This window comes from Zootoca vivipara, chromosome 5, assembly GCF_965207765.1.
Source record: "Zootoca vivipara chromosome 5, rZooViv2.hap1.1, whole genome shotgun sequence".
NCBI classification, from domain to species: Eukaryota; Metazoa; Chordata; class Lepidosauria; order Squamata; family Lacertidae; genus Zootoca; species Zootoca vivipara.
Window position 1 is genome coordinate 60781413 of NC_142588.1, and position 566219 is coordinate 61347631.

General features: G+C 43.6%; 2 protein-coding genes across 5 annotated transcripts; one reads left to right on the forward strand and one right to left on the reverse strand.

Moving 5' to 3' along the window:
• Positions 1-114645: 114645 nt before the first annotated feature.
• On the reverse strand, positions 114646-462986 carry EPHB1 (EPH receptor B1). Of its 3 annotated transcripts, none has more exons than XM_060274588.2 (17): positions 461290-462986; positions 359236-359300; positions 331762-332443; positions 209375-209530; positions 197144-197479; positions 178875-178999; positions 173629-173791; positions 170472-170580; positions 169345-169409; positions 157088-157210; positions 153842-154089; positions 152786-153001; positions 146156-146305; positions 142256-142449; positions 140525-140680; positions 138256-139501; positions 114646-115068 (listed from the first exon to the last, which is right to left on the reverse strand). In XM_060274588.2, exons 1-16 carry the CDS (start codon positions 461360-461362, stop codon positions 139393-139395), a joined length of 2970 nt encoding a protein of 989 aa, XP_060130571.1. In that variant the 5' UTR covers positions 461363-462986; the 3' UTR covers positions 114646-115068; positions 138256-139392. The 3 variants fall into 3 exon arrangements, with proteins under 3 accessions (XP_060130571.1, XP_060130570.1, XP_088526876.1); XM_060274587.2 differs by having other exon boundaries at positions 178818-178999; XM_088670750.1 differs by lacking the exon at positions 138256-139501 and having other exon boundaries at positions 178818-178999.
• A 70864-nt stretch (positions 462987-533850) lies between these two features.
• On the forward strand, positions 533851-564721 carry KY (kyphoscoliosis peptidase). Of its 2 annotated transcripts, XM_088670760.1 has the most exons (11): positions 533851-534068; positions 539528-539578; positions 541556-541603; positions 543929-544003; positions 545220-545276; positions 549454-549536; positions 551421-551529; positions 553197-553314; positions 560132-560320; positions 562507-562697; positions 563529-564721. In XM_088670760.1, the coding sequence occupies exons 1-11, from the start codon at positions 533927-533929 to the stop codon at positions 564431-564433; spliced, it is 1968 nt and encodes a 655-aa protein (XP_088526886.1). In that variant the 5' UTR covers positions 533851-533926; the 3' UTR covers positions 564434-564721. The 2 variants fall into 2 exon arrangements, with proteins under 2 accessions (XP_088526886.1, XP_034988659.1); XM_035132768.3 differs by lacking the exon at positions 539528-539578.
• The last annotated feature ends 1498 nt before the right edge of the window (positions 564722-566219 follow it).

Sequence of the window (566219 nt, forward strand, 5' to 3'; positions counted from 1 at the left end):
AAGATATAGATTGGGATTAGATATACATCTATCCGGGGACATGGGAGGGGGGGTAGTCTGGAAGCTTTGCCTTTCAACATTTCTTTTTTTTAAACCATGGTCCCTTGGGAATATTTCAGCACACTGCATTCTCAACAAAGTTGTGATTCCACATTTGCTGAGTCTCCATTACTGTTTGCTCCTTTGCGTCCTTGGGCAGCTTATTATATTGGTGTTACGATGTTTTCCAGAATGCCAATTCTAACACAACCCTCAGTGGGACTCAGCAGAAAAATCCAAGCAACTTGCACGAAGTGGCACAAAATTGTAGTTTTCCATGCTTGTTAATTTTGGTCCAGCTAGTTCTGTATTGTCTACAATAACTGGAAGGGGGTCTGCAGAGTTTCGGGAAGGCAACCATTCCTGGCTCTACCTAGAGATGCTGGGGATTGATTCTGGGACCTTTGCATGCATAGCAGATCCGATCTATTACCCTTCCTCAATTTAAGTTTTAAAAGTCAGCAACTGTTATCTTTCAGCCCTTAATTCTTCCACCTTAAGCATTGCCACTCCCAGTATAAAGACCATGTCTATTGAGATGGCTCATTCTTCCAAACGTATCATTATTGTACAGTCTGCTACATTCCCAACAATGAGGACAGCTGAAAACGAGAGTAGAAGCAACTGTTCATGACAAAATGTTTTGCAATTTCACTGTTAAATATTTCACAGATGAGAAACTTTGCATTGTGTAATATTTTTGGTTCAGCTTGGCCGATTTGTGTCAAAACACACTGAGATCCAAATTCAATTTTCATTTCTCAATAACATTTTGGAAACTGAAAGTTGGAAGGTGGGGTGGGGGAAGCATGAGGTTTGCAATTGAAAGCAAACTATACACTGTGGCTTTCCTCCCCCCTGGTCCAAAAATGAAAATGGGATTGTTGTCACCCCAAAAATGTGAGAAATTTCACACAAAAAGCTTTCTAAGTGTTGTTAAAAATATTCACAAGTCGTCAGAGGAGGTAGCAATTCATGTGTCATTCTAGAAAGATGCCAATCTAGCCTAGCACTATTTCTCTTGTAGTCTGGAGAACATTTATAACTCCTGTGGGTTTGCCTAGGACTCTTCCAGTCTTCGTGACTCGGAGAGATCAAAAGATAAACCCACATGCATTCCCAATGAGATTCCTAGCACAATGTTATGTAGGTTTACTGAAAAGGATATTGCACTGTTTTCAGTGCAGCTTAGTCCCTAGTATGTGTGTTTACCTGGGAGTAGTTCTTGTTGAACTCAATGTGGCTTGCTTCTGAGCAGACATGTACAGGAGTGCCCAATTAGTCAGCAGGAAACAAGAAAATTGTCCATGCTGAGGATAAGGATCTCCAGTGTAGCCCAGCCTCAAGACAACATTTAAAATGCCCCTTCCATTCGCTGATGCTCCAGACAGTTCACATGTGTGGTCTGAACCCTGGCTGAAAGCAAGGAATCAAAAGAAAGTCAGCGACTGCGGCCAATCCCTCTGCAGAACAATGCAAGCAGGGAAAAGGAAAAGGATGAAGGAGCTGCTAACTCTAGCAAACATCAATCAAAGCCAGATAAAGGAAGAAGTAACAAGCTCACTTAAAGTGTCACCTCACTGAGAGCAATTTGATGTATTCTTCACAAAGGCAATTATTTATTCATAAATAAAACAAAAAAGGGTGATTTTTCAAAGGCTGCATTGTGTGGAGAGGCAAAAGTAACAAGGAGCCCACCCAAGGAGAGCTGTCTGACATTTTCTCCCATTGTTGGTATGTGTTCCCCCACCCCCACCCCACATCGTAAGGAGGACTGGTTTAATTATTTTAAATGAGAAGAAAGCAGGGCACAGCTACAGCAGGAGCACAGTTTTCACCGCCTGATCTAAGAGACTGTTCCTCACACAGATACAGTTCTGAGCAATACATACTGAGCCCTTGAAAAATGCACCTTCTTGGATGCTGCCTCAAAAGTTACAAAATTCAAACATGGAAATGTTGAAAATTGTGTGCACTCCACACGTTGTTTTCCACACATTACATTCTCTATGTAGGGTGCTTGGTATTTCCTACATTGAAAGTTCACTTCATGCAAGAACACTGTCATTTTCATGCCTTCATATCAGGATCATTGTGTGCTTGTTTGAAATACTTCTATTTCCACTATTTAAAAAAAGAGAAAAGAATACCAGGAAAACTCACAAACTGCTGCAAAATCAGTAACAACTTAAAACAAAGACCCAACAAAATTCAAGTCAGCAGATGACCAGCTTAAAACTACTGGAGTGCTAAACTACTTAGAAGTACTTAAACAAATCCCAGTTTGATGTGGTTTTATTAGCTATTGCAAATGGCCCTGAACATTTTGAATTGAAAAGCGTTTAGAAATGTCTTAAATAAATAATTATTTTGGGGGGGAGTCACATGTTTAAAAAACAAAACAGTCTTCTATAAGATTTGGTGGAAGGCATGGCAAACAGGAAGGAGAAGGGTTCTACCAATTCCAAGAAGATCCTGTCTCTGGTAGCTTCACCCCTTGACCTAAGAAGGTTGAAGTATTCAAAGTTCAGTATCTACAGATGATCACAGAAGCCAAGCAGTTTCAAAAGTCGTGCATCAAACACACTAGGTGTCAGGGACTGGGCAGAGGAGGAATGGTGAAGACTGCCTCCCCAGCCTGACCCTTCCAGAGAAGAAGAAGACAGTTCAGAATTACATTCCAGATCCCCCTTCCCAAAACCCAACGAGCCTTGAAAGTAGTAGAGCAAAGGTCTCAGAAGCAAAGGGCCCTCAGCACCACCCATAGAGGAGCAGGTGACGAAGGAGGAAGTAGGAGAAAAGGAGGTGGGGAGAGTCATTCGGGACAATGCCATTATTCCAAGAAGGAAGGAAGGAAGGAAGGAAGGGGGATAAATGCAGCTCCTTGCTTCTTTCCACCCTGCCACTGCACACCCAGTAGGGCACCCAGAAGTTTTGGATCATCTGCCTTCATTTCCCAAGACCCACTGGTCAAATGGCTCTGCCACAGTCATCCTGCCCAGTATTTTAAAGTTAGACTATACCTGCCAATGCAGAATGGTGGGTGGACAGGCAGGAAAACTACCAGTATGAGTGGACCCAGCATGATACCATGAGATACAGTTGAGTTACCCTAAGACTTGCTATGCAGACTTTTAAGTAGTTGCCACAGGCTGTGTCATCACATCACAAAACTGGCCAGTACATCTTAAAGGCAGAGTCTACATTATACGTGGGCATATGCTTCATGCTGGCAGTAGAAGTGGTGGGCAGCAGCGCTTTTGCAGCCAGACCTAAGTGTACTTCTGCACTCTGCTGGTGGTCCACTCTGAGTGAAGGGGAGGACATCAGGCATTGCTCTTGCCTTGATGGTGCTGAATCAAAGTCAACAGCGTTCAATCAAAGTGGCAGAAAGATGCACTCAAAGCTCTCTGAGAATAAGCCTCCAGTTCTTAAGCCATTTGACTTTCACTTCACCAAGACGGGGGAAAGATAGTCTCTGACCTGAGCTGTTTCTTACTTTCTTGTTGCTCTTTTTCTGATACTATAAGCAGGATATGTTATTCTTCGCTGAAAACCATGCACTTCTTTTCTTGCCAAAATGGACTGTTCGCATTCAGTTTCTGCAGCAAGAAAAAGTTTCCACATTTTCCTTTTCACATGTAACAAATTAGTGGTGAGCATAACATGCCAATAACAGCCATGTTGAACCTCGAGTGCTTAGCAATCCTTCCCCCCCCCCATCTATCTGGCCCCCCGGGGGGGGGATTCTGGTAACTGGAATCCCCTGACATTTCATTAATTCAGGAAAGGTGTGCTGACACAAAACAGGGAACACATGCCCACAGGTATATGCAAAAACACAATGCCAACAATGAAAGGTTCCAGCTCATTGCCCCTCTCCCCTGTTCCAAATCTCTCACCATCCTTGACACAGACTCTGGGACTCTAGTTTTTCAAAGCCTGTTGTTACAAACTGTTTGATTTGATGGTTTACCATGCTTAATTATTAAACGCTTAATAAATAATAAATAAGATGAGGAATATTGTTTATTGCTAAATGAAGACATCGTTTACCAGGAAAAGGAGGGTTTAGAGGGGCTGCTGCTCTGAGCTGCCAAGGACAGCTATGCATTAATCAAAGAGTTGCTTGGCTTCTCTCTCTTCGCCAAGATCTCTTGGGTGTACAGGTGCAGCTTCCATCAGTGGAAAGCCCAAGCAGACAGGTACCAACTGGGAATTAGATCCCGGGGGAGAACCTGCTGCTCAAGTATGAAAGACAGGACCACCTGTTCATCCACCCTGTTTTAGAGAGCCCTGGGGACACATATAGCCATTGGGTGTGCAGGCAGATTGGACTACGCAGAAGTGAAGGAAGTGAGAAGTCTGTCAATATCAGCTTCTCGTTTTTACAGAGTTCATCACATTTCTGCATTTTTTTAAGTCCTCATAAAATTCATAAACATTCTTGTGTGCATTTTCTTCAATATATATACACTTTTTTCCAAGCAATTCCCCCCAATTTAATGTATTTTCCATTATTATCACCAACATATTCAATTTTTTATGCCCACTTTCCCCTAATATAAACGTTTTTGGGGCACACTTTTTTCGATGTTGTTGTTGTTCAAGAACTGCATCACCAAATTCTGAGAAGCACAAATTTTGAAGGGTGGGTATGTTTCTGATCACACATTCTTTTGGAAAGTGTAAATTAGGTGTGTTGGTATTAAAATGTGAGCTGAACCAAACTTCTTCCCCTTTCCTAGCTGCAATATGTTGGGAGCTATTTTGTATTATTGTGCTTTGATTTGAATAAGCAAATGTGAGAATGAGGATGGTTAAGCATGGGAAACGGTATAACACTGCAAGGATACAGATGGTTTGATATCAAAAGATTCAACTATTGTAAGATTGCAGAAATGGCACAAATACAGAATGCCCATTGATTAGCATGGCAGGTGTTCAAATGACCGTTGGAATATTGAATTCAGAAGTGAGAGTATCACAATATAAGACCAAAAATATAGTTTTGGGGTTGCAAGTTCACTTTTGCTTATGTAATTTCGATGGCACATTACTGTCTTAAATGCTGAGCGAAAAGTTACATCAGACAATCCCTTTGGGAGATAAGATACAGCATCTTCTAAAGCTCTCCCCTCACCACTTACATCAGAACAGATATTATGCTGATTACAGTTAAGACACCTGCAGAAACACATCCACTCTAATCACTGGAGCACATCTGTGGCCAATATTTGCAACAGGCAGGCAGGCACACACACGTACTCAACAACCCCCTGTTAAGGGACAGTAGAAATATTGCCCCCCCAGCCTCACATAAATGTGTAGAGAGTCCCTAAAAGCCTATAACTGCTACAGCAGTGTAAGTATTTAATTCTAAAGATCACTCTTTATATTTTCATTTTCTGCAAGTGAGATTTGATTCATTGTCTCCCCCACAAATTTTGCTTACTACAAAAAATGTCTGCTCCCCTCCTCTATGGAAAACAAGGATGTGGGCACAGATCTATGCGCAGGCAACCTGAACCAAAACCTCTCTTAATGAGCCTCTCAAAGAGTGGGAAGTGCACTCACGCCAACTCTTGTTTTGCTAACATTTCACCTGAACCGACTGCTGCTGCAATGCACACCGATATAGATGCACGGCAGTTCTTTTAATCCACAGAGGGCATTGGCTGCCCTTTCAGTCTGATCTCTCTCATAGAACAAAAAGCTTTCTTGGTCTGCAGTATCACCACACCTCTTCTCCTCACCCTGCCGGCCCGTTGGGTATATTTCCAGGTCACTGATCAGCATGTTAGATCCTGGGCCTAATTGCGTTTCGTGGAGGAAAAGGGATGCTATAGGGAGACGCCACTCCAATCTGTAAGGGGTCAGAGAAACATGGCCTAAGGTACATTCTGCACTCCTTTGGGCACTCAAGAGAAGCACTCAGTGTTCTCATGAACAAGCTGCTAAAAGCCCTGCTTGGTGGAGGGGGGTGTTTTTGTTTTTAATACTACAAAAGGACAAAATTTTTGATTTCAGGGGCACTCTAAAGCACAGCAGCAACATTCAGACGGCAGCCAGTCTAAGGAGCAAACGGCACATAGCACTGGAGCCATGTGTTATTAGGAAGCCCCAGCCCCCCCCTTTCTGCGATGCAAAGTGCCATCAGGAGGGTGCCATTTTCATCAATAATCTTCATTCATTTCAGAGGGCACTGTTCCGTCTTGCTGCCACTTTCCATCCTTGGTAACATGGTTGTTGTAGTAGAGTCCTTTAAGTCCCTGGGCTCTATAATTTCTCAAAAACTTAAATTGGTCAGACAACATCAATAGGGTTGTTGTTGTTGTTGTTTAGTCGTTTAGTCGTGTCCGACTCTTCGTGACCCCATGGACCATAGCACGCCAGGCACTCCTGTCTTGCACTGCCTCCCGTAGTTTGGTCAAACTCATGTTCGTAGCTTCGAGAACACTGTCCAACCATCTTGTCCTCTGTCGTCCCCTTCTCCTAGTGCCCTCAATCTTTCCCAACATCAGGGTCTTTTCCAAGGATTCTTCTCTTCTCATGAGGTGGCCAAAGTATTGGAGCCTCAGCTTCACGATCTGTCCTTCCAGGGAGCACTCAGGGCTGATTTCCTTAAGAATTGATAGGTTTGATCTTCTAGCAGTCCATGGGACTCTCAAGAGTCTCCTCCAGCACCATAATTCAAAAGCATCAATTCTTCGGCGATCAGCCTTCTTCATGGTCCAGCTCTCACTTCCATACATCACTACTGGGAAAACCATAGCTTTAACTATACGGACCTTTGTCGGCAAGGTGATGTCTCTGCTTTTTAAGATGCTGTCTAGGTTTGTCATGGCTTTTCTCCCAAGAAGCAGGAGTCTTTTAATTTCGTGACTGCTGTCACCATCTGCAGTGATCAAGGAGCCCAAGAAAGTAAAATCTCTCACTGCCTCCATTTCTTCCCCTTATATTTGCCAGGAGGTGATGGGACCAGTGGCCATGATCTTGGTTTTTTTGATGTTGAGCTTCAGACCATATTTTGCGCTCTCCTCTTTCACCCTCATTAAAAGGTTCTTTAATTCCTCCTCACTTTCTGCCATCAAGGTTGTGTCATCTGCATATCTGAGGTTGTTGATATTTCTTCCGGCAATCTTAATTCCTGCTTGGGATTCATCTAGTCCAGCCTTTCGCATGATGAATTCTGCATATAAGTTAAATAAGCAGGGAGACAATATACAACCTTGTCGTACTCCTTTCCCAATTTTGAACCAATCAGTTGTTCCATATCCAGTTCTAACTGTAGCTTCTTGTCCCACATAGAGATTTCTCAGGAGACAGATGAGGTGATCAGGCACTCCCATTTCTTTAAGAACTTGCCATAGTTTGCTGTGGTCGACACAGTCAAAGGCTTTTGCATAGTCAATGAAGCAGAAGTAGACGTTTTTCTGGAACTCTCTAGCTTTCTCCATAATCCAGCGCATGTTTGCTATTTGGTCTCTGGTTCCTCTGCCCTTTCGAAATCCAGCTTGCACTTCTGGGAGTTCTCGGTCCACATACTGCCTAATCCTGCCTTGTAGAATTTTAAGCATAACCTTGCTAGCGTGTGAAATGAGCGCAATTGTGCGGTAGTTGGAGCATTCTTTGGCACAGCCCTTCTTTGGAATTGGGATGTAGACTGATCTTCTCCAATCCTCTGGCCATTGCTGAGTTTTCCAAACTTGCTGGCATATTGGGTGTAGCACCTTAACAGCATCATCTTTTAAAATTTTAAATAGTTCAGCTGGAATATCATCACTTCCACTGGCTTTGTTATTAGCAGTGCTTTCTAAGGCCCATTTGACTTCACTCTCCAAGATGTCTGGCTCAAGGTCAGCAACCACACTACCTGGGGTGTACGAGACCTCCATATCTTTCTGGTATAATTCCTCTGTGTATTCTTGCCACCTCTTCTTGATGTCTTCTGCTTCTGTTAGGTCCTTACCACTTTTGTCCTTGATTATGGTAATCTTTGTACGAAATGTTCCTTTCATATCTCCAATTTTCTTGAACAGATCTCTGGTTTTCCCCATTCTATTGTTTTCCTCTATTTCTTTGCATTGCTCATTTAAGAAGACCCTCTTATCTCTCCTTGCTGTTTTTTGGAAATCTGCATTCAGTTTCCTGTATCTTTCCCTATCTCCCTTGCATTTTGCTTGCCTCCTCTCCTCCGCTATTCGTAAGGCCTCGTTGGACAGCCATTTTGCCTTCTTGCATTTCCTTTTCCTTGGGATGGTTTTCGTTGCTGCCTCCTGTATAATGTTACGAGCCTCCATCCATAGTTCTTCAGGCACTCTGTCCACCAAATCTAAATCCTTAAACCTGTTCCTCACTTCCACTGTGTATTCATAAGGGATTTGATTCACATTGTATCTTACTGGCCCAGTGGTTTTTCCTACTTTCTTCAGTTTAAGCTGGAATTTTGCTATAAGAAGCTGATGATCTGAGTTACAGTCAGCTCCAGGTCTTGTTTTTGCTGACTGTATAGAGCTTCTCCATCTTTGGCTGCAGAGAATATAATCAATCGATTTCGATGCTGCCCATTTGGTGATATCCATGTGTAGAGTCGTCTCTTGTGTTGTTGGAAAAGAGTGTTTGTGATGACCAGCTTGTTCTCTTGACAGAACTCTATTAGCCTTTGCCCTGCTTCGTTTTGAACTCCAAGGCCAAACTTGCCAGTTGTTCCTTTTATCTCTTGATTCCCTACTTTAGCATTCCAATCCCCTGTAATGAGAAGAACATCCTTCTTTGGTGTCATTTCTAGAAGGTGTTGTAGGTCTTCATAGAATTGGTCAATTTCACTTTCTTCAGCACCGGTAGTTGGTGCATAAACTTGGATTACTGTGATGTTAAAAGGTCTGCCTTGGATTCGTATCGAGATCATTCTGTCATTTTTGAGATTGCATCCCATTACAGCTTTTGCCACTCTTTTGTTGACTATGAGGGCCACTCCATTTCTTCTACAGGATTCTTGCCCACAGTAGTAGATATGATAGTCACCCGAACTGAATTCACCCATTCCCTTCCATTTTAGTTCACTGATGCCCAGGATGTCGATATTTATTCTTGTCATCTCATTTTTGACCACATCCAGCTTACCTCTATTCATGGTTCTTACATTCCAGGTTCCTATGCAATATTTTTCTTTACAGCATCGGACTTTCCTTTCGCTTCCAGGCATATCCGCAACTGAGCGTCCTTTCGGCTTTGGCCCAGCCGCTTCATCAGCTCTGAATCTACTTGTACTTGTCCTCTGCTCTTCCTCAGTAGCATGTTGGACGCCTTCCGACCTGAGGGGCTCATCTTCCAGCGTCATAACTTTTATATGCCTGTTGTCTTTGTCCATGGAGTTTTCTTGGCAGGGATACTGGAGTGGCTTGCCAGTTCCTTCTCCAGGTGGATCACGTTTAGTCAAAACTCTCCACTATGACCTGTCCATCTTGGGTGGCCCTGCATGGCATAGCTCATAGCTTCTCTGAGTTATTCAAGCCCCTTCGCCACGACAAGGCATTGATCCATGAAGGGATCAATAGGGTAGTATTATTAAAAAGGCCCACCAGAGGTTGTATGTTGGTACTTGGCCAATAAATTATTATTCTATTCTATTTTATTCTAGTTTTCAGACCTCTGGCCCACCTTTAACCCAAACATGTGTTTGGGTATGCATTTCTTAAATTTTAACCATCTATTTGTTTGGTGGTGATGCTGCTTTTGCAACCCATCTGTAGATCAGGCCATGAACCCATAGTGGGTCCCAACCCATTGGTTGAATGAGGGAAGAGGAACGGTCTAAGTTATCCCAGTGCTAATGGTTAGGTTGCCAAGATTGTACCCACCCCCACACAAGAGGTCACTGTCTGGTTGCTCAGGAGGAAACAAGTTTTGCAGATGTGCAAAAACCTTTAGGGTGGGAACCTAATGAGGTAACCCTTCACCCGCCTCCCAAAAGCAGCCCAATGCTCAGTGGCCATAAGCTGTTGATTGACATCTGGTGGTGGTAGGGCCATAGCTGCCAAGTTTTCCCTTTTCTCTTGAGGAAGCCTACTCAGCATAAGGGAAAATCCCTTTTAAAAAAGGGATAACTTGGCAGCTATGGGTAGGGCGATGGAAAAGCGGGGAGAATGGGACTCAAATGGTTTATCTGTCATCCTTATCTCAGCAGTGGAACCCTTTGTTGCAGCTCCTATTATTGTTGTTGTTCTTGTTGCTGTTGTTGTTGTTGTTACTGCAGTTCCCACTTTTAAACCCAAAACTCTTTCAGTTCCTGCACTGTCATTTGTACCCAAAATGCTTATATAAACACATGAGAGGTGTGACTAACTAGCCCTAGAACACAAACGCATTCAGGAGTCGTTCAATTGTTAAGATTGAAGCACCTTAAAGAAATGTATTGAGGCTCATAGCTCACTGATGGAACACATGCATAACATTAAAGGGCTTTAAGTCCCAGGATGAAGCCCTGGCTTCTCCAGCCAAAGAATGTTGGGTAACAGGGCTGGCAAGGACCTTGGCTTGAGATGAAACCAAACGTATTAATCAAGTTTAAGACAGATCCATATGTTGAGTTCAGAAGAGGCTGGAGGAATGGACTAGCAGCCGTTTCTTTCAAAGGTATCTGGGTGTCAATATAACTCAACCTTAAAAGAATCAAGAATTTACATAATCAGGAGAGCCATCTATGGATACGATCATCCTCCCTTCTAAATTCTAGAAAATCAAGCTACTGAACTAAGCATCTATTTCTGCAGTAAATGTTTGCATATTTAAACTCTCTCCTGAAAGCCCACCTGTACTATACTGCCTATAAAGCATCTGATCGTAATTAAGCAGCTGGTATATTGCGATGACTGTTTATTGCACCATTCCTAACAGTCTTGCTTTTAACGGTGGTTGTATTTCCTTCTTGTGAGATCCATTCAGTGTGCGTTTCTCAACATAAATTTTGAGCCCTCTGGAACGAGGTCTTGGCCTGCCATGTGGAACAATCGACCCTCTCTTCCCCTACATGTTGTTCTGGGGGTTCTCCTGACCCATCCAGAGCCAATTTCAGAGGGTCTGGTGGGAGTGGGGAAAGCCCTGTTGCATTAGCAGATATGCTTGCATGGGCTTCTGCTAGCAGGACTTGTTAGCTGAATCCCACTTTTTAAGGTTAAAACCTTTAAACTGGTCCCAGAGGGGAAATAGTGGGAACCAATGTGCAGGCATTGGACGGTCAAACCCCTCAGTCTCACTTAGTAATTTTGGGTCCCTTCTGACTAGATGCAGGTTCCATATTGCACTGGCCTAAATATGATGTTACCAGAGCATGAACAATTGTGGTCAAGCTTTCTCTATCCAGGTATGGCAACAGACAGCTAGCATGACAGCCAAAGCTGATAAAATATTCAAAAGGCAAACTTCCTTAAATATAGTGCATAATGAAGAGCAATCACTCAAACTTAAAAGGCAACAATAGATGCATTAGATATCACAGTGTGTTTTCCAAATCCAAGAACGTCTTTACGGACCATGTAACCTTTTAACAATAAAGGAGATGTCACCCTGACATAAGGATTATTATTTTTAACAATGTAGCAACAGGATGGTTTTTCTTTTCTGTATTCTCATCATCATGTGACAATATTAATTAAATGCATCTCTAACCCTGCTGGGCTTCTTTAAATATTTGCAGTTCTCCACAGCGCTGTTTGGTTAATGAAATGAAATTAATGAGCTCATTAGATTCTGCCTTAATCTTTCAAATATAAACGTGACAGTCAGGCTCACTCTTCCTATTCTCTGTCTCCTTGCAGTGAAATGTGATTCTGAGGAGTAAAGGCTGAATGCTGGAATTATCTATTATATGAGCAAACCAGGCAAGGCTGCAGATCTGAAAAAGGTGAGGATTACATTATTGAATCCTAGAGATTTAAAGTTGAGCCTCCACAGTCCTATTTAAGTGCCCATGTCCCTATTTGTGCCAACCTTTAAATGTTTCTCAGATAGGGGAGACCATGGACCTGGTAATTCTTAGACTTCCACCAGATGCCTTAGTCACGCTGATATAAATGGTGCTTTCATCTAAAGAAACGAATTTATGTAGGCTTGTTGCAGCTTTCATGTCAGTGGTGGTATTTAATTTTAGGTACCAGACAAAATCACGGAGAATAGATTTTTTTCCATGACTATTATTCATGAAGGCAATATTGAACCATCGTATTCATGGGCACTGTGCCACCAAATACCAGCTGCTGGAGAGGAGCAGCAGGAGAAGGTGCCTTTCATGCCCTGCTTGTGAATATCTCAAAGGCATCTGGTTGGCCACTATAGGAATGGTGAATAAATCTCTAAATAAATAAATATAGAACTAAACATAGGAACAGGCAGTAGTTCTACCATTTGCAGAAGCTTGATTGATCTAAGTGCTCCAGGGAAAAAACAGATCCCATCAGCATCCTATTTTATAAATTTCAAAGCAGGAGAAAGATAGCAGCAAAGAAGGTAAAAAGGAAGGAATAAGTAACCAACTAATTAAGGAGCAGACTAGAATCCTCCCGGGAAGGATATGCTTAACATATTGGAAGTCTCAAAAGTGAGCATTGTGCTTGCGGTTTTCTATAAAGAAACAAGCCTGTTAAACTAGTGTTTGTGAAATAAGTGAAAGCCCCCAAATGCTAAAATATCCTCATTCAACTGGGGAAGCATGTCCCTCTGGAGTGCTATGGCAGTGTGGTTTAGTTACAGAGCATCTCTGCTTTTTGCTCATACAGTGGTACCTCGACTTATGAATGACTCGACTTGTGAATGTTTCAAGTTACGAACAGAGTTCCATCTGCCATTTTGGATGCGGTTTAGATAGGATTTTTTTCGACTTACGAATTTTTAGATAGGATTTTTTCGATTTACGAATTTTTAAAAAACATTTTCCCATTGGCTTCGACTTACGATTCTTTTGACTTACGAAGGTCCATTCGGAACGGATTAAATTTGTAAGTCGATGTACCACTGTATACATTGTCCATAGGCTAGTGACATGGTTCTTACAGCATGAAGAAGTCCCCAATCAGGAGAAGTGATAGATGGCCACACATTGCTGTTGTACATTTTGCTACCCCTTGCATTGTGAGCAGCTGAGTGCCTCCACATTTATTATGTTTATATACCACATTTTCCTCCAAGGAGCTCAAGGGGGTGTACACGGTTCTCTTCCTCTCCATCTTATCCCCACAACAACCCTGTGAGGTAGGTTAGGCTGAGAGATGTTGGCCCAAGGTCACGCAGTAAGCTTCATGGCTTAGTGGGGATTCAAACCCTGGTCTCCAGGTCATAGTCCAACACTCTAACCCACCACACCACACTGGCTGTCATTTAACATGCCAGTTATTGTTTTTGGTTTCTCTTGAGTCCCTCTTTTATGGCACTCGTCCTATGGATCTTAGACTATGTCTTTTGGGAGATGGCCAAAATGTGTTTCCAGCACTATTCTGGCAGTTCCCCTGCACAATATTTATGGACAAAGAGCACCAGAATGACACTAACATGTAGTGGCACATAAATATTAAATATTCACTGGCTGTTCCTTGTGGTCCTTATACTATTTCTGCTGTTGCTGTTGTATTCTGTCCATGCCAACTACCATGGCCTGGAAGACGGCCCAAGCATCTGGCTGATTGTCTGTTGACACCAGATATGAACCTATGCCAAATTTCTGAAGAAAGAAGAATCTAGTTGCCTTTGCAATGTTACTAAAAGTGAGACTAGTTGCAGGATCTAAGCAGTTGCACAGAAAATAGTGCACTCATAAGTATATTAAAGCATATTCTTCTGAAATGCTCTTTTGTATACAGATATATTATGGTCTGTCACTTGCTTTTAAATGCTAGCATCTCCATGAACCACTGATATCATATGTGCCATGGATAGGATACATGTATATGTTATTGGTCATAAGTTGGTGGCAGAACACACATTTTCCATGAAGGGGGTTCTGGGTTCAATCCCTGGCAAATATCTCCAGCGGTAGGGCTGGGCAAGACTGTTGATTGAGATCTTGGAAAGCAGTTGCTAGTCACCATAGGCACTACAGGTCTAGATGTACCAGTTGTCTTTGATTTAGTGTAAGACAGTGTGGTGTAGTGGTTAAAGTGCTGACTAGGACTTGGGAGAAACCTGGATTCAAATTCCTATTTAGCCATGATGCTCTCTGGGTGACCAACGTACAGAGTTGTTATGGGGTTACAACTCTGGGGGGAAGGAATGTGTGCCAGATGAAACTTATTGGATGAAAAGTGGACTATAGACACACTGAATAAATACATTTAGCTGAGTCTAGCCATAAGAAGTAATTATAATAGCAAGGTTGAATGAATTTGTTATAAGAGCACAAGCGCATTCCTAGCTTATCATTTGAGGCAACTACAAAGGCTTTTATTAGATACTGTATGTGCTGGTTTGTGAGCGTGTGTGTGTGTGTGTGTGTGTGTGTGTGTGTGTGTAGCAAAAAAAAGTATTTTTCTTCATGGGAAGGAAACTAGTAGCAGGATGCTGACTGTGGCAGTTCAGAATATGTTCTTATAACTGTTTCTGCATTTCTGAAGTGCATTTTTCTCTTATCTATGCTGTTTACCCATATGTTCAATAAATCATTATTCTTTATCTGATATGATGCCTGTGCTGCATTTTAAGCGAGGCTTATAGTTACAGGAAATGCAGCATGGGGAGAATATAAATGACCAGGTATAGCAAATGGCTCATCCATGCACTCTTAACATATCAAGCAGCTCAACTGGCACCCTGACTGTGAAAGGAAAGCTCGGTTTTCTGGAGAAGGAGAAAAAAAAGACTTACAAATTTAACAAAGGAAAGCCTTCTGAAGTCAGGCTGCACCACCGTCAAACAGCTTGTACACCATCAGGAAGTTCTTCCTGGCACTTAATCTAAACCCTCTTTCATGTAACTTGAACCCGTAGGGTTCAAACACAAGTTCTACTTGCAGCCTGAAGTGGTATCATCCTCCCTAGCACCTCAATATGCTAAAACAAGCAAAGGTACAAGCCAAAAGCACTTTCTCCAGCATAAACAGCCTTTAAGATGTTCGCCCCTGTTTGCCTATGTTTGACTCCCACAAGAGAAGATGCAACTCAGATGCACAAGGGGAGGATGCAATGAGATCCTTGGTCGTTGCTTACACTAGAAAATATGAGTGCAATGTAGTACCATGCCAAACATTTCTCTTGCTTTCTCTGCCCCCACTCGGCCAGACCATTCTCCATCAACTACAGTACTGAGAAAGAAAACTGCATACAAAAATTACCAAAGTGGAGAGAATAATGTGGTGGAATTCTAATGGATTGTGGGAGGGGGCCTACAGAGTCCTGTTTGTTTAGTGCCCTTTCTTTCATTCTATGAATAATTTCACCACTGATCTGAACTCCACAGCCTTCTTAAGTGCCTGTGCTTTAAAGCTCTGGGGAAAACAGGTAACTCCTCCCATGGGAACTCAGGGAGACTTCAGTGTGCTGTAGAAATACTTGCACGGCAGAAAGACACATACCCCATCCTTGGCAACCTCTCAGTAATGGGGTAAGCACAAATCCCTGTATTGACTGGAATTATCTCTCATTTTAAAGAATTTATTTATTGATACTTATTCAAAGATATACAAAAATACATACCCATTACAAAGTATCTTTTTATACTGAGATAAAAAAGCCACTATAAGAGAGCAAAATAAAAAGGGGAAAAAGACAAGAAAAGGGGGAAACATAGAGAAAGCAAGAAAAAATGAAATAAAGAAAAAACTTAAGATAAAGAAGAAGAAAAATAAAAGGATTTCCGGTTCTCCATCCTGAAGCTATATATGATATTCATTCCTTAACATCCAACCATTCTATCTTCTATAAACCAGTATTTTTTCAATCTTCAAATCCAGATATGACAAGATCATTTTCTCTGTCACACAAAAAAGTCCACAATAAATTTCCAGTCCTTAACAAATGTTTGTATTGATTTTTCTGCAATTAAACTAATTTGACTGGAAAATATCAATGAATTCTAAGTACCCTGAGAATGAGGTGGAAAAATTGAAACCTATTTTGCAGAAGAGAACTTTCAGAACATGACAGAAGTTGGCACAGAATGTGTCCAAAGTGCTCCTCCACCAAATTTAGGGAGTTGCTTTATACTGAGTCAGACTATCAGTCCATCTGGCTCAGTATTGTCTACGCTCACTGGCCAAGTAGCAGAGGTTCTTCAGAGCTTTTGGACAGGGTCCTTTTCCCAGTCTGACCTGGAGATGCCTTCAGCATGCAAAGCAGATGCTCTAGCACTGAGATATGGCCCTTCCCCAAAACCTTCTTTTGGCTTTGTGTTACTGAGCTGCAGCAAGAATATTAAGAGTGAGAGGTGCCTCCTCCAATTTCAGAATCCACATTTTTTTTGAGGAAAGTGTTTCCTCGCCCTACTCCACACATCAATGGCTGCTACTGCTAGCAGGGGCTTGGATAAACATATAATAGTTCTTTAAAGGGTGTGGCATGAATGTGGAAAGGTCCCCCCTCAGGGATAAACATTAGCTCTGCCCCTTTCTGCTTCTCGAGTCAGCTTCCAACATGTAGTCCAGGCAGTCTTCAGAAGTAACAGCCTTTTATACTCAGGAAGGCTCCCCCTGAATTTTGGAACTCTGGAAAAATCAGGATACTGCAATGCACAGAAAACCTTCTCATTTCTCACTTCATCCATTTCTTTGTACAGTATGCCACTTTCCCACAAAATTGCACCAAAAGTGACTCATACAACATATCACATGAACAATAAATCTCTCAATTAAAAAAAAGGTGTTAGAAACTATTAGGGGGGAAATCAAAATGTCAATAAATAACCCATACAACACTCATAAAACAATATAAATTAACTAACCTAACAGTTTAAAAATAAATAGGAGAGAGAAAACAAAATAGCAGTACAGTGGGGCCTCAACTTATGAATTTAATCTGTTCCAAAGGCACCTTCGTAAATCGAAAAATTCGTAAGTCAAAAAACGCCATTGGAAACGCGATTTTCCATAGGAATGCATTGAAAACGGGAAAATCCGTAAGTCAAAGCAACCCTATCTAAAAATTCGTAAGTCGTAAAATCCCTATCTAAAACTGCCGCGGTTTTTTTCCGGGTGTCGAGACCCCTATTCGTAAGTCGAAAAATTCGGTTGTCGAGTTGTTCGTAAGTCGAGGTACCACTGTATACAAAACAGGTGATGTATCCAAGAGTTTTTGAAACATCCCATTTCATTTCAGAAACTGCAGCTGCCAGTTCCAGAAGGTGGCTTTGCCTTTCCTGACGTGGAAATGTATCACAAGGCTTATAAGCTGGCAGGTAGTCACTACTGGTGCCAACCCCCACCTCTGTGGGCTGCCCTTGAATCCTATTATCTTGCTCCGTTGATCAGATGGATGGTGTTGGGGTCTAAACACAAAAAGTTACTATAAAATTGTTAACTGCCACAGTAGCTCCTTGTGAGACATGGAACAGGTTGGCACAAAACTTGGGGTTTGATCCACATGCACAAGATAAACAAAGCTGGTCTAGAATTAGTGGGAAATCTTTCATTTGAAGGAAATTGGTTGATGGAGGTGCGTTTACCGATTGGGGGAAATGATTAATTTCTACCCTTTTCTAATCTGAGGGAAGCACACACTCTCCTGTCAGCTGCAAGCTGGCAGTATTTGCAATTGAAACATCTGTTAACTACTTTCTTTGGACCTGAGGCACCGAGTGCCTCAGAAACCTCTGCATTGTTGGAGGACTTACAGGCCCTAAGCCAGTGACACATCTTTACCAAACCCTAAGCGACAAGTCTAAACCAGATCTAGAGGGTCAGAGTGAAGTGGGCAAATGTGAGCATCCAGGGAATAAATGTTCTCTGTCAGGTTGATTGCCACAGATATTAGATTGTGTGTGAGGCAACAAATATATATAGATAGCTGGAGTTTATGGGACTCCACAGTGTCTTCTTAGGAAAAAGTTCTCTAGCATTGATAGGTGCTGGTGTTGTAGTGCCCTGATTGCGATGCTGCCAGATGTTCTGGTTTTGTCCTGTAATAAAATAATAATAATAATAATAATAATAATAATAATAATAATAATATTTATTTATACCCCACCCATCTGCCTGGGTTTCCTCAGCCACTCTGGGTGGCTCCCAACAGAATGTTAAAGCATCAAACATTTAAAACTTCCCTAAACAGGGTTGCCTTCAGATGGCTTCTAAAAGTCAGATAGTTTATTTCCTTGACATCTGATGAGAGGGTGCTCCATAGGGTGGGAGCCACTACCAAGAAGCCCCTCTGCCTGGTTCCTGTTCCCTTCTCCCACTGTAAGATTTAGCAATGCTCTGACATGATGCAGCTTTAAAGTTCAGCCCCCTTTAGACATGGGCATATCCACACTTCCTCTTGTCCTGCCGCTTTCTCCTGGAAAAAGCAGTTCCTTAGTGCTCAGTCAGAGTAAATGGTGATTCGGGTTTTCCATGGATTGCTGTTTGTTCCAATTTATCAGCAAAGAGTGGGTTTTCCTTGGGAGAGGAGGGGGGGCAAGAGGAAAACTGCTGAGGTCCATGCTTTCTAGGCATGAAGCAAGTGAAAGTGCACAGAAGCCCAGTGTTAGCCAATGATAGTGGGGGCTGGGTGGGAAAACATACCATATGATAACAGCATGTCATATGATGAGTATTTCCAAACTTTACAAAGGGGGGGGGACTCATCTCAGAGGTGTTATTGTCAGTAGTAGCCTGGGAGGTGAAGAATAATAATGTCTATTCCTGCTTTCGTTTCCAGACCATGGAGGGTCCCCCCCCTCCAAATATCTACAGATTAAAGAACTACAGGTCTTGATCTTGACTTTGCTATAATGCAGCTTAGAGGTGATCCCCCTTCCCCACCCCACACATGCTCTTTTTAGGAAGTTTATGGCATGCCTGTTAAGCTCAGGACTTGGGGACAAGAAGGATCAAAGAGTAATTTACAGGGAGGTCAGGACCGTGTCTTCCTTCCGATTACACGTAAATTGGCACCCCCGACCTCTACTTTGCAACCCTAAGGCTGAACTCTTAACTCTCATTTGCAATGCTGAGAGAGGAGGAGGAATCAAGCTTTATGAAAATCCGTTATATAGCACATCTCTAAAACAGGCAACAAGGAAGTGTGACATCCAATTTCTGGAGAAGGGGAAGCATAACAGTAATTAAATTTTCTGATCTTGTTAGCCAATTTCTCCAATCACTGCCCCAGAACTGGAGATGGGGAAGGGAGAAGGGACATGATTGCGTCAGCAACGCTGGTGAGGGAAATTAGGTTTTCACGGATTATTGGGTTAGTTCCACTTCTCCCGCTTTTTAATTTATTTGTCTGCATGTTCCACAGAGCTGAAAGGCCGAGAATTTTTCTCCCATTTTTTTTTTAATTAAATAGAGGGGTGTGTGAATGATGAAAACTTGAGAAATGTGGGAGGGGAATGTTTGAGAATGAGAGTACAAGAGACAAAAATCTGGTTTTTTTAAAAGTCTCATTTCATCACAATCTTCATTGTTGTTCCACCTTCAAAAACAGGAGATTTCTAGACAGAATTCTGTTTAGAAAGCTGACAAAATAGCCTCTGGATATATATATATATTTGCAAGGATATATCCACCTGTTGGAGGTATGTGTTTTTTTAAAAAAAGAATGAAAACATACTAACATATTGCCAGCTTTCCATTTCTTTGTTTTCCCTTTACATAACAAAGAAATCAAACCAAAAAAATCAATGTTTGGACCTCCAGGGTGTTTCTCAAAGGGCTCAAATGTTGACACTCTTTCCGATTGCTTTTGAAATAAGAAGGAATTTCCCAAATGCATGTAACAGAAATGTACAGGTAAATTATGTGTGATTATTTAAGACTAACTAGGGAGTGGTTTCCTAGAAACAATTTGCAGAAGCTGCTGTGTTCCCAAAATCTCTGATTTAAGCTTTCTTTTAAGCAAAAACTAAAAACAATTACCTTAGGAGCATTTGGCATACAAGCTATGGAAAGCAGATTTTGAACAATTCTCATTTTTACAAATAACAACAGTGACAATAACAACAAGCCACTGTGGTGCAGCTGATATATTGCCAGATTTTAGGCACAAGGAAGTCAACTTCAAATGCTAGATTAGCCATGACACTCAGTCAGAAGGATAGAAAAGGGGGGCAAGTGTGTGTAGAAATCTGCTTACCTTCTATGGTCAGGTGGCATTATAGTGGTACCTCGGGTTAAGAACTTAATTCGTTCTGGAGGTCCGTTCTTAACCTGAAACTGTTCTTAACCTGAGGTACCTGGCGGCAGTGGGAGGCCCCGTTAGCTAAAGTGGTACGTCAGGTTAAGAACAGTTCCGAACAGCAAAATTCTTAACCCGAGGTACTATTTCTGGGTTAGTGGAGTCTGTAACCTGAAGCATCTGTATATACCACTGTATATTCTAGCTGCAGCCATGTCTGCAACCTGGGAACGTCACCTGGGTGGATTCAAGCCTACCTGTAAATTGGCCAATGATGGGAAGGCATGGGCTGAAGGTCCCCAGGAGGGCGGACCCAACTGACCAATAAGCATCACTTGAGTCTGCTTCCAGGGGGGATAAATTGAGGCCTGCCCAGGCTGCCTTAAACCCAATCTATTTATCTGCTGTCTTGTCTGGTTATTTCATAGGGAGCAACAGGGTCAAGGGGCCCTGGCATGCAAGCTATCCTGCTCAACAAAGATAAAATCCCCATTCATTGCTCTGCCCACTTTTGCAACTGGCCCCAGCTGCCACTAGCAGGTTGCCCAGACATCAATGTGCCCCCCCCCGGCTGCATAAGGTTCCCCACAGTCTCAATGGATATTATGGGACTTTGGCTGGCCCTACCATTATGCAGAGTGAGGCAGCCATGTCAGGCAGCTGATTTGGGGTGTGGTGAAAGCAAACCATCACATATTTGAGGTGCCTGGGAGATTTTCTGACTTGGGTGACAATATAAATCAGGCATCCCCAAACTTCGGCCCTCCAGATGTTTTGGACTACAATCCGCATCATCCCTGACCACTGGTCCTGTTAGCTAGGGATCATGGGAGTTGTAGGCCAAAACATCTGGAGGGCCGCAGTTTGGGGATGCCTGATATAAATTAATGGCCTTGGTACTGTGCATTTTGACTTGTGGGAGGGAAGATACAGTGGTACCTCTGGTTACGAACTTAATTCATTCTGGAGGTCTGTTGTTAACCTGAAACTGTTCTTAACCTGAGGTACCACTTTAGCTAATGGGGCCTCCTGCTGCCACCGCACTGCCGCCACACAATTTCTGTCGTCATCCTGAGGTAAAGTTCTTAACCTGAGGTACTACTTCCAGGTTAGCAGAGTCTGTAACCCGAGCTGTTTGTAAACCGAGGTACCACTGTATATGCTGCTGCTGCTGCTGCTGCAGCTCAGGCAGTAGAATGTCTTAGGCCAGGCCTACTATGAGTGATAGGTAAGAAAGAATAAAAAGGTCTGGCGCTAGGCTTCAATAAGTAAGCACAAAGCATCCATTATTTGCTAGCTTTGTAATCACTTACACTCACTATCTCTTTCCATCGCTCTGGAAAATCCCAAATGGCCCCAGTCCTACCATTAGGCAGAGCGAGGCTGCTGATATTGGGGTGTCATTAATTGGCAGCTATTTAGTAGTTAATTTGCTGTTATATTCTGACTCCCTGCTTGTGGGATTTTCTACCTCAGGTGCCAAATAACTTGGCCAGCCTTCTTCGGCCATATGCCCCTTGATGAGGCAGGAGGATGTGTTTGTTTGCTGTTGTACCTCAAGGCAGCAAAAATGTCTTGAGCCACCCCTCTCTCTGAACCCTCTCACTCCCTGCCATGAAGCTTGGTAAAAATCCATTTCAGAACAAATAGTTGTGCTATTTGGGGTTTGGGTGTCCCCCCCACTCAAAATTAACAGTTATTTCCCCAGTACTCATTCCATGTTGTTGGGAGAAGATGGGCAAACTGTGCTGCCTTATTCTGCCTCCTTCAACTCTGAGATTTGTCTGGTTCAGTGTCTACCCAGTCCTAATATCTTAAGGCAGTAGGAGGCAGTGAGGTATCCATATCCAATCTGACCTACCATAGGAGAACTGCAAGCTTCTCTTGGTGTTAAAAAGCAAAAACCAATTGTGATGGAGAGATATAAACAGTCAATGAAATTGCCACAATCTTTCTCACACAACAAGGCAAAAAGAACCATGTTACCTCAGGTAGATCACACATTGCTCACAAGTATGATCTGATGCTCTCTGTCACTCTCTTTCCTAGTCACATTTCCCTGGAAACTCTTGAGACTGGCACCTCCCGAACAATGCCTGGAGACAAATTTTGTGCAACAAACCTGAAATTAAAATTTCACCCTTTGGTTTTGTTTAGCAAATAGGAAACCTGATCCTGGCAAGCTGCAAAGTGGAAGTGTGCAGCTCTGAATAGAGGCCCCGGCTTGCCATTGGGAATGAGCCCCCCTGTGCCTACAGCTGCAGCAGGAGCCAGGAGGGTCCTAATCTATGGCTGAGCATAAGAAGGAAGGCAAGGAAAACAGAAGAGGGGAGGGGGGAGAGAAAAGAAAATGCAGCCCTCCTTTTTTCGGTTCAGAGAAGAATGTGCTTGTTCTGCTTTCAGCAATGTTACAGCCAAGAGAACGGGCCCTTGGGGAGTGCTAGGATCACAGAGCCCAGGTGTCTGCTCTAAGGAAGGAGAAAGTCTCCAGGTTTCCAAGCAGCATTTGCCAGAAGTTTAGTAATTGAAGTTCATCTTGACCCCTGAGTGCTTGTTCTGCTCTTTGGGAGGAAGCAGAGAGGCTGGGCATAATCGGAACAAGCTCGTAATTAAAAGCTTTTTAGCCTTTATGAGTTCCCAGCTCACATAGCTGCGGCGGGAGGAGTTGTTTTCATTTTACCTCATTATGTCTGGAGCAGCGAAGCCACAATGAATGTAAGTGGGCTTTGCCAACTCTTGTCGCTTGCTGAATAAAGAAGGCATCAGGGATGTGAACAACGGCAACAGAGTTCATATAAATGTTTGGGTTTGCTGGCAGAGATTAACCACCACCAGGAAGCAATTTGTTGGGGAGTGTGGCAGGGCGGTGGAAAGCAGTGAAATAAAAATTTAGCTCTCCCAGGGCTATAGATTGGCAGTCCTGAGTACTCGGAGCAAGTCGGTAACAAGCACTAGTCACATTACCATCATAGTTCATTTATTTGTGCACTGCATTTTCCACAAATGCACATGTGCCTGCAGAAAATAAACTGTCTACCATAATTGGGCACAATCATAACATATCAGGATTTCATTTAAATACATCAAAAGGTAAGCACATATATTAGCAACCCATCCATGAACAATAGGCAATACTTTCACATCCCAAAAACAGCCTCAAGGCTCTTGGGGCTAGTGCCTAACAATTCCCCCTTTTACACCTAGACCCAACAGGCCAGAAAAGCCCCACAACAATTCTTCTGGAAGCAAATTCCTTTATGAAGGCCTCCTAGGGCCAGAAGGTGGGAAAAGGCAGTAGAAAGTCTCTCTCCTCTCCCACAAAACACTGTGCTACACACCCTCTGGTTAGATTCTCTGGAAATCTCCACTCAACACTGGGTGCAGTTGAAAGTTTATCCCTGGATTCTAGAGATGGTCTTTCTCTCACACATATACAGTGGTACCTCAGGTTACGAACAGTCCAGCTTACGAACTCCACAAACTCGGAAGTAGGTGTCCCAGGTTGCGAACTTTGCCCCAGGATATGAACACAATCCGTTTCCGGGGCCGTGGGAAGCCTATGTAGTTAAGAATGCTTCGGGTAAAGAATGGACTTCCGGAACTAATTAAGTGTGTAACCCGAGGTACCACTGTACACACTTCAGTGGAACATATAGACAAAGAAAAGATCAGTGATCAGTCCGTCAGCCCCTTCCCTTCATCCCCCCTCTGTTGACTCCTTAAATCTTCTTTGTCGTAGTCTCCACTTACTAATTTATTAAATTTCTGTGCCCACCATCCTCCCAAAGGAGCCCAAGACAGCCCTTATGTCATCCAGTCACTTGTCCCTTTGCATAGGAGTCAACGGGGTTGTGTTCCAGTGGAGCTGTCCGTAGTGCAGAAGTAGATTATGGAACGATTCTGTTCTTTCAAAAGGGACTCACAGTATTTTATTTTTATTTTTATCTGTACAGTATTTTATATGAACTGGTCCTCGACTGTAATAATAAATAAATAAATAAATAAATAAATAAATAAAGATTACTGTGTTCACACTGCCCTCTGCCTTTGTCTTGTCGGCTACAGGAAGTTCTCTATTAACTTTCAGTTTTTGGTGAGTAGTGATGATCTGAGTTGCTGTCAGCTCAGATGCTACGTATCCTTCCTGACCTTTTCTCCTTGGCGACAGAAGGTGTGTATGATATATTTAAAAAGGCAAGTTATAATAACAGATTCCCTGACTTTCCGTGTTGCTTGTGGTCTTAAAACCTGAGCCAGGAGTCACCAGCATCACTGCTGCTTACCTAGATGGGGCATGGGCAGGAGAGTGGTGAGGGCAGGGGTGCTCAAGAACACTAGAGAAGCCCATCTGGCATGCAGCCAGAACTGCACAGCTTCCCTGTACCATCCAGGCAAGCAGCATCAACGCCAGTGCCAGGAGGGCAACACCAACCTTGAAGGGGCATTTGGCCTAGTAGGCTTACCTGGTGGTGGCACTCCCAAAATCAGCACCAGGCAGTGGCCATTTTTAATTTCCCACAATGCCTTGGAGCACCTAACGTAGCATCACAAGAAATTAAAATGTAGAGGGATGGATTTCCATTTCCCACAGTGCCCAAAGAGTGACCCTGAGCCTGGCTCTGTGGGGCACCAGCGGAAACCCATCGGTAATAGTGGGCCCTACATGCATAGATTTGACCACAAAACCATTTTAGCCCACAGCTCCTCACCCTTTGACAGTTTGCCTCTATGCATATCATCCTGCCGAATTCAAATTGGGTTTTTACTCCCAGGGAAGTGGGCACCGGCCTGCAACTCAAGCCATGAACTGCATCCAAATGACATACCCCAGCCAGTATCTGGATGAGATGTGATCCCTTTTCTTTCAGGATGCCCTTGGGTAGAAGAAGGCAAGGTGCCTCAGTGTGATGGCATGCTGAATGCACAAGGAATGGAGAAGGAAGAGCATGGGGTGGGGGGTTGAGGTGAAAGAAAGCTGAAAGGAACACCTGCTCTCAGATTCTGGGATGACAAAAACACTCTGGCAATGATTTGCATTGGCCACAGGAACTCCTGCTGTACTAAATCAAGGCAAAGAATTTACAGCAAATTAATGAAACTAATTTTCTGACTGGAATCATCTTCTGTGAATTATCATGTCCTTACTCATTAAATAAATTATCTGTGTCTTCCAAGACATTAAGAACGCATCGTAAATTACACTCCTTCATAAATAATTTGTTTCTGCATGGGCTTAAATATATAACAGAAAAAGGGGGTGGGCGGGGAGTGTAGCAGTGCAGGGGAGACCAACAAGTGAACATGAAGAATAGAGAAAGGAGGGCAAGGGAGTATAATTGGGGTGTGTGTGTTGGGGGGGTCTATGAAGTGGAAAGTACAAGGCAAGGAGAACAAATAATAGAATCATAGGATTAGGGTTGCCAGACTCAATAGAGGACAGGACTTCTGTGCCTTTAATTGCCCCGCTCTCTTTTGAGTCTGGAAACCTTAAAGAGAAACCAGCAGACCCTTTGCTTGGAAATTAAACAAAGGGTCTGCTGGTTTCTCTTTAAGGTTTCCAGACTCAAAAGAGAGCAGGGCAATTAAAGGCACAGAAGTCCTGTCCGCTATTGAGTCTGGCAACCCTACATAGGATTGTAGAGTTGTAAGGGATCCTGAGGATCATCTGCCAACCCCCTGCAATGCAGGAATGTGCAGCTGTCTCATATGGGGATCAGACTTGCAACATTGGCATTAATCAGCGCCACACTCTAACCAACTGAGCTGTCCAAGCTGAGAGAGACAAAGCCATAGAGGGAAGAGGGGGGCAATAAATGGTTAAAACAAGGAGAGAAATTTCATGGAATCACCATGATGAATAAAGAGTGGTGAGAGGGGAGTGCAGGGGATCTGGCAGGTTGGGATGTTCAGGAACAAAGGGGTTGTTCTGTGTTAGGAATGGGTAACTAGTGTTCCTCTCAGGAAGCCAGGAGATGGGGACCAGAAATACTGCTCAACTGAGGAACACGTTTGGCCTGTTAATCAAGACACACCTGGTGGATACATCAGTTTGCCATAGCACTGAGCCTGCTGGGTATAATCTGACTAGAGATGAATGGGTTCCAGTAATAGCAGACAACGAGGAACCATCAGTGAGGGTTCACAACTACTTAAAAGCTGTAAGAAGTAATGGAAGGAGAGGTGAAATAGCCTTGGAGAAAAAGGATAGTTGGGTGTTCAGCTCTTCCATTTAAGATAAGCACCGCCATTGTAATACAAATAGGGGTGGACAAAGTTACGGTTGTCCTTTCATGCATTTAGCACGGTTGGACAAATATGGGACTACTATGCCTACCATATTCAGTCCAGCTGAAAATCTACTGTGATTCACTGGAGTGAATTGTGTTTTCTCTACACAGAAACCATCAATCCAAAGGTTCATTTGGGAGGAATCAAGGAAAACAAACTGCAACAAGGGCAGCAGAGGGCAGCATACCTGCTGAATTTATGGATATAAAGCTGCCTCCAGATCTGAAACTAATATACAATCTTGTTTGGTTGCCATCAATGTAAGAGTCATGTTGATAACAGGTGTGTACAAATGAAACAGTAGAAAGCTGTATGCTTTTTGCTCAGATAGGCAGTGGCTAGTGCCCAAGTTTTTGCACTTGATGTACTTGGGGATGTCAAGGGGACGGCACATATTGTCATGGATGGGTTATCCAGATTGACTTTGCCTAGAATCCATTTATGCAAACCTAGCTCCCAGAGACAGATTCAAGGCAGCACAACTGGTTCCACCTAGGGGACACCACAAGGTATCACAACTATGATGTAGTGAATTGAGCAGAACATTGAGGGGTGGGGTGGGGGACAAATTTTGGTATCACACAGGACATCACTGAAATTTGAAAGCCCCAAGTGCTCCTCTGTTAAAGCAGATGACTATTCATATTTAGTGTGTTATTCCCACACACTTCCTCTGCTGCATAGGATGTTATAATATGCAACGCAGCTTAAAGTCCAGAAAAGGATGATGTGAACTGAAGAAAAGGCAGATGCATTTTTCACTCATTCTATTGCACTATAACAGTGAAGGCTAAGAAGTGCAGTCAGCAAACCTAACCAATAAATGCAGATAAATATCATATTTGAGCATGATAGCCATGTTCAAATATGTTAAAGGATGCCATATAGAGGAGGGAGAAAGGTTTTTTTCTACTGCTCCAGAGGAGCGGACACGGAGCAATGAATTCAAACTACAAGAAAGAAGATTCCACCTAAACATTAGGAAGAACTTCCTGACAGTGAGAGCTGTTCGACAGTGGAATTTGCTGCCAAGGAGTGTGGTGGAGTCTCCTTCTTTGAAGGTCTTTAAGCAGAGGCTTGACAGCCATCTGTCAGGAATGCTTTGATGGTGTTTCCTGCTTGGCAGGGAGTTGGACTGGATGGCCCTTGTGGTCTCTCCCAACTCTATGATTCTATTCTATGATTCTACAACTCCCATCATCCTTGGCCATTCAGATTGAGATTGATGGGACTTTGAGTCAGACAACATTTGGAAAACAACAGGTTCCCAATTCCTGCTCAATTGCCTTCATGTTTTAGCTCTCGATGCTACATGCATTTCATGTTTCCACCAAGAAGCAGACAGGTTTCATACTTGTCCAGAAATTGGAATTCCTATCAATTTCTGAAATAGAAAAGAAACCTATCCGGGTGTGAAGCAGATTTCTTTTTCACAGCTTTATCGTTTTCTGCTGTGTGTCAAGATGGTGACAGAGGCCAGCCCAGTGGGAGATGCTGAAAATGCCGCTGTAGCGCCAGTTGTTTTGCATGTGTTTTTCTTGCATAATTATCCCCTTGGAGCTGGTGATTGGAGGATCCCAGGGGTGCCTGAACTCAATATGGTGTCTCTCAGCAGGCTTGCAAGCTCTGCGCCGAAGGGCTGAGAGGGTTTGGGAAAGGGGCCTTGCGCTCAACATTTTTATGTTCTCGAAGTCTCAGAGCAGGAAAAGTTAGCTGCTTGTGAAATCCCTCCATCTGTGATCTTATTTATCCATGCTGCCAGGGCTATTTGTTTTGTTTCAGCCTGGAAACTATGCTTGGATCATGGCTTAATTGCATTGTTTGCTGAATTAATTGTTCTGTTTGATCTGCCTTTCTCACAGGACGCCTGTGGGAACAGGATGATTTGCCTAGCTAGGAGGAGGAGGAGGGCGGGGTGGGCTATTTCTCTTTTTAACAAAGAAATGAAATACAGGGCCTTGCAACTAGCAGAGGAAAAAGAAAATCATTATGAACCTCCTTAGCAAAAGAATGTGTACTGTAAAGATCAGCATCATGGGAAAGACATACAAATCAAGGCACACAATAGGGTAAAGAGAAGCTGTGTGTTCAGAGTAACATTCAGGATGTGAATTGATTTTTTTTTAACAGCTGGAGGTAATGGGTCTGTGCCATAATTACTACCCTTATCAATAACCTTGATGCTGAAATTTAATCCCCATACACACACCGCCCAGACATGGAGCTTATCAGTTCTACACTCGTGGCACAGAAGGCATTTTAAACAGAACAGGAGGAAGCACCTGAAACAGTTGTCAATATCTTGTGAAAGGGATAGCAGCAAGCAGGCATTTTGAGTCCAGGGCCCTACGAAGCTGAGTGAGAAGGAGAGCCCCCAGATGCAGGCTTCTCCCATTTTTAAATGAAGAAAGTTATGCCCTATCTGCACTATGCATTTAAATCAGTATCGTATAATTTCAAACCGTCATGGCATCCCCCAAAGAATCCTGGAACCTGCAGTATGTTAAGCATGCTGAGTGTTGTTAGGAGGTACCTATTCCCCTTGCAGGGCTATAATTCTCACAATGGCTTAAGAATCAATCCCTCTTCCCAAGAACTCTGAGAACTGTAGCTCCATAAGGAAAATATGGGTCTTCTAACAACTCTCAGCACCCCAGAAGAACTAGAGTCCCCAGGATTTTGGGGGGGGGGGACCATGACTGTTTAAAACTGTATAATGCTGCCTAATATACATTCTCATCTAATGATGGGGGTGGGTGTCAATATAATTAATTCCAGACTCTAAAACTGCATAATTGCATAACTGTTTCTACTGACACGTAGGTAGTCGTGGTTGGTCTGCCGTAGTTGAAACGAAATTTTAAAAACTCCTTCCAGTAGCACCTTAGAGACCAACTAAGTTTGTTATTAGTATGAGCTTTTTTATTTTGTTTCTAGTCAGACGCTTGGTCCATCTAGCACAGGCATCCCCAAACTTCGGCCCTCCAGATGTTTTGGACTACAATTCCCATCATCCCTGACCACTGGTCCTGTTAGCTAGGGATCATGGGAGTTGTAGGCCAAAACATCTGGAGGGCCGCAGTTTGGAGATGCCTGATCTAGCACGCTGTGAGCCATTCCAGGGGTCACAAACATGCCTAGCCTACACCAGCTTACCCTGATGCTCACAGGGTCCCCTTCCCTGCTGATATCAAACTTGGAAGGTGCATTATGCTGCAACCACTGGAATAGGTTGCAGTGTGTGGGGTTGTGCCCATGACAGTTTCTCAGGAAACTTGATGGGGTTCATCTGTCTGTGATTGGGAATGATTTGTGGCTGACCGCCGTGTCAGCGGAGTTAAGGGATTGGTTACAGGTGTGAGTGGTTGGCGGCGAGCGCAGGTGCTCGTGTGGCGGATAGGCACTGGTTCAGGTGATAGTGATGGGAGAACGCTCTTGCCATCCCTATGTGAAGGGTATTGCATTAAAGGAATCCAGGGACTCAAATGGTTCGGTCAACCCCTGTGAGGAGGTTGTGCTTGTGCCTGAGTCCAGGGGGACATCTGGGTGGCGAACATAGCCTGTTCCCGGCTTTCCGCCTATCCAGGTGTTCACCCTTGGCTGACCTATGCTGGTGCCCTGGGTCAGCGCTACCTGCAAGGGTGCGGGGAGCTAGTCGAACCAGAGCCTAATCTACCATACACTTTCTTTAATCAATAATAATAATAATAATAATAATAATAATAATAATTTATTATTTATAAATTATTGTTATTTATAAATTATTGTTTCCCCAGCCACTCTGGGCAGCTTCCAACAGAAAAATAAAATACAGTAATCTATTAAAAATTAAAAGCCTCCCTAAACAGGGCTGCCTTCAGATGTCTTCTAAAAGTCAGATAGTTGTTTTTCTCTTTGACATCAGATGGGAAGGTGTTCCACAGGGCGGGCGCCACTACCGAGAAGGCCTTCTGCCTAGTTCCCTGCAACTTGGCTTTTCGCAACGAGGGAACCGCCAGAAGGCCCTCTGTGCTGGACCTCAGTGTCCGGGCAGAACGATGGGGGTGGAGACGCTCCTTCAGGTATACCGGACCGAGGCCATTTAGGGCTTTAAAGGTCAGCACCAACATTTTGAATTGTGCTCGGAAATGAATCAATAAAGTTGTGGCCTAAATTCTGCCAAAAAACAAAACCAAAATTTGAGTCAAGGATGAATTTATTTAGGGGGGAGGTCTCTGGGTCTGAACACGCAATCTCATTCCTCAAGTCTTTATAAAAAGTGCAAGCCAGAAGAGTGCAATCTCCACAGGGGCATAAGTGTTTTTCATGTGGAATCTGTTGGAATCGTCTCTCAAGTACAGCCGAGGGCAATACATTCCATCTTGCAAGAGTAAAAGCGAGTCTATATTTTAGAATTGCTAGGTTATGCAGATAAGATGCCAGAGAGTCGAAATGGGAAGGTGGAAAATAGTCACACCATGGGCAAAATGTCCTTATTGTGGCTCGTTGAAACCTGAAGCTTTTTGCATGCAAAGCATGTTCTGTATCTCTGAACTACTGCTTTTCTTCCATTGTAACCAGCTCCAATAACCACCAAGCCTCAGGTCCATATTCATGTCCACAAGCAGTACAATTTGGATTCCCTGCAGTCGCTAATCTTGTGCTGAAAGCAGAGAATCTATGAATACAAGAACAAAAGCCTAGTTTAGAGCATGAGGAGATGTAACGCCTGTACATCAAGACCTTTTGGTCATTAAACTGGCAGATGGTTCTGATGGCAAGCAGTCCCTGTTTCCCCCCTGAATGGAAAGGATTTGACTTTCCAGAAGATCAAGAAGTTTACCCTTCCCTGGACCCTGCTCATTCTGAGAGCCACGTCATTTTCTGCTCCGTTAATCAGAGAGGGAGGAGTTGTTCTGGCCAGCCATGGCAAGCTCAAACAGAAGGGAAGGAGGAATTCTTAAGACACATCCAGATGGCAGCTTTTGTGGCTCTATGGCTCATTCTGGCTCCTGTGTGGAGCAGCAACATGGGACAAATCAACCTTCACAGCTATACTGCAGGTGCACAGCTGCCCGGGTGTGTCTGTTGCCTTCCTGCTCTCCACACACAGATATTTCAGGACTGACCACAGCCTAGCTCTGCATAACTTCCCATCCTGAAGGGCAGTGAAGGCATGCTAAGAGAACAATTACAGGGATGAACAATGCAACCATCCCTCTACTGTCCCTGCTATGAGTCTCAGTGTTCGTCCTGACCTAAAATGAAATAGAAGGCATCTTTTGGAACAGATATTTCTAGAGAACCTTTCTGGACCAAGGTAGGAATTAATGTAGATGGAACAACATGAGGAACCCACAAAGAGCCCACTGTTCTTCCATTCTTTGCAGGGGATATATAAAATTTCCCCATTAGCACTTCTCCTTGCTGTGAGAATGACACAATAAGAGCCACCGCACTTGCAAAAGAGAGCGAGCGCACAGCTGGAGCATGGCAACAGATGCCATGGTTAGATGCATATATGTCTTGTGATTTGCTTGTCATGTTGCTAGTGGGGGCCACTATTGCTGGGGACTGGGCAGAGCCCGCAGTTACTGGAAGGGTGAAAGGCTGATGTGTCCACATTTGGGTGGATGAGTGTGCATATACATTATTCCTTAACAATGCAAGTACAGCTTTTGTGCAATGCAACTTCACATTTTGTTGTTTTAAATGAAAGCTATACAGTGGTACCGGTACCTCGGTTTACAAACACAATTGGTTCCGGAAGTCTGTAGTTAACCTGAAGCGTACTTAACCTGAAGCGAACTTTCCCATTGAAAGTAATGGAAAGTGGATTAATCCATTCCAGACAGGTCCACGGAGTATTTAAACTGAAAATACTCAAATACTTAAACCGAGGTATGACTGTAGTCAGAATGACAGGGGAATCAAAGAACCTAGTGGGGGCAGGAGAACAGATATGGGGCTCATTTGAACTTCTGTGTTACTTATTACCAGTCTTCATACTCAGCAGTCATTTTACTAAAATAAGCAAAGATATGCGATTCTGCTTTATTTGTACCATTTGAACAACTTTTCTTACTACTTCTTTATAGCAATGAAATATTCAGATATTTGAAAAGTGGACAACATCTTACCTACTCATGTATGGACTGTAAAGTGGGAGTAAGCATATATTTGGTGGGTCAAGAAAGCTGCATGGCTGCAGTTGACCCATAGGGAATGATCAAGTACAGTCTAGAATTTTATTTCATTTTATTATTTGCAAATTTCTGGTAGCCATGGTTGTGGAGTGCCACCTGAAAAACAGGCAGGCAGCTTTTGTGTTAGAGTGCTTAATGAAAGTTTTCTATGCTCCCTCTTTGGGACTGAACACCACTCTGAAATCTGGAGAGAGAGTTAAAGGTAAAGGTTAAGTCCAGTCACAAACGACAGTTAAGTCCAGTCACAAACGACTCTGGAGTTGCGGCACTCATCTCGTTTTACTGGCCGAGGGAGCCAATGTTTGTCTGCAGACAGTTTTTCCGAGTCATGTGGCCAGCATGACTAAGCCGCTTCTGGCGAGCCAGAGCAGTGCACAGAAACGCCATTTACCTTCCCACCAGAGCGGTACCTATTTATCTACTTTCACTTTGATGTGCTTTCGAACTGCTAGGTGGGCAGGAGCTGGGACTGAGCAATGGGAGCTCACCCCGTTGCGGGGATTCGAACCACCAATCTTCTGATCGGCAAGCCCTAGGCTCAGTGGTTTAGACCACAGTGCCACCCGTGTCCCCGGGAAGATAGTTACCCCTCTACATACTGGAGTAATGTGGCTCTATGGCTTTTCACCTTCTGCATTGTGTCTGCTATACTAACTCAAGTTTACAGTACACAAAATAGACATGGGGTAAGATATATATTAGGGACGACCCAGTCAGGTGGAAAGTGAAAAAATGAAGTGTTTCAGACCAGATATATACGTGTGTGTGTATCTGCAAGAAATATACATGACTTAGCAGCCACTAGGATAAACAGTGACACCTTTTCAGCATCATCTGCAATCATCTTACTTTGATCTAAAGGCCAACTTCCTTTTGGACACTGCATGCCAGATAGGAAGGCAGAAATGCGAGATGGTTATTGATCATGTCTTTTCCACACCATTTAATTATATTCACAAGAGAATGATGGTGTAACCTGACCTTTCCCCCTCTGAATGACAAGATTCCCAACACTTCGCTTAGCTCTCACTTGTTGGAATTAACACTACCAGCAGAATAAGAATAGATGGTTCAGCTGAAAGGTAAGTTGGGATGCTTGAGGAATTTGATGTATGGGAATTCCAGTAAGAACTGACCCAGTCTTGCTCAGTACTTACCAGAGAATGTTTGAATCAGAATTTACCGTAGTTATCTTTTAGATTCTCTGAATTTCCTGGTGCAGTCCTCTGCCGAGGGGGGGGGGAAGCAATGTGTTTGAAAAGTGTATTTTGAAAGAAAATGCATTTAGGAATGCATATTTTGTGAGGAAGATGTACAAAAATACATATTTAAATACTTATTTAATATGTTAATTTTTAAGGGTTTTTATGTTTTTTTATTAAAAAATATGACAGTTAATGTTACTCCTACTACTAATAATAATATTTATTAGCCACTTTCCTCACAAACGTGACCTAAAGCAACTTACAGAAATGGCATAAATGTTAAAACATTAAAAATTATAGCAATCAAAATGAAGAAAAGCCAAAAAAACCCATCTATACAGATAAAAAGAAGCCACAAATAACCCAAATCCATCAAATTAAGGTCCAAAAATCTGGGTAAAAATGAAAGTTTTTGCTTGGTGCCTAAAATATAGAAGAATGGGTGATAGGTATGCCTCCCTGGGGAAAAATTCCACAAGTGGGGGACCATCACTGGAAAAGGCCCATTCACATGTTGCCTCCTGCAAGATCTCCAATGGAAGGGATCACACAGAGAAGGGTCTCAGATGATGATCTCAGGGTTGGGGTCAGTTCATGTGAGGAAAGGCAGTCCATGAGGTATTGGGGTCCTGAACCTCATAAAGTTTTACAGGTAAAAACCAGCACTTTGAATTGAGCCCAGAAAGTAATTGCTAGCAAGTGTGGTCATGCCAGAATTGGTGTTAGATGTTTGGACCATCCTTTTCTGGTGAACACATTGCAGTAATTGTGCATGATTCTTAAGATTTCACCAGTGGTGATTCAGTTCAAGAATCCACTTGTTTATTTATAGGTTTTAGAGAGTGTGCATTCTATTTCATATTGAGTTCTTTCATGCTGATTCTTTGCCAGCAGGATAATTTGGTCTGCAATTTTGTTGACCTGTATTTTGTTCATTTTACTGTACAAAGTGGCATGGCCATGTACATTAATTACAAGAAGGAAAGGAAGAATGTGTACAGGTTGCCTTTGCATATTACAGAGAAGCGGAAACAGAATAAGGGTGGGAAACTTGTGCATCCCACTTGCCCTTCTTGTATAACATGAAAAGGGTGAACTAGTGTATCTCATCCAAAGTGGAACGTGAGACTTCTAATGCATACAGATGTCATGCGTCAGATGATGTAGGAAATGTTCAAGTTCCTCATTTGCATGTTCCATAGGAAGTGCAAAGAGATGGTTTGTGTGACTAACTTACGTTTCCACTGTCGCCCAATTTCTGTGCAATGTTCAAAACCAAGCAAGGGCCATCAGATTCAGAAGATCAAGGACAAATTATACTTTCATGTCTATCTGAAAATGTAAGGCAGACAATGAAATGCCTTTTAGTGCATGGGAAAAGAGAATGCACATCCCCACTCCTGCACAAAAGCTAGAGCTTTTGTAGCTGGAAGCATAAAAGGTGTGCGAATTTTGTAAACTAATTCAAAATACAGAAGCAAAAATGAATACTGGATCTCCTGATGGCAAAAAACTTTGCCAAAGTTGACACCAGCCTGAGAATATATGCCAAAAAGGTAACAAAATTCAAAACCCTTTTCAGACATTAATATCCAGTGTTATCTAAACATACAGGGTGGGCAGTGGGGTTGCAGGGATAGATGTGCTAGTTACATTATTACCCCATCATCTTTTTTTTAATTAAAAAAATACATTATTTCATTTTACAATTAGCATTTATATTCAAATAAAAATGAAAAACCTACAGTTATAGGGTTCTCTGAATCCTTGGACTTCTCTGCTCCCCTCCATGGGTTCCATTGTAGATCTTTTCTCCCCAACTGCATTGTATACTGTTTTCCATTTATCTTCAAATCTCAATTTTTACCATAGTTCTTGTTACATTACAAGTGTTATTAAAATCCTGCCAGTGTTTTTAATTGTTTTCAGTGTTCTCAAAGGTAACTCAAAAATTTTTCCAATCCTTTATTAAATTTGTTCTCTTCTTGGCTTCGGATCTTCCTGGTCATTTTGTCGTAGTCCATCATCTTTATCAGCCATTCTTCTCTGGTACGGACTTTATCTTCCTTCCATCTCCGAGCCAAAAGTAATCACGCAGCTGTCATCACATACATGAACAGTCTATTCTGCTCTTTTGGTATTTCTACATCACTACCCCATCATCATTCCCCTTGCCCTCCATGTGCTGCTGTGCAACTGCATTATACACATAGCAGCTCCCTGTGTGTTTTAGAACTCTGGTTTTCCAGAGTTCTATTATGTGCATGGAACCTCCATGAATCCTGAATGTTCCCTGTTTCATACATTTGACCACCAACTCATGGACGGGGATGAGAACGGCTGTGGGCAGAGTCACCCCCACTTGTTTAGTGGTATCTCCAACTGAAGAGGGGCCAATTCCATAATAATAATAATAATAATAATAATAATAATAATAATAATAATAATAATAATAATAATTTATTTATACCCCGCCCATCTGGCCGGGTTCCCCCAGCCACTCTGGGTGGCTTCCAACAAAATATTAAAATACAGAAATCCATCAAACATTAAAAGCTTCCCTAAACAGGGCTGCCTTGAGATGCCTTCTAAAGGTCTGGTAGTTGTTGTTCTCTTTGACCTCTGGTGGGAGGGCATTCCACAGGGTGGGTGCCACTACCGAGAAGGCCCTCTGCCTAGTTCCCTGTAACTTGGCTTCTCGTAGCGAGGGAGCCGCCAGAAGGCCCTCGGCGCTGGACCTCAGTGTCCGGGCAGAATGATGGAGGAGGAGATGCTCCTTCAGGTATACTGGACCGAGGCTGTTTAGGGCTCCTTCCTTAGAGTGCAATCAATCTTACAAATGTGTACTTTGATTTAGCGGCATTCTGTTCAGTAGGTCCTTACCCTCCTGTAAGTGAGTTAAGGATTAGACATTGCTATGTTTAGATTAAATGGCTATTCAAGAATTCCAAAGATTCACCTTTTCAGTATAGCTATTCCCCCTAGCTAGGTAATATAATAATCACCTTGCTAATACAAACAGGTTCCTTTCAGTGATAAAATAATCATATAACCTGCTTCAGAGGTTACTTTCATTGAGGAATCACTGGTGCTGTAACGTATTTCAGAAATCAAGTCTGAGGGCCCAGAACCTACATTTCCAAAATGGCATATTGGTGGGGATCATTGTTTGTGCACGTTCTGACTAACCTGAATGTGCCTCTGAGCATGTGATGACCAAGACAACAGCCAGCAAGTTCCCTCTTCTTCAAATGCCTCTTCAATTTTAGGGGTGGCTTGCTGTGTCAAAAAATGTGGTGTGTTTTGCTTTTTTTTCAGTAGGTTTGAGCCCCAGCACCTCTTCATTGGCTTGAATAGACTTAAGCCCCAGGAGAGAATGTAGCTCAGAAGAAGAGGGCAAAGGGTGCCATGCTCTGCTTCCACTCCCCTAGTGATGTGCTCAATAAAATGTCATAACAGCAGAGAAATTTAATGATAAACACAAATAGATCAATAGCATTAAAGCAGCTTTTAATAGCTGCCTCAGGCTTTCTGTGCACTCCATTCAAAATTGTCCAGTAGCCAGTAATTAATGATTCAGCCAAGTAATTACGTTCTTGATTTTTCTCAAAACTAAAATTTAAGGGAAAGGAGTCTGAGTGCTACTTGGGCTATATAGCAAATCAATTTGTTAGATGATACTATTGCATGTTTAGAATGCATTTAAAATAACCCGTGGGGAAGGGAGATGAAAAGGTTTGCTTGGCCTTGCTCTCTCTTGATGTAATCTCACATCAGATTCTCCCACTTTGTAGCACCAGGGGGGGGGGCTGGGTGATTTTTGTAAACTGTTATTATTATAGTCCAAATAGCACACCTCCAACATTCCAGCTATTCAGATTGCACCTAATTTTGCTCCCCACCCCAAAAATATAATAACCCTGGTCCTTACTTTATCAAAGACCAATCTAGAGGAGAAGGTGGGGGATTGTAATAACATAAAGGCCAATCTTCTGGCTAGTTGGTATTTCCATAGCATGAATGGTGGTCCTTAACCTACCTTACTGAGGTTGTTCGGGAAACACTGTGTTAGGCTTCCTGCAACTCATTTGTTTAGTCCAATGGAACTTTCCAATGCTATACTTTTAGAAGTACATATAGAGTTATACAGTTATTTCTCTATTTCAATGGATGTTCAATGATGTTCATCATCTGTCCTCTGATATATATTTTCCTGTAGACTATGTAGGGCCTGATAGTTTATAACAGGCATGTCCAACAGGTAGATCGTGATCTACGGGTAGATCACTGGATGTCTGTGGTAGATCACTGGTAGATCACTGGCTCCCCCCAACAATGCTCAACAATTTTGGCTCCCCTAAAAAAAGCTCAACAACTTTGCCCTGCACCCCTAAAAATGGGGCTTCGCTTCCTAAAAAAAGCTCATCAACTTTGACCTGAACCCCCAAAAAGGGGGTAGATCACTGCCAGTTTTTAACTGTGAGTAGATTGCAGTCTCTTGGCAGTTGGCCACCCCTGGTTTATAACAAGGGTGAGCAGAGGCAAAGATAAATGCTTCCTCTATTGCACAGCAAGGGAGAGTGCCCAGGGATGCCACCCACTAAGAAGTTATCCTGTATACAGCCAATTAAAATGAATGGAAACAGGGCCAGAATGCTCTTCAGCAAAGATGTAGAACAGGAACGAAGAGGGAAGGAATAAGGGCTATATCTACAGCACAGGCCTAAACTGGTTTAACACTAATTCTCTCCTCCCAGGAAATGACAGTTCAATGGGAAGGGCTCAGAAGTGCAGAGAACCCTTCAAAATTATTTGGAGAAGCCGTGACACTCAAACTGGTATAAGAAAGGTGTATACAGGTAGCTTTGTAGAACTGCCCCTGTATTTTAGACTGCAAACTCCTTGGGGACAGGGACCTGTCTATCTTTGCATTTGAAGCTCTGGACGTCAATGTGTAGTATGCACACAGAAGGCAGGGATGTCTGAGGAACCTGATCTTTGTGAATTGTGATAGGAACTGTCCAGATTCATACCTCCTGGACCCATGCGCAGTTTGGAAGGTAGTTATCACACATTTCACACTTCCCCAGACTTCATGATGCAGTTCTCAGCATATAACCCTGTATCAAAACAAGATAAAAATCTAGTTAGAAATAAGTCTTTCCTAGGAAACAAAATTCAAATGTGCACATTGGGTGTGAATTTTCAAATGGATTTTTTAATGTTAAAGTGCCTAATGTTAAAGACCCATTAATGCAGAAATGGAATGCACTTATAAATTAACCCATTTGAAAGGGACATGGACTAGGAAAAAACTGATCCATCCCTAACTGAAGGCGCCCAAATCAATGTGAACATATTTATATTACAGACTTAATATTAGTTTTATGCCGGTTTAGTTGTAATGACTCACATAAACACAGCTCCAATCTTCAGATTTGTGGCTTGTATCTCTCATTCCATTCGTGCAAGAATTTATCCTTGTGCAACAGAACTTCCCCTCCTCGCCCTGCAGCCCCCCAAAATCTCTCCTGGGGGGGTTCCCCATGGGGAGGGCATAGGGTACATAGGAGAGGGAGGAAAGGGAAATTTTATTGCACAAATCCTTGCACTAACTGGCAAACATCTATAGTCTTTTCCTCAGATCCCTGATTTCCTTGGGAAGAGGGACTAACCAGCTAATCTGTTAAAACCAGATCGATCCATTATATAGATATGCTCTTTGTTACTTTTCACTGTTTGCTTCTGCATTTGACCCCGTGTCTATTGGGAACTAGTTTCCACCTAGAAATAAATTGTTGTACAGTGGTACCTCGGTTTACAAACACAATTGGTTCCAGAAGTCTGTACTTAACCTGAAGCATACTTTTATATATATATATATATATATATATATATATATATATATATATATAATAGACTTTATTTCGATTATACAAACACAAAATACAATATAAAATTCATTTAACCAAAAACAAAAGCATAACATAGCAAATTAACAGAAAAATCATATTCAAACAGCAACAAAAAGTAACAAAAGAAGAGAAAAAAAGAGAAGGGAAAAAAGAAAGGGGGATGGGGAAAATTATATATATGTAGCCATATATGTACACACATATATATAGTATAATAGGAAGCTTATAGACACTAATTTGAAATGCTATTCCATTTCCATAAACTTAAAGCTTGGTATACCAGATAGTATAACTGATAATACAAAATGATATAACATAATATAACTAATAATACAAATGATATAACAAAATCAACACCCATAATAATATACCAGATAAAATGTCATATAAGCTTAGGATTTGAGTTACAAATCCTGAGATAAAAAGATAGACAAGGGGAAAAAAAGGGAAAATTATGGATTGACAATTGACAATTACCATAAGAAAAAGAAAAAGAAAAAACTTCCCACTGTTCATACATCGCTTTATTTACAATTTTATCAAATTCTTGCTTCTTTTGGATTATCCTTGAATTCCTACTGCTAATTTTATACTTATTATTAATTTTTCCCTGTTTCTTAACTTCAATATAAGCATATCACCAAATCTATATTAAAATTCTCTTTTCTTAAATAGTCCTCTACCTGTTTCCATTCCTTAATACATTTCTGTTTGGGGATGTTCCTAATTGCTGTGGTCATTTTATCTAGATTCATGAATTCGACCAATTTCTCCTGCCACTCATATATTGTCGGCGTTTTTTCACCCTTCCAGTTTTTACCTACCAATAGTCTGGCCGCTGCACTGGCATATGATAATATATTTCTTTTTCCTTCAGGGATATTTTCTGGAATCATACTCAATAAAAATATTTCTGGATTTTTGGGGAACGTCATTTTCAACATTTTTTTCAATTTTTCATATACTCCGTTCCAAAATTCTTGGATCTTGCCACATTGCCATCAGCAGTGGTAATAATTACCAATTTTCTCTTTACATTTCCAACATTTGTTGGAGTCATTCTTATATATTTTGGCAATTTTGGCCGGCGTAAGATGCCATCTATAAACCATTTTAAGAATATTCTCCTTAATTCCTGAGCACGCCGTAAATTTCATTCCTTATTTCCAGAGTCTTTCCCATTTGTTACTAAATATAGGTCTCCCTAAATCTTGGGCCCAACGTATCATCGTGGTTTTTACCAATTCATCCTTTAATTCCCACTCGAGAAGGTAAGCATAGAATTTTGACATTGGCTTCTCCCCATTTTCCAATAATATCTCCTGCAATTTGGATTTATTTTCGGAAAAACCAATTTTCAGATGTTTATTAAAGAGGCTTTGGATCTGGCCATAATGAAGCCAGCTCATGCATTCATGTTTTAACTCTTGATATGATTTTAATCTTAATTGTTCTCCCTCTCTTTCTAGGATGTCCGAATACGTCAGCCATTTGCTCTGCCTGAATTTACTGAATAATGCAGTTGCTTCCATAGGAGAGGCCCACCAAGGCGTTTTCGGCTCTAAAATATTTTTGTATTCGTACCAAATTTTTAATAAAGATCTTTTGAACACATGATTCGTAAATTCTTTATATCCGCCTTTTTTCCCCTCTAACAGATATTTGTGCCATCCCTGAGTGTTATTGAACCCTTCTATATCTAGTATCTCTTTGTTATCCAATTCTACCCATTCTTTTAACCACACCAAGCTTGCTGACGCATGGTATAGTCTTAGGTCTGGGACCCCCCATCCTCCCCTCTCCCTTGTGTCAGTCAACAGTCTGTATTGTATTCTTGGCCTTTTTTTCCCCCATATAAATTTGCTCAACCCTTTCCTCCATTTTTCGAATATTTCCTTTTTTTCCACAATTGGGAGCATTTGAAATAAGAATGATAATTTTGGTAATATTACCATTTTAATCGCCGCTATCCTTGCAGATAACGTCATCTGTAGATTACTCCACCTTTCTAGCTCTCTCTCTATTTCCTTCCATTTTTTCCCGTAATTGTTTTCGAATAGGTTTATATTTTTGGCTGTAATTTCAATTCCCAAATACTTCACTTTATTTACAATTTCCCATCCTGATTTTCCCCTCAATTCTTTTATCCCTTTTTCTCTTATATTTTTTGTAATAATTTTCGTTTTGTTCATATTTATTTTGAAACCCGATACCTTTCCGTAATCATTTAAAACTCTTTTCAAATGCCCTATTGTCTCCAGAGGATCCTCTAAAATTATGATGACGTCATCTGCAAAAGCTCGCGTTTTATACATACTTCTACCCACTTTGATTCCTTTAATCTTCTCACTTTCTTTTATTTCCTTCAATAGGCTTTCAATTGTTAGGATAAAAAGGAGGGGGGAGAGTGGGCATCCCTGCCGGGTGCCCCTTGATATTTCAATTTCTTGGGAAAGCTCTCCATTTATTATTAAAATTCCTTTTTGTTTTTCATAAATTGTATTTATACTTCTGAAAAAATTCCCTTCTATTCCTATTTCTTTTATTACTCCTTTCATATACTCCCAGTTGACATTGTCAAATGCCTTCTCCGCGTCCAGGAATATCAAAGCAGCTTCCCGACCGGGGTTCCAATCAAGGTATTCGATCAAATTAACCAGAATTCTAACGTTATTGTTCATCCTTCTTTTGGGGAGAAATCCTTGTTGTTCTTTTCCTATAATTCTATTTAGCACCTCCTTTAATCTTTTTGCCATGATTGCTGCGAATATCTTGTAGTCAACATTTAATAGGGAGATAGGCCTATAATTCTCTACTGAATCCGTTTTGTCTCCCTTCGGTATAAGAGTTATAAAAGCCTCTTTCCAGGACTGGGGCATTTTCCCTTCTTCCCTTATTTTATTAGCTACTTTCACAAAAATCTCTCCTATTTCTTCCTTGAGGATTTTGTAGTGTCTACTCGAGAGTCCGTCCGTACCAGGGGACTTCCCTACTTTTAGATTCCCAATTATTTCATGTACCTCTTGCAAGGAAACAGGTTTATTTAACCTCTCTTTCTCGTCCTCACTTATCTTTTCTAACTTGTGGTTTCTAATATATTCTCTTATCATTGTCCCATTAATTTGGTCTCCTTTATACAAATTCCCATAGTATTTCGTGAAACATTTATGAATATTTTCTCTCTTAACCCAATTTTTCCCGTCCATTTTGATATTTGTGATTATTCTTTCATTCTGTTTCTTTTTTAATTGCCAAGCCAATAGTTTCCCCACTTTCCCCCCCATTTCAAATTTTTTTTGTTTGGCCCACTTAATTTTTTTCTCCATTTCTTGTCCCGTTAATATTGATAGCTCTGTTTGCAGGATCTTAATTTCAGATGCCACTTTGGCATCTTTGGGTTTTTTTACTAATTCTTTTTCTTTTTCCTCAAGTTCTTTTTGGATCTTATTTAAATTCTTTTCCCTTTGTCTTCTTATTTTACTCTTTTGTTGTATATATATCCCTCTAATAAAGGCTTTACTGGCATCCCAGATTGTTTCCACCCCTTGTTCACCTATTACATTAATTTGAAAAAATTCTTTAACCAAATTCTTTATTTTACCTACAAACTCCTCATCATTTAAGATGGTTTCGTCTAACCTCCATCTCCTTTTATTCTTATACTCTTCCTTTAAATTCAGCATCACTGGGTTATGGTCCGACAATGATTTCGTCATAATTTCACATTTATCTAACTTAATCATTAACCTATTTGTGATCCAAATATTATCAATCCTTGCTGATGACTTTTGTACATTTGAATAAAATGTGTACTTTCTTTCCTCCGGGTTTTCCAGCCTCCAGCAATCTTGTAAATTATAGCTCTCTATTAATCTAAAGAAAATTTCCGGTAGTTTGCCTTTATATTTCTTTCCTCCACTTGACCTATCTAATTCCGGTTTTATTACTCCATTGAAATCTCCTGCTAATATTATTTCTTCATCCTCAATACAATTTCCCATTTGTTTCCATAAATTTTTAAAGAATTCAGTCTTTCCTCCATTTGGTACATACACATTTAGCACCACAATTTCCCCTTCTGGTACATATAACTTAACCGCGATTACTCTCCCCTCTTCGTCTTGAAAGAGTTTTTCTGCTCTGATCTTAGAGTCTACATATATAACTACCCCTCTCTTCTTTTTATTATTCAGGGAGACAAATTCATTTCCCAATCGTTTGTTTGTCAACATTCTTTCATGTTTTTTTGAAATATGTGTCTCCTGGAGACAAATTACCTTCCATTTACCTTTTTTCAAGATATGTTCAATTTTATTTCTTTTTACTTTATTATTTAGGCCATTAATGTTCCAGGAGACTACCTTAAGGCTCATTTCTTTATTGGTATACTTTCAATTAACCACAGCAAAAATTTCGACTTTTATTCAAAACTTAAATTCCCCGTTGAGGCCCAAAAAATCCTTTAGTATAAACAGGTATGAGTAACTATATGGTTATGTAAACAAAAAGGATACTAAATCTAAGATAAAAAGGAAAGAAAGATATCTGCTAAATCACTATATTCTTACCCCTCTCCTTCCACCACCTGTCCCTCCTCTACACTGTTCTCCTCTCTTTCTTCTACTAATTCTTTCCAATTGTTCTTACTGAATCTTTCCGCTTCCTCTGGCGCTCTTATTGTTTTCTTTTTCCCTTTGAAGCTGAAGGTAAGTCCCTCTGGGTACTCCCAAACATACCAAATATTTTTCTTCCTCAGAATGTCGGTCAAGACTTTATATCTTTGTCTCTTCAGTCGTATTCTTTTGGGCAGTTCTTTATAGATATCCACAATCTTTCCATCTATTATTAGTTCATTTTGCTTCTTCGTTTGAAGGATCTTGTCTTTAAGGAGTGTTGAATTTAGGTACATCATGCAGTCTCCCACCGCTTTGCCATTCTTTTTCTTGTCGACTCTAATTCTATAAATTTTGTCAATATCCAGCCACAAGGCGTCTTCTTCCACTTCCAGCCATCGGGCTATTTCTCTGACGATTTTCTCATCCACCCTTTTGTTGACGATCTCCGGAACTACCCTCAGGCGGAGGGTCAAGGCATTTTGTTTAAGTTCCAGCATTGCCATCTGGTCCGCTATTTCTTCTTGTAGTTTCCTTAACTCAGCTCTCTCTTCCTCCTCCTTTTTTTGCATTCTTTGTATTTCTCTATTTTCGGTTGTTATTCTCTTTATAGATTCTTCTTGCTTATTCAGTTTCACCGTCGATTCTTTTACTGTCTTATCCAATTCCTTATGTTTACTGCTCAGTTCTTTTATTTGGCCAGACATGGAGTCCAGTTTTTCACTCAACGATCTGTTCATTTCGGTAATAAGATCTTTGATTTCTGCTAATGGGTCGTTTTCTGATGTTATTGATAGTCTCTTTGAATTGCCTGCTGGGTTTGCTGCCATTGTTGATGTTATTTTCCTTGTTGTCATATGTCCAGGCATATCTTACTCCTTCTAGTATCGTTTTTCTCAGTGTGTTATTGTTTATTCAGTCTTTTCCTGAGGTTTCTATTTTATTTTGGGAGTTCCCTTTTCAGGCTGATTATAGGTTCATCTGTTGGCTTCCCTTTATATTATTTCAGATTGTAATATCCCCGCAGTCCTCTAGGTGGCAGCCTTCCTCACCCCCAGTATCTATGACTCTTCTCCTTCTGCTTCTTGTTGGTCACTCAGCTTCCGTAATGAAGGAGGAAGAGCTGCAACGATGACTTTGCAAGTCTTAATCCTCCATTTTCTTCCTCTCATCCACTCCAAGTATTGAGGTAGGGAACATATATCAAACAGTCCTTAAAAGTTTTTTCACGAATATAGTTAACGTATTTAGCGCTTCAAAAGTTGGTTCGCAGCTGCTCCCCTTCGCCTCCACTTAATGTGCCGGCTTGGGGGGGTTTCTCACAGCTTCTCACAGCGCAAATATAGCTCTTTAGAGGCGTTACGCTTCCCTTTATAATTAGCACAGTCTTTAAACTTGTAAATTAAAATATAATAATGAAAGGAACTGTAAAAACAGGGCTTACTCCGCAAGTGTTTTCCGCGATGTGTGCAGCAGCCCCGTGACCTCCTTCCCGGTTTGCGTCGCGTTTTCTCCCTTTGTTTTCCTTTTATCGGCAAACCGTTGTCTTTAACTAAATTCTTTCAGGTCCGGGGATCTTGGGTGCTCTCTGGGCGGGTTTCGGGGCGCTCTGCCGTTCAGCTGCTTGGTGTTAGCGCCAGCTTCTCTCCTCCGCTTTCACCCCCCTGATGTGGGGGGGGGGGTGCTAGCCCGGAGTTCTGCTTTTTCGACGCCGCTTTTTCTTCTTTATCCAGCCAAACCCCGCGTTTGACTGTTTTGGGGGGGTAGTTTTAGTGCCACTGACCCCCACGTACTCGCTTTCACGGCCTGTAGGAGTTCTTTTTCACGGAGCTCCTCTTTTCCGACCCGTTCTCCAGGGCACCCTGACCGGAAGTCAACCTGAAGCATACTTAACCTGAAGCGAAATTTCCCATTGAAAGTAATGGAAAGTGGATTAATCTGTTCCAGACGGGTTCGCGGAGTACTCAACCTGAAGCGTACTTAACCCGAGGTAGGAGTGTAATTGGTTCCGGAAGTCCGTACTTAACCTGAAGTGATCTTTCCAATTGAAAGTAATGGAAAGTGGATTAATCTGTTCCAGATGGGTCCACAGAGTACTTAAACTGAAAATACTCAAACCGAGGCGTACTTTAACCAAGGTATGACTGTATGTGGTTGAAGGAGAGAGAGAGAGAGAGAGAGAGAGAGAGAGAGAGAGAGAGAGAGAGAGAGAGAGAGAGAGAGAGAAAAAACCAGGCAGGCAGGCAGGCCAGTATGGGGGTAGGAAATCAATAAGTAAATTTTAAAAAGTAATTTTTACATCCTCATCAGTAATGAATTATTGTCTCTGTGCTCTGAAGAATGTAACTGCACTTCAGGAGCTTAGCATTAAGTCTCTCACGGACCGCCCCTGTGCACTTTAATCCTTCCAGCAGCATGAAGGACTGAGTGACAATGAACTCCTCGCGTGCAGGAAGCACCATGTTCCTTTCCCTCTTCCCGCTATTATATCTTTTAATTGGCTGAAAGTGTCTTTTTCTATGTCAAGTCAAAGTCTGTTAACTCCTTCTCACAAGGTGGCAACGAGAAGAAAGAGAAAGGAACAGAGAAAACCCACTTCCAGAGGAAAGGTTCATTGGAACTGAGCCGTCTACAGAAGGTTCTCGGTGTTACAGGAGTTACACTCAGCTTCAAAGGCTGCTTTTTTCTCCTCCTGTCCCCACAGCAAACGTTTAATCAGGAGCAAATTGCCATGAAGTGATGTGAAACTGCCCATTTGCCAGTTGGTGCAGAAAGGGGGAATAAAAGCTATACAGAAAGTGAGGCCCAGCAGGGTCTCAGCCGAGCATAGCTGTGGCCAGAAATAAGGGCTGGAGCTCAGTGGTAGGGAGCATGCTTGGCACACACAAGGTGTGAGGTCCAACCTCTGGAATCTCTAGGGCAGGCATCCCCAAACTTCAGCCCTCCAGATGTTTTGGACTACAATTCCCATCATCCCTGACCACTGGTCCTGTTAGCTAGGGATCATGGGAGTTGTAGGCCAAAACATCTGGAGGGCCGCAGTTTGGGGATGCCTGCTCTAGGCTTCCACACAATTGGGACACAAGCACAGTTGGGTGTCCTGATTGCATAGGCTTTATGTTTGCAGATAACCATGATAACACATGGCCATCTAGAGGCAGGGCGAGGCATCAGGCCTGATGCCTGGGGCAGGAGCCTGGTTCCACAACCCAAAACTCACGTGACTACCTCTTCACACAGCAATGGACAGAGTTAGCTTTGGCTCCACATCTCATCTCTGCCATAGGACTTGAACAACCTCCTCTTACTCAGTCACTGTATGCAACGTAGCAGTGGTAATGATGTACCTCATCTGGCTTGTTGTATCAGCAACCACGATAAAGATTGGGCAGCTCCAGAGAGTGATGGAAATTTAAGTGTCCCCAGAAAGGGAGGCAGTTTGAAAAATCCGACACTGAGCCCCCAAAAGAAGATCACATCAAAGATTTGGTGCTGCCCACTGGGTCAGGGCCAGCCCTACCATTGGGCAAAGTAGGGCAGACTTTGCCTCAAGCAACTGATTTGGGGTATCATAGAAGGACAGCACAGAAGTACCTCAGGAAGCAGAATGTATTAAGCCAGGACTGCTGTGAGCTTAGACTTAGTCAAATTAATTAATTTCTTTTTTTATAACAATTTATTAAATTTTTCCAATTAAACACATTTAAAAACATTGAACAAAACAAACATTCAATACAACACAATACATACATCACTCTTTTTAAACTTCTCACAATCTCCTATTAAGAATACTCCGCCGAGTTTGACTTCCCTCCCTCCCCTCAATAGGTTTTCTAATCAATTCTTATCTCACAGTTCCTTTATATCTAGTCCTTAAAGTCAATTCGTAGGATTTATTTCAAGCCTGCAAGTGTCTTTAGACTAGACTTAGTCAAATTAATTAATTTCAATGAATCTACTCTGTGTAAAATTCAGCTGCATGCCGCCCATAGAGTTCTGCATCACTGCCTGCATATCACAGGGTAGAGTATAATAGCAGAGCTGCAAAGAAGGCCTGCAAAGCTTTCTAGGAAAGCTCACTGATGTTAAAAGCCAAGATTTTGCAATTTGCCTCCTCTTATTTTACCACTTCCTCCCTATGGTTAGCTACTTTATCCCCTGTCAGTTTCTGTAGTATTCATTTTTATGGAGAGCTTAAGGGGAGTCACGTCTGCTTTTAAAATGCCAGTAAAGCAAGGCACTGCTTCAAAGTACAATGTGAGAAGTATACATAGGCAAGACTTCGGGTGACTCAAGGTTCACTCAGGCTTAGTTATGGAACCTCTTTTCAATGCAATGAGACGAAATAACAATGAAGAGGCACACCTGAAAAGGTTCACACAGGGCCTTTTCTTCCCCAGTGAATGAATACAGCACAGTCACACCTTTGGGCAAGGTTTCCAGATCAGAAGGCGTAGCTTGCAGGAATGCACACCAAGGCAAGCTTGTATGGGTGCAGCCTGAATGAGGCAGGTGGGTTTGGAGTTCTGTGGCACACAGGCAGGAATAACTCCCAAATCACAGGAAAATATCTGCATGAGGAGAGGTGGGGCAGTGTAGTGAGCTGGGAAATCCCCAGTCAAATTGCATGGTGTCCAGCCACAATGACATTAGGTGGCCTCTAGCAATCCTCATAGCTCCCTATTGGCAATAAGAAGATACAGTGCAATCAGGAGGAAGCAATAAAATAAAAGGAAAGAAACTGTAAAATGTAGGCTTTTGATTTCATTTGGCTTTCCCGGAAATTGCTGCATTGTCTTATGCCTTCCGACCCTATGCCATGGGGCGCCAAGCTGCCAGAAGCAAATGGATTTTCTGCCACTGGGGATCTGCAAATACATGTGCTCACCACCACCTGGTCTTGCACATAAGTTGCTGGGAACCTCATGAGGAAAGAAGGCTCTTGTGCTTAGGTTGTGTTTGCAGGTTTTATACAGGCATCTGGATGGCCACTGTGAGAACAGGGTGCTGGGCTAGATGGACCACTGGCCTGATCCTGCAGGCTCTTCTTCTATTCTTTGCCAGGTGCACCTTCTTCTTCTGGCCTGGGCTAAGCTGGTGAACCTATGTGTGACATGTCCTCTAGCATCTTGTGTTGTTAAAGATGTCATATCATTTGGATGAAAACATGGAAAAGTGGAAATTGCTGCAGTTTGCATGTTTGTCTGTGGTCGAGAATGGATAACAGTCAAGTTAATATCAGTATTTGTTCACATCATTGGTGCTGCTGCTGTTTTAAAGGCCACAAACAATATGTACCTAATGAACTTTCTAAAACATCGTCCTGCCATTTCCTTTACATCAAAATGAATTAAGTTACAGTATGTAAATAGTTACATAAGTAACATAACATTAAATAGTGGACAGCAAGGTGAAGAACGTAGAATTTGGCAGAAACTGAAATGCAGAGGAACAAACATAGCACTGATGGTAGCTAATGCAGGTCAGAATGGAAATCACTGCTACCGGTATTTTACATCCTTATGCTCTGTTATGGTTAGCCCTTCAAACAATCCATAACTGACCCAGGGCTATTGTAAAGATGAGGGCAATTAGAGGGGTGAAGCACTTTGAACCTTGTAATCTCTGGCGGAGGAAGAGGAGTGGGGGGCGAGCGCACTGCCCGGCAGTGCGATCTCGGCAGGGTACCATCGTGGCTGCCCTCCACCCGCGCAGGACACCCCACCCCTGCAGGCGACGTGCCCTGCCCCCAGGATGTGTGCCAGCCCCCCCCGCCTGTTCTCTGCCCCCCAGTGCCAGAGCATGAAGCTCCGCCACTGCTTGTAATGAGCTATGTACCGTAAATGTTCTCTTTTATTAATGTTAGGCATTTTGAATGAAACCTGCCTGAATGAAGAAATTATCACAGTCATATTTTGCTTTTACTGTACTCTGCTGCAATGGATACTGTAGGAAAAGAGCAGAGAACCCTATACATTTCTATTACTTTTTATTTATCATTGCATTTATATTCACCTCGCCTTTACTCTAAGGAGCTCAAGGAGCCATACATGGTTTCTCCCTTCTCCACTTTTATTTTTCCAGCAAGCATTTAAGGTAGGATAGGCTGAGAGACAATAACCGGCCCCAGGTCAACCAGCAAGCTTCATGGATGAATAGGGATTTGTACCCTGGTCTCCTAATTCCTAGTATAACAAATTAACCACCACACCACACTGCCTCTTGATATTTTTCATCAAAGGGAGCAATGCCTTCTAAAAATTGTACCATGCTTACCTGCCAGAGGGAAATAGGTGCTTCAGCTTAGCAAAGTGCCTGCTTGCGGCCTGAAGTTGGGTGAGGAATAATTTAAAGCCATTTTATAAGCAAAGAGCCTCTGGAGGCTTGTGTGCTTGAAGAGCGTTTTCAGCAAATCCCAGAAACTAGCTACTCTGGTCCTATGTATAGAGTTTATTTCCAGCTCTCATAACATTGCTCAAGGCCTCCAAACTTCCCCAACTTATGTGAGGTTCTCATGTGGTTGCAATTGGCTTTTACTAGAAGTGAAACTATTAAATTCCTGTACAGCCCTTTTGAGAGCTTAGGAAGGAAGTGTTATAAACCAATGGGTGGATGTTATAGCAAACAGGAGATATGTGGTATGTCTGGCCAAAGTTGCCTCACTAAGCAAGCCTTTCTAGAGTGGTTTAATCCTAAATTTTATAGGTGGTGGGAGAAAGGAGATGCTGAACTCCATAAGGAGAACTCACAGGAGGAAGCACATGTTCTCCTGTACGTATCTTTCGCAAATGCTATACATTTTCAGAACCTGACCATAAGAAAACTGCCACCCACCGAGTGCTATGCTACTTTCCAAAAACATGGAATGCTTCCATTGTTATCAAAAAATAGTGTTTTCTTCTCTTTCCCACCCCACCTCTTAAAACTCATGAAATTGAAGGAGTGTTAAAAGGTAAAAAGCAGCACAGCAATTAAAGTTTGTTTTATGAATAATATTTCTATGTGTTACATTTGCGGCATCTCCCATCTATTTATTTCCAAGAGAATTTTTTCATGCTGCCTTCCTGTTTGTAAAAGCAGGCAGTTTACTTTAAGTTCAGTGTTAGATTTTGCATTAAAGCTTGAGTTCAGGTATAGCATTTTGTCACCACCTTGACAAAAAAACACAAAAGTCACTCCAGCCAATCAGATTAAACAGGAGAAATAGCCAATGAGGCTGAGAGCAGAGAAGTAGCAGTAATGACAGGCCCAAAATAATGCATATTTATGTTCGCAGCAAGTGTCAAACAGACAAACAAAAAAACCAAGAAGTGCACTTTGATGCTCACAAACCTGGAACAAGATGAACAGTTTCTCCTCAGCCCTCATTCGGAGACTCAGATAAAGGTCATTCTCAGCACTGCTACAAAGGTTCTATTGACAGCTGGGATAGCTCAGTCGGTAGAGTGTGAGACTCTTGATCTCAGGGTCATGGGTTCGAGCCCCACAATGGGCAAAAGATTTCTGCATTGCAGAGGGTTGGACTAGATGATCCTTATTATCCCTTCCATCTCTATAGTTCTAGGATTCTATTATTTAAAAGGGCATTCTGTAGACAAAGAGTTGTCTCCAATACTGCCATTCCACTTGCACAACAGACTTCCACTTTCACAACAACACCTCTCCCTTCTCTGCCCTACAGCTCCCCACCCACCACCCTCAAAATGTGCTCCAGAGGGTTTAGGAACCGCACATGCATTGTTAGATACAAGCCAGTTATTTGTGGACCTTGAGCCAGCTAAGGATCAGCTCTGCCACTGAGCGACAGCTCCCCTTGACTGCTTGTAGATGTTTATCTTTGCCAGAAGATGATATTCAGGGTTTCTTTTTTACTTCGTTTGGTCTGCCTCTTCAGTCAGGAAATTTGAGAAGTAAATTCTGGAAGTGAAAGCTTAAGTGAGAGACTCTAAGACTCTCCTCAGACAGCGTCAATGGCAACCTTTTGTATCAGTGGCCTTCAAGGCTGGCTCTACTGTTAGCCAGAGGGAAATAGGTGCCTCAGGCTACTGATCTGGAGAGTCAGCAAAGGGCAGCAAATAATTGTTCAGGTAATTATTATTGAATTTTTACTTCCAGAGATGGGGAAAAGCATTGTTGGGGATTTTCCACCTCAGGTGTGCCAAACCTTGGATATAATGCACTTTAACTGGGGTAGTTGTGGTGCCATTTTCTGCTCTGTATCAGGAAGGAAAATGCCATGTGCCAGCCCGGGTGGGCTTATTCCCCCTCACACACACACACAGGTAGGGATGAGGGAGAGAAATTTGATTCAGTTTGCATTTAAAGGTGAACTCACCTAACTCACACTTTTCAAAATGATCTGCAAGCCAAAACACTTTGAAATCCAGACATTTCCGGATTTTGCAATGCCATTCTCCAGCCAAGTAATGTGTAAAAAAAAAAGAAAGAAAGCACATGCTAGATTAAATTGTGCATTAACTTGCATGTATTAGTGAAAATAGCATACACAAATACATGATGTTAAGGGAAATTGGTTCAAAAGAATATATGAAGCAGAATTGCATGGCAGAACGTGTATATTCAAGCATTATTTTTTCAAAAAAAATCACAAACTGTTGTGGAAATGTGGAGGCATGGATGTAAAACTGGAAAAATAAGAAACTGAGAGAAACAAAAACTGACATATTTGCCCATTCTAATGCAGAACATGGACATTGAGGTGACAAGTTTCTCTTTGCCTCTTATTTGGAAGCTTAAGGTATGTGAGAAATCAAGCCCAGCTCCCAAGTGAGATAGATAGATCAATGCAACAGTTCTGATTTACACTTGCATAGGCCCTGGCCCCAATAATTTTCACTCAGGGACAAAGGAATGAACCAGGAAACACCTCTGACCCAAAAAGTCCCGAAGAGAGGCAGAGAGGGAAGAGGCAGGCAGGCAAGCTGACAAGGACAGCTTTACGATTCAAGCGAAATTGCTGCAGTCCCAGCACCTCCTTACAAATCTCTGGGTTTCACATAAGTGGCAGGAGAGAAGGAGGAAAGCCAGAAATTAACTCTCCTTATGAATTAATTGCCCCTTTTATTTTGAGGCTAGGATGCTCGAGAATTCACGACTGTTTTGCTTGGAGCTTGGAGCTGGCACTTCTTCCAAATGCCCCCTCTTCGCCTCGCCTGCAAGCTGAGATAATTGTTACATTATGAGATGGAAGAGTCCTGGGCATGCAGTAAAAAAAGTGTGTGTGTGTGTGTGTGTGTGTGTGTGTGTGTGTGTGTGTGTGTCCCTTTGCTTCTTTCCCGCCCTTAAACGGCATATGAAATGCTGAGGGTAATACTACTACTACTAATAAAATGGTTCTTGGCTGGAAGAAGGGGTATTGTTCTCTTGGGCTGGAAATGAATTCCATCCATGGGGCCTGGATACATCACTCACCAACTCCTCTATAGCAAGGTGGCCTCCAGAGAGCCAGCTTCACAATATCCCCTTGGCTAGTCAGCACTGGCAAGGAAAGAACAGTGTGTGTGTGTGTGTGTGTGTTCAGCAGCGCAGTCAGGTAATTTAAGACATTGGACTAAATGGTCTTACTGGAAGTGGGGAGCTCTTTAGAAGGGAACGCGCATTACCTGCATTTGTAGGAGGCTGAGCTCTGCGACTCTACTTCGAAAGGTGCATGTATAGGTCCTCCTGTTCATTCTGCTTTAAGACCTCCGCCTTAAAGTCCTGCCCTGATGGCACCACTATGTGTGTGTGTGTGTACTACATCAAGGGCATCTTTGAACTCACCGACAGAGCACACATTCTGCCTCTGCACTAGCCCTGTGTTGAGGTCAAAAGTTAGACAGCTATGAGCTATTTTTCCCAGAGCAGGCTGGTACTGTAACAATGTGGACTTCAATCAGCATTTGCAATACAGCAAGACGACTAAAGCAAACCAGATTCCCCCCTCCCTTTTTAAAAAGCCTTCTCTTATTTGTACCTTTAACAAATTCCCAAAAGATATATTCTTGCTTGTTAATAACCATTAAAACACCTTCGTTTTTCCCTTTTACAGCCTTTGTACACAGCAGTTCCTGTAGCTAGCCAAAAAGCAGAGGGAGTCTACATACCATTCATTTCATTAATCAGCTATATAGCCTAATATAAGTTTATTCACGCCCTTCATTTCTGCAGGCTTTGGATACGCATAGAAATATATTTCTTCCTGATTAAATAGTATATTTTAAAAAACAAACCTGCCATATGTGCCAAGCTCCATCTGTAGGGGAAGCCGAATTCAATTAAAAAACACACCTTAAACCTGGCATTTTCAAACTGTTATTTGTTAAATAAAAGCACCTGCAAAGTGTTGTGTACCCGAGATAAAGCTGTAGAAGTCTGCAAATTTTGCGTTAAACAGAGATCAAAGGTAAATAAGGTAAAAGCTTTCCTGTGCAATCTAAATGAAAGGTTCTGACATTTGGGAAAATGTAAATAGCAGGGCTCGCTTCTGTACTGAGATGGAAAATAGAGATTGAACAGAGACTGAAGATGGAGACAACAGCACAGGATGATCATATTATAACATACATCAGAACTTTTATCTCAGAAGTCAACAATTTCACACCTCAATATTCTATTAAAAACCTAATTCTTCCCCTCATTGCTTTTCTTTCTCCACCTCTCCATTCCCTCCTGTGGTCACTCGCTATGCTCATGGATTCCATTCCATACTCTATGGAGCTCAATGATTGGATTCAGGCATATTCTGGGGAGGCTATTTATTAATATGGATTTCACTTTTGGTCCTGGTGTAATTTTCCTGCAAATTCATAAACTCCAGGCTTTCAAACAACATAGGGACCAAGTGTGGTAAGTGGGTTGTTGACTAGTCCCTCTGAACTTTTGAGACTGCACTCCTAAGCACACTTAAGAGATAGTAAATCCCATTGAACTCAGAGGGACTTACGACTTCTGAGTGAACAAGCTTGGGGCTATTTCACAGTGAGATTTGCACCTCTAATGTTGTCTCATAGATGCAACTTTCACAACACCTGCTGTCACCTCCAAAAATGGTCATGTGTGTGCATCTGCTGAAACACAATGCTCAAGCTAATTTATGTTTTTAATTAGGGGTATGGAACTCACAGGCCTAATTGGTCTTGGCTCAGATCCCAGATTGGCCCACAAGGCCATTTTCCCCAAACCACAGCCACCTGCCCCACACCTGATGTCACATGGAGCACGGAGAGCCATGGCTGCACTCAGTAGCACAGCTGATTTCTGTCCAAAAGCAGGCAAGGTGAAGCCCAGCAGATTTGAAGTCACTGCCTGTAAGCTAAAACAAAAAATAAATTAAAAAATCATTCCAGTAGCACTTTAGAGACCAACTAAGTTTGTCATAGGTATGAGCTTTTGTGTGCATGCACACTTCTTGTAAGCTGTAAGCTGATAGGCAGTAACTCCAAGCCTGCTGGACTGGCTGCATGACCAAATTCCCCAAGGGAAAGTATAGGTTGACTCCTGTAGCAGAACACTGCATTTGAGGTGGGGAGGGGATTCTGTCTGTGATGTCAGATATAGGTGGCCCATTTGCACAGGCAGGACATGGCAAAACTTTACAACAACACTGTAATGAATGTGCATGTGTAAACCAGTCCCTGGTGGCTGGAAGATGAAAGCTTGTCGTTTGAAAGCAAGAGGATGGTAAGGGGATATGGCATGAAACACCTTGTGCTTGCAAATTTTCTTTGCTGAGGGTTGCATGCCTTGAGAGTAATCTATCAGAAGTCACATGCTTGTGGTGGGTGGAGCCAGAAGTGAATGGGGCCAATCCCTTTTCTCTTTTTCTGCCACCCACTTCTTTTCCTTTGTCTCTTTAAAACACCCCTTTATTCATCTCTTTGCCTGTGAGCTGCTAGGATGAGGCTTGATTACTCTCGCTAGAGCAGGCATCCCCAAGCTGCGGCCCTCCAGATGTTTTGGCCTACAATTCCCATGATCCCTAGCTAACAGGACCAGTGGTTGGGGAAGATGGGAATTGTAGTCCAAAACATCTGGAGGGCCGAAGTTTGGGGATGCCTGCACTAGAGCAGCGTTTCCCAACCGCTGTTCCGCGGCACAGTACTGTGCCGCGGGACGCTGGTTGGTGTGCCAGGAGACGCTGGCGAAGAGAAGGGCGATTTGCTGCCCTGTCACGTGACTGGCGGCCGCCATTAGGGGCGCTGACCCGCCGGAAAGGAAACCGGCCGGGTCACGACGGCGGCGGGGTGAGCGCAGCTCTCAACAGCCACCACCGCGGCTGTTTGTCTCGCTCTCGCTCCTCTTGCTGGCGGCGCCCGGGAGTTTTTTGGTCGGCGCGGGAGTGAGCAGCCTCTTCGGCAAGGAGTCCTGCAGAAGGTGAGGTGCTCTTCTTGCTAGCCCAGGGGTCGGCAACCCGCGGCTCCGGAGCCGCATGTGGGAGCCTCAAAAGGGAGCCTCACCAAGAAGCCCCAGCCCACACAGACAGGGACCGATTGGAGGTCGGTCCGTCGTTTGTTCCCTTCCGCTGCAGAAACTCCGCCGCCGGGGCTGCGCGCACGGGGAGAAGGCGGCGAGTGGCTCCGCCAAGGACATAATGCAGAACAGACCCGCAAAGGAACCCCTCAACAGTCTTTTGCCATTAAACTCCAACTTTTACACCATGCACTTTTTGCACCTGTGTGTGTAATGATTACGTCTCCCCTCCAAACTAAACTAAATATAGGGCGGCACAGAGTTGGTGTGCCGCGGGATTTTTTTTCATAGAACAAGTGTGCCGTGGCCCAAAAAAGGTTGAGAAACACTGCACTAGAGGTTTGAGCTGATGGCTTACAGAGGGCTTTCCCCCTGTACTCTTCCCGCCTCTCCATCTACATTTTTGTGTGTGTGCATGTGCGCCTGCACACACACAATTGGGTTGTTTATATATGTAACTGGTGTTTGGGTGTGTGAGTGTGGGTGTGTTACATTGTAAATCACTTTGAGACGCCTCACAGGAACAAATTAATAAATGGAACAGCAACAAGTTGGTTGAGTTGCCAATCCATACTAGGGAAGTGATACTGTAAAGCTGTGTGCTGCAATACATAAATAGGCAGCCTATGTGATCCAGGCATAAAACCAATTTCCCCCTCCCTGCTCTCAGCTCCTCTTCTGCTCCGTCCCAAGTTTCCCCAAGGAAGGTGACCTCCTTCCTCCCTGGTACGTCCCATTACATTTATTTTCCTTCTTTCATCCCCCGCCATTGCTGCTGCTTCTGCTGCTAGGAACAGAAGGCTGTGGCGAGTGAACAGCTTCAGAGATACCAGGCACAATATGTAGCAAGCGATTAAAAAAAAAAAAAGGATGTGTTGGGTAAATTAATGTTGCCTCCAGAGCCATGATTTGCCGGGTCCCAGAAGAGCTATAATGAGATGTGACTCGGGAAAGAGAAAATACACAGTGAAGCAGGGAGAGGGGCTTGGGTTAATATATGCAAATTGACTGGCATGTAAATCACCACAAAGTTAATAATAATCCATTGCATAAGGAGGAAACCCATTTTTTAAAAAGCTGTACATTCATTAGGCTTCCTCATTAGACCCCTTGAGGTCCACCCCTTTTTTTCTTCTTTTAAGACTTGGCTTTTCAGAAACTTTGCAAACTTTCTCTTTCTTTCCCATGCATTGTCTCTGCTGATATGGAAATTGTCTGGCAAGGCAGTCTCTTGCACTCTAGCCTGCCTTTCCTTTTTAAAACTTATCTTTCCTTTCCTTTCTTTCTCACGCAGGTGGAGATTACCTGCCTTTCCTCTACTGCCAGTCTTAAATTAGAATTCCTGCAAGATGGGAGAAGCCTCTTCAGAATCATGAAAAAAATCAAAGCTGAAATTCATTAGTTTTTTTAAAAAAATACCATCCACGTTTACCTGCCATTACTCTTCTGTTTTCCACCACATGAAGGAAAAGAGCCTTAGTGAATGGCTAAAAAGGCCCGCATCTGACGTCTCTGCCACACTACTTGCATGCCAAGATATACCTATATATCTTTTGAGTATCTCCTGCTACTCAAAAATCATGACATTGATTTTAAAATATGATGAGAATAAGTGCTCGGCATCCATTAGGCAAAGTAAAAAGAAGTCCATTTTTGTGTTTTTTTAAGTGTCATCGCTTAACTTAAAACCAATCTTCAGGGTAACGAGACCCAGAAGTTCTATATTATCTGTCCTAGCAGTGAACCGGGAGATGTTCAGCTACCCATTGAGTTCTCCACATTCCTCATACTTCTTTCTGAACTCTTGCACATAGGGGAGGCAAAGTGAGTTCAACTCTGTTTTCTATTTTATTCCGCTGCAAGGAGAACTTTGTGGTCTATTTTACTCTCAAGAATCGTTTCTCAACGGATGGGTGCATCAGCTTATTTCCCGACTGTCAGTTTTACATGTTTTCATTCGTAAGTCAGTTCTGACTTATTTGTACCTCAATCTGCAATTTTAAAAAACCACATGTTATTAATAATATTATTAAAAATAATAATAATTAAAAATCACATTTTGCATGCATTTAACCCTATAAAACACATCTGTGTACACAACTTATCTGTAAAGTACACATTTTGGTACATTTGACCCGAGAACCGCATTGCAATTAAGTTGCAAACCATATTACAAATTCAGAAAAATGCTAAACCTGAAGGATAGCTGTGTTATAATATAATAGTCTGGGATGCGTGAATTAGGTTGGTTGCGCTAAAGGTACAGCCTGAGCATCTCAAAGGCAGCAAAATGTCCAGGGCAGGGCCGGCTCTAGGGGTAGGCTGGGTGGTGCGGGGCACCAGAGCGATCTCCGCACCACGGCGCCCGGGCGCCCGACATGCTTGAGACGGCCCTGGTCCTGGGCTAGCCTTGTGGCTACCATTCCCTTCTGCTTGATGAAACTCTGAATAATTCAAAGGATGCACTTCCTACATCAAAACAAACTGACCCCGACAAAGGTGCTTCCTCACCTATTTTGCACCTGACATTTTACAGGACAGGATCCCCAGCCGTAATTTCAGAGTGGTGTTATTTGAAAACATACCACCGTTTACCAGCCAGATGGTGACAGAGATGCTATGTTAGCACATTCCTGCCTCACCTGCTAATAAGCGAGGGATTTTATTGCTATACCAGTTAATTCCATCTCTCTTGGGAAAGCCTTTCTTCTGTCCTGTGTGTGATAAGAGCTGTAAAATTCATATGGAGACTAAAGAAGTCTAATTACAGCAATTAGCATTACTAATTTTATTTCAACTATAACCCTAAATCAGTGCACAAATAGAAATTTATTCTTGCAAACTTAATGGAGGAAAGAGGTGAAATTTAGGATTCAGCTTGAGCCATTTAAATTGGACTCACACACACAGGCAGACAAAGACTGATTTAAACAGAATAAGAGTGTTAAATCTCGTCTCCCCTTCCATTTACCTAGGCCTACCTATCCTGCAACGTGCGAGATGAAAATAGGCAGACTTGTTTCACATTAACTTGCACCAGCACACGCAATTACGGAATTATGGAAATGTTAACTCAAAAAAGGCATTTCCCCTGCCATCTACAAAAGACACAATTTTACATTCAGATTCTTCTTTCTATTGTGAGCATACTTCTGCATCATCTAACAAAATAATTCTGCAAGATTCCAGAACATGGTATAGTCCAATATACAGGTTGGTCTGACCTGATACAGATACAGGTGTTGGTCTGACGTAGTCGAAACAAAAAAATTCCTTCCAGCAGCACCTTAAACTTAGTTGGTCTTTAAGGTGCTGCTGGAAGGATTTTTTTTTATTATGGTATAGTCCAACTCCCCTGAAAAGTAGGATATAAAACCCAGCCTTTACAGCAGGGATAAGGAACCTGTGGCCCCAAAGCTGCATGCAGCCCCTACCTGATTTCATGAAGAAAACTAGAGCAGCAGGAGGCAAGAGCCAACAGGGGAAGCAATGGAATGATTGGGAGAAGACCTTGGGAAGCAATCAGTTCAGACATCTAGAAAGAAGGGAGGAAATGATGGAGTGCCAAGCTGGAATGGGCAATGGAAGGATGGGGGAAATCCTTCTGCAAATGATTAGTTCAGATGACTGGCAAGGGTGATTGGACCCTTCACTGTAGGGAGGGATGAGGGCAGTGAAAGAGGGAGAAGGTGGTGGGAAAAGGAGAAAAGGGAGTGGCCACCTAGTCCCCCCACCCTTCAACTTTTTATTGATTTTTTTTTTGTTACATACAAAAATATAGACACTGAAAAAACAGGCACATAACAAAGGAAGGAAGGCAGTACAGTGGTACCTCGGGTTACATATGCTTCAGGTTACATACGCTTCAGGTTACAGACTCCACTAACCCAGAAATAGTACCTCAGGTTAAGTACTTTGCATCAGGATGAGAACAGAAATTGTGCTGTGGTGGCACGGCGGCAGCAGGAAGCCCCATTAGCTAGAGTGGTGTCTCAGGTTAAGAACAGCTTTAGGTTAAGAACAGACCTCCGGAATGAATTAAGGTCTTAAACCGAGGTACCACTGTAATACCTGTATAGCTGCAGAATGAAATAACAACATCAAACCAGGATACCAAACTGCAACCATACTATACTGTATCAGGGGGCATTGAAATGCCTCAACCATAACAAGGAATGAGATGCAAGAGGGTTGTGGGAAGATCGCTCCCTGTTAATAAATCCAAAGACGGGAAAACCAACCTGCATTGAAATGGTCAGATTGAGCTTCTCACCTTATCAGCCATCCAACAAAGCGATGTACCACTTTTGGTTCTTGCCCCAGCTTCCACCAGCAAGCAGCCACCAACAGATTATCCATGTGGGCTTGCAACCTTCAATGGGGAAAACAATTTCACTACCCCTTCTTTACCAAATCAATTTCCAAAGGAGAAGAAAGACTTATTTCTTTCTTTCTTTTTCTCATGTACAGGTTGAGCAGGTATTATCCTACTGCAGATGCAAGCATGTCAGAAAGCAGTGTCCATCACAAAACAATAGCCTTTTCTCCAACTGCTGCTCTTGAGCCAAATCTCTGACTGCTGCTCTTGAGTTCTTGTTGAGGGTGAACAAGATGCTCCTGTCCCTTTAATAATCACACATCAGGAGGCGTTTGGCAGGTGCAGCTGTTCACCCACTGCATAACATAGCTTTTAGAAGAACAGGAATCCTGTCACCCCATCTTGCCCCAGGACCCCAGACCAAGCAAAGACCTCTTTCAGCCATATATTGCCTCACTTTCGTGACAGCATTCACGAAATTAAAAGACGCCTGCTTCTTGGGAGAAAAGCAATGACAAACCTAGACAGCATTTTAAAAAGCAGAGACATCACCTTGCCTACAAAGGTCCGTATAGTTAAAGCTATGGTTTTCCCAGTAGTGATGTATGGAAGTGAGAGCTGGACCATCAAGAAGGCTGATCGCCGAAGAATCGATGCTTTTGAATTATGGTGCTGGAGGAGACTCTTGAGAGTCCCATGGACTGCAAGAACTGCAAGCTGTTCGGCAGTGGAATTTGCTACCAAGGAGTGTGGTGGAGTCTCCTTCTTTGGAGGTCTTTAAGCAGAGGCTTGACAGCCATATGTCAAGAATGCTTTGATGGTGTTTCCTGCTTGGCAGGGGGTTGACTGGATGGCCCTCGTAGTCTCTTCCATCTCTATGATTCTAAGAAGATCAAACCTATCCATTCTGAAGGAAATCAGCCCTGAGTGCTCACTGGAAGGACAGATCCTGAAGCTGAGGCTCCAATACTTTGGCCACCTCATGAGAAGAGAAGACTCCCTGAAAAAGACCCTGATGTTGGGAAAGATGGAGGGCACAAGGAGAAGGGGATGACAGAGGACGAGATGGTTGGACAGTGTTCTCGAAGCTACGAACATGAGTTTGACGAAACTGCGGGAGGCAGTGGAAGACAGGAGTGCCTGGCATGCTATGGTCCATGGGGTCACGAAGAGTCGGACATGACTAAATGACTAAACAACAACAACATTGCCTCACTTTCTAGATATTTGGGGATGATAATTGCCCGTATGTCTTGGTACCTTCTATGGCCAGGCTATACCAAAATCTATGGAGTGAGCCTCCTGACTCACAATGCAATAAGGTGTTTGATCCATTGTCCTTCTACACAATGTAATAAAATACAAAGGTTTTTGATCCGTGCTTGGAACCAGGCCTGCTTGTCAATATTAACTGATCAATAGCAATTACTCCAGCAACAGGCTCAGCTGCCATCAGTGTTATAGCACCGATAGTAATTCACTCCTATCTGATCACTGTAGTTTTCACCAATGATACGAAGAATGAACTACTATGTAAGCAAGTGTAAAGCAGTTTTCAAGATGTCTGTATTGTTTTATCACTTGTTGTTGGCTGCCCTGAGCTCCTTTGGGAGGAAGGGCAAGATGTAAGTGTAGAAAAGAAGGAAAGAGAAGCATGTCAGGGCGAATCATCGTAGTTTCGCATATAGACTACTGAGGTCTGAACTGGCAGTGACTGACCAGGAATAAAAGCTAGCATGCAGCAGCTGTGGAAAAAGGTGAATGCCATGCTAAGGATCCTTAGGAAGTGATTGTTGGGAAAATGGAAATAAAAATTGACAATATTTTTACCCTTACGCAAATTTATGGTGAGACTCACTTGGAATACCCTGTACTGTATAATTCTGGCCACTTCACCTTACAAAGGATATTGCAGAGCTGGGGAAAGGTTCAAAATGGAACCACCCAAATGATCAAAGGGTTGGAGCAACTCCTGTATTAGGAATGGTTGCAACCTTTGGGGCTTGTTAGCAGTGGGGGACTGTGGGCCTCTTGTGCCCCGTTTTGTAGCATTGTTGTGGCTCCCTTCCGCGTGGCACCCAGTGAGCTGCATCAGCCGCACCACCTTAGAACCCCCTCTGTTGTTAGTGTAGACAGTGGGAAGCAGGTAAGGGGGCCATGATAGAGATGTACAAGATGATGTATGCTGTAGAGAAGGTAGAATCATCAAATTGTAGAATAATAATAATAAAAATTCTTCCAGTAGCACCCTAGAGCTACTGGACACGAAAGCTCATACCTATGACAAACTTAGTTGGTCTCTAAGGTGCTACTGGAAGGAATTTTTTTTATTTTTTTGTTTCGACTACGTCAGACCAACACCGGCTACCTACCTGTAACAAATTGTAGAATGGCAGGGACCATGAGAGTCATCTAGTCCACCCCTCTGCAGTGCAGGAATATTTTTTCCTCCCTCTCTCATAACAATAGAACTTAGAACCATCCAATGAAGCTGAATGTTGGAATACTAAAGACAGACAAAAGAAACTACATCACACAAAATATAAACTAAATAATGATGGCTACCCTGTTAGACAGGCATCCCCAAACTTCGGCCCTCCAGATGTTTTGGACTACAATTCCCATCATCCCTGTTAGCTAGGGATCATGGGAGTTGTAGGCCAAAACATCTGGAGGGCCGCAGTTTGGGGATGCCTGATGTTAGATTACTTTAAAAGAGAGAGAGGTATGGAGATTAAGGCTATCAATGGCTACAAGCTATGGTAGCTATATTCTCCTTCCACTGTTGTAGGCAAGTATACCTCTGATGAATACCATTTGCCGGGAGTGACAAGTGGGGAGGGTGATGCTGTGCACAGGTCCTGCCTGCATACAGGTTCCCAAAGACATTGGATTGGTCACTGTGAAAACAGGATCCTTCCTGGGCTAGATGGGCCTTCAGCCTGATCCAACAAACCCAAACATGCCCCTCAGAAACAAATCAGCACATGGTACATGACTGCAGATACAGAGCTTTCAGAATGTGTTGCCTTTGGCTGTAAGAAGGGGTTATGGGACTGGAGGTTTTATTAACTGCACAATTGATAACATTGTGCTCCCCCTGTTCCCATTCCCCAACCCACTGAAAATCCACTTGTCACTCGAACTGTTTGCAGCTATTCCAAAACAAACAGAGGGAAAATTGGACCATCTCAATGGCATTGTCCTTCAGAATCGGGTCCTCCCTCAAAGAGGGCACGTGTTGCGGTGAGACCTGGCAACCAAACCCTGTGTTGTGGGTGGGTATGATTGACAGCCACAACAACCAGTTGGTAGGTCCCTTGATCCAGGGTGCAATCAGGCCAATGGGATGCTGCCTAAACGGATCAAGGGACCTATAAACACCTATGCACGTGACCCAGAGCTTCCTCTTTTGGCAAGTGCATCGGAACACCCGCCCACCTCTCCCTACTTTAGGGCTTGTGCACTTGACCTTGCTATGCTGCCGTCTGTCGTCTGTCGTTGGGACAGGGGCATGGCAGGAATTTCCCCCACTTGGCTGATTGGCTGGTGCCATTTGGGTTTTGCCTGCCACGTAGCAAATCATCACAACTTGTAAGGTTGCGGATAGGCTCTGGTTCAGATGATAGGGATGGGAGAGCGCTCTCGCCTATGTGAAGGGTATTCTATTAAAGGAATCCAGGGACTCTCTGGTTTGGCCAACCATGTGAGGGGGTTGTGCCCATGCCTGAGTCCAGGGGGACATCTGGGTGGTAGACATAGCACGTCCCCAGCTTTCTGCCGATCCAGGTGTTCACCCTAGGCTGGCCTATGCTGGTGCCCTGGGTCAGTGCTACCTGCAACGGTGCAGGGAGCTAGTCGAACCAGAGCCTATGCCAGGCATCCCCAAACTTCGGCCCTCCAGATGTTTTGGACTACAATTCCCATCTTCCCCAACCACTGGTCCTGTTAGCTAGGGATCATGGGAGTTGTAGGCCAAAACATCTGGAGGGCCGCAGTTTGGGGATGCCTGGCCTATGCTGTAATCAATAAAGTTGTGGCCTAAATTCTGCCAAAAACCAAACCAAAATTTGAGTATTGTCTGAATTTATTTAAGGTCTGAAGACGCAAAGCTGCCTCCCTTTCATGAATCCAGCTCTCCAGTTCTTACTAGCATATGAGATGCCGAGTGGGACATTGCAAGAGTTTGGCAGCTTAGCCAAGATGAGATGGGATGCTAAGTGAAATATAGACTTCAACACTCAGCATTAGGCTTAGTAATCTAGGGCACGGCAGGTGGCTATTTTCATAAACTGGAGCACACCCCCAGGACCACATAGCAGGCTCTGGAATCAGGAGCCTTCACAGCTCAGAGCACAAAGCTGTGCCATGTGAAATTCTCATTTTACAAGGCTGCAGCAGCAGGAAAGGCTGTGAGGCAGCTGCTGGAGACAGCTCCAGTCACCTCTCTGCCTGCTGTTAACTCAATGGCTGGCTTCGTTATTAACTCTGGCATGCTTTCTTCCTCTTCGTTGTGCACAAGGGGCTATTAATTCATGCTAATTCAAGGATTCCAAGGATACATGGAATCAATGCAACAGAGCCCCACTTGCCCAATTCAAGAGGCTCGAGTCTTATCACCAGGAAAAAGGTGTCTCTCGAGAGCATACAGCGTATCACCAAAAGTTTATATTTGTATCCATGCTGCAACTGTAAAAACAAAAACAAAAACGAGTCAAGGCAACCAGCTGCTGAGCAGGCCCAAGATGACGCAGGAACCAACATTTCAATGCCAATTTGATTCTAAAGCTCCCCTAGTTGTTTCCTTTGGCTATTGGGGTGACTGCCATCTTAGATGACAACTCAGAATTTGAATTGGAGATCACTATCACGGAGGCAAACAAGCACCCATCTCATTCCCATTGGTTTTGCTGTCCCAAATATTCATTACAACATGCTGTTGCTGATTTGTGTTTAACACAGCTTTGTGGCTGTTGTGTTGATTGGTTTATTTAGAATATTTCTAGAATGTTCAACATGAAAAGATGTCTAAGAGGTGTACAGCATGATAAAAGCATGGAACAAGGTATAAAGTCATTAAGCAAACAATATAAACAAAAACAGTAAAATACGGTGGCAGGGCAGAGCTATTTATTAATTAAATTTGTATACTGCCCTCCATCCAAAGGTCAGAGGGTGGCTCACAACAGAAAAGTACAAAAGGAGAACACAAAATGGGAACATGCTAGAAGGATACAAGTTTTAAAGGTCTAATCTCAGAGGTCAGGAAAAATCTGGGCACAAAAATGTTTATTTTCAGAAGGCCTCCCTAAACATATAACTGATACGAATTGGTGTATATATTCATATTAAGTTCTATATTGCATATTTTATGTTGTGACCATATGACACTGGTGTACATTTGATGCATGTGGATGCTGTAGCAGAGTGGCAGGCCAGGCCTACCATTAGGCAGAGTGAGAGAGTTGCCTCAGGCAGCAGATGGTGGGAGATGAGGAGCGGCAGTGAGCTGTTGGAGGGCAGAGGTGATCAGTTGGTAGATCAAGAGACTCTTAATCTCAGGATACCCACCTTGGGTAAAAAAAAAGATTCCTGCACGGAAGGGGGCTGGACTAGATGAACCTTGTGGTCCCTTCCAACTCTTTGATTCTATCATTCTATGCCATGTACACTAGTCTGTTGCCTTCAGGCTTCTTAACATGACATGGAGCTGGAGACAACCTCTTATTCTTCACTTCAGGCAGCAAAATATATTGGGACTACCCTATGTAGAGGGATCATAATTGCTGGTGTTTCCCTGCAGCATGTACGCTTATGGGAGAAAAAACATATCTATTTCCCTGCCTCAGAACATGTGAAGTGGCCCTCAGAAGCTGAGTGGAGAGACCTAGAACCTCTGGCAAAAACAGGGGCTCTTGACTCACACTTTTTGTGATCCAAGCTACAGCAAAAACGGGGCCAGACATTTTGTTTTATGCTCCCTTCCGTATGCATACACAATGGAAACACAAAAGGAAACTCTCTGAAAATAAGCAGCAGTCCACCTTAGACAAATTAAACAGAAATAATGGATTTCCGTGGCATTGTATCACCCCTGGCTGGAATGCATTGCCCCAGGAATCCAACGAGACCTGAATTGGCCCAATAGGATTTTAAAGGCTTGGGTAAACTTTATGAGCATTAATAACATTTGCAGCTATGCCTACTTATAAAACGTTACAGGGCTAATCAAACTTCATGCTACAGTGTGTAAGTTGATCACCTAGGGAGGGATTTCCTCTTTGCACACCTGGCCAGAAACACTGTGGGGTTTTATTGTTGTAAAGGTTACTACAATTCATTTCTTTTCCTTCCTCTGAATCACCGGAGGGTGTGACTGGGCACTTTTAGTGCCCATGGGACTCCAGCCATTTCCCTCTTTAGGAGAAAGGGTCATGTCCACAGACAGGAAGCAGGTATAGGTGGAGAATGGTGTATATGGGTGCATTCTGAATGCCATGAAGATTTTCTCTTGGAAGCCAAGCAAGCAGAATGTATTACAATGGGTTTAACCACCGGTGAAACTAACGGTCTACTTGTTCCCAGACTGAATTTAAAGTACGTACTGTTTTTCACATTTCAAGCCACAAATGATTTGAAACTTGGCTATCTGTAGGACTGCCTGCAGGGGTGCTGTGCACTGTTTCATTGCTTGAAGTGAAACAGGAAGTGCTGTTTTGCTCTACTGCTGCCACTGCTCTTGCCACCACCTACCTGCTCCTGCCACCAATGCCTGCTCTGCCATTGCCACACACCCTGTCCCATCCGCTACTGGTGGAGAAGTGGCACTGCCATTGGCATTGATTTTGGGCAAGATCTTGCACAAAATGGCTGAGATCTTGCCCGATATCAGCGTCTATGGCGGCAGTGCTTCTCTGGTGCTGATGGAGGTGGTGGTGCAGGCAGGTCACACACAGGTGTGCCACCTAGGGGGCTTCTGATGCTTGAAGCAGTGGCCTCACCTGCCTCATCTCTGAATGACTGCACTTGTTCATGCATTAAGATCATTAAGATTATACCTGTCTTTCTGACCCATCACTAAAAAATGTCAGACTGACAGGTCTTGGTAGTTCTGGATTTATGAAATGCACTCCATAAGGAAATCTATGTGGCCCTGTCCTTTTTCAAAAACAACAGCAACAATGAAAACATTGCAGTTTCAACCTGCATTTTATTTATTGCTCTTCAGCTGTCAGAGGGAGGAACTGTCCTGGCCTCAGTATTACTATGAGCTCTGCTCCTGGATCTGTTCTGAGAGAAGAGTGTTTTGGGGGGATGAACTGCTCTTTATCAAGACAGGCAGAACTGCTACTGACACCAGCTGTGACTTTAGGAACTGCCAATTTAAGTGGTACCCTTGTGTAACATTCACATACATGGCAAACTAGACATGGAATTAAATGTGTGCTTGCATCTTGCATTCATGAAGTCTTTTGGAGCACAGGCATACATAATGGCAGAGGAAGTAAGAAGACAGAGCCATGAATGTAGCTCTAAAAGGTGGCACTCCTCAGTTGCTTATTTGTTTAGGATGGTTGCCCCACACTGCTTCCACAATAGCTTTGTGAAGTAGGTTTCCTCATTCCTAGTATTGAGATTTGATTCTGAGAGTAGTGACTTGTTCAAGAGCACCAGTGAGCTTAGTATGACCTTGCAGATAAAGGTATCCACATAATTTTTGCCCACCTGTCTCCCTGCAGGTCAGGGATGAGGGACCTTTGGCCCTCCAGATGTTGTTGGATTCCTACTAACACCAGCCCCTGCCATGGAGAAGGGTTGTAGCTCAGGTCAAAGGACCATAGATTAATGGTAGCCTCTCTGCTTTGCATACAGAAGACTTCAGATTCAATCTCAAAGCAGGGCTTGGAACGACCACTGCCTGGAACCCTAGAGAGTGATTGTCAGTCAGCATATTGCAGTACTGAGCTAGATAGAGCACTGGTATGATTCTGTATCGAAGCTACGAACATGAGTTTGACCAAACTGCGGGAGGCAGTGGAAGACAGGAGTGCGTGGCGTGCTATGGTCCATGGGGTCATGAAGAGCTGGGCACGACTAAACGACTAAACAACAACAATGATTCTGTATCAGGAAGTATCCTATGTTTTAGGCAAACAACCTGTGGAGGGTCACAGGTAAGCCCCATCCTTGCTCCAGGACATGAGGGAGGTTTATCAATCACTCTGGCAAACAATATTCCCAGAAAGTGTTGGCATCTCAGGCAAGTAACTGAACAGCAAAATGCAAGGCTGACCCAGTAAGGATTTGACCCCAAATCTTGAGGTACTGTGAATCTAACACCTGATCTATTGGACCACATTGGTTCAGACCACTCTCCCAAGATACTGCACAAACGTCCATACAAGAAGGATCCCTTTTTCAACAGCTCAGGAAATTCAGGAAAACTTTGCAAAGTGTGCTATACTAAATGAAACAGATTTGGAAGGAAATAAGTGGGGTTGGGGACAGCACTAGACTGACCCGATTTTCCTCCAAAAGAATTACACGCTAGAAAATAGAACCATTCCTTCTTGGAAAATATTCCATAATTATGCATCATAAAAATAATTAGGTTATGGTGAATTAGTACAAATGTTTACAACAAAATTGCCATGCAAAACATTATGGGTAATAATATGCTAATTGCTGCAGAAGCAAAAGCTGATTATGTTAACAGCAATATCAAAAATTGCCAACTCGGCGCTTCTAACCAAGGCTCAGTACTTTCTACAGCATCTGGGAGGCAAACAAAGCAGGCAGCCAACAGACTGACCCAGGTGGCACCCTGGCAAAGCATCTCAGTGCCTTGAAAATGCATGCAGACTACCAAACAAAAAGTTAGCACCACCAGGAGGCTTCCGACATCTGCCCAAATACTTTAAAAGATACAGAAAACACTGTAGGATGCAGTGCCTTCACACACTTCCAGCCGCGTAGAACACTATATTTCTGGGTGGTAGAAATTGTATTTTTAAAGCTTTGCCCCTTGTGGAGGAGGGAGTATTGTGGCTATGGCTGTGGCTGCACACGTTACAATCCCTTGCCTAAAAAATGCCAAGTAGCTGAAAGGCTAAGGTAGGGGTGAAACACCTTTGGTCCCGCTAGCCTGCAGCAGCATCTCTGACTTTGGCTATGCTGGCTGGGACTAATGGACGTTGGAGCCCAATATCATAGTGAAGGTTCTCCACCACTGGCCTAGGAAAAGCTACCTGCAATGAAAGGTGAGACATTTCTCTTTCTCTGGAAGAAGCAAATGAGCTAAACTATACCATCTCCATCTTTTGAGGCTTCACCAGCTGGGACTGGGCCCCAAGTGAGGCAAAATGTTGCCATCACTATCTATTTTATCAGCTGGGCTGGGACCCTCGCTCTCATATTAAAGAACAAGACTTGCGTTTTTGAAAAGCGTAGGAAAGGGGGGAGTTCTTACATTGCTGGTGTTTTTCATAAGGGCATGTAAAAATTATTCTGTTTATATACATTTAGTCGAGTATTTGCAGCCTCAGAATTGAGAGAGGGAACTGAACGGGCATATAACAATGTATTGTGACTGAGAGCCTTATTTTCGGATAAGGGGAAGAATAGCAACATGAAATGTTAGAGAGTGGGCAGAATTTATTATATATAAAGCTTGTCCTCGCTGGTTTCCTCAAACCATCCCAATTTGAATGCTTGGACTTTACGTCTTTTAGAGATAAAGCTGGACACTGATGAAATTGTTATATGGTAGCTGGAGCCCATGGGTTAAAGAGGAGTATAATATAGTCATTGTATTACCCACTTTGAATACGGTCTCATAAAAATACAGAAGAAAAATGTATTGTGTGCATAAAGAAATAAGCATTCCCATTTATCTACGAGTGCTGCTCCACCCCAGTCCTGCCCAGGTAAGCAGTAGCAACACCAGTTTTGGGAGGGGGCTTCATCAATCCATCCCACCATACATCTTCATGCTTGTGAAACTTGCATGAGCTCTAGCCAGAAATGGGGAGAGGGAGGGAAAGAGAGATGTGGAGCAGCAACAGCTTTCTGTATCTCACAACATCTAATTCTACTATTAAAACGCCCATAATTTAAGTCATTTAATGAAAAAGCTTAAAATATTAGTCCCACCATTAATAGTCTTTGCTGTGGCATACATATAAAGATTTAGCAAAGCAAAAGGAAAATATAATTCAGATTTTAGAATTTTCCCCAGGAGACAAGAGAGTAAATCAATTATGATCTCATTATGTGCCCTTTTCTGTTTGAGGGGAAGTATTGCTAGAATAGAGATGGCACAAGAAAATAACCAGGTATGAACTGATTATGCAAGCTGAAATTATTACATTCAGCGGCTGGAATGGATGACTTTCCTTCACACATACCTTTATCATATCACACACAGATCAGGGCTAAGTCCCTTTGCCTTCTCCTCCCACATCCCCCATTCTTTTAGGTGATTTATCAGAGCTCCTGTGTTGTGTAGTGCATAATAAAAGACAATCGCTGTGGCTGCATTTGCAAGTCATGCTGATGCAAATCATGTCTACATGTAATAAAAATATAAGAATGTCATCACACTGCAGTATGTTTGGCCACATACAGGTGGACTACACCATGCTAGGGGGTGGTGCATGAGTAGCCCAGGCAAGCATCGGAGGCTCCTCTACTTGCCAGCCCTGGGAACCCAGTACAGGAAGGAAGAAGGCAGCCAGCAGCCAGAATATATTGACAGCTAGCTTGGTAATCTGTTGCCACTGCCACCATTTGGGATGAAAAGTACATAGGCCTGGATAAAGCGGTGGCAGTCCCAGGTTAGCTGGACACCACTTCTGGCCTACTTCTTGTGGTGCTCCTCCTGCTAGGTAAACTCTTTGGCTGCAGCACTGGTATGAGGTGGAAAGGGGAAGGTCTAATGAATTAGCTGAGAGAGTGTAGTAGGTGTGATCTAAGGGGTGAGGCGGTTGGCGAGGTGCTGGGGCTTGGTGAGGGCAAGACGTGGCTTGGTGTGTTTTCTTGATCATTCTGCCCGGACACTGAGGTCCAGCACCGAGGGCCTTCTGGCGGTTCCCTCATTGCGAGAAGCCAAGTTGCAGGGAACTAGGCAGAGGGCCTTCTCGGTGGTGGCGCCTGCCCTGTGGAACGCCCTCCCAACAGATGTTAAAGAGGAAAACAACTACCAGACTTTTAGAAGACATCTGAAGGCAGCCCTGTTCGGGGAGGCTTTTAATGTTTAATAGATTATTTTGTTTTATTTTTCTGTTGGAAGCGGCCCAGAGTGGCTGGGGAAACCCAGCCAGATGGGCAGGGTATAAATAAAAATAAAAATTATTATTATTATTATTATTATTATTATTATTATTATTATTATTATTATTTCTGAACCCAGGATCATGACTGGTTAAAATTTATGGTTACATGGTTTACTTTTTTGAAGCCCGTCAGCAATTTGGCTGGGAATGGTTAGGTGGAATCTCTTGCCCTGTTACCAATTCTTCACAGTGTAAGATTAGATGTGGATAAGCATGAAAGTATCTGTGTATGGGAACAATGATTTCAGAAACCGGAAACGCCTGCACCCAACGCATAGAAACTAGTTCAGCACAGATGTGGAGGTAGGATTTAGAAATACACATTCTTATTAAACAATCCAAAGACAATGCCCTGGAGGGATGTTTGTTGTGTTCCCTCATGTGTTTTGAATGCCTCCAGCATTCACCATCATCAGCATTTCAGATGCTCCAGGTTGAGATCCATAAATTAGGCCCCAGGCTTTCCTCACCCATAATGCAATTAAAACACACAAGAAATTGGTAAGGAGCAGCATTTTAATAAGAAAACGTCATAGACAGTTTCTGCACACCACTTTTGAATTCCCTGAACTGATCAATGCCATGATTTTTAACTAATAGTTTCCAGACAAGCAAATGTCTCTCCTCCCTCTGCCTCCCACTTGACACCAAGGATTTCTGCTTACAGAGGCAGCAAACAGCTTGCCCTTGTTCAATGCTCTCGTTCTTGCTGCCCAGGGTGGGTTGGCCACATCACCAAAAATAGGAAATGTATAATCAAAAAAAGAGGACAAAAGAGGTCACAGATTAAGTAAAATCTGCATATTCTAGTTCGTATGCATACATGCAAACTGATAAATAATGACTACAGTTTTAATAGAACTGCAATACATCTCACCATTGTGGAGAAGATTGTGAGCTGTGTGCCTGCTCAGTCTACTGCCCAGGTGCCAATGGCCTGTGGGCAACTTACTCTTCCTTCTAATAGTTATTTAATGTTAAACCAGACATGGACTGGACCGCCCTTCAAATCAAGGACTCCTTCAAATAGCAGTCTCTCCTCTGACAAGCTCTTCAAGTAGGACACATGGCCACTCCCCTCATAGGTTCTGCTGCAGTCCTGGCTGCCCTTCTTTTTAATGAGGGCATAGGCTGAAGTGTTTGGTGCATTTTCAATCAGCCAAATGAGTACTAGGGGGAAGGATCCCATAGGGTTTTTATAAAATGACACATGGCATGTAAAAAGTGAATATAACGTTTCCTTCCCCTCTTCTCTTTTTCATAACATAAACTAGGGGTCAACCAATGAAATCAACGGGCAATAAGTTTAGGACAGACAAAAAACGTACTTATTCATACATGTAATTAATGTATGGAATTAATTCACCGCTTTGAGCCTGGTGATGGTTACCAGCTTTAAAAGGGAATTAGAGAAATCCACAAAGGATCTATCTATCAAAGGTTATTAGCCATGATCACTAAGAAGAAGCTGCCACTGCAGAGATAAAGTACCACTGGGTACTAGTTGCAAGGGAAGGCTGTTGCATTCATTTCCTTTTTGTAGGGATACTTAAAGCATTTGATTGGTCACAATAGTAAACAGGATGTCAGCCTGGATCAGTGGTAGGGAACCTCTGGCCCTCCAGATGCTTTTGACGACAACTCACATGATCAAGGAAGGGCTGTGGCCCAGTAGCATGACTGGTATGCTAAAATTCTCAGGTTCAGTCCCCAGCATCTTCAGCTGGGGCTTGGAGAGACCCTTCCCTGAAACTCTGGAGAGCTGCTGCCAGTCAGTGTGTAGACAGTGTGTAAACTAGATGGACCATGTCATTAGAAAGCAGCTTCCTGGGTTCACATATTCCTTGCCTATTGGCCATGCTGACTGAAGCTGAGCAGGGTTGGGTCTAACGACATCTTGAGGGCTGCAGGTTCCTCAACCCTGATCTTGATGAACCTTTGGTTTGGTTTAGGAGGCACCTTCTAAAGTACTTATGACTTTTTGTAAAATAAAAAAGAGGTTCTGTATACAGTATATTGAAAACAGATCGAAAGATGTTTCAAGATTTGCAGCCACAGAAATGTTAGTGGAGCAAGAAGTGCCTGACATCCCCCTATGGTAGCAAAATGTCTAAGGCTACTCCTTGCTAGCTCATCAGGGGGGGGGGCTTTTGGGGGGTCAGAATGCTAAAAGTCTGCAGCTCTGAATTCTCCTGAGGATGTAAAGAAGGAAAGCACAAATTAGGCTATGCCTGCAGCTGTGCCAGCATTTTCTGATATCATTCCCTACAAAGCTTATAGCTACTATTGGCCTGGCTAACAAATGAAAAACTGACAAATTACCACGTCTGGATAACATCCATTTGAGAGCGCTTAAAGACTTCAAATGGGAAATGGCTGGTCTTCTAACAAAAATATGCAGCAAGCCTAAGTGCAGCCTCTGTACCTGAGGACTGTAAAGTGGCCTTATGTAATATCAAGTTTTTAAAAAATGGATCAGGGAGATCCTCTAAATTACAGTCCCTTTAGCTTAAGAACTACCAGAAGAGCTGTTGAAAAACATTGTTAAAGAAACAAGTACGGTACAAAGTATATGGAAGAACAAGTCTTGCTGAAGCAAAGCCAGCATGGCTTCTGCAAGGGTAAGTTCTGCCTCACTCTCACTAATCTTTTGGAGTTAGATAATCCAGTTGATGAATGAATCTGGAAACTACCCAAGCCTATTTGCTAAGCATTCCTTTAGAAATGCTTACGTCTATATGATGTAGTGATGTAGTGATATGTTCTGTGTATGGCTCTTGCAGGCTGTTGATATCTTACAGCACAAGGAATCTTTCCTGCCCACAAATCTAGAATCGGGTTGATCCATGATAATTAGGAATTATGCTCTCCAGGATAATTTTCACAACCAGACTGGCTGAGAGGAGTTGTAGTCCAAAACATATGGAGGACACCAAGTTGGCAAAGGCTGGTCTCGGGTTCCTTCCAGATGTCAGTTTTTCCCAGCACAATGGATCCAGAGTGTTGACCAACCACAAACCACCCATTAAAGCAGAGGATGAAAAGAAATGCCTGTTTCTATAATTGCTAGCCCAGATGGCCTAGCAGAATTGCCACAATGAATGGTTAGAAGAGGACTCACTGGTCTCACACTTTAAACAGCAAAAGCAGCTTGAAACAACCAACAACAGAAAGTACCTAATTAATGTGACACTTTTCGGTTTCAAGGACTGTCTTCCTTCTATTGTTGATCCTAGCAACAACTTTGAGAAGTACCCTAGAAATCTGAATATTGACAACCTACAAAGAAGGAAAACTGTAGCTGTGGGATTCTTGCCTGCCTGCCAGAGCACAGCAAGGATCAGTGAGAGGATTGAGCTGGCTTACCGGAAAAGAGAGGCTCGATTTGCACTGGGTAAATGAGACAGCAGCCAACTCCGGGAGGGAGAACTGGAAGTAGCAGCTGGCTTCAGTGCCTCCAGCCACAGGGAAGGAAGCTCATGGTAAGGAAGATAAGAAAGATGTTGGCAAGGAGGAGAAAGCTTCTCCTGGGTGCTTCTGATCCTGTTTTGATCAAACATGCACGCAAATTACCCCTAACCCTTAACCTCACTGCAAGGGTGGTACTACTTTTCTTTTTAACTGAAGGATGGGATAAAAAAATTCCTTCAGTAGCACCTTAAAGACCAACTAAGTTTTTATTTTGGTATGAGCTTTCGTGTGCATGCACACTTCTTCAGATACACTTGAAACAGAAGAGTCAGACCCTTATGTATATACAGGGGTGGGGGTGGGTGGGAATGGGAGTGGTAAACCTGTAGATGGCTGTTAACGACTGCTGATGACTGCAATTGGTCCTGCGGGGGAAAGCAAGGGCTGAGGCGCTAAAGAAAGCTTGATCGTGCATAATGAGATAAGAATCCAATGTCTTTGTTCATCTCAGGTGGCTCCATGGTTTTAAGCTTGGTAATGAGTTCCAATTCAGCAACTTCTTTTTCCAGTGTTGTTGAAATTTTTCTGTAATAAAACAGCTGCTTTGAGATCTTGTATAGAATGTCCTGGGAGATTGAAGTGTTCTCCTACTGGTTTCTCTGTCTTGTGGTTCCTGATGTCAGATTTATGTCAGATTTATGTCAGACCAACACGGCTACCTACCTGTAACTTGCAGGATGGAATGTTTTTTTAAAACAACAACAACAACAACGTCATCCCTTGGGGTCAAGACTGCTCTTAAATGGGGAGAATATGTAGCAGTTGTTTAAAGGCCACCAGTCATACTTCCCTAATGCTCTTGGAAATGTTTCTTCAGTAACTCGAAATACATTATTAAGCAATCATGCCTGTCCTGCCTCTACAGTGCCCTCAGAACCACTCAGGACCCCTCACATTCCTCTTATGCCATTTCTTCCTCTTACTCCACTATCCTGCACACCAGGTGTAGCTCACTCCTGTCCTCCTGATACGCCCTCCCTGCCAAGCCATTTTTCATGTCATGTCACTGGCCTTACTCCACCCCCCTGAATGGTTTTGCCTGGCTGGAATGTGTCCAGTTTAGCTCTAATAATACCCCTTGCTTACCTGGATGGAGAACAGAGGGGTTGGTGGGTTGGTGTAGCAATTCTCCTATGGTGAAAAGGTAGAATTCACATTCATTGCTCTTTTGCATCTGTCTCTGCCCACTACTGCCATGTGATTCCCAAAGGTTGCAGGGACAGAAACGTAGCCCTCAGGCTGATCCCTGATCTGCAACCACTCCTACCCTTTCTCACCTCTCCCTCTGGCTCCTCCATTCCCCCGCTTCTTTTATCTTCACCCTGAAGTAACTGAGTCCTCAGCGGGCAGGATTCACAACCCTATTCACAAGCTTTTAATCTTCCAGTGAAATCATGGTTTACATTTTGGGAAACGCTGAGCCTTGACTTCTGAAAAGTGTGATGTACTTCCAGTGAGATCATGTTAAAAATCACTCTCTCTATGCTCTTACTGGTGCCCCCCACATCTATAGGAGGCCCACTTATTGAGCCGGTAAAAGCACACACAACCCACTGCACTAGGGCCTGGCATCTCACAGTTGCTAAGGAAACTCCATATGTTTCTCATCCTCACCTTCCACTCCTCATGGGGCTCATACGTACATAAATATGTATGAGTTTGCAGCATAATGGAAGCTGCCATAGCAGTCTTAGAGAGGGAAGATAATTAGAGACAAAGGAAACGGGGGGGGGGAGAGAGGCCTGCACATGTTCAAACCTCCATAATCAAGAGTATTCCTCCCTAAACACTCATGATATTGCTTCCACTGCATCTTCTGTCCAATGTAAGAACACATTTTCTAGCCAGAAAACTACTGCAGGCTCTGCTACGAACCCACGTGATTCAAGCATTAGGGATTATCAAAGGAAGATGCTGAAAGTTATACATCCTGGGTCAGAACATTTGTGGATGCAAAGCTATCTGCTCCAGAGCAACCTTTCCGAGCACCAATCCTGTAAAGGCAGACATCTGCAAGGGGAAGGCCTAAAGGACATGAAATATCTTGGTGTCCTTTAATATATATAAAAAGCAAGAAGGCTGCCTCTATGACTGAAGTATGAATTTAAAACAGTTTCCCTGCACATGTGATTTAAAAACAAAATAGAGAGGAAAAAGAGAGAGAATAAGATTTCCCATGGCGCGAAGTTCTGCAAGCTGCAACTGCATCCCCCCACCCCCTTTCTATCTTTGAACTGTTTCTCTGTAGGAATTCAGATTGTTATTTAAGAATCCATCCTCCCTAGAGACTGTCCTCAAGGGAATGGGCAGCCCAACACATCCCTCCGAGAAGCAAGAGCAGAGTCCTCGTTGGCGATGCAAGTCAGCAGTGAGAGAAGCAGCCTGAGGGTGAAAATGGAATATTTGGTTAGCATTCTGACAAGTCATGAATCAAAAGTGAGTGAAATTGCTCTAGGGCCTCTTGGCCTGTCAGTTGACAGCACCCATTTGGCAAACCTGCAGTGCTGTAATTCGGTGCACCGCTGGCTCCGGGTACACAAGCACAAAGTGTGATGTGCAAATTGATGGATATTTAATCGACAGCGTGTACTGACTGCTAGCCACAGATTAAGGCCGGGCTGTTTTCTTTCCTATCCATAGCAGACAGCAGGTTTACTCAGGCATTCTTGATGGGTTTTTCCCAGTTGTTATGCTAGCTGAGTCCCTCTCCCTTCCAGAAGGCACCAGCCGCCTTTCCTTCCTCAGCCTCTAATTGATTCCCCCCCCCCAATAGGCTGGTTCTTATTAAAGGAGCAGCAGCAGTGGGGGAAAAAATTCCATGACACAGAGAATCTAGAATCAGTTTCCTCCCCACACAAAATTCTACTCTGATGTTGATACTTGGAGGGAAGCCGGATACCACCGTGCAGGGGAAGGATGTTCACTTGCTCAAGTTAACCCCCAAAAGAGAAAGGGGAAATCATTGTAGATCATAATATCCAGGAAGTGGCTTTGTGCGCCTGGATAACTTTCAAAATGTCACTTTTTAAAAAAGGATACTGCAATGGGACACTTATTCTCCCTTGGTACCACCCCCTTACCCCCACTCTCTCCATAGCTGCCAAGTTCCGGCCTGAGAAATAAGGGAAATAAGGGACTGGACCGGAAGTAGCAGAGCGGAAGTAGCGCTGTGGCCATTTTGGAACTGGGCAAAGCAGCATCAAAAGCCGCTTCTGAACATGCTCTGCCCAGTTCCAAAATGGCCGCCACGCCAGAATAAACCGGGGGGGAAACAAAAAAAAATCCGTTTTTTTTCGGCTGGGGACAGCTGGAAAAACGGGGGTTTCCCGGGGAATACGGGAGACTTGGCAGCTATGCACTCTCTCAGATGATTGGTCTACAGCTGATAACTCACTTGTCCTCCTATTCCAAGTTGTCACCAACGCCACCAGCAGCATCAGCTGACAAGGAGGAGGCGAGGCGGGGCGGGGCGGAGCTTCTTGGTACCATACTTCGGAGAAGCCCAGAATGAACATTTCGAGTCAAAATGGAAGCTGGCCAGCATGTGCAAGTCTACACTTTTTTAAGATCCCCCCATCTAGTTCCTAGCTGCTCCTAGTCATGATTGGTCAAGTCACGGAGTGGAGCCAATATTTTTTTTCCTTTTCTTCAATCCATCTCCCGTGTAGTGGTAGTGGGCTTTAAGCTTTCCATCCAGGCCTCTACCGTTAGCGAGGTCCCTTCTGAGCTGCCCTAGTCCCTAGTCATAGGGATGGGGATATTCTGTTGCTGGTGCAGGACTGAGGTTGGGAATAATAATACAGCTCACAAAGAATAACGCCTGGAATTTTTATCATCCGAAAAGCCCATTAAAGGCTATGGAGGACTGGCGTATTGCTGGCAGGAATGGAAGATGCTTATCTTTTAAAATGCAAATCTCCAGTGTTAGGGTAGCACATTCTATTTGCCCCATGGTTAGTGTGGCTGCTTTATAATAACTTGAATTTGTGTGAAACTGCCGCCACTGATCCATGGATCACTGACTTTCCCCTAACAATGGCAAGATGGAAGATGATGGAAGGTGAGCAAAAAATCTATTACCCTGTTTCTCCAAAAATAAGATGTAGCCATAAAATAAGGGTATTTGAGCATAAGATGAGCCCTGCTGGAACAAACCAAAAGCTTATGTAGACCAGTACCTTGTTTTCACAGCAGCCAACCAGATGCCTTTGGGAAGCCCATATGCAAGAGCGCAATATCACTCTCTGCACTTGTGTTCTCCTGTACTTGGTATTCAGGGCCACACCTCCTTCAATACTGGAGATATTAGTAGTCATTGGCAGCCTCTTACACTCCATGCAGAATTAACGGGGGGTAGAAGTTGCTCTTCCTTCCTTGAATGTCTTTGTAAGATCCAAATGGGATTCTTCACATTTTCTCCTGCACAGAAACAGTAGGGTGCAAGGCGCAAACACACACACACACAGTCATACCTCTAGTTACGTTTGCTGTGGGTTGCATACATCACGGGTTACGAACTCGCCAAACCCGGACGTGCCAGAATGGGGTTCGGCGATTCGCACATGTGCAGACGCACCAAATGACATCACACGCATGCGCAGAAGCGCCAAATTGCGCAGCGAGCATGCACAGATTTGCTGCTTCAGGTTCCATATTGCTCTGGACGCGGATCCCATTCGCATCCAGAGGTACCACTGTGCATATATATATATATATATATATATATATATATATATATATCCCATATATTATCCCTGCTTTTCCACCATGTCCAGAAACAGTTATTATTAAGTCATGCTGCTCCTGAAAAAAAGGAGAGAATCATCCACCAGAAACACAAACTGGAATTTGGCAAAACATAATAGGCTGACCTGTGCTGAGGAGGGGTGGGGGTACGTTGGGGTGGTGGGTGGGGGTTTTCTTTGTAATTGTGTTTATACACTGAAAATCAATAGAACTTCTTATGTTTTTTTTTAAAAAAGGAGATAATCTCTCTCTGAGTTAATAGACTTAAAAGCACTTTTACTGTATTCCTTACTGCAGCTAGTACAGCTCCAGTTGTGACCAGAGAAACAGAAGTAATCTGATCTGGGTTACTGTTTCCATGCCTCCAATAAAGTGGTTGTCTGTGATGTTTCTTAGAAAAACCCATGATTTCCAGAGACATTATCTCATAAGTTTCCGTTCTTGAAACAAGAATCTTCCAGTTTTCCTTGGGTTGTGACAAATGGCTACTTTCCAATAATGATTGATAATGCTGTTTAGTGTGGATGCCTGCTAAGAGCCCACTGTATAGATCAATATCCTTGATTTTAGATCCAACCCGCTTTCCAAATCTGTTATCTTTTTTCTTTTCACAACACTCTTTTCTTTTCACAACACTCATCTGAACTAGCTTGCTCCTTGGCCATGAAAGTCCCAACCTTGTTAAGCAGTGGAACCATCTTCTAAGTAAATTATTGACTGCATTGCTTTGCCATTTACCTCAGCGATGGAGCTTATCTTGCCATTGACTCAAACGACACAGGCAGGGCAGATCCACGCTATACATTTAAAGCACATTCTACCCACATTTAAAGAGCATGGCTCCCCACCCCCAGCAACCCTGGGAACTGTGGTTTCCCACTCACAGAGCTACCATTTCTAGCACCCTTAACAAATGACAGTTCCCATGAATATTTCTGCCGAGTTTGAATGTGCTATAAGTTTACTGTGTGGCTATGCTGTCTGCCTCCAAAAGAAGGCCAATTTCAGCTTTTCTCAAATTCCAGTAAATATTGGGGCATCAACCCAGTCCCATCTCTCTTTTGGAAGAATGCAAATCAGATGACCAAAGATATTCTGAAAGGGACTAATATTTTCTGCAAAGTATCCCACACATGCTCCGAAACCCAAAACTTTACTCAACCACATAAAATGCAACTTGTTTAGGTTGACTGACTTTTTGTTTTTTATCTGAAAATCTCTGTGCTATTTTGCCTTTTCCCTTACCTTTTCCCCCAAATAAATTTTCTTATAAACATTGACAGTTGGCTATTATCGGTTTAAAGAAGCATTTCTCCGGAATTTCTCACTGAACTCTCCCTCATGTGTATGGTTGAGAAGCTTGTGATCTAAGCATCTTTTTACAAGGTTCTGTTACCTTTTGTGTTCTTTGGGCTTTTGGAAAGGGCATCTAAAGCTCCTTTTCATTATGTCTAGAACTAGGCTAGAAGGGGGGGTCAGCAGGGCTTAGAATCACAGAGTGACAGAGAGAGTTTGGTGGCAACCTATCATAATGCTTTTTTGAGGAGAATCAATTCCCCCACAAAAAAGGAATCCACTCCATACTCTCTCGCAGGAGCACAGCAAGGCTCACAGAGACCATGCTTTCCCCCACAGCTTTTTCCACATGAAAAAAAGATTAAGGGGATGGATAAGGGTGGCCATATTGGAAGCATTGTCACCTATAAGATGGATATCCTGGGCTCTGATGACATTAATGCATTAGGCTGCAGCCTTTTGGAGTTGTGTCTGTACAATGTGTATGATTGGTCCCCAGTGCCCATTAATCTTGTGCACCATAATTTCTCAGTGCTCAGATTGATTAAAGGGTTTTCAGCAGATGGGACACAGGAATGCTGGGACTGTTTGCTGTAAGTGTTTACTGTGACACCACCGGAACAGGTCTGGGTTGCATGTCACACAAGCAGGGTTGTGGGTTATTTTATGTGATATTGCGGGGGGGGGAAACCCCACCACCCCTTTTACTTTTGGAAAACATGAGGGAAACGGTACATGAAGATTCAACAGCTGTTCAGTTTAGAAGTAAATCTGCTCCCAGCTTGCGTGATTCCAGCAGGTAAATTCAAAAGTACTGGGATAGTGACAAATAAGCAGGTGGTGCGTTTTGATTTTGTTTTCTTAGAGAAAATGATGTGAATTTAAATGCTTTAGGCAGCTTGCTTAGATGTTTGAAGTTTCTTTGATATTGGAGCTTTCCGTATTTCTCTAGTCCAGGGGTAGGCAACAGGGTGCCCTCCCCACTGAGGTTGCTGCCCTACAACTTTATCTCTGACCATTGGCCATACCGGCTGGGACTGATGGGACCTGGAGTCCTAAAACACTTGCAAGACCCACCTCCACATTCGAACCAATATTGGATCAGAATGAGACCTACCCCATCCCCCCAAAAAGAGGGCACATTTATCACATGATCGCTTCTCTCATGACCCCTCTCCCTCAAGAACTAGCAAGCATTGGGATTGTCCTTCTGCTTCTTGAATTCACAGTTCCTCATCCCATGTACTATTTGCCCTTCAAACATGCTGTTGCAGCAAATCTGGGGACAAGGAGCAGCTGGGGCTCTTCTTTAAAGCCCTAAACGGCCTCGGTCCAGTATACCTGAAGGAGCATCTCCTCCTCCATCATTCTGCATGGACACTGAGGTCCAGTGCTGAGGGCCTTCTGGCATGTTCCCTCGCTGCGAGAAGCCAAGTTACAGGGAACCAGGCAGAGGGCCTTCTCGGTAGTGGCACCCGCCCTGTGGAATGCCCTCCCACCAGATGTCAAAGAGAAAAACAACTACCAGACTTTTAGAGGACATCTGAAGGCAGCCCTGTTTAGGGAAGCTTTTAATGTTTAATAAATTATTGCATTTTAATACTTCTGTTGGAAGCCGCCCAGAGTGGCTGGGGAAACCCAGCCAGATGGGCAGGGTATAAATAATAATTTATTATTATTATTATTATTATTATTATTATTATTATTATTATTCAGTGGGGAACCAATGAAGGACTAAAAGTCAATACCTCTCACCCCATGTGCTGCAATATTCCCAATCTGGTTCCCACTCTCCCACCACCACCACATTCCACGGCTGCTATCCTATATACAAAGGGTAGCCACCCTGGCATCCTCCAGATGTTTTGGACACCAAATCCCATCACCCCTCCAGCCAACATGGTTAAGGGTCGGGGATGATGGGACTTGTAGTCCAACAACAGTGTCGGCTGAACCTGCTATATACAAATAGCGAACAAATATTCTCCAAGTGTGAAACCTTATGCAGTCAAAACGGTATTACCTAAACATGAGAGGGAGGCATCAGCAGATCTGGGGGAAGCCTGCGCTTTTCAGATGTACAAAAATTATTAAGAAAGAAGCCTCTAGCAGTGAAAGCAGCCTAGTGAAGGGTGAGCATGGAGGCGTGAAGGCAATAGCCATGGAATACTGGTAGACTGAAGCAGGAGGGAGGTGAGGAAGAAAAAGAAACAGAAGAGGGAAGCGGCATGTCTGGCTGGCTGGAATCCTAAACAGGATCACTCTCTCCTTCCTGCGTTATGGTGTGGGTACCATGACTTGGACAGTGTTCTGGAAGCTACGAACATGAATCTGACCAAACTGCGGGAGGCAGTGGAAGACAGGAGTGCCTGGCGTGCTATGGTCCATGGGGTCACGAAGAGTCAGACACAACTAAATGACTAAACAACAATAACGACCATGACTTGATGCTTTTTTAAAAAAAGAAAAAAGCCCAAGGGAGAAAATTACATACTGTGCATATCATCTATTCAGGGACTTTGACTGTCTTAGCGGGAGAAAGAACTACCTAAATCTATTCCTTTAACCTCATACTGTATTACTCAAACCCAGCTCAGCCCAGTAGGCTTTGAGAGTTGCCCAGTGGTTCTAAGGTAAGGCAGGTCTCTCCTCCTGGAAGCTTCTCTCCTCCTCCATCTCCCTCTCCTTCCTAGGCCTCCCACGGGCTTAGAAGTTTGCTGAATGAGGAGGGGAATTATATAGAGAGATAGATTTTAACAAAGCCACATCCCGAGACATTACCTCCAGGGCTATGAGCTGTGTGGCTAATGAATACCTTTGCAGTGTTGAGGCTCAACAAACAGCTCAAAGCCTGGCCTCTTTGCATTGCAGCGCGGAAAGTTTTGTTTCCTGGCAGAGGCGTGCTGGTGTGTTGCCATCTGCTCTGCCCTGTTCATTATGCACCAAGTCGCCATGGTCAGCTCCCAGCAGAAAGTTAAGACGGAGGTAAACTAGTATTTGAAAACAAAGGGGGGGACTCTCTCCATCCTAATTAGCGGCAGGTTGAGAAGTGCAGCAGTGGGGGGTCAAAGGTCACTTCCCAGAAGGCTTTGCTCAGGATTCCAAAACACCCACTTAATTCAAGCAGCTTAGCACACAGAGTCAGACTAGAGCAATTATGCTGCTTGAATTTCCCTAAGGATGGTTTTAACAATGCAACTCTTAGAAAAAGATTACTGCAGGAGCTCTTTTATTCTGCCACCTTAGAGCAGGAGGAGGTGGAATATGGGTTACTCCTTGCTCCAGAAGTGTTCCATTTCTGTGCCTCTGCATTAGGAGGCAGTATCAGAATTGTAAGGAAATTAATTAGGATACGTTTTAACCTTTTCTCCTTAAAACGAATACCAGTAAGAGCATCTGAATGTTCCAGGTTTATCCTTTTCTCTTTTTTTTCATACTTAGTGTCATCATCCTGATGCATTTTCTAGAGAGCTGGATTTTACCCAGGGATATGGGATCACCGCTCTCAGACCAAATATTCAATGTGTTCTTTAGTCCAACATTCACAATGCCTTCCCCAAATTGAGGTCTAATTCTTTTAATCTGAGTTAACATTTCCTTCTTACTCATCCAAGGGGAGTGAGGTCACCATTTCAAATCACAGCATTACATCACTGCTAAAACTTTGAGCCCAACTATATTCACTTTGTTCCAGGAGAACTCAACACCATTATAAGTAATTGGCTATCAACTTGGATTTGCAAATTCCCAGGCTGAAGTCTTGGCCAAATAGCAACCCTCAAGCATCTGGCCTAGAGACTAGTGATTGCCTATATGGAATCTATATCGGAAGTTGCCTAGCAAATGGAGTTTTTAGGAATAAAATAAGTACAAATGCTATTCTAGTTCCTGGTTATATTCTTGTTCTAGCCCTTGTTCTGCTTGTCCATTGTTTGGGGACAGCTTTTCTGATGAAGAGTGTTCTAGACGATTTGCATGGTTTTTAAGTTCTGTGATCATTATTAAAAAATAAGCTCCAGCAATTCTTCCTTGGTTGTCACATGACGTAGCAAACGCACATGGAAGTGTAGGGATAATGCATACTGCATGTGCCCCAATCTATGCATGTGAGCTTGTTGGTCTGAAGAGAGCCTATGTGCACCCCACATGTATAAATGTAGGTCTCTCTTCATGCAATTGAGATGCTTGCTTTGTCAGTGTTTGAAATGCACAGAAAGATATACACATAAAGTTGTGCAAGTGTGTAGGTTCTTGTGATGCAGATCCACCCTGCTGGGGACAAGTCTCTTTAAAACACATAACTTCTCTCTTTCCTTCTAAGTGGGGCGATCACATCTACCCCACCACTTGTGAAACCACAAACTGATGCTGTCTAGCAGAAAAGCTGAGCAATTTCTGTGTATGTTCTTATTGTTCTGTGATTATTATTACTACTGTTAATGTGAGCTGACAACATTTTGCTTTTCTTCTGCCACATTTGCAATAAAGATGTGGGAAAAATTGTGCTAATCAGCACCTCAAATCATCCATCTTTCCAGAATGTGTTAAAAGTGCTTTCCTATATAAGTACAAATTGACCCGTTGGCTATGCCAGGCAAGTTGTTACTCACAAGCACTTGGGTGGAAAAGACCTCAAGTGTGTGGCCTTTATTCTTTAGTTTCTCACCGGCACCTGTTAACAGATTTAAGCTGCTGTTTCTCCACTTGAAATGTTAGAGTATGTGTCCATTGTTTAGCTAGATCCGTAACATTTGTATCTTTTCTTAAAGTATTATTTTGCCTTTGGTTTATTAGACTTAATAATCACATTTCTTAAATTTGGCTTTTCAGTTGCAGTGCATTCTGGGACAGGCTTGTGGAACCTCCTCCATACCTTGGCTAAATGATTCACTTTCCACACGTTTTTGTGAGGCAATTTCCCCCAATATAGTTATTAGTATGCTATGTTTACTAGTATTTACTATGTTTGCTAATATCTTTATGCACACTCTGCTTTAGTATATGCATATGTGTGTACATTAGTTAGCGGGGAAATTGCATCGCAAAATTCAGGGAAGCGCAGATTTTGAAAGATGACTGCGCTACTGTTCGTGTATTATTTCAGTAAATGAATCACCTTTAATTCCAAAACTGAATCAAATTTCTCACCCATCCCTAGACAGATATGGCAAGGGTGGAAGTGCTTGCCATGCTTCACATCTCTCGTCAGACCTTGCAGCAAACAAGGAGGTCAGAGCAAGGCCTGCCATGAACCCACTTCCTCTCCTCCCGATGTGTCCAAAGAAACACACGGAACAATTGTAAAGTCCATGGCAGATCCTGACATCATTTCTGAAGGCCTGATGTTATGGTATTGCATTATTTATTGAGGGCATCTGGTGGGCAAGTCCAATTTATAAATAATGGTGTGGTAAGACACTTACAGTGCAATCCCATTATATTCAAAGTAAATTCTGTTGAGTTCAATGGGTCGCATTCCTAGGTGAGTGTATGTACTAACTATACTGTATAGGACTGCAGCTTGTGCCCCTAGGTTTCATTAAATTGTGCCTAATGTCTTCAGAGTTAAGCTGCAAACACACCGTACACTTAAAGCACATGACTTTCCCCAAAGAATCCTGGGAATTGTGGGTTATGCCTCATAGAACACCAGTTGTCAGCACCCTTCACAAGCTACAGTTCCCAGGATTTTTTTAAGGGAAGTCACTTGTTTTAAATGTGCTTTAGAAGTATGGTGCGTACACAGACTAAGACTCTCCTTTGCTTGGCTCCTTTGCCACCGGGGTTCTTTGTGCAATTGTTTTGTACCACAGAGTCCATTCCCAATAACCTCTGATGTGTAGTGCCACAAAAAGCTAACCCCCGGGCAATAAATCCATTCCTCTCACACTCGAGCAAATAAATCCGCTCTTTTCCCAGTCCGGTGTGCCTTGATTATAACAGGTATTTGAGGAGATATATCTAATGTACACACACACACTGTGAGAAGGAGGCATTCCTTGTGATTATTAATGTGTAAAGATGCACTCCCACCCTAGCCTCTACCCTACTTATGTGCCCCTTTGGGGAACACCCTTTCACCTTCCACAACAATTAAACTTTCATCAGTTCAGCTGGGTAAGATAAATCCTGTTTATCGTGATTGCTGCTCTGTATGCTGGACATGAAACAAAAGGAGAATCAATACGTCGGCCTTTCCTGATGGCTGTGCTTTTGACTGTTCCTTTTGTTGCCAGCTGAGACTATTGGTACTATTGCTGTATGTTAATGAATCTGTGTTGTCCCATTAACCCACAGTCCATGGGCTTGCTGGATTTTGCTGGGCCTTTTCTTTCCTTTCCCTTTCCCTTTCTCTCCCCCACCCCAAACCTCTCCCTCGATCAATATTTGATGAGGGTAATTTCAAAGACTTGTTTAGTATGATCTCCACATAAGGAGTCCTTCAGAGTATTTATCACGTTGGAGGGATAATTACATTCAAATCCTGAGACACTGTTGCTAGGTTACTGCCGCTTGCCATTCCTCTAGCTTTTGTGTATTCAGAGTTCGGTCTCCCCCACCCCGCCCCATTCGCTCCTCCTCCTTTGCTTGAGACCCTTTCAATATCAGGATTAACAGGGGGAGGAGGCATGAGGCTTAAGCCAAATGACCCTTTTAATGAAGCATAACAGGCCCATTATTGCCTCTGGTGAGCTCCGTAGGCCATATTGGACAACGGCCGCCCGCTGGGGCCAGAATCCGGTGTGGAGATGAAGGGCTGTTGAATGATGCCGCTGAGAAAGATTAGGGATGTGGGAGGGTGATAAAGAGGGCATATTGCTTCGGCAGAAGGCTCTGGGGATGGTACGACTCCATGGCAGGAATAATAACAGCGCCTTTCCTCTCCCCCTTCAGAATCCTGAATGGGAACAGAGTAGATGAGGACTTTCAAGTCTCCCTTAGACAATGGTCAGAACTGGGTTTTCTCTCCAGAAACAGCCTAGATCTGTGTGGCACCTAGGATGGAACTGAACCATTTGCTGGTGAGCACCGAGCACACCATTGTCGTTGTTGTTGTTGTTGTTGTTGTTGTTGTTGTTGTTGTTGTTACAGCATCATACCCTCCAACATTTTTCTGATGAAAAGAGGGAGGTCCCATTCCATAAGGATAATTTTTCTATTTATACTCCCACATCTGACTGGGTTGCCCCAGCCACTCTAGGCAGCTTCCAACATATATAAAAACAGAATAAAACATTTTAAAAACTTCCCTATACAGGGTTGCCTTCGGACCGCTCGGGGGTCAGATAACTCCAAACCCTCCAACATTTCTCCAACGAAAATAGGGACATCCTAAGGAAATGTGGGACATTCTGGGATCAAATCAGAAACTGAGACGGCTTCTCTAGATCAGAGACTTCCCTGGAAAATAGGAACACTTGGAGGATCTGCAGTGTTAGACCACACTTTGGGTAGACTAATACTGTAAAGTGTAGTCTAACACTGTAAGAAAAGCCCTGGCCTGGTACATATTGGCCTTATTTGCACATCAGGCACCAAACCTGGTAGGGTGTGAGCGTGGAGGAACAACAGAGGGTAAAAGGGATTTGAGGTCAGGAGAATGAAGGCCATTCTACTACAGGTTGTCTTTTTCATGAATGGAATTTGTGACCTCATAATGTCAGTGCCTAGAGGTTGCAGTTCAAATGTCAATCCTACTCTTGCCCCATCTTGGTTATGAATATAGAGTAGGCACCAGCTGTTTAACATCCAGTTTTCTGGCTTTGTCTGTGTCTAGGCATCCCCCTCAAAGCTGAAGCATTGGGGCCCTGATCTTTACCACACTGTCATTTGGTTAAAAGGGACAGACATGGCGTGAAGAATGTGATATCAAATTGTCCAGCTGAGATATTAGAGGGTTTGGCTATATAATGGGCTGGGCAGAGATGGGGTGAAGACTTAGCTTCACCCGTATTTACAGAAGCTAAGAGATAGTGGGATGAGGTTTCAGTATGAGAAGCAAGGGAGCGGTGAGGAGGGATAGACAAATGTATCTCTCTCCAGTCTATAACACATTTACATCTAAAAATCTATCTCTTTCCAGACTATGCAACATTTACATGTTTCTTCCCATAATTCTGTTCTCCTCAATTTCTGCCTTAATCTACATTTTTAAAAAATGCCTCAAAACATGTATTTAATATGTATTCGAATGCATATTTGGATGTCTATTTTCTCCAAACATATATGTATACATTTAAATGCGCATTTCCAAATATATATTTAAATGCTTATCTTGATACATTAACTCTCACCCAGACCTCTGAGGATAAAATTATGCCACCGGTGCGCTTTTTCACTGCAGGATTTACACAGAGGTAAACTTACAATGTAATCCTTCCAGAGCATAGTCACCTGCACAGCAGGAAACAACATCCCCACATTTCATGTATTTACAGCTACTCTCTATTTTCAGTACAAAAGGTGCCTGTGATGAAAAGGAAACAAGGAAAATTAATTTTACAAGCAGAATGTTTTGTTGTTTGCTCTCACAAATGTAAGTAGGCGAGGGGTGGAGGGAATCCTAACAAAAACTGATTCAGTGATGTAGATTTTAAGTGCCCAGTCAGGGGGTAGACTTCAGCTATGCACTCTCCCAATTGCTCCATTTGTGAAAGCATTTCTGCTTTCCAGATGAAATGATTCCCTTTCTGCTCCGCCATGTACTGTCCTGAGAGTTCTCCTAACCCCTCAAAAAGCCAATTTCGGTGGTGCAGGGTCATGCTGGGGGGAGGAGAGGGGGAAGCCCCATGGTACTAGTGGAAGTCCTTGCTCATGGCTTCCGCTGACAGGCCTGGTTGGGTGAATCCCACCCAGGGTGTTCTTCTTGGAAACAAAAAAAGCCTGGGACAAAAATGATTCCAGTTTTTTTCAGTTTTTGCCACTGGGGTATTGTGTTAGCCCCAGCCGATTTTAATTTATTAGGATTTTTTTAAAACAAAACAAAACACCAAGGCTTTTAAAACAATAATTGATATAGGTAGCAGAAGAAATGAATGCTGAGCTAAAATGGATTGTTTTTCACAAAGGTTCCCCAAACTGCAGCAACAACAACAACAACAACAACAACAACAACAACAACAACAACAAAGCAATCCCCATTTCAACAATTTGAAACGGTTGAAAGTGTTCAGCAATTCAGAGTGAGTGTTCCCTGCCTTCATTCTGAATTGCCTTTGCCACAAAACAACATACAGTGATGCCTCGCAAGACGAATTTAATTCGTTCTGTGAGTCAATTCGTTTTGCGAAAAATTCATCTTGTGAATCATGGTTTCCCATAGGAATGCATTGATATTTTTTTTTAAAAAAATTGCCGATAGGAACACATTAATTAAATTTCAATGCATTCCTATGGGAAACCGCGATTCACAAGACGAATTTTTCGCAAAACGAATTCGTCTTGCGAGTCACCATCAGATTACAAGACGCATTCGTCTTGCGAAAAATTAGTCTTGCAGGGCATTCGTCTTGCGAGGTACCACTGTACCTCATCTTGATGGGCTGCATCAAATGTAAGGAAACGCCAGATGTTGTTGAATGACAACTCCTGTCATCCCTAGCCATTGGCCATGTCTTCTGGGTCTGACGGGAATTGCGGTTCAAGTTACATGATGGCATTGTGCTATTATCGTGTTGGCTATGACATCCCCTGTTGCTGCAATCCTGTAAGCAGGAAGAAGGAAGCACTTTGGGGGGGGCGGGGGGGAGCAGAAAAGCAGTTGCTGATTGGACAGTAGACAGAAACTGAACCACTGTGAAAAAGATGAACAAGGGGTAGGTGGAGAAAATCATCCCTTTAATACCCAAAATGTTTACTTGTGTGCAGCCGCTGCACTCAGCTCCACCCCCGGCTCCTCCGATGTCCTGACACCCCCCCCCATTCTTCTTCAGAAGGTGGTGCCTCTGGGTACCAGTGGGATTTTTTCCTTGGGTGCCAGAATGACTTGGTCATTCTTGGTACTCTGCCTTGATGTGACAAGACACCACTAGCTGTTTTTCCCCAGGCAATGGGCTGGTCCTACTCCTGCCGCCATCTGCCAGTGCATGTTGTTAACAAATGAAATATGAACTAGACATGGTTAAATATGGATTTACCCTACCAACCTTGCATTTCTGGGATCTAGCTGAATGCATATTTGGTCAAGTGAGAGGTTTGACTTACCTCTTCTCTTTCTACCATGTCTAACTGAAGATGTGCAAGTCTGATTTCCAAAAGCTTTTTCCATGAAAACGTTTGTGACAGTACCATTAAACTGCTTAGAGACCATTGTACTCAACAAAATATGCATTATTTAGATAAAAATTCATTTCACGTAGGGCTGCCTCTAAAGACGGTTTGGAAAGTTCAGCTGATGCAGAATTTGGGAGTCAGGTTGCTCACTGGGGCAAGGCGGTGTGAGCATATTACACAGATCCTGGCCTACTACTCCACTGGCTGCCAATTAGCTTCCAAGCCCAATTCAAAGTCCTGGTTTTGGCCTATAAAGCCTTAAATGGCCCAGAAACACAATACTTCAAGGACAGACTCTCCCCTTATGAACCGACCTGGACCCTGTAACAATAATCTGAGGCCCTTCTTTGTGTGCCTCCATGAGAGATCTGGAGGGTGGCAACACAAGGACGGGCCTCCCTGTTTGTGAAGTGCTCTCTCCAGGGGAGCTGGCTTGGTGCCTTTATTATACATCTTTACACGCCAGGCAAAAGCGTTCCTCTTCAACTAGGTGGATTAATATTCTACGACCTTTTAATTGTGTTTGTGGGAGGAGGAGTTATTGTTTTGTTTTTTTGTTTTAACTATTCACTTTGGCTTTAATCCTGTATTTTTATCTTGTAAACAGCTCTGAGATCTTTGGATGGAGGGTGGTAAACAAACAAACAAACAAACAAACACATTAAATAAGCATGCATACAATTTACCAAAACTTGATACATATAGGGCAAAACGATCCTTTAAAGCTAAGGGATGTTCCCTTTGACATAATTGTGAAATACTGTAGCATGAAAAATGCGATTGATTTGCTGCTGTTCCTTGGCTAAATAATCCTCACGTAATATAAATAGAATGCTGCTGGGGTTACATTCTAGCAGACAACATTCCTCCCACACCAAATTGTTCTGCCATATAGTCTAGAAGTCTAAAAGTCTAGATATAGGGATGTAAATAGAAGGATATCTCGCTACCCCCACCTTAATGTCACAGGAGTCTCTAAGGGGCAGACACTTAATAAAGCATAAATTATCATGATTCATCATCTTTAACATTGGCTTTGCCCTTTATTGGCCGAACAGAACAAATAGTAGATAGACAGGATTTGGGGGTGGGGGTGTTTCCACACTGATTCTTGGGAAATATTATTCTATCCACAAGGTTCAGAAGAAGAACCAAACTGCCTTTGTTCTCTTTCGGATTTTAAATAATAAGACACACTGTACAATAGAGAGTGTTATCACTAATCCCCACAGCAGAGCTCGAAATGAGCTTACAAACTGTGCAGCAGGCACTGTGGGAAGAGCAATTATGCTAACAGCGACAACAAAAAAAAGCCCAGGTCTGAACTCCCCAGGTTATATGGAGGGCGAACATGACTGCTGTCAGTTTGCAACAGCAACAAAAACCTCAGCTGCAAATAATATACACAAATAAAAAGCTGCCTGCTACACTGCCTATGCTGGGTGAGGGGGGGGATTCGAATGGAATCTATTAGATTAGTTCCCAAATTCAGTCCTTCTGCTCCCAAACATTTCATAACTTCACATTCGATTGGAACAGAACAGTCATTGACATTCATCATAAACGTGCATAATGTGAGCATTTTGTGTCAAGAGTTCAGGAGATATCAAAATTAAAGTGTAGTGTATTGACCACAAAGGGGGGGATGTTTGTTTTTTCATTGCCTCGTTTTGACATATCCGGGCCTTCATGGTTTGGCTTCGGAACAAAGACAACCCATGTGAAGGGAAACAGGTTGTTTTCTTACAGTAGCTGGCTTCTTTACCTTGTATAAAACAGCCTTGAAACAGACATTTCACAATCTGCCTTTGCATCCAGGTAAACGGCTCTTGCAGAAATGACAGTGTCATAGCTGCCAAGTCCGGGTCGTAAAGATCCGGGATCGACAGCGCGTGCATGACCGGAAGTTGCGTGACACAACTTCCGGTGGCGCTTTGCCCTTCTATGGGCATCAGAAAATGGCGGCGCCTTCACCGGAAGTCGCTTTTACGTGTTTCCGGTCATGCGCGGAAGCGACTTCCGGCGCTGGCACCCCCATTTTCTGGTGCCCATAGAAGGGCAAAGCGCCACCGGAAGTCGCGTCACGCAACTTCCGGTCATGCGCGGAAGCGACTTCCAGTGCCGCCGCCGCCATTTTCTGGTGCCCATAGAAGGGCAAAGCGGCACCAGAAAAATGGCCGCTGGGCCGAAGCCGATTTAAGGGACAATACCGGGATTTTAACCTAAACGGGAGACCGCCGGGAAACGGTAAGAAAAAAGGAGTTTTCCCGGCGGATACGGGATACTTGGCAGCTATGCAGTGTATGTAACAAATGACCAGACAGAGTGTGCATGCCTTGGCAGCAGGGATTTGGATGCTGTTGAACTCTAGCTGCCACCAACCCCAGCCTGCATAACCAGTGGTCAAGGATGGCAAGAATATGCATTTAGCAACCTATTGAGGGCCACAGATTCCCCAACTTGCTTAACAGCATCAGAGTCTGAGAGATAGGTGGATCAGGACTGGATGAAATTCCATCCAAAAGCCTGCATGAAGAAAAACAACAGACACTCAGATTATAAATTCAAAGAGAAAAGATGTAAGGTTTCAGTGGAATGGAGAATGAATGAAATGATTCTCAAAACATGGCTCAGTTGTTGAGAGTGATTTGGCAAACGACAACCACAAAACCACCACACCACCACCAAATTTAAAGCCAGTATTCTGTTCTCGGAAAACCAAGTCCATATGACTAAGATGAGGTGTGAGGACCTTGCTGGTGACAAGTCCTTTATGTGTGGAATAGTGAAAGTATAAACCAGCCTTCTCCAGCCTGGTGATCTCCAGAGGTTTTGTACTACAACTACCCATCAGCCTCAGTCGGCATTGGGGACTTGTAATCCAAAACATTTGGAGGGCACCAGGTTGGCAAATGTTGGTATAAGCCATTTGGGGGCCTAAGGCGTTGATCCCAGTGCAATGAAACAAGAAGGCATCAGGCATGAAGGAGTTGAAGTAATGCAGAAAAGCAGACAGATGCATTTTTTTTCTCGCTGGCTACGCAATGTAAAGGAGTTCCTGGTTTGGCTTCCAGACATGATGATATGATGGATGCTGTTTATCATTTGAGAGAATGAGAACAGTACAAGACAAGAGCATGGCCGATAATTCAATTTACAGCAGAGACTTGTCAGGACTTGATCTGACATTTTACTCTTCTGTTTGCACAGCACTTGGCTTTCATTATTGTCAGAGATTTGCAGATATAGGACCCCCCCACCCCACTTCCTAATGTGGAAAGCATTTGCAACCCTGCCTGAGTTCTGCAGCTTGTTTCACTTGCTCATAAAGCAAGAATCATAGACTCAAAGAATCGTAGATTTGGAAGGGACACCAAGGGTCAGCTAGTCCAAACCCCTGCAATGCACAAATCCTGTCCACAGCTGTCTCTGGGTAGACTCACCAACCTTCTGATTAACAGCCAGACACACCGACCCATTGCACTACAAGAAGGGCAGAAGATTTGTTTTCCTGATGCAACCAGAGGCCATTTTTATTTACTTTTTTCAGCTGCTTAATTTTATTCTGGCATCCTTGGGCTTGGCTTCTTACAAATCCATTTAGATTGCCCCGGGCTTGTTCAGATCAGGAGGTCCCAACATGAATCATAGTTAGATGAGCAAGGCTTTTTCTACTGAAGCCCCATGGGTGTGGTATGAAAGCCTTGACTATGTGTAGCCTAGGGTAGCCATGCACCCTACTTTGCAGAGGACAGTCCTCTGTTTTGAAGGGCTGTCAAAGGGATGTCTTCTATCTGCCCTAAACAGGCACACAAGTCACCTGGTGTCTTCCCTGCTATGGCGAAATATAACTGGTTTCTATTTAAATTGTTGTAATTATTTCTAAATTTGTACCTATAAATATAAATTACCATATGCAACTTTTAGCAAATTGCTATTATATTTTGTTCTCTTTTTTTGTAATGCAAATCCTCATTTTGCATCACTGGTCACACAACTTTGACCATTTAGGGCAGGCACGGCCAAACCCGGCCCTCCAGCTGTTTTGGGACTACAACTCCCATCATCCTTAGCTAACAGGACCAGTGGTAAGGGATGATGGGAACTGTAGTCCCAAAACAGCTGGAGGGCCAAGTCTGGCCACCACTGATTTAGGGGAAAGTGAAGGATCCAGCTCTTAAAATTGTTCATTTGTGAGTACAACTGCTTTTAAGGTTGTCAGTGATCTTAGCTCCTTCTATTAAGTCACTTGCTTTAATTTATTTTTACTTTGAAGCTTAACTATTGATAAAAAGTGTGTGGGGGGGGGGGAGAGACTATTTCCAGATGATCTTGAGCAGTTCCCACTATGCACTACACAATTGTGTACAGGGATGCATGAGCATAGAATCATATGGAAAAGGTTAGTGGGGAAAACACACAGTAAACCAGCAGCATTTCTAGGATTACAGCTGCATCTTCGCAGCAGCTGAGAAAATGAAGATGGCCACATGTACCACTGCCTTTTTATTAGCCCTTTCTTCATATTCACATACACAACCACACAGAGAGAAATTCAGAGATGTGAATTCGCTCTCCCTATTCATCTCTCATTGAGGAACATATTGCGTTGGTTGAAAGGGGAAAAAATAGATATGGTAAAATAAAGAGGAGATTTCCCTGGATACCAAGATCCAGGTTTGGGGCAAGTACTCTTTGGTGACAGAACCCCAGCAGCGATTTAAAATCACAAAATATGCACCGATGTAAAGTATGGAAATATAGATTGATAGACCTTTAAATATCACCTTCTAAGTTGTTTACAAAGTTCCCCACTTTTGTTAGCATAGAAAGTGACCACACAATTGGGAAGTTAAAAAATGTTTACTTACAAACTCTTCAAACATCAGATTCATGTGCGGCAAGAAAAGACAGGCAGTATAACTTAGGTTCTTAAATGGGAAATGTTTCTAACATATATTTGTATAGAAACACAAAGATGGCTTGCTTAAGCCACTCTGTCTGAGCTTAGAGCAGCCAGCTTAGACCTCCTTACTGGTAGGGTTCATGTGATGAAAATAGGAGAACAAAGAGTTTTGTAAGCCTTCCTCCCAAGGGGATGGGGAGTGACTCAGCTAAGCCTGGCAGGACAGCTTATTCTATGGTCTTAACCCCTTCATGCATTAATTAGAGCATGCATTAATTTAGCATGTTGGTTATATGAAGCTGAACGCCCCCCATATTTGTAGATGTCACACTATAACATGAAGTGTGGCTTTAACATGGGTGTGGCTTTTGCAAGTGCCAGAATTTCTTTGGAATGTAACACTAGGAACAATTTCTAGTAGCCGTTAACCCACAGTTTGGACTCATAAGGGAGTATCAGGAATACCCCCAAGTTATCTACTCACTCCTTCAGAGGGAGTTTTTCCCGAACTATCCCTGTAATTAGTTATCTCTGTTGGCTGTTCTAGTCTCCAAAAATGTCCATTTCTCTACCATGTGCATAGCCCTGCTTAAGTAAATACATTATCCTTCCAATGGGCTGATAATGACAGCCAACCTCCTCTTCTATTATGTGCTTCCAGAAACAACATGCCGAAGCACCGAGCCATTGTTTTGACAGCATCATATATTTTATAACTCCATTTGGCTGAATAATGAGATTGCAGAGTAGCAGAAAGAAGGTAAGATGGAAAAATATTGAGGAAGGAGCTGTGAGGGGAAAACTTTATCCTGCCATGAGAGGGGGAATCTCAAGAGTATGTGTAAGGCCAACTTCAGCTAAGTGCATTGTGTCACCATACACAACACACACACACACACACACACACACACACACACACACACACACCCTATGCACTTACACAAAGGCAGGACTTTTTATCACCCACAGCCCCTTGACTGCTAGATTCCTTGGGCCTGAAGTAGCTCCAAGTCCTCATCTTGCAAATTGCTTTACTCGAGTATATGACTAGCTAATCACATTATTAGTGTTATTATTAATACAGTGTCTGGTAACGTATCCCCCTTTATGGATGATTTGTATCCTGTTTACTTTTTGTGCTTTGAAACGACACAGACCCTTCTTTCCAGCACTTCTTCCTTCTCCCGCTTCTCATCCCAGATGCATTCTGTAGTGTGTTGGCTTTTGTAGAAGTTCTCACACAGTCCAGAGTAGCCAGTAGCTTATTTTATTTGTGCAGTTTAGCAACCCAGCACATAGCCTACAGGCCCATGATGATGCTACATCGCTGAACCTAAGCAAGGCTAGGTCTGTTAAGTGCCTGGATGGGAAGTTGCCTAGGACCAGAAAGTAAGTTTTGTTGGGGTCCATCATGGGATAAAGCAGTAAATACATTAAGGTGTGCTCAGTTATATTCTATCCTCTATACTACTATCAATAAATATTACTAAATTGAGCTAAAAGAAAGGCACAAATACAGGATGGGTGACACCTGGCTTGAGAGCAGTACATGTGAAAAGGATCTAGGAGTCTTGGCAGACCACAAACTTGACATGAGTCAACAGTGTGATGCAGCAGCTAAAAAAGCCAATGCAATTCTGGGCTGCATCAATAGGAGTATAGCATCTAGATCAGGCATCCCCAAACTGCGGCCCTCCATATGTTTTGGCCTACAACTCCCATGATCCCTAGCTAACAGGACCAGTGGTCAGGGATGATGGGAATTGTAGTCCAAAACATCTGGAGGGCCGAAGTTTGGGGATGCCTGATCTAGATCAAGGGAAGTAATAGTACCACTGTATTCCGCTCTGGTCAGACCTCACCTAGAATACTGTGTCCAGTTCTGGGCACCACAGTTCAAGAAGGATACTGACAAGCTGGAACGTGTCCAGAGGAGGGCAAAGGCCTGGAAACAATGCCTTATGAGGAACGGCTTAGGGAGCTGGGTATGTTTAGCCTGGAGAAGAGAAGGTTAAAGGGTGATATGATAGCCATGTTCAAATATATAAAAGGATGTCATATAGAAGAGGGTGAAAGGTTGTTTTCTGCTGCTCCAGAGAAGCGGACACGGAGCAATGGATTCAAGCTACAAGAAATAAGATTCCACCTAAACATTAGGAAGACTTCCTGACAGTAAGAGCTGTTCGACAGTGGAGTGGAGTCTCCTTCCTTTGAGGTCTTTAAGCGGAGGCTTGGCAGCCATCTGTCAGGAATACTTTGATGGTGTTTCCTGCTTGGCAGGGGGTTGGACTGGATGGCCCTTGTGGTCTCTTCCAACTCTATGATTCTATGAGCTGCCACTCAAATTCATGAGCTTATAGTATTGGCACTAGTTTGCTTTCATATGGATTCCAAAAACACAATATCTACTTTATTAAATAAACCCTCCTCATATGGAAACTCTAGCCCATTCTTTACCAACTTAGTACGCAGCTGGAGCAGATGGGAGTTGTCATCCAAAACATCTGGAGGACACCAGGTTGGTGAAAGCTGCTCTAGGCATGTTTCCCAACTGGAATTCCATCATAAAAAATGTTTCAAGCACACTATGGTTCAGTTACTATTACTGCTCTTTCTCCTATGCCACAGAGTAGGCATGTCACTGGCTGGGCTACCTATGTTGTCCCAACAAGTGTCATTTGGGGACCGTAGCAGAAACAACTCTCCCTCTATGGTCAAATGTTAGGGCTTGTGTCATACAACTTAGATATAATCTGATAATGGGCACACAAAACTGTTTTGCTAGTTACAGTCCTTTGCCTTTTTAATGGAATGTCCAGGAAAATCATTATGTCACACAACACCATTGCAGAACGAGACACAGAATGTGATCCCCACCCCACAAACGAAGCAGCAAAGTGCAAAACAAACTGTAATGCAACAGCATTGTGTTTTGGTGGGAGGGTAAGGGTGAGTGAATACCCTAAATTCTGCTTAGGGACTATGGCTGGCTATAGTGCTAGCCTATGTAGGGACTAAGGGGATTCCTCCACCAAGCAGACTGGGAGAACTGAGACAGGGAATTCCAGGGCCAGGGATTATTTTTCAGAAAATGAAACAACAACAACATCCAAGAATCTACAACAATGCCATTAAGGGAAATTAAACTCATTCCAAACAAAGAGAAGATCTGAAGGGAGACAGTCGGAAACCTAAATGATGATCACGGGTTGACTTGACTTGCGCATTTTCCTTTATGAACTGAGAAAAAGTCTCACGTGTCATGTCCCCAAAGCACTGCAAAACATTCTCAAACAGAGCGCAGCGGGAAAAGTCATAAGCCAAGCAGATATTACTAATATCCTATTAGTATAACTGGCAAGAAGTGGGTGGTAGCTGAAAGCATCCAATGCAGGGAGGAGTGAGGTAGGATAAGTTGAGATAATGTCTCCTTATTAATTATAATGTACATGGAGCTTTTTAAAGTGCAAAGACTGATTCACAGCCTTGTTGTTACAACCATTTCTGAAGTAGGTCACTGTTGTTTTCGTTCCCAAGGAAGGGGAAATGTGCCTAGGCAATGGAGATTTGCCTGTGGGTGCTTCAGAAGGTGTTCTTCCTGGTCTCCTAAGCCTAGCAGCTGTCTCTCCACTGCGACCATCTGGGACAATGTAGCTGTGGGGGTTGAGAAGTAAGCAATGGTGTGTGTTTGCTGGCACATTCATATCCGCATCCTGGGGGCATGGGGGCATGGTGTTAAGGCTCTGTGGGTGAAACAGTGCTGGCCCTGTTCCATCTCCTGGAAACTGCAAATATGCAGATCCTTACTCAGCTCCACATTGCCATGGCCATGCCAGATGTAACAGATCATGTTGCAGCTAGGCAAAACCCCTGTACTGTCACTTACAAACATATATACATACATCATCTGTTGCTGCTTCTACTGTGCAGGGAACTCACAGCCAGTCACCCAAAGAGTGAGCATGAGCCCATTTACGTATCAGGTTTTGATCATGCTGGGGGAAGAGGGGAAGCTGCAAGACTCCTGCCGTCATATGGCAGCCAAGGAGAGAGAGGAATCTCATTGATTGTCCCAGAGTGATGGAGAGGCCGGTCTACTGTGGTCCTTTCAACCAGCATGGCCACACTGATTGTTGAGACCACTCCAAGCTGATCTATTTATTCCCCCTCCACCCCTGTCTCTTTTTGTTTAAATGTGCACCAATGCCTTATGTCACATATTCTCTGCTCCCCACTCACCTGCCCACTGCTTCCTTGATGGCTAGGAAAGATCTCCCAATATTGGCCTCTAATCCCATAACCACATTGTCTATCCCTTTCTGACCCTTGTGTTATCTGTCTTTCTGTTGTATCTCAGGGATGTGACACCCTCCCCACTTTTTATCTTTTAATTCCTCTTTTCCTTCCCAGGTTTTCATTGTTTTGGTCTCTCCTTTCTTTGTATTGGTATCCTTCTCTAATGCCAAGGAGCATGGATGCAGGTGATATACCAATGAGTCCCTGCTTGTTTTGGTTGCTCCATTAGTCCCTATGGCAGCAGTAGATACCAAGTGCACAACTGAAGGCCCTTAAAGTGAAGAGATTTCAGGTGACCTAGACCAGGCCAGGAGCAGGTGCATTTTAAGGAGGAGGGAGCTGAAATGATTCCCCCAAAGTCATGGTGTTATCCCTAGTCAGGTTTTGCAACACACAGCTGCAATGCGACTGCATCCTGCTATCACTCCATTACATAGAATCACATCCTTAACTATCCGTACTGTTATTAAAAGATTAGATTGAATATATCCTCCCTCAAATTATAGTTCACCTGAGTAGATAATTAAAAAACTATTAAGGAAGATATGTTTTCATGTGTTTTCACACCTACTTCTCTTGTGATAGCAGGACTGTAAAAAAAAATGTTTGCAAAACAGCTCCCATTTTTTATTTTGGCAGTGCAGTAATTGCTGCTTGTTATGGCTACCCAGAGGGACTTCACTTTTTTTTTTTAATGATCATGACATTTCTCAGGAAAGGTGAGCCGGAAGACCAGAAAGCACTATTTGGGTGACTCAAGGATCTGCCAGATTGCCTATTTATCGAGCACATATCTAGATTTGCTTGTGCAAAGCTTATGCAGAGGTCAGACCATGTCCAGGCTTTAGTGAGCACTCGTTCTGCTTTATTTGTAGGGAGGAAATACAAGGAGCATCCCTCCTGAATCATCCTGATTTGCTTTTGGGATGTTTGATTGTCTCCCTGTTATTCATTCATCTGTACTTTCATATCTCCACCATTTTTCTAGCAACACACACAGAGAGACACACAAAGACCCGGGGTGGGGGGGGAGAGCACCATGTAAAGTACTCTTTTATATAGAAGCTATAAAGGTAGTTTGTGCCCCCAAAGAGCTGAGAATCTTACACGATGACTAGACACAAGAGGAGGGAGGAACAGACAAAAGAGTGGGCTGGCCCTGTGGGAGGAAAACTCCTTGCAAAGGTTCTCATTATCGGATGAAGATGGCTCCCATGCTTGCCGCTAATAATAAAAGCTGCTTCTAAAAATATGGTTGTGTAAGTGCAGTAGGCCTGTGTGGCCTTCTCCTACTCCCTTCACATCAGAAGGCTGTCAGTCTCCAGGAAAGGTCTCATGTGGGTTTCCGTATTTCTCATTCGCTTGGAGGGCTCTTGGGGAAGAGGGAGCAGCACAGATGCTTGCAGGCTGCTCTTCGCTGCTCAGTGCGGAATGGCAACAAATAATCAGCTTCCTGGCAATAATGAGCCAAAGTCACGACTAGCCAATTGCCATTACCAGTAGCATCCATGCAGGGGCACCGACTTGCCCCCACACATTGAGGGGGCCTGCCTGGCGTCACGTGATGTCATATGCACGATGTCATGTTCCAAGTGAGGTGCCAGGGGGGCCTAGAGATGCCAGGGATTGAACCCGGAACATTCTGCCTGCAAACTAGATACTTTTCTGTTGAGCTACAACCTTCCCTGTGTATCCCATCTGGATAAAGGTGGACTAGAAATGTGATAAATAAATAACCATCTCCAGCAAACAGCAAACATAATCTGTATCACCGAGTGGAGCGACTTATTGCAGATGCATCCTGATGTAAACATCTGCATGGTGTTAACTTAAGACCAGTGCTGTTGCTGCTGGATTGTCGGCGATTCGAATCCCCGCGACGGGATGAGCTCCCGTTGCTCAGTCCCAGCTCCTGCCAACCTAGCAGTTCGAAAGCATGTCAAAGTGAAAGTACATAAATAGGTACCGCTCCGGCGGGAAGGTAAATGGCGTTTCCGTGCATTGCTCTGGTTCACCAGAAGCAGCTTAGTCATGCTGGCCACATGACCCGGAAGCTGTCTGCAGACAAACGCCCGCTCTCTCGGCCTATAGAGTGAGATGAGTGCTGCAACCCCAGAGTCGTCTGCGACTGGACCTAACGGTTAGGGGTACCTTTACCTTTACCTATAAGCCTTTGTAAGACTGTGAAAAGCAATAATGGGCAACGGATACTGAGCCCATGTGATTGTATGATGTTGCTAATTTCCCTGAAAGATCAGCATGAAGAATTCCTGCTTCACTTCATTCAGTAATTCCAGAACAGATGAGGAAAGTTTCCCATGCCATGGGCCTGTGATATGGTCCTCCTGTGCTGGATCCAACTGTGAAAATATTTACAGTCACCTTCATTGTCCAATAGCAGTTAATAGTGGGAGGACCAACTGTACCATTAGGCAGGGTGAGGTGAGCTCCTTAGGTGCCAGATACTGGCAGGAGGGGCGACAGCACCCCCGGCTCTTTTTCCTGCATTCACTCCAGAACCACCACTATCCCATTCTATTGCCTCAAAGCCTGCTCCCCTGCCCCAAAATCAGACTTGCTACTTCAGATGCTCTGGAGGACTTAATCCTGTATCTCATGTTGAAGTAGCTGCCAATACAGTCAGCTTTCCTATGTGGAACAAGGAGAGAGCACCATCTTGTCCTTTGCTTCAGGCGGCAAAATGCCTTGGGCCTGAAGGCTGGCCAAGGGTCCTAGTAGATGCCCTGTTAAGCACATTTCAAGACTAGGTTGGGTAGCTTCTCCAACCCCCCACCCCCACCAACATCTAAGAACACGGGAGGATGGCTTCAAGAATTAAAGAAGGATACAGTTGACATAGTGTCATTTAAGCAGAATTGCTGTCTTGTTGGCATCCATCTGTCTCGGGAGGCAATGGAAGAGTGTGCCTTAGGGGGTAAAGTCAAACCATTGCAGAGTTACAGGCAGTGCTATTTTTCTGGGGAAAGAGGTGGTGGCACTCACCAAGAACACCTGCCTCATTCTCTTAGAATGGCAATGGTGCCTACCTGAGAGGTGCTGGAACTGAGTTCTGGCGAGTTCTGGTTGAATAAATGCCCTTGTTACAGCACCTGCTGTGGCTGTAGAGACTGATACAGGAGAGGAATGTTTTATTGCAGATGGGCTAGATGAAGGCATCCAGTTTTGCTATCACATGCACAGAAAAATGCCCAGGGTCATTTTGCTCTTAACTATTGAGTTGACCTCATTTTTGGCGGTTTCTATTTCTGCCACCAAGATCAGGAAAAGATGACCACTGCTCGAATCCAGCACAAGAAGCTCCACAGAGGAGGTAGTGAAGACATTAAACCCACCACAGAAACATCTTCAGATGTCCTTGTCTGCCGTGCACTACATTTATTGAGCCAGTAGAGTTCCTGTAATGAAGCTAATGGAAAAGACAGCAAGATTACGACGATTTCTCATTTTTGGAACGAAAGCAGGAATATTCTTCCTGTCGTCTTGCTTCCCTTATTAAGGTAACATTATTGTGCATTACGGTACCATCTTCCCTAAAGTGCCTGAAGACATCCTGTCAGGAGGAGATGCTTTACATGTCGAAGCTGTTGGCGGGCTTTGTTTTGTTGTGTTTTTTGCTTATCCTGTTCAGTGCCAAGAGGCACATATAATACAGAGGATTCGTTCGGAGCCCAGATAAAATATCAGCCGTTGTGGTGCCAGGCTTCAGCTCTGTGATGAGAGGGTAAGTAATTGGATCAAGGTGTTCCACCTGAGGCAAGCAAATAAGCCCCCTGGGTCCGCAGACTCTGAAAACAGCTGTTGACTAGGGGGGCAGTCAAACAGCAGCGGGTCACCTGGGCATCATTTCATTAAGATGGTAATTGAAAACCAGTTCACAACAATGGAGTCAGTGTAACTGCCTGCCCACGCCACAATTCCACAGAGGAATATGCAGATTCCAGGGATGGTGCTGCAGTCACATTCCAAAGCTTTTGTCTCAAAAGCATCTGGAGACTGTCCAGAATGGTGTGTGTGTGTGTGTGTGTGTGTGTGTGTGTGTGTGTGTGTGAAAAACACCCAAAAAACTCAGAATAGAAGAAAGTGTGCTTCATCCATCAGATCAATCATATCCAGAAGCTCTGCTCCCAGGCGTGATTCTAGTCTGGCAGACTCCAAATGGCAAGTAATTGGTTAGACACCAAACAAGTACACAAGCTGAAGACAGACAATAGCTTTTAAGGTGGTTACAGCACACAAGCCCTGCCATTTCCAGCTGGCAGTATTTAATGCCTTAGGGATGAACCCAGCCCAAGCTTTAGAGAGCAGCTGCCAGTCAGAGCAGGCAGAAGATCAGTCAAGATAATGTTGGGGTACAAGGAGGAGGAGGAGGAGGAGGAGGAGGAGGAGGAGGAGGAGGAGGAGGAGGAGGAGAGACACCATTAGGCAAATGGATGAGTGGCTATGGGTAAAGTGGTATTTTGTGGATTCCTTTGAGTCGTTGCTTTGTTGTGTTTTAAGGACTGTGGTGTTTTACGGATGATGTGCATTTGTTTTACCTTACCAGACTTTGTTATTAAGAGCAGCCTTATTAAATAAGCATGAAGCAATTCATTTTCTCCTGCCGTCATTTCTGTCAAAGAGTTTTGTCACTTTTTTGAAGCTCCAGAAATCTCTCAAAATTTGTTTGATGAAATGGCTCAACTGCTAATGTGCTTTCTCTATAACTCCAGTGTTTCCTCCAAGCGTCACAGCTCAGTTGTAGAGCGTTTGCTTTGCATGAAGAAGGTCCCAGGTTCAATCCCAGCAACTGCCCTGCCTGAAATCCTGGGGAGTTGCTGCTGGTCAATGCAGACAGCACTGAGCTAGAAGGAACAATCATTGGGCTCAGTATAAGGCACCCTATGGTGTTCCTCAGGACGTGGGTGATGCTGTGGTCTAAACCACTGAGCCTAGGGCCTGCTGATTGGAAGGTCGGCGGTTCGAATCCCTGCGACGGGGTGAGCTCCCGTTGCTCGGTCCCAGCTCCTGCCAACCTAGCAGTTCGAAAGCACATCAAAGTGCAAGTAGATAAATAAGTACCGCTCCGGCGGGAAGGTAAACGTTTCTGTGCGCTGCTCTGGTTTCGCTGGCCGCATGACCTGCAAAAACCTGTCTGTGGACAAACGTCAGCTCCCTCGGCCAGTAAAGCGAGATGAGCGCCGCAACCCCAGAGTTGTTCACGACTGGACTTAACTGTCAGGGGTCCTTTACCTTTATGGTGTTCCTGTTGTTAGCACAATTTTCTCCCCTCAGTTCTGCTTCTTTTTCCATCCTGGTTTAGATACTTCTCAGGGGTCATACGGTGAGCCAGATGATGTCACGAGAGTCTGTAGGCAATTAGATTTGAAATGTGATGATGTCACAGAGGGCAATTGAGAGCAATTCAACCCTTATGGCAAAGAGTGATGGGAAATCTTAAGTTGTTTCAACTCAGCTCTGGTACACACACACACACACACACACACACACACATACGACACCTTCTTTGAGGAAGAAACAAAGAAACTCCTCCTAGTCAAACACCTTAAATAATCCAGGCAGATGCTTCCCTTTTATGCAGATTGGCACATAGCTTTACCATTGTGCCATAGTGTTCTAATTACAGTCTAGCCAATGAGCCTACTGGGCATCTCTCTCTCTCTCTCTCTCTCTCTCTCTCTGTGTGTGTGTGTGTGTGTGTGTGTGTTACTGCATATATTTTATCTCACCCAGAATCTTCTTGCTTCTTTTTGTCATCTTTTTTTCCTTTAGATCTGCCTGCTTGCTTGGCAAATGGACTGGAGCCAAACATCTGAGTACAGGGTGGATTATGGGCAATTCTAGCTAAGCTTCCTCAAAGCTTACAGATGGTTTTCAAACCCTCTAATTCTCCAAACGAACTGGACTCTGTTCGTTGCCGAAAGTGTCGTCCTGACATTAATGGGGTTTTCCCCCCCTAAAGTGATAATATCCCCCACCCCTCATCAAAGAAAGAATCAAAGCAAGGTGATTAAGGTCTTTTGGAGGTATACAGTTTTTGCACTTCTGGAGTTTCTCTTCACTGAAGGAAAGGATTCAAATTATGTTGGTTAAACACGCAAGCTGATCATCTTCTCCGTTAACCTACTGCTAAGCAGAAACTTGGTTGGAAATGCCCTGCAGGTTTCAAACTGGCAGACTAAGCCAACTTACACAGCTGTCGTTATCTAGCTATAAGCAGGACTGGGTGCCTTCTGTAATCACAATTCTGCACTAAGGTAAATTACTGTATATGATAAAAGCTATATTCTGAAACCTGTATAAATTATGCAATTTTGCAAGGCTTCCATCATTTGAATGGTTCCTTCTCCCTTTTTCTGTTTTACTTTTACTATTTCACGCAGTCTGTTTCTGTTTCTGCTGCTCATTAGGAGGGGCAAGTTGCATGTGGGGCGCATAAGAAAGATGCAGATTTAGGGGAGCGGAACCGGTTGCACTTGGGTGATGGAGCCTCAGAGCCAATGCCGGGAGCACCACAGCTATGATTTAGAATGAAGCCCAAAAGCCATCACACAGGGTGTCGCTGTCATTTGAGATCCCAAGATCTGCCCCTGCAGAAGCCCCGCTCTGTGACTAATGGAAATTGTATTTAGTAACTTGTATGGGCTTTTGAGTAGAGATGTCACTATTTCATACGTCCTTGGCGCAGAATATTTAGCTAGCTGAATATAGTAACTTCTGAATAATAGTAACTACTGGCTGCTTGCTTTGAAAGCAGTCACTGCAATATTTATGCTACCATCACTACTGTACTGATGCACAGGGTATTGTTGTAGTGGTTACAAGAGCTAGCAGGTAACGTTACGATTCCCTATCTGTTTTTGACTTAGTGCAGGAATATCCTAGCCAGCTTTTATGTTGTTAGACAGAAATCAAATAGAATGTTCCTTCCAGCATTTCAGCAATGTATTTCAGCAATATAGCTGCTTTCATTCAAACAGAAGACACCCCAAGGTTTCCAATTGCCCCCCTGTAAAAATGTGGTTGCGTGGTGTTTAAGGTAGCGGAACTGCACCAGGCTCTTTACAATTGCTCATATATTGATCAATCAAGCTACCCAGAAAACATACAGTCTTAAAGCATTGCCAAAGGGCCAGAACAGACTTGTAATTTAAAATAACTACCAGGTTGTATGGTTATAAAGCCTTAAATGGCTCAGGACCACAATACCTCAAGGACTGCCTCTCCCCATATGAACTGACCCTATAATCATCATCTAAGGCCTTTCCTAATGTGCCTCCTCCACAAGAGGTCTGGAGGGTGGCAACACAAGAATGGGACATTTTTGTGATGGCTCCCCATTTTCCAAATGCTCTCCCCAGGGAGGCTCTTATGACACCTTCATTATATATCTTTAGGTGCCAAGTGAAAACTTTTCTATTTAACCAGACCTTTGGCTGATTAACATTCTATGTCCTTTAAAATGTCTTTGTGCGAGAGGGGTTATTGGTTTTTGTTTTTATTATGTATTTTGTGTTCTCATTTTGTATTTTTATGCCCTGTAATCTTCAGAAGAAATTTAATTAACAACAACTATGTATCTGTGTACTAGGGACTGCATCCCTGCTCACTTTACTTCGCTCACTGGCTGTCCCCCTCACCGCTACCACACCTCAATTACTATTACTATACTTAGATATTAGCATTATTTTTCACATAGTGTTCCTGCACTAGATTGGAACCTCAGCAGGCATTCTCCCATGAACCCTCATTTCAACAATCTGGTGCCAGAGTTGCAGGACCTATTAAAGGTAAAGGGACCCCTGATCATTAGGTCCAGTTGTGACCGACTCTGGGGTTGCGGCGCTCATCTCGTGTTATTGGCCGAGGGAGCCGGAGTACAGCTTCCAGGTCATGTGGCCAGCATGACAAAGCTGCTTCTGGTGAACCAGAGCAGCACACGGAAACGTATGACTTAAGCCACTTCTGGGGAAACCAGAGCAGCGCATGGAAACGTTGTTTACCTTCCCGCCGGAGCGGTACTTATTTATCTACTTGCACTTTGACGTGCTTTCGAACTGCTAGGTTGGCAGGAGCTGGGACCAAGCAATGGGAGCTCACCCCGTCGCAGGGATTCGAACCGCCAACCTTCTGATCAGCAAACCCTAGGCTCTTTGGTTTACCCCACAGTTTGGAATCATAAGGGAGTATCAGGAGTACCCCAAGTTATCTACTCACTCCTTCAGAGGGAGTTTTTCCTGAACCCCTTGCCTACCTGGCAGTAAGTCAGTATGTCAAGTCCCCAGTCCAGGGTCAATCCACATGTCCAAAGTCCAGTCCAAAGCAGGGTCCCACTGAGATCCTGGTGCACCCAAGCTGAGGTCCATCAAACATGGGCAGGTGAGCAGACATAGCACGGTGCTTCCCTTTTGTACTTTGCATGCTGATTGCAGCATCTGGGCTTGAAAAGGCACGTGACCCTCACCTGCTCCAAGCCTGCCCCAGCTGAGAAATCACACACCTCCTCCCAGAGCCAATGAGCCATACCTGGCCGGCTAGGGAGCTGGGCTGTGGGCCCTTGCCTACCTGAGTCTCATAGAGCGCCTCTCCCACTACTCCCTTTGCCTCAGAGCCCATCGTGTTCAGGGGGACGGGGGCCACTCTGGTGATGGGTTCTGCTGCTCTGGTTCCTGTGCACTGACCCCCATCCCCTCGTCACCCTCTGTCACCCCGTACTTCCTACACCAACCTCTCCTTCCCCATCCGCAGCTTGCCCCAGTGTGTCCCAGTCCTGGTCACACCTTTTGCCGGGATCCTCTTCCGTCTCCCTGTAGTCCTGCCAGTTCATAACAGAGTGTATCTCCATCAAAAGCAGGCAACCTCCCAGGCATCCGGTCTTGGGAACCACCCACCAAGAGTGTCTCAGTCTTATCTGGATTTAGCTTTAGTTTGTGGACTCTCATCCACACCTGAGAAAACGCTGCAAGTCAGAATGCACAAAGAAAATGAACAATACAAAATGGCATGCTCTGTTTTGTAAAGAGTAACCTCCAATCTGGCGTAGCAATTGAGGGATGTTATTTCAAAGTAATACCGAGAAAGCAAAGCCAGGGGATTTGATGTGCAAATGTTTCATGCGCTCCTAAAGCCACAGCTCCTCCCAAGCGGCCTTTGCCAATAAATACATTACAAGAGGTATGTTAAGTACAAATTGTAAAGTATTTTGTATTGGCTTTGCCATTTCTGATGTGACAAGCACTGAGAGTAAAAAATGAATGCCAGGAAATCCTTCACCCTGCTCACAGTTAGTTGGCTCAGGCCTAGCTCTTGCTGAGAGGCCAAACTTCTATCAGAGTCATGCCATTTTAGACTCCTGGTTGGGGCTCATGTAATTGGGGACTCCAATTACAGAACAGGCACTAAAGATTCCTATACATAGAAAACTACTGTGCCAGGTAGAAGGCTACAGGTATGATCTTTCTCCTACATATCTAGTTGCTGGGAGCCTAAGAATGAAAACCTTTGGCCTGATGGATCAGGCCAAAGACCCATCTAGTCCTGCAATCTGTTTCACACACTGGCTACCCAGCAGCTAGTATACAGGGAGTTTGATTGAGGTGGGGTTTGTTTCTCTTTTTTTGCACAAAGTAATGCACTATTTATATAGGTTAACAACATTCATATATTACTCAAATTAAAGGCTGCTAAGTGCTTTACAAAAGACAATCTAAAATATTCATTAAAAGTAGCAATGCAAGCTAACATCGAAACAAGTTACATAAAATGTAAATATAACTTTTAAAATACAAATATTTAAAAATATAAAATAAAAACAGCAATTTAAAAACTATTATACTTACTAAAATTGCGTGTTAAAATTGTATGCTAGAATTACATATCTTCTAAAATGATATGTGAGCTCCAACCTTTATACCTCAGACAGCGGTTTTCCTGCTCTGATTTTATTTTATTTTGCTTAACTTCACATAGGAGGAAGATATTCTTTTTCTCTTGCAGGTGTCAAGGAAGTACTTTCTGCTAGGATGAACCCCTTCTGCTTCACTCCAGTGAAACAAAAAGTGAGAATTTATTATGGTGGCTATGTAAATAGGTGCAGGTTCAATTCTTAACGGTTGGGGTTACCCAGTGGCAAGAAACAGCTCTAGCCTCACCACAATCCCAGTGGTTCCCTTGAGTCCAGTTCTTTATCTTGTTCCCTACACATGAAAATGAATGCCACTCATGCCCCCAAATATGAAGTTGGTGCAAATTACAAGGAAAAGGGTCAAAACTAAACTTTGGAAAGAAAGTTATGATAGCATGAACTAGTTCATCATGAAACAGACTGCCTCGGAAGTCTGTAGACTTCCTTCAGTAGATGTTTTTAAGCAGAGGGTGGGTGACCACATTGTTTGGATGCTGTAGTACTGGGTTTCTTGAATCAGGAGTGATTGGACTAGATTACCTGTGAAATACTTTCCAACTATGTGAGTCTTCAAATTTTGCCTCGGCTTGCTTCATATTTTCTAGAACCTTTGCTATGGTTTTCTTCTGTTCCAGTTGTTATTAGAAATTCTGTGGTGTCTTTCTGGAAACCCAAGCAAACCCTGCCATTCTGAGGCAACAGAAACTGGGAGCCTCTCCTTTTTTGCAAGTAGCTTCTAAGTTGACTTTATCGCATGACCCTAAGGCTGTGTACACACTACACCTTTAAATTACATTTGAAACACATTCTTTCCCTCAATGAATTCTGGGCACTGCAGTTCACTTCTCAGAGTTATAATTTCCAGCAGCCCTTAACAAACTACAGTGCCCAGAATTCTTTGAGGAAAAGAAAGTGTTTCAAATTTGCTTTAAAGATACAGTGTGTTCACAGCCTGAAAATGTAGCATCTCGGAGGTCCATCCTGTCACCCGGACAAATGAGAACAGGGGATAATCATGAGTAGTAAGCAAGGGTAGTAGCGAAAAAGACACAAATCACTTTTAAAACCAGCCTTTAGGAGTCATTGCAAAACTGTCCATATCCTCTGTAAATTAAGGGAGTTCCACTACGAGAGCACTCATTTTATTCCTCTGTCAGAGTTGAGCCGCCCAGTCCTAGTTACTCCACATTGATGAAACATTAGCCCAGGACACAAATCTGTCTAAACTGCCAATCGGGTTTCATAAATGGCTTTGGAAACCACAGCATTATAAAAATGTCAGTCCCTGAACGAAATTGATTCCCTGACGGGTGCCCTTGCAATCTCCAGTTGCCAATCTAGGGGTGAAAGGGAAGCATGGAGGGATGACTACTTGTGGGCTCTTGTGTATAAGAATGGGGAAGACCTCTCAAGCTCTTGGTGAAAGCTGCCTTCTAGGAAAGCTACTTTACTCCGAGATCCCAGTAGAGGGCCTTGAACAAGGTTTTAAAAGATGTGATGTTTATGTTCTGGAGTAGGGGAAGCAATAAGGGTTGACCAACTACTTCCTATTTGTTTCATACTTCAAAGATAGCCATGTTGGTCAATAGGTAAAAAAACTCAAATTTCACAGTGTGGTGACATCTTTATTAGGACCAACCAAAATGTCATAAAAGTGAGCAAGGTTTGAGTTCTCCAGAACTTTCCCCCAGGCAAAACAGAGTGGAGAGAAAAAGATGGTATGATGTTAAAGCCACAATATATGCCCTTTGAAACTACCTTAAGAAGGAATACAGGACTTGTGAAGACTTAATTAGATTTTAGCAATTGCTAGGTGTTAAACAGTTTTTCAAGATACACTGAGGTGTACTGGGCCAATGAAACAAAAATGGCTAATTCCTCATTTAAAACAAACAAATAAACATCCAGTAGCAGACCTACTTGTTCAATTTCTACAGTCCTACTTTTTTTTTTTGCAAAACATATTTATTTCAAATATCCCCTTTATCAGCCTTAGCAGATATGAGTGACTCAGCATTTATTTACTGCAAGTTCATATTTCAGTTGTAATTAAGTAAACAAAGACAGTCCTATGCACACTTGCCCCCAGAGTATGTTCCCACTGAAAATCAGTGAGTTTTATTATTTCTGGGTTAATGTGCATAGGATCGGATTGTAAGCAACCCACATTCCCCCTTTCTACTCTGTTGCACCTAAATCACAGCAATCAAAACTACTCTCTCTTTTCTTCCAGTTCCAGTTATGTTACAACCTCATCCCTACTCCTTTCTTTCTCACCTTAAAAAAAGCAAGTTTGGAGCAGAAAGCTATTTGGCATCAACTATCTCTTGAGTATCCCTGTGAGTCATTGGAAGGTGTGTGGTCCAAATGGATATTATGCCCATTATCTCAAAACCCAATAAACTTTTGGCTGATATGTGATTCAAGTACAAAATCACATATGTACCAAGCCAATTACAAAGTCTGCATGAATTTCAAATCTTAAAGTAAATGGAAGCAAAGGCCATGTGACTTTTTCACATATTGAAATTAATTTCTTGAAACACGCAGGCTCCCTTCATAAGGCAATGTTGTTTGTACTTTGGTATCTTTACCCAAATATAACAATATTGCGCGAGAAAGAACCCTTAGAATGAAAGGATGGCATTCAACAAAGTTTTACTCAGAGTAGGATTGGGTTTGCCATATTCCCAAAAGTGAAAATCTGGGCAAAGTTGCTAATTATTATTATTTTAGTCTAAGTTGTTGATTTTTTCTTATATAATTGTCCTAGCTGTCATACGCCCAGGTTTTCACAGACATTTTACCAATTTGGACACCATTTTGACAGTCTGGGAAAACCTGGATGTATGGCAGACCTAGAGTAGATACATTGAAATTTATGAACCTAATGTAGTCGTGTTTGTTACATTTCAATGCATAGAACTTAGTTGAATGTGTTGATGTTCCTACTCATGCAGATTGTATTCTGCTGCTAATACACAACATGCCATACTCATAAACCACCCCCCTTCCCTTCAGATAGCATTCTTCAGTCTCTCAGCTACTAAAGTTTTTTCTTTCTTTCCAAAATCAAGGTTATTTCGTAATTTTTATTGAGTGCAATTTTCAGTTTTTAGTACAATATTTTTTGAAAGTTACTGTTACAAACTCTGACAATTTTGACACAATCAACAAGTTGAAAGGGAAAGAGGGAAATGTACAAGAGGGCTCAATCCTTTACAGACATCTCATTGGCTATGTACACGACGGGGCCTCTGTTGGCTGGGACAGTGCATGCTACTGCGGGAGGACTCTTGCTTCCTCTGCTCATCAGGATGGAGCATGTTCTTGACACGAGAGCTTGGCATCACTCTCAGGAGGTCACAGCTCATCTGCAGGGCATGGCTACCTTGCCAGCGGAAAACAAGGACAGGTCTGCGGTGGTAAGCTTCGCTGTCAGGGCTGGCCTCTTTCCGTGTCCTTCCGGCATCGAACAGTGGCATAAAAGTGTTCCTAAACAACAGTGGGCAGAAACGAGAACAAGAAGAACAACAGAGGGTTAGCTTTTTAGTTTTTAAATCATACATACTCTTATAGCATTGTGAAGGCAGACATATTGATGGTGGAGGAGGAAAGAGGAGTCCTATCTGTTCATTTCCACCTATTAATTTTCATCTATAAATAACCAAAATTTTGTATTGACTAAAACGATGGCAATTTTTAGAATGAAGTTATTTGTTTAATGTAAGTGCTTCTAAAAATACAGATAAGCACCATCTCATAAGAGACGATAAGCACCCTTCTATCTCACTCTGAAATGAATGATGCCCCTACTTAGATGAAGTCTACCATAATAAATGTGTCACCTAAAAACAATTCCCCCCCATAATAATTGTTTCAGTTCTGTGCAGATTCATGCAGATGAAAGGATATAGGTTCAATCAGCTAGACTTTATTTATTCAGGTGACAGCCCTAGTTTTAGCAATGGGTAGTGGCACCATAATATGTTCTTTCCATAGGATTATAGTTGCAGAGGCTTCTTGCTACTGCTTAGGAACTAACTACTACATAAAGTACTACTACCCAGTGCAGCTCCCCACTATGCAGAGGTGTTTGAGGGTTCTGGTTCAACTCTATCAGAATATATGCCATCATTATTTCTTCCAGCACATGAGATTCCCTTCATAAGCCCTGCCACAACTAACTAGCTTCCCAGGAGATTTGTGGTTTCATTGGTTCTGGAAATGCTGCAATACTGCCAAAAGGTAGCTCAGAACAGTTTTCAATGTCTTTACAGCACCTCTAGGTTCTCCTGTCCCTGAATTCCCTTTTTTAAATCATTCATTATGTTTTAATAAATTTCAAAAATTTCACATATAGATTCCAACAAATAAAAACTTGTTATTGGGTTTATTTCAACTTCCCCTCCCGTTTTCCATGGTGTTTTTAATTTCTCACCCTTGCTACACCCTATCGCTTGTCCCTGAATTCCTGATTGGCTGGCAAGATCTGCCCTCTCAACTCACCACCATTATATTGCATGCATATACTGCAACAATATGAATGCAACGCACATATACACAGAGTCTGTATATTGCCATCTATGCCTTCTGTCTGCTCTACTCCAGTCTACCTTTGCATTTTGAATGGACAACATTCCTACTAACTTTTGCCAGAAATCAGCAAGGAGTCAAAGTAAGTCCTGATCCAAATGCCTTTAAAACTGGCATCTTGAACCCAGCTTTGGCATTTCTAACCCATGTGTCTTCTTGACACCTTTCCCATCAGCCCGAAAATAAACTACAATGTTTTCTAGTGCACTGAGAGTTGGGGCTAAGCCAATGCTCTGTGCTCATGTAGGAGAATCAAGCTTCCAATGACAGCATCTCTTCACACTGATCCAGCCCCTCTCCCCATTCTTTACTTTTTTTATCCATTATACTTGGGGCAGGAGGAGGGCAAAATCAACAAAGCTCCCTATATCATCCTCAGCCTCCCTGCATGACTTTTCTGTGATTGTGCTATTAAAGCAATCTGTAAAGGGTGAATAATATTACAGCAATAACATACTTGGCCCTCAGCTACATTGATTTTTCCCCCATGTTTTATTCGTAGGAAATCAGGTGGGGGGGCAATATTACCCCCTCTTTTTCCCTTTTCTCTTTGGAAACACTGTGGTTTTCCTTGACCGCCCCGCCTCTGGTTTGACGCTAGGCAGAGGAAATTATCCCTTGCCTCCACTCTTTGCTACAGATTAGCTCCAGCTCTTGGATATGTTTGCTGAAATCTATGCCTTTAGGCAGTAGAGTTAATAACAGGAGAATTGACACCTCTATTGCCCTAATGCCAGCATGAGCCATAACTTTAATAAAACAGGGTTTGCTTAATGTTGCAGCAGTAATAACCCCTGTCCAAGGTTGCCTCCTTCCCCCTTTGTAATTCTTTCAGAAATGGCGCAAAAATGGCCTGCATTTTACCAAAAGCTCTGCATTGCTTTGGTGCCCACCTACTCCTCAATTTCAAGTTTGTGATGGGGCTTGAGAGTAAATAATTTGTAAAATGGTTTAGGAAGTGCAAACACCAATTTGCATGGATTTTGAGAACCTCGATTCAAAAGATATCTGCATTAAAGGGGTACAGAATAATCCTTATGCCAAGAAAACCAGACAGATAATACAGATATATGCACCAGAGAGCTGAATTATCTGTTAGCCTTGCCCTGACCCACTTGTGCCAGGCCATCTGCCTTTTTCATTCTTTTAAGCCCTGCATATAAGGTGAAGAGCTGTAGCTCAGTGGTAGAACTCAAACCTTGCATGCAAAAGGTCCCAGGATTGACCCCTGGTGCCTCTCTCCAATCTCATACCCTGGAGAGTTACTGCCAATCAATGTAGATAACACTAAGCTAGGTGAGACTCAATATAAGGCAGCTTTCTGGGAGAAAAAATTAGACCAATGTGCTGGACAAATGCGGAATGGGTGGCTCTCCTAAGGAATTTCCGGCACAGATGATTAAGGTTGTCTCTTAAAGAAAGAAATGGCTCATCATCCACTTGTGTAGTTAGTCCTGAAAAGAGCAGCAAAGGGTTGCCTGTTACCCATACTGTAACAGAGAAGTGTAGCCCAGCAGCAAAATCCCATTATTTAGCCACGTCAGGGGGGCAAAGATACTTTTAATATACAATTGCACATTGGAAACATAAAACCGCCACATTAAATAGCAAAGCAATTGACCGCTGTGTCCCCTTGCCTAGCTCCTGATAACTAGGGGCTGCCAACACAATTATACTGGGGCTTGTGTTCCACCATCCTAACTTACTGAAGCTTAAAAAATGTCCCTGCTGTGCCTGACATTTTGCTTCTCTTAAAATTCATCATCTTTTGGAATCAAATCATTTTTGCAAACCTAGGTAGTAATGAAACTTCTATTTATTAATCTGGGATTCACAAGGGGGAGAAAGGGAGAAATGGGGAGAGCAGAAACCAGTTGGAGAGAAATGCAGAACAGGGAAGCTTGTGGAAATTATCCGACAGGGAAATAGACAAGTGCGTATGATAGGGTTAAACAGGCAAAGCTTAACATGAATAAAATCTCAACTGAAATCAGTGTGGTTTACTTCCAGAGTTTAGAAGCAGGGTGAAAGGAAGACAGGAGTGTGACCAGAGGATAGGTGTAGAGTCTGCAGATGGAGCCAAGCATATGTCAGAAACTGAGTTTTACAACCCAATCTAAACTGGAAAGTACATCCTATTGCTTTCAATGAGAGATACTCCTAAATACATGTGCACAGGAAAAGATACTCATCAAGTAACAATGAAATGCCTATCTCTAGTACCTGTATAGTACAGGAACCCCTGAAACTATTCTATATCTTGGGGTACTCTGAAATGAGCCAACTGTGCCTCACTGCACTCCTGTTTCTAAGGCTGCCCCCCACCAACATCAAAGGCAGGATACAGATTTTGCCTTTCTTGAAACGGTGTCCAAGTGCAGCACTCTCCTCCATAGAAAGGAATGTAATCCATTCACTTATACGGAGAAATCAAAAGTATGTGTTCAGGAGCTCTACCCCGCCCTTTGCCTCTGGTAATACCAGTGAAGATTTCCTCCAACTGCATTTCAAATTACAGCCGGTCTACTGTATCTCCTATGGCAAAATGGGAATCAATGATGATGATTGTGCATTATTTATGTACTGCTATGAATCTCTATGGTGCATCACAAAGCATAAGAAGATAAATCCCTGCCCACCCCAGACACCTTAAAAATTTAAAATTGACACAGGGGAGAAGGGGGCACTGCACATGCAAATAGGGAAGGATATGGGTTTATTTCAGTTACCCATACTTAGGAGTAGTTACAGTGCATTGGGAGGACCAGGCGAATGTGGTTTAATTGAAAAGATGGGTTTTGAGGAGAGATCTGAAGGAAGGAAGAGAGACAGCATCCTCCAGATGTTCTGGGAGACAGTCCCGAGCTTAAAAGGCATCAAGAGCAAGCAAATTCATTTGAGGTGGCAGAAGATCTTCAGATGGCTAAAGAGTGAAGGTCACAGGCAGGGCTGCCACAGGATATGAGGCGACTAGGGAGATAAGAAAGGGCAGTGAGAGTGTAGAGGGGTTTGAAGACAAGAGCAAGGAGTTTGTGCTTGATCTGGGAGAAGGCCAGAAGCCAGTGTAGGAATTTAAGGAGGGCAGAACCATAAAGGAGATGAATGATTTTGGCAGCAAAGTTCTAGACAGAAGGGGGGTGGGGGACTGAAGCAAGACAACGAATGGACCAGACTGGAGACAGTAGCAGTTGTCTAGGCGAGAGTTGACCTAGAGTAGTCAATGAAGGATAAAAAGGGAGGAGATTGTAAAGGGAAAAGCAACATGACTTGGCAACAGTATGATGGCAGGCACAGAAGAGAGAGGAGTGAAAGATAAAGCCGAAGTTTCATTCCTGGACAAGAGGAGGGTAGGTGGTGATATTTTTAATAGATTCAGAAAATGATCTGAGGAGACGTGGAGTGCTTAGATAGCAATATGAGACATTTACCCTCGGACATGCTAAGTTTAGAAATCAATGAAATGTCAAAGTAGAAAAATGAAGCAGTTGGAAATGCAGAACAGGAGGGAGACAGGTCTGGACCAGAGAGGTGCATCTAGCTGTCATCAGCATGTAGGCAGTACTGAAAGCTATGGGATTTTATGAGGGGTGGTGTGTCAAAGGAAAACAGCAGAGAGCCAAGAACAAATCTCTGATATAGCCATGAAGAGGATGTTAGAGGGCAGTTTCAGGAGGGTGCAGAAACCAGATTGTAGGGGTCAGGAGAGGAGCTGGAGGAAAGGAAGTTGAGACAGTGGAAGTAAGCAACAGGCTCCAGCTGTTTGGAGACAAAGAGAAATAGGGAAATTAGTTGGTAGATTGGCAGAAAGGAAGGGCCAATGTATTATTATAATCTTTTAAGGACAGAGGAACCTGTGGGATACTTGAATGCAGCAGGAAATAAGTCATAAAGCAGAAAGAGGTCGATGATTTATATGGTGGAAAGGCAGGAGAATGGAGGGTCAGATGGCAAGAAAGGACAGGATGAAGGAGGAAAAGGAAGAGGTGGATTAGGGGTGTGGTGAAAACCGAGCCAGCTCCTATCTGCCTTTGCATGCCTCTGTAAAAGAGGTGGTTTTAATACATATAATGTGAACAGATTCTCAGGTTTCTAAGACTATTCCTTGCTGATAGCAGTAGCAGACATATTAATCTATCTTTGAGCCCAGACCTGCAGCCTGGACAAGACTGTTCCACAAGAGACTATGATATAGCTAACAGTGATAAAACTACACTGCTGAGATTTATTTGAGATTAAATGGTCCAATAAAAGCACAAAATGTTAACACATCATATAATCTCTAGGCCAAACAGCACTCCCTGCTTCAAATCTTCATGTGGCGGAAGCAGTGCTGCAGAATGGTGCCCAGATGTTGTTACCCGGCTCCAGTGTAGAGTCAATGTGGCTTCTGTGGCACAGTAAATTACGAGGAAAGGAGGGAAATGCTGGCTGTACAGATTGAAAACATGCCTGCAAATATGGAGTAATCCTGGAATAGGGTAGGCAAGATAAAAAGGGTGGGGAGAGGAAGAAGCCAGAGCAGCCACTGTTGCCTCTAATTGTTCATACAAGCACTCCCTGGTTAGTTGCCCTAACAATGTCATCTCCCTAGGGAATCCCAATTGTCAGCTGAGTGCAGTTTCACACTTCACAGGGAGGATAATTTGACAGCCACAATTAACTCAAATGGGGCTTTGATTCTATGAAGGGAGGCCATCATGTAGTTAAAAGTTATATATAAAAAAACAACTGTTAACACTGCTCCCCACCAGGTGTGTATGAGACAAAGCTCATTAATTTCAGAAGTACTTGAGAGGAAGAATACAGAGCGAAGGCACAAAGGAAACTGCAGTATGGAACATAGCTCTCCATGCGGGGACAGACTCCCCTCGGCTTTTGCCATGATGGATGCAGAGTACAATTCAAAGTTCTGGGAAAGGCTGAGCATCCCCTTGGCAGACAGTTGACTCATTGCTCATAGAAGAATGTGTGCCAAGAGGAACATGTTCAAGAGGGCCAAGAGTAAAAGAATCAGCACAGCAAATATAGAGATGAGGTTATTCTGGGTGGCCTCATCCTTTTGTGACTCTTTCCCATGAAAAGGCAGGCTGCACATTTAGACTACACGGAATGATCTGAGGAGGAGGGAACAGGATTGTAGCAGTAGGCCCTGCTTCCACACCCAATCCAAATATTATGCCTCATGCACCAAGCCTAAACAGACACAGGCTCTCTGTGCAAACTGAGGACCTGTGAAACTTCACATATTCAGGCTGTATGTGCACAGGCTCTGTGAACTCAAAGCCAATGCAAGGGAAGAGTTTGGCGCTGACCTCTGCAATCCCACTCACCCTACTGCATGTGTAGCGCACATAGCCAAATTAAGCCCTCCCTCAGGTTCAACTACAAAATTCATTACAATAGACCTTGCAAGATGACAAAAATCTCATGCACCAACCTCTGAAAAGAAAAGAGAACTTTGACAAATTGGATTTTTAAATGCTTATTGCATTTGCCCTCACATTTTGAGCATGTGGCCTTTTTTTTTTTACTGTGGCATAACTGAGGCTGATAGAAAATGAATCTATGGCAGGGAATCTCAAGCCCTTTCCCACCTGCCAGTTCTCTCCTACAACCTCCCCTCTCACCAATGGGAATGCCCTGTGCAGATGGAAATGTAGGTCAAGAACATTGCTGGGAGAAAGTGGTGAGCAGAGGTCATTTCCCCCACTTTCTGCAGCAAATCACTTTCTTCTTGCAAATGAGAAGCATAGGCCGGGTTTGGGAGACATATTAAAATCTGCTCTCAGCGGCGTAGCTAGCCGCCTGGCTGCCTGGGGCGGCAAATGTGAAGGCACCCCGCCGGGGTGTGTGTGTGTCCATTGCGAGCATGCGTCACACATCACGATGCATGCATCATGACGCATGGCGCATGACACACGCATCATGATGCGCAACGCACACGTTGCGGCGTGCAGCGCATGCGCGCACAGGAGGCATGTGACGCGGTGCCATGGCAAACCCCACGAGCAAGCCGCGGAGTGAGAAAGTCTTGCTTGCATCGGGGCTTCTCCTCCAGGGCGGCGGACGCGTTGAGTGGTGGCGGTGGCGGCGGCCATCAGAGGTGGTCAGCCCCATCCAGGTTGCTGCCCCCCCCAGCCTGCTGCCCACCCCCCCGGGCCCCTATTACTATGCCACTGTCTGCTTTCTTAACCCTTTGGCATTTCATGGAATTGAATCTAAACTTTACTTTACAATCTACACATTTGCATCTCACTACTATTTAAGAACTGCCAGGAATGTTTACTTTGGGTTTTATTTTCTCCTCTAAACAAGTCATAAAACTCTTAAGAAACATTCTGTATGAACTAAACCAGGCAGCCCTGCAGTTCCTCCCTTTTTATTTGTAGAATAAGATATGCTCTGATATGACTCAGAGTTACTAAGGAAGGGAGAAACAAATGAAGAATCTTAAGACTGGATACAGTAACCAGATTTGTTCTCCACTTCTCTGCAATTTTCAGTAAGTCAACCGCCACTCTAAATTTGATGAGTTCCTAGTACTTTAGATTCCATAATATCTGGAGAGTCTGGGAGATTTAACAGTAATCAACCATAGATCATAGATATGTTGAAAGGACTTTGCAAATAATTCTTGTTACTCTCTCTCTCTATATATATATATATCTCTTTCCCAGTGTGTGTATTTTAATTTAATACAGATTCAATGCATGCTTCCTAATTACTGGACTCACTTTTGACCTAAAAGTGGCATTATGTGCTTGCTTTGATAAAAACTGGGAAATGTAAGGAAAGTAACTAGCACTATCAGAAATGCAACCATTACACAAATAAGATATTTGTGTTTTGAAAGTACAGCATCTACATGGAGCATCTACAAGCCGTATAGCCCTCGTTAAACAGTATCTGTATACTACAGTGCAACTCCAGGATTAGGGTACAAAACACACAAAGATTACTCAACAGTCTACAATAATGACAGCAACTGTGGTCTAGTTATGTTTGGAGGAGCATACTCCTCAGCACGGTATATTGAAAACAGGATAATAGAATCTAAATCGTAAGAGTTGGAAGGGACCACAAGGGTAATATAGACAACCCCCTGCAATGCAGGAATCTCAACTAAAGCATTCATGACAAATGACCATCCAACCTCTGCTTTAAAACCTGCAATGAAAGGGAGTCAGCCAACTCCCGAGGGAGACTCTTCCACTGTCGAACAGCTCTTACTGTCAAAAAGTATTTCCTGAGGTTTAGTCGGAATCCCCTTTATTGTAACTGGAAACCATTAGTTTGAGTCCTACCCTCTAGAGCGGCAGAGAACAAGCTTACTCCATCTTCCATGTGACAGCCCTTTAGATATTTGAAGATGGCTATGATATCTCCTCTCAGTCTCCATTTTATCAAGCTAAACATGGCCATGTCTGTTTATGTGTCTCCCTCAAATAGATCAATGGAAGAAGTAGAGATTCTTGTTATATTTTTCATAATATATTCCTATAATCTGTCTCATCACTACCACAGCTCTTTCCCATTACCTGGAATTTCAGCAGAAGCACCACATATTTTGGCCTGTGAGTCACCCCATGACAGGGACAGAGAATAGGCACAAATCTAGAAAATGGGATGGAGATGATAAACATGGCAGAGCAGAGCACCAGAAGTGGTATTGTGACATGGCAAGAACACTAAAGAAAGGCCTTGGTAGAACAAGCTAGTCAGTTCTTCTGCACATACAGTGGAACCTCGGTTTATGAACACCTCGGTTTATGAATTTTCAGTTTATGAACGCCATGGACCCATCTGGAACGGATTAATTCACTTTCCATTACTTTTAATGGGAAAGTTCGCTTCAGTTTATGAACGCTTCAGTTTATGAACAGACTTCCGAAACCAATTACACCCATGTTTCAGTTTATGAACGCTTCAGTTTAAGTACTTCGCGGACCCGTCTGGAACGGATTAATCCACTTTCCATTACTTTCAATGGAAAAGTTCGCTTCAATTTATGAACGGTTACTCCGCGGACCGTCTGGAACGGATTAATCCACTTTCCATTACTTTCAATGGGAAAGTTCGCTTCAGTTTATGAACGCTTCAGTTTATGAACAGACTTCCGGAACCAATTGTGTTCATAAACCGAGGTACCACTGTATAGGCCTGGTTCATACAGTGGCGAACGGTGCCGCTTGGCTGCCCGGGGCGGCACCCCTTGAGGGCGGGGCACGACGTGCCAGGACAAGCCAAGACAGACTGCGCATGTCCACACATGCACAGTCTGTCCGGGTTGGCGCTGCTGTTCTGCTCGGCCGGCGTGCTCTGAAGCAGAGTGTGCTACGGAGCGGGTTGCCGGGCGGTGGCGCCAGGCAACCTGCTTCGTAGTGCTCACTGCTTCTTCCTGCTTGGGCGGAGGAGGCGAGGGGCGGTCTAGAGGCACTGCCCCCGCCAGGGTGGAGCTAGGGGTGTCCCGCCCCCTTTGCCCCTCCCTTGCTACGTGCCTGGGTTCATATAACATGGTAAGCCAAACTATTGTTTACTTGAACCACACAAGACATATGGGCTCCTGGAAATGAGCTTGCAGGCCCATCTTACTGAATCCTGAGCACAGCCAAAATTTGGACTACCATACCATCTGAACTAGGATTCATAGTTAAACTGTCTCCTGACTAACCATGAGTTGTAGTCAAAGTTTATTATTTGCTGTGGTTTGTTCTTAGCTACAGCACCACGTGTGGAGTTTAACCACGAGTCCTGTTTGGACCACACATGCTAAACCATACCTTGACTTAGTTCGGTGCAGTATGGGAGCAAACAGGCCCAATGACAAACAAAGTGGACATAAGTGCCTCTCCAAGAGCCCACATGTACACACTGTTCTGGGAAACAACAGTTTTGCTCATGCAGGTACGAAACTCAGAGCATATGGGAGAAAAGGGAGATGTTTACTAAAGCACACTATCATACAAAACACTGGGCTCCACTTGTTCCACTGTGTTTGGAGTATGCTCGAAAGGAAGTCATGGCGACAATCTGGCCGTTCCTTTAATCTTGAACATCAGGGTATTTTGCTCTCTTCAAAGTAAACCAGTGCATCTATTCAATGGAAGAGTGGGGAAACCAGAAAAAAAAAATCTGTGCAAATCCCAAATTCAGTTCTGTATGCACCTTCCTAAAAAGTTATCACAAAAGTTTGTTGTTGTTGTTTTTTAAAAAAAATTCTAAGAATATTATTATTTATTTAAAGATGGGCTAGTGGTGTCTTGTACCAATTTCTCATCTTCCTGATAGTCTTTGGAAATCACAATTTGCATTTTAGATAAGAAACGCTCCAGGCATCCTCCTCCTGCAACACAGCTCTTGGCATGGGCTGTATTTCATGCTGTCAGTCCCACTCATTGCTAATTAGCATGGAGAATTGCAGTGATGTTAACCATAATTTTCATCCCTTCTCCCCACCTTCAAAACAAGGGTTTGGTTACCTAATGAGACCCCTGAGGATAATCAGAAAGAAACAGGGACAAATTCAATCATGGTGCAGCCCTGGTAACTTCAGTGCTATTACTAGCAGAGGGAAATACAGTAGTTCTAAAGGGAAAAAAGAGACACAATACACTAGTGGGAGAGCGAAATAAAAAGTAAAGAAAGGGGGAAAATATTATTTTTAAGTTATAGAAGGAGTAATTTGGCATGATATGCAAGAACACAAGATGAAGACCGGACATTTGGTGTAGCTCTGCCATTAAATTTGGCCCCTGGGTCTCTACTTGTCACACTGAAATTTCAACTTAAAATGGAAAAAAATGCTGATGGATTTCCCCAGTATTTTACAAATATCACACCTGACTTTAAAAAGGTATGAACTAAGAACTATTTGGGCGATAATGACGATAAGGAGATGCTATATAATTTCCAAATGCACTTTTAACTTCCTCATATGTGAAACTGGGATTGGAAGTAGCCAGGGTGTGACTATTGAGTATGTGAGGCAGGGTTCCCCAGCCTTTTTGGCCAGAGAGCACATTTCGAATTTTGCGGGATTGCTGGCAGCACCAGTCACACAATAGATACTGGCAGAGGGGCATAACACTAAATTAGAGAGGCAGCCTTAAGCTTACCATGGGAAGTCAGCTATGTCTTTGCTGGTCCTGAATCACACAGTATTCATTTTGCATACACACTGGTGCTGTTGCTGTCTAATAGCAGCAAGGAGCACTTTTCAGCACCAAAATGAACACACACATGCCTTACTTTTATTTCACAGAAATCATTTAGAAGGTTCCTGCACATCTTGGCCCATAACATTCTTTCCAAAGTGTTAGAAAAAAAGGAAAGTCAGAGTCTGGCCCCCATGCCCAAGGGCACCCTCTAAAGCAGGGGTTTGAAACCTAAGGCCCATGGGCCGGATGTGGCCCAATCGCCTTCTCAATCCGGCCCATGGATGGTCCGAGAATCAGCATGTTTTGACATGAGTAGAATGTGTCCTTTTATTTAAAATGCATCTCTGGGTTATTTGTGGGGCATAGGAAGTCGTTCATCCCCCCCCAAAAAAAAGTCCGGCCCACCACATGGTCTGAGGGATGGTGAACTGGCCCATGGCTGGAAAAGGTTGCTGACCCCTGCTCTAAAGCCTTCATGGGCACATGGCACCCACTGGCACTGGGCTGGCAGCCACTGATCTAAGGGCACCCTCTGGACACTCAGCAGTCAAGGACACCTTGGAATGACATCTTTCTTGGTGTCATGCTCAGAGACCAGGAAACACTGCTGACTCACAGGCTTTGTCTTTTCACTCTCTCATTCTCTGCTAGCTGAATAGTGATAAGGAAAAAAATTATCACCAACAGTGCCTCACTTCCACATAACTTGATGTCAAGCAAACACTTCCAGTTTACTCACGTCCTTGTGGTCTAGAAGGCACCTTTAGACTTCTCCGCTGCCATAACTTGTCTGCCTCTCATGTGCTGAGTGTAAAATGCAGCCAATTGCACAGTGACAAATGATTGTTCCTTCAAAAACTGTCTTGCGGTCGGTCTTATGTACTGTATTTTTTCGTCTATAAGATGCCCCCATGTATAAGACGCCTCCTATTTTGGGGGCCCTGATTTAAGAAAATGGGGGGAGATGTATCTGTGTATAAGAGCCCCCCAATTTCTGACATTATTCTTTAGGGGGAAAAAACTAGTCTTATACACGGAAAAATACGGTACTTCCTTCAGACCTACATTCGATGGTTTGTTCAGTGTCCCATGTGTTAATCATCCCTATCTTCATCTTCACAATTCTCCCTTCACATTCCCCCCTCTCAGTAAATTAATACAAACATCCATGACTTAAGCCTTACAATGAAAGCTTTCTTATGGAAATGATTTATAACTTTTTGTCATCTTCTTGTCAGATGACCCATTTTCAAGCCTCTGTTTCTTGAATGTATTCTGTTTGATTTCACTTATTATGTTGTTTGGTCCTAATTGAGATTTTGTACACCACATAGACATATTTTTATATGAGTTTGTGGTATAGAAATGAAATAACAAGAGCACAATAAATTTGTTGAGGGGGGGTTTCTCCTATTTTCTGCAAAAGGGCAAATATCCCCACCTATACAGGCAATTGCCAGAGCTTCAGCTTTTTTAGTTATTTTATTTCATAAAAAATTTACTCTGCTTGATTGTTAAAAAAAGAACCCCACACCTCAAAGTGGTTTATAAAATAAGCACTTGCAGGTTCTAAATATGCCCACTTGAAGCTAATATTGAGCATTTCTGAACAAGGGTTAGGTTTAACAGCTAAAAGTATATTGGATGGTATTCAACTATGTTTTACTCAGAGTAGGTCTACTAAAAATTGAAGAACCAAAGTTAGTCATGTTCATTGATTGTAGTAGATCTCCTATCCTATGAGAAATCCATAGCTGAATACCACCCACTGGCAGGGTGGGAGGAGAGAAAGAGAAGGACCTAAAAGAGAGAAGTGGTGATAGGAAAAGCTTGAATATATATAATTGAGGTGATTCCTTATTCATGCACCATTGATTGGGAGAATCTCCTTTCCACCTCTTTCTTTTGATCCCCCAACTCCCAGCAAAGAGTCTTGTTGTTTACAACAAGCAATTAAATATGGAGTAGAGGAGTACAGGGACTAGTTTTCTTACTATTTTTATGACTTTTTTGACAACAAATTTTCTGCTTCAAGGTCTAGGGAGTCTTCTGTAAATTTTCATCCACTGTTCAAAATAATTTGGAAGGCTGCCAGGCTGTTACTGGAAAGTTTCCATCTTGGCAAGTTCTTGTGAAAGAGAGCCCCCAAATCAGATTATGACATGCAAATGAAGAACATCTATGTAGATCGTCTTCTTTTGCTCGCTCAGAGCTTTAGAGGGGAACCAGATGCAAAATGCCTAGTTGCACAGCACGAGTTGTGATTTAACCTATGATCAGAAAAGTAAAGCCTTTTACATTTTACAAATTGATTTGCCTGCTACCGAAACACAAAAATAGGCCCAGAGCAGGGAGCTGGTTCACATTAAGATTCATTCGCTACAGTTAGAAAGATGAATTTTTAAAAGGAAGCCCTCAGATTTGACAGCTTTCCAAGCGAACACATTGTAGTTAAAACTTATTAGGAGCATTTACAGATCAAAGGGAGAATCTACCTTGCTTTCTCAAATTGCAAATGTGTAGCTTGCAGTTGCAAATCAGCAGCAGTAATCATAGTAATTCACCCAAAACCATAATGCATAAATGATGCTCTGTGTTCCCTGTCCCTGCCAGCTGGAAAACTCCTACAGCATCAGAATCAGCTACACCCTCCAGTTTCTCTGCCAACACATTGTATTGCAAACATTATTCCTCCAAATAGTGGGAAGTCTGCCCGATTATACTGTGTGAAGACAGGAAACAGTCGGGTTGTGCATCTGTCTGTTGCAGAACAAGTTCTCATGATCCTGGAAGAAAACTATTTGCAATTATAAAAATAAATAAAAGCAATACTTCTGACGGGATTTAAAAAAACTAACTCTCTAACCGTTTGCCCAACTCTGCTCAGAAAAATAAAAAAATTCCTTCAGTAGCACCTTAAAGACCAACTAAGTTTTTATTTTGGTATGAGCTTTTGTGTGCATGCACACTTCATCTGAAGAAGTGTGCATGCACACAAAAGCTCATACCAAAATAAAAACTTAGTTGGTCTTTAAGGTGCTACTGAAGGATTTATTTATTTATTTTGCTTCGACTCAGACCAACATGGCTACCTACCTGTAACTAGAACTCTGCTCAGAAAGAAACTACTGAAATATATAACCAATGCATTGTTCACACACAGTGAGAAAATAGGTGCAACACTACCAAGGTTAGCAGGTTTAAAAAGGGAAGGAGGATACGGTACTCAAGACATCATTGTACAGATTTTGGGTACATATTTTAATGGATGCAAAGGAATGGATAGGAAACATCGATCATTGCAGTTAGGGCTGTGTAGTCCAGAATCATAGCTGTCAATTTATGGATTGGAAAATAAAGGATCAGCAGCCTCACCCAGCTGGACATGTCTGGACATGCGCAGAAGCGACTTCCGGTGCCGGCCCTGCCCATATCCGGGGCACCGGAAATCGCATCTGTGCATGTCCAGACATGTGCAGAAGTGACTTCCGGTGCCGGGCTGCCCGTGTCCGCATGTCTGGGCACTGGAAATCATTTCTGTGCATGCCCGGGCATGCGCAGACGCGATTTCCGGCAGCACTCAGCAAGTGAGCGAGCAGCCAGCCGCCAAGCAAGGCCTTTTACCAGGCAGCGGTTGGCTGCTCGCTCGCGGTGGGGGGCACAGAGTGGAGCCTCCCTGGCCAGCAGGGAGGGAGAGGAGCTGCTTTGAAATCTGGGAAATTTACGGGGTATCTACAATCCGGGATGGCAGCAGGAAACCTATTGAAATAAGGGGGTTTCCTGCAAAAAACGGGAGGGTTGACAGCTATGTCCAGAATATACTTCTGCATGTGCTTGTCTTTGATCTGCAACCATCTCTAAGAGTGCTGAATCTCAGATATATATGCCTATATAAATCTACACCTGCAGCTCTTGGAGCCGCAAAAGAAGGCTATTTCCCTCAAACTGTTCCTGGTAGAACTTACTTAGTGATAACATTGTACAGTATTCAAATTGCCTCCGGTGAGGCCTTCTGCTCTGCTGAACCCTTAGCAAGTATAGCTAGGCTGCTCTCGTTTCACTTGATGGTCTAGTGAAGTAGGAACAGAAGAAACAGGAACTGGGAAGGCAAAAGGTCAAGGGTGGTGAGGTTTTTTTTAAAAAAATAATAAAGGAGTGGGAGAGACACAGCGCACTGGCGGAAACACACAGAAATACAACAGTCTAAAAAAGGTAGGAAATGAGGATATGACCAGAAGGGCAGATTTGTGAAAGGAATAAAATTCAAGAGACAGTCCAAACAGAGGGGAAAGGTGGATGTGAGCTGGTAAAGTAAGATCTGAAGATCACATTGATTAAAAACCAACCTTTGGCTTCTGGTTTATTTTTCAACATAAATAGGAAACTGTTCATACCAGCCTTTCTCAAATCCCACTACTTTATTTCAGCTCAAATGTTTGATGGAAACAATGGTATGAGTAAAAAAGTTCTGATCATTTACAGATTATGAAAATATCTGTACTAGGAGAGAAGTTCCATAAAAAATAAAAAATAGCCATTTCTCACTCCATTCATTCTCTACCCATGAATGAAAATTGTCCTGTCATAAGGGGGGGGGGAGGGAAGCTGTGCATAATATAGAAATCAACACTCTCCACAATTACATTAATGGGTTACTCTACCCAATGGGTCAAATCGTTATATCCCCCACCCCCATGGGTCAAACTGATAGGTGAGGGGGACCACCCACCAGATAATCACCTGGCATCACAATGACATCAGGTGACTTTTTATAGCTTGCATGGTTTGAAAGTATGCCACAAGACCAATTGTGGAGAGTTTTAGAATGTAGAACTGATCAGCAGTGCCTGGAAACCCCTTAAGGCTGATCCAGGTCTTTATATGCCCCACACCTGGTGTCATATATGACATCAGATGTCAGGCAGGTGAGCTTGGCCAAAATGATCTCCCAGGCCAATTGGGGGGGGGGGTTAGTGGGCCGAATTAGGTCCATGGGCTACAGGTTCCCAACCCCTGATCAAAACTCTGGAGCTTCCTGATTCTACTTGCAAGAAGAAATGTTCTATGACAAGGACATCCAATGTGTTCCCTCTACAACAGTTCCCATCAGCTCCAGCCAACACAACATGGCCAATGGTTCAGGATAATGGGAACTGTAGTCCACAATATCTGGACCACCACTTTGGCTACCCCAGCTTGATGGGTATGGTAAGAAATGCCTATACATGTTTCTGTTCAAAGGCAGGAAGCAAAAGCATCAGGCAATGGATCCCTCCCTCCTGTCTACAGCAAGGGCATAAATAACCCAAGTATCCACAGCACAAAGCACCTGATGACTTGTAGGTCATGGATGTCGTGCACCAGGCTAGTTGCACAACATGCTGCAGGAAATAATCCCACAATGACACATCGGTAATCATAAACTAGCACACACTATCCAGGTCACTGGGGAGCCTAATCCTTTGTATACCTAAGAGTGACCCACCAGTGGAAGCTGTTACTCAAGAGATGCGATACAAAGCAGAAAAGGAAAGGGGGGAACAATTAAATACAGTCCTAAGCTGCTGCTGTAGCCTGCAAAGAAGGATCCTGGAGAGCTTTAAAGCACAAAGGAGGAAAGAAAAGGTTTTCTCTCTTAAAAATTGGTGCATTAAATCCAGGGAAAGCTGACAGCCTGAGAAATAATGGCCCGAGTTTACTCTTATTTAAAAACTGGCTGCCTGCTGCTTTCGCTGCGATCCCCACTCAGGCTTTCAGCACCATTTCAAATTAAATATACATAAGTGCTTTCAAAGAGCTGTTAATTTGAAGGTCATTAAAGAGCATAAAATATATTTCCTTTATTTATAAAGAGGCGCATAATAATGCTATGCATATGGACTCCTCTCTCCCTCCCTGCAGTATTTATTATCTCCGATATGAAAGCGATTGACTTCCCTTGGCTACCAGCTATGCACTCTGTCATCCCCATTTGAATTACTGTTATCACAAAGCAGCCCCCCTCCTTTGTAACCCTCCCATCACTTGGCCTTCTCTGGATCATAGAACACAAAGTGGGGGGGGATACAGGGAAGCAGAAAACGCACTGGAGCAGCCCAGGCATTTGCCGGGAGGGAGGGCGGGCGCTCAGGATGAGGGAGAAACCCTGCAACTCAGGTGCATGCTTGTGGCTAAATGGCAAAGGTACCAGGTGCTGCAGCCTCGAGTGCCACTTAATGCATCCCAGGTCAGTTCCCCAGTGTGCCCCAGCTCTGCCAGGTCTGTTGCCCCTACCCCAGAGCTATGGTTATAGCTCTGCAGCACTTAGTAGAATTGCAAACAGCCATTTAGCAAACATAGCACCATCTGCCCATATCTGTAAGGGGCATTTTAGCACCTTTCCCTGCTCATTCTCCCTTGTTTGCAAATAGCAGCCCTTGCAAACCTTCGCTCCGTGACCTCCCTTCCGCCCCCATCTTGGCAGGGCAACCCTCTCATGGCTGCCTCCCTCCCAACCTCTCTGCCCTGCTCTCCCTTCTTCCTTTTGCCACAGCTGTCTGCTTTAGGAGATAAATTACCTGGTGTTCAACAGCTTGTCAGCATTCTCACAGCTTATCCACTACATGGGAGGAGGGCCGGGCCGGGCTGGGATGGGTGGGGAGAGAGAGAGAGGAGTAGGACGGGAATTTGCCGTTGCCATAGAAATGTAGGGATGAAGCTGACAATTGAAAACCATTTCATAGATTTAAAGACATGGCTGAGAACAAGGGAGAACAAGACACACTCAGTCACAGGAAATAAAGAGAAAGGTGAGATCGACAAATAGATAAATTGATAAACAGGGAGTGGAGAAAGCTACAGACTGAGAAAAGAAAGCTTTAGGCGTGGAAACCAGGGAGAGGAAAGTAATGCTAGGGTTCCCCAAACAAGAAAGAAGAAGAAGAAAGAATAGGAAGCTAGGGAAAGTGACCATGTCTTCCTAAGTCCAAGGACATGAAATGGAGAGCAAATTTCCATAGTTTTCAGAAAGGTAGATGGCAATGATTGATGATTAGGTGTTACTTCAGAAGATGATCAAAGGGTGGTATACAAAAATATGACCTGGGTGGTGGGTGAGGTGACCATAGGTAAGTGACAAATATAAATAATACTAGGGAGAAAAAAACTACCATACTTTATCTGTGAATTAGACTAATGGCTGATTTTTAGGCAGGGGGAGCCAATGTGATGTACTTCATTTGTTGTTGTTATACTAGAAATTCCATCTTCCCTAACCTTTGGCCATGTTAGCCTAGGATGATGGGAGTTGTTCAACAACATCTCGAGAACAACAGTCCTGATGCCCCTGTTTTTACAGTGCAGGAAGGGAGCACTCAGAAATCAATTCCAATGGTCTTTCTCCAGAGCAGCAAACAAATGCAGGATGCCATGACTAAGGATGGACAGATCAGCCTAAGTCCATCCCATTTCATTTCCACTGGCACTCAATCATACATCCATTCTATACCGTTTTGTATATGAATCTTTCAAAAGATTGAATGAAAAGTGCACATAATAATAATAATTTATTATTTATACCCCGCCCATCTGGCTGGGCTTCCCCAGCCACTCTGGGCCACTTCCAACAAAACATTAAAATACAGTAATCCATCAAACATTAAAAGCTTCCCTAAACAGGGCTGCCTTCAGATGTCTTCTAAAAGTCTGGTGGTTGTTTTTCTCTTTGACCTCTGGTGGGAGGGCATTCCACAGGGTGGGTGCCACTACCGAGAAGGCACTCTGCCTGGTTCCCTGTAACTTGGTTTCTCGTTGTGAGGGAACCACCAGAAGGCCCTTCGGCGCTGGACCTCAGTGTCCGAGTAGAATGATGGGGGTGGAGACGCTCCTTCAGATATACTGGGCCAAGGCCATTTAGGGCTTTAAAGGTCACTTTGAATTGTGCTCAGAAATGTACCAATACCAGTGTTATGTGGTCTCAGCGGCCGCTCCCAGTCATCAGTCTAGCTGCCGCATTCTGGATTAGCTGTAGTTTCCAGGTCACCTTCAAAGGTAGCCCCACATAGAGCGCATTGCAGTAGTCCAAGTGAGAGATAACCAGAGCATGCACCACTCTGGTGATACAGTGCGCGGGCAGGTAGGGTCTCAGCCTGCGTACCAGATGGAGCTGGTAGACAGCTGCCCTGGACACAGAATTGACCTGCGCGTCCATGGACAGCTGTGAGTCCAAAATGACTCCCAGGCTGCACACCTGGTCCTTCAGGGGCACAGTTACCCTATTCAGGACAAGGGAGTCCTCCACACATGTGTTTCCCCAATATATACTTTTCAATGCACTTTTTTGGGGGGTAAAATACAAGTGCATTTTAACCGTCTCCATCTTCAAAACTGGACACTTCCATAGACAGACTTGATTCCATTGTCACATCCATGTCACCATGGATATGAGCAATTTGATCCTTAAAGTGCTTTGCAAACATGTTACAGCTGGCCTCCAAATTCTGAACAGTGTCATATAAGCCAAACGGCAGACGTCCCTGAACCACCTGGAAAAGCTTCACTGGATGGTACTATGACAAATCAATAGGAATAGAAAAGAACTTTCTTTGCTGACATCACAGCCACTGAGTAGGCTCAATAATGAGCTGTGAGTAGTGTTCAAAGAAATTGTCTGCAAAACTTCTGCTGGTTGCTCTCTCACCATTTCTCTCTCACCTAGCCCTCAGCTCTGCAGAATACTGTTCAATGGAATGGGGCATTTTGGAGTGACTGGGCAGTATTCAACTAAGTTCAAGAGTTTCCAGTTGCAGAATGGGATTCTCCAACCCCCTCCCACACACACAATGCACCCTTTGGAAATCTTCTCCAGAGGGTCAAGGGAACCCCTAGAACCCATTTAGGAGTGCACAGGGGCAGGAGCTGGAGATAACCTTTCATTGCACAAGCAGAAATCCTTGCACTGATGGAGCATTCACACCCACTTTGTCAGCCTCCCGGTCATCTCTGCATTCCAAAGTGTGACCAGGGCATAGACAAGGGTGTACACCACCAGCTCATCATGAGCTGAGAGCCAAAACGAACAGGCATTTTCCTGTGGCCACCAGATGCTACTAAAAATAACCACTCAGGTAGCTGGTTGTTCAGTTCTGTCTGTGCAAGGCTAACAAACTTCACAAGTGATGCCAAGCAAGCTTTCAGAGGTGTGGAAGAATATGACAAACTCACATTAAATTAGGAGCAATATTGCCAGATAGGTAGAACGGCGTATTTATAGCTTGAGTCATCATTGCCGTGCTTTTCACACCTTTGGATTTATCCTAATAAAAGCGAAAGTCATAAGAAATGAGCACAAAAGCTCCTTCAACCCACCTTGCATGAATATCAATGGACTGGTTTAGAGGATTAATATTCAGAATACACCTTTTCTATGCATGTTGTATTTGGTTTGACAACATACTTGAATACAGATTTTTGAGCTGAATACTCCAGAAGGGATTCACGACTGGCTATCAGACAGGGCTAAGAACACTCCCTTGTGTTGTTAAACAAGGGGCTTTTTTCCACTGCCTGTCTGGGGAGGCCCTGCAAGATAAAAAATCGTTCTTTTGCATCTTGTTAGCATCTCCTTCTAACCTGGGCTGCAGGGAACTTTCCTTGTAATCAGATGGCAGTGATATAAAGAAGCCTTCAGGTCTCTCTTTTTTTTGTGGTAATTTGCCAGAGACTGGCTGGTGCTCCATCACCCTTTCCACATACATGACCTTCCTTCTCTTTTTGCTACACATTTCCAGAGTGTCACAACACTGAAAAGTGTCAGAAAAGCCACCTAACCCATCTCTCTTTCAAATGTTAAAGCCATCCGCTCACTGAACTTACACTGGACCTGACTAGAAGGTAAGGAGTAAGATGGACCAAAGGGTCACACTCGTTGTAAGGCATTTGAATATGTTCAAATTAGAAAATCAAAGCGAGTGGGGGGAAATCCTCCCCAACCCCAAATATGGAGCTCCATCAACTCCAGAATATCCCTAAAGCAAACATTACTGAACAAAAGATCTATTCCACTCAACATCTTGCTTTGATTTGTGGCAGTCCCTGACGACCCAGGGGAAGGCAACACAAACCCACCAGGCGTGAGCTGGGGCTGCCAAGTGGACTGTTGCCGAAACATGAGCTTGAGGAGGGGGGGATTAGGGTAACCTTCATAATATTACTCAACTCTGCTTTAGAATAAATAAGTTTTATAGCTCCCACGGTGAGGCCAGAGTAGCTGTAAACACAGTGGCTGATTTATGTGACATCTGTGATGCTGAAAAAGAAGCTGCGGAATGCCGTGATATAAGAAGAGATGCAAGATATTATACGGAAAGATTAGCCTGGAGGTGATGATGACAGATAATTCTACTACACCTACATCTGCTGCATATGCACTTGCCCTCCTGCCCAAATCTACAGATGTGAGAGGTGTAATGAGCATGGGTGCAAATGACCTGCTTCCATATCTGGCCCAGGAAAATCAATATCCTTTCAGCTTTAATTCTGTGATGGCGAGAAGCTCTTTTCAGACATTCTGGGCTATCAAAATAACATTGCCTACCTGCACAAAAATAATTCCCATTTAAATAGGTGGTGCTTTTTACACATATTTCTCCTGTATGCATTGGTGATTAATATACAGAAATAGGCACATGCATGTACAGACACTTGCAGAGCTGTCTAGAATTAGGGTCATGACAGGAAAACTTGGTGTAAGAGCTGCAATGCTCCTTTAAGAGAAACGAAAACAGGTATGGATACTACTACCAATGGTATATGTGCATCTTAGGGTACATTCAGATGTGGTTTATTGCATTAGTTTAGCTGGTTATAATGCTAGCACTTCTTTTAAAACTGGATCACCTGTTGCACTATGGAATATACATAATGGAACATACCACCATATTGTGCTAATTTTTATTCACACCAGCGGGCGGCATCAGATATGTTGCCACCCTTTATGCACATGAGGGCTTCTGTTCCCCCATTAAAATGGTGAGAAGGAACTGTATGCCAGAATACCGCCCCCAATTTCATCATGTGAGCTGTGTTGGCATGATCCATGAAAAGTGCAGGGAAATTGCAACACTCCCCCCCCCCTAGAAGTAATTAACATGGAAATGAACACTAATTTTTCACTATATTTTCAGAAGCGGCCTTTACATTATGTGAAAGATGACATAAAACAAGTGTTGTCTGAATGAAGCCTTATTATACTATGGGATCACAATTTATAACACTGGGACACCATAAATATGTATGACTCAATGCACTGATGATGTGGATAATGTACCCACCTGCTAGTTGTCTAGTGAAGCAGTGGAATTATTTTCCTTTGAACTTAAAACATTTCTCCCCCCCCCCCCCAGACAGGCATCAGTGGAAGATGCTTATATTTATAAGATGCTGTTTTAGGGCAAGGGTTGGCCTAGATAATCCGTTAGGTCTCTTCCGATTCTGAAAGCCAGCTGCATTTCCAGATTTGCTTTAGAAAAAAATAGCTGATTGCACCCATTTTTTTAAATGAAGTGCAAGCTGACAGTTGGCTGCATCCCTTAAAAAGTGACAGTGTACAATTATAACAGTCTAGTTAAAAGCCTCATTAAGGGACAATTCATTTGCATAAACTCTTGTAGTGCCCGGCTAGCTCAGTCGGTAGAGCATGGGACTCTTAATCCCAGGGTCATTTGCATAAACTCTTCTGATTAAAAAAGGGGACTACTGTTCCTTCTATATACTGTGAGGTATAGCTAATTTGTTGCCTACTTTAAAAGAGCAATAGCACTGGTAGCTAAGTTATCAGAACAATAATATATAGAGGGCATAGGGCCAAATGAAAGACTGCTAAAGAAATAATAAGAGACAAGCAGTAATGGAAAGGGATGGACAGACAGATGGATGCAGCACATGAACCTACCTCTGATGGCATGAAACCAAAGTGAATATGTATCAAAATTCTTAGGTCCACACAAGGAAACTAAATATCCCCGAGTCTTCCTCTGCTGGTCCCTGGGATGCTAGATTCTACTGTTCGGTTGCCTCTACAGTTGTTCATCCTGTAACAGTTTTACACGAAACCCTTGTTGCATATTCCACTCTTCTGCGTTCTTCCTCCGATGAAATCCTTTGCTTTCCCTTTTCTCCCCCCATTTCCTATTACACGTTCCATGCGCAGTTGATCTAGACAGAAAGCAAAACATACCACTTCTGTTCCCCCATTGAATCTCCAATTTCCCCGGAGGTGGTGAATTTTATCATCCATCAGTCCCACTTGGTTGTTTTCTTGCTATGGACACGCAGTGAGTGACTCCTCAGTTAAGATGACAACATACACACACACACACACTCGCGGGAACACCTTTTCTCTCTTTTTCCATGAGGATTTTTCCCCCTTTTTGCAAAAAAATGCAAGCAAAAGAAAAAACAAGGTTTCCTATTGAAGGTACACCTCTTCTTCAATATGAAGACATTAACTGGATTGTTCTGGATCCCCCATGCAGTGGTCAGTGAAGTCCTTTGGTAACGGGTGGAACAATGCCTTGATATTCTAGTAGGTAGCTGTAGAGACTGTTGAAGAAAATTCCCCAGGGTTTATGAGCAAAATAGGGAAATGGGTGGGTGAGAAGGACTCCATCAGGAGAACATAAGAAGAGAAGAAAAGGAACATGATTGCTGAAGATGGTTGCATCTCTCTTCTCCCCACCAGCCCCTTGACTACTGCTCACTGGTGGTGGGATTAGAGTCTCTTTTCCTCCCAACACACATTGGTTTGTCTTCACTGCTTTTTTTTAAATATATGGTTTGTACATATTTATACTTATTTATATGCTGCTTCCCATGGCATCAGTAAGTGTGCTTCTGTTGGAGAGAAACGGAAGTTGCCATGTTGAAACAAGTCCTGTGTCCTCTTCGCCTGCAGCTCTTAAAAGTTCTCAGACGATAATCCAACCTCTGCAAACATCTCACTGTCTTGTCGGCTTACCCTCCCCTCCCACATCCAACCCTCCTCTGTCCTCCCCTCTTTTCCCCCATTGTTGTCAGAAGACACGAAGCATCATGCCATCGAAGTTGGTGACTGGCTCATCTGTACTCTCATAGACTGGACACTGTTCAGGATCTTCTTCTGGTGTCCAGCTAAGGTCACCCCTATTCTTAGAAGATCTCTGCAAAAGACAAGAGACAGGATCATACTCGTGCAGTAGAGACCTTTGTCCCAAGTCTCTCCTTTGGCTATGTGGACATGATACATGGCCTGGCAAATTCAAACTGCAGTATAGGAAACTGTAGGCTGGTAACCAGAGATCAGCAATCGGTGCTGATGGAAAGACATGTGATGAATGTGCATATGTGTATGAGCCAAAAGTATTACTTTTCTCAAAGCCACAACAAATGGACACTTGAGCACCAAAGGATTAGGGAATCTATTTTCACTTTCTGCAAAGATGCTAACTGCCTATCCACATGCTCTTTACTAGGCTTCTGCATTCAAGATTATGGAGCTGCTGCAACCCCTGTATTGGGGGAGGGGGCACCACATCAGAGACACCCAACACTATGGATTCATTGTGTCTTGACCTCTAGGTGGAGGGATACTGGGAAGATGGCAGTGAGTGGGTGAATACTTGAGAGTATTTGATGATGAATGAAGCTAATGGTCAGCATGGGAGCAAGGAACATGTGGAAGTTTTGGAGCGCAAATGAATTCTGGGAGCAAATTAATCTGGCCAAGAGAAATGGAGGCAAAGTGGTAAAGAGCTTGTGGGAGGAGACATTTTGTCTTACAAGTTATGACCTGCTTCCCTTCCTTATATATTTACTTACTTAAAATGTGTATGTATGTACACACACACACATTCATTTCAAAAGCAGTTCAGAAACTAAAATAATACCCAACAACAATAAAATATCCATGAAATAACAGAATTTAAATATGCCAAACAACAACAGGAAAATCAAAAGAAACAGCACAGCAATAGACTCCATTTGAAGTTAGAAAGGAAGTGGTTCATTTTCAAAGGCCAAGCAAAAAAAGTTAGCACATTCCTAGTGCTTAAGTTCTACTCTGATCCAGAATCTGCCCAGTGAATTGTTGAACCCTGGTTCCGTCTTCTCCCATCACTGAGGTAAGAACACTCGTTCTATCTGTGTGCTAAAAACTGAAGTGAGAATGAGAAGGCACCACTTACTCTGATGTCATTTGGGCAACTAATTGAAGGGACGTGAATCCAGCAGTCAGAAAACTGTCTCTGTACTGGTTCATTTTGATGGCGCTGAGCCAATCTTCTACTGAGGTAAAGGCAGTGAAATCAGGGATGGAGCGGTCCAACAGTGGCTGAGAAGGCCTAGATCATGAGACAAACAATAGGTCAGGGCGGAATAATCATTAACTATGAACTATGATAAGAAAAACAAAGGCAATATGAGAAAAAATTGGGCAATTGAGGTTCTGCTCATTCTCGTCTCACTAACCCACCTGGTCCTGTGACTGGACAAATTCCAGCCTTCAATCAACCTTCTCTTCCATCCTATTCACTCATTGATGCCAGATAAACCCTGGTGTTGTTCCTTCCTTCCCACATTTCCATGAGGCAAAACACAGGAACACCAGGCTCACCAGATGCTGCGACCAGATGACACCACTTCAGACTGAAGGATGAGGATCAAATGTCTGAATGTTCCCTCTTGTACTTTTTTAAAAACAACAACAACAGCAACAAAGCCCTCTCTGTGCAAATTCAAAACTAGCATGCCAGGGAGCTTATGTCAGAACTGCATCCTCAATAGGCCAGTTTTGGATGTGCAAGAAGTGTTTCAGTGCTGGCTATGGCCTGTTTGATGCAAATGGGGACACCTCTGCTTCCCCACCCATAACTTTCCAATGGAAAGGTGGCAGTCCATTGGCCACACAGAGTTTCTGGATGCTCTGGACAGTGTAAAGTTGCTGTACTTCCTGGGCTTGGAGAATCTGTGGCATCTGCATTGGCTGCAGCCAGAGCGACATTCCCTGCCCCACTGAGGATTCATCTGGAGGGAGTGGGGATGATAAGGAGGAATGTGTTTGGTATGGAGTCCTTGGATGCTCCTACATGGTGGTCTGGTTTGCCTACCACACTGAGCCAACCATGGCTTAGCATGACCATGGAAGCATGCAGGTTCTTGGAGAAGGGATACTTCTCTTGTCATTTTGTTGCGGTGCCATGACTTGGCTGAGCATGTCACCCAAACCTGGGTTCATAGTTTAGCTCTCCCCAGACTATGAGCTGTCACCAGGGGTGGTCCCATGGTTTACAGCTCATGGTTTGGCCAGGCTTAGCTCAATGCAGCAAAAGAACTAGGGAGGAATGAAGTGGCTATAATTTCCTCTTCCACAGCCTGCACACTCACATGACTTGGGCCATTCCTGCCACCTTCTTTTCTTCTGGGAAGTTGGGGGCAGGAGAATCAGAAATAGTAGTTTAGGAGTCAGTAAACACAATGCAGGCCTCTCTGCTTCTCTTTGGCTTTGAATCACAACCTTTAACCAATAGTTTATATTCTAAAGCTTGAGTTGATTCAATGCTTTAATTGACAGGAACTTTTATTGGAAGGACTCACTTAAGAGCACACTTGATTCTATTTTGACAATTTACTGTTATGTAACTGTACTATAGAATGAACAAGAACATTAAGCAGTAGTTTCTGTTAATTAAAATGGCAAATTGTCTCACTCTCCTTTAAAAGACCCATATATTAAGTGTTTCGTAATATGCAAATGTATTTAAATAAAACTGATTAATTAATCATTTTAAAATTTAAGAGAGATTATTAATCAACTAAGGTTTTTTTATTTAAAAAAAGCTGCTTGGTAGTTCTACTTGCAATGCCAAATATGGCTTTCAGGCCTCAGCCACTACGCAGCAAGGCAGCTGGAAACTTACACAGCGGTGATGGTAGCCACAGTTTTGAGGCTTGCCGGATTACGGATCATTTTGTCTAGCGTGTTAACTATTTCAGCAAAGCGTGGCCGGGTGTTGCGGTCTTTCTGCCAGCAATCTAACATAAGCTGGTGGAGGGCAGCTGGGCAGTCCATGGGAGGAGGGAGCCGGTAGTCTTGTTCAATTGCATTAATTACCTACAAAATTAAAAGTGCATCGGTAAGTTAAAGACGGAAATACAAATGTTAAGAAAAACAACTTGGAGTGTCACCAGTTTTTTTTTTTTTTGTAAAACAACAACAACAGCAACAAAGAATTGGGGAGGGGGATAACATATGAATTTGAAGAAAAAACTTCCTAGACCCTTGCTGGGTGTGCCCAAACCCTTTCATTAGGACCAACAATAATAGGTTTCATATTTATTTTAGAAGGCACCTGCAAATTCAGGTAGGTAGCCATGTTGGTCTGAAGCAGTCCAGTAGCACCTTAGAGACCAACTAAGTTTGTTCTTGGTATAAGCTTTCGTGTGCATGCAAAATTCTTCAGATACACTGAAACAGAAGTCACCAGACCCTTATACCGTGTTTCTCCAAAAATAAGACACCATCTTATATTTATTTTTCCTCAAAAAAAACCACACTATGGCTTATTTTCAGGGGGTGTCTTATTTTTTTCCCTCCTCCTGCCGCGGCCGGCATTGCTGCTGCGCCTATCACTATGTCTTATTTTCGGGGTATGGCTTATATTCCTTGAATGCTTAAAAATCCTGCTATGGCTTATTTTATGGCTATGTCTTATTTTCGGAGAAACAGGGTATATATGAAATTATTTTGAAACAATAACATCCCATACAATATATGATGTGTGTGTGTATGTGTGTGTGTGTACAAAGAACAAAAAACACGTCATCCCATAACAGTGACAGAAAAATCTGGCAGCACACTAACAATAAAACAAAAGGATATTCCCACCCACTAACCAGCGGAGTGAACTAAAAACTCAAATATATAACAGGAGTAGCAGTTTACCTGCCCTTGCTGCTTAGAAGAACCTCATTTGGCTCATCTTACTAATTTACTCTCAACAGGTCCTCCCATAGTTCTCTACTAGTGAAGCTCAACCACAGCATGAATGGCAACAAGGCTTAGAAAAGAATCTTTGTTGTTATATGGATTAAACTGTTGGGTGGTTGGAATGTGGTGAATTTAGCACTGGATTCAACCAGCTGAAACGTTGTCTCTCTTCCAGAGCCACCCTGCTCTAACCCTCCTGGGCAAGGTATGTTCCCCACCCTCCTTTTCCTTTAGAAATTGAGCTCTTTTTTCCAGCCAGTGTTCAGAACACTAATATGGAGTAAAGGAAGAGGTGTGTGCCCTCTGCACAATAAGCAACGGAAACGTTCCTCTCTCCGTAGGAAGCAGGGCATTGAGAGGTTAATTTGAGTTCTGATGCTTCAAGACAAAGGTAGTCCCTTCCCTGTTAGCAGCCGCCACTCTCATTATCTCTGCCTATCATGCTGGAGTGCAGGACTTCATCAAGTCTCTGTGCCTGGCTCATAAACCCTCTGAACATTTTCAAAGGCCTGCCAGGTTCCTAGTGTCCAATTACTACCACACTAGCTCCTCTTCCTCTGCTCCTCTCCCCTTCTCAGCTTCTTTCATCTCCAAAACTCTTTCTTTGCAGCACAGGTTCAAGGGAAAATAAGAAGAAGGAATGGCAAGCTGGAGTTTGCACCTCACAGTTAGCATTTCCCAGCCTTTCTCGAGGGCCCAGCATGCATCAACACTGGAACTGACTCCCAACATTTCTGCCTGAAAATCACCAGTAGATAAAACAGGCAGCCCCAGTGCTCAGATACAAAAGGTGTCACTGCATGGCTCAGTGTGGCTGTGTGATTAAGGAGAGGCTTGTTTTCCATACTGCACTTCTACAATGTTGTAATGTACAGTTGTGGACACCGCTAACAAACATCCTTCTTCATTCCAAACTCTGGTGCTCACAGCACACTCTGGAAGGGGAAATGGATGTGCCAGTTGTTCACTGCACAGCCAACAAGGCAAGGCAGGATTGTTTGATCCTAAAAAGAAAGTGCTTGCAGAATAGCCTTAGGGCTAGGAAATGCCCTTTTTGGGAGGTAAGATCAATTAACACAACATACAGTGGTACCTCGACTTACGAACGACTCGACAACCGGATTTTTTGATTTATGAATGGGGCTAATGGCCGCGTGCTTACGAATGTCTCGACATCCGAAAGGAAACCGTGGCAGTTTTAGATAGGGTTTTTTCGACTTACGAATTTTCCAATGCATTCCTATGGGAAATCGCGTTTCCAATGGTGCTTTTCGACTTACAGATTTTTCGACCTACGAAGGTGCCTTCAGAACGGATTAAATTCGTAAGTCGAGGCACCACTGTACATTTATCATGAATAGTATGAAGAGAATTATTATTATTATTATTATTATTATTATTATTATTATTATTATTAACATTTATATACCACCCTTTATCCAAAGATCACAGGGTGGTTTACAGTATAAGAATGCAGTAATATGTGGTTTCTTCCTTTATCTCATAATATGAGAACCAGGGAGGGGGTTAATACTGATTGACAAGAGATTTAGAATGAACAAGGTATTCAGAATATATATAAGGAAGCACTATCTTACCCAAGCATAATTAACATCTAGAATTCACTGTCACAACATGTGGCAGCTGCCACTGCTTAAGTGGCTTTGCGAGAGAGAAAACTGTGGGAGATGGTTCTCTCAAGAGCTATTAGTCACACTAGCGAAATGGACCCTCAATGTTCAGAAGCAACAAGTCACTGAGTAACAGCTGCTGGAAGCATAAAATGAGGTAGGGCTCTTCTGATGGCATCATGGACATTTGAACGGGATGCTAGATTAGATGGACCTTTTCCAAAGAGTGTTGGAAGGGAGCTCGGAGTTCCTCTAGTCCAGGCATCCCCAAACTGTGGCCCTCCAGATGTTTTGGCCTACAACTCCTATGATCCCTAGCTAACAGGACCAGTGGTTGGGGAAGATGGGAATTGTAGTCCAAAACATCTGGAGGGCCGAAGTTTGGGGATGCCTCCTCTAGTCCAACCCCTGTTCAATGCAGGCGGCAAGTACAGCATCCCTCTGCTAAAACTGCAGCAACCAGACTCTGCTTGAATTCCTCCAGCAGAGAACTCACCACCTTCCATGGCAGTCTGCTGCGCTGCTGTACATTTCTTACCTTCAGGAACTTTCTCCTAATGTTTAGCTGAAATTGGTTTCCCCAAAATCTCCACCCATTGCTTCTATTCCTGCTCTCTAGAGCAACAGAGAACAAGCTTATGCTGCCTTCTGCATGTATGTGTTTCAGATCATGCCTCCCCTTAATCTTCTCTAGACTAAACATACCTGGCTCTTTCAAATGTCCCTCATAGGACAATCTCCAGACCTCTCTTCATCCTGGCTGATCTCCTCTGGGCATCCTCAAGTTTATCAATGTCCCTATTCAAATGTCTTTCTTCATTTCAATATTGATTTATGTGAGGGCTACACTAACCTACATTTTGGGGGGAGGGAGATAGAGCCCAGGTAGACAGGAATGATATCAGGCAGAAAATTAATGTTGCTGTGTATGGGAAAGAAAGAGTATTGTACAAGTATATTCCATTGTCCCGACGACCAAGCCACTCCCTATGCAGAAAGAGAGCACTTCCCCTTAAAGGAAAAGCTACAGTAAGACATATTCCATATAGAAGGTTTTGCTGAAAGAACGACAGTTGACATGGCACTGGAAAACGATTGAGCAATTCTTGCTGGAAGCGTGGTTGTGAAAAATTCTTTCCACTCTCAAGAAAAACAAAATATGGCTTCTGTGGTCTAAGGGAGGGGTTCACAAAACTCACATCTTGGTTGGACATGTCCCAATAGGGTCTTTCCCCAAATGACATCACTTCCCACATGAGAATCCCATAACTCCACACATCGCTGGCAGAGGTAAATTTGCGGTAGGCGATGGCTTCTGGGGCTGTCCACCTCACTGGGATCTTCCCACCCTGAAGGAGAAGAAAAGACCAATGTTAACTATAGATGGCTTTAAAGGCCATTATACAAATTCATGGAGGACATGAGTATTGATGGCTACTAGTCTTGTTTTATTCTGCTTACAGTTTTACATGTTGTTACTACGACTCTTTAGACATAATTCCTTAATATGTATTAGCGTGTTTCAGATTCCCCCCCCCCCGTTTCTGCCGCCCATGTTACAGTTGTTATCTGATTTTTATATTTTGTGCCACCTTGGGAAACCTAAACCTAATAGCGATGACACTAACAAACAATAACTATAAAATTATTTTAAAAATTCATTCCAGTGGCACCTTAGAGACCAACTAAGTTTGTTACCAGCTCCTGCCCACCTAGCAGTTCGAAAGCACGTCAAAGTACAAGTAGATAAATAGGTACCGCTCTGGAGGGAAGGTAAACGGTGTTTCTGTGCGCTACTCTGGTTCGCCAGAAGCGGCTTAGTCATGCTGGCCACATGACCCAGAAAAACTGTCTGCAGACAAACATCGGCTCCCTCAGCCAGTAAAGTGAGATGAGCGCCGCAACCCCAGAGTCGTCCGCGACTGGACCTAATGGTCAGGGGTCCCTTTACCTTTAAGGTGCTACTGGAATGATTTTTTTTTGTTTCAACTACAGAATACCAACACAGCTACCTACCTGTAACTAGAACTATAAAATTATAGCTTACTTCCCAGGAGCCTTGCACCTGGCATTGCTTGGGAATTCTAAGAAACAAAAAACAGAAACAAAGAAACCCCCGCAGTGCTCTTTTGCAATCAGAGGTTAAAGTCAGTGCTATTTTGAAAGGTTTAGCCCACCATCTTGATTTAAAATGGCTTCAAGTTCTATCCATTCATAGATGAAAACCTGCTCTCACGACTCATTATGCAAAATTTGGTTACAAACATATAGGTATCCAAACATATAGCAAACATATATGTCCAAACATATAATAAACAGAGAAACAACTTCCCAAAATATATAGCAGACTAGCTGGATATACCTGCCATTGCGCAGGAATTCTAGGAAAACACCAAGATTTGTAAATTGATTTTATTTTTTAAGGTTAATGCAGTTTATTAGTTTCTATGATGGTGTACAGCCCCAAGGCACCAGATTAGCTCAACATGGGTCAATTCAGAAAACACCTGGATCTGGTTCCAAATCAATTGCAGGGGGCAATAAATCGTCATTAGGGTTCAATCTGAGCTGGGTGCTGGTTCACCATTCCCTTTAAATTCAGGCCAGCATCAAGTTGTATGCTACCTTCCTAGTATCTGGGGATCAGAGTGGTGCTTGATAATAACATAAAGCTGGCTACCCCTGCTCTTAATTGTCCACATTAAAAAAAAACAACCCCAGACCAATTGAAAGTTTTTAAAAGAAAGCCCAGCGTGAATGCCAGTGTCTTTGGTTCACTGCAAATCCTGACAGATCAGTGGAAAATCACAAAATACAAAATTTCAGAGTGCAACACTATTTCAGCCAAACAAGTGCTGATGTATGAGGAGGAGGAGAATGATTTAGGTTTCCTTAGGAAATCTCAGTAGATATTACAAAAGACATTGTTATTATTCTCCCTGGTAAAGTGACAGGTTCAGAGAGCAAGAGCAATACACCAAAGAGCAGCTAGACAGACCATGACTAGATTACAGTTGGCTTTTGAACTAGCTTGCCATAATTTACATCTTGGACCCTAGAAATTGTAGTTTTTCCAGAACCGTAATTCCCACGATTCCATGAACAGCAACAAAACTGGTTTAGGTCTGTGCATCCAAGAATAAGTCTAGGTTCATGACTTTAGCTTAGGGATGGGAAACCTGTGGTCCTTCAGATGTCACTAGACTACAACTCCCAGCATCCCTGCCTATTGGTTTTTCTCGCAGGGATGATGAGAGTTGGAGTCCAAACATATTTGAAGAGCCACAAGTGGTTCCCATCCCTGCCCTAGCTTATATGCTTACCTTGTTCCTGAACATGCACCTTGAAGGAGGAGACACAGGTATTTGCTGCACAGGTGTTTGCGGTGAAAAAATTAACTTTATGACATTTATTCCAGCTGTGATGTCTAAATGTAAACACTAACTAAAGTAACAAAATCTCATTCCCATGAATGCCAAGGAACATTCAAGTGTTTTGGAAAGGACAGCATGTTTCCTATAGGGAATATGTAGGTGCCCTCACACTTACTAGTCCCAAAAGCAGACGTCAAAGGCTGACAGCAACAGCTGTTTCTCTGCACCTCTTTGCATATCAAGTAGAAACTATGGCCTTCAGGGTTTTATCCTGAGTGACACTTCCTTACCCTTGGCAGTTTTCTATTGTGACACAGGCAAACTTCCTTTGCTTCGGGCCTCTTCCCCTAAGAAAGATGGCAAGCGAAGGGCAAGGAAGTGGAGTTGCCCTTGGCGCAAAGATGACAGCTCATCACAAGTACACCAGATGAGGAGCAACACATACTTTGGTAGCTCGGTTTGAAATTATATTTGTCCAATTCTAGGAGGCAACTAGTGTGGGTTCCCTTTCATTATATTCCAGGGCATGTCGGCAAACATGCCTCTCTGAGTGAGCACATCTCAGCATAGCTATAAAAGATACCTACTGCCAGATTGTTAGTAAGGGGCCTATTTAAAATCAGAAGATGGAGAACATGCTTTTGATGTCTTAATGGTTCTTACAGTAACAAGTTGGGGGATTCTGTGCACAGCAGGGGACTTTTTTGATCCATGCTTTCCTGGTTTAAATGCAGATTCCCATCAGCGCTTTGCATTTCATACACCTCAATCAACTTCAGTTTCCCTGATCTAAGCTATTCTAGTGCAGAAGTTGCCAAAGTGAGTTCAAGGTGATGGTGCTGTTCATGCTCATTTGAATATTGTTGAGTGTGTATTCCAAATATCTAGATCATCAAAGAAATGAAGAAGGTAAAACTGCGGTCTTGGGGAAGAAAGTGCAGGAGTAACTGAGCACCAGGGGAGAATAAGAGATGCCCAGCAATAGTAGGAGGGGTGAGTAGCAGTAGTCAGCATATTAAAGTGTTAAAGCCAACATGTTAAAAGTTGCTATTGATATTGGGAATATTGGTAAGAACAAGGGATGGAACCCATTAGCTGAGTTGACTCATTGTCTTGGACTGATTCTTTAATTATCTTATCTTCCCCCCACCCCCGCAAAAAATCAAGGGAAAGTGTTAGTTTTCTGAGCTAATCCAAGGCACATGTAAAAATTATATACAGGCACCCATCCTACAACTACTATCAGCACATCAGTATGTTGGAATATATATACCCCACTCTTGGCTGCGACACCAATGGAGTGGGGGCAGGACTTATTGGAAGGAGGGGAGAAAAAGCTGTGAGGAAACTCTTTTCCACACTTCATCTGTAGTAGGCTTCTTGAGCCCCCAAAGCTGGTTTCTGAGCCTAGCTCTGGCAAATTTCACTAGCATATCAAATGGAAGATTTGGTTGCCTTACACTTACCCTAAGACTGGTGACTGGGATAATATCTCACCTGTACAAAGGGAGGATGAGACAGCTCGTCTAATCCTAATAAATTTATCAAATTGGAGAGAGCTTCCCAGTCAAAACATCTCTTCATTGGGCGTGAAGATTAAAAACCTTGCATTCATTCCATGTGTGGCAGTGTGCCTCTCATCTGAGCCAGTTACTCTCCAACAGGAGGCAGACACCATTGTGACCCTGTTTGATGGGTAAGGACTGCCATGTCACAATGGAAGAGTGAGGAGTGCAATAAGCAGCAGCCGGAGCATGTGAAGTGTTAGAAAACAATTATCTTGTTTCCATGTAAATGATTCATGCCATAATTAAAACTAATGGGAGGAGGAAGAGAAGCACAGACAAAGTAAGACACTGACTCTGGGAGGAGTTGTTTGCTCTAGTTTTCAGCTGCTTTTCAAAGATGGGTGGCAAAACAGATTTGGTTGTTGTAATAAAAGCTCTATTTAAATAACCAAAAGAGGAGAGATTTGCTTGAAGGTTGTTTTTGCCTACCTTTTCCCCAGAGCAGAGCTATGAACCTGCCGTGGGAGGCTGTGATGTAATTGCAGGCAGTGCATCATTTCCCAGCTGCTGGGAAGGCCATTTATGGCATAAATTAACTATAAAAATACAGATGAGAAAATCTGCTTTTTCTCCAGAGGTGGGAGAGGCCACTTCATGCTCAATCCAGGCAGGCAGAGTCGGGCAGTTTAAACTCACATTGATTTACTTAAATGGGCCGCAGTGTGCAGCCTGGAGAGGAAACTGAACTCCCAGTTAAGCCATGGATGGCTGATTCAAGGATTCTCAGCTGGTGTAAAATGGCCTGGCTGCAATGACTACAAGGGCACCTATGCCACTGATTTGCAACCACTGGAAAGTGGCTTTTCGGATCCAGTGAAATTCATATCAACTAACACCAGCTGGCTTCTTGTTTCTGGCTCAGTCGCTGGTATTTGCTCTGCATGTGATCCTGTTCTAGTCTCTCCAGTGTCAGCTATAAATGTAAAAAAAAAAAAATCCTTCCAGTAGCACCTTAGAGACCAGTTTGTCATAGGTATGAGCTTTTGTGCGCATGCACACTTCTTCAGATACACCTATAAATGCCACAGTAAAGTCCCCAAAACATCTTGAAGAAAGGACATTTCCCATTTCACTGGACCTTTCAAAAGTTGTGCCTTGCTCCTCGTTTGGCAGGATGTTAGGAAAAGATCTGATGTGCTGAGAAGGGAATTCTGGAACAGACAGTACCCATTTAGCTTCACTCTCTAAATTAATGGAACACATATTAAAGGTTTTTCTGCAGCATCTATTAAGGGGGCCCTTATCTTTTATGTGCTGTAGTGGTTAGACCAAGATTGAGGATACCTGTGTTCAAATCCCAAATCAGCCACAAAGCCCACTGGGGGATTGTGGAGCAGGCCAGCGGTGGCTGAATCTGTCGGTGTTGGTTTCTCTCAGTTTTTCAATATTAAAATCAGTTTCCTACATTTCCTCAGCAATTTGCATCATCATCATTAAAAAACCTCATGAAAATGTCATGTCCAGTTCTGTTCAATAAAGCGGAAGTTTTAAAACTGGGCTACTATGAAAGATATACCTAGCCTTAAAAAGTATAAGGCATAGGAAGAAAGATTTTAAGTTGAATGATTTTGGGAAAATACTATTCAGTGTTGGAAACAAACCTTTCAGAGAATTATGGCATTTTGAGCAGTTCAAAGCAACAAAAATGTTTTGACAGCCATCAATCACCAGTGCTTTAGGATATCCTGACTTAAAGCCAATTAGATAACCCACTGACCTTGGACCAGTTGCAGTCTCTCAGCCTAACATACCTCACAGGGTTGTTGTGAGGAGAAAAATGGGAGGGGAAAAAATGAAGTGTGCCACTTTGAGCTTCTTGGAGAAAAGGAGGGATAAAAATGTAAGACACTTTCCAGCTTTGTTTTCTGGAATTCTGTCATGATAAATAGAGCACACTAAGGGCTGCTGCCAAGGATCAGTAGATGCTGGTCATCAATATTGATGTTGCTTGAAAACACTCACTTTTCCATTCAAGTCTCAGCAAGACACCAGAAGAAGCCATTTGAGTCAACTGTGAATGTGGAGTCTGAAAGGTCTGCTAAGACTGCAAACGATGTTGAGGCCAGCCAAGACAATGTGACCTAATATGGCCTCTTGCCAAGAAAAACCACCAAACTTTTCTTAGGAGAATTAACTCTAAGACATATCTTAAATCAAGAACTGCAAAATCCCACAGTGCTGTTATAACTGTGATCAAGTGTTTTGAATTTCTCGTGAATTCTGCATTTCCTCCCTTCATTAAAAAGCAAGAGTTCACTGTCTGAACCACACAGTAAAATACCTGCATCCACTTAATAGGTGACATCATGGCTGTACAATATATACACTGAGAGTCAATATACACTTCAGTATTAGAACCTGGACTTAATGAGCTGTTGGCAATCTGAGAAGTGATAGAGGAAGCAGTGTGTTGTTTCGGCAACAATACATGCTTCTGAAAAAGCACATATCCAGTGTCTTCAAAAATTTCATTAAGCTGAATGGCTACGGAGTGGCTGCTGTGCTGAGCCTATCACAAGTGTCAGTGATAAGTACTATTTTGCTGTTCCCTTGAACTTGCCATCTGCTATGATCACCTGTTTGCTCATGTTCCCAGTCCGATACTTTTTCTCTCCTCCCTTCCTCTCTATTTCCCATTCAAAATATAGTTCCTTTGGGACCATATGTCTCCTATATGACATTGGTCCTCATAATCACCATACAATAAATTATGGCTGCAATAAATATTGGAATGGATATTCAACTAAAACCATTTTGTATGAAAATCATTAGAAGAGGGCCAATGCATAGTTGCAGCTGTTATCACTGACTAAAAGTGAATTGATGGAAACTGCACATCTCCCTCCACATGAGTTCTTACATACATGATATGTGAACAGGTACTTACCAAAGAGCTGGTATAAGTTGGGTCTGAGGTGTCATCTTGTAAGTAACGTGACAGGCCAAAGTCAGATACTTTGCAAACCAGGTTGCTGTTGACCAGGATATTTCTGGCTGCGAGGTCCCGGTGGACGTAATTCATTTCTGCAAGGTACTTCATACCAGCTGCGATCCCTCGCAGCATCCCCACCAACTGGATGACTGTAAACTGCCCATCATTTTGCTGTATCAGTGAAAGTTAAATGCAAGAATTAGCGTTCCTCTGTATTCAAAGAATCCAGGCTTGGAATAATATCCTACAATACAGGCTCTAAGGAAGAGAGATCTATTTGGCCAGATAGGGAGGCTAATTTTGGGGAAATGTGAAGGAAGAGGTCCCAAGAGATAGGAAATCTCAGAAGCAGTAGCCGAAGGAAGGAGAAAGAACAGGCAATAGACTGGAAACTCATTCTAATGAAAGCGTAAGTGGAAGAGATGGAGTGCCAATGAAAATAAGACCAGTAAATGAAAATAATTGGGAAAAGGAAGGACCAGTGAAGGAATCTACACCTACACCAACATGGTATACTCTGGTATACTCTATATCTTATTGGACTACAACTCCCACTATCCCTGACCATTGACATGTTTTCTAGGGCTGATGGAAGTTGGAGTCCAAAACTTCCTGAGAGCACCAGAATAGGCAAGGCTGGTCCAAGGGCAGGAGAAGCTCTCTATTGGTGTCAGTTGGAGTTGGAGACCATTTAACAGTCCTAGGATGATGGTGATTTATACCCTGCCCTTTTCCCTGACAGAACTCAAGATAAAAACAAGAACTGCTAAAAACATAGACAAATCAATAAAATCTGTTTAAAATACTTATCAGCTGGGTTGCTACAAGATTTAGCAATAATTACATTAAGGCCAGGATGTCATTGTTGTTTTGGATGGTTTAATTTGGAGGGAAAGGCATGCTCCTGCATTTGCAGGGCCGAATTGCACAGTGAAAAACTCCACAAGAGCTGGCCTCATTAAATCGATCCAATTCCATTATCACTTCAAAAAGAAAGGAAGTCATACTTACTCGTAAAAAGGAATCCAGGGCACCATTTTCCATAAACTCTGTAATAATCATCACTGGGCGGCTTTTGGTGACCACTCCCTCTAGCCGAATAATGTTTGGATGATCAAACTGACCCATGATGCTGGCCTCACTCAGGAAATCCCTCCGCTGCTTCTCAGAGTAGCCAGCCTTTAATGTCTTAATAGCCACATAGATTTCTCTCTTGCCAGGCAGTTTGAGGCGCCCTTTGTAGACTTCGCCAAACTCCCCTGTAATGGAACAGGTACCATTTACAATCAACTTTGCTCGTTCTGCCATTTTAAAGGGGGGGAAGAAATGAGAGCTACCCAAGCTGAGGACAAGGTGCTTGCCCAAGACATTTTAAACATTTCTTCAAAAAGTGAATGGCAGGAAAACGCATGTCTAAATACCAGCCCTGAGAAGCAACACACAGCACAATTCCTGTACCTTTAACTATTGTAAAAGAGGGAGGTTTGGGCCAGGGAGCTTTTTTCTCTTAGCACTATGACATGACATGCCACTATGACGTCACAATGCTGAAAAGTCCAGAAGCCTCTGTTCCGGCTTCCTGCAGGCTGGGTCTCTCCAGATGTTGCTGGACTACAGCTCCTATCAGCTCTAGCCAGCATGGCCAACAGTCATGAATGATAGGAACTGTAGTCCCAGTATCATTTTGATGGCTCCAGGTTGTCTGAAACCCTGGAGAACAGCTGCCAGTCAATGTAAACAATACTGAGCTAGATGGAGCAATAGTTTGACTTGGTAAAAGGCAGCTTCCTGTAGTGCTTCCAACTACTCGGCCATCAGTTAATTCAGTAGAAATATGTTTTATGTTGTAATCTGTTTCATTTAGGAGAAACTTCCTAGCAGTAAGAACTGTTTGAAAGGGAAACAGGAGTTGGTGGGCTCTGCTTCACTGGAGGTATTTAAGCACAACTGTCTGCAATGCCGAAATTGAATCTTGCCAGGGAAGCTGCAGATCCTGCACGAAGCAGAGATCTAGATGACACCCAAGATCCCACCCAGCATTACTCTGTGATCCTAGGTCTATGTGCTAAGTCTTACTGAATTCATTGGACTTATTTTTTAAAAAGTATACTTAAGGTCAAGTCACAAGACAGACAAGACAAATGTAACTCTGCCACAATTAGTAAAAGAAGAAAAGCAACAAATAGGCAAAAGAGACCAAAAACTGTTTTTATTCCAATTTTACACCAAAGCAGACAGAAAACTATTTACGGTGGCCTTCAGAGGAAGCAGACAGGTGAAATTTTTAGAATGGACTTCAGTGGAAGCAGAGTAAAGGGGGTAGGCTTGCTGCTTGAGCTGCTCCCCAAGGCTCTTGTGAATTACCAGTGTCTTCCATCTTGTCTCATAAAATGGGGAGGGAAAGGCTTTTGTGGAATGAGTGGGAGGGTCGGTATAGGGACAGAAAGTGTGGTTGGGGGTGGGTGGGGAGATAAAGTAAAAGAGAAAATTAAGGATGCTTCCAGACAATAGCTCATAAAATAGGCACAGTACCAACTCCAGAAGAGGTACTTCCTACCCCAAACATTTGGTGCCATGATGGTACTGCCTTTGTTGTGCCACCCAGACTGCCTCTAGTCCATTTGGACAGACAGTAATCGAAGTGAAAACCCACTTGCTGTACATCTGATGCTCAGAAACAACTTCATCTGGAAGCACCTTTAGTGGAAAAAGAGGCAACGCTGAAGCACTGAACGCAAATAGCAAGCAATGAATGCAAACAATAGGTTGGCACAGGTTATAAGCAGCTGATTATAAGGATGCTGGAAAGAAAGAAAGAAAGAAAGAAAGAAAGAAAGAAAGAAAGAAAGAAAGAAAGAAAGAAAGAGCAACGAGATATAGCAGCAGATGGGCTCTGACACATGGGAGGTTGGGAAATTACATGTTAGCAAATAAAGAAACTGAGACAGACTCTAGATGTCCAGAGCAAAGGAATGGGCAAAAAGTATACTCTGGTCCATTGGTGGACTACAGGCCACTTTCTGATGGTTCATGTAGTGCAGGGATGCTTGTGAAGCTGGGATGAGGAGCCTGTGGCTCTCCAGGTGATGTTGAACTCCAATTGCCATCAGTCCAGCTAGCCTGGCCAATAATAAAGGGTGATGAGACTTGTAGTCCAACCATGTCTGGAGGCTCACAGGTTCTCCTATTCCTGTTATAAAGAATGCTGGACTAGCTTGTTCCTAGTGCGCTCCACCCAAAGGCTTATATTCTCAGGAAAGACTGCACACTCAGGATTTCCACCATTTCACAATGGTGGAAAGATTCTGAGTATGCACACTTACTCTGTAAATTTGGGGTGAGGGGACTTTGGAAATCCTTGGGGATGATAGTAGACCAGACCTCTCACGGTGTAGTCAAAATGCAATACTTTGCTGTCTTCAGGTTGCGATACTTTCCCCTTTTGATGGACTTGATGGGCTTTGGGATGCCTACCTATGGTCCACTGCAACCACAAATATATATATTTTTCCTTACATGGCTACTGTTAACTAAAGTTCTGAACATGCTGCTCACTCCAGCGGGGGAACTAACCTCTTCCTAGGTGAACTGTACTTCCTGGATCATTTGAAGTTGTACAGTGATGAAGCAACATTCACACAATGTTAGCATTGTCTTTGGGAATGGGTCTTTGGTATGATGAGTTTGAGAAGTGCTCAGGGGCTATAGCTAAATTGTACCAGCCCTGGGTAAGCTTACCACTCAAAAGATTTTAAGGGAACAAGCCAAACGATTTGCACAAAATAACAACTGATCTCCTAAATGCTGTGATTTCACACTGTTGTTTAACACAAACGACTGGTTTTTAATAACTAGAGGGTAGGTTGTTTTTGTTGTGTGTTTTTAATGGCGAGTATGCAAGCTTTTCCTTATGAAATTAGCTAATGGCCCCCAAAAAGGTAAGATTCCTGCTGTAGCAGATAAGAGAGAGATGCTATAAACTAGGGAGCTATTGCCCTACCTATTTATTGTTAATTAAACCAGGGAGCACAACAATGTATTAAAGTGAGTCAATTAATTAAGCACAGTCTCTTAAATCACAGAAGAAGATTCCGTTAGGCTTCCAGGAGAAAAGTGCCAGTCCACTGTTAATTGAGCTGAACGAGCCAGAGCATCCACAACAGAGGAGGGAAGGGAAGAAAGCAGGAAGGTAAATGAAGGGAAGGGAAAGGGGGGAGGGATGGCACTGAAACCTGCCCAATGGGAAATGAATCACACCTGCTCCAATGACTTCTTCAATCTTCACGAAAGACACATCAATTTCCTTGGCAAACTCACGGACAGCTTCATTGGGGTCCTCATACGTAAAAGGGTCAATGTAGATCTTCATTCCTGGGGATCCTTCTCATTTTAGAGAAGAGCGGAAGAGAGAGAGAAAAATCATATTCATCTCTGGGACAAGGGATCAACAGCACGTCTCCCCCTAAACCTTCCTTCCTTGCCTATTTGTACAATCAGCTCCCCTATTCACTTGGTCTCTTGTTTCATTCTTCCTCTTTTTCTCCTCTCCGCTTCCCCTGCATTATCTTTTCTCCTTGAAATGTATAGCGTATTAGTTATAACTGGCAGATTGGGAGCAGGCCATGGGTTGCACCCAGAAAGTGGGTGCACACTGTTATTTATTGAAGCAGTACCAAATCCATTAGCAGGAGAGTCAAGGAAAGAACTGCAGGTAGAGATCAATATTTATCAATCTGACACCTTTCCTGCGTCGGTCAGATTGGAAGGGTTATACCAGGTGGCTGTGCTACAGCAGTGAATGCAGGGCAAAAAGAAAGATAAAAATCAAAGAGAATAGCAGCAAGCTGAGAGAATAAATGAATGAAGAGGAGGAGGGAGGAATGGAAGAAAGAAGGAAATCGCTTTGGGAAAAGTTGTCTCAGAAATGAAAAAGAAGAAAGGAAAGGAAAATCAAGAGGATTCAATCACAGTGAAAATCATCACGGTGTCCCTTCTGAAAGAGGAGGCGTATACACACGAAGGACTTAAGAGAGTGCAGAAAGTCATTTGTTCGCCTTTTTGACATTCTGGGAGCTTTCCAGTTGATTCAGATTGCCCACCTCTGTAGCCTGGTGTTCAATGCCTCTCTTGTTCAGGCTGAACATTCAACCCGCTAGAGGGAAGTTACAAACCAACACTAGTTTGCTGTTTTTATGGGAAAGATGGCAGCAGGTTTACGATGCTTCTGTTCATGCATAATTTAAGCCATTTTTATTTACCCAACATACCTTTGATAGTTTTGTGGCTGCTACTAAAATGACAGAATGCAGCAATTACAAGCGAGTGAGCATCCTAATGATAAAAAACAGCCTCCATAATAAATATTCTTGGGGGTTTGCTTTAGCTTTCAAAAAGCGTCACATGGCCCCTTGCAGCAGGCTGCCAAATCTCTACCAGACATGACTGGGAACTTGTAGGCTTCTGCAGGGAGTTTGGGAGGTTGCCGGCAGGAGTTAACTTGGGTATAAACCTCATTATTTCACTCATTAAATTTTAAGAGAGATCTCACACTCAGGAACACACATCACATTGGTGGAGGCGTTTCCTCCCATCTGGTGCACATTAAATAGTGGAACCCGTGAATCTAACAAAGGCTGGTCAAGTTGCTGTTTTGAGATTCCACTGCAAACTTGAACGCTGGAAAAAAAATGTTCGGCTTCACCCATTACAAAGGCAACTGATGTATTTCTTGTTTGTGGCCAGGTGCTAGTAAAGAGAAGTAAGAGCTCTACCACCTCCCAAACTGTGGCTTAGTCCTCTCGGGCCTTTTATGTCATTCACCTTTCAAATTACCTGGCCTGCAGTACCCAAAAATGTGTTGCTGCAGCTATGAGGCCCAGCAGGCTGAAGCTGAAAGTCCTGGTCTTCTGAACATGAAAATGGGCTTCCCAAGTAGTGAAAGCCACCTGAGCCAAACATGGCATGCATTACATCACACCACCCTTTGCCAGCCTGGTGCTCTCCAGAAAATTGTCCTTCCATTTCTTCTTCAACTCTCTCTTTGTATTGTACACTATTTTCAGAGAAGCGGCTAACCTAAGATTTGTCATATGCTTTTGACCCAAATGAATCACTATATTTAACACCTGAAAAGATTGCCAGAGATACTCTGGGTGATCGCAACAGGCAATCCTTGGAATGCACTGCACAGTTATCTTGTTTCCACTGGGCAATGGCACTAAAGTCAGCCTCACTGCCAGGGCCGTCTCTAGGCCTGGGCTGGATAGTGCAATGTGCCAGGGCGCCTGGCCACCAGGGGCGCTGCTCTGCCCCCCACCTCCCTGCCCATGCCTCGAGTGCGCCCTGCGGGGCCAATGGGAAAAGCGTCTCCCCCCTCCCCCTGCAGTCGCCGCGGCCTCTGTCTCCCTCCTCCCACAGCCAGGCACCTCACACTCGGGAGAGCCGAGCGTGCTGTCTGAGGGAAAGTGAAAGAGCAGCTCAAGAGAGCACGCATGAGGAGGAGCCGTCTGCACAACTTCGTTCGCCCGCCCGCCCACCCTTCCTTCAATCCCTCGCCTCGGGAGTGGCAGCGCCTGAAGTCACCATTCGCCTGGCACTTTACAGGAGGTGGGATGGAGACCCCCTCTGCCGCTGCTGCCCCCGACACCCACTGCAGCCGCCTTCGCGGCTTCTCCTGCTGCTCAGCCTGCTGCTCTCTGCCCTTTGCCTATGGCCAGCTGAGTGCCGGGCTCTGGTGAGGTGCAGGTGGGGGGTATTTAATAGGGGCTGGGGTGCCTGGTAGCTGTGCGTGGAGGGGAGCTGCTCTGGAACTTTCCGAAGGAGAGGCGGGGGTGGGCAGGGCCGAGGCCTGCGGAGGAGGCTGCAGGTGGTGGGTCTGACTGGCCCCAGGTCGCGCGCTCCCTCGGACTCACCGCTTCCTCCTGCTGTCTGGGAGAGAGAGGCTCCTTCCCTCACGATCCCCTTCCCTCCCTTGTGATCTCGTGGCACTCACATATTTTGTATTTTAATAAAGTTGTGGCCAAATTTATGCCAAAAACCTTAAAAATTTCTGTGTGGAGTGTGTTTTACTTTGAGAGGTGGTTTGGGGACCTCGACACACAATAAATGGGCAACAAAAACCAGTTTGTTTATGTTTCCTGTTTTCTTTTCCCAAGCACAGATAATATGCAAGTGTGGTGTCAGCTCCCTAAAAAAGGTCAACAACTCTGGGAAGGGGGGGGGTGCCAGAGGGATCTCCACACCACGGCGCCGGATATGCTTAAGACGGCCCTGCTCACTGCTGTGACTCTCCTATTCCCTTTCTTAAACTCTCACCTGCCCCTTTCTCTTTCCATCCTATTATTAACTTTTGTTCTAGCATCTCATCTCTCCCAGGATTTGCTCCCCACCTTTTTTATGTTTGGCAATCAGTCAGAGAGCAAACTCTTTCCACCTCTTCTCGGCTTAGAACTGCAGTTTTAATGTCTGTATAATTAATCCAACCTCATTCAAGCATTGTTCGTTTACCACATATTTAACGTAAGTAGCAACCGTAAGCCCTATGAAACATGAAGATCCAGGTCTAGAATATCCCAGGACTGCAGTTGAGTCACAAACTTTGAATTCTGTTGTGGCATTTCCAGACTCCAGAGTTTCTATGAGTCTTGAGAATGGCAATTCAGAGTGCCTGACACTCACAAGTTACATAGGAACAGGGCAAAACATCCATTCCCCACCAACTGCTGGTTGCTACTCATCCGGATGGTGCACCATGTCTAGTAGAAGCAGCACAGGTGGCATAGGGGACAACACCTAGTGAAATGCCAAACCCTTACAATAGTTCATCTCTCTACCTTGCAGCACAATTCTTTCACTTGCAGCTTAGTAGTAAAGCACTAAATCCAAAGGGAAAGCTGCAGCTTACAGGAAGGCAGCCTTAGGCACACACTGGGCCAAAACTATATCCTTCCATTACCGATGGCGAAACCTGCGATGAAGTCATCCATGCTTTGCCCAGTTCATAAATCTTTTTACAGCTTCATCACATACATTTTTACTGTTCCATAAATCCTTTTACAAGTGCAGCTGATGCTCTAGCAGGATTACAAAGGAATTTACAAGATCATAACCAAGGCTGGCTTACAGATTAGAAAAGCAAAACAAACACATAATGCAGAAGGATCAAGTTGGGGACGCAATGACCTTGGACTAAGTGCTACCCACTTGGCCAGCGTAAAATGGCTTCTAAATGTCCAGGAGAAAGATATCCATGCTGTTGACAAACAGCTCTGTGCTCATAACAAGTCTGAGGAAATCTGCCAGAGTTTGGAACCAGACTACGGATGAAGGCAGTCTGACATTTTTGGAACAACATGTTTGGAAGTGTACAGTTCAGTACAAAGACCGAATCCAACCATAGAGCTATCAATAAAAGCTTTATGATTCGTCTACTCAAAGATGGTGAGTAGAACGGTGTAGATTCCTAGTTGACAGGAGCTGTTTGGTTTTCTTGCTGAGAATTAGCAACCTCTCTGTTCTGCCTTAAGAAGAGGACTTTTCTGCGCAAGCGCGTACACACACACACCGCTTGCAAGCAATAGACTAAAGTGACCGCATACACACACAGCGCCGCGAAATAATTAAATAGTTCAATTCAAACCCAGAAATGGCGGGAGAGAGCTGGAGAGTCCTCGTGGCTCACAAAGAGACACTCTTCAGATCCCGAAGAGGATGTCAGTGAGGGTGAAGGAAGGAATCCCCACGGAGACCAGAGGTGCAGCAGGGCTCTGTTTAGGCCAGGCATCCCCAAACTTGGCCCTCCAGATGTTTTGGCCTACAACTCCCATGATTCCTAGCTAGCAGAACCAGTGGTCAGGGAAGATGGGAATTGTAGTCCAAAACATCTGGAGGGCTGAAGTTTGGGGGTGCCTGGTTTAGGCTGTTCTGCCTCCCCATCTAACAGCTGATGTGTGGGGTCACGCAGTAGCAGCTGCAGCTGCTTTTTCATGCATCCTCCAGCTTTCTGCTGGCACCAGAGTTTCAATTCTAGTTGTGGATATTTTTGGATCCAGTATTTTTTGTATGGATTGAAGTGAGAGGGCACAGTGGGAGTTTAAAAGGTGTTTAGAGGGTGCTCCCCACTTTATGCAGTTTTACGGAAGCATGCGGCTCGGCGGAACACCTGTATCTCGAAGTTGTGCATTGTTTTCTGCACCACCAGCAGATGGCAATCCGGTGAAAGATACACCTCTCTAATTTTGTGTTTCAGGGTTTTCAAGGACACACACTCTGCATCTTGCATGGATACTTACCAAAACAATAACAGAGAACATAAATCCAGTGGAATCACCTGGCTATGAGGCTATATGCACAGTATTAGCATGGGCACACAGCTCTTGCCAGCACACAAAATGAATCATTAAAATTTGGAAATTACCTTTAAGATGTATGGTAGCTTTATTAATGGCTTAAGCCATAATAGCTAAATGGAACCTCCACATATAGAGGTAGTGTACCTATGTAAATAAAAACCAGATGCTGCTGCTGATAACAACAAGGGAGGTCTTCATTTCTAGCTTGTGACCATGTGGAAGCATTTGGTCAGTCTCTGTTAAAAACAGAATGCAAAACTAGATGGACTTTGCTTTGCTCCAGCAAGTAATTATTGTCTTCTTAACTTCTTACTTGCAGAACAAGATACTGATACTCTGCAAGTAGGCATATGGAAGAGACTGACTTGCCAATTGAGGCTGCCTCGTTTGTGTTTGGCTGCTTATTGCATCTAAGTAATTTAAATGCCAGCACTCAACACTCAGAAAATGGTTTGAAGAGTTAATTAGACAGACTAACCTAGATGTTTCATTTAGAGAAAAAAAGATATACACTGTAAGGATTTCTGTTTTACTATTGCAGCGATAGACTATAGCATGCTGAAACAGAATTGAAAGCGTTGCTTGTTACCTTGCACCCTTTTTTTAACTACATCAGCCAAGTAGAGGGGGCTGCAGGGAGTGCTATTACTAGTGTTTTGTGGGGGTAATGAGGGACTTTTCCATGCGCTCTGGTTTCCATCATGGCGTTCCATTGTGCCAGAAGCAGTTTAGTCATGCTGGCCACATGATCCGGAAAGCTGCCTGTGGACAAACGCCGGCTCCCTCAGCCTGAAAGCGAGATGAGCGTCGTAACCCCATAGTCATCTTTGCCTGGACTTAACTGTCCAGGAGTCCTTTACCTTTACCTTTGCTGAGGGACACTTTCTCCCCACCACAAACATAAAGAAATGGTCCTGACCTGTGGATTCTTAAAATCTCTGGCCTGGGATTTTAAAAGAAAATGTTTTATTTGCCCTCTTTCTCCATTATCTAGCCTGCTATAGTTAGCAAAATGCCTTCTTTGGGGAAACCTTAAAAGACCTCTTATGTACATATTTTCATATTCATGTGAAAATGATCTCTGGCCACCCCAAGCCATTCTCTAGACCTTGGATTCTCTGGGCTCTCTTGGCCATTACTTCCTCATTTAACCTTCCCACTGAGCAGTGTGGAATTAGGAGAGTATCCTGTTCACATACCTTTCATTAGTAGTCACCGCAGCTTTGACAACATGCTTTCCCCATCCATCTATCCATCCATCCCTATACTCAGAATTTATGGATGGAATTCCAAGCAGCGCTAAGGAGATCACTCCATCAGGACAAACATTTTTGCTTACCTGATGGAAAGATCTCCCATCTCCTCCCGCTGCATGCTATTTTGGGTGTTCTCTCACCCCTCTCCAGGCTGGCAGGAGGGCATGAGAGCAACCAGGGGAAGGAGAAGGGGGAAGCCCCATTGTGCTAGTAGCACTTGTTGCACTGGCTCCAGCTAGCACAACTAGGTAAAGGTAAAAAGGTAAAGGACCCCTGGATGCAGGGCCAGCTCTAGGTAGAGTCATAGCTTCCAAGTTTTCCCTTTTCTCACGAGGAAGCCTATTCAGCATAATGGAATTTCCCTTAAAAAAAGGGAGAACTTGGCAGCTATGGGTAGAGTCCCGATGGTGCGGGGCACCAGGCCACCAGGCAAAGCCACACGGAAGCCATGCTGCGCCCTGCAAGGGCGAGGGCGCCGGAGCGATCTCCGCCCCTCAGCGCCAGGGTGCGCGACCTGCTCGAGACTGCCTGCCTGGATGGCAGTCCAGTCAAAGGCAACTATGAGGTTGTGGTGCTCATCTCGCTTTCAGACCGAGGGAGCCGGGGTTTGTCCACAGGCAGCTTTCTGGGTCATATGGCCAACATGACTAAACTGCTACTGGCGCAACGGAACACCATGACGGAAACCAGAGTGCACAGAAATGCCTTTTACTTTCCCACTGCAGCAGTACCTATTTATCTACCTGCACTGGCATGCTTTCAAACTGCTCGGTTGGCAGGAGCTGGGACAGGGCAATGGGAGCTCACCCCATTGCGAGCAGTGGTGGAGGAAGAGGAGTGTGGGGGAAGCGCACCGCCCCCAGCAGCGCGATCTCAGTGGGGTGCCATCGCAGCTGCCCCCCGCCTGCGCTGGGTGTCACGCCCCTGCAGGTGGCACACCACGCCCCCAGGACGCCCGTCACACCCCTGTGGGTGGCGCGCCATGCCCCAGGTACATGCGCCAGCCTCACCCCCACCTGCTCTCCACCCCCCAGTGCCGGAGCATGAAGCTCCACCACTGATTGTGAGGATTTGAAACACTGACCTTCTGATCAGCAAACCCAAGAGGCTCAGTGGTTTAGACCACAGCGCTACCCGCATTCAAATTCCAGGAACAGATACTTTTATTTTGTGGAATGCAGGCCTTGCCCAGAGGTTGCCAAAAGTGCATAATCTGAACTGTGTGCAGCCTTCAAGGCACTATCAGCGGTCACCTGGGATATGCACTGTTACCAATGAGCTGCTACTCAAATTTGGCATCCAGGTGAGAGCTTTTTCAAAAAGAGGCGGGCGAGCTTTGAAAACAAAGAAGGCAATGCATTGGCAGGATTGATTCAAGGTATGGCATCCCACAGATCAATGCAGGAAAACATACCTGCAGAAACCTTTGTTTAGTCTCAGAAGGAACGAGCTGATCTGGTGCCTATTAATAACTTTTAAAATTTCTGCACAGAGGAGGCCAGAATTGATGTGCTGCCTTACCTACATATTTTTTGCCTTGCTTTATGCCAGCTGTCTCAAATTTGTCCTGATGGGCTGCCCTTACAATGTTCCTGCCACTGGGCTGTGTGCTTGCTTTTGCCTTATACGAAATAATTCTTTCCATTAAAAAAAAATGCTGTCAGACAGAGAGACAAAGTGCTGTTTGGGGGAAAATGTCAGCAGTGGGAACACATCAGAGGACCAAGGGCATAGGGAGAAGAACTGTAACGGCTCAGGGAACAAGGCTTTAGCTAATGGGCATTAAAAAGTGCAGCAATGCCGCAGAAGAGCATCATGGCAGTAGGGAAGAAGCGTACCATGTATACAAACAGTCCAGAGGTGTTTGAGGAGTGGTAAATATGTTTGCTCAAAAGATTTGCTGGCTACAGGGTTACGAAGGTCATACTGAAGAAGCTCCTGCAGAGCCCAGAAAGTAAAAATCCATCCAAATGTCATGACACAGAAAACTAACTTGCTGAACAAAGACACAGCAAACAGCAACCATGGGGATGTGTGCATTTTTATATCAAAAAGGGAAGTTTCTTCCCGTATTGCAAAAACAACACTAAGACAGAAAGGGCAATCTGCTCAAGTGCTGGGTCGACTTTTCCTATTCATCTACATCTCAGGGCCATCATCAATCTCAGTAAAGCAGATTCTCCCCTTAGTGGAGAACATGGGTTGCAGAAGGGTTAACAAGACATCCCAGGGGTGGTGAGGCGGGTCAGTTTGGATGGCCACATGTGTGATTGGTGGGTGTGCTGTTGCTGGGGAAATTTGCATGTAGCAAATGATTTATTGGCAGCCTTAGCCCCATATATGCTCAGTGAGCAGCTTTCAGTATCCACTTTGCTGCTCGCAACGAATCTCCCGCCCGCCCTCCTCTAATTTTAGGCGTTCTGTGCATTGACCTTGCTGCGCCTATCATGTGGTCGCCTGTTTTGGATCAGGGGCCTGGTAGGAATTTGCCCACTTGGCTGATTGGCTGGTGCCAGGTGGTTTTGCCTACTGTGTAGCAATAAGTCACAACTTGTAAGGTTACGGTTAGGCATTGGTTCAAATTGAATGGTGGAGGGGTACGGATTTTGGTTGGGCCTGCCCCTCATGGTTGCTGCTGCCTTTAGGGGTATTCCATTAAAGGAATCCTGGGGCTCCATATGTTTGTCCGTTTATCCCCGCTAGGGGCCAGGGCCGCACATGAGCCTCGGGGAGCATCTGAGGGATGAGGTCAAGGGCTTGGGCCCCTGCCCCGATCTCTCCCAGAGGGTGCTCACCTACTGGCTCCCGTCCTAGGCTAGCGGGAGTCAGGTCTGTCCCAATGCCAAAGAAACCACTCACATCAGTTGTATTTAAATAAAGTTGTGGCCAAATTAATGCCAAAAACCTTAGACTTAAAATATTGTGTGATGTGTGAGTTATTGGGGGGATGTCTTGGTACCTCGACACGCAAACCTGGTCCAAACTTAGGCCCGCTTCTCCAACATTACACATTCCTACTCACAGTCAAAAATGCACATAGAACACAGAAATCCATGTCTTTCTAGCATCATATATATGTGTACTTTGAATAAATTTCTAGAAGCTTGGAGAAGTACTGGCCTCGCATTTATTTATTTGGAATGATATGTGTGTTCCATACTTCCTCCAAAGAGCCCCAAACAGGGTAAGTAGGGTTTACTGTAGAAAGGAGGTGAAATTTCTTAGACTTAGGTTTTATCAGAAAATTTCTGAGATTTTTCTTTGTCTCACCTATCTAGAAAAAGAATACCACTTTGCAGAAATTTCTCCACCTTTTTGGTGGTGGGCCGTATCCATCCCCCCTCCCACAATGCCCTAGAATGACTTTTGGAAAATTTCTCATCCCCTGGAGAAATTAAGTGAATTTCTCTCCCCATAATTTCTCTGCCCACAAATATGGTGGAGCATTTTGAGAGGCAATTTGCACAGAGCTGTAATTTTTAGATTATCTTGCAAATGAGACCCTCAAAGATGTCAGACTCCCAGAGCTAAGTTCCAAACACTCTCATGTTTCCATTTATAGGTATATTGATTTATTAGTAGTCTACAGGTATTTATATAACATATATTGTCCCTTACTTCTTAGTAAAAAATAAAATAAAATCAGTTGTGGCCGATAAATGATATTTGTGCTCAGTATTTTCAGATATACCAGCATGTTACTTAGAAAGTTGATATAATAGTGTAACTTTATACTTATGGTTTTTGAGTTATGCTTTTTTAGCAGTTTTCACAATCTTCTGTAATAGTCTAGTATACTGACATATATTTTATACTGAAGTAAACATTTTAGCAAAATAAAAGTGTGCATGCACACGAAAGCTCATACCAAAATATAAACTTAGTTGGTCTTTAAGGTGCTACTGAAGGAATTTTTTTATTTTGCTTCGACTCAGACCAACACGGCTACCTACCTGTAACTAAACATTTTAGGTAATCCAATCACATGTTTCTTTAAGGGGTATTACACATTAGCGGAAAAATATGGACAGTTAATGTATCCTGATTCACTGTTGCCGAGCTTAGAAACTTTCTGTGCAAAGGATCCCATCACCCATATTCACATTGGTCTCATTAAATAGCTTTAAAATTATTTAAACCTATTAGGCTCCAGCACTGAGCTCTCTTGGCCTCTGTTTTCAGCTTAATTATCTTCCCTTAAGAATAAGAAGTGAACCAGGGACATTTTGTCCAAAAGTTAAAATTAAGAAAATCTCAGGGATTTCTTCAGAGAGCATCTGAAGGTCAGGAAGTACAAGAGCAGCTACAAATTTAGCGGGAAACCTTAATTCCACCTTTTGCAGTACGCTCTTGGTTAATCTTTAATTCCATGGCTGCATGTTCATGATCCGTCCATTTGAATTATAATGAGTACATTCTCCCCGAGAATTTAGGCTCACATTTTCCTTTTAAAGAAAGAGAAAGTCTGGGAGGCTTCTCTCCTAAAGTGCAAATTGGATTTTAGCTGCTCCCAATTTGGTTTTCTTCCCCCTATCTCATTTCCTGCTTTGGCTGTGGTTTACTTAGGTATTGCTGCTGGCTGTAATCTGAAGAGCCCTAAAGAGCTGTGTGCATTTGTGCTGGAGATTTCCCCTGAAACACCTGGGAACTGTCGAATATAATTGTTTGCAGCTGGTTCTGCATGCACAGCAAGCACGTAAAGTATGTGTAGGTGCGGGCGGAGAAGAAGTGTCGATGGACAGTGATTACTCACTGGCCAAGATTGCCGCCTTGCTATTTTATTATCCTATTAACTTTCCTAATACAGGTTATAAAGGCTCATTTGCTGCCTTTCATGAGAGCTCCGTTTGCATTCTGGGAAGGATCTGGATATGATCTGTTTACTAAACAGCTGATGAAAAGCCATATGCCTATATTTCACTGTGACGAACCAATCCATGCATTTCAAAAGGAGGAAGTTGGAAAAACCAGCCACTTTATAGAATGGGGGGGGGAGTGTTTGTTTATCGATTCCCTCCAAGACCTTGCCTTTGCTCATCAGTCTAACTATAGCAAGCAAAAAGGCAGTTGCTCTTTACAGTAAGCTGTGACAAACTCCCATTTCTGCTGAGCCGAGGTCTGTGTGTAGGCTTGTCTCCTAGGACTCATGTGTAAAAGGGCTGGTGACAGGTGCATACTACAAGTAACTGGCTGACAAGCAAGTGCTGCATACATCTCAGCTTCTCATTTTCCCTAAAACGTGCATTTGTAAAAAATAATTGCACAACCTGTTTCAACATCTGACTAAACAAAAGCCAGGAGGCACAAAGGCTGAGGATTTCCTCCAGTGCTTTTTGATGCCTTACGTTCTCCCTGTTGCCTTGCTGCCTTTTTAAACATTTGCTCTGCAGAGTATCTCCTAAGAAAAATCCCCACTTTCATCTTCCAGGACAATGCTTGTTCTAGCTTTAAGTTTTCTGCCAATATATTCATAAGCATCCTTCTCTACATTTCACTTGCTCAGGCCAGAACTCATCCAGAGTCTCTGATATCACAGTGATTCTCTATAGATCTAGCTTGAAATGATCCCTGCTCCCCTCCTTAGTTATCTCAGTACTGGACCCCATCTCTCTTGCCATTCTTTCCACATGTCTTTCACTCCGAGTTCAGTCTGCTCAGCTTCTTCTTGCTTCCAAGTTAGACCACAATGCTTAACGATGCCTTTAAAGTGTAGGTATTTTTTAATAAATTATTTTGTTGTTGAATTTTGATATATAAGGTAGTAAACTGCCTTGGGATGAATATTATCAAAAGGTGGTGAATAAATTTAGTAAACAAATAAAATCTAATTGACATTTCTCAACCCTGCCCCAACAAAAAACAGTTACATGAACTTGTCCGAACTTTCCTGGCTTCTCCCACCACTCACCTCGACCAGTGCTGTAGTGTTGTAACTTATCACTGTATACTGCCTCTTTGCTGTAAGCTCGCTTCCTAGGAAAATGAAAAGGAAGATGCCATTCAATCAGTGCCCAAGGCTGTAACATAGCTGCCAAGTCTCCTGTTTTCCCCAGGAAATCCCTGTTTTTCCAGCTGTTCCTAGCTGAAAAAACAGAATTTTTTGTTTTTCCCCGGTTTATTCTGGTGCGGCGGCCATTTTGGAACTGGGCGGAGCATGCTCAGAAGCGACTTTTGATGCTGCTCCGCCCAGTTCCAAAATGGCGGCAGCGCTACTGCTATTTCCGGCCGGTCCCTTATTTCTCTGACAGCAACTTGGCAGGTATGGGCTGTCCTTATTCACTGCACCTTTGTGGCCAAATATGGAATTAACATCAGGACTGGCTCAAGGACTGGAGCTGCCTGAGGCGAGGGACAAAATCGTACCCCATCCTTTCCATGTGTGTGACCAGACAGACAGTTGAATCTTACTTCAACATTGGAGACACTGTAACATTCCCCACAGCACCTGAGAGCAAGGAGGACAGCTTAGGGGACACAGCTCTGTCCTCCAACACCTCATCACCAGTCCCTGTCACCCGGCATCTGTCACCAGAGGCAACCTCCCTAATAGTCAGAGCTGGCCCTGCAAACCGCAAATTGAGTTTTCTACCAGAAACTCCTCAGGAGAGTGTATTTTGGTAGGCCTGCGTGCATCAAGCTCAGGACCAGTAATGGAAAGCAGCAGGCACTTGGAAAGGAGCATTCTCGGGGAAAGTGTCATTAAATGCAGAGACTGACATAGCGCGTGGTGTTGTTGTTTAAATCTGGCACCCTTCGTAAGAGAAAACATGCAAGATTCTGCCCCGTGTGCAAGCATGCCTTAGCAATACAACATTCACCCCTTTAAAAAAGGTGTGCTTAAACTACGCAAACCAAATATCCATTAGCACCTACATACACCGCACTTCTTATGTAACCATTTACAGATCAATTGTTAGCTCCTTGATTCAATTCATCCAGCGCTGCCCTGCAGTAAATGTGTGTGTTTCCACAATCTCCTTCAGGAAGATTCAGCCTTTGGAATGAAAGCGAAATTTATAATGTGGCAAGTGGTACCTGCTGCAAACAATGGAAATAGCCACTAAGGAGACAATAAAGACGACCCCTGCTGCCGCAGACCCGGCAATCAATGGCAGTTGTTCTCTCAGTTCTGACTTGTAGTCATCTGGAAAAGAAAAGGCATTTGTAACATTCTTGCCTGCTCATACAAGCCTTTGCTGCTAATAGCAAATCTCTCTTATTTATTTACCGCTTTTGTATGCCACCATTTCTACCAGGAGTTCAGGATGGCATACATAGGTGATCCAAAGGAGCACAGATCCTGGCTGAAGGCCAAGACCCCTGGAATCCCGTGCATGGCAGGGATTGTAACAATGCTAACTGGCAAGAGCCAGCTTTTGCCATTTCTATATTAGGAGGGCTCTCAGATCCTGAACTCTGTAGTTTGGCAAGTTGAGTCTTGAGGGGTAGGGAAGAGAAGCGCTTAATAATGGCTCAGTTCACATGGAACACCAAAACATTTTTCGTACCACAAGAAAAAGCCTGGAAGCAGCCTTAGACATTTATATTTTTTCTTCCATCTCCATACTTCCCTTGCAGACTCAGAAGAACCTAATTACTTTTTGGTTGTTGTTGTTGTTTTGCAAATCTTAGTTTGCCATTACATCAGAACATGCAAACTCCGGCTTATGTTTGCCCTGCAACCCAGGACCAAATCCAGGGAAATTATATCCTTTGCAGTGCCTTCTGGCTTTCTTAATAAGTTGATCAGATAGGGAGAACTCTGTATTTGTTCAGTCCTTACCACAATGGACCTGCACATCAATTAACATTTTTATTTTTATTAAAATTATTGTTTATCTTCTGATAATTCTGTCTCTAAGCCCTATCACCTTAGAATGAATTCACACAAATGGAAATATTTCACACTTCCTTTTAATTTTCTTCCTCTCGTTTTGCAGCTAATTACTGGTAACTTATTTTATCTCCTGCTTGATGCTTAAATCCTGTGCAAAATCTCATTTAACAATCAATTATTATTTAATAACATACAATATCCATTCTTGCTGGATTTCAATTAGCTGCTTCTATTTCAGACACAGCATTCTCCTTGTCTGCCTAATTGTAAGTATTGGGGGAAATCATTTTTTAAAATGTTCATCAGTTTTGTGCTATGTGTATGTGCTCCCCATACCCTTCCTCGATTAAAACTTCTGGACACTAGACAAGGAGGCATTTGTAGCAAAGGTGACTTTGCTAGACTTTGAAAGAACCTCTTAAAAGTGCTCCATGGAGGGAGCCACCTGAATGGGGAAAAATTGCTTGCTGATCATTAACTATGCTGAGAATATATTACTGAAAAGAATATATTTTGTAACAAGCAAAATAAGATTTGTCTAACCAGGCATCATCAAAAAGTCTCATATATGTGTGTCTCCCCTGAAGTTTGAGCTAGAACTTAAACAATTCTTCAAAATATAATTAACCAAACATGTTGGTTTTTCAGTCTTTAGGATCTGAGAAAATTAATTATGCACATTTAATATGATACAGTCAAGACTTTTGTGCTTGACGCACTATGGGTATCACATGTGTGTTTAAGCTGTGTATATACAACAGTGAATTGCTGGTTCAGTGACACATGTCAACACTCTTCATGTCAGTGTGTATATCTTTAAATCCAATTTGTCTCCCTAACAGATTACAGTTTTAGTATGTACTTCAGATGTACACTTCAAAATGCAACAGGCAACCCATTCTTAGTGACTAACTATGTGAGATGCTTTAATCCTGATGAACTGAGAGTGGCTGTCAATTGTAGACAAATCTTGAACACTAATATTTAGTATGGCAATAATAGAAAACAGGACCATAGAACTTTATCACAGTTCCTAATCATGTGGAGGGTTCTATTTGCATTCAAAGGACTGCAAGGTAGATAATTCTCTTCAGCACATAATAATTCCCTGCTCAGCACAGAAACAGAGTGGTAGGGCTGGCACACATGGGGACATTGGGGTTGGGTCCTGCCCCATGCCTCCTGGTTGGGTTAATTTCCTATTTATGTGCCATACCTGCACAAGGCTGTGGTCATGAGCTTATAAGTTTACAGTTCATTCTAGAGAAAGCAAGACTAATTTTTCAAATCCCTGCATGCTAATTCTTGCAGGCTATTGGGGCCAAAGTAGTGGCCATTTTTGACACAACATATACAGAAAACCCTCAGTGGTAAAGAAAGATGATGCCTCTGGTCTGATTCCACAGTGGTGGCGAATGCCAAGGAAAATACTTTGCCTACACTTGGAAAGCTAATCTTTGTCTCAGAGTTCTTCCAATTATGCACAATTCCTCTGGACTTCTTCTAGGCCTGCTTTTTGGAGGAAGGTCCCATACATTCTCTAGTGCAGAGAGAGAAAGGACTGGCCACCAGCGTAAATTCAGGAGTGCATATGTATATCTCTTTTATACACTTTGAATTGGCTGCTTGTTGGTAGAGTGTTGGGTTATCATGCTTAAGTAAACAGATCTACCAACCTTAAACTAATGTACACGGGCCTGTCTCTGTTTCTTCTGAAATCCAAAAATGAACTTGTGACTGTTGCAGTTAGACCTTGGAAGGTGGTGCAGTGTCATACAATCAAAGGATATTGGCAAATACACTCAGGCTCTGAATGTTTACATTCAGTTTATTTCTCAACTTCTTATAACTTCAAACAAAATCTAATTTTATTATACCACCACAGGTGCTTATTTCCTAGAACTGCAGATTTACATGTTGGGTGTGAACAATGAGGGATAGCACACCACACCACACTCATGTCTAAATCCTATATTATGCAGAATACTACCCACTGCTGGATACAGAATACTGGGCCACTACTCTGACCAACAGAGGCCAATCTGATCCCTCCCTAGCTTGCATGCAAACACTGAAAACCCATTCATATGCAGTTGGGCGGGGAATCACTTACATGGTCAGGGCAAAAACAGAGATAAGAGATTTCAGTCAGATTAATCCTCCAGCTGGCAATTAATCAAACATCTCTCTAAATCACCAGTCTCTCTCCACACTGCTCCACTGGGAGGCAAGGGTTTGGAGAGACAAGTTGATTTAATCCAATTATAGCTTAGAGGCTCGACAGAGTGCAACCTCCTTCCCTCCGCTCCTTTCTCTGTTCCCTCCCTGCTCCCCCTCCTTTTTTGTCACACTTACCATCCGTTAAGGTTTGGAAGCACATTTTCCCACTGTATTTCCCATAGCCAGCCACCGTCCGAGCACGAACCTGTACCACATACACCATCCCTGGTCGCAGCCCATCAATCCGTGCCGTGTTGGTCTGGCTCTTGGCCATGGAGGAATTGTACTCATTGTGGTCCTTCAGGGAACAGCAAATAGAAAAGAGAAACATATTAGTTATATTTTAGGGATCTCATTTCCAAGGCGTACTTTTGTGCCAATGGCTTCTTAAAGTTAAGATGGCAACAAAAGGCAACATCAAACATCTTCCTTTTATTTCTCCCTCAACAGGGCCAAGGAACAACATGCAACCACTGACATTTGGCAAGCTTCCTGTTAGGCCTGGTGCATGGGAAGCAGTGGGTGGGTTGATGATGTTGATGACTGTTTTGTAATCACAGCTACATACTGACTCCCACTGACCCCCTTTCAGTAACAATGGTATGACGCACCATTTGCATGTAATCAAAAAGGCAGATCTTCCCAATGTTGTTCACTCCATTAAAAAATGATGAAATGAACATACAGTGGTACCTTGGGTTACAAATGCTTCGGGTTACAAACTCCGCTAACCTGGAAGTAGTACCTTGGATTGTGAACTTTGCCCCAGGATGAGAATGGAAATCGCAGGCCCGTGGTGTGGTGGCGATGCAGGCCCCATTAGCAAAAGCGCGCCTCAGGTTAAGAATGGTTTCGGGTTAAGAACGGACCTCCAGGAACGAATTAAGTTTGTAACCCGAGGTACCACTGTACCTGTATGTGTAGGGGGTTCACATACTTTTAAAACAAGCAAGCAAGCAAACAAAAAGACCTCACCAAATAGTGAAGGCTTCTAGGGGAGCGAGTTACAGCACAGATCACTTATTCTATCACAAAAGGTAGCAAAGAGGTACCTGCAACAGTTGGGCAATCCAGTAGTGGACAGTGTGGTGAAGCAGCACCACTCACCTGACCTCTGGTCAGTGGCATCACTGCTACTTCTTGGGAGGGGGAGGAGGGAGGTGGACACAATGCAAGCATTGGCAGGAGCCCCAGATTGACTCCGCTGGTGCGTTTGTACTGTGCCAACTTCAGTACCACCTTCACTCCCCTTCGCTACCTCCCAGGAAACAGCAGTTATGTGACAAACAGTGGTCAGGCAAATGGCAGCGCCGCACCACACTGTTTGCTACTGGTGTAACCAAATGTCCCACTTGTTAGGAAAGGAACTATATACTGCACAGTGAATGCATTTTCAGAAAATGTGGTAAACTTGCAAAAGGAAAGCAACTTGGAGTGAAGGTGATTTGCTGGGTAAAAAAAAAAAAGGGTAACATTTATTGTGCAAAAAGTTGGACAGGCTTTCCATTCTTAGTACCCACTCTACTTGATCTAGCTAGCCTACCATCTCTCCCAAATGGGCAGCGATTGTAGCTGAATTTACACATGCATGTTCCTCACTTGCAGGAATATAAATATGAAGTGGTAACTTGTATATGCAAAACAACCATCAACAATCAAACACAAAACATCCCTCCTCAAACTCAACACAGATTATGCAGTGTACACACTGCATCAAGCATTGTATTTCTGAGGGCATGTACATGCAAATGAAAGTATGTGACTCCTGCTTGCACTCTCAAATATATTGATATATGATAACTAAAATTGGAGATTTGGAATAAAAATTGAATATCAGAATCCAAACACAACTGTTGTATCCTAAATATCTTCCTATTAAATCTCTGGACTCCATGTTTTTCCTCTCTCAAAAGTGGTGGCATGACCTATAATATAATATATGATACTATAATATATGTTTTGGCTGTTAGGCTTTTATCAAGCCTTGCTGAAAACCTGTGACTCAAAAACACAGTGTTAGCATTTCATCAAATTCTCCTTCCAGTTCCTGCTTTCTTTGGCCCCAGCTCTGCTGTGGTGTGTGTGGGATGAGGTAAATGAGATCCCAGTTAAACAGCCCACTCCAACGTACTCACACAGTGGGTCAGTCTGTGAAGTGCACATCAGGCACAGAGAGCCGCCACTATCCATTGTCTCTGTGACAATGGGGCCTGAAGAAATAATGCGACTCCATCCAATTTTGTGGCCTGGAGATTGTCATATGCTATTTCTTACACTTCAGTTCCCAGGTATTCATTTGACAGATAGAAAACTGAAGGTGAAAATCAGTAAGTTGCCCAAGGCTACCATAGTGCCCAGTGCTTGAATTTGGGACTCCCTGGTGTCCAATTCCAATTTGCTTAGGGTGGTGAGATGGAAAAAGAGGACCAGTTTCTGGCACTTCAATAGTTGTGTAGAAGAGGGAATTTCAGCAGGTGGAGTTGATGTGACAAGTGCAGCTGCATGCCCTCTTTTTCATCTGACCACCCTGTGTTCAGCTTGACACTCAATTATCAAGACCCTATGTAGCTATAGCATATCCTCAGTTTTGAATCCAAAGCATAAAACTCATTTGCCCTGTCTCCCTTTTTCTTCTGGACTACTTCCCTTCCCTCTGAGCAGTCAGATACTTGGACAGGAGGCTCTAATACAAACATGGAAACTCGTTGAGGTCCAAAGCTGCCGCCACCTCCCGTTTCAGGTAGACCTGCACTCATAAACAATACCATGCATGGTCTCTACAGTAGCACTGCAATTGACAAGTGCTTCCTGACAATTTGGCATTTGATATCATTCACTGTACCTCAGGGACTCATGGACAGAGCAGGTTCTTAGTCCAATCTACAGCAATCTGTCCTGGGTTACATCTACCCAACTTTTACAAGGTAATAAAACAAGAGTCATCTCTGTCATATGAGGAGCTTGAGAGGAAGAGAACTTCAGGGGGATAATACAGGCACAGGAGAGTGGCACAGAGTTGGCAAAGCACTCACTATACATCACCAAGTCTAGCTCAGTGTGCAGATTGTCACTCCTAGCAAGCTATTAGTCACTTGAAACAATGATATTTCAATAACATGAGGAAATGAAACAAGTGTACACAGCAAGCAAGTAGAAATCAACGGGGAGTCCCTGCTTTCAGTTAACTATTATTTTCAAGATTTTCTGCAGCAGTGGGGCTGAACGGTTTAGTGACACTTGGGACAGGAATTCCTTCTCTGCTGCTGCTTTATGGTTCAGGCAAGCAACAGGCAACAGAAGCTGAACTAAGCGGGGTACATTCGATTTAATGTGGGTAGGACTGGAGCCATAGTGAGAATGTAAAGATTGGACATGGAGAAGTTCCTAGTAAGCTGTGAAATAATGTACTAAAGCAGCTGTGTCCCGTGAACTCTTTGTAGCCAAGTGGTCCAAACCTGGAAGGAGATAGTCCACAGGTGGGAGTGTTGTATGTATGGAGAGAGTTTGTATTGACAATATGATTAGAACCAATTCCGGCTAAGTGAATCTGTCCATTTTAGTTTCTCATACATTTTTTCCCCGGTCTTAAATTCTGTTCTCCACGTTTCTGCCTGAATTTGTGATTTGTCCTTTTTTACTTTTAAATATGCATTTTAATATACAATTACAGTGGTACCTCGGTTTAGGGAACACCTCGGTTTACGAACTTTCGGTTTACGAACTATCCTAACCCGGAAGTTAGTAAACCGAGGTGCCGGAGGTCTACTGAGCGTCCGATGCCTTCGGGGAGGCCGGGCCTTCGCTCCGATGCCTCCTGGAGGCCCGCAGCGAAGGCCCGGCCTCCCCGAAGGCATCGGAGCGAAGGCCAAACCTCCCCAAAGGCATCGGAGCGTCGGATACCTTCGGGGAGGCTGGGCTTCGCTCCGATGCCTTTGCGGAGGCCGGGGAGCGTTTCCGCGACTGGGCTGCAGCCGCGAAAGCGGTCCCCGGCCTCCGCAAAGGCATCAGAGCAAAGCCCCAGCCTCCGGAAGGCATCGGAGCCGGGACTTCGCTCCCATGCCTTTGCGGAGGCCGGGGACCGCTTTCGCGGCTCCCCAGCCTCCGCAAAGGCATGGGAGCGAAGTCCCGGCTCCGATGCCTTCCGGAGGCTGGGGAGCGTTTCCGCGACTGGGCTGTGCAGCCGCGAAAGCAGTCCCCGGCTACCGGAAGCCGGGGACCGCTTTCGCGGCTGCACAGCCCAGTCGTGGAAACGCTCCCCGGCCTCCGGAAGGCATCGGAGCGGCTTCGCTCCGATGCCTTTGCGGAGGCCGGGGAGCACTTTCACGACGCTCCCCAGCCTCCGGAAGGCATCGGAGCCGGGACTTCGCTCCGATGCCTTCCAGAGGCCGGGGAGCGTTTCCGCGACTGGGCTGTGCAGCCGCGAAAGTGGTCCCCGGCTTCCGGTAGCCGGGGACTGCTTTCGCGGCTGCACAGCCCAGTCGCGGAAACGCTCCCCGGCCTCCGGAAGGCATCGGAGCCGGGACTTCGCTCCGATGCCTTTGCGGAGGCCGGGGACCGCTTTCGTGGCTCCCCGGCCTCCGCAAAGGCATCGGAGCGAAGTCCCGGCTCCGATGCCTTCCGGAGGCTGGGGCTTTGCTCCGATATCTTTGCGGAGGCCGGGGACCGCTTTCGCGGCTGCAGCCCAGTCGGGGAAACGCTCCCCAGCCTCCGCGAAGGCATCGGAGCAAAGCGGTTAATCCGTTCTAGGGGGTGTTTTTCCTCGTCTAGAACGGATTAATCAACTTCCCATTACTTTCAATGGGAAAGTTCACTTCGGTTTACGAACACTTCGGTTTATGAACAGACTTCTGGAACCAATTGTGTTCGTAAACCGAGGTTCCACTGTACCCCCAATATACACATTTTGGCACACATTTCTTGGTCGGAGATCTGCATCACAAAATTTGGAGAAATGTGCATGCCAATGGATTGCTGAATTTTGCTTTGTGTGCTGTTTTAGAAAGCGCAAATTAAGTAGTTTTGCATTAAAATGCTGGAATGTAGAGAAGTAATACAAATTCATTCTGGTGAAGGTCAATATGAAGGACAGCTAACCCCATCTTGCCCACCTCAAATGTTGAAGGTTTGGGCTACAAATCTGATATAGGTTTTCCAGAAATATTAATACTGAGGAAAGAGCCTACTTCAAAAATCTCACGGCTGTCACAGAGTGTCTCCCCATTGACTTCAACTAGGCTTCGAATCAAGCCAATACTGCACGTTCCATAACATGAAAAAAAACAACACCATCCCAACTCCCTTTCCTCAAACACATTCAGGCTTACGGTGGATGGTCTTGCGCCCATAGTGCTGCTAATCTCGGGGATGCAGATCCGGCTCACCTTCTCATAGTAACGGATCTCATAGTCCAGGATGATGCCATTGGGCTGTTCCGGCTGAGGCCATGACAGTGTGATGCTCCTCATGCTGGCACTTACCTGGTGCATGATGGGAACTGTAGAGGGAGCTACGGAGAAAGGAGGGAACAGGAAGTGCAAGAAAAGTGAAAATTAACCTAGGGGAAGAAGGATGAGAGCATTCTGAAGAGGTGGTAGAAATAAAAAATCAGGGTGGGATCAGGGTGAAGTTGGAGGGGCAGTGAGGGTGAAGGAGGAGAATGAATATTGCATGAAATAATAATGCAGTCCAATGCAATTACATGCAGTATTTCGACACACAAGAAAAAATACATTTCTGCACTAGAACAATTAGTGTGTAGAATTCTATGTTGACTACGCAGACCTGTTATGTTTCTTCTTGTTGTTCAGCTGCTCTGTCCACCATCTTGTGGGAAAGCAGCATACAAATAAACCACTGAATGAATTAATGAATGAATGACCATTAGTTTTTACCTTCAAGAGGCCAAAAATGCTCCCTATGAGTTGAATGGAAGCTGTACAAGAATAATATTTCAGAGGTGTTTCATCAGGAGCCAGGTAGGTTCCACCCTTAGAATGCTATTTCCATAGCTATTTTAAAGTAATATGTGAAATTCCTGCCCACAATACACAACACCACTTGCTCACTAGGATGTATCCACAACCTGCAAAGAGGGGAGGCCTCCTATTCTCACAAGAACTGCACCTGTTTTCAGAAGCTTGTGCTTCTGGATTTCTCATTGTCCCATTCCTCCATCTCACCTATGATCCTTCAGCTTCTGTTCCGCTGCTTTTCTTCCCGCAGCTCCCATTTACCTTTGCTTCCTGATGTCTCTCTGACCCTTTAATCAAGACTTGGACCTCTGCCTACTCCAAGTCTCCATTCCCAAGTTTACCTTCCTAAGATATGGTCATAGGTCGTATTTCCCCATCCTTTCTCTTGCCCCTTACTGCCTTCCCCAACTTTTTTCTCAGCCCCCAACTTTCCTCGTGGCCTTTATGCACATGACTCTTTCATTCAGTGCCTCCTAGAATTTACCCTCCTCCTCTCAGATTTCTGCTTGTGGGTATCAGTGAATCTGCCAGTTTCACTTTTTCTCAACTTCTCATTTTTACAATCTTAAATTTATTTCTCCACATTTCCACCTCAGTCTGCTGTTTTTTAAAAAGCCCTCATGGAACTGTATGAACATTTTAATGCAAATTTATCCTAATATAAACATTTTTTGTATGTGACGTTCCTAATATACACATTTCTTCAAAGCATTTCCCTCTAATAGAATGCATTTTTGTGTTTTATTTTCACAAATGTGTGCATTTTTGTATAGAATTTTTACTGGTGAATGGCAGTGCAAAATTTGGAAAAGTGCCAATTTCAAAGGATGGTTGTCATTCAGTTTGTGTTTCAGAAAGCGCAAATTAAGTAGATTTCTCCTTCATCCCTACTTCCACTTCTACTCCACTTACTCCAGCCACTCTGACTAGAGATGGAGGAGGAATCCATTTCAAACAGATTTACACAGAGAATTTGGTGATTCTAACCCCATGAAGCTTTGCTCACATTGGACCAGACTAATTAAACACAAAGAATAATATATTTACAATACACGTGACAGAGTCAAGCCTCATGCTCAAAACAATAGTTTAAAAGAGTTGAGCATGAGACTCTTAATCTCAGGTGATTCCTGCATTACAAGGGATTGGACTAGATGATCCTTGTGACCCCTTTACAATTCTTATTTTCTCTCTTTATTCCCGCTTCTCGCAAACTCATTAGGCAGGAGGAGAGGCTGGCTGAAAAGAAGCTGGGGAAATCTAGGAATGCAACTTCAGAAGTGATGTTAGTGTTGACAAAGCAGGGATGGGTATAGACTTATTCTTTTTGTATTGTTTTCCTATAACTACTTCCCAGCCCTTTTCTCCCCCATAATAGGAAGCCAAATTACAGATGGATGGAAGCAGACTTTTCCTGTAGCCCAGTGGGGTTAAAGAGGAACTAATAGACCTTTCTTTCCAATTTAGCTCAAGCTGTGCAGATTATTCTCTATGAAACAATTGGCCTTTCCTAATTTAGAACAGTCATTTCCAACTGGGTGCCCTCCTGATGTTTTGGAATGTAAATCCCATGACTTCTAGCAAGTACAGAGTGGATGGGAGTGGATGTCCAAAACATATGGAGGGCACCCGGTTGGGGAAGACTTAGAATACGTGCTCTTGGAGAATGCATGCATCAAGAGCCTCATCACCCCCTCCATTTAGCAAGTGTGCTTACAATGGAGCTTGCTTTCAAAGCAATACTGCCTTCCCTTTGCCATGGTGATAAAGTTTCCTCATATTTAATTGCTGTTTGAAGAACATTATTGCAGCGAGAGGAATGAAATGGGAACAGTCGGTAAATAATAAAGTTTTAATATTTAAAACGGCTAGTTATTTTTAATTAGAACTTAAAATTCCTCGGGACTCTTTATCAAAGGCAAGCGACACAGGCCCATCTGCAAATGAACAAGCAAATTCGGAAAAATATTTTTCACTCACTATGAAGCCAGCACAACTTGCTCTCCGTAGCCTCCCCATCACATGAACAATGGCAAAGGCACTTCTAAGGCTGCAATGAATTTTTGGAATGGTTCTTCTTCACAGTGAAATGGGGGCAGACATGGGGGAGGTCATATTTTTTTTTCCTAAAAAGAGACAGCAGTGGGGGATTTCTGCTGGGCATTGCTTGGCAGATTGCATCCTTAAAAGTAGCCAAGAGGCCAGTCAGTTAAAGGAGACATTCTGTACACACAATCCACCCCTAGCAAGATGGCACGGCAGTCTTGAGGTGCATATTGTCATCTATAAAATGGCTGTTGCAGCTAATATGCAGCACTATGAATACTGTGGCTGGACCCTTTGCTCTTGGCAAAGCAATTATCTGCAGTGTGACCCGCCCTTGACAAGCAGGAGCAATGACAGCCCATTTGTGGGGGGCAAAAATTGAGAACACAGTTTTGGCTCCATCTCCACTACCTCATTACATAGCTTACCAAATAATACTTGTGGTTCAGCTTTATTTCACTTGTTCTTTGTCTCCCAACTCAATACCAATTCAGAAAACCAAAAATAGTGTGTTGAGCAAGGTTTGAATGGGTCTATGCACACCGTCTGGCATTTGGTGAGACAGTTGTATGACCAATTTACCATGGGACATTATATCTCAGCCTGTTTCAAGTCTGGAAGTTGCAGCTCGTACAAAATGCAATGGGTTGATCAACCTAGCAGCACCACTTAACACCTGAAAGAGTGGCGTTGGCTGTCAGTACAGTATGTGGCCGAACCAAACTCAAGATTTACTCAAGGTGTTTGTGATGAATTGTAAGGCCCCATACAATCTGGGACTGAAATACTTGAAGAGTCAGCTCCCATCCCACCCTCCCAATATCAACCAATATCTCCCAAATAAGATCTGCTGTACAGCTACCCGGGAAAGGAACTTCACAATTTTGGCAGCCCCATTATGGAACACCCTGTCCTTTGATGGATGGCTGCTGCTGACTCTCATGAGTTTTATTCACCAACAGAAAACCCATCTATTCACATAGGCATTTTCTGGGCAAGAATACAGTGTTATTTTCCAATTGTGTTACTATTGCTGTTTTATAGCTGTTATGGTTGCTGTTGGTTTTTTTTTAAATCAGACTTTCCTTTATGATATTTTGGTGACACTCTTTTACTTTTTAAATAGTTTTATTATACACCCACCTTGGGATGGCTTGTCAAGGAGGGACAGGTTAAAAATATTCCTAAACGATTACTACCACCACTAGTACTCCTACACTATAATAAAAATAATTGTTGCTCTGTGGTGCAGTAACATTCTTAGAGCGTAGTAAAAAATAAGTTGAGTTGTGAGTTGGGACAGATGGTAAAGCAATCATATGACCGCGACATTATGTGGCAAATTCCGCATTGCACACCAATTGATTATGAGAGCCAGTTTGCAATACTCTCCTGCAGAAGGTTATATACAACTTGCAGGCAGGAAGTGAGTGGGGAATACGGCAGCCATTTAAATCAGTAATACCTAACATGTGTCGATTGGGCTAGGAACTAGCCTTGCCTCTTGGTATCTCTTACAGCTCACTGAAAGCATCAACATTGTGAAACAGCAGAAAGACAAATTATATGTAAAGAAATCACTAAGAAATTGATTGAAAATAAAAATAACAAATCTTGCAATGTATAATGCAACTTCTTCAAGAACACTGTTATGCTATCTGATCTCCAAAAATATATATCCTCTAGAACTAGAAAAGGTGCAGAAATTGGCAAGCAAAATGATCAGGGGGTTGAAGAACCCTGTGAGAAAAGGCCAAAGCAATCTGGGGAATTTTTAAGTTTAGAAAAATGATAACTAAGGGGCTCATGATAGAGGTTGTGTGTGGTGTGCAGAAAGTGAATAGACTGAACTTTTTATCCCAATACCCTTTAGATCCCAGTTGCCCACTGATATCAGATTGTCAATAGAACCAGAGCAAACAAAACAAAGTACTTCTTCACACAACTCATAATTAGCTTAAGGAATTTGCTACAACAGGATACAAGAACATAGCACAAGAAGAGTCTTGTAGGTTTAGTCTGTTCAGTAGGCAGCCAGATACCCTTGGGAACATCCACATCCACACCATACAGTTAAAGCACATTTACCACTTTTAACAGTCATGGCTTCTCCAAAGAGTCCTGGGGGAAATCGAAGGGAAGGGAAGGACATGCCATGCCTGCAATTTCTTTGTAGGGTACAATTGTTTTTAGCACAATTTGTTAAGAAAAACAGATACTGGGGGTCGATTTCAATGGAGAGTGAGCTAAAAAAAACCACCAACCCTCCACATTTTAAATGACGGATTTAAACAAAAGAAATACTTCTATCTGATTCAAGCTGACAACCAGCTGAATGGTGGCGAAGTAGGAATCTCTTCTTGAAACGTATGTGCCAGATGGGAGTGTGGCTTGCTCTGAGTCAGAATCCGGGAGAATCACTGACGTCATCCGTGAATCTGCCTCCTGCATTTATTTTTGAATCCCTGCTGGGGATGGGAGTCCACACAGAACCAAGGCAATATAACTTGCGCTTCATTAAACAAGTTAATTTCCTGTCTGGTCCTCCTGAGACATCAAAGTGTCTCATTTTAAAGCCCACTGATGCATGTGGTGAGGGCTCTGCAGAGACTAATCCTCAGAGTCTTCTAAATGCTCTTCCCTATACATGCCTCTGGAACTCACTGCCCCTTAAGTCCCTGGTGAGCAGTGGTGCCAGCCTCTTAATTTAATGGTGCACAGAACAATGCTGCTTACCGACAGTCAATCACCTCTCCACCAGAACGTAGAGCGATGTTTTATATAAGTAACAAGGATGCTGATAACTCTAATGTACTATAGAATGAGGTGCTCAAAATGGAATCTAAATACAAAATTCGCAGGAGGATCAAAAGGAGTCTCTATAGATGCTGGTGAATCCTAATTGCATGAAAACAATGCTAAACACCCTGTTTTAATACCCCACTTCTGGAGAGGTGTCTTACAGAGCAAGCCGAACCCCCTCGTTCTGGGATTGAGGGATGTGTGCTAGGTTGTGTGGAAGCATCCCTTTGCCCAGCTCTCCCAGTTAAGTCAGTCTCCCACTGACACCCTGATGTGCTTGTCACCCAGTCAATGTAGCACTCCCCCTGCCAAACACACAGGTGAGGGTGAGGGTGGCTGATTTAAATTCCAATTGGAAAGGTGACTTAATTCCCACAAAGCTTGACTGGCAGGTGAAGATGATAGAATACCTGGAACTTGCGGAAATGACTGGGAGAATAAGAGGAAACTCAAATCAGAAAGTGAGCCAAGAATGGATAATATTTCAAGAATATTTAAAACAATATTGTGAAAATGCAAATCTCCTAACAGGTATATATTGAATCTTGAATATTAAAGAAAATTATAAACGTAAAAAATATCTTGATATGTAATAGATGTAACAGGAAGTGCATATAACTTAAGAATACTTAGAAAGCACAATGAGGTGAATCAGAAGTAAAAAATGTGTGTGATGTTAGATGATGTGTAGTCAATTAATGTTTAGTTGTCATTGTGGCATTGTTTTTGTCTGTTTGTGTTGTATGTTTTGCAGGTTGCATCCACAGCAAAGGTGGCATTTTTCCATCTCCGCCGCATCAAGCAGTTGGTCCCTTACCTCTCTCGCCCCGATCTGGCCACAGTGATCCATGCGACGATCACCTCCAGGCTTGACTATTGTAACTCGCTCTACGCAGGGTTGCCCTTAAAGCTGACCCAGAAACTCCAGCAGGTGCAGAATGCCGCGGCGAGGCTCCTTACAGGGTCCCGGCCGCGGGATCACATTCATCCAGTGCTTTACCAGCTGCACTGGCTCCCGGTGGAGTACAGGATCAGGTTTAAGGTGCTGGTTTTGACCTTTAAAGCCCTATGCGACTTGGGACCCTCGTACCTACGGGACCGCCTCTCCTGGTATGCCCCGCGGAGGACCTTAAGGTCCACAAATAATAATATTCTGGAGATCCCGAGTCATAAGATGGCTAGATTGGCCTCTACTAGAGCCAGGGCCTTTTCAGTACTGGCCCCAACGTGGTGGAACGCTCTTTCCCAGGAGACCAGGGCCCTGCGGGATTTGTCATCTTTCCGCAGGGCCTGCAAGACAGAGCTGTTCTGCCTGGCCTTTGGGTTAGACTCAGCCTGACCCCTGTGTTTTTCTCCCTCATGGCTTGGATTTATGGCCTACTTGAAATGAGGCTGCACTTTAAATTTTAATACTGTATTTTAATCTGTATTTTAATTAATTGTTTTTATGTTTTATTGTGGTTCTGTTGGTGTCAGCCGCCCTGAGCCCGGTTTTTGACTGGGGAGGGCGGGGTATAAATAAAAATTTATTATTATTATTATTAATAATAAAGATAATAGGAGGGAGAGGGGGAGGGAGGGAGGGAGAGAGAGAGGGAGAGAGAGAGAGAGAGAGGTTGGCTGGTGAGGGGCTGAGATGGCCTGGGATCTGTTGAATCCCAAGCTGATTTTACAGCTGTTGTATGGTAGCATTGGACCAAAGGCTACAGATGCAGAAGTGGGCCCACCACTCCATAAATCTTTACAAGCTTGGATTACAACTCATACAAATGAATGCAGATTCTGCAAATATGCAGGGCAAACACTCAGAGCAGTATGGGATTGGAGCATATACAACTAATCAAGGATGGAGAACCTGTGGCCCTTCTGATGTTATTAGACTACAATTCTCATCATCCTTGACCATTGGCCATGCTGGCTTGGACTGGAGGAAATCAGGAATACAGATAGTTGTAAAATGGTAGGTCCTATCAGGTAGTGAGTGGGCAGAGCAGCAGCGAGCAAGAAGGGACATTGTTGTTTTTCTCCCTGCAACCTTCTGTAACTGAGTTCCTCTGGAGTCAGAAAATAAGCTTGAAGAAGCAGCTGGGGGAAAGGCTTCAAAGGTGGCTTCAGAAATTCCTTTCACTGATTTTCATCTTGGAATTAACAATGTTGTTGAACTATGAAATGATGTGACTTGGTGGCTGCCATTAATCTACAGTAACTTGCATTTGGCACAAAGCCTTTTGGGAGGAAAGCTTTGGGACTAGACTCAAATTGAAAAGGTCAAGGAAATATAGGCTAAGGTGAGAACACAGTAACATCTTTACATAATGTAATATGTGACCTGGGACAGAAATCCCAGGCTTGAATCTTGAACACAGGTCCTTTTTTTCTATGCCCTTTGGAACTTACCCTGGCCTGCCGGCAGCTCTCCTCAGTCTTAAAGTACCCCTCCCTTTCTGGTCATAGCTTGAACTGAGCTGTGATTAAGAGTACAGAGCTCAGACAAAAGTATGTATCTTAAGGCAACACAATACACGGCATATAATACTATGCCCTTATTCTGAATCAAGCTGAGGGGAATCTGTCCTGTCACCACTTGCAATCTCCTTAAGACTGGCATGGTCAATTTTGGTTACAGGTAGGTAGCCGTGTTGGTCTGGGTCGAAGTAAAATAAAAAAATTCCTTCAGTAGCACCTTAAAGACCAACTAAGTTTTTGTTTTGGTATGAGCTTTCGTGTGCATGCACACGAATGCTCATACCAAAACAAAAACTTAGTTGGTCTTTAAGGTGCTACTGAAGGAATTTTTTTATGGTCAATTTTGTTTTCCTACTACTACTCTGTTAAAGCTAGAAACAATAGCAGCACAAATGTTCCTATCTTAGGACCAGTTTCTCTTTGTCGTTTATCTTTATGTGAAATCTTCACTCCTGAAAGGTACGTGTTACACTTTGCCCCATATTTGAGGTAGCTGCTGCTGGTATTTATAGAGGCATCATAATTGCTGGGGGGTGCTAATGGTCTAGATTTCTCTGTTGCCAAAATGTGTTAGGCTTTGTAAAACTATTTTTTTTAAAAAAAATATTATTGAAACCAGCCTTGAGCATATGGAGAGGTGGAGCATAGATGTTTTTATCTCTGTTCACAGCTTTTGGAAGAAGTTGCAAAATCTTTTTAATCAGAGATAACAGAGGGACGAAAGAGAAGAGAGCCAGCTGCATAGGCAAATGAGCTCAGTCAAGCCACTGTCTTTTCAAACTATCATTATATGCAGGGAGCTTCATGATCAACTTAACCCAGATCTCCTTGGTCCAAGGATGGGGCATGAGAGAACTGTGATTGGGATCTCTGGTGATTTACAAACAATCAAACTAGCTCTGGTGGGGTGGATGGAAATCAGATCAAGACCATGGTACTGTATTGGGGAAAGAGCAGGGTGGGGTGAGTGTAGGAGTCATCCCTTCCTCCCTGGGTTATTTCCCCAGTTGGAATCCCATTCAACCTGCTATTTCTCCATCTGGTGGCATCTGTACCTTTTCCCCAAGCTTGGAGTGGGAGAACAGTTGCCATGAGAATGGCCAATCTCTCTGAATGAGCAAGGATGTGAATGCCTCAGCCATTCATTTACACAGCAATCTGATGTTGCACATTGCATTAATATGACGTCATACATTGCAATATTTCACCGCAAATAGCATTTGTATATTTTAATTTGTTTTGTCTTTTATTGCTTAGAAGCCACTTTGGGGAGCCAGTGGCAGTAAACAACACTTGCTTTTATTATTATTAATCATCCTCCTACAGCTGGTATTTAAGGCTTTCTTAAAAACAGCAGGAGCTCCTAATCACGGATCTCCCATGTCACATCAAGGTACATCTAACTTCAGAGTGAGACCAACCTGCCCCATGTTGGTGCCTTCCAGTTGTGTTGGACTACATCTCCCATTAGCTGGGGATGATGTTGTAGTCCAAAATATCTGAAGGGCACCAGCTTGTGGAAGGCTAGTCTGGACACAACACATCACATTGGAATTGCCAGTATGTGACACATACAAATCTATTACAATCTATTACAAACCACAGAAAACATTCTTCAGATTAGTTTATGGTTGTAATGAAACACCTGAAGGCAGATTCCCCCCCAAATAATAATAATAATAATAATTGTTTTGGTGTGATTTAACTGGCACTCAAATGAGGAAATGGATTTCAGAGGGCTAGGGGAGAATAATGCTTCCAAAATATTTCAGAGGAGGTGAAACAGTTTTAACATTCTCCCGTTTTCTGCCACTACCTAAATTGATCCCTGTCTTCACTGTCTTGTATGTGGGGGTGCAAATGCTGCACCCCTGAAAGTGGGTGTTTCATATATATATATATATATATATATATATATATATATATATATATATATATATATTTCTAATAAGCACGGCTTGCCACATTTCTGCATCTCTTTGTGATTTTTTTATTTAAAATCCTCACAAATATTTATCAGAATTTTAGTGCGAATTTTCCCCAACATAAACATTTTTTTATGCAATTTCCCCGAACATGATGCATTTTTGTGTTTTCTTTTTCACTAATATAAGCACTCTAATGCACACTTTCCCCTAACATGCCCATTTTTGTTGTTTGAGAACTGCGTTCCAAAATTCGGAAAAGTGCAGATGTCGGAAGGGTAGCTGCGTTTCACTTCATTAAAGTGCAAAGTTAGCAAATTTCTTCCTCGTCCCTATTCGATGCTGGTGATATAATCCAACTCCTACCAAAGACCCCTTGGGGCTGCTTTGGTGGTACCATCTCTCTTTTTCTCACACCTTTCTCTAGTTCATCAACATGCTTAGTCTTCCTTGCTATATTTGGCTTGACTTTGCCTGCCATCCGCAGGCAGAGACTCCAAATTATTTTGACTGACATCCGCTCCGCCGCCCCCAAAAAACACCCCCGACACCCCTCCTCAAAAGAGAAGAAAGGACTGAAAAATGACGAATCATTTCAGAACAGGGTTTGAGTGGATGTGTGTGCTCAGCTCTTATTTTTATGCTTCCTGCTTCGGGTGAGTGTTCAGGAATTCGCTTAGTAAGGTGCTGCTTATTCTTTCCAGTGGGTGATGTTGACAGTCCAGCATTGCCTTTGTTTACACAGCACATTTAATCCTGGGTTTTTTTTAAAAAAAATTATCTCTCCACATCCGCTCAGAGAAGATGATAATTTTCTGAAATTAAACACTTAGCTTGATTGCTGTTTTGTTAATTGCCACATTCACAAACCCCCCTGGTGCTCCTGCCTGTTATCATGGATAATGCTGCAAAGATGATCGGCATCAAATTGGTGTGCAGGTGGGCGGGCGGTAGTACTGAGGCCTCCTCATCGTAGCTCGTTCAGATGGATTGCCCAGCCTCATTGCACAAAGGGAAAGAATTAATCTGAAGCGGAAATGTCTTCAAAAGAGGAATCCTGAGAAAGAGATTTCTCACCCTGTTAGCACTGGGGTGTATATGAAGAATCTTGCAAATGGGAAGCTGATCATATGTTCTTGGAAGCTCTGATAAGTTACCCTATATTTCTACAAAGAACTCGGTTTGCATAAACACAAGGGCATCTTATGCAGAATGAATCATGCTTGGATTAGTTTTCACCCGAATAAATATCAATTTCATCGATGACAGAAACGCCAATTATGCTTTTATTATTTACTTTAAAAGGTTATATCCCACTTTCCCCTCACCAGATGAACTCAAAGTGACTCACAATGCAAACCTCTTAAAAACACAATAATTGTTTAGTGGCTTCTCAGCTTTAACAGTCTGATTCTACACCTAAGATTTGGTGCATTCAAAGCACAGAGTTCAGACTGCCTTGTAGTCGTCACTGAGAATCACCCTTGGCCTCAGAACAGCAAATGCCTTCAGCACAGCTCTACCAATGTGTTTATCGACTTTGCTCCCAGAACAAGGTTGAGATCATAAAAATTTAAGAAGTCTACTAGATCACACCAAATACCTATCTAGTCTAGCATCCTGTTCTCACAGGGCCAGCCAGATCCCATGGAAAGCCTGAAATTGTGTGTGTGCCAAGCTGAACTTTTTCTATGATTTATTTCTGTAGTTCAGCAAAGTTGGCATAATGGATATAGCAAACTTTATCAACCCTCATGCAAGTCTTTATCTTGAACATCTCCTGGAAGGCTTCCTGACCTTCTTAATACTTTATGTAAAGATCAGCATAGGTATCTGGTGTTACCAGCAAAATATGATTAATATCTCCTGTAAAAAAGAATGAGCTCCACATATTTAATAGTAAGATAAACTTAGAACTCAGGAAACAAACAAAGATTACCAGTTTAGATATTTCCCACTAGGGTTATATTCTTTTGACTACCAAATGAGCAAAGTAAACAAAATGGGATAGAGATAGGAATGTAATAGGAAATTTAAAAAATGAAGCAAATGACTATAGGGCCTTTTGAAAGATCACTCATCTGCTTAGCCCCCTCCTAATTCCACTGGGAATGACTAGCTCAGAATAGTGCTCAAACCCCAGATGACTAGTGTGTTTTGACACCATTTTACTTTTACAAAGGTTACTGGGCCACTTTGAGGAATGAGAATCTTTCTGAATTTTCTTTTTTAAATAAAAAAAAAACTTCCTAACAGCAGATAGTACTGGTTCCTGGGTTTGCAGCTGCAGGACAAGGAGTCTCCGGAGACTGGTGAGGGGACCCCTACTGCAGCATGGGACCCACTTGGTATCCAATGTTGCTGACACCTTCCCTGACAAATGAGGTATTTTTATCACAGGGGTTTGGGCTAATATCCTGATATTTAACACGCACACCGGCACCTTGTGCTATTTATGGGGAAAGTGCCTTCCTTTCTCTTGTTACAAACCTGTTTTGAAAGTTTCCCTATGTGAACTTAAAGCTTCTCGCATCCAGCAGGTGAAGTGATATCTTGTGACTATATACTGGTTGACTGGTCTTCAGGGGAATAGACAGGTGTGTCTTGCTAAGGCACGATTCTTTTGTCAATTCCATCTCTACATTTTGTGTTTCAGAACAGCAATATGTGACAATGGTCAAAGCAGAGTTAGGAGTCTTTTTCACAAGTGAGCAGCCAACTTGGCAATCAATATATGGAGGGATAGCATTTTAAATTCTAGCTTCTGAAGTGGTCAATTTGGCCAATAAATTAATGCCATCAAGCTATAAGGACAGATTTTCTTAGCAATGAAAGGCAAAGTATTATAAATTGCATCCACACATTTTGTGTGTGTGTGTGTGTCATGGAAATGCCAGGACCATCTTATTATACTCCACACTTCATATAGTAACTATTCCTTGTAGATGTTTGGTGATTGTGCCCTTTCCAGAGCCTGAAATAGTACTATGGTGTGCAGCACCAAAAGTTACAGGAAAACCTTCTAAGTGCCATTGTATACTGTAGTGGGGATGCATATAGAATGAGCAGAACTATTTAATTTTGTATTCATGTACAGTATGTGAGTTTGAGTACATATAACTCTGGGAAGTGATGTGTTAGCAGTTATGTGTGTGACCTCCGTGACTATGACGCATGTGAGACTGTGTGGTTCAACAGAAAAATACTAAAGGTTAAAGTTTACATTTCCTTAACCTGCCACCCAGGTTTCTCTCCTGCTCAAAAGGAAATTGAACAATCCAGTTTGACACTTTCATCCCTTGCCATCAGCTTATGCATGCTGCAAACCAGCCAACTCACCAAGGACCTCATAACGTAGGTATGACAAGTCAGTGGCACTGGGGAAGGGGGGGTTCAGCAAGTGCCAGTAAATGCATACATGAAACTTAAAAACTGAAACAATCCTGCCCTCTTTTTGCTACAGGGACAATGGGCTATGAAGTATATTTTTGTTCTTTAAAAGTGGCTCTATAAGAAATACAAATAACTGCCACCAGGGTGGAATTGGGTAAGCACTAAGAATTGGGGGGGAATTCTACCCCATGAGTTGAAAGGGTTAGAAATGTGGTAGTTGTGGGGGAATATTTCAGCAGAATAACAAAACTGGGCTTATCTGAAATAGGAAGATGTAGCAAATGTTTACTGGCCTAAGTCAATATTGCAAAATTTTGGAAGAAGTGGGAAATGACCTTCTTTCTTAACTTGGATGTCTGATGGATATGAGAGAAAGCAGTCTTCAAAGCAAGCAGGCCGATAGCAAGAGCCAGCCAACCTAAAGCACACACCATGAGTCTATACCTGCAGTTGCAACTTGCTCTCACACGAAATTCAGTGTGCTGTACGTATTTATATTTTGCAACCTGAAATGCTCTGGGAATAGGGTCGGTTAGCCACATTTCCCACAGCAATAATCTTTCAGGCAGGCAAGTGGGCAAAACTGCGAGCCTTACAAAAGTTCTCAGGACCACGTAAAGAGGCACCCAGGCTCTGCACATTAACAAAAGGGAGCCCTAAAGATACAAGGAATTAAAAAGGAACTCATTGGGGTGGAGGGTTATTTGGATGGCTAGATGGACAGATGGGGAGATAGCTGTTACAGAGAGATGAAAAGAAAAGTAGCGTGGAGATGGATGTATGGGTGAATGGGCAGACAGATGGTTAAGAAAAGGGTACTGATCGGTTCTTATGAACCCGAGAAAGGCATCCAAGTTTGTTTCTGTTATGAAATGCTTAATTAGACTAATTAAAGAGAAGAGAATTGACATAAATACTATTCTTTGTGAACTTGGAGTATGCAATTTTCTCCATCATTTGTCAATACTTGGAGTCTGCTCCCCCCCCACTCTTTCATGCATGATTTTAATAAAGCCCCATGTAGATTCTGAATGCACACTCCCATTCAAAGTTGGTGTATGGAGATACAGCTGCCTATAATAACACACTTTCCCCGTTATTGTCTGCTTAGGCAGTAACTCTTGCAGTTAGAAATATATTGCATTTTTAGGTCAGCGGCAGCACAAAAAAGAGAGGCCAGCAAAACTAAATTGTTAAGCATCAATGACTGAGTCAGTGCCAAATCTGCACAATCTATTCTGCCTGCACATTCCCATTAACCTCCCTTTAAATGCCTCCAGTGCTTGGCACCCCATTTCAACCTGCTTAAACAAGTGCTGAATGCTAACACCTTGCATCTAACTGCCAAATATTTATTTTATGTTTGTGGTCTTTCAAATATTGTTCGCATCCATAAGGCACTGAAAGCAAATGCGCTTCAGTTGGATAATTACAGAGCATGTCTGAATACAATGCAAATATATCAACTCTTAATAATCATGGCTTTCTGGCAGAAATAGGAAAAGAGAGATGAGTGGATACACAGATGGGGAATAGAGTGACTGACAGGCAGGACAAAAAAGGAGCATAGGAAACACCACCTAACAGAATAATAAAGCAAGAGAAATTTACAGGAGGAGGAGGAGGAGGATGGGCTGAGTAGAGTTGAATGGAGCTCTGGGGAATCAAAGCTGAGACAATAGACCAAAGGAGTGTTTGACCTGCTCTTGCCGAGGCCACCTTGAGGCCCCTCGCTGTCCAAGGAGAGGCAGCCGCAGATGGGCAGATGGGCAGGTGGGCACATGTCAAAATGGAGGGAGAGAGGAGCAGCAAGCAGACAAAACAGACAAAAGAGTATAGATACAAGTAGTCGGTTGGATTGGACTTGATTAGAGCACAAACCTAACATGACAACCTGACAGAGTTCTTATTCCCTGGAGATGTGACGCTAAAATATTTACGCCAGGTTTCTGTTGTCAACTCCCCCAGCGGGGTGGAGTTAACAAAGACTTTCCATTTTACGTGTTTCATACAAAGCAGAAATTACCATTCCCTTTCTGTAACGGAACCAAACAGATTGTCATCTATTGTTGCCTTCTACTGTCAATTCTTCTCTTCATTAAGCTTTAGGCCAGGGTCGCCACCTGGTTGCTGTCCCTTGCCCACCCTTCTTCATAACCTCACATAGAGAACAGAGGCACATGTGCTCACACCCTTCACAGATCCACCACCATCTGGCTACCTACTCCACTTCCCCTGTTTATGCCCCCTTTTCCTTCCTTTTTTTTTTTAAAAAAATATTTTTATTAATTTTCCAATTAAAACCAATTATATCACATTCAATATTTCAAATTATACACATATATATATCAATCAAACCGAATGTTATGCCAAATCATCTAAAGAATTTTTTATTTGGGTTCCCATGCTTCAAGAAATTGGGAATTCCTCGCAACTGTCCACTGCCGTCTTTTTTCTAAAGTTCAAATCGTCCTCCAAGTTCATAATAATCCAGATCTTCCCCTTACAGTCACATAGATGTTTTCCACTTTCATCCGATTGTTTCCCAGCCGCTGAGATAAATATCAAACCAAGTTTCACAGATGTTCTTTCTCCTGTGTGAGTTAATCAGTCCAGCCTCCCCATAAATCTTCTTAATGGAGCTCCTTGTTGCGTCGAAGCAGCCCGAAGTAGCGCCATCTCAAAAAGCTCAAATCACTTTCGCTTTCTCTCATAGCCATGAAGATTCACGATCATTATAGAATTTACAGCTTTTTCAGGCAGGAGACCCAAACATCAAACCATAAACTCTTGGTAAATTAATGGATCTCCTTGCCCTATAGCTGAACTTAGCTTCAGGTCGCTGCTCCAATTTAAAGTGCGTCACAACTCATAAATCCTCCGAGCGCGTCCAGAACCCCTTCCGCCCGACTAGGGGGAGGCTTTTCTCATCGGCAACTCCACATCTTTAAAAAAAATATGTTCAGTAACAACAGTTATAAAGTTCAACTCACACAGTCTTTTGCTTCTCTTTCACTCCAAACAAGCCAGGACATCGCGTCCGGGAAGGTACGATGTAGCAATATGAAGGAAAAAAAAATAAAAACTCACTTCCCTTATCGCTCCGTCCCCATCAATCCTTCTTCCAGATGCAGTGCAATCTTTGACTCCTCTCCTTTCAGCAGCATAAATTTCTCAGCAGTAAACAGCGCTTCTTCCCCTCCTTCTGAAGTATGTCCATAGATTTAAGCCTAATTATCTTCTTTAACCATGGAAATCCCCGCCATGCAGATTAGCGTCCGGGAGTCCCGGCCCTCGTAAGTGCTCAGCCCAAGCTCCCCCCACTCCAAAAACAGTCGGAGTGGGTCAGGGGGCATCGCGGGCCAGCGGCCCCTCTCCGTAACCCCCGGAGAGGGTAGGGGGTTGCCATTTACTCCCCTAGCAACCGCCAAATTCCTTACGAAGGTCAGAGAGATGGAAAACAGGTCCGCCATTCCTGCAGGCGGAAACCGGAACCCATGCCCCCTTTTCCTTCCAATGCAGGTCACATTCAGTAATATTTTTCTCTAGGATTTGCTCCTGGTAACTAAACATGACTCTGCAAAGGGGAAAAAATAATAATGTCTAAAGAGATAAACTCCAAAGACAATTAAGGGCCTTTCTATATATCATTGCTGTTGTTGTTTAGTGCAGTGTTTCCCAAATTTTCCAACTGTGGTCTCCTTCTGACCTTGTTTCCTTCCTGTGCCCCCCCAAAGGCATAGCCAAGGGAGGCAGGTGCCCCCAAATAAGTAAAAATCAATACAAATCAATACATATTCGAGGCTCTATCCCCTCAACAAAAGCCTGCCCCCCTAACAAAAATCCTGGCTACGCCTATGTCCCCCGTCCCCCCGTCCTACCAGTAGAAAGGTAGTTATTTTAATGTTTTCTTTTCTTTGTAAATAGAACATGTTTTATTTATCATTTTTATAATTTATACAGAATACAATTCATAAAATGATAGGAACATAATGAAATATTGTTGAAGCAGAAAAACATAGAATCATGGAGCTGGAAGGGACCCCAAGGGCATCCCCAAACTCGGCCCTCCAGATGTTTTGGGACTACAACTCCCATGATCCCTAGCTAACAGGACCAGTGGTCAGGGATGATGGGAACTGTAGTCTCAAAACATCTGGAGGGCCGGGTTTGGGCTTGCCTGGTCTAGTGCAACCTCCTGCAGTGTAGGAAACGCAGCTAAAGCATCCATGATAGATTGCCATCAGGTCCGGCTCTAGGTGCAGTCCCAGTGGCGCGGGGCGCGGGGCCGGCAGGGGAGGTACTGCGCAGCAAAGCCGTGCGGAAGCCATGCTGCATGCTGCAAGGGCGGGGGCACCGGAGCGATCTCAGCGCCAGGGCGTCCAACCTGCTCAAGACGGCCCTGATTGCCATCCAACCTCTGCTTACAAACCTCCAAGGAAGGAGAGTCCAGAACCTCCCAAGGTAAAAAAGTGGACCCAGATTACAACTTCCCTCAAGGTAGTGATCCCACTGTCAGAATCATGACACCACCACTCAAATTGCAGTATCATGCCATTTGGGAAGAAGGGATTGGGATTCTTCCAACAATTGGTACTTCCTTTGTGGTTCTGAACACAGAGAGTAATGTGACTGTGAGAGTGACCTAGACAGCAGGGGAGGCCCTGATGGCGGCGCCACCAGTGCATCTGCCACCTCCCGCCATGCACCAACCATCGTTAGTAAGCACACCAGATGGTAGCAATGGTGTTGGGGAGTACTGAATGGGACTATGCTCTCAAATAGAAACAGCTATGCCATTGTTTTACCCACTTACAAGAAACCCTGGCTGAAGGTATGACTCAGAAGCATTTAAAAAGGGTGGAGGTCAGAAGGACAAGTGGCAAAAGCAACATATATTTATGGAACCTGGCTGCAAATCTTTAACAATGTCAAATCAACGCTGACAGAGGCAAGTGCAGTATCTGAAAGCAATCTAGATTTTCTTCTCTGTGCATATCAAGAAACCCAGACAGGAGGTCTCTGAACTGCTGATGTGGCACTTACCAGCTTGGTTGGTGGTGATGTTCACGGAGACATGTTGCGGTGGGAATGGGCTTTTGTTGGAAACTCCATTGACAGCCTGGATCTCAAAGGTATATGGCGTATGGGCCCACAGGTTGCTGATAAAGACCCGGGTTTCCGTGAGGCCCAGCTGCCTTGGCACAAACTCCACATTGTCATCACAGCGGGTGCAGCTACGGCGGTCCGACCGACACTTCTTGCAGACAATGTTGTAGGTCACATCATCACGACCTCCCGTCTCCCGGGGTGGGTGCCATTCGAGTATAATTGACGTTTCATTGACAATAGAGATCACGTTGCGAGGCCCTGAAGGAACACCTGTTAAAAAGCAATTTGCAGATAAAGGCTATGCAACTAAATGCCTGATCATGGTACAATGTATACTTTTGCTGAGATGTAGAGATTAGCGATTTCGGACTCACCAGAGCTGGATAAATGCATGCCTCATGATTTTCCATTGTGGGGCTTTCGTTGAGGATCCTTAGAGAGAGAAGGCTCTTCACCCCACTCCTAATGATCTGGATCATCTCCCCCACAACATGGCAAGAACTTGTTAATCACTTTTTGTTGTGGGAAATGATCCAGGAATTCAATAAACCTTACCTAATCTCTCCCCACCCACCCCCTACCCCCCCAATCCTCCGATTGGCATGTTGGGCTCACACAGAACCTCCCTGATTACTTTAAATGTAGAACAATATCCCTTCAGTCAGATTACTTAGTAATGATCCCTCTTTCGTAGTGTCGCTTGGCTCAGATACCAGACTAACACATTTGGAAGTTTCTCCATGCTTGGTTAGGCTAATGTGTGGAGTAGACAGAGTAGTGGGGAAGTTGTGTCCCTTCTTGGTTAATTCTTGTTTGCTCTTCAGACACCTTCATCTTCATCTTCTCTGCTTATGTTATGCTTTAGTCTCTATTATTTAGATTGCTGCTGGGGTTAATCTAGATGCCCTTTTGTCCCTTCCACAGTATTTCTACCAAATTATAGGACTCAGCTGTCCTGTTCTGTAAAAGGAACCTTACATGTGGCTCTATTTTTAAAGCTGTCACACTTTCCCTCCTTAGTATTATGAGTCCCACCAGTTCACCTAAGATTTATGGGCTGTTGGACTTGGCCATAGTTGCCAGAGGCTATCAAGTCACACAGCATAGCCCTCTCAGCTCTATGAGGTCCTTGATTTGTTTTAATGGTACATCTGACAACCAGCTTCCAGCTCAGATCTCTTGAGTCCCCAAGTACTGCTGACTTCACCCATATAAATCCTGCTTTATATATACACACAGGGCTGGCCGGGAATGAGGCTCATGAGCCACATATGTTACTCTGGCAGCAAATATTCAAGAAACTGCATAGAAAATAGTCACAATACCCTTTCTAAAGAGAGAAAGGAGAGTGTGTACTTAGAGTTCAAGAGTTGTCTCCTTCCCCAACTCTGCTCCCAGTCACATACTGGAGCTGAGGCTACACCAAAAGACAAACAGTGGCATGCTCCAAAATGTGAGAAGGCTAATAGCAGCAAGATCTGTCATCAGATCAATTGGTAAGAGCAGGACAAAAGGATAAAGAAAGATGGAGCTGTGGAATGGCTGCTGATCGGTGAGTGGGTGAGTCTCCTTCTATAGTCTTTATAAATGCCTAGTGCTCTACTCAGACAACACAAACCAGAAACACATATTGTATCCCTGCAAATAAGGTGTCTCTGGTTGTTTGTTCCTTATTTGCCGTGCACTGCTCCTCATTTCAATGTGGGAAAGGGTGCTATAAGACTATGAAGAGCAAATCAGAGACAGGTAATGAAAGATTTGGTGCAGGCAATTCACAACGGGGCCTCGGCTGGTATAATGGCCATTCTTTGCCCACGCCAACCATCTAGCAGAGTAATACAAGGCAGCCTTTAATTTCTGACACTTCCAAGCACTGTTTCCCTCCACCCCCATTTCCAAATCTTGGTCCTGACATTTTGTGAACCGAAGAAATCTGGTCTACTTCCATTGCAACATCATCCCATCCTCAATGAAGCTGAGTTGATGGTACCACTAAGTTGCAATGAGAATTCAAGCTACAAGTTTATACATCTGGAAATCTACACACAACCACATGCTATTGAGCACTCACATGGGGGGGGAACAGAGGTGACAGTATTTTATTTTATTTTAAGAATTCCTTGAAACATATAGTTAGGGCTCTGAAAAGCACACATGATATAAAAACAGACAGACTAGCAGAAAATGTCAGAAGCAAAGAGCAGTTATTAATGGTTCAATATGTCAAGCTGAAAGGATGGGTATTTAGTGGGGTCCTACAAGGGTCTCCTTCTGTGTCTGCTCTTTATGCAGTTATTATTTATTAGCAACTTGGACGCCACAGTTCAGAGTACGTATATCAAAACTGCAGGCAGCACCATTCTGAGGAGAAGGGTTGCTTTGCAGGGGCGGGGGAATTAAGTGCAACTCTGTTTTTATACATTCAAGAAATGGGGCTGGAATCAATTAATGGAGATTCAATAAGAACAAATACAGTGTGGAAAGAGTAATCAAAGACACACATATATAACAGGGGAATGCTGATCAGGCAGTTGTGCCACAGAGAAAACTCTCTGGGCTGTAAGGAATGACAAATAAAATGAGTCAACACTGTGGCCATGCTGCAGGCAAAGCAAACAGCATAATGGGCCAAGCTCTATTAAACAAACACTATAATTATTCAGTCTGATCAGTGCTACTATTTTCTAAACCAGAGAACTGAATTCAGACTTGGGCAGACTTGCCACCAAAATTCCCATAACAAAAACTGGAACTTAATATTAGAGTTCTAACAATTCATGCTTTGGGCAAGCCCTGGACAAGGAAATTTCATGGTTGTCATGATTACATCTATGAGCATCACACATTATTGCAACATCCATATTTATTTTCAAACTCAAAGCTCAACACCACCAATATTCCTATAATATTTTAATTCATCTCTCAGAAATTGCACAAAATCCTGTGATACCACTTTTTCCTGGCAATGTGGCATTTGCTTCTGTGCAAATGCTATTGATCCATCCACTAATGCAGCTGGACTTTACCTTTTCCTCTCTTTGTGTGCCCCAAAAATCTGTTCTGGGGGGTCCCCTACTTTCTGGAGCAGTTTGGGAGGGTCCATGGGTAGCTGCAGAGGAGAGGAGAGGGAAAGCTGTTTTGTGAGTAGAAGTTTGTGGTGTGAGGAGAATGGTAGCTTTGGATACACCCTTCTCAGTTCACTTGTACTGTATATTATGACTCTGAGTGAAAGATGTTCACATGGATGACTTTTGTTTGCACAAATGAGAAACTGCAGACCTCACGATTCACTGCACAACAAGTGCAATGCATGCGCAAAATAAAAAGGGGGCTTTGCTTTAGTCTGTGCAATCAAAAACCAATGTATGGAATAGTAGTGGCTTGAATGATTTCCTAAAGAAATCACTTTGGCAGGGTGGAAATGGTTAGGGAGGATGGAGCTGATAATAAAAATTATCTTGTAAGATTGACACAGTAGGATTGAGGCCCTACTTAACAATAACAAAAGGGGAGGGGACTTCAGAGATGCACAGAAAACAATTTATTGTCCAATGCATTTTGAGTGTTGCACTTTTCCTCAAGAGCAAATCTGATTCAGTTTTTTTTCAGAAAGCAATCAGGATTTTTTTCTCTACACCTCTGAAGACTCTGTTTTGCTCCTGCATCTGGTGTCCTCCCATGCCTGTGGAATTGCAGACACTGTGAGAGATGTGTAAGCAGATAATGCAGCAGAAGTGCAAGTTGGGATTCCAACTTACAAGTGCCACACTTGGTGAAAATGAAGCTGACCCACTATCAAGTGAGAAAAATATTTTTTTGTAGGAGGTTATGAGAAATACACATCTGAATTGAAAATGGCAAGTGCAAACTTACAGAGTCCAAGCTAATCAGAATATGGTACATCTGCACACATCTTTTAGCCTTCTTAGTCAACACTCCAAGAGCTGCCCACATCAATCACTATACCCAAACAATGCTTGAGGATCTCTATAGCCTCCTTAGCATCAGTTGAAAAAGAAAGATAAGAGTTGGGTGTCATCAACATATTGATCACAGCTGAACACAAAATCCCAGGTAAATAACAAGAGGGTCAAGACTGAACACCTTCTTGGAAAATCCAACCATACAGAGCCACTGCAACATGTCTCCCAAACCCATACCAGCCAGATGTCCTCAAAAGTCACTATGGTCAATCCTATTGAAGGTTGCCAACAGGTGCAAAAGAACTAATATGGATATAGTTAGAAAGTAGTTAGCTTCAATCCTCTAAGCATCTTTTACTAATCCTCAGGTTGAACAAGCTGAAATTTTTCTATCCAAATAGTCCAAACAGATATCTCAGCCACAGCCATAGATCCTGCAAGTGACTATACTCGCAAAGTGGTTTGCAAACTGGCCCCAGCCACCTACCAAGCGTTCCTCTACATTACTTTTGGGACTAGCACTTGGAAGTGCATGGAACTGCTGTGCTGTGCTGACAAGGTGGTGGTGGTGAAGTACACTGATCAGGGGTTACCATTAAGAGGCTGCCATTTCAGCACCCCACTTAGCAGAAAATGAGACCAGGGAAGTTCTGCTGAATCTGTCACAACCTACCTCTGCTCAAGCCCTTGAGTTTTTAGCTGCTGTCCCCATTCCAAACTCTCTCTCTCTCTCTCTCTCTCTCTCCCCCTCTCCTCCTTTTCTTCATAATTACATTCAGAGAGGCACTTTGAGAGAGAGCTTCTCTGATCTGTTACTATGGTTACTGCAGATGAAAGCATTTTGTTAAAATTGCTAGAAAAATGCTATCCTTTAACGAAAATTCCATTTCATTTAATTTTTTCCCGTCAGCACAGTTAAAGTATTTGTCATGAGCCATCTAGCAGCAGAGACTTTGCTGTGTACACAGTGGAAATGTGATGTGCTGAATGTGATATACTGAAGTGATGCTGCACTTCAAACTGTTCCCATGTCATCAATATATAGGGATACTCACAAAATGCAAAGCCATTCTAGTTTCATTCTAATTGTTTTATCCCAGGTCAAGGAGTTCACATTTCATCAATACATAGACAAACATGAAGGCTCTGACAAAATATAGCCAAGCTCTCTATTTCTTCCATCATTTTTCTTGCCATCTCCAATTCTTCCCTCTCAACCTTAATGCAATTCTACTGCTTCTTTCCTAAAATTGCTGCTTCAGTAAGCCACACTTTGTAGTAACGTCTATGATACATGATAGAAAAGGGTGCCACAATTCTCACTGGCACATCTTGTCTTGCCATTTCTAAAAGACCTACACTGGTTAGCTGTCCAATTCTGAGTCCAATTCAGGGTGCTGCTAAAACCCTTAACAGCCTGGAACCCAAGTAATTGAAGAAGCACACCTTATCCAGTATTTGAGATCACCTGCCAAAACACTCCTCTATACGCTGCCTTGTCCATCTCAGGTGAGATTGACATAAATGATGATGATGAAGGCTGACTAGGACGAAGGCCCAGGGAAGTGTTAAGGCCAGTACCATCTCCCACTGGCCCCAAAATCTGCCAGGCTCCCTTCGCCCCACAAACCTGCCCCGATTCTGTAGGCAATGGATAGAAATAAACTTGAAACCCTCTGCCACCTCCTCTCAAAATTGAACTCCCCACCCTGTGTGTGTGTGTGTGTGTGTGTGTGTGTGTGTGTGTGTGTGTGTAGATAGACTTTGCCTTCCCACAGATTAATAATGACTTGCTCTTAAGCCCCTTTTACCCCAACCACCCAACTCATTAAAACCATTTAGGGTGCATACATTGGCCTTGTACTAATAAATATTGTAAGTAAATAAAATTATATTCTGCTTCAATTGCTTTTAAGCTCCCCCACCCCCAATATCCACTCTCCTTGTCTCCAGGACTTTGTGACATCATAGCCAGGTTAGTTAATGGCTGGGGGGGGGGGCGAATCTGGCTGGGCCATATCACTTTCTGCTGCAACATTACAGGTTGCATCTTGAAAGCTTGATGGTACATAACACTCGCCTCTGTTGCCTGGTTTCAGAGATTCGATCTGAGACGGAGTTATTAAAAGTGATGCAATCAATCACAGAGCAGAACCTTTTATCAGCTTGTTTGAGGGGTTGGTGGCAGACGTTTTGAGCAATAGACGTTATAGCTCCATTGCCTTCCTTAACTTAACCTGGGGTATAAAATCCGAGGGTGGATATATTGTACCTCTGATAATGGTCAGTAAGCTGAGATTTCTCACCTAAAACAGCAGTCAAACCATGTATCTTTCACAGGGAATCTGCTCATGCTGTTATAAGGTACAGCCAGGCTCCAGCTGGGAAGCCTGTGGAGCTGGAACTGGCCACCTGCACTCTGTGCCAATGAGACTGCTGGTGAAAGGAGGGCCTGATCAGGGACTGAACTTGTGGGTCAGACAAGCCTGCGTAAAAAGATATGTCTATACCAGAGATAGAGAACCTTTTAGCGCACCACTCTATGGGTCAACTTTGACAAGGGGCGGGGCAACCCACTTGTCAATCACAGGACATCACTCTCACATGACGCAATGGACAGGTGGGTTTTCCCAGACAACTGCCTGGGGGAATGGGAAGGTGTGGGAAAAGGCTTTTCAATCCTCCCTGCATTTCTCCTTCGCACCATGACCTCAGAGATACGAAAGAGAAGAGCAGGGAAGATCACAAATGGCTTTCCAAGTCTACTATGTTGGAGCTGGAAAGGGGCTCTGTGGGACAGCGGCCTCCTTGAGCAAGGGGTGTTCCTACTACCTGCCAGCTGATTGGAGGTTTGGGGCATGCCTTGCTCCAGGAAAGGAAGAATCAGGAGCTCAGCTTTAGATTGTTTCTTGCAGCTTTGCTCTTACCGGCTGTACACAGCTGACATTATATATATATATATATATATATATATATATATATATATATATATGACATCAGGTGCAGAGTGGGCGGGCATGGCATTCCCTGGTGACTTCAATGGGGTGGCCTGGCGAGCTAAGTTTCACCTTCAGGTCAGAGGCTTTCCATCCTGAGCTATAAAATATGGATGAATATGGTGGCTGCTGCTTCACATATGACAAAGGGAAAGGCATTGCATAGAAACTAGCAATAGCAGACAATGCCTGTTTGGGGCTCATCACTGGTAGCAGTGGAATTTGCTACCAAGGAGTGTGGTGGAGTCTCCTTCTTTGGAGGTCTTTAAGCAGAGGCTTGACAGGCATATGTCAAGAATGCTTTGATGGTGTTTCCTGCTCGGCAGGGGGTTGGACTGGATGGCCCTTGTGGTCTCGTCCAACTCTATGATTCTATGATTATATGAACCTAAGATGAGGTGAGGTACCATGAATAGAATTTCTCCAGATGATCTAAGTCAGGCATCCCCAAACTGCGGCCCTCCAGATGTTTTGGCCTACAATTCCCATGATCCCTAGCTAACAGTCCCAGTGGTCAGGGATGATGGGGATTGTAGTCCAAAACATCTGGAGGGCTGAAGTTTGGGGATGCCTGATCTAAGTATAGATCATCTGGTAAAAATCACACACACACACCCTTTACATTGAGATGTATTGTGCATCTATTTAAATTAATGCCAGTTTTTTTTAATTGCACCTATACATATACCGTAAATAAGCAGATGCAATTGTAGTGCAAATCTGTGTCTCCTTTTGCTCTCTTTTTGGGAATACATTTCCCCTTTTTCATTGCTCTGTAAATGGCCACACGAGCCTCAGATAAAAGTCTTCCCCATCATCTGCTTCTGAATCACTTTACTTGCCTTCAACCTTCACTTTGGCCCTAAGTCATCAGTCTGTAAGACTGTCTCCCCCACCCCCACCCCGCCTGAGATATTTGCCCATTCCTTGGGGTTGGCGGTTAAAAATGAGACAGATGGGGAAATGTCCACAGGATTGGACTCATGCCTGGCAAATGGAGGAAAGGCAGAGGGGGCTTAATCACTATGCTTTATAAATCCATCTCCCTTAAACCCTTTAAACTATCTACCAAAAAGGAACAATTACATATCAATACAACCCAAAGCAAATTTCACTACTGGAATTATAAAGCCCTGGGCAGGGAAGGTGATTTATAGTGGAGTTCTTGCCACTATCTATCTTGTCTGCAGCAGTCATGCCTGGAACCACAGAAAAAGTAACAAATACATCTGATTTTACCAGAGGGATCTTGCAGCAGACTGTCATCATCCCATCCCCACCCCCAATCTCCTGTTCTTTGTCAACTCTTGATTTACTGGTGGGATGCTGTCCAGCATATGTCAGCACTTCAGTTAAAGCACAGCCAGGGAGGAAGAGGGCAGCCATCTCGCAGTACTGCTGGAACCCTTCGGAGAAGCTTTTTACCATATTTAACCCAGGTGGAATCATGGCCTTGAAGCATGTTAAGACTCAGCCCCAGGATCTGTTTTCAATCCCATGTCTCAGCTCTGAAACATTTGAAGTTGCATTTAAAATGCATCTGAGCACAGGCATAAAGCGCGCGCGCGCACACACACACACACACACACACACACACACACACACACTTGGGATAAGCAGAATTGGTTCCCAGATCAGAAACTGAAGCTTTCAGGCACATTTAAACCCTGCAACTTTTAAGATATCAATGCATCCCTTGCATTACTCTGGCGGATCAAATGGATGAGACCACAAGTGGATCCATGAGTCAAGAAGGCGGTTTCTGTGTGCGCTGCAGAGGGAAATAAGGGGCAGGTGGGGCTCATTAACCTAGGAGAATGAAAACTCTGATCCTAAACCTCCACTGCTTTGTGGCTATACTCATTTTTGTGAAGGGCTTCAGTAGTAAACGCTGAATAATAATCTCTGTCCACTGCCTTGCAGGACATCTTCAGGAGAGGCCAAGGAGTAAACCCGGCATGAATCTGGAGCGGAGTTGGTTGGCGCCTTGGATGCCTCCTTCCAACAACTCCTTCAGCTGGTACCAAATGTACTTTTGCTTTCCTTTGGAGGGTCTTGTCATCTGGGCAGCCCAGGATTCTCCAAGCTTGCACCCTGAAGAGGTCACTTTGGTGCTGCCATTACAGCAAAAACAACATAGGAGGCAGCAGTTACAAGTTATAAGCTCAACCTGACTAGCAAAAGATACAAGCGCTACAGAATTCCTTCTTTAGTGGGAGAGATGGATGTTTCCCACTGGTCGGCTACTATCCTGTGTCAAGAAAATGCTGTCCACCTGCTTCAATGGGTGCTTGGAGCTCAGAGTATCACTCGACAAGCATACTGAACCACTGTTCCAGGCAACAAAGAAAAGAAACAAACCCTATTGTGCCTAGCAATCTGGACCATGTGTCCTGGCTTGCCCACTGGCCTGTTTCAGGTCAATAACTCATGGAAGACAGCCATCATTGACCATGAGCTGAAAATGCTCAACACTGACATTGCCACTTACAGGAGGGCACACTCAGTTTGAATGCAGCCTCCGAGAGAAGAACTACACCACTGATTGACAAGAAGGGCATCCAGAAGAACCACATATTCATGCCGTAGGTTTCACAGTGAGGCACTCCTGTCTGCAACAGAACTGCCAACCAAGGGCTCAGAATGCTTGCTTTCTCTCTGTCTCTCAACCACCTTCAGTCAGGTTAGCATCTTGAGCGCTTACGCTCCCTCTATGTGCTGGAATATACAGATCAAGGACCAGTTCTATGAGGAACTAGACCCGGCTGTCAGGAGGGTCCCAGCCTATGAACACCTATTCCTGCTGGGAGATTTCAATGCCAGAGTTAGGGGTGATCATCACACATAAGACAACTGCATAGGCCACTTTGGTATTGGCAGCATGAACAAAGACGGATAAAGGCTGCTTGAGCTATGTTCAGACCATAGCCTGAACATATTCTTCTCTGCCAAGGCAAAATGGTAAGTGTCCTGAAGACATCAAAGGTCATTGGAAGCAGAGGGACCTGTTTGTCACCAGGCGATTGGCACTCAACTGTCTTGTTGCACAGGTAGCGACTACAGTGCCAACTGTGGTATGGATCCTTGACTGGTGGTGAGCAAGATCTCCTTCTCCAGCCAAAGAGGACCTATAGCGAAACAGAACAGTCTTACCTGAACTTTGTGAATGCTTCTCTGATTCTGTCAAAGAAGCACTACTGAACTGCTCTATAGACAGCATCTAAGTCAGGTGGAACCCATCGAAGAGGCAACCTACAACAAAGCTTTGTTCTCTTTTGGCAAAAGAGAGCAGCAGATCCCTGTCTGGTTTGAGGTCAGCATTAACACCGTGTGTAAAATAACTTCTACCGAAACACTGCTTCTTAGTAACTGCCTTGTGAAAAGTGCAACAGTTAAAATGGCAATTGTTCACATTGTGCCACCAATCATAAATACTGTATGCATTAAAGCTCAACTTAGCAGGAAATGTGCGGGAAAGGCATGTTTCTGTTACACCAGGGAACAGGAGCACCCACAGATACACAGTACGGAATTTATTTACTCCTATGACATGTAACAACTTGAAAATAGAACAGCTGGCACCTCAAATTAGAACATTTTAAAATTAAGTCTTAATGAGCAGAAATAAAAATCAACAAATTGACTTTTTTATACAGTACTCCTCTGGTGCGACATACTGTAAATCAGCTATATAACAAGAGGCAATAAAAACAGATTTATTTACTACTACACTCGCTGCTACCAGGAATCAGGCACAATATGAAAATTAATCTCTTATTCCAGACACACATTAGACATCTCACAAGCATGCATGCAAAGTTACCTACAGAAGAATAACTGCAGAAAGCAGTATGCTAACACAGGCCTCCTAGACAGGCAAGTTGCACTGGAAGTTAGAAGGATAAAAGCCAACATTTTTCCTTGGAGCCACACAGGGTAACCTTATTTCTCTCAAACCAATCTGTTTTTGTACACAAACCACAAATTACTTATTTACCTTCCCTTCTCCCCACAGAATTATACGGCTGAAAGGGGCTGAAGATCACAGAGTCCAACCTTTCTCCCAATAAAGAAGAAAAAGAAGAAGAGTTTGGATTTGATATCCCGCTTTATCACTACCCGAAGGAGTCTCAAAGCGGCTAACAATCTCCTTTCCCCTCCTCCCCCACAACAAACACTCTGTGAGGTGAGTGGGGCTGAGAGACTTCAGAGAAGTGTGACTGGCCCAAGGTCACCCAGCAGCTGCATGTGGAGGAGCGGGGAATCGAACCCGGTTCCCCAGATTACGAGTCTACTGCTCTTAACCACTACACCACACCAATGATCTTCCACAGATCACATCCTTCCCCCACATTGAACCCACATAAGAATGGGTTCAATAACAACACAGAATAATGCATTTCCTGTATCCTATTACTTCACCCCATATTTCTGGCAAGGACCCTGGCATGTGGATACTGAAGGTATACTGTCACAACCTCATTCTTCTTAACTTGGAATTCAAGCAGAGCTGGGTTTTGTACTATTGTAGCTACTATATTGTATCGATATCCCAGCTGCTGATGCATTCATGTGAAAATACAACCACATATGGAAATAAATCTGTCCTGGGGTCCGTTTTGTGTCACACATTAGTGGTGGTCAGACAGAGGACTCGAAGTCTCCAACTCCTCCCCTGTCATACAAATGTATCTCTGGCTGTCATCAGCATTAAGAGTTAATGTCTTCCATCTGTGCCCTAAATTATGAGTAGGATAATTTGTTTTAAGGATTGTGTTTTCACATCCTTTTCTTTGGGTTAATGATACTTACAGTAAATGGCTTAGCTGGTGGGTTTTTGTTTTGGTTTCTTTTTGTTCTGTTTTGCCTTAGTACGTTCACTTTGCTGATTTTTTCTTTTTTTCTTTTTGAAGTATGCTGTAAAATGATTGTTCTGAATGAGGCTTGCCTTTGCATGTGCTACAAAGAGTACCTAGGGGCTCATGTCCTGATCTGAAGACTGAGGATTAACAGTGCTGAGGGATTTCCATGCCATAAGGGATAGTGTTGTATCATTTCAAGACAATTCCAGAACATATTCCACCAGGCCCACAGAGCAAGAGAGGCAATGGATCCATTGAGGTATCATGACACACTGATGCAACTCTGAATACTCACTCTAAATCATATGATCTACCTTCATAGAACACATTATCAATGTGAATTTTGAGGCCTAGGTGTTTTCAGTAGAAATTGTTGCTACTTACTGGTACAAGGAACCTCTGATGGGTCAAAGTCAGCACGGTAGTAGCCATTGCGACAAGTGCAGATGTGGGCAGCCTCTGACGTGGAGCGGCTGTTGGAGGGGCACTGTGTGCAGATCCCGGCACCCTGGTTTGCTTTGAACATCCCTGCTGTGCAAGCTGGAATAAACAAGGGCAGAGAAAGAAACAAGAAGATGTCATACTCTCATCAAAATGCATGTATCAGACAGGAACTGAATTAATCAAATTTTGTTGCAGTTCCCAAGACATTTTCCAAAATATGACATGAACATTATCAATAGAAACAATGAATTTAACATCCTTGTACAGAAGGGTCCTGGTTTTACGGACAAACGCCCTGAGAACTTTTGCTATCGGGTAGGGTGTAAATATATATATTAAACAAACTACCCCTGCCTGCTTGGGATTTAGGGCGCTGAAGGCAGCTCCCCTACACAGAAGGGAGATGGATAGAAAGCCACATATAAGTCTGCTGTCTACTGTGGAGTGACTCTGATTCTCTTTAATGTTAAAGGACCTCTTTTTGTAATACAATGGTACCTTGGCTGTCAAACTTAATCCATTCCAATTGGCAGCTTCCAATTGGCTGCAGAAAGCTCCTGCACTCAAGCGGAAGCCACAGAAGCCGCGTTGGACATTCAGCTTCCAAAAAACATTCACAAACCGAAACACTCACTTCCAGGTTTGTGGCATTCGGGAACCGATTTGTTGAGGAGCCAAGCCGTTTGACCACCTAAGTACCACTGTAATGTGCCATTGAAAATAATTTGGGCAGGGATGGCCTTCTTAGTATTCTTCCCAACTTATAATATTGAAATGAGTTATCTGATCAGCTTATTTGTACAAAGTGTAATTCTTTTAAGTATTGCTCCAGCACAACTCCCATTCATTTTTATTACTGAAGTATTCTGCAAACTCCATACAGTATCTTGTTTTAAAAAAGACCCAATTAATAAGGGTTTGAAGAATTGTTCTTCAAAGGGAAAAAATCCAAAGCATGATTCATTATTCCTGTTCTGATGTCTTACATGAGCCATCATTCATGATGCCCTCTGACAAATCGTGGGAGGGGGGGGATACAAAAATTTAAAAAATTAAAAACGATCTATGTCTCTTAGTTTCACCTTTCTTTAAATTTTAGGCTGCAAAACTATACACATTTGCCTGGGAATAAGCCACAGGGAATAAGCCACAGGGCTTATTTCTGAGTAGGCATGCATAGGATCACACTATTAAATGTCTTGAATTCAGGCTGCCATACCTATGCAAGATTGCTGCTACCCGCCCTAAACCATCAGGACAAGGGGATATGTAATACATGGAAATATATATTTAAAATATATATTTAAATAGCACATTGCATCAGAGTTTCATCCTATGGCATTTGGTCAGTTCTGCAAAGTATTATCAGCCATCACAATTCCAGTAGCCTGGCATATCAAGTGATATTCTCAGACCAGTTCTTGACCACACTATGAACACCATTGCTCTTTTCAGTCTAATTGGCAGCTTTGGCACAGAAGATTTTTGCAGGCAAAAATTTAACAAAGCCACTGGGATTTAATGTTCAGAAAAGTTTGTTTCTAACGCTAAGATGCTAATGTACAATGATACAGAGTGAGCAGAGGCCGCCAGGATATTTGTCTTAATGAGACGGTTGAGCTGAAATGGGCTGTTGACATGAGTCCAGTGTGAAATCTTTGCATAATAGCTAGTTGTTGATGCAGCAGGATAAGGGTGGGAAGTTTAGAAGCTGAAATAAATTTATAAAGCAAAAACAAAGTTAAGAAGCATTAGCTTGACATGGAATTGTCTCATCTAATCATAATGATGGATGATGCACCATTAAGGACAGAAAATCATACCGCTTACTCTCACTTACACAATTCTCTCCACTCCGATTGGCTGTGGGTGTCTGATTTGCATAATCACTGAATGGTAATATGCCTTTTCAGGCAAAATATCCAAGCCGTGTGACAGCAACTAAGATTACGAGATTTCCCATCCCCTTGTCATGACAGGTAGGTACAGACTCAGGAATGGGGCGGTGGGGAGGGGAGAGAAAGGAAGCAAGAGTCTGCCTGGAGGAATGCTGCTCAAATTCAGCCTTCAGCTTTTCAAAGAACTCACTTGAGATTGCTTTTTAATACTTGTTCATACTTCATTTGCAATGCCTGCACACTCACAACAACAACAATCTGAAGGGTCTTTTGATTATCTCCCTCAAACTATACCCAGCGCTAATGTGTTTCTAGGCCATCACCTCAGAGCTTATTCAACCAGAAGCTAGCAATTAATTCATAAATAGGAAGCCCTCTCCAACTAGAGCAATAATAATGTTTTTATCCTTGCTGGTGTGATGATTCATTAATCAACTGGCTCTCCGTGACTTGTGATCCTGTATGCAAAACATCAGTGGACTGACAGCCTGTTCATTGCTCCAACATATACAGAAGATGTACAGCCCAAAGGTGAGTTAGTTCTAGTCTTCCATGAATCAGTTACTATGTGAATGAAAAATGGATTAAGGATGCTCCAGGATAGATGCCAGGGTTATATTTTTAACTACATGTGTAGCTCAGTAGGAGAGAAAATAAGGGGGATCACGCTGAGCTAGTAAGAAGAACAGAGAAAGAAACACACTAAAGCATTATGCAAACTGAAGGGGGAGTTTCTGTTTGCTTTACCAATGAACTTGGTGCTTTTAACAGAATGCAACTGAGAAAGAGGGAAAGGAAAGCCAATGATTATCAATAGGTTGTTCTTCATATCCTTGCCAGAGGAACTCCCAAGATGGTTCAAGAGTGGCAACAAAAAGCCATACTAACTAAGACAGCCCTTAGGTCACAGAGGAAGAAATTATGCCTTGTGGCTTCAGCTGTTTCTTAACACACTTTTGACCTCATAGAAATGGTTGCAAATCCAGCAGATGGTTGCAAATCCAGCAGCAGCACCACGCTGAAACCATGGTCAATCAGAAATATGCAACTGGTTGCTCTCATGGACTGGTTGGACACAGATTAATGGTGGGAGAAACCAAGGCGGGAAATGCTCAGAGCCTGGTGAGTGGAGGTGGAACAACAATGACTGGTCACAGGGAGAAGAGGGAGACGTCTGGGAAGAGGAGATGTTGGAAGGTGAGCTGGGAGAGTATGTAGCAAAGAGAAGTCAAGAATCAAAGAGTCAGAAGGGGCCAAGAAGCAGAGATTAGTCAGGCTGGTGAAGAGTCACAGGTGTCTTCCCCTCTTGCTGCAACAAGCTCCCCTCCCTGCTTGTCTCCCAGAACCAGAAGAGGCATGAAAGAGTGAAGGAGCGATTGGTGATGCACAGAATCAGCCTCTGCTTGGGGAAACACCCGGTGAAGAGGGAACTTTGGGCAGCTGTAGGAAGTCAGGGACCTTCAGTCTTAGCAACTGCTTCATGGGGGCAAGACCTATTGGAGATGAATTGCTGTGTTCATTACACCTGACACTTCTGTGCATAACATGCTCATCTCCAACTTGCATAGTGTGATTTACTGAGCTCCTGACAGTTGCTTAGAGTACTTCACAGAACAGTATCTCACCAATTAAGTATTTTTCATACCTTTTTTTCCTCCCACATCTACCCCTGTCTGTAACATCTAAACTTACTTTGCATCCTGGGTACCCCCAAACCCAATGCTACCCATCTTCCACTTCATGGGTGGGCACATGGAATCCCATATGGGCAACTGTGTGCATATAGCCCAATACTATGCAGAAGGATCTATAGAATGGGTGGGGATGATTCATCATTGGAAGTGCTCCCCCTCTTCCCCTCAGCTCCATTCAGTTGCCCAGCTCCAGTTTTACCCATGGAGCCAAGTATAGGGGGGGGGCACAAGACTGAGTAGGGGCTGCCTCCATTCCAGGGCAGGGGTTAGCAATGCATGATAACACTGGGTGGTCGTGCGCAAGTCATTATGTCTCAGACTCATCACAAACACTCACACATGTGAACATTATCAGCTGGGGAGAATAATATTTGCCTATACTAATGGAGGGTCTGGTTCAGAGGAAGGTGAAGGAGCTGCTCTAAGTAGGCAAGGAGTCTGGGGCTGGAAAGGTAGGGAAGACAGGAAAACAAGCTAGAAACAGTATGTAGCATAGTCTAGGCTTTTCTATGAAAAAAATGAAAAGCAACTATGTCTCACCACAAGAAATGGGCAGCAGAGAGGCTACAGCAGAGATCCTCAAAGTGATTAGGCCTTGCTAGACTGGAGATCATGGTTAAATTCAAAAACATATGGGTTTAGTTTCTGGAGTAAGATATGGTGCCCTTCAGGTCATTAGAGTAATATTTCTCATGTGACTATATGCAGGGGTAAGGTGGTCATGATATAGATTATTTAGTAATCCACAATTTAATAGATTCATCCATCCGTTCTTTTTAAAAAATCCTTTTTGTCCTTTCCTTTCCCCTTTGTAGTATCTAATACTGCCTGATTGTTGGGGAGAGGGGGTAGGTCAGCTAACAAAGGCATCATGTTTCCTGCATCTGATTTTATCATTATATTGATTAAAGTCATGGTAAAATCAGATGCAAAGCACATGCACTATGTATGTGTTATATTGTTTTCTGTTTACTATTTAAGATTGGACTTAATGACAACTAAAATTGTGGGTAAGCAGCAATGAAGGAGAGAAGGGGTCCCCATGGAATGGTCTATTTGAATGAAATGAAAGGCCCATTGATAAAATGTTAACAAATAACAACAAACATGAAAAGCAGGCTTTGGAGAATTTTGAGCAGAGGAATGGCTGGAGGGAAGGGGAGGCATTTTACCCGCTTCCCACTGGCTGTCTTCCTATTTAAAATCCTCTTTTTTTCCCAGGGGCTTTGTTTGTTTCATGTATTGCAAACAAGGCACAGACCCAAACTAAGCCACTTCATCTCCAAGTTGCCACTGAGTTCTCCCTCTTTCCCACTCTTCAACTGCTACTGGAGGGTATGGTCTATAGCAGGGGTTAGCAACCTTTTTCAGCCATGGGCCAGTCCACTGTCCCTCAGTCCATATATATATATATATATATATATATATATATATATATATATACACACACACACACACACACATATATATACTGTGTATATATATATATATATATATATATATATATATATATATATATGGGGTGAACAAATTCCTATGCCCCACAAATAACCCAGAAATGCATTTTAAATAAAAGGACACATTCTGCTCATGTAAAAACATGCTGATTCCCGGACCATCTGTGGGCCGGGTTGAGAAGGTGATTGGGCCGCATCCAGCCCACAGGTCTTAGGTTGCCTATAAGCAGGAAGAGTCTTAGGATGTCTATAAGCAGGAAGTGTGAGGCAGGAAGCTTACAGGAGGTAATGAATATGCTGGGTCAGGGAAGCCAACATGGTGGCCTCCAGATGTTGATTGACTACAATTCCATCTTCCTTAGCCATTGACCATGCTGGATAGGGCTGATGGGCATTGGAGTCCAACAACACTCAGGGGTGACACAACATTGACTACTCTTGGGCTGTGTGCTGATAGCTAGGTATGGAGGATTGGTCCTAGAGGCCAGGGATTCACCTCTCCCTGCCCCCCAAAAATATGGTGGACCATGCAAAATTTGAGAACCTGGGCAGGAGTCCTTTATTCAACTGTAAAATAGGATTATCCTCACCCTATAATGTGCCTGGGAGAGGGAGCTGGGTGATGAGTCACTGATACAATTGCTTGCCTAAGACCACCCTGTGTGTCCACACTAGAGACCTGAACCAGAGGTTTCCCAGTGCATACCGTAGTTATGTTTTAAGTCATTGTGTTTTGCCAGCTTGCTTCTTTTTCTTCATTTTTCTTTTGTCCTGAACAGCCCAAGAGTGGAGAAAGAGCATATGCAGTGAGCCAGAAAATTATGACAGGCTGACATTAAAGGAGTAGAACAGGGGTCAGCAACCTAAGGCCCATGGGCCAGAGTCAGCCCATGGAGGTCTTATGACCGGCCCATGAGCCACCCCTGAACAGAGTTACCAGCGCAGCGCAGCGCGGGGACTTGCTTCTGCGGCACTGGAAATCGCATCTGCGCACAGATGCCAAAAATCATGGGTGCACAAGCTCATGCATGCATGCAATCCAGCCCACAGAGGGATCTCCGTGGGACCAATCCAGCCCAGGCAAGATAAACCTTGCTGACCCCTGGAGTAGAACCTTGGAATGGTCACACATTAACACTGAATTCCCTGGGGAATTCATTGCTAGCCCTGCACAAATCAATCCCTCCTTAGAAAAGCGGGTGTTTTGTTGTATGGATTTACTGGGCCTAAAAAGGAAGCATAGGGATAGGGACCTTGATCTGCTCATGAGAACCCTAGCTGTCCACTGAAGAAGTATAGCCACAAACAGTTTTCCTCTTTGGTCAGCACATGTGAAGATGGAGGATTCTGAGGATGAACCACAGCAACTACGGACCATGAATAGGTGCAAAGGGAATGAGGACTGTCAGCAATGGAGGAGGGATTATGTCACATGGAATAAGAGCCATAGTTTATATATGATGGGCTATTAATTGATAACCTGAAGATTTTGACGATTAAAATTTGTAAATTTATAAGGTCAGAGTAATCCTATAGTTGTGGTATTGAGCAATATTCCATGGTGGAGCTACTACTTATTCCCATACCTTGCTAGATCCACAGCTCGCATAGTTGAGGCCTCTTTTGTATGTGGTAGTGGTGGTGGTGGTGGTAATTTCAGGGTAAGAGGTGCATTGAATCCTGTCAATCTTTGGCCACCCCAAACAAACTCTTAAGCACTTCATTTCCCCACCACCACCACCACCAGCAGCAGCTACTATAAAAAGAGATGAAATTAAGGGGGTGGTTACTTTTAAGATACATTTGGGCAGTGAGAATTTATTAGCAGGATTAAGTTATAGAAATACAATCACCCCACAGTACAAATATGTAACTTAAAAAGATGTGAACAAAAATAATTCTAAATACATAAGAAAAATATGTAATCAATGCAAATAAAATGTTTGCATTTTATTGTTTAAAATCAAAAGAATAAGAACACAAAAGGATGCTATCTAAGAGAAAAAGTAAGAGCGGAACACACAAAAAAAATGCAATTTGTTTTCTACAGCCCTCCCCTTGTGACTGTAAAAGCCATCAGAACTGCTTTTTTCTAGCACCCCCCATTTCTTCACCCACATGGAATCCATCACCCCACAGTCACATTACTTCGTAAAGAAACATATTAAGTGTCTCATAAACAGCGCAGTGATTGAGATAATGGAAAGTGCCTCTTATCCCCTGACTGTTGCATCAGGATATGAGACATCTCCTCACAGCCAAGGGGAGGAAATTAACAGGAGCAAGCTGGAGCAACCACTTTGATGCAATTTCCTTGGGAGATAGTGGTCCATCTAATCTTTATTGAAGTCCTTTAACCTCTAATTCAAAACACACACAGGTCTCTTGCTCTCCCAGTTCCTTCAGATAGTAAAAGGACACAGAATACCTGTCATGAGATGTGTACAAAAAAGAACCCCCAATGATGGGTGGATCCAGTCGGTGCCCTTGAGCTCACAGAAGGGTGTTTCATTTAGTAGATAGGAGACAAAAACTATTTTATTTTATTTATTTATTTATTTATGCTGGTTCATCCACCCCCTTGCAGCTCCCACTGGAGGGGGACCCTATAAAATAGGGTGAAAGGGAGCATGGGGAAAGATATCAGGCAGAACGGGAAATTTGCAACCATGATGTTTGCTCTTCTTTTACTAGAGTTAAGGCTAAGCCACTGTATCAATAGCCAAAAGATCTTTGCAACAATGTTGTTTAAAACAAAGCATTGATGGCAGTGGTGGGGCTCTAAAGTGGTTTAGGATACCTCATTTTAATGCATTATTGCATTCTTAAATTTTTCATAGCAGGATATTTAAGAACCAGCTACATCTTGCTAATAAGTGTGGGGAGGGGAGAATTCCAGTGGGGTTGTTACTCCACAAGAACGTTTGGGGTTGTATCTTTCTCTGTTATTCTCTCTAGGCATTTTAAATTGGAAGAACCTCATGATGGTGGGGAAGAGGGTCTCTCTAGTTGTGGCACCCCAACTTGCATGGAGCTGTGCCTGATGCCTTTTCAGTATCAGGTGAAGACATTTTAATTAGCTGGGGCTTTTTTCATCTCTGTGATTATTCTTAATCTCTCTTGTCATTTTGTAAATGCTGCTGCTTGTATTACTTTAAATCCTTATTCATTGTTTTACTTCCCTGCATTTTAAGGCTCCCTTGTCAACCACTCTCAGAGTCCCTTTTGGGATTGCAGATCCCAAATATCCCAAATAAAATATAAATAAATAGATTTTGTCTAAGACCTGCTTTCCCTCTCTTCTGTGTAGCCTTGCCATGAGATAACTGAAACAGACGGCAGAAAGCAGCTCAGATGGAACTTGTGGGTGTCAGAAAACATGTCCCAGATTGCTCTAACCAGGGGAAAATTGGCTAGATTTAGCAGCATGTAGCCTCAGTATTTATATAGTGAGATAACAATCTTGGCTATTGGGTAAAAGCATTTCTTCCAGGTTTCTGAAAACAGACCCAGTGATTAGCCTCTCTTCACCTGAATACTATTTTGGCCACATGTGCCCTCAATATGCAGGTCATAAAATGTGATCTAGATGCCCTTATGTTTGATTAGCCCAGAACCACTTTCATGATGAGAGACTGTTCAGGCACCTCCTTATCCAGAGATAAACAGTTTTCACAGCTGAGCTGAAGGTTAAGGGGGGAAAGCCATATAGAATGAAGAGTTACGATGGCTGCTTGCATTCTGGTGTAGATCATATTCTTTTAAGGGGTGGGTGGGTTGGTCACACACCAAATCTATCTCTCGGCTATAGCTGTTTGCACTAAACAATGGGGGCATTACATATCAAGTGATCCAACTTTTTTTACCTCGTGTCATCCAATTTCCTTAAACTAAGTTAAAATATAAAATTTTAATTATTTATCTCATCTCGTTTGTGAATTACGAGGGTTTGAAATTTCAAAACGTTGACCATTTTGGCCTTGCCAGACTACACAAAAACATTAAAAGCTCAGTTCAGAATTGAGATACATCAAAACTAAAAACATGTTCCAAAGGCGAGTGATAGCTTCCTATTGCATGACAGATTTAAACTTAGCTTTGATCACTCAGCAAGTGTACAAAATATTAAGAAAACTGAATGACATGGGGTAAAAAAGTTGGATCACTTGATATGGAACGACTCAATGGCTGGATGATGACGATGATGCACCACCGGTGTACATAGTGCAACATAAGCAAAAAGACAGGTTGCCATCATGTATCCACTGAGACAGGATGTGACTAGTCTCCTTCTCCCCACATTCCCTCTACATCCAAATACAGCCAACAAAATCTAACAATGACTGTTTTATAGAGGCTCCAGGTTGCTAGACGTTGCTAACCACAGCTATTTTCTGGCAAAGCACTGAAAGGACCTGCAAGAGGTTTAACAAAGCACCTAGTTTGCATAAAACTGCCATTAGTTCCCTACATTGTGTCTTTTGTTAGTAATCAAGAGTCAAATACCAGCCAAAACCATTTATTCTCTTTTCCTTTCACACCCTGGATTCTTTCTTTTATGACTATTACATTTTATTTATTTTGGCTGCTACTCTAATGGCAGGAAAGGAACAGTGCAATGTAACTAATGCTACACCAACGGGCTAGGATTATAGCAGTCAATGAGAATATTCAGAGCAATCAATTTGTCACTGGTCAGACCACTCCAACCTTCACTTTTCAAACCCTAAACACTTGTAGCTTCAGTTTCAGAAAGTGTGATAACTCATGAACTGCAGGTGCCGGTGACTTATTTGTCCCTTCTATGCAATCTTAACAATTATATTATCACAGACAACCAATCACTTTTGTATATTTTCTACTAAATACAAAATGGTGGGGACTTTTTCTCTGATGAATATGCTAAGCAATGCATATTAAGAAAAACAGTGTTTCTTCTTATCGTCTATGGTAATGACTTTTGGAATACATCCTTTACTCCCTTTGCAGGCCCCTGCAGAGGCACTCTGAAAAGTTGAAAAGCCCTCCTAAGCAGCACAATGTGAGGTACAGAGCCCAGCAGGAGATGGACCGTCCTAAATTGGGCAGAATCACTTTATGTGAGCTGCTTTCTGCTTGCTCAAGCTGCCTACCCAGTTTGGGGCAATTCCTTCTTCAGGGGTGTTTTCTGACACATCAAATAAACTGTCCAGGGGTTGAAGAGGGGAGCAGATGATGAGGGAAAAATCCTGTGATTTGTTCCTCATGTTTCTCAAAAATCAAAGTCCATATACATCAGGCACCCCCAAACTGCGGCCCTCCAGATGTTTTGGCCTACAACTCCCATGATCCTTAGCTAACAGGACCAGTGGTTGGGGAAGATGGGAATTGTAGTCCAAAACATCTGGAGGGCTGAAGTTTGGGGGCGTCTGATATACATGCTGCAGCTTGTGTGCTAGTTTGTTAAGAAGCAAAAACAACAACACAGCTATGCTTCTCTTTTCTTTGCGCAGTACTCAAAATAGTCAAGACACATATGAAGTTAAGTTGGCTAAGGAGAGAGAGGAAGAGGGAAGAGGGAGAGAGGTTCCTGGAGTCTAGATTTGGATGACAAACACTGAAGGAAGAGACAAGATGGGGAAGGACAGCATGGGTACAGTGGGCCACCCGTCTCTGCCATATGGACCACTTGGTAGCTCAGCTAATGGGTCACACTTGTTTGTTTTAATGACAATTAATCTGAATGATTCTTGTCAAAATAAAGGAACAAAGTGCATTTTTTACTACACTGTGCATGGTTTTCTGTTACTACTTAACTTGCTAATTTGCAAATTTCAGTAATCTGCAATGTGTCTCTTAGTTATTATTACAAATTAGTATCTCTCTTTGATAATTACAGTCTGTCTGCCTATACCCCCCCAACAGTTTCAGCTGAGTACATCAGCTTTCACTTCCTGTCCTAAATTGTTTGATGCTGTTGCTGAAGGCTGTCAAAGACCTTAGATTCAGCTCCTATTATGCCAAAGGTAATATTTCTGTTCTATCGGAAGGCATAAGGTGGTAAACTCCCTAGGTGTTGTTCGTTCCTTTTCATGAAGAAAAGTGCCCTTCTGCCAGTTACCAGGCCATGTGAGAGTGCCGTGAAACCTGTCAGAAAGGTGCTCCTAAGAGAGGGGAAGAAAATTGGGCAAAGCTACAAGAATTATATTATTCCACCCTAAACCTCTTGCCAATTGCTGCACAAAATATTATACAGAACATTGAATGTAAGTGTTCTGCCCCTCTCTAGAAATTATATAAACCAAAGTACATGGAAAAGCAAGAGATGGAAGAGGGGACAGGCATAGACTTGATAACATTGGGGATCTGGTAGGGAACAATGATGGCAAAGAGAATCTGTAAGAAAATGGGCATTATTATTTATATAGCACATGACGTTTCACAGGATACAATCCCCAAGGGGCTTACAATCTAAAATTTGACACAAGGCAAACAACAGGGAGAGAAAATATGCAGGTTTTCCCTGCACAGATGCCTCTAGGTACTAATGTCTGTGGATTTTAGCATCTGCTGCTGTCTAGAGGCTACAGCCACCAAAACAAAAAAGTGGCAGTTCAATATTAGCTACAAAGCTTACTTGTTGTAATAATAAATGGGGACCATGTAAACCACTAAGAACAACTCTGAATGAAGAGCAAGGTAGTAAAAGGCAATAAATAAATACCTGTCTCAAACAGCACCTGAAGCAGAATTTAGTAACAATTCCAGCCATTCCCTTCGGGGACTGAATTAAAGTTATCCGGCTGGTTCCTTGAAGTCCCATACGATATGACTCTTGTCTGATGCATCCTCCTCTTTCCACCCCCCATTCACAAGGGTAAAAACACAGTTTTTGGAATGTGTCCTCAAATGCAAGAATGTAACCCAAGCCTGACAGTATAGAATTCAGTTGTGGCTGAACATTATCCCACCCTTATGTCAATGAGTAGTTATTTTGCTGAGGACACACACCACTCTTTCCACTTGTGTCAAAGGGGCTTGTGCAGAAGGCCGTTCTGAGTGGATTGTGGCCTAACACTCCACTCACAATGCAAGGCTGTTTTGAGCAAAATGCAACCTCATTTCCAGAATTCCAGGAAATGACTTAGGCATTCTGTTTGTGCCGTTCCTTCAGAACTGGGAATGTGATAAATGGCTTTCTTTATAAGTAGCCTTTCAAATAATAATCTCAGTGAAGAGAATTATGCAGGAAACACAGCAAAATCACAAACCTGACTAATGACAAACAGCTCTCTAGAAGAGAGGAAAAGTTCCTACTTCATAGTGAGTTCCAGTTCCTGCCAACAGGTAGACATAATACATGGATCCTGGTCTTCACTTAGCCCAATCTCTCTCCCCCACACCACCACCTTGTTCAAATTCAGTGTCTCTTACAGTGATGTAGTGGTGACTTTTGAAGTGAAGGAGCTCAATTCATGGCAGCCCCCATACAGCCACAAGACTGTTTCTAACTTAGAAAATTTAATAAAAAGTTTTTTTGTTTTTTTTTAAAAAGACTGTTTCTAACTAGCCCGATGGCCAAACAACACTTTTCCTATTGTTTGTGGCATGACTGCAGTCTTTTGCATCATTCCATAGGAATAAACATAACTGAACTGTTATGAAAAATGTACCCCAAAATGCGTTGCCTTTTAAGAAGGACAGACGCGGGTCGGAAGCTCCAAAATTTGCACTAAGTTCAGCTCCGCCGGGAAAATGACAGAGACCACACGATGCTGTCAGGAAAAACAAACTGATCCCTTTATTGCAGAATGCAAAGCTACAGCTGTAGGGTCCCTGCCTCTGGAAAGAAGGAAGGAACCCCGGGAAATGGTGAAGTCCCCCTATATACCCTCCTGTTCATGCATGGAAATCTCTGGACTGGGAGGGAGGGGGAGACAAGGGCGACAGGTGGGGGATCGGATTAGCTGGGTGCGGAGATGGCTTTTCCTTTCAGATGGGGAGATGTCAATTGCTCTTCTCCTGTCGCTGATGGTGCTCCCTGTTGTTTGGCAGGAAGGGCAATCAGTCGAGATGGGTGCAGAGGTGGGGTGGAAGTCTGCCCGGCAGGTGTTTTCCTCCAGGCCATGGAAGGGTGGGCTACGTTGAGGATGGCAATTTATTTGAATAAAGTTGTTCCAGCTAATCCCTCCATTGTCCGTGTGTCCCTGAATGGGCACAGGGTGGTAGCAGGGCAAGGCTCAGGTGGGTTGGGATCATACAGGGTTCATACAGAAAATATACCTGGAAAACATACCTAATACAGGGATTTCTAATTAAAAGGTAGCAGTCCTGACATATACAGTTCTAAGATATAAAACAGCAATTCTAATACAGAGGCAGCGGATAGAGATTTCATGGTAAGAGAACATATAATAGGCTGTATTATTAACTTGAGTAGAAAAGTTTAACTTTGGATTTGGGCGGTTTCCCCCCCCCCTTCTTCTGGAAACATTGTTTTGTTCTGGGCGGAGGGGAGGTGGAGAGGGGAAATGTGTGAGTTTATGCTAACTGTTGTGCATATGCAGATCCTTAAGCCTTCCTTCAGGCAGGGTCGAGTCCTAGCTAGAGGGGTGGGGAGACAGGGAAGATGGCATTGAACAGGATTCTGGGTATTGCAGCTGTCAAATTCTGTCACCCCTCTCTGTTCATTAATAATGGTGTCCTGCAAACCCCCCCCCCCAATATGATTTTATAACAGCCCCCTCTCTGAGGCAATATTGTTGTGTAACAACCAATCATTGCCTCACATAATCGACAGTGACGTATTCTCCATTTCCTAGGTGGTACATTGGCACAACCTAGGGGTATGTGGTGGCGGCTCAAAGGGGGGCTTGGGAGAAGCATTTTATAAGAAATGGTATATGCCTTACATTTACCGGGAAGGTCCACCAGTGACTGAAAAATGCAGTTTCCTTGGAGTTTGCCTTTTGTGTGTTCTCAGGTGTAAAAGTTAGCTTTCTGGTCCCACACCTCCATCATGGCACAGCAGCAACAATCCCTGGTGAATCCCCTTAGGGCTTTCATATTGACCATGTCACCTGGCACTCACCATAGCTGCCACAGGTTTGGACATGTCATGAGAGAGATGCCTTTGCCTTGGGCTTTCTATGGGATTTTTTATTATAGGCTCTGGTCTTGCACTGTAGTAGGGAGTTGCTCAGTTACTCTTAAAGGGAGAAAGCTACTTGCACCTTGGATACACTTGCCCAATTAGAACTGACCCAATTATAATTTATACAGCCCCATAAAAACCATTCTGAAAAGGGCACATGTCCAAATTGGTCAATTTAATTCTATAAGGAATCATTCCAGGTAAATCAAGGCATATACACCTTCTTGTATCTGCTGGTTTCATGAATCCTGAAACTGCTTCTTGGTAAAAAGAAGGCTGGCACACTACAAAGTGCCAGGTGAGATAAGGAAATGTGGTCATAAATTGATCTAAATCTCAATAATGGACTATGCAATAGCCTGATCTTTTAGAAAACATGAGTCCTCCATTGGGCGTATAAGGAATAATACCACCATACAATAACTTACTATACATTAAACATGAAAACAATTACACACAAAAATGCCCCCCCCCTTTGTGGAAATAACATATACTTGTCAGGCATAGGTCAACGTTTCTGCATAATATCACGTAACATAAAACATAATTATATATCAGTTGCATATCTTGAGGCCAACTCTTAACAGGGCACAGAGTCCTGAAGTCAAAAGAGAGCATATGTCCTTGCAATTCACTTTCCCCCCTTTGTCAGCCCATATCCTTTTGGAATGAGATAGTTGTGGCCAGTTTGAAAACTCTGGTGTCTGTTGTTGCAGGTAAAAGTCTTGTGGTCCGGAGGATTTGGGTTCAAGGTTTTTTCCATCATTGCGTCTGTAGTAACATCTGTAGAAGGAGTATGCTGTAAGGGGCAGGGTTTGGGGTACTTAAGGGCACAGTTAGAAGAAGGAAAGGGCAAAAGCCAAAGGGAAGAAGAGGGAAAAAGGGGGTGGCAATATCTCCTGGAGTTTTTTTGGGAAGCTGCAAACAATAAAATCTTGATGCATTAAGTATTTTATTCATCACATTTCTATATAATTACTACTGTTATTAGCTGCTAAGTCTGTTTTCCTTTACCTAGGGGTTTATTATTATTATTATTATTATTATTATTATTATTATTATTATTATTATTATTATTGTTAGAATGACTTAGATGTTACATTCACATGTACAGAAATAAAAAGTAGAAATGCAAAATAATGCAAAAATAAGAACAAAATAATATTTAGATTACCACTCAAACAACATTTTTTTCAGATGGACTTGACACAAAAATCTCAGATTAAAAAAAAGAATTATTATCAAATAATATGAAGACATTATAAAGACCATACAGGTTAATATTGGACTGTAACCTAAAGATTTGAAGGTGAATGGTAAAATAATGGGAAAAAAACCTTAAAAGTCATCATGTGCTATCTGAGAAAAGAGAACTCTATGGGGAAAAACACAGATGGTACCTGAATAAACATCAGTCTAATAATGAGCATCTCAAATGAAAATAAAGAGTAGCAATCTAAAGTTGTACAAGTATGGTTAGATTAATTTCATAGACATAATGGAAAAACTGATTTAATAAATGAAAGCAGATTATTTGCAACCTAAAGAGAAGCATCAAAGTAAAGGAAATATATAAAACTATAGCGGGAAGTAAACTAATACAGCAGGGATTTAAGCTCGTTTTGCAGACTGTAAGGAAAGAAATTACTGTTTGTATCTCTTCACTACCCCCCCCCCTTTTTTTTTTGTGGGAGAAAGGAAAAAATAAACACTTGTTACTGGGGTTTAGTCTTCTTAAAGGTTCACATATCCTTTAGAAATGTTCTTCCTGGGAAAGCTGTGAGAATAATTTTTGCATGTTAGGTTGGAACTTTGCAAGGGGGGAGGTTATGCAGGAGTTAATGCTTGGGGTGAAATGCAAATGCGAGATAAGTATCTGAAGGTGCTTCCTGAATACCCATTGGAAAGGGGGAGCAGACCCTTGGTTTGCATAGTCTGGAGTTTTTTCTAAGCCCTTGACTAAAATCACAATCAGTATCCTGTTGAAAGGGGAAACAAACAACAACAAAAAGTACTCAAGCGATGAAAGTACTCAAGCGATGAACTCAAAGTGGGAGTGCTGAGATATTTACCTCTGGAAAGAATTTTGCATATTAGATTTGGAATGATGGTCCAACACTTGACCCTTTTGTTTTCTCAAGTGACCCCCTGGAGTCAAAGACACATAAGGAAATTTAAACAAATTTTCCCCTGCATGGCACAGGCCCTTCAGCATTTGGTTGCTGTTTTTGTTTTGTTTTGTTTTTAACCTCCTTTTTCTCTCTATTTTTTCTCTTCAAGCTGGCATAGCCTCTGTGCATGTACAAAGTTCATGATTCAGAAATCCATTGTACCATTTGAAAGTGTTGCTGGTGTTGGCTAAATTACCATTTGAATAGAGGAAGGGAAGGGTGAATAGGTTAGATTTTACACAGAAACCCAACAATTTACACTTCCACCAAACCAGCAACAAAAAGTGGTCAAATTAAATTATTTTTGGTCAGTTTAAATCCATTTCTATAGCTTTTGTGTCCTGAGATATTTCTGACACCTCTTACTTCCTGTTCCTTGCTGCTTAGGAAGCAGGCTTATAAATCTTAAACTTTAAATATATAAAACTTCAACATCCAGACAACCCAATATTTTCACAGACAACCCAACCCAATATTTTCACAAGAAAGCTGCAAGAAAAGTTTGGTCAAATTAAACTCCTTAATGAAGTCATGGCACTAATTAGCCATGTTTACTGTACTATATAAACATCTCATACCCCAGGCAAAAGAAATCTAGATTTGCCCCCTTTATCTACAGGGTTTTTGGGGTGCAGACTTTTATTCAAAATATTTCACAAATGTGGATTATTATTATTAGTGTGCTTTCCCTCTAGTCATTAGCGGAACAATGACCCGCCCCCTTATGTACGGGTAAATGACCAGTCAGAATTCATAAATTGCAAATGTTTGGGTTTTTTTTAAATAACTTCAGCCATGGGCAGACTAAAATTCCCTGCCCCCTCATATATGGGAAAATGGCTACAGGGTCACAATTCATAAGATATTTTCTGCCATTTATTTACAAGGGAAAATGGTCAAGACTTTCATATGTGCTTAAACTTTAAACCTTAATAGACAAAATGGTAAAAACTTATATAATCACTCCTTAAAAACCAACGACACTCTTGTTCTAACTCTGAAAACCAATAATCTTTCCTTGCCAGAAAGCAGAGCTGGGCTGAATTTCAACCCATCACCACATCAGACACATTGCCTTTCACATAGCTCTAAAATGGAAGTTAGAAGGGACCCTGAGGTCATTTAGTCTAACCCTCTAAGATGCAGGATTCAGAAGATTTGACTGAGAATACCAACCCTATACAGAACCCTTTAGCAGATGAGTTTTTTCCTTAAGAGACTGATATCAGGAGCCCAACAAGAACCCTTCTGTCCAACACAATCAAAGTTAAAACTAGACTCAGATAGACAATTCCTGGCTATGGAAGCTCTACTTTTGACAAACAAATCGCCTTTATAGGAATAGCTGTTCAATTTTCCTTTAGTCAATATTCCTCTAGTCACTTGGAGAAAGACTCCCCTTTGTAGCCTCTCTCAATAACAACATTTGCACACCTCATTCTCATATTTATCATGTTTAAGATTGATTGGTTCAACATTGTTTCTTTATACTAGAAATTTAAAACAAGTTGGCAGTTTTAACTATGCACACTTAAGAAGGCAGTCTATGGATGTTGTGGCCAATTTATACACAACCCCATAACATTTCTAAACATTGAGTACATCTCTTATCCACTTATAGCTGGAGTTTATGAAGTGAACATTTTCAAGTTTCGAAATATTTTCAAAGCATTGAGCAAGCATTTTCAAAGTTACAACTCTTTATTTTCCTTCATCCTGCCCCTCTTTTCTGTTGAAAAATGGGTAGGTACACACACACACACACCTCTTTATACTTTTGGAGAGAGAAAAAATGGCCTTCTACAGCCTCTTTAAAACAAACCTTTACACACTACTTCCACTCTTTTTAATATTTGCCATGTTTTTGGGTTGATCAAGCCCTTACATAAAAATTATTTAAGCAAGCTTGCATTTTGTTTTGGTTTTTTCTTTTGTTTTTGTTTTTTAGACCCTGAAACATTTCTTAAATACAATTGGAGGCGTCTATCAGAGTTCAGACGGGAAGTAAGCTCTCCTTGGGCTTATTTCTCCCCTGAAGCCTGCAGAGTTGTCTCTTTGGACAGGGGTGCACCCATTTTTGCCCTGGTCAGTCTCCGAAGGGGCACTTGCGCAAGTTCTAGCCCTGGGCAGTCTCCGACGGGGCTGTGGGGTCTCTCGGGGTTCTGGGGACTCCTTGGGAACCTGGGGCACGTCTAAGGAAAGTGGACAGACTCCGATAGGAAAGTGGACCGACTCCGATAGGAAAGTGGGCTTGGGAAGGTTTGCTAAAGGGCTCTCTAAGGGAAAAATGGGGTTTGGAAAGTCTCCTTAGGAAAACGTTCTAGGAAAGTGGGCACACTCCGAGGAGGACTCTTATTCCCACCCACAATTTAATAGTGCCACAGCAATCTCCCTGCCTCTTGCTCTCTAGACTCAGGTCCTACTGAACGCTTGCCTACGCAATGCCAGATCGGACCTGAGGAATGAAAAGTAGGAAAAGGGAACGGGCGCACTTGCAATCTCTGGTCATGGGTCATACCTAACAAAAGGTCGCCATGGCAGAGGGGCGTCTTCACCCGGGATAGCTAAGCGAGAGAAGGGAGAGTTGCCAAGGCTCGCTATCTGGGCAAAACTCCGACGGACAACAAGCCTTGGGGAGGAAAAGGGCAGCCGCAAAACCTTCCAGCCTGGGCAGACTCCGACGGGCTTTGGGTTTTTTTGGCTATGAAAAATAGGAAAGAGTTTGATTGCTGTGACAATTCCCACCCCGAAAGGCCAATTTCCCTATTGATACTCACGTCGCAGCGCGCTGCCTTCTTTTCCTGAAGCTTGGTCACCTCGCAACAATCAGGAGAAGAAAAATCTTGTAAAATCAACCCCCACGGCCGTCTGGATCCTGTTTGTTTTCCCTGTGTGGTCCCGCTAAGGATCCCAGTTAGGCCAGAACTCCAGGGACAGTCGGGGAAGGGGATCCCCCCTGCAAATGGCTGGGTGCGCTTGGGCTCCCCAACCACGGCGCCCCAAGAGTACGGCTAAACGGAGACTCCTGCCTGGCTCGCCATATTGTTATGAAAAATGTACCCCAAAATGCGTTGCCTTTTAAGAAGGACAGACGCGGGTCGGAAGCTCCAAAATTTGCACTAAGTTCAGCTCCGCCGGGAAAATGACAGAGACCACACGATGCTGTCAGGAAAAACAAACTGATCCCTTTATTGCAGAATGCAAAGCTACAGCTGTAGGGTCCCTGCCTCTGGAAAGAAGGAAGGAACCCCGGGAAATGGTGAAGTCCCCCTATATACCCTCCTGTTCATGCATGGAAATCTCTGGACTGGGAGGGAGGGGGAGACAAGGGCGACAGGTGGGGGATCGGATTAGCTGGGTGCGGAGATGGCTTTTCCTTTCAGATGGGGAGATGTCAATTGCTCTTCTCCTGTCGCTGATGGTGCTCCCTGTTGTTTGGCAGGAAGGGCAATCAGTCGAGATGGGTGCAGAGGTGGGGTGGAAGTCTGCCCGGCAGGTGTTTTCCTCCAGGCCATGGAAGGGTGGGCTACGTTGAGGATGGCAATTTATTTGAATAAAGTTGTTCCAGCTAATCCCTCCATTGTCCGTGTGTCCCTGAATGGGCACAGGGTGGTAGCAGGGCAAGGCTCAGGTGGGTTGGGATCATACAGGGTTCATACAGAAAATATACCTGGAAAACATACCTAATACAGGGATTTCTAATTAAAAGGTAGCAGTCCTGACATATACAGTTCTAAGATATAAAACAGCAATTCTAATACAGAGGCAGCGGATAGAGATTTCATGGTAAGAGAACATATAATAGGCTGTATTATTAACTTGAGTAGAAAAGTTTAACTTTGGATTTGGGCGGTTTCCCCCCCCCCTTCTTCTGGAAACATTGTTTTGTTCTGGGCGGAGGGGAGGTGGAGAGGGGAAATGTGTGAGTTTATGCTAACTGTTGTGCATATGCAGATCCTTAAGCCTTCCTTCAGGCAGGGTCGAGTCCTAGCTAGAGGGGTGGGGAGACAGGGAAGATGGCATTGAACAGGATTCTGGGTATTGCAGCTGTCAAATTCTGTCACCCCTCTCTGTTCATTAATAATGGTGTCCTGCAAACCCCCCCCCCCCAATATGATTTTATAACAGAACTCAGTAATGCTTATTTCTGACTGCATGGGCTCAACTTAGAAGATAAAAATAAGCTTTAACAAAACATCTTCGACCAACCGAACTGGAACCTTTAGCTTTTAATTGGAATTGTAAACTTTGCAAAGGAATGTCACCAATTAAACTACTAGCATGAAGAAAGAACGTCACCAAGACAAATATTTGTTGTTTGCCTCATTTGACTATTTTCACCATTCTCTGACTTCCTCTATGCTAATTTGTCATAAACAAACTTGGATGGCATATACTGTGTTTTTGGGTGTGTGTGTGTGTGTGTGTGTGTGTGTGTGTTTATATATATCTTATTCACATACCGGTACTAGAGCAAAGTGGGTCTGTCACTTACACTGGTTGTCCATCAAATGACATCACTGCTCCTGTCCTGAAAAAATGTCCCAGAGCTGTGTCTCTCTCCCCATACCTTCACCATGCACCTCCTCTGCTACACAATAGCTCCTTCCTTAGTCTGCTCTGGAATCTGATGCTGCAATCCTGTTATCTTTGGGGAGCCAGTCCCCTCTACTCAAACAACTTCCACACTTGGTGGAACTCAAACTACCCATCCTGGGTGATTCCCTTTCTACACTTCTGCTGCTTCCATCTTTGCTGATGAATCTATTCCCACAGCTTCCAACCACTCTTCTCCCTCATCCATAGTGTTGGGATCATGATAACATGAAGGAGTGCTGAATGTCAGCCACACCCCAAATCTAAGGGCAATTTTCCTCTCTAAGAAAAGTAAGAACCCCAGAAGAATGAGAAATCTCTCCTTTATTATATGTGAATGCCCAGGTCTTCCAGATAATACATTTTACTTCTTCCCATACCATTCTCTCCTCCCATATAAGTGTACTTACAATTCTTCTCCGTGCTCTTTTCTGACACTCCCTATGTCTAGAACAGCCTGCTCATTATCTTATATGCCAAGTTATTTCCCTGTCCTTCAAAACTAAGCCTTTACAGCACCATCATTGGGAGCACCTGTTTTATTCTGTATCAAGGGGTGGCAAACCCTTTTTCAGACAAGAAGGCCGCCTTCCAGGGGGCCACATACCAGTGGACCTGAGGCTCCCTACTCCTGTTCTATATGCACTCAGCCATCACCTTTTCTATTCTTGCTACTCCTTCCTCAAGCTCTGCCCTTCACTTTCCCCGTTTCCTCCCCATATACCCATATACCGTAGACTGTCCCCAGGACAGGTGAGGCTGCGGCTGATCCCTTATTTTCAAATCCGAAAGTTGACAGCTATGGGTATGTCCCATAATCACTTATGCTATGGAAACTCTGCAGTGTTACCAATAGAACATGCACAATGGTCAGAAATATCACACAACCGCTGAGAGAAAACATGAGATAAGATCTTCTCTGGGTACAATTACCACATATTCTTTGTCCAAGAGAATGCTCCTTTTGTGAGACGAAACATATAATGCAAATGAATCTCTGGTGCTTAACTTGTAGAAAATATTCTCACCACAAACAAAGGGCACAGATTTTCTATTATCACTTGAGAGGGGCGGGGATCCTTTAATCCCTAAACAAACTGAGCTGTAACCAGAAAACCAAATCAGCCTTCCTCGCATCTAACAATCCACTTGCAATTTAAGGGGAACATTGTGACAGACCACTTTACTGCAATGAGACTTTTAGATATGTGCAACTGGTTTCTATAAATAGTGTTTGAGGAGTGGAGGGAGCAGGATGTAAATAAATTTGCTTGCTTAAATTAGCAAATTAGTTTCTATAGTGCAAAAGAGCATCTGGGCCAGACTGCGGGCCTGTAGAGATACCATAAGGTCTGGCTCAGACATAATGCGAAGCCATGACTAATGCTAAACCACTCCTCCTCCATGCATAAGAAAAGAATGAAAGCACAGGCATTTAGTTTTTAATGGACTGCACTTTCCTGTCATACCCAAACTCGAGAAGCTTTGGTTAGTTCAAACAAACCAGGACACAGCGGTGGTTTCATATCTTAGTTTGTTAACTAATCACAATTTCCTAAATTCAGACCTAGTCGGGAACTTAGTCCCCCTTCCTTTGAGTGTGAAGGAGGAGGAGAGGAGTGTGTCTGAGTCCATGGCTTGTCACGGCTAGTTCTCACAAGGTTAAACCATATTTCAGTGTTGTGTCTGAATGAGGCCTAAGAGTGACAGCTGTCCCAGCCATTTGCATAACTTCATCTGGATGCCTTTGTCCACTTTTCAGGATAATCAGTATACTCAGTAAAGCCAATTATCAATCAATTTCGTGGATTGACATCCATGTCATGAGTTCAGCTTACACCGTCTTAGCCGGCGGCGTTTGAAAGTTTTCATGGAAATGCTATCGTTGAAGACATAAATCTCTGTATTGGTTTGTTGTACTGATGTGCATCCAAGCTATGGCATTTCCAACCCTTGAAAGCTCTTGCCAACTGAGGATCAAATGGGAGATGATAGCAGCAACTGTATTTGGTTATTTATCTTCTCCATTAAACAGGGGGTTATTGGATTGTTATTTTTAACATCAAACAGGGCACATGGGTGAGAATAACTGAGCCCTACCATGCAGTACACCACTTCCTCATTCTCCATTTTTCATTTCCGGTTCTCACAGCTCAACTCCCTTGCAGTATCAAGCTGTGTTGGGGAGAAAGTTCCCAGGGAGTCGTGACTGTCAGGAGCTGAGGCAGAGGAGAGCATGCAGCTGGGGAGATGTGCCTGGAATGAATCCCAAAAATCAGACAAATGGGCCTCAAGGGCATCATTTGGCTTCTTGGACTGCATTTTGCCCACACCTGGCATCAGGCCTGCCAGCTTGGCCCTGGGACAGTGGGTGCCCGGGGGCTGTGTCCATGTGTGCATCTGACATCAGCACGCCCACAGTGCACATGTCTGATGTCAGCATGCCCACCACAGCCAGGATACATTTTTGAGAGGGGGCGCGACTAGCCTGGCTCCAGCGCACAGCCGGAGCTCCGCTGCCAATGTACACCCAGCCTCCGCTCCGCTCCTGGGTCAAGTCTGACCTGGGAGGTGGAGACAGGAAGGAAAATCTCAGCAGCATCACCACTCCTTTCCTCATCTGGGCAGTGTGCCCAGCTGGGCTGGGCGTGGCAGGCTTCCTTGGGGGTGCGCTTGGCAGGAGCGTACGCTCTACTGCTGGGTGTGCTGATGTCAGGCGCACACATCCCCATGGTGTCTATGGCCCCACGCAAACAATATATGGGTGTCATGCCCCTTCATGGGGAATGTTGTGGGGGCTGGAGCAGTGCCTATGCCTGACATACCCTGCTATACCAAACTGAGAGAGGTATGACTGTATACAAAAGCTCCAACTATTGCACTAAGAATGCACTATTCATTTTGACAGATCTCTCCCCCCAGCTTTGGGTGTTTCCTTCCACTTCTGAAACACAGCCCATGCTTGACTCAAGAGGGTTTATGCAAATTCTCTACTGTGCTGTGTGCTCTTCCCCCTTCTCTTCCATCAGCCTCAATGATAGAAAATAGTGTCTTGTTTTCAACTAATGGCAATTTCTTAAACATCTTACCATTTCTGCCCTTGAAAACTACCTCTTGCATGAATTAGTGTCAGAATCTATCTGTGTTTCAAATCCTGTGGGGTAATGTGATTTTGTTTGCAAGTCAGAAGAACACAAAGATGCATTAGACACCCTGACAACATTTCAGAACGGAGTTATCAGAGAGTCTTTTAATTCTCTCAATGTATTCAAATTTTTCCGAATGCATTCCACTTGTCAGTAAGACTTAACAATAAGCACTGGGAAACAGTGGAATTTCCCCTCCTAGCAGGAACTACTATGGAAATAAATCAGTTTAAATGGGGTGAGCAGCCCTTTGACTTGCAATCCTGACAGCTCCTAGTTGCCCCAAGCCACAGAAAGAGGGAAGGGGCTAGAAAGCAATCACCATATGTGTCCTCCTTGCTGTGAAGAGAAGCTCAGGCAAACCCTTCTGCCTCCCTGGTCTCTCCCATCTTTGGACGTTTTTGGGCAGCTCACTTTGCCTGCCCCATTCTCACTCCACCTGTATATTTCCAAGTAAAGCCACCTGCAAATAGGTCCTTGCTTATGGGTAGACCTTTCCTCGTGGAGCAGGCTATAATTTGAGTGTTAATGCTCAAATCTGCACAGTGCATAAGCATAGCAAGGATCCAAGGCACAACAGGTGATATGCATGGCTAAGTGAGCTACAACACTGATCCGTTATAAAAGAATTGAGTGGGCACAGCTTGAGCACAGTTAGAGCGGTGTTCCTTTGGACTGGGCAAGCAGAGTGGGTTAGACCCGAGCTGTTTGTGCTGGTGCTGGTGTCTCAATGACTTAGGTGACAGAGAAGTCAGTGTTGACTCATAATCATACTGAATGGTGGACATCTTCTGCAAGGCTGAACTAGGGGTGGACTCTGGTGGCACTGGAGGTGGAGCTGGGGCCGGAAATGAGGCTGGTAGAGGAGCTGGTGGTGAAGTGGGCACATAGCATCTGGGTGACATGAGAGGGAACAGCGCAGAGTGCCAGGGTGACTACTGGGACCCTCGCTGCAATCCAAATCCTCACCTGTAACTTCCCCTAGGTGGCTCCTATGTCTCTTGTGGCCCAAGCATTGCCTGTCCAAATTCCCAGGGTCATCAATGGGCAACTCTCCAACTTCTCCGAACAACTTTTGAAAAGCCATAGGTTCCTCACCCTTACCATAAATGATTCATTTTGTCAGGTTTACTGAGGGGAGGAAGTAGTACTAGACCAGAAACACACTTTCTAGGAGCTCAGTTCTCCGCTGCAAATTTCCATGGAGCCCCATCTTGCAGAGCCCCTTCATGAGAGCTGCAAAGGGAGAAAGGGGAAGTTGCAAAAATATTTCTTTGTCTGGAATGACCAAAGACACTACAGGTGCAAGTCTTCATCTTCATTTGAATGCGCGAGGGCAAAGTTTTCAATAACCTGCAAGTGGGTGGGTGGCTGGGGGGAACCAATGAGAAAAGCCATTTAGGTTCTCTAGGAACTTCCTTACCAGTGCTAAGATTTATAATGGAAGCCAGCTGCAGCTGCATCTAATAAGCAGTGATATGTCCTCTTTAAGTTGCCACCAGCCTTAACTAATCAAGCTCCACTGAAATATTTGTCAGGGTGATTCAGCGTTGTGAGGCCTATATAAATCTTAAGATACAAGAGGTTGTTAAAATGTGCAAGGAGGTCTTTGCATAGCAATTACTATCCTGCCATAGGGGAAATCTTTGCAAAGTAAAATGTACTCTTGGGGTAACTCACCTTTTAACAACAATTTCATATATCCAGACATGGAAACAAACGTAAGATAAAGTGTCTACCACTGCCTCCTCTCTCTCTTTCCAGTTAGCTTTAAAAGAGCAAAGCCAAGTGGATAATTCCTCCCAGCTACATTAGCACAAGTGACTATCAGTCAATAAATCCCTGGTCAACGCATTGTTTTAACCATGAATTCATTAGGTGGCCTTAGCCAAGCCATTATCTCACAGCCTCAACAGTATCACCGCAATACGGATACTGTACAATAATACTGACCTGCCTTACATGATTGTTTTAATGCTTACTTTTCTAATGCATCTGAAGCACTTTGAATGCTTGAAAGCCTAAGGGTAGCCCCTCCAGAGACCATTGGACCCCAAGTCCCATGAGCCCCTGACCCCATGGGATGATGGGAGCTATAATCCAACAATGTACAGAAGGCACCACGCTGGCTACAGGTATCTCTCAGCTGTATCTCCTCTGCCTCAGGAAAATTAAAACATGAACAAAGAAAAGGTTCCAGCTTCTCAACATAGCCTGAGGAAAGATACCATACCTGCATTAAAACTCTGGAGAGCCGGTCAATGAGACAATGCTGAGCTAAACAATGTGTTGACCAGGGATTTCTTGACTGAATGGTGAGCTAAACAGACTACTGGTCTGATTTTTTCTATGGCAGCTTCCTTTGTTCCAAGGAGCTCTTATGGATGTCAACCTCTTATGGAGCAGCCCAGTCAAAGGGGCGGCATATAAATTTATTATTATTATTAACTTTGCAAACATGATGAAATTTATTTTATACCTGGGACTCTCAAACAGTGGTGCCCAAGCTTCATTCAGGGGGTATGCGACATGTCCACATTAAGTATTCATATGGATTTTTAATTTTAATTTTATTTCTTTTAATGCTCATGCTGTATTTCACTGTACTGCAGTTGGAATTCCAAAGAATGAGAACCGTAATACAAGAAAATAGAATAAACTATTAAATTGCATCCAGCACAGCACATTAGAATTGCTGCAGCAGGCAGAAAAATCATTAGGTGGTCTGCCAAAACCACCAGCAATATTAAAGTATTCCGTGAGGAGGGGAAATGCTTTACAATTAAAAAGGTAGGTTATGATTTGATATGATTTGTTAGAATTTTGCTTTTCGTATGTATTAGTTTGTTTGTTATAATTTGGGGGGAAATTATTATGATGTGATTTAATATGATTTGATACGATTTGTTATAATTTCCTTTTGGTTTGTGTTTGTCTGTTGGTTATTATTTGTTGATATTTTAAATAAGAAATAAAGTTAATTTTTAAACCTGAAAAAAGAAAAGAAAAAAAGGTAGGTTACATCGCTCAGACGACCCTAGCCCAGAGTGGTAGTCTCATACTTTGGACTTGAGGTGAGGCCTGCTTGTGAACAACTTATGCACCACAAGAAGATTCCACAGCATTTAAGAATGCTGTATTTTAACCTCTTTGTACACCACCAGAAAAAGTCGAGGGGTAAATGACCTATCCGTGCCTAAGATTTAAAGCAGCTTTCCCTTGAACTAGACTATAAGGAGAATATCAAATCTACACTGACTAGGGTGCCAACTGGATTTTTCTTCCACATGTGGTTACCTTTTAACAACTTTCACATGCAGCTAGGAGAAGGCTCAAATTTGCTTCACATGTCACGCACAAGAGTTTAACCACGTTTTGGGGATTTTCTCAGAAACTATGAGCCCCATAAACATTTGTGGGTTACTCCAAACAACTCTAATAAAATATGAGACCCCCGAGATCTGAAGCAATTCATTTGACCAAGAAAAGGCAAGTCCCGGACACCTGAGCAACCAGCTGACTGGGCAGGGTTCCAGACTGAAAGGTGATACCCAATAACGAAGTGTGATTCCAGGGCAGTTCTCACAGAGCGAGTTGGGTCTGTGATTCCAGGGAAGTCAACAGAGATTAGATCTCTCCCGACAACATCTGACTTTCATATTTTTCAAAGGATATCTTACTTTGTAGCTTCCACTGTTAGCCTCACAGGGAAGCTTCACAAAGAAGACACTTCTCTTCTCAATCTGATTCCCCCACCCAGGGGGAAATGAAGTGGCACCTTTTCCTCTCCATTTTTAAAATAGAAATGTATTTGGGGAGTGGGGGGGGACTTCACTTGTTTTAGAAATCCTTCACACTCCATCTCCCAGGCCTCCTCCCCTGGTTCCTTGCTGTGTATGGAGCCAATAAAGCCTGTCTAGCACTTTTGTAATTTTCAGAAGTTTAATATCCCCACAGGGCCAGTTGTGACCACATTTGCATTGTCTTTCTGAATCCTGACAAGACAGAAGTACTGTTCTTGGAGGACGGGGTGGTGTGGAGGACGGGGTGGTGTGGAGGACTCCATGGTCCTGAATGCGGTAACTGTGCCCCTGAAGGACCAGGTGTACAGCCTGGGAGTCATTTTGGACTCACAGCTGTCCATGGAGGTGCAGGTCAATTCTGTGTCCAGGGCAGCTGGACCACAGCACAGCGAAATACAGTAATAATTACCTTTCTGGTGGTTCTTCATAAACGTTGCTGAAATGTTCACTTTGCAACTGTAATGATACTTTGTCTACTTTATTGTAAACTTCTTCTCGGCATCAATATATTGTTATAGTCGTGTGCTTTTCAGCACTTGTTATGGTTGTTATATACAACTGTGCTCTTGTATTTGGTTTTCCTTCTTCTCTGCAGCTGCCATCTTTGATCTCTGCTCTTCCAGTTTCTCTTACTGTTCTGTTTAGGCTTATTGGATAGGGCAAAGGCTAGCAGTCAGCAGCAGGAACAAAGATTTAGAAGCTCAGAATGAGCAGGCTACATGAAGAGTATAATAAGAAAAGCAGGGACCTAGTTCTTACTGAGGGACGCAGGTGGTGCTGTGGTCTAAACCACTGAGTCTAGGGCTTGCTGATCGGAAGGTTGGTGGTTTGAATCCCTGTGATGGGGTGAACTCCTGTTGCTCGGTCCCAGCTCCTGCCAACCTAGCAGTTCGAAAGCACCTCAAAGTGCAAGTAGATAAATAGGTACCGCTCTGGCAGGAAGGTAAACGGCGTTTCCATGCACTGCTCCAGTTTCGCCAGAAGCGGCTTAGTCGTGCTGGCCACATGACCCGGAAAAAACTGTCTGCAGACAAATGTCGGCTCCCTCGGCCAGTAAAGCGAGATGAGCGCCGCAATCCCAGAGTCGTTCGCAACTGGACTTAACTGTCAGGGATTCTTTACCTTTACCTTTGTAGTTCTTACTGGGGTAGAAACTCTGTTTCTGGACTGCATTATTTCAGATTGCAAATGGGTGGCGGCTCACAAACCTGAATATTCTTCAATACTATAATCCCTCAAACAGAAAACTAGATATCAAAGAGCCATATAGTTTTCTATTTGAAGAGATTTTATTTTTATTTGTTTCTATGGAGGGTAAATCAATTAAGTAATCCCCCATGTGAAGTGGCACTGCCCAAACATATCACCATCATGATCCAGTTTATATTCCACAATAAACCATGCTCAAAGCTGTTCACAACATTGGGATAATAATTCACACTAAGGTCTGATGAGAGAAATGCAGAAAGAATCTAAATATTTATCTGAAAGCTAAATGTTGCCCCAAGCAACACCCCTTCAATCAGCCAGAGCCCCACCCAGTTAGGCATGCCTAATTACCAGCAACAGGCATTGATGACAATTTGTTGCCAGCGACCAAAGATTGGGCAGCCTCAGAGTCAAAGGGAAGGAACTGACAGATGGCTCTCGAAGAAATAACATTTTGTGAAAGAGCACTTAGAAATGTTATTCATCAGTCTTCTAGTATATCTAACATGCAATGCATTTTAATCGCCCTCTCAGCAACTACTGCAGGTTGTGCAGACACTTTAGGAATAAAATTCCCATTTCACAGATGAAAAAATGCTTCAGGATAGTGGTTTGACCAATACTAACCAGTGAGACCATATTGCAGAGGAATAAGCCATAGTCTCTCCTAGTCAGATATGCAAATGTTTAGACCTTGGACAGCTCCAAGAGGTAGACAATATCTTGCTTCAATGTGCTGGAACATGAATGAAGCCACACAGCAGGGATTGTTCCAAACCCTCTTTCTTTTTTTCTTTTCTTTTTTATTTATTTTCATGGTACAGAAGACAAATTTTGAGAAAACAATTGTTACAACAGTAAACAACAAGTAACTTGTCCTAATAAAATTACAGACGTTTATCATGCCATGTGTTAGAGTTTAATTTGATTACTCTAAGTCAGGGGTGTCAAACTCAAATTCATCGGGGGCCGCATCAGCAGTTTGGTCACCCTCAAAGGGCCGGTTGTATCTGTAGGACTATGTGTCCACTCTTTATTATCATAAATTATTGTCACTGCATTCAATTATTACTGTTTTTTTGTAATAATGTAAGTAATAACTAGCTCTGAAAGCAGAAACATAGTCAGAATAATGGCAAGTAGATATTCAAATGTACAATTATTGTACAATTTATTGAAAAATGATTTTTGGTAACTGCACTGGGTGGTGGAGGCTTGCTAGGGTTTCATGCAGGACCTTTGCAGAGCTACTAGTACCTGGAGATGCTGGGGTCCTTCTGCATGCAGGACAGATGTTCTGCCAGTGAGCCACCACCCTTCACCAAAGGGACTGGCTGAGGTTGACTCACTGAAGCTGCTCTCCTGGTTCCAGGGTTTAAGGGCTAGAAGTATAAAGCAGCATCCTATGTTTCTGAGGAGAGGGAGAGGGAGAGGGAGAGGGAGAGGGAGAGGGAGAGGGAGAGGGAGAGGGAGAGGGAGAGGGAGAGGGAGGGGAGGAAGGAAGGAAGGAAGGAAGGGAGGGAGGGAGGGAGGAAGGAAGGAAGGAAGAAAAGAGGGAGTGGGAGGGAGAGAGGAAGGAAAGAGGGGAGAGAAAGAAGAGTAGGAAATAAGGAAGAGAATAAAGAAGGAAAGAAAAAGAAAGAGGGAGAGAAGACAGAAAGGGAGAAAGAAGGAAGGAAGTAGAGGGAAAGAAAGAATAAGAATGAGGGAGAGGAAGAAAGTTGGGAAGGAAGGAAGGAAGAAAGAAAGAAAAGAGGGAGCAGGAGGGAGAGAGGAAGGAAAGAGGTGAGAGAAAGAAGAGTAGGAAAGAAGGAATAAAGAAGGAAAGAAAAAGAAAGAGGGAGAGAAGACAGAGATAAGGAAGGAAGGAAGGAGAGGGAAAGAAAGAATAAGAACGAGAGAGAGGAAGAAAGAAAGGGAAGGGGGGGGGTCGCCGCCTTGATTCAGCGCCAGAAAAGAGCGCAAAGGGACCCAGGGGCAAAAAGCATTTCCCCGGCCCCAGCTGTTTGTCGGCACTTTGTTGGCGCGGTGCTTCAGCAGCAAGGTCCCACTGCTGGGTCCCGCTGGCTGGGGCGCTCGGCGGGCCACATGACGAGGTCTGGCGGGCCGGATTTGGCCCCCGGGCCTTGTGTTTGACACCCGTGCTCTAAGTCATCACGCCACATTTCCCCATGAGTGCTCACCGGTGGGTGGACAAGGGATTAGACCATGGTTAAGTTTTTAACTTTGCACTTCTGTAATGCTAGTCCTCAGTCCCAGACCAACCACTATGCCACGCTGGCTCTCAAGTGAATGAGAGGGAAGAGTTTTGAGACGGCAGAATGTGTCAATTTAGGCTGCAGTTGGTGTGGAAGATCACATTTCTCAGTAGTCCTCCATGTAAAAAACAAAAACTAAACACCCTTTGTAAGTAAAAACCTAGCATAGCACAAAGAGAGCTTGCTCCTTAATGTGCTAATTTTCTATGTTCTGGGAATATTCACATAGAAGAGTGTTGAAAGTTGAACTTCCTAACTGCAGTCTGGCATAGTACATTCTCCCATTTCGGATTTCTACAACCTCATCCTTTTTTTCTCTCCCTGCCTCATCCTGCAGGATGTATAAACCAGTCCTGAATTGTGACTCCAGGCTAGGGACACGACACTTCCATTCTCCTCCATTTAGCCACCTCCCTTTGCCGACACATCCACTTTATTTATTTCCCAGGTCCAGATCTGCCATTTCACTTACCTACATTATGTTGCAGGCAACCTATTTGGTTTCTCCTTGTTCTCTGATTAAATGCAATGAGTCATTTTGCGAAAACTGGTGGTGTTCAGGAATGAAAATTGTGCTCTATGAGAACACGAAAAGATATTGCTCTAAGGCACAATATTCTTTTTTATTTCCTGCCCCCCTCACTGCGTACTGCTGCATAGGAAAGAAAATTGTGCCCCCTGCCCTCCTGGTTCCATCCCTCATGCCCGCCTCCCATGCCTGACAAATGTTATTGTGGCTCAAAGGCTGGAGGGCTGAGGTAATGCTCTCAGTCACTTACTGCAGCACTGTAAGCAGGTAAATCACAGTGGTGGGGCATGAGTGATGGCCTTCTGAACACAAAATACTAGAGGGAAGCCAGATTGCTATGGTAAAACCATCTGTCTTGCAGAAAAACCATAGCCCTGATTAGAGCAACAGCCTCCCTTGTGATCTTTCCTAGGTAGCCAGCTCTGTAAATATTTGATTCCCCATCAGAATAAAAGCATGCTGTTGTGGGCTGTTTTTCTTTTTTTCTTTTTCAGGATTTGAATTCAATCCTAACCCTTGCCAGCCTGAGATGGGCCACTTTGCACTTCTATCTTCATATAAAAGTCCACAAACCTCAGTGCTTTTCTTCACCTTGAAAAGCTATCCCCATCCCCCCTTTTAATCTGTTTATCAAAACAAATGTCTCCTTATTTTCAGCTGCAGTTCCCTAAGCTTAGGAATGCTAGCGAAGCTCCTCACATGTTGCACTGAAAAATTAGAATCTATTCAAAGGAATGACTAGGGCTTTCACATATATTTAGTGGAATCCAAATATTATGAAGGGGGAGGGGTGAGCTGTAAGACGTGAAGCTTAAAATTTTAAAATTTCCACCAGAAAAAGGTTGTTAATCATTATTCACCTTATGAGTTTCCAGCTGTTCTAAATGGATTTTTCCCTATGGAGAGCATCTGCAAAGACTAGCCTGTTCTGCAAATGGCGTGCACCTTATAGCCCCATCCTATGAGCTGCTACTCTAGGGAAGGCATCCCCAAACTTCAGCCCTCCAGATGTTTTGGACTACAATTCCCATCACCCCTGACCCTGTTCTCTTAGCTAGGGATCATGGGAGTTGTAGGCCAAAACATCTGGAGGGCCGCAGTTTGGGGATGCCTGCTATAGGGTGTGCACTGCAACTCTAAGAACAGGCATACTTTTTGTCGCAGCACAGAGACATTTCACAGGATTGGGCTGTACAAAGAGAAGTAAGCACACCCAACAGGCATGAATAGGAATTTTCCTATGGGGATATTATGTTACCCAGAATCCTCTGGACATTCCTCTTGCAAAATCTGGAAGCCAAAAGCAAGAGAAATAGCAGTGGCCACAAACTGGGACATCAGAAAAATACAAATACAGATGTACAACATGTACCCCACACTTCTATGAAGCACTTGGCAAGTAATTCAATGTATTAACTGTAATTAAACTGGATTTGAGGGATAATTGATACAATTTAGAGTTGATGAAGAATGTATATTAATTTATATATACCCAGAAATATTAGAGAATCTATTTGTGTCAATAAGAGAGCTGTTGACTGATATTTTCTTCAGTGTTTTATTAACTGAGTCCATTTAAATCTCATAATTATTCAGAAGAATGCACTACTAATCCATTTCTGTATGCTTGCATATGTCACTTAGTTCACAAAGCATTTACAAAACTCTTATTCAGTTGCATGCATCCTCTAATATCTAGTAATCTGTTAGAAAACGCTCCGGGGGGGGGCAGACCCTCCGAGCGTCTCCTAGTAGGCACGTCTCTGGAATGGCATGCCCCTTCACCCCAGAGTGCCTTTCTGCGACTCTTCTCTTATGAAAAGTGCACACAAGTCTTCTAGCATCACACAGCAAGAAGAAGGAAACGTCCGTAGGTCTAAAGTACATTTTATTTACAGTCTATACAGAGAATCCATTATCACGTATGTGTTCTCCAAACTCTGGCAGAACAAGCCATTGCATACTGCAAAAATGAAAGTAAAAATACAATAACACGCTCAGACGGAAAAGATAAGACAGTCTTCTGTTCCCACACTCTTCTCAGACATCTCATGTGATTTATACTAATCACACTAGCTTCACAGTAGCCAGCATCAGCTACACAAAATGCTAGTATCTAATATCTAGTAATCAAGCAAATGTGAGATTTTGCACTAAGCAGTAAGTAGCAAGTTCATAAATTAAGAAGTCACGAGGACCTAAAATGCAAGACCATTAATTACGGGTGATTGACAATCATTTTGGGAAAGTTGTGTGGAAACTGTCCAAGCCTGAAAGTGGCTGTGAAATCAAATTCACTTTAATTGATACAGATTTATCTTATGGAAAAACGTATGTTGAACAGTGTAAATTGTTGTGACTGCACTGTTAGTTCCTAAACTGAACGGTAGTCTTCACTTCAATTATTTTTCACTAGGCAATCTCCTCCCCCACCTCTGACCTTCCCTAGTCTTGCTACAAGGGATCTCAGTTGAATTTGCTAGACTTCAGAAGTTAAATCCTAAATCAATATTAAAGTTCCAACACAGATATATCCTCAGGGGTTACTAAGAAATCACCCTTTGATCCTGAAAATGGACATTTTCACACAAAATAATTTTAAATGACTTATTGCTTTCCCAGCACCTGTATTTAAATATAGCTTCAATTGACTAAAATAAAATGATTCTCTTCTACTCTCTGTCCCCAACATATTGACATCATTCAAACGTGCACACACAGAGTGAGAGAGAGACCTTATAAAGATAGTTTACAGAATCTCGCATCTGGTTTCCCTCATACTTTCCCCCCCTCTTTTCTTTTATGCTCTTGCAATGCAATCCTGTGCTTGTCTACTCAGAAGTAAGTTCATCAGGACTTCCAGGTAAGTGCAAACCATATTGCAATCTCTACCTGGAGTAACAAAAGCAAAAATCGGAGCTATTCAAGATAACATCATCATTAGGGATGAACAGCCAGCACACAAGCAAATCCTGCTAACTTATTCATCACTACACACACACACAAACAGGTTTTTTCTTTCTGAAAAATGTAACTTTGCAAGTCAAGATGCACTAGACTTCATTTTCTGAGGCTGCCTTTATTCTGAGGAGTCCTTGAAGCATGCTAACTAGACCCTCCCACAAAGTTCATTCTGTGTTAAAGAGCCAGAAACAGCTGTCACATAAGTAGAACCTCTCCCAGGCAATGTTTGCCATTTTCCCCATCTTCAAAGCACAGCAAAGACTTCACTTGTCCGGGTCGCTTTCATCTCTCTCATTATTTTTGCAACAGAATAGAAGAAGTAAGTTGTGGGTGCTGATTGGCTAGGATTTAATTGGAACTCTAGGAAGGCACTGCTCTGATTCCTCACAATTACATTTCTTTTAAAACAACCTTTTAATGATTTGATTCCCTTTCATTTCAAGCCAACCACTGCCTGCTTACTCCAAGTCCATCAGGACTGGAGCCACAGCACCACACACCGCTAGCAGAGATAACAGGATGGAGACTGAAAGATTTGTCAGGCTTCAGTTGCAATGGGCAGCTGTGCCAAAACCCCAAGAAAGCAACTCTGACTCTGTTCTGAGCAATCTTTCCAGGCTAACAGCAAGAGATGTAATATTTGGCATTTAAACTTGATCAGGGAGGGAAATCAAGGCAAACACCATGGAGCTTCATTTTAAGCAAATCCTATTAGGATTAGAGAACCAGTATTATTGCACTGGAATTTGGCCCTCTGGAATCTCTTCTAAAGCTGGCATGGAAATGTACTATAACATGAAAATTCCTCTGACAAGTCAATGGTTATTTTTGTTAATTCACTATCAACTTTAAAAGAAAGTTTTTCCTTCTAAGGAAAGGATTGAACCCTAAACTTTTTGGAAATGATTGCTAATTTTTTTTAAGATTTCAAAACTGTTCTAACAGCAAGCATCACCCAGATTCCGAGATCTAAGGCCTAACCATATCTCCAAGTTGTACTGAGCTAGACTAGACACTGTTAAGGGGGAAATAATGATTACTAAAACCACATCAAATTTTCTCTGGATTGCACCCATCACCTGCATCAAAGAGTACATGGTATCATAATTAATGATTTTAGCATAGAGATAATTGGCAAAGTGACGCAAGACTTCATCAAATTCAGGGGAGAAGATAACAGCCCCCACCCTCAAATGGGGCAATGTCAGAGGTAAAGGTAAAGGGACCCCTGACCATTAGGTCCAGTCGTGACTGACTCTGGGGTTGCAGCGCTCATCTCTCGTTATTGGCAGAGGGAGCCGGCGTACAGCTTCCAGGTCATGTGGCCAGCATGACAAAAGCCACTTCTGGTGAACCAGAGAAGTGCGCGGAAATGCTGTTTACCTTTCCGCTGGAACGGTACCTATTTATCTACTTGCACTTTGACGTGCTTTCAAACTGCTAGGTTGGCAGGAGCTGGGACCAAGCAACGGGAGCTCACCCCGTTGCGGGGATTCGAACTGCCGACCTTCTGATCAGCAAGCCCTAGGCTCTGTGGTTTAACCCACAGCGCCACCTGTGTCCCAACGTACCATGTCAGAGGTATGTTGATATATATCTTTTTGTGCAAATATAAAAACATATAGTTATAAAGGACAGGCCTTCCTTCCTTCCTTCCTTCCTTCCTTCCTTCCTTCCTTCCTTCCTTCCTTCCTTCCCATTTATCTTGTGCAGTGGTTAAAGACTTTTTCATCTTATTTGTTTGAAGATTTTTCTCTCACCCTTCTAGTGCCTATGCACTTTGCACAAGGATATATGTTATAGGTCTCTGCCACTGTTAGATTTCCTCTGCACAAGACCAAATCAAGGTGCTGCTGCTGCTGCTGTAGACAGACAGAAATACTATGAATGACCTACAAGAATGTGTGCAATGCCAGCGTACATGTTCATGAGTTAGAGAAAGAGAGGGGAAACTGCGGTCTTGACAATAATCCACCAGCCAATTTAAATTTTAGTAATTTACCCACCATACAAATCCACTTCTGGCATAAATTTGGTATACAAACAGTGAGAGGGCAAAAAAGAAAAAGAAAAAAGGGAGAGGCCTAGTATTACATTTGGGTAACCGACATTCAGTGATCTCTTGCCATGTGTGGTCCTCCTGGACAGCTGCCACCAGAGACCTACAGCAGTTTAGAAACACAGTATATGTGATGTTCTATTTTTATGTCATGGAAAACTTGCCATATGAAACACATAACTTAGTGCTACATCTATGCAAGATGTGATTCATGGTATTTTAGGTTAAGCTTTATTACCAGAAGCTATTTGTAAATTTGGAACCAAACACAATTCCTGCATATAATTGCAAACAGTACTCATTCATAGCATCCCCCCCCATATTTTGAAAATATATACAGAGAAACTCATAAGATAAACATGAGCTTTAGAGCATCTGCTTTTCTCCTTCTACAGGCCATGGTACATATTTATCAAAGATGTAAAAAGGAAGAAGGGGTCCTGCCCTAGGTGACATACTGGGTTAATTAAATCAGTCTGTCCCCTTTAGAAAAAAAAATAGGCTTAAACCTGCCTCGAGTTACAAGGGAATTAAATTGGCTTCTCAGCTTGGTATGCCATAAATGCTTGCTCATGTATAAAACCTTACCATCCTACTAGAATTTTCTACATTTCCTCTGTTTCAAAGCATGTGCAGTTTAAGACATTGTTGGGGGGGGGGCATTTAGAGAAGAACAAGGCAGCCGTGTTGGGTGATAAAAGCCTACTTAAAGTCTGGGATCTCAGAGCCCACTTTTCAAACCTTCCACCCTGCCCCACCTTAGATTCAATAGATATACCCCCACCTTGAGAGCCAGTGTGGTGTAATGGTTAAGTCTCGTGATCTGGTGAACTGGGTTTGCGTCTCCACTCCTCCACATGCAGCTGCTGGGTGACCTTGGGCTAGTCACACTTCTCTCAGCCTCACTCACCTTACAGAGTGTTTGTTGTGGGAGAGGAAGGGAAAGGAGAGTGTTAGCTGCTTTGAGACTCCTTAGGGCAGTGATAAGCGGGATATCAAATCCAAACTCTTCTTCTTCTTCTTGAGACCTAACAGGGTGTACGCAGAGTTTCCCAAACTTGGGTCTCTCACTGTTTTGTGGACTACAATTCCCATCATCCCTGGCCACTGGCCCTTCTAGATAGGGGTGGTGGGAGTTGTAGTCCAAAACCAGCTGGCAGCCCTAGTTTGGGAAACCCTGGTATACACCATCGAAGTACTTCCACTGCAAATACCAGCAGCACCTCGAGGGCCATTGCATGTGCCAGTTACCAATTCTGAAAAGCCCAGCTATTAGTTATTATTGGAGCTGTAGTTGCTCAGGTTCTCATTTGCAAGTGTAATGGAATAAAGAAGTAGGATCCCAGCATCCCCATGGCCATGCTATATTATGGTTTCCCCTTCTAATAATTGGGAGCAGTTCACAACACAGATAATATGGGAAAGGACAGGGAGCTTAAAGATGCACAATGATTATTATAATATCAAGGGCTTTCATCACCCATTACATTAGTATCACAGCAAGCTTAGCCAATTGCATGTCGTTGTTTTTGAGCCCCTTCATCGAGATGCTGCGTTAAACACTTATTTGTTCAATTTTGTGAGGAGCAGAAGGGAAAGTTTAATCATGGGTGTGAGGAAGGCAAAATAGACAATGGAATTAATACCCTAGTGCAGTTTACAAGCTCCCTACAGTCCCTCAGTCTGCATTTTTCTAAGGCACTCTATCTGGGGAAAGTACATTGTTCATTTATTTTGACAAAAGCAATTTCAATTATTAATGATAACGCTTCTATAGCACACGTGTAAGCGGGCTGTAGTATAATTTGTAAGACTATAAAAGGCTTTAAATCAAGAGTTATGTGCTGACTCAGCCACAGTACTGAGCACCTACCATTCTTGTTGACTTTGGTGGCAATAAAAGCATTCAGCATTTGCAGAACGTAGGACTTCATTTGCATGTATATATATATTTATATGTACAGCATTTCAGTAAATGTAAGAAACTCTGTGGTGCTTCATTCATTTACTGATACACATGCAGTTGCCAGCCTAGATTTGATATGGAGATACCTTGCTCAATAAACCTATGGCTGCTTTGATACTAGTCATTTGTTTTGGAACTGTCACCCTTTGTCCAATCACCTTTTACAGAAAATCCAGCCAACAGAAATAATTCAGCATCAAGCTATGACAAATGTTCTATCTGAGCAAGGACTTCTCCTTGCGTCACAGTGCTCCCCCCCAAAAAAAAACAACAACTGTTGTATAGGGTCTCCTGACACACACACACCTTGGACCAATTCCAGGGGGCACAAGAGGAAGGGGGCAACATTACTGCAGAAATGGAAATCCTTGCACAAGACTTCCACTGATGAGACTCAATGGCTGAATCCTGCCCCATGCCATTGTCATCTACCTGCATTCCACTGTTTTCTCTGTGTTCATCAGTATGCGGATGTTACCCAGCTCTACCTCTCTTTCAAACCAGAGCCAGTGAAGGCGGTGAAGGTCCTGTGCGAGTGGAGGTGGTTGGAGGTTGGATGGCGGCTAACAGATTGAGGTTGAATCCTGACAAGACGGAAGTACTACAACTAATCCAGAATGCGGCAGCTAGACTGATGACTGGGAGCGGCCGCCGAGACCACATAACACCAGTCTTGAAAGATCTACATTGGCTCCCAGTACGTTTCCGAGCACAATTCAAAGTGTTGGTGCTGACCTTTAAAGCCCTAAATGGCCTCGGTCCAGTATACCTGAAGGAGCGTCTCCACCCCCATCGTTCTGCCCGGACACTGAGGTCCAGTACCAAGGGCCTTCTGGCGGTTCCCTCGTTGCAAGAAGCCAAGTTGCAGGGAACTAGACAGAGGGCCTTCTCGGTAGTGGCGCCCGCCCTGTGGAACGCCCTCCCATCAGATGTCAAAGAGAAAAACAGCTACCAGATTTTTAGAAGACATCTGAAGGCAGCCCTGTTTAGGGAGGCTTTTAATGTTTAATAGATTATTGTATTGTATTTTTCTGTTGGAAGCCGCCCAGAGTGGCTGAGGAAACCCAGCCAGATGGGTGAGAATATAAATAATAATTTATTATATTATTCCCTCCCACCCTTTTCCACACTGGATTTGCAGTGTTGCTGTTGTTTGTCCTAACATGCAACTGTGTCTCATGTGGCCTGGCAAACTGGATTGAAGTTTTTAAGAATTCACTCCTTTATCTTTAATGAAACACTCCAAGTTTTAGCTTCATCTTGGCCCTCTTTGGGCATTCACGTTTCCCCACAGGAAGGGGCACGTAGGAATGCACGGGGGCAAGCCTGGCCTCTTAAATAATACTGTGCATGCCAGGCACACTCTGTGGACAATGGACAAATATTTCTTACAGTTGAACAATCTCTGATAAAATAAAAATAAAAAATCCTTCCGGTAGCACCTTAGAGACCAACTAAGTTTGTCATAGGTATGAGATTTTTTATTTTTATTTTGACTGCGTCAGACCAACATGGCTACCTACCTGTAACCAATCTCTGATAAACTTTATTAAATGAAATCTGCCACCACTGCAGCAAAACAGCAATGGTGGAGCTGACACCATCTTTCCCACAATGCATCTCTCCAAGGAAGGACCCTTTAGGATGAGATAGCCCCAGAAACTGGGAGTGGATGTGCTGTGTCAGCAGGTCAGGTGGGAAGATTAGAAAGCGGCAGCAGGTCCACCTCAGGGAGCACAATGCCTTGACCCCTGAATAAAAACAGCAGCCAGTAAATAACTGAAGTAAAGAGAAAGGCATTAAACCAACCAATACCAGACTGCCTTAACTTGAGCCCAATAGTAGTACACGAGGAAAGTAACTTTCCTTCCATTCAGACTCAAAAGTTCTACGTCTGGAATAAGACCATGATGGGAGGCTTGCAATGTTTTGTCAGTCGATGCGCATACTGTAGATTTTAAAGAAATATTTCTGTTGTATGTCCTTTCCATCTGATTTGAAAATCTAAGCTAAAGTGTGTACATTTCAGACAGCCATTGTGTATGCACAGGCGAAAGTAGGCTTATCATTGCTATGTGGCATTAGGCGGAGCCACTATCTCAGTCTCCTATCTGCGATATGTCTCACTTAGAGAGCTATTGAAAGAGTAGCAGTGCTAATGCATATGAAGTAATTTGAACATTGAAAGCACTATATAAATGCTGATTATTAATCAAAGCTATCGGAACCATAATCAAAAGAACAATCTCAAGGAGCAAGTGTGTGTGTGTGTGTGTTCAATGAGCCAGTTTGGGCTGTTCTTCAATGGATGTATCCAAAAAAACCACCAGTCTCCATCAGAGAGGCAATCTAGTAGCTGAAAAGCCTGCAGCTTGTCAATAACGGATGGAGTAGATGTTTGCAGCCATTTTCAAACATCATAGAGGATTTTTCGCACATGGAGCATCGTTCAGTTTTAGATTGCTCTGTAACATTAATGTAGCCTACTTTGGCTACAATGCACAATTGATTTCTTTTCCTCATTCTAGCCTGCATTAAAAACGTTCACATAACAAGAGGCTGGAACAAAGCCAATGCTATCTATGCAATTTCAGTTTTGTTATCATTAAAAGCATCTCTGTTTTCCATGTCTTTTTAACAAGTCCCTTGAAATCTCTCTCTCTCCCCCCCCCCTTTATTTTAATTTTTGGTCTTCTTCAAAGGCACCAAGGAGCTGTGCAATCACACACCGGCTGGGTGAGAGTTTACAGAGAGACTATAAAGCAAGGCTGGGGAATCTGTGGTCTTCCAGATATTACTGGACTACAACTCCAGTTGCCCTTGACCACTGACCATGCTGGCTGGGATGATGGGGTTTGGACAGCATCTTGATTTAAAGGGAGGTGGCCGAGCTTTTGCCCAACTGGGATTGAGAAGGGAGTCTCTCTGAACTTGGTCCTTCTTAACATTGCTATACAAATTAGCATTATGCAGAACAAAGCAAAACTGGTAGGCTAAAAGACTTTTGACATGAATAGCAAAATTCCCCAGGGAAATTATGCATATTCCCATCCACATTTAAACTGAAAATAATTTGTAATTATTGTGGCTGGAGGAAGAGAAAAGGAAGCACTATTGATTTATTTCCAGTATGGTTCAAACTTTATTATTCTAATTATTGACAGAAAGACAGCTCAAAACAATTGCTGTATTCTTGCCTCACAAACACCCCCACCTTTCAAAAGCACATGGGCCTTTGGAGAAAGCATGTTGGCTACATTGTTTTAAGTCCTGCCAGACTCTCTTCCTCACCCTCTGCCCTTCCAACGAGGATGCAGAGTGGAGCTAGTCCAGCAATTAAAAAAATAAATAAATCCAGGGTGGGGCAGAGTTTAATTTCAGCAGTTAAGCCCTCCCTCCGCTGTGTCATTTGTGCCTTTGAAAGCTAGCTACTGAATAAGTAAAATTCCCCTATAACTACTCTTGCCTGCTTAATCTCTGCAAGATATACTGGATCTAGGATGGACTTAATGTGTTTCTGCTGGTACCTTATCACTTGCAAATACTAACTGAAGCTCAAAGTAAGCATAGATGGATCTGGGCATAGGGGAATTGGGATCAAGGGACAGCCAGACCAAAAGAGCTCAGTGAAGGCATGGCCAAACTTGCCCCCCCATATGTTTTGGGACTACAACTCCCATCATCTCTAGCTAACAGGACCAGTGGTCAGGGATGATGGGAATTGTAGTCCCAAAACATCTGGAGGGCCAAGTTTGGCCATGCCTGGTAGGGGAATGCCTGCAGAGCAAGAGGGAATATCCTCTGCCCTGTTTCTAGAACCCCTGAGAATGTACGGAATGCACTGCCTTCAATGAACACCAATCACAAAAAGTTCCAAGAAATCTGAAATGAGGGGCAAGGATTAACCAGCCACATGCCTGAAAGCAAAACATGAATCTTCAGCAAGTTGGGGTTGTTGTTGTTGTTTTAAATGACTCTAGTAATTGAAATGTGATAGAATAATGAGGCACTCAGTTACATCGACTGAAGATGGAAAAGGAACAGGCAGGTTTAGCACATCTCTAGTCCTTATGTGCCTGGCGTGCTATGGTCCATGGGGTCACGAAGAGTCGGACACGACTAAACGACTAAACAACAACAAAGTCCTTATGAACTAGGGTCAGGAACTGCACACATTCCCAAAGTCTTTTCCAACCCTTTAGGCCGTGAGCAATGATTTGCATCCAGAGGGTGGGCAGAATATAGTGAAGCAATTTCAATTGTCACATAATTTAGGTCTATCCAAACCTCAAAACAAACCTTTCCTGCTCTACGTGTGCATTTTGATTAAAAGTACGGTGATACATTTTCCTCTCAGCCCTACACAGGACACAAATAGCTCAAGATAGGCTCAAAAGCACATTGTAAGCTTCTCATGTGAGCATAACCTATAGACAAGGCCTCAGAACCTTAGCAGACTAACAGCCAAAATCCGCAGAGGATTCACTGGGCTTCTCTAACTTCCGTACTTTCTCTGGAATATTATTCTCATTCAGTTCAAGAACACTGCTGTAGGATAAGGGACCCTCCAGAGTGGTGTTTTATTGTAAGTGTATTTTGTAGCATATTCTTAACACAATAGTAGTGCATTAATGGTAGATTGATTCCACCTTATTAGTGTTCTGTTATGGTTCCCCAATGCTACCACATTATTGCTGGACAAAAAAGGAAACGAGAACATTTGTGATATAAAAAGTTATGGGATTTCAGCAGGATAAGGGATTTACAGAATATGAAGCTGTGTAACCATCCCAAAATGGTTGCAGGTGCAAACAGTATTGAAAGTGGGATTGTGCCATGATAGCACAATGAGCACAAATTATCCTAAATGCAGAAAAAATGGACAAGTTATTTGTAGGACTGCAGCTTTACTGAGCCTGCTAAAACAGGGTTGGTTAAGTAAGCAGTTTTAACCTAGTTCAGTCAGAAATAACTACGATGCTGAAGTCTGGAGTTCTGTCATCATTACATTGCACATTTAGCTATGTTCCATAAAGGAGCAGGTACCAGAATATATACACAGTATTTTAAGAAACAGGGAGGCGTTCAGCTCTTTATGGCATCCAGCTTCATTGATTAAATGCTATATAATTTAGAGCAATTCTGCAGCCTGTCTACTAGCTTAATAAATGGCTGCTGCTTAGCAACAGCAATGATTACCATCTGCTTTTGCTAACTGTTCTAATACTGACCAAGTTTATTAATCTGAATCAACAAAGGACAAGTGATGAAGTTCTCTGAGAAAATTTCAGCGCACTTAACCTTCTCATTCTTGAATATATATACTTAATCAGTCCAGTTCAGCATCACAGTGTGTCCCAATTATACCAGATCATCAGCACACCATTCTGTGAATGGGCACACCCTATCCTTCATAAAAGGAAGCAACAGCACACAATGAACATTAATTCTTTACATTTTTTCTTGTCCATTGGTTCTAAGGGTGCAAGTTCAACTCAGCATGCCTGAGGAAGAGTCGTAGCTTATTGTATGCATAGCTGTCCAGTTTTCCCTTTTCTCACAAGGAAGCCTATTCAGCTTGAGGGAATTTCCCTTTAAAAAAGGGAGAACTAGACAGCTTTGATGGTATGTACTTTGCAAAAGGTTCCAGATTTAATTGCTGTAATCTCCAGATTAAAAAGAAGTAGCAGGTGATAGGAAATCTCTGCATGGGACTCTGGAGAATTTCTGACAGCAAATGCAGATCAGGAATAGCCACCATGTTGTACACCTCTGGTTGAGCTATAACTCCCATCAGCATATCCAATGGCCAGTGAGAGGAGCAGCACTCACTGCAGACATTAAGACCACAAAACCCATGATGCATGTTCGCAAACCCACCAAGCTGCATCTCGAAAACTTTTTTTTAAAAGACTGTGCAAATGGTGCAGCAGAAGGGGGAAAGGGTTTAATCTGCATCCTGCAAACACATTGAATCCTATTCACGTAGGAAGTCTTATTGATCCAATTGCTGTGGAAGTACCCTCCTTCTCAAGCAAGCAAGAAGCATTTAAAAAATATCCTTCTCTTTGCCTGCTTCTGGAGACTCAGTGCACAGCTCTTTGCTGGCAACAACCATTGCAATGGGAATAAGCATCATGCAATGGGAATAAGCACCACCTTTGATTCAATGCACATATGCAGGGAAAGGCATTCACTAGACATCTGCCATACTGAACAAAGAGGAACCAGTAGTTGAAATGCTCTCCTTCATCTCTACAGAGGGGCTGTCCTGTTGAAATATACTCGGAGTCGAGAGTGAATTTCATGCTCTTTATTCAGCTCATATTCATCAAGGAGAAGAAGAGAAGATGAATCGCTCTTTTACCAAAACCATCTGCTTATATACAGTATTTACACAATGGGCCTTGCGTGATTGGCTACTTCAGGGCTACACCTGTGGGCCAATTATATTGTGGATTGACTTCTGCCTGCAGCCTGATTGGCTGCTCCTACAGGCCAATCAGGTAGCAGATTCACTTCTGCCAGCCGCCTGATTGGCTGCTCCAGCAGGCCAATCAGGTTGCGGATTCACTTCCACCTGGAGTTGGATTGGGTAGCTCCCGCTGATTCTGAATCCTATTGTTCTAGGATTCAGCTCAGTACATAACACCCCTCCCCTCTAAGTTCCAGTCCTGCCCGGGAAGTTGCATTCGTAGTCCCCAAGGTCTGCTGGCCGCCTCCGTGTGCGTTGTGGCCTGGGGTGTTCCTTGGTCAGGGGTTCTGGTTCTGGCTCGTGTTCCAAGGCTGCTGGCTGTGCCGGGGCTGTCTGGTCTGGCGCCACTGAACCACTAGGTTGTGACTCTGGTTCCGGTGTCCTTCCAGCCTCGGGGCGCCCCTCTGTGCCTACTGCTTCTGCTTCCCCTGCCCACCCCTCTCGCTCTACAGGCCTCACTGCCCTGCTGTCCCCTTGGGACCCCTCTGTCCCGCTCTCCTCCCGGGTTCCTCCTGGGAATCGTCGCCGTAGCTGGTCGCAGTGGCGGCGCCAACATTGCCCCCCTTCCGTTAGTACCTCGTACGACACGGGGCCGGTCACCTTGGTGACTGTGGCGGGTACCCATGCTGGGCCTGCCCCAAAATTCTTTGCATACACTGGGTCCTGGGCCACAAATGTCCGGGGGTTCCTGCCTTTCCCCACCACTACCTCATCCTGAGCTCTGTCGGGGTGAAGTCGGTCCAGTCTAGTTGCAAGGCGCCGGCCCATGAGTAGTTCAGCTGGGCTCCGGCCCGTCGTTGTGCTTGGGGTGCTGTGCTGTGCTAGAAGAAATGCGGCAAGGCGGTATTCCCAGTCCCCTTGTGTTATGCGGCGGAGGCTGTCCTTGGTGGTCCGCACCATGCGCTCCGCTTGGCCATTGGTGGCAGGGTGGAATGGTGCTGAGCGGATGTGGCGGATGGCGTTCTGCGCCGTGAAGGTCTGGAACTCCTCTGACGTGAATGCGGTTCCATTGTCCGAGACGAGGGTGTCAGGGAGCCCGTGGGTTGCAAACAGCTTACGTAGTACCCGGATGGCTGCCGCCGTAGAAGTGGACGGTACCAGTGCGACCTCCAGCCATTTGGTGTAGGAATCCACCACTATGAAGAATGTTTTTCCCTGGAAGGGGCCAGCGAAGTCCACGTGCAAGCGTGACCATGGATGTCGGGCGGACTCCCAGGGCTGGACTGGGGCCCTTGGGGGATCCGGGCGGGATTCTTGGCAGGTCTGGCAGTGTTGGACCCAGGCCTCTATCTCTCTGTCAATCCCCGGCCACCACACATAACTCCTGGCAAGGGCCTTCATCCTCACTACCCCTGGGTGTGTCTCGTGTAGGGCTGTGAGGACCCTTTTGCGGAGGGGCTGGGGAACAACAACCCTGCTTCCCCATAACAGGCACCCCTTGTGGGCCGACAGTTCATGTTTGCGGTTTGTGTAGCCAGCAAATTCTGGCCCGGGGCTGCTGCTGGGCCATCCTCGCCACACCCAGTCCAGGACCCGGGAGATGACCCTATCTTTTGTGGAATGGTGCGCAACTTCTTGTGCCTGAATGGGTCGGTCGGGAAGCAGCTCCAGGGTCATAACCTCTTGCGCAGGCGCTGGGTCGGGGCCTGTTTCTGGTAGTGGTAGCCTGCTGAGTGCGTCTGCGTGGCCCATCGCCTTCCCAGGGCGGTGGATTAGTGCATACTGGTAGCCGGCAAGGAAAATTGACCACCTGAGGACACGTGGAGACAACACTTGGGGGGTCTGCTTCTCGGGGGCAAACAGGCCAAGCAACGGCTTGTGGTCAGTCACTATGGTAAAGGGCCGCCCGTACAAGAAATCATGGAATTTTTTTACGCCCTTCACGATTGCCAGACCCTCCTTGTCAATCTGTGAGTAGTTTCGTTCGGCTGCAGCAAGCGTCTGGGAGAAGTATGCCACCGGCACCTCTCTTCCATCCGGGAGTTGGTGTCCCAGGACAGCGCCGATGCCATAGGGAGAGGCGTCGCATGCCAGCACCACTGGCAGCCTCTCGTCGAAGTGTGCCAAGACCGAGTTTGAGACGAGCAAGTCCTTGACTGCCTGGAATGCGGCCCTTTGTCGCTGGCCCCACACCCAAGGGGCCCTTTTATCTAGGAGTCTGTGTAGGGGCTCCGCTACCGCTGCCTTATGGGGAAGGAAGGCATGGTAAAAGTTCAATAGTCCCAAGAATGACTGAAGTTCGGGCTTGCTCTTGGGCGCTGGGGCCTCACAAATGGCCCGTACCTTGTCACCGGTTGGATGGACCCCTTCTGCGTCCACCTTAAATCCCAGAAAGTCCACCTGCGGCACTCCCAGTAAACACTTTTCCCGCTTCACCTTGAGGCCCGCCGTCTGGAAACGGTGCAGGACGGAGCGGAGGCGGTCCTCAAATTCCTCTGGTGTGGGCCCGGCGATCAGTACATCATCGAAGAAGGGGGTGACGCCAGGAATCCCTTTAAGGAGAGAGTCCATTAGATTCTGGAATATGCCTGGTGCCACGCTAACGCCAAATTGCAGCCGCTTTACTCTGAATGCCCCTCTGTGCGTCACAATCGTCTGAGCCTCTGCTGTGGCTTCGTCCACAGGCAACTGTTGATACGCTTGGGCCAAGTCCAGTTTGCCAAAGATTTTTGACCCAGCCAGGGTGGCGAGGACATGGCTGACCACTGGCACTGGGTATGCATGGGCCGTGAGAGCCTTGTTTATGGTGCATTTGTAGTCTGCACAGATGCGGACCGAACCGTTAGGCTTGACGGGTGTGACAATTGGAGTTTCCCAGGGGGCGTTGGGCACCGGCTCCAGCACTCCTTGCTCCACGAGCCGGTCCAATTCCTCGTCTATGCGGGGTTTCAGGGCGAACGGGACCCGGCGGGCCTTGTGCCTGATGGGTCGTACAGCGGGGTCTAGCTGTAGGGCAATGGGGGGTCCTGTATATCGTCCCAATGCCCCATCGAAAACCCCTGGAAACTCTTTGCATATGGCGTCCACGTCCACTTGTAAGCTAGTGCGGTTCACCCCGGTAACGGCTAGCCCCAGAGGTCCAAACCATGCCAGTCCCAGTAAGCTAACGTAGGGGCCCTTAACTACCAGCAAGTCCAATTGTTGCTTTCGCCCTCGATATTGCACCCTGAAGGTCCCCACCCCCATTGTAGGGACCTTACGTTTCTGGAAGTCCCGGAGGGTGAATGGGGCCGGCCTTAGTTTGGGACCCCCATTAGGGCACAGTTCCCTTAATGTTCGGGCCGAGATTATGGATAGAGTTGAACCCGTGTCCAGCTCCATGCGGCATGGGGCTCCCTCTATCTGTACCTCTATATAAATTTTCTCTGTGCTGGGATGGGGCAACTGGAATACCTGGTAGTCCGTGATCTCCGTCGAGTTGCCTTGGTGCATGGTGCCGTGTGACCTGGGGCTCCTGGGTCGGTCATCTGATGCTTGTCGACGGGTGAGTCGAGCCCGACACACCCGGGCGATGTGTCCCAATTTTCTGCACTGCCTGCACTCTGCGTTGCGGAAACGACAGGTCCTCCTCTCGTGGTTCTCCCCGCAGCTTGCACAGTTCCCTCCTTCTCGTCGAGGCTGCTGTGGTGTGTGTGCTGCTTGAGTGCGCCGCTGTACTCGGTGTACTTCCTCCCTGTCAGATTCGGATTCGTCGGTGAGGTCTTCGTGGTAGACCCTCGGTTGGGATGGCGGGGCCGGTCGTGCCTCTTGCGTTGACCTCTCGGCGGCTTCGGTTGCCAGGGCTTCCTCCAGAGCAATCTGGAACGTGAGGTCTTTTTTGGCGTAGAGGCGTCGTTGCAACATCTCGTCCCTCAGGCCACCGACGAGGCGGTCACGAAGCATGTTCTCCAACTCTGAGAAGTTGCATAACCGGGCGGCTTGGCGGAGGGAGGTCACAAACCCAGTTATGGTTTCCCCCGGGGCTTGCCGCTTTGCGTAGAAGGCATTTCGGCAAGCTACCACCGAGGGCTGTGGTGAAAAGTGCTCCTTCAGCCGTTCCATTATTGTTTTGTAAGAGACGGTAGCGACATCTCTAGGTGCAAGGAGAGCCCGGGCGATTTCAAACGTCTCCTCTCCACAGACGCTGAAGAATGTCGCCCTCTTCATGGCATCGTTGGTGACTTCTTTCGCTTGCAGGAGGAAGTTGAAACGGGCGGCGTACCCTTCCCAGTCTCCTGATGCTGGTTTGAATGGCAAGAAGCTGCTGTCGGTTGCCATTCTGGGTTCCTTGGGTCCTGGAGCTGAAGCCTGGATGCACGGTGCGATGCAGCGGTGCAGCAGGTGGCGGTGCTGCGGTGCAGTGCGTGGTGGCGGTCAGCTCAGCAGGATCCCACCTTCGTCGCCAGTGAAATATACTCGGAGTCGAGAGTGAATTTCATGCTCTTTATTCAGCTCATATTCATCAAGGAGAAGAAGAGAAGATGAATCGCTCTTTTACCAAAACCATCTGCTTATATACAGTATTTACACAATGGGCCTTGCGTGATTGGCTACTTCAGGGCTACACCTGTGGGCCAATTATATTGTGGATTGACTTCTGCCTGCAGCCTGATTGGCTGCTCCTACAGGCCAATCAGGTAGCAGATTCACTTCTGCCAGCCGCCTGATTGGCTGCTCCAGCAGGCCAATCAGGTTGCGGATTCACTTCCACCTGGAGTTGGATTGGGTAGCTCCCGCTGATTCTGAATCCTATTGTTCTAGGATTCAGCTCAGTACATAACACCTGTAATAACTATGGTCAATCAGCAGGGCCTGGAAGGTCAAGGAAAGCAAGTGCAACAGTCGTTTTGATGTCTAGCAAGGCTTCACATTTTGGAGCTGCTGTACTTGTGCACGCCTATCTGCTCAGGATGATGTTGCCACTGAAGTAGATCATGTTTGAAGTGCCAGGTACAATATGTTTGTGTATAATCAGCAGTGTCTAAAAGACAGTCAAATGAAACTGAGATCATACCTGGGCTGTAATGCACACCCGGCTCAATCAGAGACACGTCAATCATGGGATCTGTATTTTCATGTTCAGCCAGACAAGCCCCAAACGGAGAAAAACATTAAAAATAAAAATAAAGGATCCAAGATGCAAAAGGCACAGCAGCAGCAGCAGGCTATATTTCCACTTTTTCAGTGGTAAGTCGTGCAGTGAGTGTACCTGATCTATTCTCCCTAATAATAGCTTTGTTATGCATAGATGGGATCCCTGAGCAGCTTTATGATGTTTCCCCTCTTTATGCTGCTGGCATTTATATTTTAATTTTTGCAGTGTGTGGGGTTTATTTCAGATGTCACTGATTTGCAAAAATCCACCCCTACTCCCTCCACTTTCACAACAAAGTACACGGTGTGCTCTGCATACCTACAAAACACCCTCTGTACCTCTACATGATAGAACATAACTGTTTTATGATCCAACCCCTTTTTGGAATTGAGAGCCCATATGATCCATATTACCGAGCTTTTAGTAAAGGGGCTCTAATAGGATTCCTTTACAAAGCTTCCTCCCCATTATTTGGCTTGAAGGAAATGAAGAACAGGCCACAGCCATAGCCCCTAAAACTCTTCCTTTCCCCAGCACTAGCCTACAACTGGCTCATTTCAGGTTTTTTTGTTTTTTGTTTTCTTTCGTGCACCTTGTGGTCCCCCTGCTGTCAGCAAAGACTCAGAAACAGAAGGAAAGACTCCAAGGAAGCGGTTGGTGAATCTCTTGGGCAGAAAGAAGCATGAGGTCTTCATTCAACTCATCCATGTTTCTGGCTGCTGCTTACAATCTCTTGCAACCGATTACAGGAAGGGTTACGTATCATACATAAGTGAGTGTATGGGAAGCAGCACCACAGAGGGAATTGTTGCGACACTATTTACAGTGGAAGGAAGAGAGATACTGATCTGGATAAAGTTATCCTCATGTATCTACACAGCACCATACCCTGGAAAGGATAACTAAATAAATGTCGGGAAACGCAGAAGGATGAAGAAAAAAGAGGAGGATGCAGTGATAGATGCGGATGCAAAACAACAATAACCATTACTTAAGAAGAAGGCAAAGAGGTGAGATGTTGCCAGAAATAATGGGGCAAGATGGAAGGGGATAGAGTTGGTGGCGCTATTACCACCGCAGTAAAAAAATCATCACTCAGAGAAACCCGGCTGGCATGATTTCATCTTCGCTCGTGCACAATGACTGCTGGGTAAATATTGACTGAGGGAGTGGAGCAATAGCTCACTGTGGCTGTGAAGGGCCAGTATGATGAAAGTGATCAGCATTCAGGGAAGGGAAGGAGAATGAGGTATGAGCATTTGATGAAGGATGAGGGTCACCTAATCTCCCTTTATGAACTCAATGCAAGGTAAATGAGCAAAGAGAAACATCAGGACAGGCAGAGGCAGGTGGAATGTATTATTCCATGAAGAGACACCACAGCCTTGCTCCTTAATCACACGCACAGCCCTTCCTGTCCATGTTACATCCCATTTGCCTTTCATTTTTTCTTTCTTGACATTCAGCTATTCTGCTTTACCTTTCTGCATAAGGCGGCACACAGCCTAGCACAGAAAGGAGCCAGCAGTGGCCTTGGACATGTTTACACCTGAAATGAAATCTCTGAATGGCATCCCCTGCTCTAGCCTAGACCTTCTCTTCCTCCTTCTTCTTTCACTGACACACACAGGTTAGTTGGCAGCAGAAAAGTGGACCCCCCATAGAATCTGCCTCCCTGAGTGAACTGCTTCATTCTACTTTCATTCATGGTGGGAGCTTAAAAAATGAGTTCAGGTTGGGTGATGAGAGCTGAACACATCAGGTTGGTGAAGGCAGATGTGGGACATGTCCTGTGTCCTTTTCACGTTCAAAAGATGCACCTGAAAACACTGGTGCATATTTCTTATGCTTCCAGCCACGTCTGAGATCTATGCTGGCTATTAGTCTATGGCCCCCACATGTCAAGACTTAGGAAGGGGTCATAATTGAATGGTATAGATATAATTTGTAGGTAGAAGGTCCCAGGTTCAGTCCCTTGCTGTCTCCAGTTTAAAAAACCAGGTAGCAGGTGATGTGAAAGACCTATACCCAAGACTCCAGAGAGCTGCTGCCAATTAGAGCAGACAACTCTGGCTAGATGTGCCATTAGTCTGGTCCAGCAGAAGGCAGCTAGCTTCATACACTCATCATCTTTCATTCAGATAAAGCTCCACTGGCATTAATGGCTACTGGCATATGTATATTTGGATGCAGGACTGATGTTCTGATGTTTACCCCTTGCTGTCTTTTCCCTTTGAGACTGCTCACTCATACACATAGGCGTACCCATCCCACACACATAATACAAATGTGTCAAGAGAAACCAAACAATGGCAGCATGTATAGGGCTAGGACTGCAGCTGCTGGGTCTCATTTTCACCTTTTTATGCAGATGCAGTAAGAGCAAAAGCCTGGGAGGTCAGGCATCTGCCGGAACTCATCCCTTCTGTTCCAGAGCTTACGCCAGATGTGCACAAGTTCCCCACCCAATGCTTCCAGTCACAGAGCTGTGCTGCTGTTGGCTCTGCCCTACCCTTCTATTCCATGACCCTTTGAATAGGGTGTGTGTACAATATAGTGTGGAGGAAACGCTCAGCCTACAGTGCGTCAGCATTAACAGATCTGGTGAATGTCCTGCACACTGAGGCAATGGAGAGGCCCATGCGATACAGAACCGGATACCCAGCTCATTTGAGTCACTCCTTTTTTACTGGCAGCAACTTTGTATAGGGAAAAATGGCAGAATGGCTCTATGGCACATTGAAGACTAGCACAGCCTCCATCAGGCTCCCATCCCGAAACACAACAGCTACTACTCTTACTTGTAAATATGGAAGAGGTCTTTATTCAGGCTAATAATAGTTCAGCATCAACAGCAAATACAAGCTCCAGAAGTCAAGGTTCCAAGATATAGGAGCAGGACAAGAGCTTCATAATGAAACGAAGCTAAGGAGATGTCCTGATGGTGGACACACTCATCCAAACAAGCTTTTAAATATGGTGTGGGGCATGCTCATTCACAGGACTCTCTTGATCTATGACTCTGCTGCATACACATGCACACACAGACACTCATTTCACCTAGGCAGATGAGTTTGGTCTCACCTATGAAGGCCCTGCCCTGCCTCTCTGACTTCAGCTCTGGCTCCTTCTGTTCAGACCTCCCTGTGGTGGGTTATAGTCCTCCTCTCTCCCGATGAGGCTGTGTGCTCCACCAGAGGGACAAAGGAGAGAGTTGGCAACTGTGCTTCTCCTCCTCTGACATCTAGAGTCACAAGGGGAGGGCCTTCCTCCTCCACCCCTGGTTGTCAGGCTTCCAGCTCCTCCTCCTCCTCCTCCATCTGGTGCTGCCAAGCTATGCCAGATCCTGATGCAGTCAAGGGGCTCACAACACCCCAGATCATTTGATGCACAAAGTGGCCTGGAAATATGGTAGGCTAGTACACAGGGGAAGGGAGGAGAAGGATTTTACACAGTGAAGCAGCCAAAGGATGCCAGTATATGTGTGTAATAAGGGCTGGGACTGCAATGCCACATTTTTAAACAGGAGAAGGAGAAGGAAGCATTGGGATCATCACAGCATGATGGGATCATGATCCCTTTGCTGAAGCATGATCCCATCTAGTGGTGAGTCATAATGTCATAGGTGTGGTACAACTAGGGTGGAAATATGCTAAAATAATTTTCTGATGTAGAAAATTCGGAAAATAAGACTTTCTGTATTTTATGTCTCAATATGCTTCAACGGTCTTTACTTGAGAGAAGTCCACAGTTTCAATGTGTTGAACACATTCAAACAAAGAAAATGAGCAAATCCAAAACTTCCATTGACAACAGTGGGAGGAAGACCTGGCACTGAGAGAGACTGGATTTTTTTGCCTGCAACAAAGATCATTACTTTTAATATCAGTGTCTCCTGCTCCCTTTAGTACATCATCTTGTAGCCTCCGATTTACATCTCTCTCTTGAATTTCCTGCAATTTATTTAGTAAGTGTTTCATCGCTCCTGGAAGTATTGTTAACCTATTTGTCTAATCTCTTCTCATAGCTCTGGATCTCCCAAATAGCTATTTCCATGTCAAATTGTCCACTGCAGCTGTAGAGATGCTAAAAATGCTGTGATTTTTACTGACGCGCTCACCAACCTTCCCACCATCTCTGAGCCGCAACTAGAAAAGCGGGAAGGTGGTGGTGGGGGACTGGATTCAGTTTGCATTTAAAAGTGAACCTTTGGAATTCACACTTCTCCAAAATTTGCATTGCAGTTCTCCAGCCAAGTAGTATGTACAAAAATGCATACAATGAAGTGTGCATAAAAGGCCTTTATTGGTGGAAATAACACACCCAAAATGCTTTACATTGCATTGCAAAAATATGTTTATTGGGCAAAATTGCATGAAAAAAAATGTGTATATTGTGATAAATTTGCACTAAAATACTAATTAATTCTCATGAGCACATTAAAAAAATAAATCGCAGGCTGTGGAGAACTGAACTTAACTATGGAAAACTGAGAAAGTGAGAGAAACCAAAACTGACAGAGATGCCAATCTCTAGCCACAGCTCACCTGCACCTATTAAAGAAAATCTATCCAGATGGTTCACCCTGATGGCGTTTACATATGCTGACTGTACTGGCAGCTCAATCCTATTTTATCATTGGTGACGGGACAACATCCTCTACCTCACCTGAGGGCAGTAGGGCAGCTCAGGACAGGCAGGTCTGGTTCACACATCATGTTAAGCCACAAAGTTAAAAATATAATGCTGTTAATGGGAGATGCAGCCCTCAGGAACCAGTAAAAAGTTAAACGTGTCCCTCACCATGGTTATCCCTGATGTAGAATAATAGCACATGGGCACAGCTAAGGGAAAAGTGACAAATAAACAAAAAAGGAGCCACCTCGCCTGACTTTTTCTCTGATCTGTAAGTGGATACAAGTCTCCCTTCATTTCTGTAGCAAATACCTGAATGGAATGTCTGCTTATATTCATACCCCCATTCTGAATTGTTATTTTAGTCTTTCCTTATCCTATCTCTTCAACTCATCCTTAGCAAATGGGGCTGGTCTGGGCATATGAAGAACCCTGCTGGATTAAATCAAGGGCCCATCTAATGCCCGGGGTCAGCAAAATTTTTCAGCAGGGGGCCGGTCCACTGTCCCTCAGACCTTGTGGGGGGCCGGACTGTATTTTTTTGGGGGGGGGGGGAAATGAACGAATTCCTATGCCCCACAAATAACCCAGAGATGCATTTTAAGCAAAAGGACACATTCTACTCATGTAAAAACATGCTGATTCCTGGCCCGTCCGTGGGCTGGATTGAGAAGGCGATTGGGCCACATCTGGCCCCCGGGCCTTAGTTTGGGGACCCTTAATTCTAATCCAATATCCTGATTCCCAAAGTTGAACCAAATGTCCACAAGCGGGACATGAGTACAATAGCACTCTCCCACCACTGGCATGTGCAGATATGCTGCTGCTTCAACAGAAATACGGTGTGTCAGGTGGAGCCTCACACCTTTGTTCTCCTGAGTTCTCCTTAGTTATGCTAAAAGCAAGCAAATCTTTTTCCCCCTTCAGACAAGGGGGGGGGAGAGAAACATTCCCTCACCATTATTATTCTTTTGTGGTCCTGGAAAATTTACTAGCTAGCATCTGGCATTTCCCTTGGTAGTCTCAAATGGAAAAGCTCACTCACACCTTTTACACAGACGGAGCCATATCTTAAATGTCCCATGCAGTGGACCCTGAAGGCAAGGAACATTTGTGAATTGATGGGGTTGTGAGGTTGTTAAGGAAACCATGGGCAGGAGGCTGCAATGAATGTTAAGTCATCACCCAGGCCTCTGTAAACCTGCTGGGTCAGCATTTTCAAAATGACTACCACAATCCCATGTACACCCTCACCTGTTATCCCCACACATGGTGCATCCACCAAAGGTGAGAAATGTAGGCCTGTTCTGGCTTCAGGTTCTCTACACCAACTTTCAGGGCCTCGTGATTTTTACTTTTTGAAATATGGCAACCTTGCTACTGAGGTCTTGCTGCTAACATAATTGGGACTAAGCTTCCTGAAAGGCCACATTCCCCTATGGAGACCCACAGGATCACTCAGGATCACATTTCATTTACAGATCATGGTCACACGTGGATTCTGTCAAACGGTTCGACAGACATATGGTCTCTATATTTCTTTTAAACTACGAGTGATTGGGAAGCAAGGGAAACAGTGATGCTAACTCTTCATATTATTGTTCGTTTGGCAACTCTGTATGTGAATTCTTTAGTTCCAGGAAATTCCAATTTACATGGAAAATATTGCAATTGTTTTGTCCTCTGCTGGGTTTTATGCTACATGTGATTTCTGTGTCTTGCCATTATTTTCCTCTACATGTCATGCTCTTTCTTTCTTGTCATAATTAAAAAACTTTAATGAAAACATTTGTGAGGAGGAAATAACGTTAACTGTACATAAATTAGCCCTTTGTCAACTTGGCACAATACTCCAACATGGGGGAATAGTACATTCTCTGCTTTCCATTTTGCCATGCCTTGCTTCATATCCTAGGCCAGTTCACAAGCCTATTTTTTTGCTACAGACTTACATCAGCTTGCAAAGGAGCTTCCTGGCAAGAGGCTCACTTACACTCTCTCTTCCCTTTCTCACTCCTTTTTCTACCCCCCCCTCTCTCTCCCCCAAGCCTGACTGAAGAGCAGCTACATGGGGCTGGCCTTTCCTTTGTCTAGCATGGTGGCTTGGGCAGACTCTAGAGAGGACTGAAGAGCTCTGTGACTCTATCTCTGTCAAACTGCCGTGATTCATCTATCTACTTAAAAGCTATCCATAAATCTGTCTCCGCTCACTGGTCTATTATGCTGCTTCCCAATCAATCTACATCTCCTCCTGCCATCCATCAGTCCATCTGTATGTCTTCACCTCAGAGCTGGGACTGGCCAAGCCTATGCATCCGTGTACGGAATTTCTGTGTGTACTCTGCCTATTAATCACTAACTGGGTAGGTGCCTGGCTGTAGCTGCAGTCCTTGCACTCTATTCATATCAATCTGTCAAAGTTATCTCTTTTGTGTAGTGGAGAAGATCAAAGGGAACAAAGGGTTAACAGCAGAGGAAGCAGGTAATTTTGCTCCAGCTGTTTTAAGGCACAAGGATCTGGGACTTGTGCAGGTGAAGAGTTGAAGGCTGATGGGTAGAAATGACACCTCTGCAATCTGACATACAAATGTAAGGTTGCTTAGCTGTCTCCTTATCCTTGAAATGTTTTCCCCAAAGCTATGGAAGCTATAGGAGAATATCAAAGGAGAACCATCTGGAGTAGTAAGGAGTCTGGGGAAATGACTTCTGAATGTTCTGATCAAAACCTGAAGTGCAGGTGTCTCTACAGGCAACACTCTAGGCATTCTCTAAAGTAGCTCATTCTAAAATCCCTGGAGACAGGAACAGAGGAAGTTGCCTTATTTAGACCGGAAGTCGGACTTTTGGCCCATCTAGTTCAGTATTGTCTACACTGACTGGCAGCAGCACTCCAAGAATACAGACAGGGTTCTCTACCCAGGCTCTACCCAGAGATGGCAGGGATTGAACCTCAGACCTTCTTCATGAAAGGCAGATGCTGTAACACTGAGCCACAGCCCCTTTGCTTTAGCAAAAGATCTCGGCAGCATCCGTTATTCCCAACAGGAGCAAATCCTTGCCCAAGTTTGTACATGTTGGTCAAAGTAGTATTAGGTTACAGTCCCTCCCCCTATGATGCATGAAGCAGTAACAACCACTGGATCAGCATTCGTACGGAAGAGTCTCAATACTCCTTGCAATTAAAGGAATGGTAAACGCATGCACCAGATGAGAGGAACAATTTTCAGCTCCAAGCCAAAGCTATGTTAAAAATTGTCTTCCCTATAAACAACTTCTTAAACTAAATCAACAGTATTGAATGTATGCAAGCACTTGAACAATGGAATCATGTGCAAGGGTATCAAAAGTTGTTGCACATGCTGAAGCCCCCAGTAAGATATGTTACCTCGGCAACTCACATAAAACCTTGAAGATTTGCCAGCGATTTCTGCATTTTTAAGCAAAATACAATAAGAACATAAGAAGAGCCTGCTGGATCAGGCCAATGGCTCATCTAGTCCAGCACCCGGTTGTCACGATGGCCAACCGGATGCCTGTGGGAAACCCACAAGCAAGCCCCAAGCACAAAAGCACTCTCCCCTCCTGTGGCTTTCAGCCACTGGTATTCAGAAGCATTGCTGCCTCCAACCATCAAAGAAGAGCATAGGCATCACTGGGGACTATGCACAGCACAACAACATATAGCGATGCACAGAAATGTGCACCTACCTGGTTTGGTATACTACTTTCCAGCTTGTAATGCTTGGCTTTCTCACAAATCAAAATACCATTTCCTCAAAAAGTTCTTCTCCAGCTTGGTAAAGAAAAGAGAGAGAGAGATTATGCACACCCAGTCCAAAGTCGCCTGCTGTGTAGTGCACACACTGTAGTCAGCCCCTTTACTCTTGATGAAACACTCCCTGCTTGTTATGAACTATGTGACTAGTCACTAGCCCACCCAACCAAGCAGCCTTTTGTTGATGAGTATATCTACTCCAGGCACCCCCAAACTTCGGCCTTCCAGATGTTTTGAACTACAATCCCCATCATCCCTGACCACTGGTCCTGTTAGCTAGGGATCATGGGAGTTGTAGGCCAAAACATCTGGAGGGCCGCTGTTTGGGGATGCCTGATCTACTCCCTGTACAGACTGATTCTCTTGACCACTTATGGCAAATACTTTTGGTTGCGGTTCTCCATCCCTGTATAAAACCCTCTCTTATTCTTAGGTGAGCTTGTGGTGTTTCTGAATTCCCCAGTAGCTCCCCATCATGGCTGACATTGTAAGGCAGGTGCTATGCAGATGATACCAAATGACTATTCCCAGGGGGTATAGCGCAATGATCTGCAGATGTATACAGCCAGCAGTGTGCTCATAGTGATTTAACAAGCACGGAGAGAATTCTCAGAGGAGTAGGGGGAAGACTAGCTTTTCCGAATCTTGACCGAGAGAGCTCATAAAGAGTGGGCCTATTCCAAACAGAGCGGAGAAAAGTTCGCCCAGCATTGTAGAACTCAAGGCAGCTGCATTACAAAATACACGTTGTTACTTGACGCGTTACCACAGCACAGAGTTTAAATGACGACTCAAGAGTGCCGGAGTTAATGTACTGAGAGAGAAAAACGTTGGAGTCATGGAATCCCATCACGGCACTCTTTTACTAAATCTTTACTGAGAAGTGGAGGGAGACCACCAGGTGTCTCTTTTATAATTATCAGGTTTAGAGATTAGTAATGTTCTACTTGAGAAGCATAATTATCTGGGCAGCATGTCAGGCTCTAAGCACAGAATTACAATCAACTGCTTGTGGAGCTGGAGTCCTTCCTTATTTTTATTTCAGTCTTAACCAATTATGAACTAACTCATTCCACTATTATGACAATAGCAGGTGTCAAGATCAAGCCCTGCACCCCTCCTAGTCTCCCTTCCCTGAATTTTTTCAAATTGCGTTGATTCTAATATTTCATCATAGGACAATTCTCCTGGAAATATTATGCTCATTTGTTCAGTTGTTGTGCTCTTATTTTGTGAATCGTTGCATTGTTGTTGTTTGTTTATTTATTTAAAAAAATATTTGTAAAGGTTTAGCTCTTGCTTATCATACAATTGCACACAAATCTTTATTTTCATTCTAAAAAGAAAGGTTGTACTAACCTCCATGGTTACCAGATGGACAGATGCTTAATAGACAATCCCATTGGGCAGAAAACTAGAAAATAATTTACAGAAGTCTGACGCCCAAACATATACTTGGGGGGGGGGATCTTATTTTTTTATTATTATTATATTCACAAGATTCTGATGTCTCTCTTTTTTCTTTAGCCACAGCATCTAAAGCTGGAAAGAACATGCACAAAGTTAAATTCCATGGTTGGAAAAGTCTCGTGTCCCCAAAGTTTAGTAAGATGTATATGACAGACCATCTAAGCCCCTTTACCCAGCTGCAAGAACTGGAAATTCATTATCTCTGGGCTCCTCCCCTTATTGACAAGCTGCACATGTACCTGTATCTCCTGTTAGGCTGGCAGATCTGGAATACCTGCACCAAACTGTTCTCTCCCCTTTTGCTAATTCATTTCACTACATGTCAATTAAATTCATATGCTAATTCATTGCAATGTGTGTCAACTTAATGCATAATTTTCAATTTCCTTGTTCCCTTGCTATACCTGTTCTTTTAACTTTGCTCTGCTAAGCTTTCCTCTTCCCTCCACATTCCCTCCCCTTTTGTCTTGAGTTTTAAAGTTGGGTTGTAAGCCTGTGGGCAAGGTCTTCTTTATACGTTTTAGCTAGTAATACCCTAGTATGTAAGTATTAAATGAGGAGGTGGGGATGAAGCTCTTTATAGAGCAGGATTTGACTAGGAAGAGGGAACCCTAGTCATACGGATTTAAAAACAGCTTAGTGGAAACCACAATTACATTGTATGGATTCTGCCTGGGAAATAATGGCCTTCACAGCTAAAAGAGTCGTACTCGTCACCTTGACTCCCTCTATGGATTTGTCCAGATCTGCTGACTATGGTGAAAAATGTGTGGTTTGACTCCCTTTTCCTCCTGTCAGCACTGCAGACCCTGCTGAGCTCTAGGGCAAGGGAGCCTGGATTTTCTTCGTGCTTTGCACATCAACTAAACTGCTAACCACTAGACTTTGCATATGCAGAGCTAGCCATATAGTCCCCATGCAGCATAGCTGTAACACCATCAACTGCAGGCAGGAGACGCAGCAGTTTATCATGAAAGGGAAGATGACTTACCGAGGGATAACAAAAAAATGGCCCTGAAAATGCACAACTCAAAGAGAGACGGCAGCCCTTCCTACAGTGATATTGCTCACAATCATTTTCAGAATGCATCTGTATGAGAGCTGTTGACTAGCCCTAAGTCACAATTCCCTGAGGTGGTCACTTGCTCATCACCAAAGAGATAGGAAATGCACCATCAAAAAAAGAGGAGAAAAGAAGGCTCATATTTGCATAAAGTTTACATATACTAATTCATATGCATGCATGCATATTTAGAAATAATTACTAGAATTTAAGCAGAAATACAATACATCACACCCTTGAATGGAAGACCTGCATGCCTGCTCAATCTGCTTTCTGGGAACTCACTGCTGAAGGGCAACTTCAAGGCTCCTGCTTTCACATCTGAGGGTTCTTTATCTTCAAACTGGACCGTCCTTCAAATAGAGGACTCCTTCAAATAAATGACTGCCCTCTAGAAAGTACGACATGTGACCACCATACAAACCACACACCGGGACTCAAAATACCTTGTTGCATGTGGAGCATCGCTAAGCAAAGTCTATGTCAGGTGGCCTTCTTGTGTTGACAATGACTTATGAGGTGGCCTTTAGATGCTATGGCATCCAAAATTACAGATAATGAATTTGTTCTATGCTGACTTAGCATTAAGAGCTGTGTATTATGTTAGGTGGTGTTTAGATGCTCTAGAATAAAGGAGAGAAGCCTCGGGGGGGGGGGGATTCATGTAAGAGACATCTGTTAACCCTAGGTTCACAACTGTACTGAGCAAAAAGTACACCTGGCACTGCATTGTTGTCAGACTCCAGCTAGTACTAGCTGCCCTGGCAGGTGGAAGGGAGCATCTTTTCACTTGTAAATTTGCCACCAAAATTGCACAGATTGAAGGGAGTGGAAAACATATTGCTTTCTCTGTATATATCAATTCTCTTCCCAAGCAGAAATCTGTTTTAATGAAATCTGCTGGCAACAGTAAAATAACAGAAGATTGCAACTTGGAAAACTATGCATTGATATCAGGCCTTTCTTAAAAGGAAAAAAAAACCCCAAACACATTGAAGCCATAAAGGATAGAGCAGCATAGTAATGCAATGCTGCAGTAAACAATGAGGGTCAACTAGGAGAGTAATGTAAGAAAGTAAAGCTCATTAACAGAGGAGCTGGGTCACGTAATTCCATTCCCTAAGGAAACCTTCCTCAGTCTGAAGGTCAATATGAGGCAAATGTTCTGGAAAGGAAACCTTAGCTTGAAACTCTGATTGCACCCTTTGTTGGCAGTTTAAGCCCAGTAGGCCTGTCCGTATGAGCTGTTTTTCCCCCAGTCAAGACTCTTTCACTTAAAACAAAATTCATTTTTATGAGAGATTCATCCCTAAGGTTTGATTTTACACCTTTGCCTAACTACTTTTTTTTTTTTTACATTCACTTGGAAAGCACATTCAATGCAGCCTAACAATTTACTGGGAGTAACACACACCTCCACTTCCTAAATATTTGCAGTTTTGATCTGTTTGACCCCATTTGACTCCTCTAGAGACTGTTGTTGGTTCTCTGTACCATTTCCCATCTCCTCTGCCTTTAATCTCATTGACCATATTTGCCCACCCTGCTCTTTAATCTGATAAACTGCGGCAACCCATGTTATTTAATTTATGCCCATCTATGATTCCATGTCTGAAGTACTATCATGACCTCATCCACAAAACAAATGATTTGCCATAGACGATTATATTTAAACACCAGTGTGTGCCTACAAAGCTGAGGCAAGGCATAGTGCAGAAGAAAGCCAGTGCCCAAGCAAACCATAATTGAAGTTGAATGTCTTCACAAGTGCTGAAAATGAGAGGCGCCTTTTCACACGAAAAATTAAGTAGCTTCAAGCTCAACCCTGCCTCTTTATACAAATCCCCTGGAAACTATGGCAGATATGCTGCAGCCATATTTATTGTAGGGGAATAATGATCCAAAGCTGGGGCGCAGGTGGCGCTATGGGTTAAACCACAGAGCCTAGGGCTTGCTGATCAGAAGGTCGGCAGTTCAAATCCCCACAATGGGGTGAGCTCCCGTTGCTCGGTCCCAGCTCCTGCCAACCTAGCAGTTCAAAAGCACGTCAAAGTACAAGTAGATAAATAGGTACCGCTACAGCGACAAGATAAATGGTGTTTCCGTGTGCTGCTCTGTTTTGCCAGAAGTGGCTTTGTCATGCTGGCCACATGACCTGGAAGCTGTACGCCGGCTCCCTTGGCCAATAACACAAGATGAGCGCCGCAACCCCAGATTCGGTCACAACTGGACCTAATGGTCAGGGGTCCCTTTACCTTTAATGATGCAAAGAAGGGCTGGTTTCAGAGGGTCCCCTGCTCCCACCCTTTACATCAGTGGGCCCTCCAGACATGGGTGTACCTGATGGTGGCAGTAGCCATTCCTGAGCCACTACAAGCATCCACCCACTTACGCAGGATTTATGTTCCGGCCTCCTGCACACATAAGTGAAAACACGTAAAGTGGGAAGCATCCTCTAAAAAACCTCCAAATGCCTGTTTTCTCCTGCTCTCTAGCAATCTCTCCCTCTCTCCAACACTCTCTTCAACTAGATTTGAAGCTCTTGGGCTGGCTGGAGGATGCACGGAAAAGCAACTGCTACCCCGCACATCTGCTGTTAGGCATGGAGACTGAGCAGCCTAAACAAAGCATTACTGCACCTCAGGTCTCTTCAGGGCTTCCTCCACCCTCACTGACATCCTCTTCAGACTCTGGGGAGGGTCTCCTCATGAGTCACAAAGGACTCTCCAGCTCTGTCCCACCATTTCCTAATACGCTTCTATTTAATCTTTCCGCCAAGAGTCTGATGTCTACGCCTATGGAGGATCCTTCTCCAACAACGACAGAGAGCTTTTGGCAACAGTGGTAGGAGTAGTATGTTGTGAGTGGAGGTGTGGACACAAGTTTTGTCCACATAACAACACACCATAGTTGGGTTTTATTTCTGAAGCAGCTCAGCAAATCACTGAATAAGCTGCAACAGAATAATGCATTTGCCACAGCAGAAATAAAGGGACGGAAGAAGGATTAAGGACACCAACATTAAAGTCAAGTTCCTACTTAGTATAGATGTATGTTTTCCTCTGAAATCCACTGAGCTATGCTTAGCTGATTGGTTGCAAACCCTGTAAGCAGCCCATTACAATCAGTCAGCATATACTTAGGCAAGTGTTCTCCATGGCCTTCTCATGGATAGCAGCTCGAGCTATGGCTGTTTCAGTCTCAAAAAGGGGCACCTGCCATGATTATTTCCAAATGATGGACCCTCTCAGCCTTGCTCCTGCTTTCATCAACTAGAAAGCCTATTCCTGGTCTCGCCAGAATTTGCCTCGCCTTGTTCTGCCTTTGGGAGTTTGACAGTGGCAATAGACATCTGTTATTGCCACCTCAACAGTGCAATGGCACTGGCCACAGCATGAACTTGGTTGGGCAGCAAAGGTTTCATAGCCTACAGCAGGCTTCCTCAACCTCAGCCCTCTAGATGTTTTGAGACTGCAGTTCCCAGCATCCCTGACCACTGGTCCTGCTAGCTAGGGATCATGGGAGTTGTAGGCCAAAAACATCTGGAGGGCCGAGGTTGAGGAAGCATGGCCTACAGCAATGTTAGAAATGGTGCTGCCTCTTTCTCCATTTTAGATCACCAACAACCGGGCTGCAATATCCAGCTTTATTGCCAGCACATCGCTGGAGATTTTAAAGAGAGGATTAATTCACCGGGGCTGGAACTAATCATCTGGGATATAATCACTCTCCCACATTTTTCAGCCTCCCCACAAGGCCCCGTATATGTAATTAATTTAAAAATAATTAAGAAACGTTCCCCCATGAATATTAATAATGGAAAAACCCATAATTGTTATTACATGGAACAACTTTGTGAGGTTTTTTTAAGGAGGGGGCGGAAGGGGGGATGTAGAGCTAATCGAGTGATCAGAGCAGCAGAATGACTATTATTGCGCTGTAATTTATTCACTTGCATGCACACCCCATTTATCACAGGCTGCCACTGCTGCTGGAAGTTCTAACTCGGCTTGGCACAGACATTTTTTCACCATCAAATCATGCAAACGTGTGCAGGGTCAGATGACACAACATTGAAAACGCCTGTGCGGAACTGGACGCCGGCTGAAAAAGTCAAGAAACATCACAGTGCCAGAAAGGCTGCTGTTTCTCATTATTGCCATGGCAAGCCTGCGCCTTATGCACAGCCAGAGGCTACAAAGGGAAAGGGAAAGCAAAGGAGGGAGCTGTTGAGCTGTGGTTTTGGATTGAGTTCATGTACAGAAAAGACATCCTGTGGCTTTCAATGCAGTGGAGATTCCTTCCTTTGGGGGTTAAGAATGATGCGCTCACTGCGCCTTTATTTGCTTTTTTTCAAATCTCCAAGAAAACAAAACACATTAATAAAAAGCCCTATTTGGCTTGAAATAAACAGAAGCATTGTGGTAATCTCCATCACCTGCCTGTCAGAGATTGCTGAAGGAGGCATGACATGATTATTTCATTGTTTCTAAAGAAGAATTCAGGGGCATCAGAATTCAGACAGAATTATTCACCTATATAAGCAGCTTTCTCAGAAAGTCAAACCAAGCTTAGGGTGTGCTCATTTCCCCCCATGAACATTAAGGGGCCAAGTAAGCAAACAAAAAAAAATGCATTTTCAAAAGAGGTGAAGATGTTTCCTCAAAATGTTCTACCTTCCATTTCCCCATTCCAGACCCCCCACAGCAGCCGTTATTCCCTCAGTCAGGTGTTGCTTCTACACCATAGTTTTGCTCTACTTCACAGCACAATCCCAGCAATAAAGGATCATGTTATGATGGGGTCAGGGGTGGAACAGAGCCAAAAGCAAATCTTTGCTCCCACTTTGAATTGCCCAAATGTGGGCTGCTTTGCGGGTGGTGCAAAACGCTCACAAAAACCACTCCCAATTTCTACTAATGGTAACTCTTCAACTCTTGTCAAAAGTGTTTCTTCTTTAGATCTCACTGTGCTTTACTATCACTTGTTTAGTTCCTGAATCCTTGTAACATGCTACAGAAAGGGACTGCAAGAAGCTCCTAAAGTGTCTCTCCAAACTGAGTGGATGAGCAGTAAAATGGGAAGTGTACAGCAACACACTTTGGAGAAGGGTTGCCAGACTCAATAGAGGACAGGACTTCTGTGCCTTTAATTGCCCTGCTCTCTTTTGAGTCTGGAACCCTTAAAGAGAAACCAGCAGACCCTTTGCTTGGAAATTAAACAAAGGGTCTGCTTGTTTCTCTTTAAGGGTTTCAGACTCAAAAGAGAGCAGGGCAATTAAAGGCACAGAAGTCCTGTCCTCTATTGAGTCTGGCAACCCTACTTTGGAGGGAAAATAATTTTGGTCTGCCTGGGGAACAAAATGCCAATTTCAGAAAATACACTAATGGCGTATGGACTGGAAGTGGCAGATCAGCAAATAGATTCTGGGTCATAGTGAAGATGTTGATTCAGTGAGTGGCAGGAGTGAAATTCCTGGGATAAAAATTTGAAGTCCATGTTATTGAAAACACATGGCTTCCTCCACAGAATCCTGGAGAACTGTAGTTTGCTCACACAAAGCTTCAGTTTCCAACACCCAGGATACTTTGGGGGGAAATCATGTACTTTATATGTATGGTGTGGATGTGACCACTGTGATGACCACCAACCTGGATGATTTTAAAAGAGGATTTGTTGTTGTTGTTGTTTGTTTGTTTAGTCGTTTAGTCGTTTAGTCGTGTCCGACTCTTCGTGACCCCATGAACCTTAGCACGCCAGGCACTCCTGTCTTCCACTGCCTCCCGCAGTTTGGTCAGACTCATGTTCGTAGCTTCGAGAACACTGTCCAACCATCTCATCCTCTGTCGTCCCCTTCTCCTAGTGCCCTCAATCTTTCCCAACATCAGGGTCTTTTCCAGGGAGTCTTCTCTTCTCATGAGGTGGCCAAAGTATAGACAAATTCATGGAGGATAAGTCTGCTATGTTCCACCTCCCCTTTCCCCTTAACATACTGTACATCTCTTCAGCTTGTATTTTACGATTTTTAAACATTAAACATCCTCTCTGTGTATACATAATATAGCAGACAGGCACCTTTTTATTGTCCTTTCAACACCTGTTGAAGACATCTGTCTTTCAACAAGCCTTCCAAATAGTGATTTCTCCAAGCTGCTACCTGTATTGAATTTGAAATATTTTATATACAGTATGTGTTGTTGCTAATGTTTTAAACTGTTTTTATATATGCAAATGTTTTAGCTTTTTAAAAACACATCGTTGTTCTATGTATGCCTTTAATGTATTGCAAATAATTTTGGGGAAGCAAATCATAAAGGAAATTAATCATAACATAACATAAAAGGAAAAAAAAATATTTTGTTGTTTTAGAGATACACACCGAACTCTTAAAATCTTCTGTATGAGCAGATATTTAATTTTCAACAATCCTAGAATAAAATAATGCCTTATTTCAAACAATTGGCTGCAGTTTATTCTCTCTCTCTGTTATTTCTACATATGAGCATCATTTATATAGATTTTGTGTTATTAGTTCCTTTTTTAATAACACTTTCCTATTCTTCCTCTAAGCAGTTAAATGGATCTTGTCAGACATCCACTTCCATTGATTTCAGTTATTCCCATGGAGAAGCTATTATCAGCCTTAATCTCAGGAACCACTAGGTGCCAATAAAGCCTGGAAATACAGAGAAGCAATTTCTGAAACTTCCACCTTCTTTTCTTTTCTTTATGTGTATCTCGTGCATCACCTCTTTCAGCTTTAAAAATAAAATGTGTGTGTAAACTTGCTCCAGTAACAGGGCGACATTTTTCCTTAACCCATGACAAAATAGTTACAATTGTAAGTATGACTGCCTACTAAGCATGAATGTTTCTTTAAATAAAAAAGTCTTCCAATATCTGCAGTGCTGTTGTGCAGAAGACACTATGGTTTAAATGTGAATTCTGTGGTTTGTTCATTTTTTTAAAAAATCCTAATCACATATTGGTGTGGACTTGCAACAGGATGGAGTTATGAAGGAACATGTGCAAAACTGGCATGTACCAGAAATTGACTGGCCCACCCATTTCTTCATCAGCCGTTATTTAGTGAAAAGCATTCTGTGCAATCTTAGAGGCTACTCCTTCTTCACAACTGCTTTATGTCAAGTGCTACAGCTAAGCCCATCAACCCACCATCATGCTGTGGAGCAAGGGGCTGCTATCTTCAGAATTGTCTGAATAGCACTCAACTCTACGACTTACTTAGCAGAAATGGTTGGCAGAGCATGGTAAACGGACCAGATATGTATGTTGGTTTCCCAGCAAACCAATCACAGAATCTGCTTCCCATTCCTTCCTGTTCTGAATGATCTTAGAGCTCTCCATTTCTTCCCCGTTATCAGGGCCTATAAGTGAAAAGTGTTTCGAGTCTGCCTCTACAGAGGTTGGGATTTGTCACACTTCATTCTCCTCTATCAAGGTTAATAACATTCTTTCAGGGATTCTTGGCTCAGAGCCCTCTCTGGCCAGCATGCGAAAAAGCACTTTGCTCTCCTTTAGGACTCTTGCCATAACTAAGTTTTTAGCTCAGCTTTATGATGACCTGACCAGTCACTTTCCTATATAAGTGCTCCAAAGCAAGAGGTAATAAGCTAAAAGCAGAGGGCCAGACAGCTGGCCAACTTCAGTTATGTTGTGTGAAGGCAGTCTTGTGAGGAGGAGGAGGAGGAGGAGGAGGAGGAGGAGGAGGAGGAGGAGGAGGAGGAGGAGGAGGAGGAGGAGGAGTTTGGATTTGATATCCCGCTTTATCACTACCCAAAGGAGCTAACATTCTCCTTTCCCTTCCTCCCCCACAACAAACACTCTGTGAGGTGAGTGGGGCTGAGAGACTTCAAAGAAGTGTGACTAGCCCAAGGTCACCCAGCAGCTGCATGTGGAGGAGCGGAGATGTGAACCCGGTTCCCCAGATTACAAGTCTACCACTTTTAACCACTACACCACACTGGCTCCTTGGATACAGCTCCTTGGGTTTAGAAATGGAAAGAGATGTGAGGTGCAATTGCCCAGGTTTAGAAGGTGGGGGCCTGGAAGGCTTCTGCAACCACCCTCTCTCCAACTCATAGTCACCACAAACTAATTCTCTTTGGAGTAATCTTACTGAGCATCAGCAGCTTTCTTTGCTTGAAAGCTGCTGGCCAAGAGTGATGGGAACACCCACCTATGATTATAGGGCACTTTCTTGTCTAAACAATGTCCCTGCTTAGGAGCATCTATGGAAGAAACACTCCTTTCTTCAGGGTTGGAATATTTACACCATGAGAAAAGTCTTCCATGGCAAGGAGATGTTTGGAGCTGGTATCAGAACTCTGATTCTCCTGTGATCAACAGATAGCAAAGCCGTTGTCACTAGGGAAGTTGTTAAAAACCAGGCTGCACAGGTCGGAAACTTCACTTCAGTGTCCATTTCAAACCAAAATTGGGAGGCAAAGTACAGAAGATGGAGCATCTAAACAGGAAAGCAATGTGTTGTGGGGGAGGACAAGGACATTGGCAGAGTTATTTAACAGTCTTAAATTAGTCTTAAATTAGGGCATACCACACTCTGCCGAACTTCCCCTTTCAGAGATTGCCATTGAGTCACCTTGAGGGTGCATTAAGCAGGGTTTCTTGCCAGATGAAAGACATTTCGGTGCCAAGCAAGTTCACTCCCAGGGACCTTTTCCCATTAAGCTGTTGGCCATGTCTCCACCTTACTAACTTATATATATATATATAATTATCATAATGTGAAGGCAGGAAATTTCTCCTTTAGCATTTATGTCACTGAAAAGCTTCATCTGAAACTCCCTCTAGAGAGAGAAAAGGAGCCAAGCCAGAAGGTTGCACTGTAAGGGGCACATCCACCAAAGACAGGCAGAGTGCCTGAGCTGAGCTCAAGCGGCCCTTCAATCCATCTGCCCAACAGAGTTAACATAGCAGCAGGTGTAGCTGTTCTGGACACCCTCTCAAATGTGCAAAGATGGCAGAGGGGTGTTTCTGTGCAGACTTAAGACTGCGGAACAATTCTCAAACTTCCAGTTTGTTACTAAATCAATGAACCACAATCAAAATAAATATCCAAGTAGGCAGTCCCAAGTAGATTACTGGGGAAAGCTTCCATTGATGACACAAAGAGCTGAACAGCATCTTGGACAATAATTTTTTAAAGAATTGACCCTGGGTGTCACGCAGGTGATGCTAAGATGCAAGGAAGAAATGGAGGTGCCAGTCTCTTGAACTTACTTTTGGATGTCAAGACACCAGTTTTAGATGCCTTTGTGTATTTTTATGTCATTGCAGAGCCGGCATAGGCAAACTCGGCCCTCCAGATGTTTTGGGACTACAGTTCCCATCATCCCTGACCACTGGTCCTGTTAGCTAGGGATGATGGGAGTTGTAGTCCCAAAACATCTGGAGGGCCAAGTTTGTCTATGCCTGTTCCAGAGATACCTAGTTCAGCGGCTGCTAGTTCCAGGCTGGGAAATAGGCAGGTACCACTCAACCCATGTGACATGTCAATGTAGCACTAAGGTGAATATTCCTGCAATGCAAGGATATTACATTGCACAATGGAATGTTCTCTCCCTCTCCTCCCCCTTGTGCATCCCTAAAATTGTTCTGGGGATTTCTCCAACCCCCTGGAGCAGATTTGGGCATGCACAGGGAACAAACGACGTAAATCCCATTGCACCAGTGCTAATCATAAGAGAGCAGCTGCCAGTCAAATTAGGTAATACTAGGCTAGATGGATGAATAGTCTGACATGGTACAAAGCAGGTTCCTATGTTCATGAGGAGGCCCAATCTTAGAGGTGTGGGGGCTTCCAGCCTGTGGGCCTAATGGGCTTCCTCATTTGGCTCATGAGGCCATTTTGGCCAAGCCACACGAACCTGACATCAGGTATACAGCAGGTAACAGTGAGGCTCAGCCAAAAGGGGGTTGGAAGGCACCGCGGACCAGTGGTTTGTCAGTGCCTGTAAAGGCTGAGATGACGCAAAATAGCACCTTGAAAAGGGCTTCTGAAGATCCGACAATCAGCTGATATTTCAAAGCACTGTGCAAAACAGCACTTTGAGAAAGATTTCTGAAGACCCCTGGGGGGGGGAGGTCACCTGACATCTCTGTGATATCAGGTCAACAGTTCCATCTGGCTTTGAAACTTAGCCAACAAGGAGTGGAGGAGCTAACCATCTAGCCCAGCAGGTGATTAAGGCTACCCACCATGGTCCTATCTAATGCAACCAGGAAAGAGAGTTTCATAGCAAAAGGAAATCAGGTAATTAGAAAGTAGTTTGGACTGAGATTGCAGGAGGTTGTACTAGATGACCCTACGGGGTCCCTTCCAACTCTACAATCCTATGGTTCTAATGCCAAAAGGGGAAATAGTAGGTTGGTGATTCGGTTTTTGGTGAAAGAAGGAAAGAATGCATTTAACAGCCACTACCATTTCTCAACTTTATTTTCAGGGCAGGAGAGATTTTATTCAATTGTATTGAGCTTGGAAGATGCTATGCTCATTTTATCTTCGGGCTTTGAAATCAGCAGATAGATCTTCAAAGATGCTGAGCATGTATCCAACTCTATCGACAGGATCCTTGAATAGGGTCATTTTCCCCATTCAGGGAGACCCTTAAGTTACCACATCTAATTGAGTTTATTCATGCTGCTCTTCCTATATTTCATTATATTTTTATTGCATTTCCTTGGCAGGCAGCCTCTGCCTCTAAGTGTAGAAGATGGCTCTTTGAACATTATTGCAGTGCAACTCATCGTGGGCACTGCAGTCAAAAGACGAAGAGTTCCTTAGTTGCTTTCTGACCTTTAATTATTATGGGGTTTCTTTTTTAAGAAGAGAGAGACTTCCTCCCCTTATTTTACTCCTTCAGGACAGTAGATGGCATGAAAGTCACTCAGCACCAATGAGTGTCCGTCTCCCTTTCACATTTGAGCTGTTTATTCACACTCTGTGTGGCCACCCCTTAAGCATCCCAGCTCAACACACAGAAAACTGTACTACTTGTCTTTGCAAGAGCAGGCATATGATTTAGCAGCTCTGGTCTTGGGGGAGAATCCAAAGTATGCCTCTTAATGCCAGTCACTGGGAATTGTGCGCAAGAGAGGGTGAATGGGCTCATGTCCTGCTTGCGGGCTTCTCAAAGGTATCTGGCCAGCCACTTTGAGAGCAGAATGCTGGACCAGTTGAACCATTGCTATTGCCTCGAAATGAGAAGTGATAAAACCTAAGGATGCAGAGAATGATAACGTTCTCCCCTCAATAGCATTCAGGCACATAGAAAAAAGGAGGATTCTCTCATCCATTGCCCCTGGTGGGGGAAATAATTTAGGCTCAGAGGAAGCAGATGAGAGGGCACGATGTGTCTCAGTCCAATGTCTCCCCCAGACTCAAAGTTGCTTCAGAGGGGCAGGATGAGCCCAACGTCCCCTCATCACCTAGCAACTGGCAAAGCGTGTGATTTGCTGCCAAGTCCTGACTGATTTGGCTTCAATAATACCAAGGTCAGTAATATCAAGACCCCAAATTTATTTCCCCCTTTTACTACAAAATGGCAGAGCATGGCTTATGCAACACAATCCTATTATGCATACTTATTTTGCAGCAAATCTCACTGTTTTCCCTGCATGTTTAGGAGTCATGGGAGCCAACTCCTAGGGCTGAGGTCCTTTGCCCCCAATAAAATATTTGAGGGGGCTGCCCAAGTTGATGAGCATTGCCATTCAAATGGCGTGTGTGTGCTGCATCATGTGATTGATCATGTGGGGTGGGGCTTACCTGCTCCCCCCGCCAAAAAACCCCCATTTTATTCAAGTTGGTACCTTCAGACAACACCAAGCAGAGGACAGTCATGAGTTTGACCCAGTCTCATTCAGTGCAAGTCTCAGTGAAACGAATTGAGAATTGTGCAAGAACACAGCACAAACAGTGCCCCAAGACTCTAAAATTGTGCACAGGACCCGCACTCCTAAGTTATTCTGCCAGCAAATAATTGTGTTCCTAGAGAGATCTAAATTCAAAATTATACCTTGCATTCCAAGTAAGGGCTAAATGTCTGCCAAATATGTTGAGAGAACGCTTACTAATTGCTAATATTTTTACCAGATATTCTGCAAAAAAAAATTGAGAGAGAGAGAAAGGAGTAGGCGTGTTTACCCTGCAACTGTTAAAACAGAAAAAAGCATACGGGCAAAAGAGTAAGAGGCAAAGCATTTCAGAAGGCCTGATGAGACAAGCAATTAATTCATATTCAACATGATTTCAGGGAAGGATGGGGGAAACTGCAGGTTAGTGCTATATGGTATCCAGCTTTAATTGTAGGAAACCTTTTAGAGATGGATTGTTTGCTTAGCTTGTGTTGTCTATCAAGATATTTATAGCCTATCAGCAATCTATACATCAGCTTGATCTGTTTATACTGTGTAGCAGAGCAGGGAGAGAGGTGGATGGGCTCACCAACAGGATACTTTTGTTGGAATTTGGCCCTGCTTCCCCTCCTCCTTCCTCAAAGTGACCTGTTGGTAAAGTAGCTACTAAACAGGAATCTCATCACACTCTTCTAAGCCCAGATTTCCTTCAGGTGTCCTAAACCTCCTGAGATCATGGCTTTCAGGAGACAGACAGATCAGTCCAGTTTCACGCAACCAACTATTCTTCACAGCATCTTTAGATCAACTAAGGTGTACAATTTGCCAAAGGTGCTAAACTCACCCATTTGCACTTAAGCTACACTTTCCTTCCATCTATACCAGGCATCCCCAAACTGCGGCCCTCCAGATGTTTCGGCCTACAACTTCCATGATCCCTAGCTAACAGGACCAGTGGTCGGGGAAGATGGGAATTGTAGTCCAAAAGATCTGGAGGGCCGAAGTTTGGGGATGCCTGATCTATATTCTGATCTTCCTCATCCAGTTGGTGGAGCAATTGGGTAATAGCAGAAGTTTCTTTAAAAACAAAAACAAAACTCCTCTGAAAAAGATATCCCAGATACAGGTGTCTTCCCTAGCTGGAGGTATTAAATATGAAACCAGGTCAAATAAAACATAAAAGAAGAAATCTTCTTGCCTCTGATAATGTTTAAAGATAGCATAGACAGACAATAGCACACCAAGGTTTCATGAACAGTTTTATAGGGGGTATTCTAAACTAGATGGAGTCACAGAAGTGTTTTTTATCAGCAAGTTTACAGAAGGATTACAATCCTGTTCTCCCTGCTTAACATATTATGAATGGCTCTTTCTGCATTAATGTGATTCCCTGCCTATTCATATACAATGTTTCTATTGTCATATCTTAGGATGGTATTCAGGGAACAGCATAAAGATTGGATGGTCTTTCTCATATTTAACAGGGACACCAAAATGCAATAGGCCTGTCCAGTGTACAAATGCCAGCCTGAATACATCCAGCCATTTCTCATCTGAAAAGGACTAGAAAGCAAACTGACTCTGCTTAGCAGTAAAATAATAAAAAATAACTCCTCTCTTGTTGATCATCTGCTGTTCATAGGATAAAGCCACACTGCTGAAGGGATTTTTGAAATATTAAGTAAGATAGAAATGTCTTTAAATAAAATTAAATATGAGATTGTGAGAATTTAATGTACAGTGGCCACTCTGGAACCAGCAATTTGCTGTGAAATATAATTTACTTATGGGACTCACCCTCTAAGAACTGATTAAATTTTCCTATATACAGTCATACCTCGGTTTAAGTCAGCATGGTTTGAGTACTCTCGGTTTGAGTACTCCGCGGACCCTGAAGTGTTTACTTCTGGGTTCCACAATGCGCAGATGCGCAGAAGCGATCTGCGCGGCGCGCGCATGTACAGAAGCGCTCTATCGGCACTTCACACACACACAGAAGAGGCGCTCTGTTTAAGTACTGCTCGGGGAGCAAACGGCTCCCTGGAACGAATTGTGTCCTTAAACCAAGGTACCACTGTACATACAAAGAGGTATGGCTGTCATCATGCTGCAGTTCACATAGCTGCCAATAGGCAACTCCAGTGTGGGGACTGGGCAGCAAGCAGTATAAGTAGTAGGCAGACCAGGTGAGGCCTGTGAAGTGCCCCCCCATCTCTTAAACACTTCTGCAACAAGATTTAATGGGGGGCTAGAGCTGCATCAGATTGCGACTTAGCAAGCTGCTCTGTGAATGGCCTCCCCCCCCTTTACCTGTGGGGGGATAGCCAATGGGTAAAAGGGTAAAGGTACCCCTGACCATCAGGTCAAGTCGTGGATGACTCTGCGGTTGCGGCGCTCATCTCGCTCTATAGGCCGAGGGAGCTGGCGTTTGTCCACAGACAGCTTCCGGGTCATGTGGCCAGCATGACTAAGCCACTTCTGGTGAACCACACGGAAACGCTGTTTACCTTCCCGCCGGAGCGGTACCTATTTATCTACTTGCACTTTGATGTGCTTTCAAACTGCTAGGTGGGCAGGAGCTGGGACCGAGCAACGGGAGCTCACCCCGTCGCAGGGATTCAAACTGCCGACCTTCTGATCAGCAAGCCCTAGGCTCTGTGGTTTAGACCACAGCGCCACCCGCATCCCCCAGCCAAGGGGTAGGCGAGATATAAAGTGACAGGGTTTGGTAAGGTAGAGGGAAGGGCAGTTGGCACAGGGACAAGTGAGGTTGGTAAGCGCGGCAAGCAGGGGTGGCAACCCCTAGTAGATAAAAAATAATATGATTGGGAGTCTTTACAGCTTCACCCCACAAAGCCATTAAGTCACTACAGTTGAAGTTAAGATAGTTTAGTCTTATGGAAGTCAACACGGTTATATTGGTTTAACTGCGGGTTTTTCAGTTTCACTGTTGTTGTAGTTTACTTATTGGAACTTCTTGAAAGGGCTTAGGCCAATTACACACAACATAAAACCAACAGGCCCTGTCTGCCCTACAAAGGCATACAGCTGTCTCTTGTCCATACAGGTGTGTTGTGCTGGTGCATAGCTGCCAAGTTATCCCTTTTTTTAAGGGAAATTCCCTTATGCTGAATAGGTTTCCTCGCGAGAAAAGGGAAAACTTGGCAGCTATGCGCTGGCGTCTGTGGTCATTCACCTGCAGGCTGGTTCTTTTGGGGAATGAAGGAGAGTAAACAGCTGGTGGAAACACCTTGTGGGGGGGGGATATGGCTTGTATACCTTATGTTGCCTACTTCGGTTGTATAAGCCAACAAGGAAGAGTGGCCAGGTTGATGCGGTTATTTCCCGACTATCTCTGGCACTACCCTGATGGATACGAGACATAAGGGAGAATAAATCAAGAAAGCCATGTGTCACTCAACCTTCTTTCTCTCTCTCCCCCTCCCCCTCCCATTATCTATGCAAAAATATAATATACAATCAATTCCATATTTTTTTCCTAGGCATTTTTGTCACAGCAGTTGGTTGCGCTGCATTTGGCTGCTCTTTCTAACCAGAAATGATAACAAAGGGGAAATTAAAAAAACAAAAGCAAAAACCACGCACATGCAAAGCAAACATTTTTCAAAGCCATTTCAGAATCAGATTTCTCCTTTAGTAATTGAAGTGGGGAGAGGGGGAGAAAGATCAAAGCACTGCATATCAAGTGATTTCCAACAAATCACAATTACATTTACATGCAAGTAAAGTGCAGGCTCCCCACAAGCAGCATTATTATATACTGTGTGTACAATTACATGTTTGAATAGTGCAAGTTCCCCACCGAGTTGAGGATGTGGGACCTAGCAGTGGGCTGTGCCCATTTGATACAGGCACAGCATGAGTACAACAATCATGGAGAGAAGTTGCAAAGGGCCCCTGGGAATCTCTTGCTTATAGACCACCTTGCCAAGTGGTTCAGACACAGCAGGCTGATCCACTACATCTTTTCTAAAGAAACTCCCAGTAAAGGAAATGTAAATGTCGGCCCTGAGGTTGGAGAGTTGTACAGTCATGCTGTAGCTTCAACTTTCACTGCTGGTGCTACAGGCAAGAAGGATGGAGCAATTAAAGGACCCAGTAAATAAGGGGGCTCAGAGCCAGTAGATAACTGAATTTGGGCAGTATCCCAGGAAGGGGAATGGAAGAAAAGCAAGCAGGCAGACAGGCACCCTTTCAAGAGAATGGGCAAGGCAGCAGAGAGGGCCAGAAGAATATGCCAAATACCAAAACAACCTTCCACAGCCACCATTGTGTCATTAATTTATGTTTGAAGAGGTCAAAGGCAGCGGACTTCCCTTTTGCCACCGTCCTGAACCTCTCTATCCAAAAGCAACAAAAAATGCTAGAAAATCATTGCTGGTGAAAATATACTTGTGTTGGGCATGAAGGGTTGTTTGGCGGTGGGGGATTTTGCAATAAGGCTCCCAAAACTGAGGTCTGTATGTAATTTCTCCCAGGTCCCAAGCTGAGCTCCTGGAATTCTGATTCAACTTACCATTTGGGAACTTGTCACTATTGGCCCAGGTTCTTTGTGCCTGCTGTATAACAGGAAGAATACAGACTGGTGCGGTTTGATCCTCTGCAGTGGCCCTCCAATTGCCAAAGCTGAATCTGCTGATATTCTCCCTTCCAATGACATTAAAGGCACAGCAGCCGTGCCCCCCACAGAGCATTGCCCAGCTTTCTTCGCAAATCACCCCTCCAAAACCAGCAGCACACGTGTTAGTGCTATTCTCATCCTTGTCTGCTGTCTGCTTGATGTTTCATTGCCCTATCCCACTACGCTGAACTATTGCATCTTCCTAGTCAGGGCTTATAGAACCATCCAGTCCCCCTATAGCGACAGAAAAACCTGGCCATTATGACACAACTTTGCACACCCTCAGGATTCTGTGGCACAATGTTTGTCACCCCACCCCTAGCACTTTATTTCATAATCATTTTAACTGACTGCGCTAGATTTAAGCCATGCCACAAGCTGTTCCGTCAGGTTACTTTATGATGACAAATATCCCTGCAGCAAAGCCCATCAGATTGCATTCTGGCAAGCCTCTTAGATAAAATGGCAGCATGACATCTCCTTGCAGCCGGCCACATCAGATCACATTGAACTCCCCTGCTGCAGCAAGACCTGGCAGGTTGCATTTTTAAGCAGAGACATTCTGTTGCACCCTGTCACCACTGTGGGAAGCACTCTGCCGCGTTATCTTGATTTGCTGTACTTGGGCACATTAAATTGCCATCTCCCTTTCCCACAGACTGTTGGAAATGTACTCTATAAGAAAAACAAAGCAAAACCCACCTATACAGCAGCATTAAGTGAACACTTATTGAGCAATTGATTTTTAAAAAATGTGTCCTTCAAATTGTAGAGGGAGGGACAGGGGATATTAACAGATGAACAGAGAAATTGTGGCTCATTGGGCAACATCAGCAACGCATGAAATCAATCAACAATGACTTGTTACTGAAGCCACCCTGTGTCATTGTCCCCGTGGTCACAATATCCTTAAATGAAAGAAGCTGGCAGCTTTAAAACCTGCCTTTGTCATGTCTAAAATATGCATTTCTCCAGAAGCATTATAACCAACCCTGTCTTCGAATAGATATTTACACATTGCAAACACTGTTCTCATGCTCCAAGTGGAATGATAAGTCCTCTGCTCCACAATGCAGCTCTGTTATTTACTTTGTGTTACACCCTAGTCAACATGGCTTTGTTTAATTATCATCTCTTTGAATATACTCTCAAGAGGGCTGTGGACATACCTACCAGATAACCAGGCTCCTTGTTTTAGTGCCTTCAGGTTTTGAGCCAAAGATAAACATTTTGCCTTTTGGAGAAGACCTTAACTATTTCTGGCATGTTATAGCAGAATTCCTTAAGCTAATGTCTTGGGGTGTTGTTGTCCCCCCCCCCTTCATAGTTCTTCATATCCTATTTAAAATACACAAGAGATGCTTTGAAGTGATTGGTGGTGTCTATTTGGCAATCTACAATTCATGTTAGAAAGACAGCTTTGGGGTGAGAAGGTACTGCAATCCCTTTGACCTTTAAAACTGTAAAACAGTTAGGACCACATGGGCATACCCAGCGAGGGGCAGGGGGGCAGCTGCCCCCCAGAAGCAAAAAAAAATTAAATGGTTATAAAGTGATGAAACGAGGAGGCTAATATTTTTTTCCCCTGCAACAAGGCACACACTCCTCCTCGCTTCTTTCCCCCCACCCTCTCATTCACTCCTTATCTTTAAATCCGATCTTAATCCTTTCAGGCTTTAACTGCTAGCCTGTCCTGAGCAGTCAAAGTCCCCCCCCCCCGCTTTGATTTCTAGCCTCTCTTAGCCTTTCCCTCTTTTGCTCTATCATCCTTTTTTCCCCTTCCGGTCCAATTTTCCCCCACCCATTCCCTTTCCCATTCCTTCCCTTCTGACCCGACCCTCCATCTTTTCCCCGACCCTTATCTTTCTCCCATCGCTCTTGGCTAGATTGCAGGCTCCTTTTCCTTTGCTTTTGTCTAAGAGCACCCAGCCCCAGCCCCTCTCCCCTCCCTGCATTTTATCCTGTTCCGTGGAATGAAGAATGGTGCTTTTGCAGTGATATTTTGGTGAGCAAGTAATCCCCTTGCCCCTGAAAGTTAGGCGGCCCCCCAAACTGAAGTTTTAACCCTGCACCCCAATAAAATGGGTGATGAAACAGGCCATTTCCCCTCTCTCAAAAAAGCCCACTGAACCCCACTAAAACGGGGTAGATCACCTCCAGTATATAACTCTGCGAGTAGATCGCTGTCTCCTGGAAGTTGGCCACCCCTGCGAGTCTAAATCATAGCCCGAGTTTCTCCTTGCTACCGGTATTTGCTGTACAACGTTTGTTCATTGCCATTTGATTTGCTGGTTTGGGGGCTTGGTGTAAGGAAAAGGGGTGTTTGGTTGGGGGGGAGAGTGCCTGAAGTTCCTTAGCTCCCTGGCGGGAGCCGTTACTACATCTAATAATTGTGTTCTGTTCCTGGGGCAGCAGTTGGCACAGTTCACTGTGATCTGTGGCTATTTCTCTAGAGGGAGGCGTTATTATTGTTTGTGGTAGCCTAAATTGTTTGCTTTAAGGGTACATTGTAGTGCGTGGTCAGGCGTTTTTTGCTCTGCTCATTTTAGGCGGGAATCGCCATAAGGCACTCCCCGAAAATAAGCCATAGGCTTATTTTCTTGAGGAAAATAAATATAAGACGGTGTCTTATATTCGGAGAAACAGGGTATATATAATTTTCTTAAAATTTTGGTTTCATTCACCTTTTACATGCTGAAATGTCACAACCTGAATGACCATGGCTCTCCCCTCCCCCCTAGTTTTGACCCTGGGTACGCCCCTGTAGGACCAGGTTCTCTAAAGCAAACTTGGATCCCCAGATGCTGTTGAACAACAACTCGCATCATCTGCAGCCAGCTTAGCCAATTGCCAAGCTTGATGGGTGCTGCAGTCCAACAATATTAGTATTAGTATCAGTGTTAGCATTAGCATGTATTTCTTTATACCCTGCCATTTCCTTAAAAGGACTGGAAGCAGCTTACAGATAAAATAAGACCCGCTAAAAGCATAGGGGAACAACTATCATTAAATAAAATAAACATTAATAAAATTAAAACTATTTACACATATATAATCTGTATAAACATACAAATAATTACACTGCATAAGTATAAAAGTAATTACAATAAAAACAGCATGACACCAGCCATTTCATTTAAAGCACCCCAAAGCCTGCTGAAACAAGGTTTTCTGCCAGTGGAAGGACAAGGAAGGAGCCAGTATAGCTTCCCCAGGCAAGGAGTTCCAGAGCAGCCACCGAGAAAGTCCTCTCCCGAGGGAAGGGACTCCCCTGAAGATCTCCAAACCCACGCATCTTTCAGATAGTTTGTACCTAAGCTGTGTAGAGCTTTATAGGTCATAACCAGTGCTTTGAATTGTGTCTGAAAACAAGCCTGTAGACAGTACAGCTGTTCCAACAAGGGAGTCGTATGTTCCCTATAATCAGCCCAATCTGGTCACCTAAGGTTGAAGAATTATGCTCTAAAGCAGGCATCCCCAAACTGCGGCCCTCCAGATGTTTTGGCCTACAACTCCCATGATCCCTAGCTAACAGGACCAGTGGTCGGGGAAGATGGAAATTGTAGTCCAAAACATCTGGAGGGCCGAAGTTTGGGGGTGCCTGCTCTAAAGGATGGTCTGCATCCATATGAGCCCCGAAAGCATTTGAGGCTTGACATTAAAAACTATTAGATGGGTGGATACCAGAGACAGGGCTGGTTCAGTGGTGGCTTCACATCTCTGGAACTCCCTCTCTGGGAAGGCACCTATGGCCTCATCTTCACTGTTTTCATTGCAGTTGGCACTTTATTCATGTCCTGTGCTTGAAAGATTTAACAGCGTTGGTTTTAATTAACAGCTTTTTAATTTAAATTGGTTGTCTTTATTCTCTTTCTAGTATCTTATGTGTTTTCAACTTGCATTTGTAAACTGCCCTGTGTGGCAAATATGCCTTGGAAGGCAAGTTAGTGAGTCAATCGATCAATCTTAACCCTATACAGTATACCAAATTGTGTGCATTGGCTGCACCCATATTTATAATTCCTCCAGATCACAAAGTACCATGCAAGCACATTTCTCTCTCCACCCTAGATAGGGGTCCAGGTAATGGTTTATGGCAGTGGTTTTCAACCAGTGTGCCGTGGCATCCTGGGGTGCCTTAAATGATGGTCAGGGGTGCTGCAGGCAACACTGGCCTCTGTCCCTCTTTCCTTCCCATCTTCCTCTGATGTCCTCTTGCATCTCTGTCTCCCAAAGGCTTGCACAGCTGTTTGTTGCAGCAGACCTGGCTACAAGCTCCCCAGGCCAATGGTGCCTCTGGGGCTGGCCAGGGGGTGCTTCTCAGGCCCCATCCAATAAAATATCCAATAAAATTTCCTATAACAGTCATAGTCCACAAAATGTCCTACAAACAGGACAAAACACAGCTAAAGCTGGCCAGTGTGCAACAAAAAATAATAATTAAAAAGGTAAGAGGTTTAAAGATCATTACTTCCTCCAACTCACATACTGGTCAAGGGAGGCTGGGTGCTACCACTGAAAAGGCCTCCTTCTGCATTGTCACCAAATGACAATCTACTTGTCATGGAAAGACCAGCAGGATGTCCTCAGCAAGCCTCCTCAGCAGAGGCTTGACAGCCATCTGTCAGGAATGCTTTGATGGTGTTTCCTGCTTGGCAGGGGGTTGGACTGGATGGCCCTTGTGGTCTCTTCCAACTCTATGATTCTATGATTCTATGATCTTAAAAGCTCAGGGGACTAGGGAAGGCAGTCTCCTACATAACCTAGTCCCAATTTTTTTTTGGCTTTAAATGCCAGCAACAGAACCTTGAACTGGACAGAGTAGATCATACTGCTCATCTCTCAACAATGTCTAACAGCTACATTTTATATTAATGGCAGCTTCCAAACCAGGTGCAAGTGTGACCCTACATGCAGTGCAATCACAAGGTTACCATAGAATGGCCCACTGTGGCAAGTTTATACTTCTCTAGATCACTGGTCATGCACCAACCAAAGTTGATAATGGATGCTTTGGGCCAGAGGTCACCCATGCTTCTAATGATAGCACTGGATCTAGGAGCAGCCCCAAATTATGTACCTGCTCCTTCAGAGAGTGCAACCCAAACCAGGGCAGGTACAGAGCCCAATTCTCAACCTAGAAGCCATCCATCCATGGTGTCTGTATTCAACTGCATTTCATTAGTCCTCATCCAGATGAACAGTGAATCCTAGTACAGTACCAATATTAAACACAAGGCTTCTCCTAGCACAGATACTATGGAGCTGGGTATCATCAGCATAAAGGTGACTTTTTGCTCCAAGTGTCCTAATGACTGCCCCTAGAAGCTTCAATTTAGATAGTAAATAGCATTGGGGACAAAATTGTCCCCCATGGCAACCTGTGGATACACTGAACTGATGAACTGATCCCCTAAGCAGGAGTGAAGCCACCATAAAAGGATGCCTCAACCCCCAACTCAGTATCAAAAGCCATTTAAAAACAATAGACCAAAATGAGTATAAATAGCATATTGAAACAGAATTTAAAGTCGTGTTATTCCCTGTAGCCCAAATGCCTGTTGAAACAGAATGGTTTTCACACCCCTCTTAAATGGCAGGATCTCGCCTATTTCTATCAGGAGACAATGCCGCAATCAAGGGCCCACCACTGGAAAAACTCTATTATTAGGCAACCAATCTTATCTCAGACAGTGGTGACAGCCTTAGAAGGGGCTGTTGAATATATATCATAAGAGGGTAAAGAAGAGGATGGAAGAGGGTGTCGTGGAAATTTGATTGTACACCTTAATATAGCCTCCTGCAACCGAGTGTCCTCCGGATATTGTTTGAGTCCAACTTTCATCTGCCCATCCAGCATGCTCAATGGTCAGAGATTATGGGAGTTGTAGTCCAACAGAATTTGCAGAGTACAATACAGTGGTACCTCGGTTTAAGAACAGTCCAGTTTAAGAACGATTTGGTCTACAAACTCCGCAAAACCAGAATTGGTGTCCCAGTTTGAGAACTTTACCTGAGTCTAAGAATGGAATCTGAACGGTGGAAGGGCACTGGCAGCAGGAAGCCTCATTAGGGAAAGTGTGCCTCGGTTTAAGAACTGTTTTGGTTTAACAACGGTCTTCCGGAATGGATTAAGTTCGTAAACCGAGGTACCACTGTATTGGAGAAGGTGCTGACTTAATGCAGTTTAGCACTGACAGAATAATTGCTGGTTTTGAACTCAGAAAGTAATGAATGACCTGCAAATGTTTTTCCACACTCCTCTACAGGAAACCAAACCTGCATCAAAGAAAGTTATCTTTGAAGTGTCACAGTGATATTAGGACCACAACCAACACAAGTACTACAAGATAACACAGAGGATGCTCTGTATCTATAAGATATAGGTTAGCTTCTAGTGGGTCTTTCTTTGAGATGGGGAAATACCATTGGAAGACCATAAAATCTGAATGCCTTCAGGCTGCCGCCAAAATACATCAATTGAATGCTCAAAAATCATTTGTAAAACCAAAATGAAGCCCTAAACATGCTTTAGAACGGGAACTGCAGATTGCCCCTTAACATGCACCATGTGGAATCATTCCTCATTCAGAAAGATACTAGACAGCTGCTTTGAAATATACAAAAGCTCCACACACACACACTCCCGATTAGAGATGACATAATGGGAATAATGCTAATAGATCACGAGTTTCTGGTCCAATTATGGACTGTGACTGCATCAAAATATAAGCATCTCTGTGCTTCTGCTCGGCATTTTTATCAGCTGTGGCAGAGCCCATTATAAGGCATCAACTCGCATCCATTCACATCGCTGCTGAAACGCAGCTGGAAATGTTGGTGCTTTGTACCCCAATGATAACAGAGGTTTTATGACTGAAGGAGGAATCATCTTGAATTTCCTTAATTAATAAAAAAAAATTGCTGAGATCCTTGTTCTACCAAATGATCAATAACTAGGAGTCTATGGTGACGTTTTCTAAGGGGTCCTTCACAGTATTCAAATTTGTTGTGTTGTTTTGTTTTGTTGTGTTTTATTTATTGTGGATGAGTACTCCTGTTATGTTTGTAATTGTGTAAATCTTTTTATGTTGTAAGCCACCTTGAGCAAACTTTTAACTATGGAAAGGTGGCATACAAATAGATTAAGATATCTTTATTGTCATTGTCCCCTTGCGGGAACAACGAAATTACCTGCTCCTCCAAAGACGCGCGCCTCCACCTACAAACTCCAGGTAGAAAGCCAGCTCAGCGCGGCAGGTGTGCCACACTGAGCTGGCTTTCTACCTGGAGTTTGTAGCTGGAGGTGTGCGGCTTTGCAGGTGTGGGGGCGGCGATACCCCACCACGTAACGACGCATGCATCGTTACGTAGCGAAACCGCCGCCCCCCCCCAGGTGCATGGCAATTTGCCACCCCGGGTGTCGCGGCACCTCCCTATGCCCCTGCAGGGATGAATCTTAACTAAAGTAATGGAATAGATCCTTCAGAAACACCATTGGCCAATGCTTCTCAAGCTGTTTGCTGTGATGGAGCACCAATTCTCTCCCTCTCACAGCTTGCTAGGGACTGGTACTATATTTGGTCCAATCTGGGCTGCAGCGGATTTGCTGGGGAACAACAGCTGATGGCTTGCAGACCAACACCTGTCTATGGACCAGCACTTTGAGCAGCCTTGCTGTAGAATGTCTGGTGCTCACAACTCAAAGACTGTAAGCAGCCACCTAACCAACAACCTTTTAGCTACACTGCACCTTCCTTTGGTGGTTAAAAAAAAGTTACAAATATAAGTAGTCCACTAAACCTTTGTGTCAGCGGGCACAAGACCAGGACCCAAACTGTGGTGTTGTGTTTATTTGTTGGGGTATTCTGTATCTTGCCCTTCAGCCCCCAAGAGACTCCCAAAGTGGCTTACAAATGAGTTTTTACAACACATCAAACAAACAGTACAAGCAAGTAGACCAATAAACAAGAAATGAAAACAACCATGCAGCAGCATATTTAACCTTAAAAAGGAGATTAAAAATAGCAAGGCCAGACAAGCCAGATATAAATACTGGAACATGGCCTTTAAGCCTCAACAGAATAGGAGCAGTTGCCTGTTGTTACTGAGTCCTGTGTTTGAGGTTCCAGCTCCTTACTCGGTGACCCATCTTGCTCCTACCTCCTCAAGAAGGCTCAAACAAACCAAGGTTCAAGCTATGAGGATAATATATATATATATATATATATATATAGAGAGAGAGAGAGAGAGAGAGAGAGAGAGAGAGAGAGAGAGAGAGAGAGAGAGAGAGAGAGAGATTCGTGTCCCTGAGCAATAAGGCTGCTCCAAGTGGCTTCAACAGGCATCATCCAAGAGATTCTGGTGCCCATTGCAGCTGCACAGCAAATAGGAAGGTGCCTTATACCAAATCAGATCACTGGTCCATCTAGCTCAGAGCTTTCCGCATTGAGTGACTCTCCATGGTCACTCAATGAGGACATTTTCATCCCTAGCTGGAGGCACCCAGGATTGATTCTGGGGCTGTCTACATGCAAAGCAAATAACTCTACCACCGAACGAGGGTCCCTTTCCTTACAATTCAGGGGTGCACCACAACATCCTCGGTGACAGTTCAGGGTGGGGTGGGGTGTGCAGTTATCAAAACTCAAATACTTCCCCCACCCCAAGTTCTGTATGTTGCCTCTTTACATGCTGCACCATAATACAGCAGCTCCACATGTACAAACCTGTGACTGCAGCTGACAGCAATTGTCAAATGGTGATGATGTTTAATAGGGTTGTGCATCACCTCCATGGTGGATTGAATAAAGGTGTGTGGATTTTGCAAAAAGTGATGCTGTCCAAAACATCACCTGTGAAATGTAAAGAACACTGGACTTTTTTCTTCTTCGTTGAAGCAGATCAGCAGAGAGGTTTTCTTTCTTTCTTTCTTTCTTTCTTTCTTTCTTTCTTTCTTTCTTTCTTTCTTTTTCTTCTTTTTTTGAAAAGTGAAAAGCTTCATGTAAGTTAAAAACAAACAAAACCCTGTGTTGCTCTGCTTTAACAAAAACAAACAGAGCTCTTCATAGCTCCAAAGGCAACATTCTCGAAAGCACAAGGACTGGAAAAGGAAAAAAGGACTGGAAAGGAAAGGTCATAGAATAGCTGATTGTGTGTGTGTGTGTGTGTGTGTGTGTGTGTGTGTGTGTGTGTGTATCTACAGGCAAGAATACTCATTACTTGGCCACCTTTTAATCAATTTGAAGAAGCACTGGAGACAAACCCTTGCTTACCTCAGTACCCCACTTCATAAAGGATTGTGGACGAAAATCTTTTTTTCCGCCCTTTACAAAAAGCCCCAGGCCTTGTATTTTGCAAGTTGGCAAGGGCTCCCGTGCCTGTAAATTTCATCCATTTTGACTTAAATGAATATAGGCACAGTTTAATTTATACAGAGCAGCTTGGAACATGAATTTCAAATTGAAGTGAAGAAAGCACAGAGCAACTAAGAAACACTGGAATTATTAAAAAGGCAGAGATACAGATATGAGTAGGTCTAACAGTATGCCCTTCTGCAGAAGGTCAGGACACGCAGCACTATGTTTATTAGAACCAGCAATAGATAAAATATATTCCCTTTGCATAATTCTATGTTAACCCTTTGGTTTGCTAAACCAGGTGAGGGTTCCCAATGGGTCTCAAACCTTCAGTGAGTTAGGGACTTCACCTGCATTCAAAGACAGGGTCTGGCAGATTGAGTAGATGAGACCAATTGTGGATCCCATGGTCAAGAAGGCAGTTGCAGCACATGCAGTAGAGGGAAGTGAGGGGCAGATGGGACTCGTCAACCTGGAAAGCTCTGATTCACCCCCAAAACACACTCCATTGTCTCTCAAGACAGCTCCTAACAACAAACACCTTCCCTACAGTTTACAATGCCAAGGGCCAAGAGCAATAATCACCTTTACAAGCCCAGTTGCCTTTTATTTTGTCAAGTCCTTTGACTGCAGGTCTATGCCCACATGGGTTAAGTCTCATTTAACTCAATGGAATTGGCACCTGAGAAGATATGCAAAGGGTCAGTCTGAATGGCTACAACCCTATGCACACTTACCAAGGAGCAATCTTGGCTGAACTAAGTGGGGCTTACTTCTGAGTCAGCATGCATAGTTCGCCCATACTCCACAAAGTGATATTAAATTCATCATTTTGTTCTCCTCTGCCCCACCCTTTCAGTCTCCCTCCAACATGTTTTCACCTTTTCGGGCTTGTCACAAAATCAATTGCTATCCTTGCCAGGAATGAAATATAAAGTCTGAAAATATCTAAGGGCTCTTTACGGATCACTTTCTCAGTTCTCATGTCCTAGTTTCAAACAAGCCACATCTTAATAATCACAATTAACACTCCCACCTTTTTGATCTGTATTTTTAAGGTTCATAAAAGAATAGCTATCATGACCAATGGCGAAGAATGGTAGGAGTTGTAGGATAGTGCTGTTTAGCATGAAAATGGAGACTAACAGCTCAGGAGATAAATTTATTTACATTTTAATAGATCTCAAAGAGCCAACAATGACTTACAGAGTTCTTTTCCAACTGCTAGATACCTCCATCAACAACTAGCTTATGTCAGCGCACAAATCCCTAGCACCATGGACAAGAGACCTGAATCCCAGTTCAAACAGCATTTTAAAAGAGGCACAAAAGTTTCTCCAACCATTTAAACTACCACACAAAAAAGTTCCCATCTACTGACTCAATAGAACAAAGTCAACAATTTTGAAGCAGCTTTATCCCACCATTTTTAAATAAGCTTGTGAAAAGTTCCCTCACAAAAAAAAATATCAATACATGCTTTTTTTAAGGCTAGAAATCAATATGACATTCAAACGTTCTCATTAAAACAACAGAAAAAAGCCCCCACAATGTACCCTGCTCTGTTGAGAAGAGCACCAGTGGGGAGGGGAAGCAGCAAAGCCACCTTTCAGGTCATTCACTTGACTTGCAGGGACATATATTTTATTTTTTTTGCAAAAGCAACATAAAAAAAGAGACTATTTTGCTCGGCAAAGTCTTGCCATTGATTTTACTTCATCAGAGCAGACAGACACATTTATGATCAAAGGTGCCAACGATACAGCATTGCCTGTGCTCAAACACACTCTTTCACGACTGGGCACCTTGTGGAATTCCCCTTTCAGCTTGGTAACATGAAAGAGATGAGTTGAGATTGTTTGTTTCTGTTTTTAGCTTAAAATTGAGGGCAACTAAGAGCATCCCTTCTCCCATAAAACACACACCACACGGATGCCTTGATCTTACAGGAGTTACAGGAACAAGTAGATTAGGCACACATCCCAATTGTTCTGGACGTTTGAGGACAAAACAGCATGCTGTGTGAACAATACTGTGTCAGTTCACCATGAAATGCACACAAGGTTATCATAGCACAGGTGCTATTGCCAATAGCATATTGAATGCACAGGCAGCGACCGTTTTAGGCACGTCTGATATGTGTACCTCCAACATTTCTCCAAGGAAAATAGGGACGTCCCATTCCATAATGATAATTTTACTAACCTTCCCTATACAGGAATGCCTTCAGATGGCTCGGGGGTCAGATAACTCAACATTTCTCCAATGAAAATAGGGCCATCCTAAGGAAAAGTGGGACATTCCAGGATCAAATCAGAAACTGGGACAGCTTCTCTGAAACAGGGACGTCCCTGGGAAAATAGGGACACCTGGAGGGTCTGCAACTGCACATTGCACCAAACCTGGAAGTGACATAAAAATGACACCAAAATGGGCAGAATGGGACGGGCCAGGGGTGGAATGGGGTCTTTGTTGGATCTTTGTTTCAAATATAGGCAATTTCATGTGTGGTGCCTTAGAACAGAACCCCCATGTAATTGGGGAATTGCCTCTATCTTAAGGGGCCCATAACGTTTCCCCTTCCAGTTTGATACTTACCTAGCGTGTGATACCTACTTAGGGGCAGGTATCACAGGAACCAGCATTATAGGTGGGCAGTGACGGAGACCTCATCTCTCTAGTGTGAAAAAGAAGGGAAACACCAGATCTGAAGACTGAAATCAATACAGACTTTATGGCTTTAACGCAAAGCTAGCTTTTTTTTTCTCTTCCCACCTTCTGTTCTCAGGTCTCAAGAGGTAAGAGATAGTCAGAGCACAACTTCCTTATATTACCACACTAATAAAGATAGCAGTATGTAGCCCTATGAACTAAATCAGTCGAGGTGCGTCCCACGCTTTCTAGGAGCAGGGTGGGAAAAGGCCTCAAATCACCGGTGTAGCATTTCTGCTATAATGTCCAATTAAGACCCCCATTAAAACTCCTTGTACTCATTAGTGAAGATGGTAACTGGGTATTCTTGGCCGTTTGTCTTGTGAAATTGTTTTAAGTGTTAATGGATGTATTCATTAAGGCCAACATTTAAGAAAAATTACATCTGTGTTTTTTTGTCTTTTTTAAAAAACTACAGTATGGGGCATCAAAGTCATCTTCTACCTAAATCTCATTGATGCGTGAGAGATCACCAGGAAAAGTGGGTTGCCTGTTCCACCCTGTGGTGAAAACGGGCAAATATTGCATGAAAAAAGCAACACCTTGAAGACATCAAAGAATGCCACCAGGAGATTTTAGCTTTGTTAGTAACTGTCACAGTGGCCGGAGTGGACTACTTCAGAGTAACGACGCTACGCAGCTCTGCATTTTATTCTTTTATTGGTGCTGCGTATTTACAGTGCTCAAGTCATTGCTATTTACACGGAGCGATGTTGTCAGTCGGTTTCAGAACCTCCTAATGGCTTTTGGCGCGTCTTTCTCCAACACAAAAGCTTTGGCAGACCCATCCTCTTGCCCCTCCTCTTCCTGCGTAATTCTGGAGTTGGGGGGATGGGTCTTCCCCCCTTACTTGCCCCTTCCTGTCCCACCTGGGACCCTGGCTCCTCTACCTTGCCTGAGCCTCGGACACGACTTCCTGCTTCCCCACTGGAATCGGAACTCTCCCTGCTTTCCCCTTTGCTCGGGGACGGGCTTGAACTCAGGAGGGGAGGGACTTCGCGATATCCCCTGTCCCTCACATCCACCCCCCTCCCAAGCTCTCCTTCACCCCTCCCCAGGCCCCCCCCATGTGTCGGTGACGACTGGAAGCCTAAAAACTCGGTGCTCTCCGAGCCCGTTGGTGTGAACACCTCCCCCCAGTCCTGCGAGCCCCCCCCTTCCGCCTGGGAGGACGGGAATCCCAAAAAGTCCGTGGCGTCAGAGCTGGTGGGGGTAAAAATGTTTTGCCAATCTGCTCCTTCCTCTGACTGGGTGGATCTTGGCGACACCCATACCTCATCCTCTGGTTCCTCAAACTCCGCTTCCCAGCGCCATGGTGAGCTGTTCTCCCGTGCCTCCTCCTCCTCCCCCTCCCTTTCCATGTGCCAGGGCTTGGGTCTGTGGGGAAAGAGGGCGTGAAATTCTTCCACCAAGAATTCCTCCTGTATCTGAGTGGCGGGAACCCATTCATTCTGGGACGGTGGAGCATCCTCCCATGCCATGAGGTACTCCAGGCCCCCCACCCCCCACCTTGAATCCAGGATGGCCGTGGCCTCATTGAGTTGCTCCCTGCTTTCCCTCTCCCCCCCTCCCTCGGGGGTTTGTTCGCTGTCTCTGAGCCTGCTGCTTTCCCTGTACGGCGACAGCAGCGATCTATGAAACACTGGATGCACCCTCATGTCCTCTGGCAGTGCCAGCCTGTATGCCACCGGGTTGACCTGTTGCGTGACCGTGAAGGGGCCCAGCCATTTGGGTGCCAGCTTTTTGCACCTCCCTCTGGTGGGAAGGCCCTCCGAGGACAACCACACCTTGTCCCCCACCCTGATGACCTCCCCTTGTCGCCTGTGGCGATCTGCCCCCTTTTTGTACGCTTCCTTGGCCCTCTCCAAGTGTTCTCTGAGCTGCTGGTGCACCGTCTCCAGTTCCTCTGCCCAATCCTCAGCCTGTGGGCCCTCCTCCTCCTCCTCCCTCTCCCTCTCTGGGAAAGATCTGAGGTCGCGCCCGTAATTGGCCTTAAAGGGCGACACCCCTGTGGAGACGTGCACTGCATTGTTGTAGGCAAATTCTGCTAGTGGCAAGCGATCCACCCAGTCCGTTTGCCGCTGGCTGACGTAGCATCTCAGGTACTGCTGCAGAATGGCGTTGACCCTCTCCGCTTGTCCGTTGGTCTGCGGGTGTCTAGCCGTCGACAAGCTGACCTCCACCTGCAGGAGGTTCATGAGCCGCCGCCAGAACCTGGAAACAAATTGGCGGCCACGATCCGAAATAACCCTTAAAGGTAATCCATGCAGTCTGAAAATGTGATCAACAAACAGTTTGGCTGTCTCTTCTGCCGAGACTGCCCTGGCACACGGTATAAAGTGACACATTTTGGACATGAGGTCCACCACCACCAACACTGCAGTCTTACCCCTGGACGAAGGCAGATCTGTGATGAAGTCCATGGACACCACTTCCCACGGCCTGTGTGGTGTGGCTAAGGGCTCCAGCAACCCTGGTGGCGCTGCTCTGACCACCTTCGCCCGCTGGCAGGTGGTACAGCCCCTTACATAGTCTCGAACATCTTCCCTCACCCCTGGCCACCAGAAGTGTCTCATGACTAGGTGAGTGGTCTTGTCCCTTCCAAAATGCCCCGCTGTAGGGTTGTCGTGCATCTGCTTGAGGACCGTACGTCGAAGCTGGGTGGTGGGTAGGTACAGCGCACCCTTGTAGAAAAGCAGCCCTCTGCGTTCTGCAAAGTCTTTTGCCTGCTCCCTCCCCCCTCTCAGTTCTCTGAAGATGCGGTTGGCAAATTCATCCGCTGCCGTCAGTGCTGTGAGTTCTGCCTCGCTCACCACTGCTGCTCCGCAGGACCATGCCGACGGGGGGAAAATGTGCCTTGGGGCTGGTGGCGCCTCCTCCTCCATGTACTCTGGCTTGCGGGAGAGGGCATCCGCCCTGACATTCTGCTCTCCTGGGATGTAGTGTATGGAGAAGTTGAAGTTCGAGAAGAACTCCGCCCACCGTATCTGCCGCTGGTTGAGCACCCTGGCAGTTCTCCAGAACTCCAGGTTCTTGTGGTCTGTGCACACCTGGATGGGGTGCTTGGCGCCCACCAGGAAGTGTCTCCAGTGCTGGAACGCCGCGTGGATCGCAAGAAGTTCCCGATCAAAAACTGTGTAGTTTCGCTCGGGCTGGGTCAACTTCCTGGAGAAGAAGGCACAGGGTCTCCACTCTCTGTTGGCGTCCAGTTGCAACAAAATGGCGCCCACAGCCTTATCAGAAGCATCTGTTTCAATGCGTAGGGGCGCGTCCTGAACCACGTGGAACAGGTTCTGGTCTGAGGCGAACACCCTCTTGAGGCTTTCGAACGCTGCTTGCGCCTCTGGTGTCCACCTGAACTTCTGCTTGCCTCTCAGGCAGTCAGTGATGGGAGCCGTAACTCGAGAGAAGTTCTTGATGAACTTCCTGTAAAAGTTGGCAAAGCCTAGTAGGCGTTGGGCATCTTTGCGCGTCCTGGGGCTGTGCCAGTCCAGGATGGTCTGCACCTTGTCCTTGTCCATTGCCAGCCCCTTGTCTGACAGCTTGTAGCCCAGGAAGTCCACCTCCTTGGTGTGAAACTTGCACTTCTCCAGCTTCACATACAGGTGGTTCTCCTTCAGGCGCTGTAACACCTCCCTGACGTCCTTCACGTGCTGCACTGGGTCGTTGGAGTAAATAAGGATGTCATCCAGAAAGACCAAGCATTTCCTGAAGAGTAGGGACCCCAGGACGTGGTGCATGAAGGCCTGGAAGCATGCTGAGCCCCCTTGCAACCCGAAGGGCATCACCAGATATTCAAAAGAGCCCAGAGGCGTGAACATCGTGGTTTTCCACTCATCGCCTTCCCGGATCCTGATCAAGTTGTACGCCCCCCTCAGGTCTAGCTTGGTGAAAATCTTGCCTCTGCGTGCCGCTGTCAGGAGATCATCCACTCTGGGCATGGGGAAAGCCACTGGCTCTGTCACCGAATTCAGCCGTCTAAAATCCACCACAAGACGGCGCTGTTGCGTGTCTTTCTTGTCCACCCAGAAGACCGGGCTGCCCCCTGCTGCCTTGCTTTCTCTGATGAACCCCCGCTTGAGGTTCTTGTTGATAAAAGCGCGCAGATCCTCCAGTTCCTGGTCTGACATGGCGTACAGCTTGGCTGGGGGTATAGTTGCCCCAGGCACCAGGTTGATCTGGCAGTCAAAAGGCCTGTGTGGGGGCAGGTGGTCGGACTCCGCTTCACTGAAGACCTCCTGCAGGTCCCAGTATGGTTTGGGTATCGCCTCACCCCCTTTGACGTGCATGGTGGCCACCGTGGCTATCGGAGGCCCCTCCCCTGGTTGGTGCTGCATGCAATGTTCCAGGCAAAAGTCCGATCCAAAAGTGATGCATCTCTGATGCCAACTTATGGAGGGGTCGTGGCGCGCCAGCCAGCTCATGCCCAAAACGATTGGGGGGTCTGAGATGGTGGTGACGTTGAATGCCAGTGTCTCTGAGTGCCTTCCAACCGTCATTCTCATGGGGGGGGTTTGATGAGTGATGGCCCCTCCCAGCAGCTCTCTGCCGTCAATGGTTGCCACGTGCAGAGGAAAATCCAGCTGCAGAAGCTGGATCTGGTGCTCTTCTGCAAAGTTTCTCGAGAAGAAGTTGGCTGAGGCACCACTGTCAATTAGGGCGAGGACCGTCAATGGATAGCCATTTGGGAGCGTGAGCGTCACTTCTAGAACCACTCCTGCTCTGGGAGGGGTGGGCTGGCTCTGCTCCTCTCTGTGCGGGTGGGTGGGCTGGGGCTGTTGTCTGCTGACTGTGCCTGGCTGCCGCCCCTTGTCTCCTGCAGCCAGGCTTTCCCGTTTCCCTGCTGTGGTGCTGCGTCAGTGGGGGAGGGCACAACCGTTCCCGCCTTTCCTTGCCACTCCCTGCGATGTGGGCAGTCTCTGACGAGATGCTGGGGGGAGTTGCAGAGAAAGCAATTCCCACCCCTTCCCTCCTTGCGTCTTGGCGCCGCTGGGGTTTGAAAAGCCCGCGCGCGCGCGCTATCAATCTGCATGGGTTCCTGGTCCTGACTGGCCCCAGGCGTGGCTTGAAAGGGTTGTTGAGGGAGTGGCTTCTCCTGCGACCGTGGGAACCAAGCCCGCTTTGCGCGCGTTGCTTGCTTGTCGCTCCATCTGGATTCCTGCCTCACCCCCACCGCCAGAGCCGCTTTGCTCAGTTGATCCATATTACTGGGCTTTGGACCTCTCGAGAGCTCATCCTTCACCTCCTCATGCAACCCCAAGTAAAACGCCGCTTGCATTGGGGCAGACTCCAGATCCCACCCCAATCTGTGCACCAGCATGGTGAATTTCGCCCAATACGCGCGAACTGTCATCTTTCCTTGGCGTAAATTATGAAGTTCCTCCTTAGTCTGGTCCATATGACTATCGGACGAATACATCGTTTTCAAACCTTCTAGAAATAGTTTGACATTCTTCATGCAAGGATTCCTTGTTGCAATTAACGGTCTTAGCCACTCCCTGGCCGCCCCTGTAAGGTGCTCCACAATAAACGCTACTCTGTGCTCATCATCAGGGAACTCATCGTGGTGCAGCTCAAGAGCATACACAATCTCAGTCTCAAAGCCCTGAAACTCCTTCGGGTCTCCATTGAACTTGCTTACTAGGGTCCCGGCTCTCCTTCCTGGCAGCACTTGGACTTGGGGTGCCCCTCCCGCCTTGTTTTTCTCTGCATCCAGCTTGTTTTGGAGGTCTACCGCCACCGCCCTTAAATGCTGCTCTTTTTCCTGGAGCTCTCTCACCTGTTCCGCAAGTTGTAGCCGGTCGTCCTGGACCTTCTTAGTCTCCTCTTTAGCTGCCTTCAATTCTCCCTGCGCCTGCAGCGACAGCTGTTGCAGTTCTAGCTGGGCTTGCTCAGCGATCTGCCGCCACTTCTCCGCCTCTGACACGCTCATCCCGGCAACTCCAAAGTAGCCCAAAAATGATTAGGAGGTTGCTGTCACAGTGGCCGGAGTGGACTACTTCAGAGTAACGACGCTACGCAGCTCTGCATTTTATTCTTTTATTGGTGCTGCGTATTTACAGTGCTCAAGTCATTGCTATTTACACGGAGCGATGTTGTCAGTCGGTTTCAGAACCTCCTAATGGCTTTTGGCGCGTCTTTCTCCAACACAAAAGCTTTGGCAGACCCATCCTCTTGCCCCTCCTCTTCCTGCGTAATTCTGGAGTTGGGGGGATGGGTCTTCCCCCCTTACTTGCCCCTTCCTGTCCCACCTGGGACCCTGGCTCCTCTACCTTGCCTGAGCCTCGGACACGACTTCCTGCTTCCCCACTGGAATCGGAACTCTCCCTGCTTTCCCCTTTGCTCGGGGACGGGCTTGAACTCAGGAGGGGAGGGACTTCGCGATATCCCCTGTCCCTCACATCAACGTTCTTGATTTTTAACAATACGGTAATAATAAATACTGTAGCACTGGCCACGTGAAGCAATAGTGTGACAATTAGGTATCATCACCATCTCATTTTAGCTATCTCTTGTGGACTTTCATTCCTTGGAGGTTTTTAAGCAGAGGCTGGTTGGCCATCTGTCATGGATGTTTTGACAGAGATTCCTGCATTGCAGGGGGTTGGACTAGATGACCCTTGGGTCCCTTCCAACTCTACAATTCTGTGATTCTATGATTCAACATGGACCTTACTAGTGCAGATGGCAAGGGCAGAGAATTAGATGTCATGTAAGCAGTTCCTTTGTTACAGTAAGAGTTTTCCATAAGAAATGCCATGCTAATACCTCCCGTTACAGTGTACTATCCAGTAATGTCTGAATTATGTACGTTTTTAAAAATCCACAGTGGCTACTCATATCAGAGAATCATAGTGTTGGAAGGGTCCCCGAGGGTCATCTAGTCCAACCCTCTGCAATAGAGGAATCTCAACTAAAACAACCCTGACAGATGGCGCTCAGCAGACACTGAAAAATGTGAAGAAACTGCTCAAATCCACTAAGTGGCTTTTTATTCATCAAGTGACTGTGTGCATCATAAATCATGCAAGGTGATGATGCTGAACTATCCCAATAGCATATTTATTAAACAGACTGTGATTTGGCAATGGGGGTGGCAAGTAAAATTGTGCCATCAAGATGGCAAACAAGCCAGTAGGTACTTGTGTGTCAGCCGCTGAGACCGCTTCTCCATGTGCCATTCACAATTGCTATCAGCCTTCTGGTTAAACAATGATCTGAATTCAACTTCTATATGCTGCCCAAATATGAATGCATGAAATAGGTGTGTTCCTAGCCAACCTATTAGGTGAAAGAAGGTGTTCTTAGAATGATACAAGGGTGAAGAGGCAATCTTTATGGTGTGCAGGGCCCAAACACTGGTGAGTTAAATCCAATATCATATTGAGCCTGAGAAAAAATGAGGAGCAATTGCTAGAGCACTGGTATAATGTCCTCTTGATGACTGAGCCCTATTATAATGTAGACTAGGGCCTTACTGCTGATACCGTGCTATTATTTGAGTTATCCCCTGCTGTTTTCCTATTAGTTTAGTTGCTATAACTGATTGTTTTTTAATTATTATTGCTGTATTGCACTTCATCATATTGTACAGTGCTCTGTGAAGATGGGTGGTACATACAATAATAATAATAATGAGGTCAATAGGCTGCTTGGAAAGTGAAAGTGCTAAATACCATAGATATAATGCATTTCAGTTTTCTACCCATCACATCAGAGGTCTGTTTCTGAAGTGGAGATGTTAAGAGTAGGCAAAGCACACACCTGCAATGTAGAGATCCACATGCAATGATAGATATAGGGCAGTGGTTCCCAACAGGTGGTCCGCGGACCCCCAGGGGTCCGTGAGCTATGCCAGAGGGGTCCACAAGATGCTATTAGAATAAAAAATATATTAAATATATTTTGTATGATAACAGATTTTTTGTTTTGGCCGCTTCCTGCATGAGCAGAGTCTAGCGCAAAACTAGAATTAGATAGAGGCAGTAGTTCTGCTGTATGCCGTTAGGTGGCGCTTTACAAACACTACTGTTTTGCATTCTACTAACGCTCACCTCCCCAAGATGCTTTGCGCGCGTCGGCTTCATTTGTGCGCTACTGCGCAGGTACCCTGTCTTCTCCATTCCCCTCCCTCCTCCCTGGCGCGCGCTGTCTCTTTGCAAAACAGTAGTGTTTGTAAACAAACCTAATATTTCAGAAATAATGGACTCAAAGGACAGATTTAACTCATCTCATTAAGAACTGAAAATTAAAACTAACTGTATACTGATGGAGTACTCTGTTGTAACTGTAAAAAACGTATAAATATAAAATATAAAAAGACTCTTAATTTGGCTCTCACTTTTTAATTTTAGGATTAGGAATTAATGGGGGTCCTTGTCACAATAGCGGCTCGATGAGGGGTCCTCGAGAAAATTTTGTTGGGAACCCCTGATCTCGGGCGACTCCAAGATTGCATGATGATGCTAAATACCATTCAAGACTGCAAGACAGCACCATGAGGCTGAACCCTATTACGTAATAGCAAAGCATGCATTGAAGAATTTAAAAAAAGGTTTTTTGGTGCCGTTCCAAACAAAAGATACTAGCCAGCCCTTCTATCTGCTCCAGAAATGACAATGGCAATGGAAGGAGGTGTTGCAGACATTGGTGGCTCAGCACCAGACGCATAGGGTGCTACAGTGAAGATGAAAATGGGGAGCAGAAACCAACAGGAAATATTTCTTGAGAAACTACTCAGCAAATTTCCTCTGTTGGGATTTCAGGCTGCTCTTCGTATCTTAGTGGATCTGACACATGGAAGCTCTACCATATACTACAAATAATGTTAGGGAAAGCTTCCAATATTCAAGTTTGCAACCAGATTTATTTATTTTTTAGGGGGAGGGGTGCGAAGCATGCACACACACACATAACATGTACGCACAAAGCATTCATGAAAATGATACACTTTACAGTCCTTTTAATAGAGACAATTGCAGAATGGACCTATTGAGAGAATTTAACAGAGGGTGTTTGTAAGAAACACTTTTTCACTCCTTATTTTATCCCTTTCTCTCATTTTATGGTGAAAAGGGGTTTTTTAAAGCCATCTTTTCACATCAGAAAGACCTTTGTCACTTGTTTTGTCAAAATAACCCACTCCCACTCCTATTGAAGAAAAGCCTGCTCCCTGTTCTTCTCCCCTCTGCCTTTAAAGGCTGATTGATTTGCATGGAGGCAGAATTGCTCCCAGGTCCCCTCTTTTTCTTCTCCACACCCTCTTTCTCTCGCTCTAATTAGCAATTGCTTTTCTGTATGGATGTTCACACAGAGAGAGACACAAAAACAAAACGAGAGAGAGGAGAGAATGTGTGTGAAAGACACAGGCAGATGGTGTCTTCTTAAGCTCCTCTTTGCACCCGAGCCATCCTGTTGGCAAATAATGTACAATGTCTATCTAAAGATCACAGCGCTGAGATGGCAGATTGACCATGGTGGGCTGTGCACTATTCAGAGATCAAAATACAAAAAGAAGGGTGGGAGATGAAAAGCTATGATGGGAAGGCATGGAAAGGGAGGAATGAAATGGGGTTGTTTCCTAGATGAAGAAGTGGGTCGCCACTCTTTTTAAAAAACAACAATAATAACAACAACATATAGCTCTCTGCCAGTTATTGCATGTCCTCTATATCAGACCGACAACAGCTTTGGATTGGAAACATAAATACAAATTTCAGAACTAGGTTTCATGACGCGTACTAAATAGCAAGGGGTTGGCTCCATTGCTACTCATTTGGTCATGGATTCAATCAACAATTAGTATGGTAGACCTCCTTAGTACGGTATCAATAGACCTCCTTAGTACGGTATCAATATGGCAGCAGGTGAGCAACCAATGAATTTCCACCATGCTTCTTGCATGATGTCACCATACCCCCCCCCACACACAAACTTTGAATTATCATCTCAGGGAGAAAACAGGGGTGTGAATAAGTGCATTTGGGGCATTAGCAGAATGGGTCTTTCACCTGGCCTCATTTCCCAAAGTGACCTTATGGAGAAGCTAGACAGCAAGGAAGCAAAAACAGCACACCCAAATTTCAATGATAGGATGGAAAATTATATCCAGGGTCATTGGTCTGAGGCTATTAAAACAATTTTTTGAGGAAATGGACCCACTGACAAATTCCAGATAACATATTCTGCTAAAAGGATGGAAAACCTTCCTTAACTTGTCGAATTAACATTCAGAAAATCAGCTCAAGTAGGGATTTGGGCAAGGACTTGACACCTCTACTCTCAAAGTGAAGAAGCCACTTCATTTCATAGAATCATAGAGTTGGAAGAGACCACAAGGGCCATCCAGTCCAACCCCCTGCCAAGCAGGAAACACCATCAAAGCATTCCTGACATATGCCTGTCAAGCCTCTGCTTAAAGACCTCCAAAGAAGGAGACGCCACCACACTCCTTGGTAGCAAATTCCACTGCCAAACAGCTCTTACTGTCAGGAAGTTCTTCCTAATGTTTAGGTGGAATCTTCTTTCTTGTAGTTTGAATCCATTGCTCCGTGTCCACTTCTCTGGAGCAGCAGAAAACAACCTTTCTCCCTCCTCTATATGACATCCTTTTATATATTTGAACATGGCTATCATATCACCCCTTAACCATCTCTTCTCCAGGCTAAACATACCCAGCTCCCTAAGCTGTTCCTCATAAGGCATCGCTTCCAGGCCTTTGACCATTTTCGTTGCCCTCTTCTGGACACGTTCCAGCTCGTCAGTATCCTTCTTGAACTGTGGTGCCCAGAACTGGACACAGTACTCCAGGTGAGGTCTGACCAGAGCAGAATACAGTGGTACTATTACTTCCCTTGATCTAGATGCTATACTCCTATTGATTCAGCCCAGAATTGCATTTAGCTGTTAACAAATAATCAAACCCTATTTCAAAGCGCATAACATCAATACATGGCACCATGTTGTAGCCATCTCTTAGACGTCAAACTATTCTAAGCTCAAGTAAGGTATTTCATTTATTTACCACTATTGGTGGTGACCTGACTTTGCCTTTAAAAACACCAAAAAAAATCCTTCACTCTTTGAGCAGCTCATTAGCCAGGCTTCCAAAGCAGTTTACAATTTTTGAAAAATGAACCTACCAGCAGGTTTTCACACCTTCACATGTAATAATGCTTGAAATTACTTGAAGACTGCATTTAAGGTGACCAGCCCATCATTCCCATATATATGAAAAAGGTATATTTAGGCATGGGTGATCGCTGTGCAAATCCTGTGCAATTTAAATAAATAATAATAATAATGAGGAAGGATCTACAACCTATCTCCAGGTAAAGTAGAGCATGCATACCAATGTTTTGATTGTGGGTGGTTAAAGCTCCCCACCTACAAACTGTTAAGGGAAGGGAAATTTAATATGTACTTTCAGACACAGCACAATATGCCAGGATCCTGGAGGAACAAGAAACATACAAATATATGAGGACAATATTGAACAATATGCTAAAACATAAAGCACTGTGAACTGTAACAGAAGTGTGCTGGCATGGTCACAACTCCATGCTGCAAATAAGGTGATGGGAATTTTATCCAATTCTGGCTAGATTGATTCCTCCAGAATGCTTCAGATATGTTCTAGAATTTTGAACCATTTGCCACCCTTCACAAAAGGCCTGGGGCTTTCAAACTGGACACAGAACCACAGATGCACCCATAGCAAAAACCTAAATCAAACAGGATGGAAAATGCAAGCACAAAGAAGGAAACTTGGGAAAGAAGCCTTGAGTTTCAGACGGGGCAGTCTGAAGCAAAGATATAATTCTCCGCTTTCAACCGATAACAAATTACTCCCTTGACAATTACAGAATGTCCATCTTTACTAAAACAAACTCAAACAGTCACTCTTTAACTATTAGCCGTCCTATTGTTCCATCTGCCCGTGAGCTATAAATGCAGGAAATCAATCATTACCAGCACCTTTCCCAAGAAAAGGGGGGGGCGGGAGAGAGAGAGATTGGCAAGGAATGCGGCCACCCTGTCATTAACATTCTACCAACGGAAAATGTTGTCCCGTTATCCCTTTCATGAATCTGGCCTTGGGAGTGAACCAGAGACAGGCTAGAGAGAAAGACAAATGAGAAGGGGAAACAAAGACAGCAAAGCCATGGAGGGAAGACTGAGATGGGGAGGGGGCAAGGCGTGGAACAGAAGAGTCACATTGCAAAAACACAGAAAGAGAGGCAGCTGGAACAGGAAACCTAGAAGGACATAAAGTAGACCACAGCCAGTACTGTAAAGAAGGGGTGGGAAACCGCCAGGAAAATGAAAACTCAACTTGAAGTTAAGAGCTCAAATATGACTTTGTTGATGGTTGTTGAAAATATAAGGTTAAACATGCTGCTCCCTATATTGTGTCCGCTGAAAGTTAAGAAAATGCCTTTGTTGAGTCAGAAGGAAAAGCTTATTTGTACATAGGAAGGAAAGGAGATTGATTTGGGGTGTGTGTGTGGCAAAGTTAAGAATAATGGATGGAGCTTGTGATTATTGCCTTGTGTCTGCATAGAGACCACAGCAACCCATTATCAAGAGCAAACTTCCAAGAGTTTCCTGATATCTTCAGGAAGTGTTCCCCAGTTTTCAGCAAAAGAAGGACAACATTTCTGAATCTTCTTCACTGCTCAAGATCTTGGTAACAATGCTTGAGGAATTTGATTGTTTAGATTTCCAGTATCAGCTGAGCTGATCCACACCTCTCAGACTAATGTACAGGTCAGAACTTTTATCTGCCTACTTAGGGGAATGGGCCACACCCCATGTAAAGCACATGGTTAGCATGCAAAAGTTCCTAGGTTCAATCTCTAGCTGGGACCAGAAAAGGCTTTTTCTGAGGGCTCATCCACATTGCTTGTCCTCCACCTAGAAAGCACAGGTCTCAGAGGTGCTGCTTGCCCCACATGCTTTCTTAGCACACAGATTCAACTGGTTTTCCATTTGCCTCACTGCTTTCCCCAGGAAAACCTACTCTTTACTGCTGAATCAGAGCAAACAACAATCTGAGGAAAAGTCCATTGACAATTGTTTCAATTCGGTGGACAATTCAGATGGCCCCAAAACACTTTGGTGTTGTTGTTACACAACGTTCAACCCAGGAAGCTTTAAATGTGTCCAAACCTGCTAGAAAAGCAAGAGCCCTTGTAATTTTGGGGGATTCATGGCTACCTGTAGGGGATAGTATGCCATTATAAAGCAGGCCCCCAACTGCTTTTCAGTGTGGTGTGTGGCATCACCATATGCATTGCCGCAAAGACCCGGGAACTGCTCCTTTAGATGTGCATCCATGTGTGTGATGCTATGGATTCCAACATGCTAAAGAATTAGCCCCTCAACAGAAGCTGAGCACTGCGGCAGCATGCAATATATCCCTAGCTGCATACAGAGCTTCCAGCAGCATACCATCCCAGCCTTTATCTAAATACCACCAGCCTGGCTTCTCATGACACATACAAAGATAATCACTCATGCCTTAAACAGTACTGCAGCCTGTGATGTGCAGAAAGTAGGGGGTAAGCTTTAGAAATGCCACTTTGGTTCCAGGCTATTGCTACCCCTACACTGCTGAAAACAGCTAATTATTCCACCACCTGATGTTCCCGTTTTGAATCTGTAGTGAAGAAATAAAAGCCCTTGTTGGGGGAGGAAGAGCGGGTCTTGCACATAAATCATGAGGTTAAGGTTCCTACAAAATAAAGACCAAATATAAGGGGAGAAAAATGTGTTATTTATAGGTAGCCAGTCATACGCATTGAACTGCAACCAAAATGTCTTTGGCTTGCTTCTAGAAATAAAGATAGTGTTCCTCCTATTCTCACATTAAAGGCAAAGCCACTTGAACATGTCTGCTTTAGGATATGCCTACAGGCAGCAGAGAAAACAGCAGAGTCACCTGCTTTCTCCAAGTGGAATCAGACCAGATCAGCATCACACCTTTTTTTTATTTCAATTTATTGGCCCCACTGATTTAAACATCCAGCTGTTCTGGGCAGCAAAGTCCTTACCAGTGTCACTTCTGAAAGTCCTTACCAGTGTCACAAACAAGAACTGATGGGAAGCAGGGGAAGGCCCCACCAACTCATCCCCTCACTCTCTTGTCTTTTCGTTTTGTACTTGAAACCGCAAGCAAGAAAGCAATTGTGCCTGCTGCAACTGTGGTCAGGAAGCCAAAGGTGAAAGGAAGGCAGACACCCCTGAACATTCAACATGCAGCGGAAAACTACAACCAATCACACACACCATGACGTTAACCGTATATGTATCCAAATGCTCAGATACACACATCTCCGTTGTTTACTTTATGGCAGTAAGAGCTGTTAAACAGTGGAACGGGCTACAATGAGAGGTGGCGAAGTCTCCTTCCTTGGAAGTTTTTAAGCAGAGGTTGGATGGCCACCTGCCATGTGTGCTTCAGTTGAGATTCCTGCCTTGCAGGGGCTTGGAGCAGAAGATCCCTGGGGTTCCTTCCAACTCTACAATTCTATGAATCTATGTTTATCTGTAGCAAACCAATTGCTGTACAAGTAAGAACACAGTGCAAACGAGGTCTTTTCCAAATTAAACTGGAATTTATTAACTGAAGTCAGAGCTGGATGGGATGTCAGGGACTGGCAGAACTCAGACATTTGAGTTGCAGGGACACTGGATACTGACTTGGGAAAGGGATTTATGGGGGGCCAGTGTTCCCTGGGAGACAGGAACCAAGGCCAGGGGAAGGGTCAGAGCTATCAAGGGATGGAGGGCAGAACACTAAACTTGTTGGAGGTGGAGGGACAGGCTGATCGGGCAACTGGAGGACTGAGTTATCCCCACCATCTCCTGCCCCACTGACTCCTAGAACCAGAAAAAGATTGAAGGAGGAAAAGCAGCAGTGGTTGCCATACAACCATTGTCTCAGGCTGTGTGTATGCAGCCCATTGAGGGAGAGTACATAAGCCAATGAAGGGGGTGTGACTTCCTGTTGATGCAACTGCTTTATAAGTCACAGACCGGGAATGGCTGGCTGGACACTAGAACTTCTGTGAAAGTGTACTCAGAAGCTACTGTGATTGCTTTTGACAATAAAGAATTAACTACAGTACCTGCCGGGTGCACGCCTTTGGCTGGGGAGTGTCCAGGACATGGGATAGGGCCCCATTTCACCATACCGTGAAATATGCCTTTCAAGTTTGTTTTTTCCTGGGGCTGTGGACAAGCTCCTTGGTATGGTGAGGCTTACGGTACCACCTGGCTTTCTTCCAGCTTGTCACCTGGCTTTCTAGTGAGACTGGGGTTGGGTGGTTGGATTTGACTGACTTGACTGACTCATCAGGACAACTTCAAAAACAATGGAGGTTATTTTTCAAACAAGCCAGGAAGTCAGTGAAGATATTGTGCTCTACGCCTACTTTCCCAGGAAGTGAGTGCTTGAGATGTGGGCCAGTGGTGCGCTAGCAAAGTGGCAGTTTTACACTTAGCCAGCTCTCTCACACATCTCAGGTACAGAAGACTGTTTTAGCTGCGCACCTCTTGCCACGTCAACATGGCTGAAGCGGTTTGAAAGGACTGGACTGTTACAGCAGTTCTGACACTGTACATTGCTCAGATTACATGAAATGAGTTCCCCCAGATGTGGCACAAGAGTGCACTGCAAATGTTGTGAAGAAAAGGCAAACTAAGTTTCAGCCAGGGCAAACTTATCAATGGATTTCAAAAGGCAAATTAACTCCAAAGCCCAAATATGACAGCAGGTTCCAGAGCAAAACGAAATGCATTTTATTTCACAATAAGCAGTATGTGATAGGCTGCCTGGACTGCATTACTCATTTTCAGTTTGTCAGTAACTGAGCCTCAGTTTTCAGTTTAATTCAATATCTTCATCTAATGAAAATTTATCCAGTGTTGCCCTGAACTATCTTTTGATACTCACACATTACAATTCACAGGACAATAGATTTGGCAAAGTTTATACTCTCCACACACTTGCATTAGATTAAGCCCCACTGAAGACAGTGACAGCAACTGCTGAGCTGCCTTATACCATGCCAGCCCATCAGTCTGTATAGCTCAACTCTTCCTGGATTTGCTGAAGATTGAACCTAGCACCTTCTGCATGGAAAGCAGATCGTCTCCCACAGAGCTAAAGCCTATCCTGTGCATAGGAGGACTGCGCTGTAAAAAATGATGGACATAGTACCAATTAGTTTCTGTGACTGTAGAACCATGTGATACATATTGCATGGAATAACTAAAATAAAAGATACTGGGAAGTTGGCATTCCCTGATTCCCTACTGTTGCAAGGGAATCTCAACATCTGCATTTTCTCCACTTCGAGGGAAAACAGCAGCAAAGATGCTTTTTTATTTTATTTTTTTGCTGGAAAAAGTGTAGAAGAGGAAAGGAATTAATACCAACAAAATTCCCACATCTAAAAAAATCCCAACAACCCTCACACGTTTGGCAGATTTAAACCACAGACCTTTGCATAACTTGTCATTTTGTCCTTAGTTACCAAGAATGCACACATCACTCCAACCTGTGCAGTTGGGGGCAGGGACCTGAGGCCCTCCAGATCTTGTTGGACTACACCTCCCATCATCCCTCCTTGACCATTTGTCATGCGCTGATGGGAGTGGGACTCTAACCACAACAACTGTATCCATCTAAGCATTCGCACATGTTCAGAAGCAAATGGAAATACAGTGGTACCTCAGTTTATGAACACAATTGTTTCCGTAAGTCTGTTCATAAACGGAAGCGTTCATAAACTGAAGCGAACTTTCCCATTGAAAGCAATGGAAAGTGGATTAATCCGTTCCAGACGGGTCCGCGGAGTACTCAACCTGAAGCGTACTTAACCCGAAGCATGGGTGTAATTGGTTCCGGAAGTCTGTTCATAAACTGAAGCGTTCATAAACTGAAGTGAACTTTCCCATTGAAAGTAATGGAAAGTGAATTAATCCGTTCCAGATGGGTCCGCGGCATTCGTAAACCGAAAATTCGTAAACCGAGGTGTTCATAAACCGAGGTTCCACTGTAAATGCCTCTTGTTTGAGCTGTACTTAGAAGATCAAACAGAGAATGCCAATGGGCCCTTAGCACCGTTGACTTGTTTGAACATTCAACTTGATTCACCTCTAAGGGGAAATCTTTACAATTTACTTCCCATTTGGCATTTTGGAACACAGCAGACTATTATTTGCTTCCAAAGCAGACTATTATTTGCTTCCTTTAAGAGTTTTCAGATCCCTGCCTGGCAGCACCCACAATCTATGAACTTCAGAGCAAGCAAAAAAAAGAATAGAAATTGGGTGGGTGGGTATGGCATTCGTACAGAGCCCCCGGTCGTTTCACGGACTATTGACCTGTACACCACTGCTTAATTCTTCCGCTGCCACCAACCAGGTTTCTTCTGGTGAAATACTGAGTCTCAGTTAGGTTGTAAAGTCAACAAAGAAGATTAAAGTTTATGGAAGAACAAACAAGTTTTAAATATATTCAGAACGGTTTCTCAAATGCGTGCCCTTAACTAGATGTGGCACTATCTCACACTGTCACACTCTTCTCTCTCAGTTCTATCCCTGTCTCTCACTCTAGCTGTCACAACCACTATGTTTGTCTTACTGGCTCTGTCTGAGTCTAACTCCTCTATCTCCCAATGGTAAAACCCCTGGGCTGAGCCTCAAAACCAGGTAGCTTTCTGAGCTTTCTCATTGGTCAATCTACATTAACCATTTCACCCCCCCCCCCGTACAAACAAAATCACAAGGAATGGGCAAACGCCACAGTGGGTTTCACCAGAATTGCTTGCACAATACAAGCTAAAAACAGCCACCATAGCAAAGGGGGATAAACACAAAATATTAAAGAGTAAGAGACATTATAACAATATTCAAGTTTTCTTTCCAGTGCCACCATGGTAATGGCCTTGGTCATTCTGACCCCAAATCATACAGCTAATCTCCCTGGGGACCTGAAGACACGTTTCATGAAGATCGTGAGCCTCTGCCTCTGCTTTTCACTTTGGGGCTCTGAGTGAGCAGCTAAGTGCCGATAAAAGCTGGTATTAATGGCTCCCTAAGTGCCCCCTGAGTTTGGCTGTCAGCATGAAGCGCTTGGGTCTAATAGCCCCATGATATCTGCTGCTTTTGTTCTAGGGTGGGGGGAGGTACAGGGGGAGAGGGAGCTAAACAACACAGAGACCTATTTTTCCCCCAGCAGTGGAATTAGGCCTATTTTCTCAGCCTTCCTTTACCGGGAATTTTTAGTGACAGTTCCCCAAGGCTTATTAAGTGGCTCATCTCAGCTGCTCAGGTTGACGATGGCTTTGAACAGATGTCAGGCGGTGTGTATCTCTTGGGAGCTTGCATAAGGGAGGCAGCGAGCGTGCCTACTTACAACACAAGGCGGATTCTGCCCTCGCTGGGAAACAGGAGCAGCTCCAAAAGCATTCCACACAGTTCTGGTGACAAATCAATTCTGCAATCTCTGTTCCATTTGCCCCGTATCAAAGCGAGCCAAAATCAGCATAATTTGTAACCGTGCCCTGTACTCTCACTGAAACTCACATGAGCTGTTTCAAATGGACATGCAGTTTACAGAATGCCATGTTCTACTGATTAAATGAAGAAATAATTTGTGCACCACTTTCTGTCTGAAAACGGTGGATCCAGGAACACACATATGATATACAAAGAAAATATAATACTCATTTGATCCTTTCTGGTATAATTTTAATACACTGTCTGCCTGTCTGTCTGTTTTGCACCCTGACCAGTTTAAAGAAACACAACAGTCGCCCGCAGTAATGCTTACAGGTGAGCAAAGTGCTAGCACAAGAGAGACATGAGCCTCTGATTCTTGCACAGAGATCTCGATGATAGGATTTCGTGGTGCTAGGATGCAATGTGTCTTTCCAAGTCACCCAAATTCATAGAGCTACTAGAGCTCATTAATTCATTCATAGAGCTACTACAATCTAGAAAAGCTCTCAGAGTCCCCCATGCCCACACTTCATGCTTTTCTCTGCTTCATTTAAGGAACAGTGCATGGACTGAACATGCATCTTCACATTAAGTAGCTAACGTTTTGTTTTCTAATCTCCACAGCAATGGAGATGGCTTTCCTATCACTCCCCTGAATGACTACCGGTACATGCAATCTTTTGCAAAGCTCGAACATGCACCCAGCAACAAAAGAGGCATAAAATGAAACCCACAGCACCATCACACATGTGCTGCAAGTCATGTGCCACTACAAGCGAATCACAGTTCTCTGGGTTCAATGTGTTGACGAGAATGAATGTGCCTTAATGCATGTCATGGCATTCCACTCCACTCTTTTTCAGAGTGAACGATTAGCCTTCTCATTCAATTCTATTTCTTGTGCCTCCTCCCCACATCATGTTGTGCGTTTCAGGCAATACGTTACAAAAATGGGGTTTGCTATTTTAGGTCCTAGCCCTCTGCTGTCTGTGTGTGTGTGTGTGTGTGTGATTCATCGCTTTTTATATTCACAAAGCTCTGTGCAACTGCAATTCATTTCAGCAAGTTTGAGCGAGCATAAATGCCCCTTCTATTGCCCCCCTCCCAGGAAGACACTGTTCTGTTTAGGTAGCAAATCCACAGCTGCCAATTCATTGCAGTTTAATGCTTAACAAAATTAAATGCTTCATTCTGTTTCCATCAGCAACTGCAAAGTACAGGCTTGAGATCAATCACAAGATGTCAAGAAGTTTCCTATATTTAAGAAATGCCCCACATACAACACCATGAAATATGGACGTACAAATTCATTTCATGAACTATAGCAGAGGTGGTAGACTCAGGTAGGTAGCCGTGTTCGTCTGACGCAGTCGAAATATATAAATAATAATAATAATAATAATAGGTCCAGTAGCACCTAAGAACAAACTGGACAATATATATATATATATATATATATATATATATATATATATATATATATATCAGAGGTGGGCAATTTGTGACTCTCCAGGTGTTGTTGGACTTCAATTCCCAACAGCCCATCCAGAATGGCCAAGGGGCAGGGTTGATGAGAGATGTCATCCAACAAATATGGAAGGGCACAGGTTTTCAACCTCAGCACTACAGCAACCGAAGCTACAACTACAAATTCCAAAGAACAAAAGCAATAAAGCACATGTTAATCCAATGTGGAAAACCAGGAAACCTACCCTAAAGGTATTGTGCTTTTTCTAGTCACCTGGAGAACAAGCTCAGTGAGCATAAAAATCAAATAGACTGTTTCATCTAGTACTTTAATAAAGATATTATAAATGTTGTATACTGTCCCTGCAGGGCAGCCAACAAGTCAAAACGTCCAACTATATTAAGACATCTTAAAATAATGTACTTAAAATACTATACATGGATTGTTTCCTCACTGGTCTCCTGCTTTCAGAGGCTTTGGCTTTTACCCTTTAGACCAGCTTTTCTAAACCTTGGGTGGGTCCCCAGAAGTTGTAGGACTACAACTCTCATCATTCCTGACCACTGGTCCTGTTAGCTAGCAATGATGGGAGTTGTAATCCAACAGCATTTGGGGACACAAGGTTGAGATTCTTGAGAAAGACTGCTATAGACATTTATATCATTATTGCTTAACCAAAACAATCTAGAAAAATTGGGGTTTGCTCATTTTAAACAGAATCAGGAGAGGTCACTATGAAATTGTGGGCACTGCCAATTAATAATAATAATAATAATAATAATAACAATAATAATAATTTATTTATTTATTATTAATTATTTATTATTTATACCCCACCCATCTGGCTCGGTTTCCCCAGAATTAATTCAAAAGAAAGACAAAAACCCATTACAATACTTCAAATACACCAGCTGGAATGGAAAAGCTAATGCTGAGGGCGGAATCTGTTTTAGCACAGACCAGTGTTGCAATTTCATATTCTCAGGCTGCCCTGGAGACACACATGGGAGCCAACTAAGCAGAATTTGCTCAGAGGGGAAAGTAGTTTGCTTCTGATCAGTAAAGTATCATATGAAATGATCACTTCAGTTACTTTTTGCAATGCAACTTTGTGCAATATTGCAAGAAATCAATTATTCTTCTCTTTGCTAAACATTGTTTTAGTGCACATGAATCCAAAACCAAGGTGAAAAGAAAAAACAAAAGAAAGCAAAATCTGCTCACTAAATAACATCATTACAGTGGAGCTTTTTGCAAAGGCAGGAAGATATTACACAAATGGCTTATTCCCCCCCCCCTCTCCTTTTCAGACTTTGCTCTCAAAGGGTTGGTGTGCTCTTGCTTCTGCAGTAAAAGGGACAAGCAAAGGCTTCTTTTAGGCACAGCTCGTGCAATCCATTCATCTGTAAAAGCTCTTGGCTGGAAAATTATCCAAGGTGTGAACCCATCTGCTGCCGCCGCTGAATCCCGCCGTGGTCCCTACCATCAGGATAAGGATTCATAGCCCATACTGTGAGTCTTTTGGATTCACTTCCAGATCCTGGCAAAATTAAACAACAAGCACAACTCGTGGGAGTAAGCCTGGTATGCCAATATCAGCAGATGCTTAAAGGGCACTTCTGAGGGCAAACTTTAAACACACCCTTGAACTCTGTTCTCTAATAAGCCCTTTCTGCCATTTTGAAGCATTTTCATTCTTGTGCTCTGTTTCCAATGGTCACCATACTGTTGTGTATTGAGTCAATGTATTTTATATCTGTATTACAATTGTCTGTATTTGCATTAGGGTAAAGTAACTGCCTTTTGGTTCCAGAAGGTACAGCTACTATTGGTTCATTTAAGCTGCTGCATTTGGATCCTCTGTCTTATTGGTTTCCTCCAAAAGGCAGCACTGTGATTGCCTGATATTGTTCCCTCCAAAATGTATCCCTTTCTAACTAGTCCCCCGTCCCTATGAATGTAGCTTTCCTCTCCTCAGAGCTTAGTCTTGTTTGCTTTAATAAAGAAGTGTTACTAGAGAACTGTCTCCAGCATATTATGTCAAGAGAGCTGAAATCACAAACCCCACGTCACAACACATACCATCATTGATCTGTACCCTTTTCACACATGCCACTTTTAGTGTCTATGGTTTATGCTGGAATCTGACAGTAACTAAGAAGGGATTGCAAGAGCTCTGGCCAGGTAGTAGATTAATTTTTAGAAAGTTTTAAGTTGAGAATAATAAGACAAATTCCAGTAGCAATCCAGTTTTTAGGAATCCAGGACAAGGCCCTGTTTCAGTTTATTCTTCATCAGCTCTAGTTTCAAGTTTCAAGGTCAAAGCGTACCATTCATGTTTTTCTAAAAAACATGAATCAAGTTTAATGTTCTACTACCTGGCCAGAGCTCTTGGAATCTTTTCATTTGATTTTCTCAACTCTCCAAGGACTCCAGTTTATTTAGTAACTAAGAAGGGGTCTGGACCAGGGGTATAGCATGTGGGAGGGGACGGGGGGCAGGGGCACAGCACAGCCACACTTGGCCAGTGGCCAGGGCCGAGCTTGTGCACATGCTCTCTGAACCCTCTGCGCCTTGCATGCACATGTCCAGTGGCGGTGGTGCAGGCTGGCTGGCACGGTGGGTTCTGTTGACCCAGCATGCCCCAGGCACCAAAAAAGGACAGAACACTGCTAGCCTGGGCACAGGGGCACAGCTTCCATTGCTCTCAAACAAGGAGGCATACCTGTGAGATGCCACCCCTTTCAATATTGCTCAAAACCCACCTCTTCCATGAAGCCTTGGGCACAAGAACCCAGTGCAGGGGTGACTTCCTAGATGCTGAGCTTCAGCTCAGACCCAGCCAATGTTGCAAATAGAGACGATGTGCGTTGTAATCCTGCAACATCTGGAGAGAAACAGTTTAATCAGCCTTCCTCTAATGTAACCCAGTTTATAGCTGAGTCTCAGAAAGTGCAATTGAAAAAACCACACAGTGCATCCCTTCTACCCCCAACCTCCATTTGCATCCACTCTGTCGGTTGTTTCCGCTTGTCAAATTTTAAACTGAAAGTCCCTCGGGGCACAGACCTGTCCTCTAATACTCTTGTAAGGTGCCACACACACTGGGAGCACTACAGAAATAAATGAATATTACTATCAGCTTCAAATGGATTCATACCAAGCAATAATATCTGTTGCTTCTTCCTTCTCAGCAAATTTTTTTTTTAAAGCCTGAAAAGAATACTCAGTTATCACACAGAGTTCTGAATACAGGATCATGGCCTTGCCAGCAGTAAGCGCAACCTCTAATGGCACTTCGTATTTTCTGTATTCTTGCAAAGGCACCAGAAAAGGTATGGGTATTTATAATTTGCCATCACTGTCAAAAGATTTCGGACGATAAAGGAAACATTGCTTCAATGAGTAAAATATGTGATTGCAGGCTCTTCTGTCCCCATTTGTGTCAGCTGTGGCAGGAAGCAAATAGGTTTGGACGAACCTATAGACTGTATGCCATGCTAAGGATGCCATATTCCGGGGATCAAAAACCTGGACACCACCACCATCCAGACACCCCACCCCCCACCCCATATCTCCCTCACTCGCCCTCTCCCTGCTGCTAACCCTCCCCTTCCTCACCTGCCTGCTCCCCGCTTTTTGCCTCCCCTCTCTCACCTTTGCTGTCTTCGGCCCCCTGCTCACAATGAGAGAGGCTGAGCAGCCCCGAGAAGGCCACGCAAGGCCAGGTGACTGCAGGGACCAGCGCAGCCCCAGGAAGACAGCACAAGGCCTGGCAGCAGCCAAAAACAACACCAGACTTAGTGCAACCTCCAGCAGGCAGCTCCAGACCACCTGGTGCCTGTTTCCTGTTCCAGGGCACAGCTCCTTCTGAGCATGCCCCACAAAAAAAGCCAAAACATAATTAAATAAACAACAACCCTGACATTTAAACCAAAATGCAAAAATCTGCCCAGATGGGGGTGCTGGTCCCCCAAAACCAGACGTGTCCAAGAAATCCCAGGTGTATGGCAACACACTAGGCCATGTGTTTGCCCTATAGAGAGAGTGAGCTTCAGGTCTACCTCCTTGAAAACAACAAACATTTGCGGGGGGGGGGAACGGGACGACAACACACTTTGTTTTATTTATTTTCAAAGAGTTTTAAAACACACACACACACAATCTCTGCTCCGAGAAATTACTTCATACATGTTTTATATTAAAAGAGGTGGTTTTGGCCAGAGTGAACAATTTAACCCTTTTCACTATGGCCTGCTAGGGGAACCACCTTTTGCCCTGGATAAAACTGGTGAAAATGTCATTAGTTTTGCGCAAAGATGCAGTAATGGGTAATTGCACCGCTGTGAGTAGCATGCTGAGGCTGTGCAGCAGCTGACATGGGATAAGTGCAGGCAGATGGAAAGAAAGGCAGAGGATGACCTGGAGCAGGGCCCTTTTGTCAGCTTTACACCCTTTGCAAAACACAAATAAATCTTTTAAGAAGATTACACTTTTCACACCTTCCCCTGTTCCCTGGGGATTGAAAGATCTTGGAAATGCATGTACATATATGCAAAGAATCATACTTCTTTGGCATAATAGTGGTATAATCGAATGTATAGTACTGGAAAACATCTTCCATCTTTTACTAAATGGAAATGAAGATTGCTACTATTGTGTTAGAGTAAAAAAAAAAAAATGGAGATTCTGGCCAGGTCTTGAACTGCTCATTGTACAAGGTATGGGTCTTTGTCATCAGTTTTACCTGTGAACCAAAAAAAAAAAAAAAGCCTTTCCACACACCTTGAGCTGTTTCTCGCTTCTTTGTCTATAAAGGACACACCCTCTATTTAACTCCACAGAGCACATAGAGCCATCTAGTGACGGAACATTATATTGCAATCAAACACACGGTTTTTTAAAAAAGAAGCATCTCTTGTGAGCAAAGCAAATAAACCTTCAAAATTTTAATCTTCAAAATTTGATATAGTTTGTCGAGTTTAAGCCAAGGAGGTCTGCTATTAACTGGAAAGGAGAAAGCCATATGAGAAAGACAGAAAGAAAATCAGGTAGTTAAAACATCAAAGAATTATTAAATTAAGATTTAGGGCACATTGCAGCCACTTCCTCCAATTTACTGAAAGTCCCAGAATTAGATTTCAAACCTGAAACTGATCATTCTCATGTCAGTGGCATGAATCCATTCATGACATTGGCCTATAGGGCAGCCTAGAAATCTTTCAAATAAATAACAGTGACTCTATGTATTATAGTCTTGCAAAGTACAGTATAAAAAGACTTAGCAGGGCGAAAAATTATAAGAACCAAATGTTTAAAAAACATTACTTCTCTTGGAAGACTTGAGAATTATATTATGAAGCAATTTCTGTAATGGTGAGATCCAGAAACATTTTTTTAAGAAAAGAAAAAGATGATTTCCCCTGTAACTACAACTTTTTGAGATTAGTCTTTGCATAGAATTCAGTTATCCTCAGACCCATGATGGCTTGCTTGCTTCTTTCTTTCTTTCTTTCTTTCTTTCTTTCTTTCTTTCTTTCTTTCTTTCTTTCTTTCTTTCTTCCTTCCTTCCTTCCTTCCTTCCTTCCTTCCTTCCTTCCTTCCTTCCTTCCTTCCTTCTTTACTATTAGCATTTTGAAAGCTGCCTTCAGTAGTGGCACCATGTCCAACACTCCCAACGTTTTCATTGCCTTGCCTTCCAGCAACTTTGGACTGAACCTTTCAAACTGGAGTGTTATTTCAAAGAACAGAAAGTTTCAGTAAAGCCACTAGGCATAAAGGAGGGGGGGGAATGAGCATGTTAATAAAAACTCAGAAAGCAGTGACATAAAAGGAGAAATTACATAATTTCCATATTTATAAATCCAAACCCTCTGAGGATTCCAGCAGGCGGTATCAAATTGACAGCACGCATGGCAAAGCCCAAAACAAGAGAGAGAAAAGTTCCAATTAAGAGAAAGAATCAGAGTGTCGTTCCCGGAGTTCCATTTAAATCAGAACCAATCAAGGCTTGTTCTGATTCCTGCCGTTTCACTCAGGAAATAATGAGAAAGATGAAAGAGGCCCAGCCAGCCAACGCAGCCCCACACAGCCCTTTGAAGCCAAGAAATCACAAACATCACTTCGGAGAGTTCTGCCTTCGCGTGGCAGCTGTTGCGTGGCCTTCTTCAAGAAAGCAATCTGCAGTTTGATTTTGCTTTACAACAGCCCCTGCACCTTGGTGCTGACAAACAATCAAGGCCAGCCTGAGGGGGCAATGAGTTTCCAAGCAAGAAGGGGAAATCTTTTGAAGGAGGGGTGTCAAAACATGAATCGGTTTTGCTACGAAGGACATTTAAGGTCATGTTCATTCCTGTCGTCATGATCGCAAACGTCCTAGAGTTTAGAAGCTGTATTACTCATCTTACTACTTTGCTATTACATCATCTCTTACCTCACAATGTGCCTTGTTCCACTATATTGTGAGACAGCATTGGTTGCTGGGCATCCTCCATGCCCGCTCACCTCAGCAAGTCCACCTCCTCACTACAATAAGGACAGTGGGCTCTTGTCAATAGGTCCTCTCCTGTGGTGCGGATCCTCAGCTGACGCACACCCACACCAACCATGGACTCCGATCCCATTGTGATGGTCGTATACATTCTACAAATTCTATAGATTCATGAGGCACAGAAAATCAAGGAAATGCCAAGTAAGTGAAGTGAAAGAAGGGCAGGAAGAAGGTAAACTGACAATCTTGCAACTGTCTTCACAAATACCTACCGCAAGGTATGTAGCCTATCTGAACGGTGAATTAATTCATATTATCAGCCTTTATGTCTCCTACTCAAAATTGGACTTTCCATCTTGATATGACCTGGAAACCGTTAAAATGTGTGCTGGAATCTAATCTAAGCCACCATGAGCAGAATAAAAAAAAGCTATTCCATGAAAGGAGAAACTAGCTGTTCTCCATCATAAGTTTCAGCTAAATTAGGAGCTTTGATGCAATAGAATGGGGAGGGGGAGAGTGTGACAAGAGTGTTGAATGGGGATCCGAGGAGCGCAATGGCAAGGATCCCTAAGGCAGCAGACTGTGTTACGTCAGCTGACACCCCCATTCCAGTGATTGGTCTACCACTTCCAGTTCCCGGCTCAGCCAGAAGCCTGATCACCATCTGCCACTGGTAGACACCCCATCCGAGGCCTCCAATTTAGGGTGCCAGTTCTCCTCTTCTGAACAGTGCAATAAAAGAGACGCATTTCCCATTCTCTCTTACTGCTTGTCAGCGTTAGCAAGGCTATTTTTATAAGGTGCATCTGACCACCACCATCTATGCACTTATCACCTGACCTGTCAACATGGCAGGCAAGGATTACTGTATGACCAGTGCATGCTTTGAAGCTGTGCAGCCCAAGAGTGCCCCAAGGGAAGAAATATAATCCCCTTCCAGGAATGCTGCAAATGCTTCTAAATGTGCATCATTAATACCAAAAGAGAAGCAATGACAGCTGCCATTTAGTCACTATACAAAGGTGCACTTAGGGATGATCCAGTCTCTCCATTGTAGGCCTATGGATGCCAATCAATGCTGTTTTTAGAAATCCTGGCTTCAAGGTTATGTCTTGTAAAGCCGCAGTGGGATACCTGTGGCCCTCCAGACCTTGTTGAACTGCATTTCCCATCATTCCTGGCCTGTGGCCATGCTGGTTGGGATTAATGGGAGTTGGAGGCCAACAACACCAGGAGGGCTGCAGGTATCTCATCATTGTTGCCACAGCGCAAAATCTTTCAACTCCTTCCCTGCTCCATAAGCTTTACGCTGCTCCATTATTCATATTTAAACTTTGTAATGTTATAATTTGCTTTCAATTTATTTCAGTACCTGCTCATGATGCCACTAGATGGTGAATATGATACAGTCATCAATTATCTCCTAGGGTTTTTTTTATGTTTGTATTGCATTGTATAGGATATATGGAGAACTATAATTAATTTTTTTACTGCTTTCTTTCACTGCACCCTATCTCGCTAGGGATCTTACACTTCCATTATTAAACCAAATAAACACTACTGGTGTTTCCATAGTATAAATAGCTTCTATTTTCTTCTTAAACCAGGCAGGCTTACTGAAATTAATTTTAACCCCTTCAGTTGGGAGAAGTATCCCAACTTTAGGGACCTGCAGATCCATATAAATAGGATCTGTTGGGCGCTCTAATTACCAGATGTTGGAGACAATAAATGACCATATATGCGCCTGCACACATACATACACACTTCTTCTTTTTTGACGATCACTCGTAGCCAAATAAGATTGTCTTCCATAAACACGGTTTTAACAATGGGTCATAAGTGACTGTGGAGGCCAATTCTGGATCCACACATCCTTCCACAGTGGGGACATTGGTTTCCAGGCAGGAGCTGATCACGGTGCGGATTTGCCAAGCGTGCCTTCCTCTTAGCACGTTTCTCCCTTGCGTCCTGAGATCGAGCTTCTTCAAAGCCCATGATACCTTTGGTAAAGGCTGTTCTCCAACTGGAGTACTCGCAGGCCAGTGTTTCCCAGTTGTCAGTGTTTATACTACTTTTTTTTTAGATTTCCCTTGAGACAGTCTCTAAACCTCTTTTGTTGACCACGCTTTCCATTTTTAAGTTCAGAATAGAGTAGTTGCTTTGGAAGACGATCATCAAGCATCTGCACAACATGACCAGTCCAACGAAGTTGATGTTGAAGAACACACACACACAGAGGCAGTAGGAATTTTCACTTCTTCCCATTATTTTATGGGCCTCAGGTCTTTAGCTATGCATAGAGCTCAGGTGGTACTGGGTACTCATCTGAAAGGTATTTCTGGGAGTGGGGGCACTAGGGCACCACCAGTTGAGAAGTTGTCTTGTGCCAGATCACTTGAAGGCATGGGGGGAACTTTATCATTTTCCAAATGTCAGCTCCTCCCCTTCTGTGGAGGGGGACAATTCTCCTTCTGGCTCAGCTAGCTTGAATCTTAGATTAGTCATTCATGCAAAATTCAAGGCCAAATGTGTGAGTTGTTTAGTAGTTCACTCATCTTATTAGTAGAGCTGTGGCCCTATTGTTTGTAAGAGCCTAGTGTGCTTACTAAGCCAGCCTCAGGTAGCCCTAGCCCCCTCCCCCCCCCGGCATTAAACCACCTTTTTGAGCACAGTTGGTATGAGTGAAGGGTGGCAGCTTTGCAGAAAAAGAGGATTTTTGGATACACTTGTGGTGGTATGCTGGCTTTTATGTGGTTTTTTCTGTTTGGCTTCCAAGCAGCCAGATCTGGATGCCTGAGAAAGCAATGTGGGAGCAGATCTGGGATCACAAACGACATCCAAGATGGTGATTTATATCTTGCTCTTCCTCCCAAGGACCCAGGTGGCGCTGTGGTTAAACCACAGAGCCTAGGGCTTGCTGATCAGAAGGTCAGCGGTTCAAATCCCTGTGACGGGGTGAGCTCCCGTTGCTTGGTCCCAGCTCCTGCCAACCTAGCAGTTCGAAAGCACGTCAAAGTGCAAGTAGATAAATAGGAACCGCTACAGTGGGAAGGTAAACGGCGTTTCCATGTGCTGCTCTGGTTTGCCAGAAGTGGCTTTGTCATGCTGGCCACATGACCTGGAAGCTATACGCCGGCTCCCTCGGCCAATAATGCGAGATGAGCGCGCAACCCCAGAGTCGGTCACGACTGGACCTAATGGTCAGGGGTCCCTTTACCTTTACCTTCCTCCCAAAGGCACCCATGCCATGCCTTTCTCCCATGTCATTTCTCAATTGAAATTGCTTTTCCACCCCACCCCAAAGCTGCCATCAGCCCTGCTGGGGGAAAATACAGATAGCTCTACCATGTTTGGGGTTTTTCTCAGTTTGGTGTAATAGCAAAATTGTGGGGGGAGGATTTAAATGGAGAAAACAGCAGAGGAAAATGTTTCAACCTACACTCCCCCAGTATCACTGCTCCTACAAAAACTGGCTGCTTTAAAGTTGAACAATAAAAAGTTGGGAAATGCAATCATGAATTGACTGCATCACATCTGTTTTGGCCCTTAGATTCAATTTCCATTTTCCTTAGATACTAATTTCACCTTATAAAAACTCCACAAGCAGCTATCTTTTAGAAAGCATACTGAAAGCAAAGCAATATATTTGCTAATATTAGACTCTGCTGGCAATATGTTGTTTTAGAGAGCATTTTAAAGTGTGAATGAGGAATAAGGTCAAGTAACTTTTTGCACAGTATGTTCTCTATAAAAAGTATGCACCTTTTTTCTGTTTGAAGTATTTACTAAACATTTACATGCAGTTCCCTCAGGGTTTCACTACAAACACTGTAAACATTCTGTGTGAGACACAGCATTCAGAATGTGCCGCCTCAGGCACATGGCCAACTATGTACTGCCATTTGCATAATCTCAGCCACTTATAGCCTTGACATTGTGACATATACTTGTTTCCACACAAAGCACTCACTTCACAATAATAGATCCCCGTATATGGCCTTGCACTTACAGGAGCCAGATCACATCATGGTCCCTAGATTTTAGCATTTCCCTAGTGTGTGCTCCATACCCCCCAGCTGTATAGAGTACCTTTACCTCCCGTGTCACCATTGTGGAAAACAGAGAGGGAAATAATTCCCATCATATTCTAGATGTCTAACTTACCCACCTCAGATTTCTCAGCCTGGAGAAGCTAACTCCCAAGTCTCAATTCATACACAGAGGCATGGCCCATGCCATTTAGAACAATAACACACTGCCATTCATCTGAATTCATCCAAAGAGTGTCAATTCATCCAAAGATTCCACCTAAACATTAGGAAGAACTTCCTGACAGTAAGAGCTGTTCGGCAGTGGAATTTGCTGCCAAGGAGTGTGGTGGAGTCTCCTTATTTGGAGGTCTTTAAGCAGATGCTTGACAGCCATATGTCAGGAATGCTTTGATGGTGTTTCCTGCTTGGCAGGGGTTTGGACTGGATGGCCCTTGTGGTCTCTTCCAACCCTATGATTCTATGATTCTAACTCTAGGTTTTTGAGGTTCCTTGCACTAGATACTCTCCATTTCTCCATCAGAAAGTCTCAACACCATTTTCACTAGTTGCTTCTGCTGCTCTTCTTCTTCACCACCCCCACCCCCATCATCATAGCTACCACCTGCCTGCTCACCAGGCAGAGCGCCAAGCAGGCAGTGACATTTGCTGCTGTTCTTCCTGGTAGAGCTATCCTGACAGAACAGACATGTTCACCTGTCACAGCAGTATCAGTAGGTCAGCCTAACATAGGTCACCCTGGATCCAACTTTGTGGGATGTATTATCCAGTAAATATGTGGCAAAATGTTGACTGAGAGATTTCAGCTAAGTAAAGGTTCCTGTTGGGAAAGATGAAGGGCACAAGGAGAAGGGGACGACAGAGGACGAGATGGTTGGACAGTGTTCTCGAAGCTACCAACATGAGTCTGACCAAACTGCGGGAGGCAGTGCAAGACAGGAGTGCCTGGCGTGTTCTGGTCCATGGGGTCACAAAGAGTTGGACACGACTAAACAACAACAACAAAGGTTCCTCTTGGGTGAGCTCAGTGAAGGCCACATTTGATCCTTGTGAAACCACAAACAGATATTTGTAGACATGACTCCCACTTCAGTCCCATTTGCTCCACCAAAAGCTCATTGTTCAATGCTGATGCCAATAAAATTGCTCCCCCCAAAAAAAACATTTACCAAAGAGATACAGAAAGGGTGTGAGTACTACTAAACTTCGGCAGAAGTATTATCAACTTGCAAATTCCACTGCAAATTTACACCTAGGATACTAGACATTCACAAAGGAGTTTCCTATATGCCATGACTCAACCATGAGCAAAGAAGTTGCTCATTTGATGGTCATTTCAGGAGCTTCAGCACTGGGATAAAATGTAAGTGGGATTTTCTACTCTGAACAACTGTGTGGCATAAAGCTCATAACCTAAGGCAAAACACAATTGGACAGAGGAATCACATGTAAATCACTGTCACTGCTCAACATACATCATCTCAGTCCTTATTTCATTTATTAAGATGTCACATTTTCTGCCTGACTTGGTTTAAGGCAGGTACCACTTAGGACAGTTCTTAGCAACCCTTGCTACAGATACTGAAAAGACTCAACTCAACTACAGCTGTCAAAGGTGGACAAAGCAATGCAAAACTTTAATTCCCAGGTAATCCCAAACACACTGGCATTAATACAAGTTGGCTGTTCCAATTTGCTAGGGGCAAATGATGCTATCAAACCAGCCCCTTAAGAGCCACCTGGGCACTGTCCCATGTCAAGGATTTCTGGCTGGCCATCATCACACAACATCTCAATGAATCATCACCTTACCTTTGCAGGCCACATTGTTCTCGGGCTCATATCCAGCCTTGCAGGTACAGCGGCCAATGGGAACCATCCACTCCCCATCACCATTGCAGTACAACTTAATGGGCACATCCACCTCCTCGGCATTCGGGATGCACGTGCCCCGTGCAATCACTAGGGAAGTGCTCTCTGCTCCTGTCATCGTCTCTGGGAAGATGGCAAAATTCTGCACCACGCTGGGGCATTTCTTAAAAAAGACCCTCACCGACAGCAGTGACATGCACGCCCCATAATCCTGAAAGGCCAGGTAAAAGCCGTTGCGATTGAGGGGACCAAAGCTCCTCACCTCTGTGTTCACCTTCATCAACCTGCCACCAAAGTCCACCTGAGAGAAGCTCTCGTCTGCAGCGATAGTGTCCACCTTGAGGTAGGGGGCCTCTGTCCAGAAGGCTGACCTCTTGGTGGCGATGACAGAGTCTGTCTCATAGTAATACAGGTTGAAGGTTTCCTTGCAGGAACCAGGGACATTCGGGAGGCTGCTGCAGTCCCTCACCGTGAACCGCATCTCTGTGTAGATGCGGTGCGCGCCCCGTCGGTTGATGAACGTAGTGAGGAGCCAGTTGTTCTGGTTGGGCTCAAAGACATTGCACACCTGGTAAGTCCGGATAGTGTTGAGGTTCTCATCGTAGCCGCTGACTTCTTCCCACTGTGTGGAACAAATAAGAAGGGAGGGGGGGAATCAGGCAATTAAAATGAATGGAGAGAACGAAACACAGAGATGGCACTTTAAACCAGGGGGATCATTAATCACTGCAAGCTAGCTGGGATACACAAGACTTGGAGGATTTGTGCGTTCTACTTTCAGCTCTGAAAAACGTGAGAGACATCCCTAATTTTAGGGTCTGTTCCATGAGCATGGAATCAGCCAACAGAAACAAAGCCAATAAGCTAAGAGTTCTTGGCCCAGTTACACACACACACACACACACACACACACACACACACACACTGCTCGAGGCCAGCAAAGTGACACACACATTTAGATTTTTACTCATATGCTAACCCGCCTCTTGAAGCTGATGCAACTCTGAATCATCTGATGCCCTTAAGGTTCTGTGACAAAGATCATAAAAATCAACCACTTTCTGCTCTTCTGATAGTTTGACCTCTTTTAACCCCTAATTGGCAGGGCCTCTGTAAGCTTGGCAGTTTCCTGAGCAATGCTCATCTTGGATAGAGCTGGCAACTATCAGGGTGTTTAGTGTAAAGGGGGGGGATTGTACACCATAATTAAATTAAATTAACAAGCTGGTCTAACTGAAATGACTGAAAATAGATTGGTGACTCAATAATGCTTTTCAAGTTATACAATAAAAGGAAAGAGACCCTACCTAAACCTGTAGGTGGACTATCAAAACCAATAAATGCTGCTTTGGAATCAGGGACATTTCATTAATTTGATTTGAAACAAGTTATACCTTCCCAAGGCAGCTCACAATAATAACAGTAATAACAATCAATGAATCTGAATACAATTAAATCATAATATTAGCAGCATAGATCAGAAAAATAATAGCATAAAAACCACATAAGAGAGGTGATAGTCATCGCTCCACATTGGAAGGACAGGTGAGGGGCGTGTATGGGTTAATCCCACCCCTTACTGCCAACATGCATGGCTGCCATGGCCCTCTGCTATCCACACACTTGGCCTCCGGGAGAATATCTCTATGTGTACCAATGTATGCAAACAGAGCTCCTCCATGGGAAGCAGGGAGCTTTCACTGGGCAGCCAGATGCAAGGAAGGCAGGCTGCTCCACTAAGTGGCAAGTGTAGCTGCCAGAGTGCTGGCAGGGAGTCACTTTTGCCAAGATTATTACTACAATGCTACTAAATTGCACTAGCTTCCAGTTCAATGTGCTGGTTATTACCTATACAGTGGTACCTCAGTTTACGAACTTTATCCGTTCCTGAAGTCCGTTCTTAAACCAAAGCCGTTCTTAAACCGAGGTGCGCTTTCCCTAATGAGGCCTCCCACCGCCGGTGCCCTTCCACTGTTTGGCTTCTGTTCGTAGACCGAGGTAAAGTTCGCAAACCAGAACACTACTTCTGGTTTTGTGTAGTTCGTAAACCGAATAGTTCATAAACAGGACTGTTCATAAACTGAGGTGCCACTGTAGTTCCTTAAATGGTTTGGGACCAGGATATTTGAAGGGCTATTTTCCCTCCCATGAGCCTGCCCATCATGTTCATTGCTGTATGTCCGACTCCATGTCCCTTTGCCTTCAACTACTCAGCTGGTCAGGACATGTTACAGTGTCTTCTTAGTAGCGAGACCAAGGTTGGGAAACTCCCTCCTACAGGAAGCCTGACTGGATCCTTCCTCCTGGCCTTCAGACAAATAAGTCTTTCATCTGCCTCTGATTTATCAGGTTTTTTTTCTCTTGCTGTTATAGGTTGTTTTACTGTTCCTTCTCTTTTTATCTGTCAATAATTGAATTTTTTTGTGCTTTTTGTGTGTGAAGTGGCTTTCTTCAAGATTATTGTGATGCACCTTGGAGGACTTGCAGCTGTGATGTGCCTTGGTGACCTTGTTGTCAAAAGATGGGACAGGGACATATTTAGACAAAGTGTAGTGACCAGATTTGATAGAATATCATATGCAGATAAAAACTCTAATGGTTTATAGGCCATTTTTCAGCAAGATGATGGCATATAAATAAGGAGAGAGGCAAAGAAGACACTGGGGCAAGGTTGGCTGTCTCTGCAGGCCATCTACCACCAGCTGCCCGGTGAGAAGAATCCTGATGACTTTGGATATCACTCATGAGGCAACCTGGAAGGGATCTGCATCCTGGAAAGTGAGTTATAAAGAACTGCAATAATAAATATGTAAAGTCTCCACATCCAAGATAGCCAGGATTCTATTCCCTGGGAGAATAACAGACTGCATTTGGTTATTTATAAGTCACCCTTTTGAGGCAAATCTACTAAAGGTAGCAAAGAGCAATAATACAACCACAAAAATGCAATAACATAGTCTAACACTGTATACATTCCAGCATAATATAATATAACACTGGTTTACCCAGACTTTGCACATTATGGCTTACTGCATGGGTAGGCAAACTAAGGCCCGAGGGTCGGATCAGGCCCAATTGCTTTCTGGATTCGGCCCGCAGACGGTCTGGGAATCGCCATGTGGATCACCAATGCATTCTTTCCTTCTCCCTCCCTCCCTCTCTCTCACACGGCGGCAGCAGCAGCGCCTCATCCCTCCCTCCTCCTGGCTTCTCCCCGTCCTGCCTAGAGGAGGAAGGGGGCCGGGCTCTGTTGCTGCCAGCATGAGCAGCAGCTGTGTTCAAGTGGCTGCCATTTTAGGCAGCCCTTCTCTGGAGCCCTTTCACACGCCACTAATCATCCCGCCGCCGCTAGCCCCTGCCGTTCACAAGACACAGGTAAGCAACCACTGGGGCTTGTGGTGCTCTTGCACCCCCCCCACCCAAATATAGCCTGCCCCACCCAAGGTCTGAGGGACGGTGGACTGGCGCCCTGCTGACCCCTGGGCTTACTGGAACATGAGTATACTCCTAGAAAGAAGCTTGCAGGGTCTTTGCATCTGTACAAGCAGCACTGAGCTATGCCTAAGTTTCATTTAGTGTTCCAGCCCAACCCAGGCTGCTGGTTAAGCTCTCTCCTTGTTAATCACAAACAGTAGTGAAGGTTTGGGTCTGAATCATGAACCTAGGTTTGGAAAACATACTAAACCAAACCTCAACTTGGTTCAGTATGGAACAAGAATTTAAAAAAAAAAAAAAAAGACAGAGGAGGAGCAAGGTGACTACAAGCTGATCTCCAAGAGTCCACACATTTGCGTGGTTCCAGTAAGTCATGGATTGGCTTACCATGTCATACAAACCACATCAAACTGCAAAATGGAAAAGAAATAGCAATACAATTCAGACAGCATAAAACCATTTCCAAAGCAAGCACAGCAAAACAATAAAACACTAGCATAGCATCAGCTAAAACACATCAGCTTAGAGTTATCTGAAACTGGTGGGTTTTTAAGCTTTATTAAATACTACAACTGAAAGTGGCAACCATAAATTTCTTGGGAGGCAGTTCCTTTAGGGGACTGTGTACCCATCCAGCACCTCCCTACCTAGATTACCTAGTTTCTCTGCCCACAACAACTCTGTCTTGTCTGGTTTAAGCTTCAGTTTGCTCACCTTCATCCATCCCAAAACTACCTTTAGACACCTGCTTAGAAATTCCACAGCCTCTCTGGGATTTGCAGGAATGTTGCTGACACTGCAGCCCAAACCACTGGATGTGTTCCCCCAGTGGCTTCATGTATATCAACTACCTTCAACCTTTTCAGACCCAGCACCCGCTTTTAAGACAAACATGCATTTGGGAACCATTTTCTTTAAGCATATATTTGCATAGTAGTAGTAGTGCTCCTGTCACGATGCGCCTTGGATCAGGATGTGACCCACTTGGATCCTAACCCACCAGTTGAAGATCATTGGATGTAGATGATAAAAAGTGAGAGGGTGAGAGAGAGAGCTTTGGAAATTTCCTCTGAAAGTCAATGTTGTCCCCCAAATACTGTAACATCTGAGAACTGATTGCAGATAGCCAGACATTTCCCACTTCCCCTCCACAATGGTACCCCCCCTCCTTGTTTAACATTTCAGTCCTCCTCCACAAGACATTTCAGTCTCCTAGACACCTTGCTACTGGTCTCAAACCTGTTTTTGTGGGGGTTTATTTTCTCATTGAGAGTTGCCTGTATAGCATTGGAGTGTTGCCTGCTCTTTCAGTTTGTCTAAAGTCTGTTTTAGGGGAGTGTCGGTAGTTTGCCTGTTTGGTATGGGTTCTGAGCATCATCCATTTTTCTTCTGTGAAATTAATACGTTGTGGTGTCCACAACAGTTTCTTAAATTTCTTAGGCTTAAAAAAAAGGAGACCCCTGTTTTAAGGTGTTGCAAGACAGCTCTTTGCTATTTTTGCTGCAAGAGACTAATGTGTCTGCCATTTGGTAGTGGTGAATAAAGTGATCCAAACCAGCGCAGCTCAACAAGGAAAAAAGGTGGAAAATCACTTCACTTAGGTTATGGCTATTTGGAGGGGGGGAAGGGGACGTACCTTAAGGGCTTTAAACTACAACAAGCTCATTGCAAACAGAATAGTGAAAATCAAACCTGTTAAACACCATGCCCGAAATTCAAGCGTTCTAACCTACTTGTCTCCATCTGCTAACATGCTAAAGCACAACTGTATTATTACAACACTTCTCAAGTAATGACCATATTGAGTGGGTGTTATATGATCATAAATAAGGGAAGGGAGAGGTCATCTGTGCAGCCACATGTGGAAAGTGGGGAAGCGGATGAACCTGTGGCCCACATGTGGTTTGGGGAATGGGAAATGAATACGAGAAAACTTGCTCCAGGCAGGGCTCTCCGCTTCTCAGTTTTCGGAGCCGCAACATCCATCAAAATTGACACAGGGACTGTGCCTATTTTCAGGTGGAATAATGAAAGGGCATTACCGTAATGTTGGCTACTGTGGCAATTAAAGGGCAGGAATAAAGTGTGCCCGGGCCTGTGATGGAATTAGAATATTGCAGCCCAATTTATAAGCCATCCAAATTGCTCCATGTTTACCGGCTGATTGTTTGCAGCCTTTAAGTGCTGCTCGGGATGTGATGCATAATTCCAAGGTGCTCCAGTGCCACTGAAGCATGAATTAATGGCTGTGTCGCAGAACGTTATCAGAAGGATTTTAATGTTTTTTTATGGAGATGAGAGTATTACATATGTAAGCAAAACTGTATGGTGTAAAATGTTAGGCTGTCATGTAGATCAACGGAAGTTAATGTGGTGGCAAGGGGAAAGGAGATTATTTATATGCTGAGGAATGCGCATGCCTGCAACCTCAGGTTGCTTTCGGAGTTTTCAAGTTCTTATTACTCCACTTAAAAAGTCCACACAGTATTCCCCCCACTAAATTCCAGCTCCAGAATAAAGTGCTGAGCAGCAGCAAAGGCTCACAAAACTGTAATGCAGCCACCAATCAACCGTTTACTTCCTTCCTAGGTGGCGATAACAATCCCATTAAAAGGTACTATCTCTGCCTCTATGTGCAACAATATAAAATTGTTTCAAAGCATGTACATTTTATACACAAGCTGTTATGCTGGATTCTCTGCAAAGTGCATCTGTTTGATAAGGGCATTCTTCCTACCTGCTGCAATAACTTATTTATAGACAGTTTGCCATTCACTCAAAAGAAAGCACCCAGAAGACCTTGCAGAACTGCATTCTTAGGAAGCACAAGCACACCACTAAAATGGAACCAGCCTTTGTGCAGCAATTTTGTAGCAGCATATGTGTTTATTTACCTGCTGAAGTATCAAGATGAGTGGATGAGCTCATTAATTTCATTGCAAGTCCCTGGGTTCTAGTATTATGGGAGAAGGAGAAAAAGTTTTCGCTATTCATGTTCTTTCCAGTATTTATGTTATAGACCTCCACCATGCCTTCTCTTAGTCACTTTTTAAAATTTAAAATCTGAATGCTTTAGTAACTCTAGAGTTAATAATGCTTCTTATCTATTTAAGGGACACAGGTGGCGCTGTGGTCTAAACCACTGAGCCTAGGGCTTGCCGATCTGAAGGTCGGTGGTTTGAATCCCCACGATGGGGTGAGCTCCTGTTGTTTGATCCCAGCTCCTGCCAACCTAGCAGTTCGAAAGCATGTCAAAGTGCAAGTAGATAAATAGGTACCACTCCGGTGGGAAGGTAAACGGCATTTCCATGCGCTGCTCTGGTTCGCCAGAAGCGGCTTAAGTCATGCTGGCCACATGACCCAGAAGCTGTCTGCGGACAAATGCCGGCTCCCTCAGCCTAAAGAGCGAGATGAGCGCCGCAACCCCAGAGTCGTCCATGACTGGACTTAACAGTCAGGCGTCCCTTTACCCTTTACCTATTTAACTGGGACAGAAATTAAGATAATGGGTTTGTAATGTCCAGGTGCTTCCATGGATTAGTGTTTTTGACTATTGACTATTTTCCAGTATTATGTAAAGCGGTTGTGTTCTCCATATTTATACAAGGAAATGAACATATCTTGGGTATATATGTTCCTCAAACTCAGTAACGACTTGATTTTTCAACTTCATATTTTCTGTCTAAACACAGAACTTTCCTAAAGGCCTACCTAAATAAAATTTGTTATTCTGTTTCAAATTTGACAACTTATCACATCCAGAATCTATTGCAAGTATTATTATTTTTTAATCCTAGGGACCATAATTCAAATAATGTGTGAATATCATACGACCAGCCTTGGGGAAAGGATAAAGATTTGGCACCGTACTATTTCCTTAACTTCCTTGGTATGATTCACTGGGGTGGGGATGCAGGGCGGTATAAATATATGGGTAGTTGCCCCAGCACAGATCTTGATGAGGCTGCAGCCTGCCCAGCACCATTCCTCATTTGTCTTGGCTCATCACTGACCTCTCATAAGGCATGCTCTTTAAATATCAAAATCTGGTCTTCAAAACATTACACATCTGCCAGAGCCTCCCTTACAGCTATGATGTGCTTGTAAAGGGACTTGCAGTTTTCCAAGTGGCAGATCAGATATAATGAACACAATTACAATAAAGGGGCATTAAAATAAAATAAGGATGGAGATTATAATGATAGAAATAACACTTCCATGAGGATTTTGCATTGTCCTCCCAACCACACAGAAAGAAGGGTAGGCAGTTGTTCTGCAGGGCTGGACCAATTAAGTTTTTCTGCCTGAGGCAGAGCAGAAAATGGTGCCCCCGCCCCTCCCAATCAAAGTGAACATGCAGAGAGTTGGTTTTGAATAAATGTTTTATTTCAGACTAGTACCTAAGGCAAACATAATGCACACTACAACCAGCCTCCTACACGGTCCCCCCAAAACCAAAGATCTGATGTTTGCCCAGAGATCAATATTTGCCTTTACCTGTAGTGTTTTTAGAGGGTTATTGATAGAAGCAATAAATTGAGAGTGTACATTTTACATCAGAGAAAAAAGGTTCCACAACTGTTATCAAATCTCATCTAGACATTGAGCGAACATTCAGCCAGTAGCCTTGCGTAAATAGCTAGTAATTTGTCTGAAGAAATATTTAATGTCAGTAGAACGTATCTGTGAGACTGACAATTACGCTGACCGTTGTACATGTAGAGTGGATGGGGATTAATACAGACACTGACATTGATCATCTATCTAATAAATATTGAGAATCCATCCCTAATAAATAATTTATCTTATGAATCTAGATAACTTGGCACTTCTTCTCAAATTTGGTATAAGATGTTTATTAAGTGTGTCCCAACTAATTCACACTTAAAAAAATATCTAGTAAAACAGTAAAAACATCAATATTTGTACTTATATTCATTTATTTTTGTTCTGTTTTATTTTAAACCTTTATAACCTGTTCTTAAAATAAAAATAAAAATATAGCCTTTCCCAGGGTGGGTTACAAAAACAAAAGCAATAACAGATTCAAACATTAAAAGCAGCAGATAAAAATAGCAGCATTTATTAAAAAAGAAACCATCTTCAGGAAATAAAATTTCACATTTTTAAAGGTCTGGGAAAATAAAAAAGAACTTTGCCTGGTGCTGAAATGACATCAGAGCAGGCGCCAGGTGAGCAATAAAAATAACTTAATCAGCAGCACCAAAGGAGAAGCAGTCTAAAGATCAAATAAAATCAGAAAAACAAAACAATAAAAGAACAGCAGCCGCAGATCACCCATTAAATTCTTGGAGAATAAAAAGGGCTTAACCAGTTGTCTAAAGTGATAAAAATGCTAGCGCCACCTGAGTTCTTCCCCAGGGAGACAGTCCATAACCTACCCTTTGCCAACCTGGTGCCCTCCAGATATTACAAAACATGTGTTGTAGTGCAAAACATCTGGAGAGCACCAAGTTGGTGGTGGTTGGCCTAACCTGTGTATCCCCCTAATATCATCTCCAGGTTTGAGGGACCCGTGGTATTCCCCCATATGTTATTGGGGGATTCCCCCATTGAAGCAGGTGGCAGGTAGCCCTGTCCACTCTCTTAGCTCCCTCTCCAGTTTACTTCCACCAGCTGCAGGGGTGAGAATGAGAAGGATGGCGGTTGCAAATGGCTGCCACTGAAACTGCCCACATGCTCCAAGCCATACTATATAGCATTACTTAGGGCATTTCTAATGCTCACATGACACTTAGTGTGGTGTAGTGGTTAAGAGCGGTAGACTCGTAATCTGGGGAACTGGGTTCGCATCTCTGCTCCTCCACATGCAGCTGCTGGGTGACCTTGGGCTAGTCACACTTCTCTGAAGTCTCTCAGCCTCACTCACATCACAGAGTGTTTGTTGTGGGGGAGGAAGGGAAAGGAGATTGTTAGCCGCTTTGAGACTCCTTCGGGTAGTGATAAAGCAGGATATCAAATCCAAATCCAAACTCAGCAGTCAGCAGACCCTCAGGGATGTCAGCAGTAGTGGTCTCTTGACAGCTGCCCAAAAATGTTGTGGCAGTGGCCCAAAGGGCCACAATAAATGTGATAATGTGTACCCCTGTAGATCCTTGAGCGTGCTTCTAATAGAGAAGTTATGGTAGCCTGTTACTTTATGAAACTGATGGTTTTGCAAGTTGCCGCCCCGCATTGGGGCAGAAATACAGCTAATATGTGAATCACAAAGATACAGCTCAAAGCTAGAACGTAAGCTGCTACATGGTGCAAATGGCTACACGTAACACAGGTTCCCAACGTGTACACTAACACAATGTAACAGAACACGGTGGGAATCAGAACTTAATCAGCAGAAATTGCCAGTGCTTATTGTGCATGTGTATTAAACATGAAATGAGCTAATGATGTATATGATTGGTGGAAATTGAAACGCTTTGTTTGAAATTTTATAAATACCACTGCCTGGACCACCGGGTGGGGTTGCAGTTTTGTGGAACGATGTGACTGTAACCTATTGCTTTGCAATACACCACGCTGGACTCCCAACTCCTCACATTTCTGAATTTTATTGGCGTAAACTCAGGAGATAAGCTGTTTTCTGGCTTACAACCTTTTTGGTGCCATGACTAGGATTCGAACTGAGGTTGCTGCAGCCACAACGCAGAGTACTACTAACCACTATCTGATCATGGCTTACAACAATGTCACCTTGGGCACCACCACAGAAAAGGCCCTCACCGCAGCCGCTACCCATTTAGTGTCAGAAGGCAATGACTGTTGTGGGGGGTTGACGTGATTTAAAAAAAAATCAATCCTGCCAGACTAAGAATATCCCCTCACTCACCCAGTTTAAGATATTCCACCATTCTTCAGCAGAGTTTCTTTTCTTTCAGCAAAGCAAGCTGCTCACATATATGCCAAACAAAGCTTTAATAATAAAGAAAACTGTAACACAGTAACATACTGTCTAAGAGGAACTAAAACAACATGGTGAGGCAAGGATGACAGTTGGTCTCTCTAACTGAACTTAACTGAACACATGAAGGGAGGGGCCGATTCCGGAGCACAACACAAAGCCCCGCCCAACAGAAGCCCCCTGAAGCAGTTCTTAGACTTCAGGCAGATTTATATGGACGAAAGCTGTCCCTTTGTCACTCAGGTCCTTGAAAGCCCAGAAAAGCCCTTGAAGCCAACAGAGATTTTTTTACCTGGGTAAAATTAACAATTAACAATTAACAACAGCAGCAACAAAAAAAGCCTTTTGGTTCAACATGTCTATCCATGTTCGCTCAAGCTCCAGAATGCCTGGAAATTGCAGCTGTTGAGGCCTATGAACAGAACCTTCCAGAAGTCTAGACATGTGATAAGATGCTTTTCCTACACCAAAGTTTATGGTTATAAAAGGAGGATGTGATATATATATCAAGCAAGGCTCCCCCTTTAACATTATAAAGTTTGACAATTTGCTTATTTGTTATGGAGCTCAAGTTGGCCTCCTCATAACGAATCTGTGAGGTAGAAAAACCTAGTATGAGCTATAGACCCAACTGTCCTCCCAATTTCTCCTTAAAATGGCAGACTATGATCTAGTCCAGGGGTTCCCAACAAAATTTTCTCGAGGACCCCTCATCGAGCTGCTATTGTGACAAGGACCCCCATTAATTCCTAATCCTAAAATTAAAAAGTGAGAGCCAAATTAAGAGTCTTTTTATATTTTATATTTATATGGTTTTTTTTTACAGTTCTTCCTCTTCATCTGTAGGCCTTTGTCGTTTTAACGAACCACTTTTTAACCAACGGTCCATTTTTAACTACGCGAACTGTAGCTTCCGCGAAAAACAACACTTTGTTTACAAACACTACTGTTTTGCAAAGAGGCACCGCGCGCCAGGGAGGAGGGAGGGGAATGGAGAAGACAGTAGCGCACAAATGAAGCCGACGTGCGCAAAGCATCTTGGGGAGGTGAGCGTTAGTAGAATGCGCGCGCTGCCTCTTTGCAAAACAGTAGTGTTTGTAAAGCGCCACCTAACGGCATACAGCAGAACTACTGCCTCTATCTAATTCTAGTTTTGCGCTAGACTCTGCTCATGCAGGAAGCAGCCAAAACAAAAAATCTGTTATCATACGAAATATATTTAATATATTTTTTATTCTAATAGCATCTTGCGGACCCCTCTGGCATAGCTCGCGGACCCCTGGGGGTCCCCGGACCACCTGTTGGGAACCACTGATCTAGACAATGTACCCTTAAGATAGGTCTATGACTGTGACCCTATAATCAGTCTTGTGTATCCTGGTTACTAATCTATCTGCCATGTTCCGTACCAGCTTGTGTTTCTGAATAGTCTACCCAGGATGGGCTTGCCATACATCAGGAAAATTCCTGACATGTCCTGGTTTTCAGGTGTACAAATGTGAAATGTTGGGGGGGAACCCGGATGTATGGCAATGCGATGGAAAGCGGAAGCATCTCCAAAAGTTTAAAATCACTATTTTGTGGGGAGGATTTGGGTTTGTTCCCAGAGAAAGCGTTTGGGGTCTTCTTAAAAAAAAAAAGCTCAACAACTCTGTGGGTGTCAGATATATCTATGATGGAGATAACTGTAACAAGGCAATCTCCAATCAATTATCATGAGGGCAAGTGGACAGGAAACAGCAGCAACCTACCAACTGAATCTAGGCTCTCAAACAGAAGACTCATCCAAAGAATAATTATGCAAATGTTAACATTAAACATTATTTCAGTCTCTCTAGCCTCAGTGGAGCTGCTTGAGTGGTAACAGTTAAATGCAAAAATGGCAAAAGAATGAAGACACTGCCATACTAAAAGACTAATTCATTTCCTTGGGAATACTAATACTAAAGCACAGAAACTATGTGCCTTGGTATCTCATTCTAAAAACGGTCTTGGTTTATACTTTGGGTACTTTTGTGCTATGCAAATGTCTGCGCAATTAGCATTTCAAGGAAAGTTATAAAACGCTTCCAAAGGACAACCATTTGGGAATGCCACCACTGAAGAATAGCTTGTGACAGAGCTGATCGTTTTTTGTTCAAATCATAATGAAATGCTAGCAAATACGAATGTTTTATAGTCTGAATTTAGGACTTTGATCATAACTTGGGTTTTAGTTATACTGGCTGCCGTGGCTTTAAAAGTGAGTTTAGGAGGGGTTTCATATGCTTATTGCTCAGGCACTAAGATTATTTGGCAGGCAATGTCTTCTGGCTTAATCTACCTCTGTAAATTGCTTAGTGATCAAATTAAACAAGGAGAAATGGAAAACCAGGAAAAACTTTTGGTTCCTTCTTGGTCCTTCATGTTTGTTTTTAATTACTTTTTGTTGTTTGTTTTGTATTTCTTTATGCTTTGTCTTGCTTTTAACTTTTTATGATTTTATTTTCTGCTTTTAATGTTTTGACATTGTTGTAAACCACTGTGATATATTTTTATGATACAGCAGTTTGTAAATACTTAAATAAATTTTGCCTCTCTCGTCCACTCTAAAGAACTTGTTACTGCAAAGAAAATGTAAATGTGCTCCAAATGTATATCCTCATCCTCATCTGGATGCACACAGAAAGATTGCATTTGAACTCAGAAGGTCATTTGTCGATTTGGCACAGGGACAGATAGTGATATTTTACTTCCTGAAGTGAAGAAGTAAAGGGTTCCCCTCTCACAGAAGTCAAGGTACATAATTACCTAGGCTGCCCAAGTTTCTTTGGCACAGGAGGCAGAAAATTTTAAAAGCCCTTCTTCCTGGGAGTAAAAGACTATAATAATAAATTCAATAACTTACTAATTTGTTGATCATTCATGACACCTCACATTGGCTGCCTAAGGATATTGCCTCACTCTGCTTCATTGTAAGGTCAGCCTTGGATAGAGTTTTCCAGGCCACCCTTTAAATTGCAGCATGTTGTTGTTGTTGTTGTTGTTGTTGTTGTTGTTGTTGTTGTTGTTATTTGGGGGGGGCTGGGTTCAGAGAATGCATCCATGAGTATTTCCCCCTCACAGGTTAAAGAGTCTTTTGGGTAGGCAAACCTGTGCTAAAATAATTTATATCTGGTGATATATATCCCCAAACGCAATTCCCCTCACGTTAGACCCCAGGATGATGAGAAGTAAATGGCAAACCACATCTCTTTATCCTAAATCCCAACTCCTGCACATTTGATGCTAACATGCCCCGAACTTGATGTGGCAGGCTTATAAGGACAGAGTTTCTTTGTTTTTGTTTTTGCATAGTACAAAATGGCAAGGTCTGCTCTTGCTGGAGAATTGCTGTACCTATCAGTCTGAAATTTGAAAGGATCCATCCCCTTAGAATGGGTGACCGTGCCTACAACTGGTATCCAGTGCTGTCAGAATGTAATAAACCCAAATAGACACAGGGCTTTAATTTTCCAGCCAAAACGCACTGGAACTCGGTTCCAGCACCCCTCAGGTAGGCACTGTTGCCATGATAAGAGAACAAGGAAGGTGTTCATGGTGAATTCCAGCACCTCTTTTTCTAGAAAAAAAACCTCAATGTTGATGAACCCTCAAAGGGTTCCCTCTAAAAGACTGATCTGCCTGAACCTGGGCATGTTCAAACCACGGGTGGGGGGGTGGGGGTAAGGGAGAACAAGTTATAGCCTCTCTTTTTTTAGATTCCATTATACTAGATGTGGGTAAAATGGAGGTTTGAATTTAAGGTATCAGATTTAGACTCAAATAAAAAAATTAAATCAGAATGGACATAGAGCAGACCCAAAAAACAGATCAGGTCCCTGTGAACGAAATACCCTACCCCTGGCATTCTAAGTGGAAGACTGATGGCATCAGGAATAAATACCACAAGGAAACATCAGTTTAGCATTTCAAGCAGCAGGCTAGTACACCTACCCATGTCAACCTGCCATTTGTCCCCTGTTGTGTCTTTTGCCCCTTCGTTATTTTGGTAATATTCCACTGGAAGTGATTTTCTGAAATAAATTCATTTATTTCAAGTACTTCAGAGCCACTTTAAAAAAAATCACGTTTTTTTTAAAAAAGCATGTTTAATGCTACCACTTTTGTTTAGAAGGAAAAGCAGCTATAGAACCATGATATGGAGTCGGACAAAGGCTGTGTGCCTGTGCTCCACCAACAAACACCCCCCCATGCTACTTGTCCCAGAAAGTGTTTTTACTATAAACATCAACTTCAGGAGCAAACTCCCATCAAGGTAGATCTTCAGCAGGAAACAGGTACACTCCTGATTAAGAGGCTCAGGGCCCTATAGCTGCTTTTTATTTGAAACAAAAATGACAATGGATAATAATAATTTAATAATACTTATTCATACCCACCCATCTGGCTGGGTTTTCCTGCCAGTATGCAGAGTGTGATTAAAGGTAATGTGAAGTTTAGCCCCAAGGGAACTCATGGTAAGTTCAAGAAAATATATTTATTTCAGCACAGTTCTGGACTATTTCCATCCTGCTGTCGAAATTGTTATTGAGATGTTCCACTGAATATCAGAAAGGGCATAGGATCAAACTCTGAAACATTCATTTGAAAAAGTCCTGATGAAGACTGGAAAAGTCAGATTGGACAAAAGTGTTAACGTCGGAAGTGTGGTCATATCAAATGAGGCCACAATAAAGCCCCTCAGGCTGAGAAACTGGGAGGTGGTCAATAATTTTTGCACAGTTGCCTGAGCAAAGTGGAGAGGACAGAATCCAAATTGAAAAGAATCAAGAAAAGAGAGGTTACAAAAAAAATGAGACTTCAAATGCAGGCAGTTCACTTCAAGAACTCAGTGGTGCAATGAAAGGGGGGGGGAGAATGATATGTGATAATAGCTGGAGTGGGAGGAGAAGTCATGTTTGAGGATTGAATAGAACCTGAATTTTGCAATGATGAAATTTGATAACTAAATGCAAATACAGAGGTGAATTACATTGCACCCAAGATGTGCAGCACTGGGTGTCCACCCTAGATGCATAACTAGTCTGCCTATCTATTCGTTCTTCCCTTGACTAAGGTCGCATTCACCCCATATATTTAAAGCACCACATCAACAGTAATGGCTTCCCCCCAAAGAATCCTGGAAACTGTAGTTCATTAAGCATGCTTAGAGTTGTTGGGACACCCTCAGAACTCTCCTTCCTAACACCCTTCACAAACTACATTTCCCAGGATTCGCTGGGGGAAGCCATGACGGTTCCAAGTGGTAGAAGAGTGCTTTAAATATATGGTGTGGGTGGAACTTTAAACACAGCCACCAAGTGCAGGGACAGCCAGAGGTCTCCAGAAGAGAATGGTAGGCCAAACTGTACAAAATTACCATGTTACTGGTACAAAGATCCCCCCTCCCTTGCAAAAAATAAAAGGATCCGTCTCTAGAGTTCTGTGGACCTCAGCAATCCCATGTTTGCATTTTGCCAGGCCTGCAAATGCCCCACCCCAAACTCCTACCTGTGGCAAAACCCCAGAGCCATTCGGACAGCTGCCTCTGCTGTTGACACTGTAACAGTGACAAATGCATTGTTCCGACAAGATCACTTTAAATAATTCACAGGGAGCTGGGGATTAAGACAGTGTTTTTCCCTGTCTCTGCTGAGATTTAAAACACTTCCAGCTGGGAGATTTAAAAGACTATAATGGACTGTTTCTTCTCCTGGCTCCCCTCCCCTTCACTATCCCAAAAGCGAACTCAACAATAACACACACACACAGAAAATGTCAGAAGGGTAGAAGGAGGAGAGAGGGGGGGAGAAAGCTTGGCTGGTAACCATGGCAATATCAGGCACACTATTCAGCTGTCATTATTCCAAAGGTTCATACATGTCATTATCTAGGACGTCAAATAAAAGCTGCCTATCACTCCTGTCCTTCAAAGATTGAATAAAAACAAGCTACGGGACAGACTAGACTAGAGGGTGTCTCCCTAACGGTGGGTATCCAAACAACATCTTGGCACCCAAATAAAAGAAAGGGAGAGAGAAATGCCTCTTAGGGTGTATACTTGTTCATTCTGGTCTGGATTCCTTATTTGGTCATATATGGTGTTTATGACAGATTATCAACATTAACTCTTACAAAAGGCAGCTAGGATCCAAAACCATTTAGGTGACAAATGTATTGGGAATTTTGCAGGACAGAACTTGTCTGCCTAAGCAAGAGATGTGTGTAACTCAAAGCCTTGATTCTCCATCATGTATCTATCTGAGGTAAGATACAATCTTGACTCATTTCAGACCCCAAAGGTAAATGTAACCATGAGGTTAGGTGTGAAAACTCTGCAAGAGTCTGATTTGCTCCTCATGCCTGCACTGGGAAATGACTGTGTGTTAGAGCTTTAAATCATGTGTACATCCTGCACAAAGCGACGCGGGTGGCGCTGTGGGTTAAACCACAGAGCCTAGGGCTTGCCGATCAGAAGGTCGGCGGTTTGAATCACCGCGACGGGGTGAGCTCCCGTTGCTTGGTCCCAGCTCCTGCCAACCTAGCAGTTTGAAAGCATCTCAAAGCGCAAGTAGATAAATAGGTACCGCTACAGCGGGAAGGTAAACGGTGTTTCCGTGTGCTGCTCTGGTTCACCAGAAGCGGCTTTGTCATGCTGGCCACATGACCTGGAAGCTGTACGCTGGCTCCCTCGGCCAATAACGCAAGATGAGCGCCTCAACCCCAGAGTCGGTCACGACTGGACCTAATGGTCAGGGGTTCCTTTACCTTTACCTTACATCCTGCAGAACAGGTAACCATTTGTTTTCCCTACATGTACACAGTCTATGTAGGAAAAAATACCACACATCAGTCTTGATTACCCAAATACAATCCTTACACATTGTGATCTGGGTCAACTCTCCCTTGGTGTATATCTATACTGAGCTGAGCCTGAGCCTGTCACTAAAAATACCCATCAAACTCTCACCATAAACAGCAGACCCCTAAAGGTCTCTGGTGATTTGCAATTGACCCCGCACGAGACATGCATTAGATTTCATTCTCCTCCCTTTCAGCTCTTATTCAGCCATGTGGGCTAGTTGGACATGGGAGTTGTGGATTCATACAACTTGCTCAGCAATGGGCTCCTTGGGGAAGGGATTCGGCTAGCTGCTTGCCATCTTCTCAGTATCAGTTCCCCATCTTGGGAACGGGTGGTTGCTAAAGCAAGCAAGATGCAGATTCACTGTGCACATTAAAATGCTATCAAAAGAACCAATATTAACCTGCATTTGCTTCACAGGGTTAGCACGAAGAGCATGGCCAAAGAGCTACAGATGGCAGGTGAAAAATACAGGCATATGAAACAGCAAGTGGGGATTATAAACATGTGCACCACTGAACAAGTCAAGAACACCACAGACCAGTTATGTAGAATACTCCTATGCCAATCACCTCTCTCAAATGCAAGGATATAATCCTCCATTAGCACACCAAGCCCTTCCTGCTGCCGCTAATTTACACCAGATGAGAATCTGGCCCCTTGGAGCTGGTTTCCCCTTTAGCAGATGGCTACACTGATCTGACTGGCTTTCTATTATTCTTTTAAGAGAATAATTATTTCCCAAGGCTAGGTGATGCTGCTGTGTTTCACTTAAAGACACAGATGTTAATTTCTATTATAGTCTCTGCAGGCTGCATTAGGTTTGCTTGAATCAGAATGGCCATCAGAACGGTCCCTACAATCCTTCAGTACAGCAAAACCAGTAATATATTGCAACATAAAGCAGGCACACATCAGCCACAGCTGCAAATTCATCTTCATGTCCTGCCTGGGAATTAAGCACTGCAGACTGTCCAGCTTACACAGGCACCAATGTTACAAGAAGCAGTTTTGAATGGGCTCTTAACGTGCCCCTCTGGCCACTTTAGGTAAAGAGTAAAGCACACAAAGCGGGCGGAGTTTTAATGTACATTCATGTGTCACAAATTCACCTCTGGGTTAATTCCCCTTCTCTACCTTGGAGCCTTGTGTGTTGAGCATGAATTCCATGTTCTTTGAGATCAGATGGTGATTGGGTAAAAGGGAATAGGTACAATGTGTTCACTGGATTCTCATGCTGTTGAATTGACCAGCTGATGTCACCACTTTAAGCCACTGCAGATTTGAAATACTGACGTTTAGCAAATGTGATTTTTGGAACAACAGCGGCCATGATCACTCTGGTTGGGAAGGGACCATAGGGAAGTGGCAGAGGAATTGTTTTCTGTGCTGAAGACCCCAGATTCAATCCTTGATGGGAAGGACCTTCACTTCAGACCCTGAAGAGCAGGATAAGGCTGAGCTACATCAGGGCTGACCAAGACATTTTGCTGCCTAACACAGAAGAGCAAGTGGTGCCTATCCTCAACACAAGGTGCATAGGTTCCAAGGCTGGCCAAGTTATTTTGGCATCTGAAGTAGAAAGCCCCACAACCGCCTCTCCTTGGGAATAAACAATACAATATTAATAAATTAACCCTTTGCTTCCATGTCACAGCACACAAAAATAGCAACCACTTCATTCAGCCTAATGATAGGGCTGGTCCTAGGATAGATGGACAAATATTCTGACTTTGAATAAGGCAGAGTCTGGAGTTCTGTAATAGGTTATGAGCTACATAGGAAAACATAAATGGGTTCTTTGGCCTTGTTGATTCTACAGTAATATACAGTTGCTGACTCGCACTTGTGTGTATGAAAGGGTTAACCTGAGCCCTGAACTCAAGTTACCAGGGTGAGTGTGGCTTGGCAGGCCCACAGCAGCCTCTGTTCCCCAACTACCTCTCTTTTTTCCACTTCATGATTCCAGGAACAAGCAATGAAGGAGCCATGTAGCTAATGGCTCCCAGCTGAAAGAAAAGGCAAGTGAACTGAATCTCTCTAAAAGGGAGATTTTAAAGCCTGCATCTTTGCCAACTGAAGATTGCACAATCCTTTTTGTAAGAAAACCAACTTCTTTTTCTTTTAAAGTCATTTGGAACCTTTTTCACCTTCATTTACTGCCATGAATGGAGACCTGTTTGCTGTAACATCTGGAAACTGAGTATAATATCCACTTATTTACAAAGCTAAGTGCCTGTGATTTATTCTAGCCTCAGAATTTTCCTGGGGAACATTTGTTTAAAGGTGGATGTGAGCAGAAGTAAATCTAACCAAAATTTAATGTGCTTAGAACAATTGTGCTTAACTCTGTTATGAGTGAGTAAGGATCTTTTCCCCAAAAACCTTTCTCTCCCACAGATTATCCATGTCCTCTCAGTGGTTTTCAGTGCCATTAATCAAGGTAACCTTATGGGGTGTGAATAGGAGTCACCACGCTCTAGTGCAGGCATCTCCAAACTGCAGCCCTCCAGATGTTTTGGCCTACAACTCCCATGATCCCTAGCTAACAGGACCAGTTGTCGGGGAAGATGGGAATTGTAGTCCAAAACATCTGGAGGGCCTAAGTTTGGGGATGCCTGCTCTAGTGAGTCCCCTCTTACTTGACAGGAAAGTTCCAGAAGGGATGCTGTAAGGAAGAAAAGAGTTTAGTTCTGCATCATGCCTTTTATGTTATGGGGCTGGTGGGGTGGTACCCCATTTCGTCTCCCGTGCCATTTAATTTCTACATCAAACTGCTGTCAGAGGTCATGGTGAGCTTCGTAGCAAAGGGCTATCAATATGCTGATAACATGAAGCTCTATTTCTCCGATTTGTTTGCTCTAGGAGAGGCAGTGGAAATGGCTATCTAGAGTCAGTAATTGGCTGGATAAGGCCTCATAAACTGAAGATTAATTCAGACAAGATGGAGGTACTATTTGTAGACATTCCCATTGGCTAAGCAGATGGTGAACAACCTGTTCTGGGTGGATATGCAGCTTGGAGGTGCTATTAGACCTGGATCTAACTCTGAATGTCCAGCTGGCATCGGAGGCATGAAGTGCCTTTAATCAGCTTAGGTTGGTATGCCAACAGAAGCCACATGAAAACAGAGGCAGCCTCGCCACAGTGTCCCATGCCCTAACAACACTTAGGTTTGGTTTATGCAATGCAATATATGCAGGGCTGCCTTTGAAAACTTTTCAGAAACTTCATGTTTCGGAACACAGCAGCCAGCTGGTTAACTGGGACTCGGGTCTGAACATAGCTTGCCTAAGTCAAAAGATCTTCACTGATTTCCATGCTGGGCCATATTCAGTGAACCTGTTGCACTAGCAGATGCTAGTGCAAAGATTCCCTCTAGCACAATGGGAATCTCCACCTCTCCTCCCCCTGGGCACATAGTGTTCATCCCCAATCTGCTCTGGGGTACTGATTTTCATATTGCTTTTAATAACTACTACCCTTCTTAGAGGCAAAAAAAGATGGCATATAAATATATTTCATAACCATGGTGTGGAAAAATAGTGTGAAAACACCAATTGTATCTGAAAGAAACAACAATAAATCCAGAGGCAAGAAGGTGGAAAGAATGGGAACTTTTGAAACAGCAGAAAAACCTTGAGAAGTTGAAGGAATGGTTAGAAAAGAGTAGTAACTCCCAGTCAGTGACAGCATTCTGCGGTTGTGCTATATTGTGTTCAGTTTTAGAAGAAAGAGCCGCAGAGCCCCAGATTTGTGCACTCTCTCCATCTCCTCCTGCAACCTCCACTTCCATTTTAGTTTAACCACAGTTGCGCCCATCATCTGAAACCTAAACTGTGGTCAGTCCTAATCAGGGTTTCTTGAAACAAGTACTTGATGCAGCAGACTCTTGTTCATGAACGCTTATAACAAAACTCTTATATCTTAAAGTGTTACGGAACTCTCAACAGCATTTTTGTATACTCCTTCCAGCGATAAAATAATTAACTTTCCTGATTTTTGAAGCAATGTGGCTTTCCCAGAGCATTCCTCTGCTTCTGCACACACATCCAGCTTGCTAGATATTAAATTATTAATGGATATTATTCATTTTCCTGCTTTTATTAGTTTCATGTTCAGACACTCAATTTAAATGCATTTGCTTTTTCTCTGCTCTTACCTTACTTTTTTGCCACCTTTTGCCACCTTTTTCCTCCCCCCCCCCGGTGGGATTTAATTACTATATATTGGGGGGCGGGGCATTTACTGTTTTCTATTCATTTGGGCACTTCTTAAGATATACTGACCAATTTTTGTATGATGTTTCCTATGATCAATGACTTTTCACCTCTGTTTGAATGCCATGTTGAATCAAGATGGCTGACTAAACCTTTGAAAATTGCACTGGGTTTGTGGGGGTTTTTTTAGAATTCTCAAGTGATGCTGGCTTCAAGGCAGCTAAGAATGCCGCATTTTATTTTTAAAACTTAATTTGTTTTTGTTTTTCCCTTGGTGAAAGGAACATGCCCAAATCAGGCATATGATTCAGATATAACAGGAAACTACACATAACTGAAGACCTCCTCGCTTGGTGCTCATATCTCAACATATTAAGCTGCTTTTCTTCATTCCACAATCAATCTGGTAGACTAGCCACAAAACCCAATATTTTCCCCTTCTTTCAATAGGAACCCTCCCCACCCCTCTCCATGAACCCAGCTAACAATAGTTTAAGAGATGATTTATTATTCTTTTCTGTTTCCCTTTTGATGGCTGTACATAATCTGGTTACAATCCTTACCTAGGGAGATATATCCTTGCTATTATTGACCAATTAGATTCCACCTGAAGTCCAGACCCTTTTATGATCATTAACGTCATGCAAGGAATAGCTGGACTTCTTTCCCTGGATAATTAAGGGCCGTTTCAAATGCAATTACCCCCTCAGGATGCTTGGCCCCACCTTAACTATTTCTGTCCGCAGCAACATGACCAAATAATGGAAGAATCTGTCCTATTAACAACAGTAAACAATATTTACAACAACTGATCCCTAGGGATAGCTTTTTAAGCCCATGAACATAACACCCCCTCCTATCTGCACAATAATTTAGGTGAAGTACTTGGATTAAAGCCAGTTTAAAGTGAGATCTTAGGGTCATTTCTGATGGGATGCTGAAGCCCACTTCAGGCATTCAGTCTATACACACAAGAGCAAAAGTGTGTAGCGGCATAGGAGCAACATGAGCCAGCTCTAACCCCCCTACGTTGGTTTAGGGGCATCATAAGATGGGCACCCTACAGTTAGCAATAGCTGTGGCTGGGAAAGGTGGGAAAGGAAGAGGCAGTGGAAGCAGCTATAGCAGTGGAGGAAGAAGCTGTGATAATATGCCTCTTGCCAGGACGTGAAGCTCTCCCAACTTCCAACAACGGCAGGTGCTGATTCTAGGCCTGCTAATATCCATGCATCCAACTGAAATACCTGAGAAAGGGAAGTATATAAATACTCAGTTTCCCCCTATTCCATTTTCCCTTCTTTGAATTAGCTTTCTTTGTTGTTGCTTTCCCTCTTCTCTACCTGCCTCCCCCCATGCCCCCTTTCCCCCTCATATCACCCATCTGCCTTCCTATCTGTTCTGCCTTCTAGCTCTGCCTTTCTTCTCTTCCTCTGCAGCCTCTGACTGTGTACAGAATTGGTCTGCCTATCCATATGTTTGTTGCTAGATACCATATTTATCTATCCACCTGCTCTGTCTTTTGTCTGCATTCATTGCCATCCCGTTGACTACGCATTTTCCTGGCAATTTCTCGCTCTCTTTGAGATAGCAGCAACAAGTTCTGTTTCATGTCGCAAATATATTTTCCCCCCTCCCCAAGGCAGTAGGCAAGGAAGTGACGTTCCCTCTCCATAATCATGGTGCATACAAGGAGACAGAACGCTCACTTAAAGCAAATCCAGGTTTCTGCCAAACATGTAAAGAGGGAGTTTGGGAATCACAGGAGAGATGCACCAAGCCGGATCGACTCTCTTCCCCTGCCATCACACAGCTTTCTCTGGCTTATTCTTTCTAATACAGATTCTCAGACATGTTTCTGGGGCAATTAGGAGAGAAATGGCTTCAAGGGAGATGTGGGAGGCAGAGAAAGGGAAAAGCAACCCAGGCCCACCGTTTCTTCCTTCAAGTCCCGCACCACCACTTTGTGTGCAAGGAAACATACACACTGCTTTTTAGATGTTTGATGGAGACCGGTTCTCAGCCTCTGCTAGATGTATAATACGGCTCACCAAACAGCAGAATTAGACACTTCCCCATGCAATGCATAACTATGCAGAAGTGGTTCACCCCAAGGGCTGGAGCTACAGCATATGCCTGCAGCAAGGGCATCACTGCTGCTTACCAGGAAGGAGAGGGAAGGAGGGAGTTGACAGTGAGATTGGAGATTCACAGGCACACTGGAAGGAGTGCTGGATTGGCATTATCTATGCCCGCATGGTGTAGCAGTTAAGAGCGGTGGACTTGTAATCTGGGGAAGCGGGTTCGCGTCCCCACTCCTCCACACGCAGCTCCTGGGTGACCTTGGGCTAGTCACACTTCTCTGAAGTCTCTCAGCCTCACTCACCTCACAGAGGTGGGGGAAGAAGGGAAAGAAGATTGTTAGCCACTTTGAGACTCCTTAAGGGGAGTGAAAGGGGGGTTATCAAGTCCAAACTCCTCCTCCTCCTTCTCCTTCTCCTTCTCCTTCTCCCAAGAATGATTCCAAAGGCCCCTTTTAAAGGAACTGCACCCAAAGTGGCCCAAAGGGATGAAGTATTGCAGCAAAGTAAGAGATTGCTGCAGCAACTATCAGCCACATCCTTTGAGGTGCAATAAAATTATGTACAGAAAGAAAACGTCTGCAAAGGTCAATTAATAGGAACGATTCATTTCCCTCTTGTTAAGAGTCCTTTTTAGAGTTTGTTGCTTTGGCACGACTCTCTGTCTCTCAATCTTTCCATTGCTGACAAAACAATCGTCTCCAGCACAGCCTTCTCTCTCTCTCTCCCAGCAGCTAGCCCTCTATCACCTGTTTAAACCTACCTATTAAGGCAGCGACCATCTTTCTCACTGATCTTTTTCTCATGCACCTGTCCCTGTCTTTGTTGATCACTTTCACTGTCAGGGGAATGCGAGTCGGGTTATTTTATGCTCCCATTCTTCAAATGCACCTATTGTATAAAGAAGATGTTTTAAGTGCCTGAAGGTGGTTTGTTCCTCATTACTTCATAGAAGTGACATTAATAGCCAGAGAAGAGCACTGCTGAGTGCAATTATGAATGGTGTTCAGGTACGAAAGCTGCTTTGAGCCTGCTAATGTTTCCTAATTATAATCCTTTAGGTAGAGAGTGCAAGAGAGACAAGGAGGGAAGAGAGAGGGCTAAACACTGACATATACATGCTCCGTTCACCTAGAGGGTGGCAGCAGCCGGGGAGGAAGGGGCAGGTCTTGGTCAATTCCTTCTGAAAGGCAGCAGGCCCCGGCGAAGCTGAAACTGACATATTGAGCCGATTGACACTGTGCCGCTAATACTGATGTATCGCGCCAAAGGCACATGGCAAACCACAGAAGAGCATGAATCCTCTCCACATGGACAGCTACCATGATAAAGCAAGCAATCAGTCAAGGCAAACTGCCCAGAACCAAAGGCCTAGGAAAAACAAGAACATTTGGTTTACAGACTGTCTGTCGTGTTGACAATACCAGAGGGTCTAAGGAGTGGATGCAGACGGGGGATTAATATCGCAAATGAGCCATTGGCAATAGGGTTATGTTTGTGTTTTTAAACATTTGTCAGCTTTTCCATGGAAAGGGAAAATCCAGATTAAATTGGGGTGAGAGAGAGACAATGAGGGCTGGCATTTTTGATGTTCTGACGTCACATGGACACTGTGAAAGGGTTGCATGCCTGAGCAGCAGCATCAACCCCAAAATAAGCACCCATCTGAAAGCCCACTTAGAGGAATCCTGGAGATGTATGAACATACCATCTAGACTTACCAGACCAACCACAGGGCTCATACTGTGGGATAATTCCTCCATACACAACCTGCTACAGCATCTCACCCCACACCACTGCAACATGCTTTTGATATATACAGTTGCATGCAACACCAAATATACACCTTCAAAACAGTTCTACATTTGCGCACAAACTGTCCAACAGACACGCAGCACAAGTCTATGGCTGGCTCACTGTGTCCAATGGTACTTACTCCCAAGTTTGCATAGGACTGCAGCCAGGACTAGGAAGCTGCTGTTCCCCAAACTCACCTCCCACTCCAGTCTTCCTCCCCTTTCCATCTTCTTTGTCAGCACACGATATTCAGTCCCACTGTCAGACCTTCTTGGTATCCTGCATTTTCCATCAAAAGCATGGGCTCCCTGTTCCATGCTATTCTAGTCAGCTGCCTCCCAAATACAGTGGTACCTCTACTTACGAATAACTCTACTTACGAATGTTTCTACTTACAAACGGAGCTCCGTCCGCCATCTTGGATGCGGTTTAGATAGGATTTTTTCTACTTACGAATTTTTAGATAGGGTTGCTTTGACTTACGAATTTTTTCTCCCAATGCATTCCTATGGGATTCGACTTACAATTTTTTTCGACTTACGAATGTACGTTCAGAATTCATTAAATTCGTAAGTAGAGGTACCACTGTACTCGGCTCAGAAACCCTCCCTGCCACCTACCAAGGCCCCTACCCCTCTCAATTTATTTTTCAATTTATTTCATTTCATTTTACTTGTTGTTTGACAGGGCTGCCTGTTTGGAGTTTTAGTAGCATGGTTATTTTCTTGCCTGGGTTTTTTTTTGGGGGGGGGGAGTATAAGTAGTTTGCCTGTTCTTTTTGGAATGGCCAGATTTTTGGCGGCGAAATGAATATCTTGTGGTGCCCATGACAATTTCTTAGACATCCAAATGGTCCCCCAAGAGGTGGGGACCCTGCCCTAGTACACACTCTGCTCCTCTCTCCAGTCTGAAATCGGCATCTCCCTCCCCCTGCACACAGCAATACGTGTGAAGGAATTCCCCCCAGCACCCAAGCTGCATTACAAGCTACAAAGGAGTATGCAGAGTGTTCCCTGCTGAGCTGTTATTTCCCTGCGTGGTTATATACACAGGCAGGGGGTGACTCACTGCTGTATAAAAGGATCTGGACCATAAATGCAAAAGGTGGAATTGGCAAAAAGTTCAAACAAGCTCCCAGGCAGCTGTTTGCACAGCCCCACCTCTTCCCAAATGCCCACAGTGTGTCATCACCAGAAACTGGGATCCATGGGGGCTGCTGATATCCGAGTGTGAGTAGGGAAAACAGCCCCATTGTGCGGTGTGGCTGGGGGTGGGGGGTGGGAAGAGAATGGAAAGCTTAACATAGCTGACTTCCCACATCAGTGAAATATCATTGTGTTGGATCATTGTGTTGGATCGACTGGAAGCACAACACAGGCAGTGCCCAATCTGCCTCCACTGTGCAGAGAGGTGGGCTTGAAAAAAGGGGGGCAGCACACCTGCCACACACAGCCATTCTCAAGGAAATGGGGCCATATGACAGTCAAGTCTGGCAAGGCAGTGAGAGTCTCACATATTGCCACATCATGCAGCCCTATGCAGCCAGAGGACCTGCCAAGAGAGTTGTTGATTATTATCTAGGAATCCAAAGAGCAAGTGGGATTTCTTTTCATTCCAAATTCTTTTTTCAACAAAGAAAAAAATAGCATCCTGATGACTGAGGCATGAGTCAAGTTCCCATCATATATGTCACTTTGAATGTTTAAATATTACTGACAGCCCAGAGCTTCTTCTTAATTTTTTTATTTAAAAAAATGAGTTGTGAACCAACCCCAAATCATAAGCTTATATATATATATATATATATATATATATAGTGTGTGTGTGTGTTTACAGGAAGAAGAAACATTCTACCCATTATAGCAGTCCAACTGTCGAGAAAAAAAGATACCTAATATCGTTGCCATTGTTTGGGTCAACATAAAAAAGAGAAATTAAGTCTTTTAAAGCAAGGGTTTAATTCAAGCTGACATACACATGAAATTATTACCTACATGAATAATAAAAGAGAACAACCCCCCCCCACCAGACCTCCAAACAACCAGTGGACACACAGGAACATGTCAAATATCCACTTACCCCTGAAGGTGGGTTTGCTGTCCATCCAAGTTCAGCTGTGGCTGTCCGAGTATCCATTAGGGTTTCTGAAGTGCACCAAAAAGAAAAAAAGAGAGAAGAATTACTAAGCAAATCAGAAATTGGAATAAAATTGCAAACACACTGCAAAGATTTATCTGGAGATATATGTTCATTCTAAACCAATAGAAAACTATCCCTGCTGAAAGTAGAAACAGGTTTAGGCACTTACTGCGATTTAGGAGTTTGGCTACATAACAGCAAAGAGTTTCTAAGCACTTTAAAGAATGCTATTATGGTATGTGCTTTCACAGATTAGAGTCCACTTCATCAGGCGCATCCAATGAAGTGGACTCTACTCCATGAAAATATCTGGCATAATCAATTTATTGGCCTTTATGATGCTACAAGACTCTTGTTTTGCTACAACTAATAGCTACCTCTATGGAAGTCAATGCAAAACGTGCACATTCATTTAGTTCAGAGATTTTAAGGGTCCAGTATGCTCTCCAGACACTAGCTAAGGATTATTAGGTTTTAAAATAAAGTTGACATCTCCCACCAGCAAGGACTTTATCCAAATGCACTCGTTCTGTTATCACAAGGATTTCCATGTTCACAATGGAACTCCCCCTCCTCTCCCTGTGCACACCCCCATGCCCCTCCCCTAATCTGCTCCAGAGGATTGAGAGGGAACGCAGAACAGATTTAGAGGGAGAGGAAGCTAAACATCTTTGCACTGATGAAACAAGTACACTGAATGTCACCCACCATGCACACATGCTGCTCTGATGGTATGAGGCCATCAGATGAGAGAGAAGCTAAAAGATCCCTCAAAGGGTCAGATTGGCCGCAATCTTTTGCCTTTTTCCAGAATGCACACAAGACTGCAGTATAATGTGGGGTGATTTTGTATTTTAATTTTTTTTTAAAAAAAGCTTACTGCTTCTTTTATTTTTAAGTTGAACTGTGCACGATGTGAGATCCTTAACAATGGAATCAATCACCAAGAAGGTGATGGGCTCTCACTGGAGGTTTTCAAGCAAAGGATGGACAGACACCTGTTGGGGATGCTCTAGCTAAGGGCTTCCTGCATGGACCAAGTGGTTGGATCAGACGGAACAACAAGACCCCCTCTAACACTGTGATCCTATGAAATCAATAGGGTTTAGATTATGCCATAGTGAACTTGCCCCATTGCTTTCAGTGGCAACTGAGTCCAAGTAACTGAGTTTCAACCCAATTGCTCTTTTGCCACACCTTGATTTAAAGGAGCTAGAGTAAAGTTGATTGAGGGACTGAACCTAACCAGAAGACAAATGAATTTTGACCATTGGCACCCATTTTATATATGCTTAAATGCAACTGAAAATCTGGATGGCCTGGAAATTGTTGCCAGTCACTGTGGGCTTCAGCTCTATGTGACCGAGTTCACGCTGCATTTTCTCTACATCACCTCAAACACAAAAGGCTGACCCTAAGGCTGGGTCTTTTAGCCAACACTTCCAAATAAAGTATAGCCTTGGTGCAGAGACCTGAAGTACATAGGTGTAAGATGCTAAGTAACCCCCTTCCCCGCAAAAAAATAAAAATAAGATCAATGGATCAGCTTAAATTCTAACACTTCAGTTTAACAGGGCTGTTGATTGGTCAATTAGGCACCAAAATAATTGCCAGGCTTCAGCATCCAGAGCCCTTTTGAAAGTGTGGTCCAAGTAAAGGACTCAGATTCCCTATTATCTTAAACCCGTATCTCCATTATCACATCTCTAACATTTGAATGTTACATATTTTTTTTAAAAAAAACTGAAATGTAACTAGCATAATGAATTCAAAATGCCAGACTAGAGGATATAAATATGCCAGTTACTGCAGCTCTGTTCCCAAATTGCTTTGTTTTGCCCAGCAGTGAAGAGGATGCATGTAGTCAATTATTGGCTTTTCCATGAATAGCTGGTGGCTGACTGACCAAATCTGTAATATATTTCCCTCCCCCCTATTGTCTATATTGGCATCTGCTAGATATATTGATTTGTTGGTTATATGTGTTGCCCATGCTGGCAAAAAACCAGAAGCATCAATATCAAACAACACTATTAGAATGTGTTATCAAATTTTATTTCTTTAAGGGCAGATTTTTGGTGTCGTTTTTTTGTTTAACAAAAGCATGGGTGAGCTGTAATACTGTTGATATTTTCCCAAACTCTCATTTTTAAGAGTAACAATAATAGCAGCAACAACAAAAACATAGAGGGACAGATGGGGAGAAAAATCTTCCAGGTTTTATTTATTTGTTTTCAACAGATTAAGTTGCTTGTCTACTGCAATTCCACCAAATGTTGGAAAAAGGAAATTACAATTGTCACCAGCATCTGGCCAAGCAGTTCCCTGTTTGTCCTTCCTGTGCATTTCCTCGCTTTACACCTCGCAGCTTAGAAACCTATAATGTTTCAGATCACCACCTTTCACCCCAAGGCAGAAAGTTTCAAACTTTGTGAAATCATCCACATCCTTCTAAACGTACTTCATTTTAAGCAGTGCGCTATCTCCCTCCAAACCAATTCCCTGCAAACCCTTGTGCCACCTCCCACAAAGCCCCCGTTCAATGCATTGCCATCTTCACAGTCTATTTGTTATTCAGACTCAAGTAACCAGGGTTTTGTCAGTACGGAAGTTACAACACCACTCTTCCCCTTCAGTAATCCCCTGAAGACGTGGCTGCATTTGGACAGCATGTTAAACCGTGGTTTATCAAAATGGGAATGAGCCTGCGTGAGCCTCAGACTCACATGCTCTCCCCCCTATTCCTCCAGAGAAGCCATAGTGAGGTAGAAGCTTTTGCTTCCATTTTTTAATTAAACAGAGGCTGTGACATCATCTGAACCCAGCCAACTATGGTTAATTTTAACTGTGGTATGGTTGAAACCAGTAAACTTCAAGAATTGTGAAACTGGCTTGCTTCAACAAAGTATAGTTAAGATTAACCACTGTTTAGGGTTCAGATGTAACAATAAACTGTGGTTAACCAAAAATGGAAGCAAAAGCTTTCCGTTTCCTCCTCCCAGTCATGCCACGGGAGAGGGAATGAGCCCAAGGTTCACCCAGGCCTATTCTTACTGACTTCAATACAAAGCTAGTGACTCAAAATGTTGAAAGCTCTGAGCCCTTTAATTATCGGTAGATAGAGAGGTGCTACCTGGACTGGATTTTGATTGGCCATCCTGGCTTTTCAATGTGTATGTCAAGCAGGAATGTTGATTCCCCCCCCCCCAGATAATTAAGAAGTAAATGAGTAATGGTAAGGGGAGAGAAACTGCTCATGGTGTGTATCTTCTGAGCAGATATCAAAACTGAGTTGCAGCAGCGCTGAATAAACATAGTCATTACCTGCAGTGGCTCAAGTAGTCTTGAAGAGGAAATTTACAAGAAAATACTTCACAACAACCTGCCAGTAATGCATTAGATGTTGGGTGGCCTACCTTCAGCCCTGCGTTCTACCAACAGTTTGGAAAGCTCCTGTACCAAATCCAAAAGTGTAGAAAACACGAAGAAGGGCACAAAATGGCAAACAGTTCTGTACACTCCTGTTGCTCCTCCCTTCCCTACATAGAACAGGCGGTTCTTGCCACAAACTGGTGTTGTTTTTTCACATCTGCAGTGCAGACAATGCAGGTTTGGTGCAAAACAAACCCAGGGTGATAATCTTGTTTTCAGATATTGGCTGAACTGTATAAATGTGTGAGACCCCTAACTTGACATGCTCTGAGTTGCAACGGATGACCCATGATGATCTTTTCGAACACTGAAGGTGTGTTCATATCAGCTATGTCCTTGCATGTACCGCTAGTCATTTTCCACAGATTCCATCCTGAGAGCTGGTACAGTCTGCACCTGATCCCACGTGCTTCCCCTCCTGTGGACTCTACTAAGTTTGGTTTGCTCGCTTGCTTGGAATGTCTGCCAGATATTGTGGGAAAATCTTTGCCTTGCAAGACTGTGGCCGAAAACGGCAAGTTGCAGGGCACCTACTTGCAGTTAAATCCACTGATGAATGAAGTCAACATTCTGCAACATAAAGTAGCCTTCCTTAACCATGAGGGCATATAAGCATGCTAATCTCCAACAGGCAAGGATACTTCCTTGTAGCTGGCAGGGAGGAGTCTACCCCACCATTTCAAGTCATAACTTTCCCTGCAAATGCGTCTAACTCACTAAACAAGTAAGCCTGCTTACCACTTCACACAGCAAGCATTTTTATAACACACAAGTAATTTCCCTGCAGCTCTGTAGACCAGGGGTCAGCAACCTTTTTCAGCCATGGGCTGGTCCACCGTCCCTCAGACCATGTGGTGGGCTGGACTATATTTTGAAAAAATAAATAAAATGAATGAATTCCTATGCCCCACAAGTAACCCAGAGATGCATTTTTAATAAAAGCACACATTCTACTGATGTCAAAACACCAGGCAGGCCCCACAAATAACCCAGAGATGCATTTTAAATTAAAGGACACATTCTACTCATGTAAAAACACGCTGATTCCCGGACCGTCCACGGGCCAGATTGAGAAGGCGATTGGACCGCATCTGGCCCACGGGCCTTAGGTTGCCTAAACCTGCTGTAGTCATATGAACCACAAATGCACCTGTGGACCATGGCACGATGTTCATAGGAACAGGAGGATAACAAACCCGCTAGTGCAATCTCAGCCTAAGGGCCAGCAATCTTGCTGCAACAGTGGATCTGTACTATTCAACCATCATTCCCCCCCCCCCCCCCGCTTTTTTTTCAAGGGCAATTGGCTGTGACCAATTGTAGGCCAGGCTCTATTTAAAACAACAACAATTGTTGTTGTCAAAAGGATTTTCCCTCCTCTGCCTTCCCTTCCTGTCCAGCGGTTCAGCACGCTTCTGACTTGCTTCCCCAGAGGACGTTTTTCTGACTTAGCACTGACACAGGAATGTACTTTTGATAAACTTCAGCCAGACTGCAAGGTGCTTCCTCCGCAAGCAACCCTTTTGCGCACTCCAGACTTGGCAGTGGCAGTGTTCTTTGAAACTGTTGACTTGTGCAGGCAAACAAGAGAGGGGGTAAATATTCCTGCTGAACAAACATGTGTCGTGTGTCCCCCAATCATCCCCTGCTACAAGAAGCAGGGCGGCCGGGGTGGGGTTGGTTGGTGTTGCCTCCTTCACAGCTCATCTTCCCTATCTGTGCTATAGTGCATGACTTGTAATACACAGGGGGATTAGTGTTAGCAGCCGCAGCTTGTCACACAGCTTTGCTCTAACATGACAAATGAGTGCTTGGTTCTATTACTGTGCGGGTTTTCTCCTTTTCTTCTTCTCTTTAGTTTGCTCAGCCTCCTCTCAGCCCCACTCATTTATGCTGGATAAAAGCTTCTGAAGACGGTGGATTAGAACCTGACCTCTGGTAAGCCTCTCCAAGGCAGGGGAGGATGTTACCTGGTCATGGGTCACACCTGTAGTCAATTAGAGTGCCCTCTGTTCCAAGGCTCCATACAGAACATCTGTAGAGCGTTAGGCTCAGAATTTCTCTCCCAGTGACGCACTTCATTGTGTAGAAAGATGGTCTCTTTTGCTTCCTTTCTTTGACTCTCTTTTTTAAAGTAGATACAAACAGAGAGAGAGAGAGATTTTACACTGGCCCTGCTCCCATACCTATAAAAGCTGCCCGAAATGAAGAAATTAAGGAGGTGAAGCTTTTTTTCGGCATGTGGAGATAAAAGACAGGGAGGGTTTCAAAAGCAGGATTTCTTCATCGCAGGCTCCTGTTGGTAGAGAAGCAGGGCCAGTAAAAAGAGCTAGCAAACCCCCCCCCCTCTCTCTGCCAGAACTCACCAGAGATTAATTTCTAAAGGGAAAGATTCTGGATGTGCAGTAAGCCACATCCTTGAATTCAGACAGCTCTGCCCTTTACTCTCAGATATGTGGAGTGCCTGTGTGTGTGTGTGTGTGTGTGTGTGTGTAATTGGAATTTTGAGATGTGCATGATAATTTCACTGCCACAGCTTTATTGCCCTTTAAGAACCGACTTACAGGCAATTTGTTCCTCCACACAGTTCCTTCCATTTATGCACATGCACACCCCTATGAAGTCAAAGTGAAGAAGCCAGTGCCAGGGAGTTCCTCTGCACAGAAATAACGGCAGGCCCCACAAATCATAAATGTGGCTTGGGGAAAACTGAGCATTTCAGAATGAATAAAGCGTGTTTGGCATTGCTCTTGAGATTTCAGGATTGACTTTTCCAAATCCTCAACCTGTTCTAAAGGGAGATGCATTTTTGCAAAGGAGCCAGGTACACAGGGGGTAATTCTGGACCTTGTTTGGCCCATAGACAGACAGTAGCTGTGGCCAGGAGGACTTTGGCACATTTGTTTTGAGCTGCCTTTCCCAACCAGGTTCTCTTCAGAGGTTTTGGACTACAATTTCCATCATGCCTGACCATTGCCTATGCTAGCTGAAGCTGATGGGAGTTGGACCCCCAGATAACTGGTAGGTACCAGATTGGATAAGGATACTTTAAGCCAGAGGTGAGGAAATGCACACAGGCCACATTTGGCCCAGCTCAAGTGCCAGATTTGACCCTCAAGGCCTCTTCTCTCAAACTGTACTCATTTGCCCCATACCCACCATCATATGCCTGATTAATGGGGACAGCTGAAAAGTGCTGACAGCAACCTCCAATGGGACTGGCTATGCTACAGAGTTCACAATCCTTGCCCAAAGTTGGGTTGCTATAAGTGCAAAGGAAGTCCCTCTGCAGTTGCAGCTTGAGCTACATCCACAAAGGATTTTCTCTAACTTTGTGCCACCTGATGGGATTGTGATTGACAGGTGGGTGCACCCACCCACCTGTCAAAATGGCCTGCAGTAGGTAGAAGAGATCAGAATCTGGCCCGTTCTGTTTCCCACCTTATCTTAGACAGACATGGGTGCTTTGTTGGTGGTACTTTACCTTTTAAAAAATGGAATTTTAACATATTCTAATTTTGATGGTATACCATGTGTTCTTTGCTGAGAATTACCTAGTGAGGGCCCAGTACTAAAAGGCAGTCTAAAAAATCATTTAAACAAATAAAGTTATTATTGATTGATGCTAGTTGTTGTAAGCAACCTCAAGTGCCCTGTATTTAAGCGGTGGTTAATTTCATCAACAGATAAATAAGTTTCTCCATCACTAGTTCCTGCTATAAACAATCGTGAGTTTCAGAAACAGTGGTCTGCTAGCCAAGCCGAAACTTTGCAGTGAGACCAAGTTCTGCGTCAACTCCTAAAGTGCCACCTTGGCCGCGTGTGCATGTGGACAACAAAGAATCTGCGAGGACAATCAATCACTGGTGGGGGAGAAAAGCAGTGAGAAAGGTGGTCAGGGGCCAGTGTAAAATTACTTTTCTCAGCTTGCTAATGAGAGGATTACAATGGATCACAGCCTGAGCATCATTAATCAGACAAGAAGCTTCAGAGCCATCTCTATTCCCCTTCTATGCCTCCCTCTTTCACTCCCAGCAGCTCTTTCATCTGCTTTGTTGTTGTCAGATGTTTTACGCCCCCACCCTCCGTCTTTCCATCCCGCCCTCATATCCCCAATTTCCTTCCAGCTTTTCTCCATCCAATCTATTTTATGTATTTCCTAAACAGTCTGTTTCTAACTCTTTAATTAAAAACCCTAGCACCATTTTCTGGTTTGTTGATGGGGTGGCAATGCCAGACTCCACCCTGAAAGATTCCCTTTCAGGATCTTTTTCTTACATAGCAGCAGATAATTTAGCCAAGAATTTACATAAAGTTGGGTTCCTTTCCTCCCTCCCCACCCTCCGTATGACAACACTAGTTCCCAGGAGCAAGCCTGGCACCAGTACAGGAAATGTGTTCACGTCTATTGCTGGATTGTTCTCTGCTGATGAGCACAAACTGGGTTTCTCCCAAGGTCCTTGGGGAGCTTCTGAGTTTGACAAAATGCTCCACTTGTTCCTGCTCCTGTTTTGCTTTGGCATTTTATTTTGTTAATCATTTTAACATGTATTCGGATTTTTAAAGTTTGCAAGCTGCCATGGAAATCTTTTTAATTAAAAAGGAAGGATTTCTTTTTAAAAAAAATGTGTGTATTTTAAAAAATTGTATACCATGATTTTGTTTAAAAGTATCAAGGCACTTTATGATGATTATTATAGAATAAATATTGCACACCAAAAGGAAAACAGATCACCAGCTGACTATCTTAGGTCAGGGCTGGTGAACTTCCAAATGCTGCTGAACTTTCAGCTCAATCTGCGCAGGCAGTGTGGCCAATGGTCAGGGTTGATGAGAGTTGTAGACTAGTAACATCTGGAAGGCCAGAGGTTCCCCAGTCCTCTTTTAAACAAACTAGTAAAACTAACAAACCCATTAATAAGTCATACACACACAATGTCTGGTGCCGTTTTAAAGATTTTCTTTAACATGTGTTTTTTCCGCTCGAACAAAAAGTTAGGTTGCTATCCACTTAGCTGTACACACCATCCAGAATTTACTTCCAGCATGAAAACTAGCAATCAGCATACACCAACAAAAGCATTAGAACCATTTTCCAGGATAGACAATGTGGTGCTAGTCCAACAAGCATACTTGGCAAATGAGGTCCAGCACTAGGTACAGTGGCGAAGCTGCATGCTCCGCTACCAGGGGCAGAGAGCAGACGGGGGCATGGCTGGCGCCCCCGGGGGTTTGTCATGCGTTCTGGGGGCATGATGTGCCGTCTGTGGGGGCATGGCACCTGGGGCATGGGGGGGTGCGCGGCGCGTGGGGGGGTGTCACGATGGCACCCTACTGGATTAGTGGTGCCGGGGTCAGACCGCTCCCTCCGCACTCCCGTTCTTCCACCAGTGACTAAGGTAGACCTTCTTTATTCACCAACAACTTGGACACCTAACCAGAAAGCAGGAACTGTACCATTCCAAGAGATGCCACCAGAGACCAGGGAGCAAGGCTAAAGGCCCCCAAAGATAGAAGACAATATGTTTGGCTTGTTTCACGCAGATCAAAAGTTCAGCCAAGTGAGTGATACACTTTTGCAGAGGAATCATGAGTTAGTCAGTGCAGAGGCAGCTGCTTTGAAAAGGGAAATGTCAAGCACCAACATGAGAGATCTAAAATCCTTACACCACCAAAAGTTCAGCATATCTCTCCATTCTGTAAAATGCCGACTATGCAGAAGCTGTGCCAGAAATTGCTTTTCTGTTTGGACTAGAAAAGCAACAAAAGCCAAGAGGAAAAACAATACAATTATATCCCAAGAAACAAAAAGTCTTGAGTAATGGAGCTGGCTAAACTCTAAGGCAGCTATCCCCAAACTTCGGCCCTCCAGATTTTTGGACTACATTTCCCATCATTCCTGACCACTGGTCCTGTTAGCTAGGGATCATGGGAGTTGTAGGGCAAAACATCTGGAGGGCCGCAGTTTGGGGATGCCTGCTCTAAGGGATTCGCCACCCATTCCAGCCAAGCAGAGTTATTATTTGAAGTCATTAGCCCATCAGGCTTCAAAGTTATTCCTACCACGTGTGTCAAACTTTGAATGGCCACCTGCCCCGATTGAAGGAGGAAAGTCATCTGTTTGGGGGGTGAGAAAAGAAAGTTTTCTCGGAGCTGCTGATCAACAGTGAACACCTAGACAGCAGAATAAGCAGGTAAACAGGTCACATGATCATAGGTTTCCACACCATTATGAGATTACTATGTTTCTGTTTAAATTATGGCAATTATTTTTAAATAAAATTCCACCCATACAAATTAATTCATGCTGATTTTATGCAAATTGCTCCTGCTTTTAATGATGCATTTCTTCTTCTTTGGTGACGAGTCCTCAAACCTGAGGAATGGAGAACTTGCAGAATGTCCAGACACATACTTTAAACTGTGTAACTCAGTTTAAAAAGAATTGCCAGAATACTGTTCAAACATAATGAGAATAGGGACCTGCAATGGATCCATAGCCTTAGGAGGAGGAGTCCTACTCCAAGTTTAACCCATTCTGAAATAGGATAAGTGCTCAGGCATGTGTGTGTGTGGGGGGGGGGTGATATTGAGGAATGGGGAGGAGGCAAGAAAGACACACAGCAGGACCTCCTGTTGCACTATACAGAGTACTAAAAGGCTCAGGTTTAGGGCTGGCTGCCAATCTTTCTCTGTATAGTAATGGAGGGATGTGGTTCCTCCAAAAAAAAAACCTGTATGTAGTTCAAGGAGGAATGGGCCTTCTCGGTAGTGGCGCCCGCCCTGTGGAACGCCCTCCCATCAGATGTCAAAGAAATAAACAACTACCGGTATATGACATTTAGAAGACATCTGAAGGCAGCCCTGTTTAGGGAAGTTTTTGATGACTGACGTTTTAATGTATTTTTAATCTTTTGTTGGAAGCCGCCCAGAGTGGCTAGGGAAACCCAGCCAGATGGGCGGGGTAGAAATAATAAATTTATTATTATTATTATTATTATTATTATTATTATTATTATTATTATTATTGGGGGTTAACCTCATCATTTGGATCCTCCCAACTTTACCCCCAGCCCATGATACTAAACTGTTAGGGGGCTTGAAAACAGACAATTCTTCCCCAACTTTCACTTTTTAAAATTTACATCCATGGCAGGTTCTTCTCTTCCAAACAGATAGGCTCTCAGCCGCCTGTTAGAAGGAATGGTATTGGAGCCTCCTATCTCCTTTGTTGAATTAAAAACAACAACACCCTTGCTATTTCTATTTTCCTGCAGTTTATCATTTTAATTGATGAAACTCCATATGTTTGTCATGCAAGGGCATTTCCATTTCCTACATCAGCAGCAAAACATAAAACCTACATAAGATAGACTATGTGCACAATTTAAAAAAATAAATTGCCTTCTCTCACACATTAACAGTATTCACACTTTCACACAAATAGCATAAGTGGGTTCGAAGGCGCTGCTAACATGATGCGAGAAAACACTTTTAAATGAGTTGTAGATATTTAACACTAAACTAAGGCTCCAATCCTAAGCATGGACTTTGGTTCTGAGTAAATACATATATGGAGATTTGGACTGCACAAGAGAGAAACTTCAGAAGTACTCCCATGTGATTCTGACCACAACCAAAGACAGTGATTTCCCCAGGATGGGCCATTGACCATCCTTGCCAAGACACCCAGGTGAAGTCCTTGCATGACAGCACCAGAGTTTCAGAGTTATGTCTTTCCAATCAAATGTTTCACATGATATTTCCTCCTAAAATAGGTTCACAGTTCCTTCACTGTGCCTGCTGCTATGTCCCCATATGCTGTTCCTGCTGGGTGCTCCAGAGATTCTTCAACACGTGTTTCAGCTCTGGAGGGAGTCTCTTTAAGGAAAGACTTTGGGAGGTTTTAGTCACAGAAGCCAATTGTGGTGTCTGTCCTTCCTCCACTACAGAGTCCTAAAACAATTCAAGAGATTCTGCTGAATGAAGCAGCCCAGAAGGCCAAAGCACTTGCTCAGAATTTATCAGAAGTAAACCATAGGAGGGGGGTATTGTACAAGCCTGACTTTCCTTCTGCTTTTACCCTCTCATTCCTGGTAATTTTATTAAGCCATAACTTGCCGGGGGGTGGGGTGGGGAGAATGTAGGATATACTCAGAGAACAAGATTGGAGGGACTGCTATCTTAGCATCCCAAGAGCTGGAGCTCAATGGTACAGCACTACGGTAGATCAGTGGGCAGGGATTCTGCTTTTGATGCCAAAGGTCCCAGATTTAATCCCTGGCATCTCCAACTAGGGTTGGAGAAAGTTCCTACTTGGAATCCAAAAGAGACATTGCCAGTCAGGGTAGACTGAGTTAGATGGGCCAATGATGTTACTCAGTAGAAGTCTGCTTTCTATGTTCTGTGGCTATTTGCAATTTCCACGGATGTTTACTCCTACACCTCAAGCGCTATAAAATATTGTTGCATGCCACCCTAATCTCCAAGCAGTGCGAGACTCCAGGAGTTCCAGATACTTGCCCAGGATTTGGTTTCCTTGGAATGAGGGACAGTTAAGACTATGAGGTCATTATGCTATATGGTTTATTTACACATATCCATATAACTTGAGCCTACATGCAGGGACACACAACATTAAAACCCCAGACAGTCTTGCTTCTCCCATAGTCACAGCCTTGGATTCTAGCAGAAATCAAGCATGGCTCTCCCTCTCTAGAAAGAAAGAAAGAAAGAAAGAAAGAAAGAAAGAAAGAAAGAAAGAAAGAAAGCTTTCTAAACTTTGGACTCGTGATCTAAAGCATGGCTTCCTGTTTATTTACCTTTCCTAGCAATTCTTCCCCATACTTGGGTATTCATGATCTCCAAGTGATCTGCCTCTGTGTGTGGTGCAGCAGTGTGTACTTAGGAACTGGCTGGCAGAGTTTGCTAAAGGGCTGGTTGGCTGCTCAGCCGTCGCTTTAGACAACTGAAGGGGCCATGGATGAGCTAGGCTCCATATAAGGAAGTATAATGAGGGGTAGATCTTAAATCCACCATAAACTGGAGCACTGCAATGAGAAGAGGGTTTGATGAGGAGATAAGTCAGTACGGTACTTTTTTGTAGTTGAAGTTTTGCAGTTCTGCAAAGATAGTTTATACTTTGGGAACGCAGAAGAATTGTAGCAAACTCCCCCCCCCTTTCTGTGCTTGAGTCCATGGTTCCCAATCCCAGGCTGCACATCATTGCTACATGTGGCTCATAAAGCCAATCCCTTTAAAGAAACTCGTTCCAGATGCCTGCCGGCCTGTGAGCTGCCACATGAGCTCCGGACTCCTGCTGTAAATACATGGGGATAAACGGCACGGTCCCTTTCCCCCAAATATCCAGCCTCGTCGCATTTGTGGGGAAGTACTATCCCACCCTCTGCCAGTCCTGAGCCACTCCTCCAGGGAGAAGAGGATTCTTAGAAGCCGCTAGGTTCTGCTAGAGTGAAGACTCTTCAGCTGCGTACAGTAGATTTTCTTTAATGGACACATTACTTTAAACTAAGCCTCCGCCATCTGTTCTACTCCCTAATTATCAATACAAAAACAAAGTCTACTCACAATTACACCAGTAACAAGTAAAGATGCCAGCAATTAAAATGCACGAACATACTCTTTGAGGAGCAGAATATCCATCTGTGATGTTATTCTCACGTTCCAGACACAAATCAGTTTGGGGGAGAGGGAAGAGGAGTGTTTGGGGGGGGGAGAGAGGAGGAATAGTTCAGTCCCAAGAGGAACAAAGCTTCTCACCAGCCTGCCTGCCTTCCTATATGTAGCTGCCTTTGAAACGTGGTTCTGCGGAAGTTGGATGGGCCCTTGTGAAAATTCCCGTTACCACAATCAATATGCCAGGGTCACTAAGGGCAAAGAGGTATAGCATACACCGCAAAGAGGAAGGTTAGCAGGAACGGCAAGGAAGAGTCAAATGCCAGTTGGTATACATAAGTGAGTGCACAACACCTCAAGCAAATCCTGCTGTATCTTAGATCTTCCGTTTCCAATCTTGCTGGGATATGCATTCTGCTTGAGGATTATTCCCTATGAAATAGAGGTAATCAGCTATGCTCCACTCCAAGGATTACATATCTGACTTACTTAGCCATAAATCCTACCGACTTCAGTGGGGCTTACTCACAGGTAATTGGGTATAGGATTGCAGCCCGCATCTCTATCTCAGATTTCCTTCATTGAGAATGAGTCTGACGGTTACGGGGAAGGAATGGGTAATATTTGCAGATGGGAGAATAATGGAACAAGACAGTGTCACGGCTGTTCTGGAAACTTGACAGATAACAGAGTCTAAGGAGCAAAAATGAAGCAGGAAACCATGGGCCTCTGGGTAAAGTTATGGGAAGTCATGGGAAATGTAACTGTGTGGGACTTAAGAGCGTGCTGCTAAAAATGTGGTTGATATTAATTAAAACGTTTTTTGGGGCAGTATTGATCTGGTAATGAATAATAAAGTTAGGGAATTCAGAATCTGTGTTTATTTCAGCAGCCCCTCACAATTTATGCATATCACACACATTTGAACAAACAAGAGAGAGAAAAAGAGAGAAAATATTATGGACTGGAACTTGTGATCCAAGGCATAACCTGAAAATAGGATCTGTGAGGCTCTGGATTCAAAGTGGTCCGTGACTTGCATCCATGCCATCCTATATCACCCCAGTTCAGGGCATTCCACTATTTACTGCTGGCAGAAGAGCCATTACTTCCTATGCTCCTTTCCACCCACTTTGGCAAAGCCGGAACCCCCACCCCATCAATGGGAAGCTGGTGGAGAGGTAATCGATGCCACCCTAATCCTTCCCCCACAAGTAATCAACATGGCAATGGGAATTGCGCTCCTAGTAAAAAAATACGTAAATAAATCCAGAAGCAACCATCCTGGCGATTTTGTTAACAGAAGGTATTTCAGTTTTAAAGAATTGTAACAAAAAGCACCTACAAAAAATTAACATAACTACTTAGATAACAAGTTACTGTTCTATGATAGGATACAAGGACTTAAGGGATGTGTGTGTATACATATTTCAGGTGTCGGTTTACTTCAGAACATAATGCCTACAAGCAACAGGAAGATTAGTCCAACCAAAACGTTTACACAATGTAATTGGCTTCTTATTCAATGAAATAATTATGAATAGATTTTGAGAGCTAATACGCCTCTTTTTACACTTTGCTCTCTTCATTTAATGAAAATTTTAATATAGGTTTGTTTAATTAAAAAAAGTCTACAGAGAGCTAGAACACTATTATTACAATCATTCAATACCTAATCAATTTGTATTGTGCCTTTCAATGTAGGCCTCTCAAACAAGGTGGCCTACAGTAAAATCAATACACCCTAATAAGAGATCCCCGCACTATCACATCTAGCAGTTTCATGTGGGTGTTGAATACTACAGAAGACAAGTCTCCTACATTACCACCCCCCTGCATAGTTCCCATGGGGCCCAACAGTAGTGTCCCAAGCCCACAGTCTAGTCAGATAGGGGCAAGGCCACTGGAAAGAAGTGTCCCCCTACCCCTAAACTAACCAGTGGAAGGGTATCATGGCTGATTATATCAAAAGCTACTAAATGATTCGGGTCATACTCTCCCATTATTCTCCCAATGGAGATCATTTACCAGGGTAGCCAGAGCAGTTTCAGTTGTGACGCCAAGCTGAAAAGAGTCTTGAACAAGCTTTCCCAAGTTCCCAGATGTTACCCCCAATTATACCATGTTGAAGGACAGTATATAACATACCATAACAATTTCATCACACACACACACACACACACACACACACACCCCTTCTTTTCTCCAAAAATACCATACCCACCAATAGGAAAAGCAGATAGACCAAAATAAAATCTAGTTCTTTACAACATTTGTGTTAAGAATCAGCACAATTTCACTTGGGCTTTTCCTTTTCTTAACTAAAGAAATGTGCACAATATTCCGGCCTTAAAGTCTGACAGGATTCAATTCAGCCTGATCCCCGACAGATTTGCTGCCGTACAAAGTGTGCAATGAAACTTTTCAGCAAGCCAACCCACACATATAATTTAGTTTCCCGTGTTTGTTTTTAAAAAAGTTTCGTTAGTTCTCTTTGGTTTTTTGTTGCTAGCTATTTTATGTATATTTGCTTTTGTAAATAGTTTTATGGATTTCAGCTGTGATTTATCTACGGTTTTATTATATACCCTGCTTTAGAGAGCTCTTTGCTTTGTAAGTCTTTCTAACTTTGCTAAATGAATAGATGTAACATGCATACATCCCAGTAGACCAATCACTGGCGTCCTTCAAAGGATGCCACGTGGACCTGCAGGAAGACTATTTCCAGCAGAAAGCACAGTGGGTCCCCCGCCCCACTTCTCATTCCCAATTTGGAGGAAGAGCAAGCGCAGCTGTGCTCTCTTGCATTCTGAATGAGCCGGCCTCTCTCCGAAAGAATAGCATGTTTTGAACACTTTGACATGATTCTTCCACAGCTCTCCCATAACTGCCAGACATTTTAATTATGGCTCTGGAGAGGCAGGCTGGGTAAGAGCAGGATGACCCCTTTTTCATTCGCTAAGCACCGCTCTGCTTAACAGTTTCCCTAAGAGCACTGGTTCCCAAAAGAGCTGCTTACAATATCTATACACATTCAATCAAAACTATTACGGCAACAACTAATTATGGCCCATCATTCCCGTGGCTCTTTGCCTTTAATGGTGCATTTGGCTGCTCCAGAATTACCGCAGAACAACGCGGCAAAGTACATAACGAGCAAGCCCCATCAATCTCTCGCAGATTCACTATGATCAAGAATTATCCCCCAGAATAGCCAAACAAGTTCAAAGCATTGGAAAAGCTTTAAACACCTCTATAAACCCATCATGAGGTGTTTTCACTGGCCTTTATAAATACATCAAACCCCTCATAACACCTCATAGCTATTATGGATCTATTGCAGGTTTTTCTTCTAAAGAGCAAAATGAGAGGATACGTGTAGTAGTATCATTAAGGTACAGGCAGGAGCTGTGTATGCCCTGATTCAATGTCTGAGCTCATAGAACATAGATGGGGAAAAGAGATGAGAAAAGGTGCAGAAAAGAGAAAGAAAAGCGATCCAAGGGATGGAGCATCTTGCCTCTGAGAAAACACTCAAGCTACTGGTGGCCTTTGGAGGTACGGAAAAAAACAAGTAAGGAACAGACATGAAAGAGGTTTATAAAGCTACAAGGGATAGAAAGAAAGTGGTGTGATTCTTCTTACCCTTTCATAATCTTTGGATTTGAGGACATCTAACAAACCTGATTAACAGTGGACTCAGGACAGAGAGAGAAAATAATATCTTCACATAATGTACAATAACGTGTGACATTCAAAGCCATCAGATGTGACTCTGTTGTCACCAGATACTAGCTTTAAAGAAGGATTTGTTACATGGGTAGAGAAAAAGGTTAATCCAGGGGTGGGGAATTTGTCCCCATCACCAACCCCAAGGGGTTTTCATCATCCCTGGCTAATGGCTATGCTGATTGGGGCTGATTGGAGTTGCAGTCCAGTAAAAACCTGGAAGGAGCATGATTTCCCCATTCCTGGGTTTCTATACATTTTATATGCAATTTTACCCAGCATATGCATTTTTGCAAGCAATTACCACTAACAGAATGCATCATATATAGACACATTTTCTAAGCACCACAAAATTCGAAGAAGTGAGAATTTTGCAGGAAAGCTGTGTTTCAGTTCCTGGAAGTGCAAACCAAGTGAATTACACACACACACACACACACACACACACACACACACAGGGGCGGAGCTACCTTCCCCGGCACTCGGAGTGGGGCGGGGGCAGGGCTAGCTGCCTGCATGGCGAGTGCCCCTGGCTGCCTGCCGCCTACACAGAGAGCAAGGGGGGCGCCTGGGAGCGCCTGGGGGCACTGCCCACGCAACAACCATCTGGGGGTGCTGCCCATGCAGCGAGCATGGGGTGAAGGTGGGGGTGGCATGGTGATGTCACCTGCCCTTGTGGCTGACACCTGGTGCGCACCACACACACACGACCACCCACCTTCCTCCGCCACTGTGCGCGCCATCCCTAGTCAAGGCTGCTCCTACCACATAGCTGCTCACTCCCATGATTAACCTTTACTTAGAATTGCAAAAGGCATGGATTTATACAGTGTCAACTGATAACACTCCTTATGAACCTTTCTCGGTACCGTACACACTGCCTCATTTATAGGGTTATATTCCCAAAGGCCCACTATGTGACCTCCAGCATTCTGTAAGTAGTGATGGCTATGGAGCTGTGATACCTTACAGTGGGTGCTCAGCAGGAAAAGGAGAGCAAATTGCAGGCATGGAGAGCAAGGGGAAGAAGAGGGTGAGTGCCTTTTGTCTGTTTGCATGGGCTTGACCTAGCCTGAGTAAATAGTGTTGGTCTAGTTCTCGCTGAGCCAAGCAATCCATTTATCATAATCCTATTGAGAAAAGACACAGTAAATCAAAGAGACAACCAGCCTGCAAACAAATTACATGGAGAGGTGTTGGCAAGAGTGGGAGATAAGAGAGCAGGAGGAGAACAGAAGAAAGAAAATTGAGAAACAATGCATCCTGGGAGAAGAAGGGGAGAGAAAGAACAGTTTGGGTTCAGAGAAAAAAACTACATAAAAGAAATGGAGGATTCAATTTTAAATAAAAATATGAATCATTCACAGAAGTTCCTATTAGAACCTGCACTAGGAGAGGTATTAAAGGACACCCTTTGGCCATCACATGACCACCATATAAGCAGGCAGCCACAGACGTATCTAAAGGGGTTCACTACTGTCAAAGTCCATCTGCAAAGTTCCCCTTTAGAGCTCAGCTACAAGTGGATTCCATTGCAAGATGACTGCAAGGGATACTGCCCCAAATTTCATCCAGAGATTTGCTGGGCTAAGGGGATTGGAAACAGTTGTTGTTTTTTCCTGGACACAATGAAGACAAGAAATGAATGCTGAACTTCCACTAGATTCCACTTTATTTCCTGAAGTGGATTTACATCATATGAAAGATCACATAAAATGTGCTCTGAGGTTAAGGAGCATCAGGAAAACAGAATAAACCTTAAACCCAAATGCAATGGTTTCTGTTTTCATGAATGGACAGCATCCCTTACCTAGAAAGAAAAATAGAGTAAATTACTGCCTCTTCTAGTGCTGGTTACATTGCAATCATTTACAGAAATCCACCTTGAGGCAGTCAGTAATGCTTTACTCTAAGCATTTATCAAAAAGGGCTAAAATATTAAATAGCTTCTAAATAAGCAGGTCGTTTCTGCTTCCAGTGCATAAAAGGTCATTTCCCATTAAATTAGGGCTAAAATAATAATCTTCCTCAAGATAAAAAGCTGAAGGGTTGTGATAGAGGAGTTCTGTAAATCGTGTCCTCCCTCAAAAAGGGCATGTGTTGCAGTGAGACCTGGCAACCAAATCCTTGTGTTGTATTTAGGGCTTGCGCACTTGACCTTGCTATGCCGTCATGTGTCGCCTGTCGTTGGGACAGGGGCACAGCAGGAATTTTCCCCACTTGGCTGATTGGCTGGTGCCACTTGGGTTTCACCTGCTGCGTAGCAAATCGTCACAACTTGTAAGGTTGTGGATAGGCTCTGGTTCAGGTGATAGGGATGGGGGAACACTCTCGCCATCCCTATGTGAAGGGTATTCTGTTAAAGGAATCCAGGGACTCAATGGTTTGGTCAACCCTGCGAGGGGTTGTGCCCATGCCTGAGTCCAGGGGGACATCTGGGTAGTGGACATAGTATGTCCCCGGCTTTCCGCCATTCCAGGTGTTCACCCTTGGCTGACCTACAATAGAGCTCTGGGTCAGCGCTACCTGCAATGGTGCAGGGAGCTAGTCAAACCAGAACCTATGCAACCACTCACCTGACCTGCTGTAATCAATAAAGTTGTGGCCTAAATTCTGCCAAAAGCCAAACCAAAAATTTGATTCTTGTGTGAATTTATTTAAGGGGGAGGTTTAAAGGTCTGAACACGCAAAAGAAATATCGACACTATAGACATATGCTGAGCTATTTATGCTTCTTAGGCCACATTAGATAGATGGTGAAAGCTATAGCTAAGAATATACAATCAATAGAAAAGATTTCCCATTATTCATCCCAGCAAAAAGATTGTATACAATGTATTTGAAAACACCAACTATAATACTTTCAAATCATGTATGGGAAAACTCAGGTAGGTCCTTTAAAAATGATGTTTCTTTCTTGGGAATATTTTACCATGTCTGCAACTCAAGGCCAAACTAGATGTAACACCATTCAGAAAGTTAACATTTTTTCTGAATGATTTTTTTTTAAGTGAAACAAGTACAGATGTCCCAATCCATAACTTTGGCAGCAAAATCAGGAGCTTTAACTTGTCCCCCTACTGTGCACTCAATCCAGACCAGGAACCCGCACTAGTTTCCTGAATTAAAAGGAAGCATCCCATTTGCACCAATGGAAACTGCCTTTCTAGCACAGAAGGCACAGGAGCCTGATGAGAATCAGGTCAGCGGTGGGAGGAAAATGTGAAAGCCCTCCTATTCCCACCAGGGTTCTGATTCTAGACCAAAAGAACTAAAAAAGCTGCCAACTACTCATGCAGCTGTAGACTGTGTGGTTGGCATCATGTCTAGGATGGCCCTCACCCTCAATGCACTCCCAAAATAGCAGACAACTCTGGTATCCTAACCTTGCCAACTGCCTGTTTACAGAGAAGGTTTAGTGCTATACAGTGGCTTCACTTTAAACAACAACAACCCATTACTTTTCAGTATGTTCATTCCCTCTAAACAACCGATAAAGAGCCTGGAGAAATAGCAAAATTGTCATAGCCCCATCAGAGTCCCATTGCTGAGCAAGCAGGGACTAGGAGTCTCTGAAGAACACTGGCCTGAGAGCAGAATCCACACCTGAAGTATGTTCCAAGGGTCGGGGCAGGCAGCAATCCGCATAGTAAGACAGTCCAGAGATCAGAAAATCCAGATGATCACAGAATCAAGGCTCCAGATGGAGAGCAAGAAGCAGCAAAGTAGGGTCACAAACCACAGGCATTGTTTCTGGCATCTGATTGCTGCTGAGAAGTATTTTTAAGAAGGCTGAAGCCAGCTAGTCCTTATCAATGCCTTCTCTTCCTATACTTGAAGGCTGATCAACTGCAGGTGGAGTCATTCTGCCTTCTCCCCCTTCAAGCTGCTGATTAGCAGGCGAAGCTGACTCCTGGCCCATGACAAATATACCCAAATTTCCATTTCAGTCCCTGAGGAAGAGCAGTGACTCCTTTATACCTTTATTGGGAAGTCTGGGACTTCTCTCATCAGAAAGGTCTCCTCTGCATTTTTAGACCCGCTGGTGCTGGAAGCAAACATATGAATGATTGAGATGTCTACACATAGAGAAGCTGAGCTGATCAGAGAAGTGTAGAGGAACATCACAGGCTAACCTAGTGTCCTCAATGTATTTTGAATCCCATCAGCTGCAGCCAGCATGGGCAATGGTCAGAAATGATTGGAGTGGTACTACAAAATATCTGGAAAGTATGAGGTTGGGGGAAACTGTCATAGGTAAATGTGGGTGGTTTGAAAATGGTTTGAAATCTTCTCTTCAGAACAGTGTCCTGTCTTGGGCATGAACACTGTGATATTTGTTTTTTTAAAGTAGCCGTTCCCAACCTGGTGCCCTTCAGATGTTTTGGACTACAAGTCCCAGCGTGGTCAGTGATGTAGCAGTATCTGGAGGGCCACCGGTTCCACATCCTTGCATCAGGAGCTGTTTCATGTTCTTCTGAATGTTCATAATAAGCATTCTCAATGCAAAAGATCCTTTTAGTTTCTGCTTACTTTTCTATACTTCTCACAAGGCTCCACCTGCCAGACTCCTTAAGAATATGAACCTGGGTCTCTGTACCCAAACTGATCATTCTGATCATTGCGCCATATTAGCCTCTTTCTATCTCCCCCTCTTCATCAGCGTCATTCTTTTGGCCTGTGCCAGCAAAGAAAAGACTGTGAGGAGTAGGGTAACGTCAAAACATTTATCTAGAGCTTCATGACATTTCACAGTTTGCTTAGCAATTCAGTGTGATTCATTTTCTTGCACCATTTTCTCTAGAAAGACTTCACACTTTCTTCAAAAACAGGTATTCCCCCAAACACACGCACACAAAATGCCAGTAGTGTAGAGAAAAGGGACAAAGTGGTCCTGCAGACAAAAACTAGGGATGTAAGAACTTGCTCTCGTGGCATGACTGCAACCAGCTGTTGCATCAATCAAAGCAGATAATGTAGATTAGGGATGTTGGAGAATTCCATCAGAAATGGAAATTGGAGTGGAAATTGCCACAATTTGCATGCTCATCAGAGTCAGGAATGGAATTTATGCAAGCGAGTATGAGCGGTATTCACTATCATTTTTTTAGTCCGCAAACATTTTGTAAATAATTGCATTATATTCTGCATCGTTTTTGATGTTTGCCTTCCATTGAAATGTGTTGAAATTGACTGCATAATTAACTCCATTAGTTTCGGCAATAGTGTAAATGAAGATTAACCACACAGGTTTTAGCTGAAGCTGAACTACAGCAGAATGGAAACAGTGCTGATTGTGAGAAACACTGAACACGACAGAAATCGCTCCCTCCTTACATCTCTAGTGTTGATCCTACGATATTCTTATTACAAAACAAATTGATTTCATCCCAAACATGCTAATTTGTATCCAAGGTTGGCTTCCTTAAGCTGTATGTAACAATGGTGTTTGCCACAAATACACAGGTACCCAGCTACACTATTATTTACCTCACCAAAAGTGTACTATGTGAATGACAGTTGTACATCCTTAAACACTTGTATGAACATATGGGGTCCTAACTGCTCCACAGCACTACAAAGTATGTACTCGGGTGTTTAAAGAAGCATGCCTGTTGGTCACACTTTACATCAAGGATGGGGAACCAATAGTTCTCCAGCTGTTTTGGGATGCTGATTCTCATACTCTCCAGTCAACATGATCCACAAATGATGGAAGCTGTACTTCAGCAACACCTAGAGGGCAACATAGTCCCCATTCTTGCTTTGTGTCTTTGATCTGAGAAATATTAGTGTAACCCCCAGAAAACATGGTTGTATATTACACTTTAAGGGTTTGGAAGGTACCTATTAAGACCAGCATCAACTTAAGAAATCTCACAACAAAACAAAAAAGTGATGGGCTTGAAAACAAATGGTCTACATTCTCTAAGATGACAGCTCAAACTGTCCAGTGCTATACAAACCTTTAACAGCACAGAAGGCATCAGCTGTGGTGTGGAGGATGCAAGGATCCAGCAACAGCAACCATGTGTCCGGTATCCTTTTGTGTGTGCAGAAGCTTATTCAGAAAAGGACTTCTTGTGTGGAAGCCAGTTTCCTTGCATGGATCCCCTTTACTGGCTGGGTGCACAATTCTCTACCACACTGAGCTGAAATTCCCGTTCTCACTGTTAAAACGAAACAGCGCATGGCAAGATGTGCAGCTTAGCGCATTTTGTATAGTTATCAACAACATCTTTAAAAATGAAAGTTGGATATTTCTATTTATTGTCAACTTTGCGCAATGTTGGCTACAATACAGAAATTAAAAAGCAATGCCATTACCTACAACGGGCTACTCTAACAAAGGGTTTTTTATCTCATTTATTTGGTGCAAAATTGTTTAGCTGGCTCTTCTGCACAGAGAAGCTTATCCTTGTGGTACATTAGCACACTCTATGACTTTTAAGAGCTTACGAGCCAACTGGTAGTTATCATTCCCCTTTCGAAAGCTCAAACTGCTGTTGTGAAATATGAGCAAAAATTTACGAGGGAGGCAGCAGAAGGGCTGCTCTTGTAACTCCAACAGATCAAAGCCTGAAACATGTTCGCCCCTAGACTCTGAATCACAACTTTTTATTGCAAAAGTCATCTGTGCACATGCCGTGGTATGTTCCATATAGCTCCTCTTATCAGTCAGGGCCAAACTACACATTATGTGGGAGAACACGATGACTGGATCTGCTGACATTTCTTTCTTCTCCTAAAATCAGTGAGTAGTGGGTGTGGTGGGGAAGGCAGCCATGGCAATGGCTCATGTCTCCAAAAGGGAAGGGAGACTGTGATGCTAACATCCAATACCAAGATGAAGGTCTAGTAGGTTTGTGTGTTGAGCACACTTCTTTACGAAATTGAGATATAAGAAACTAACACCCGCCAGTAGCAATGCCTCAATGCCTTCCACATGCACTATGTCAAGAAGATTTTGGCCATCACATGGCAGGACAGAGTCTTAAACAAAGATGTGCTCTCCCAAGCCCACATTCCCAGCATGTTTGCAGTCCTGTCTCATCAACAACTATGCTGGCTTGGTCATTTACACAGACTGCAAAATGGCAGGACCCCCAAGGATGTGCTCTACAGGGAACTGGCTTCAGGCACCAGGCCCCCGGCAGACCAAATGCAATTTGGTCATCAACCCTGCCATGTGGGAATCCCCTACAGATGACCACAGTGCCTGGTATGCACCCATACCAGTGACTAGAGGAGAAATGACCACTGGGAAGAGCACACAGAGGAGAGCTGCCGTGGTGCATCTTACAACAACACAACCAGACACCTTCATCTGCTCCAGCTGCAACAAAACATGTCTCTCCCATGGCAGTCTCTACAGCCACAGCAGGCACTGTAACTTTCCAATGGTGTGACTTCTCTCCCAAAGGTGCACTCCTCCAATGTCTCCCAAGACAGACGGATGCCAACAACTTCCTCCAGCTGTGGAGACAGAGCATAGCCATCATGGCTAGCAGTCTTCAATAGCCCTCTACTCCAAGAAATCCTCTAATCTTCATTTAAAGCCATCTAGATTAGTGGCAATCACTGCCTCCTGCGGCTGTGTCTATAAAGATTATATAACCTGACGCAGAAGCCAGAATATCTACATAAGAATAGAATGCAAATCACAGGGTGGCATCAATTAGGATTCATGAAGACCCATAATAGTCATAATCTGTTTGTTTATATACTGTGTTCTGAAAGCTGTTCACAGAACAGGCAATTTGAGTACAGTAGCCATAACAAATAAAAGCTATACTACAACAATTGCAATTCAGAGAAGACATATGAAAAGTTTAAATGAGTATGAAATGTACCAATAAGTCACTTAACAAATTATTCATTACCAATAATATTAAGATTAAACCTACATTAAGCAAGTCATTCAGCAGTTATATTTAGCGACCTAACAATTAGATAGCTTGCTCAAATCACACTAGCAGCAAAAGAGGAAAATATAGAATTAAGGAAACTGAAGTCTCCTTAGCACTTGTCTTCAACCATACTTACTATATTGCTATACGCAAGCCCAGCAAAGATGCCAAACAACAGCCCCCACTTCGTCCTGAGAAAACCCACCCCACACAATGGGATTCCAAATCTAGCCCCAAAGCAAACTGCATGAAATCCACAAGGAACTTCAGAAAGCTCACCCTCACCAGACAGTAAGAGACCATTCTCTCATCAGGGTTCCCTCTCCTGGGCCAAGAAAAGGTACCCTTGTTCTTATGGCAACTGCCCTCCTAGCTGTCTTCAGGGAGCAGAACCCAAGAAGAAGAAAGGTGGAAGAAGTCTCTCACCTGGCAGATGTCACCATTAAAAGGGCATTGTGCTACAGGCAGCACAACAGCTTTCACACACCAGGAGTCCCATGGCTGATGGCATTGTGTCAGCCACCACTCCCCTTTTTTATAACTAGACCACAAAGTCCCCACTCAGTTCCTTCTGGAAATGCTCCTCAGACTGAGGGTGAGGCACAGCAAACAGCTATAGCAGGGTCTCCAAACTAAGGCCCGGGGGCCGGATGCGGCCCAATTGCCTTCTAAATCCGGCCCACGGACGGCCCAGGAATCAGCATGTTTTTACATGAGTAGAATGTGTCCTTTTATTTAAAATGCATCTCTGGGTTATTTGTGGGGCCTGCCTGGTGTTTTTACATGAGTAGAATATGTCCTTTTATTTAAAATGCATCTCTGGGTTATTTGTGGGGCATAGGAATTCATTCATTATTATTATTATTATTTAAAATATAGTCCGGCCCCCCACAAGGTCTGAGGGACAGCCCCATGCTGAAAAAGTTTGCTGACCCCTGAGCTATAGCAAGCTGGCAGGCACAAAATCACACACACACTCACACCTCTTTTTTTACCCTGGGGATCACTGAAGTCTTATGAATAAGTAAGTATATAATTAATTTTCACAAAAGTTATGCTGACAAATAATTTTATTTCAAGGCTTGAACCGTAACTGCATATAAAGACAAAATGGAAAATATTTCATTTTACTGATTGTGAATATGCTGACCAAGGCCCCCTTTGGAATCGGAGGCCCGGGCCAAGTGGCCAATATGCCCCCCCCCTCTGTCTGGGCCTGCACGCGCACACACACACACACACACACACACACACACGTCTTTTCTCTAGGCATGGGAAACCTTTGGTCCATCAGATGTGGTTGGGCTCCATCAACCCCAGCTAGCATGTCCAGAAATGATGGGAGTTGCCCTCCAAAACATCTGCCATGTGCACAGGTTTCCCATCTCAGTTCTACTCATGCTACCATCACGACAGTGGCATAGTATAAACCCTGGTCCAGCCCGCAGATCTTGCCTTGATACTCTTCTCTACACTTTCTTTCTTCCTCCTAGGCACCCTCTTCACACTTCTCTATCTGTAGCTACTTTTGCAGGTCAGCAATTGTCTTTAGGCTTCTTCTTTTTTAAAATCTGCTATATATATATATATATATATATATATATATATATATATATATATATATATATATATATACCGGTGCATATATAACGGTTCTTCCCTTGATCCTCTCACTTCTTCTCTCTATTATAGCCAGAGAGTCCCAAAATAAGTGCCAGCAACTAAAAATGAAGATTACCAGGATTTACAGGAGGCACTATATCTCAAACGCTGTATGTCCCAGCCTGCCAGTAGGCAGCATGTAAAACAACCAATTCCCTGGGTATAGTTCTCAAGCTCTGCAAAGCAGCACACAGCTGGTTTTCCTCTCAGGACAGGGCAGCAGCATTTGGTGATTTCATCACCAGTACCATATGACCCTTGAAACTTGTAAATACAATGATCAAAAAGACTCTCAAGCGTTGGTGTTAATAGAGCATGAAGCATTTACTGTATGTGCAATATTTAAGATCAATATAAGCACAAAGTACGCCGGGTGTTTCAGGGATTTATTGTCAGCAGAAACATTCTAATGCCCTCGTTAAATTTTCATCTCCAGCCAGATAACTTCTTAAGACTCCAGCCAACAAAGCCTATCTGATCAGTTCCCTCTCCGACCTTTACTAACGCAATGATGGCTCCTCCCAAAACCTAGCCCCGGGGAAACATCTGCCTTTTTGATGTTGTCCAAGTGCAGGGCCCCTAAAGCTTTCCAGATTTTCTGATACGTAGGACCACAATCACTTAGTCCATAGAAATCCTGTCTGAATGCTGTCGTGCTTCAAACACTTCCAGCAAGAAAGCCTTTTAATGCGTATCTAGTTAACAATGTAACATGTTATACTTGCAAACATGTGTTTCAAAATATGCAGCGGTTACAGATGCACAGCCTGCAGGGAGCTTCCAAAAGGACACAAAGGGTGGTCACTTACGCAACACCAAAAATGAAGATGAAAAGAGGATACAGGTTTGCATATGCTAATTTGTATGTATAGACGCAAATACATAAAAGTAAAGGGACCCCTGACCATTAGGTCCAGTTGTGACCGACTCTGGGGTTGCAGCGCTCATCTCACGTTATTGGCCGAGGGAGCCGGCGTACAGCTTCCGGGTCATGTGGCCAGCATGACAAAGCCGCTTCTGGCGAACCAGAGCAGCACATGGAAACACCGTTTACCTTCACGCCAGAGCGGTACCTATTTATCTACTTGTACTTTGACGTGCTTTCGAACTGCTAGGTTGGCAGGAGCTGGGACCGAGCAACGGGAGCTCATGCCGTCGCGGGGATTCGAACCACCAATCTTCTGATCAGCAAGCCCTAGGCTCTGTGATTTAACCCACAGTGCCACCTAAGGCCCATAAATGATTACAATTTACATGTAAGTGCTGTGTGTGTGAAAGAGAGAGACAAACACACACATATCATAGATGTACAGCCATATTAGGTGCTGCATGTCATAGACAAACATCACATGAAGTGGCCTTTGCCCTTAGGTGGCCTTTGCCCATTGATGATGGCATGGCTAATGTAGTGCAGATCATTGTTGATGAGTTGCTGTTAGTAACAGCCTGGAAAAGGAAACTGCAACCGCTAAGAGCTTTGAATAAGAAGGGAAGGGATTCTGAACCATTGCCAAAACACATGAACCTTTTCTATTATAGAGATTCTATGCTGAAGATGATAATCTCCTAAATCACTATAGCTATGACAATGCAAAAAAAAAGGTGAGAGGAGTTTAAGAATGCAAACATTTAATAATCACTAAGTTAAACCACACTGGCCGCTTCAACGCTTATTTAACACATGAGTCTTTGGAAGTGGAAAAAAGCTTTTAACAATGCAATCCTATGCATGTTTACTCAGAAGCTGGTCCCACTCAGTTCCGTGAGACTCACTCCCAAGAAGGAAGAGCATTGTACTGAACTCAGTGGGACTTGCTTTCAAATAAGCATGCAAAGAATTGCCTTGCAGGTATAGGTAATTGATAGATGAATTGGGCTGCAGTGTTTAACTGATTAGTCAGTTAGACTGATGAATTAAAATGACTTTTTCTCAACTAAACATATGCCCTGATTAATATGGCGTGTGTGTGTGTGTGTGTGTGTGTGACAGACATTCCTCTTTCTCTCTCATACAGAGGTGGGAATGCCAGTTCCAAGATTATGCCTGCCATGATATTTGATATTATTGTGCATTATCTAAATACAAAAAGAGGGAGTCTCTTGCTTCATAGCAACTTTTTAAATTCAAATGCAGTTTTTGCTAATTTAATTAATTCATCAATCTACTAAAATGCATACAATTAATCAGCTATAGTTTCCTTAGTGAGGTTGCAGCCCAACACAGGAGTTAAGACTTCCTCCTTCCGCCTGTCTGCATACCTAGGGGGGGGGGAGAGCCAGTATGAGCAATATGCATGTGTTAAAATAAATAGGAGAGAAAGCTTTGAAATGGAATGAGAGAAATGGAAATGCTGCAACAAAGCAAACAATGGAAGCAAAAGAGCCGTGCAGTTTCATCAAGATGCGAGGAGGCCCCCTTACTCCTGTTATCTGCACAGTTTTCACTTTATCAACCACCGCAAGCTGGCAAGTGTTCCAAACATCTTTCCTTTCTCTGTACCATATGGAGTGAGAGAGGGGGTGCAAATGAGGAAAGAAGCAGGAGAAGTAAAAAAGGAAAAAAATTCCTGGTAACATGAGGACATCAAAGTATAGCACTTGGTACTATCTGCTCTGCAAAATGCAGCCAGACTCAGCAGCAACTAAAGGGACAGCAGACCCCATGGAAGCTTCTTCCACACTTCTACTTTTCACACACACACACACCCCGCCACATCCTGTACAGCCAAGATCTCCTTAAACATATAATCCAAGCATATGTTAACTTAGCACACATGGGCGTACCCAGCGAGGGGTGGGGGGCAGCTGCCCCCCTCGAAGCAAATTTTTTTTAATGGTTATAAAGTGATGAAACGAAACAGAATTAGGTAGGGTGATGGCAAATAAACAGTTGTCTACCACACTGAAATGGTGTAAAAACCGAGAAGTATCTAGAGCCACCTAGCGACTGGTATGTTAAATTCATACCAGTTTCTAGTATCTAAATTTCAAAACTCCATGGACTCCTATGTCAGCCAGCCATTTGGATTCAAGGGAGAGAGAGGTCTCTAGCAGACTCTAGCAGAGAGAAGAGGGAATCTTCTAGAGGGGTCTAGTGAGTTCTGCGTCACTAAACTGAGCCGCCTGCCGCTAAACTGAGCCGCCCGCTATTAGTTATTAGTTTACCTTCTTATTTACATTTAGAAGACATCGAGGCTGCCTAAATGGATATAAGAAACTGGTTCCAAAAAGGTAAGTTAAGTAATTTCTGTAGAAAATTAAATTTTAAAGGGTAAAGACCTGGCTCAGAAGTACAATGGGAGAGGACAGACTGACTGGGTTGTGTTTGATAAGCGTCCATCGGAAATTCTTCAAGGAAAATCAGGACTGGATTGAAACGAAAGTTTTGAACAAGTTTTCTTCAAACCCAAGAAAAATGATAATAGTATAAGACATGTAACTGGAATAAAAATGATTTTTTTCCAAGCAAATAATTGTAATAACTACCGTAATAAAGCACTGCTATAATTATATATGATTTTCTTAAAATTTTGGTTTCATTCGCCTTTTCCGTGCTGAAATGTCACAACCTGAACGACCATGGCTTGCCCCTCCCCCCCTAGTTTTGATCCTGGGTACGCCCCTGTTAGTACATTTTAATCCTGCTCTTCTTCCAAAGAGCTAAAGGTGGCATTCTACTCCTCCCCCTTTCCCATTTCATCCTCACAACAACCCTGCTGGGTAGCCTGAGCTGCAAGTGTGTGACCGGCTCAAGGTCACCCAACAAATTTCACAGGGATTTAAACTCACCTCTCTCTGGCCCAAGGGTTATTTCATGCAACCTATTTACTGAGCAGTGATCCTGATTTGCTTGCACAAAGCTGATGCAGTTGAACATTCATTTTGATATGTTGCAGGGTGGCGCTGTGGTCTAAACCACAGAGCCTAGGGCTTGCCAATCAGAAGGGCGGCGGTTTGAATCTCCGCGACAGGGTGAGCTCCCATTGTTCAGTCGCAGCTCCTGCCCACCTAGCAGTTCGAAAGCACATCAAACTGCAAGTAGATAAATAGGTACCGCTCTGGCAGGAAGGTAAACAGTGTTTCCGTGCGCTGCTCTGGTTCACCAGAAGCGGCTTTGTCATGCTGGCCACATGACCCAGAAGCTGTCTGTGGACAAACGCCAGCTCCCTCTGCCTATAGAGCGAGATGAGTGTGCAACCCCAGTCGTTTGTTACTGGACCTTACGGCATAGCTGCCAAGTTATCCCTTTTTTAAAGGGATTTTCCCTTATGCTGAATAGGCTTCCTCGCGAGAAAAGGGAAAACTTGGCAGCTATGCCCTACGGTCAGGGGTACCTTTATCTTTAGGGTGGCTATATGGCAGAGAGCACTCATCCTGATTTGCTTGTGAGGTGGTTACACAACTTTTCTTTTTTCTTTTTATTTAATTTTATTAGAAAGAAAGAAATTGGTTAAAAACCGTTCATATACATACATTCAATTACCAAATGTACCATGCATACATACCTCTTTCATCTTACATATATCGTCTTGCATGCAAAATACAGACACAGAATTATAATCAAAATTTCAATCATCTTCATCACCCTCCACAAGTTACACAACTTTCCATTATTCATTCATTTGGACCATACTTTTCCATGCATTTCTCTGTCACTTTCCAAACTTGCAAGAAGTCTGGGGCTTGCTCGTTTTGAGAAAGATGATATGATAACCCTCAGGTGACAGGACACTTTATTCTACTTTAAATCTGCAAACATAAAGGTCTGTTAGGCAATTGCATCACTGCCACAAAATACTGGCAGTCTGCAGGAGTCCCTAGCTTGACACTCTAACCCCAAAGGTACTGGCAAAGCAGTCTAATCAGCTATTGGTCAGACTGGTTTGCCAGTCTGACCAGCTACTGTTAGAGTAAGGAGGATTAGTGGTATCGTCAGGGAGACAGGGCATGGCTTGGCAAGAGTCCAGCAGCCTGGCTTCAGATTGTGGCCCAGAGTTTCCATACCCCATTACCAAATCATACTGGCTGTGAGTACCATACCTGCTTTCCTATTCTCTTGATCAGACATAGTTGTGTGAAAGACTGGTATCACATGCAGGAAATGGCCTGCCATTTCCACCCAGTGTGACAATATTGTTGCTCTCATTTGGACTATACAAATTGGACTTGACTGCACACCAGAGTAGTTAAATTCATACCAATTTCTAGTATCTAAATTTCAAAACTCCCTGGATTCTAGGGAAATGTCTTCTGAATAGCTCAGTTTGGTAGAGCATGAAACTCTTAATCCCAGGGTCATGGGTTCAAGCCCCTGGGGCCCCTTCCAACTCTAGAATTCTATGTGGAATTTCCTTTCTATGTGGAGGTTATTCTTGCCCAATGACCTTCGTATGCAACTCATCACCAAATCTCATGGGCAAGGATCACTTGCATGATTCCCTTGCATGTATTGATGGACAACTATATCAATTTAATATGATTCTTTTTAGACCCAGGTGGTGCTGTGGGTTAAACCACAGAGTCTAGGGCTTGCTGATCAGAAGGTCAGAGGTTCGAATCCCTGCAATGGGGTGAGCTCCCGTTGCTCAGTCCCAGCTCCTGCCCACCTAACAGTTCGAAAGCACATCAAAGTGCAAGTAGATAAATAGGGACCACTCTGGCAGGAAGGTAAACAGTGTTTCCGTGCGCTGCTCTGGTTCGCCAGAAGCAGCTTTGTCATGCTGGCCACATGACCCGGAAGCTGTCTGCGGACAAACGCCGGCTCCCTCAGCCTATAGAGCGAGATGAGCGCCGCAACCCCAGAGTTGGACACGACTGGACCGGATAGTCAGGGGCCCCTTTATACGATTCTTTTTAAAGAAAGGAGTGGTGTGCAATAAAGGATGCTATTAGCATAGCTTGCCTGTTCTACCTCTGCCCAGTTTCATGTGCATTTCAACCGTATGCATGTTTTAACCACCAGGAATCTCGGTATGTTCAGCAGAACTTAACTCCCATGTAAGCTTGCAATAGGGGAAGTAATTCAGTGGTGAAGCATCTGCTTTGCATGGAGAAGGTGCCAGGTTCAGGTGCCTTGGCATCTCCTGGCTGGGCTGGGAACATCCACTGCCTGAAACCCTAGATAGCTGCTGAGTGTCAGTGTTGATAGTACTGAGCTAGATGGACCAACGGCCTGACTCAGTCTCAGATAGCTTCCAATATGCAGCAGAGTCATGAACAGAGGGAATCAGCAGGTGTCAGCAGCCTGGCAAATTTGGATACCTTCCCAAACATTGCATTGCCACAACTAGAGTCAGAGCACAGGTCACGTGGAGTTGTTCCCAATACAATTCCCCTGGCTATTTCAGCAGATGGGTTTTGCTCATGCTCAAGGTCTGACTGATTCCTGTATTTGGAATTGGAAAGGCATTTTTCCTCCAAGTCAAAGAGACCAGCTATTGCAAAGATTGTCATCTAGAACTACTGTTCCATACCTCTTCCTGCTTCCTGTTAGGGGCACCCTAAAATCTGGACTGCATTGTTGTGTCTCCCTATTACGACTGCATCGAAGCTGCCAGAATAAGAACATAGGAAGCAAAGGGGGGAGGACTATAGCTCAGTTGGTTAGAATGTGGTGCGGATAATGCCAAAGTTGCAGGTTCAATCCCTGTATGGGACAGCTACATATTCCTGCATTGCAGGGGACTAGATGATCCTTGGAGTCCCTTCCAATTCTATGATTCAAATATCTTTTTGTCCCCCTTGCACAATTGCCTCCAATGTTATGTGATTCTATGGGTTTTGTGTGTACAGAGGGAGGCTGCTTTGCTCTCTGGCTTTGTTTCTCAGATTGCTTGAACAAATAAAGGAAGAAATGTGGCATTGTGCAGAGAAAGTGAAACTGAGAGTAAGCAAAAAAACAAAGAACGAAAATCTGGCGGGGAGGGAGGGAGAATATTGGCATACCCTGTGACTGAAAGGAACAAAGAAGAGAGCAAAAAAGAGGCTGCAGCGGTTCAAAGTGAAGGAATTCTCCCTGACGCCTGGGTAATGAAACATGAGCTCTCCATGCTCACTCCCTGACATTCCATGATTGCTGAGCACAAATAAGAACCTGCAGAACAGGGGATTAATTGAGGGGGGTGGAGAGCGAAGAGCAGGGATGAGGCCGTGAACAAAGAAAACTAACAGCATCCAAAGCAGGAGTAAAGCAGCAGGAAGATACCTCTGCAGCATCCCAATAGGAAAAGGGATACAAATGCTGATAAGTACATGGATGGACAGGAGGGTAAAGGGTTAAAAACTGTGTTTTATTGGGGAAATGCCAGTCTATTCTTTCAATATCAAATCCAGCCTGAGTTCAAATTGAGACAGCAGACCAGAGCTTCTCTAATAAAAATATTGTGATTGTTACCATCTTTCTAACCTGCAAAGAATCACATAACACTCTCTCACACACAAATACATATCCTTTCCCCTATTTCTACACATGCTGGTCTTTCAAACCCATCCTGGCATCATCACTTGACATCCTTGGGCACCCTGGTGTCCCCACACTGAGTAGATGGGTCAGGTAACGGCCAGCCATTTTAAATTTCCCATAATGCCCCAATGTCTTGTTGCTTAAGAGCAGGCATCCTCAAACTGCGGCCCTCCAGATGTTTTGGCCTACAACTCCCATGATCCCTTGCTAACAGGACCAATGGTCAGGAAAGATGGGAATTGTAGTCCAAAACATCTGGAGGGCCAAAGTTTGGGGATGCCTGGTTAAGAGTGTTGTGGGAACCAAACAGGGCAACTGGGACCTTGCAAAGGGCCCCTTTCAAGCCTGAAACCAGTCCTTCTTAAAAAGAGAACAGGACTATAACTTAAGCACCATCTGTACTCTAAGGTGGTAAACAGAAAGAGCACAAGGTATAAACAGTACTGCTCGATGTTATGTGTTTCTCAAAATCCAATACCAACATTGAATTGGGCAGTATTAAGACTTGGGCACAAACCGCAACCGCACCCATGTTTGCATTTGACTGTGGTGCAGTGACCAAGGCTCTGTTGTATATCAATATGCAACTAATGTATGGCTAATGCACAACTGAGCCACAGCAGAGTTCTATCTGCATCAGTAAACTGTGTATCATCATCTCACAGCTAATGTAAAACCAACCAGCAAATTTGTCAGAGGCTGACTAATGCTTGCAAGATTATCTTTTGTAAGAAAATTTATATTTTCTGTTAAATACTGCAGTATTTCTTTCAACAGGTGAAATTAGATGCCGCTAAGAGAATTATCATTTTATCATATGGCAGCAATAGGACAAGATGAGTGTCTACTATACTAACAGCCTTACATATGCCTTCTACAATCATTTATAAAATGCTACCTTAAAAATGTAGCTTCCAGAAAACGGCACCAGGTACATTTTTATTTTTTTATCACCATCCTTCTACATTTATTGTCTTGGTTCGCATGCCACGTTAAACCATGGTTTAAACAAACCTTTGTTTAGAAGCCATGGCTTAGCTTTACACCTGATGTCTTGACTATGGTTTGTCAACTGTGGTTTGCAAAAATACGTCATGAGTTGTTGTTGTCTTAGCATTACAGGCAAACATAGGAACTTCCTTAACTAATGTTTAAGAGTGGTTTGTTTAGTCACCCCACTGAAATTATGCACCAAGCAACAGAGCCATTAGGCAAGAGCAACTAGGAAAAGAAGCCTCTCTCAATGCTCAACTCCTCTTGCTGGCATTTTCCCCAAAGCTGACATCACTGATAACTGAAAAACACACAAGCACTTCCTCTTCTGCTTATATTTGATGCAACATCTGCTGCATCTGTCTTATGTGATTGTGAAGCAAAGTTATTGCAAAAAGACCTTCTGAGTGTGTTATATTTGTGCTGTTAGGGTCAGGGGTTCAAGCAGGTGGATGTTCATAACACTGTAGGGTTGCACAGATGGAAGCAGCTGGGATTTTACCAGACTAACTTCTGCAGCTGAAAAAGGGTTGCGTTTTAACACAGAGAAATGGAAAAATCAAGAGGTGCTCGTATGAGTTGTGGAGTAAAGTCACAGACAGGATGGGGAGGGTGAACTCCTATTTCGAAACAAAGGCACTTTCTCCAAGTAGGAAATGCTAACAAGAGCTGCAATGTTACTCTTTGACAGCGAGGCAAAGAAATAAAATACAAAACAACTAGCAGAGCAAGTGTTGAGTTAAGATGGGGAGGGAGATTCAATATGAGGTTGTGTTCCTGATATTAATTACATCTAACAGACTTAGGTGTGCATTAGGAAATACAGTCTATCAAATTCCATGGCGGTGGAGGGGTAGGAGATGTGAGTGGCCCCAACATAGTTGATGCTCAGTAATCTCAAAGCATAAATTCATGGGAGAAAGAAAAATAAAAAGTGCAGTTGCAGAACACAGGAGTGGAAGAAAAGGGTTCAAAGACTGCAAAGAAGTAGGGTCATTTCTTTCTTGGTGGAACAGAAGGGGTGCTTGATGACAGGTGCCAAAGGTCACCTAGAAGATTTCTACACCCTCACTCTGGCAGCCAACCAATGCAAAGGAAAATAGTGACACAGTGCTGTAATGCCAGAACTTGGATGCCACCAACTCTTAAGGGATGTTGGGCTGAAAGGCAGCTGAGGGCTAGAACAAAATAGGGTAGAACCATAGTTACTTTGGTCAACTACAGAACATCCTTTTGCTTAAGCATGGCTTGTTCAACAAACCATGGTTTAAGAATGGTTTAACATGGCATGCCAACTGAACCACTGAGCCAAACAAAGATCTCTCTCTAAAACTAGAAGATCAGCATGCAACCGATTCCATTTTCTCTACCATACCACTGTTTTACCAGCAAAGAAACTCAGTACTTTATCTACACCAGTGGTTCCCAACAGGTGGTCCACGGACCCCCAGGGGTCCGCGAGCTATGCCAAAGGGGTCCGCAAGATGCTATTAGAATAAAAAAATATATTAAATATATTTCGTATGATAACAGATTTTTTGTTTTGGCCACTTCCTGCATGAGCAGAGTCTAGCGCAAAACTAGAATTAGATAGAGGCAGTAGTTCTGCTGTATGCCGTTAGGTGGCGCTTTACAAACACTACTGTTTTGCAAAGAGGCAGTGTGCGCATTCTACTAACGCTCACCTCCCCAATATGCTTTGCGCGCGTTGGCTTCATTTGTGCGCTACTGTGCAGGTACCCTGTCTTCTCCATTCCCCTCCCTCCTCCCTGGCGCGCGCTGCCTCTTTGCAAAACAGTGGTGTTTGTAAACAAAGCGTTTTTTTCGCGGAAGCTACAGTTCGCGTAGTTAAAAATGGACCGTTGGTTAAAAAGTGGTTCGTTAAAACGACAAAGGCTACAGATGAAGAGGAAGATAATGCATTTGATGTTCAAGCAAGTCAGTCAGTGACTCTCGAACCGATCTTGTCAGTGTGAAAGTTTCAAGTTTGGAACCTAATATTTCAGAAATAATGGACTCAAAGGACAGATTTAACTCATCTCATTAAGAACTGAAAATTAAAACTAACTGTATACTGATGGAGTACTCTGTTGTAACTGTAAAAAACGTATAAATATAAAATATAAAAAGTCTCTTAATTTGTCTCTCACTTTTTAATTTTAGGATTAGGAATTAATGGGGGTCCTTGTCACAATAGTGGCTTGCTGAGGGGTCCTCGAGAAAATTTTGTTGGGAACCCCTGATCTACACCATAAGAATAACAAGGGAAAGGGGTGATTTATCTAAAACAGATCTTGGTAATTCTATCTAATGTTTTCTTATTCTTTTTTTTAAAAAAAAAAACCACATATGGCATAACCTTCCTGAAATAAAAACTTCAAATAGGAAAGGGGAGCCTTCCCCAAGTTTCATTAGAGATGCAAAGATATTTCTTTCGGTTCTCTAGTTTTATTGAGAAGCAGATGTAAAGCTGCTTCTGGATTTGTTTTTAAACTGCCAGAGAGTGTAGCCGCTGTGACACAGCAAGGGGAATTTTTTAGGCAAAACAAGAGATTAAGACATCAGGCTCACGTTACCCAATTCCAGCACTCACCTCTGATTTATGGTGGGGTCCTATCTTCAACTTACACCAACTGTGTGAAGGGACGATTGCAAATAAATCCACTAGCCTGGCATAAATTCAAGTTATGATAGCGTAATGATGCTGTTTGCACTGTCATAATCTCAAGGCAGTGTATGTGCTGTCCTGTATTTAGCATGTGATCATAAGTGGGAGAAGGAAGAGCTTGGATGTGATAAGGGTAGGGAGGCTCATAGGACTAACTAGTTGAGTTAAAGTGTCTGATCATCTCCGCTGGGCCTTAAGGCCTCTCTCCTTACCAGCATATGGTGGTGATAGCAAAATAGGAGATGTGTAGAGTCCAGTGCTGTGTGCACTGCGGCAAACCCCCTTGCCGACATTGCCAATAGATTATGAGATGAATGGGTACAGGGGTAAAGCAATCCCCACTCAATTCCTTACGCCTTAAAATAAACCCCTCAATTCTGGGCTTCTCAGTAAAGAGAGTCTAATTCCAGCTTTCGTGGCCTGATCTCACAAACACCCAGGGCTATTTGAATGGACAACCTCTTGCCTACAGAACAGGGACTCCCTCAACTCAGATCCCCAGTGTATCAGTCTGCCATATCACCCTGGCAAACCTGTGGCACTCTAGGTTTTCACCATACTGCCCTTCCTGTGTGACTCTAGGACACAAACTATCCCCTTTTCCTTAGGTAAGTTTTGCCCTTTTCTGAGTCTCCACCTCGGTGAGTTTTAATACGCTGCTGGAATAACCAATATGATACTCTTTGGCACAAAAAGAAGGTGAATTTTATTTCCTCTTTAGAACATAGGTTTTTCTTTTCTTAACAATGCATAAGTTTACAAGCTTAGTTACAGTTATACATTAACTCTGTCAGACTTTAACTTCAAGTTATCCTAAGCCTAACCTAAACCACCACTATCCTGGCCCCACACCCTTCTTCTTCCCTCTTTGTCACCACACTCCCACTCTTCCAACTGCCAAAACAGTTATTCCCTCCTGTTTAAACCGGGCACCGTCCCGCCTCCTAAAGATGGGCTGTCAGTTAAGCTGGCGGTGTATTAACTCTTTCTAACCCAGGGTGTAATAAATCTTCCATCCTGGGGCTAATCCGTTACATGCACATTACCATTTACTCCAGATCCAGTTGAGTCCCAACCCTGGTGTTGGAGAGCACACATGACGTTAACCACAATCCATATGTATCCTATAGTTACTTGAGGAATACTCCTGCTTGATGCATTTCCCCTCAAACCAGCTTCCTTCTGATTTGAAAATGCATGTATGAGAGGCTACCATATGTGGTGGTCATGTAAAGCATTGTGCTGACAGTAACATGTTCTCCCACATTCAGATACTGAGTGCACAACCGAGAGGAGAGGTGATAGCTGCATTTAGGCTTGCCAGAGAGTCGGCACCCTCCACTCCTATTGCTCAACAGCTCCTAATGAGCAGCCAGAAACAGGCACCATCTGCTGCAGCTGCTAGCCATTACTCATTACCACCCCCATGTTTCTCTTGCTTCTTCCAAGCCAACTGTGCATCATTTAAACGGGGACAGAGGCAAAGGGGATACCCTACCTTCCGATGCCACACATACTGCCAGCGAGACCACAGAGCCCAGTGGCAAACCAGATGCACCTATGAGGACTGGAGCATTTGAGCAATTGCATCACCACAAGCACACCTCTGAGCTCATAAAATTTCATCTGCATGGCTGGTCTCCTGTATCTGCCATTATTTAACAAAATATCCCTGCTGCAGCGAGCAGAGGCATTTGCGTGCCCTGGGGACCCATACAGGATGTAGTCCGAGGACCAATAGGAAAGCATCGCAACAATTTAAGCAGTTCTATTTATTGCAGCCTTTTATTATGTTGATCTTTTGAACATGTAATTACAGCATATGATTTGGGTTATGATTAGGCGCTTCTTTACTATTTAAATATGGTCTGATTTGTAGTGAATTTTGTGTGTGCGTGTGTGTGCCTGCGCAACATGTGAGCTATGTTCTTGCAACATAATTCACACATTGTCATCAGTTAAATAAAGCACATTCAAGTTAACAGGCTTAAATTAAAGCCTGGTTTAAATTTCAACATTCACCTTTACGTTAACCTCACCATGCACACACACACACACACACACACACACACCTCTCAAGTTTCAGGCCATCAGCTCCTGTGAATTTATAGGATTCAAATGATTGCAAGCTTCACCACGGGTGAGGGAGAGGGGAAGGAGGGCAGTTTACTTGGTCCTGGTGACCCCGGATGAGAAGAAGAGAATTAGGCTGTGGATCCATTACCATATAGGGGGAAACTGTAGCAGAACTAGAGATCATGTTCGAGGATGTTTACGCAAACTTGTTTCTATGTTGTGGGGTTTGTTGGAGTCATTCAGAACATTGTTAGGACAGTAAGGCAACATGCTGGAGTTCTTTTCATGTGCTCTCCATGTACATGATGAAGAGGGCAATGAGGGCATACTGCTGCCCCTGCCCCTATGTGGCCCTAGTCTCGGTACAGGGATTGAACCTGCAAGCCTGGCATTATCAGAACCATGCTCTAACGAACTGAGCTATCCAGCAGAGCAAAAGCACACCATGCAGACATCTGTGTCAACACATGAATTTCCAGGGGAAGTGCCAGCAATGCATCCTGCTGCCTCCTTCTCCAAACATAAGCTCTATGCCTGGATAATATCTGAATAAGGCTAGAATAGTAAGGTGCTGGCGCAAGCTCTCCTAGGAAGGAAGGAAGGAAGGAAGGAAGGAAGGAAGGAAGGAAGGAAGGAAGGAAGGAAGGAAGGAAGGAAGGGGAAAGACCGCAGATAGGGCTGGAAATGTCTCCTGTCTGGAGAACCACTGCCACTCAGTGTAGGCAATGCTCAACTAGGTGAACCAATAATCTGACTCGGTATGAGGCAGCTTCCTTTGTTCCTAAGAGTGTGCTTGCACAGGAAAGTCTAGGGCACTCGGAGAAATGTGCTCCCCTATGTGCCATGCTCTCTAAAGAATAACAACCCCCAGAATTCCTTGATTCTTACAGGCAATTCTAGAAGAAGCCCATAGGGTGTGGCAGAAGACATGAGGGACAAATGCCACAAAATCAGGGACACTGAGATCCCAGGAACAGGAGGAGCCAGTGGCTGCTGAGATTCCCAAGCCCCAGAAAGCATGTGAGTTACATCTCTGAGCTCCAGAGTTCTTAGAAAAACTGACACTAGATCCCAGGGTCAGTGTATAATATCTATCATGTATTTGTTTCTTGTCATACTGCTATGTCTATAATCGTGAAGAAAGCAGCCAGAACCTTAAACAAAGGTTATTCAAAACAGACAAGGCTTGCTTAGGGGTGGGCCATACACATTGGTACTGGATTCACCTTTCAAGGTGAGTCAAAGAGCCAATGTTACAAGTTTGCACCAGGCCCAGAGAAATTATACTTAGGCATAATCCTAAAGCATGGGTAGGCAAACTAAGGCCTGGGGGCCGGATTCGACCCAATCACCTTCTAAATCTGGCCCACGGACAGTCCAGGAATCAGCATGTTTTTACGTGAGTAGAATGTGTGCTTTTTCCTAAAGCCTGCACTGCCACCATATTTTCTTTTCTTTAGGGGTTGAAATGAGCAGGTGAAAACACTCCAGTATTATCTGTGAGGATGGGAGTGGATTCTTCTAACAGGAAATTAGAAGGCTGAGAGAGCGTTTCCATAAATTCATTTATACGGATGGTGTTTCTCTTTTATGGGTGTCAACAAAGTGATACAAGGTACCTTTTAGAGAAGGGAGTTCATTATTCATTTGATCCTTTTAAAAAAAGGAAATATGGCCCAAGGCTCTTGGGACTGTGTTCTGCAGCTTCACTTCCTATAGATTTTACTGTCAATTTGAGTAGTCTTTAGGTATGTATTTATAGGACAGCCAGTTTATTGAGTAAATAATGCATCTGCCAAGAACTGTAAATGCTTGTAGACTAAACAAAGTATATTGACAATGAAGGGGAAATAAAGGTGTATTTGAAGCAAGAGATACCACTACTAAGGAAGCTTTTAAAAGGAGCCCTGATTTGGAACACTGCTGTACATTGAAACTTTAGAATACTGTGGGCCATCCCTGGATACTTAACACACAATTATAATATGCATTCATGATCAGTAAAAGGAGTTCGAACCAGCAAGTCCTTATGACATCAAGAATATTCCTCATCCATAGACAGCAACATTATTTTCAGCCCATATATAACTGATGGGGGGAATATCTTTGCTACAAGAAAGCTCTTGGTCCCATACTGTATATATGTCCAATAAAGGTAAAGGTAAAGGGACTCCTGACCATTAGGTCCAGTCATGACTGACTCTGGACTCTGTGGCACTCATCTCATGTTATTGGCCGAAGGAGCCGGTGTACAGCTTCCAGGTCATGTGGCCAGCATGACAAACCCGCTTCTGGCGAACCAGAGCAGCACACAAAAACGCCGTTTACCTTCCCGCTGTAGCGGTACCTATTTATCTACTTGCACTTTGACGTGCTTTTGAACTGCTAGGTTGGCAGGAGCTGGGACCGAGCAACGGGAGCTCACCCCGTTGCAGGGATTCAAACCGCCGACCTTCTGGTTGGCAAGCCCAAGGCTCAGTGGTTTAACCACAGCGCCACCCACGTCCGTACTATGTCCAATAAAGTGGGTATTCATGGCAGCACTGCAGAAAGAGTGAATCCAGGTATGGCATAGAACCATGGACTAGAATTTATTATCTCCAAAAATGTAGTCTGTAGGTTCCTACTTCTCTTGAGGTGAGGAAAATAGCAAGTGTGCCCTTGACACAGTTCAGTCCTAGTCATCTCTTATGTTGAAGGAAGAGCTTGTCACAACCATTGCCAGAAAAAAAGGCCTGTGACTTCTGTGACGCCTTTGCATGGCTTGTGGCTAACATCTGTTGTGGCTAAATCCTATTACTGCCTCACCAATGAGTCTTTTCAATGGCTATAATCCACTATCTTCCCCAGACTCCAAGATCACAGATAGATATTGCATAGAACACAACCACAAAACCACAAAATAATGTTTGTACAAGAGGAAAGCTTTGAGAGAGGGGGAGTGTACAATAACACCTAGGGCTGCTTTCAGTATTAGGCAGATTCTCATGGTATGTATGTAACAAAACCAGAAGCTTGCAGAGAAGCTCTATTTGGCTATTAGTTTTGTAAACTTTTTTTAGCCAGATTCAAGACAATTAATGAAGCCAGATAGAACAAAGATGTAAGTAGTTTCTGAAATGTTTTGATGGCCTCAGATTCACATTCAAGACAAGCGTTAATCAAAATAATGATGCAGATGCCGTAAAGAGCCTGTTCTTTGAGAAATTAGCAACAGTTGGTACTTCCTAAATCCATTGGGATGGCAACGCAATCGTTGACAGCTATCAGTATCACCCAAACAGATTAAGCAGATTTCTACTATTTGATTGCAAGATAGTTTTCAGGCGCCTGCAAATCACTCCACAATGAACAAACATAAGCAGCTGAGATTCACCCTATGACAGAAGGATCATGGTCCCCGGTACAGTGCTAATAGCCTTATTCCATGAATCCAAGTGTTTTTGTGTATTACATCAGCTTGGAAACCAGAGCTCCCCGTGCCAAAGCGCGACCCTAAGAAGTATCAATTTTTACTGACTGTTTCTGTCTTTTGTTTGCACAATTGCTGCTCTTGGGCTATCATTATGTTTCTGCTATAAACCTCAAGCTGAAGCTATAGCAAAACACACTACATTATAAAAAACAGAACAGCTATTTGAAAGCTTAACATAAGACAATATTGTAGAACTTAATGGCTTATGTAAAGGAGGGAGTGTTTCTTGTCCCCTCCTGCCTGCTGCCCTCCCCCCCCCTGCCACCCGAAAGGTCTCTCTGGTGGGTTAGGGTGCCCTTCTGAACAAAGTGAGAGGGGGTAGGGTGGCTATGGGGTGGCGAAACTTTCTTTCCATGAACTTCCTTAAGTGAACTTTCATGAACTTCCATGAATTTTGGTGGTTCCCCCCTCTTCCAAGACTCCTCCATGCTCACCCCACATTGTTTAGGACAGAAAAAGGGAACCTTTTGCAGCCCAAGGAGCACATGCTTTTCTGAGCAACCTTCCAGGGGCCGCAAACCAGTGATGATTGGGGCCAGAGACAAAAGTGGGCAGAGCAATGAATGTGAATCTCATGGTAGGCTAGGTTGCTGCACCTATGTATACAGCCTTCTATAACCTCCATCTATGCAAGCAAGAAGCATAGGGGACATTCCAGCTAGGCACAAACTCTTGGGTTGTGAAGCAGGGCCAGTGAAGGGTGTGTTCTCAGAGAGGGCAGGGCCTGGGGAAGAGTCCCAAAGGGGCAGAACATACAGAACTTTGCTTCAGGATGAGAACAGAAATCGTGCGGTGGAGGTGAGAGGCCCCATTAGCTAAAGTGGTACCTCAGGTTAAGAATAGTTTCAGGCTAAGAACGGACCTCAAGAACAAATTAAGTTCTTAACCCGAGGTACCACTGTACATCCTCTCTCTCTCTCTTTCACACACACACAGCCAACCCTCTCTGTTTCACATGCATGACTTTATGGCTTTGGCTTCTTATCAACCTTTCCTGTCCACAATATTTTGGGAACTGGTAAGAAAAAGCTGGCAGGACATGATGTTTGGCACCTTTCCCTGCAAAGCACACCCCTGCCTCCAGCCTAGACGCCTGTGCAAGCCTATGCTAGGAAAAGACTCCAAAGGAGCAAGCATGGAGCGGACCATCTGCACACTGGGATGGAAGCCAAGGTAGTTCTTTTATTTGTGAAAATAGTTTCCTATGTGGATGCGGATGCAAAACTGCCTGAGGCTGAAATCCTCCTGCATCCAGTCACTTGTCCTTAAGGGTAGCTTCAAGCATTGCACACTGGCATTTCACAGTTTTGCCACTGTGTGCATATCCCACAGGAAGGCAGGGACAACCTCAGATTCCTAATGACTGTCGTGTGCACATCTTACTTCCCCCCCCCCCCATAAGCATGTCTCCTGCAATACACACTGAAATGGGGAGTGTGTGAAACGGCTCGAAGTCCACTAAGAAGAATGAGCTTTAAGTGTGTTTCTGAACGGCGTTTCTGAACACTATCAACTCCTGGAATGCCGGATGAAACATCCCACGGCCCCCCAAAGTGTGGTGTTCTTATATTGTTGGCCCTCAAGTTGAAAGTCACAGACATCTGAGCCGCTTTGTTTGTTTGTTTGAATAAAATAATTTATACTGCTTTTAAGCCCTAACAAAGCACTTTACAACAATACCCTTCAAAAGGCAACAAGGTTTTCTTGTTCCTTGTTCAGTTTCTTACCTGAAAGCATAATGAAGGTAGATCAGGTGCAATCCATGAGATGGCCAGACTGCAATCATTCTGCCTACACCAACCTTTCTCAGTCGGATGCCCTCCAGATGTTTTTGATGCTTAACAGGAGTGTTAGTCTTGAGGGCAGCAGACTGGGGAAGGCTGGCCTAGGCACATTTTTATTTATTCAGCCAGAACCCAAAGGGCTGAACATGATCTACGGCATGTGTACAGAGGCTTTGTAGCTTCCCTGTTCCAGTAGCAGCTCCCTTATACCAAACGTAAGAATACAAGAACCCTGCTGGATCAGACCCATGGCCCATCTAGTCTAGCATCAGGGCCAACCAGATGCCTGTAGGAAACCCACAAGCAGGACTTGAGCCCAAGAGCACTCTCCCCTTCTGCAGTTTCCAGCAACTGGTTTTCAGAAGCATTGCCGCCTCCAAATATGGAGGCAGAGCATAGCCTGCATGGCTTGTAGCTCTTGATAGCACTCTCCTCCATGGATGGTAATGGAAATTGCTAGCAGTGGACTTTGGGGGATGGGTAGCAGTGGGTTTGTTCTCCATCCTCCAACCTTTTCTCCAAGAGGCTTCCCATAAAGCCAACTGCTAAAAGCCTTGGACCAGCTAATAGCACAAGCAGTCATCATCCATGAAGATTCCATCTGTACCTAGATGCTGCCAAGGGCAAATTATGTGGAATCCCCCACAGTGGAGATAGTGGGAAGCCTGGAAGAAATTCTGACATTTTACTTAATAATGTAGCTGTTCATTATTTAGTTTGCAGTTGTTGGTTGGTTCAGATTTCACTTCATGAGAGCAACCTTTCCTTCTACATGCAGCTTTCCTGCACTACACCAAGAAGAACTCCATTAGACATAAACCTTCTTGTTCTATTGCAATCTACAAGCCTAATTACTACTGTTAATGGACCTCTGGACATGCCTGTCTCTACAGTCTATAGCAAATTAGAGGTGGTTTGGAGGAGCAAAATTGTGTAGCCAACATTTTTCTACCTTATAAATGGAAGACTGCTCATTTTTAGACAAGCTAGTGCAATAAACTGGGTGGTGCATTTATTTTTCTTACCCATGTCTTGGATCTTGTCATTTTCTACCACACATTTTCACTGCATCTCCTTTGCTGGCATTTTATTGGCTCTGTAATTGGTTTTTAGACTTTTAAACCACTTAGAAACCCATTTGAGCATTAAGTGGTATATAAATTGAAGACTGATTGATTGCATCATCAATGGGCTTGGCCATTTACAGAGTAACAACAAGACAGACTAACCCAAGAAGTTTACCATCTAATTATTTGACATACGGGAAACAACAGAGGAAAGGAAGGTAGCAAGGTGGGGAGGGGAGGAGGATTAAGGGAGGTTTTAAGGAAGGCCCTGACACAAGAGAGAAGCTAGCATGGTGTTGTTGTTCTAGGTCAGGCATCCCCAAACTGCGGCCCTCCAGATGTTTTGGCCTACAACTCCCATGATCCCTAGCTAACAGGACCAGTTGTCAGGGATGATGGGAATTGTAGTCCAAAACATCTGGAGGGCCGAAGTTTGGGGATGCCTGTTCTAGGTGGTAATTCCATGTATAATAAGCAGGGAAAGGAGAAAATACAGAATCATTTGAAAGCGCTGAAATTCTTCACATAGATAAAAGTATACCACATGCAGCACTATGGATTAAAAACTGTAATCTGATTACAATTCGCAGGCAAGATTCCCACCCCAAAAACTGGTCATCACCAGTCATCTGTGAAGTATGCAAATATAACCCAAATTTTGCTTAACAGAATTTCAGCACTACAGTATTTATTACTCTCTAAGTTACTACTGTTTGTTGCTAATGAGACACAGAAACTGGAAGGTGGAATCAGTGTAGCTTCCAATCTTCAGGGAATGAATCTTGGGGACAGCCATCACCTTCATTCTTGAGAGCTTCCAGAGATCCCTGGCTGTCCACCCCTGGAGACAAAGAGTGGAACTATATAAGGCAGGCATGGCCAAACTTGCCCCTCCAGATGTTTTGGGACTACAACTCCCATCATCCCTCGCTAACAGGACCAGTGGTCAGGGATGATGGGAATTGTAGTCCCAAAACATCTGGAGGGGCAAGTTTGGCCATGCCTGGTATACAGTAAAGGATTCCATAAATAGCAATCCTGTAACCCTTCCTCCCTACAGTGTTGTAAAATACCATGTTGTGACATCATGACACCGTACATTTTCCCACCCACTGCTCCATACTTAATGTTCAATGTCACAACCCAAGTTAAAGATGGAACACCATTTCCACTGGTAGCTTCACGCCAGGTATGGAGAACCTCTGATATGGGGGCTAAATGCTTCTCTACAGGCTTTTCTACTTAGCCCTTAGCTCCTGGGGGCCACACCCTTCACTGGTCTTTGTCTGCACCCTATGTCAATGATTTCACCTGGCTAACATGTGCCATTGAACTGTGACAATACCTCTTGTCTGGCTGGAGAGTTGGGGGTGTGTGCCTGGAAACTTCATGACGTTTGTATGGATGGGACGTCATCTACAAAGGTAAGAGCCACATCTGTTTCTCCAGCCAGTTTTTAATTGGGACATACACCATAGCTGTCAAGTTCTCCCTTTTTTTAAGGGAAATTCCCTTATGCTGAATAGGCTTCCTCGCGAGAAAAGGGAAAACTTGACAGCTATGGGCATACACACTTTTGCCACTGGTCGTGCCCACCACTAGTATGTGCTACCTGGAAAGTTGCCCACAAGGGACTGTGGCCCTCAGACTGGAAAAGGTTCATCACTCAGGAGGAGCGCAGAGAGAAGAAACAGCATGGTGCATCTGCAGCAGCACAACCTTCATCTGCATCGCCTGCAACAAAACATGTCTCTCCCATATCGGTCTCTACAGCCACAGCAGGCGCTGTGACTTGCAACAGTCTGACTTCACCCCACAAAGGTACCTTCCTCCACTGTCTCCCGAGGCAGACAGATGGCAACAACTCCCTGCCATATACTTTTCCATGATAAGCAATTATACCCAGAGTAGTAGAGTAGATGGCTCTTGGTCTGAGCTACCCTAAGGAAGGGCTATGCAGAAGGTCCCAGATTCAATCTTTGGCCTCACCAGGTAGGGCTGAGAAAGACCTTGGCCTGAAACCTCTGGATAACTGCAGCCAGTCAGAATCAGCATAGAACAGGTCTCTGTGATTCCCCCAATGAAATGCTTGCATTATTCAATTTACAAACACGGGACATTAAACACTGGTTTAAATGTAATTTGCGAAAGCAGTCAACAATCTCACTGGCCAGTTTCTACTGTGATAAATCCACTGTCATCTGAGTTACTCCAATAAACACAGGAACAGGCTAGCTTCAAAAAACTATTCCATTTTTCTTTCCTCCCTTTTTTGTTGTTGCAAAAAGCAGAACATTTTATTGCTACATGACAACAATATATTTGCCTATGACAGCACTTGAAGGAAATAAAGATATTGTGAATATTACACCATAAATATAGAAAGTAACTCATTGTTACCATGCCATATAAACCATGATTCCATCCATTTTCTAGAGTTTAACTACCTTGAAATTTATTTGAGTTCTCTGATATGATCAACGCTCTTGTCCGTAATATAAAGCTCAAACCGGTGGCTAGGAGAGGACAAGGAAGAACAATCCCCAGCTTTGCCAAAAGTCTTCTCTGCTAACACAAACTCTCTTGTCTTCAGGCAAAATGGGTAATTGTCCTATGTCAATTCAATGTTTGGCTGCTATAGGTATCAGTCAATACTCTGCATGGCCAAAAATTTAATTCTCTTCTCAAAGTTGGCACAGAGAGATAACATGTGGGCCAAAAATAGAGGGTTATCGTTCCTAAAATCCAGGCACAGGAACCCAAATATATTTACTTATTTGGAATACTTATATGCCTCTTTATAACCCTGAAAGGCTCTCAAAGCAACTTGCAGAATTTTCTTGCAATGAAAATGATAGCCAAGTCTGGTATCAGGAATGGAAAAGTTCCCAGGAAAACAGGATTATTCAAGTGGCATTTAATTGCCCTCACTCTTGGTCTTCCTTGGTGTTGTCCTCTGAAGCAAAGGAGTGGGGCTGAGCAGTGGGAATTTGCTCAGCCCATGACAGAAGCTAAGTCTTCCCTTGTTGGTTGTTAGCACTGCCATTGCACTTCCAAGTTACCCTTGTCCTTCCATGCTCCAAAGTAGGAGCAGGGGTTAAGCTGGGTAAGGGTCTCCAAAATGGCCTGTCTGGGTGACATGCTTTTTACTAGCTTAAAATAAAGAAGAGGACTCTAGCCCTCATGAGACACAGAGAAAAACAGGAAATCTATTGTTGATTTCTGCTGAAGTATGAGAATTTATGCAGCATATCTTATTTTAGCTTTCATCAATCTGGTGCCCTCCAGATGCTGCAGATTGCTGCTTTACCACCAATGACTGGATTTATGGCCACACTGCTTTATTTATTCATTTGAAATATTTCTTAGCTGTACTTTATCAAAAACATATAAATGCATTACTGCAGATGTGCATATATTGTGTGCAAAAGTGCGTATTAGGACAAAAGCACATGGAAATGCATACAGTCATATCTTGGATCCCGAATGCCTTGGTATTCAGATGTTTTGGCTCCTGAACGCCGCAAACCCAGAAGTGAGTGTTCTGGTTTGCAAACCAGACGTCCAATGGGGCTTCCGCGGCTTCCAATTGGCTGCAGGAGCTCCCTGCAGCCAATCAGAAGCCGTGCTTTAGTTTCAGAACATTTTGGAAGTCAAATGGACTTCCGGAACGGATTCTGTTTGACTTCCAAGGTACAACTGTATTAATTTTGTGCAGGCTGATGCGGAAATGTGGTGAAATGAAGTAAAGATTGGAAAAGAAAGAAAGAGAAATAAATCAAAGCTGACATATTCATCCATGAACAGGCCATAGTTAGAATATTTCAGACCAGGGGATTGTCCAAATCAATCCTATATACAGATTAAGTATGGAGCACTATATGGAAATTTCATGAGGCTGATATTTGTTATAGACATTCAGTTCAACCAAATGGGAGGCTCTAAACCCTCAGGGGATGTAAACATAGTTACTGTTCTTCCTGTCTTTGCACTGTTTTGTTTTTATTCTAAAGAAATGAATCAATCATCTCTCACATATTAAAAAAGAAAAAGTGGTAAGATGCCACATCAGGCTGGGGGGCAGGAGAGAAGCTAAAGGAAGTAGCACATGATTGCTCTATATTTTACATTTCAACAAGTAGCCATCACAACTTCATAGAACTATATCAATCTGCCCGTTACCTTCAAATGGAAATGGATATTATGACATGTGCTAGACTTGATAAAGATGAAAAGAATGACTATACCTGGTGAAAGCGTGTGTGAGAGAAAAGATTCATATGATAGTGCAGGGTTGTGTGTGATGATGGTAGAGGAGAAATGATTGCTGCAGTAGCTTCTGTGGATGACTTGAATTTTGAGCAAGCAAGCTTCCCTCTTTCCACAGGAAATTGTGGCTGATGAAAGAAGGCTTTTCTATAAAAACCGGAGCAAATGAATTGCAAGAAATTTATCAAGCAAGGATGGTCTTGTAAAGATACAGATAAACCTGTGGCCACTGCAAGGACCGTCACCCATGTTACAGTCACCTATGAAGGAACATTTTCTGTTCTAACGTGGATCACCTGTCAATAGAGACTTTCAATGGCTCACACATGCTTTTTTGGGTGGGTGCATGAGAAGGAAGGCACTAAATTTTCATTAATAATTGCAAACTTTCACTCCAAGGTTTACTGAAAGGTGCAGTTGTTAAATATGTGGCACTACATTGTGTTTGTTTGTTTTTTACACTCTCCATTGTGAGGTTTGAACCCTGGTCTCCCAGGTCCTAGTCTGGCACTCTGACCACTACACCATGCTGGCTCTAATCACAGGGTTGCTCCTGTGAAGGTGCAGTTGTGGCTCCCCTTGTGGCCTGGCCTAGATCCTCCCTTTTTCTTGCCTGGCAAAGGGCTCCTTTGCCCTTCAGTGGATCTTGAACCCTGCCTCTACAAAAGCCTCCTGGCAAGGGAGCTATTTGAGTTCTGTACTAGAGGGCATCTTCTTCCTTCCCTTTGTGTTCTTCAGTTAAAAGGACAATTATGAATTTTGTTTGAGTGCATGTGTGCATGCATGTGAGCATGTGTGAGAGGGAGGGTGGCTTCAAACATTGGGGTGCAGGGATTCCTGGAGGTTCATAGTTCCTGCATTCCTGGGTCACAGTAGCTCCTTCAGTGACGAGCATAGCAATGCCTTGTATCTGGCAGATGGTGCTTTGTGCATGTGTTAGGGTGGTGTGATGTCATGGGGCCACTTCCCTGAAGCTGTACAAGGGCTAGCTTTCTTCCCCGCAGGCTGACTTGCAGGCATCAATGGTGTGTACTCCATGGGCACTGGGGGTTGAGGCTGGCAAGGTTGTTCTGTATCTTTTCCTCCTCCACTTATGTGACAGAAGTGCATAAGATGCTCAATACAAGCTACAGACCTCACCTCACTTACCCACTGCATTTAATAGAACTTCTGAATGGACATGGTTAGGATTGCACAGTAGGTTACTCCTAAGTAAAGAGGGACACTGGCTTAGCAGGATCAAAAGACTACCCAGCCAGCTCAGTCTGCTGCAAGTTTCATTAAAAAAAGACCCACCCCATCAGGGTGTTTGCCATTAGTGAGAGCTGGACCATAAAGAAGGCTGATCACCAAATAATTGATGCTTTGGAATTATGGTGTTGGAGGAGACTCTTGAGAGTCCCATGGACTGCAAGAAGATCAAACCTATCCGTTCTTAAGGAAATCAGCCCTGAGTGCTCACTAGAAGGACAGATCCTGAAGCTGAGGCTCCAATACTTTGGCAACCTCATGAGAAGAGAAGACTTCCTGGAAAACACCCTGATGTTTGGAAAGATGGAGGGCACAAGGAGAAGGGGACGACAGAGGACAAGATGGTTGGACAGTGTTCTGAGTTTGACCAAACTGTGGGAGGCAGTGGAAGAATAGGAGTACCTGGCGTGCTCTGGTCCATGGGGTCACGAAGAGTCGAACACGACTAAACGACTAAGCAACAAACTAAAGTGTGCATAGGCTTGCAGCCTTAGGCCACAGGAGTAAGTTCAGCTGCATTGACCTGTCACTCTTGTCTCTGCTGGGGAAATAAAAAAGGGGGGTCCTGGATGGACCCAGCAGCAGCTGCTGTGCGTCCTGCCAAGGCCATAGCAACTGGATATTTGCCAAAGTATCCATGTGTTTGCAAGGGGGCTGGTTATGAGGAGCCACTGGTTTTCCACTAAAGTCTTGGAAGCCTAATCTGGAAATGTGGCAGCTCCACCTAGTGAGGAAAGGCTGGATAGAACCATAAGCAATTGGCACCTCACTAGCAACCAGTTCTTGGACTGGGACAGAGGGCAGGACATTGTATAATACGGGGCTTTTTCAGCTGGAACTCACTGGAACTCAGTTCCGGCACAGCACCTCTCAGCTCGTTGCCATTGCCATTCTAAGAGAATGAGGGAGGTATTCATGATGAGTTCCAGCACCTCTTCTTCTAGAAAAATGGCACTGGATAATGCTTCTAGAAAATATCAGCAGCTCCTAAATTTTGCTTTTAAAAAGTGTACCTCTGAACTATAAATTATTTTTTATGGACAAAGCATCACTGCATGCTTGTAATACTGCTCCTATCACAAGAGATACTCGGGGGGGGGGGAGGCTATTAGATTTAAATGTGGTAGAAATCAAAAGGCTATAGAAGTGCAAGACAGAAAATAATATACTTACTGCTGCAACAACAACGAAAACCCACAAAAGAGTGGGAAAGACATCATCATTTCAATTAAAAAGCAAAAATGCTCCTATCTTGCCAGCAGGATTTCTTTCAATTAATCGTATTTAATGTGCTTGAAAAGAAAAATCTCCATTACCGAAAGCACTAGCAAAAGCTACAAATAAATATTATACACAAGAACAATCCATTACATTCCAATTGTAGCCTGTCTTCAGCATCATTACATCTGGCTAACACATTAGCACAGTTTACTATCCCAGCATAATTCAGGAAGATGCCACACTAGAGTATCTACAGCACCGTATTGCTAAGGCTGCAGACAGTCAATCCTTTGTCAGGCTCAGGTTGGTTACTTGATGTACTTTTAATGGGAGCACAGAGAGAAGAAAAACCATGGAGCACCTGAAGCAGCAAAACTGGGTGCCTTACTCTGCCTCACCTGCAATAAAGCCTGCCTCTCCTGTATCATTCTCTACAGCCACAGCAGGTGCTGTAATACTCCAACAGTTTAACTTTAGCTCGAGAAGACACACTCTTTCATTGTCCTCCGAGCCAGACAGATGCCAACAGCAATAGGAAGAAGCTGAAGGATCTCTCTTGAGTGTTTTGAATGGAAGAGCCACCAGGGCTTGGGGAAGGCGATTTAACTCTCCCCCACCCCCAGCTAAGGAAAGAGGAAAGGTTTTTGGGGGGCAGGGAGAGGCAGGGAGAGTTTTGAAACAGTCATTTTGAAGTTGAAGAGAGTTAGCTGAAGGATAGGATGCTTTTGTGGCATGGCATCTTTCGGAAAACCCAACGTGGGAGGTAGCAGATCTATTGACAATAGATGTGACTATTGCTCAACTCCACTTCTGCTCTTCACTTATTTTTGTAACTAAATCAAGTTTGCAGGGATGCTAGTGCTGTCTCCTTCAGGATAAACCAAACCCAGGTGGGGTTGTCCCTGGTGGGGGGAAGTGGAGAGTGGCAGCCACATTATGGATAAAGCCTTTTCTCTGCCCCATCTGACCTGTGGATATAGGGCTGCAACAACACTATGTGGTCCCAAATAACTGCACTTCTTTCCACCTCAAGTGTGAGCGAGGAAATGTACTCATATCAAAGGAGAGTTTTTTAAAAAAGTTAGTGTAGCTTCAGGAAAGTTTTGGGTTCAGCAGAGAAAGAGCAAAGGATGCGTGTCTAGTGAGACTTTAACTCCTTCTGCCGGTGCTTTGCCCGGAATGCTGCCAGCCACCCCAACCAGGTCACAGTGATTCATACGCTGGGAAACAACCTTATACCAGAGAGATTTGCTATTATGGAACAGAGCAGGAGAGCCACAGATTTCAAAGACACCACAAGAGGCTTCATTATTGAGAGCCCGTATTATGAGAAAAGCATTCAGAAAATGTATTAAGGCTAGACAAAACCATGACAGTTGTATGTGAAACACCACCACGACCACTATGCATGGGTTAAAGTCAGTGGCCAATTGCATGCTTTGGAGCAGTTATTCCCTTGGAACTGATCAATTCAAACAATCTTTTGCAGCTTCCAATCGGCTCCCACCATTGATAGGAATCCATGCGCAGCAGAGAGCACCCAGAATTCTCTTATACTCTATTTCTCCTGATCCAGATTTTCAGCAGTGTTCTCTGATGCTGTTTGAAAAAACCTAGCTGTGGTTTCTCTTGTGTTGTTTTGTCTCTGTTTTGATACTCTCCGGGAGGCATATATGTTTAGTCAAGTTTCCTTTTTTCAAAGGCATCAGATGAGTCCAAATCAGATTGCAGCCAAAACCAAAAGGTGAGTCACACAAAACTTTCCTAGGTATGTTGTGCCTTTCATATATGCCATCAGAAGATAAGAAGAGTGCTGCTGGATCAGACCAAGGGCCTATCTAGTCCAATGTCTTGTTTCCCACAGTAGCCCACAAGCAGGATTTGAGGACGACAGCCTCTCCCTCCCTGGCTGGTACCCAGAGGCATGATGCCTCTTACACTAAAAAAAACCCAAACACATTATCTTCCTTGCAGAGACACTGGCAGGCTTGAGAGGCAGAGGCCTCCGGGATTGTTGCTTCCCTCGCTGCTCTGTCGCCCTTGTTGGCTCCTTGATTGGATGAGCTCACTGCCACTCTCACTTTGGGGAAATGATTAAATTCAAAAGGGTGAGTGACTTCAGTCTGGGCTGCCAGCAGATTGCGTCCCTTCCTAATGTGCAGAGCTACAGCTGCCTTTCTGGTATCATTTGGTGGGGCTGCCAGGATGCAGGGCTCCAGAGTTGGGCCACACAGAGTGACCCTAATGAAAGAGTGCATGAAGTTTCCCAATCCCTTTCTAAAGCTATCTAAGTCCGGTGGAACATCTTGAGGAAGCAGATTCCGTTATTTAATTGTATTGTTTATGGGAAAGTGCTTCTTTTTCTTTGTCCTGAATCACCAGTCTTTCAGCTTCCTCAAAGAACCCCAAGTTTGAATGTTTTGAGGGAAGTTGAAAAACTTTTCCAGGAACAAAGGAAGTCTTTCAACAAGTCAGAACGTTGGTCCATCTGGTTCGGTATGGTCTCTACCACATGCCAGTGGCTGACAGGACCACAGGCAGAAGTGGGTGGGGCAACCAATGTTAAATTGATCTTTGCAAAGTAGGCTTCTGAGGTGAGAAAGAGTACAGCCCAGGAGGAGTTTCAAATGCCAGACTGTGAGACCTGGAAAATCACACTTGGACCCTGTGCATTAGGTTCCCTGCATCTGCCCTATCTGGAAATACTAGTGATTGAACCTATGTCTGTTTGTTTGTTTGTTTGTTTACCTGCACAGCTAATGTTCTTCCACTGAGCTGTTGTTCTTCCGCTCTTCATCCACTCTCTTCATTTTGAAACCTTTCCCCACAGGAGGATTGTTTGGATTTGATATCCCACTTTATCACTACCCTAAGGAGTCTCAAAGCGGCTAACATTCTCCTTTCCCTTATTCCCCCACAACAAACACTCTGTGAGGTGAGTGGGGCTGAGAGACTTCAGAGAAGTGTGACTAGCCCAAGGTCACCCAGTAGCTGCATGTGGAGGAGCGGGAAAGCAAACCCGGTTCCCCAGATTATGAGTCTACCACTCTTAACCACTACACCACACTGGCACTGGGGGATTGTTCCAGTCCCCCAATCATTTTGGGTTGTCCTTTTCTGCACTTTTTCTATCTGTACTGCATCATTTTCCAGATGCAACAGCCAGAAACAGACATAGCGTTCCAGTTGACAAAAAGTCTTGTGGCACCCAAGAGACTTAACAAATTTATTATGGCATAATTTTTTGTGGACGACAGTCCCATCAATCCACAAAAGCTTCATGGCATTACCTAGATTTGTTCCTCTTTCGGGTGCCACAAGACACCATTGATTTTGCTGCAGATTTTGCCCCACAGATTATGTACAAAGACATTATAAGATTGGCATTTTAAGGGTTTGCAAGTATACCTAGGTGGAAAATACTTCAAAATAACATGAGTTCTCATGTACGCGCACACACACACGCACACACACAAGCACCGGCAATTAATCTGAGCAAACTGAAGGAAATGAAATCATTATGTCTGCAGCTACAACATCTAGAAGAACAAATTTCCTGCCGGGATAATAAATGGATTCTTTTGTTTCATGTTGGCCCCCGCCATGTGACTACCTTGGCCTATTCTTCATCCGGAAGATTTTGCTGTATAAATACCCAGATGGCTTTGAATTTCAACTGCTAAAAACACACTCAATCTTGCAGACAATCTCCATTCCCCCTTTTGTGCCTCTTAAATAAATTCAGACTATTTCCAAGGTGAGAAAATAAAACACGAGAGCAACTTTGTTTTCCAAAGTGACCAGTTTGATCTGAGTGGCCCATGGCATCAGAGGAGACTGTGGAGAATACAGAAGAGCAAGATTGCTTTTGAGACAAATATTTCAGCAAAAACAACCCAGTTTCGAGTGCAAGGTTACTGCATAGACATTTTAAAGGAGTGATTAAAAATGCTCAACCACTACATTCTCAGAGAGTTGACATTCAGTTATGGTACAATAGATTGATTTTTACTTTTCAAGATGAAATATAAAAGATAATGATTTTTTCAGCATTATATCAACATTTTAACGTCTGAAACATTTCTTATGATGTCCAGATTAAAATTACATGGGTGAATATCTGTGTTCATTTTAGAATTTTATGAATAATACAATTTTCCCCCAGATTGCACATTTTAAAGTAACTTTCCAACATAGTGAAATCATTGTATGAATTTACATAGGGTTCCGTATATGTAGCAACAGGAAACAACACACTTTCTCTGAACTATATTGCTTTCTCAAAACCAAATCTGATCTGGTTGCAGGCAATACTTTCACAGAGTAGCCGACAGGAAATCTTCTAGATGCTGGTATAAACTGGAAAAACCAAACAAAATCCCACAAAAACCTTCACGTATAATTTAGTATCTAGTGTCACACACATAAATGTACATGCCCCTCATTAGTCATTGCAGTAAATCAAACCATATATTGCAAGTCACCCAGAGAAAGAAAAAAATGCTTGCACTTGCCTTCAATTATCAAAGGACAGATAAGTAATTCTTGCCCGGCCTTTCCCAACCAGGTGCCCTTCAGGTGATTTGAACTACAAATCCCATCAGCCACAGCCAGCATGGCCCTGTGACCTGGGAATGATGGGAGTTGTAGTCCAAAACATCTGCAGGGCACCAGGTTGGAGGAGGCAGTTGTAGGCCAACAGCAGAGTAACAGAAAGGGGGCACAAAGACACCTCATAATTGCTTGCTTTTCAGAAACTACTTGTTAGAGATATAGATTTTGGCTTGAGCTTTGGGGTGTATAACTTAGAGCTTCATCACCCTTAGCACACCATGTCCCCAAATGTATTTTAATATAAGGATCAAACAAGGTGCGCTGTTTAAGATCACATCATGAATTTACTGTCTTCTTCTTTGATTAAAAGCAGTAATGGACGGGCCCAAATATGGATTGTCATCTTTCCGCAGGGCCTGCAAGACAGAGCTGTTCCGCCTGGCCTTTGGGTTAGACTCAGCCTGACCCCTGTGTTTTCCTCCCTCATGGCTTGGATTTATGGCCTACTTGAAATGAGGCTGCATTTTAAATTTTAATACTGTATTTTAATCTGTATTTTAATTAATTGTTTTTATGTTTTATTGTAATTCTGTTGGTGTCAGCCGCCCTGAGTCCAGTTTTTGACTGGGGAGGGCGGGGTATAAATAAAAAAATTTTTTAATTATTATTATTATTATTATTATTATTATTATTATTATTATTATTAGTGGAATGTTACTGGGGAAAGGAAGCTAATCCTCACTCTACAGGTCTCCTAATTTAATTCACTCCCCTTCCAAAGATTCTACTAGTCATGGTTGGAGGGGGCACACAGATGGGTACCTCTGCTGCCCCCACGTTTGCCCCCTCTGTAGCTAGTATTAGCTGAAGAAACAATTTAAATCAGACAAATAGCACAGGAAGGAAAGTGTTTACCACATCCCCGAATGTCAATGTGCTAATCCAAGTTATTGACCTGCCCTACACATTGAAACGAACACATTCCTGATCACTAAGCCATTAGGCAAATAGGCAGGAAAATAACAAGGAAATCAAGGCATTGGAACTGAACAGCTTTCATATTTGCGTGCATAGCCTATTGTAGGCAGAGACAACAGAAAGCTAGTTAGTTTATTACTTCCTATCATCTCTTTATGGTATGCAAACAGGTGAACTTATTTTCATTTATTAAAATACATTATTGTAGTCTTGTTTTTAATTTAAGAGTGAGGCAAAATTCAGCTCTGCCCTCCTTGGGCTGTGCTAGCAGATGGTGTCATTGCTCTTACTCACATTAAATGAAGGTGGTGGCTCTTTAGCTATAGCTGCAGGAAGGGAAGAAGCATAGCCCAGGATGGCCCCTGTGAATCATTCATCAGCACTGAGCAAACAGATTGCTTTCATGGAATCATCACTCAAGAGTCAGCGAAAGAGCCCAGTGATGTGGCTGCCCTGAAGTGCAGGAAACCAAGTGGAAGCAACTAGAACAGTGATGGCGAACCTATGACACGCGTGTCAGACGTGACACGCAGAGCCCTCACTGATGGCACGCGCCCCATTTGTTCTCCCACTCCTCCTACAGCTTGTCTCCACTAGAGTTTGTCTCCGCTACAGCTTCTCTCCGCTGTTAAAACCTGGATCCATTTTTGTTGTTGTTGTTGCTGGTAGCCAGAGATTGGTTTTTTTAAGCCTTCTGTGCTGTTTGGTCAGCAGCTCCCCCCAAAAAAGCTCAACAACTCTGGGCACTTTGTGATAAATAAGGGGTTTTTGGTTTGGTTTGGTTAAATAGTTAGGTTTTGGTTTATTAAATACAGTTATATATTAAAGGTAAAGGTAAAGGGACCCCTGACCATTAGGTCCAGTCGTGACCGACTCTGGGGTTGCGTGCTCATATCGCATTATTGGCCAAGGGAGCTGGCGCATAGCTTCCAGGTCATGTGGCCAGCATGACAAAGCCACTTCTGGCAAACCAGAGCAGCACATGGAAACGCTGTTTTCCTTCCCGCTGTAGCGGTTCCTATTTATCTACTTGCACTTTTGACGTGCTTTCGAACTGCTAAGTTGGCAGGAGCTGGGACCGAGTAACGGGAGCTCACCCCGTCACAGGGATTCGAACCGCTGACCTTCTGATCAGCAAGCCCTAGGCTCAGTGGTTTAACCCACAGCGCCACCTGGGTCCCTCTCACAGTTATATATTACAATTATACATTTTTATTATTTAAACTATGAATATCATGAAATTATGGGTTTTTTCTCGTAGTGACACACCACCCGAGTTATGCTCGGTTTTTTGGCGAATTTTGACACACCAAGCTCAAAAGGTTGCCCATCACTGAACTAGAAGGTAGAACGAATGGAGGAGGAACATGGTGCCCTTATCACCATCAGATTTCACAGCGCTGCAAATACATCAGCCATCCATTTGCCAGATGTCTTCTTCTGTTCTACAAAGGGAACCATTCTACTCTAGTCTTTGTAAAACAAAACAAAGCAAAACAAAACTGTAACCCTTCAAAATCCGATTACCCAGTCTAGCCATTCTGAGATGTGAGGTTTCCTAGACAGATACAAACACATATCCCTGGGCTCATCCTATCTCCTCTGAGAAGCCATCAAAGAAAGGAGATTCCACAGCTCCCCAGAGTACCATGTTCCATTCTCCAGCTATTCTTGCATATAGAAATATTTCCCTTATTAGCCTAAATCTGCTCTCCAAAAACAAAAACTCTCGTCTCATCCATCTATCCATGGCCTTTCACATCTCTAGTCCTAGAAAACAGCTGCTTTTCTTTCAGCCTTGTGTCACAAGAACTTGTGTCACATCGCCAGCGTTCAGCCCTTCCATGCACATTCTGCGGCCCAAACTCTTGATCACTGTCGTTCTTTCTGGAATCCTCTCCAGTGTGTGTTTATTTCTGGTCGCAATATTCCAGTCGTGCCCTAACTAGCACTAAGTACATTGCATCTATTAACAGAAGCCAGAATGCCACATGCCTTCTCACAATAGCCTCATACTGCTGTCAAATAGCAATCCAATATAGCCCCCTTGGTGGTACTTTGTGGGCACAGAGTTTAGTCAATCTTCCTTATTTTATTAATACATCCATCAGTTCCTTCTAGGTTCATGTATTTGCAAATTTGAGCACAGCCACCACTCTCAAGTAGCAGCATTGTCACGAAGGAGGCTTAAATCACCTTTTAGCCTCTTGTGTGTTGTTGATGTTGTTGTCTGATTCTTGTTAAAGTGGAACAGAAAGCAGGAGAGAGGCATCTGTAATATAAAAGAGCTGTCCAGCCAAAATCATTTTACACTTGCGTTTCAGTAGTTGTTGTTTAGTCGTTTAGTCGTTCAGTAAGATGCCTTAAACTGCTTTAACAGTGCATAGCTATAAACAGGAGTGAATTTGGAATAAGATCTCCTTCCTGTACATACACTCTTGTAAATATATACCTGTAAATTCACCAGATTGAATCCTAATTGCCTCATCTGCATTGCCAAGCTTACAGACAGATTGTTCAAAATTGGTACTTTTGTTATGGCTTTTAAACAAAATTCCAAGTTTCTGGCACATTCAATCCAATCAAATGTTTATCTGATGCTTTTTTAAAAAAGATTTAAAGGGGGCTTGATGCTATTGTATGATTTATGGGGGGGGGGGGAGATCTCTGAGGTTGGCCTGGAAGCTGTAGCTACTCACACTGCAACAGCTTGACTGCTCATTGGGCCAGAATATCACCACCATGTTACACAACTGCTGAGAGAATTGTACTGACAGCCAATGAGCTACTGAGCCAAGTTCAGGGTTCTAGTACTGGTGCCCAGAGCCCTTACACAGCTTGGGACCAGGACGCGTAAAATATAGACTCAACCGTAATATACTCAACTGATCACTGTTCTCTGCCAGAGAAGATCCCTTTAGAACTCCCTCCCATTGCACATCAGACAGGATCCATCTCTGTTGCCTTTCTGAAGCCCATTGAAGTCCTTCCTTTTTCAACAAAACTTTTAAACAGGGATTCTTGCCCCAGTCTGTACCTGTAATAGGTCTGAAATGGTTTTTGTATATGTTCCTATTGTTGCCATTTTGACTGATATTTTTATTGCTAATCCTCCAGGGATGCTTCATGGGAAGCGATTCATAAATGAAACGAAACAAGTAAATGTTGAGCACTTGAAACTGCAGGGGGAAGTAATTTGCCTTTGCGACTTCCACAAAAGTCAGCCACATAATTCTGTACTTAGCCCCAATATGAAAACTAGGGAAATAACTTTACAATTAATACAAAGGGCAGCCGATCAATATTGTACAAATCCAAAACTAGGGCAGGTTTTCCCCTGAGCTTCCCCTAGGTAAGGCTGCACATTTGTCTATACAATGGCAAGCACACTTTCACTGTGGGTTCATTGCTGAAGGTATGTTCATCTGTATGCAGCCAAAATTCGATATGAAAACACCCTAAAGGAGCAAACCTATGCATACTTACTAGCGATAATACACCATTGAACCATGCACACTTACTTTAGAGAAGATGTCATTGAACACAATAAAACTTGATCGCCTTCCTGTGTTACTCACGAGAAGGGGCAAATTGTGTGGAAAGAGACTACAAGACTACACCTATAACCTCAGCCTCACCATCCTTGTGGCTTCTCCCAACCCCATTCTCAACACATTTATATGGACGCATGAGGCAGGGAAGCATCCATGCACAGACCTCTGTGTGTGGAGGCTTCCCTGGGTTCTGGTACCCAGGGAAGCCTCCATGCCAGTAGTTGTTGGGCAGGACAGGGGAGCATCACTCACCTGGCTTCCCTGCACAAAAAACATCACTGCCACTTATCAGGAGGGAGACAGGTCAGGAGCTCAGCATAGTGCATGTGCTGTGGCACAGCCAATTGATGCTCCCATCACTACAGCTAAAACATGCTCAGCTTCCCACCACCTCACCCCTCTCAGTAGCCAGCAGCAACACCAGGTGCTGGGAAGCCAGGTGAGCAATGCGGACTGCTACTGCTCTATGCAAATGCTTCCCTGCCTCAGACATCCATGTGAATATGTCAAAGGTGGGGCTGAGAGGAGCTGCATGCCATCAGGACAGGGGCGCAAGCATGGCCCCACAGCCCCTTCCTGCAAACTAGGGCTGGGCACTGTATTGATACATCACCCCAAATCACTTTGAAGTCCACGTCCGGTTTCATAATATTTGATATTGTAATATATCATGAGTCACAATGTGTGTGCTATGTAATAAAAAACCATGATATGGGGGGGACGGGGACTGTGAAGCTGGTCATCACTTTTCTCATGATCCGTGCTGCCCCTGTTGCTCTGTATTATTAAACAGTTATAACAATATGTTAAAGGTAAATAAAAATGTATCCGTTTTAGACCCCTAAGTAGTAGCAGTTGCCAAGACGTTACCCTATTTGCCTCTACATAGTTACATCCCTATTTCAAATACCGTGATATATCGATATACAGTGGTACCTCGACCTACGAATGACTCAACAACCAAATTTTTTGAATTACGAATGGGGCAAATGGCCGCACGCTTACGAATTTCTCGACATCCGAACGGAAACCGTGGCGGTTTTAGATAGGGTTTTTTCGACTTACGGATTTTTAGATGGGGTTGCTTCGACTTACGATTTTTTCCGTTTCCAATGCATTCCTATGGGAAATTGCATTTCCAATGGCGCTTTTCAACTTACGAATTTTTCGACCTACAAGGGTGCCTTCGGAACGGATTAAATTCGTAAGTCGAGGCACCACTGTATTGTGATGTTAAGCTGATGATATATAGTGATGTTTAAAACCAAACATCGCCCACCCCTGCTGTACACTTTACCCAGTCACACAACTCTTACTTGAGGGGGCTTTACTTTTGAGTAAACATGCACAGAACCAGCCTGCGTGTCACTAATAACAAATATCAAACATCTTTCTACTCAGGTCAGATCCATGTGGTCTACTCTTTGCTATTTTGGCCCTGTGCCATGAGCCACATTGGGGGGCAGAGGAACGGAGCTAAAGCTGAAATATAAAATGTTTAGAAATATATTTATCATTATTTTAAATAATTCCCTGGGACAGCAATGATAGCTAGTGGGCTTATAAATTTCTGGGACCTTCTCTTCCCCGGTTTTGAGAACAAGGACCATTTGCCCTTCACAAATCCACTAGGACTCAATTTATCTTCCAAGACTTCTCACAGATGATTGCTAGCAGCCTTGAGATTTGTTCCAAGTATTGCCTTCAACAGCCAAGATTGTAATTTGTCAGAACTTAGATTCATTCAAGGAAGCCCATATATTTTGGGGTCAACTCTTTCCCCAGCTCCATTCCGAGCTCACTGCCAATTCCTAACACCAAAATATTCAATTGCAGAGATGGAAAAAAGATTTCAAATTCCCAGAAGCCAGCTTTAGAGTTGTAGGCCAGAAACTCAGTCAGTCAAATTTTATTGTTCAACTTAGGTCATCAGAAAAACTCTGTTCAAACATTAGAACAAAAATAGAACCATATTGCAGCTGTATAATGTATGTAAAAGTAACATTTTCTGGATCTGACAAAGTATACATAGGTGGCTACAATTGACTGTGCCATTTGCTACAATATACAACCTTATCTTCTGGGTTATATTTAATACAGTGGAACCTCGGTTTATGAACACCTCGGTTTACGAATTTTCGGTTTACGAACGCCGCGGCCCCATCTGGAACAGATTAATCCACTTTCCATTACTTTCAATGAGAAAGTTCGCTTCAGTTTATGAACGCTTCAGTTTATGAACAGACTTCCGGAACCAATTGTGTTCATAAACCGAGGTACAACTGTATTAGATATACTCAGAGCAGACCTATTTAAATTAATGGGCACGGCCAATTTAGGTACATTGTTTTCTGTGGGTCTACTCTGACTAGAACTTAGTTGACTGCAACTCTCTGTTCTTCCACAGGAAATTTTATAAAGATTTTCAGTATTATTAAAATGTTTCCAATATATTTATCTCTTGAGTCATTGTACAACAGAGAGCATGGTAACAGATATATTTAGTGGGGGTTCAGATTAACAACAAATTCTGATCCAAAGCAGGCTGTTTGGGAATGATTCGGGCCTTGCCCAAACTGAGTGGAATCTCCATAAAATGCCCTAAACTGTAGCAGAGATTGCCAAAGCAATTCAAGGCACTTTGGAGATTCAGTTTTAGGGAAAACACTGAAGAGTGTGGCAGCAAAAAATGAAACATTTCTCTCCAGCCTTGCCATTTAAGAGAAACACTGGTGATAGCAAGGAGAGCGAGAGTTCTCCTCTGGCAAACTAAATTCTAATCAGTGGGAAATGATTTCCCGGGGCTTTCCAGTCACAATACTTTGTGGGAGGAAAGATGAAGCAATGTATCACCTTGCTCATGTCTGCTCTGTGCTCTTTGCTAGTGGTACTTGCTTGGAAAATGCCAGACAGCCGAGTTCTTTGGCCTGTTCCACATCCTCACACATCCTTTCTTGTTAAACCAGCTTTGCCCTTAATCAGCAGGAAACTGTTCAGAAAAAAACTTTCTGACAGTAAGAGCTGTTCAGCAGTGGAACAGACTCCCGCGAGAGGTGATGGACTCTCCATCCTTGGAGGTTTTTAAGCAGGGGTTGGGTGGCCATCTGTCATGGATGCTTCCACAGAGATTCCTGCATTGCAGGGGGTTGGACTAGATAACCCTTGGGTCCCTTCCAACTTTAAGATTCTAGGATTCTATGTTGTTGTTTTCATTCAGCTTAATAATAATAATATAATAATAATTTATTATTTATACCCCGCCCATCTGGCCGGGTTCCCCCAGCCACTCTGGGCGGCTTCCAAAAAAACAGAAATTCTAAAATACAGAAATCCATCAAACATTAAAAGCTTCCCTAAACAGGGCTGCCTTGAGATGCCTTCTAAAGGTCTGGTAATTGTTCTCTTTGACCTCTAGTGGGAGGGCATTCCACAGGGTGGGTGCCACTACCGAGAAGGCCCTCTGCCTGGTTCCCTGTAACTTGGCTTTTCGTAATGAGGGAACCGCCAGAAGGCCCTCGGAGCTGGACCTCAGTGTCCAGGCAGAACGATGGGGGTGGAGACGCTCCTTCAGGTATACCGGACCGAGGCCGTTTAGGGCTTTAAAGGTCAACACCAACACTTTGAATTGTGCTCGGAAACGTACTGGGAGCCAATGTAGGTCTTTTAGGACCGGTGTTATGTGATCTTGGCGGCCGCTCCCAGTCACCAGTCTAGCTGCCGCATTCTGGATTAGTTGTAGTTTCCGGGTCACCTTCAAAGGTAGCCCCACGTAGAGCGCATTGCAGTAGTCCAAGCGAGAGATAACTAGAGCATGCACCACTCTGGAGAGACAGTCAGTGGGCAGGTAGGGACTCAGCCTGCGTACCAGGTGGAGCTGATAAACAGCTGCCCTGGACACGGAGTTGACCTGTGCCTCCATGGACAGCTGTGAGTCTAAAATGACTCCCAGGCTGCGCACCTGGTCTTTCAGGGGCACAGTTACCCCATTCAGGACCAGGGAGTCCTCCACACCCGCCCGCCTCCTGTCCCCCACAAACAGTACTTCTGTCTTGTCAGGATTCAATCTCAATCTGTTAGCCGCCATCCATCCTCCAGCTTGACTCTCTGGTCTCTTCATCTGTATTTCTCAAAGGCTGCAGGTTACTTTCCTAGGGTCACTTCTACAGTATGCCATCTACATGCTAAAATCATGGCACACAAAGACAGAATCCAGTCCCCCTCTCCCTCCCACAAAACCAACTTTTAAAAAGCACCTAGCACAAAACTGCTGCATCTATCACTCTGAAATTTGGCAGGTTTCTAATCAAAGAGTAGTTCTGTGATGTATGGCATTTTCATACAAATTGAACACAAAACAACAGTGAATCCTTTTTTAACCTCTCCAGAACAGTAAAGGTCATCCCTGCAGGGAAACTACTGCAGCTATACAGTACTTCTGAAAATTGTCAAGTACGGACTTCCAGAACCAATTTAGTACTTAACCTGGGGTACCACTGTACTGAGTACATATGCTTGCTTCTACTTCTCAGAGGTCCAATATTGTTCTATTTGCAACCCTTGTTTTATTGATTTCATTTAATATTCTAATTTTCCGAGATTGTGAATTTGGGGTTTTCTTCAGCAGTACGCCATAATAATCACAACTACAACAAATAAAGGCTTGACATACCTTGCTTTGCATGTCAAGCGTCTATCTCATATATTGGTTTCACCTTTTAAGTTGCATTACTGAAATAAATGAGCTTTTCGACGATATTCTAATTTTTCGAGTTTCACCTGTATACTTCTGGGTTTGTTGCTTAAATATTCCAAGTAAAATAAAAAAATTCCTTCAGTAGCACCTTAAAGACCAACTAGTTGGTCTTTAAGGTGCTACTGAAGGAATTTTTTTATTTTACTTCGATCCAGACCAACACGGCTACCTACCTGTAACTTTAAATATTCCAAAGTTTGCATAACCAGAGGGATACGTAAGCGGAGGAATGACTGTAAAGAATAATGGTTGTGTTTTGATGTCATAGTTTTGCCTGTTTGTCTTCACATACATAATCTGTGTCATTGTTTGCCACTGGCAGAGCTTGGAAAATGCACAGTATCATTACATCACAAGGCTCATGTGGAGAAGATGGAGAACTTGGCACAGGGCCTGTCTTTGCCATGGCAGCCCCATGTCAAACAAAACATCCCATTCCATTTATGGGTAAAATTTGTGTGGACTAAAGACATACATAAGGGAGTCTACTGATCCCATCCACTCTGTATTCTGTTCCGTACTCAAGTTTTTCAGTACCTGTAGAGCCTGCATTTTGCAATAACTTTCCAATCACTGTACAGGCTTTCAGTACATTTTATTATAAAAAAGAACAAGCAGGCCTTTTTTATACACATCATAAAGAAACAAAGAAACAAAAAAGGACAAATCCAATTTTGTTTCCCTTTGAGGTCACCTTTAAGGCGGCACAAAGAGATACAGCCTTGTAAGAAACGTCTAAAAAACACAGCCACTGTTTGGTTTCAATTTTCTAACAATACTACTCTCTGAAAGATTCATTAGAAACCAAATATTTGCACATATACTCACAGCACGTAGACATGCCCCAGAAGAACCAAAGGAATAGTGCGTTTGTGGGAACAGGCACAAGCAGTATATCATCTTCAGATGGAATTCATGATGAATCTGTTAATCATTTGGACAGCTAAATAAAGGCTTATTGTTGTTGGACATTGTATGAGTGATTTTTAACCAAAGACTTTTACTTTTTAGCTTTTAAACATTTTATTGATTGAAAACATGCCAACTTTTTATTCTCAACTATCGTGACAAGAGAAGGGGACGACAGAGGATGAGATGGTTGGACAGTGTTCTTGAAGCTACGAACATGAGTTTGACCAAACTGCGGGAGGCAGTGCAAGACAGGAGTGCCTGGCGTGCTATGGTCCATGGGGTCACAAAGAGTCGGACACGACTAAACGACTAAACAACAACAACAACAATCGTGACAAGTAGTCATGCAGACAAGACAAACGGAAGCACCATGAAATAATTTCACTCACTGTTCTTCTCTGTGCTTCTCCTATCTTTTGCATACAATGTTCTTTATAAATAAGGCTGGGGTCCAAAGAAAGAGTGTGCACGTGGAGGAGAGAGCCATCATGCACAGCCAGTGCCTTGTTTTCACTTTTCACCGCAGGAGTTTGCATTGCCAAAGAGGCAAGCCACTTTTAACAGAAGAACAGATTGTTTCTTCAGTAGCAGGAAAAGCTCCAGTGAAAAGCAAAGCAGAGCTTCAGCTGCACACAAGGTTTTATTTCACGCAGGTGTATGTACTGTATATCTTTTATTTGGTTCCAGCCTTATGGAACTAATATCAAGCACTTTTAGACCTCAGATTTCAATGGGAATTTTTAACTCTTTCCTATTGAAATCAACAGTGCTAGGGAATGCTTCCTTTTGGTTGCATCGTGCCCTGAATAAATGTCTTTTATGTGTTAGTGAAAGGAGAAACAGACTCAGAAAGAGAGAGAGAGAGTCCTAAGTCTTTGGTGCTACTGATGAAATGGATATAAAATAAAGAGGTTGGAGCCACCTTACACATCTCTCTTCTGTGTTTGAACACAGCTGCTTTTAAGTAGGGTTGCTAAATTTCAACCTGGAGATGCTACCTACGTCTTTGAAAACTCCATGGCTTCCATGAAATATGCAACTGCTGTACCTCCCAAGGTCACCTCACCGTGAAGGTTCCAGCTTTGCTGCCCTGCAAGTAGGACAGCAAAGTCGGCAGACAAAGTGAAGGCAGAGCAGACAGGAGGCATGGCGGCTACACACCCTCGCAGTGCTATGAAGCTTTTATAAAGCTGGTGGGACACATCAAGACATCCCCCAACCCTTGTGGCCACTTTGAAACCTGATGTCACCCTGACATTTAACTAGAATAAGGTAAAGCAGAGAAGTGGAAACTGACTTTACATTTGTTTATTTTCTTCATAGTACATGGAATAAACAATATAGAATGAATGGCACTGCTTTTTACTTTTTATTTTAAAATTGGGAGCAATGAGTCTCTCTCTCCCCCCCATTTATTCTAATCTGAGTGTGTTATGAACTGCTTCTCCTTTAAACTGAGCAAGAAATTTGTTTTTTTTTTGTTGTTGTTGTTTTTAAAGTTGGTTATATTATTCGAGTTTGCAATTCCTCCATGTGTTCAATGTGGGGGAAAGGGAGAAATCACTACCACACATTATTGCCACAATCCCACATTCCACAATGCTGCTGGACTGCTGGCTCTTTCCCCAAAAAACTATCCTGTAATATAACTGCTGCTGGAAGGAAACTCTGTTGCTGCAAACTGACAATTCGGTGTTGTTTCACAGCACCAGTCCTGGTATTTTATTATGGAGCTGGCTCTTCCAGGCAGGCATATTCCAGTTGAAACATTTAATAGGTTCTATGGGGAATACTTTTTATGAAGGGCAATGTGCAAAATATATTTGGTCCCTGGAAATATTAATCCTCCATTTTGACCTAAATGTGAACAGCAGAAATTGAACAACACCAATAAAGGGATTATCTGAAACCAACTAGGAATGTGTTGGCTGACATCACATGGCACTTCTAAAACCTTCACTCAAAATAAGGCAGGTAAGAGATGTTTGTCAATAATCAAAAAGAGGCTGTTTTCCCAATGAAAGTAATCAACAGAACCTTTAAAAGTAAGGTGAAAGCTTGGTTAATAGAACTCTTAAAGCAGCCCTTTTATAAAGGCAGAATTCCCTGTTCAGTGTGCAGAGGTGAGCTATTAACTGTGGAAAATGTTACTTCATGTAATAAAGACCACATCAAAAAGACTCATCCAGGAATTCAAATTTACAACTTGTATCAATTTCATCAGCCATAAAACTTCATCTCATTTCTAAATTTCTCGCCAACTTCATAAACCATGTTTTATTATTATTTTCTGACTCTCTTAACTTAATAAAAAACCCTTCTTCTGGTCCTTCTACACTGAAGATACATTTCAAGGTGAACTCTTTCAAAGATATTGCATGCTGCTCAGGATCCTGAGTTCTGAAACATACACAAGAGGGCAAAAATCAGAAAGGCTTTTTGGTGGGCCTTTCTAAAATTGTCTTCATTTTATCTTCAACTGGATGGATGGATACACACACACACACACACACACACACACACACACACACACACGTTATTCCATAGTGACTGATTACGAATACGGCTTTCTTCTCCCACACTATGACCCACTGTCTTATCATTAATCATTTTATATTTATTAAAGAATTTATGTGCCACCTCTCAGGATGAAGACCTCCGCAGATAGCTTTCGAAAACAGATTCCAATATAAAAATATAAAATACACATCCAAACTAAAAATATGATCCAAACTATAGTTAAGTATGAATGTGCAAGTGTGCAGATACAGAAAACAACAACAACAACAACAACAACAACAACAACAGCCACTTCTCTTTGGTTCTTCTTCTGGTGTCCTATCTGGAGATAAGCCATGGTCTGGCTAATTTTTACACTCAGATCTGGGCTCATGGATTGACCACCCCAAACAAACCACAAGTGGTAAGCCATGAGCAAACCTCAACCCCAACTTGAGGTTTACCTGGAGTGAAACAAACTATGAGCCCAGGTTTTGAGGTACCACTAAGTCAAACCCTGGCTTAGCACTAGGTAGTACAGAAGGAGGAGACCAGCTATGGAGAAATGTGTACGTTGTTTCCATTTCAAGTGCCCTGATGTTACCTGGGAAGCACTTACTGTTACTGCAAAGAGTACAAAAGGACTATTAGTTCACTAAAGAAGTCTGGTAGCTTTCTCTTTAACTTCTTACATTATATAAGCTGGACGGTGCCCCCGCTGGTTAGTGGACCCTGCAGCCATAATACTGTGTTGATTTGCCCCTTCTAGAATCTTCAGCCTATCAGATGGCTAATACAAATGAAGCACAGTTTCCATATGGCAAGTGGTTCTCAACTGGGGCAAGATGAGATGACAGATGGTTAAAGCCTTTGGTAGGAATCTAATGTGAAATGTGTATGCCCATACAATTGAGGCAAAGAGCAAATAACAGGGAATGGAAGCCTTGAGCAACTTGCTTTCAAAAACATCATTCGCTAGTTAATCTCACTACTCAAGACTACTATTCCATAATGTTTTCCATACTGGGTGGTGGCGGGGGGCGGGGGGGAAGATGCCTGTATTAGTTTTAAGTTCATCTAGCAATTAAAAAAATGAAAAGGTGATTCTACCTCAAGCTCTTTAGCATATTTTGTTACCTTCCAACGCAATGGAATTACACTCATTGCCAGGGCCGTCTTAAGCATATCGGCCGCCCTGGTGCTGTGGTGCGAAGATCGCTCTGGCACCCACCCCCCACCCAGTTTCCCACCACGGCGCCCCCCCTAGCGCCCTGCGCCACCCAGCCTTGCCTTAGAGCCGGCCCTGCTCATTGTTAAATGGATCAATAAACCCTTTATGCAAAGGTACTCAATGGTTCATAAGCACAGAGTGTATTATTCTGTGCTGCATCTTTTCCGGGACTTTGAGATGCGATCCTCTGAACAGATATGCAGCAAATCCGGTGGCCCTTTAAGGAAAGCAAAGACCTGTTGAAAATACAGCTATTAGTTTTAATTCCATGGTCGTCAGATCTTTGTTTACTGACAGGTTTTGGACTTGCTGCAGTAGCTTTCCAGTGGGACACAGAATGGTATCTGCACACAGGTCTGGTTTTAAAGAAACAAAACAGCAAAGCATGACTGTGAACACCAAAGGGAGTAAAACTTGACAGGGGTGAGCAGAGGTGTCACCGTTCTTAGGACACTGTGTCCATAACAGTACTTGACAGCCTTGCAAACTGAAGTCTTGAGAGCCCAGCAATCTTTTCAAACTAGAATTCCACCTAGTCTTCTGCCAATCGTTCTCTACCGAGATCAGTGAGAAATAACCTTTAAATAAAGGCCTTGTATCTCAGTGTCACAGGGACCCAGAGCCAGAGGATAAACAATACAGGTGATGGCTTTAGGAAATGTGCAAAACAGAGAGATGTGTACATCTCAGATGGATGGGGAAGAGGCTGAAAGCATAGGAGCTGAGTGGACATACTGAATGAAGTTTATAAATTACAAGGCACAGTAGAACTTGTACATTGCAAAGGCAGTTATGGTTTTAATCAAGTTTGAGAATGAAAAGGACAGATTCAAAAGGGCTTGCTTCCCTAATGTCCACATGGATGCAAAGGAGAAACTCCTTAAATTGAGGGTGGCTAACCTGTGGCCCTCCAGATGTACTGCAATTGCCATCAGCCCACCCAGCATGGCTGAGAGTCAGGGGCGAGATGAGTTGTAGTCCAGCAACATCTGGAGAACTAAGTGCAGCCAAGGGCAGAAATCCAAACATCTCAAGATTCCCAGAAAAGGCAAAGCACTGTTTACAAAAACTTTCAGCTTATAAATTAACCGTAGAAGGTTCCCAACTGTTGAACTGGTGCTGAGGGCAAGACAATTAGCAGAGTAAAGCATGAACTGATCCAACCAATACGCTTGAGAAACTGAACAATATCACCAGGTCAGAGAAGTCCAGAATGGAGCAATGAATTCCATGCAACAGGTACCTCTGGTACTGCCATGCAGCAGGTGAAGCAACCTGCTTCAGGAAGCAACACTGGCAGGGTGTGACTAGATGCTTGCAGGAATTAGTGTCTGAATCTGGTGCAGCAAGACTTTTAAAGGTATAATTTTTGACATTGCCATCCAACATAATCACATTGCCCCCTATGCAAGAAAGGGGGCAATAAACCTTTTCCAATTAGTCCTGAAACTATCAAGCATCCTAAGAAACTCCTCACATGGTCTGACTGTGAACTTTCTATAACATCTGGTTGACCAGTATGGATAAGAGGATTGCTGGACTGGATATGCCAGTGGTCCGATCCAGTAGAATCCCTCTTATGTTTACATGTTCACTTGAGCAACGAGGACTAGACAATTCTTTAAAAATGAACGCCTGCATTTTCCTTATTCCTGTAGTTGAGACTTTGAATGCAAGTCTGCAATATCTACTATGTATTTTGGTAAGCTGTTTGTTTCATGGCAATGCATTTGGACACCTCTTAAGATACTGAAACCAAATTTTGCATGATGGTTCCTGAGATCAGAGAGCAGATTTTTTTTGAATGTATGTTTGGATACAATTGTATGAATAAAGATGGCGGAATGAACATTTCAAAATGGCACTCATTTTTTTTTTTTGTTTCTTGGAATTCTCAAACCATGGCTAATGAGAGACTGCTGGTTTACAAAATTGTGAAAGATGAACACAAAGACACAAATCTAGATATTAATTCAAATGCAGAACCATGCTCTGATGCTATCAGGGCTACAAAAGACTACTTCGTTAGAAAGGATGGGGATCTGACATCCAGAATTAGTAAACTTTCTCACTCATTCATTGGCCCATCTAATTACTACAAATGAACTCCTTCTCATCTTAAGTGCAATTACAACCAGTGTGCCTCTTTTCTTCCTTGACAACATCACTTATTTTAAAAGACAATCATTTTCATATATGCATGTAAGACACACATTTACAGTAAGGCCATGTGAGCATCATTAAAGGTCTTCAGAACATAATTAACTCCTACTTTATGGCCATTTGAAGTACCTAAGTGGCATAAAATGAAAGAAAATAAAAGTGGGATGTTAAGAAACCTCTGGACTGTCTATTATAGATCAACATGAAGAACAGGCAATGTACATTTTCCAATAATTATTTCAATTTCCTCATTATTAATGGTGCCTTAAGTTCAATGAAATCACCCTTGATGCTTGTTTGTTTGAATAAAACTTTAACTTAGATGATAGACAGAAAGTATTTTGCATGGTTTAATAAGGATAATGTAAGATAATAAGGATAATATAAGTTATGGAGATATACAGACAGAGAGATGTTTCTCAGTATTTGCTGGGAGACCTACCCTGTCACATGTATTTTCTGGTGAATCTTAGGTGTGTACACTCTGAACACTTACACATAAGATTGAAAAGGAGAGGAATCCAGGGGATTAATTAGCTAAGAACCTCTGGTATTAAATGTGGTGCTCAATAAATTTAATAAACAACTGAAAGCAATTCTTTTTCAAATGCCATATGTTTCCCTGAAACCTTTGCTCTTGGAAGATCCATGAAATGAATGAGAATGTCAACATTATTGACTGGGAAAGGGACTTTTGGCAGACGTAGTGCTCTTGCTGACTTTTGGAAAAAGGTTCTTGTTTTTCTAAATAGGACAATGAGAATTAATTTGCCAAGGGATCCAATTATACTACTGTTTGGTTATCTTAAGAATGCTGTTTCTAAGGAACAACAGGAACTGACAGTAAATTTACTGATAGCAGCAAACATGTTAACTGCACAATATTGGAAGAACAATAAGACACAAGGAATTAATAAATGGCTTTACAAGATATGGGATGTTGCCAAAACGATGAAGCTGACTTATTGTATAAAGGTTTTAACGAAAGCAGGCAAACTTGGACCATTTCCAAGAAAGATGGAAGCCATTTATTGCATTTTAGGACTCTTAACATAATGCTAATGTGTTTTAATTCCCCCCACCGTGTTGCAATTTTTGGCTTTTGTACTGAAATTGCCTTGTATTTACCCTCACTTTTTTTCCAGAAGTAATAAATAATGAAGCAGCAGCACCTGGAAGAAATCAGTGCCTGTTTACTTTCTTTGCAGTGTGCTTATTTTCATTTTGCCTGCCTTGAAATGGGAATTGCAGTAGCTTTGAAACCGGGCCTGGAAGGCTATATCATTCCACTGCTTCTCCTTGATACTCTTTTAAGTGTCATTCACTAAAATAATAGCATGGGAGATTCGTGCTTCAAAAGCAAACAAAGGACCAAACCAGGCAAGTCATTTGTCATGTTGTTTGCTCCTGCACTGCTAGTTTTAAATTAAATAAACAGCTGGTATAGAGTGGGCCTGGCTGGATCAGGACTGTGGTGTAGAAAGAAGGGACATGAGACCCTTTGCCTTCAGCACAATCTTGATCTCAATACTCTTCCCCATGCTACTTTTGATAAGTCTGCTCAACTTTTACCAAGTGGGCGGCGTTGTGGCCAGGCAGCTGGGCCTCAATAGTTTTCCGGCTTAAGGGTGGAGGTATGCTGCCTCCCCCTACGTCACGGCCAGTCGCATCATTTGTGCTGGGGGGACAGCCCCAGCCCCCAGCCAATCAGCTGGCAGGGTGCGTGTGGCCGCGGGTAATTTAATTGTGGTGCAGCCAACCGGTGTCCTCCTCTTCTTGCCTCTTTGACGAATCATCCTGTTTTCATGCTTTGCTCTGAATGACCTTGCTAGGGCAATTGTTGGTCGCCATCTTGTTGGGGCCGGGTAGGAATTTTTTTCCACTTGGCAAATTGGCACTGGCCATTTGGTTTTTGCCTAACTAGTAGCAATCGTCATAACTTTTGTGAGGTTAGGCCAGGCATCCCCAAACTGCGGCCCTCCAGATGTTTTGGCCTACAACTCCCATGATCCCTAGCTAAGAGGACCAGTGGTCAGGGAAGATGGGAATTGTAGTCCAAAACATCTGGAGGGCCAAAGTTTGGGGATGCCTGGGTTAGGCATTGGATAAGCCTTTGTTTGGTCGAAGGGGAGGTTGTTGCCTCGCCTGCCCCTCCTCAGTAAGGGTATCCTGTTAAAGCCTGGACATGGGCTAGGGCCATGTCACAGCCCCTACGGGGACTCCTCAGGTGCCCTATTTGATATAATGGCACCATATCAGTGGTTTCTCCTTCCGAGGACTCCCTGCAGACAGGCAAGAGTCAAGATATAGCCTGGCTTCACCCCAATGCCTAAATTAAAATGCTCACATCTGTAACCAATACAGTTGTGGCCTATTTGAACCCATAAACCAAAATACTCTGTGTCAGTGTGTTTTATTGTTCTCCTGGGAACTTTGTGGCTCAGGTGCCTTGGCAGGTAATGGGACAAAATCTCCCACTGGCACCTACTTTCCTCCCATTCCTATTTGCAGGCTTTGAGACAATCCTGATCAAGCCCTTCTTCCCAGCACAAACTAAAAAATAAAACATAAACCAACCAACAATTGAAAGGCAAAGTACAATGCTCATGTGTAATTTGGTCCTAAGAAGACCTTCTAGCACACTACTGCCAGACTATCATACTGTTATAACACTTAGGCTCTCTACCACTTTGGCAGGCAGACCTTCCAAGAAGGGTAAACATATGCTGCATTGCTGACACACCAAGAATGAACTAAAAAATGATTGTAGTTACAGGTAGGTAGCCGTGCTGGTCTGCCATAGTCGAAACAAAATAAAAAAAATCCTTCCAGTAGCACCTTGGAAACCAACTAAGTTTGTTATTGGTATGAGCTTTCGTGTGCATGCACACGTCTTCAGATACACTGAAACAGAATTCCCCAGACGCTTATATATAGTGAGAGGGTGGGGAGGGGTATTACTCAGAAGGGTGGTGGGAATGGGTGATTGGCTGATACGTGTAGTAAACCTGTTGACGACTGTTAACGACTGCAATTGGTCTTACAGAAAAAAGCAAGGGGTGAGATGGCTAGAAATAGCTTTATCATGTATAATGAATCCAATGTCTCTATTCAGACCAGGTCTCTCCATGGCAACTTCTCTTTCCAGTCTTTCCAGTCTATTTTTGAAATTCTTTTGTAATATGACAGCTACCGTATTTTTCACTCCATAAGACACACTTTTTTCCTCCTAAAAAGTAAGAGGAAATGTCTGTGCGTCTTATGGAGTGAATGCATGGTCCCTGGAGCAGAATTGCCCAGGGGCGAAAAGCAGATTGTGCTTTGCTCTCTCTCTCTCTCTTTTTAGAAAAAAGGCTAACAAGAGGGAAGGAGGGTGTTTAAAGGAACCCACACAGCAGCTGATTGCAAGAGCGGGGAAGGAGATAAGAGATGCTAGCTCCCTTCCCGGCCCCGGCCCCTTGCCCAGGCCTCCATTGTTATGTTTCCCCAGCGACATGTGACTGGCTGATTAGATTATCTGTCTGGAACTGTAGAAATGGCTCCCTTTCCTTTCCTAAAGAAGCTGCAGAACTGTGAGTTGAACCCCATAAAAACAGGATTTTTCCCCTTTGCAAGGTAAGCTCAACAACTTTGAGCTGATCCTCAAAAATGGAGCTTTCCTCCTTTGCAAAACAGCTGCACAACTGTGAGCTGATCCCAAAAAAACCAGGGCTTTCCCCCTTTCCTCCTCTAAAAAATTAGGTGCGTATTTTGGTCAGGTGCATCTTATGGAGCGAAAAATGCGGTGCTTTGAGATCTTGTATAGAATGTCCTGGGAGATTGAAGTGTTCTCCTACTGGTTTCTCTGTCTTGTGATTCCTGATGACAGATTTATGTCCATTTATCCTTTGGCGTAGGGTTTGGCCTGTTTGTCCAATATAGAGAGCTGAAGGGCACTGTTGGCATTTGATGGCATACACAATGTTAAAAGATGAGCAATTAAATGGTCCCGAGATGGTATGTTGGATGTTGTTGGGGCCAGTAATGGTGTTGTCTGGGTGTATGTGGCATCAAAGTTGGCATCTGGGTTTATTGCAGGCTCTCGTACCAGTGCCCATGTTAAGTTTGGTTGTTGTATTATTGTGGGCGAGGAGTTGTTTAAGATTGGGTGGCTGTCTGTAGGCAATGAAAGGTCTCCCTCCCAGAGCTTGAGAAAGAGAACCGTCATTGTCTAGGAGAGGTTGTAGATCTCTGATGATGCGTTGAACTGTTTTAACTTGGGAACTGTATGTGATTACTAGTGGTGTTCTGTTATTTTCAATTTTGGGTCTGTCTTGCAGCAAGTTCTCTCTGGGTATCAGTCTGGCTCTGTTGATCTGTTGATTCATTGCTCTGGGTGTGGGTGTGTCTTGGGTCTCCCGTGTCTTCGGTCTCATTCCACATTAGGGCTGCTTCATACTTTAGAATCAGGCTGGATCCAGGTTTTTTGGGCCCCTGGGTTAGAAATGTACAATTTGCCTAATCTTCCACTTCTTTCTTTCTTTCTCTCTCTCTCTCTCTCTTTCTTTCTTTCTTTCTTTCTTTCTTTCTCTCTTTCTTTCTCTCTTTCTTTCTCTCTGTCTGTCTCTGTCTCTGTCCACACACACACACACACACAGAGAGAGAGAGAGAGACTCTACCACTCAAAAATCAGGAAGGTAAGCAGCAGCTAATGCTACAGAGCAGAGGGGAAGAAGGTGCCAGTTCTGTCGCCAGAGTGACAGCTGAGTTATTCCTGGCAGCTGTAAAGTAGGATGACAACAGCAAACACTGGCTCCATTGCCCTGGTGATGTAGGATTGCTTCCATGTGCCAGAGGGGGTAGCAGGGTAATGTTCCAGCACAGTCACAAGACCTTTCCATCTTACAAGGCTAGGGGTGGAGGGAGAGGTGGAAGTTAGCTAAAGGCTGTTGGACTTGTAGAAGTCAGTTGGCCCATAACCTCCTAGACTTGGGCCCAACCATCTGCTGTATGTTGATACTACACTACGCTTCGACCAGCACATTATGCACAGCTCCAGCAGAGTCTTCCAGCACAGCATCAGTTTCCCTGTTTTCCAGTAGTCATCCTTCTGCAGAGTTCTCTGTTAAGAAAACTCCTCTCCCACTCAGTTCAGTTTAGAATATAAACACACTAGCATAAACACACTGGCTACATCAACTTGAAAAGATGCTGGTACATCACGAACTATTCTGCTATCATAAAGTTATTCTAGTCTTAGCAGTAAACCTTTTAAAGATCACAATGTACAGTGATAATGTATGATAATTTGTATTCCATTTTCAGAATTGGAGGAAATGGTTGTGACATGTGTCACCCATGAGGTTCATTCACACCTTTGCTCCTGCCACAGTGTGGTGGCCTCCACACACAGTAAAGCTAAGGGCAGGTGTAGTTTTCTGCAAGCCACTGGGATGTGTCAGTAACAAGTAGCTCTGAACCCTGTGAGCAGGAAAAGCTATTTTAAAGCATGATAGTCATACAGACATATGATTTATCTCTGCATGGAAAGATGTTGGTTCTATACAATGCTTGCCGAGGTGTTTCAGAGGTGTGCTAAGAAATCAATGTACACCAAGTTCCTTAAACACCATTAGCTTTCATGCAAGTGCTTCTATGTGTGGCTCCAGCAGCAGAAAATCTGTATGAGCAATGGCTGTCATGACAAGGGGAGTGGTGATAATCTGTCCTCCGTGATCAGGTAGGGCCCACTGCCCTACAAGAGACAGACCCTCCCTCCTTCCCCACCAATTCTGATCAAAGAGTTCTTGTTCATCTAATTGCACATGCCAAGCAGATTCTGCTAGACCAGGCATCCCCAAACTTTGGCCCTCCAGATGTTTTGGACTACAATTCCCATCTTCCCCGACCACTGGTCCTGTTAGCTAGGGATCATGGGAGTTGTAGTCCAAAACATCTGGAGGGTTGCAGTTTGGGGATGCTTGTGCTAGGGCCAGCTCCTGTTTATACCATTTCAATACACTGTATGTAAAAACAATCTGGGAACTACAGTTCACCCAAAACAGGGTTGAAAGATTACTGAGACTTGACCATTTCAATCATAGTTGCTGCGCTGGCTCCCAGTTCATTTCCAAGCCAAATTTAAAATTCCAAGTTTAACCATTAAAGCCCATAACACCTTGGGATCAGGTTACCCTAAAGATTGCCTTATTCCATATACGCAGGCTTTAAGATCTACTTCAGAAACCCTGCTTCACATGCCCCCACCAAGTAGAGTCAGGCCTTCTTCATAGTGGCACCCTACTAATGGAATATCATCCTCTGAGAATATCACCTGGTGCCATCTTTATGTTCTCTTTTTTTCTTTTTTTTCACCAGCTGAAAATCTTTTCACCCAAGCCTTTTAAGCATCCTTTGAGCTCCAAACTGGCTTCATTTTTCTATTGCAAAAGAGAAATGTTTTTTACTATTTTTAGTGATGCATTTAATCACGTTGCATCTCAATATTGATTTTATTGTTCTGTAAACTAGGCAGGCAACATATGCTGATGGGTGTCCATGCATATATGGTAAGTAAACCAGGTCACAGATTTTTCAAGAGCTGTACCTAAAAGTCATTTACAGATAGTGAGCTTAGCTGCAAGGGCCAAAATCAGGGCTATAAATCTACAAGTAGTTGTGACAGGAAAGAACAAGGGCAAGGAAGAATGCCAAGCCCAACAAGTACCTCAGAAATATCTAACCTCAACACTCAGGTGCAATATTCTATTTATATATATTTTTTTCCACTGAGTTCTCTGTTTGCTAAGGGATGAAGAGGTGAGCAATTTTCACCAGTCCAAATCCTCTGTGGTGATTTTAGTCTACTGAACAAAAGCAATTATCCTTACATCAACAGGACCCTAGTGAGAATGATAATGAGACATTTTAGTCCCTGCAGCTAAGCATTTCAAGAGAGGGGTTTGGCCAAGCACAGGACTCTAATAATCAAAGAAGTCTGTCCCTGGCTTCTGATCCTATGAAAGGCTGGAGATTTTAGTCACAGCATTTCCTTTCATTTCTCTTCCAGGATTCCAGCTGAATCTAAGCTAGACTGTAATACTGGCATAACTGAAATGTGTGCCACTCAGTGACTTAGAATTAAAGACACTGTTATTAGGCTTACAGCTTTTTTGGTGGGTTTCATATATAGATGTGCATTAGTCATATGCTCAACAATGGAACAGGGCTGGGATTAGGTGAATTCATGGAGGATAAGGCTACCAATGGCTACTAGTCATTATGGCTATATGTTGGGGGACAACAGAATGGGAAAGCTATTGCCCTCCAGGTCCTGCTTGTAGGCTTCCCAGAAGCATCCAACTGGAGTCTGTGGGAAAGATGATGTTGAACTTTGGCCTGATCCAATGGGGCTCTTCTCATGTTCTTAACTGCTTCTGCTGACAGGCATCATGCACTGGCAGTTCTATAAAGTGATATGCAAGCACGGTCTGAGATGGCTGATCTGTACATGTAAGGTGTTTTTGCTGTAGGCATAGAGTGATAAGCATGTACTCACCTGTTGTCCCACACAGGTGTGATGCAAGATGAATCCATGGCTAACTGAACCCAAGGAAGACGATGGTATATGCAAGATTAGACTAGGAGACGGGGCCAGAACAGAGGACTTAGCTAAGCTGCTCATGAATATATCTTCCAGGCCTTCATATCTACCAGAAGCACATAGTAGAAACATTAGGCTCTGCTAAATCCGATTTGACCTGAGAAGGACTCAGAGGTAGAGCACAGCTCAGTGGTAGAGCATCTGCTTTGCATGCAAATGATCCCAGGTTCTAGGCGCATTTTGCAACAGGGCATTTCATTAGTGCAAGCAATTTCTGGGCTCTGGGAACAATTCTGCGCCTAAGATTTCAGATTAAAACTGCAGAGTGGAAGGAAAGGGGGACCTTTTTCTGCCTCCCAACTTCAAGCCAGCTACTCTCTGAAGACCGGAGAAGAGACCCTCTTAAGAATATTAGGGGGGTGGGCAGGGGAAGGACATGTGAAAAACGAATGTAAGATTTTAGCTGCAGTTCATTCATTTTCAGCTTTGTAGTCTTGTTATATAAAATAAGTGTGCTAGAGATTACGTTGTTGTGCCCAAGACCTAGGTTTAAGGTGCCATTTAGCTCCTAGGCTTCATATCTCAGTTTCTAACGCTGGTGCTCAGACATAGAGCTTTAAATCACGGACAATGCCTGGAAAGAAGAGAAAAGTGTGGAGAAGCCCCTGGTTGGAGCAAATTGTCTGCTTGGAGCTGTCCAAGGTGCTGAAACTCCAGCCATATTTGTTACCTTGATGGAATGACTGACTTCAGTTGGCAGGAACTCCTCTTGTTCTGTGGGCACATGATCAGGACAAGAGAAGGTAGACATTTGTATTGGGATTCTCCTGGTGTCATGAATAATGCTGTGAATATGTTAGCTCAGGGCCAAAGAACAGTTACATGCAATTCTGTGTTCCTTTCTAAACCTGAAAACATCCTTAGATGTTTTTAAAGCCAGGAGAGGAAAAAAAATGGTGGTATAACTAGATGGTCCTCACCCTACATTCACCTAGATAAAGGCAGACGCGGCTTTGGAAATGCAATGGGAATTATTCAGATTTTTCCACTCCCGTAGTTGGTGCACACAGACACACATAACTGTGCAAGGATATGCAGTGATATGTACTGTTCTTTTAAGCTGACATCTTGACTCATTCTTCACCTATCGTCTGCTTACCATGTGAACCAAAATAAGAGGTAAAGAATGAGTCAGAAGATTTGACTCAAGTGATGTTGGATGATCTCAAGTAACAGAAAATCTCTGTAGGAGCTCATGAAAAGCTTGGTTTAGTGGGGAACCAGATGATAAATTTGATTCCGTCTGAAAAATATGTATGCATAATTTGATTGCAAGTAACAGCATGTATATGCTACTGGGTCTTGAATTACCCATGGACATTCACAACACAATGTGGCTCTAAAACTAGAACAAGAAGTAAATGTTCCTTGAAATGTAGTGCTAAAGATTTATGAAAAATGGGCTGAATCCCCTACTTGATTGTAACTGGAAAAGCCTTGTGCCGTTTTACAAGCTGGCTGGTACATCCTGACCTGGGATATTGTCTTCCACTCCAGCCACTGTCTAAAAGATGGAATGTGCAGCAGAACAAAAACAAGCCCAGAGAGAGGCATAACAGTAAAGAAAAATCTTCTGTAAAAACAGAGTGAAAAGTTTAGAGAGAACAGGAATGAATGGAAATGAGGAACCGCATGATGCAAAGCAGAAAGGATGTCCCCTGGTAGGAAGCCAGAAGTATCCACGGACCCCTAAATGTCACATACTTAAAGCTGGAAAGAAAATTGTTTTTCCTGTCACTAGGTATGCAAGGATGCATCTGAAAAGCACTTATTTGGGGAATAGTGCATGCTCTTTTGCAGCTGCTGGACTGTAAAAAAGAAAGTCAGAATAGTTTTTCTCCATTGTGGCCTAGTAACCCTGACCTCACTTTCAAACTCCCAACACCCTCATTTTAGCTATATGTTGCAGTCTACCTGACTTCATAAAATGTCAGAAATAACACCTGGATGTAATTCAGATATTAAACACTATATGTGTGGTGCTAGTTAACAGACAACTGAAGCAGGAGTTACTCCCTATCCATTTGGCATTCAGTTTTGCAATGAGGAGGTGGGGGAGCAAAATAAATTTAATACTCTCTCTTTTCTCTATCGCTGCAAAATCCTTGAAAGGAAGCCACCTGCTTATTAGGGGTATGATTGTCAAAGAAGATAAACAAATTACTGTCATTATCTGAAACTGTTCCTCATCCCCTCCCTTCACACTTTTTTTAGCTCTCCACCTGTCTTCAAAGTAGCACACATATTAAGAATGACACTTCTGCTCACTGAAGAAAAATTATTTTGGTTCTTGGGAATGGAGTTGGCTGCAGAACTTCATACGGATTTTTGCTGGCAGTGTACCAAGATTCCCACATTGTTCTTCCTCTTCCAAGGAGGATTCAAAGTAAGGATGGACATGCTATGTATTAACTAAGGGCAGGTAGGGCAAATGTGCAGGCTTTCAAGTTTTGCAGAGCTCTTTTTCAGGTGTGAAATGCTTGAAAGCTCATGTGCTCCCTGTTTGTAGGGATGCTAAACCATGGTTTAGTGTGAGCCGCACCAACAGGAATGGATTGCAGAGAGCTTCAGACTTGTCACTCCTTGTGACCTTATCCTCCTGTGGCACGGTAGCAAAGGGGAGTCCAGAACCTCTCACTTCTGATTTTGGTGAACCATGGCTTCCCATGTCACCCAGTCTGAAACATTAACTATGGTTAGTTTAAAACCATCCTATTTCAATCTCTAATTTCTGAAGCTAGTTTGTTTGGATAAACCATAGTTAATGTCGAATACCCTTCCAAGTCTGGATGGCACAGCAAATGGCAATTAATCAAAAGCAGAAGTGCTGGCTGGGGTTGATGGGAGTTGGAATTCAACAACATCTGGAAGGAACCCATGTTGGCTATCCCTGCCTTAGAATTTTTGTTAAGCATGTGTATTCAGAGTTTTAAATACGGAAACCCGCATTTAACACAGACTTATCTGCTCTGAAGAGCTCGGTTTACACCTAACAACCAACCCATGGTTTTATTTTCATGAATGTGCCTCCAACTCAAATATTTTCTCCTCTTCTCTGATTTAACCCATTCCCTTCCCTGGTTTGAACAAACCATAATTATCATTGCATTGAAATCAGGCAACTCATGGTTTGCCACCCAACCAATTATGTTTCCGGTTTTGTTTTGGAGACAAACTACAATTTGCACAGACCATGGTTTATTTCAATTGAGCATAATAAATTATATATTGTCTGACCCAGGGAGGGAATTGAAGTATTCAAGGGGAAGTGCAAGAGGAAGAAGGGAGCATGCGAAATTTAGGGACACTCCTGAAGGCCACAGTCAGGGCCTGCACAGGACATTTTGCTGCCTGAGCTGGAACAACAAATGGTGATCCCCCACCTTCATCTAGCGAAAAAGCAAAGTACCCAAGGCTGACCAAGTTAATTTGGTGTTTGATGCAGAAAATTCCACAAACGTCTCCCCTGAGGAGTAAAAAGTATCAAAGCAATGAACTGCCCTTTCACAACATCCAAAATCAGCTGCCTGAGGTGGAGGCTTCCTCACTCTGTCTAATGGTAGGACCAGCACCTTCTTTCCCAGTCATGGTCCTCAAGGTTTTTTAGAGAGTTGTAGGGACTGAATCTAAGACCTTACATAAACAAACCATGTACTCTGCCATTCTCACTAGCAGACACACTTTCTGCTACCCAGTGTCTTTGGTGAGTTGGCTGAAACCTGTACAAGCAGCCAAATAAAATATTTATCTGCTATTTCTGCCAAAACCCACAATTTATTCCCCAGCATAATTCACCCAAATAGTATGTGGTTCCTGCCATTTTATTTTTTCCAGTAGTTAGTGCCAGGACTCTTGAGTGCTTGGGTGAGAGGAGGAGGAGGAGGAGGGTAATCTCCAAATAAGGATCTCACAAAGAGGAATTCCAGGTCTCTATATTCTATTATCAAAAAATAACCACCCACTCAGATACTTTTTAACTAAAGAGTTTTTTCTCACCCAAATTATTAAAAATAGGACAAGAGCACATGAATTCTCATAATAATTGGGTCACCTGGGGTTTACCAGCTTAGTAGACAAAAGCTATAATTATTTAGCCACATCGAGTTTCACTGTGTGCTTCTTAATTGAGCTCAGCTCATTAACCAATTTTAGCTAACAACTGATTAATAAAAAGCCGTGGTAGGCTATAACAAATTATCTTCTTTCATGATTTTTTCTCCCCCACCTCCACACCCCGTTCCCTGTACAGATGATCCTGCATTTGAAAAGAAGGTTGAGGATCCTGCTAACAAAATATTATCAAAATGAAATATTCAGTGGTCCTCTTGTTCAATTATTCAAGGCAAGGATAACAATTTTGTTTATCATTAATCCTTTCTTCAGCTGAACAGATGCTTTTCTCTTTGTGTTTTATTGGCAGGCGCAAATTGACACTAACTGGCATGTTTTCATTATGATGCACAGAGATTTCGCCTCAAGACTCCCATGAATATTATATTACTTTCAGCAAAACAGGCCTTCGGAGCCATAAGAAGCCGAGAGCTACAGGTCTCAGCAGCACTTCAGAAAACCCTCAGCAGTAACCTTCCACAGCAGCAGCCAGACGCCACACCTCGTTTCACAAGCATCTGATAGCAGCATGCCAAAATATGGTGAATTCAGTGGAGTGAGTCTTTTTCTCCTTTTATTTTTTTTCTTTCGAAAGATGGTTGGTCTTTCCAGGGGGCTCGTGCACAAACATTATATTCTCCACTCCCATGAGATACACTTTGATGTATTCTCACTTACCTTGAATTCTAACTACTGCCAAGAAGTAGGTCTGCACCCAGGCTGAGGTAAATGCTGGAACTGTCCCCTCGTGCATCAGCCGAGGGGTAAAACAGTATGTACACTGAACCATCTTGCTAACATTCTGCTGTGGGCACCATGTTTGGGAAGAGATGGGTGATGTGGTAACTTTCAGGTTCTAAAGATGACTTAAGCCAAATAAAGAAGAATGGCTACAAAAATTGAGCGAGTACTTGGAACTAGCTAAGTTGACTGAGGCCTTAAGGAACAAGTCAAATAAAATAATCCAGAAGTATGTACAGTGGAACCTCAGTTTATGAACACCTTGGTTTATGAATTTTCAGTTTACGAACGCCGCGGACCCATCTGGAACGGATTAATTCACTTTCCATTTCTTTCAATGGGAAAGTTCGCTTCAGTTTATGAACGCTTCAGTTTATGAACAGACTTCCGGAACCAATTACACCCATGCTTCGGGTTAAGTACGCTTCAGGTTGAGTACTCCGTGGACCCGTCTGGAACAGATTAATCCACTTTCCATTACTTTCAATGTGAAAGTTCGCTTCAGTTTATGAACGCTTCAGTTTAAGTACTCCGCGGACTGCCTGGAACAGATCAATCCACTTTCCATTACTTTCAATGGGAAGTTCGCTTCAGTTTATGAATGCTTCAGTTTATGAACAGACTTCCGGAACCAATTGTGTTCATAAACCAAGGTACCACTGTAATGGGATTGTCTAAATACCTACCTATTGAGTCAAGGTTCAACAGCCAATGTTTGGTTGTGTTTAGAATAAACCCGTAAGTGAGAAAATGTCTCCATATACCAAGATAAGGAATATATTGAAACACAGAGAAATGGTACTAGTTCTAGGAAATGAACCACTGTGAGGTCGACAGAAGTCAAAATAAAAAACCAAAGTATAATAGAAAGAGATTCACCCCGGAAGGGTCAGTATTCAGATAGAGAAGTGACATTCTAGGATGACTATTATAGTTATCTTGTATTATACTTATGTTTTTTACTGTTTGCATTTGTTCTGTTTTTCTTTTTCTTTTCCTTTTTTCCTTTTTTTCTTTCTTTGTGTATTCAGTTGAAATGTTTGTATTCATTATTTTGTTTGTATTTGCATAATAATTCAATTTTTTAAAATGACTTAAGGTCTTGTCCTGCGTCAAAAGGCTCTCAGAACAGTTCTCTGTGTTGCCACTTCCATCCACAGAGTGAAGCATTGTGGGTAAGATGGCCCCACTCTAGAGAGCTGTAGGAATACTGCCATCATTTCACTGCAGCAGCCAAACTGTTTAACAGTTTGCCAATAAACTTTAAATAATGTTTGCTACCACACTAATGTGACCGTGCACCCACAGTGGAGTTTGTGGCCATCTCACCCCTACATTGCCTTTCTCTGAGGAAATATGCTATGGCATAATGTACCTTCCTTCCTCAGAACAATGAATTGTAGGCTGAGATGGCTCTGCACCATTGGGGAAGAACCACAGGATTGGGTGAGGAGAAGGCAGCAAAAGGGCACCGTTTGGTGGCACAGCATGTCTCAGTTGGTGAAATGTCTTTAGCCAGCTTAGGAGGCCAGAGTGGACCCAAGTGCCAATGCAGCACTTTCTGTGTGGTGCAGTCTGCATTAATGTGCTGACTATTGCATCAGCATTGGATCCAGGCACAAAATCATACCTAGTAGTGTTAGTGAAAATTGTAAGCAGAATCCCAGGTGTTCTAGAAGTGAAATATTTATCATACACTCAAGCCATCACACATGTTTAGTTTTCTGCTTTTGTCGGAAGGATGCTAACCAGTTGGGGGAAAGCATCCAATAAGCAAAAAGATTGGGATCAGAACCCCTACCAAGCTTAAATTCCAGCCATTGGCTAAACATGGGCAATATTGTTTGCAGAACAGTAGAGAGACATCCCACCACCTACTAGATTGTGGCTTTTACAACCAGAAAAATAAGGCTGCTGTTATCCACCCATCTTGAATAAACATATTCCAGGGATGTGGAAACATTCCAACAAAGGGGGTGGGGATTGGTCCATGTGCTTCACAGAGTTTTGTTAAAATGTAAAGGTAGAGCTAGTGGACACTTTCCAAATTGATCCAATGTAGAAAAAGAAAAAGAAAAAGAAAAAAAGAACTTGAATTTTTCCCAAGTTTTTTTTTTTAACGTGGGGAACGGAGGGGAGCATGGAAGACTCAAGTGTATCATTACATATTGTATTCATAAAGTAGCAATACTTTATAGGAAATTACAAATTAGCTTCTCGCCCAGGATAGGATGATATTTGAATTAACTATCATGCAAATGCAGGGCCTATCTATCAGAACCCACAGTGTTCCCACTTCCAGGAGAATGAAACTGTAATAAATATTGAACAAAGAATGTTAATCTCGATCCAGTGCTCCTTAATAATTCATAAATATAAAATAAAAAGGCTAGGTCCTTTCATGCTTGTCCAATTTTTCTTACTATTTCTCATTATGTGTATTCTTGGAAAATTGGCTTGTGCTGAAAGTTGCAATCAGTCATGGCTGGGAGTTACCAAAGTTTACTTGGCAAGCAGGGTAGGGTGCCTGTTTATTCCGCTTTGGTGGGCTGATGGGTCTTGCCTCAATCAGAAACAGACGCCGCATTCTATAGGGGAATGAAACTTCTTATTTGAAAGGATATAGGACCGCTTGCCCATGGGCAGGATATGTTTCATGCCTGCTCAGGTTTATTTCACTGAAAGATGAAAACTACACTGTGAGCTTGTAATTATTCAGGTTGTCCAACCATCTTAAGTAGTGATGGCCACCAACTTGGGTGGCTTTAAAAGAGGATTAGGAAAGAGGATTAGGAAACTTCATGAAAGATACGGCTATGTATGGTTACCAACCACCATGGCTATATTCTACCGCCACTGTTGGGGCAATATGCTTCTGAGTACCAGCTGCCAGAGGGAAGAGAGTTGTTGGGCTCAGGTTCTGCTTTTGGACTTCCCACAGGTTGGCCACTGCAAGAACAGGAAGCTGGGTGAGATGGGCTACTGGCATGCTCCAGCAGGCTTTTTTTATGTACCTATGCTCTTAACACTATATCCTTCCGATACATTCAGCCTATGGATTCATCTGCAACAATACCAGTATTGTCAGGATGCTGCCAGCGACTCCCAGATGGTTGCCCAGGGATGTATAAAGACAAGGAAAAGTTTCTTGCAGTCTTTTTTTATTTCATTCTTTACAGAGAGACGCTATAGAACCCAGCCTCTTGGATAATGGTGTTGTCCTGAGTGAATCTCCACCCCACCCCAGTCTCTCCCACTTCTTCATTCGTCATACTCATCATCTCCTCTACAGGTGCTGCTACGTGCCCTCTGTCTTTGAGCTCTTTGCTCTCCTACTTTTAAGGCTTGCTTGCTTCTAGGAGATGGAGGGTCCAGAATGCTTTCTAATGACAATGTGTCAGCCATTTGCTGCTCTGGCTCTCCCATGATTTCACAACTTTCCCCCTCAACTGCTTCTGAGCTGTGACCTCCCTCAAACCCTGTTGTAAATCTATACTGTCTTCCTCTTCCTCCTCCCTAGAAGGGCAAGGATGGGGAGGCAGTCTCCACCATTCCTCCTCTGCCCAGTCCCTGACACATATTCATCCACCAACCCAGACCTTTTGCACACTTCACACAAACACCCAGCTATCCTTCCCATATTGGGGCATTGACAACCAAACTATCCAAGTATCCTACCTATGCAGAGCTAAGTAGAGGTGGAACAGATGGACAGAGTAGATGAAAAGGCTACAAGGTCCACACAAACTGGATCTTATTACAATGCATATGCATTTATTACAAACAGCTTTTTCCCACTTTCTGGGATGTTGCTGCAGCTGTTGACTCATTATTACATTCCAGCCATTTTCACCCAACTGCACTATGTCCATCTTCTGTCAAAAGACACTTACCTGTCATGCAAACTTACAGCACTCCCCTCACATGTATCCAAGTGCAAAATTTCATTGTATGTACCAAAGAGCACTTAACACCCCAACTATCAGCTACCATTTGAGGCTTAAAAGTAACTCGGCATTTCAGTTAAAGCGTTCATCTTTTGGGCAGGGGAGAGAACATGAGGATCCAAAGGATGACCATATCACCTACAGCATTAAGTATGGTGGAATGATGATGCCCTCACTCAGGCAGTGCCAAGTAAAGGAGCCTGAATGGGGCATATCTGCACCAGAGCTGGCATTAGCCTGCCATGTCAGTCATGTATAGCAATACTAACTGCACTGTTTCAAGGATGGCTGCATCAAGGTCGTTCTTGCATCAAACTGAGTCTTGTTATCTGAATGTCGGAACAAAAACCCTTTCTCTATCTTTACAGCATTTCATAACACTATACAGTATGAATCATCAGGGTCATCTGTAGCCTAGAAAAGCACCTTGCCATTGTTCCTCTTCAATACCAGAGCACAGACTAGCACCATTACATTTGAGTGAATCTTTGTGCCATACACACACAAGTACCAGGTGAAATAACCTTGCCTCTTCTGTCTTCCTTTCCTCCCCACCCCTCCAAATGAAATGCAATCACAAGCTAAATTCCAGGGGTGCATAATAATAATTGGCATTCTCCCTCCCCCTACAAATACTCAAGGATGTTAGGCTGGAAATGGAAACAATATAAATAGCCCAGGCTTGGTGTACAATAGCAATTCAGATGCTTTCTTAGAGAGGGAATTGTTCAAGATCCCAGCTGTGCTGTTTGCTCAAGCACTGGATGTATCACCTAGAATTTGCAATATGAGATCCCCTTGGAATTACTTCAAACCCATTGCTGTGCTAAGCAGCTCCCTCTGTGTCTTGCTAACTTGGGGGTTGGCCATAAATGAGCTGCCCACCACTGGCTCCAAAGTGCAATAATACATATACCGGTATTAGCAAGTCAAACACAGAGGGGCTCGTGCTGAGAGTTGTGTGCGACAATGAAAGGAGACCCTCTGGCTGGTGCTTAGATGGCTTGGGGATTACATGCTGAGAAACATGTGCGAAATGAAAACATTCAAGTCCTACTGAAGTTTGCAAGAAGTGGGGGTGTTATCATTTCAGGAGGTATTCAGCATCTGGCAGAGTGGGCTTTTTTAAAATAGCTCTTTCCCCTTTGTTTCAGGCAGAGGGAAGGGAGACTATAATTAAACAGTGGCGGAAGCCATCTCAATTGCCTTACATCACACTAATGCTTTATGTTACAACCTGCTTTGATTCACTGAGGCCTGGTAACTCTTGGCTGGTTGGTTTTTTGGGGGGACGACAAAAAAGTAAACAAAACTGAGGAATGCTTAGTTGTAATGGAATAGGAATTTCCATTAAAAATAAAAGAAACATCCTTGCCACCTTTTTATGATCAAAGCACTGGGATGGAGAAGGTTAGGCAATTTTAAAGGTGTCTGGGGGAATGCCCATACTAACAAATAATAATATTATTAATAATATTGAGGTGTTCTGGTCAAATTCTGATTGTGAATTAATAAGGCTTTCATTGAATGTAATGATCTCTCAACCTAGTTAAAACACAATGGATAGAATTCAATGTCACACTATGACTATTACATATGTTCTGTCTGGGCAAGCATTTCAGCTATCTCCCGCCCCTGCAGAGCTTTTTTTTGGGGGGGGTTCTTGATGCCACCAGAGCCAATGGGGGGGGCCTCATTATGCAAGTAAAAGTCCTTGTGCGGGGCTTCCACTGATGCGGCTCCTCAGCTGATTCGTGCCCAGTATTTTTCCTACACAGGTTGCACTTCCATGTAGGGGGGGGGGGGGACAGGCAAACCTCTTCCTCCCTTTCAGTGTGCATTTTTAAGTAAATGAATAGAATCAGGCTTGTGGTTGACATTTAAAAAAGCTGATTAGAAATTTGGCAAAAACTATAGAGATGCATCCATTGTCCACAGAAGAAACTTCTTGGTACAGTTTTAAAGCCTTTTATTTCCCCCTAGTGGGATAATGATTGCTGCCTAATAGTAAACAATTCAAGTAGACATGATTTTAGTTCAACTCTATGATTGGCAAAAAGTGCCCATAAACAGAAAGTAGCAACAGAGTTCATGATAGGAATTTGTTTTGTATTTTTAAAATATCATTTCATCCCTCCTGAGTTTGTAAACATTAAAAGAAAAGCCTACTCTACTATTGCAAAGACCCATAAAACCAATAATTATTATATCCATTCTGCGGGGGGGGGGGCAGTGCTGTGGCCAAGAAAATGTGGGTTACAGTAGTCCTGCACTGAAACGCAGGTGTCATTATATCCATTTTTTAGCGGGGTGTGGCGCTGCGTAGTGCATTTGAATCCTGAAGTGTAGTCCAGTATTCTTTATCTTGGTGTCGAGTTATTTAGGAAAATGCAGGGGCAGTGAAGTTGAATATAACTTCACTGGAGTGCAATTAATTAAAAGCTGGAGGAAATGAAGGAAGCCTGGGGGGAAAAACTGGGGGCTCACATGTAGGTAGAAAACTTTCTGAGTTGCCAGGTCCATCCACAGATGAAGTCTACATATTGAGAAACAATGGAGGGATAGACCTTGAATATTAATTTCTCAAATGCTACATCTACTCAGGCCCACCTCCAGACCGTCACCAGATCTACTAGAAATGGTAGCTCTCTTCTCTACTGTTATGTATCTATGACTGTATGCATGGTGTATGTTTATTTTGAGTATTTACTCTTCCCCCTCTTGGAAAAATTCCTGCAGACACCCAAGATATGGCAAGCCAATATTAGCATGTGTTGGAAGCAAGTGGGACCAGCACTCACGAGATCAGTCAACATGCTGATAATTGCTTCTTGGTATAAAAATGGAAATGCAGTTTGGCCTTTTGTTGCCATTCTCAAGTGCTACACAAACAGGCACTCCTGTTTTATAAAAAGAAGTAGAATGGGGGGGGGGGAGAGGATACAAGAACAGTTTGGAGTGCTAGATGACATGCCTTCTAGTGGAAGATTCATCTACTGTTTTGCTATAGAAAATGATTTCATCTTGACTGTACTAAATAAATGAGCCTTGCTATCAATACTTTCTCCACGGTGTCACAGAGAGCACAACAAGAATCAATAATTTAATATAAAGCACTCTTAAAGAAGGAGGAGCCGATCGACATGTGATACAGAATCATTATATGGCTCTTATTGGACTGAACCATATTAGATTACAGGTGGGGAATTGGATGACTGAATGCTCCCCCATGGAGGAGGGGACAACCCAAACCCCTCTTCCTGAACATAGTAAACTAGCCAAGGACAGAAAAGACTGCTGAAAAATCCCTTTCTCTGATATGCTAGTTTTTCTGTGTACTTGCTAGGTTTTCTGAGTGGAAGGTAGTATTCAAATGTATAATCCCTCAGTTGATGCTGGAATTTAAATAATGGCAGACCCACCACTATAGTGGCACTGTAAAGCTGAAGCAAAAAAGATAGCTCACACTTTGGTTATTCACTCTTGCCTGTGTGGATAACCACACAAAATCGAAATTAGTGTGCGCACACACAAAAATGTGTAAAGCAGAGGATTTTCTAAAACAGAGCCCTAAATCCTTCACTGAGTAAAATGCCGTAACTGAGTCTAGGAAGATTTAAAAGAATGAAATAGGTGTCATAAAAAGGTGTTTTCTTTATAGGACCTTGGAGGGAGGCACTCAATTTGGCTTCAAATCAAATCAGATGGAATAAATTGCTATACCATACCTCAGACATACTTCATCCAAAATCTCCCTTTCAATTGGAAATCTCTCCCAGGATATTGCTTTATTATCAAAGTAATTTCCTCGATAGACTAAAAATAATAAGGTTCCTCTTTGTCAAGTTTCAGAAGGTTATGATTAAAGTTGTCAAGAGCCTAACAGGGACTCGACAGTGTAGGGAGGCACAAAGAAGGTTCTGGAAATTATTTGAAGCCCCTCCCTTTCCCACATAACTCTGGATCATAAACAAATGAACTGTGGCACGTGCCGTAAAGAAAAAGCCATAAAACATTGAGTTGCGATCAGAAGAACTGTGACTTGAGTACTGTGTTAAAAACAATCCCTTGATAAAAAAAGATACAGAGCAAGAAAGCCAGTTACAAATTGTAACCCTAAACCAGGGGATTTGGCCTAAACTCATTTCAGGTCAACTCATGAGCTTGATCAAAAGTTGCTTAACTGGTTTATAGGCAACTGCTCAACTGCAGTAGCTTTTTTCTAGAGCCTCTGCATTTTTATGCAGGTGTCCTGGGCTGAATCCTGCCCATGCCTTGTGGGCATTCCTCCACACCCCCACACCCACACCCCACTTGCCTGCCAAACCAGGTGCTTACCAAACCACATGTTCGCCCCTCATGTTTACCTGCTGTCAGGGGCTGAGCTATCCTAATTAGTCCTGCAATGCTCTGGGAGTAATTCTGCATCATACCTCAAGTCAATTGCCAAGAGGTGAGTCAAATGACAGCACTAAATGGCTCTGATTAAGTTTCTGGAGGCAGCTACTGGCCCAGTATTTGTGAGTCTTTAGAAAAGCCATGGAGAACAAGAGGGCATAGGATTGCCTACAGGTGTCATTTCTGTCTCAGAATATCAGTTTCATCTGTTTGAAATTTAGGAGAGTCCTTTGCTGGCACAGAAGAACACAGAAAGCTAGTGCACCTCTGAAGAAGATATACCTTTGAACCGCATTGGGCGTTCATCCCTCTACTTAATAAATTCTCCCACTGTCACCTGTTCGATGTGCTTTCTTGCCCTCTTCCTGAACCCAAACCAAGGGCAAGGTGGGATACCCCAGGAACAACATCCAATGCGCTATCATCACATGCTTGCAAGGGATACACTTGCTAATTGTTCTAAAGGCTGAGCAAGAAAATATATGTGTACCATGAAGGGGGGGACATGAAAATGAAATGTGCTTCCTATTTTAATTGGGGGGGGGGACTGTGCAAAATTATAAGAAATATAACTGCAATCGTGTTCACAGGAACGCAGAACCCTCCGATAATCTTAAGTGCCTTTAACTCGACAAAAGCACCATTTGTGAGCCTAATTCTATCCGAAATCAATGGCAGCCAAGCGAGTCTGACGACTTCACTCATGCTCAGCTGCTCCCCTATTTCTCCTGGCTATAAAGGAACAGCCCAGATGTCACTGAAGATTCATCCATCTGCCCCCTCCGCCTCGATGAGTTCCAAAACCACTTGGCAGAAGGGTGAAGAGGCTTCTCTGCAAACATCATACAATATCTGAAAACCAAAGGCCCCTGCAAATCTGGGTGGTGAAGTGCAAAGCCCTTGCTCTGCTTGTGTAGCCTGATTCCAACTACTTTATAAGAGAACGAGACACCGAGGGCAACTGTGGTATCTCCTTTGTTGAAAGATTTCAAGAGGAAACTGGAAATGTCTCACAGGCTCTGCCTTATGTCTGAGAAACCTTAGAGGTTGGAGATGAACCACTAAGCCTCTTCCAATGTTATAGTTTGATGATAGTGGTCAGCAACTAGTGGCTCCTGGCCAACAAAACTTGGCCCTTTCATTCACTGCAATCCCAAAGAAGCACAGAAGGGGAAGCAAGATACATGGATGTGGAGTGGGGGGAAACCACATCTTGCCTTGCTCTTGCACAAGGAAAATGGAGAATGTAAGACACTTGAGACCATGCATGTAAACAATTCCTTTCTCTTCCTGTTGAGGAAAGAGCTACAAGTGAGCTGAGGTGACTAGTGTCTGCAGGTCACCCGAAAGGGTGGCACGTCTTCATCTGCCATGGGACTGAATCCAAGAAAAAGACCACAGAGAAAGGAGCTGGGTGAAGCTGGCTTTCCCATCCCATACCCCTCCTTCCAGAAGCTCACAGAAAATGCCTTCATCTGATCTAAGGGGATCCCCTCTTCCCTCCTCTGCCCTCATTCCTCAGCTCATGCCACACAGCAGATGGTCTGACCCTTTGGAGAGGGTTCCTTGGGCAAGGAGAGGATGGGAAAATCAGCTTCTGCCAACCACTTCCACCGGCATTTCTCTGAATGCAACCCAAAGAAGGGAAAACTCATTGCTTGCTGGTGTTCTCTGGTTTTAGCTCATGGCAGGGAGACCTGTGAATGAGAATGCAAGGATATAAGACCATCAGTTACAAAGGGCCTCAATTTTCCACAAATAAACTCAGTCATCCATCAACCAACTTTCCATCCTGCCTTGTGTTTGCTTTTAGACATGCTTTTGAAGTGGAATGGATACAGTTTCGAGAACTGAAGCCATTGTTTTTCCTTTACTAAATGATACATCCAATTAACATGTACTTAAATATACTCATTGGGTGACCCTATCAAATCAGTTAAAGGGACTGGGGTATAAAAAGTTATATGAATGCAGGCAAATGAAGAGGGAATAATTGCAACTGTGAGAGTACTGCGGTGTTGTTTGGGGGGGGGTTGGTGGTGACAGGGTTTTTTGCTGTTGGTATTTTGTATCTTTACTTTAGATTTTGTTGTGATTTACGTAGAAATTGTTCAGTTTGGTTTTGTATGTCTTAATGTTTTATTTATTCTTTTGTTATTGTTGTAGTTATGTATTTTTTCATGTTGGAAGCTGCCCTGAGCATGGTTTGAACTGTGGAAAGACGGAATACAAATAAAATTATGTATGTGTGTACATACATCCAGGTACAGGTACATACTCTCCATTTGAAAAGCCTCACACAATTTTGAGTTGGGCCTAGATCTCTTCAGATTTAGAGCTGACTCAAAATAGGATTCATCTTTTCCCCTGCCACAAGCCAGTCTCCTTTGCCACTAACTAGCCCTCCCCTTCCCAACAGCAAAAATACATTTTATCTCTGAGGAGGAGGTAACCAGCAATGGGGTGGGCTCACTAGACAGTAGAGGGTTTTGCCAACCTACAGATGCACCATCTATTGGGGAGGCGGGGGGGCAGGCCTCCTCAATATTCTGCAGCCAGACAGGCCCCGTCAGCCCTTCTGCAGCTGCAGTGGGGTCCAGCGGGTCCTCCCAAGGTTACAACGAGCCCCGCTGGGCCTTTCAGAGGGCGCAAACGTGCCCATCGGGCCTCCTCACACTGTGTGATGTCACACAGAACCTGGTGTGCCTGCCAACCTCTTAGTAATTGGAACAATGCCATTGGGCATGATTTGGGTTGCTGCCAGGGAAAGCTTTGTGTATTTTTTATAAACTGCATGTGTTGCTATTATAATGTATTTTATTTTATGCTTATGTTTTAAACACATTGGATGCAATTCATTTCTGGCTGCATCTGATGTGAATCCAACAACATCTGGATGGCTACAGGCTCCCAAAGCCTGGTCTAAAATACCTAATAAAAGCATTCCCATAAGTGTTCTTTCAATGAGCTTCATACATGAATGTTCATCATTTGATGACTTCAAGAAGGGTGGATTGCATGTGAGAATGGGCTATCACTGATCCAACACCACAGAGAGAACTTATTGGTCACTTTCAATGCAATGCTTTTTATTTAAAAAAATTATAAAGTTTTTATTTGTTAATTTTAATTGTTAATTTTTTCAGATTTTCTTTTTTAAATTATAATGTTTACAAGAATGAAAATATTACACAGTCAAATCAAATACTGTTAGTGTATCGTTATAGAAAAAAGAAGCTATATAGGCAATATGCAATTGGGGGGAAATGGAAATAAAAATGTCAAATAGGAATTTCCAGTTAAGTTTCCAGGATACAAAAAACAGGTCTGTGAGTTCAGAAACTATTCCTGTGTATCCTTTGGTAAATTTTATAAAAAGAGCCCCAGTTACTCTGCTGCAGTTCAAGTTTTCACAAGAGTATGGGACTCTTAAGTTGTATTGTATTTACTGGCTTCTGGTCTGTTCTTGTTTTTTATATAGCACAATTAAAAGTGTTTTAAACTATGAATTGGGAATCAGTGGACCACTCCCAAATGCTGTTGGACTCCAGCTCCCATCAACCCCAACAAGCATGGCCAATGATCAGAGATGATGGGCATCGCAGTCCTCTCTCAACAAGAGAGTTACAAGTTCCCCATCTCTGCCCTGAACAGTTGGAGGCCAGGATGGCTGGAAAAAGTATCTTCCCACATGAATCTGCCCACCCACTCTTCGTCCATGAAAGCAAATACTTTATATGAGAGGTGCAGCTGATGGGTGCATGGGGCAGGGCCTTTTGGGTTGTGGCACCCAGCCTGCAGTTGAGCTGCTATTATGAAGTCCCAGATTATCCTTTGAAACTTTAACAAGGAGGCACCCTGTCTGGAATACCATCCTCTAGCCACCACATAAAGTTAGCAACCATTAGAAATAAAAGCCCTCTTAGCATTAGGGCTCAGAACTATCAGTGTAGTGTCCACTGGCAGTGAACATCCTGGAACTAGGCCAATAGTGTTTATAATCCTGCTCCAAAATGCAGACACAACCAAGCACTCCCAACACATATGTAAACGAAACACTTTTCAACTCGAGTCCATTCACACATTCAGCTGCCATTCATCAAGTGTACAGAAGATGAGTGTCGAGAAATCAAGGCGCTTTATATGCATGTGTGGAATGGGCCGGTGGTTCTATCATCACTGCATTTTGACAAAATTTGACTTTTAAGCTACTCATACGTGATCCCCAAAGACTGCATGCTGAAGGAAAACTGGTTCATTTCACTTCAACACAGCACTGGCAATACCAAAATCTTTAACAATGAGAGCAGGAACAAAAAGCTAAAGGGGATTTGCTCATCCCTACTTGGGACCCAGGTGGCGCTGTGGTTAAACCACTGAGCCTAGGGCTTGCTGATCAGAAGGTCGGCGGTTCGAATCCCTGTGATGGGGTGAGCTCCCGTTGCTTGGTCCCAGCTCCTGCCAACCTAGCAGTTCGAAAGCACGTCAAAATGCAAGTAGATAAATAGGAACCGCTACAGCGGGAAGGTAAACGGTGTTTCCATGTGCTGCTCTGGTTTGCCAGAAGCGGCTTTGTCATGCTGGCCACATGACCTGGAAGCTATACGCCGGCTCCCTCGGCCAATAGAGCGAGATGAGCGCGCAAACCCAGAGTCGGTCACAACTGGGGTCCCTTTACCTTTAACTATGTCCCCATCCCATATGCAAAAGGAAATAGGAAAATGTTCACAATGCCTCTGGAGAATTCCCCAGTAATTTCAATAGTCTGAATGTATCAAGTCCTGAAATCACAGTCTGGCTTGAAAACTTAATATTTAGTGTCACGCTTCTCTCGCCCCGCTCCTGTGTTTTCTACAAACTTTAACAGACACTCTTCTGCCACAAGCTGTCTTGCCATAGTGCACATTAGCATTCACTCACCCATTGTCTACCATAGGATCTCCCCCCCACACACACACACACACACTCCTGACAATAGCATTCCAGCCAATACCATAATCCATGAACCAACCTAAATCCCAAGTATCGGTGCAGGTATTGTGAAACCATGCAGCACGGCCCCTGCCACTCCCAGCCATTGTCATTTTTTTGCTTTGCCGGGATTTAAGCCATTCCTCGCTGTGGTTACTAGGAATTAGCTAGGTAAGCAAAGCTGTTTGCCCTGGGGTTAGCTGAGCTGTGCACTCCTGAGATTTCCAGAACAAAAAAACAAAAAAGGTAAAGAGAGGAGGGGGTTAAAAGAAAATGAGCCACCACTCCTTCAGAATTTCGCACTGAAGCAGAGGTTGTTCACGCATGATGCAGGCAACACAAGGACCAGGCTGTGGCCAGCTTTACGTGTGGCAAAATAGCACAATGGAACAAGGGTGCTGGGGGTTGTTTTACCGCCAGAACAGCAACTTGATTTACAGGGTGCATTTGCAACTTTAAAGAGGCTGTCTTGAAATCTCTTGGAAATACCTGCTATTCGTGAATTCACTCTATGCCTTTTGAAAATGCAGCCAGAAGTGTGAATTTGGAAAAACAAAAAAACTAAAACAGCAATAACATACGGTAGCTAAATAATGGGGAGGAAAGTGATACAGAAACAGTGTTTCAAAGGATCATAGGGCAAAAGGCAAAGGATGGTTTCTATTATGAAATGTAACAGATCCTTTGTGCATCTCCTTTGTGGGTGTTGCTGCTGCTGCTGTTGTTTTTAAAATAAATAAATAAATCAAACCCTACCTACCCTACTCACAAAAACATTCTCCCACCTCTTGTAGAAGTCAAAGATGAAATAATACCAATGAAATTTCAGCCATGTAAATCAGGCTCTGTCTTTAAGGAGCTATGCCACATACTAGCCATGCCTTCTCACACACACCCCCTCGCCCTCTCTAGTCCACTAAATTCGAAACAGTAATAAAAAAGTGAGAGAAGTAGCACAAATTAAGCAGCTATTATCTCATCTCCTTCAGTAGACAGTTTTTATTCTCTCCCCAAATGTTGAATACGCATGTTGCAGTAAACCATCATTAGCGTTCTCGCTTTGCGTTTTTGGCAAGCAAAATCAATACAAATAGTTAAGCCTGGGCTGCTAAGCTAAACCTTAAGGGCTATGTCTCCTTATAATCGCCCCCATTCCTGCAGCTTCTAATTGTCAGCAGTAAAGAAGGGAGCAAGGTCCAGAGCCCCCACCCCAACACACACACACACACACACACACACACAGCAGTCAGCAGCATCCTCCCTTGAACGTAGCATTTTTAATAAAGAAAGAAAGAAAGAAAGAAAGAAAGAAAGAAAGAAAGAAAGAAAGAAAGAAAGAAAGAAAGAAAGGAGAAAACCCTGCAAAGACAACCAGCTGGGAGAAGATCAGTGCAAGAAGGAATTTGCCTTTTGAAAAGGCAAGGAAAAGATCGCCAGTGCTTTTCTTCCGGCTAATCTCATCCCTCAATTACATCATGGATAAGGCAGGGATTAAAAGGTGGATCCCTGCAGCCCTCAACAAAAAAAGAGGAGACTTGGGGGAGTTTTAAGAAAGGAAAACAGTCACGGTGTTATTTATAGAAGATGGTCCCCGTCGTAAGACTAACAGGCTTCCCGGCGTTTAAGAAAGCAAGGATTTTAGACCGCAAGGTTTCCAAAGTTGCACTGCCCTGTTGCATCCAGGGAGCAGCTAAAGCGGTTTCATGGTTCCATTTAATTGCACCAGCTGAACATCTTCTGAATGGTCACGTTTGTCATTCATCATCCTAGCGGGGATGACTGACAGCACTACACCCTCCTCCTCCTTCTCCTAGTACTGTCCTGTGTGGACCCCGAAGTGACTCTTCATACAGATACTCCCAACTAGATTGGGGCAGCTTGATGCAAAAGGTCACAAATTGCTCATCCCCAAAGGATGGAGACCAAAGGATGTCCTCCCCTCCCCAGGTTGGTGAAATCCCTGAGCCACTTCCCCCCCCCTTCTTTGTGGGAGTGGGAAAGTTTCTTTCGCGGGTGTCCCTTCGCTCTACAAAACCGAGGGTTTGCTCGTTCCTTGTGTGAATGAGAGTGTGACACAAACTCCCAGCCACGATCTATAGACAGCAGAGAGCAGATTCCAGGAGCCAAGATTTGGTTTATGGCTTGATTCATTCAAGGGGTGGGGGAATGAGAGCTGTGACAGCTTGTACACCACACACACACACACGCCCAGCCACGGTGGATAAGCGCGGGGTCTTCGGTTCACAAATGACCTCTTTGCTCCTGCGATCTTATAGCTCGGTTATATACTGCGATCTGCCGGGGCGGACTCCCGCGTAAGCGACGCCTCGAAGGAAGGGCGCGCGCGGAGCATCCGCGCTACTTCCGCGTCAAAAGCCATCGGCAAGGCATGCCCGCCCGGTTCTCCTCTGCAATCCCCCCGGCCACACACGCACACACAAACGACAAGCTCCGCGAATATCGGGTGGGGAAGCGCCCGTCGAGGAGGCGAGGCATAGGCGCAAGATGCGCACCTTCTCCCAAGAGCGAGCCGCTTGCGCACCTCCCGTTCGCGGGCGTAGCGAGGACCCTTCCTCGTCTCCGGCAGTCCAGACTGCCCCGCGGACCTGCCCTTGGGGGCTCCCCGCTTCCCGGGGCCGAGCCAGGCTGCTCGACTGCCAAGGGCTTCGCTCTGCGCGCCACGGAGGCAGGAGGGAAGGCCGGGGGCTGCGAAGCACCCCCCACTGCCCGCTAATTCCTCCGGAGTCCCCCTCGCCCGCCGCCCTGCCTTCCTCCCGGAGAAGGTGCCTGGGCGAGGCAGAGCCCCGCGGGCGCGTCCCGAGAAGCCGCCGCCGTCCCCAACGGACCCCAGGCAGCCAGCGCCAAAAGTTTTCTCGCCCGCCGCCGCCGAAGCCGGGGTACTTTACCTTCCACCGCTGCGATCGCAGATGCCAAGCAGAACAGCACGACAAAATCCAATGGCATGGGCGCGCCAAACATGATGCGGGAGCACCCGCGGAGAAATAGCTCCTCGTCGGGGGGCCGCGCTTAGTTCCCTTCCCGCTGCTCCACGGGCTCGCTTAAACCAGAGAGATCTAGACACGAAGATGCAGCGACCGATCTAGATCCGTTCACACACACGCACACAGAGAACTCCACTCCGGATTATAGCCCCGTCGCCCGCGTGGGTCCGTGTGTGCGTGCGTGCATGCGTGTCTGTGTGTGTGTGTGTGTGTGTGTGTGAAGGTATGTGCAAGTGTCTGGGTGCATGCGTGTGTGTGTGTGTGTGTGAGGTGTGCGTGAGAGAGCGAGGGAGTGTATATTTTAGTGTCACATTGCAAGCCGTAGTAAAGTGTACAGTGAGAACTGGATCAGCCACTGAGGCTGCAGGGAGGGGGGGGAGAAAGAGAGGCTTCCCCGCCTCCCCCCCCCCGCACCCGCGCGTACCATCCACACTCTTCCCACCCCCAGCAGCTCCTGTCCAATCAAGGAACCCAACCTGCAAAAATCCCCTGGCCAATCAGCGGCGAGCGCTGTCTTCCGCTGGTATTGTTAGTTTTAGAAAAACTTTTGCGAGGGGAGAGAGCGAGGGACAAGGGAGAGAGCGAGCGCGCCGAAGGAAGGGGAAGAGCGGCCCCTAGTGACTGATCGGGAGCACTGCGATCCTGCTTCCACTGATGCAGCATTAATTCGGGGCGCTGCACGCAACAGCGGCAGCCCCTGACTTTAAACTAATGAGAAGCTATTTAAATATATTCAGCTGCGTTCGGCTTTTGTTTACGGCGCGCTTCCTCGCGGCCTCCTGTGCCTTTTTGAAAGATTCTTCTTGTCCCTACGATCAACGGGAAATCGCAGGAATGTACTCCACCTAACAGAAACAGAACACATGAGCTTCCCGACATGATGAAGGCAGAACTTGCCTGCTACCTAATATCCAGACAATCGGAAGGGTTTGTCTAATCCTAGTCTCCAGAGCCAGAGATTTCCTGAACCTGCTGCTGCTGTCGCTGATGAGGCTTGGCCCGGGACCATCTTAATCCCACTAATAACCCTTGGGATCCAAAGTCTCTTCTCTTCTTTCTCTCTCTCTCTCTCTTTTTAATGATTTTAATTACATTTGGACTACTGGACACAAGGCACTTTGCATTTGAGGATCACAAGATGATATCTCTGGCTTTTAACAAGCTATACAGTTTATAGGATAGCTGTCATTTGTTGATTTCATTTTTTTTTAAAAAAAAAGTTCTATAGAAATTATTGTTGATTGATTGATTGGCTGGTTGATTTGTTGAATTTATATACCACCCTTCATCCAAGGACCACAGGACAATTTACAGTACAAATAGAAATAGATCCTTTTACGCTACACAATATTTTAAAAAATATGTGTATTCATTCAGTGGGGAAAGGACATGAAGGACATAAATCACGCGGACCGGAGAAGAGCCCTACTGTATCAACTAGTCCAGCATCCTGTCTTCACAATGTGGGATGCCCACAAGCAGAAACTGTATGCCAGCACCCCTCCCGTGGTTTCCATCAAATGATAGCCAGAAGGATACTATCTGATTGCGTTTCTTAAAAAATATATTTTAAAGCCTGGGGAAATATAAATGTTTTTGCTTGTTGCAGGAAAGGGTAACTGTGTTTTTTGGGAGAGAACATCACAAACAGGGTGCAACCACTGAGAAGGCTCAATGCATTATTATTATTATTATTATTATTATTATTATTATTATTACTACTACTACTACTACTATATCATTTATACCCCACCTGGCTAGGTTGCCCCCAATACAGCCACAAAATCAGTTTGATTGTTTTATATTCAAAATGTTGTTACCCATTTTTCTCCCAACATTTGATTTCCAGACCTTCTGGAGTCAATCATCATAACTAAAGTGGCTGAAGCTCTGGGGATGACTCGTTGCTGAGCAAAAAGGCATGCTCAGGTGTTTGGACACAAGCAAGGGCAGAGGCACACCAGCAAGCCATGCCTCAGCATCACCAGACACACAGGCTGCTCTCTGGGGCTTTGCGCTAGGAACGTGAAAGTATGCAGAGGGTTCTTAAGTATGTCTGGTTGGATACAGCTAGAAACTTAAGCAGATTTCTAAGTGTGTTTAACCAAGCACAGTTAGAAACACTCAGCAGACTTAATGCCATAGGTGCTGGCTCCCTGAGGCCCTGGGTGCCCGAGCAACCATAAAAATTCCCCAAGAAGGGGGTGGGCACCCACAAAATTTGATGCCAGGGACATGCACATTACATGGCATCCACCTCCCCGGGCACCCATGGTCGCAGGGCCAAGCTGGCACTCTTGCTTAGTGCAAAGGGCTAAAAGCACGACACATGCCCCTTCCCCCAACCAGAGTTTGCAACCTTGCTTAACTCACTTTCTGCTTGCCTGGGTCAGCAAAAATCCTGCCATGCTAGGGATGGAAGGGGAATCTGCTCTACTCAGATTCCAAAGCAGACTGAGTAGCTAGAGCACAGAGTTTCTGTTTTGTTGTTGTGGCACCTAGCTTGTGGAATATTCTCCCACCTGAGTTTTCACCACCTCCTGAAAATTTATTTGTTCACTCGGGCCTCTGCAGATCACTGGTACTAATGCCATTGAGAATTAATACTGCTTTTATTTATTGGATGTGAATGAATTGTTTTTGTTGTTATGTTTTGGAATATTTAATTTAAAGACTGCCACTTTTTTCAGGTGCGATTCAATAACATGCCAACAAACTTAAGTTTGAACGTTTAAAGATGATTGGGAGGTCTTGCGCAATGAACTGGCTTTCCCAAAAGATCAGATTTTTGCAGTAAGGAAAATGCACCAGGAAATGTGGTGTAACACTCACTCTGGTGCATTATTATTAACCCCCCTGCAAGCAAATCAAAATGAATGCTTGTTAAATAGTCAATGTCCATCTAATCTCCCTAGAAACAAATCATGTTTAATGCTCAATAAACAGGTCATCTGGAAGTGCCGTGCCCCCCCCCCCCGCGCCTCCGCCAAGGATCTTGGTTTGTTTCTCCCACCACACCAAGATTTTATTTGCTGATGTGCTTTTCGGGTGGGTTCTGGCACAGGTTGTGCTTGAAGGGTTTTGTTGCATTTTGATCACTTCAAATCAGAGCTGCCCTGCATTCCAATGGTAGAAGTGAAATGTTCAGAAATCACTTACTCTCATCGACGCCACCACCGCCATTAATACAAAAAAAGTAATTCAATCCCAGACACAAACAGCCTGGCTCTAGGAGTGAGCAAACATGGAGGAGCTATCTGAGTGGTGTGTCCCCCCCCCCGCTACTTCTCTCTCTTTTCAGAGGACAGCCTGACTGGAGATGGGAGATTGGGAGTGACAGATCACAGGCTGAGCCAAGCCTCCTTGTTAATATGTGTGTTGTGTACCTTGATTTCCATGCCCCTCCTAAGAGAAGAAGGGAAAGGATGCCACTAAATCAGCTACTGCTGTACAGGGTGGTGATATTTTATGTCTTTACATGTGTTTTATGGTGATAGAGAGACATTAGATGCTTTCTGTTCAATCAAAATGCATAAATAAAATGGAGCAAACAGCAAGAGCCTGACTCCCATCCTCTCCAAGCTCAGTTCACCTCTCCAAGGCTTCTAAATGATGTGCCCTCACAATGTAGAGTCACCTCATTGGATTTTAGCTTCATGCAAATGGAATCTATTTCCCCCCCCCCCCGGCGCGCCTCCACTCTATCTCAGGAAGAGTGTGTATGTGTGTGTGTATCTGCATGCATGCATCTCCATGTTTGCAGCATAAGTAAGCAGGCCTACAACTTTAAATGTCTTCCAGATTCTGCTTGCTTTCCATTTCTACACTCCAGCCCCTGCAGCTCTCACTTGCCCTCCCTTCTCCACCTCACCTTAGCATTATTCCAGGATGTCTCATTTTGACCTTAGGCCCCTCCAGATAACCTTCCATCCAAACTTGCTTGCACATAGCTTACACATTAAACTAGGTTTAACGATGTCCTGTCTTGTCTGAGCATTCATTCTGATTTGTTTGCTGGAAGGTTATAAGAATGTGCATTCATCCTGATTTGCTCATGGGGTATTTATATGTTTTCCCCTTAATCATTTGTACATCCTACACTTTTCCATGCATTTCCCAGTCACACTGCACAAAGTAAAAGTAAAGGTAAAGGGACCCCTGACTATTAGATCCAGTCGTGACTGACTCTGGGGTTGCGCGCTCATCTCGCGTTATTGGCCAAGGGAGCCGGTGTACAGCTTCCAGGTCATGTGGCCAGCATGACAAAGCCGCTTCTGGCGAACCAGAGCAGCGCACGGAAACGCCGTTTACCTACCTGCTTGGAGCGGTCCCTATTTATCTACTTGCACTTTGACATGCTTTCGAACTGCTAGGTTGGCAGGAGCTGGGACCGAGCAATGGGAGCTCACCCCATCGCAGGGATTCGAACTGCCGATGGGCCGTTTGAATATCTTACAATATCTTAAAATGCATTTGTTGCACCAGGATAACAGAACACTTTATTTGTGCACACCTAGATTTCTAGTATGCATTTGAATTCTTACTGCAAAATATTGACTCTCCGGGGGGGGGGGGGGACTGGTCCTGCAGACCTAGATGTTCCTAACTGCCTGGTGCTATTGTCAGGTGCCTTGGGTTGTACTGCCAGTTAGTGCCGGATTTATGTATAAGCTAAACAAGCTATAGCTTAGGGCCCCACTCTCTTGGGGCCCAAAAAAAATAAAGAAAAAAAACCCTAGATGTACATTTCCAAAATATAAGATAAAAAACAAATAAAATAAAACCTGCATACAGCAACAGTTAGCGCTTAATAATTATTTCACTATTATTATACTTCTCAATTGTATTTCACTAATAATATACCTCTTATTAATTGTATTTCGGTTCAACAATTACTTTGATAAAATACATATTTTGTTATGTCCAAATGGCTTTTGATACCTATTAGGTCCATATACCACATAACATTTATTCAACACAAAGAACAGCAACAATTTGTTGTTGACAAAGGACAGCTGGACATATAAAGGGCATCATTACCTTCAGTAGCTTACGGCCTCATCAAACCAAAATCCAGCCCCACTGCCAGTGCTTTTTTTTCTGGGGTGAAACAGGGGTACACATATCCCTAAATATTTTGTGAATCTAACGGGAGAAGAAACTAAAAATGTGTGGGTTATTTTTTTAGTTTCTTCTCTAGCACAGTGAATCGTCAGTTCCATTGAATAGCATAGTGAATCGTCAATTCCGTTGCTACTCCCGATGGCGGCCTCATTTCCAGTCACAGTGTTTCCTGAGTCTCAGACGGATGCAAGCATTTCATGTGTGAAGTAGGAGTTGGAATCTAGCACGGTGATTGGTCAGTTTCGTTGTTACCACCTCCGATAGCGGCTCAATTTCCTTTCCCAGGGTAATGCATGTTCTTTATACTTTTGTCCATTTACTGTATTTATTTTTCCTGATTGGAACTATAAAATGGTGCTTTTCTTGAGTCAAAATGAGAGTACCCCTAAACAATTTTTAAAAGGAAAAAAAGAGAGAGCACTGTGTACTGGTATTAGCAAGCATGGCAAAGTGCAGCAGGTCAATGGCTGGAAGGCAGCTACAAACTCCTGCTGAGAATGCATGTGCAGCTAAGATTGGCTTGGGCCATTGTGGGCAGGGCTGGTAGGTGGTGCTTTGAAATGCTTTCTATAGTGGTGAGCTACCATACCAATTCTCATTGCAAAGTCAAATGATTTTCTCCAGGAAGCTACATAACAGGGGATAGTGGGTGGATGCTACAGCGATGTGGAGAGCATCAAATAGCTCAACAGCTGGAGATGATCAGGACAGGGAGCCATTTAATGAGGTTCCCACCAAACATCTTGTCCTGTAGATCGGATGGAGAACCTTTGGCCCTACAAACGTTGCTGAACCACAACTCGCACCCAGCTCTAAATCCTGTATATATGTGCATAAGCCCCGAGGATAGAAGAAAAAGTCCTTTGGAAAAGGAGAGAATAGTCAGCTATTGTCCATGCCACAGTTGGCAAACAACCTGTCATTTCTGGTCCCAGGTGTATCTTTTTATAACAGAGAACTCTTAAGTGCAAACTTGCAATTAAGATAATTGTGGCACATTTGCCAAGGCTGGGACATTAAACAACAACAAAGAGGACAACGTGAGTATTGCAAGAGGTCGGCTGCAATCCAACTGAGATTCATATTTCCAAACAAAGCAACGCTACAGGTTAGTTCTCAAGAAAGTAATATGACTCATAAAGTTGTTGTTTTTACAGTAACTTTAGAAATACAATCTGTTCGTGCAAATGGAAAACAGTGTGATCCTATCTATGAGTTACATGCCTGCTGGGCAGGTTAGAATTGCAATTAAATCCTCACAGGCTGACAGAACACAATGTTATTTATACTGACAAAGTGATGCTCCTAAGCCCTGTCCTGTGGGAACCTCTGATAAGAAAGGCATTTGTGCGCCAGAAGGTGTGCATCCCACATAAGTGGGGATTCCCCAGTATGAATATAAGAACCTTGAACCTGGCCTAGTAGCATAAGGAGAGCCAGTGCAGGTGTCACTGGCTGCCAGTCATCTGACCCCGTTGGTGGTGTAGCCACTGTATTCACCATCAGCTGGAGTTTCTAGACCAGGCCCAGCATATTGTTACTACAAGGCACTATGGGAAATTAAAATGGAGACTCACAGACCCAACTACCTAATGTGGAGTGCTGATGGGCCTTATTGTAGCACTGTGGACATGGTAGCTGCTCTGGAGTGCCAGGTGCTGATGCTGGGCCTAAGCTGACCATAAATAGGGACATTTGAGGTATTTTATAAAGCGATGCACTAACAGTTTCTGCCAATGGCCTCTGCATGAAAATGGTGCAAAGAAAGCAGTTTGGTTTTTATTACATTTTGGAGTTAGTTCACCTGCCACAGGCATCCAAGATCTTTAGTGATACAAAACCTTGTCTGGAAGAAGTTTCTCTAAGGCTGTTGACCAACTAGATGCTGATGAAGAGGCCTATCCCTGAAAAACACATAGACAATCCCATTGGCAGATGTATTTACTAAAGGTTAAGCACTCACCAGGCAGCTGGATGCTATCGTTCCACCATAGGCTTTGTGTTTACAAGCTGCGTGACATGCAGAAACTCAGAAGGTATTTTTTTCCCATCGCATTGCCACTGTGCTGAGTCAAGCTGCACCTGCTGCTGTTGAAGGCAGAGAATTTGTGACAGGAAAACAGGTGTCAGTCTGATTCCAAATATGTACAAAAGGGTGCATGAAAATGAAGGCCTGCTGAAAGCACACTGGTTGGGAGACAACCTATTGCATGAGGCACGTTGCTGAAGGAAATGTGTCTCCATCAGCCTCTTGCATCCTGTCATTCTGGGGGGTTCATTCGTAATCTGGGGTTCCTCCTGGACCCTTCCTTTGTGGCCTTCCAAATGTTGTTGGACTCAAACTCCCATCAGCCACAGCCAGGATATCAAGGGTAATGGGAGCTGTAGTTCAGCAATATCTGGAGGGCCAAAGCGTCCCTACCCCCAATGTTGCTATTTCATAATAATAATAATAATAATAATAATAATAATAATAATAATAATAATAATTTTATTATTTGTACCCTGCCCATCTGACTGGGTTGCCCCAGCCACTCTAGGTGGCTTCTAGCACATATAAAAACATAATGAAACATTAAACATTAAAAACATTTAAAAAAATAGGGACATCCTGTTCAATAATAATCTTAATAATAAACTTCTATTATTATTATTCATTCATTCCCCACCCATCTGACTGGGTTGTCCCATATGTTGCTTCCAACATTTTTAAAAACATAAAAAATAAACATAAAAAACTTCTGTATTCAGATGTCTTCTAAAGGTTTGTTCTTTTTATTTCCCAAGCAAAACAAGTACATGCATGCATGCATTCAGCAGTGGAGCATGTTTTCATGGCACCCAGCGTACCTGGGGTACACACACTGGAGCATGGGGCACAGTGGGCAAATGGAGCCCGCCATGCTCTTCCCGATGCAGATACCGCTGGAGCGACACCAGTCCCAGTGTGAGCAGTGCACACACATACACACACAAACACACACACAAAATGCTCCTGGAGCAATTGTCCTGGCACCCCACCCCCATGCTACACCCCTCCATGCATACACTGCCAGTCAGACCAAGGTTGCTGAGATTGTTCAGAACTTGAACATTACAAAGGGAGGGAAATCTCAGTTCCACTTGCAACTGCCCCTGCTCCCTCTAAACTTTCAGCTTGAGCTGAGCTTGGCTCCCACCTAGTCTTCCTGCACCTCTGCATATATGTAGGTCTTTCCAAAGAAGATCCTTGTGCCATGCATGACATCGACACAGGATATAAAAGCCGTGTCACGGTGGCTGAATATTCACAATGATGTCACAAAGTCCTGCCACTTGGCAACCAGATTCAGAGATGAACAGGACAACTCGGGGAGACTAGCCATTGTCTAAACTATTTGACCCTCAGTGCTTCTGCCCAGGGTATATCATAGTAACTCTAGTGATTGACTTAAAGTGCTGAAAAATGTTTGTCTGGTTGCCCAGTTCAAGTCATGTCTTTTTAGACACACAGGTCTGATTGAGCCAGTTCAGTGGAACCTGGTCTCTTTGCAAAAGTAGTTCACTGTTTTATATTCACTTGTCGTTTCTATATATCTTAAAGAGATTTAAACATGAAACAAGAGGAGAACCCTCAGCATATTTCTTTACCTGAAGCAACTGTCATACATGTTAGGTCTCCCTTCCCCCATACAGAGGGCTTCCTAGCAAGCCATTACTGTTGTCTACAACTGCCAGAACATTTGACATCAGTTTATTTTGCCCTCGTGTGCCCAGAAGGGGAAGCGATTCCAAGCAACACATTCCAGGGTAAACCATGTGGCCACAGAGCAAAGACCATCTGTTTGGCATCAAAAGATTTCATTTGTCTTGCAGAAGGGCACTAACAGTTTTGTGCCCATTTAACAAAGAGGCAGGCACAGGATCAAAGTGGCTGGCCCAATGCGGAACCCAGAGTTGCATCTGAATCCCACACTTCTTTCCCTTGTCATACATGTGGCTCAAAATCTGAAGCCATCTTGCCTCCCATGAAGGCTTGTCCTCAGAAAGCTCTGCTGAACTCATTTCTGAACATTGGCCCAGGAAGAGCTGGGATATTTGCTTATGAAGACTGGCAGGCAGGAAGGACACCTGGTTGTTGTTGCTTTTTTCACATATATCTTTATTGTTTTAAAATAAATATATTTATAGAATGGAGAAGGGGGAAAACAAACTACAAATGAACAAATATACAAACAAACAATAAAAGGAACAAACAAATAACAATATCAGAATCAGCAAAATTAATATAACATATATCATTTATACACCCAACAATGCAAATAATTTTAAAACTTGTAAAGAAAAAAGTTCAAAATGACTTCCAATTAGTCTCACTATACTTTATCTATTGATTACCTTATACCGCACAGTTACATATTTGGAAGCACACCTGGTTATTTCATTCTTTGATTGCACTTGTGCTACGGCGGCTGGGGAAAGAGAGAGAAATCCTTCCTCTGCGCCATCAGGAGAAATAATAATAATTTTGAAAATTCGTTAAATTACATGTTTGAACATCTCTGTCTTTATGTGATTTTGGAAAGTGCGAGTGAGCCAGCCCTGAAGATTAGCACACAGAGAGGAGGTGGGGGGAAAGGATACTAACAGGCCCACTATTTCTCTCAGAATTGCATTTGCAAAATGAGCTATTTGCTACCCAGTGCAATGCTGCAGCTGTCCTTGGATAAATTTGTTGCTGCATACTGATGTTACTTAAATCAGTACGACCATATGCTGAATATGGGTGGTCTAAGATCACATTACTGCCCCACAAGGATCTCTGCTTCAATCCTCTAAAACAGTGTTGCCCAAACTTGGATCTCCAGCTGGTTTTGGACTACAATTCCCATCATCCCTGACCACTGGTCCTGCTAGTTAGGGATGGTGGGAGCTGTAGTCCAAAAACAGCTGGAGACCCAAATTTGGGGAACCCTACTCTAAAGCGAAGCCCTTGTGGGACTTTATAGCAACCATAAGCTACACTGAGTCCACAGCCTCTGGCAGTGGAGAAACAGTCATGACTGGCATCCACTGGTGGCCTCATCCTCTGTGAATTGATCCAATTCAAACTCACCAGAGTTGGTGGTCATCTTCTGGGAACAAATCCCATAGTTCAACTATATGCTGTGTGATGAAGTATTTCCCTTCATCTGTCAAATAATCTTTCCACCTTCAGTTTTATTGGAGGACTCCTGATTCAGATATTATGGGAGCAGGAAGTGCAGTCATCACTTTCCCCAGAATGTGTAATTTTATACATGTCTCTCTTGGTATGGGTCTCTTCCACTCCTGAAAACGATACTCAGGTAGACATTTAAGACGTAACAACAGGATTTGCTGAGGATTTTAGGCAGGATTTAGGATGATCCAAAGTAGAGTTCAGTATATTTCACAAAGCCAAGGCTTACATTGAAGAGAGCTTAAGTTGTCGACGTTTAGAAATAAAATAAATAACAGCATCTGTTCTATAACTTGCACTAGCTGTTACTGTTCTCTTCCATTGGGAATGGTTTGACTTTTTTAAATAATTGTAATGGTTTTCATAAATGTATGTTATATTGTTCTAGCCCACCATGGGACCATTTCTTTTTTAAAAAAATGTTAAGAAAGATAAGAAACCTTAAAGATAAGTAAATAAATGATAAATGGTTGGAAGGAGCATGGAAAGGTTTAAATCAGAGGGAAAGCCTAACTTCTGAACAGCTGTGGTGTGCAAGAAATGAAGATGGCAGCGAGGAGATTCTGGGATGGTCATTAAAACATTTGAAGATGCATGTGTAATCACAGCCCGAGAGAGATGTCCTTAACCCACTCAGGCAATTTGGACTTATCATAGCAATATCCCTGCCTGGAGACCATGTGGGTTCCATGTGGCATTAGCTATTCATAGTAGCAGAACAATGGAGTTCAGATAAGGTAGCAAGACAGAGACATCCCTCCCTATAGGAGGTTATCTGCCCGCAACCAGCAAATGAACCCACAATCCTTAAGGCTTGATGGACCATCATCTGGTGAAGAAGAAAGGAATTCAGCAGACATTTCATCTGTAAGAACAGAGGGCTTTGATCAGGGAAAAGACCTTCACAAACAAACGGCAGTTGTAGCTGGCACAATTTGGCCTGCCAGGAACAGGTCAGGGAGAACAAAGAGATACTTTCAAGCGATACAGAGCAGAAATCATGGCTCCCCTTTGGTCAAGGGAGATTCGAGATTAAAACACAGATTATCCTATTTCTTAATATAGCATATTTCCTTGCTTAATGCCACAACTTGTTTCAGCCTGACAGCTTATCTCTTGGCTGGCATATGCTTCAAAGGAAAGGCTTTTAGGTACAGTCAAAAGATGGCTTCACCATAGCTAAACAGCGGCACAGGGATGGATAACTGCATAAGCATAAGATCCATTTAGTCACAGTGGGCATTTTATAATAAATCTGACATGCCTGATCCACAAGCTGTGTGTCATTTTGCAACAGACTGTAAGAGACATAGATTTCCTAATGTGGACCTATATTGCGTACAATCAAAAGACTCCCTTTAGGTACTGTACGTGCAAGCGTTTGTGTGCACGCACCATTTCTCCATTTCGTTCTGACAATTGCTCCCAGCATTCCATTGGAGCAGTGCTATTCTTCTAGAAAAAGAGGTGCCAGAACTCAACATGAATGCCTCCTTTGTTCCCACCTAAGAGGTTCAGGAACTCAGTTCCAGCAAGTTCCGGCTGGGAAAAAAAGCACTGCATTGGAAGGTGTTTTTGATGCTGCCTTGAGTTTCTGGGAAAACTCAGCAAGTACTAAGAGAATACACAGACAGAAGAAAAAGACAAGTAAACCTCCTTTTGTCCATGAAACTCCACTGGTGTCAAAGTGGAGCCATCTAGAAGTTGCAAAACAGGAATTGCACCAGGAGGTCAGAGCTGGAGCAGGAGAGAAGCTAGGAAGTTGAGGCCAAGGACCAGAGCCAGAGCTGAGGGGCAAATTGAAACACACCAGAACCAGGAATATTATTATTGTCCAAGCACAGCCTAAAGAAGAAGCCCTTCCTCACTCTCTGTGCCTCAAAGGGTCCAAAAGTCAGCCTGGGTAAGCAAGGGCAATCCAAAGCCTAAGAACACAGAGAGATGCTGTAAAATCAGTGGAGTGTTCCTGGCTTTGGTTCTATTGACTACTAATGGTTGTCCTTTGGGGTTTGGTCTCTTTGCTGCTACAGTTGATTCTGGAGTGCTGTAGCCAAGTCGTCCTGATTCAAGGCTAAGTCCCCAAGATTCAGTCTTGGCAATGTTAATAAAAATGTACCAGGGGCAAAAGAGTTTTCAGCTGGAAACTGTGGGCTCCATGCATGTTTTCCTCATCAAGAAGAGGAAGAGAGGATGGTGGAATGTCATGTTTGTCCTGTCAGGGTTTTATCATATTGGAGGGTGCATATATGCGATGCCCCTATCCTTTTTAAAGGGCTGAGCTGCCTGTCAGAATCAAAGCCTTGTTCTGATTAAAGAGTTGCTGGGTTATCACAAATTTTCACTTAATAAATCTTTTTGAGAGACGCCAAACTTTATAGCAAAAGTCGACAGCAATTATTTTCACAGGTTTTCCTTTCTGCAGTAGAAGAAAATGGTTCTTTTGTGATTACAGGACTGCAGATATGGCCCATGAGTGACTCACCTATTTTGCGAGAAATATTGTTTGTTCTTACAAATCACGATGATAGCCCCCTACCTGGCTGCAGTAAAGCAACTGAGATAATAAAAACAATCATTTGCACTATACAGTCCTTGTCATCTAAGGGCTACCAAGTGTGGCGGCAAGAAATAATAATATACTGTTCCCAGTCATACAATTTTCATAGAAGTTTGCAGGGACCTAAACATTGAAATATATACTGTACTGTATGTTTACAAATATTTAACCAGATATGGTTTGATATGGAGTGTAGACAAGCAAGCAAGGAAACGTCTGAGATCAACCTATCGAAATTACAGAAACACTGGAGCACCAGATATACTAAAGAAGCATTCTCTTGGTCGTGTTCTCTCTAAAGCCCTCCTTTAGCACATGAAAATTTATATTTTTAATAAATATTGACTGACTGATTGATTGATTGATTTTACATACCGCCCTATACGGCCTCGGCCCAGTATATCTGAAGGAGCGTCTCCACCCCCATTATTCTGCCCAGACACTGAGATCCAGCGCCGAGGGCCTTCTGGCGGTTCCCTCGTTGCGAGAAGCAAAGCTACAGGGAACCAGGCAGAGGGCCTTCTCGGTAGTGGCGCCCACCCTGTGGAATGCCCTCCCATCAGATGTCAAAGAGATAAACAACTACCGGTACCTGACATTTAGAAAACATCTGAAGGCAGCCCTGTTTAGTGAAGTTTTTAATGTGTGACATTTCAATGTATTTTAATCTTTGTTGGAAGCTGCCCTGGGGAAACCCAGCCGGATGGGCGGGGTATGTACAGTAATAATAATAATAATAATAAATAAATAAATAATAACTATACCCAGAGGTCTCAGGGCAGTTCACAGAAAAGATCACAATATATAAAATCAAAATAAGAACAATAACCCAATAACCCACACAGACACCCAAAAAAGAGCCGTGTTTTAAAGGATGTCAAACAGATCAAACAAAGGCCTGGTTAAAAAGGCACGTTTTTGCCTGGCGCCTAAGGTGTATAATGAAGGCGTTTTAAATACTCTTCAAAAACTCCAGAATACTGATTTTATTGGGAATCAGCATATGTCTTATGCAGAGACAATCAGAGGCGCAAAGGTAGGGGGGAGTTCCAAAGTCCTTTCCCGCATTCCCCCTTTCAACCTCCGATGTCACTGTTTGTTTGTTTGTTTGGTTGGTTTTTATTATTATTATTAAAGATTTTCTTGGTTGAAAGGATAAGATCGGGGGGGGGGTGGACTTTGCCAGTGGCAGAGAAAGCTGCTTTGTCACCCGGGGCAGCACATGCTTGCTACATAGAGGGGGATCGCCCCCCCGACTTCAAAATGGAGCCTAAATGGAGCCTCCAGCCTCCTGGTAGAAAGCCCGCTGGTGAAGCGGGTGTGCCGCGCCAAGCGAGGCTTTCTACTGGGAGGCTGGAGGCTCCGTTTTGAAATCATGGGGGGGGTGACCCCCTTCTACGTAGCACGCATGCGCAGCAGGATAAAGGGGGATCGCCGCCCCCCCCCCCCGCCCCCGACTTCAAAACGGAGCCTCCTGGTAGCAAGCCTCGCTCGGTGCGGCAGGTGGGTGCCACCCTGGAAATGGAGGGGGGTGACAGTCAGTGCCCCCCAACTCCCGAGCCTCCAGCCTCTCGGTAAAAAGCCAGCCCGGTACACCGCACCAAACGGGCTTTTTACTGGGAGGCTGGAGGGGCTTGGCTTGGAAGTCACTGTCACACACACCCCAGAGAGGAACCCTTGCTATGCCCCTGGACTTTGCACCTCTGACAAGTGGGGGGGCTCAATCTCAGTTTCCCCTTTGTTTTCCTCTCACCACTGCTGCCACGGCTGCAGGATGTGAGAGAAAGAAGCCTGTTACAATGGAGACAACTTTCTGGCCTCCCTCACCATCAGGCACGTGGGAACCCCTGCGACGAATTTTGATGGGAGGAATTGCCATTCATATCAATCTTGTGCCATCATAATGATGCTATGTGATTGACAGGTAGGTGCCCCCCCCCAGTCACTTGTCAAATTGGGCCTACATAGCGTATCCTGGTAAGGATCTGACCCATGGAGCCAAAAAGTTTTCCCAACCCCAATGTAAGCATTTCACTCGTTAGTGTGGAGCTCTTTCCTTGCCACACAAGGCTTGTATCACTTGCTTCCGTCATCTGCGGCTGTTTAGTTGGAATGCACCTTCTGCAATAGATCACGGCACACTAATCAGATTGTGTGAGGTGTTCTACGCAGGGCAGTGGTGGTTGGTTCTGCCCCCTAAGTGGCCTTTGTCCAATTCGGTGGGTCACTTCTCATCTTTTTGTAATCCGTCCCTTCATAAAAGGGAGCGCAATTTTGCAACTCAGAGTGGTTGTTTTCATCTAGAACATTCAGTTCCTGGAAAAAGTGCAGCAGTGAGAATGCCAAACTGTGCAATCCGTTATATGTCTACTCAGAGGTGAGTTCAAAGGGATTTACTTCCAGGTAAGTGAGCAGAGAATGGTAGCCTTAAAGACTAGGGAAATCACCAGGAGCTGAGTATGTCTTGCACAGGATTGCATCCCGAAAACGTTTCCATTTTTACTGTACATAAACCCTGACATATGCCAATGTTTACAGTTAAATAAGCAAACAAATCTGCTTTTCAAACATCTATGACATGAGTGAGACTTTTAAATCAGTCACCAGAGAAGGATTTCACACTTTCCCTAGGAAATTAAACAGCTGTTAAGACACTATGGCAGAATTAGCAGTGTAATTTGGTAATAAAACTTAGAAGAGCTTCTGAGCTACTATTTTGTGTTGCGTTCTTCATGTACAGATCAATTCTGCAACGTGGTAAAGCCAATGCAAATTGATCAGCTTAAATCCTAACAATAATAATAATAATAGCAACAATAATAATCCCTAATGTGTAAATAGTGGTTTTTGAATGTTCAACATATTTCATCGGCTTTATCTCAATGATCATTAGACAGGTTGGTCAGTATTATCCTCATATTGCAGATAAGTAAAACTGTATTGTATACTGAATTAAAAACCTGATCCAATCCATGTTTACTTGAGTAAGTCCCGCTGAGTTCAGCAAGGTAATCTTTCAAAGACGTATGCATACACCATCCCTTTGCTGTGTCCCTTTGTCATTAGGAGGAGGTTTTCGAATGTTGTCAGGGGTCTAGTTGCTGCTGATTTTAGTACTGGATTGTTTAGGAGGGCACGTCTGGATGGTTGGGCACAGCATTGTCCACTGGGCTGGCAGGAGGGCAGCGGAGTCTGGATTTGGAAGCAGGCTCGGACTTCCCAACCATGTGTGCATCTCCTGGGTGTCCAGACGAGGAATGTGTTGGGAGGAGCTTCTCCCAATGGTGCAGGCAAAGGTGTCTGCAGAAGGCATGCCTGCGGCGATGGTGGTGCAGCTGGGCGAGAACGATTTGCCAGAAGCTCCCGGCTTGGGTTTGTGGACCCGCATGCAGGAGGACTTGGAAGGCAGCTCTTCCTGGACTCAACTTTTTTTGGCCGCAGCTGTTGCAGCGATGTGTGTGGTGAGGTAGTCAATGCCCAGCTGCCACCGAGAAGGTCAGGAGGCACGTCCAGAGTGCAGGGGCCAAGAAGGCTCTGGCCTTGGGCAGGACGGTGATCCGTCACCCGGGCATTACCTTCCGTGATACGTCCCTTTACAGGCTTGATGGGGTTGATCTGTCTGTGATTGGGAATGATTTGTGGCTGACCGCAGTGTCAGTGGGGTTAAGGGATTGGTTGCAGGAATGAGTGGTTGGCGGCAAGTGCGGGTGCTCGTGTGGCGGATAGACACTGGTTCAGGTGATAGGGATGGGAGAACACTGCCATCCATATGTGAAGGGTATTCCATTAAAGGAATTCAGGGACTCAACTTGGTTTGGTCAACTCCTGAGAGGGACCCATGCCTGAGTCCAGGGGAGCATCTGGGGAATGAACAGAGTCTGTTCCCGGACTTTTCACCTACCTCTGGTGTGCACCCTTGGCTGACCTATGATAGAGCTCTGGGTCAGCGCTACCTGCAAGGGTGCAGGGAGTTAGTCGAACCAGAGCCTATGCAACCACTCACTTTTCTGTAATCAATAAAGTCGTGGCCTAAATTCTGCCAAAAACCAAACTAAAATTTGAGTCAAATCTGTGTTTAGGGGGGAGGTCTCTAGGCCTGAACATGCAACAGCTGAATGGAATGGAATGTGACCTTGTGCCACCCAGATAAACACTACAAAGAACTGAACAACGAGAGAGAAAACTGAATTCTTTCAACACACCAGGTCTGGAATAAAAATGTAGATGATATAGATTATATACAAGATGAAACCAAGGGAGCTGTTTGTAAGGTGAAAAAGTGGACAGCTGGAAGAATGGCTTAATGGCAAGTGAAGGAAGCATAGCTGCCAAGTTCTCCCCTTTTTTTAAGGCAAATTCCCTTATGCTGAATAGGCTTCCTCGTGAGAAAAGGGAAAACTTGGCAGCTATGGAAGGAAGTCAACTGGAGACTAAATAAGAAAGGAAGCAGCTATGGGGGACTATCTTGGACATGTGATAGCAATGGGAGCGGGAAACCGGATTTTAAGAAATTGTATTAAAGTAATTCAGTTCAATTTGTAATAATTTGGGGGGGGTATTTTAAGAACAAGTATAGATATGAAATTTTGTATAATTGCATATAATTTAGAATCTATTTTTAGAAATGATGGTGTATTGTAATAATAGATATATTTCTTTTCATCTATTACTTTTTTCTTTTTCTTCCTTTACTTTTTGCAGTTCCATCTTTTATGGAATGTTTTTGTGTTAAGATTTTGGTATTTTTTTTCTTTTTGTTGTTGTATTAAGTTTTATAAGAAATAAGTAAAGTTTGTTATCTAAAAAAAAATGTGGAGGGAATGGCAGGAGGGGGGCGTTGTGAGCAAGGGTGCAACTCCTAGTCATTAATAACAAGCAGGTATTTAGATTTCTCTTGAACTTGCTTTGCTATGGTGAATGTGATAGCTAAGATCAATATGTCGGCACCCAGTCCTGTAACTAAGCCCAGGCATATGTAACTGAAATAAATGAATATTCTTCCTCTGTCTCTTCCTGCTTCTATTTTCCTTCCTGTCCTCTATTACCAGTATCTCTTCTGTGTCAAATGTTAGAGACTGCAAGTTTCTTAGGTCCTCTTGTACATTGTGAAACGCCACTGATGATACTATATAAATACAAAAATAAGCCATATATAGAGGCAGTCCCACCAAATGTCTTGCGGTAGCATATCCAGAGTCAGCTATGTTACTGAGATATCTATTTCCTGACCACACATGCCCATCAGTCTCTCAGACACAAACAGTGAACAGAGAACTGAATAAAGCTATTCATTAAAACAAAAGACCACACATACTTGGTAACATCCCGACATGTAAGCCATACTTGGAAGATTCACCTTTCAGACTTCTTATTCAAAATTCCAGTCCTTGACATGTACAAATAAGTCGGCTGCTTTTAATTCATCTGCTAGAGAAACTGTTCACAGACAGTGCTAGTAGAAAAAGTGGCTGAGTAGGTGAGCTTCTGATGTCTAGGCTGTCCTTGCCTCCTCTGTTTCCTTGTAAATCAAATAAATAGCTTCTTTTAATTCAAATACAGTAGGAATTTATTTGAAGAAGCTGTAATTATTCATCCCTTTAAAAACGAGCCTTTTAGAGTATTAACAATGGAGCTCAGTCAGTTAAGATACCAAGGTTAGGCAATGGATAGTCTCTCTGGCTGTTCTGAAACTCTGGCTTTAGGTCTGGTTGCCAAGTGGCAGGACTTTGTGACATCACAGTGAACATTCAGCCACTGTGACCTGGCTTTTGTATACTGTGTCGATGCCATGCATGGACCAAGGCAGCAGGAGATGGAAAGTATTCCAAAGGTCTGAAAGGGAACTGAGTGGCTGCTCCTGTGATATCCAAGGAATTGTCTGGTGGTGTAGTGCTATTTATGATAATAAGCAAATCTAGATTAAGGGCCAAACTAGAGAGTGGGTGATCCATGATCAGGTATCCAACTGGTTATTTTTTTAAAAGGTAAAATGCAGCTTCAGGGGGCTTGTGCCATTGAAAGAAGGGGTTAACACTTTCTCTGAAGACCCTATTTCCTATCTGAATTAAATACATCCTGGAGTTTCTATATGCCCCCTAGGGCAAAATGGACAGAGTTTAGTGGGAACACTGTGGAAATACTTTTGTCTTCCAAAATGCACTTTTTTGGGGGGGGGGGGACGACAGCCCAGGGTAAGCAGAGGCTGTACACAGGAAATTGATAGGAGGAGGATTGGGTTTAGTGCTTTAAATGTTAGAATCTCTATTATTCTTAATGGGGGTGGAGAATGAAGAGGTGGAGCCCATTGACTTCCATTAACACCAGTAAGAAATTGTGATGTGCTGTACATGTGTAAAAAGATATTCTAGAAAGTAAATTTACATACAATAATACAAAACAAATAAAAATAAGTTAATTAATGGTATCTGTCTAACAACCTCTGTGATGCTCCCAGCACATAACTCAAAAGTGCATACACACACTTCAAAACTAGCCAAAGTTGAAGAAAATGTTTTCTCAGCTTCTGAAAATGCTTAACTCTGTCTATTTATGCAATGCAATTCTGAGGCATTAATGTTTAAGTCGAACCATCTCTCATCAGTGAATCATCTGCTACTACACAAGTAAGGGTTAGGCTGGTGCAGGTGAATATGCAAAGCAGATTTGCAGTAGCTTAACTAGATGGATTTACCTAGACATTAAGATGCTTTGCCTGTCAAATAAGAGCAGGCTAGATTGTAAATGATCCCAGAGCAAGCACTTGTACACATCTGTCTTCTTATTGCAGAAGAGATGTGGATGGTCCTTCCTGGAGCTCTTCCTTCAACTACAGATTCATTGATGTCTCAAAAGCTGTTCCTTGGTAACTGGTCTAATATTAGATAGGCTCATCTGGCTGCTTGGTGCTCTAGTTTGAGAATGTTCTGAAATGTATCAAATTAGCATGTGCCACATCTAAGATTATATGAAATCAAGAATTACATGAGGGCTGGTCACATCTTGACAGATAGCGTATAGCAAAAATGCTACCTTTTCAACTGGTTAAATGTAGCAAACCTTCATACTTTTATGGATCATAGTTTTAAGCTAGCTGTGATAATTAAGATATCTGCCTCCTAAATTTTAACATTTAAATTTGACTCTTGATCATGTCAACTCTTTCAAAGGATGAATGAATGAATGAATGAATGAATGTTCATAGCCCAGGCTTTTCTCCCCATTCTCTGCTGAGTGTACAGAAAAGTGGCCTTTACATTATATTTCATAAACTGTGTGTGAAAGGGAGGCTTGTCGTGAACTATCATGGAGAGGTGCAGGCTGCCCCTAAAAGCCTTTGGTAGCACAGGTGGCGCTGTGATGGGGATGGGGATGCGGGTGGCGCTGTGGTCTAAACCACAGAGCCTAGGGCTTGCCAATCAGAAGGTCGGTGGTTCGAATCCCCACAACGGGGTGAGCTCCCATTGTTCGGTCCCAGCTCCTGCCCACCTAGCAGTTTGAAAGCATGTCAAAGTGCAAGTAGATAAATAGGTACCACTCCGGCGGGAAGGTAAACGGTGTTTCCATGCACTGCTCTGGTTCGCCAGAAGTGGCTTAGTCATGCTGGCTACACGACTCAGAAGCTGTCTGTGGACAAACGCCAGCTCCCTCGGCCTATAAAACGAGATGAGCACCACAACCCCAGAGTCGTCCGCGACTGGACCTAACAGTCAGGGGTACCTTTACCTTTACTGCTCCTACCAGTGATTTGCCTCTATCAAGGTTGTTAAAAAAAAATTGAATGCCAGTGTCACTTGGTGATAGGGGATGTTATGGTAACATCCTGGGTCTTTAAGTCCTTCGGCAATATATTGCATGTTTAAACATAAGAAATTTCTTCCATTAATGGCCCCGCAATTCCATTCATTTTTAGTATCATGGGCAAGACTGCAGACATGACTCATACATTTGCGACTCTAAACAAAGGTCAGTATATTAAGCCAGCAGTGGTTTAATGTCAAAACCAGCTCTGTCTTAATAGCTTTGCTTTTGCTCTCTGATGGTGTTTTAAGTGATGCCAAGCCATTTCCAGAGGATTAAGATATGGAGGCTTGATGAAAGGAAATGTGAAGTGTTAACATACAGCGCAGGGAGCATTTGCTCCTGAAAATCCATTTTAATTATCTGCAGGCAATAACGACACAGTTCGTGACATTAGTGTGAGTTCCTTAGCCTTTGCCTGCCCTCTGTACTGCAGCTAGCAAGATACTTTCTGCGTAAAAGACCTAACCAAGTTCTGCACCAGCTGTCCCTAAAGAAATAAAAATAAAAAAGGGGGATATCAAACTGGACTTAAGGAGGCTTGAGAAATAGTCCTATGGCTGCAGTAACACTCCTCTACACCATTTGACCCCTTCATGGATCACTGCCTTGTCATGGTGAAGGGGCTTGAATAACTCCAAGAAGCTATGAGCTATGCCTTGCAGGGCCACCCAAGACAGACAGGTCATAGCCGAGAGTTTAGACTAAATGTGATCCACCTGGAGAAGGAACTGGCAAACCACTTCAGTATTTTGCCAAGAAAACTCCATGGATATTAAAAAAGGAGAAGCTTTGCTCTGGTTCATGGGGTCACGGAGAGTCGAACACGACTATGACGACTAAACAACAACAATAACAACAACAACATTTGAGGGTATTCAACATCAGGCATTCTGTTCCAAACAGCCACAAGCACCTCTTAAATAGGAGCAGAAGAACCACTGATCCAGAATTCTTCAGGTTCAGAGCTGAACAATCCCATGTTCACTCCCCAATCTGATAAACACATCTCTCAGATAAATACAGTCATTCTTTCCATCTTCACAGCCAAATGGGAGTGGGATATGGTACCTTTCTTGGTTGGAAAATGTCACTTTGTGAACTAGTTTAGGAAGTGTCCTCAACAGTATAATGCTTACAACTGGTGTAATGCTGTCTGTGTGCAATTCAAAGTGCTGGTTTTGACCTATAAACGGCTCAGGACTGCAATACCTCAAGGACCACCTTTTTCCAAATGAACCTACCTGGACCCTGAGATCATCTTCTGAGGCCCTCCTTTGTGTGCCACCTCTTCGAGAGGTCCGGAGGGTAGCAACATGAGAACGGGCCTTCTCTGCAGTGGCTCCCTGTCTATGGAATGCTCTCCCCAGGGAAGTTCGCCTGGCGCCTTCATTATACACCTTTAGGCACGAGGCAAAAATGTTCCTTTTTAACCAGGCCTTTGGTTGACCTGATAACATCCCATACCTTTTTAAAATGTGGCTCTTGGGGGGGGTATTATTGGGTTATTGTTTTTATTTTGATTTTATATACTGTGATCTTTTTATGTGAACTGCCCTGAGAACTCCGGGTATAGGGTGGTATTATTCAATAAATAATAATAAAACATTGAGTTTTACAAGAACACAAAGGCAAAAGAAAGTCTTTGCTCCAGTCTAAATTCAGACAGTGAGAAGGAAGGAAGGTATAGCAGAAGCAAGGATACGAGAGAGATAGAGAGAAAGAGAGAGAAGTTACATGAGTTCAGGTCTGGGCTGAGGGGTTAAATCACCAAAACGATGCAAGTCTCAGTCTGACTATGAAGGCAATTGTTGATGCTCAAGTTGGGTTCTCTAGTTTACACTTCACAGAGCTACAGTTCTGAGGATTCTTTAGGATGGGGAAATGTGCTTTAAATCTATGGTGTTCATGCAGCCTACACGAAAGGAGATTCCGACTAAACACTGGGGGAAACTTTCTGACAGTAAGAGCTGTGTGACAGTGGAACAGGCCCCCTCGGAAGCAGGCACGTAGCAAGGGAGGGACGTAGGGGGCAGGTTGCCCCTAGCTCCAGTCTGGCAGGGGCAGCGCCCCCAACCCCTGGCCCACCCCTCGCCTCCTCCACCCGAGCAGAGTGCGCTACGGAGCAGAGCACGCTACGGAGTGGGTTGTCGGGTGGCAAACCGGCGCCCGGCAACCCGCTCTGTAGCGTGCTCTGAAGCAGAGCGCCGCCTGAGCGCACAGTCCAAGCAGAGCAGCAGCACCAACCCACACAGACTGCACATGTGCAGACATGCACAGTCCGTCCTGGCTCGTCCTGGCACGCGTGTCGTGATGTCACGGCGCATGCGCGCTGTGGAGCAACACCCCGCCCCCAGGGGGTGCCACCCTGGGCAGCCAAGCGGCACCGCTCTCCACTGCTCAGAAGGTGGTGGACTTTCCTTCTTTTGAGGTTTTTAAACAGAGGTTGGATGGCCATCTGCCAATCTTTAGCTGTGATTCCTGCACCACAGGGGGTTTTACTATTAGACTCTTCGGGTCCATTCCAACTCTATGATTTTGTGGTTCCAGGGGTATCAATCCAATGTTTGGGGAGGTGCTTTTGTCTCACTTCCAAGGGAAACAATTCTGGCTCAGATACTTCCAATTCATGAAGTTTTGCCCTGCTGGTTGTAACTATGTTTGCTGAGAGAGATTGGGGGGTGGGGGCAATGCACGCCATTCATCATTCATCAGTGGAAGCTATTATTTACAGGGTGTTATTTTTCAGCTGCTTGGTGGTTTTCACCCTGGACAATTTACACATTCTTTAACAGTTTAAGATAGTTTAGGCTTTCTTCCTTTCACAGTCGAAAGTCAGTAGGGTGTGGTGACTGCTGGACTAGGAGAAGAGACACAAGTTCAGTTCTCCCTCTCCAACATGGAGCTCACTGGTTGGCCATAAGCCAGTTGTCTATCCTTCAGCTTAGCCTACCGCACAGGATTGTTTTGATAATAAAAATATGCAGTGGGGCCACATATATCACCCTAAACTCCTTGGAGGAAGAGGATGCTTTTTTTAAAAAAATGCAATAATAAAGGCTAAGCTTTTGTGAAGACAACATCAGCAATATGAGAAGAACTATGAAGACTTAGGCAAGTAAGGAATTTTGCTATAGTACATTCAAATTTGATGAAAACACAATTTTCCTGGGCTGGGAAGGGAATAGCCACCCGATATCAGCATTCTTTCTTTACACAGTTGGCTTTGTATTAAATTAGACTGTCATTTCCCACAAGCCAATATTTAAAATATATCAGATGATAAATTACGATATTATTAATACTAATTAGTGCTAGTAATTTAAATGAATTTCCAGGAAGGCATTGTGGTTCCACAAGCTGTTAATTGCTGAAGATACTCCAGACAGAAAAAGCCTCAGGGTGACATATGGACTTGGAATAGCAGGACTAACCTCACACATTGCTATTGGAGGAGATCAAATGACTTACCTTGGCAAAAGGGGGCAAGAAGAGGAGGACAATTACTTGTGCGCCTGAACAATTTGGGGCCTAAATTGAAAAGCAGTGTAAAAGGAAACTAGGTGATACAAAGGTTAATTTGGCAACTAAACCAAGAGAAAGAGTGGAATCTAGGGTGGAGGAAAATCTAACAATTCCCTTGGTAAAGGGAAATTCACTTAGAACAATAATGGAATACCTTTGGCCTTTTCACAATGAAAATAAAGATGAAGTGTGAGTCCTCCCCCCCCCCAATTCTCTTTCTCTCTTTTCCTCTCTAACAGTGCGGTTGAGCATCTGAGCACAAATGCAGAAGAGATGTGAAGATTAGCATTCTGAATGTCTTTTTGGACGCGTCAGCACATATTAGCACTCCATTTGATTGATAAGAACAACTCTACAAAGTACTGCAGCTGAGCCAAAGCTGTCATACTAGGCAATGGGCTTAAAAGTTTCATATTTCATCTATCTGCCCATTTCTGCCAGGTACAAAGACCCAGTTCATTGCTCTAACCCTGACGAGTGTCGACAGACTGGTCTTTCTGGCTAATGAGAAGGCTCAGGTAGCCAGAGAAACAACAAAGAGAGACAACTTCAGCTTCACAATAGCCAGGGCCTGAAAATTCAGAGCTTGCAAAATTTTAACAGCATGTTTACCTTACTGATTCAAGCGCAACCTGAAACTTACATAGCACCTTGTAGAGCCTAATCTAGTTGTCTGTTGCCTCCCACTACATTCTATTGTAAGACCATCACGAAATGCAGACTGTGTATATATATACGGTAGCCTGATGAAGAGTTCTGGAGAACCCAAAAGCTTGCTCACTATTTTGTGGCATTTATTTAATGTATGCGTTTATTTTTTAAAAAATATCATGGGTGGCCCAATAAAGTGGTTGTCCTGTGATGGATTTTGGAATTTTACTGATTCAGGTGATTAGCTAAAGTCTTAGCTGCTAATGAAGCTGCTAAACATTAGGAAGAACTTCCTGGCAGTAAGAGCTGTTCGGCAGTGGAATTTGCTGCCAAAGAGAGTGGTGGAGTCTCCTTCTTTGGAGGTCTTTAAGCAGAGGCTTGACAGCCATCTGTAAGGAATGCTTTGGTGGTGTTTTCTGCTTGGCAGGGGGTTGGACTGGATGACCCTTGTGGTCTCTTCCAACTCTGTGATTCTATGATTCTAATAAATAACTTCTGATCAACTGGAGTCAGCCATTGGATGCTGCCACTGTTCCACCTCAACATAAACAGGCGAAATGGACAATCCCAGCAGGGGGAAATGTAGCCCAGAATTGCATCTGGGTGGACTTTCTTCTGGTTTGAGGGGGGCAGGACAAAGAGGAACAAATATGATATAATGTTCAGTTAGGACAATGGTCGTACGGTGACCATTGCGCCATCAATGGAAAATCAGCACATCAAGGATTTGCAGAAATATGATCTGGAGAGATAGTTGTAAGGAGTGTGCATAGCCATAAGTGTCCACACACAGCCACCCCATGGTCTGAGTCCCACATCTTGATCTGAGTCTCCTGTCGTAACTGCTGTGTTTTTCTAATGGGGTCGTGTTATTGATTATTTTAATTATGAATATTTCTACGGATGCTTTATTGCACATTTTAATTATGGGTGCTTGTGTAATTCATTTTTATACTTGTAAACTGCTTAGAAGCCTGTTTTGGCATTAAGTGATCAATAAACAAATATATATGGTACATAAAGGGTTCACACATCACATTTATCAGAGTATCAAAGCGGGACTGCACTTTACATGACATAAAAATGACTTATTGGTGTATTGCAAGACCCCTCCCATGTTTTTTAAATGATAGAAATAAAATTTTATAGCTACTATAAAGTATTCTGTGATTTTCATGTGGCCCTGCTTCCTGCATTTTTCTTTAACGTCCTTTCCCTAGCCTGATGATAAAATGGTATTGCTGGTTACACAGCCTATCAAAATTTGCTATCTTTTCCCCTCTTGGAAAAAGTTCTCTGGGAGAAGTTTGAGAACCCCCAATCTAGAAGCTGCGATGTGACGGGAATCCCTTGTAGGGTCTGTTGCTCTCCAGTTTTGTGTATGGCAGGTTTTATTTATTACCACAAAAAATGCATGAGGGACCTTGAATGTCCTATTCTATGGTGCTTGGGAAGAACTGAAATGATGGGCATTCAATTTCTTCCATGTGGTAGAACTCACTGAGGGAAAGAAAGGTAGGGCATGGTTTTTATAAGGAATATTACAAATACTGTAGATAAACAGCTGGCACTTCCTAGAAGCATAATATTTGCATGTTTCCTGCAAGCAGCTTCATGTAATTCCTTTCTCCCAATCAATACAGCAAAATTCTGTTGCTGTACTACATATGCATGAATTTTGCAAATCCCCTGTGGTAGCTGCCTGGCTTTGGATGGCAGAAAACAGGCAGAGGTGAAGCTGACTAGTGAATGTGTCAAATACATTTGGATAGCAAAGACATGCAGCCTGTAGTTAGAGGGGAAGTTGAAACTCACCATCCTGAAAGTTTCATTGCTCTCTTTTTTGTCTTTTGGTGCCCAATCTCTTTACACCAGTATGTGGTCCAGATGTTCAATAAAGCTACTCAGGATATAATAGTTGGTATCACTGGAAAATATGGAAGACCTTCCTGAATGAAGCCTTACCAATTTGGTTTATTTTTTTATTTTTGGCAGGGCTCCTGTGCCTTTAGCAGTGAAGCAACATGCAGAAATGTGGGTGAACCTTTTTGCATCACTTCCATCTCCATATCAGGAAAAGCTCCACCTGCTAATTTCTGCTTATCAGGTCACTGTTAAAGGCATAGCAGCCCTACAAGAAGAGAAGTTTGGCAACCCTCATTTCCAGCATCTTGTGCATATTTATTACTGATTTAAACCTGATGATAAGCGTATTCAACGAATCTTTCTCTTTCTGGAACTCAAAATTCTGGATGCATTCTTAATCAGAGAACATCTTCCAAGTCTCAAACAGTGGCAAAATTTAGGCTGTGAGGTGTTTTTCTCCACAGCAGTAAAAACAAGTAATAGTAGCCAGATGTACACAGCACATAAAGGGCTGGGGTTTGTTTGTTTTTTTAGTTGAATGGTTAGTTTCCTAAGAAAAATATTAATCAGTGGACAAAACTTAAATAAAAGGTATAATTTTGTCTGGTTTGCAGGCCACTATTACTTCAGAAAAGTTTTATCCCCTGAACCAAAACAGCAATAACATCCTATATGAACCAAAGTATATGTTGCCACCTCACTCTATAATTAGTGACCAGTGACATTTTCCCCATAATGAATAAAGTTTCCATTGGACGCATCACCACATGATTATCATACCACTTTGCAGCTGACAATGTCGCTGAGTGCTTGGGTTTTGCTTTTTTCCCTGTTGATAAAGGTAAGAATCTTTTGTTCTCTTTGAAGATAAAGGATTACCAAATGCAGATGTAAATATAAAGCCTACTTCCTCCGAAGACAGATGGCTTTCTCTCCTAATCTGGCTTCAACTTTCTTTTCCTTCGCATTAAAAAAAACAAAAACAAAAACCCTGAAGATTAAAACTTTGAAAGGGCTAGAAATAAGTTGTGAAATAAGCACTTGCTGTTAAATAATGTGTTGGTTGTGCATAGTCAGAAAGAATCAGAAAGAAATCTACAGCTCAACAGAAGCATACTACAGGTGGAGATTTAATAAAAAGCTAGCAGTCCTCATTTCCAGAAACAAAAGCCCTTTAAAAATATGGTTTTCTGCATGGAAATTTGCCTACTAAGAAGAAAAATACAATGTATGTTTTTAAAGTTTTGGAATCTACCTTGGGATATTTTCGTCATGTAACACAGGGGTGTGTGGAAGCTTTTCTCTATCCTGAGGGCCGCATTCAATTCCAGGCAGCACTCTGAGGGCCACATGCCAGAAGCAAAAGTGGGCGGAGCTGCCCTTGAAGGAGATTCAGAAAGGTTGACTTCTTTGGGTTCCATTTATAGCTCATTTAACTCGTGGTTTAAAACAGCTGCAATGGTTGTCAGTTTGCTTATGGGCCCAATTCAAGGTGTTCACATTAGTAATACAGTGGTACCTCTACTTACGAATTTAATGCGTTCTGAACGCTCATTTGTAAGTCAAAAAAAATTGTAAGTCAAATCCCATAGAAGAAGAAGAAGAAGAAGAAGAAGAAGAAGAAGAAGAAGAAGAAGAAGAAGAAGAAGAAGAAGAAGAAGAGTTTGGATTTGATATCCCGCTTTATCACTACCTGAAGGGAGTCTCAAAGCGGCTAACAATCTCCTTTCCCCTCCTCCCCCACAACAGACACCCTGTGAGGTGGGTGGGGCTGAGAGACTTCAAAGAAGTGTGACTAGCCCAAGGTCACCCAGCAGCTGCATGTGGAGGAGCGGAGATGCGAACCCGGCTTCCCAGATTACGAGTCTACCGCTCTTAACCACTACACCACACTGGCTCTCAGGAATGCATTGGGAGAAAAAATTCGTAAGTAGAAAAAATCCTATCTAAACCGCATCCAATATGGCGGATGGAGAAAAGTAGAAAAATTCGTAAGTAGAGGTACCACTGTATTTAAAACCCTAAATGGCTTAACCCCAAATATCCAACAGCCTGCCTCTATCCCAACAAGTGAAGCAACTTCATTGTACAGTTTTCAGAGGATGCACAAGACATGCCTCTACCCTTCGCTTTGTTTTGTAGGACCCACAGTTTATACTGTCCCATTCTGGTTGGAACAGTTTTGCTTGTTTTTAGAATAGTGACTGTTTTGTCTTGTTTTATTTGTTGTTGTTGTTTAGTCGTTTAGTCGTGTCTGACTCTTTGTGACCCCCATGGACCATAGCACGCCAGGCACTCCTGTCTTCCACTGCCTCCCGCAGTTTGGTCAAACTCATGTTCGTAGCTTTGAGAACACTGTCCAACCATCTCATCCTCTGTCGTCCCCTTCTCCTAGAGCCCTCCATCTTTCCCAACATCAGGGTCTTTTCCAGGGAGTCTTCTCTTCTCATGAGGTTGCCAAAGTATTGGAGCCTCAGCTTCAGGATCTGTCCTTCCAGTGAGCATTCAGGGCTGATTTCCTTCAGAATGGATAGGTTTGATCTTCTTGCAGTCTATGGGACTCTCAAGAGTCTCCTCCAGCACCTCCAGCACATGTTTTATAGCATATTATATTGTCATAACCCTTCCTAGGATGTTATGGTGTAGGTTGCATAAGAAATCTTATTTATAAATAAAAAAAGAAATTGAAATGATTTATACTTGGGTACAATAGGCTGTGAAATGCCCTCTTATCAGATGTCAAAGAATTAACAATTACACGACTTTCCGAAGACATCTGAAGGCAGCCCTGATTAAGGAAGTTTTTAATGTTTGATGTCTCACTGTTTTTTTATATTATGTTGGAAGCCACTCAAGGTGGGGGTGGGGATAAGGAATAAGAAGTTGTTGTTGTTGTTGTTGTTGTTGTTGTTGTTGTTGTTGTTGTTGTTCTCTAAACACTCTCTATCCTCCATTGAGACAAACAAGAGGCATATGTTCCAGCCAGGCAATGATGATGCTATCTGTGAGGGAGAGCAGCTACAGACAGCCTCCTCCCATCTTAAGCACAAGCTCTTCTCCCAGCGGCAGTGGGAGCGGGGAGGGGGATGTCTCCAGCGGGGAATCAGGAAGTAGAGGGCATGGCTCAGGTAGGGTAGCAGAGCCATTGCTCCGCTCGGGAGAGGAAATGGGAAGCAGGGAAAGTGCAACCAGAAGACCGCTCCCGCCAACCCCGGAATTGCGCAAAAAGCGACGGGGGCGGAGATTCAATGTTCCCAGGCTACTTTGTTGGAGGAAAACGCGGGAATCTCCATTCGGAGGTTCTGACCCAGACTGACAACATGTACATAGTACTGACTCTGCACTGTAAATAGCTTTCACATAATAAAAGCATGAAAAGGCAACGCCGTGAGGAGTCTTTACTCTACAGTAGCCGCTACAGCGCCCTTAACACTATCTTTTAGACTGGTTGATACTACCTAGACTGATGTAAAGCATTTGACTTTGTTCAGCCTGCCATTGTTTCCTATCATTCAGTTACTTATTATAAAAAGGATGCATTTTTAAGAATAATATCTAAAGAGGCCAGTGTGCCTTTTCTTTCTTTCTTTCTTTCTTTCTTTCTTTCTTTCTTTCTTTCTTTCTTTCTTTCTTTCTTTCTTTCTTGCAGTTTTATAAGTGACTCAGGCCATAACAAGAATGCTAACTATTGGCTACCTTTTGACTCAATTAAATCTTCCCCTTCCGTTCAAAGGATGGCTACTTTCATTTCTTCCATTCTGTGATTAATTTCCGATTGTCACCTTGATCAATGGCCTTGCCCATGCTATCATAACGATAATGTGATTTTGCCCCTTTCCTTTCAGTCTTAAGATAATTACATGGATGATTGCATCCAAGGGCAAAAATGTGTCTCCTGTACACTTGCACACAAACACAGGGCCCAATCCTACAGGCATCACAATAGCATAATGACAGATTTTTCTTTCTGGAAAAGTCAAAACAGACCATATCATACTGTGTTCGCTGAACCCGAGCTTATGCATTCACACCCAGATAAATATTCATGAGCCCCAGACATAAGCTACTGGCAATACTAGTCATGTTAAAAATGTGTTGCTGCACAAAAGACTTAAGGAATTTCTTTAGCAATAAAAAAATAATTACAATTGTCCAGGAACAAAGGCTTCTGTGTAAGATGGAAGAGAAATTCTTGACCAGTGATCCCTGCTCAGGAATCATCTGCATACAGTCCCTTTGAGAAAACTGTTCATATATTCTACTGCACACAATGTTAACAGTGGTTTTCAATGTATTTTTTTTACAATTTTTTACAAGATTTCTCTATTACAAAAGAGCAATAAACTAAGTACCATTACACACGTTTCAAATATATCTACCAATTTTCACTTACATCTTCTCTTTTCAGAGTCAACAAAGATCAAATTCATTCATAGTATAACACACAATATCTATCTATGTGAGTTAACAGTCATTTTGCACACAGCTTTTCAAGTCAACATGTCTCAGGAACAGGAACCATTGTTCCAAGAAATCATCCTTGAAAATAAGGTGAAAGCAGCCCTAATTTCCATAAATATATATGTCCATTAGAAGCATTCCTCTTCCTTTGTCAAACCAGCCCTTAATAGGTTGCACCTGGGGGCATTTCCATCAAGAAGCCAGTTGAAATTTACCTATTTTTCACAAAAGAGCTATTAATTCACATTGTGTGCTAAGAATATTATCTTTCTCTAAGCCACCCACCAGAACAGTATAAGCAGCTTCAAGGCAATAATTCCCAGCATTTGCCCTTGGTTCCATCTGAATCGGGAGAGGCATTTGAGGATGTTCAGGGCTCAGGGTGTTGTATTGGGGTGTTCAAACCTATGCTAGATATCTACAGGTTTTGTTTTGGGGTGTTGTGTTTTTTTGCACAATGACTACACAAGAATAACTTGCCAATTTGTTTTGTTAGGGGTTGCAAGGGCAGTGAGCGTTTTGACATTCAGAACTGGAGCACCTTCTAATTTGGCTTTCCACTGTTTCTCTTGGGCAAAAACGCTTGAGATGGAAGGTGGAGGGTATGGGGTAGTCCTGGTGGAGTGAGCAGAGTTTACTACACATTATGGTGCTTTGCTTGTATTTCCTGTTAGGGGCACTTCATCCGAGACAAATTTCTAACGGGATAAGATTGCAAATTACAGCAGCATCTAATAGCATCAGGAAAGATTTAATGATGCAGGACGATTTTTAAAATCTAGTACTCAGACCTGCACAAGTTGGGTCTTGGTAAGGTCTATTCATGTTGCGTATTTTGGTTTCATCTATAGGGACGTGTTATATATAGATACCACTTGTTCCTAAAATCTAGTTGCTAGAATTACACCATCATCCAAGCACTGTCCTATTTTTAATATCACCTGTTCTTATTATTTGAGCCGCAATGCTGGTAACAACAGATACTCCTTTATCTATGTTCCTTTAATGCAGGCATCCCCAAACTTCGGCCCTCCAGATGTTTTGGACTACAGTTCCCACCATCCCTGACCACTGGTCCTGTTAGCTAGGGATCATGGGAGTTGTAGGCCAAAACATCTGGAGGGCCGCATTTTGGGGATGCCTGCTTTAATGCCATGGCTCTGGTCAGCAGTTCATCATGGAATAAGTAGAGAGAGTAAAGACTAGGAACCCAAAATCCAAACTGAAGCATAAGTAGCTTCAAGAAAGCCATTTCAGAAAGACAGAACCACAAGCACAGGCCAGTGGCACTTGTTTAAACCCATCTGTATTCCAGCGGCTTACATTTTAATAGCACTAATGAGACCCTCAGTGCAAGGTGCTTTTCTTGCCTGGTTCCCATCCTCTGTGATGTATCATCCCCACTCTCTGTAGGTATTTTCTCACTGCAGGGTGAAATTGAGGGTGGGGAGAGAGAGGTAGGCTGACTATTTTTCCACTTTAATCTTCTTGCATGATTAGAATGAATATTGAGCAGCACAGACTGCTCAGAGTAGGCGCCCATCCTAATTAAGTCACCCGAGAGCACCAGTGGGGAACCTCAGCAGAATCCAGAGTGGAGATCTGTTTGCATGAGAAAAGCACTGAAACAGTCAGTATGCTGGGCTCCCTGTTCAGGTGTGGTTTCTAAATCAAAAACTGCAACCCACTGCACATCTACTAAGAAAGCAATCTCACTGAACCCAGTGGGACTTAATTCTGAACAAAGATGCCTAGAATGGGGGGGGGGGGTTGGGGGGAATTTCAAGCTCAGGCCCTGTGGTTGAACAGGATGCAGGATCAGGATCCACATGTGGCCTGGGCTCTGCATAAATCAAGGTCAGAATACAGTGGTACCTTGGTTGTCGAACTTAATCCATTTCGGCGAGTCCATTCGACTCCTGGAACCATTCAAAAACCAAGGCATGGTTTCCAATTGGCTGCAGGAGCTTCCTGAACTAAATCGGAAGCTGTGGAAGCCGCGTCCAACGTTTGGCTTCCAAAAAACGTCCGCAAACCGGAACACTTACTTCTAGGTTTGCAACGTTCGGGAGCAAATTTGTTCGGGAGATAAGCCGTTCAGGAATCAAGGTACCACTGTACCTCCTGAACACAGACAAACATGCTCAAGCACCTCAGTTAAGGAAGTCAGCAAGCTCAGATTGCAAAGGTGAAAGAGCTTAGGTCCTTGGATCAGTTTCAAGTGGGTCAAAAAGGCTGGGCATTCAGGATCATGAAATACACAGATTCACCGCAGATCCCAACAAAGGGTCAAAACAGAAGTTGACCTGCTGGAGTTTATAGTGGCAGCTACATAACTACACCAGTGTCGTAGCATGGGGGGCACAGGGGCAGTTGCCCTGGATGCAAAATGGTTAGGGGTGCAAAATTTCAATATCCTCAATACAGCTGCACACTTCCATTACATGGCTCCATTGAGAACAGCTTCTCCATGTAAGCCAGGAAGTGACCTCTCCAGACAAAGGAATGACTCTTCTGTCTTATTTCTGCGTCTGCAATCTCCTGAGTGATGCAGCTGCCATTAGACAGTTGAATGTGAATGCATACTCAATGCAAGTTTTTATCTCATACATTCCACTGAATTGCCCTATCATTCTCCTTATTGCTGGTATGCGATTGAATCCCACTGAAAAATAGTGACAGTCTGGAAGCACCCCTAGTAAAGACAAATCTTTGGCCACAATGAGGCAAATCTTAGCAAACACATATCTTTGAACCAGGGTGCCCCGTCCCAACCATAGCTGCCAAGTCTCCCATTTCCCCCAGGAAATCCCCGTTTTTTGGATTTTTTTGTTTTTCCCCGGTTTATTCTGCCGCGGCGGCCATTTTGGAACTGGGCGGAGCATGCTCAGAAGCGACTTTTGATGCTGCTCTGCCCAGTTCCAAAATGGCTGCAGTGCGACTTCTGGTGCGGTGGCCATTTTGGAACTGGGCAAAGCAGCATCAAAAGTCACTTCTGAGCATGCTCCACCCAGTTCCAAAATGGCGGCAGCGCTACTTCCAGTCTGCTATTTCCGGCCCAGTCCCTTATTTCTCTGACAGCAACTTGGCAGGTATGGTCCCAACTTGCCACCTAAAGCAAAATGGAAATTGCCGCCTCCTGGCCCACTGCACCACATCCCACTTCCGCCACTGCTGCTGTGCCCCAGCTCTTGCCAAGCTCGATGGGAGCCAGGGCACTCCTCAGAGTGTTGCCAAGTGGCATACGGTACAAAGGAATGCCTGGGCTCTCACTGAACTCAGAGTGTCACCGATCAGCTTTCCTGGGGGGCTGAGCCGAGCGGCAACAGGTGCACAGGGATGCCCAGGGGTCTTGCCAAACTTGGTGAGGAAGACGAGTGGCAATGTGGTGGGGGAAGGGGTGGGGTAGGTGGAATGCCACCTCCTGCCCTTCCACCGTATGAGGCAAGCGTTTCACCCTGCATCATGGGTGGGCCGGCTCTGCTTTGGACATGTTTGGTGAACTCTGATAGGCATAAATAATGCTCACATCAACTAGTACAAGAAAGCAATAAAATGGTACTTCCTAATGCCTGGCTGCATGCCATCTTAGTCAGGACGGTAGATGCACCAGCACTAGAGTTTCCATTAGTTTTGTGCATGCTACAAAAGCTGGCTGAGGTTCCAGCTTTGCACAATATATGAAGGCTCTCTGAAAAGCTTCTGAATTTAAAAGAGGATTGCTAGGGTGTGAAATGCACCTGTTTATAATTCCAGCCCTAACTGCTACAAGCCTCCGATATTGCCCAGTGCTGACTGCAGGGTGCTTTGATTAACCAACACTGATCACAGTAACTGCTCCAATCAATCAACATCTCTTTAATATACAACAAATTTCACCCAAGAGAAATTTGGCTCTACTTCCACTCTCTCCCTCCTTCTACCCACCCACTGTCTCTCACATACACACATCTCTCTCCATTGTTGCTTTTGCATTGGGTATGCTCCCAAAAACAGGTATTTCAGGAAACTGTATGGAGGGGAAAGTTTTGGATCAGCCACCACATACAAGTGCTCTGAAATTCTGGAGCATGTCCCTAAAAGGGAATCAGGATGCGAAAACACTCCACAAGCAAATCAGGATGAATGCTTTTTGTGGTGTAACCTCTGGACAAAAAAATCAGAACAGCTGCTCAAGACTGGACTGGACACAGTCCAACCTTTGCATAAGCTTTGTGCAAGCAAATCAGAATGAACACTCAAAAAAAAGGTCAACTGGAGGAGCCCTCTTTCTCCTGGATCTAGCAGGATGTTCAAGTTTATGCCTTGGAAACAAAATATGTTCATGAGGAGAACTGGGCCTCCAATTCAGGTAGCAAACATATGTGACCGGCACTGATAACAATTGATGGAAAATGTAATGTAGCTACATTACGACTGTAGCCAGTAAAGAATATGGATGATTTTGATATATTTTGAGTGTTGAAAGCAGAGCTGAGTGCGTAAGTTGATTAAAGGGAAGAAAAAAGATTAGAATGTTTAATATGGGAGATAGAAGATAGTGTGTTTGAATTTAATTGGGTCATTAAAACTGTTTTTTTTAATAAAAAATGGTTTAATTTTTATTTCTTAAATGTGTAAGTTTTGACATTATGGAATGTAAATATGTTGTTGGCATGCTTAGTGAAGTCATATGGATTTGTTCCAAGGACATCTGGATGGTAGTCAGTTTCATTTTGGGTTTATTTTGGAAAATGTTCCAAGACTTCAAAAGAGCAGTGAAAAAATAGAGCCACAATAAGGGAGTTAACCATTGGCAGGGTATGCTCCCAACACTTCCACTGTGTTAATACTGACATGATAAAAGTAGATGGCATTGGTCGCCAGAAAATGCTTGATCTTGGAGGCGTTTAAAGACAATAGCTGAGGACTATTAAAGTGACAAACAATAGCTGAGGACTATTTAATCTTATTTGTGAATTGCCAAGGTGAGGATGAAATCCTTATGCCAATGAAGTCAATGGTGACTCTTCCCTTGAGTTTAATTAGCCTTGTTGACCATTACAATTCTGAGCAATCCTGGGCCCATATGCTGAGGAGCTCGGCTCAGGCTCTCTGTGTTGGCTTTTGCACAAGACTCTCTGTTCATTTTACCTGTCTACTGGCTTTTCTATATATAACCTTAGAGAGGAAGAGAGGAGGAGGATTAACAAATAGAGGGTGCTCCCCACCTCACTGTGTTTGCCACCTGAGACAACTGTTTCATGGTGCCTAATGGTAGAGCCAGCCTGCTCCTGAGTCTAAAGCAGGTGCCACGTGATCTGGGACAAATTCATCCTCCTTTGAGGCTTTATTGGATAGTTGTCAATTCAAGTTCCCTTCCCTCTTCCTCTTTACAGAAATAAGAAGTGAGCCTGCCTCTATCCTTTTCTCTCTTGTGCTCCTATATGTGGGAGCAAGAGAATAAAATATGGCTTTGAAAAGTCATATTGCTGTCTGAAGCAAAGGACAAGGTCCACTCCACACCCTGCATTCCATGTACAGAAGACGATTAGAATGGCAGCTGAATATATTAATTCAGCATTGGCAACGGGACAGTGGCCTCCAATGCACCAGAGGGCAGACTGCATGCCTGAGGCAGCTGTATCACTTTGTCTAATGGTATGGCCAATCGTACAAGCAGTGGTCAAGGAAATATTCGAGATAGGCATAGCTGTGTCTGGCTAGTAGCCATCTCTCTTATTGGGGCCATGAAAAAGCCTAGGACCTCACCAATTTTTAAAACATCATTGCATATGCCCCCCCCCCAAGAGCTGTGCCCCTGGGAGTTAGCACCTAGGACTAGGACTAAGGCATTTCCTGCATGTGTGCCCTGATCCACTAGGTTGACCAATGTGCTAGCAACAGCTATGTGTACTTTCTTGCAGGCTCCATTCAGAATCAATAGAAACTTACACTGCCCAGAGCTGTGAGAAACTACAACTTCTATTCCACAATTCTTCTCACTAGGAATAGCTGAGAGAAGCAGAGGATTGCAAGAAAACCTAGTTGCCAACAAGCTTTCTGCGTGCAAGGTGAATGTCATATTTCATATTCATATTAACATGCAAACTATGCTTCTGAATGTCTTATTTCATATTCATATTAACACTCAAACTATGCTTCTGACTTAAAACACAGACACATGTATATAAAATAGGAGTTAAATAGATGTAACTTGAGCTATCTACCTTATACCTGTTAAACTACAGTTAAACTATGTTAAACATCTAGCCCACAACAAAACATGTAGAAAAAAGAAGTCATTTACCTTAAAGGCTCTCCACATACATTTTTCATCACTGCTTTTCAACCTATCTTAAACTCTGCACTACCACTGAAGGGGACGCTGGTGGCGCTGTGGGTTAAACCACTGAACCTAGGGCTTGCCGATCAGAAGGTTGGCGGTTTGAATCCCTGCGACGGGGTGAGCTCCCGTTGCTCGGTCCCAGCTCCTGCCCACCTAGCAGTTCGAAAGCACATCAAAGTGCAAGTAGATAAATAGGAACCGCTACAGCGGGAAGGTAAACAGCATTTCCGTATGCTGTTCTGGTTCGCCAGAAGTGGCTTAGTCAAGCTGGCCACATGACTTGGAAGCTGTACGCTGGCTCCCTCGGCCAATAGAGCGAGATGAGCGCCGCAACCCCAGAGTCAGTCACGACTGGACCTAATGGTCAGGGGTCCCTTTACCTTTACCTTTACCACTGATCCTAATCAAAATCCCAATGTAACAATTGTATCAAACCACATGTTCCACAAGAACACACATTTCACATTGTAGGAGGCAGCTACATTGGTTTTGTAGTCAGGGTTAATACCAAACAACCTTTTTAATAAATGCAATAATATTTCAATGCCAATCAAGTTGTTTATATAAATAGAATGAAGAATACTGGGTTAAATGATGTATAAAAGTTCTGGGAAATTTTCCAGAATTTCAGATTGATTGTAAATAATTCTTAGGGCCAGGTCTAATACAACCTGGCTTTGCTCTTTGGAAATCAATTTCATGATGCCAATTATAAGGTATCTTAGAACAGACCCTGAGTATATGCTATTGGCTTTTCTGTCCTGTATCATTCCTTTTTCAGATACTGTATCGGTAAATTTGCCTTCATAAATCAAGTCAGTTAAGACAATTTCATAAATAAAACATAAATGGCTACCTTGGGAACAAGGAAGTGAAGAGTGGTGTAACAGGCCAATGCATTAGCCTTGGGTTTTAGAGACCCACATTCAATGTTGCCTCAGACGCAATTGAAATTAATGGAGTGGTCTCAGTCTATCCCCTAATGGATACTTGTGTCTAACAGAAAAGCACAGCATAGTTGGAGACAATTAAACATGATTGGCATATTCAGTGACAGGACACAAGGGAGCCATGGGGGCTTCCATTAAAACCGTGTTTGCCTCATCTACGCATTGCTCTGGTCACTGCTCTTAGGATCTGATTTTTCTCTCACTCCGTATGGAAAATGTACATTGAAATGCAAGCCCCACACAATTTTTGTAGGGAAGATGCTCAAGGAAACTACATAGCCCCAAATTGTGCTATCAGCCCCCTATTTCTCTCTCTCTCTCTCTCTCTCTCTCTATATATATATATATATACACACCGTATATATAGCAAATGAATATATATGCAAACAGTGGTTTGCTTGTTTACTTATTGAATGCATTTGTACACCACCCTTCACTCGTATATTCCCAGGGTAGTTTTCCAAAGACAGTTTTATCACAACAGGATTCAAAATCCATTTTGTTTTTCTCTTGCTTCTGCTAAACATTGGCCTGGAACAAAAGGCTATAGATCCTTAAAGAATAAAGGGGATCTTCAGCTCTCCTAAGTATTTAGCTTAATGGTTTTCCAGCCCTGAATTCACATCCTAGACAGACTGCAACTGTCACATCTGATCAGAACCTGAAAATAGGCTGCACTCAGCAATTACATTACAGAGGGTCTTTTGACTCCAGCAGACATTTGGGCCCTCTTCTTTTGAGCTGGCTTCCAAGAATACACAGTCTAACCCAACCACCTCAGTGCCAGCATGCAAATCAGTCACTCCTCTTGGCTGACTGGCTTCCACATGTGGATGCAGTACCTGGACCCTTGGCTAGGTTATTGTTAAAGGCTTTATTCCAAAATCCACAGCGCCCAAACATAGACCAGACTAAAGGCTACACAGTTCAGGAGTTCAGAGCTCTGATACATGGCTAGGACATTGCCCCAACACTTGACGAGCTCCCCATTTGCGCAGTTGTCATCCCGATCCACAGGACTGGGCAAAAAATGGGCACTCCTATGAATAGGCTTGGGACACGGGTGGCGCTGTGGGTTAAACCACAGAGCCTAGGGCAGGCATCCCCAAACTTCGGCCCTCCAGATGTTTTGGACTACAATTCCCATCTTCCCCGACCACTGGTCCTGTTAGCTAGGGTTCATGGGAGTTGTAGGCCAAAACATCTGAAGGGCCGCAGTTTGGGGATGCCTGCCCTAGGGCTTGCCGATCAGAAGGTCAGCAGTTCAAATCCCTGCAACGGGGTGAGCTCCCGTTGCTCAGTCCCAGCTCCTGCCAACCTAGCAGTTCGAAAGCACGTCAAAGTGCAAGTAGATAAATAGGTGCCGATACAGTGGGAAGGTAAACGGCGTTTCCATGTGCTGCTCTGGTTCGCCAGAAGCGGCTTTGTCATGCTGGCCACATGACCTGGAAGCTGTACGCCGGCTCCCTCGGCCAATAACGCGAGGTGAGCATTGCAACCCCAGAGTCGGTCACGACTGGACCTAATGGTCAGGGGTCCCTTTACCTTTATGAATAGGCTGGGCCTGATCATGTGAGCATAGCTGTTACCACTCTTCTCGGTGATGGAGGTGGAGTTGACATGGCTGGCACACTGTCCAGTCTAGTCTCAGGTGCCTCTCTGGGGGTGGGGAGGGCTTCACTGACAGGAGGCAGTGCCTTACTCAAGACAGGCAGCTCTGCCAGGGCATTCAGGGCATTTGGTGACACAAAAGTGGGACTCTCCTCTGACCACACGCTTGGCCCTTCTCCAGCTGGAACGCATGTAAATTTGCAGGGCCCACCTGTTGGTGAAACACTACAGTTATCTACCATCCCAAGGAAGTATTTTTCTTTTTTTAAATGTGATTGCATTTATTCTTAATTGTAAGTTTTCAACATATTATAAATTGTTGTAACCCTCACTGGGGCCTTAAGGTGAAGGGTAGGTAATGGCACTGTGGTTAAACTACTGAGCCTAGGACTTGCTGATCAGAAGGTCGGCGGTTCGAATCCCTGTGACGGGGTGAGCTCCCGTTGCTTGGTCCCAGCTCCTGCCAACCTAGCAGTTCGAAAGCACGTCAAAAATGCAAGTAGATAAATAAGAACCGCTACAGCGGGAAGGTAAACGGTGTTTCCATGTGCTGCTCTGGTTTGCCAGAAGCGGCTTTGTCATGCTGGCCACATGACCTGGAAGCTATACGCCGGCTCCCTCGGCCAATAATGCGAGATGAGCGCGCAACCCCAGAGTCGGTCACGACTGGACCTAATGGTCAGGGGTCCCTTTACCTTTACCTTAGGTAATTAATAATAATAGCAATAATAATAATGTAATAAGGTGAGCATGCATATTATTCACACTCGACACTATGTTCACACTTTACTTTGATCAGAGTTAGCTTTGGAGATTATTTCTAATTTTTTCAAGAAAGCCCAGGTACTTTGAAAAAAATATTTATTATTATTATTATTATTATTATTATTATTATTATTATTATTTCTTTCATCTATCAGTCATGAAATGAGTAATATTCATTTATTTATATATTTATACATATCATTTATATATTATTTCATAAAATGAAATAATCATTTCATTATTTCATCTCTCTGGATCTGGAATGAATCTGAGCCATTTGTCTGACTTCAACACTTGGCAGAAAGGGGCAACAGGGAGTGTAAATATCTTTACTGGCCAATAGTTTTTTGTTGTTTTTTTTTCTGAGGCTGCTCTGGCCTTTTTCCTGTCAACATGAAGAAAGCAAAAAAAGAATTCTGTTTACTTATTAATTAGCACAAATCTTATTTCCAAGCACTGCGACAATATTAGTGTTTCCACAATGTGGTGTCACTGCACTTCCAGAGGGGAGGAAAAGCTATTTCCTTCCTATGCATCTCCATGCATTTAAATGGAGATATGAAGTTATAAAATGGCCCATTTTACCAACATTAAGGCTGAAATAAAAGCAAAGCAAAAGGGCTGATTGGGAGTGAAAGAAACTCCAGGTGAACAATCACTACAGTACACGAGGACTTCTGTTTGCACAAACTTGCTTTCCCCCCCTCCAACATTGTGTGCCCCTCGCTCCCTGAAACCGGCTAGGGTATTGTGTGTCAGCAGAACCCCAGAAATTGGGTCCTCCCTAAACAGAGGGCACGTGTTGTGGTGGGACCCGGCAAGCAGGCCTTGTGTTGTGTTGGAGCGGCCACAACACCCTATTGGTGGTCCCTCGAACCTGGGAGCGATTGGGCTAGCGGGACACCAATCAAAGCAGTTCGAGGGACCACTATTTAACCGAATGCATGTGCCCTGAGCTTCCTCTTTCGGGTTCTTTGCATTGGAAACCCGCCCACCTCACCCTATATTTAGGGCTTGCGCCTGACCTGGCTATGCCATCGTGTGTCGCCTGTCGTTGGGACAGGGGCCCGGCAGGAATTTTCCCCAATTGGCTGATTGGCTGGTGCCACTTGGGTTTCGCCTGCCGCGTGGCAAATCATCACAACTTGTAAGGTTGCGGATAGGCTCTGGTTCTTGTTGATAGGGGTGGCAGGATGTCCTATGTGTTGGGTATTCCTTTAAGAAGGAATCCACGGACAGGGGCGTAGCAAGGGGGGCATTGGGGGCGGCCAGCCCCGGGTGCCACCCTGGAGGGGGTGACATTCAGCGTGCCCCTCGCTGGCCTGCCCCTCGGCTCCGCCTGCACGCACCGAGCAGGTGAGCGAGCAAGCTATGGAGCAAGGCTTTTTACCGAGAGGCAGGGCAACGGCACCTCCCAAGCCGCCCGGAAAAAACCTCGCTCCACAGCTTGCTTGCGGTTTGCCAGCGCCGGCGCTCCAGCCGTATGGACGGTGCTGGAGTGCTGGCGGCGGCAACCCGTTACACAGTGCACATGCGCAGCATCACTACGTAATGCGGATGTGCAGCGTCGCTATGTAGCATGCATGCATCATATGTAGTGACACTGCGCATGCACGCTGCGTCACGGGTTGCTGCTCTGGGTGCCAGAGCGGCTTCCTACGCCACTGTCCACGGACTCATGGTTGGTCTTCCCCATGCAGGGTTGTGCCCTGAGCTCATCTGGGTGGAGGCCTTGCAGGGCTCCTGCTTGCCACTGTCCCAGGTGTTCACCCAAGGCTGACTTATGGTTGGTGCGCAGAGTCAGCGCTGCCTGCAAAGCTGCAGGTAGCTAGCCGAACCACAGCCTATTCAACCACTCACTTGATTTGTAATCAATAAAGTTGTGGCCTAAATTCTGCCAAAAACCAAACCAAAATCTGAATTCATTTCTAGGTCTGGTTAAAGGGTCTCTACACGCAAAAGTGTGCAGAGAGAGGAAGGTGGGGGTCATTTTATCTGACAAGCTGAAATGCTTGCACAGATGGAACGATGGAAAGCGTGTGACGTTCAGTTCTACCCCTGGTTTTTATACGTCTTTGCTTTTCTAATTTAAATGTATTATTAAAATAAAAGTCAAAAGTTAACCTTCACGTAGTCAAAAGTTAACCTTCACATCGCTTATGTAAATTGTTAGCTCAGATACTTTGAAAACAAACACCTGTCCCATCTTGAGGAAAGTCCGTGAAGGCTTCTCTTTACTTTCTTGTTTTTATTTACGGGTGCTAAATTTATGCTCAATGCTGTCAACTCTCACTCAGAATTTAATAATGTGTGCCATGAGGGCAAAGTCTGCCAGAGGCTGTTTTGCTCCACTTCCTTTAAGAAGCATGAAGTAGCTTAAATAAAGCTGCACAAACAATGCATGCAGAAGATTTGCTATGAATATTCATCGCAGACCATTAAATGCAGTGTTGCTGTCCATACTTAGAAGCAAATATGAATTGGTATGAGCTCAGCAGGTGAGACTGCAGAAGGTCATCAAGAGACCAGACAACTTTATAAAACACCCTCTGCTGTCCATATGAAGACTTCCTTCCCGGGGTCTCCACCCATAGGATTGTGCTCACATGCAGATATATTTATTTAGTTGCTTATTTGGAATTTTAACTTAATCCCACAGACTCTGAGCAGATGCCAATCTATATAAGCATAACACATATTTACAGAGCTGACTTATATGAACCCACATGGTCCTGGGAAGCAGCTGGTCTCTATGGTCTTGTTTAAACCATCTTAAATTTCAGGGTTGGTAAACTACAAATGCAAGGGATTGAACCTGGAACTTCAAAAAGCAAAAGCATGTGCTTTTACCAATGAAGCAGAACTATGACTTTGAAAAGAAGAAATGTATTGTTTGTTCCCTATAACCCCCGGAGCCCATGAGCAAAAGTCTCTGGTGTTGTCATTCAAACGACCCTCAATATTCAGGACTGCAGCTTTAAAAGCCTTGTGTCTTTTCCCATTTTGTGTTGCCTGCCTTCTTTGTGAAGTCCATTTTAAAAATAAAAAAGTGAAGAATTGTTTTGTAAAATGAAGGGATAGCCCAATATTTTGTAGAACCACAGCGTAGATCAAGCTGTTTGTGGGCACTGCTCAACTTCTCTCGAGGTAATGTTCACTCTCTCCTCAAATATGCCACTGATCATAAGTGTACATTTCTGAGGCAGCAGTACGTGCCGACTGCACATATTCAATGTTTCGTGACATACAATGTGCTGCTCTACTCATCTCCAGTTACCTCAGAAAGAAATGCATAAATAGCACTGCCCAAATTATTGCAGACAAATGTTAAAACATGACTGCCACACTGACATAAGGAACTCCTTCTTAGTACAGTACTGCCCTTTTAAATGTTAATGCTCCGGTCTACCGCAGTTTAATATGCAACAAATGTAGCACTGGTATGGGTGTGATAATTAGTAAGCTTGACATTAAACTCTCATGAACTTACCTTAAGGGAGCAGTTGGTGAAAGATAATTGCACAGCAAACAAAATTACTGTGCTCTTTTATATTTCATGTCCATGTGTACCTTTGTGTGTTTATCCTCTCTCTCTCTTGTAATTTGCACATCTAAAATGATACTAATACCACCTTTCTGTGTCCTTTGTTTTGTGCACACAGAAGGTCCCAGATTCAATCCCTGGCATCTCCACTTCAAAAGGAAAGACTCTACCTTTTAAGTTTAAAGACCTTCTCAAAGCCTGAGAAGAATTCAGAAGTTGCTTTAAACCATCCTTTTGACTACCTAGAAATCTTTCTGTGCCAAGACCTAATGAGTAGCAAGGGATGAAGCAAACTAGGTTAGTATCCCAGAGACAAATTGGCATGGCCACCTCCGTGAGGTATGCCTATGGGTCAAAGTTGCAAGATGGTACAATATTGAGTACAATATTGAGTATGATGCGTGGTTGAAATTATGGAATGAAACATTGAAATTTACGGCATGTACCGCTTTGAAAGAAAACGTAATGAAAATGATGTATAGATGGTACCTAACACCAGTAAAATTAGCTAAAATGTAGAGAATGAGTAGTAAATTATGCTGGAAATGTAAAGATAAGGATGGTTAATTGTATCATATATGGTGGAAATGTGAAAAAGTAAAAAGATTTTGGGAAATGATATATAATGAATTGAAAAAGATGTTTAGGTATACCTTTCCCAAAAAACCTGAAGCTTTTCTATTGGGACTAATGGGAGAGGAAATAGCAAAAGGAGATCAGAGACTATTTATGTATGCTACAACCGCGGCGAGGGCTTTATTAGCCCCAAAATAGAAATCACAAGAGATACCGACGATTGAGGAGTGGCAGATGAAAATGATTGACTATGCAGAGTTAGCAAAGTTGACCTGTGGGATCCGAAACCAGGGAGAGACAAAGTTCCAAAGGGAATGGAGTAAATTCATTGACTATATGGAGAAGCATTGTAGAAGTTTAAGGACACTTGCAGGACTGAAATAAATCCTACAAACTTGTTTTAATCATGTGGGTAAAAAGGAACTGCGAGATAAGAGTGAGTAACAAAGCTGAATGACGGGAGGGAGGGATGTCACAGCAGAGCGAAATGAATTGAGATTGAGAGCAAATGTATTTTTTTAAAAAATTGTTTTTGTTTTTTTGGAAAATTCAATAAAAATTGTTTTTTTAAAAAAAAAAGTTGTAATGTGGTGTCAGTAATGTTGCCAAGCTTATGGGAGGCCACACATACCTTTCAGTGAAACTAAAGCTCATAGTGTACCCAGTCTTCTACACTGAATCTGCAGTCCTCAGAAACATTTGCCCAAAATCTAGGGCCAAGCATTTTCTTTCATTTCTTGCTATCTATTTACCATAAAAACATAAGAGATTATGAAATGCCAGACAATAAATGGATGGATGCCCAGTATACCTGAAGGAGCGTCTCCACCCCTATCGTTATGCCCGGACACTGAGGTCCAGCTCTGAGGGACTTCTGGTGATACCCTCACTGCAAGAAGCGAAGTTACAGCGAACCAGACAGAGGGCCTTCTTGGTAGTGGCACCCACCTTGTGGAACGTCCTCCCGTCAGATGTCAAGGAAATAAACAACTATCTGACTTTTAGAAGACATCTGAAGGTAGCCCTGTTTAGGGAAGTTTTTAATGTCTGGTGTTTTATTGTATTTTTAATATTTTGTTGGAAGACACACAGAGTGGCTGGGGAAACCCAGCCAGATGGGCGGGGTATAAATAATAAATTATTACTATTATTATTATTAATTCCCCTCCCCCAGAATAGTTTTATTCTTGCTTTTGGAGGCTCATAATGTTACACGCTGAGAATTCCTAATATAGCTTAGACTAGGATAGGTAGCCCTCCTTATCAGGCAATGCCTTTCAGTCTGTTCTGAGGCATTTTGCTGATGCCTGAAATTATTTGCTTATTGATAATCAAATAATGGCTACTATGCTAACATGTCTCGGCGTACGCACACACACTCAGAATAAGTGTTCAAATATCTTCAGCTGCTCCATGTATAGTAGGGAAAGCTGTTGCCAGTGCAGTATGGCGATATCCAGAAGAATGTTAAATAAGATTGTGTCTCTGCTAACATTGCTTTCTAAAACACATAAAAGATTTAATATTCAGAATCCCTTTGCTCTTGAGGATAGTTACCACTTCAGTAACATTCTTTGAGTAAGCTTGTGCAAGTCCGTAGTTATATCTAAACCACACAAAACAGTCCCTTTCCATCTAATTTGGTTTTCCCCCAACTATAGCTATATAACGAATCCATACTGGTGTAGGGTTTTGGGGGTGTTTTTTTTTTGGTAACTTGTCAATAATTTCTAACTTGACTATGTTATGAAGGTGAGCTGTTACTTCTTGGAAAAAATTGAATTTTTACTTGCAGACAGATCTCTGGTGTTCTGACTGCTTCAGCCAATTTTCCTTTTAGACACCATAATCCTTAAACTAGCAGAGGATTCCAGTGTGTGTTGCGTTGTTCTGTATATACTGTAAAAGGTAAAGGACTCCTGAAAGTTAAGTCCAGTCACAGACAACTCTGGGGTTGCGACGCTCATCTCGCTTTAAAGGCGAGGGAGCTGGCATTTGTCCGCAGACAGTTTATCCGGGTCATGTGGCCAGCATGACTAAACCAATTCTGGTGAACCAGAGCAGCGCACAGAAACGCCGTTTACCTTCCCGCCGGAGCGGTACCTATTTATCTACTTGCACTTTGCTGTGCTTTCAAACTGCTAGGTGGGCAGGAGCAGGGACTGAGCAACGGGAGCTCACCCCGTTGCGGGGATTCGAACCGCTGACCTTCTGATCGGCAAGCCCAAGACTTCATAGCTGCCAAGTTTTCCCTTTTCTCACGAGGAAGCCTATTCAGCATAAGGGAAAATCCCTGTAAAAAAGGGATAACTTGGCAGCTATGGCCCAAGAGGGTCAGTGGTTTAGACCACAGCGCCACCCGCATCCCTCCTGTGTATACTACCATGTGCTTAAATATTTATTTATTTTTTAAAAGCCTAACTTGTCTTGGTACTGCTGTAGTAGAGCCAGAGGTGTTCTCAGACTTCCAGGAAGAGCAAATGCTGCTAACTACTAATGGAAGCCAACAGCATCCCAACTAACCAACCACATGCTTTTTGCAGCCATTCTGGCCTGGCTTCAAGCTCCTCTTGAAACAAAGATGAGATGCAACATTTATCAACCTTACTGCCGGTTTTAATGAGATCTCTTTCTGCTGCACCTTGAAAATGTATAGGTGTGAAAGATCTGAGCCTGATAATTTGCTGTTGCTTTAATTCATCAGGTTGCTCTGACATCGCTCAGTATGATACCTTAGCCTCTGACAGCCCCACATCTTTATTAACTGAGGGATGAAAGCATATTCCCAGCATCCTGGGAGGTGATGTAGTGTTGTTTTATCCACAGTAGTTCTGTTAATCCTACCTGCTTGACATGACAATCAGTAATAGGTTTCCACTGCCCTTGAACGATGAAATGTATTCTCAAACCTAATGAACTGGAGACAATATGGCTGCCGTACAGAAGTATGATGTCAGAGTTTGTTGAACTACTTATAGGCTAAATTGTACCTGTTTTAACCTGAACTCCCCCATAGTTATAAAACATACAGAAAAGCCGATAAGTATTTTTGTTCATTGTTTTCCACAGGTATGAAGTATCAATGTTTTACCGACAATTCTAGTGCTAGAGAGCAGTAAGCCATTTCCATACATAGCCGCCAAGTTTTCCCTTTTCTCGCGAGGAAGCCTATTCAGCATAAGGGAATTTCCCTTTAAAAAAGGGAGAACTTGGCAGCTATGTTTCCATATTGTTTATAATTCTAAGAAAGGTTGTTTTTCAATCTTAACCAGGTTTCAGAGTTCTTGAACAGAGGCAGCAAGAGCATGATGAATTCAGTCAATGATGCCCCCATTTGGCCCTGACTATGATAGAGTAGTGCAGTATTTTGGGAAGGAGTGAGGATTCCCCATAGACACATACTGTATCCCTAGCACATCAACATTTGAATATCGCAGTGTTACACACACACACACACACACACACACAGAGAGAGAGAGAGAGAGAGAGAGAGAGAGAGAGAGAGAGAGAGATTAAACCTTCTGTGAAGCTGTTGCTCTATGTAAAAAAAAAATACTGCATATTCCATACTTTATAGCTGTAAAACAAGAATGGCTAACCTGAGGCATGGGTGCCATAAGTGGAATGAGCAACTGGAGTTTGCAACACACTTAGATAGGTACATGAGAGGTTTCAGGCCTGACTTTGGCATAAGGTCCAGTTTACGCTGCTTACGCTCTATTGAGTCTGGCAACCCTACCTACACCTTGAAAGAATCTGTCAGCTCATAGTCATCAAGCAGAAGAAGAGAAGAATGCCCTTTTCCCAAAACCATCTGCTTATATACATTATTTACACATTGGGCTTTGCGTGATTGGCTACTTCAGGGCTACACCTGTGGGCCAATCAGTTTGTGGATTGACTTCTGCCAGCAGCTTGATGGGCTGCTCCTGCAGGCCAATCAGGTTGCGGATTCACTTCCACCTGGAGTTGGATTGGGTGGCTCCTGCGGACCAATCAGACTGCTGATTCTGGATCCTATTGTTCTATGATTCAGCTCAGTACATAACAATGGTGCTTCTAAATAATTGTTTACAAATATTCAAGCACACCCAACTGGACTCAAGCAGAGTTTTAAAAACAGGTGGATCTGCTAAACCTGCGTCAGAGTCTGAGAGACTTCAGGTGATTCATCTTCAAATATATATCTCTCTCCCCCTCAGTTTCCAAACTGAGAGAAATGTAGCCAGTTTTCTGCACATTCACACACATACCCTGCTGGCAGCAGAATACGGGACTACATGGAACTGACTTTGATCCAACAAGGCAATTCTTATGTTCTTATACTTATGTACTTTAATGACTTCATTATCTTAGCCAGCATCTTGAATACTTGGTGCTGCATTGATTCTCTATATATCAGCTACACTGTCTGCCTCTTCCACTTGAACACAAGAGCAAGTTGTGAGTGAGAGTAAAAAATAATAATCAGCAAGGCCTTTTCAAGAAACCTGACCAAGTAAAACAGATTTGCTCACTTTTCCTCCCTCTACAGTGCTGGAGTGAATGCAAATTTGCTGTAGCATAAAGATTGGCTTGTTTTTAAGCCACCTTCCATTAGCACTTTCCCTTTTTATATGTCAGTGCATCTAGCAACCTAAGAGCAAAGATCAGATACATTCCAAAACTGGCTGGCAAACCAATGTTACATCTTCCTATCTTTAGCCAAATGGGGGAAACCAGCAGAAAGTCCAGCATCTTAAAAAAAAAAAAAAAGCTACAAGATGTTTTTTAAAAGCTTCCATATTCAAGAGGTCTCCACATGCTCTGCGCCTTAGAAAACACTGCATTACTCTCCATTTCATACTAGCAACAGGCACTAAGGAATGAGCTGCATTTTTCAGAACAAAAGACCAAGGACCTCTAGCAGACATGCTACAAGTGGGCACCACTTTGAATTTCTAATGGCTCACAACTGGAGGAAAATCACTTCGAAAATCCTGCTACTTGTCTTCTGCAAGGCATATCCAGGCTATGCTGTATCCATTTCAAAGGGAATGTCAGCAGCAGCAGCTCACACTGAAACAGATAGAATGAAATCACTGTTGCTGGCTAGTCTGAAACATTATATGTCTCAAAGCAAGCTGGAGTTTTAGACTAATTCCAACAGATTTTACAATCTACCTAAATGTGCCGAGCACATGGAATCCTATCAAGACAAAAACCATGTTACTTTGGACTCAGTCTCCGCCCCAAAAGGCTTACGACAAGTAATTGACATTTGACAAGGTATCTGAAGATGTGTGCATGTACACCTTAGTGCAGCGTTTCTCAACCGCTGTTCCGCAGCAGACTAGTGTGCCGCGAGACGCTGGCTGGTGTGCCGCGACGTGCGGCGATGAGAAGGGCGATTTGCTGCCTCGTCACGTGCCTGGCGGCCGCCATTGCAACACACTGACCCGCCGTAAAGGAAGCCGGCTGGGTCACGACGCGGGGCAAGGGGCCGCTGCACCGGGCGCAAAATCTGGGAGGGCGCGCTCCGACGTTCGCACTCGCTTCCAGTCTAGTCCCGCGAGTGGCGAGCGCAGCACAGCGCTCCTTGGCCAGCCAGGCTAGAGCGCGAGAAGGCGGAGAGCAGGCCCGTTCCTCCCTGCGCACCCCAACCGCCGCCAGAGTTGGAAGGGACCATGCAGTAAGTGAGGCGCGAGGCGGGCAGGAGAGGCGGCCCGGGATCAGGCCGAGCGGGCGCGGAGCGGAGGCGGCATTGGCCATGGCCCTCCGGCGGCGGTTGGGGTGCGCAGGGAGGAATGGGCCTTCGCTGCGCCCGAAAAGTGGTGCCTCTGAGGGGAGGGAGGGAGGGAGGTCTGGCGGGGGGAGAGAAACACCCGTGACACGCCTCTTTCCTCTCGAGGGGAGGGGTCTCCTGTGAGCCCCGCGTGGCACCCTTGTTCCCTCTTGGGGGACGCGCCTCTTTCCTCTCGAGGGGAGGGGTCTCCTGTGAGCCCCGCGTGGCACCCTCGTTCCCTCTTGTACTGTGTGGCAAGGGGGAAAAAATTAAAAATAGCCACCCAGGCTTAAAGTCAACAAAGGGCATTAACAAATGACCTATATATAAAGAGAATTACTTTATATATAGTCAATATAGGCACAGAGTTAAATTTTTTAACTTTTTTAATGGTGGTGTGCCTCGTGATTTTTTTCATGGAACAAGTGTGCCGTGGCCCAAAAAAGGTTGAGAAACACTGCCTTAGCGCATACCTGTACCCAGAACAAACTTAGTTGGTCTCTAAGGTGCTACTGGATTATTATTATTTTTTAAAAAAGTAATTGACAGAAACAGGAAACTGAGAATTCCATAATGTGCGTCAGAGGCGCAGCTAGGGGGGTGGGGGGCACTGGGCACCACACTGTGGAGGGCAGCACTTACTTTCCTGGGAGTCAAGTTACAAGCAACTAATTCCAACTAAACACCAGGAATAACTTTCTGGCACTAGGAGCTGTTTGACAGTGGAACGGTCTCCCTTGGGAGGGTTGTGGACTCTCCTTCCTTGGAGGTTTCTAAGCAGAGGTAGGATGGCCATCTGTCACAGATGCTTTAGCTGAGATTCCTGCATTGCAGGGGGTTGGACTGGATGACCCTCAGTCTCCCTTCCAACTTTACAATTCCATGACTTACGCATTTTGTCATTCATTCCCAGCTGGCAGCTTATGAATCTATTAGTTTGTGACTCAACCTGAGGCGAGTCACATCAACAGTGGTGCCATCATCAATTCTTAAATTTCTATGCAGTGGCCTGCAGAAAACGGACCCACCTTGAAAGAGTTTGACTCAGGGGCACCTGCAGAGCTGCAGGGCAACTCCACTTGATCCAGCAAGCTATTCCTTTGTTCCTATGTTAAAGGTGGAACCAGATATAGACCAAGGCCCTCTTACTATAGATACTCTCACACACCATAGAATTCAACACCTACAAAGATGAGTAAGATGTTGCTTATTTTTCTTCTATTTTCTTTTTAAAAAAGTAAAAATATTTTGCTTTTGAACTGGAAGCTCCCTTGGGAAGTGTAACAAGTTAAAAGGCAGGAAGAATACTATATATTGAGGTAGTGGTGGCATGACCATAGGACTTGCCAGAAGCTCCCTTAAGGCCAGGGGCCTAATAGTAGGGCCCTGGCCTATCACCCACCTCCACCCAGTAAAACTGCTTGTTGATCAAGGATCATAGCTGCCGTTTTTCGCGGGAAACCCCTGTATTTTAAACCATTTCCCGCTGGCAGCCCAGATTGGAAAAAATCCCGTAAAACCCCCGGATTTCCTACGTGCCAGGGAGGCTCCATTTTGGGTCCTGGCGCCACCCGATTTCCGGTGCCCAGACATGGGTAGCATGGCACCGGAAGTCACTTCTACGCATGTCCGGTAGAAGCGACTTCCGGTGCCGCTCCGTCCATGCCTGGGCACCGAAAATCAGGCAGAGCGGCACCGGAAGTTGCTTCGACATGCGTAGAAGCGACTTCTGGTGCCACGCCACTGCTGGTCCTGCATTTTTCAGCAGGAGACTTGGCAGCTGTGCCAGGGATATGGAACCTATGGCCCTTCTGCTGTTTTTCTACTCCAGCCCCAATCAGCCAATGGTCAGGGATGTTGGCTTTTGCTGTCCCACAACATCTGGAGGGCCACAGTTTTGCCATAGGATGTTTCTTTCAGGATTCTTGCACAGTCCTTCTGAGCTGCAAAAACCTTTGGAAGTCACTTCCTGCGTCTCAGGCTCCCAATTAAGAATCATTTTGCCCCTTTCCTTTGTACTACTGGATTCCTTGTTTGAACATCGGTAGCAGCCTTGGGGAGGGTGACATTGTCACTGACTGCTCAAGTAACAAATTCATTGCTTGGAGAAACAATGGGCATCCTAAGTATGATATTACTACTTGAAACATTGGCTGGTGACATCAGCATTATCTCATTGTTCACCAGTGGCAGATTGCTGTGTTGTTTCATTTAACTAAAAGCATGGGAGTTAATTAGGGGTTTACCAAGATAAAGGATTAATTGCAGTAGCTTTCAGTAGGCACAGCACAAGCAAATGCTGCAGAACCTCTCCCAGCACATCTCTGCCATGCTGCACTTGAATGTACTGTATTCCTTATAGTCCAGAGGTTAGCGGTCTTGGTGACTTGCCTATGACCAATTAATATAAATTCTCATCCTTTTAGATGAGATACTAAATTGATCAATGATGCTTTTACTGGAGAATTTATTTACTTTGCCATTTTTACAACCAAGGTTTATATTTCTACTCACCGGCTAATGTGTTTAACTGTTATGGGAGATAATGGATCCCCTCTTCTTCCCCCCCCCCCACACACATATACACAGAGAGAGAGAGGTACTGTATTTACATCTATGGCAACCCTTAGGTTCCCATTTGTTGCAAAGCCATAGTTTCAGCCAGTATATAGGGAAGCTGTTAAAAGCTTAAGGCTGCTATCAAGTTGGAGAAAGAGACAACATGGGAAGTTGGAGGGCTGGAGATGGACCCTCAGCGAATGTATGGAGAGGATGTGTCAAGGCCAATAATCCCTTCTGGATTGTTGGTCAAATATGGCCAGGTTCAACCACATGCTTGTGGTCCAATGTGCTCTAAATGGTTCAGATGCTGTGGCTCTGAGATTCTGTACTTGGTTGATGGCATATTCATTAACAGTATTTTATGGGTTTATGTTGTGTGTTTTTTCAGATGCTCTGTTTCAGATTAATGAATATAAATTTGTTGTTGTAAGACTCTATCTTTAAATTAAGTTTGTCTGCATTGGCCAATTAGTTACACCAATCTCTAACTTATTTATTTTTCCTGAAAGGATATGTTAAAATTATTCACAGTGCAACAAAAAAAAAATCATATTATTAGTCTTGGCCACTAGGGGGCTATAAGGAATCCTCTTCAGAATTTTTTTCTGTTCTAACAGCCTCCCCTTCTTCCTCCCATCTGTTTTGACCAGGGTGGCTTGATAAAAACTGCAACAATCTCTCTCTCTCTCTCTCTCTCTCTCTCTCTCTCTCTCTCTCTCTCTCTCTCTCTCTCTCTCTGTGTGTGTGTAGCCATCAGATGTTTTGCACAACTAAACTATTTGTGCCTCAATGTTTTGTTTTCAATTACAAAATATGTTTTTATGGCTTTGGCTAGTCTAATTTTTGTATCTGTTACTGGCAACTGCTTTGTGCTATTTAGTTTTTGAAATGGGTTTCTTCCATTAAAGACTCTAAAACAATCCACTTACAGCCACTACAGTAGCTCACTGCATGTACTGTATTAGGGAGCACTGCTGTAGGATTCCTGGCAGGAGAGCAGCCCTGTTTCCCCATTGCTAAAGAGTTTTCATTGTATTTGTACAGCCTATATTCTTGCATATCAATGTCATATTAACACAAATTAGGCTTTAAGACAACTGAGCACTCTAGAGGTTCTTCATACACTGCCATTTTTAGCTACCTTTTCATTATTTGTATACATCTGGATTTTTTCATAGCCTTTTAAAAACAGTTTCTTCTAAACCTATACTGATTCTTATAAACTTTGCAAGGCATTAAAAATTATAAATATTATTTGCTTTTTTACATTATTGTGCTCCATGCATTCAAACTTTATTCTGATCCTTGGAAAAGTCCGCTATAATTCCGCACCGGGTTGTATCTATCTAACCTGACATAAAGAGTCTAGTCCATTGATTTCAAGAAGTGCAAGAGGTATGACTTCATTGGATACTTCGTGTTTATCAGTTTGTGCACTGCATCTGTTTATTTATGGAGACAAAACTGCATATTGCACTCAAACTGTGTTCTGTTGTACTCATCATACATCTGGATTCTTCCCCACCCCTGTCTTTAATAAACCTGTTTTTAATCTCTATTTCTGCGTCCATTCCTTCCAGGAATGCATTTTCCATTTTCTCTTTTGAAGATACTGTTTAGAATATCTGATATACAATATGATTATGACTATCTGATTGATATCATTTTAAAATACTATTTATACTCTTACCCATAATTCTTTGCATACTTGTAAGAGATGGTAAGATTTGGTCCTTGGTGGATGCTGGGGGAGGGGATGTTGTTTTATGATTGTACCTCTTTCATTATTATTTTTTGTTCTTTTCTTGGCCTGTCTTTTCTGTTTTCTTCGGGTTATGTTCTAATTAAGTTTTCCTTCATCATCATCTATTTTTCTCTTGGTTTTTTCCCCCAGGTTTAATCTCCAGCACCTTCAGCTATGTCTGGGAAATAGTCCCTGTCTGAAACCCTGGACAGTTACTGCCTGTCAGTGTAGAGTCTACACTGTAGACAGTTGTGTAGACAGTTCTGAAACAAATGGGCCAGTGCCTGGCCTGATACAATACAAGGCAGCCTCACTAAGTTCCTACCCTTTTAATCTTATTTTTAAAATGTTCCTTTCTTGGTTGGGGGCGGGCTCTATTTTCTCAACAATGGCTTCACCCTATATCCCAGCACGTCAACAAAAGTCTCTGCATGTTATGCTCTGATACCTGAGGAAATTGTGTTTCCCATAGGAGATGGCTGCCTATTCCACTATTGGGTGATCCTCAGGGTCCCTTGCAAGTCTAAATGATTCTGTGATTTAGCATATGGTTGGCATCCGCCTATCTCAGGAGACAATGGAAGTGTGTGCCTTTAGGGGTGAAGTCAAACCATTGGAGAGTTACAGCGCCTGCTGTGGCTGTAAAGACAGATACAAGAGACACATGTTTTGTTGCAACTGGAGCAGATGCAGGCATCCAGTTGTTCTGCTACAGATGCACCATGGTGGTTCTTCTCTGGGTGGGGCTGATAGAGGGAACCTGAAAGTCTCTTAATAGCTTTTAAGCCTCAGAGGGTGTCAAGGAAAAGAGGAAGAAGCCTAAGGAAGTCAGAAACAGCCTCTTAATGGAGGAGGAAGGGAACTGGTGAGGCATGGCAAGTGGTAGATGAGCAGGCTTCTCTGCTCTGATAGGGAGATGGAGAGAAGGAAACGCAAGCTGCTTCTGAAAAAATAATAATCAACAAGCAGCTGCCCAAAGCTCAGGGAGGGAGATTTGGAACCCCAGGGTGCTGTCAAACTGCGTACCACTTTATTTTCCTCTGCATATCCACACAGTGGCAGTCTTGCAAACAATATGACAAACTAGACACTCTTTCTCTTTCTTTACTTTTGAGATCTGCCATGGCAGAAATGCCATGACTTTCTGATCTTTATGCATAAGTGCATTATGAGTGTTCCGAAGTTTCACTACAGGGACATGTGGTGGTGGAACATGAGCTGTCAATACCATTAGCTATGGGGAATTAAGGAGCCTGGTGCAGCAGACCCGCTTTTCTATAGAACTGTTTTCAAATATTCATACACAACCAAAAGTGTCCCAGTTTGCCTCCTTAGTATAGCAGAGCTCCAAGGATGAGGCACTAGCATGGATTGGCCTAATGCATGGTGCCAGCTTTAAAATGTTATGTGTGAATCAAGGTGAGCTTCTGCCTTGAGAGACCCTCTTTGGTTGCCCCAATATGGAACCTGAAGCTTCTGAGCCAGTCCTCGGTTTAAGTTCACTCCTTACCTTGCAGGGCAATTCTTTTCTATAGAACGCTTCAATCTAGAAATTTAGATAAGACATTCAAAACTCACAGCTAGAAAAGACAGAGTCAGCTCCTCTGTAAAGTTCCAGGGATCCTGTTACTGCCAGAGCCCTGACATCCTGTGGCATGCCTTCTCTTTATAGAAGCCGTTGGCTCGGTGCAGCTGAGAGCAGATGGTCATAATGACTTGGCTGAGAGAAGCTGTCAGCGCTGATCCTCCAGTCTCACATGATTTCAGAAATGCCACCTGGGGAGTGCAAAGTGTCTTGCTGCGTGCATACTAAATTACTGCCCATGCTGTGCTCTGTGAACATGGCACCACACAGCGTGTGCCAGGTACAGTTCCTAAAGGTTATGCAGCATTCTGATCTAGGTTGTGTGATTGATGGAAGAGATTTTCCATATCAGTAAGATGGTACTGGGTCTCCCCAAGCCCACGTGGGTTTTATGCATTTCTGTAGGAGAAGGATAGGCACACATGCTTGGTGGGGGTTCATATGGCAGAGGTTTGGGCTGAATTCTGCATGCATTTAATGATCATTCCGGATTTTTTTTACCCATTTTCACTATTCCTGAATTAGGGATGTGGCTGGCGCTGTGGTCAAAACCACTGAGCCTCTTGCGCTTGCCGATCAAAAGGTCAGCGGTTCAAATCCCCACGATCGGGTGAGCTCCCATTTCTCTGTCCCAGCTCCTGCCAACCTAGCAGTTTGAAAGCACGCCAGTGCAAGTAGATAAATAGGTACCGCTGTGGCGGAAAGGTAAACAGCATTTCCATGTGTACTGGTTTCTGTCACAGTGTCCTATTGCACCAGAAGGAAAACTGTCTGTGAACAAATGCTGGCTCCCTCGGCCTGAAAGTAAGGTGAGTGCCGCAACCCCATAGTCACCTTTGACTGGGCTTAACCGTCCAGAGGTCCTTTACCTTTACCCTTTTTTTGCATATTCCTGAATTATGGGCTCGTCCAGATAAACCTGTTTATTGAGCATTCACATTCATTTGTTTATAAAGAAGTTAGACTATGTCTGTTCTGTTTCTTTTGTGTTTGATTTTAAAGTTCTTTGCTTCTTCAAACCTAAACACAAAAATTGCATATTTTGCATACAGAAATAGTAACAAGGAGATTGTCCTGATTACAACAAAAACTGAGAGAAAATAATAATCCAACAAAATTTTACAATTGAGATTAATAATTCCAAAGTCTAGAACTATGATAAAATATATCCTATCAGTTTTCCCTTTCTGCTCAAGGTATTATATTGTAAATTGTAAAAAGAACTTCTGGTGTGTGGTCTAAGATGTAGGCGGGGGCAGAGAAATTGGATAAAAGTAAAGGTTTCAAGTTATTCTTGTTTCGTTTGGGGGATGCTTAACATTTGCTAGTTTCCAAATCCCTTTGAGGAACTATATTAGTAAATTATCCAGATCCTCACAACAGATTACTAACTTTCTTTTGTGTAGTTGCCATCTGCATTTTCCATTAGTTTTTCTGCCCAATACAATTATACCACATGTCTAAGTTCAGCCCCTCGAGGATTTTCTAGGGTCTTGCTATCCTTGCCTTCACAGCAGTTAAAAAGTGACAGAGGGGATCCTTGTTTTGCAAAGTTATATTTCCATCCATAAATGGATTAAGAAGAGCCAATGTGGTGCCATTTATTGATTCATTATAGTTTGTATTTCCCAGGAAGAGAATATCTAAAACTCCTGCACTTTTTGGCGCATCCACCACATATGTATATTCCTACTTGACAACAGCACCTCCAACAAAGGTCGTACTGTGAGGTTAATGTGAGATTTCTGTGGAGTCATGTACTAGCAGTGGACCAGTTTCAGGTTTTGACACCTAATGTGTGTGGAAATTGATTTAAACAGTGGTTTCTCCCACACAGCTGTCCATAGTCCTCTATCACGTGTCCAAAATTCTTTCCCCACAAAGATCTTAACAGATCAGCAGTACCTGTATCTATGTCCAGCAAAATTTCATATAAGACTTGTGCTTTGTTATCAGCCCACTTCAACATTAAGCTTTTTCCCCAAGTTGTTAATTATTGAAGGACCATTTTTTGAATGTCTCTCTTACTTAGAAAAGAAGGCAACTGTCTCCATAACAGCCAATGTATTTGGGTGTCATGTGAGTTTCGGCTCTTACAATGGTTTACTGTCCTTATAGAAACTCTTTCGTTTCTATCAAATTATATATCCTAAACTAACTTTTAAAAAAGTCTGGATGAAACATCAAGGGAATTAAGGTGCCTGCTGAATAGCTAGACATTTCCTGAACTTCCAACTCAGAGTTGTGGAGCAAAAAACTAACTAAAGGGGCCAGGTTTCTGGCCCCGGTAGTAGAATAACATGGATGTTTCTGTCACAAAGACAGACTTGCTCTTCCGCGATGCGTACTGTATTTCAAAAATACTTTCCACCTGTTATTCTTGAGAAAGATTACAACTAAGTTACATTCTAACACTTAAATGTTATATACAACTGTGGAAAGGATACTGTCTTAACCACGAATTGTTTCATAGATACTCTTCCTTGAGGAGAATGGGGAAATCCATGTAGAAGTTGTCCAACTGTTATTGCCCACAAAATACCAGTAATTTGATAGGGTAGTGATGTTCTATGAATCTTCAACAAGTCCTTTAAAGGCCTCTAGCTGATGTGGAGTGCAGAGTTCTGTGTGGTGTTTGGGGGTGGTTGATGTACTTGGTTTTAGATTTTTCTTCCCCCTTTTCTTGTTTGGGTTATGAACTTGCTCCATTCCTCCTTCAGAAAATCTGTCATCTTCACCATCGTCTCCCTCATCTGAGGGCATATCTGTGTTGAGAGTGCCTTCGGCAATTGCTCCTCTAAGACTGTCAGCAGCCTCACTGACTCTTTAACGTTTCATGCTGTGAAGGTGCCTCTGTTAACTATCAATTTAAAAGAAAAACCTCGCTGGGACCTTAAGTTTACTTCTTGCAGCTAAAGTGTGAATGGACGGAGTTCTGTGCATTTCCTTAAAGTTTCAGGAGGAAGGTCATGAAGGACCATCTTTGGGTGGGGTTAATATGCTATACTCTGCTGGCTGCATATTTTTTTGCCTTTGCCATTTCTCTACTTTGTTTTTTTCAGATTGATTTATATTCTACTTAAGTTTACTTTTCTTTAGCATCTAATCTTTTCCTCTTATTTTTTCCCCATTACTCAGTGGAAGAGTATTTGCTTTGCATGCAGAAGATCCCTGGTTCAATCCGATGGCCATTTTGTTGAACTTTCTTCATTCTCTGCTCAGAGCAAATACATCTTCCAGACTCTTGTTATTTTGCAGGTGGGATTCAGTTGCACACTGCCAAATTCAGGTTGTACAAATGAAGTGGATTTGGCACTCTTGTGCAACAAACTTGGTCCCCCACTCCCAGTAATTTTTCCAGTAAGGAAGGTAATGTGAAAATATGCTGAAAAGGGTGGGGAAACAATTGATTTCTGTGATATCATATAACTTCACTGCAAATCAATCAGAATGAAGGCTGAATAAACAGTCAACATCATCTAACCTCCCAAGAAACTTTCTGCAACTTAATCAGAATAAATGCTCAATAACAAAGTCATCAGTAAGTGACCAGAGGCTCTGTAGCTTGAACAGGGCAAGTATAATAAGCTGGCTAGAATTAATGACTGTTTCTAATAGCATTACTCTGTCATCTCATACTTCAAGCAGTCCCTAAGTGAACCTACAAACACCAGAAAAATCCATGTAAACAAATTTCAAAGTTAAGAGCACCAGCTGCATCATCAGCTCTTTAGTATAAATATGCCTTTGGGCACTGAACTTTTGTTTTCCTTCTGCTCAGTAGCAAAGCATAGTGCAGCTCTTCAAGCAGCCACAAAGCATGTTCTCTAAATAGAATGTCAAGGTTTCATCTATTGTAATCATGCTAAGTTTAACAGGAGGAGTGAACAGTGGCAACCTGTGAGGCAGTGTTACAGGTGGTAGGAAGAAGGAGGAAGAGGCTGCTAGATACGCCTAGCTCAGGGATGGGAGGCCTGTGGCCCTTCAGTTGTTGGGCTTCAACTCCCATCAGCGCAGGCCAGCATGGCCAATGGTTAGTACCAATGGGAAATGGTGTCCAACAAATTCTTGACAGCCATATGTCAAGAATGCTTTGATGGTGTTTCCTGCTTGGCAGGGGGTTGGACTGGATGGCCCTTGTGGTCTCTTCCAACTCTATGATTCTATGAAATTCAGGAGGGCCACGGGTTCCCCGTCCCTATCTTAGCCAGTCCACATTCATGCACCTGTAGGTCCTGAAGGCAGAAATGCTCTGATTCCAGCCCAGCCTTGTATATCTCTCCAGTAAGCTCATGGGGCCTCACCTTCCCCATGGGCCTGTTCAGTGGTGGTGTCCTCTTGCTATCTCTTCCTACTAATCACACCACCTCACTAGCCACTCCCCCCAAGAACATTTGACTTCCACAAGTGGTATGCATCCAAAGTTTTTTTTAAAAAAAATGTACAAACACCTTCCCCATAAATTCCATCCTTTTCTACTCAGACTCGTCAGACTAGTCACAGTGGATGCCCAAGAGACTGAGGGCAAACACCAGCAAAGATCTTAGGGATGTCAGAAGTCTTCAACAGGAAGTGAAGGGAGCTGGCTAGAAACTGCCTTTGCATCCACAACGAGGAGAGAAATTGCAGCCAGTGAGAAGATGGGAGTTACAGCTTGCATTAATTGACTCTTCCAAGCTCATGTTACACTCCTCTGCCCTCGACTAGTCTTTGTACAGTTGAAGCATAGCGGGCGAGCTGCAGTTAATTCAGACAGCATCTTTAAACAGAGGGGGGAAATAGACTCCCTTCCTGGCACATTTAATTGGTGACCTGCCGACTTAACAGGACAATTTTACTTGAACTGTCTGCCTTGTGGAAGTGCTTTAGGGTTTGATTGGCCTGTCCGTCACCACAGGAGGGGGTGCATAATGAGCATCGTACTGAAAATTGCTCCATGGAAGAGTCGCCAGGAACTGGGCACTCTTTTTCTGCATGAAAATACAAAGTGCATGGTTTATGCTTGGGACAGATGACCTGCCACTACTTAAGCCTATAGCAACAAAAAGATATGGGATGGTGATGGAAGTGTGATGACCTACACTATCTCTGGAAATTATGTGGCCTTCTAGCTTACAGTAATCATGGGTGGGTTGTATATCTACAGAGTTTTACAGCATATATTTCACTTTTGATCCCATAAACACAGAGCATTCATGTTATGTGCTCCGTGGTTAAAAGAAGTAACCCAACAACCACAAACTGATGGGCATTGTCACTAGAATATGACACACCCATCACTGCTTTGCTTCAAGGTTAACCTGACATCCATAAGCAGCTTATGAGTGACAAATCTGACCGCTCACACATTCAGTCTGTCACACGCAGACCCTAACAAGGTATGTTAGGCTGCTCTTTCTATAGTTAGGGTAGCTCTGTTAACATGTACCACTGCATGGTCCTAAACACTGCACATAATCAGAAATCTGGCTTTTGCATGGTTCATAATTGGACTGAAAGAGTGTGAATGCATATGATAGCAGGACATGTTGTGCTGAATGCAGGCAAGCTGAGGGCATCTGATTCTTCCTTACTGATAACACCCCTCTTTTCAGTTATTATTTCATTAAAAGCATTTTCAACACACGTCTCCGTTAAAAAAAGAAGAAGCTCAAGGTGCCATAGATTTTGGGTTGAGTCAAAATTTCTCATTAGAAGCTTTTGAACAAATTCAGGCAAAATGTCTCCTTTCCAGTTCACTGCTCAGAAATAGCATGAAGAATATTGGGAGGCTGTTTTCATCCCTCCTTAAAATCTAATCAACAGGTTTAAACCAACAATAAAATATAAAATACACAACAAGAAAGGAGAGCAGATTCAACAGATAAAAACATTTCCATTATCAAATTAGGCAGGCTAAAATTAACAGCTTGGGAAGCCAAACGGCTGCTAGAAAATGAATGTTTTCACAAAGTGGTAGAAGGTCATCGTAGGGTTTGAAACAAGGAATGTGGAGTAACGGTCATCTCTTCAATGATTTGAGAGTCTATGGGTGGTATTCAACTAAATTTTACTCAGAGCAGATCCACTGAAATTATCAGGCATGGTTAACTTAGCCATTAATTTCAATGGGACTACTCTGATTAAAAGTTAGTTGACAACAGTCCTATGTTATCACGAACTCATGGATGACATTAGACCCCAGTCAGAAGATTTATTTCTTTCAAAGCATTTATTAACCGCTTAACATGATAAAAATTTAAAAGATCTAAGTGATGTACAATTTAAAAAACACCCAGTATCATTTTTAGAATAGCCTAAAACCAATAACAGCAGCATAAAACATCTTTGCAGTGCATATACATATAATATAAATATAGGTTACGTTATGTAAACAGAAGCCTGCCACCTCTGTGTTGGTGGTGATGTAGAAAACCTGAATTGACGTTTGCTCCAACTGAGTGCTAAAGAACAGGTTTTCATGGGGGAAGCTCCAGGGCAAAAAAAGAAGAAGAAGCAGCTCAGATATGGAGCTTTTAAGCATGGACATGTGCCTGGAAAAAGCGGGGCAAAAGGTAAGTGTGGTTAAGCCCTAAAGTGGCAATGCCCCAAAGTAAAAACTGTTCTGGAAAATGATCTTTGTTACTATTTCTAGGTAACACAGCAACAGATTCAATTAGAACAAGTGTTGGCTTTGTTCTTGATTTTCCAAGGTCCAAACAAATCATTGCTTCACAAGGGTTCAAGAGTGTACCTCCTAATTGCTGCACACATAGATATTGGCATTTGGGGGGGGGCAGGAAGATGCTACCAACTGGCGCTTGCTGATAGGCGTACACAAAGATGTGAACAGACAAGAGGTGAAATTGAACAGGATACGTTTCTAGGGAAACGTTTCATTTCCCATGTTTGTAACACATGCCTAGCAAAAGAAAGGCCAATTGTGACAAATTAAAAAGTTGCCTCAAGTGTTGGTGATCATACTGTTGGCCAGGTCCATGCTAGCAACTCAGTCCAGAACTGGTGTCTTTCATTTCTTTTACTTTCTGTGGGTTTCAGATGGAAGCTGGTTTGAGGGGAAACACATCACATTTCTTAAATAAGCTACAGCAGGCATAGGCAAACTCGGCCCTCCAGATGTTTTGGGACTACAACTCCCATCATCCCTAGCTAACAGGACCAGTGGTCAGGAGTGATGGGAGCTGTAGTCCCAAGACATCTGGAGGGCCGGGTTTGTCTATGCCTGAGCTACAGGATACCTATGGGATGTGGCTACCATCATGCGTACTTGGCGTCAAACACCAGAGGAAGCAGTAATGTGTACACACCGGTGAAGTCCATTTGTTCACTGTTCAGTATGAGGATGAGCAAAAGACAAGCTATATGGTCAAAGAAATGGGAGGATTCTAGTAAACTCATCACAGGTAGCAAAATGAAACTGTGAAGGTAATGTATGGATGCCCAAATGAAAGTTTTCCAGCATTAGGTTGAGCTGTTTACCCAGTACAGCAGGAGTAGGGAACTTGTGGGCATCCAAATCTTGTGAGCTGCACTTATCATCATCCCAGTCCATTAGCCATGCTGGCTGGGGCTGATGGGAATTGAAGTCCAACAGCACCTGCAGGGCCACAGGTTCAGCACTCCTGCAATATAGGAATCGCCGTATCTCTGTTTTTCTTCCTGGTTAGTAACTGAGGGGTGGTGGGAGGGTGAGAAATGTTTCGTTTCTGAGAACTAAATCTGATACACACTGGAGAAGCCAACTTGTATAGGGCAGCATTCATATTCATAAAACCACAAGCTGAGCCACAGAGAATTCAGGGCAGGTATGTTGAACAAGATTTGTAAGGGAATTCTCTCTCAGCTTCCTCAACCTTTTGTGTACCTCCTACAGACTGGCTGGTGATTGAAAAAGAAAGAAATCAATAAGTGCAGTGGGATGGGGTGGAATAGGATGGGAAGAACATTACAAACTACACGAGAGTGTGATCCTAGCCCCAAGAGAAACAGGCTATCTCTAGCCCAGATTCTCCTTGCCGTCTCCCACTACAAGCTGTGTAGTTAAAACCTACCAGACTATCAATAATAGATTCAATATTCCCAAAGTTATGAAACATGATCTTCCTGGGTAATTAGATGTGGGTTCTCTTTCTCTTTTCCTTCAGTACGTTTGACTTAAAAGGAGAAAATAAGATATAGCTTTGGGTAGACAGAAAACTCTACTTCCCTGCTGCATTTTCTGCCATGGCATTAGAAAACTACACATGGTCAAAGCCATATGGAGAGGACGCAGGACTGGTCAACAGGTGAGTAAAACATCAACATGTGTAGATGCCATACACACCACAACAAGACAATTACCTATCCCCCCAACTGCATACAAATCAATATGGTGAACCTGATCCAACAACCTACCCCCACCCTCAACACACATACAAACAAAACACACTGCAATCAACTGAATGCAGCCAAGCAAGCTTGGGACCCCCTAGCACCTCGCATTATCCATACATACATACATACATACATACATACATACATACATACATACACACAGGACCTAGCCACACAAACCCTGACCCAAACCCTTATACTAATAATAGGCAATAGTATGAAAGAACAATACCCCCATCTCTCCCCCCTTTTCCTCCAACTGCAAAATGTCTATGCCAAAAGTGTCTCTCGCTATATGTAAACAAACAGTGAAAGAGACTATGAATTGAAATTGGAGACAATAGATGTACCTTTCCCTGTTTATCTGTTTGGTTTGTAACACAAAAAGCTTTAATAAAAACTTATTTTAAAAAACAGGTCTCACCAGCTGAACACGGCTATAGACAAAACAATGCATTGTTACTGGTTTTAGCTTTCAACAAATGGCCTGCTTTTTTTTAACAGTGGTTCAGGGATATATTTTGCCTTCACAAATACATTTTAGTTTGCATACGCACTGGGGCCCCTGAGAGTGTTCACCTCTTTTACATAGCTGTGCTCCTTTAAGGTATGTCTCGATGTGGACTTAGAATTAAGCCTTGGCTGCGTTTGAAAAATGCAGCTGAGAATACAAGTATTCTCCTATCAGTGCCCCGACCCATGGCACCATTTCTTTAAAATCCTTAATGTTTATATATTGCTTCAGGATATTCAAAGTGCTTCCCAGCAATAATCTTTACCTCAACCCTAGGAAACAGGTCAAAAAATGTATACAGTGGTACCTCAGTTTATGAACGTAATACGTTCCGGAAGTCCATTATTAAACCAAAACCATTCTTAAACTGAGGCACGCTTTCCCTAATAAGGCCTCCCGCTGCCAGTGCCCTTCCACCTTTCGGATTCCGTTCTTAGACTCAGGTAAAGTTCTCAAACCAAGACACTATTTCTGGTTTTGCGGAGTTTGTAAACCAAATCAGTCTTAAACAGGACTGGTTACAGGTAGGTAGCCGTGTTGGTCTGGATCGAAGTAAAATAAAAAAATTCCTTCAGTAGCACCTTAAAGACCAACTAAGTTTTTATTTTGGTATGAGCTTTCGTGTGCATGCACACTTCTTCAGATACCTTCAGATATCTGAAGAAGTGTGCATGCACACGAAAGCTCATACCAAAATAAAAACTTAGTTGGTCTTTAAGGTGCTACTGAATGAATTTTTTTATTAAACAGGACTGTTCTTAAACCAAGGTACCACTGTACCCCCATTTCAGATGAAAGACTGAGGGACAGTTGTGTGCCCAAGAACAAACCATGTCCACATTTGGATGTAATGGCAAACTACAATTAGAGCAAGCTGAGAGTCACAAGCTAGCTTCAAATTGTGGTTTAAGGTTCCCAAATCACTGAACCAGGTCAGATTCACTGTCATGAACTCGCAGGACACAGAAGAAGGGGAAAGAGTCCTAAAGTCACAGCCCAGTGGCATTCCCAAAACAGCCAAGCCATGGTTCATCAATGGAGAAGGGGTGAGGGGTGTAGCCACAACTGGTACACACCAGGACAAGCTGAAGAGGGGGGAGGGAAGGTTGAGGACTTAGGAGGCACTCACAGGACATCAGAGGGGATGTTGCAGGGGCAGCTGACAGTTCAGGAGAGCCAGGAGAGGGGGGCACATCACCAGAACCAGAGGTGCCCCCTGTCTCCACAGACACAGCAGGCTCTGAGGCAGCAGGAACAGTAGGAAGGGCATTCTAAGAGACTGAGGCAGCCCAGCTCACTAGTGAACCAGGTGGAGACCACGGGGCTCATTAGGTCTGGGAAGGGGGGGGGTGGTCACTCAGCTTGAGTAAGCTCAGAGCAGGTGAGGATCACATGCTTCATCAAGTGGAGAGGCACAGCTGCTCAGGGGCAGCAATCAAGTTTGGGAAGGATAAAAGGGAAGCAAGGCAGAGACTCTGTGTCTGATCAACTTTCTGCATTGATGAACCATGGCTTGGCTGCTTTGTGAATGCCCCTGGGCTGTGACTTCAGGACTAACCCCAGGTTGTGTTGCTCGTTGTATTGTACCTGGACTGGTTATTTGACCATTTGGGCAGTTTGACTAGTCTCTAATGTTGCCCTTGGGACTGTGTGCAGTATTAGGACTTACCTCCTGGTACACTTGGGCACAGGACATTAATCCATAGAAAACAACCATAGTTTTGGCTAAATAAACCATTGATCAGTGTTACATCCTAACTCAGCCCAATGAGAGATTTGAACCAGAGACATTCTGGTTCATAACTGATGAGCAACCTTGCTTTTCTGCACTAGTTCTTCACACCATGCAGCAGAATGATCCTGTTACAAATCATGTGAGATTGTTTGACAATTAAGGCCTATTCATTAGACTTCTTTCTATTCCATGTAGTTCCACAAAGTTTTCTTCCACTCCTCCTGTAATTTAAATAATTTAGTTTCCCTCTTTCTTACTCACAGACCTCAAGATATAAATATGATACCTATATGTGATAAATTTATTTATCTTGCGCCCTAATAGCTTCCCCTACTCACTAATCCATCTCCCTGGGACTTATTACTTGGCACATCAAGCCCCCAAGCAACTTAAAAAATCTCTTCCTCCCCCCTTCGTCTGCAAACTTTCAGTCTGAACCCCAGAAGAGCAGAATTCAGTATCAAATCAACTTCTAATACATACAGATTAATTTGGCATGACAGTGAAGGCCCATAGCTCCAATCCTAAATGCAATTACTGGAATGCAAGTCCCATTAAACTTGCTGGAAATTACTATTTCCAAGTAAATATGCTAAAGATTGTGTTAAAACCTCAAACTATATGTTACATTTTGTCAGGACAATATCAGCATGCAGGCAGTGAGGCAAGGTTAGGGATGGGGCCGAAATTTATTTCAGTTAGTATTCAAAGCCATCCTACCTAGTTTGTCCTTTCTGGAACAATATGTGAACTGAAGCACAGCTAAGCTTCAAAGTTCACAATTCTCCAAATTTTACAGTGCAGTTTGCTAACCAAGGAATCTGTACAAACAGATAGATAGACAGGCTGGCTGGCTAGGTGTGCATAAAAATGCATGTGAGAGTGAACATATTAAAAAATATGTTACATTAGGCAGACATTCACACTAAAACGCTGGTGAATTTTCAGGAGGACTTTTCAAAGAAGATTGTAGACTGCTGTGGAAATACAGAGGTATTTCCTCTGTACTCAATACTCAAGGCTAGAAAAATGAGAAATTAAAATTGACAGATTCATTCACCTGCACCTTCTGTGCACCTCTCCCAAAAATATTGAATGATGAAACAGAAAACATAGTTTTGGAGCATGACGTATCTTAGTGGAGAGGTCATTCCATGCATATGCATGTCGTTCAGCTCTCTGAAAATCTATCCACAGAATGAGAAATTAATCATCCTTCAATCCAACCACAGCCTGAAACATGGTGAAGTCAGTGAGGGAAAGACACACCCAGAGAAACTTGTGAGGGGCAGAGAGTGGGCTTGCTACAGCTAACTTAATTACGGGTGTTTGAGAAATCTGACAACAGAAATGGGAGCAGAAATTGCTGGTGTTCATTTACCGGTATTTGTCCCATATCTAGAATGGAAATCAATCCAGCAAATATACTCTGGAGTATGAGGTAGATATGATGTTTCCCATTTGTGCCTGTCTTTCACGTTGTCCACATGACATGGATGTCAACCAAGTGGCAGGCCACACTCCGCCACCCCAAATTAAGATTTTCCTGATCTGTGGTTAATGCAGTCAGGTGTGGGAAAGAGAAATCCAACATAAAATCAATGTGTGGATGTAGTGAAGTGCATCGTGTGGCCAGGATGATGATGATGTTGTGTTTTGGCTTGTTTGCATTTGAACTATTAAATTAGTACAAAACATAAACCTCAGTATTGTTACCACCCACCCACCCCAAACTCAGCCAATTAGGTCTCAGTGCTTCACCAGAGTTTGTGTTCCTTTGGAATGAGACACAGTGGAGACTGTTGTATCTTTAAGAGATTTGGTTTATTTACACATATTTGCCCCTAAGTTTAGGTGGAGAGAGTGCAGAACATTACACTCCAAGAGTATCTCTTTGTTGCTCCTTTCATAGCTTCAGCAAGCTTGGGTCCAGAACAGAAGGCAGCCATACTCCCTACTTTCTCAGTGCCCCCTTCTTCCAGCCAACGAACATGGAGTTCTCCCCCTCCTTCCTCTGTTTTAAAAAGACACATTTTTCCCGTTTTGATATCAGCCTGTTGGTCTAGCAACCTCCCCACTCCCAGCTTTCATCATCGAACAATGAAATCCTAAACCTCGCCTTTGTCTCTGCTCATCAGCCCCTCAAGAAGAAGGTCTCACACTCTTCTGCTGCCCAGCACAGGGTAACTGGGTCAATTGCCCATTTTCTTCCTTTGTACTACACAATGGTTCTTCTCTCTAAGCAATTCCAGTAATGATTCAGCCTGCATTCCATTCACATGGAAGAGGGAGCATGCTTGTTTTCTCCTGCTCTGGAGGGTAGGACTCGAGGCAATGGGTTCAAGTTACAAGAAAGGAGATTCCAACTAAACATTTGGAGAAACTTTCTGACAGTAAGAGCTGTTCAGCAGTGTAACAAACTACCACAAGAGGTGGTGGACTCTCGTTTCATGAGGTTTTTTAAGCAGAGGTTGGATGGTCATCTGTAATGGATGCTTTAGCTGATATTCCTGCATTGCAGAGGGCTGAACTCAATGATTCTTGGGTCCCTTCCAACTCTAAGATTTTATGATTTGTACACTGCTAAGTTGCCTTGCACCCAGGTGAAGACTTCAAGCATTTAGTAATTGTCTACATTTATTAACTCTAGAAATGATGAGGGATGCAGGACTTTCAGGGGAATCTTCCCACTCCCCCAATTCATAAACAACATAATTATAGAAGATTTAGCAGTTCATATAACATGCTTACTGTATTAACTATATATGTCTTGAATGTATATAAATTAATAGATAGAGTATATATTTCAACAGTTGACCAACAACACTCTTAGTTTTACTGGAATCTCATGTTTCTCTGATTTGTTCCATCTGCAAAGGAAAACAGGAAGTACCACCTTGAGGAAGTAAGTTGGTACCCTCTTGGGATACCAGTTGCCATCCCTACAAAAATAATGGTGTCAATAGATGTTAAGAGCAAGTATTCCATCAAGGGAAGCAATGTTGGGTCTAAGCAGGAAAGAAAGTAGATCCACTTCAATGAGGGGATTAGTTGAAAGGAAGTCAAATGGGAGAGTCAGGAGCGTCAAATCTCTCAGGGATGCTTGGAGATTCTTTAAAACATAATAATAGAAGCTCAGACAGAATGTATGCCACCACAAATTAGGAAAGATACCGTCGAAGTGGATGCCAGCACTGTTAACAAGCAGAATCAGGGAAGCTATAAAGGGAAAGACTTCCTTTAAAAAGTTGAGAGCAGAAAGTTGAGCAATTCGATAGCAAATGAGAGCATTGCTAAAGGAAGGCAGGGAAATTGCAGAAATGCTTAATGAATTTTTTATATTGGCCTAGGGAACAAAATATGGAGTTCTAGAGCTATTTAAATTACAAATTAGCAAGGCACCATGTCCAGTTTTTCACAAAGGCTGCCTAGTCTTCGTAAGTGCAAAGTTGTTACGGAGGTGTATCTAGCCTTAAAATCAATTTTTGAATAGCCAAGTAGAGTACTGACATCAGAAATGGAGTGTGTGGGCTTATCCACTCTTATATTTTGCCCTACTTTCCAGGCATGGTCCACACTTTACAGCTCTTTGTCCAAGTGCCTTTTTTCTTTTCTTTTCTTTTCTCCAGACCTTTTCCACGAAAACCTGCTCTTTAGAGCTCAACCCAAGCAAATTATAATCTGCTTAAAACCCGAATTGACATTTGCTCAGATTGAGCGCTAAAGAGCAGGTTTTCACAGGAAAAGCTCTGGGTCAAACAACAACAACAACAACATGAAGTGGAGGAAAGGTAAGCGTGAATAAGCCCTATATCACTATTGTACAAAACAGTCTTATCTCAATAAAGGGGGTGGCTTTTATTGGTTTCATATTTCTTTTAAGATTTTGACTCTTTCTCACAGAACCTCTTTTCTGTCAGCCATGATGGCTACAGTCTCCTGCTTTAAAGGTAGTATATCTCCAAGTATTAGTTGCTGAGGGACCATAATGGGAGATGAGCAGATTGCTAAAAATGTCTTGCCTTTGTGCCCTGCAGGGGTCTTCCAAGAAACACACAGAAATTATGCATGTGAACCATTATTGCACCTGATTCTAGCACCAACTGTCACTTGAGGACCACGGGGCGGTAGCATTTAAGCCCAGGGTGGCTTGCAATCAGTTTCATGGGTTTGCATTCATACATTGAACGAGGGCTGCAGAAGTTCAAAAACTATCTAGCTGTGTTGCACCGTCCTCCAGCCCACAGGTGTTCCCATCCAAACCCCTGCCACCCCCAAGACGATGAGCCAAACATTGCTCAGCTGCCAGCTCGGACTGTGACAGGATGGAGGTCCGGGATATATTTAGAAAGAACTCATATGCCAGCACACTCTCCCCATTACAGCAGCCGACTAAACTAGGTCGCTCATAATTGCTATACCATACTGCCAGTGCTTCTATTTGTTGGACTGGGAGCTGGTAAAAATTGTTGACATTTCCACCTTTCCATGTTCTCTGCCTGCAGTTGCACCGAAACTGAATGGCAAAGCACACAAGTTGCTGCAGAAAAAGTGAATTGCTTGAGGAACTGAATGCGTGTTTTTGACTGGCAAATGCTATTACTGCTGCTGCTGTTAATACGATATTTTAGAAACCAAGTTGGTTGCTTCTGAAAATAATTGGGATTGCTCATTTTATCTGAAACAAGTACCCCAAGATGTGATATCAAAAACTTTTATTCACCAAGAGCATCATCCCTATTGTTGTTTTATTTTTTGCTGCTTTTAAATAATTGACCCCCACCCACCCCCCTGCCTGTAGTCTCGTTTTAAGTTTCCACATTGGGTTTGGCAATCCAGCAGAAGTCCTTTTACGGGGTATGCAGGCTTCACAAAGCAAATTCTCCGAGAGCAACAGTGGTGTTAGCGGGATTTACATGTGAGCAAGGGCTTAATGCTGAAAGGGCAGCCAGAAGGGAGGGGGTTCGAAAAGAACATGTTCTGAAACTAGACCCCTATCTCTCTCTCCCCCCCCCTCTCTCTCCCTCTCTCTCCAAAATGTGTCTCCTTCCTCAGGTTTAGGAAATGGATCCCTGCTGGGATTTCCTTTCAAAGGTGACTTGTAACCTACTCATTAGGGTAGATTTCTGCCGGGTACCCACAAACAGTGCCTTTGGCAGAGTCAGCCAAAAGTCGTGCGTGTCTTTTGCGTGCATGTCTGCACGGGTGTGCAATTTGGGTGAGGGGTAGAAAATACCCAGGGCACTTGGCAGCGGTAGCAGCAGTAGCATTTGGACTTCTAAGAGGAAGGCAGGAGAGGCAATGCTCTGATGGGGACTATGGAGTTTCAGAAAGACCCCAGTGCAGTAGCTCTAGAAATGCTCTTGATAGTCCAGCCTGAGAAGAGGAAGCTGGTGCAGAGGCTGCAGGTAGACAGACAGACGGAGAGCCATGCTTCACATCAAAGCGAAGGTAAAGAAATCTGTGTTGGCTGGTTAGCTTGCAGGGATGGGAAGTGCAAAGAAACTCGGTGGCAAGGGTTTAACTCTGCAGGATGAAAGTGGGAGGAGGGGGAAATAAAGGGAGGGGGGAGCTATTTTTGCACATGCACTCCCACAAAAAAGTTTTAACAAAACATGTTTATTCCCTTTGTCTGAGCTGCTTTTGCAAACTTTCAGTTTAGCTCCCTCCTACCAACCTTCCTGTGAAAGTTACAGGTAGGTAGCCGTGTTGGTCTGAGTCGAAGCAAAATAAAAAAAATTCCTTCAGTAGCACCTTAAAGACCAACTAAGTTTATATTTTGGTATGAGCTTTCATGTGCTCATACCAAAGAGCACACGTTTGGTATCTGAAGAAGTGTGCATGCACACGAAAGCTCATACCAAAATATAAACTTAGTTGGTCTTTAAGGTGCTACTGAAGGAATTTTTTTATTTTGCTTCCTGTGAAAATTATTGTGAACCACCCTGTGATCTTTGGGTGATGGATGAGATACTACTAATAATAAATAAATAATAATAATAAAATAAATAACAAGGGGAAACACTGTTCCTGTTGCATGCAAAGCAGCCCACGGTGTCTCCATCTGAGAAGAAACCTCTGCAGCAGCACATAGGGCATGAACACAGGATTGTGCATAGTTATTGTGAAGGCAGTGTCTTCACACTGTTCCTTCTCAATGTGAGAAGTTTTACAGTGTGAGAAACCTCCAAAGTTGTCATTCAGAAAATGTTCCCAGTGTGCAGACAAGACCAGTGACGGGGGCTGCTGAAACAGACAGTGATTCTGTAATTCAATCTCCTGTCTGTTGCCATCATAAACAAAGAGAACAAATGCTTGCAGTGTGTGTCTGTGTGTGCTAGCATGCATGTGTGTAATACAGTACAAGGAACTTTAGCTTATAGCCTGATGCACCTTTTGCAGGGGACATAATTGTAATGGTGACCTAAGTACTTTCCCTTCACAGTACAGAAACCACTGAAGCGGGTGACCTCAGAAAAATACTAGCAGCAGCAATATCCTAATAATAGGATATTGCAACTGGGAAGAACGGGCATTTCAAATTGCTAGAGTATGAGGGGAATTCATTTGTTACCCAGTGCTCCCCACAATATTTATTCCCTCACTACAACACTGTGAGGTAGGTTAGGCTAAGAGTGAGACTGGTCCACTCCAAGATCACCCACTGATAATATACATCACAAATATTTAATGCTGAAATGTGCTATACAGTATAGCATTCAACACTCTAATACGGTAGATCAGTGTTACTGTCCCTTTATTACAAATGGAGAGTGAGCGAATAGTGGCTTGCTTAAGGCCACTTTGTGAGGTCATGACTGAGGTAAAAATTGGTAAAATTTGAACCACCATCTTACCCACTACTTATTTTGTCCTTTTCTCCAAGAAACTCAGAAGTGACATACAGCACTAGAATTTTGCACAGGGAAGTTGCTAGGGAAGCGAAAATGCCTACATACTGTACGCATAGGCACAATGCCTACATATACTGTAAAAATGAGTAGAATGCGCAACATTCCCAGAACATCCTAGACTGCCACAACAAAGAGCAGCCTATTGGGAAATGAAATGCTCAAGATTTTAATGGTGATGGATCAGTGTGGAAATATTAGGAGAGAACGAACAGAATTGTTGGTGCCTGCTCAATCTGCTGCCCAAGTGATGGACAATGTCAGGGCCTCTACTCTCCCTTCTTGGGGCTCTTTACATTTCAGCTGGACTTAGGCCAGGCAGCCTTTCAAACACATTGTCACACTAATAGCAGCTCTGGGGAGCTGTACGTTCCTTATACACCACCTTGACCACTGAGAACTTCACAGAGATGGGGCACTTCTCTTGATTCCCCACATCCCTGAAGTTCATTTGGCCTTCACCAAGGACCAAGCCTATCTTGTGGCAGACCCTGCCCTGTGCCCCCCCACACACACACCAATAAAGGTTCAGCAGGAATCATGCCTTCCTTTTTTGAGACGTCTTGTGAAAATTGTATTAGTTTGGTCAGGCCTTTGCAATAGGAAGTTTCTGTTTTGACTCATCAATATTTATTGATGTTTCGTTGATGTTTTTATAACGTCGTTATGGATACTTTTGTTGATTTGATTCTCATATGTTGCGCACTCTCTTGATATTTTTAATGGAAGTGTGGATTATAAATCATCAAATAAATAAGGGAGGAAGGAAATGTTAGGTTCCCTGCCCCCCCTTCTCCCTGCCATGCATCATGTCTCCATTCAAAAATAGGGGAGACCTGCCATTGTTTTTAGGTGGGGGAAGAGCAAGCTTATTTTGGGAGCTCCATGGAGCATCAACTTTACGTGCAGCTGGAATGAGTAGAGAGCTTGAGGAGAGAAGCTCAAGCAGGGTAAGCAGAGGATGCGAGGAAGATTCAGCTTCCCCCACCCTACCCAGCCACCTCTCTTGCTCATTAAATTGTATTTCTTAACTCCTGCTTTCTTTGTGAGTGGAGCAGATGTAGGAGTTGTGTTAAAGAAAAACAATGACATATTAAAGCAAATGCAAATTCTGTGCTAGATTGTCGCCATTATTTGTTGGTCTTTCAGTAATATACACATGGTATAAAGTCACAAAATAGAAATGGAATATAAAAAGAAAAGCTAAAACAACACACATACACCCTGTTCCAGAAGGCAGGAAAGTCATCGTTTTTATTCTTAGGTATAGTTAATGTTGCATTCATTTTGTGTCGTTCCTGCAGAGTATAATGTCAGAATAATGTCACTATTTTCAATGGCCAGAAGAGATTGAGATATCCAAGGACAAAGTTCAGAGCAGAAATATAAATGTAACATCCCAATTTGTGCTGATGCCTCAGGTGTTTAGTTGTTTCATAAACCTGATGTGTTGTGGCCATTATTTATAACGAAAACTGTCTGTCCACAATATCAAGCCATTCCAAATTCCCTTAGGCAGTCTGCTCACTCATCACTCCACCGTGGTGTCCTGGTCAGCTGCAGGGAGGTGGATCAGTCAAAGCACTCAGGGTTGTAAGTTTGTTTCCAAACAAGGAAGAGTAGCAGTGATATGGTCAGGAAACAAACACAGGAGGAGATTTTGGCCTTGAGAATGAGCCAACACATTTCAGAAGTTACCCTGGGGAGGTTTGGAGAGGGGTGGGAGTGTGTGTGTTTTTGTTCTAGCCAGCCCATTTGTTCATTCCTTCCTTTGGGAAAATGCTGTACATTTAATTTAAACTAACAGCTGCATACACACACACACACACACACACACACACACACACACACACAAGCATAGAAAGAGTTGGAGAAGGAATATATTGTTGCACAACTTCCCAATCTCTGAGCAGTGCAAGATTCCAGGGGTTCAGATCTCCTAGGGTTTGGCTTCCTTGGAATGAGGGGCAGCGAAGACTGCGGTGTCTGTTTGCTATATGGTTTATTTACACATATATACAGACTGAGTCTACGATGAAAGGGCTCATAGCATTAACACCCCAAAAGCCACAACCTTGACATGACTATCACTCTCAGTCTTCTAGCTGCTTCTAGCCCAGCCCTCTCTCTCCACTCTGGCCTCTGGCCTTCTCACTACCAGCCCCTACCAACCCATTTGCTCTCATGTTCCTTTCTTATACCAATGACCCATACCTAGGGCCATTGCCAAGAAGCTAGCCTGGCTATTCCAACAAAATCTCCATGAGATTTTAACCCTTGCTGGATCCAGGAATTAGAAGGGACTTGGGCATCCAGCCTAATTTTGCACGCGCACACACACCACAGTTCTAGGCAAAATCTCCAAGCGCTCCAAAGCATCAACATCTCTTTCGTCACCAGTTCTGCAAGACAGGCTGTGTCATGATCCCGTGATCACACCTTTACAGTGCCAGAGGCAGGCTTTCAATTCTTAGTAAAATCTCAGATGGTCTGAAGCTCAACATCAAAAAAACCAAGATCATGGCCACCGGTCCCATCACCTCCTGGCAAATAGAAGGGGAAGAAATGGAGGCAGTGAGAGATTTTACTTTCTTGGGCTCCTTGATCACTGCAGATGGTGACAGCAGTCACGAAATTAAAAGACGCCTGCTTCTTGGGAGAAAAGCAATGACAAACCTAGACAGCATCTTAAAAAGCAGAGACATCACCTTGCCGACAAAGGTCCGTATCGTTAAAGCTATGGTTTTCCCAGTAGTGATGTATGGAAGTGAGAGCTGGACCATAAAGAAGGCTGATCGCCGAAGAATTGATGCTTTTGAATTATGGTGCTGGAGGAGACTCTTGAGAGTCCCATGGACTGCAAGAAGATCAAACCTATCAATTCTTAAGGAAATCAGCCCTGAGTGCTCCCTGGAAGGACAGATCGTGAAGCTGAGGCTCCAATACTTTGGCCACCTCATGAGAAGAGAAGAATCCTTGGAAAAGACCCTGATGTTGGGAAAGATTGAGGGCACTAGGAGAAGGGGACGACAGAGGACGAGATGGTTGGACAGTGTTCTCGAAGTTTGACCAAACTGCGGGAGGCAGTGCAAGACAGGAGTGCCTGGCGTGCTATGGTCCATGGGGTCACGAAGAGTCGGACACGACTAAACGACTAAACAACAACAACAAAATCTCAGAGGTCAAAGGGAGAGCTGAGCAGGACTTCAATGCCTCTAGTTTATCAGGATTTGCAGGAGGACAATAAGACTGTAACTCTGTACCCAGCTACAGGAAGCCAGTGGGACTTACTTCAGAGGAGACATCTAGAAGATTGCACTGCAAAAGATGAAAAATAAGCACACGTGTGCACATTTCTTTAATTTATAAAGGGAAGCCATTCTAATTTCCTTAGCTCAGCCTTTTAAAAAAAACAACAACAACCCAGCTGAGAATTTGTCTTTGATTTCATCCAACTATTCATACCTTTGGAAGAACAGTGAGCTTTTGCAGGTATGCCTTAAGAGCAGTCCTAGTCGTAGATCATCTACGCAAAGGCTACTAGTCCTCTGTTATTGTAGCTGTCCATGATTAAATACTCTTCTAGGGGAAGGAGAATCCATTGTGCTAGCCTAGTTTGGTTAGTTTGCTAGTTGGATGAATCCAAAATGTTATGAGCAATATCTGATGTTAATCATACCCAAAGTATGACTTGGGTAACTTAACTCCATTGATGGAAACTCCCTGCCTATTAACATCAGTAGGCGCCTTTGCTGTATTCATTTCAATGCCTGCTTTAAAATGTTTTTTGTTTTCCAGGCACGGAAATGTTGACATGTTTTAATCGATTTTTAGTTCACTGCTTATTTTAATTGTTGTTTTAAAGTTTTAAATTAATTGTTTTTCTTTATTGATAATTTTAATATTTCTTGTAAGCCACTTAAAGGTTTTGTTACAATCCAACAGTACATAAATTTTGTTAAATAAATAACACAATTTACTGGTGGTTGTTTTTTTTAGGCTTCCGAGGGGATGGCAATGGAAACAACAAACTAGGAAATGAGCTTCATGGTATGTCACTTTCTCTCACCCTTTGAGTTTCCATGTGAGAAATGCAGGCCAGGGCAGTGTTTTCTAATACCTGTTAAAGGCAGCCATACCACGTTGAGAGAGGCTAGGGGTGTCTTGGAGGTTTAATCCTTAGCTCCGTATATTTTGCTGCCTGAAATATAAGGTCCAAATGCTGCCACCACTCACAGAGGCTGCTCAGATATTATAAACAACTGGAAATCTGCTGCCATTTAATGGCATTGCAAAATCTGTCCTCAATCAACCTAATAGTAGAGCTGGTCCTGATGGCCATAGCAACATGGCGGCATTTGCAGAGCTAGCAATTTCTGTGCTGGGGGAGAGAGCTCCCAAAGTCCCAAATTACAGAAACAGCCACGTACAGATATTAGCAACCTGAATTAAGAAACCCAAATATTAGGCCTTGTGCATAACTCTTTAGTATTTTCCAAACTTGGTTCTCCAGCCCTGTTTAGGGAAGCTTTTCATGTTTGGTGGATTTCTGTATTTTAATATTTTGTTGGAAGCCGCCCAGAGTGGCTGGGGGAACCTGGCCAGATGGGCGGGGTATAAATAATAAATTATTATTATTATTATTATTACTACTACTACTACTACTACTACTACTACTACTTTGGACTACAGCTCCCATCCTCCCTAGCTAGCAAGACCAGTAGTCAGGGATGGTGAGAATTGAAGTTGAAAAGCAGCTGGAGATCAAGTTTGGGATACATTGTGAGATAATTCCATTTTGCTAATCTCAAACCACAGTACAAGAGGCAGAGTCATTCTGCTCCTCATTCTGTGAAAGCTGCCCCAGAGCAGGGGTCCTAGCAAAGGAACTACCAAGAATCTGGGCGTGAAATTTTCAGATCAGAGGGAAATAGGCTCTTTAGCTTTACAACCGGATCTAACAAGAGTTTACAGCAGCTTCCACCAACTCATAGGTATTCACTGAAGATCTCCAGTTGTATCGCCAGAAATCTTCATGCTCCAAGCATGGAGGTGTCAACAAATCAATTTCAGGCAGTGTAGCCAGATTACTGTACTTATGAAGTCTGACACCGTGAAGCAGCCGGTGCTCCTACAGTATTTCTGAATGCTATGATGCAATTGCAGATTGAGCCATATTAAAACAAACACATGGGCCGTCATCACACACATTGCAGCGATATCTCATCATCTTTCATGGGTCTGAGCCATGCCAGCCATAAGATACATGGTACCCAGAATGGCAAACACATTTCTGAAATGCTCCAGCTTCTCTCTGGGGACTGCCAATATACTGATCTTTGAAAGAAAAGGGATGCAACTCAGTGTGTCCATTGATGTAGACTGGTCTAACTTCCATGCTTGGGGGGGGGGAGGGGACTAGTATTTTAAATCAAAATTATATTAATCCATGGACCTGTTAAAATATGAGAGAGAGTATTTGTGTTCTGTGAATGCAGAGAGTGGGGGTTGAATCCATTATCCTTGCTGCCAAGTTGCATTCCTCAAAAGTCGGAGCAGAGTCTACGTATATACAACTACACAAATCATAGACTAATAGGATTATAGAGTTGGAGGGGTCACCAAGGGTCATCTAGTCCAACCCCCTGCAATGCAGGAATCTCAGCTAAAGTATCCATGACCGGTGGCAAAGGCTACCTTTCACAATTATCTTACTTGCACCATGTGCATGTGTTGGCTCTATTCGGACCATGGGTTGGACATATGGAGGTAATGTTCCATTTCAGTTGGAAAAGAAGAACAGGCAACTGGTTTGGGGAGGGAAATGGAATGGCCTGTCCTGGTGGAAGGTATGGCTGGCTGGCTGGGACTTTTAACACCCTGCTAATGATGATACTCTTCAATCTTTTGCCACTAGTCCAACTTGCTTCTACTAGCATCTTCCCTGCTTTTGCATGGACTTATCACTTTGCCCCTGTTTCATAGGTTGTTTTCTTCTCACTAATAAAGCTTTCCTTCCATCACCAGGCCATGCAGCTCAGATGCAGCAAGTCATTACTTCCTGCTCTGCCCAAGGTATGTGATGAACCAATGAACTGTCTGATAGTGCCCTTTGTCCCGTGCTGCAAGTTACTGGGAGTAAGCCCTTACCTTAGAATATCATAAAATTGTAAAGCATTTAGAGATGTTTGAACATAGCAAAAACGGCATACTATTTTGGATAATCACCATGACCTTTCCAGATGTTACAAAACTCCAGAGGTTAAAAAGAAAAAACTTAATGAAATTAATCTCTGAAAGCAGGATTAAGATGAGGCAAGGCCTATTTTTAATCATCATCACCATCATCATCATCATCCTGCATGTCTGATCAATCTAAATATGTTACTAAGGGACATTACGGAGGGAGGCAAAGTGTAGTTGCTAAAGGAGTATGTAATACAATCTCAAAAGTATTTTAAACTTATTTTTAAGTTTAAACTTATGTCTGGATTTTTCCGGAGGTTACCAGGATTTTGGCCAGCTGAGACCTTCCCCCAAGGAGGTGCACCTCCAACACTCCTCTTCAGCAACTGCACAATGCTGCCTGAGTATCTTCCCCCATCGACCCCCCTGTTCCCCTTCCTCCTGCTGCCTGGAGTGCCACTGGACCCCCAGCTTCTAGCAAAAGGCTCCCATCTCCCCATGTTTCAAGGGTGCCCTCAGGGTGCAGCTGCCGCCACCGCTCCTTCCCTCCCTTGCAGTTTAGCACATTTTTAAACATGTAAGCCATTGCTGTATATTGTTTTAAATGTCTGCTTTGCTTTTGGGAATGCAGTCCCATTATATGTTTTACAAGCTGGTCTCTGACCGTAATAATAAATTATTATTATTATTATTATTACTACTACTACTACTACTACGAGGATTTCAAAAGTGGAATTGATGTCAGAAAGGCGGCGTTTTGTCCTGGATCATGTTTTTGGCCGGTTTTTTGGGGGGGGGGAGCTCAACTTTCGGGGTGTCCTGGTTTTTACTTTGTGAAATATGACAACCCTGCCTTTGGAGGAAGAAGATTATACAGATAGTTTTCTAAGCCCCCAAAATAGAATGGCCAACGTGAAGTGATATAGCACATTCTTTGCATGCAATGTTCATAGTTTCAATTCCTGGAATCCCCGGGAGGTCCCTCAGAAAACTGTTATAGCTGTGCCCACCAAAGCAGCCATTTTATGAATGGGCTGCCTCCCATGGCAGCCATTTTGTGATGGTGTCCACTGCATTTTCTCAAAATTCCCATGCACTAGATGGACCAGTGATTTGACTTGTCATTAGGCAGCTTCCTATGGTCTTCTTAAAGGCTACCCCCATCCCACGACTTTGTGCTGCAAATCTGCTCCTTAAAAAAAGTAATATTACCAGCCCAATTGTAAGCCATACCATGTGGAGAAATAAGATTCTACTAAACTAAAAAAGAAAAGAAAAAGAACTGGAAGAAGTAAGAATGAAGGACTGACAGGGCAATTACTTGACTTCATTGTCTGCAAAGAGACCACAGAACATCTGTTAGGTGCCCCAGAGGCTTCCAGCCAAATTTCTCTGTTTGATGATGAAATATCAAACACAAAGGGGTATACAACTGTCAAAATGTGTTTTGATTGAGGAAAGTCCCTCATGGTTCCCTTCTAAGAGAGGCTGAGAAATGAGAATTGGCTTGAGGTAGTTATACATCTGAACTCTTGAATAGCTTATACTGAAAGCAAGCATAAAGGAAGCATAAAACAGAGTGTTTCCCCTTCTGCAGAGGAAGCTGTGTGGATTCAAAACACTGGAGGAAGGACTTTGAATCCACACAGCTTCCTCCAACTGCCTTGTCTGTACCAGACAGCTCCTGACAGCGAACTCTCTAGTGTACCAGTCCTCCCGCTTGCAAAGGAACAATTCCTTTCAGTTCCTGATCGTTCTGGATTGTGACTTGGATTGTCCTGGTTATGACTTGGAAAAATGGCCTTTTCTGCCATTTTGTTTTGTATGGGAATGTAACCAGTGTTGCACAAATGGACACCTGCTTGCTTAAGAGGGCTTTCTGGCTATCCTTCTCTCCACTGCAACCCCTTTGCCCCTTGAAGGCCTGGAATGTGGCATAGGGAGTGGTAGTGGGAGGAGAGGATCACCTAAAACTACTTCCCTCCCCTCCCCACCATCACTGCAGCTCCTAGCCCCACATCTCTGGAATTTTATGAGCTGGCTCCACTCACCCTCAAGCTTGTAGGTGCATTTTGGGGTTGCAGTAGGGAGGAGGAATGCAGAATTATCCTAACACTTTCATCCCCTTGGGCTCTCACTGCCTTGGATGCAAGGCATGGTGCTTACATGCTGAATTACGTTTCCCAGTACTGACCAGCTTCTTGCTTGTTTCAGGAACCCACGTGACCGTAGAGGTACATGCTAGAAATTCCACCCCACAGTTATTCAAAAAACTCTCCTTTGGGAAAGGTATGCTGCTTTAAAACAACAACAACAATATTTTGTTTCATCACAATTCTTGCACATTTATTTCTTTGTTCCCTTGTTCTCACAACAATAAAAATAGATTGATTGGTTCATCGATAAGGGCAAAAAATCTCATATCAAATTATATGCAGGAGTTCATGTTGCTATGAAAGAGGGAGCCCTCAAATCTTCTGCAGACTCGCTAGGTAGCCTTAGGAAAGACATTTTCTGTTATCCACAATTCCTCCACTGTGATATGTGGGATACTAATAGTGGCCTACCTTTGCAGATGATCTGATGGTCATGACACCAGACCCCACAAATACAGCAATCACCCTAACCGAGGAACTCAACACATTCGCAATGGTGTTGGGCTTACAAGTAAACTTTGCGAAGTCAGAGGCTTTGTGTTTCAACACCCCACCTCATATACAAAAAGAATTTTCCAACATCACAAAGATAAAACTCTGCCAAACCAAATTCACAAACTGTACTTAGGGATACAAATAACCAGAAACCTCAACAAACTGTACCTCCACAACTACAAACCCCTGTGGCGACAAATTAACAACGACCGGAGGAGATGGAACAATATTATCTTCACTCTCTCAGATAAAATAGCCATGATCAAAATGATGACCCTTCCAAAATTGACCTACCTATTCCAAACTCTTCCAATCTGAATTCCACCAACCCAACTCCGCTAACGGCAGAAAATACACTTGTTTATTTCCTCATACAAAAAGCTTCAGTCACTTTTCCACTTTTATTATTGGAGAATTGTTCCATCTTTGTAGGGCCAATCTCCCAACCTTTCCTCTTACTATATTTAGTAGGAGAATGAGAAGTAAATAAGTAAAATCTTCCACGTATGAGACTATACTCAAGACCTTTAAAATGAAGGTTTGGGGATATTAGTGAGCTGATATCCCAGAGATGATGGCAACACAAATAGTTGAGAGTTAAACATGTGTCCTCAAGTCATGGCAAAAGAAACACTTGAAGCATGCGTTTCACATGATCACATGTTCATGGCTGCCACACCACGAGACTAGGAAAATGTCATGTGGGGTTTTAGTGTGATGACCTCTTGAACAAATCAGTGTCAATTAATTAAGTGCTTGTTCTGTACTCTCCTTTCGCACTTCTCTTTCACCTTTCTGCTTCAATTCATTTTGCATCTGTGCACCTATCTCACATGCTTTTCACAATTTCATAGGTTTTCCAGAGAACAGAAAACGCAGACCCCGTCCACCGGGTTTGAAGGACCAGCACGGTAACTATAAAGTTGTGTTATACCATCGCTCCTACTCCTACAGTACAGATTTCACAGAGGAAACAATATACAAAACAGGAAGCATCCTTTTAAGGAAAAAAAATGCACACACAAATGGAGTTCAGAGCAAAGTTTGCATTCAGCACCCAAGGCTGCCATGCTGCCTTGTCACATGTTCGCCATTGGACAGTTTTTCTGTGCTGCCAGCTCTGATATCTTTGAAGCGGTTTGGGAACTGACCTGACAGCACTTTCCATCTGTTTAGATGGCAATCCTTGTGAGCAGCAGCATTGATGCACCCCACAGCTCCCCAGAAAGATATCTGAGGCTGCCTACACAACATACATTTAAATCACCCAGCTTTCCCCAAAGGACCCTGGGAACTGTAGTTTATCTTTCCCAGAGCTACAGCTCCCAGAAACCTTAACAAACAACAGGATTCTTTCAGGGAAGTAATGTGCTTTAAAAGAATTGTGTATGCAGCATGGATCAAGGGTGAGTCCTCTCTGATGACTCAAAGCAAGGATGCTGGTGTCGATGAGTTCCAGGAGGCTAAACTTACTAAGCTTTTGAAAATGCCATCAATGCATTGGCAATTTGGCTGAGAAGGAAATCCTGCTCTCGGATTACACCTCCGCATTTCTTAGTTACAAATACAGCTTTTTATTAGGGAGCATAGCTGCCACGTCGCTTTTTTGAGGGGAAACCCCCGTATTTAAACCCGTTTCCCGCTGTTATCCCGAATAGAGAAAAATCCCATAAATCCCCCAGATTTCCTACTGGTACCTGCCAGGGAGGCTCTGTCTGTGCATGTCTGGACATGCGTAGAAGCTACTTCCGGTGCCGCTCTGCCCATGCCTGGGCACCAGAAATCAGGCAGCACCGGCACCGGAAGTTGCTTCTACGCATGTCCAGACATGCGTAGAAGTGACTTCCAGTGCCGCACCGCTGCTGATCCCAGATTTTTCTTACCGGGAGTTGGAGGGTATGTTAGGGAGTGAATGTATAAAGCACAGCAGCCATGGTGGAGTTCAGCATCTGGCACCCTCGGCCATTGTCCCAGTGTTCCAGCGGGGTCCACCAGCACTTACACCTGCGTTGGACCCTCCACCTTGAGCATCTGGGCCTGTGAACCTCCATTTTAATGTCCCACAGCACCCTGAAGTGAACACACTGTCGCACGCCTCTCCAGTCCCCAAGTGGTGTGAGTCCAGGTGCTTACCCAAGGTTTGTGTTTCCGCTGGAATGAGGCACAGCAGAGACTGTGGTGTCTTTATGATACATGGTTTATTTACACATATATAAGCAACCTGAGCCTATGATGAAGAGGCTCCACAGCATCAACACCCCAAGAGGGCCTTGCTTCACCTTTAGCCACAGCCTTTAATTCCTGCAGAAACCAAACATCTCTCTCGCTCTCGCTTGCTGCTTTGCCTCTAGTGTCTAGCTCACATCACCCAACTCTCAGCTTTCAACTTTGCCTTTGGCCTTCTAACCTTCTGGCTATCTCACATAGAGCCCGTTCCTTTGTTCTGCTTAATGACCCATCACCCAAGCTGTTGCCTTACCAGGAATCTAGTCGGCTATTCCAAGAATTAGAAGGGGTCCAGGCATTCAGCCTACTCCCCCCCCAAAAAAACCCTCCCCATGTAACAGCTACAGCAGATGCTCTAGGGCAGGCATCCCCAAACTGCAGCCTTCCAGATGTTTTGGCCTACAACTCCCATGATCCCTAGCTAACAGGACCAGTGGTTGGGGAAAATGGGACTTGTAGTCCAAAACATCTGGAGGGCTGAATTTGGGGATGCCTGCTCTAGGGCATTATGAGGAAATAAAATGGCAGTGCCTGGCCTCTCTTGGAGTGCTGTTTCTATCACCACTGCCACCATTGCCAAGTACAACTGAGGGAACCCATCATTGTAAGAGGGGGCCCACTAGATGGTACTTTGCCCAGAAACCCCTCCAGCCTGGAGCCAGTCCTTGTGGAGATGCAACCTCACTTTGTTGATGGCAAGGTGTGTGCATCACCATAAGCCCTTTTAGGAAGTTTGATGGGCAAGTGTTTTAGCTGAGCATGCCGCTTTTAAGATAGGCCTCCAATTAAACATTCGAAATTGGTATAGTCAGTGCCTGCCAATGTTATTTGTGCTTAAATATTGCCTTGCTCCAGTTTGCGCAGCATATCGGAGACCTAGTACACAATTCTGGCTGCTAATGGTAACAGTGTGTGACTGTAAGTTATTGTGAATTCTGCAGCTGTAGGGAGCCTTTTCAGTTATAGCCTGACAAAGACTAAAACTGATCACCAATTTGAAGAAACTACCCGCTCCCAAATGGCAAAAAAGTAATTTTCTGAGCTGTATAGAGCAGGAACCTTTTAAGTGCGTAAATCTGCTTTAGCTCTCTTTAGGTCAGTGTAATAGCCCTCTTCAGCGAAAGGCCAGATAAACAAACAAGCCTGTTAAAGAGACAGATGCCTTGTGCTTGAGTGCTGGTTTGAGACAGACAGATGGCTGTTCGGTACATTAGGTGACAGCGAACACCCTCTTGCCTGTGGTTGCTCCATCACTAATCACAGCCTGGAAATGAGGTTGAACCAAGCCTGAGGAATAGTGAGACACACAGGCTTCTGACACTGAGGTTTTCTTCAGCTGTGCCTGCCCATTCTCCAAAGGTCAGACACAGCAGAAAAGGTGAGTTGGGGGTGGAGAGACATCAAGAGTGTTGTGTGCTACTTGGCTTTAAAATCAGGAGAGGTGTGAGGCAGTCAGACTACTCCTGGACATTGTTCCTGGGCCCGTGAAGCTGCCAATTTGCAGTAGAGACTATTTAGCACCCAAGTGCATTAGCTGATGTATAGCTGACTCACACAACACAGCATAGATGGCTTTTATTGGCTGTGCTGCATCTATGAAAAGCAGGGCCCTCTTAAGTGTATCTGGCGCCTTGGCACCGTGGTGCAAAGTTTCACAGCGTGGCTGTCTGGCGGGGGCAGCGCACGGCGCGGCGCCCCCTGGTTGCCCGGCACCCTGGTGCATTGCGCCACCCAGCCTTGCCTTAGAGCCGGCCCTGATGAAAAGTCAACATAATGGCGATATCCAAATCTGATCCCCTGCAGATCTGTCAGAACATATGGGCCCAACCAGATGCCTCTGGGAAGCTCAGAAGCAGGGAATTGAAGCTTGGAAATTAAACAAAGGGTCTGCTGGTTTCTCTTTAAGATTTCCAGACTCAAAAGAGAGCAGGGCAATTAAAGGCACAGAAGTCCTGTCCTCTATTGAGTCTGGCAACCCTATACCTATTCAAATTGATTTAGTCCCAGGACAAAGTGCATAGGATTTTGGGCATAGGCTGTTTACATGAAGCGATAGCCTGTGTAGGTAGGGATGCACATGGTTGCATAGAGAAAATGTTTTTACAAAGCTGATCAGATCTGATTCCATCTTTCATTGATAATCTGTGTTCTGCATGTGTCGCAGCTGAAGCAAATCTCCTCCATTGCTTAGCCTTTTGGTCCCTGCTTAGTCAGGAAACCCTTTGCCTCCCCTTTGTGCCTTGATGTTTATAAATTGGGATAAGATGCACAAAGCCAATGCAGTACAGGCAACTCCCCATTTACACAGGGGCTATGTTCTGAGGCACTGTGCATTTAAGTGAAACTGCATACTGTATATTGGGAACACCATTGAAAAAACCTGCAAACACGCTCTAAACCTCCAACTCTCCAGAGGCCTCAGTGGTTGGCACAAGGACTCCGGGGATTTTGTGATCAAACCCAGCCCTCCTGCCCAGCATGATATCAGTTGATTGACAAGTGGACGCGGTTTGGGAGACATGGCCTCACAGGCCAAATTGGACCCCCCTGCTATAAAACAACTGGCGCATTGGCTGGAGTTTCCTCATTCCTAGTTTATGTATAAACTTACCTGCTCAGTACTCCATGCATCTGATGAAACAGGCTCTGAGCAAAGCCACTATATATTTATTAGCCTTTTCAGTTGCTAGTGGACTTTTATTTTTACATAATAAATGGAGGGAAACTTAAACTATTGTAAACCTTGCATGTGAAAACGACTTTAGTATAGATCTGGTTTAGGCTTGTTAGAGCGTTTGTCCAGCTGAAACGTTTCTTCCTTTCCAGAATAATTATTACCGATGACATGTGTTTTTTTCCTAGCTTACCCATGGGACAAGTCATGCTTGAAATCCTTACCTTTTGACCTAAAGGACTTTGAGAAATTGGATGCATATGCAACAAAGGTAAAAACATAAATGGAGGTCATGACATCATGAATTCAAACTGAGCTCTGCTTCCCATCATTTCTAAAACTCCAGCACCAGATATATACTGCATATATTCTAGTGATTACACAATTGAATGCTTGTGGAATTTGGTTGTCTGAATGATCAGATATATCAGTTCAATTATTATTTTTTTACAACACTGTGTGCAAAAAGGTACATGGCTGCTGGTAAATATGCTGAGAAGTCAAGTGTGTGATGAATTAAAAAACCAGTCAGCAGAGTGTTAATTTAAATATTTTAAATAACAATAATAATAACCACTTTGGAAAGAAGATTACAGGAACTGGCCTTTAACATAAATTCATGATCCTTGGAATTGTGTTATGGACTGAGTTATCTATGCAGAATACTCTGCAATCATATATAATACAATTTGTTGAAGTCTGGTGATTGTAGAGTCTATTGCTCATATCAACTCCTTCAGACAACCTATTCCACTTGAATAGTGGGCAAAACACAAACAGTCCTTAGAATTTCATTTGTGTGTTCCTGAGGTGTCTTTCAGATTCTGCATTAAGAATACCCTTCCGCAATCATCTGAATGGAACTCTTCCATCCTTATCCCAAGCTGCCTTAGACCAAGTATTGCCAGCTCTGATTGGAAGCAGTTCTCCATTTGAAAAAGACATTTCAAATTACTTGCTGCCTCACCCTTCCCCAACCTAGTGCTTTCCAGAAGTTGTGGACACCATCAGCCCAAAGAGAGTGTGGCCAATGATGAGGGGTTGATGGGAACTGCAGTCCAACAACATCTGGAGGACCCTAGTCTGGGGGAAGGCTGGTCCTTTGAACAGGAGATATGAGGCATTTGACCTGCAAAGCAAGTGCTCTACTACTGAGTAATGATCCCTTTCCCTAGTAATTCCTCAGATGATATTTCCCTGAGGTGGCACTTTCAAATGCTTTGCTTTAGGCAAAATCTGAGGACCACCTTAAAAGTTGCTGAGAAACTCCACAAGTGTTATCAAAATGTTGTTTGGCTTCCCTCAGATGTTTCGCTTCAGGAGGAGCTCCAAAAATTGCTTCCAACTTCACTTTGGACAAAAATTTCACTGGCAACCCCATAAACAACTTGCTAAATATTTCTCACAGTATCAGCCCAGGATGAGGTGTCCACTGAGTATGTGGCTTCCAGCACTTTTAGAACAGATACAACACACTTTTATTGGCTGGCAAAGGAAATTGTACAGTAACAGAATCTCATATTGGCCTGAGGCTTGAGCAGGTCGGGCTGACAACCATCATACCATGTAAAAGGAAACAGTTTAAATAGAATCTAGTTATAGAATAGCGTCTAAAAGTATCTGAAGGGCATAGGCAGAATAGGAGAGAGTAACCCTACCCAATAATATATTTGAAGCTTGTAAAAGACTTGCCTCTTAAAACCTAGTGAGCTGCCAAAAACAGCATGATGGAGCTGAGGAAAACCCTGTTCTGAGTACCTTGTGCCAGCCTGCTGACTAATAAATAAGGCTTCTAAACAAACAAACAAACAAACAGAAAATGGCTCCTAAAACTATCCTAAGCCAAACTGTAACCCAGGTGTAGGGAAGCTTTGGCCACCCAGACATTGCTGAACTACAACTCTGTTTGTTGAACGTGCCATATGACCAGAGATGGCGCGAGCTGTAGTTCTGCACCCTCCAAAGGTTCCCCACACCTGTAAGCTAATGTGCTTTCTGTGAAACATAGCAGAGATTTTGTTGATGAAGTCAATGGTTCTGCCAAGTAGTGGACCCTAAGAGAGATCCTCTAAATTTTGTAGGAAGGCAGAAAAGGTAACCAACCTTCACAATTGGTTTGAAATCACCAGTTATCCACTTTCTTCCTACAATACAGGTGACTGCCAAGAGTACTGTGGAGGAGCTAGTGAAAACCTTGCTTCGCATAGCACGCACCGACCTGGAAAAGGTTAGGGCCATTTGGACATGGATTTGCCATCATATAGGTAAGCAGAGGATGCTGTCATTTCCTGGAACCTGTGGATAATGCTGAACAGTTGCTTGTCTTTTACAGTGGTTCTAGAACCCAGTGCACACATTGTGTTGGTAACAGAGGGAGGCAGATAGGGTTGCCAGACTCAATAGTGGACAGGACTTCTGTGCCTTTAATTGCCCTGCTCTCTTTTGAGTCTGGAAACCTTAAAGAGAAACCAGCAGACCCTTTGCTTGGAAATTAAACAAAGGGTCTGCTGGTTTCTCTTTAAGGTTTCCAGACTCAAAAGAGAGCAGGGCAATTAAAGGCACAGAAGTCCTGTCCACTATTGAGTCTGGCAACCCTAGAGGCAGAATGTTGAGAAAATGCGCCAGGCGTGGAAAATCTGAAATTCACAAAACTTTGAAATGTTTTTACCACCACTGCAAAAAGTGCTGTCAATAGTAAGAGCTGTTCGGCAGTGGAATTTGCTACCAAGGAGTGTGGTGGAGTCTCCTTCTTTGGAGGTCTTTAAGCAGAGGCTTGACAGGCATATGCCAAGAATGCTTAGATGGTGTTTCCTGCTTGGCAGGGGGTTGGACTGGATGGCCCTTGTGGTCTCTTCCAACTCTACGATTCTATGATTCTATTATTGAATAATCTTCTCACTCATATACCTTTCAGAGAACTATCCATTCCCAGAAAACACATATGTAAAATATTGTCTTCCCTTGGGCCATTCTTTGCCAATTCAAGTTTGGCGCAGCTGTGAAAATAGTGTTGTGTTGTGACATCACAGAAGGCTCTTAGTACCATTTATGAAACAAATGACAGTTGATTCATACTAGATTGGGTTGGTATTGGTGCTACAGCTTTTCTCCTGCAAGGAGGGAAAACAGCTGAAGTAACAATTTGGAATGGGAACTGGCCAAAGGGGAAAGGGTTGAACAGTTCTTCTCCCTTAGGATGCAATTCTATGGTCTCCCAGGCAGTGCAGGAAGAATTGTCACTGGGGCTTTCCATCTGCGGTCCAGTGAGGGAAAGCACTGGGAAGGGGTGCTCCAGTGGCGGATCACTGTGGGCTTTGAAGCTGCTGGATCCAAAACCCTTGGATCCAGCTGAAAGAAAAAGAAAAAAGCCGCCCTCTCTCCACTTTCTGTCCTACTGGTGAGAGCCTAGCAGGAATTCAGATTTGGTGGTCCATCTATCGCTGGGGCAAAGCAGACTTCAGGCTGATCAGACCTACTTTGATTCCCACCCCTGTTAGAATCTCAGTATCTACCAACCAGAGCCAGACACAAAAGACATCCTAGTTACAATTAAAGAACAGGGTGACTCTGAGCACATTGAACTTAGTGCTAGGAGTTTGTTTTCAGCAGCAGAAGTTAACTGAATTCACAGTCCTTTAACGCAATAATGCATTTCTCCTGGTTAAGTTTCTTCATTTCAGCAGTCTAATTTGGATGGGAAAAGTTGTTTTGTTCTTGTTCTTTAACAACAGAGAGTCAGTATCTGTTGCACATTACCAAAGGCTTCCACTGACAGGCTTCCTTAGGTGAATCCCACCCTAAGTAAACATCTATTGTACCTGTTTGTATGTGAATACTTCCTGGTTACTTAGCACAGGTCTGAATATGACCCTTGTTTCACTTTGTCTATTTGTTTACACCTGTGGTTAAACTTTCAACCTTTGCTCCCCAGAATATGATATTGTGGGCTTCTTTAACAAAGACCAGCAGTCTTTCAAGCCCAAGGATGTTCTCCAGAGCGGAAAGAGCATTTGCGAGGGATACGCTGGGCTCTTTGAACAAATGTGCAGGTACATGAAGATCAGAAATGTTCCCTTGCTTTGTTACCTATGCACCAGTTCTCTCTCTATTTACACCAACTAGGATTTGAAGCACCGTTTTGACGCTGTATTGTTGAACAGCAGCAAGTCCTAGAAAGGTCAATTTTGCTTTCCGCCCCCCCTCCATAATTTACTTTGTACCATCTGCTGAGGCTCGCATTGCATTAACATAATGGCAGATGAGTACATGGGGATAATTTAGTTAGAAGAGACTCTCTGTTTTTTTTCTGGAGCATCTGAAGGTTAAAAGAACATTAGGACTGAGGAATATAGACTACCCCATGCAGTTCCTCACATGCAAGAAATGGTGAGTGGTGTGTCCCATACTGAACTTGGCCACATCCTCTGCAAACTGCCCCATACATCTAGCGCAGGAGCACCCTGGTGCAGAAACCTTTTCAATCCAGGGGCCACATTCCCTTCTGGGGGACTTTCCAGGGGCCATAAGTCAGTGGTGGGTGGAGTGAGAGGCAGAAGTGGGCAGAGCAACAAATGAAACTCTGTGCAGGATTCATCTAAGCTGTGTGTGTGGCACTCATGCAACAGGACATTTCCTCCCTCTCAAGGGGACAGCAAGGCTGGTGAGACGCATGGCCTGAGAACATTCCCAAGGGCCAGATAGAGAGGCTTGGGGGACCACATTTGGCCTTCAGCCTGAAGTTCCCCACCCTGAGTTAGAGGGATGGGATTTCACTGTGCAAGTAATGTGATTAATTTCCACCTGACTGCTCACAAAATAATGGCTACAAGACATACAAGTTGATTTCTTCACAAGAACTTTCCTGCCAGCTTCTTTTTATGAATTAAGGCTGGTGAGTGCTTTTTTAAAAAGGATGTTGTTAGAACTTCCTTGAAGACTTGGATTCCCATGCCACCCACTCTTTTACATCCAGACCTTAGTTTAATCGAAATCAATAATAAATCAAGGTTTTCTTCCAACACATCCTCTACCCATTGAGAAAAAAACAGGTGCTTATGGAAGGAATTATGTATATTTTTAATTGCAGCTTTGAGAGCTCCTCCAAGCCAAGCCCCTGGTGTCCATAAAAAGTAAACATCAACATGATGAAATGTTGTGTTATCAGATATCATTTAACAATAATAATTATCAACTCATCCAAATGTTCCCTTGTCAGGATCTAGCCCTGCTGGAAGCTAATTAAGCAATTGTGGGATATTGAAGCACTCACCAAAATGCTCATCCTGTTGTAAGGAGGACGCTTATGGAAAACAGCAGCATTTACATGCCTACTTGAATGCAGATATTGTGCATCTTCACTGCATGTTTTCCAGCGTGATGTGGATTCCAGTCATTATCCATTCCGCAACAGCTAATTGTGGGCAACTACACATGGGTCAGGCAAGGTTTGCCACATCGTTTTGATGAACACAAAGTCTACCAGAGCAGTGTGACAAGCATTGTGGCTGCTTTGGCAATGGAGATGTATCCCATCTTTCTCCATTCTAACTCACTGAGTGGGCTGAGGCCAGTGGAAGATTATTCTTAGCCCTCAGTGATGTTACATTGGCTACCTGCTGCAGACATCATTGCACCATTATGGCTGAGATCACACAATGAAGTCCTAAAATGGGACCATAAGTAGCCCGTTGAGGGGTGCAAAATGGATGCAGAAATACCACAAAAAGCCACTAAAGTAGGGAGTCTCCATAGGGTATTTTGCACCATTCACAAACCTCCTGAATATTGTCTAGTGCAGTGGTTCCCAACAGGTGGTCCGCGGACCCCCAGGGGTCCACGAGCTATGCCAGAGGGGTCCGTAAGATGCTATTAGAATAAAAAATATATTAAATATATTTCGTATAACAGATTTTTTGTTTTGGCCGCTTCCTGCATGAGCAGAGTCTAGCGCAAAACTAGAATTAGATAGAGGCAGTAGTTCTGCCTTATGCCGTTAGGTGGCGCTTTACAAACACTACTGTTTTGCAAAGAGGCAGCGCACGCATTCTACTAACGCTCACCTCCCCAAGATGCTTTGCGCGCATCGGCTTCATTTGTGCGCTACTGCGCAGGTACCCTGTCTTCTCCATTCCCCTCCCTCCTCCCTGGCGCGCGCTGCCTCTTTGCAAAACAGTAGTGTTTGTAAAGGACTCAATAATGGACTCAAAGGACAGATTTAACTCATCTCATTAAGAACTGAAAATTAAAACTAACTGTATACTGATGGAGTACTCTGTTGTAACTGTAAAAAACGTATAAATATAAAATATAAAAAGACTCTTAATTTGGCTCTCACTTTTTAATTTTAGGATTAGGAATTAATGGGGATCCTTGTCACAATAGCGGCTCGATGAGGGGTCCTCGAGAAAATTTTGTTGGGAACCCCTAGTCTAGTGTGCCTCAATAAAGCATTTAGCCCCTTCCTGATAGACTGAAAATATGGTCTGAAGCTCAACATCAAAAAAACCAAGATCATGGCCACTGGTCCCATCACCTCCTGGCAAATAGAAGGGGAAGAAATGGAGGCAGTGAGAGATTTTACTTTCTTGGGCTCCTTGATCACTGCAGATGGTGACAGCAGTCACGAAATTAAAAGACGCCTGCTTCTTGGGAGAAAAGCAATGACAAACCTAGACAGCATCTTAAAAAGCAGAGACATCACCTTGCCGAAAAAGGTCCGTCTAGTTAAAGCTATGGTTTTCCCAGTAGTGATGTATGGAAGTGAGAGCTGGACCATAAAGAAGGCTGATCGCCGAAGAATTGATGCTTTTGAATTATGGTGCTGGAGGAGACTCTTGAGAGTCCCATGGACTGCAAGAAGATCAAACCTATCCATTCTTAAGGAAATCAGCCCTGAGTGCTCCCTGGAAGGACAGATCGTGAAGCTGAGGCTCCAATACTTTGGCCACCTCATGAGAAGAGAAGAATCCTTGGAAAAGACCCTGATGTTGGGAAAGATTGAGGGCACTAGGAGAAGGGGACGACAGAGGACGAGATGGTTGGACAGTGTTCTCGAAGCTACGAACATGAGTTTGACCAAATTGCGGGAGGCAGTGCAAGACAGGAGTGCCTGGCGTGCTATGGTCCATGGGGTCACGAAGAGTCGGACACGACTAAACGACTAAACAACAACAACAAGATAGACTGAGGCAGTACTAAGTTCTGCCTTCAGGCAAATTATCCAACCTCATTTGTTTTCCTTTCTTAAGACATTGAAATCAACAGAGCATCCTGCCATCCTTTGTTGTTGTTTTTCCATAGCAAACACTGTTGAAGAGAAAACTGGATCCAAATTCCCTTCTCTACCCAAAACCATTGCTCTGTCACGTGTACCTCCAGCCAAAAACCTAATGCTTGGGGTGAAAGAGAAAGGAGAAGCTTTGCTAAGTTTGTGCCTGCTGAGCAGGCAAAAGCTGACACATTTGTCATTCATTTCTATTCTGGACCAGAAACCTTTAGGGTCCTTCCAAGCAATGGCTGTGATATTAGAAGATTAACTAGCTTGTTGCTGCAGCAATTTCAGCACGACATTATAATGGTGCACAATTGCTGTTGTAATGATCAGGGTGATAATTTTCATGTGGCAACAAGGTGCACTCTCAACCTTCATTACCACCTCGCTATGTATCGAGGCAATCTTCTTCAAGCCATACATTTAAGTGACACTGGATGGAGGGCATAACATTTCTAACTGAATAGGCTTAGGGGCAAGAGCATTCAATGTCGGGCCATGGAATTCACCTCTCGCGCCGAGATTTGGGCACCCTGTTAGGTGTTCCAGTGTTCAGGTCTCACATACAGTGTAACCTCCATGTTTGATCAGGAGTTGAATATTCTGGTGGCAGCAAGGTCTCGGCTCCAACAGCTGCTTTGCTTGGCAAGCTCTGGCTGCATTTGGGAGATGAACAACTTTTATGGAGGATAATAAACGCTGGGGAAGGCCTACCTTGCAGTCCTAATCATTAGCACAAAAATGGCTTTGGAAACAAATGAGGTTGACAAGACACCATCCATCTCCATTGTTGATGTAAATAATATAATTAACGAAGAATGCTTTTTAAAGCAATGCTGCATTGCCAGCTTGGCATATCAAGGAAGAGCTCGGCCAAAACTCCAAAGCCTTGCTGACTTGGGCAGCTGTCTGGGCTGGCAGCCCCACAGCTCGAAACAGCAAAGTTAATTGACTAAGGGCAGAACTAACTGGGTGAACAAAACACCATTCTGGCAGAGGGAAGTAGCAACATGCAGAAATGCTTCTATTTCAGCAGTTTAAATCAGGAATCAGTCTTGCCTCTAGTGCTGGCCCAGCTATAGACATGATGAGGAAGAACCTGACCGTCAACCAAGTAACCATTTTCTCCTTTCATTGATTATATAGACTTGCCTTCTCTCCAGCCGTACCCTTTATCACTGGCAATTATCGCATTTCTCCACATGCCTCGCTGAAACAACTCTCTCTCCCTTCATACACTTTCCCTAAAGCCTTTCAAATTTATGTTCTCTTTCTCTCAACCACTTTTCTTCACATTGAAGTGACCAGCTCTGTCTACTGCAGTAGTACTGAAGGGAAGGTCATGCCATTCACGTAACACCATTGTAATTTGCACTGTTTTCCAGGCTATCTTCTATTCCCCTTTGAAACACAGGCTAACATCTTATTTGCTTTTAATCACCTCCATGCACTGAGCAGATGCTTTCGCTGAACTGTCTGCAAGGATTGTATCACTGTCTGCAATCAATTCCAATTGTTTCGTTCAATCCAATGTTGCCACAAATTTAATTTCATCTACCATCACTCTGTTCAAGCTACTGGCTTTGTTAAGCGTCAAGGGAGCTCTTCACATCCCTCTCTAGCCGCTCACTCCTAATTGATGAGTTGTTAACAGTAAAAGGAAGGAACCTGGTTAGGCCATCTCTATAGGATTGTCCAGGATTATTACGTGACTGGCTTGTTTGCTGCCTTTTTAAAACCAGAATATGCAATGCAACTTACAAAACTATCAACATAACACAAAGCAAGAGAAAGATGAAACACCAGCTAAAACCACAACACATTTCAGCAAAAAGAAACACAGCAATGTAAAACAGCAGCAGGACACATGATAAAAGCAGACTTCTACAAAAGTCCACATATAAGATCATTGTCACTGCCTGGAGGCAGTGAGTGAGCTATTATGTGCTTTGCTCAGGAGCATGGTCCAAATCTTGAGTGCCACAGTTGAAAAGGCCCTTTCCTGGATACTGATGTGCCATTTCATACAGCAGTTATGAAACCCCCAAAAAGGGCTTCTGCAATAGAATGACGGTCCCTTGCTGGCTGAGATGCATGGATGTGATTTTGGAGATATTCTGGGTCCAACCATGATAGGTCAAAGCAGTGCTTAAACTGAGTTGGGAAGGAAGCTGGTAACCAGTGGTGCTGGAGAATCAATAGTTCCTATCAGAAACTCCACTGTCACATTCTGGATCAGTTGCAGCTTTAAGGCTGTGTTCAAGAACAACCCCATGCAAAGCACTACAGTCATCCAACCTGGATGTAGCAAGTATAAACTAAGACAGTGTACTATGAGACTTGTGTAACTTCCTCAGAACTGGTCAAGGCAGGACTCCAGTCCGGGCTATAGCTTTGCTGGTGGAGCAGCCAGCTGGATTTTATGGGGCTGAACCTTTACAAGCAGAGCCAGCCTAGACTACATCCTCCTATGCCTGGTTTGGGGATAAAGAGGAGGAAAGAGATGCCAGAATGCCCAAGGGGCTGGAGCAACTCACCTATCGGGAAAGGTCACAATGTTTGGAGCTTTTCAGGTTGGGGAAAAAGATGAGTGGGGACATGACAGAGGTATATAAAATTATGCACGTTGTGAAGAAAATGGATAGTTTTTCCTCTGTCTCATATAATACTAGAACTTGGGGCCATCCAAGGAAGCTGAATGTTGGAAGATTCAGGACAGACAAAAGGACTTCTTCACACAATACAATATGGTTGAACTATGGAATTTGCTCCCACAAGAGAAAGATGGCCAACTTGGCTGGCGTTAAAAGAGAGTTGGACACATTCACAGAGGACAGGCCTATCAGCAGCTACTGGCCATGAAGGCTATAATCTACCTCTGCTGTCGGAAGCATTACATTGCTGAATGCCAGTTGCAGGAAATCAGTGGGGAGATTCAGGTCCTGTTTGTGGGCTTCCCACTGGCATCTGGTTGGCCACTTGTGAGAACAGGATGCCAGGCTAGGTGAGCCTTTAGCCTGATCAAGGAGGGCTCATTTTATTTTCTTAACAGGCTGTTTTGGCCTTTAAGAATGCAGCATTATCCTGATTGACCTGCGGAGACTGGGAGCGTTTACCCAAAATAGCAGCAGGGCTCCAGCAGAGTAGACACTTTTTTCTTCTCGCCTGCCTCTTTAAACACATCTTGGGCTACTCTTGGGCTTCCTTCTTTATCGTAAATAAACCGAGGTTGCTTGTTTTCAGGAGTCTATACTTATTCAAGAATTTTATTTTAAATTAAAAAAAATTAAAATTCCACAGCACTTGGGAGGATCGTCTGCCAAATAGTTAAATAGTCTGCCTCCTCCCATAGTAACACTTGCTGGAAGCAAGAGATGTCAGGAAGAACAAAAGACAGCCTTTGACTTAACACCCATAAATATTAGTAATGCATGAAAAGAGTATTATTTCAGGTGTGATTCACTCTAATCTGCAGTGAGCACGAGAGATCATAACACTTCCAATATTTATGTGAATGATAGAGACAGCCCCTTCGAAGTGAGACCCTGTTCTATAAGTCCTTTCTATCCTTTCTCTCTCTTCCCCCCCCCCCCCAGTATTGCAGGAGTGCAATGCATGAATTTATCTGGTTATTCTAAAGGCCATGGCTACAGGGCTGGGGAGACTTTCACAGGAGAGTATGACCATGCCTGGAATGCCGTTTACCTTGATGGAAGGTGGCATTTGGTGGACAGCACCTGGGGAAGTGGCTCCATTGATGACTGCTTCAGCAAATTTACCTTCAGGTATGATTGTCCTTTCCTCCTCCCAATACTCTGGGGCACAGGGGTGGGGATAAGCAAAACAGGTAGCTTTCCTTGGTCACACTCAAGGGCTCTGCAACATTTGATTTGTTTGCTTCATGTATAACTACTTTTTGAAATCCATGTCAAATTTCAGATTTGAAAAAACAAAAGCATCATCAGGATGCAGGGCTGATCATTTAACCATAATGACCATTTATTTCACTATTCCAAGCTATGTGTCTCAAAGGCTGAAGCATGAAGGGGACAAAGCCTCATTTTAAAAAAAAGAAATAAGGGTGTATATATTTTCTCCCCTCCCACCACATGCCAATTGGCCCCTAAAAGGCTTCCACCTATGAGAAATGTCAAGCTCTTAAACAGGATTGTTATAAACTAAGCATTAAAAAGGTATAGAAATCTAGCTAAACAAGTCCCCATTCTTTGAATGTTAATATTTCCACTAACTATTAAAACCAAAACACTCCTCAAAGGTGTGAGAACCATGAAAAGGGAATTAAAGCTTGGAAACAAATGGTAGAAATCCACTTGGCCCAGATAGCCAGTGTTGCTGGTAGTCTGGACAATGACCCATGTGAAGGCTTTGATATTTCTCCATGTGATGACCTAGTATTGGGACAACCCATGTTGTAATCAGAAGGCCACAGTAATTAGAAATGAAACAGATCACCAAGGCTAGAGAAACCGTGGGGCAAGCAACAGGCCAAATCAAGTTTACTAGCCAGTCTGAAAATCCCCATATTAGGCTTATTATAGACGTTCTTTGGCACAACACAATTGAAGACAAGCATTGACTTTGGAAACGCATTTTCAGTAGCTCCTGCTAAAAATTAATTCTGAGAGAATGCTGCTTCCATTTGGCATTGTCCCTTAAACATAGAGGGACTACACTGGGTGTAAAGAGTTAACAACTGAAGTTGTTAGATTTGACGTTTTTGAAAATTTCACCCTCTAATGGCTATTTTTTCCTTATTGCTGTCTTTCAAAATGCCTGATTTGCCCACATGCTTGGGAGCAGAATTCAGCATTCTTAAAACTCCAATCCAGCCTTCCTTTTTAAAATTAAGTTTTTATCCCTTAAACCTGCAAACTGAGGCTTGAAAGTGCATGCAGAGAACATACAGTGGTACCTCTAGTTATGAACTTAATTGGTTCCGGAGGTTCGTTCTTAACCTGAAACTGTTCTTAACTAGGAGTGCTTTTGCTAATGGGGCCTTTGCTAATCGCTACGCCACTGGCACACGATTTCCATTCTCATCCTGGGGCAAAATTCTCAACTTGAGGTAACTCTTCCAGGTTAGCAGAGTTTGTAACCTGAAGTGTTTGTAACCTGATGCATTTGTAACTCGAGGTACCACTCTATAGGGAAATCCAAGAAGCTGGGGAGGAGGGAGATTTCAGTGCTTTGCATAATCCTGTCTTTGTCTTGCTGAAGCAGAATGACTGGATAATGCAATTTAGCTACCTTTAACAAACTATAGTTTATTGAGTTAGGAACAAACTTTTAGCTTTAGCACATCCTTTCTGATCTTTAAAATAGAATTCCTGTTATATATGAAATCTTATTTGGATATCTTTTTGGAAACATGGATTGCATATGTGTATGTATGATTATTTTTATTGTTCAGATGAGCTGACAATGTTTCTTTTTATTGTATTTGCAAAAATTGTAAAAGTTAAAAACACACTCATCATTTAATGTCATTTTACTATCCAGGACCATACTATGGTTTAAGATCCTGGTTAGTATTCTAACATTAGTTTTTCACTAACATAACTAGCAACTCAACTTTAAACAGGACTAATATGAGGAAGTCAGTGCATAAACTATGCATTATTAAGCCAGGAGCATTATAACCAAACTGGGCCATTGATAAATTACACTATAACAGGCAGCCTCATTTGACTGCACCCTCTGTTCTACTGTATTCTCAGCCAAATCAGTCCAGCCCCAAATCTACACATCTCTTCTCTTCATTTTGCCTCCTAGAGCTCAGTTTTGTTTCCTACCATCATTCCAGTCCTAATTTATGTACTGTAGTGTTGAAAGGAAACCCCCATTGATAAACCTATTTAGAACTGCAGCCATAGTTAAGATTCAGTACAAGGCAGAAAGCTAAGAGCACCTGGTGGCCAGTGATGTATTGACCTCTACTTTCTTGTTCCAGATACAACGAATTTTATTTCCTCACCCACCCCGCCCTATTTATTAATAATCATTTCCCAGACAACAGCAATTGGCAGCTCCTCAAACCAGCTGTGACATTGAAACAGTTTGAGAGCAACATGTTATATAAGAGTGACTTTTACATGATGGGATTGCTGGCAGCCCACCCAGAAACACCAATTATTCAAACAGGTACAGTGATAAGTGTCCTTGCCCCATGCCGATCTTATTATAAGGAACTGTTCCAGCTTTTCGTAGGGGGCTAAAAAAAGAGAGGATAAAACTAGCAAAGGTTAGGATTTAGGCTGCTGGATTACTTTTAAAAGATTAGCTCTGTGGGACTGAAGCATGGGGTTCAAAGTTCTGCAGCCTTTTTTTGGTCATAATCACTATTACCCTTGGGATACCAATCGGTGTAAAATACAAAGTGCTATTGCATGTGCCCCAAGAATATTTATATTTCAGCCTGAAGTGAAGGGGAAAGTTTCAGAAAATGTGGGGCTGAGGCTCAGAGCCTTATGTGGGTGCAAGTTAGCACTCTTGAGTTTCAGAAGCTCCCCATGGTGTCATTCAGAACCTAACCATGGAATGAGTAATTTCATTTTGAAATCCTGTCTTTTGAACTCTCTCAGCCTTCTCTGAAACTGACAAGTTTCTAAGGGGTTGTAGTCAAAAGTGCAGGCAGTTTGAGCTGTAACTGAAAGACATCAGTGCTTTCATCTTTTCCAAGAATGATGAGCAAGTCTACTGCATTTGTAACAGAAGCAAACAAGTACCCGAAAATGAAGGCTTTCCGCCCTTAACCCTCTTGTTATTTATTCTGAATTTGGACTTGACAGACGCTTGTCAAATTCCAACCAGCCAACCATAATATTCTCCCTTTCACTGCCAAAATGATTGACAATACAGCAGTCGGTTCCATTCTCCAGGTCATTTTCTTCAGAGCTTTTTTTTTATTGATTTGTATTTTTGAGTAAATAGTAGGAAACATTCTAACCAGCCTCCTTTATTTGCATTTCACAGTAAATGGGAAAGTAGTAGTAGCTGTGGAGACTCGTTTGCCGATGCTGTTCATGTTTGAACTGAAAGGGGCAAAGGAATATAGCTTGATGACTCTGAAGAGGAATGGGATGAATCTGGAGCTCTACCCACAGAAGACGGGGACCCATAAGCTACAGATCTATGCCAAACCATCCAAGGGCTCAGATGAAGTCTACAACTGTGTGATAGAATATACATTAGAGTGTAGCTCTGTAGACAGGAACGTCTGCTTTCCAAAGGAACTTCATCAACCTGTTGGGCCCAGCTGGTTCTCAGAGAGACAAGGATTCCTCAAGCCCTCACAAAAAGGCCCAATCATTCATACCAGTGACGGTCGCTACGATCTCAGCTTCATCCTTAGTAAGGACTTGAGTGTTTTAGCTTCCCTGCATTCGGGCAACGTAAGCCTCAGCGAGGATACAACAAGACGGCACATCTTGCAAACTTGCCAAGGAAACCAGGTAGACTTTAAGATCCATCTTCCTCATGCAGGGAACTTTGCTTTTAAAATCTTTGCGAAAAAGAAGTCTGATCCTGGAAATTATAACTATGTCTTCAACTACCTCATCTGTTGCCCAAACACCAAGGTGAAATGGCCAGTGTTCCCCCAGACTTATAGCAAGTGGGTGGAGGGATATGAGCTAGTGGAGCCGCTAGCTGGGTTGGTCCCTGCTGACCGCAACATTAAGTTTAAACTCAAGCTTCATAGCATTGCCAAGGCATTTGTTCAATGTGAAAAAATCTGCCCCTTGTCTTTAAGCAAGGATGGCTACTGGGAGGGATCTTGCAGCACATCAGGCTGCACAGAGGTCTATGTGATGGTGCTGGAAAATGCCAATCACAAGTACTACTCTCACATCTTGAAATATGAAGTAGAGGCACAGTAGGCCACTCCTACTCTTATCTGTCCACATGTGCAGCAAGATCTGATATATCACAGCTCATACCGCTCTCGAGTAATTCCTTAAGGCTCCCTTAACATTGGGGAATAGTGCTCACCCCTCTCTGAAGCACCAACAAAACAATACAACTTGATCAAAACTTCCTGAATGGTATTACCCAATGAGTGGCATTTGTAGGAAATATATAGTTTCTTTACCAGTGTAAAGTCATACTTCCCATATGCATAATTTCAATTATAGATTATTCCTGTGCTACGGGCCTAGTACATTTTGCACATTTCCCCACCTAGTCCAACTCCATTTTAGGATGCAACTGCTGATTTCTGAATGGCTTACATTCAACAACTATGTTATGGACAACAAAGGGGCATTCTCTAACTCATTGTGGGCCGGGAAGAGAGAAGGACCACAAACTTTTGAGCATCAATGTGAGAGTAGCTGCAGAATCTCATCAAAACACATATTGGTGCAAGATTATAATCCAAATGGAAGCTTTCTTGTGTGCACTTCATTGTCTTACAAAAATAAATGATACTGCGAAAACAAGTTTTTACACCAGATCTTAAAAGCAATTAAATACTAGTTTTTATCTCATTGGGCTGTGGTGCTTTGTAAATGACATGGTAAGGAACATGTGTGTGAACAAAAGGGCAATTTAATTCTTAACTAATTTGCTACCTTATGAATAAAAATAGATTGTGCTGCTGATTCTAGGAAATAGCAATTCACCAAGTGTGAAACACAGTGGGATAACCAAAGACAATCTTGATGACCTGCACAGAATGAAACATGAACACAAAGGTATCATTGATAAAAGTTAGTTTCTATATAAACACGTGAACCCTTTTGGTCAAACATGGATAGTTTAGTATAACAGCAAAGATCTGTGGTTTAAGTCAGAAAATGAATTTATTTTAACACAAGTTATAATCTGTCTAATCTTCTATATGATCAATAGACTGCAATTTGCTTTTTAAAAAATCCTTATATCTAATCAGAATTCAGGGAGCTGACTGGATAGCCCTGGAGGTTTCTCAGTGCTGTAACATTAATTTTTTATTACAAATTTCATATATTCATTGAACCGTATGGATTCCTCGCCTAAACCAAAAAATATCAGCAATTGCTGCTACCCCAATTGTCTGTTGCTACCTCAAAATTATAATATGGCCTAGGTAAGTAAGTTTGAGAAGGGTTCCTTCTGTCTGTCTTGAACCTACTGCAGTATTCAGCTTCATCCACAGATTCTAAAAACAGAAGAAGAAAAGTCTCTTAACCCAGATGTCTGGAAGGCACCATGTTAGCTACCCCCGAAATGCATATAGTAACTGGGCTTCTGTGCTGTAAATCAGGAAGCAGTTGATCGAAATCTTGCATCTGCCATAGACTGATTAGGTGAATTTAACAAACCCTTCTCTTTTTCTATATTTGGAAACAATACCAGCCTACCGAACATAGCTAGGAGGATTACAAAGACTTTGAACACTCTTATCATTGTTTTATTCTACACTTTCACATCACTAATGGATCATTAGAAATTTCTCGGAAAAGAGAAAGCCCTGCATTGCTTTCTGGAGGCTTACACTGCAGGGCTCAGTTAAGCCTCCCAGGGAAAACAATTTCACAGGACTCCAATACTAAAAGGCCCTGCTCTGGGCTATAAACTAGATCTTACAGAGCACACAAAAAAATGGTATTTGGTGCAGGGCTGCCTCTAAGGAAGTTAAAGGACAAGCAAGCTCAGCTGCTGGATGCAATCTTCTATATCTGA

What these genes read in the sequence shown, in the direction of transcription:
- EPHB1 (XM_088670750.1), bottom strand. Translation starts at nt 461,362, where the DNA reads ATGTTTGGCGCGCCCATGCCATTGGATTTTGTCGTGCTGTTCTGCTTG. An exon ending in TGGGCGCAAGACCATCCACC is followed by an intron (nt 173,792 to 178,817) that starts GTAAGCCTGAAT and finishes TGTTCCCTGAAG; the next exon opens with GACCACAATGAGTACAATTC. An exon ending in CTTCCAAACCTTAACGGATG is followed by an intron (nt 170,581 to 173,628) that starts GTAAGTGTGACA and finishes TTTCTTTTCCAG; the next exon opens with ATGACTACAAGTCAGAACTG.
- KY (XM_088670760.1), top strand. Translation starts at nt 533,927, where the DNA reads ATGGGGACTATGGAGTTTCAGAAAGACCCCAGTGCAGTAGCTCTAGAA. An exon ending in TACTTCCTGCTCTGCCCAAG is followed by an intron (nt 541,604 to 543,928) that starts GTATGTGATGAA and finishes TGCTTGTTTCAG; the next exon opens with GAACCCACGTGACCGTAGAG. An exon ending in TTCAGCAAATTTACCTTCAG is followed by an intron (nt 560,321 to 562,506) that starts GTATGATTGTCC and finishes TTCTTGTTCCAG; the next exon opens with ATACAACGAATTTTATTTCC.